General features: G+C 41.3%; 5 protein-coding genes across 18 annotated transcripts; 3 read left to right on the top strand and 2 right to left on the bottom strand.

Annotated features, from left to right (window-relative positions):
• Positions 1-147,915: 147,915 nt before the first annotated feature.
• On the bottom strand, positions 147,916-499,756 carry LOC134227373 (afadin). 14 transcript variants are annotated; one of them, XM_062708850.1, is made up of 20 exons: positions 498,599-499,750; positions 351,054-351,416; positions 350,759-350,867; positions 350,497-350,690; positions 350,243-350,396; positions 341,044-341,327; positions 340,894-340,975; positions 242,057-242,409; positions 198,979-199,100; positions 198,112-198,558; positions 183,496-183,702; positions 182,966-183,431; positions 180,903-181,427; positions 180,437-180,806; positions 166,032-166,172; positions 165,630-165,756; positions 165,373-165,572; positions 163,310-165,306; positions 150,063-150,181; positions 147,916-149,993 (listed from the first exon to the last, which is right to left on the bottom strand). In XM_062708850.1, the coding sequence occupies exons 2-20, from the start codon at positions 351,159-351,161 to the stop codon at positions 149,813-149,815; spliced, it is 6,186 nt and encodes a 2,061-aa protein (XP_062564834.1). In that variant the 5' UTR covers positions 351,162-351,416; positions 498,599-499,750; the 3' UTR covers positions 147,916-149,812. The 14 variants fall into 14 exon arrangements, with proteins under 14 accessions (XP_062564834.1, XP_062564790.1, XP_062564807.1 ...); XM_062708806.1 differs by lacking the exon at positions 498,599-499,750 and adding exons at positions 469,206-469,481; positions 470,144-470,666 and having other exon boundaries at positions 163,310-165,572; XM_062708823.1 differs by lacking the exon at positions 498,599-499,750 and adding exons at positions 469,206-469,481; positions 470,587-470,654 and having other exon boundaries at positions 163,310-165,572.
• On the top strand, positions 440,075-441,820 carry LOC134212905 (uncharacterized). The gene is made up of 2 exons (XM_062691274.1): positions 440,075-440,259; positions 440,317-441,820. Exon 2 carries the CDS (start codon positions 440,425-440,427, stop codon positions 441,442-441,444), a length of 1,020 nt encoding a protein of 339 aa, XP_062547258.1. The 5' UTR covers positions 440,075-440,259; positions 440,317-440,424; the 3' UTR covers positions 441,445-441,820.
• Positions 499,757-503,167: 3,411 nt separating the features above from the next.
• On the bottom strand, positions 503,168-526,237 carry LOC134227363 (chorion peroxidase-like). Its single transcript, XM_062708780.1, has 5 exons — positions 525,879-526,237; positions 524,234-524,678; positions 504,296-505,369; positions 503,611-504,231; positions 503,168-503,357 (listed from the first exon to the last, which is right to left on the bottom strand). The coding sequence occupies exons 1-5, from the start codon at positions 526,054-526,056 to the stop codon at positions 503,291-503,293; spliced, it is 2,385 nt and encodes a 794-aa protein (XP_062564764.1). The 5' UTR covers positions 526,057-526,237; the 3' UTR covers positions 503,168-503,290.
• Positions 526,238-544,921: 18,684 nt separating this feature from the next.
• Positions 544,922-545,929, top strand: LOC134206278 (uncharacterized protein K02A2.6-like). Its single transcript, XM_062681972.1, has one exon. It carries the CDS (start codon positions 544,922-544,924, stop codon positions 545,927-545,929), a length of 1,008 nt encoding a protein of 335 aa, XP_062537956.1.
• A 1,470-nt stretch (positions 545,930-547,399) lies between these two features.
• LOC134227356 (chorion peroxidase-like) lies at positions 547,400-550,450 on the top strand. The gene is made up of 4 exons (XM_062708768.1): positions 547,400-547,784; positions 547,953-548,580; positions 548,637-549,527; positions 549,590-550,450. Exons 1-4 carry the CDS (start codon positions 547,634-547,636, stop codon positions 550,284-550,286), a joined length of 2,367 nt encoding a protein of 788 aa, XP_062564752.1. The 5' UTR covers positions 547,400-547,633; the 3' UTR covers positions 550,287-550,450.
• The last annotated feature ends 20,278 nt before the right edge of the window (positions 550,451-570,728 follow it).

Here is a 570,728-nt window from a genome sequence, read left to right as displayed (position 1 = left end):
TTCCGGAGGAATTCCTGGAGGAACTTCCGGAGGAATTGCTGGAGGAACTTCCGGAGGAATTCCTGGAGGAACTTCCGGAGGAATTCCTGGAGGAACTTCCGGAGGAATTCCTGGAGGAACTTCCGGAGGAATTCCTGGAGGAACCTCCGGAGGAATTCCTGGAGGAACTTCCGGAGGAATTCCTGGAGGAACTTCCGGAGGAATTCCTGGAGGAACTTCCGGAGGAATTCCTGGAGGAACTTCCGGAGGAATTCCTGGAGGAACTTCCGCAGGAATTTCTGGAGGAACTTCCGGAGGAATTTCTGGAGGAACTTCCGGAGGAATTCCTGGAGGAACTTCCGGAGGAATTCCTGGAGGAACTTCCGGAGGAATTCCTGGAAGAACTTCCGGAGGAATTCCTGGAGGAACTTCCGGAGGAATTCCTGGAGGAACTTCCGGAGGAATTCCTGGAGGAACTTCCGGAGGAATTCCTGGAGGAACTTCCGGAGGAATTCCTGGAGGAACTTCCGGAGGAATTTCTGGAGGAACTGCCGGACGAATTCCTGGAGGAACTTCCGGATGAATTCCTGGAGGAACTTCCAGAGGAATTCCTGGAGGAACTTCCGGAGGAATTCCTGGAGGAACTTCCGGAGGAATTCCTGAAGGAACTTCCGGAGGAATTCCTGGAGGAACTTCCGGAGGAATTCCTGGAGGAACTTCCGGAGGAATTCCTGGAGGAACTTCCGGAGGAATTCCTGGAGGAACTTCCGGAGGAATTCCTGGAGGAACTTCCGGAGGAATTCCTGGAGGAACTTCCGGAGGAATTCCTGGAGGAACTTCCGGAGGAATTCCTGGAGGAACTTCCGGAGGAATTCCTGGAAGAACTTCCCGAGGAATTCCTGGAGGAACTTCCGGAGGAACTTCCGGAGGAATTCCTGGAGGAACTTCCGGAGGAATTCCTGGAGGAACTTCCGGAGGAATTCCTGGAGGAACTTCCGGAGGAATTCCTGGAGGAACTTCCGGAGGAATTCCTGGAGGAACTTCCGGCGGAATTCTCAAACGACTTTTAAAACCAAAAATTAAGAAAAAATAAATCAATAATCATTCAAATTCAATACTCAACCAGAGTAAACGTCTCCGACTCCTCTTTCCCCTCCTCCGGTAGCTATTCTGTTTTACACATTCTGCCACAGACCACAAGTGACCCACAAATGACAAAGACCATCGAAAAACGACTTTTAAAAATAAGTCTTCAGAAATGGTGCATGAGACGTAAGACATTCGTGGCAATCAAAAATAATCCATAACAAGAAATTCAATATTAATTATTTATTAATCACTCATCAAGTTGAATCCATACACCTGGGAATAGGAAATACGTTCGCTGCCTGGCATGGGGCCTCCTCTCTTACACCGTATGGTACTCGGTTGCCATTCCTTTGTTCCGTTCGGAATATAATCGTATTATACTGCTTATAATTATTACAAATTCCACAGCATTGGTAGAAATGAAATTACCCACACTTGCCCGAGCAGTGCGATGGTACAGTAGAAATGGTAATGCCCCCATGGCCTATGATGTGATCCAACCGACAAACGTACCATATACTATCATTCAGATTTTATTTTTCCCTTATTGAATGTTCCGTCGCGTCGTCTTTTCCCCCCGCATCTTCACGATTGCCTCGATTGTGTCATACACAAAGCTAGTCAACCATTCAGCGCGTCGAGCATTCGCCCAAAGAATAATGATCACGGACGAGCATTGAACGAGATGTGAGAAAAGATTTATTTAATGACAGTTTCCTATCAATTTAAGCCCCATTCATTTAAATAGAGACACATGATCATCATTTTGTCGTGTTTGGCTCACGTCTGCCTACCCCTGCCTGCCCGTTCCGCACTTGACTGGGCTTGACTCTCGAACCACGACAACACTCCGAAATTGGCACCATTGCCATCAGAGCAACCAGCTCAGCTCTCTGTGACGCGACGACCGATGCCAAAGTTTTCCTCTGCCAGCAGCATTCGAAGCCTTTTTGCCGGCGTTTTTGCCCGAGATGTTATTCGCATTCACACGTTCGTTCCCATCACCCTCCGCTCCCATAATTGCCGCCGCCACAATCTTTATAGCAGTAGAGCAGACGGATGAGACGCTTATTGTTGGCGGTCAGGGGATGCGATTCTTTTAAGCTCATGAGTCACGGCATCGTAGGCGAGCAAAATAGCAAACCTTACGTAATAGACAATGCCATAAGATGAACATATTATGGGTAAAAATTGAGTAAAATTTTAAAAATGTAGTTAATTAAAACGAAAATAAATTATTATTTTTTTTTAACAAAATACCGCATACCCTTCGAGATACTGCTATTTCCAGACCGCTGATCCCCCAACCTCCTGAGAAACGATTGCCTTCAATTCGACGGCAATCAATTTTAATGAAATCTCGCACTGTATTGTTTTTATTTGAATCATTAATTATATAGTTTCTTCACGATTTCCACTCTATGCCTCGCCAACCGTGCACCCCGGAAAGCGCAGGGTGGTATTTATATGATGCTTGCTCGAATGCGGCAGCATGTTATTTGCCGGTCGATGCCGGCCACAGCCAATCCGTTTTGGGATTGAAGCCATCCCAGGCCGCAGTCTCCGTCGAGGGAAATAACACAGTAAACTTTTGTGTGACTGATTGTCTATCCGCTCAGTTTATAATGCTGGGGCTTGTCGAAATCTAGCCGCCACACACTTGAGGAGGATGGGATGAACGAAAAAATAAAATAAACTCGGCTCGAAATTGAATGCGGCCATTCAGATGGATTTCAATGGGTGTTCGGTAGATATGTGCTTACCTCTATCATGATGCATCGTTTCGTTAACGAGCTCCGTTCAAAATGTGATTGAGTTGAGATACCGACCACTCAGACTGGCATTGAGCGATTCTGTTCGTCGATGAGCACCAATTGTATACTTACAGATTGGATACAGCAAACAGACAGAGATTGAAGGGCCATAAACGGTGCTGTGCTCCAGGATTCATTTGCAGTACTTGGATATTTTGGTGCGAGTTGGCTCTTGTTTTGCCAAAACCATTTAATAACCGAGCGCTCAAGCCGGAGAGTATATTGAAAACTGGATACGATGTTTTGAAGTTGCGGATAATCAATATTGAACGAGCTGTCATCTTACTTGAATTTACAATTCTGTTCATTAGAGGCTGTACTACATCACCAATAGCCTAGGTGATGACAGCAAGGCATATTTGTTTTAGAAATGGAACAACTTTTGTAAAAATGTCTTACCTCTACTCCCGGGAGTAATTTCAACCTTCATATGAATGCATAATAAACTCGACACTTAATTCAGTTCTTCACCCTGCTAGCCTATGGTAAATATGTTTCTTATCCCATTGCATGTCCGTCGGTTCGAATCAATTAAAACGACTCCATTCATATTACTGAGAGTTTCTTGCTTTCACGTTACTTCCGAGTACACCCCGGGGACCTCATCCACATCACTGATCCAATACCCGCATCACACCGGGCGTACACATTTTGTTCTTCTTTGCGTCAAGTCCTTACGCCTCACAGCAGGGGACATTGAAGCGCATGTAAGTCGGCACCTAATGTTTGCAACGTTCCCATTGTCCTAAGCACGAGCTCGTTAAGAAGTTTGGAGTAGTCGAGCTAGGATGACGTGAGCTACATTAGGAAGTCTAGTCGTTTGTGACATTCGGAGAATTTAATGTGTTTTTTTTTCTATGGGATCCGAGAAGTGATTGTCATCATCGTTATCCACAAGGCTATTCTGGTTTTTTTTTCAAATAAGTGGTTATTAAAGAGAATCGTATACAATGTTTGAAATATGTTAACAATCGAATTGAATATAAAAGGACCAAAATTTAATTTTAGTCAGACATTTTTTCGCTTCTCTCTTTTCAATATTATTTCACACAAAGCTCCGGTGGAACTACGCTAAAAGTCAGTTGACATTTTGTAGTCCAAATATTTAACGATATGACCACCCATAGCATGGCAAGAATTGCATACCACGCTTCCTGGCTTGACTTTACAATTTCTCTTTATTTTTGGTGTTTACTGCATTAGGCAGATGTCTTAACAATCCGGCAGTGGTTTTCGATCGGATTTAGATCAGGTGACTATGATTCAGTGGTATTTCCTTCTCGACATGTGGTAGCATAATATTCAACTGACACTCTGTATAGAGATACTGGTTCATGATCTTCTTTAAATAGAGGGTTGGGACAACGCCATTCCAGGAGAAGTATCCCCACATATACTCCAATAACATCTTTCGTGTACGGTTGATAAATATTTTGGACCAAAGTCTGGAAGCAGAATTTTCCATTGGATCTAATCAAATCCACATTTATTCTGGGCACAAGATAGTCCACCTTTTTTTTTCGTTTTAGAGGCCATTTCAGCCCAAATATTGCGGTTAAGTTGCTTTGAAAGTTTTATACCTCCTAGGAATTCTTTTGACGTAGGACTAAGTCTGAGTTTCTAGTTTGGGGTTTACTTGGCAATTGCGAAAAGTGGAGACCGTCATGAAAACATGATAGACTTTGTACGTTAATATCTCAGCCGTTTCTCGATGGAACTATTGTTTTGCAAGAGACAACGCTATTTTGTAATGTTTTGAAAATATTGATTTTCAATTACATTTATTATCGATAATTGGTAAAAACCCAGCCCCTCCAACAAATCCTCGTCAGTCGCCGGATCTGCAGCCTATACGGTGGCGTTTGAGGTTCGCGCCTAACCGTCACGGCTGCCTGAAGACGACTGACAACTTGTTCTTCTCGGAGGCATTCCTCCAACGTTACCCGGATAAATGGCAACCGAACAATGCAACGATCAATGGATACACGACATGGACAAACGGACACAATGGACTCACGACGAGATGGACTGACACCGACAACAATAATGGTAATGGAAATCTAAAAATAGATTCTGTGTGGATTCTGTACTGTAGAATACTACAGTAGATCTCGGCACAGTAGCGGTTAAGTAACACAAAGTGCCTATCAAATGAACTAAACTACTAAACGCGATGACGATGCCGATGAGAGCTTTAAACCTTTGACATTAGAAACTGTTATGCAAGCAATGAACAGCCAGTTTGCGGAAACCTTGGCGAGGATCGAGGAAATAAATGTTAGCATCAGCTGGAAAATAGACATGGTGAAAGCAGAAATTGACGAAAAACTTCAAACTGTTATGAACGACATCAATACTTTCAAAGCGGATTATACAACAAAACTTAAATGCAACGAAGATGCGCTGTTTGATCTGTCCGGACGAGTGGACAACCTTTCGCAGGAAGTGGACAATTTCGAGCACAGAAGTGAACTACTTGTGAGCGGTATTCCTTACCTAAAAGATGAAAACCTGATGACATACTTCAATCATATGTGGAAGTTTGTCGGACTTCACGAGGATATAAAACCTTTGGTTCACATACGGCGATTGAGACCAAATGCGAAGGGTGACGCGTTGATCATACTACAATTTGCTCTAAGGAACGATCGTGACGAATTCTACAGCTGCTATCTTCAAAAACGGGATCTAAAATTATGTCATCTGGGGATTGACTCAACTCGTCGAATCTAAATCAACGAAAACCTAACGGTTACTGCTCGGAGGATAAAGGCAGCTGCTCTAAAATTGAAGAAGGATGGGAAGCTATCGTCGGTGTATACGAAGCAGGGGATTGTCATGGTGAAACGCTCCGTTGATCAGCTTCCAGTAACGATACGCTCGGAGGCACTTCTGGATCATTTTTCTTAGTTAAGTTTTTTTTTTGCCGTCGTTCACTATTTGCGTTTGTTGAGAATGTTCATGTAGTTTTTTTTTGTATTGTAAATTAATTGTTAAGTTACGATTGTGCAAAGATTGTTTTAATGTGAAGTAACAAAATATGTCCTCTACCGTAGTTCACACACAACCCTCTAAAAACTGCTTTTCCTCTGTCACTTGATGCCACCGTTATTGAACCACACCTCAACGAACATTCCTGGTGCGGTGATGAGCGCCGTTCTTCCCTTTGGCAAACTTAATGTGTGTCATGGAAACGCTCAAAGTTTATGTGCACGAAACTCAACAAAACTGGATGATGTGAGACATTTGCTAAGCAACTCGAAGGTTTCAGTAGCTTGCTTTACTGAATCCTGGCTTTCAGCAAGAAACACCAATCGTAGCATCGCTATTCCAGGTTTTACAATTATACGGAACGACCGAAAATACCGTCGTGGAGGTGGAATTATAATTTACTGCAAGGACCACCTTTCCTGCTCTACGGTCTTCAGTACACAACTGTCATACGAGTCTGAAGATAAAACTGAGTGTTTGGCACTGGAACTGCGACTAGATGGAGAAAAAATCCTAGTTATGGCTGTCTATAACCCTCCTGATAATGATTGTACTAGCTTTCTTTCTAACAAACTGGCCGTTTTCGCCGCGAGTTATAATAACATTCTGATGATCGGTGATTTCAACACCGATTTATCCCAGCCAACTAGAAAGCGAACGTTGTTTGAAGATATGCTGACGAGTTTCTCCTTGTCTTCTATTAGTACTGAGCCGACATTTTATCATAGAGATGGTTGTTCACAACTGGACTTGTTCATAACCAATTGTAGTGATAAAATTCTCCGTTTTGGCCAAGTAAGCTTCCCTAGCTTGTCACAGCACGATCTAATTTTTGGTTCCATGGACTTTGACGTTAGGCCTTCTCAAATGACCCACAAGTATCGAGACTATGTCAACTTTGACTCACGAGCACTCCAGAATGCCATTCTTTCCATTCCTTGGGACATCTTTTACGGAATAAATAATGTAAATGACCTTGTAGACTTTTTCAACTCACACGTAAAGCAGATTCATGATGACTGTATTCCGCTTCGTTCAAGTAAGAGCCATAGATCATCCAACGTATGGATTAATAGTGAAATTCGTAAGTCTATGCTAGAACGCGATTTGGCCTACAGAGACTGGAATCGATCTCCGAGAGCATGCAAAGAACAGGCTAGACGTCGGTATAATGTACTTCGGAACAGAACAAATACGATGATCGCTACTGCAAAAGCGCAATACATGAACCGTTTTCTTGACAGCCAAATCCCTCCTAAAATACTTTGGAATTGGATAAAAGGTATCGGAGTTTGTAAGGATAAATCGTCAACCCTTTGTGAATTTCATCCGGACGTGGTAAATCGGACATTTTTATCGAGTCGGGGGGTCCCGTAGCGTAGTTGGCTACACGTTCGCCTTTCAAGCGAATGGTCATGGGTTCGATTCCCAGCCCCTCCACCAAAACCCTCGTCAGTCGCCGGATGCGCAGCCTATGCGGTGGCGTATTGGGGTGCACGCCTCACCGTCACGGCTGCCTGATGACGACTGACAACTTGTTCTTCTCGGAGGCATTCCTCCAACGTTACACGGATAAATGGCAACCGGACAAATGCAACGATCATTGGATACACGGCATGGACAAAAACGAACACAATGGACTCACGACGAGATGGACCGGCAACGACAACAACAATGAATAATGGAAAAAATCTAAAAATAGATTCTGTGCGGATTCTGGCTGCAGAATACCTCAGTAGATCTCGGCACAGTAGCGGTCAAGTAACACAGAGTGCCTATCAAATAAATAAAGGAATAAAAAAAAAATTTTTATCGAGTTATATTCCAAGCGAAAATCACATGACAACTAGAAGTACGTTAGATTCCCCTTACAGTTTCATCTTCCGGCGTGTGGAACACTGGGAAGTCGTGAATGCCATATGCGGAATTAAATCGTACGCGACTGGAATCGATGACCTGCCGATCAAATTCGTCAAAATTGTTCTGCCGTTGGTCGTGCACCAGATAACGCATATCTTCAACAAAATCATCCAGACGTCTTCTTTTCCGTCTTGCTGGAAGCACGCAAAAATTTTGCCACTACGGAAGAAACCGCACTTGAATACGTTGTCGAACCTCAGGCCAATTAGTATCCTATGCAGGCTTGTAAAATGTCATCTGCATGTCATTTGACTAATTTGTTTATAACTTTCTTCAGAAGCCAAATCTATTCCATAATTTTAGATTTTCTTATAACGCTTGAGTAGGACTATATTTTTGTCCAAGGGTACATTGCTCTAAATATAACATCTGAGGCTGGAGAGTGAAAACTCTCCAAAATGTCACGTGTCATTTGACATAATGTCATTTGAACGACATTTTGCCTCCCACGCCCCAGATTACATATTAACAGCAATGTCTTGTTCGACAAAGTTGTAGGCACATTTAAGCGCTATAAGTTCGTCATACCTCATGAATCGATAGCTACCTTCTGGAAAAAGTTCTGGGAAAATTAAACAAACGAATGCAAATTACATTTTACAACACTGATCCTATGTGCGCTTTCAAAGGCATTCGAGAAACTTTTTTTTTTTTTTTTATATCTTTATTATAGAGGTTTGCAGCCCTAGGCTGGCTCACCTCTTAAACCATTCGAGAAACTGTTAGAACATCAAATGTCTTCTTTCTTGGTGGAAAACAATCTACTAACAGAGTGTCAAGCTGGATTTCGGAAAGGTCAAAGTGTCCAAACGGCCACTGTTCGTGTATACGATGATTTGGCAAAAACGATTGATAGGAAAGGTTCTGCTGTATTATTGCTGCTTGATTTTTCGAAGGCTTTTGACACTATTCCTCACCGTAAGCTCTGTTTGAAGTTAAAGACACAGTTCAATTTTTCCTGTTCTGCCATAAACCTTATCGAGTCCTACCTGTCAGAGCGGAATCAGACAGTGTTCTGTGGGACTGAACAATCCGAGATTGGCATTGTAACATCCGGCGTTCCTCAAGGCTCGGTACTTGGTCCTTTGCTGTTTTGCTGTCACATCAATGATTTGCCAACGGTTCTCAAGTACTGTTCAATACAACTATATGCAGACGATGTACAACTATATATTTATCGCATCGGAATCTGCTCTCATGATCTTATCAGGATGATGAATGAGGACCTCGAGAGAGTAAACGAGTGGTCTCAACGAAACCAGCTGTTTGTCAACCATTCTAAGAGTAAAGCTATGTTCATGAAGGGTAGTCGAAGGAATATTATTGGAGTTAATATGCTACCTTCGATCACGGTGGACGGTCAAACCATTGAATGGATGGAAAGTGCGACGAATCTTGGATTTATATTTCAAACGGATCTGCAGTGGAATGGCCTTACCAACCAACAATGTGGGAAAATATACGCAAGCCTTCGAACGCTCTATTCTTGTGCTTCTACTGCGCCTTTCAACACACGATTAAAACTGTTCAAGACTCTAGTACTACCTCACTTTATATTCGGCGAACTTCTCCACGTTAGTACATCTGCCATAGCTATGAACAGACTACGTGTTGCATTGAATGCTTGTGTACGTTTCGTCTATGGGTTAAGCCGCTATGCACACGTTAGTCATCTACAAAATAATTTACTCGGATTGGCTATTCTAGTTCACTGTTCGTTAGAGGTGTGGTTAATTACAATACGTTGCCTGCAGCAGTTAAATGCTCTGCGTCAGAAGCAGTTTTTAAAAAGGGTTGTTTAGAATTTTGGAACCGTGTTTAATATTAGTAATTATTTTATTGTATGTAGCTGTAAAGGATTAAAAGTGTATTTTTTTATTGTGTAAGACATGATAAACTCGCAGGTAGCAAGAAAAAAAGGAACTCCTTTACGCTACTGGTTAATAAACAAACAAACAAACAAACAAACAAATAAATAAAGGAATAAAAAAAATTGGTAAAAAATTTAGAAGTAGGTAAACTAACCAATCCCTTGCAACCATCTCCAAGCACAGACATCAAAATCAAGAAACTTGCAGGTTTGGGTCTAATCCTTAGTTTGAACAATATTTAACGTGGAGTAGACGCAGCGGAACAGACATAGCTGCACGAAGAAGCTGGTAGCAGCCTCAACGGAAAACTGTCGCATCGGTGGTGATAGCTGCCGATCATTCAAACACAACGATGGAAGCAATAGCTCTTCGGTCAGCAGCAGTGGCAGCTGCTTTCTGGTATCCGATACAGTAATTCTTAGAGGTGTGCGCCAGTCCAATATTAGGCGGCGGCGGCGTTTTCGGCGTCACGCCGAAAGCCATTTTAGCCGGTGGCGGCGGCGGCGTGGATCTGCGTGGCCATTTTTTATTACATTTGTTTTAATTTTGTTTCGGGAGGCGAGGAATCTTTTGAATTTCGCCTCAAAAATTTGATGAACTGAAGTTTTTCCAAAATGGAATTTATATTAGGATTTTTCACGAGAACTACTTTGAAGTATCAAGATTTTTTTGGAATTACTAACACAAGCTCTTTGGAAATTTCGAAGAAAATTGTTTGGAATTTCAGCAGGAGATTCTTCGGAATTTACATATGAAATTGTTTCAAGTTTCTACAGGAAAATGTTCGGAATATCCATGGAAAGTTTCTTTTGAGATTCTGTTGAATATTTTTTGAAATTTACACAGAAAATTCCTCGTAATTGTAGAAGAGTGCGGCTGGTAGAATGGGTGTTTTAACGTTGGCTTGCTCAGTCTAAAATAATTAATACGGCTAGTTTGGCATGCCAAACGTTCAAAAAGAGAAGTCTATGGTATGTATTTTCAAGGGAAATTCTCTGAAATTTTCACGAGAAATTCTTCGGGAAACCAACAGAAATTTCTTTACAATTCCCGAGGAAGGTTGTTCAAAATGTAGATTTTAATAATAAAGTTTTTAGATTTCAACGGAGAATTTTTAAGGAATTTCTTTGGATTTCTAAGAGAAATTCTTTGTACAGTAGACGTTTGATAACCGAAAGTGATTTAACTGCAATTCTGTTAAACCCCTGAACTTCAGAAAAATGTCAAAGTCGATGATACCTGTATTGCGCTGCATAATCAGGTGCTCTTCTGCACTTCTGACGTCGACAGTCAACCATTTGATGTCTAGAATACGTTGTAGTTAGCCAAAAGCATTCGCTGATTGAAACGTGAACGACTAGTGTATTGTCCATAAGAAATTCTTGGGAAATTCCATTGGCTGAAAGCAAAATAAGGCCGAACCGAATATTTGTCCGAAAAGGTCGTATTCCCTAATATGTCATTCGGCCGAATAGGTCATCTGCCCGAAATATATATGGTCAAAAATGTCCGACCAACAGTTTGGCCAAATCGCATTCACGGCGATTGGCCTTATTGAACGAAAATTCGTAACCGCTCTACTTTGTAAGTCGTTTCAAGCCAGAAGTCATCTAACCAAATACCATTAAGCCGAATTGAACGTATATCCGAAACTGTCATCAGGTCGAAAATGGTTTGTCCGCAAATGTAGTTTGGTCGAAAGCGATATACAGCCAAAAGGGACATTGAACTGAACTTGTATTTTGGACGAAACAATCGACAGACCAAATAGATCATGTGACCGAAAATTCCGTTTGTTAGGTGGTCATTTGTCAGAAAGAGCCATTTGGCCCGAAAATGTCATTTCTGCAAAACAACCCTTTCGGCCAAACGGCATTTTCTGCCAAATGACCTATTCGGCTAAACGACTAAATGGTCGATTCAGCCGAACGATACTTTTCGCAGAAAACGCCATTTGGCTGAAATGGTTGTTCTGGCTGTTCGGTTGTCGGGCCAAATGACCGTTTTTACCTTGGGATATCCAAAGAGTTCACCATGGTAATTCCAAAGAATTCTCAAAACTTCAAAGCCGTGGAAAACCTGAGAATAATTCCCATATAAATATTCTGGAAAAACTTGAAGTACTGTTCGGAATTGGAAGAAGCGCACTAAATTTTTATAGTAGCTTTGCGGCGTACTTAAACTAGAATATATTTTTCTTATAATCATGCGCATATAAATAATCATACTACTCACAAGAGATAGTTCCTTTTTAGCTATTTAGTCTTCTACCAAATAGTCTATTCGGCCAAACGATGTATTCGACCAAACAACCTACAGCCTTGTGGTCTTCGGCCAAATGGTTTTCTGCCAAACGACCCTTTCTCGTTCAAAAATTCAATTTCAATGAGAAATTTTTTGGGTTTTTTAACGAGAAATCCTTCGCAAGAGAGTTCTGTGCGTGATCTCTCATGTTTCGGACAGCAGAACGATCGCGCGGTCGGCCGAATTATTGTGTTCTGCATTGCGCGGCCGGTAATAAAGCTAATCAGTTCTGTGCGTGATCTCTCTTGTTTCGGACAGCAGAACGATCGCGCGGTCGGCCGAATTAATCAGTTCAGTGCGTGATCTCTCTTGTTTCGAGGCAGTTTTGGTAGTCATATGGCTACTGCTTCTGCCTCATACGCAGGAGATCATAGGTTCAATCCCAGGTCCATTCCATTCTCCTACTTTTTATCTTTCTCTTTATTTATTATGTTCTAGCAAACGCTAGAACTGGAAATTAACTTCCATACCGTTTACATTACTATTCCTATACCTTCAACTTGAGTATTCTAACAGTAATCTGCTAGAATTGGAAATGAACTATAGAGCTCGTTTCCTACATCCAATTAGAAATTCCATCAGTTACCTTCTCCTATCTATCACATTGGCAGCTCGTTAACCAAGACGGACCTCTGCCTCTCCAACCTAACCCAGAAATTCCAACAAATTCCGCATGAACTCGTGGCAAGTGCAGAGGTATATTCGGCTTGCAGTGGGCGAGTGATTGCATCATCATTTCCTCCCCTTCCCTTCATTGATCTGCATTCTGACGTGGCAGGCGCCAGTATGACCTAACAAATGAGATCACCAGTACTTGTACATTGAAGATGTGTGCTAGTCCCAAGCAAACATCTGTTGGTTCCCTGTGCAAGAACAGCTGATCTGGTCATAATGGAGTAGCAACTACGAGCAGTCAATCAAGCTCAAGCTCAAGCTCAACGAGAAATCCTTCGCAAGAGTTTTTGCTTAGTTTTTACGGAGAGTAGTTTTTTGATATTTCAATAAAAAATGTATGGAATTTTCAAGAAAATTATCAGTATCAAAACATTCTCTGGAGTTTCAACGTGATATTGAAAAGATCAATCAGGAATTTTTGCGGACTTCTTCAAATTTGAATCGGCGTGGAAAATTATAGATCAGCGGCGTGACAAATTTGACAAAATGATGCAAAAATGACGGCGGCAGCGGCGCACACCTCTAAATTCTATTAGCCCCGCCCCTTCGTTAACCCATACCATAATATTTGCAGTCATTCATTCATCTATTTAGTCTACATCTAAACAGATAACACTGAATCAACAATTTGACGCCTCAATACATGGTTTGAAGCCGCATCTCTCCACCCTCGAATACGCCTCACGCTCGCCAAGTCGTTTTGCACCTGGTCTGCCCATCTCGCTGCACTCCACGTCGTCTCATACCTGCTGGATCGGAAGCGAACACCATCTTTGCAGGGTTGCTGTCCGACATTCTTGCAACATGTCCTGCCCATCGTACCCTTCCGGCTTTAGCTACCTTCTGGATACTGGTTTCGCCGTAGAGTTGGGCGAGCTCGTGGTTCATTCTTCGCCAAAGATGGTCCTAAGCACTCCTCTCTCGAATACTCCGAGTGCTTGCAAGTCCTCCTCGAGCATTGTCCATGATTCATGTCCGTACCCAAGTAACATTTTAAGTTTTATAACGCCATAACGTTTTATAAAACCATAATTTACTCTTGACGAGTGTTATAAAACCATCATAAAACTAGAATGTTACTAGGGTAGAGGACAACTGGTCTTATTAGCGTCTTGTACATGACACATTTGGTGCGGTGGCGAATCTTTTTTGACCGCAGTTTCTTCTGGAGCCCGTAGTAGGCCCGACTTCCACAGATGATGCGCCTTCGTATTTCACGACTAGCATTATTATCAGCCGTTAGCAAGGATCCAAGGTAGACGAATGCTTCGACCACCTCGAAGGTATCCCCGTCTATCGTAACACTGCTTCCCAGGCGGGCCCTGTCACGCTCGGTTCCGCCCACAAGCATGTACTTTGTCTTTGAAGCATTCACCACCCGTCCAACTTTTGTTGCTGTACGGTTGTACGGTTCTGCCAATTTTGCAAATTTTCGGCCGACAATGTCCATGTCATCCGCGAAACAAATAAATTGACTGGATCTGTTGAAAATCGTACCCCGGCTGTTTCACCCGGCTCTCCGCATGACACCTTCTAGCGCAATGTTGAACAACAGGCACGAAAGTCCATCACCTTGTCTTAGTCCCCGGCGCGATTCGAACGAACTGGAGTGTTCGCCCGAAATCTTCAAACAGTTTTGCACACCATACACCATTGCATTGATCAGTTTGGTAAGCTTCCCAGGGAAGCTGTTCTCGTCCATAATTTTCCATAGCTCTACGCGGTCTATACTGCCGTACGCCGCCTTGAAATCAACAAATAGATGGTGCGATGGGACCTGGTATTCACGGCATTTTTGATGGATTTGCCGTACAGTACAAATGTGGTCCGTTGTCGAGCGGCCGTCAACGAAGTCGGCTTGATAACTTCCCACGAACTCATTCACTAATGGTGATAGACTTCGGAAAATGATCTGGGATATCACTTTGTAGGCGGCATTAAGAATGGTGATCGCTCGAAAGTTCTCACACTTCAGCTTGTCGCCTTTCTTGTAGATGGGGAATATAACCTTTTCCATCCACTCCTCCGGTAGCTGTTCAGTTTCCCAGATTCTGACTATCAGTTTGTACAGGCAAGTGGCCAGCTTTTCCGGGCCTATCTTGATGAGCTCAGCTCCGATACCATCCTTACCAGCTGCTTTATTGGCCTTTAGTTGTTGGATGGCATCCTTAACTTCCCTCAAGGTGGGGGCTGGTTGGCTTCCATCCTCCGCTGAACTGACGTAGTCATCTCCTCCGCTGTCTTGACTTTCACTGTCTGTACTCTCGGTGCCATTCAAATGTTCCTCGTAGTGCTGCTTCCACCTTTCAATCACCACACGTTCGTCCGTCAAAATGCTCCCATTCTTATCCCTGCACATTTCGGCTCGCGGCACGAAGCCTTTGCGGGATGCGTTGAGCTTCTGGTAGAACTTGCGTGTTTCTTGAGAACGGTACAGCTGTTCCATCTCCTCGCACTCCGCTTCCTCCAGGCGGCGGTTCTTCTCCTGAAAACGGCGGGTCTCCTGTTTCCGCTTCCGTCTATAACGTTCCACGTTCTGCCGGGTACCTTTTCCTCCTTCTCCTCCAGAATCTGTTTGCACTCTTCGTCAAACCAATCGTTTTGTCGACTTCGTCCCATATACCCGACGTTGTTCTCCGCTGCGCCGTTAATGGCTGCTTTAACTGTATCCCAGTAGTCCTCAAGAGGGGCCCCATCGAGCTCACCCTCTTCCGGCAACGCTGCCTCGAGATGCTGCGCGTATGCAGTGGCGAAATCAGGTTGCTTTAGTCGCTCTAGGTTGTACCACAGTGGTCGTCGGTACCGAACATTGTTGATGACGGATAGTTTTTAGCGCAGTTTAACCATCACCAGATAGTGGTCAGAGTCGATGTTAGCGCCACGATATGTCCTGACGTTGATAATGTCGGAGAAGTGCCGTTCATTAATCAGAACGTGGTCGATTTATGATTCTGTCTGCAGTGGTGATCTCCAGGTGTACCGATACGGGAGGCTGTGTTGGAAGTAGGTGCTGCGAATGGCCATATTATTGGAGGCGGTGAAATCAATTAGTCGTAGGCTGTTTTCGTTCGTCAGCCGAATGCGTCTGTAGAATCATCAGTGCTTCCGGAGTGTGGGCTATGGACGTTGATTATGCTAAAGTTGAAGAACCGGCCTTTGAACCTCAACCTACACATTCTCTCGTTGATTGACCACCACCCGATCACGCGCCTTTGCATATCACCCATCACTATGAAAGCTGTTCCCAGCTCGTGTGTGTTGCCTCAGCTCTGGTAGATGGTATGATTACCTCTAAACGTTCGCACCATTGGTCCCTTCCAACAAACTTCCTGCAGCGCTACGATGCCGAATCCACGGTCCTTGAGCACATCGGCGAGTATGCATGTGCTCCTGATGAAGATGAGAGATTTGCAGTTCCACGAACCGAGTTTTTAATCGCTAGTCCCTTTTCGTCGCAGTGTGTTCGTTGCAACAGCCCTGTGTTGGACAGCCCTGATGTATCTTAACGTGAACCACTATCTACGATTTCGTTTGGCAGCTGTCATGTGTCAAGACTTAAGGACAGGCAGAAAAGCAAATGAACGACGACCAAAATTTGATAACAAAATTACGGTGAAAAAATTGTGTTTCATATTATTGAATTATTGAGCAATAGAAATTATTATTGACAGCAAAGGTAAATTAAATATGTAAAACTAAACTAGATTTAAACTTAAATAACTATTCACAAGCTAAAATTTAAGCCTAGTATTTTGAATGTTGTGGTAGTTGAAAAGTTATAAGGAGACTGAAATGTAAGTAAACACCGAATTTATGAAAAATCTTGCAATAAAAATGCTCCTTTTCTAGCATTAAGCTGATCAAAATATGTTAAGAAAATTATTTTGAGCTCTTTAGTGGAATGTCGTCACTTGTCAAAAGACGAGTTTGTACAATCCCATTGAATTCCACCACTTAATTGTATCTTGACCAGGCTTGTAAAATGTCATCTGCATGTCATTTGACTAATTTGCTCATAACTTTCTTTAGAAACAAAATTTCTTCCATAATTAGTAGTAATTTGAGTAGGGTTATATTTTTGACCAAGGGTACATTGCTCTAAGTATAACATCAAAGGCTGGAGAGTGAAAACTCTCCAAAATGTCACGTGTCATTTGACATAATGTCATTTGAATGACATTTTGCCTCCCACGCCCCAGATTACATATTTACAGCAAAGTCTCGTTAGACAAAGTTGTAGGCCCATTTAACCGCTATAAGTTCGTCATACAACATGAATTGATAGCTACCTTCTGAAACAAGTTCTGGGAAAATTATACAAACGAATGCAAATGACATTTTGCAACACTGATCTTGACAGATACGTATTTCAACCTCAACAGTAATGCCGTCTTCAGTGTCTCGTACTTGACTCGACTTAAGTCAAGTTAATGGTCCCCCTAGATTTCCTGAGGACCATTCCTCCTTATTCCCTGTGGACCATGGTGCACAGTTTCACTTAGAGTCCCTCGCTAGCACTCGGACGATGATCAGCCGCCCCTAACATGGAGAACAGACGCTGTTGTGAGCCGATCCTGACATGGACAACAGACGCTCAGTAAGATTTGCACCTCCGGAGAGGAGCAAACCCCCTTCCCGGAGAGGAGCAAACCCCAAACCGGGGTTGGTTACCCGATCTTCCCTAAGGTTGCTCGTATCCCGGCCACCACTACGGGGAGGTAGGGATAGGAGTTGCTGGGTAAGAGGCTAAGGGCCGCAAGATGGGGTTTATTTTATTCCTTCAGGTACGCGAAGTACCAATGGTACGCTTCACCCAGCTTTTGCCGTGCCAATAATAATGATAATAAATGCTAAAAATTACTTCAGACCGAACACAACGCACTACTGCACTGGCCACAATGAAAAGCTTAAGCGGAAAGCTAAAAATACAACACGCCCCAAATAAAGGTAAATGACATGGCCATTATTTTGCCATTATGTTTGTCATCCCTGATATGGTTGCCGTCGTCGTCAAAGTCGTCGTTATTGTTGGACAACGTAACCGTCATCAGCAAGAAACTGCTGGGAAATTGTTATACGCATGGGGAGAATTACTTTAAATACATATCTGTCTGACGAAAATTGTCGAACACAAAGCATCGCTCTTATACATTGTTGAAAGAATAATGGTCCAACTACAATCCAAACTTGACTTCCTATCAAGCGCTATCATTCAATATAGACTAAAATTTCCGACCAACTAAGTTTTTTCAAACTCGCTGAGATATAATGACATTATCCTTGCCCCTCACGGCATTTTGCACTAGATTCATATTCATCACAATTAAAATACGAATGGACCCCATCTAGATTGAGTAGTGATATATAAATGTGAATAATGTGATATTATTAGTTTTCATCTACAGGCATGTTGAATTGATTTGAGGGGTGCATTTTGGTTCATCTTCTGTAATTTTCTTTGAATAGATAAGCAATTCCATGTACTTCGTTGCATATGAATGTACTTTCACTGGCCATAGATTAATCAGCTCCAATAGACAAACGAATCATTTGCCTTCCCTGTTTTTTTCCCATTCACTATTTAATTTGTTGTTGACATCATAATTACTCTTTGTTGCTTGTTGAAGAAAACATTTCAAGAAAAATTCAGTATTTCAATGAACAGAAAAAAAGCATTTATTTAAATTCTCTATCAAAGCGATCTTCGAGTAATTGTGATTCACTTGAGACTCTTCTAAAACATCTTCTTCTTCTTCTTATTGGCATTGCATCCCCACACTGGGACAGAGCCGCCTCGCAGCTTAGTGTTCATTAAGCACTTCCACAGTTATTAACTGCGAGGTTTCTAAGCCAAATTACCATTTTTGCATTCGTATATCATGAGGCTAACACGATGATACTTTTATGCCCAGAGAAGTCGAAAGAATTTCCATTCCGAAAATTCTCTAGACCGGCACCGGGATTCGAACCCAGCTACCCTCAGCATGGTCTTGCTTTGTAGCCGCGTGTCTTACCGTGCGGCTAAAGAGGGCCCCTTCTAAAACATATCACTACAAAATTCCGCACAATTGTTAGGCACATAAACATAACACAAATAAAATATAGCACCTTATCTAATCGCTGTATCATAAATTTCCACATCCACCCATCCGAATTGTATTAAAGGTCTGTGAATCATCATCATCGCCGTCATCCAGCAGCGATATAACGGCAGCAGCAGCTCAGTATCCGTCATCCCGCTAGAATCATTCATCAAAATCAGAGCTCGCGTATGTTGTTTGATTTGATGCATTCAACCGCAGCGCAGCGCAGCACAGCTACCAGGAGGAATGGCGAGCTTCCAAACGGTGCGCCATTCCAACTCCGCCCCAGTCAACAACGGGCAGCGCTATAATTCCTCGTAATATTTTAATAATAATAAATGACTCCACAAATAGAGGAATCGTTGCAATTTAACTTCCCAGCACGACCGGACCAACTTCGACGTCGAAACGGCCTTTTGCGCGATTCAGTTCTCCCGGTTCTTTTTTTTTTTTTTTGCTGAACCCCTCGCTCACTCCGGAGGCATTTATTTTCACGATATCAAGATTCATTAGACGGATTATCATAATTGTCATCGAAATGGCAGTTGACGGCAGTTCGCGTCCGCAGCCCGGGGTTCACCAAAAGTGAACCTCTTTGCTTCTTGGGCGTCAGTTGGGTTTGCCGTTTGCCTCTATTTGAATGGAAATTGCTTGTTTGCTTCGAGGCAGTTTCCTGCGCGTGTTGGACACGTAAAGTTTCGACGTAGGCTCTCAGGCATATTTGAGAAGATAAGCCTCGATCAATTTTATTAATGTTCTCCCGTGCCTGTTTTCAGAGATTAAAAATCAACCATTAGAGCGGATCGAATTTCGTCGTCATCGTCGAACAAATTGAACTCGTTAAATTTGCATCATCCGCTCGATAGGCTCGTAACTTTTTATTTAATAAGTTGAAAGTTTGTCGTGTGAATTTGAAGTAGGTACTGGAGAGCATTCACTGGAATTTTGGTTTATTCAATGAGCTGAAAAACTCGCTATGCTTACTAGGAAAATCAAACAAAAATCTGTGTGAGACAGCTATCAAATTGTGATAATCGAAAAGTCGAATGTTAGTTAAAAGGCTTAATGGGTTCACTACCCATAAATCGATAACAGTCCCACGAAGATAGGAATTCAAGCAAACATGGGACTGTTATTAATTTATGAGCAGTTCAGTCATTTAATTTATTTAGCTAACATTTAAACAGATAAAACTAAATCAACAATTTGACGCCACAATACACGGTTCGAGGCCGCATCTCTTTATCTTTGATTGCGCCCGACGATCGCTAAATCGTTCTGTACCTGGTCAGCCCACCTTGCTTGCTGCGTTCCATACCTTCTTTTACTTGTCGGATCGGAAGCGAACACCATCTTTGCAAGGTTTCTGTCCGGCATTCTTGCAACATGCCCTGCCCATCGTTCCCTTTCTGCTCAAGCGACCTTTTGGATACTAGGTTCGCTGTAGAGCTGGGCGAGCTTGTGATTCATCCTTCGCCGCTACAAATAACGCGAATGCTTGCGAGTCCTCCATGTCATGTCCATAGACAATCACCGGTATTGTGAGCGTTTTGTACATGAGACATTAGAGTGTGAATCTTTTTGGCCGCAGTTTCTTCTGGAGTCCATAGTAGGCCCGGCTCCCACAAATGATGCGCCTTCATATTTTATGACTAACATTATTATCAGCCGTTAGCAAGTATCCAAAGTAGACGAATCCGTCGACTACCTCGAAAGTAGTAGTGAAAGCTTGTTCATCTTACACGAAAAGCACGCACACATAATATGGCCAAAGCAGATTCGATAGATACGGGGAATTGACTGATATCCCATCGTTATTAGCTGGTTATGGAACAACTTCTCGCAAGGGCAGCTGTTGTATAATTGGTAATACGACCGTGTACTAAATGGAATAGTGTCCCTAGCAGCACAGATGCTTCACATAGGTTGCTGCAACTCATATGTGACCAGATTTAGACACAATCAAGTTGCTGCAACCATTCTTATCTGGCTTGTGCTGCTCGGGGTGGGTTCAAGTCCCACCGGCAGCCGATTCTTTTTTCACAATATAATTTATTTTTTCATTTATTTAGTTAACATCTAAACAGATAACACTGAATCAACAATTTGACGCCACAATGCACGGTTCGAGGCCGCATCTCTCCATCCTCGGATACGCCCCACGCTCGCCAAGTCGTTCTGCACCTGGTCTGCCCATCTCGCTCGCTGCGCTCCACGCCGTCTCGTACCTGCCGGATCGGAAGCGAACACCATCTTTGCAGGGTTGCTGTCCGGCATTCTTGCAACATGTCCTGCCCATCGTACCCTTCCGGCTTTAGCTACCTTCTGGATACTGGGTTCGCCGTAGAGTTGGGCGAACTCATGGTTCATTCTTCGCCGCCACACACCGTCTTCTTGCACACCGCCAAAGATGGTCCTAAGCACCCGTCTCTCGAATACTCCGAGTGCTTGCAAATCCTCCTCGAGCATTGTCCATGTTTCATGTCCGTAGAGGACTACCGGTCTTATTAACGTCTTGTACATGACACATTTGGTGCGGTGGCGAATCTTTTTCGACCACAGTTTCTTCTGGAGCCCGTAGTAGGCCCGACTTCCACAGATGATGCGCCTTCGTATTTCACGACTAACGTTGTTGTCAGCCGTTAGCAAGGATCCGAGGTAGACGAATTCCTCGACCACCTCGAAGGAATCTCCGTCTATCGTAACACTGCTTCCCAGGCGGGCCCTGTCGCGCTCGGTTCCGCTCACAAGCATGTACTTTGTCTTTGAAGCATTCACCACCAGTCCAACTTTTGTTGCTTCACGTTTCAGGCCGGTGTACAGTTCTGCCACCTTTGCAAATGTTCGGCCGACAATGTCCGTGTCATCCGCGAAGCAAATAAATTGACTGGATCTGTTGAAAATCGTACCCCGGCTGTTACACCCGGCTCTCCGCATGACACCTTCTAGCGCAATGTTGAACAACAGGCACGAAAGTCCATCACCTTGTCTTAGTCCCCGGCGCGATTCGAACGAACTGAAGTGTTCGCCCGAAATCTTCACACAGTTTTGCACACCATCCACCGTTGCTTTGATCAGTCTGGTAAGCTTCCCAGGGAAGCTGTTCTCGTCCATAATTTTCCATAGCTCTACGCGGTCTATTCTGTCGTATGCCGCCTTGAAATCAACGAACAGATGGTGCGTTGGGACCTGGTATTCACGGCATTTTTGAAGGATTTGCCGTACAGTAAAGATCTGGTCCGTTGTCGAGCGGCCGTCAACGAAGCCGGCTTAATAACTTCCCACGAACTCGTTCACTAATGGTGACAGACGACGGAAGATGATCTGGGATATCACTTTGTAGGCGGCATTAAGGATGGTGATCGCTCGAAAGTTCTCACACTCCAGTTTGTCGCCTTTCTTGTAGATGGGGCATATAACCCTTCCTTCCACTCCTCCGGTAGCTGTTCGGTTTCCCAGATCCTGACTATCAGTTTGTGCAGGCAAGTGGCCAGCTTTTCCGGGCCCATCTTGATGAGCTCAGCTCCGATACCATCCTTACCAGCTGCTTTATTGGTCTTTAGCTGTTGAATGGCATCCTTAACTTCCCTCAAGGTGGGGGCTGGTTGGCTTCCATCGTCCGCTGAACTGACGTAGTCATCTCCTCCGCTGCCTTGACTTTCATTGCCTGTACTCTCAGCGCCATTCAGATGTTCCTCGTAGAGCTGCTTCCACCTTTCGATCACCACACGTTCGTCCGTCAAGATGCTCCCATCCTTATCCCGGCACATTTCGGCTCGCGGCACGAAGCCTTTGCGGGATGCGTTGAGCTTCTGATAGAACTTGCGTGTATCTTGAGAACGGCACAGCTGTTCCATCTCCTCGCACTCCGCTTCTTCCAGGCGGCGTTTCTTCTCCTGAAAAAGGCGGGTCTGCTGTCTCCGCTTCCGTCTATAACGTTCCACGTTCTGCCGGGTACCTTGCTGCAGCGCGACCGCCCGCGCTGCGTCCTTCTCCTCCAGAATCTGTCTGCACTCTTCGTCGAACCAATCGACCCATATACCCGACGTTGTTCTCCGCTGCGTCGTTAATGGCTGCTTTAACTGTACTCCAGCAGTCCTCAAGAGGGGCCCCATCGAGCTCACCCTCTTCCGGCAACGCTGCCTCGAGATGCTGCGCGTATGCAGTGGCGACATCAGGTTGCTTCAGTCGCTCTAGGTCGTACCGCGGCGGTCGTCGGTACCGAACATTGTTGATGACGGATAGTTTTGGGCGCAGTTTAACCATCACCAGATAGTGGTCAGAGTCGATGTTAGCGCCACGATATGTCCTGACGTCGATAATGTCGGAGAAGTGCCGTCCATCAATCAGAACGTGGTCGATTTGTGATTCTGTCTGCAGTGGTGATCTCCAGGTGTACCGATACGGGAGGCTGTGTTGGAAGTAGGTGCTACGAATGGCCATATTCTTGGAGGCGGCGAAATCAATTAGTCGTTTGCAATATAAAAACACCCTAAAATGGCAAACTTAACTATGTGTATCAAAATTAAACATCTTTTCCAAAAAAAAACATAATATGGATTTCCATTCCTTCCTGAGCAGGAGAAATTAACTCAATAATACCTCATTCTGTTTTTGATACCATACTCTGAACTGGCCTTACATAAGAAGTAAAATGCCAATGGAGTAATACCAAACATTCATACGCACAATACTTCAGGCATAACATACTCTGTTATTACAATACCAAACGCATTACAAAATATTATTTGTTTGGTATTGAAATACCTAAGCATGTTATGCCTAAATTATATTCTTCTTTTTCTTCCGCCTCGCTGCTTAGTGTTCATTTAGCACTTCCACAGTTATTAACCGCGAGGTTTCTAAGCCAAGTTACCATTTTTGCATTAGTATTTTAGCCCACAGCTCCTCTTCAACTGCAAAAAGCCATCGTGTACGTGGCCTTCCACGAAGCCTGCCTCTTCCGGGTGCTCTACTAAATATTTCTTGCTTGACGTTCTTCCGGCATACGAACAACGTGACCAGCCAACCGTAGTCTGCCATATTGAATAAGCTTAATCATATCCAGCCCTTTATACACCTGGTACAACTCGTGATTCATGTGAAGCCGCCAGATACCGTTCTCCTGTTTACCACCGAATATTGTCCGCAGCACCTTACGCTCAAACATTTCGAAAGCTCTCCGATCAGCCTCCTTTAACGTTCATGTTTCAGGGCCATATAAAGCCACCGGAAGAATCAGATTAGTATACAACGTGAGTTTTGTTTTCGTTTGCAGACTAAGGGACTTAAGCTGGTTACGAGGTTCGTAATAAGCCCTATTTGCAGCTACAATACGCCTTTTCACCTCGCGGGTAACATCATTATCGCACGTCACTAATGTTCCAAGATACACAAATTCTTCTACCACTTCAAATTGTTCATCATCCAGCACCATTTCGCTAGCACCACCACTAATGAACCCACGTTGATTACCAGCGACCATGTACTTCGTTTTGCTGGTATTGATCGTGAGTCTAATCCTCGCTGTCTCCCTCTTGAAGGCACAAAAGCCTTTTCCACGGCACGGCGATCAATCCCGATAATATCGATATCGTCCGCAAATCCCAAGAGCATATGTGATCTTGTGATAATGGTACCGCTTCCTTGCTCACCAGCTCTCCTAATCGCTCCCTCGAGCGCTATATTGAACAGTAGATTCGAGAGTGCATCACCCTGCTTCAATCCATCTAAGGAAACAAATGACGTCGATATTTCATCCGCAGCCCGCACACTTGATTTCGATCCGTCCAACGTTATACGAATCAGCCGTATCAGTTTCGCCGAAAAACCATGTTCAAGCATAATTTGCCATACTTCATTCCGTTTCACTGAATCGTACGCCGCCTTGACTTCTTAAAGCTACTCACTGCCATGTTTGAGAAGTTCAGCCGGGAGCTGGTCCTTCCCCGCAGCCTTATTTTTTTGTCTTTATTAGCGAACGAGCCGTCTCAAAACGCAGCCTTATTGTTTTTCAGTCCTTTAACAGCATTTTTAACCTCATCTAGTGTAGGCGACTTCACAGCTTGTCCATCGTCGCTAATATTTATTCTGTTCGCCGATGCACCATCACTTCCAGTATTTAACAAAGTCTCTTCCAGTTGCTTCCACCTGGCAGACACTTCGGTTTTATCTATCAGCAAATTCCATTGTTGGTCGTTGAACTTGACGGGATATGGCGCTGTCTTTCGCCGCACGCCATTGACAGACTCATAAAACCTCCGCATATCGTTCTGCTCCATTTTTTTTCCTGTGCCTCGCTAATGACTTGTTCTTCATATTCTTTCATATTCTTCTTCCTGCGGTGGATTCGTTTTTCGGCTGCTCTTACTTCCTTGTACCGATCTCTATTCGATCGGGTACACGACACCGACATCCGGCTTCTGGCAACGTTCTTCTCGTCTGTCACTCTCTAACACTCCACATCGAACCAACCCATCCTGGGTCGCCTCTGTGAAGTGCCTGCCGCTTCTCATGCTGTTGTGCTCGCCGCTCCATGGATCGACTACCATAGATCGCTGATGTTGTCGTTAACGTTGATTGCATTTATCCGTTCGTCGAGCTTCGGACGGTGCTCAGCCGATACTCCTTCCGCCGACAATCGCTGGATATTGTAACGCATCGTTCCCTGTAATCTTTCGCTCGATACAGTTGACAAACATGATCGAATTTTACTGACAACGAGGTAGTGATCAGAGTCAATGTTCGGACCTCTGAATTTCCGCACATCGATAATATCCGAGAAATGGCGCCCATCCACCAGAACATGGTCTATCTGGTTGCAAGTTTCACCATTTGGGTGTCTCCAGGTGTGCTTTCGGATGTTCTTTCGTGCAAAGTAGGTGCTACTGATGACCATCCCTCTGGTAGCAGTGAAATCTACTAGCCGTAGGCCGTTGTTATTGGTAGCGAAGTGAAGGCTCTCCCTACCGATTATGGGACGGAAAAAGTCCTTTATACCAACCTGAGCGTTAGCGTCTCCGATAACAATTTTCACGTCATGCTTTGGACACTCTTCATAGGCTTTATCAAGACATTTATAAAACGTGTCCTTCACGTCGTTTGATTTATCGTCTGTCGGTGGGTAAACGTTGATTAGGCTGTAATTGAAGAATTTGCCCCGTAACCTCAACACACAGATTCGTTCGCTAATGGATTTCTACCGCATCACTCGCTTCATCTACTTGTCCAACACTACAAAACCAACTCCATGCTCTGATTTTCCGCCGCCACTGTGATAGATGTTATATTTAAATGCAGCATTGGTCGTGGGGTCCACGGCTCGGAATTCACGTTCTCCGGATCTGGGCCATCGGACTTCTTGAATAGCGGCCACGTTCACTCCAACCTTCTGCAGTTCGCGAGCCAGAGGACTCACTCGTCCAGATTCATTTAGGGTCCTGACATTCCAGGTACCGAGTTCCCAATCATAGTCCTTATTTCGTTGCCGGGTCGGTTGCCAAAAATAACGTTCTCTTTTTCTTCTATCTCCATTTTTCGTGGTATTTGAGGGGCTTCAGTAAGCTACCTTACCGGGGTCGCGTTACCTACATCGCGCTGATGGGACTGCCACCTTAGGTATAGCTGACGCGATACAGCATTTCGTTAATCAGCCGCTGGGTACCCGGCAGACGCTGTTTGAGCCACACCTCCTGGTGAATAGACGCTCGAGGCGTACCTTCTCACTTTAGCTGATGTCAGAAGGACAACAGTGCCCAGGCTGCACTACCAGCTAAGTACACAACCCTTAGCTGGCGGTCTTTTGTCATCGGACAACCCGTGGAAGCGTGAGATAGGAACTTGTGGGGACCAGAGCTCTGTTGGGCGCTCCTTCCTTGATGTCAACCCACCATTTGGCAGCCCTGGAGTACCCTGGAGGGGTACCTGAACGAATTTCTGAAGGATTTTCTGGAGAAATTTTGGAAGAAATTCCGGCAGGAGTTTCCAAATGTATTACAGGATTTTCAGTATGCATTCTTGAATAAATTTACGAAGAACAATCTAAACGGATATTCGAAAAAAAAAATTAACGAATTTCTGAGAGAATTTTCTAAAGAACTATTAAAGGCATCCAAGAAAAAAATTCCAATATTGAGGATCGGAGTATGCCCTGGCAGAAGACGCGCGTGAAAAGTATATAACGGATAAAAAATTTTCAAAACCAGTGAATACACTTTCAAAAATTCGGAGTAAACTCGTACCTCGAGAGCAGTGTTGTGGACAGTTTTTTTTTAAATCGTTGATGCTGGAACAAAACTGGATGAATGATGTACTGGATCAACCTCGAGTAACTTTCCGGGCTCTGTAATGGAAGCTCCCTCTCTGAAGAAGGAAGATAAGCAGTTTCCCGGTAATTTAAACAGCTTCAGGTGAAGGATACAAGCATGTGAAAGTAGTGACAACCGACTATCAAGATCATGACAGGAACACCGAGTCTGTAAGGTACAATTTTCATTAATTTCAAATGACAAAATTCTAGTCCCTACTGTTTGATCCGTGTAGTAAGTAAAAGAGTATGAATTCAGGCTAGTATTTTTTTCCAGATTTTTTTTCGTAAAGAGATACCCCCGGGAATTATTTCGATCCAGAAGATCTTTCATGCATACCTTCAAACATTCCTCCAGGAAATCCATCGTAAATTACTCTTAGTAATCCATCGGGAATTCCTCCAATGATTCATTCCTCAAAGTCTTCAAAAATCCTCAGTAAATAAATCTAGAAACACCTTCTGAAATTCCTTTAGGAATTCTTTCGAAAATTTCTTCCAAAATTTGTCTAAGAATTCATTTGGAAAATTCTCCGGAATTTCCTTAAGGAATTCCTCTAGCAATCCGCCGGAATTACTTTCAGGAATTACCAAACAAATTCCTAAAGGAATTTTCAAAGGAACTTGATTTTTTAATTCCTCTGTAAATTCCCCCAGGGATTTCAGGGATTCTTCCAGCAAATTCTCAGGAAATTACTTCGGCGATAGATACAGAAATTATTTTGGAAAGCATCAAGACATTCTTTCGAAATTTCAAAGAGGGAATTCTAGGGATTCTTTCAGATTTTCCCTAGAGAACTCCTTCAAAAATTCCTATAGGAAAATCTTGTTTTTTAATCCTGAAAGAACACTCGCATCTTGCAAATTCCTTCGGAAATTCCTCAAGAAATTCCTTTGAAATTTTCTCAACGATTTTTTTAAAATAATTTGTTCGGAAGCTCCTTTGGAAATTTGGTCGGAATTCCTACGGAACTTGTACGGAAATACCTTCGAAAATTGTATCAGGGAAACGTCCCGAATTTCCCTTGGGAGAATTCCTTCGGATTTTTTTTAGGAAATTGCTTTAGAAATTGCTAACTTAGGATTAAATCAAATCAATCATGTGAAGAATATCCAAAAGTGTTATCTAGATCTACTGCTGACTAACTGTTATGAAGATTTTTGTGTAAATGAATCACTAGCTCCTCTTTGGCGAAATGAAGTATTCCACACAGCAATTGAATTCTCTTTGTTTGTACACGTTAATGATATACTGCCGTGAATCGCATATTTGTCCCATATGAATAGGAAACCCAGCAAAGATGGGACAGATATGCGATTCACGGCAGTATACCAATCGAATGTGAGTTTGAAGAAATCTTCGACTATCAATCAGCCAACTACGGAAGTATAAAGGATAAACTGAAGAATATAGATTGGCAAACTGCTATAAGGAACGAACAAAATGTTGATAAAGCGACAGAAAAGTTTTATAACACATTGCACAATATAATAATGGAAGAAGTGCCGGTTAAAAGACGGAGAAGTCATGCTGTATCGAAAAATCCAATTTGGTTTACAAGAGATATTAGAAATCTTAAAAATCGCAAGCAGAAAGCACATAAAAACTACAAGAAGCATAATCTTCAACATTATTTAGAGGAGTATCTTAATATTTGTGATCAACTGAACTGTGCTATAAATATCGCATACAATGAATATAATTTAAAAACTGAACGTGAAATCAAGACAAGTCCAAAACATTTTTTCAGCTATGTGAACACTAAATTAAAATCAGCCAATTTTCCATCGAAACTTTATTTAGATGGTAGAACAGGTAATGGTCCAGAGGAAATATGTAATTTGTTTGCCGATTTCTTTAAAGAAGTATACACTACCCACTCAGAAGATGATCGAGATCGCGACTTTTTCGATTTTTATCCTGAGTTTTCAAATGACGTTTGCGTCAACCATCTGAATGTACACGAAATTTGTGATGCCCTGAAACATCTAGATGGGTCAAAGAGCTCCGGACCCGATGGAATACCTCCAGTCTTTATCAAGACTCTAGCAATTGAACTTACTGCTCCATTATTCTGGATTTTCAACATGTCACTGGAATCAGGATGTTTTCCGTTAATATGGAAAAAATCATTTTTAGTTCCAATTTTTAAATCTGGTATAAAATCCAATGTTCGTAACTATCGTGGTATTGCTCTTATATCTTGCATACCGAAATTGTTCGAAGCAATTGTTAATGAAAAAATATTTGTTCAAATTAAAAATCGAATCACATCTAAGCAACACGGTTTCTTTAAAGGTCGTTCGACAGCCACAAATCTAACAGAATTCGTTAATTATTCTTTAGATGCAATGGATAGTGGTCACCATGTAGAAGCCTTGTACACAGATTTTAGCAAAGCTTTTGATCGCGTTGATTTACCCATGCTTTTGTTCAAACTGCAGAAGATGGGAATTCAACCAAAACTTCTTCATTGGCTTGAATCGTATCTAACAAGTCGGGTTCAAATTGTAAGATTCAAAGGAAAAGTATCAACCCCAATACAAGCCTCTTCTGGAGTTCCTCAAGGATCTCATTTAGGTCCGTTACTTTTTATTTTATTTGTAAATGACCTCCCTCTTGTGCTTCATAAATTGAATGTCTTAATTTATGCAGATGACATGAAACTTTTCCTAAAAATCAAAACTGTCGAGGATATCGATACATTCAAAGATGAAATATTGGTATTCCATACATGGTGTAAAAAAGTCTTCTACAGTTGAATATAAAAATGCAACTCAATAACCTTCAGCAGAAAACGAAACATACTCAGCGCAAATATTAGTTTTGATGATCAGAACGTAGTAAGAAGCAATAGAGTAAGAGATTTGGGAGTAATATTGGATTCAAAACTAACTTTCATCGATCATTATAACTTAATTGTAAGCAATTCTAACAACATGTTAGGTTTTATAAAACGATTCTGTTACAATTTCCAGGACCCATACACAATAAAAACACTATATACAGCTTATGTAAGGCCAATCTTAGAATATTGCAGCACAGTTTGGTCCCCATTTTCAGCTATTCAGGCCAACAGAATTGAGTCAGTTCAAAAACAATTTTTATTATATGCACTACGAAAGTAAGGGTGGACCGAATTTCCATTGCCACCATATGTAGCTCGTTGTAAGCTCATCAATATTCATTCACTGAAAGTGCGTCGAGATTTAGCAATGGTAACTTTTATAAACAATATTGTTTCAAACAGAATTGACTCAACGGAGCTATTATCAAAACTTAATTTTTATGTTCCATTACGATCTTTACGACATCGTCAAATATTCTCCGTAAATTATCATCGAACAAACTATGCAAAAAATGGCCCAATGAATCAAATGATGATCACTTATAACAAACATTGTGACACTATTGACTTATCGATGTCCAAAACACAGCTGAAACAGATCTTCTCTCGTATTATAAGCTAATGACACTTTACAATAAGTTTAAACAGTATCAACATCATTTAATGTTATTTAGAATAGTTAAGAATACAAATGTAAATAGGTCTACAATTATGATTGACGACAATAAATAAATAAATAAATAAATAAATTCCTGCGGAAATTGGGTTAGGTGTTCCTTTGAACTTTTTTTGAGAAATTGTTTTAACAATTATTTCAGGAATTTCTTAATGGAATTCTTCCAGTAATTATTTAAGAGATCCTTCTAGGAAGATGGTAGAATTCTTGGAACTCCTTTAGAATTCCTTCTACTCTTCATCCAGGAATCCCCTTGGACATTCATCCGTAAATTTAATTAAATATTCCTTGAGACCCTCGGATATTCCTTCAACTTTTATGTGGAAATCACTTCCGGAATTCTTCTAACAATCATTTGGAAATTACTTTAAGAATTCTTTCCGAACTTTCATCTGAAAATTCATTTTAAATTTCCGTTAGAAACTCTTAGTGTTTCCTATTTCATTCTTCAATAAATTTTGGAAGGACGGATTTTTTTTGGATTTTGGCGGGACTTTTGGAAGAAATTTCGTATGCACGGTGCCCCGGTAGACCGTTATTATAAAATAAAAATGTCCATCAAAACCAAGTACAGGGCTCGATTCCTGTGGTAATTCTGCACCTTTGGACCAATTTTTAAAAAAATCCCTAGGAGGAATCTCGAGAAATCTTGATTTGAAGTTTTTAGTTAAGAAATTTCAAAAGAATCCATTTAAGAATCCAAAAATATCACCAAAAACCCTGATTAATCCACCTAGTAGATGTCCTTCAATTCTTCTTGTACCTGCCGGTCGGAAGTAACCATCAGCTTTGCAGGGTGTCCAGCATTCTTGAAATATGCCCTGCCCATCGTACCCTTCCAGCTTTAGCTACCTTCTGGGTACTGGGTTCGCCGTAGAGCTGGGCGAGCTCTTGTTTCATCCTTCACCGCCACACACCATTCTCTTGCACAACGCCAAAGATGGTTCTAAGCACGCGTTGCCGTTATTAGAACTATAAATATTTACAATTGACTTATCTTACCAAACTGACTTAAGTATGTTTTTGTATGGCTAACTTGCTCGAGTTTAGTATAAGTGTTGCTTTCTATGTTGAATAGAATAAAAGGTTAAAATTAATTTTAATTTAGTGTTTATGTTCATAATGGAGAGAAATAAGACCAGTGTTCGTGTAGAATAATAGTAGTTAGAAGCTGTTATACTCGATCACAGCACATATTAACCGATCGGATCTTTGATGCCAAATCTCGTCAAAGTTCTAAACAAAGTACTAGAAAAAGCATGTTTGATATGTGAATGGAAGCTGCGGTTTTCCAGCTGCTAGCAAAGCCATCAATTGCTGCCTCAAAACCGTGCTCGAGTTTCAAAGAGCTGTATCTTGCGTACACTTTTTTGAAATCATTCAGAACTTGCTGATTGAAATATTAATTAGAAAATTGTTAATGTTTAAGCAGAGTAATGACGTAATCCGAAAGATCTGGATTCTAGTGAACTCAATGCAATTTGTTGATACCTCATCTGTACTTGGTTCACCCATAAATTTACTCAAGATGGCGCTTCTTGAGCAACTTTAAAATCGTATTAACAATTCCGAACTAGATGTGTAGCGACGGAGATAAGATAAGGTTCATTTTGTTTCTTTATTAAAGTGTTTTTTAATAAAAATTGAATATTTTATCTTCGTCGTAACCGAAAACCCAAAAGAATATGCACAAAGCATGTAATTTTTTTCTTCTCTTGTGCATTTTTCCTGATGTTTTTCTTGGTTCTCGAGATCTCATTCTATATGCCGAGCTCACTCTGGAAAATCGTAGCTTTTCCTTACCGCCATCTTTGGAGTCATTACCAGTCCGATGATCCTTTTTCGGGGAAATCTCAGAATATGACAAAGCTCCGTCAATTCAATCGTTACAGCATCTGACGAAGATCTAACCTGTTATATAATGCTTAACAGCTACACTACTTTAAACAAATCTTTAAGCTGTTGTTTTTTCATCAATTTGTTCCGTACTACAATCTTTACTTCTGATGCTCGAATACATTTGTGAATACAATTAAAAAAATACAAACTTTAATCTGAATGGCATTCAACAAAGAATCTGCAGCCTGCACGTGAATCCATGAATGGTTCTGAACGAGAGGTAGCATACTTGAAGATAGACGGCTTCAAGCCATACAAAAAACATATCTAAGTCAGTTTGGTGAGCTTAATCAGTTGTAAAAATTTATAATTGTAATAAGGCAACAAATGCAAACTGGTTGAAAACAACTTGGACCACTTTTTGGACGGCTTTGAAGGTATTTTGGAGATATTATTGAATTAAAATATAGATTCTTTTGAAATTTCTTAATTAAAAACTTCAAATCAAGATTTCTCGAGATTCCTCCTAGGGATTTTTTTTAAAATTGGTCCAGAGGTGCAGAATTACCACAGGAATCGAGCCCTGTACTTGGTTTTGATGGACATTTTTATTTTATAATAACGGTCTACCGGGGCACCGTGGTATGGTTTTACCAACATTATTTCCGCAGGATTTCTTGGAGGATGTTTACAAGGAATTTCCGGATAAATTTACAAAGATTTTCCCGGAGAATTTTCTGAAGAAATGTCAAAAGGAATTCCTGGCGTAATCTATCGGAAGAGTTTTTAAAATAATTTTTGAAGAATTCCCCAAACATATGCCGTAGAATATCCTAAATCAATTTCTGAAAGAATTTTCTAATGATATATCGGAAGGATTTCTTCTTTTTTTTAGGCATTGCTAAAGCAATTTCAACAATTCCTGAAGGAATATCCGAATTTTAATTTTAATTTCAAACGAACTCCTACAGGAATCCTTAAAGGAATTTCTAAAAGAATTTCTGATGGAATTCCTAAACGAAATTTTCTAGATTTTGTTACCTTTTATTAAGGTCACAATCTCACACTTGTTATTATATTATTCTATAGTTCATTAATTTGTTGTACATAGCTAATAGTTCTACTCTAAAAAAATGAACTCCTTATCCTAAGATACCAGCATACAAAAAAAAGAATTTTAATTTGAATTTGGAAAAAAAAATCCCGTCCCAAAATACCCCCTGGTATCAAACATTCAGTCCTATCCATCGTCCCCCATTCGCCGTGAGTACAGTTCTGCAAAACACCAACTGTTTGGAAGCAAATTGTACCTGAGCTATAATGCGGTTCGGAAGAGGATAAATAGGGATGAAGGAGAAGGTTTCGGCCTCTTTTTGGTAACGAATTCCAAAGTGGTTAATTCGAAAGTTTTATTTCAACCCCGTATTAAGGCTCCCCCAGACCTAAGCGATTTCATTGCCGCGACGGCGACAACTAGTCGCCGCGATTCTATCGTTGGGTCGGCAATGTTCTATTTACGCTTCCATACCACCGGCGACAGAATCGCTGACGCCAAGCGATTGAATCGCATCGCGACTGTCGCGTCGCGTGTGTTTGGGGGAACCTTTATAATCCACAGTAACGAATTGGAAAGTGCCGCGTAAAAGCCAAGAAAAACCGCCGCCCGTTACCGGAAAGTGAAAAAAATCGACATTCGAAGTGAACGCCCTTTTTGGTGTAGTGCGACGATTGGAGACAACCCTGTCCTATCGTGCCCAGCTGGCGAAACGAGTGGACCAGCCAAGACGCGTGACCAAGTTGGTTTTCGGTGGCCATCGCAGCGCACTCGGCCGTTCGTCACTCAAGGCCAACACCCGAAGTCGATAAAGCCGCCGCCGACGGTGGTGAGATTGATCCGAGGCGTCATCCCGACCCCAAAGCCGCTCGTCATACCAGACACTATCAGGTGAATGCTAACAGTGCACAGTGGTATCATAAACCCAAATTCCTCCTTATTATTTCTTTTGCTATCCTTTAAATAGAAAAAAAAACTATAATATTAATTACAATTTAGAGTTAGAGTAAAATTATTTAACGCTTTATTCCCTTTCCACCATCTTTTGTCGTGCTCTTGTTGTCGCGAATGAATGCAAGTGTGGGATTTCAGTCTGCCTAACGATTCTCCCGGAATGACCCTGAGTGGGCATAAGTGTAAATAGTTCTTGTAAATATTTTTGTATATAGTTTAATTATAGATGAAGTGCAATTTTGAATACTTTTTAGATTACTAGCAAATAAATTCTAACAATTACTAAATTTTCTTAGATTACCTTTGAATTTCCAAAGAAATTTCTGGATTTATCAGCGAAGTAATTTCCGAGGGACTTTCTGGGGAATCCATAAGAGGAAAATTGTGGAAGGAATTCTTGCCGCTGAAATTGCCGAGAGAATACAATTTCCAATAGTAGGAATTCTTGAGAATATCTGAAGAATTCAGGTTAGTAGTGAGCCCCGGTTTTAACTCTGGAATTGCTTGCTAAAAAATCGCAATTACAGTCTACACATTATCACACAGGAATTGCAAGTTTTTGGAAAAATATTCCAAAAGAAATCCTAGTAACCTTTTCAATTATAGACGATAAAATACAATTAAAATTTCGTTACAATTAAACTTTTTTTAAATTATTTATCGTTTTACTGATTAACGCCTCCAATTATAATTCTTACTACTGACGTTAAATCATGAATGACCTTATCTGCTGCCAGTCAACTGCTGTCACGAACTGTCAGATACAGCCAGCAGCTTTTTGTGTGAAAGTATTGATATCCAAATAAAAGATTTCGCAAGTTTTTTTTTTTGTTTTACGAAGACTGTTCACTGATCCGGTTAACTTATTATTAGGCTGACCATACGTACCGTATTTAACGGGACAGTCCCGTTTTTTAGACCTTTTTGTGCTGTCCCGTCGTAATCTGAAAAATCCTCAATTTGTCCCGTTTTTTATTGATTCTACATTGATCATGCATAGAAATTGTTTTTTTTGCGTCATTAGAAAGATTTGCAGCCCTTGGCTTGGGATTCCGTTACGAAAAAATAAAAATTCGGCTCGATTTAAAATACAATCCGGCGGAAATCTCTGAGAGTTCGAGCTATAAACCAGGGGCCTCATTGCCCATCTTCTTTCGACAGCTATTTCGTATGACAGTTTGCATGATTCGCTCGTTTCGAATCTATAAATTGGCCAGGATTTTTTGCCTTTCCGCGACGAAATTACATGAGTCCTGCTTTTTTGGGAGCACATGAGAACAAAATCAATTGACAAGATTCCCGAGGTGTAAGGCTACTTTTAGCGTCATTTTAATCAATTTCGTTTAAAAAGACCTGTGAATTGATTAGATTTGTACTGACTATTGTTTGTTATTTTGAAGTGTTCAGAATTGGAAAAGTTTTTTATATTGATCAATAAAATATTGATCAATAAATCAATAAACCTTAATGCATATTTAAGATTAGATTAAAATACAATTTCAAAATTCCCCATTTTTTATATTGAGAGATGCGTAATTTTCTATTCCTTCGTGTTTTTGTCCGCGTCCCATTGAAGAGTGAAATAGGGGAACAGACGGCTTTGGCAGGTTTTGTTCTATTATTGGCAGGGGGTTTTTGTCGACCGATTTTTATGAAATTTGGCCACAATATTCTTTGCATATAAAAGAATATTGTGGCCAAATTTCATAAAATTCGGTCGACAAAAACCCCCCTGCCAATAATAGAACAAAACCTGCCAAAGCCGTCATTACCCCTATTTGTAGTTTACTATTTTCCACAACTAACCTAATACAATAGAAGGTTATGGTGATGAATGATTCACTCTAAAATATTTCTATTTTTTCACACGAAAAATGAAAATTAAGCCCATAAATTTTGAAATTTTCACAGCTCTTGAATTTTATCACAAGGCTTTTTGACATGTCCCGTTTTGCGGGCGCGTTTGTCCCGTTTTTCACCGAAATGATCTGGTCAGCCTACTTATTATTAATCAGTTATAAACGTGTGTTTTGTTCGCGGTATGAAAATCCTTATGAAAATGAATTTACTATTTCGTGAATTGGATACACTTTTATTGTGCTCAGAAGAGTCCACCCGGGACTTGGTGAAACAGTCAAGGAAACAGTTGAAACTCGATGGTCAACTATAATGAAAAGAAGAACAAGTGTCAAAACAAGGGAAAAGAAGCAGCGTCTTTGCAAATCTTGTCGCAGGTAGGGTTCACTCACTCCGCAAAACGCTCCAATCGAATAGAGTTCGCCGCCGTACTAAACTGACTATCTACAAAACGCTTACTAGACCGGTGTTCTCTACAGACACGAGACCTGGACGATGCTAGTGGAGGGTCAACGCACATACAGCGCACCACTTCCGAAGTTAGGTTTAACGTATGGATTGTGAGAAAAATCCAACTTCGTTAGTCGCCCATTTCGGTTTTCTACTGAATTGATAATAAATTAATCGATTATTTTGGTTCTGGCATCAAAAACATGGCGGCTTCGCAGATATGGCTTTTAACAAGGCTTTTGGCTGAAATTTGTATTGTCAAGCGCAAGTATTGACAGTATTATTAACGTATGAGTTAACAACATCTACATGGGCAGGGAAACCCGAATAGAAAATACAATAGAATTACATTAAAATATTAAAAAATTACAATACATTTTATTCATGAACAACCAATTCTATGGTTCTTCTATTGTACCAATTGATTTTCCTTATTGTTGTTCCAATAAACGTACAATAAAATCTATTGACAGAAAAATGTTGACAACAGAATTACAATAAATTCTATTGTAATTGCAAAAATTTGTTCGAGAAACAAACGATTTTTTTATTGTTACGGTAACTAACAACCCCTATTTTCTATTGTAAAACGTCCATTTACAATAGGATTTATGGTGGAAAACAATATTCTTAATTGTTATTCTATTGTGAGCAACAATAGAGTTTATTGTAATTACAATTAAATTTATCGTATTGTTACAATACTTTTTATTGTAATTCTATTGGACTTTTTTATTCGGGAAGCAATCGCTGAAGCCAACCGTCGAAGTTTTCAACGCGGAAACGAAAATTGTCGTTACAAAAAGCAATATTCATATATAGAGTCGCACAGTCAAATTAGACTAAATTACTGCCAATGGCGAACAAGTGTGCCCTACATACTCGGTTGAGTCAACAGACGATTGACTGTAATATATAACCCGTGGCCAACCAGAAACTGAAATGCTGAAATACTTCGATTATATTGGAACTGAAAAAGAAAAAAAGAGACGAAATCAAGAAAAAATACCCATGCCAGACATGACGTAAAGGAGAGAGGAGCAATACGCCCTATCAGAACAAGTACTTGCTAAATAGTATACTGCCGCTAACCGCAAGTCGAGCACATCTGTATATGGGCCTCCATATACAGATGTGCTCGACTTGCGGTTAGCGGCAGTATACCGTAGTCACAAATAGGTATGCCTCCCTTTGTCTCTGGGGCCTCCAGTAGCATTGCGAGCAAAAGCGTAAGATTGCCAATCCGGAGATGGCGATTTCGATTCTCGGTCCTGTCTAGGATGTTTTCGGGGTGGAGACTTGCTTGACTCCCATGGCATAGTGTATCCATTATACTTGCCACACAAGATATATACTCATGCAGTGGCGGACATAGAAAAGCTTTCAATTAATAACTGAGGAAATTCCAATAGAATACCCAGTTGTAAAGCAGGCCAAGTTCCAGTTGGAGTGAAGAGCCATTGAGGATGAAGAAGATGCTGCTGTACGCTGCTTATTGATCAAAACGGACGGTGCATTACAGCAAAGTGTCTCCATCTCACCTCGCGGATGTTTAATGTATCATATTTATAACCAAACAAACAGTTGAGGTAACACTTTTTTTCATTACTGGCATTACATTTTGCAAATTCCGAATTGTGGTATTCCTCCGGGAGGCATTTTGGTCCCCTTCCCCTACTACATCATCATCTTAGTTAGTAAGTGCGCGCGCTGCGTGTGGAAAGATGTCCGAGAGCGGATGGAAGGAATGAAATAATGAATGATTTAACCCTTTTGTTACCGACAGGGTACCCGGGTACCTTTTTCGTTTTCAAGTGAAATTTTTTTAGGGTTCTGAACATCGCAGGAAATTGAAACTCCGTGACATCTTCAAACTCGGCAAAATTAAGGTTTGGGTGGTACGAAAATGGAAATCCAGTAAGGGGGGGCTTGGGGAGGGGCTTCTGAATATTTTTACCCCGTAACGTACCGACAGGGTACCCGGGTACCCACGTTTTGGTATGACCATAGCTTCGTCAGTTTTCAACCGATTTGGACGATTCCGTTAGCTATGAATTAAGAAATTCATCCTCTATCCGTTCCATGTCACATAAGACCGATCCGGATTACCTGGTTACCGGAGTTCCGGATTTGCTAGACCATGTCTCAAAAATGGAGAAATTGATCTTATAGAATCCAAATGATGATTTCTTGTACCCTGAGCTACCAGTTTCGCAGAAAATTCGAGGATTATGACTTCCCAACGTATTAGGACCACGTGATCATATGGACTCGGAACGGACATCCCGGAATAGGTTCCCGTGGGCCCTATAGTGGCCGCAAATTCATTCCTGGCAATATGGGTATCAAAATTCTTGAAATTGTTTCGGGAACATGTTATTCATATAGTTGAAACCATAGGATGGATATGAACCGGAACGGTCATTCTGGAACAGGTTCCCGGAGGGCCCGTAGTGGCCAAAAACTCATTTAGAATAAACCCTGGCAATATGGGTATCAAAATTCTTGGAATTGTTCCGGAAATATAATTTCCATGTAGTTGAGACCATATGATGGATATGAACCGGAACGGTCATTTTGGAACAGGTTCCCGGAGGGTCCGTGGGGGCCAAAAACTCATTTAGAATGAACCCTAGCAATATGGGTATCAAAATTCTTGGAATTGTTCCGCAAACATAATTTCCATGTAGTTGAGACCATAGGATGGATATGAACCGGAACGGTCATTCTGGAACAGGTTCCCGGAGGGCCCGTAGTGGCCAAAAACTCATTTAGAATAAACCCTAACAATATGGGTATCAAAATTCTTGGAATTGTTCTGGAAACATATTTTCCATGTAGTTAAGACCATAGGATGGATATCAACCGGAACGGTCATTCTGGAATAGGTTCCTCGAGGGTCCGTAGGGGCCAAACACTCATTTAGAATAAACCCTGGCAATATGGGTATCAACATTTTTGGAATTGTTCCGGAAACATGTTTTCCATGTACTTGAGACAATAGATTGGATATGACCCGGAACGGTCATTCTGGAACAGGTTCCCGGAGGGGAGGGCCTAAAGTGATCATTAATTCATTTGGTAGAATCCCTGGCAATATGGGTATCAATATTCTTGGAATTGTTCCGGAAACATGTTTTCCATGTAGTTGAGACCATAGGATGGATATCAACCGGAATGGTCATTTTGGAACAGGTTCCCGGAGGGCCTACAGTGACCATAAATTCATTTGGGAGAATCCCTGGCAATATGGGTATCAAAATTCTTGGAATTGTTCCGGAAACACGTTTCCATGTAGTTGAGACCATAGGATGGATATCAACCGGAACGGTCATTCTGGAACAAGTTCCCGGAAGGCCAGTAGGGGCCAAAAACTCATTTAGAATAAACCCTGGCAATATTAGTATCAAAATTCTTTGAATTTTTCCGGAAATATGTTTTTCATGTAGTTAAGACCATAGGATGGATATGAACCGAAATGGTCATTTTGGAACAGGTTCCCGGAGGGCTCGTAGGGGCCAAAAACTCATTTAAAATAAACCTTGGCAATATGGGTATCAAAACTCTTGGAATTTTTCCTGAAACATGTTATTCATAAAGTTGAAACCATAGGATGGATATCAACCAGAACAGTCATGCTAGAACAAGTTCCCGAAAGGCCTTTAGTGGCCACAAACTCATTTAGAAGACACCCTGGCATCAAAGTTCTTGAAATATTTTCGGAAACATGTTTTTCCAAGAAGATGGGACTGATGTTGGGTCATCAGCCTGAATGGCTGTTAGGCCGAATGGTTATTGGGTCGAATGAGAAGTGAGGAGTGAATAGTGAGAAGTGAGCACTGAGAAATTGAAAGTAAAAAGTGAAAAGTGAAATGAGAGAAATGAGAAGAGAGAAGTGAAAAGTTACACAGTGTTGACCCGATTTTGTCACTCCCCGATTTTATCTACCTCCGACTTTATCACATTTTCGACCCGATTTCATCACGTTCCGCTTTTGTCACGTTTTTGACCCATTTTGCATCCATAATTTCAGTCGTTCTTTTTATTTTTGTAAATTATTCAGCAAACACCAATGATACTTACAGCGTCTGTGGTTCATTATAAATCATTTCTGAGTACCTGTCAAGAATTTTTAAGTCTTTTTGACAAGAAATAACGGGAAAGAAGATACAGTCAAACCTCCATGAGTCGATGTTCTATGACTCGATATCGACTCATGTAAGCAAATTTTGCTATGTTGAAAAATATTTTCTGGGTTACTGTCATGGTGCCTTCAAACAGCTTCCCAGGGATTTTCTATTCCATATCTCGATATTTCCATGAGTCGATGGTCCCTTCAATATCGACTCATGGAGGTTTGACTGTAGCAAGTGTTTCTTCTAAATAAGAATCCTCTCGGAAACCTGTGTGAGAATGACCGGTCCATTGTCAAACCATCTTATGGCCTAATAACCCAAAAGATCACGCTTCCGAGACAATTTCATGAATTTTGATACCCACATTGCCTGGGCTTCTTCAAAATGAGTTTGTGGCCACTTTAGGCCCCACGGGAACCTGTTCCAGGATGACCGGTCCGTTGTCAAACCATCCACTGGTCCAATTACTTATCAGATCATGCTTCCGAAACAATTTCATGAATTTTGATACCCATATTGCCAGGGTTTCTTCAGAATGAGTTTGTGGCCACTTTAGGCCCCACAAGAACCTGTTCCAGGATGACCGGCCCGTTTTCAAACCATCCTATGGTCCAATTACTTATCGGATCATGCTTCCGATACAATTTCATGAATTTTGATACCCATATTGCCAGGGTTTCTTCAAAACGAGTTTGTGGCCACTTTAGGCCCCACGGGAACCTGTTCCAGGATGACCGGTCCGTTGTCAAACCATTTAATGGTCCAATTACTTATCAGATCATGCTTCCGAATCAATTTCATGAATTTTGATACCCATATTGCCAGGGTTTCTACAGAATGAGTTTGTGGCCACTTTAGTTCCGTGGGGCTGTTCCAAGATGACCGGTCCGTTGTCAAACCATCCAATGGTTCAATTACTTATCAGATCATGCTTCCGAAACAATTTCATGAATTTTGATACCCATATTGCCAGGGTTTCTTCAAAACGAGTTTGTGGCCACTTTAGGCCCCACGGGAACCTGTTCCAGGATGACCGGTCCGTTGTCAAACCATTTAATGGTCCAATTACTTATCAGATCATGCTTCCGAAACAATTTCATGAATTTTGATACCCATATTGCCAGGGTTTCTTCAGAATGAGTTTGTGGCCACTTTAGGCCCCACGGAACCTGTTCCAAGATGACCGGTCCGTTGTCAAACCATCCAATGGTTCAATTACTTATCAGATCATGCTTCCGAAACAATTTCATGAATTTTGATACCCATATTGCCAGGGTTTCTTCAGAATGAGTTTGTGGCCACTTTAGACCCCACGGCAACCTGTTCCAGGATGACCGGTCCGTTGTCAAACCATCCAATAATTCAATTACTTATCAGGTCATGCTTCCGAAACAATTTCATGAATTTTGATACCCATATTGCCAGGGTTTGTTCAAAACGAGTTTGTGGCCACTTTAGGCCCGACGGGAACCTGTTTCCGGAATAACCGTTCCGGGATTAATTCATAAAATGGTCCTGTAACGTAGTTAAGTTATATTCTTTAAATTTCCAACGAAGTTTATTAGTCATCACGCAAGAAATCTTCATTTGGTTGAATATATATCTTCAATTCACACATACTTTGGGACTTGGCCCAGTTAATCCGGAATTCCGGTTACCAGGTAATCCGAATCGGTTCTCTGTAACATGTATCAAATAGCGGGTAAGTTCCTGCATCCGTAGCAACCAAAATCGTCGAAATCGGTGAAAAACTGACAATGTTATGATCATTTTAAGTCCGTGGGTACCCGGGTACCCTGTCGGTAACGTAAGGGTGTTTTTTTTGTCGGTAACAAAAGGGTTAAATGGAGGCCGAACGGCTGGCGCTTGACTTGATAGAGGCCGAAATCGGTTGCGCGCGGCTGTTGCTGCTGCTGGAATGAAACGGGAACCCTATAGCGAGCGCAAATGATTATGAGTTATTAAATTTTAATTACTGCTCACAGAAGAAGGTTGTAAGTTTTTTTTTTCGTTTGAGAGGCTGTCATTTAGCTCCGGCTACCGACGGCGGTATGGTCGGTTTAGTTGGTTAACCGGACTGTGACATGTGATTGACGCGAGGTCAACCGTACAGCGAAGGACGGCGGCGACAACGGAGATGATGATGACAGTCATTCTATCTCAATCAAGTGGCGCAAACAGCCACAAAACCAACTCGTTGCCAAGATGGTACCCACAGATGTAACCCCTAAATAAAGAACAATTCCGATATTTCTGGAGCCATTCCTTCTCAACGAGAAACCCAAATGGGGGCAATTTCGAAAGCGATTTGCTATTTTTGCATCCGAATGGGTCTTTTTATAGCCCAATGGGTGATCTCCTAAAATAAAATAAAATAAATTGCGAACGAGTTCGAAGAAATCCTTTTTCGTCGTTGTTGTTATCGGAAGGATACACTAGGGTATCGGCAGAGTGTTTGTTTTGGCGAAAAAAAAGCATTGTGAGTTTACTCAATAAGTAATTTAAAAGCCATCGAATATAATTATTATGTTTTGAGCAAACTATTTTGTATTTGAAACATTTTAGAAAACTTCGAACAGTTACTGCCACGCAATGTATTACTTAGTATAAACAGTTGACCCGTGATCCGATAACAATTGCTACATTTATTGGCACCCTAGGATACACATTCCACTACGTGCTTTACTAGTGCACTGCTGCCGTATTAGCTACTCCGAAGCGACAGTATTTTATATGAGCCCGGTTTTTATCGCATATCTCGCATACACCGCCGCAATACCCGGGGCGTTCGATTCGAGTCGGTATTTTTCGAATTTTCCTCCAATAACTGCTTCTTTTTACGATGTTTATTATTTGCTATCCAAACAGCAATTCAGCGTCGACGTTTCCCGGCCAGCCAACTCCCATCATTGTTGGCGTTTTGTTGGCTGGCTGGCTGGCATCCATGCAGCTTTATTTATTTATAATTTCGTAGATTAGACATTTTATAGCTTCGAAAATTGCGCTTAGGAATCCCAGAAGGGTTCGATGGTGCGGACGACGCCGAACGAGTATCCGGCCAGGGGACGTCTCAGTGCAGCGAATGGGCGAAGCACTGTGAAGTAGGTATAGGCGGTAGTGGTTGGGTAGGTACCTAACTCGGAGTTGAACTGTCTGGCCGGGTGCCTTTGCAGTGCACGAGCACGCTCGTCCAATAATGCCGCAAAGCAGAGTGGAACAAATGCTAAACCCTAATCAGAATAATAGAGCATTTACGTCGGTCGTTTTCCAACTCGTATCGGGATGGATGGACACATACCTAATGCGAAACGACAAATGGAAATAAATTCTGAGTTATGTATTTGCACACCTTGGTATTTGCTATCCTTTTAGAAGGTACTATCCATTCATGTCCGTGAAGAATTGTATTTTCGTTCCCAACTTTAGCTAATATAGATTCAAATATTTATGAGCAATAAAAAATGGTATCGTGGATTATCTGCGCCCTTGGCAAAATTCCATTGGTGTGCGCCCCTTTTCTACTAAGGAAATCAAATTTAGAAAAATCACATTTAGAGAACTATTTCAATTTCACAGTGTTTTGAATAACGGTCAATATTCAACGGAATGTAGATTATAGCCCCTAACCATTTTTGAGATTTTATTTCAAGTAGGTAATTTTTAACTAGGTTTTTGCAAAATATGCAAAGAACTTGTAGAGTCGTGGGCATTTCTGCACCCAATAAACAAATCTAACCTTTATTGTATAGAATTGTGACATATTATGCAAGATTTTAATACAAGAAATGTAAGCTTTTTTAAATATATTGTAATATCATACCATTTCTGTAAGTTTTTTATGCTGAACTATTCAAAAATCTGCCATCCGTTGGCTGTGTGTATTTTCGTATAGAATCTATACAGGGTGTTTGTTTCCTGAGTGTGCATATTTTGAGGGCAGGTTGGGGACCCCAAAACATGAAAAAGTGACCATGGAACATAGGGTCGGAAATCATTGCTAAGTGAGTTATTAAGAATTCTATGCTTTAATTTTTAACTAATAACTTTACCAACCTCTATCTCATTAACCATTGATCGTATAATCTCATTCAGCACACAAAACGAAAGCTTAAAGTCTAAGCTTTTTGAGCTTCATTGACCTTATGTTGATAAAAGTGGTTTTAAGTACAGTAATTATGCAAACTTTCATAAAAGTGTCAAAAATAACGTGCCTTTTTCTTATAATTTAGTGATTTTTTCATCAATACATTCGATATTATGAAAAACTTTCTTCTACAAAACATTCTTATGCTTCTTTGCTACCAAAATGCCCTTTGGTGAAACATTGTATGACATGTAGTTTACCCGTAATTTTCAATTTAAAATAATTAACAAAAATCATCGAACAGCAATTTTCATCGCAATGTTTGCTTCAAAATGTTGATTGGCAACCCTATCTGTTCGGGTGTTCGTTGCCTGCACGTGGTGCGATCGTTTGTAAACTTAATGCATGCTAACATTATCAACATAAGGTCAATGAAGCTCAAAAAGCTTAGACTTTAAGCTTTCGTTTTGTGTGCTGAATGAGATTATACGATCAATGGCTAATGAGATAGAGGTTGGTAAAGTCACAGATAACAGATATTGAGGCTGGCATCCGATACATGTGTAAACATCCGCAACTGTTAATTCGAATGTATTTTAAATTGGGATCGCGCTTGGCAATCGATTGGAGATGGCGCAAGGATCATTGTTATTGAAAACACATCCCGAATGCGGCTGTCAAATGCATTGGCTGCGTAGGACGGTAGTTAATCAGCTGCGTTCGTATGAACTGCCGCAATCAGTTGAGTAGATGGCAGTAGTGGGCCAACGTATGTCAATTCAAAAGTTAACACAGGATTTTCAATAAAATTTGTTCTAGCCTAAACATCTGTTATCTGTGGTAAAGTTGACCAAAAATTAAAACATAGAATTCTGAATAACTCACTTAGCAGTGATTTCCGACCTTATGTTCCATGGGCACTTTTTCATGTTTTGGGGTCCCCAAGCTGTCCCCAAAATATGCACACTCAGGAAACAAACACCCTGTATATACAAAAAAGTAATCCAAAATGATCTGAAGGATCATTAAAATTGCACTCAATTCAAGGAACTGACACTACATTACAGAAAAGGAGGGGGGGTTGAAATATTTTATGTAAACGTCTGTAATCTATGTTCGAAATAAAAAAAAGCAGTAAAAATCTTTGAAATGTTACCGAATTTCTGGAAGATTCAATAAACATGCGCAAATGCAAAATAATTTCTTATTCGCTCACGTTGGATTCTATTGACCCAACTAGGTCCAGTCGTGGCTCCAAACCACCGACATTTGCATTCCAGAAATGCATTTTTTATTTGAATAAGTCCAATAAAGAATCGATCGATCAAACCCACCCCAGAGTTAGATTCCAGATCTATTCGAATAAAAAAATGCATCTCCGGAATGGGACTGTCGGTGGTTTAGAGCCACTACTGAACCTAGTTGGGTTAATAAAATCCAACTTTGTAGTGGTCGGAATCATTATAGGAAGCAGGGAACATCAAGTAAAAAATCCAACAAAAGACAAATCTAAATTTGTTTATTTTTTTCAGGAAAAGCATGAGCTTGAGCTTGGATTGGCTGCCCGTATTTGCTATTGCTAACATAACATGAGAACTAGAAGATGGGAAATATAGAGAAAGATACAAAGTAGTAGAGTGGAACGGACCTGGGATTGAACCCACGACCGCCTGCGTATGAGGCAGAAGCGATAGCTATATGACTACCAAGCCCGTTGTTGATTATTATTTCAGGAAAAGTAGAAAATCCGTAATAAACACGGATTGTCATTAGAGGAATTGTTTTCCAGTCAGTTATTGTCCTACTTACATTTTTTACAAAATAAATATTTAGTTACTGACGTCCCTTGATGCAGATGGTTCTATTTAGCAGAGCCTCTATATGGGAGCCCTTTTTTCAATTACACATCCTGTAAGCAGCTTTCTAACTCTTGAACGCCCCAATGGAAAATGTCAAATTCAAATTATGACTATCCAACTTTAATCCCCTTTGCCCTCGTACAAGTTTCTCGTTTACTGCAATTAGAATGATCTTTTATCAAACTACATGGAGTGTTTTCTGAATGAAACCAGCAAATCAGCTTAAATCTGTTCAAAATTCTATAGGACTGAAATAGCGACCAAAACTAAAACCAAACCATTCGCCATGTTGATGTGGGATATATATTCAAAAAATATTCTTCGTTCGCTCTGGGGAAATCTTCCCCCATCCATCTCGATACACCGGATCGTACCATCTCCGCAATCCCTCTGAGGTGGCCAACGCTCCCGGGGAATATTTTACCGGTTTAGTCTCCGTCAACGACTATCCAGCAGATTTTCGGCGGGCTATCAGCAGTAGATCTCCAAATTTTAATTCATCGTTTTTCGCTCCTGAGCTTTCTTTTGCGTTCTCAAGAAGTAGGGGAACTGTTCCGTTTTCCATCTCACTGAACATATATTCATCCCATCGCAAAACAAAGCAATAAAGCACCAATCTCGTCGTTTCTTTTTGCTAACAAGCGTGCTCACTGGTGAAAAAAATCACAAAAATAAGAAACAAATCAATTTTCTTTTCATTGCTTTGTTTTTGATGGGATGGAAATAGGAGCTATGGGATGAAGTTGCGAACCGTTCCCCTAATAGAAAATAATCAGGTCCCGATAGGGCTGGTTATCCCATGATCGAAAACCATCCTCCCTCCGCTAAAATCCGGTTTCTGGAGTTGATCAACCAAGCATGGTCTGATAAATTATTCCGGACGAGTGACGGAAAAGCCTCGTTGTACCCATCCCAAGAACAACATTTCGTCCCGAGATGTCACAAAGTACCGGCCCATTTCGCTAACCTTTTGTGTCTCCAAGGTTGTGGATAATTTAGTGAATCGGTGACTGAGAGACAAATTAGAAGCCGATGTCCGCCCGGGAAACGGCACCGGCACGTATTTTGTATACCAGGAAGATGAACTACAGAACGCCTACAACGACGGCAAGCAAGTGGATCTAGTTTCCTTGTACATCTATTGGATCCTCCATCGTCCCCACACAGTTGAAAGAGTGAGGATTTTCCGGCAACCTCCTTGCTTTTGTCCGGAATTTCCTCACAAAGCGCTCTATTCGAATTATGATTGGAAATCAATATTCGAAGACCTTTCCAGAGGAAACAGGAGTTCCACAGGGCTACGTTCTAGCCGTCACATTATTCCTTGTGGCTATGAACGGGGTATTCCATTTCCTCCCCACCAACGTATACATATATGTATATGCAGACGACATTCTGCTGGTTGTCGTTGGTCCATCCCCAACAAAAAAGATTGTCAAAGTTCTCGGAGTCTCCATTGACTGGTGCCTCTTGTCCCGCGAAGTTAAAGTGAACTGACGGACCATAGTTAACCTAGTCTGGACCCTGTCTAAGCCTAATCGAACCAACAACAGAAGGCTCCGGTTTAAGACCGGACAGGCTATCATTGATCCGCCTACTCTACGGCCTTGAATTGACCTGTATCGCCCACCGTAACCTCGTCGAAACTCTGTCACCAATTTTTTTATTCCTACGTTCGAACCGCCTCAGGATTGTGAGCCTCAAACCAGCCGAGTATGCCTGTGCTGAGGCGGCCGTCTGCCGCAAAGCCGCCACGTTCGCCGCAGCCACCTCTGGGGAATACAGAATCACTCTCCTCACTTAAGGAGGCCGGATTCAGCGCACGATGGCCGACGTCGGTCTCCCCCAGTGGAGCGAATCCACTGGCATGGAGCGAGGAACTGGCACTCCTCATCAGCCATTATAAATAGGTCCATAGCTTGCAACTTCCGCAGGGACTGACAGCCTCCCGGATATGAGCAGCATCTTCTCGGCTGAAGAAGCTGCGGCATTCATCGCCGGCACCTACCCGTCCAGTAAACCCATCATCGTCCTGTCTGACTCTGCCAGCGTCATTTCCGCACTCCAGAGTGACGAGCCTAAACACCCCTAGATCCAAGACATCTTAGCGTTAGTTAACGTATTAAATCGTTGAATAATCATTTCAATGATTAAATTTAAATTAATCATTCACAGCTTATTATCATATTTTAAGCATTGCAATGAGTGGGTAGACCGAATATGGTTTTAGATTAAAATTTAATCTTTTTAGCTTTTTTATTTTTATCCATGACAATCCTATTATTATTATTTTGTTCTACTATTTTAATCATGTTGCTGTTTTGTTGTAAGTTTTTTTTTTCAGCTCGTGCTTTAAAGTTTTGATCAAACGGAGAACTGTGACATTTACGAGATTCACAACAAATTCAAAAAAAGTTAAACAAATAATCTCTTCAAGTTTTTTTTCTGCTCACCTACACGATGTTTTTTACATATTTTCAAACAGATCTTTATATAAAGTGCTCAAATCATGTTTCCAAAACTAACCCACAATTTAACATTTCAAAGTCCACATCCAAACACGTAATTTCAACAACATTATTATCAACAGTATACGTAAATCTTTGCTAAGTTGAATATACTCTTTATTTACACCCTCTAACACTGAACTGGGGCCCTCCTTAGCCGTGCGGTAAGACGCGCGGCTACAAAGCAAGACCATGCTGAGGGTGACTGGGTTCGATTCCCGGTGCCGGTCTAGGCAATTTTCGGATTGGAAATTGTCTCGACTTCCCTGGGCATAAAAGTATCATCATGCTAGCTTCATAATATACGAATGCAAAAATGGTAACTTGGCTTAGAAACCTCGCAGTTAATAACTGTGGAAGTGCTTAATGAACACTAAGCTGCGAGGCGGCTCTGTCCCAGTGTGGGGATGTAATGCCAAGAAGAAGAAGAACACTGAACTCAAGTCAAACACTGATCTCGAAATGCAGTCATGCACAGCTTACCAGGCCCTAGAACATCAATCTTGCATCAAAAACAGAAAAATTAAATTGTAAACCACATTCTACGCAACTTTTTGCTTACTTATTCTAACTCTTTGTTTACATTTTCTAACACTGAACACAAGTCAAACACTAATCTTGGAATGCAGTCATGCAGAGCTTACACACCCGTTCACTCAGAGACTGAGTGATTTGAAACGGGCGTGTAGGCTCTAGAACATAAACCTTGCATGAAAATCAGAAAAAAAAGTCGAAAACAACATTCTATGCAACTCTTTGCTTACTTATTCCCACTCTTTGCTTACTTATCACTCACTCACACTTATTCTCACTCACATTTTCTTACTCTGAATTCAAGTCAATCGCTGAGATCAAACATGCCATCATGGAAAGAGCTTACTAAGCTCCCCACTTTCCAAGAAATCGAGCATCTCACAAGAATCTACCTCATTAGGACGCCAACCATATGAATGTGTCACGGGTTTAATCCTAGCAACTGCACATTTGGTCCATTTGATCAGATCCACCATTTTGTTTTCGAACCGATAACCCTTCGTCTATACTCTCGACTAATAAATTTGATTTCGACGAGAAAATAAAGTCGTTGTTCACCGGTTAAAAAAAAAGGAAAAAAATCAAAAATAGATTAATTTGCGGAGAGTGCTAAAGGATTTGGCTGCTCATGGCCTCTTGGCCATAGATACCAGTGGATCCGTCCGAAATTCAAGATTGCTGGACAGTTACCTTGAGCCAATTGGACGAAACCGATCCGTTGTACTTGCGGAAAAAGTAAGGCTACCTTCATAAACACAATTCCATCGAATCTTCCAGCACATCCCCTTATTTCAGGTTTTTCAATACAGTTTGGTGTTTGGTGATGGAGATCTTCTGTACTCGAGTACACACCGGAGAAAAGTATTTCACGATTATACATTTCGAAATTGCCTTTGCATAACCCTTCCCAAATCTTCAACAGGCCATACAAATGCATTTACTCGAACGAACAACCATTTGCACAGCTCAACTAGATATTTTACGCTGCACATCCGGCGGCACACGGAGAAAACGCCGTACGTATGCGGTATCTGAAACGAACGATTCATCCAGGGGACGGCCCATCAGTGAACCGCAGGTCACTATACGAAAGACGTAGATATCAACGGTATACGATGGCGTCACAATAGTTCGATTCAGTGTTTGTGTATTTTTCCTCAAAGCATGGTGTAAGTGTTTTTCGGTGATTGGAGAGTTCTGCAGGAGGATGTTTGGCTGGCACGGATGATGAACTGCAGCTCGATAAGCAATTGTATAGAGATTCTATTTGGAATCCGTTCTAAATTTTACAAAAAAGTACTTTAGCTTTTCGATCTGAGTCTTTCTAGGATTTTATGTTCCCTTCGGAATCCTTTCAAGATTCCATTTGAAATTATGTCGCGGTTATATTCACTATATCTTTTCGGAATTCTATTCTGTATTTCGAGATTCCATTCGGGAATCCTCAGAGGATTGGAATGGAGAATTTTCAAAGAACTTCGAATGGTATCAAAAGATTTCAAACGTTATCCAGAAATAATTCCGAATGGAATCCAGAAAAATCCTGCTGCAATTAATAGAATGTCGCAACACTTAATAATTTAAAACATAATCCTGAAAGCCGTTCCTTAGAATAGCTAATTCCAATGCCATGGTCATCGACTATTCAGCACCAGCGCGTTTCATTTGTTGCCTCTCGTCGATTCCATGGAGCTCGTATCTCGCAAACAATCAATAATCAATTTACGGACGTTTTAATACTCGAATAGAACGTATTCTTAAAATATTGTACAAAAATGTTAAAAAGAATTCTAATAAAATATTTGAAATGGTTCTGAATATAATTTTACAATGTAAACAAAACGAAGCATATAAAGAACAAAAAGAAGAAGAATCAATAGGTACCCATGTCTCCATCATGTCTAGCAAAAATCTAGAAGAACTGTGGTACTCATGTCTAGGAGATATCTCTGCGATTTCTAAAAGAACCGATATGTCAAATTTCTTTCGGTTTAAACGGTTCAAACGGTCTACTCGTCTGAAATTTTGAGGTAGACACCGGTTTAAACGGTTGTTGCATTTGAGGCGGATTTGAGGTCTGACAGGTTCTAGACATCGAAGAAAAATATCTAGGAGAATAATTTTTTTGTCTGAGAGATATCACGGTAGAAGTCTAGAAGACCTTTCCGAGCGGGTCAGAGATACCCTCTCGGGGGAATGATTTTTTAGCCTATCAGGGATACCCTCTCGGGGAAATTATTGTTTACCCTCTCTAGGGAACGATTGTTTACCCTATCAGGCAGAGTTACTGTGCACGTGCTTCAGTTGGTGGTGCATGAGACGCGTATTTAGCTGTCTCGTATGAGCGAAGTAGGTGATGCGCTTCTAAATCGTGCGCCTCCTGCTAGTTGCTATGTGCCTCGTAGGCAGCACATGCGATCGGTCTCATGCGCTCGTCGCATGAGCTGATATCCTAGGAGCTGATTACCTAGTGACCCTAGTGACGAAGTGCTAGGGAAAATAAACAGAGGCAAGAAAAAATGCACTGATGCGCTTTTTATAGAACTTGACAACCACACAGGCATGGCACGCGATGAAGCTCCTAATAAATTATACGCTGATTGCAGCTGATTTAATTAATGGTAAAATATCTTTAGCTGGCGAGAACAGACTAGATGCTGGATGTAAACGAAAAATCAATTCGTTTTGACTGCAGCGAAAATTTTTCATTGATGAACTAGGTGTATGCACACATATTCGATTTGTTCCTGTTCCGCTTGCGTTCAGTCAAGCTCATTAAATTTGTCGATTTGAGCATCCACGTTATGGCCGTTGGCGTTCAAGTTATTAATATTTCTTCAACTTGAACCTCACTTGAAACAAGAATCATTCACTTTTTGTTGGTGGATTCATCAAAAAACCATGGATACGAACTAGCTTATTCAAAAATTGTTCAAAAACATTTCGTTCATTTCGAGGGAGCTCATGAGACAGCGCCCGGCGACGAGCGCGGGCACGCGCTCATGATTTTTCTAAGGTGTCACATTTTCTGCGCGCACAAAATTTTTATTTATGCGTCCCTTGACTGCTCAGCACACTTTGATTCTAATGTTCTATGCGCTAAATTTGTAAGAGTCTCAGTAGCACATTTTTGTACGCATGAGAAAAAAGTAACTCTGCTATCAGGGATACCTCTCGAGGGAATAATTGTTCACCCTATCAGATACCGTCTCCAAAAATAGTTTGATTAAAAAAGTTAAAATAATTCTGTTTCACAAACATCGTATGATAATTTTCATATTTTTTCGAGTGTAATAGATTTTTTGCTTTCAAATCAAGACAAAATTTTCAAAGCGACTTATCTGCTTTTGTAAACAAAGATTCAAACGACGATTTGACGAATCTGATATCCTCCCACGCAAACCAACACCATCAATAGGTAGGTGAAGGTTTCCGCTACCTGTTGATGGTGTTGGTTTGCGTGGGAGAGCTATCAGATTCGTCAAATCGTCGTTTGAATCTTTGTTTACAAAAGCAGATAAGTCGTTTTGAAAATTTTGTCTCGAAATTTTCTCACAATTTTTAGTACACGCAGAAAAATCGACACATACTTTATGGCAACCCATCTATTTTGAAATATGCATATCATGCGTCGGCACATACTTAATTGCATACAAATTCACACATGGATACTATAACCCACATGGAACACTCATGCAATGCATGTGGGTGCATGGAATATATGTGTCGAAAATATGGAATCCATTTCGCTTACTCCATTGCAAAAATCCAAATCCAAAAATCCAAATGAAGTAGCAAAAAAAATGAAGTAGATTTTGATGATTGTAGCACATCCGGAAGCAAGCCTATGAAAAAAAAGAACTGAAAGCTTCTCAGAGTTTATTGAAATCTGTAGGAATTACAAATATACCGCCGTTAGCATGACATTTTGGAAGATAGAAAGAAAGAAGTGTAATATTCGGAGTAACATTATTCTTTACATTTTTGAAAACCAATAAATACTACTATATTGCACTGTACTACTACTACACCCTGAATGCTTGAACGACCATAAGCTTTACTGGTAGATCATAGCAACATTGCTGAAGATTTCTAAAGGTTCGAATTCCTAAAAGTTTGTGATCATTGCTTGAAACCATTACATATTTTATAAAATTTACAGAAAACCATAATCAATTCTGGAATTTCCTAAAAATGTTCTAAAAGTATTCTATATATTTAATAACACATTTTTTGTCCTACCCACGTCTCGGAACGTGGCCGTCCCTCTGATCACAGCAAACCGACTTGGCACTTGACCAATGTCGTGTTCGGATGAAACGGCCTCATTCGAATTAACGTGCCTGGATTAAAAACAAAGAGACGCAATACTCCTACCTTTAAAAACCTTGTGCTCAATTGGAATAACCGATTTGACAGCAAATCTTCTTCTTCTTCTTCTTCTTCTTATTGGCATTACATCCCCACACTGGGACAGAGGCGCCTCGCAGCTTAGTGTTCATTAAGCACTTCCACAGATATTAACTGCGAGGTTTCTAAGCCAGGTTACCATTTTTGCATTCGTATATCATGAGGCTAACACGATGATACTTTTATGCCCAGGGAAGTCAAAACAATTTCCAATCCGAAAATTGCCTAAACCGGCACCGGGAATCGAACTCAGCCACCCTCAGCATGGTCTTGCTTTGTAGCCGCGCGTCTTACTACACGGCTAAGGAGGGCCCCAAATTGACAGCAAATGCGCTGTTCCAATTTTTACACTTCATCTCTTTGTTATGAGTGCAGCCTTCTTCTTCTTATTGGCTTTACATCCCCACACTGGGACAGAGCCGCCTCGCAGCTTAGTATTCATTAAGCACTTCCACAGTTATTAACTGCGAGGTTTCTAAGCCAAGTTACCATTTTTGCATTCGTATATCATGAGGCTAACACGATGATACTTTTAGATCTAGGGAAGTCGAGACAATGAATTATTGGCAGTGACTGATTTTCTACCCACCGCTGTCACATCCAGGCGCTATAGTATATGCGCAAAATAGCCAGCATGAGTTAACTACCAGAAATTTGTATGGCGAAAGACATCTAACGCGGGTTTTCTTAAAATTAGAAAGCTTTCACGAAAAATTTTTTGATACCGGTTATGTGGGAAGGTGTCCGCTACTACGCCTCCCAAATATTTTTTCGATTAAGGTGCCTAATTTTGAGAAATCGAGCCTTAGATGCCTTTCGCCATACTGATTTCAGAAAGTTAACTCCTAGTGTGCCGCTGTAAGCACGCTCAAAGCAGGCGATTTATTTCCAATCCGAAAATTGTCTAGACCGGCACCGGGAATCGAACCCAACCACCCTCAGCATGGTCTTGCTTTGTTCTGCAGCAATAGAAAGCCGAGCCGTGTTGATTTGTTAGCGCTGGCGAACGTGGAATATGGAGAGGCAATAATCACACAACCATATCAAATTTTTATCCAAGCAGCAGACACTTCGGGACTGCTTTGCGATTTGGGCGTAACTTATTTTGTAAACAAACATTGCTTCATGGATTCCGAAGAATTCAAGCGTTTTCATCCCAAACTAATTCCCTTTTCTGGTAGAGGAAAGCTTAATCTGCCGGATCCATACCGTGGTTTCCTCATGAAATGCTTGTTTTAGCAGGAATTCGCCTTCCAATGTTTGTTTACAAAATAAGTTACGCCCAAACCGCAAATCGGTCCCGACTTGTCACAGAAATCCCAAGCGGCATGAAAGGTACCATAGCAATCTCCCTCGCAGACAACAAATAAATCCGTTTTGCAGTCCATCTGTTAGAAGACACTTTTGACACGGTGCAATAATTGATATTGTTTTTTTCTAGCAATTTCTCGATGTGGTGGCTTTGAATCGTTCTTTACTTTGCTAATAACACCTCGATATAATAGTTAATAATATACGATCACGACTTTGATTTTCAGCAACGTACTTATCGAATATTCTGCGGACAGCGATTGAAAATATATCAGTACTCAACACGACAACGACAACAATCGTTATGATTCAATTGAGCTTGTAGTTGATTGTTATTGACACTATTATCTTCAAAAGTTACTTTTTCATTTCCTTCACTAAAACTAAATAGGGGAACTGTTCCAATCTCCATCTCACTGTACATATATCAATCTCATCGCTAAACAAAGAAACACGGCACCAAATTCGTCGCTTCTTTTTGTCAACATGCGTGCTCACTGCTGAAAAAAATCATAAAAATAATAAACAAACCTAATTTATTTCCATTGCTTTGTTTTTGATGGGATGGAAATAGGAGCTATGAGATGAAGTGGCGAACCGTTGCCCTACCTCTCCATAGTGAAAAGATGAGTTATTCAAATTATTGCTATTCTCCGAGTGCATCAGTCCCGTAGTTTCATCCACATCAGTATTTTTCCCATCGTCACTTATGCTTTCCTCTAAGGAATTCTAAGGAGTTCGTCAAATCTGGGTAATTGTCACACCTCGACCAGTTGTGAACAAATTTTCCTAAATCTAATCCTTAAATTAGCAATAAAAAGGTCTACATTGCCAACTAAAATTTGCTGTCAATTTGTTTGCTATGCAATCCAACACATGATTCGACAAGCGCTCGTTATTTTATTTGTTAGAGTTCCGTCCATCGTCTAAAACCAATGAAGGCAATGTCCATTTGCTAAAATTCCAGTATAGCAGAACGTTTCTCCTGAGCTTACGATTTTGTATGGATAAGCTTGGCAAAAAATGTTTCTTTTATTGGTTTTCGAGACTAGGACGAAAAGACGAAAATGCCTGAATTATAACCCGAACCATGTCGTGGAATTTATTGCCGAAAATGGAGATCGTTCCAAATCGCCAAACCTTCAATACATATTTTAAAAAAGTTCATACAACTGACTGACGCACTTCACTGGTTGTTAGAGCAAGTGTTTTCAACGTGTTTCAATTCATATTCTAAAGCAGACTTTTGATGGCAAATTTGTTTTATCTACGACGTCTGTTCCCTGTGATTCGAAGTAGATGAAAACAGTAAACTCACTCCAACACGAAGCGAAGGACTCTACAAAGGCTCTCAAAAGTCGTCTCGTAATAGTTTGGAAGAGCCATTAAAACTTAAAATTCCAAACATTCAAATTCTGAAACCGCTCCACCGACCAATCACCGGCCGCCAGTTAAGATCATTACCATTATCTCAAGTGGCACCCGACTCCCGGCTACGAGCCCCGACCGACGACGCCAGCCGCTACCTCAACTGAGTTCTTCAAGTACGTACCACAGTCGCGGTCGTAATCGTCGTCGGTGTCGTTTTCATCGCTGCTCTACTGTGTAGAGAGCAGAGACCACTCGTTCGCATTTACATATTTCCCACACACATTCCCAGTCCCGAACTTGGATCCAAAGTGAACAAATGTGGCGTAATTACTTTTTCAGACATACTTGCACCGCACCGTCGTCATCCCGCCACGTTCGTCCGGGATGCGAAGTGGGAGGTTTGGGAGTGCGGACTGGAATCTCTCTATAGGAGGCCAACAACAACAGTTGCTTTTTTTTCGTGCGACATCAATGTCAGTTTTTGCAGCGAGTATGTGGGACCTTCGAGGAGCGCGCCTTAGAGTAATTGAAGCATTACCTTGGCAAAAAGTAAAAATTGTTCTTTTTTTCAGATGAGTTTATTTTCAATTAGAAATCGAAAATTGAACAGTCTTCCTATAAAGTCAGATGGATTTGTATTTCAACTGGAACATACTTCCAAAACATTTAATCTTTCAGCTCTTAGTTTTGATTATGTGCTCCAAACATCTTCTCCAATGTGTGACGACTTGGAAAAGGGAACACGAAAAGTTCACTTGCGAAAGGGCAGAGACAGTTGGTGTAGGAAAACGACAATTCTAACAGTTGTTTCCGAAAAAGCGAAATTCGATTGCATCCCGTACGATTGCGGAAGGTAATGTGCCACTGAAAGTCCCTGCTCATTTATTACCTACAGAAATTATAGCTTCAATGAATCTAATTATCGCGTCTAACAAACGGCATCTGAAAGGCCTCACCGAATGGCCAGGCAATAAGTAGTCGTGAAAACCCCTCTGCCGGCAGCAAGTGTTTCCATTAAAATTTAAATAATTAGTTCACATTTCGGTCTCGTCATTCGTGCCATGGCTCGGATGTATGGCGCACAGCATGTGGTGCCACCCGTGCTTTCGGACAGCGGATTCGATAGTGAAGACACCCAGCAAACTGTCGCCGAGAAGCGATGAAGAGCTGTCAACTTGTATCTGTGATTCAGTTACTTTTAGCATGGAAGCCAAAATAGGGTGGGCAAGTTTTGACTTTCGATGAAAATTTATCCACAATAATTTGGTTAAACTAATAGGGCGTGAGTGCTAGTAATGGACCCCGTGCGTATGTAACAGGACAGCAGTTCCATACATTCATTATGGACAGGGAAGCAGCAATTTAGCAACTAATTTGCAAATGTAAATAAGGGTCCATTACTAGCACACAAGGAGAGGTCCATTATAGGCACAAGAAACATGTGGGAATGGAACATGTAAATCAAATGGGGGGACCATAATACGTATATAAACCAACTCAACGTTGCGTATTATGGACCCCGGGGTGGCCATAATAGGCATGCTAGCTACATTATTTAAAAATGCTTACTTTATTGATAAAAATTAATGTTTTGGCTAGTTTTATGAACGGTACACGATGCTGGTACCTGTTGCTTGTCATCTGGTGCAGGAAAATACATTTTGTCAAGAGGCTCGCTCTAGCGGAGCGACTGAAGTAAATTTAAGTCGAAAAGGTGTCCATTACTAGCACTCACCCCCATAGGTATAAGGGTCCATTTATTGACATAACTATCTAAGGGCTGGTTTGTTGTCCAAACGCCATTCAAACAATCCAAACCTGTGGCCTAGACCACAACAGGAGTACACTATCCAATATATTTAAGTTGCTTCACTGATCTCCATCGCGGTCTTCCGATCGAACTGTTCTGCTCCAGGGCTCTGCAAATATGTTATGGTTACTAAGACAATACTCAAACTATCAAAAATAAATTATTTCAAAAACTACAGCAGAAAGCTTGTAGCCATTTGTCCAATACACCCGGTTCTGTTTTTACACGGATTTTTTACACGGCCGTGTAAAAAAAAATCACATACATTATTTTTGCAAAGTTGCTCCATTTTGCATGATTTGTCGAGAAATTTTTTACACGGATTTTCAAATTTTGAACTGAAAACTTTTTTTACACGGAACGCATCCCCCGTGTAAAAAACAGAATCGGGTGTACTGTAGAACATGGTTGAATATCCATAAGCAGCTTGCGAAGCGCCTTCATCCGTTGTTTAATCTGTGGGTTCCCCAGAAATAGGTTTGTATTTAGCTTTTAGTGGAATGTCTATATTTGTCATAAATCGAGCTTGTACACTTCCATTTATTCCACCACTTGATTATACCTTTGACAGATACGTATTTCGACCTCAACAAATACGAGACACTTATTTCCATCCTCATTCCGCCTTTTCTGCTTCCAATTATCGACATCTGCTTTTTTCGCCAGAGTTTCGTTGATCTTCACCTCTAAGAAATAGTGTTCCTGCACATATGTTTTTTTTTTGGATCCGTTTCAGTTAAATATGTTTTAGGTATAAAGATACCTTTTTTTCTGATTTGAACAAAGTAGTGATCGCTCCAAGTCATCTGATGGTAAAGTTTCATTCAGCTTTTTTACTATATTATGCGTGCCTGCATAAACTGCTCTCCTGTAGACGGATCCGTCAGTGTGCCGGATTTCATGAGTGTTGAGATCAGTTCCAGATCGGATCTTCTTAGCTCGTCTGCGTTATCCCCCCCTTCTGAACTGGGGTATAGTCGATCCTGGCGGAAGGCATCAGCCAGCTTTTTGCTCCGTGCCAGTGCAGTGGACCCACGATACTGAGGATCTGGTAGGCCACATCGATGAGAGGGATCCTGTGCTCACCAGATGTAGCAGCGGTAAAGGAGATAGATTTACGGCAGATAGCCGTAAGAACCCAGTACCGAAAAGAGATGACTCCGGCATTAACACATGCTGCTTTAGCGGGGGTGGATGGAAGCAGGCCGGAAGCTAAACGGATGCAACCATTGAAGACAGGTGAGAAAACTGTGAGAAGGCTTCTGGAGGCAAAGTAAGTTATCTTGAGACCGTAGAGCAAATGGATGTCGATGGTAGCTTGACCTATTCTTAGTATGGTATTGCTAATAGGGGCCATATACGACATAATAAGCAATATCTTCTTAAAACCTCAAAAACAGCGTTAATACTATTAGACCCATGAAGATAAAAAAATGCATGTCAATAGTCCCAAAAAAATATATATTTAGACCAATATTTGAAAAGGGCGTAACAGATAAAATTTAGTAGTACTCGTTCATTATTCACATATATAGCAATATACGTAGGAGAAGGATGGATGTGTTGTAATATTTTGACCGTTAAGCCCTTTGTCAATGTTGGGCTTGATCAGTGGCGTAGGCACGGGGGTGGTTTTGGGCATAAACCCCCCCCCCCAGAGACAACATTTTTAGAAGAAATTTTTTTTTTCGAAATAAAAAATGTTCGGAAAGCCCCCCCCAGAACAATTTTCTGGCTACGCCACTGGGCTTGATATATAGGGGTCTTGCGAAAACTACGAGACGTTACATTTAGTAATACAAAACCGTAATTTCTTTACAATCTTTCTATGTTCACAGTGCCAGTGTAACTTGGTAAATACTAGAGGAATACAACGAGTTTGCAAAGTTCGGAAATGCAAAACACGAAACCAATAATTGAATACCAAATTTTCAAAACGACTAATCTGCTTTAGTGAACAAAGATTCAGACGTCGATTTGACGAATCTGATTTCCCTCCCGCGCAAACCAAAACTATTCATACGTAGGTGACGACTTATGCTACCTGTAGATTCATCAAATCGACGTTTAAATCTTTGCAGATAAGTCGTTTTGAAAATTGATTTGAATCATAATTTTTGAAAGGGGTCATTATTAAGTCAAGTATAGTCATACTTATGAAGTTTTCGAGTGGACCAGAAAACAGAGGACACACATGAAGACCGACAACGTTTTGATTTCAGTGGGGTCAGGAGTTTATACTTTGTCGCAGATGTACTTGCTCGAATCCACTTCCAACTGGAGGCCTGTTTTTCATCAGTCGAGAACATGCTATAGTGATTACTATGTCTGAAACTCGATTATGCATTTGCACCACATGTAATAGATTTAGTTCGGAAAAGTTATTGGAGGTTAACCGCTCCCTTCGGTGGGATTTGATCCCACGAAACCAGTACGCTAGACAGGTGCTTTCCCTTCTAAGCTACGAAGGACCTCCGTCGTCCTCCGCAGCTTAGCGGTTACTGATGAAACCAAATTCCCAGCACCGGGCACGTAGCCGAACTCTCGCAATACATTTTCAGAACTAGCTCCCTCATATGTATTTTTGTACAAACGCCAACCAAGTAGGATGAGTGTTTAGTATTGTCTGGCTTCTACACACTTGCTTAATCAGGGAATTTGGTTTCGCTCACAGCATTCCATATAACCTCTTCCCGATACATCCTCTCAAAGAGGTTGTCCGGGGTTATATTCATGGCGCTGACAAGCAGCATGGCATAGCGTTCAACATTGAATCGCGGGCATGCAAACATCACATGCTCTGCCGATTCTACCTCACCTATACATTCCGGGCACTCCGCAGAATCTGCGAACCCGAACCCATGCAGGAACTTCTTAAACCAGCCATGTTCGGACAAGACCTGTGATAGGTGGAAGTTGACCTGACCATGCTTCCTACTAATCCAATTCGTGGGTCCAACGACCTTTGACTGCAGTGTCCCAGGCTATTTGCCATTTGAGCAACGAAGCTACTCTCTTGACACGTCGCACTTGCACCGAGTCCCTGTCGTTGAAGCACTCCACATCTTCCTCCAGAAGTATGTCTATCGGCATCATCCCAGCTGTGACGCATACCGCCTCATAAGATGTGGTGCAGTATGCGCTTGCAACCCGCAGACACATCAGCCGGTGTACCCTGATTAATTTCTTAACATTGCACCCGACCTCTAGTGCTTTGGACCATGCTGGTACGCCGTATCGGATAATAGACAATGCTACATCTGCTATAAGCCTACGCATCTGATTTTCAACCGCCGATTGGTTGGATATCATTCGCGATAAAGATTTTATTGCCAATGAAGTCCTTTGGCATACATAATCGACGTGGCTCGTACAATTGAGCTTATCGTCGATCATCACGCCCAGATGCTTTAATAACCTCACGGAGTTAACTGTGCAGATCCCTACGTTTATCCTCGCTGCAACCCATGGTGGTTATGCACCACAACAACCTCAGTCTTGCGATGTGCTAACGCCAACCTCCTTGAGTTGAGCCATTCTTCGACTCTGCTAATCGCGAAGCTTTCAATTCAACTTCGTCGAGAGTGTCACCTATGACCTCTAGCATTACACCATTCGCAAAGCCTTCTATTTTTACATCAGCCGGGAGATTTAAGCATAATACTCCGTCATACATGATATTCCACAGAACCGGTCCGAGGATCGATACCTGTGGACCAGCGTCGGTGTCGACTAACAATATCCTGTTCTGCTATAGCTGCCCAGCTAGCGTTATTATATGCATTCTTTACATCCAGTGTAATCAATGCACAGTACAATTCAAACCACGCGCTATCACAGCCGTTTCCGTTACCGACCGAATTGCTTCGATGCACAGAAGAGTAACTAGAACAAGTTCGTGGCCAAAACCCAAAATATTTTTTTCAACATACATATTTACATTTTTATATTTTTTGACGTAAACTACGTCTAAGGGGAAGACTCGGATCACATAACATAAGTGTAACTCCGAAGAGAAACTGGTGCAAAAAGTTGGCCCCCTTTTGCCTCTCGCTAAAGTTGTATAACTGGTATGGGGAACATCGTTCTGTCATCTGAGAAAAGCGACACGGCACTAAAAAGTGGTATAAAAGTTAAGCCCTGCACGGACAAATAAATTCACCCAAAATTTGAGTCAAATTAATTGCATATTATTCGGCGATTCTGTTGTTGAACGCTTTTGGGTTTCATTCAGATCAAGGGCAGATTAAGTTAGTTCATGTTGATAGAAATACAATCTGACCTTGATCGTTTTTATCTATTTTGACACTCAACTCATGCAGTCGTCTATTATTAGGTAATTAATATTTATCTTTACACGCTCAATCGACGTTCTAAAATGAGTAGCTTTCTCATGATTCAAACACTGGAGTAACCTTAACATATTTTTATATATCTGTGATTAGGAAAGGGCTGAAATCATACTGCAGATGCATTAATCCGGGTTTCTGTTAAACATTTTGGCTATGCATATACACTGCACATGTTTCCGAAATGAATAAATTGATATTAATGTTACGAAAAATTATTCACGAGTCTTTGTTGTACTCGAACCTACTACCTACTACTCTATAGATGTAGGTGTGATAACCCCTACATAACAAGACCACGTTTGAGCCATCAGAATCCGAGTACCAACATCCACCACTATTAGCTCTTTTTTATAAATTGAATATCTTTCGGATGCTTGATTTACCCAATCGTCACATGTGTTCTCACATTGTTTTTTCCGCATTCAGTACATATAAATGCACAATTTGCACATTTCTCATTACACTGAGAGCAGCTTTAGAGTTAAAATTACTATTTTGTAGGGTTAAATTAAATACACAACGCCACTAGATTTGTGCAGACTATATGCCACGTTTGTATCAACTTCAATAAGTTTTTGTTTTTACTATGGCCTCAAAAGCAATTACAGCAGGGAAAATTACCATGCTTCATATTTATTTCAACTATAACTCATTTTCAAAATAAACATGGTTACTCGTTTACAATAAAAATAACTTGAAGTCGTTTGAACTAATTTGGGATGGTATTTACGAAATAATGTTTGAATTCAGCCACATAAAAACACATCTAAATTAGTTTATTTGCATTCTGTTTTTTAGTTACAACTTACCCCAAGCAACCAGAAGTTCGGATAAGAAGGGCTATTTTGGCTTAATCAGCTCTCATTTTATGTAATTTTTTGTATGTAACGGAACTTTAAGTGAACTTTAAAGTTCCGTTAAGGATGCTTGGAACTTGATGTGAACCATAGTGAACCAATTAGTTCGGTTAAGAGTAAATTTAAGTAAAATCTGTACTTCTGGTTGCTTGGGACATTACATTGAACGGAGGGGAATGACACAAGTGTTTTATTTATTCCGATCCGAAGAATTAAAAAAAATACGGGATAATTCGTACAGAATTGCAAACAAACATCTTTTCCAAGATTTTATGGCTCGGGAAACACGTATTGTAAACGCTTTAAGAGGTTCGATTTGAGAGAAGCCGGAAGCAAAAACGTTTTTCACTTAATTTCTGGATGAAGTAACGGCAACTCCACTGGCAAAGTACCGCCACCAGGAACCAACGCAGACAGGGTCAGATATTGGTGATGCTTAAGTCCTTCTCAACTTTGGCAAATTGGTCGGGATTGTCGATTCTCATTTCTGTTGAAAACATTTCTACATTTCCATAGAAAACAGCGACATCGTCATCGATGATAAGCAAAATTGGTTTCGGGAAGCTCAATCTGCAATCAAGTCTAAAATGAAAACAATATAGTTTTCATCACTTTATAAATACTTACCATTGATTTAGCACGAATCTAGTTAGTGTTTCCAGGATCTTTAGAATATTAGATTCATTATTTCGCGCATTATTAATAAACTAATTGTCGCTTAGTTAATTTGCTTCCAAAACACAGCACAGCACCACAGCACAAAATATGGCTGCTTTGACGGCCAATATCGAGAAAATTTTCTTCACCATGCTGTGTTATTATTTTGAACATGCGCATGGTAAAATTAACAACAGTGATGTTATTGTGTAAAAACAATCATTTATAATGACAACATTTGGAAATAGTAATTTTGATTAGAATATCATGGTTAACATTACCCCAACATTTATTTCAGTGTATGGTTTATTTACGGACAAAAATAAGTCTATGTTTTAAACATTGAATTTTTTGTTGAACAACAAACTGGAAATTTGATTGTTTATTTTTAACCTTAGTTGCAATCAAAATTAAATAGTTTGAAATAAACGCATTATTTTAAAACAACATGAATGCTGGAAGTATCAACCCAGATTTCGTAATTCTAAACAGAAACCGTATAACTGAATCTTGAAGCTGCTTGTATCTTGTATCGAAAAGAATCGATTTGGTTGTCTAACTGAAGCTTTCTATTGTGCCGGAGCCGAACAATGAAGATTGTGGTTATGTTCGTTTCAGATCTTATTGTCGCCCTTATCTTTTTTGAGATTCTCGCGGCGGTCTTACTCTCGCAGGCTCGACTGCGAAGGTAGACGTTAAGATAGCCGCCGGGTAAAAGATAGGGAGAATTTTCCTGCTCAAAACAAACTTGCCAAACGTGCCTTTCGTCAAAGAACAGCAATGTTCGATTGTATTAGTGAGAGGCAACCGGAGTCACTGAGTACATGGAGAGTGTTTATCATGACAAGTACATACGATATGTAAGGTTGTCGTTGACCCTGTCGTGTTTAGTGACTGTTGCGATTACCTGGGAAGCAACCAGCCGGAAGCCGCAGTATTCTATATTTTCTCGAGATGCATAATATATTGAGAAGCATTGTAATTATTTGGGAAAAATTTAACTTGATTTGAGTTTTGTATTCATTGCAACAAATGTTTTCATATTATATTTCGAGTGGAAAATTAGTAAGGATCCTATCAAAAAGCACATGTTACGAAATTTCACGAGATTCATTTGACGAGGCTTTTGATGCTGTGGTGTATTTGACCCAAATTTTACAAATAATCGACATTTTTTAAAACTCGATGAAATCCTCCGGAGACGAGCCAGCCTAGGGATGAAAGATTTCCTCACTAAAAATACTAAATCAAAACTTGATGATTTTTTCCTTCCTTCGGAAAAACATAGGGGGGTCATTCTGCAGAATCAAATTTGAGACCGTTACGAAAAGTGGTCGGGTTGTATGGGCTAATAACTCAGCCATCTTCTAACCGATTTTGATGATTTTTGTATCAATCGATAAACAAACTCTTTAAGATTTTGCACAACTATTATTGAATATAGGCGCTGAACTATTGAAAAATTGAATTTCGTCAGGCACGGTTGAAAACTTGTTATACACAGTTAATTGCCTACATTTAGGCTATTAGCTTGGCTATTAGTCATCTGGAGCGTGAATTGATAAATGTTAAAAATCAAATTCAAAGGATGGTTAAAAGCAAGAAACCTATAATTACTGTTCTGAGTCGCTGCACTCTAATACGTAATTCTACGTTGATTTTACGGTCGTGTCTCTGATACAACCTACTACTTTTAAATTTTGAGGAACGCTTCTAATAATTTCATTATTTCATTTTTCTTAACATTCGTAAAGAGTCATACTTTATAGTAACGTTCCAAATCTTACATAATTTCGTGACGGTCCCCGATTTTTAAATTTCCGTTTTTGACGTAGTTTACGTCAAAAGGGTGACTTTTTCACGGTGTGAATAATATCAACATAAAAACAGTACCCATTAATGGGGTAAGTCATCTAAACGTGTAAGGTTCGATTGTGTTTACTATATTTTTTCCCGTGTTTCGAAAGTGAACTGGTATAATGACTTTGACATTACGATGTTCTCTATACCACCTCTGAATCTGTACTTGGGTACAGGGATGCCAGATTTGAAGACATGTCTTCAATTTGAAGACATTTGAATCTCTGTGAAGACATTTATTTTATGAAGACATTTTGAAGACTTTTTAAAACATTTGAAGACTTGCCTTCTTATTTAAAGATACTTGAAGACAATCAATAAGCCAGCGAATAGAAAATATAATTTGATGACTAACTTATAAATTTTGTGACGTCTATATGCAGATCATATTAATAATTCAAAAGTTATACATAATAGACTAATATCTCGGGCTTAAAATTTCAAACGTAAAAACACATTTACACTAGCCGGTTGATAAGGTTGACAACTGCAACACATTTTAGTTATGTGCTGGTTAAAAAAATCCCGATGGCAGCATTCGTTTAAATTTTCCTTGGTAGCGGTGGCATTTTCGACGTGTCTGCTAAAAAGGATTTCAATCATTGTATCAGAACTCAATGACCGATCTAATTTATTTCAAACGGCAAATAAATGCAGAATTTTACTATGAGTTGTTGGGCTAGAACTATTTTTTTAAATTTATTTATAATTCATCTGATCTTTTCGGGATTCCCAGAATACCCGTAGAGAAAGTGAATAAATTTTGAAGATTCGATGAAATTTCCGTGGATTTTTGAATCATTGAAAATTCATTTTGAAAAATTAATTCGTGTCAAATAAGGAGAATTGGGTCCCAAAGCCCTACCTCGTTTATGTTTGCAAACGATAGTGCATCGGTCAGGAATACTTGAACCGAAGTTATAAAAATTCTGGTAAAAGTCTAAATTAAATTTCAAATTAAACAATGTTCCTTTTGATTTTTAAGTCAAATGAAAAACTGACGCGTTCAGGATGATTAACTTCATCATTTAGGGACCCAAAAAATCGTGTAAAATAAACAGAATTTCTCATTAATAGTCCGAGGAATTTCTTATAAAAATTCAAGAGAATTGAAATTGGATTTTTTTTCAAATTATCTTGGAAATTTATAATAATTCCAGTATGGGTAAATAAAGGAATTCCCCCAAAATTTTAAGGGAAATTCATTTTAATTTCTACAAAATTATTTCTAAGTTCTTGCAGGAAAATCATCTGAACTTCTACAAAAAATTCATGTTTCTTCTCACAAGAAATTTGTCTAAATTTTCGTGGGATGTACTCCGGATTTGCATTTGAAAGTTAAGGGATGTCTCTTCGGATTTTCCATGTACCACATTTTAACAAAATTTTTCACAGGAAATTATTTTCATTTTCTCAGAACATTTTCTTTACTTTCCATAGAAAATTCTTACGAATGTCGACAAGAAATTGAAATTGTTCTGGAGTTAAATGGATATTTATCAGCATGGCCACGGTAAATTATTTTCAGTTTGTTCAAGAGAATATTCTGAAAAAAAATCAGGGGAATTTCCTAAAAAAAATCTGCCAGAGTTTTTATTAAGGACTCTGTAGAAAATTCAGGGTGAAATCGTTACAGTTCCATGTTGAATTCTTCCTTGAATTCCTTTTATTTTTTTTCAAGAAATATTTTTGGGCACTCTTCCAGTATTTTACCTGGGAATTCTTCTAAGAATTTCTCCAGTAAATATATCTCTGGAATTCTTTCTGAAGTTTCCCATGAAATTCCTCCAGGAATTCGTCCAGCAATTCCTTGAGAGATTTTTCAGAAAATTTCTCCAGAGTTTCCTTTGGAAGTACCTCTAGCAGCTCCTCCATAAGTTCGTCCAGAAATTTCTCCGTTAGATCCGCTCAGAAAAATCCTTCAATAATTCTTCCAGAAAATCCCTCCGGAATTTCTCCTGTAATTCCTCCGGAAGTTCCATTAGCATTTCATCCGGAAGTTCTTTCAGGAATTTATTTAAAAAGTTCCTTCAGAAAACCCTTTGGATGTTTCAACAGCAATTCCTCCGGAAATTCCTCAACAGATTCCATTAGAAAGTCTCCGAAAAACCCATCAGGAATTTATCCTGAAGTTTCTCCAGCAATTCTTCCGGAAATTTCTTCAGAAAATCTTATGGAAGTTTCTTCAGGTATTTCACGGTGATTTTTTTCCGAATCCCTACAGGCAATTCTTCAAAAATAAATTCAGGAGAATTCCATAAGGAAATTCAGTTAGAAAAATCCGTTGGAATTATATTTAAAGACTCATTAGAAAATCCAAGGGAAAGTCATTTCCCTTACTCATTAAGATTTAAAAGAATATTCTCTTGAATTCTAACAATTTGAGTGTTAAAAAATAAACGATACATAAAACAAGGAGATGATCGAAATTACGAACCTATTGAATTTTAAATTTTTTTCACTGATAATTTTGATATTGAAGACATTTGAAGACATTTTTACTCGACTGTGGAGACATTTGAAAATATCCTCTGGCATCCCTGCTTGGGTACATCTTTTTGAACCCGAGTTACACATATGTTATGTGCTCGGATACAGGGTGACAAATGAAAATTTCCAAATTCGAGACCGTCACGAAATCATGTAAGATTTTGAACTTTAATAGCGCCTCTATTTTCCGATGGATTTTTGAGATTTATATATCAATCGACTCGGAAATTCTCTACCAATTTGTCAATTATATTGAAACTTTGGATCATGAACGTTAAAATAGGGTATCGGATCATTTTGGCAGCACCCTCTTTTCTTGTCCGCAAGAGTCTCGTTTCGGCCGTCGCCGTTCAGTGCGGTTGGCTTTTGGACTCTGCTTTTTGTGCGGTGTTTCGCACATAAAGTAGAACAATGGAGCTGGACCAGTGACCGCGGTCGAAACAAATGTAACAAAAATGCGTTATGTAATGCATGGTGTATAAAAAGTGATGCAGATAGGGGCATGTTTGTGCAGGCATGAGACGATCAATTGTTATCAATGCCAATGCCCTTGCTAGTAATGCAATCATCGCAATGTAATTACACAAACATGTTTATATTAAAAAACGACTTTGGAAAAATGTTGAGTTCAGTGCGTGATTTCTCTTGTTTCGGACTGCAGAACGATCGCGCGATCGGCCGAAATATTTGTTCTGCATTGTGCGGCCGGTAATAAAAATCAGTTCAGTGCGTGATTTCTCTTGTTTCGGACTGCAGAACGATCGCGTGTTCAGCCGAAATATTTGTTCTGCATTGCGCGGCCGGTAATAAAAATTAGTTCAGTGCGTGATTTATCTTGTTTCGGACTGTAGAACGATGACGCGATCGGCCGAAATATTTGTTCTGCATTGCGCGGCCGGTAATAAAAATCAGTTCAGTGCGTGATTTCTCTTGTTTCGGACTGCAGAACGATCGCGTGATTGGCCGAAATATTCTCAATCCAGTTGAAAACCGGAATTGGGGGATAGCGAAGTTGGATTTTTCTCATAATCCGTACGTTAAACTTAACTTCGGAAGTGGTGCGCTGTTTTCATATCGCAAAGCGCTATTCAGCGCACCACTTCCGAAGTTAGGTTTTACGTACGGATTGTGATAAAAATCCAACTTCGCTAGCACCCGATTTCGGGTTTCAACTGGATTGAGTATATTTGTTCTGCATTGCGCGGCCGGTAATAAAAATCAGTTCAGTGCGAGATTTCTCTTGTTTCGGACTGCAGAACGATGGCGCGATCGGCCGAAATATTTGTTCTGCATTGCGCGGCCGGTAATAAGAGTAGCTATCGAACAAGTAAGTGCAGTGCGTGTTTTAGTCGTCGGGAAAGAAATAAAGTATCTATCTTGTGTTCGGTGGCTCATGTGCATGTCGCGCGCGGTCGAAAAAAGCGAGTTCTTCAATAGTTTGCTGTAGCCGAACAAGTGAGTACAGAGTGCTGCGCTTCCGTGCGGTCGTTCAAAACGCGAATCTCCTTAGCTTTCATATGCCACCGGGCGTGCATGTTTTTAACTTTTTACTCGTATTAGTGTCATTTCCCATCCCATAGATCGCATCGCTTACCAAAGTGAATCCAGATAAATTATCCTTTGTAACTAAGACGATATCCTATCCCAAGACAATCGTGGAGATGCAGAGGTATACTCGGTCTCTAGTAGCAACGAGAGTCGGACTAACAATCCTTCCATTCCTATATGACCGTAAGGACGTGGCCGGCGCCGTTATTGACTTTAAATATTTGAGCTCCCGAAACGTGTACATTGAGAATGGGTAGCTAATCCCAAGCCCCATTCATTGTGTTCTCTGTACAATTTCGCAAGTTCAGTCAATCACAGAGTAGCAACTACGAATTGTGCGGTCATAATGCTCATGCTCATGCTCAAAAACGACTTTGGAAAAATGTTGAGCTGAAAACTAATGAGGCCGTTACACATATTTATTAAAAATTATGGTCTCCGCAAAGTCAAGGGGGAGGGGGTAATCTTCTTCTTCTTCTACTGAATCGAGCGGCGTGAAAATTTGAATGCAGAGGTTTTTGGGCCGGGGAAGGTTCTTAAGATGTTTTGAGACCCCTCTTCTCTTTGAAACCTGGCTCCTATACAAATGTAACACCAATTTCATCATAACTCGAGATCAAGCAAATGGAAACAAATCTGGCGTGAGGAGGTTTTGGAAGGGAAGATATGTTTCTGTGGTGGTTTGCAACGCCTCCCCCTTCTGGAAAGGGGGGCTCCCATACAAATGAACCAAAAATGTCTGCATAACTCGAGAACTAATCAGAGAATAAATCAATTTTAGGCAAAACAAAGTTCGTCGGGTCTGCTAGTAATAAATAAATAATAAAATGGAAAAAAAAATAAAAAAACTTCTCGAATTTGTTAAAGAATGTTTTGAAAGTTCTCAAAATTTACCGGAATTTTTTGTTGCCCCTAAAATTGGTATTTTTGAGCAAAATAATCCGAAGGGGAGGGGAGACATATTTAAAAAAATATTTATAAAGGCCTAATAATATTTTGTCCGATCAAATGCGCGACTGAATCAGAAAGATTTAACTTTGATTCAGGAAGTGTGAATGCACTTTAGATATTTTTATAATACGTGGGTGCAAACATGCGGTACCGTCAACTGGGGGAAGATGATCGTTGAGGTGAAGATGATCATTTGATGTGTCAGTCAAAAGTGCCAAATTTTTTTATGAAACGGTAGTCAACAATATTCTCCGTTCAAGTAATGTTACCGCTAGGTATAAATCCGAGTTTTTCGATTATAATCATGAAAATGTATTTTGTGGAAGAAAGAGAGAGATAGTTATGAATGACGCTATTTTCGTTTCAAATATTGACTTCTTAGACTTCTTTACGTAGTAAATTCAACATTCATACAAATAACCTAGTGTATTTTGACTACTAGGTCATAATGGTTTTAGTAGAGCTGTCTTGATCAACTTCACCCCAAACCAGATTATTTAAAAAATGTGTGATAATTTAATTTATTTTAATAAATGCGAACGCATTTCAGAAAACTAAAGTTTTTGATTATTGCAACGTATAGCAGTACATGTTTTGAAAATATTTGTTTCGATTTAAAATGTAAACACACATTGTTATTGCATGTTTTGACTTAAAAATGATCATCTTCCCCCAGTTGACGGTACTTATTGTACACGACAAAAGCTTCGGAACTCATACCTTCTTGAAACGGGCTATATGAGTTACAATAGAGATATCACCTTCTTGCTCCCTGATTCAAAAGTCTTGCAATGATATTAATAAAATGGTTGCACGAATATTTTATCCATGGTGACATTCAGTGTTGGTAGAATCATACTCAAATCTGAAGCTAACTCGCCTGCGATTCTGTAGGGGGAGCGCTTGAGTTTCTCGGCCAGAATCGCATTGCTTCGCTTACTCCCCGAAAAATTATTTCGTAAAAAGCGTCAAAACGCAATCGAGGCGTATGTTTTGTTTATATATGCAATTTTTAGCCATTGTTTTAGACGAAAAACAGTTAATTCAATGCGAATCATGAGCAAATCTCTGGGTCATGATTCTGATGGAATTTGACTCACGCATGGTTTGAATCGCCGACGCGATTTGAGATTTTGAGATTTTACCAACACTGGTGACACTGCCAGACAGTGGGAGTTAGATTGTAATAACACACACCCTCTTTTCCTGTCCGCAACGTTTAACGTCCGCAACTCGCGCGCATCACAACCAAATTAATTTGGTTTTGGTACATGATTGACATTTTATGATTTCTAGTGATGTACGAAAAACAAGATGTGCCAATGATTGGAATATTTCTGAATAACAAATGGTGTAAACGGAAAAGAAGATGCTCCCCAAGAGCTTCTTCTATTGAAATATTTCATCAAATGCTTCAAAACCCAAATGTAGGCAATTCGGATCCAAGAAAGGCATTATTACCACTGAGGAATAAATTTGGGTTTTCATAGTAAATTTTTAAAACAATTGTCGTATCCAACAATTTTCATATCTTAAGATACGCCAGTTTTGCTCGAAACCAGTGACATAAGTAATCAAATAAATTTTCTAAAAATATTCATTCATGATGGCACTACGTTGTAGTAGTTTACGTTGGGCGGTTGTGTCTTGTACATAACCCTTCTGATTTTTTTTTTTTTTTGGTTTGGTCGACATTTTGGACCCACGAGTCGTGCGAGAAAATAGGTCCGCCAGATCAGAGCTCCGCAATAACGTGGTAAGGGGACATTATATTGTGGGGGGTGCCCAGGTACCCCACAGGCTCCGTTAGCGGCCTGCTATTTATTTCACCCTTCAGACCATGCATCCCTTTGGCACGGGTCGCTTGGTACCATAGGATTAGGGGTTAAAGGACGTCATATTATTAGCTACACTAAAGTGCTCCTGATAAAATGACCAGATTTACACCGCTACACACTGTTAAAAGTATCTATATCCACCAGTGTAGCGGGATAAGTGGCGAGTGGCGATTTCTCTTCGGTTATGTGGTCGGGTTGGGATCTGACGACCAACTGGCACAACCTCACACAACCCTACTTCATCGAGCGTCGTTGCCGACAAAGCAAGTGTGTAGGAGCCAGACAATACCAAATACTCATCCTACTTGGTTGGCGATTGTACAAAAATACGAATGAGAGAGCTAGTTCTGAAAATGTATTGCGATGTTCCAGACATAGTAATACAAACCTTTCAAATGATTATATACCATCCAGCGTGCTTCTATGAACCAGAATCGGGCTATTTCGCCTAGATGTCACAAGTGAGAAGTCCATCTTACGCTGGTTGATCCAGAGGTCTATTTTTCATGAAGTTCTTAGATGACCTACAAACTTGTAAATGATGTTGACCCACCCAGCATGTTTCTACGGACTAGAATGGGACTATTTTGCTCGAATTCACACATAAAAAGTCCATTGTTACGTTGGTTGATCCGTATCTCTATACTCCAAGATATTTTGGATGACTTTTTTTTCAAGTTCGTTTATTTGGAAGGCTCAGGCGTGTATAACACTTTACGAAGCCACGGTTCTTTTTGATATGTACAATCGATATCATTTTATTATTAAATTAGTAAGAAATAAAGGAAGAAAGAAAGAAAGGTATATAAGCCATGGATGACTTATAAACCTTGGAAATGTTTATTAATTTCCCAGCGTGCATATAAGAATGGGGCTATTTCGCTAGAAGTCATAGGCAAGCAAGTCCATCGTTACGCTGGTTGATCCATAGGTCTATCGGTCCATAGGTCTAACTGATAAGTAAATGGAACAGATATTGTGCCTTGCAACAAAATGACAACTTTCGTGGCTCTCATAGATGTGTAAAATTTATCAGCAGTACAAATAGCACGTGTTATCAAAGTGTTCACCAAAAACTACCACGTAGTGGCCAAATTTTTAAAAATATCAAAGTAGCTTTTTTCTGGAGGTAAGTTTTTTTAGGCGACTATCTTTCGTTTATATTTCGCTACGAATAAAAATAAGCGGAGGAGTAAATTTTTTATAACCTTTGATTTAAAAAGCAAATTATCTGAAACCTTTGAATTTTGATTAATATTTGAGTTAAGTCCTGAATGTGATAATTGACAAGTTAAATTCAATTTCGTCTTACTGTAATTGAGCAAATATGGTCTAGGTGAAAAAATGCTAACGGACTAATATTTCGGTCTCTTATGGGCATTATAGAACTACGAAATTATAATGGAAAATGTATTCTTTTTTTTTCACGAAAAAAATCCTGGGAAAAGGAGAAATGTGTGGCAGTAAAACAGCATTTGCCGTTTACTATATGAACCAAATATTCAATTGCTTGGAAACCATCCAAGTAGGCTTAATGCAAACCATACATAACTGAAACCCACATGATTGGCAATCAAAGCAATCGAGCAATGTGTCATCAGCCATAGACATGTAGTGAACCATCAATAGCCAGAGGTTCCCACTTGGTTGCAGTCAGAACAGACTTCACTGATGGTGTCACGATCTACAGCAACATTTAAGTCAACAGCTTGAAGCAGCTGGAAGAACATATTCCAGCTACAAATCTTTATCTTAATCAATTTCAAAGACTCCAAACTTGACATTGGCAATCAATTCATTTTCTTATAATGCTAATATTAGGACTGTTATTCTTAAAAATATCTCAAAAAATAATCATATAACATAACACTCAAAAACATATTCTTGATATCTTCTTTTTCTTCTATGGCTCTACATTCCAACTGGGAACTTGGCCTGCTTTTCAACCTTGACCGGACAACATCCTGGACCGGGCCGAGAAACGAACTCGCCATCTCCGGATTGGCAATCCTACGCCTTTACACGCAAGGGTAACTGAAGACCTCTATTTCTGATATAGACATCTATAGATATCGGAAACGGTGGCCATAGATAATAAATAATGACTAATTAATATAAATTGTCTATCCTTCAGCTTTTAGGTACAAAAGTCCGTCGGATGACCTAAACAAAAAAAAACATTTGAACAGCTGTAATGTAGTTGCATCGAATCAATTGCTTCATCTCCCTCCACGTTTCGTGTACGGATGATTTATAAGTGAAATTATCGCATTTTCAGTGTGGCACTCGAGTTATTTACGATCAATTTTCGGGTGAATTCAAGCAGCGTTAATTTTCGGTCGAGTGCGTGCCTTTCGGTTCTTATCGCTGCGCTCTGCTTTGGGAGCAACGAAAATTTCACTACACAGAAGACGGAAAACACCACAATCAGCGAGGTTGCATGTTGTTTCGAAAAGCATCATTATCTCATCGAAGGCCGCTCTTATGCCTTCAGAAAAGTGTGAGGTATTTGGAAGAAACTTGAAACCCACTTACTCATCGTGCCGTTGAAAATCGGATCCCCAGGCTGGATAGGGATCGCGCAGGTAGCGCGGGATGGGTTTGGAAAAACATTTGGTGTTTATCTCTTCTAGTGTGCTTAGGAAGAATTATATTTCAAATTAAATACATGTGCAGATTCCTGATTCATCTTACCTTTTTTGGAAGCTGGGCGTCTTTCAGAACAACATGGGGTATTAGCCATTCGCATATACGATATCCTTTGTCTATTTCGGATAAGACTGCAATCCCGTTGCCCGACAGGATTTGATTGATTGGCAGATGACTTAAATATTGCAAATATGTATGAAATAAGAAGGTTAAATTAAGAATAAGCAATCAAGAATTTCAAAATTCAATGTATGAAACATGTTTTTTCAGGGCATCGTGAGTTTAGAATTTCTTTGGAGTAATTGGAAAGAATCATCACGTGTTAGCTATTTTCAGAAATTTATCATCCGCACCACATGCAAATTCATGGGAAGTTTGGATAGTTGAATCAGCAACTGGAAAAAATCTACTACGCAATGCGCTACACAACACTTGTAGCAAGAGAGATATCGTTTTAACAATAAATCTGAGAATTATTGCCAGCACACGGCATTTTAAGATAGTATCTCCCTTAGTGTTTCCCGCCGACGGACTAACCCTTGTTTTATTTTATCCCAACTTCATGCTATTCCTTAGGACGCCCTCAGGCAGACGGATTCCTACCCCACCCTACAAACACTACACCGAGCGTGTTAGGCTCTCCTGGTGCAAGACATGCCCACTCGACCAACGGCGGACTCACGGAACCGAAGTGGTCGTTATGTATAAGAAGTCGACCCTAATGACCCTCATCCTCCCAGCAGCGTTAGCTGCTGAATCATAAAGTCTCATTACGTTATACGTTTATGGCCATGGTAGGGGGCTTTTTTTTCCAAAGAGGCGTTAATTAATTCTCATCTCGGATTTCTTCCGACGACCGGCCGCTGTCGATGCCATAGTTAAAAAGTGTAGCCATCTAATCACTAAACGTTTGAACCGGCGCGACTCGGAATTGAATTATACCTCACGGCATAGGCGGGTCTGCCTACACATTTCGATACCCGTGTAAGTTTATGGAGGAACCTATGTCATAACTCATTCGTTCCTTAAAAGTATTTTACATCATTGTAATGAATCATTTTGAACATTTTCTGCGAATTCTTGTTGTTATAAAACAACTCAGAAATGGATTATAATTTGCTCTCACGACCATTGTTGAACGACATGATCTACGAATGCTATGGCTAACATGTTTGCCATTTAGCATCTTTTGAAAAGTTGGGCAGAAAATGTTTTATGGAGGCCCCGGCTCCCTGCTCCGAGGGGTGTCATGAAATGGAATTAAAGCCTCAATTATTGATGTACTGAATGTATTGTGCAAATGGCGAAATAAGCACTTGTCCAATTTAATTGCTGCCACTTGATGGGCGCTTGAAGCGAGAATATCCCACATCATCGAAAGCCCACTCGTGATTGGATCCTTAATGGCAATGAGCAGCGAACGAAGCGTGAGGAACGTGGGCTGAATCTTATCACTCTGTTCGAATCTGTAATAAACCAAACAGCAGTTTGAAATCAAGCACCGGCTTGGATTACTGCTTTCTGCGTCATTCACCTCATCCAGTCGACTATGTCTATTGCCCAGCTACGCTAACCATCAGGCAGCCAAATACGAAAGAAGTCATTAATGGTAAAATCATCTCACATGACTTGTCGCTTCCTGGGAAATGTACTGCAGCTGTGTTTATGGTGATCGTCCCCGGCCGCCTCGGCTGCGTGCCATGCCACGTCGCTTGTTCCGCGGGCAAAGAGAATTTCACATGCACTTTACTGACTCACCGATGATGGTCCAGAATAAGTGACCCAGTTAGGGTGTGGCATTCGTATTCAATTTCTACTACTAATCCAGCATAGCACCTGCGCCACATAATAATCAGCTATTTAAAATTACATATCTTAGCTTAGCCGCCAAACAAATGGCGACACATGTATAACCTCTATGTTTATGTTTTGCAGTTCTTTTGGATCACAGTTAAATAATGTTGTATAGAAGAAACTGCTGATTTTTTTTTTCGGGTTATTCTTCCCGAACTTCTTAGGTTGCTTTATTGGCCTTATTTAGAATCCCAAAATGTTCTCCTGAGCCACATGATTCTCATTCGAAATCCAGTATTCTCGTTTGAACTTCAGACACATGTCTAGATACTAAGTTTATTATCAATTTCTGGGGTATCGAGTAATCCCTTTGAAGAAATGTCGGAGGGTTACCTATCCGAAAATTATCGGATCAAGTCTCAGTTTGGTGTAGAATGTTTTCGGTGAGAAACATTCTTCTTTTTCGGCATATCCTACAAACATTTTAAGAATCAAATTATTTTGGTATTCATTCGATTTCTGGGGATTCGAGATCGAAGGATGTCATGCTCGCGACGGATCGCAGCCTGTTACAACTTGAAACGTCACTACCACAGATTTTAATTATCGATTGTGGTGTAGCCTTTCTTTGTCAGCTCACTCCGTACTTACTTGATACTTGATGGGCTACAGCTCCTCAATAAACCTACACCGAATGGAGTATCCTCCTACACTGGACTCGATCCGGGGCAATAACTTCCAGTCCCTTTAACAACAAAAAGCCATCGTGTACGCGGCCTTCCACGAAGCCTACGGCGTCTTCCGGGTTCTCTCCTAAATTTTATATTCGCTTGATACTCTGGCATACGAACAACGTGTCCAGCCCACCGTAGTCTATCGTGATATATAAGTTCAACAATATCCAGCATTTTGTACACCTGGTATAACTCGTGATTCATACGAAGCCGCCAGATGCCATTCTCCTGTTTACCGCCGAGTATTGTCCGAAGCACCTTACACTCAAAAACTCTGAAAGCTCTTCGATCAGCCTCCTCGAAGAGCATTCAGAGATTCTGTTTCTGCAGAATTTGTCATAATTCAAGTGCTTGTTGGTAAGGTGGAAGCATTGATATCGCCTGATTATAATTATGGTAAATCAAAACACAAGAACTAAAATGTATTAGATTTGATTTAGAAATAACTTCAATACACCCTTCAACAAGAAACTTACTTGTTTTCACTCTGTGTGTAACTTATTTATCGAATTTAAAAGCTTTAGAAATAAACACTCACATGAAGTCACTTGAAGGGTTGAACAAAAATGAAAGTAGCAAACATAATAACATGAACATCATTCAGAATCAGCTTCCATCAAATGGGGTTACTTGTAACACTTTTCACTTTCAAATCATTTGTATAACAAATAAAAGGGTCAAATGAGAGAAGTTCTCAACTCTCTTTTTCTAATGGGGACGTTTAGAAAGCGTTATGCATCTGACTTCACCGGAGTATCGATAAAATCATGAGTCCCAAACGGGTCGTAGATTGAACAATGGTGGGTCGTGAAAGACTAATTTTGATTCATAATCTTAACCCTATCATGCACCACAATGGAATGGATCGATCAAGTGGAAGATGACTTACGGATCCTCCGTAGACTGCGTGATTGGCGACGTGTAGCCATGGACCGAGTCGAATGGAGAAGACTCTTGTATACCGCACTAGAGATGGGCGTTCTGATCCGGAACCGTTAAAATGGTACGGATCTCTAAAGTGAGTGAATGATTCGTAAATCATTTTTTAAAAGATCCGGATCACCAGATCAGCAAATTATTTGACCATTTGTAAGGAAATTATAAAATAAAAAGTTCATTGTTTGTAATCCATACGCTGGCAAACAAGAAAGGATGAAGTTATTGCACCCAACCAGAGAATGCATGATTTTATGACAATCGTGCATGAATTCCATGCACAGATTGCATGAGGCTGAGGCCCATGCAAAGATTGCATTAAGTCGATATTGCAAGCCATTGCATTAGGTATCTGGTCACGAGAAAAAGAAACTAGGTTTGTGTTTGTGTCTACATAGAATCTTTTTTTAAACTTCCGCCGAGGAACGAATTCTTTACACATACTTCGCCAACCTTATTTGCTTACAAAAAAATTTGACCGAAATCGAGAATTGAACCTATGCCGTCCACCAAGCCTAGTGCTATCCGGTTGACGCGCTTGCCATCTGGGCTATACACTAGCTGAGAGAAGCGGTGATAGAAGACTATTATAATCCTCGTTCTATACTATGTGAATGAAGTAGAAGGGTAATAGAGATAGCAAAGGGCGATGAAAATGGAATTGGCTCTGCGTCCTTGTCCACTATCAAGTTGAACGGTGTCGGGAAGATTGTGTGAGTCGAAGCTATGCTGATGTACACGATGCATATATTTGTTACTGGAGGAGCTAAAGAGAGTCGTTTAGATGTGTTGGTCGAAACCAAATAAACCGATTTAATGCAATGAGTTGACGTAACAAGTATAACATTCTGTGAGTGGTTTGCATGCGAGATTTGATACAAAATGATTAATGCAAAGAATGTCACAACTTTTTGTTTTGCGTGTGGCAGTACGCTTCAAAAGTGTGAGCCTGAATGACGAACGTTTCACTATTTTGTTGTTCCTCTTGCGTTTTGTTCTAAAGATCCGATCCGGCTAAAGGATCCGGATCATTAGAATGAATGACCCAGATCTGATCCGTTCATCATAGTGATCCGTTTTGCCCAACTCTATACCGCACAGGCCACTTCGGCCTTAGTCTGAATAAATAAATAATAATTAATTAACACTCCGCTTGAACATTCGCCGGAAAGTAGGCAATTTCTTATGTTGAAGTTATCATTTTCACTGTTGCAAGATACACCATACGGGTGCCCAGAAGAGTGAAGTATTGTTACTTGATGTTTAATCTATACCACTTTTAATACCATTACGGCATTTCCGCATTTTTTGTCAATAATTCAGTGTCAACTTTCAGCATCCGTTCTTCAAGCATTGGCTCCTGAACGCCCACGCGCCTTGTTTTGACGGTCCAGTTTCAGGTTCTGACTCATTTCATTTGGATTTTCTAGTCGGCTTGGCGGCTGCTGTTCGCTTCTGATATGCTGGAATTACCAGATTGCTTCCTAATGTTAATGGACGTTGTGTCCATTCGGACTGCAGGTTCCAACGCATCGTCCATAGCTGCAATTTATTGGAACTCAGCCTCAAATGGAAGCGCTATTCGTAACGCTCCACTGGTGCAATTGTTGTCCAATCCTTTTTTGTGCCGTCAAGAAATGGTTTTGTACCGGTTTTCGATTTGTATTTCGGTGAAATTGTAATTCAATGCCGACTTCATCGTATTCTCAATCAGCTGGCAAAAAGTTGTTTTTAATTTTTCAGTTTCATCAGCGGACCAACCTGATCGCTGATGCTGCCTCCACAGACACGTTGTCCGTTAGTCTAAAGGTACCGGCAACGGCTGGTATTGCTGCCGTAACTTCTTCGTCACTGTTCAAAATGTCAGCCTCGGGAGCGGTAAACTCCAATGGAGCTACTGTCTCACTAGAATTTGGTGCTTGCCTGGTAAATCCAAAGTGCTTGACTGATATGTAATACTCTTCTTTTACAGTTTACTGAGCTGGAATAAAGGAACAACATAATGTGTGTGAAAATTAAAATTAAATATTAATTCGTTAATTTAATAAATACATAAATAAATAAACTACTTAAATAAATTGAAATAAATGTGTTTAGTAAGTATATTATGTTGAATTTTTTTTTTGGATTAATTCAGATCTAGTATGAAGTATTAAGTAAACCTTCTGCGTTTAAGCCTCAGGCACAAGAACTTCGATTCTATTTGGTACGGCGTGCCATCTTCGTTTACCAGTAGATGGTCATCATATTTCAATAGACTACATGAAAATTCTTTTTTTTTTTCACTTTTTCACTTTTCACGATTCACAATTTGACTTCAACGCGTAATGCAAACGGATGATAAACTTCTTCAGTTTAATGATGATGATACGCAAGCGGGAGTCTTCTAGCTCTGATGTCTCACCTCGTATGACTGACAACTCCTACATGCCTCGATTATTATTGATGTGGCTCTCAGTTGTGGTTTACACAAGGCCTGCTTCGATAGGTTCAAATCAATTGTTAATTCCTCGTTATACATTCCAATAATGAAACCAAAGCAAATGGCATTAAAAACAAGCGTTAATCATTGGAAGAAGATTTGTTTTTAATTTTTCTTTTGTTTCATGTCCTACTTTACATTTCAATTATCGAAAGGCATTCACACATTAAAATGCAATGGTTACGAACCAACGAGTTATTTACATCTAATCCTAAAATTGAAGTCCAAATCATCAAGAGAGTGGGTTTCGGTGCTGGAGGGATTTCAGTCGCAGGAGGTGAAAGGGGAACAGGTGGTAAAATGAATACATTAAGGATTTGCGTTTAATTCAATCATAAAACGAGGATAATTTGCTAGTTTTCCACTTGGTTCAGCAATTTAACTCATATTCTTATAGACGAATCCAAGTAAAAATAAGAAGAAGACACACGACGGTGTTAACTTTGACAGATCCTACAGTACAGCATAGGGAGATAATTTTAAAATGCTTATAATAAATAAGCATATGCGGTATTTCGAAAAATTTCGTTTCAGGTGATTCGAAACGAAATTCCGCGGAATTTCGCGGAATTTGAGCATGGCGAAATCTGATTTCTTGATTTCGTTTCGTTTCGAAAAATTGCAAAAATTTCGCTAGAAAAAACTAGCTTCTAACGAAATTTAACGGAATTCCGCGGAATTTCGAAACAAATTTAAACTTAAACCAGACTTTATATTATCAAAAGTTTTGGCTGCGCCGCTGAACAAAATATTAAAGTAGTTTTCAAAATTTTTCTATTAACGCTCACTACATTACCCCATTCTCAGTTGACAAATACGTATGTAGTTTTCTTCTATAAAACGTCTTCAGTGAAACACTGATTCAAATTTAAAATTGATGATATTTTTTTACTATTTGCACAATATGAATGGGGAATCGATCGTGGGACGGCAGCTAGTCCGGGAGAACGCGAAGTGAAAAAAATCTACCTCGAGTAGCAGAAATTTGTTTAACTAGTGTGCAATCGATCGTGTTGATGCTGATCACGCCAGCTAGTGTTGGAGAACGCGAAGTGATAAAACTAAAGTCTGCATCGAAGAGCACAACATTATTTAATGCGGAATCGATAGTGTTGTAAAAGTTTATTAAACGAAGCACATTGATCTTGCGTTAGATTGATTTGCAACACAGTTTTCGTCTTCTAGTTTTCAAAATAAGTTCGTTTACAATAAATAGTTATTTATTCATTTATCTTTATATTCAGTATTAACTGTGCAGACTGGTTTAAAACTTATATGCTAACTTAAAATTTGCCTTAATCTAGTTTTGAATATCGTTCTGCTACAATTAAAATCTAACCAATCAATGTCGTTGAGGAGGTTGAAGCAACGTTCAAGCGGATGATTTTGCCCAAACATTGTGAAGTGTCAGACAGGCTGGAGGAGCTGACGTTGGCGGAACATGAAAGTTAACTTGCTGCAAGAGCTCAGGACAGTCCACGTGGTTGTTAATAATGTCAAATGCAAAAACCCTCTGCAAATCTCCACATCGTTATCGAAGGGTTTCAAGTCGAATCAGTTGGCATCGCTCATCGTAGTGCGGTAACCTCAAAGGATTATTCCACGGCAATCGCCTGAGGGCAAAACGAACGAAACTGCGTTGGACCCTTTCAATTCACGTCATCTGGATTTCGTGATAGGGCGCCCACACCTGCACAACATATTCGAGTACACTCCGCACGAGGCAGCAATACAGGCTTTTCAGGGAGTAAACGTCATCAAAATCTGCAGCGTTCCGGCGCATGAAGCCTAGTACGGCGAAAGCCTCGTTGCAGTACTTGTTGCAATATGTTCATTAAAATTCGGCTTGCGGTCAAACGTAACTCCCAGGTCTTTTATGGAGCTCACACTTTTCAGTTCTTTTCCGCATGACGAGTAACGAAAGTTTATCTGCGTTCTGCATCTGGTAAAACTTATTGAGTTGCATTTCGTCGCATTTATCTCCATACCATTTAAACAACACCAGTTGGCTATGACATCTAGATCTTGTTGCAGCGCAAAGCAATCGGTCAATGATCGAATAATACGAAATATTTTCAAATCATCGGCGTACATGAGGCGATGATATCGAAGTTTACAGCATAAGTCGTTCACGAAAATGATGAAAATCAGCGGCCCTAGGTGACTGTCTTGTGGCACTCCGGGTGGCGTAGGGTATGTATTGGATGAGGCAGTGCCTAATTTGACGAAGGATGGCCTACCAATCAGGTAAGAACGCAGCCAAGTGACAATCCAGTCAGGAAAACCCAAACGTTCTAATTTATTTAAAGTTAATCCGTGAGGAACTTTATCGAAAGTCTCCGAAAAGTCGATGTCAACTTGACATCTCTTCTCCAGGTTAGAATTCAGCATGCTAGTGTAGGTCATCAGATTTGTTACAGTTGAGCGATTTCGTACAAAGCCTTGTTGGTACTCAGAGATAACAGGTTTAGCAGCCACATACATACGTTCATGAATCAGCAGTTCGAGTGTTTTGGCCAGACAATTAAGAATCGAGATTGGACGATAGTTCTCAACATTATGGGAGCTACCCGCCTTATGAATTGGAGTAACTGCTGATATTTTCCACTCATCTGGGAAGACTCCTAGCGCAGATTTAGTCACAATCAAGTTGCTGCAACCAGTTTTGTCCAACTTGTGCTGCTCGGGAAGACCGTTCGAATTTGATACATTGCAGATTTGCTTCAAGCCACTAGCAATCAAAGTTTCAGTTAGAGTTAACTCTTGCTCGGAAGAAGCGTTGGTTGCAAGTATCCTTCCACTTCGTCATCATATAACCATTTGAGCCTAGAATAGTTGTCATCCCCAACTACGATTACGGTATCACATGGGGTAGCTATGTTGACGATTTGATTTACACAGTCGGAATGCGCAACAAATTTATCGGGGTCACTGTTCGGCCTCAAGCAAATGCCACAGATGTAAACGGATTTATGGGTGAGCATAACCTACACAACAATCTGCTCAAGTGTTTCACTCTCCGGTAGATGAACCGACAAACTTGTCAGAGAGCATTTAACTGCGATGAGAGTTCCTCCACCTCGTTTAGTCGCTTACCAAGGGGCTTCACATGAATCACCTATTTAAAAAATTCCACAATTTCTTTATTTTTATATGCTTACTGATATAAAACTGGTATAAAATTGGTCAGATTTGGGAGCACAAGATCCCCGATGAATTCCTTTGAAAGCGGCACAAATGCTGGGGTATTGCCTTATCGCCGATTTACCACATGCGGCGAGAATGCGGCGACTTATGGCAGACTGCCTCTTCTGTTATTATAACTTTATTGGTCGCAAAACAATTATTTGACTTCGAAAAAGTGAAATCAGAATTGCGTACATAATGTAAAACCAATTTAATCAAAATTCCGCGGAAAAAAAAATTAAAATTTCGTTTCGTTTCGAAAAATTTCGAAATAAGTGAACCTTGATTTCGTATCGTTTCGAAGTCTCGAAAGTAAATCTATATTTCGTTTCGTTTCGATCCGAATCAACATAAACATTTTAAATTTCGTTTCGTTTCGTTTCGTTAGGAAAAAATGTGTTATCGCATACCCTTAATAATAAATTCTAGACAAATTGTAATTAAAATCTGATTAATGTAGGGTACGGAAAAAGTTCTGAATTACATATTCGGAAGCTTATCTCAATTTTTTGAATATTTTCCGAAAAGGTATCTACCATACAGTTCAGAACTTTTTCCGTGTCATAATTCAATCAGATTTTATGCTGTGCTGTAGGATCTGTCAAAGTTAATACCGTCGTGTGTCTTCTTCTTATTTTTACTTGGATTCGTCTATAGCACTGAACAATTTTTTCGCTAATAAACATTTTTTCATATAGTTTTGCATCGAAATAAAAAACATCGAAATTTCGTATGCACAAAAATAGTGCGGGTAAAATGAACACTGCCTGGTGGTAAAATGAACATCCCTTCTAAAACTCTTTTGAAACATTTAATTTTCTGTTTTTAACTCTAGCACTGTATATATAACTAGTTGAGATTATGAGAGCCTTTTGAAAAATAGTAATAGTGGATAGTAATAGCTATTCGTTCGGTTTCAAAATCAAAGTTTTAGCTCAGGTACCTTATTTTATTTCGAGGAAAACGTGTGCATGATTAACATACGCCTAAATAGTGTTTTAATATAAATATAGCCAACTGTTCATTTTACCACCTCTTCCCCAACATGTTTTTGTCATGTTGCAATTCTAGTGGATGTGATACTCTTTTTTATACATATATGGAGGTATGAAGTCAAATCTGCAAACAGTCACCCGAAAACTTAGGGTATGAGGATGGCAGAAGGCCGACCCACTAAACCCACCCAGGTTACAGAAGGTTATTTGGGTTACCCTCTCTTCCAATGCCTTGATCCCCCCGCAACTACCTTCCAGTATTAAGAGGATAGGCAGTACTAAGCGCTCTCCTCCCAGAAAACACGTCTGAGCCATTTAGGGCCATTTATCTTTTCCTTGTGCCATTCAGCACCACATCCTTTTCTTTCTTTTTTTGTTGAGCCATTTAGCTCTCTACGTACTCGCAATCTACTTAGATAGTCCCCGGCGGCGAATCTATCATATTCCGACGGAGAGTTCTTCGACGTCAGAAGCTCCCCCGTAACCGACGACCTGTCTCAACGGGTGACCGAACGGGCGATACCCTTGAGACATTCAGCTCCCATCTTATTCGTTGAGCCATTTAGCTCCCGCCTCGGTCGCGATCGCGAACGATTTGGATAGTCCTCGAAGGCTGATCTAACCTACTCCGACGAGAAGTTCCCCGAAAGCGGGAGCTCCCCCGGAACCGGTCGTTTCGCCACGTTTTGGTCGCGGTCGCCGCAAGCTGACGTCGTTGGTAGCTGGCATTGGCGTGCTTATACATAATCGACATATGTTTTCTGCGGCGGAGTGCTCATTGTCCAATATCCGCAATGGCGACCTGCGGCTACTCCGTGCGCCAACTTCGTTGTTGGATGTCGGCAATCCTGGACGTCACTCTTGCAATCGCCCTCCACTGTTCTGGTTTCTGGCACATTCTTTTGCGGACGATGTTATCAGTGGTAGTGTCCATTCCGCATGCCTCCAACATCGCACTCCTTTCCGTTTCGAACCGGGGACATGTGAACAGGATGTGCTCAGCTGTTTCCTTCACGTCTGGGCATTGTGAGCAGGTGGGGGAAGCCGCGTGTCCGAGCCTGTGCAGGTACCACTTGAAGCATCAGTGGCCTGTTAAGAACTGGATTAAGCTAAAGTTTAGCTCTCCTTGAGGTCTGCTAATCCACGCAGACACACTTGGGACTAGGTGATGGGTCCACCTTTCCTTAGTCGAATTGTCCCAGCCCCTCTGCAATTTTGCTACCGTTGCTGCTTTGATATTCCTGCGAGCATTACCTGAGGGCGTAGCACTCCTCGTCTTCCTCCATCACCAGTATGATAGGCATCATGCCCGCAAGTACAATGCCGCCTTGCGAGATACGGTGCGATTTGCGCTGATGACTCTTAGGCACATTAGTCTATGTGTACACTCCAGCTTTCACCTGTTGCAGTTTGCGCTCAACGCAGACACCCAGACTGGGCACCCGTATCGCAGTATTGAAATCGCCACGCTTCTCAGCAGCCTGCGCTTGCTGCAGCACATCCTCAAGCCGTTTGACATCATCGTCGATAGTGCCACTATCGCCTTCGCATCACCAGTTGTTTCAGAGATCTCCTAGAGGTGATGTCGCAGCCTTTTTCTTCTTCTTATTGGCATCACATCCCCACACTGGGACAGAACCGCCTCGCAGCTCAGTGTTCATTAAGCACTTCCACAGTTATTAACTGGGAGGTTTCTAAGCCAAGTTACCATTTTTGCTTTCGTATATCATGAGGCTAACACGAGGATACTTTTATGCCCAGGGAAGTCGAGACAATTTCCAATCCAATTGTTTAAACCGACACCGGGAATCGAACCCAGCCACCCTCAGCATGGTCTTGCTTTGTAGCCGCGCGTTTTACCGCATTGCTAAGGAGGGTCTCCATATCGCAGCCACCGACTCTAATTGTCGCCTCCTGCACCGATTTCCGGTTGTTGACGACTATCATCTCCGTTTTATGATGCACCAACTGTAGCTTCTTACTGCGCAACCATTCCTCTACTAGACTGATCGAATAGGTTGCAGTCACTTCTACCTCCTCGATTGACTCTCCGTACACGATCATGGTAACGTCATCGGCAAATCCCACTAACTTGACTCCCGGCGGGAGTTTCAACATCAGCACACCATCGTACATCACGTTCCACAGTAATGGACCCAAAATTGATCTCTGCGGGACACCTGCCGTGATGGGCGCGCTAACCAAGCCCTCGTCGGTCTCGTAGATCAATACTCGATTCTAGAAGTCGCTTCCCAGAATCTTGTACAGCCCTACCGGTACTCCCAGTTGAATGCATTCCGCACGTCTAGTGTTATTACTGCACAGTAACGTACACCGCGTCGCTTACATTGGACGGCGAACTCTGAAGTGTCAACCACCAATTCGATGGCACCCAGAGTAGATCGTCCTCTCCGAATGCCGAATTGCTCGCTCGATAATCCTCCCGCTCCTCTACGTACCGCGACAGCCTGTTATGGATCATCTTCTCCAGTAGCTTCCCTACCGTGTCTATTAGACATATTGGTCTGAACGCTGAGGGGTCTTCTGATGACTTGCCCGGTTTCGGTAACAGGACCAAACGCTGTCTCTTCCATATATCCGGGAATGTCCGCTCGTCCAGGCACCTCTGCATGGCTGACCTGAACATGTCCGGATTGGTCATTATGGCTGCCTTTAACGCTATGTTCGGGATCCCGTCCGGACCAGGTGCTTTACTCGGGTCGAGGGACTTTGCCACCGTCATTAGCTCCTCCACCGTTACCCTCGCCACCTCTTTGGAATCTGCTCCTGCTGGCGGCCAATGGGTTGGGCCGTGGTTCAATAGTACGTCCATGGTCGTCTTCAGCCTCGTTGGACATCGCCCGGGAGGCGCCAGTGCCCCTCTTGTTTTGACCATCATTACCCGATAGGCGTCTCCCCATGGGTTCGAGTTGGCGCTCTGGCACAGTCTGTCGAAGCAGTCTACATTGCTCTCTTTGATGGCTTTGCTTAGGACCAGCCTCGCCGCTTTGAAAGTCTCGATGCGTTCTTTCCTCACTTCCGCCGAGCGTGACCTTTGCAGTCTTCTTCATGTTCGGAGGCAGGTTGCTCGAAGGGCTGCAATTTGATCGCTCCCCCAGTATACCTAAGGCGTGCAGAACCGTAGTCGTGTCTTCCTCGGCATAGTCGCGTCACACACTCGAGACAAGACCGCAACCAGTTCGTCGCCGCTCAAACTTTCCGTGTATTCTTTCAGACCTATAGCCCAGTCTGTAGGTACCATCGTCGAAGTGGACGACCTTCCACGCCCGGGTTGTAGGAGTAGCTCCCCGACTTCCTTTTTTTTGCCTTTCTGCTTATCCTGTACCGGATAGGCAAATGGTGTAACCGTCGTCGACCCTCAACTGTAAATCCCCGACTAAACTGCAGAATGTTACGTCTATTGTCGATTCCACTTCGTTTCGCTGGAAGGTACTTCTTGAGCCTTAATTGCACAGCACGACATCCAACTTGGCTAAAGCTTCTATCAGCGTTTGCCCTCTCTGATTAGTACAGCGACTTCCCCACTCTGTCGCCCATGCGTCGAAGTCTCCTGTAATGACTACTGGCTTGCTAATCACTAGGTCTGATGTTAGCCGATCGACCATCTGGGTGAATTGTTCTATCGGCCACCTTGTTGGGGCATAGCAGCTGCAATAGTACACTCCATCTATTTTCGCTATAACATATCCACTCTTGTGTTCAGCACCGCCTGGATCGGGTATCTTCCCGTCGTGCAGATCGCCGCTGATCTGGATCCATCCGCTACCCAGTTTCCGTTATCCGCGGGGATGCGGTACGGGTCTGCCAAGATAGCTACGTCCGTGCTTGCTTCTGCTACCGACTGCCACAGTAACTGCTGGGCGGCCGCACAATGGAGGATGAGCTGCGTTACTTGCACGGCTTCCTCATATAATCACTCAACAGGCACGCAGGTCCACCCATGGCGTGGTTGTGTTCCTGCTTCCTGCTCGCACATAGAGTACACGATGGTGCTTTATCGCACGTGTGCGCTTTATGGCCATCATCAGCGCACTGCCTACATAGGTTACTCCTGTCCGGCCCTTTGTAAGCTCACGACTTGTGTCCCGCTTCGAGGCAGCGGAAGCACTTATCGACTAACGGTGGTTGGTCCGTTACGCTGGGATATGGATACTCTGAAGTAGTGCGTAACGGCGTAGATCCGTTCATATCGTCAGGCTCGGTACAACACTGAAGCTGATAATATGACGTCCCTAACCTCAAATTCCAAGGTGTCAGGCGACCCGTGCTGAGGGGATGAATGGCCTGGGGGGTGAAACAATTAGCCAGGCAGTTAACGGAGCCTGTAATGCTGGGTAGACACTCTTCGTGTTGCATTACGGAGTAAGATCTACCACACTGTGCTCTAGTTCTTACTATCCTTGTTAATACTGAGTTAATATGAGTGATGTACGGAAGAGTATGGAAAGACTATAATTTGCTTTTTAGATAACACATTTTTTGCTTCTTTTGGATGGAGTCAATGGAGTAAATTGTAAAAACGTAACTCAATCTTAGGTTGGTTTCGAAGCCGATGACATGAATCTCAAGCTCCAGAGCGCTGATTAATTAGGAAAGAAGCGGACACTAATTTGGTGGATCTGCTGAACCCTCTGACTGATTAGAGCTCTGTGTAAAGGTGAGATTCGGAAATGCCAAACGCAATGAAATCAGATCTCTATACAAAAACGAATTCGGAACTCATAAGAAGAAGCAAAAATATGTTTGAACTTCAGTACCGATGCATGGTCAAAATCAGTATTATCCCACTTATTGTTGAGCCGAAACTGATTGAGGGGCGTGCCTTTGAGAGTTGGTATAAGCCATTTTTCGAAGGGTATAAATAGCGGTACCTCAATCTAAAGAGGCCTTTCATTAAGCTCGAGAAATATATGAATAAAAAATGACTACTTTATTTCTTCTCAATAGAAATGGAGCAGAAAGACATGCACTAAACAAATGACACAGGTATACTACAAAAGTTCAATGAAATGGACGCAATGGTTCATCCCGAACCAAAAAAAAACGGTGGTTGGTAGAGACTGACTGGACATACCAACTTTCAGTTTACCAACTTTGATCACCTTGTTGGCGTCGGTGGCCGGTTATCCTCACCGTGGCAATCTGCATCCCTTTGCCACCACCACCTTGGTCCTTGATGGCCGAGGCAATCTCCTCCGATGCGCATCACCTTGAGTACATCGGTGCAGCGCTCTTTCTCTGTTTTAATAAGCAGTGCTTTACCGTTCTTCTTGGCTCTCACCGGGCACGTGTTTGCCGCTATCTTCTTTAATTTTCTGGCTACCGTTTGCCGGGAGCCGTCCAACCGCTGGTTTTCTTGGTCGAGTTGGCTTGTCTCCTCCGGTGGCCGAATGGCTTGTTCCGCCTTTGCTTCCTTCTTACGCCGTTTTCCCTTGCTTGAAACTTTCGTGGGCCCGTTCTTCTGGTTTGCGCTCTCCCGACGCCTTTTTGTGTTCTGTGGATGGTGCTTAATGCCGAGCGAGTCCCTAGCTCGCTTGTCTGCCCCAGCGCGCCCCAAGGCCTGCCACGATTTTACGGGACGGAAGGCAGCTGTGGCATTAATACCACTAACGATAGATTAATGTTTCTGTATCACGGTAATTTATAATCTATTACTGTTACAAATTTCTCAACAGTTGATTTATGAAACGTAAATCACAAATAGAAAACAACTTGAAATGCAAAGTAAACGGAGAAAGGAACCGGTATTGCACACAAGATGTTCAGCTAGCAAGAATAGAATACGGTAACTGACTGCCCAACTGACCAAAATAAAGAATATTTTGCAAGCTCACATTGCGTTTAATTTAATTACTGTATTTGTAGATGAACAATAACGGCATGCTTAATGAATGGTTTCTAACCTTCCTTACTTAACTGATACGCATAAATCGACTCAAACTGTTAGGTTGTCAAACTTGATTGGACTTGTTACATACCTACATTTACTCCACTGGACGTTTTTTCATTGTTCGAAAGAATATTTGTTAACAACATGTTACGATTGTCGGCTGTCGCCAAAGTTGATATGACTTTATAAACATTTTACATGTTACATGAAAACTGGGATATATTTTTGTAACTTAGAATTTATGCATTAGTGCATCCAACATGTCTTCTAAGATTATCCCGATTTTATTTATACCGAAAGCCATAAAATAAATTTAATCAAACATCCTCCAGGGCAATCTTAAGCGTCATTCACTATATATGTCTACTGCTATTAGCAACACAACAGCAGCAGCAGCTGTAACGATTCAAGCGAGGCTAAGATAAGCCTGCCGGGAATATCAAAAGTTAGGCCATCCCTCTTTTTACTCCTTCTCCTCTGCGTGTTTGCCATCCACCCACGCCCCCTTGCAGAGTGTCATAAACTCCCATATAATATCTATTAAAATGAGGATCACAAAATTCCGAACAAAAGCCTTAAAACTGGAAGAATAACACAGTCCCAAGAATAACACGTCCTCGCAATGCGGCTTTGCAGTGCCATACACCCACCCCCTCGGAGTTCTCATTACGGTGTATCTACGCAGTATGAAGTGCTTTCGGGATACCGTTTTGTGTTTTATTTGGTATAGATTCTGAGATTCGAAATGTTAAGAATCTACTCAGAGGGAGTTCGGCCTTTTCTCATGCGTTTATATCGTATTCAAGCAGATCGCAAAATTGCTTACCGGGGCCCCCAAAATAGCATGATTTGACCACATTTTGATGCCATTCCACAAAATCGCCTTCGGGGTCCGATCCTGCCAAAAATAAAGTATTTTCAAACATTTTCAAATCCTATCTTTTACTGTATTGTCAATAATTATTTAACTAATTCAGAGAATATTATTTTTTGTTAATTATAGTGTGTGAACAATTGAACATGTACCCTGTTTTGTTCAAGAAATCAGTCAGATTATCATTATTTTTTCGGTTTTTTCATCAAATTGGCATTTTTGGTTCATAAGGAAAGGAAGAAATTTACATACGTTAAAAAACATTTAATCAATGCCGACGGGAAAAAACAGGTATTTGATAATGTGTAAGGGGGTGATTCTAATTTTTCAACCATATAGAAGTAATTTGAAACGGATTCTACAATGTGGTCTCCGTTTTACTATTACCTATTATATTTTTGACACCGTTGTCTTAAATAAGTACCATTTTCCTTAACAATTTCCATCAAACTTCTTTTCCCCAATAATTTTGGAACGCTTACAACTATTCCGTGGCCGTGTATATAACGAATTTCCAACTATTCTTGGCCACCATGCCTCCGAAAAACAGTAAAGCGGCATGTGGTGAAACCATCAACAGCAGAAGCAATTGCGGACTCTGAAGGAAGGAGCATAAAAAGCGGATAATAAAACGAAGTAACATAAATAAATATTTTATGGTAGATTGAGAACAAATAAAACAAAATCTACATAATTTTACCTTCAAACACTTGTGTGCGCTTGGATTTCGGAATTCGAGATTGAAGGGTAATAGCACCCAGGTCCGGCAGGATGAGCCCGGTGTGGGGTTAGAAGTGGGTTGTAAGTCGCCGGCAAAAGTCACATCTTCAGAGCAGCATCGTATTCTTGCCGCCCGGGTTAGTTGAGTTGCTGGGCGAGATTTCTACTTTCTCGGTATTCCATTTCTCGTATACTTCCCGCCCGCCCGGCTTCGATTTAGCTGAGGCAAACAAGCGAACGTGCAGGCACCCGTAAACGTAGACGTCGTTTGGGATTAAGCTAAAGTTATGGGACGTGTTTTCTAGCGAACTGTTTACAAAGTTCACATTTGATGCCACATTTGCTCGATGGGACGTGGCCCACAACAAACAGCCGAACCGGGTGGCATTAGATATGGCGAAGTTCTTATAAGTTCGAGAGCTTAGACGTACCAATCATAACCGTTCATCTTTCAGATATTCAATTTCGAAAAAGGTTTATTTAGCAAGAATGTAATTCAGTATATACAAATCAACTACATTTATATATTGCTCTGATTCATGATTTCCTTTTCGTTTAAGTGTATGTTGCTTGACTAAATGTTATAAACAGCTTGAACAGATTTTTTGTACATTACTAGATGTCAAGTGATACTAAGCGAGTTCAAAATATCAAATAACTGTTCGTTTCATTATGTACTGAGAAATAAACGTATGGGTGTAGAAGTGCTGTCTACTTTTAAATTACGCATACTTCACAATAATTTAAGCATTATTCTCGAATGGCACAACAATCTCTAAGCAACAGAGTTCTAAAGATGTAATTAAGAGTTATGCATTTTATACCAGCAAGCTAGACATAAGCTAAAGGCAATTCAAAACACGTTAAATAAATGAACGGAACGCATTGAAAAAAGCAATTTAGAGATGTAGAACACGTCTATAATTACTAATGCTATTGTCCCAAGCATTGTCCTTTTTATGACCGTTCAGATCGTACTTCCGTTTCATGATTATTGAACGCTTAATGTGGCTATTATTCGATAGAGTAACCGCTGTGCTAGAAGTCTCAGTCTCGCATGAAATCATATAAAAATCGTTTATTTGAATGGCTTCTTTTTTAGTGGAAACGCTGACGGATATATGCTGGAAGTCTGCCGCTCTGGTCGGATGGTAACTAAATGGATACACAACCCAAAACTGACACAAAAGCGAATGACAGGAGAAAAATACATCTCGCAGCGACGACATCGCCATCGCCATACAAACGAGCGACATTTTAATAAAATAGAATGATCGGCAAAGTTCCCCTTGCCCTCATTAGGTTCTCTGCGACGAATTCAAAACACCCTATGGGAAACAACACGTCGAGAATGTAATAAAAATTGCGGATGGCGTTTTGCGCACGATGTCATCCGCGTTCATGGGCATAACAATAACACAGCTGTTCGAAATGGTTATGACATGTGTTTCGCGATCGTTTGCTTCCGACATGACTTAGTATTGACCTGAGATAGGACAGGTTCAAAGCAGAATGCGCTCGCAAAATTCATGCCACAGTTAATACGGTGTCTCGTGTTCCCTTTCTCGCACATTAAAGAGTGTAAAATGACTGCAGAAAACCTCAGATTAATCCACCAAGCAGTGATTATGCCTTCTCGTACATTATTAAACAACACAATTGATCAATTAATCATTTTCACGTCGGGACCAACACCGTTTGGATTGCCCCGTTCTCTGCCAGCCACCAGATACTTAGTTTCGACAGAGTTTATGATCAGCCCTATTGTATCATTCTTCCGTTAAAAAGGTATGAAAGGCTCTTTTATTGGTCTGCGATCTACACTGATGATGTTTATGTAGTTCGCAAAACCAAGGAACATGTAAGACTTGTTAATGATGGCTCCGTTTCTCTGCACACCATGATATTCGTATTGCACCATCCAAATACTATGTAAAATAACAGATTTAAGAGCGCATCGACCTGCTTTAATCTATTCTAACGTCACGAACGAATCGGAAGTCTCACGAGATATTCTGACGCTCGATTTAGATCCATCCAGCGTCGTACGAATCAGCCTAATGAACTTTGCCGGAAAACCATGTTCTAGCACTATATACCACAGTTCGTTCCGCTTCACTGAGTGGTACGCTGCCCAAAATTTCACAAACAGATGATGGGTCCGCAAGTTATATGCCAAGAATTTATCAAGGATTTGTCTCAGAGAAAACTCTTGGTGGATTTTTTCGTTCACTTTCAAAACCTCTGCCTGGTGCTCGGCCTGGATTCCGTCCTTCCCAGCTGCCTCACTGTTCTTTAGCACTCGGACAGCCATTCGCACCTTGTCTCGTGGGAGTGGTTTCACTGCTTGTTCATCATCCTCAATCCTGATTCTGTTTGTTCACTCTTCGTCTGATTGTCCATTCAATAATAACTCAAAGTGCTCCCTGCTCTCTGCTCGGTCCGTCAACAAATTAACAGAGCTGTCATTTGGCCAAACACCGAAAATCCACGAATTATCATCCAGCAGCACCCGTTAAGGGCAATTGCGACCTTCGATTGGGTTCTTTAGTTTACCACACAATGATAATTCCCACTACAAATATGTTTATCACCAGCGCTATCGGAAAGGATATTTTCAAGTAGAGGGAATGACGGCTTTGGCAGGTTTTGATCTATTATTGTCAGGGGAATTTCTCTGTTGGTATCATTTTCGGCAGGCACCAGTGAGCCCAAGTACACGAGTTCATCGACCACCTCGATTTCGACACCACCGATACAAACTCGTGGTGAGTGGCTTACATTATTTTATCTTAAACCTCTTCCTATTATGTAGTTCATCTTCGACGTGTTGATAACTAGTCCAAACCGGTTAGCTTCATTCTTTAGTCTGATGTAGGCTTCCTCCATCTTCTCAGAGTTACGTTCCATAATATCTATGGCACGATGCTCGATAGCTCGATGCGTGAGTTGACTACGAAATGGTGAGTTGACATCCGGGAAGGGGCGCCTAACATAACTCTGGTCCTCACAAGTTCCAATACTCACGCTTCCACGGGTCTTCCGATGACAATTGGCCGCCAGCTAAGGGTTGCGTACTTAGCTGGCAGTGCAGCCTGGGCACTGTTGTCCTTCTGACATCAGCTAGAGTGAGAGAGTGCGTCCTGTGGGGTCTGCCTAGGATGTGGTGGGGTTCGACAGTGGGCTCTGTTGAACTCCTTTAAAAAGCTGCATGTGTCCCCAAGCAGGCCCTATCAAAGCGATCGTGTGCCGCTCAAAGCGCACTAGCCTAGTCCTGGTGTTGGGTGGGACTTTAAACAAATTTGACCCGACTGATCGAGCGTCTGTCTACCAAAGAGGTGCAGCTTCAACAGCGTCTGTTCTGGCATCCAGCGGTTGAGTATGAAATGCTATTCCCCGGAAGCTATACCTAAGCTGGCAGCCCAGTCCAGGTGGATAGGGAACCTTGGGCCAACAACCTACTGTTTCCGAAACATCAATTTGTTTGAGAATCCGATAATGAAAGAATACGGACTGATATTACGGCGACGACTCTTAGCGCGAAACAACGGACAAGAATAGGAACATGGAACGTTTTAACCCTAGCCCAGCAGGGTAAATTGGCACAACTTGCCAATGAGGCACGCCGCATGAAGCTTGAGATCCTGGGACTGAGTGAAGTCCGTTGGTCAAACTTTGGAGAACACAGAACGCCGTCGGGACAAGTTCTGCTATACTCTGGTTTACGAGGTGAACACGCTCCCCGGCATCGCGGAGTTGGCTTCCTACTAAGCGCTCAGGCACACTCTGCGCTTATGAAGTGGGAACCTATAAGTGAAAGAATAATCGTTGCCAGATTTAGAACACGGGTCCGAAACCTTACTATAATCCAATGTTATGCGCCAAACGATGCTGCCGATCTGCACGACAAAGAATACTTCTACAGTCAACTTAATGCCGTCGTAGATATAATTCCGAAGGGTGATGTGAAGATCTGTTTGGGCGACTTCAATGCGAAGATCGGCTCCGACAACTCGAACCATGAGCGCATTATAGGACGCCATGGTCTCGGAGAAATGAGCGAAAATGGAGAGTTGTTTGCAGAATTTTGTGGTAATAACGACATGGTGATCGGGGGATCGCTCTTCCCTCATCGACCGGTTCACAAGGTCACGTGGGTCTCCCGTGAAGGATTTACAGAAAATCAAATCGACCACATCTGCATCAGCTTGATGTACGGAATAAACGTAGTGCCGATATCGCGACTGATCATCACCTCCTCATCGACGAAATACGCCTGGGCATTGCGCGGATTCGTCGGCAGGAGGAAAGAGTTGGACGACGATTTAACACACGCCGACTGGAAAATGCCACGGTGAAACGGTCCTTCGTTGAAGAACTGGAGACGCGTGCTGCAGATATTCCGAAAGGTGGTAGCGTGGAAGACCAATGGACCGCCATCAAGAATGCCTTCATCGCCACCAGCGAGAACAATCTGGGCAAACTACGCACCCAGAGAAAACAATGGATCACCGATGAGACCTGGAGGAAGATAGACGAGCGAAGAGAAGCCAAAGCCGCGATAGAGCGATCGAAAACCAGAGGAGCCAAAGTCTTAGCCCGTCAACGATACGCGGCTCTTGAGAAGGAAGTAAAACGCTCATGTCGACGGGACAAGCGAGCGTGGGCAGACTCTCTGGTCCACGAAGGAGAGAGAGCCGCCGCAACCGGGGACATTCGCCTCCTCTACGATATCTCACGACGCTTAAGCGGGGCGAAGATGAATGCAACGATGCCTGTGAAAGACGTGAATGATCAGTTATTGACCGACCCAACTGACCAGCTGAAACGCTGGTTCGAGCACTTCGAACAACTTTTTCAAGTGCCAGCCAGGCCATCACCACCTTGGCATGATCAGCCTAGGATCCAATGTATAACACGCGTCAATACCGAAGCTCCATCGCTGCTAGAGATTCAAACAGCCATCCAAAGCATTAAATCGAATAAAGCCCCAGGGGTCGATCGCATATCAGCCGATATGCTCAAATCTGACCCCATGACATCCGCTGAACTACTGCATCGTTTATTTCGTAATATCTGGGACACCGCAACTTTCCCGGTCGACTGGATGCAAGGTATCTTAGTGAAGGTGCCCAAAAAGAGTGACCTGACTGTATGCGATAACTGGCGAGGCATTATGGGGCCGTCCACAAAGTACGTCACGCCTCTAGGGGAAGATCCTGTGTGGACCATATTGTCACGCTCCGCATCATTCTGGAGCAGGTCAACGAATTCTAAGAGTCCCTTTACTTGGTATTCATTGACTACGGAAAAGCTTTCGACCGTCTCAATCACGAGAATATGTGGGGCGCCCTGAGACGCAAGGGGGTTCCTGGAAAAAAATATCGGCCTCATCGAAGCACAGTACGATGCCTTTTCGTGTAGAGTGCTGCACAAAGGAGTCCTGTCCGACCCTATCCGGGTCATAGCTGGTGTGAGGCAAGGATGTATTCTATCACCGTTACTGTTCCTCATCGTAATCGATGAGATTCTGGTAGATGCGATTGACCGTGAACCAAACCGCGGGCTGTTATGGCAGCCTATAACCATGGAGCGCCTAAACGACTTCGAATTGGCTGATGACGTTGCACTCCTCGCGCAACGGCGCTCTGATATGCAAAGTAAGCTCAACGACCTTGCCGAGCGCTCCTCCTCGGCAGGTTTAGTCATCAACGTCAACAAAACCAAATCATTGGATGTAAACACGGTGACTCCTTCCAGTTTCACAGTACCCGGGCAATCAGTGGAGAATGTTGAAAGCTTCCAATATCTTGGTAGCCAAATGGCGTCAGACGGCGGTACCAAGATCGACATAGGCGCACGGATCAAGAAAGCAAGGGCTGCCTTTGCGAGTTTAAGAAATATCTGGAAAAATAGGCAGATAAGTGAACGCACCAAAATACGAATTTTCAACTCTAACGTGAAATTTGTGCTGTTATACGCTGGCGAAACATCAGTGGAGAACACTAAACGGCTGTAGGTGTTCATTAACAGATGCCTGCGGTATATAATTCGGGCCTGGTGGCCTCACAATTGGATCTCAAACAACGAGCTCTATCGTCGTTGTCACCAGAGGCCGCGGGACATCGCAGCAGAGGCAGACCCAGAGGCTCATGGCGGCGAAGCCTCAATAAAGAAATAAAACAAGTCGACCGAAATCTAACCTGGCAACAGGTTAAAGCGATAGCCGGGCAACGCTCAGGATGGAGATCTTTCAAGTCGGCCCTTTGCACCACCGGAGGTGTACAGGATCCATAAGTAAGTAAAACTAGTTTCGCTCACTTAAATTAATAGATTCACTAACTCTCCCAAAACGGATAAATTTTCCAGCAGAGGCAAAGAGATAGCAAACAAAAGTACCCATTAATGAGTAAACGAGTTTCTCCGTGTATTGAAATTAGCCATATTTCAAAAATCAAGTAAGGGGTCGTACACTAATTACATAAGCACTTATAGGGGGAGGGGGGGTCTGCCATTTTCTTACGCTCCATACAAATAAAAAAATATTTGTATGGGAAAAATCATACTTTGGGGGAGAGGGGTTGAAAAACCCAGGAAAATTGCTTATGTAATGTAAGTGTATGGCCCAGCTGAGTAATAAGCGCTAAAAATAAGAATAATGATGATGTCTTTTCCCTATTGTTCGCTTTTGGACAAGTTTTGGAATGATTCAAATGCGATATTTTCGGTGTTTAACAATAGAACTTGCTAAGCTTACCGTGTACCGATTGCATAGGTATTGAGCCTTTTCCTAGATTTTTGTAACCAGTGAATTGATTTTATTGTAATCATACAATTTTACATATCTCTGCACAGGCTTTGACAATTGCTGATGCATTAGGAAAGCGAATGTTTTATGCTTACGAAAACTAAGTTGCGTCTCTTTTCATGATCGATCTTGATGACTATTGGGAACATATCACTTACTCAATATTACAGGCATACCTCGATAGTACGTACACCTCTTTAGTGTACGTACTATCGAAGCAAAAAAATACCGAGCAAAAAAAAAATGTTTTGCTTTTCTATTTATTTGGGAGTGGTGTAATGTTTATAAAACCGCTCAGAAGCCAAAATTTCGATAGAAGGCTCTGTATTCTAAGCAAATTTATATTTGACATAGTACACAACGGACCAGCATGACTCAGATTTTTCTTGAAATGGTGCCTACATGTAGCATTGCGCAAAATTATCGTCCTTGTAAATGTCAGGCTATTATTTTTATGAAATATTGTAGGTATATTAATGCTTCGGAACATCCATAAATTACGTGATATTCGTGACGTTTCAAAGATATGCTACACATCATGCATAATCATGCATGTTACTACAAAAAGTGACGATTGGGGGTGGATCACAACATTTTTACCTATTAGATTTTATGTAAATGAAAAACTTTAAGGTTGTCCTGAACTGTCACTGTCGTTGGCTCCATTGACGCTTCTTTACCAAAGCGATTTTAATTTTCTCGTCTGTAGAATTGTTTATGCCTTTTTCGTACAACAATATGTAACGAAAAGGCTATAAACTGCAAAAACGATTTTTGATAGGAGGCCTGGTGGGCCGACTTTTATATACTTGATCGGTATCAGCTTGATGAATTGAGGTACCACAGGTGTCTGTCGATTTATTTTATTTATTTATTCAGACTAAGGCCGAAGTGGCCTGTGCGGTATGTAAGAGTCTTCTCCATTCGGCTCGGTCCATGGCAACACGTCGCCAGCCACGCAGTCTACGGAGGGTCCGCAAGTCATCTTCCACCTGATCGATCCACCTTGCCCGCTGCGCACCTCGCCTTCTTGTGCCCGTCGGATCGTTGTCGAGAACCATTTTCACCGGGTTATTGTCCGACATTCTGGCTACGTGCCCGGCCCACCGCAGTCGTCCGATTTTCGCGGTGTGAACGATGGATGGTTCTCCCAACAGCTGATGCAACTCGTGGCTTGTGTCGCTTTGGCGGAGCCTACTTGCGGATACATGCAGCTTTTTATAGAGGTTTAACAGGGCCCACTGTCAAACCCCACCACATCCTAGGCAGGCGCCACAACTCGCAGATGACCTGGGGAGGGATCGTCAAGCCCTTGGACAAAGTCCCTGCTGCCCTTGGACAAAATCCCTGCTGGTGTCTGTCGATAAAGTATTTAAATCTAAATCATTGGATGTTGATCTACTCACAAACTGCAATTTGCGTGGATCTCTGGCCAAAAAGTTAGACGTGGGATAATTTTTGACACCATGGCCACTGTTCAACACATTCTCGGTCAAACATAAAGATACTTTTTTTCTGAAAATGTGGGTTTGTTCTTCAGGAAACTAAGGAATTACTCCAAAAACACCATCTGAAATTCTACTAGATTTTTTTTCGTATTTTAATTTGAAATTATTTCAAAACTTTATTTGAAATTTGTTTTGATATTCATAAATATTGTCCTCTGAAAAATGTTTAGGAAATTCATAGGAAATCTGTGAACCTTGTTCATAAAACAAGAAGTAGGCCATGCAAAATACTCGCGAACACTTGTTTGACGTTTTCTTGCCTACCTACTACTCGCAGAGAAAACAGAAAAGCGAACCCCAAAAAATAGTTTCATAGGTGCGTAACTGTATAGATCGATTTCATTTCGTCGATGTTTTTTTTGTACTGAATTGCGCTAGTTTGTCGATGATTTAATGGTTTGGTATGATAAAGGATGATTGTATCTTGCACCAGAATCAATAATCACGGTTGTAGCTTTTGAAACAATTGAGTTATTAACAAAATATAAAATCGATTAAGGTACACCGGGGCAAGTTGAAATGCGGAGTAAGTTGAAACGGAAGCTGTAATTTAGATCAGCAATGACCGAATGCCCTGATTATTTTTTTCAACCAATTACTCCCCTAAACGCACCTTCTGACTGCCATTCCCGGATGATTGCAGCTACTAAAAGCAATACCTGCCATTGTTTATTTTTCGTCTTTTGCAAAATCCGAACCAACATTTTGACGTGCCAATGAAACAGGTCTCAAAATGATGTTTGGAAGAGTTTTTTCATAAAATTTTCACGGTGGGTAATCATTCAATGTTGAATAAGCATAATGATTATGAAAAATTGATGGAAGATACGGTTTAATTTTTGTATTTTGCTCATTTGATATTGCTTCGCATTTTCAACCCATCGGGGCAAATAGAAATGCGTGGTGCGGGGCAAGTTGAAACAACGATTCAATACGTCACCCTCGCAATTTAAATTTCCAGAATTCAACATGGTTCGTAAATACATTCGGAAAACAAAAATTAATAGAAAGGTCCTAAATTCTGAAAATTAATTTAATAAATTTCCGCCCATCTTGTTGTGAATGCAACCATCCTACAATCTCCGATGAAAAAAAATGAAAATGGGGCATGTTTAAGCTGCACGGTCTAGTTTTGAGATTCTTAATATACTTTACCTCGCTGTGAGCACTGGCTCTTAATAAATAAAACATTGAACATGTAAACATTTCGTTAACTCCACCTTTCGCTGCCCCAACCCCCCTTCCCCCAATCGAGGGTCTATGAGAGATACGCTGGTTAATTTATGAAGAAATCACAACCGAATTAATGAAGCGTACAATTCAATGAAAAGAGTATAGAATATCAAAATCTGGAATGTGGCTTTTATGCGAGTAAATATCAAGATGAGACAACACAAGTGGGATTTAATTTTCAAATTTCTAGAATAAAGCCTATTTTATGAGGGTTTTATTTTATGAGGGTTTTAGGAGACAATTTTAAGCTAATTTCTTAAAGATAATCAAAATCGTCAACATGGGACTCTTATGCGAATCTTAGCAGTATAGTAGTCATCTTTACATCCACGTGCATATTGAGTCACACTGAGTACATATATTTTGTTTTTGATACGGTACAGTTAGCTTATGTCTGTATACAGCGCAGTGTTTCAACTTACCCCGATATGCGGGGCAAGTTGAAACGATGCATATAAAAAAATAATTTTAGTATGCAAAATATTTATAAAAATGTTTGGTAAGGTTGCTTATTTTTAATGTATAATCTTTGGCACGAACTAGCAAACACCGCAAACGGATTCAAAATCAAAGGGTGATTTTTTTACAGCACTTCAAAAGTCAACCTTGAAAAAACCGTTTCATCTTGCCCCGGTGTACCTTAATGCATTCAAATGAACGTAAATAAATTAAAATTGATGGAAATAAATTAAACTGTTTCCAGAAAAGTTCAATTTTGACCCCTCTTATGTGCTTTTCTCATAACATTTTATAATACACGAGAAAGGCACCATCGCCGCTAGATGGATTAATCTCGGTTTTTAAAAAAATGATCTGTATAAAATGCTTACATTTCTTCTATTAAAATCTGAAGAATTGTATGCCAAGATTTTATAAAATAATTATGAGATTTGTATTTTGGGTGTGCTTTTATATAAAGGTTTTTTTTTTCGTGCGAGCGAGACTTTCAGTCCAGAGCTGGCTCGTCTCGTATTGTATTAATGCTGTTTTATCTAAGAAACAACATCCCAGAGTTTATATGTAGAAGATGTATATACTTTGTTTAGCCAGGTTTTTCCTGTTCAACTATTTAATCATCAGTAGATTTTTTTTTTTCTTTATTAGAGTGATTTTTAAGATAATACAAAGTTCATCACTATCATCATCAGTAGATGCCGGGGGCCCGGTTTCAATTCGATGGGGTAAGTGGCGTGAACATTTTGACGCATATCTCGCATGGTAGCAAATTGAAGACCATGAGGACAAATTCAGGACGCTGATGATGTTCGGCGGTCCAGATGTACGGAAAGTAATCGGCGAAGTCCACGAAATCGATCGTGCAGCAGATAATCGATCTAGAATTGCAGTCAATTGAGAGAAAATCGCTATCGATTTCACCGAGGTTCCATCATCTACTAGTAGTAACAGAGTATTTCTCTAGATATATTGATGTGGTCATTCAAACATCTACGACAGCCAAAGTTACAATCACAAAATTGAGAGAAATGTTCGCACGATTTGGGTATCCAGACGAGATCGTTTGCGACAACGGACAACCATTTTCCTCAGACGAATTCAAAACTTTTTGCAAAATGAACAACATCAGTATTAAACACACGGTTCCGTATGCGGCTTTTCAAAATGGTCTAGTGGAAAGACAAAGTCGTACACTTCTAAAAACTTTAAAAATAAGTGTATCCATGAGGCGCGATTGGAAGAGTGACCTGCAAGATTTTCTACATTCTTACCGGGCAACACCACACAGCGTAACAAATTATACGCCTTCCGAACTAATGTTTGGCTGGAATGTACGGGATAAGCTTCCAAGCACATCGCGACACGTAGATTTGAACAAAGAAAGACCAAATGATATCAGATCAAGTCTGAAGAAAAAGGAAGAATATATACGAATCACAAACGAAAAGCTAAACCATCTAAAGGCTCCCCCAGACCTAAGTGATTCTATCGCCGCGACGGCGACAACGATTCTATCGTTGGGTCGCTGCAGGCAATGTTCTATTTACGCTTCCATACCAACGGCGACAGAATCGCTGTCGCCAAGCGCTAGAATCGCGTCGCGACTGTCGCATCGCGTGTGTTTGGGGGAACCTTAACATTGATGTCGGCGACAAAGTGGTGGTAAAGAACTTCATCAAGAAAAACAAACTATCTCCAACATTTAACCCACAATTACATATCGTAATTCAACGTAACGGGACACGACTTCATCTAAAGAATTTGCCAACTGGTGTTATCTCTAATCGTCATGTAAACCACACAAAGCGGATTGTAAGTGAAAACCCGATGTTGAACCAAAGCATAGAACGAAAAGACGAAACAAATATTGAATCCACAACGCAAAAACATCAGAATCAAGTCCAAGATACACAACAAATGCATCCATCAAACCATGATAAATCAAAACGTCAGGTGGACATCGAACCAACACAACAACAGCAGAGAAAAAGGAGAGTTCCTCAGTACTTGCATAATTACCAACTATACGAATTACATGCTTAATTATAAATAGAACAATTTTAGAATGTAAAATAATGTATAGTGTAAAACTATGAACTAATAGAAAAGGGGAAAGATGTAGGATCGTACCCTAGCAGCACACATGTTCCACGTAGGTTACTGCAACTCATATATGACCAGATTTGGTCACAATCAAGTTGCTGCAACCATTTTCGGCTGACATGTGCTGCTCGGGTAGTAACCTATGTGTATCACGAACTGCAATGTAATGACACTTAAGAATAAATAAAATCATTAATCTTTCAACCCTCAACCAGAGTAGACGACTCTACAGGTAGAAAATGCGACGTAAACAAAAATATGCATGTTCAACGCCGACATGATGCCAGATGGTATTATTTATAATATTTTTTGTTTGGTTGAAAAGATATATTCATTCGTCCAAATTACTTCCAAACGCTTAAAAAACTATATTTTTTTCATTTTTTGAAATCGAGAAAATTATAAATAACATGATAGTGTCAACGTATTAGATAGTTTCCTATGAACGATGAAGGATTTTTTCATACTAAAAAAGACTTCTGCCCTTTTGGCAGCACGGTGCGGCTAGAAGTTCTTATGCCGAGGTGAATTTTTGTTCGGTTTGAAGATACATTTTTAAATGTATTCTAATATGTTTATATTAGTTCTAGTGAAACGAACAAATAGAAAAGACAAAAGTGTGTGAGTTTAGAATTATTGTGTGGTGATTAATAGCTTCAAGCAATGATTGTATCGAGAACTGTGACGATTTTCAGGTAGGTGTTTATATGAAAATTCCGTTTTGTAAAAGTGGAAAGATTCACTCCGGCTCAGTGGTGTAGCAACGGAGAGCGAATGTTCGGAATCAACATTTTTATTTTCTATAATTGGACCAATTAGGAGTGAAATAAATGGTTGAAAAATATTAAGTATTGTGCGAAATAAATGGGAGACTTTTTAAAATTATCAACCATAAACCTACGGCTTCCAAAAAGTATAAATCCTTAGTTTTCTGTGCAATGAGCCGGGAATCGGGTCCATAGGCCCAAGTAGTGATTTACCCTATTCAGAAAATATTTATAATAAACCACAGGTGATGAAAGTCATTTAATAAAAATCATTATTGTTTGCGGCATCATTTGCTAAAAAAAAAAGAACGACAAAAAATTTCAATTTTTTTGGGGTGACAAAATCGGGACGTGATAAAATCGGGTCAAAAACGTGATAAAATCGGGGGTAGACAAAATCGAGTCAACACTGTATTAGCTAATCAAAAAGCGTGTGTTATCCGGGTTGCTATAGCTATAGCTATAGCTATCATATATGATTAGCTTGAGATGTGAATGCTCATGATGAATACGAGTGCATGGTCCAATGCACCGAATGAACACAATGACGTTTGAGACGGGCGCTGTTTACTAAAAATGAACACTTGCATGAACTCGATGAATGAAAAAGTATTCATTCTTAGTACACAGCGCACCGCTCAAACGTCAATGATGAACTCGGTGCATTGGACCATAGACTAACGCAAAATGAACTCCCCCAAGAAATTATGACGTTTGAGCGGGTCGCATAATGAACGCAAAATTAACTTTTGTTCGAGAAGACGACCCCGCTCAAATGTCAAAATCCATCAGGTGAGTGAATTTGATGAACTCCTGCACAGGTCTATAGACTTATGCAGGGGTTCATCGAATTCACTCATCCGATGGATTTTGACATTTGAGCGGGTCGTTTTCTCGAACAAAAGTTCATTTTGCATTCATTATGCGACCCGCTCAAACGTCATAATTTCTTGGGGGAGTTCATTTTGCGTTAGTCTATAGTGCTATCGTATAACAGCTGTCACGTGGCATGCACTATTTAAAATCATCATCTAATTTCATACACTTACCATAAATCAATAACAGAAGACATCAATATTCTTAATAAAATGCAAAACAGTTTTTTCGAAAGCTGCTTCAAAGACTGTCCCTGTAAGTCCCTAACAAGCTCTGTGAACGCCAAACTACGTCATTATGCAGTACTCTTTACATCCTGAGAATATGTGAGTGATTGTGGAAAAAGTAGAAGGTTGTATCAAAGACACGACCGTAAACTGAACATAAAATTACGTATAATGCGATAGTTGTTTCGAAATTCGATCATCAACATTTTGTGCATATTCATGCCGGATTGGTATAGCCGAAATGTAGGCAATTCACTGAAAAGTGAAATTTTAACACTACCTGACGAAATTGATTTTTTTTCAATAGTGAAATGCATTGTTTAAATTGTTTAAAATAGTTGTATGAAATCTTGGAAAGTTTACTGATCGATTCATACCAAAATCTCCAGAATCCGTTGAGCAACGGCTGAGTTATTGGCTTTTACTTCCTGACCACTTTTCGTGACGGTTACAAATTTGAAACTTTGGAATAACCCCCCTATCTTACCGAAAGACGTAATTCTACGTCAAAAAATTGAATCAAGAGGAAAATGAATCACATGAAAATAAGTAGAAATACAGGAAGTCTACTGGGCATCATTATATTGTAGATCATTCCAGACAGGTTCTAGAATGAGTTCATGGGAGCAATTTTCAAACGAAAACTTTCACCGCAGAAAATAATTGTTCGTGAACACTGCTGGTAATCTCAGTTACTTCAAGCTATTGGTAAAAAACGTTTCTAGTAGGAAAGCTTCTTTAACATATTTAGATACCATGTGTTCCATCAAGACAACGTTCATTGGCACCGTTTTCTCGGCCAACACATGGCACCCCGGAATAACAGTAGAAAATCTTAAGCAACCAAATTTAAACCATCAGTTCAGGACAACAACGTCAACTTAATCGGCAATAAACGCAAAGTACTCTCCTTATTGTTCTCTTCTTCCCAACGGTCGCCTCGTTTTTTCAGGGTTCATTTATTCCGAATCGGAATTGGAAATGAATGGTTTAATGATGCATGCCAGTAACAGCAGTGGCAGCAGTTTGTTCGTTGCCTGGAGGATTGGGATCAGCACATTGCGGCAAAAGAGCCAGGCTTTCCTCCTTTCAATAGAGATAATCTCTATTGTTATAAAAGATCTGCGCTCACATTGTTTGAACGGAACGCTTTTTTTTTGCAAAGCTGAGTTGTATGCTTTGGGCCGCTATAATCTTGATTTATTTGTCTTCGAATGGAATGACCTTTTAGCGGAGATTCCTCTTACTGCACAGATTCGAGGTAGTTTCCAAAGATTTACAATTCAAAATCCGCAGTTCCTCCAGCATGTGCCACGTATTCTCATCGGATGGAGGAAACTAATTAAAATTTAACAGCCATATTGCCGATTTCACCAATTTGAAGAGTTATGTGTAGATTGTGATTTGCCCGCTTCTTTTTCTCACACTCACTCTCATTTCGGGTTGATCGATTTTTATTACTGAAATTTACCCAATTATAACCCATTACTCGTTAGTCACATGTAAGCGTGTACACTAAATCGATTCCCGCCATGATTTGACGTCTATTTGTTTTCAGATTGAGCACTCACACAAATATTATACACGGAAAATCAAACTTTTTTGAGTGTATTGAGTGTGAGAAAAAGATGACTGTGAGAAAAAAATCTCGCAAAACTCTTATAAAGTGCAAAAAGCGCAATAATTCATCTCCCTTTCTAATCTTAATTTTTCACAGACATCAACGATGACTGATGCCCGTCCCTGGGGAAGCCGTAGAACTAAAAAAATAACACGCGGCAAAAACATCCGACTCATGCATCGGGAACGAATCGACCACAACATAACAGAGAAGAATCGATAAAAACCCGTGAAGTGGGTAGGCGTACAGAGTTTTTCGCTTTTTGTTGCTTCCTGCAGCTTCTCGTCCTCCTCCTCATACTCCACGAGCGCCGGGCGGGAGTTCCCTATCTCGAATACCGCAGCCAAGTGGAAAAATAACAAAAACACGAATTGGTCCCCGTTCCCGCGTTCGTCGTCGACCTCACCGCTTCAACCCGGTGCGGTGGAAACTTGTACGGCATGTAGTCATGCATATCTCGGATCGCTCTCGGAATGATTATGCATATTGATGGGCGTCAGCTGGTGCTGTTTCTGGCATATTCGGCGTTACTCATAAATTAATCCTTTTCGCCGAATGTACAGAAACGAGGTTCTATACACCCCTTTGGACGGAATTGCGTTTTGGTCTTAGAAATTTAATACGAACGAATTTAACTTAGATCCACATGTTGTTTTAAAATGCTTCACACTTCGACTATATTACCTACTGATTACGAAACACATGCAAGCAATGGAATAAGCAATGTAGCTGCAGATACATCAAACCAATTTAGCCTTTGAGGATAAGGACTCGCATCTCGCATGGTACTGGATCACTCACGCAGTCCTACACTGTTGTGAACGTCAAGCGAGCTTCGTTCGATGGGTTGTACTCTCTACATCTAAAACAAAACGAGTTTTCGAAGGTAGAAGAATCCTTGCCAAACGCCAAATTTGTACATAGCTGTAGATATTGTTTAGGCGTCAGTCTTACCTAAATTGTGTAAGTTCTGCAAAATAATACTATCAAGTAGAATTAATTATTTTGGGGTCATCATCACATCGCTTAACTTCATTGCCAGATAGCTCTTGTCCGTTACACCATTCAATGGAACACACAAAGCTCGAAGCAAGATTTGTAGACTCTGAAGAAAGTTGCCAACAATTCATCCATTCAAACCATAAAGATATCAAGAAAAAAAAAAGTTTCTCGAAGTGCCAGCTTCGCAACAAAGCAAGGTTGTCTCTATATATCCTGAAAGCTGAAGGATCGGCATTCGGTATCCATTGCGAACAATATGTATAGCGTGCAGGTTCCCTTCGGGGCGAAAACTTTTGGCTACACAATAATCAAAGGAAATGTTTTATGCGCACCAATTGAAAAGAAATGCGAAAACTGAAACGAATATCAATAATCATTAATTTGCGCTACACAATAAGCAAACGACTGAATAAAAGACCGATTCATTCCGGCAGTCGACTGACTGAGCCCCGGAGAAACAATACCAAGAAAACGACTTTTTTTCTGCGAGCGCCAAATGAATGAAAGTGCCCCTTTCTTTCCCGGAGGCGAAAATTGATCGTCTTCTGGTGGTGCCATTTGGTGTGCAGTTTCGTCTTCTAACCGAGCCGGCCGACCTCGCATCCTGGGTCACGACTTGAAAAGGAAACCAGTTGGAATTTTCGTCTAAATCAACTTTTCGGTGTCTGATGACGACGGTCGGTGGTGGTCGTCGTCCTGGTGGCGGTTGGCTCGGGACGGATTCGGATCGTGTACCGACGGCGGAGGGTTTCCTGCTCCTAAATATATTATGTTCTTTGTAATGCGATCCTACCGTGAGTGAGTGGCATGTTACAAGGGAGCAGCATGGAGCCAGGGAATGCGGACAGCCGCTATTTCGCCGGGAAATACTCTTTCAGCATAATAATAGACTCTCATTATGCTGCTGCTTTCGGGGAATAAATGTGTGTGCCTGTGCACTTTTGCGATAGCGAAACCCATTCATTCCATATCTAATATTTAAATGAGCCATTGTTCTTGTGTGCCACCAAAACCTCTTGCTAGGACCTCTCCTCGTTGTGCAGCTTCGACTCGGTCGCTTCTTATGCCATGCCGGTGAAGGCAGTTTGGGTTTTGTGGTATTGAACGAATACGAGAACGGGAATTTGGCCTCGGAACGGTTTCTTGGTCAGATTTGCTTTTTCGCAAACGGCTGAGGTTTGCTAATTCTGCGCAACCATTATGCGAGTTTTTTTTGTTTCTCCTGTGGTTGCTTTTTCCTTCAATTTCGTGAGCTTCAAGGAGTGTGATTTGGTTACCTTTGACTGAGCAGCTAATAGACGACAATGCCATGCCTGCAGAAAATGTCTGAATCCATGTTCATGCATTACAAAAAAGGTTATCACTGGAAATAATTATACCGAATGGGTAAAAAGTTACAAGAAGGATTCCACGTAAATCACGAATTTTGCACATATTTTTGACACAGCAGACTGACCGTCTTCCATTGATTTAAAAAATCGACCCTAGTCGAGTAATTAATAAAAAGGTCGTATGTGTTTTCAAGCAAATTAACTCGAAAACGGTTCATTGTTCGAAAAAAAAACTGTCTGAGAACGGATAGTAGGGGACTGAGAAGGGCTGTATGGATCAAATATTACACTGGACAAAAATATTCGTCTTCGATTTCGACGGCGCTGTGGATTGGCGTGGGCTAATTGTGTGCATAAAAAATTCTCCGAAATTCTTCGGAAGCTTCCAGGAGCTCCCCAGGAAGTTCCTCCAGGATTTCTTAAGGAGGATCCTCCAGGAATTTCTCCGGGTGATCCTACAGGATTTTTTACAGAAGTTCATCCAGAAATTCCACAGGAATTCCTGGAGGAATCACCACAGGAATTCCTGGAATAAATTCCGGGGGAATTCCTGGAGGAACTTGCGGGGGATTTCCTGGAGGAACTTCTGGGGGAATTCCTAGAGGAACTTGTGAGGGAATTTCTGGAGAAACTTCCGAAGAACTCCTGGAGAAACTTCCGAGAAAATTCCTGGAGGAACTTCCGGGGAAATTACTGGAGGAACTTCCGGGGGAATTAATGGAGGAACTTCCGGGGGAATTCTTGGAGGAACTTCTGGAGTAATTCCAGGAGAAACTTCCGGCGGAATTCCTGGAGAAACTTCCGGAGGAATTCCAGGAGAACTTCCCCGGACATTCTGAGGGAATTCTTGAAGAAATTCCCGGGGGAATTCCTGGAGGAACCTACGGGAGAACTCCTGGAGAAACTTCAGAGGGGAATGCCTGAAGAAACTTCCGGGGAATTCCTGGAGGAACTTCTGGGGGAATTCCTGTAGATACTTCTGGGGAATTCCTGGAGGAGCTTTCGGGGGAACGTCTGGAGGAATTTCCGGAGAAACTTCTGAAGGAATTCATGGAGAAACTTTCGAGGGAATTCCTGGAGGAGCTCCCGGGCGAGTTCCTGAAGAAACTTTAGGGGGAACGTTTGGAGGAACTTCAGAGGGTATTCCTGAAGCAACTTACGGGGAAATTCTAGGAGGAACATCCGAGGGAATTCTCGGAGGAACATCCGAGGGAATTCTCGGAGGAACTCCTGGAATTTTCAAGCCAACGTTCTAAAATTGAATGCTACTCGAACGAAGAGGATCGTGTTTGAGAACTTCTCGAATTCAATAAATCGCTAGAGAACATTGGCACAGCAAGACAAATCAGCAGGATCGAATAGAAATATGAGTGAACTTGAAGTCAAAAAGCCAAAATAAATCAGAGAGAGAGAGAGAAAACCGTGCTTACATGTGACTATTTTATTACAATATCTATAGGGGAGGAGGTTCGGTTGTGGGCACCGTTCGGTTATGGGCACCCCTATGTATCTTTTGACAGATAAGAGATGCTGTCATTCTGACAACCGTCATTTGTTTGCTATAATAGCATGATGTTTTGTGCTCAATATCAAACCAGATGGGCATCTCTACTTTGAACTAGAAACAAATAAATTTTTCGTACAAGAAAAACAACACGAAAGTTTTTTTGGCCTTTTTCAAAGTGTCATGAATTAAAGGATTTAATTCAAAAAGTGAGTTCTAATGCATAATTACACAGTAAATTTAATCTGTTTGAGGCCCAATGTCGATTGCCATCAAAATTTTAGCGCGAATTTTTTTTTCTTCTCGTTCCAAAAAGGCTGCGAAATTCGGTTGTGGGCACCTTTATTGGTTCGGTTATGGGCACCCTCATTTTATTGATAAATCATTCAATATCGTTTTACTTGTCCCTTAACTTATTTTTAGTAACGTTTTAAGGCAGTTTTTATAATTAGTTTGACATAATTGTTCGAAATAATGAGTTTATTTAAAATTTTTGTTCTTTGGGCATGTCTAGTCATTATACACACACTTTTTGGAACAAAGCGTTGACCGATTTGCTTCCAACAAGTTGCATTCGACGGGGAATGCTTTCCCATTGTTTCCTATTGAAAATTGGTCAGATCGGACTATGAGATCAAAATTTATGGCCAAAATATTATTTTTTGGAATGAACGAGAAAGGCACTATTGTCGCTAGGGTGATTAATCAGGATTTTTTTGACTGTGATGCATACCAATAAAACGTAAATCAATGAAAAATTAAAACCCATTTACCTAAAGTGCTATTTTAGACCTTTCTTATGTGATTTTTTTCAACATCCTCCTTAATGCACCGAGGGAGGCATCATCACTGCTGAGTGAATTGATTTCAGTTTTTTTAGCGTCTCCTGGCTTTTAGAATGAATACACTATTCCTTGTCTTTAAATCTGGATGGTTTTTATTCATGCTTCTTTATTTTTAGCTAAGTTTTTAAGGGTGCCCACAACCAAACCACGAAATGAAAATGTCCAAAAATGTCAAATTTTCTAAATTGTCAATATTTTTTTCTAAGTCGATGAAATCATATTAATTTCTTTGCTAGTAGTAAGGTTATAAGTTTAGCTTTCGATTGCTATGCAAATGTCGACATAAGATCAACCAGGGCCAAAGTTATGGACCAAACACAAAAGGGTGCCCACAACCGAACCTCCTCCCCTATATATAAGGTACACTGCACTATGGTCCAGGATACAGATTTACGCGGAAAGATGAATTTTACGCCAAAACTATATTTTGACGTAGGACTTACGTCTTTCTTTACTATACTGGGTGTCATTTAGATTTCTGGAAATCGAGAGCGTTACGCTGCAAGGGGAAGATTTCGAACGTTACTAGCGCCTTTATCTTTCGATGGATTTTTAGGATTTATACATCAATCGACTCCGACACTCTCCAGCAATTTTCCAAATTCATTGAAACACAAGATTGTTAACGATAAGCTATTGAAAATTTCAATTTTTGTCAAGGCCAATAAAAATTTCATATATAATCAATCTCGTGCATTCCTAACACGGACATCAGAATGCACTGCCACGTGCCATCGGATACACCGCAAGATTTTATTTGTGCATAAAAGAAGCAGTGCAGCGCGTACTGACGTGCTTTGTGCTCGCGCATTTTTTCTCGCACCTTCACAGCATGCAGTCGCCAGTAGGAGAGCTCCCGGTGGGTCTGCGAGTGTGCGTGAAAGAAGAGGGCGCATTTTTTGCCATTCTATAAGGCATTTTATGAGACAGATCGAAACAGATGTTTTTCTCGTGTTTATCTTCTTTGACAATTAGTGGGAGCCCGTTTGTTTGGTAATTTCGCGCCGAACATTCCGATGGGTCCCATCATCAATTCTGCCTGTTTTACTTTTCGTCTACCAGGGTTTTTAAACATAGTTTTTCATATGATTCTTAAAATGTATCGTTAGATAATTCATATCATTGCATTCTAAGCATGAAATGTTGAAGAAAACACGAATGAAAAGTAAAACGTTACAAACATTATTTTGTGTTCGGACCTAACGGAATGTTCACGCAGAATCATACCAAAACAAAACATTAGAAGTAAATAAACGGGCCACCGCGAAACGTCTCATAAAATGCCTTATGCATGATGATGGTCGGATGCAGTGGTGTCGGTTACGATCGATGCAATCGCCCATCGCATCGCTCGGAGCTCACGGCTAGACACAGATGATGGCTGACGCTGCAAGGGCAGCGGTGGTGGATGAAGAATAATAAAAATAACCCTGGGAAAGTGATTGGGTTAATACAGTAATATCCCAATTTTATCACCCCCCCCCCCTGGGGAATTTTGGGGTGATAAAACAGGGTATGTGACAAAATTGGAAAAAAATATTTTCATTTTTTTTAATTAATTCCACAAAGATGAATCATTTTATGCCTTGGAAAGGCCAAATGCGTGAACGGTAACCATTATTTCTTGTCAAAATTGCTTACAGAATATTTCCCAGGTACTCAGAAGTCGTTCGTAATAAACTACAGGCGGTGAAAGTTATTTCATGAAAATCAATGTTATTTTTGGTATTATTACCGAAAATAAAAAGAATGACACATTTTTTTGGGGTGACAAAATCGGGTCGAAAACGTGACAAAATCGGGACGTGATAAAATCGGGTCGAAACCGTGATAAAATCGGGGGTAGACAAAATCGGGGAGTGACAAAATTGGGTCAACACTGTAATCCACATCATTCCGGGATGGGAATGAGTCATGGCATATGACTGATCATATGTTAAGTTGTGGTTGGTACTAAACGACAAGTACATTAAAACAGGGTTATACCATAACAGTTCTGATTCCTTAGCAAAACAAAAAAAATCTACTACAATACTGATCAACTGAATACAGAAATTTGATTAAAAATAATTATTTTCATTCATTCGCAGAAGGCATTGACAATTAAATGATACACATTCAGCAATGATGTCGGTATCCATTTTTAATTAGGAAAATTAGCCGTATTACATGTAAATGTTTTAAGTTAGTCTGCAAAAAATATTATTAAACTGGACTCAGAGTTTGGAACCAAAACATTAATAGTAGTTTGTACAACTAGTTGCATAAAGATGATTTTTTTAGCACGAGTTGTACGTTTATCCAACGAGGCTTGTCTTGCATAGCTTAATAAGACTTGAAGCGATAGATGAACTTTAATTTGGAAAATTCAAACTATTTAATTTATTACGCGACGCTATTGGAACTATTTCAACACTTACCTAAGTTCTAAGCTAATTTAATAAAATGTAGTCATGTACCTCCTTAGCCGTGCGGTAAGACGCGCGGCTACAAAGCAAGACCATGCTGAGGGTGACTGAGTTCGATTCCCGGTGCCGGAGGTAGTTTTCGGATTGGAAATTGTCTCGACTTCCCTGGGCATATAAGTATCGTTTTGTTAGCCTCATGATATACGAATGCAAAAATGGTAACTTGGCTTTAGAAACCTCGCAGTTAATAACTATGGAAGTGCATAATGAACACTAAGCTGCGAGGCGGCTCTGTCCCAGTGTGGGGATGTAATGCCAATAAGAAGAAGAAGTCATGTACTACTGCTCTGATGTTGGTTTTTCATTATAGCACCCAAATGAGTGCTATAATGGATTTTATGCAACTCATTTGAGTTGCATAATGGTCATTAAAGCACCTATTTCGTTGGTATGGAAAAGTAGGCCGTTTTATCACTCAAAGACGAACTGTAAACCAGGTACTATGATCGGAAATTGCATAAATAATTTCTAGAATCTATAAATTCCTCACATTTGCTTGAGTTCATAAGAGTTTAATAGTTAGGAATAAAGCGATTCTAATTATGTATTTAAATGTTGGTTTTATTTCCAGAAGTTTTGAAAAAACAAATATCTAATTATTCTACATAGTATGAATGTTGTCGTTTCCAATACCTATACCAATCAAACCTCATTAATTCAAAAGTTAAATGTAAATACGATACGATGATTCAAGTCCTACGTCTATTCGCGGTTATGTTTAAAACATAACCCATTACTTTTTTAGAAAAAAAACTGTTGTTCTACAAAATTGTTCGAAATAGTAAGGCCTTCATTATGGTTCTACCAAAAAATTTAGTGGCCCATCATATAAAAAAAATTAGAAAATATTTTTTTATTTCTCAGAATATTGACATCCCAGCAAACACAAGATCATATATAATGATCTAAATGCATTCAATCAAAATGGGCTATCAAAAACAGTTAATTTTGGTTGCATGAAATTTATGGAAAAAGATTTAAAAATTATGAGTTGTTTTTCCACTTAATCCAGTGCGAAACCCATGTTTCCTTGACCTTTAATTGCGATGAGTAGTTACATATAACTAAAATCAAAACGGTATTTTTTTTTATTTATAGGCTGGCTCACCTCTAAAACGGTAATTGCTCTGAGTATCTTTTGTTGAATAATTTCATAGGCTTACGGAATAGGTCCCCAAGGAATTCTCGTAATAGCTAGTCGTGGGCTGGTTTTGCCTTCTCGAACATTAAGTCTCGCTTAAATTTTCAAAAGGTCCTAAGTAACATTTTTATCATGAATTAATTTGAATAGCGCAAACAACAGAACAACAAGAAAGCTATTGATTGCAGTATTCAAATTAATTCATGAAAAAAATGTTACTTAGGTCCTTTTGAAAAGTTAAGCGAGAAGTGTACGTAAAATCTATAGGTTCGTCCCAAAGATGAATTTTTATAGGAAAAATGGGGCTTATAGGGGTTATCAACTAATTAACTTAGTTTAACGAATTGAGGTGATGTCTGTGTGTGCGTGTTTGTATGTATGTGTGTGCGCAAAACGCGTACAAAATTATCTCCTATTTTTAAGCACTTGCCCTTAACCAATTTGTTGGCATAAAAAATTGCTTTCAACGGCAAAACTTGCTATAAATATAAATGAATGTGATTTATGGAACATATTCACCTACCGGTGCTATTTTTTCTTTCTCAAACTTTTCTTCATATGTGAAACATGTGAAAGGCATTAATACCGATATGTGGATTAATCAGGCGTTTTCTTATGTACATTAGTCAAATCACCACTGAAATCACAATGATAAAAAAAGGAACATAATAAGATTCACAGCTATCAAAATAAGCCCTGGAGGAAAAAAATTGCGTGATCAGAACATTTTCCACTTCCCCTGCAGTGTTTGATACAAGGGGTAAGTGTAAAATCTTCAAATTGTTTGCATTCATGGTACAAACCACTACAAATTGAATGTGATTAGTTTAATTGTATTGTAATGGTTACCTGTAAATCAAATTCACTGGAAAAAGAGACAACGTGTGCAAAAAAGAATTGATTTTATGAATGCAAAAATTACCTTCTCGCGAAACCTAAAATGACAGTTCAAGCGTTAATCGTGTTAGTGAATGTATTATACAAATTTTAATATAGTATTAGTGTGGGCATCAAAGTATATTCTTGCATAGTGTTATTGTGTGGTAAAAACTGTAAACCCCCTTTTTCCACTTCCCCCAGTGTACCTTATATAAATAAAAAATAGTTTAGGTTCCCTTCCTGACGATTTAACTCACGAACGGGTGAACCGATTGGCAAATTTTTTCTTGTCATAAGACGAGTTTGTACAATCCCATTGAATTCCACCACTTAATTGTATCTTGACAGATACGTATTTCGACCTCAACAGTAAGGCCGTCCTCAGTGTCTCGTACTTGACTCGACTAAGTCGAAGTGAAGACATTCCACTAAAAATCTCAAAATAATTTTCTTAACAAAATTTTCTCCCTAATCCATTCTTCTTGGGATCCGTAAGGATTGTATGTACAAAAAGTTTGATAATTGACCGTGGAAAGGTAAAAAATCAGTAGAATACAACTTTGGGTCAAAGGTTAAGGGAAACAAAATATTAGCACGGATGCGGTGCTGCAAATAGTTCATTATATGACATTTTCAACACAAACACTCGGGCAAAGTTGGATGTTTTTCGCTAGTTCCCTTCACTTTACTAAATAAATATAGTAAGGAATAATACTAAACTTGTTTTACGACAGTGAGTATGAAAAGGTTTCAGTGTTCTCTTTATTGGGTTCTGCAGCGTCTGAATGTAACCTCAATCTGGTGACAGATTAGTAGTACTTCTTGATGGACTCAGGGGCAGCCAACCAATAGACCTGTGCAGGAGTTCATCAAATTCACTCACCCGATGGATTTTGACATTTGAGCGGGTCGTCTTCTCGAACAAAAGTTCATTTTGCGTTCATTATGCGACCCGCTCAAACGTCATAATTTCTTGGGGGAGTTCATTTTGCGTTAGTCTATCCCGAACTCGACCCCTGTCGGAGTCAGTGGAAAGTACTACTGAACTGTCAAAAAAGCTCATTTGACGAGGACCGAATTCATTCGTGACGTCATGCTGCAGAACCTAATTTTTCCATGTCTTCAAGACAATGCTTAACGTCATTGCTTAAATAAAATTATTAACGAAAAAGGAGAACAATAACAGTGCAATAAGTAAACTACTCTTCATCATTTCCGCCTATATCTTCAGGTATCTCAGACGTTCGTCCCATCTCAAAATCGAGCTTCTGATTTTTGTATTGCAGCCTATGCAACTGGTGCAAATCGTACGATTTACGCGCATATCGCGCGCTATCCTATACATGGCGTTTTATCTTGCAGAGATCGTCAGTCTGCTTTTCGAGGAGAGCTTTTCGAAAATCACGTTTGGTTGTTCGTTCACGTCCTCATCTTCTCGAGCTGCATTGTCCCGTGTAGGCTCCTCGTCTTCTGTAGCCTGCGGCTCGCCAGCTGATACCTTGCCTAGGTTTTGGTCTTCATTCATTCCAGATGAACCGGGTGCTTGACCGGATGCCAACTGCGTACCGAAAACAGATCCTGAATTTGTTAGAAAAGAGATCATCAGATATGTTAGTAAATTTTGACTGCTCTCTCCAGCGGAAGGTTACGAATGATGGTTTTGTCCAAATCGTTGAATGAATGCAGGTTATTTGGCCCGCCTCCAGTGGCCGTCAGCTCGGTCTTGTTGTGCTGCAACTTTCGTCTCAGTTGCAATTTTTTGTCAGTCCAAACCTATTATAAGAAAGACATAATTGCCGGTCCAAAATTTCAGCAAAATAGGGGGAATGACGGCTTTCGCAGGTTTTGTTCTATTATTGGCAGGGTTTTTTTTATGTCTGACTATGCTCAAATTTGGCTTAAACATTCTTTGCATATTAAAGAACATTGTGGCCAAATTTCATAAAATTTGGTCGACAAAAACCCCCCTGCCAATAATAGAACAAAACCTGCCAAAGCCGTCTTTCTCCCTATATTAAAACAAATACCTTTTGCCAGGCTGCAACGGAATGATTTTGAGGGCCCAAACTGTTCAAGGAATCCGTTATCTTCCACCATAGGGAAGTAACTGAATCCCGCGCTAGGAATTTGATTCCTCTAGCCAGCTCGGGACTTTCTTCACTAAGGGAACGTTCACAAATTACGTAACGCCTTGAGGCGGGGGGGGTGAGTGAAGTGTGACGACCCATACGAAATTTTCAGAAGCTTCATACAAAAAGTGTGACATAGGGGGGGGGGGAGGGGTGGTTGGAAAAGTCCAATTTTTGCGTTACATAATTAATGGATTTTCCCTAAAGGACACAAGCAAAACTGGCGGTTGTATGTCTTTTTCTTCCTATAATAATTAAAATAATTAATAATTTAAATATAATTGCTAAACAATCATTTTTGAACTTACTCCATTATGCGACTGCTTTTCACGTTTGAAAACGAAAGTGATAAAATTTCACGGTACATGCTATTTTATTTCGTTAAAATGCGGGTGACGTGGCAACCACAATATCCCAAGAGTTCATCCAGTCAAAATCGATTAAATCAGCCGATGACGACCGAGCGGAAGGACTTCTTCAGAGTACGACCAAACGAGAGGGTGAAATATACGAGACAGGCTTACTGTGGCGCACCGAACACGCTGAACTGCCTAACAGCTATCCAATGGCTGTAGAATGTAGTGCTTAGAGCGGAGAATGGACAAGCAGCCGAGCCTGAAGCTGGAAATTTATCAGAAGATTCGAGAGTACATAAAAAAGGTTACGTCCACGTGGTAACAAACAGATGACAAACAGTCTCGGCGATTCCTGTTTCGGTTCGACACTGGCCATGGATGTGGCAACATTTGGAGCAACCTGCTCACCTGCTTCCGCACAGTTCATAAAGAACTTAAATGCTAAAGAATATTCATTGCAATATCCTCAGGCAATTCAGCGTATGATCGACAACCACTATGTCGATGACTACTTGGATAGTTTTTGAGATTCCGAAGAAGCAAAAAAGATCGCGGGAGAGGTCCACCTAGGCCATCGTAACAGTGGATCCAATCTTCGGAACTGGAATGCCAACAGCGATGCGGTGCTGAAGTTTCTAGGAGAACAGCCTAGTGTAGAAGCTAGGAACATCAATCTGGCCGATAAGGATCATGCAGAGCGAGTTCTCGGCATGTTATGGACACCTAAATCCGACGTGCTACGATTTTCGACTCGAATGAGTGACGAGGTTGCTACCCTAATAGAAACCTCTATCCGACCAACAAAGCGCCAGGTGCTACGCTGTGTGATGTCGTTGTTTAACCCATTGGGACTGTTAGCCACGACGGACCGGAATCGATTGGGATGGTCAAATAGCAGATTCCGAATTCAAGCGCACCGGGTGAAAATGATTCAGTTCATAGACACGATTCGAATTCCGTGATGCTATTTTGTATCTGCTACGTATCTATCATACAAGAACGCTCAAATCCATGTTTTTGTTGATGCTAGTTCAGTCGCATACTGCTGTGTCATCTACTTTCATGTAATGGACATCATTTGTTGCTGCGAAGTCGAAAGTACCACCATTGAAGCCCAAATCTATTCCGACGCTGGAGCTACAGGGATGCGTACTCGGTGCGAGGATGTTGAAATTCGTTCAAGATAATCACTCTCCTAATATATCAAAGCAATATTTATGGACCGACAGCACAACAGCTCTTTCATGGATCCGATCCGACCCCAGGAACTATCGCCCATTCGTTGGTCACCGAGTAGTTGAAGTTTTGGAATCTACACACTCAGTTCAGCTCAACATTTTTTGATTCTTTTGCCGAAATCTACACAGTCGAGCGCTCGGTTCCTGACTTTCTGCTGATATCTCAACTTTTTCAGCTGAGATATCATATATTTGATATCATATATATTTGTTTACCGTGGCACTCGAAGAAGCTGCCGTAATCATACGTCCATTAAACTGATATTTCAGCAAACGAACTTAAGCCGAGAATCGCACAGCCAAAATCGGTGAAAAAATTTAAGTGTGTACTGCCGTAGATGAGTGGAAATACGTCCCGTCGACACTAAACCCGGCAGACGAAGGAACCAAGTGGGGTACAGGCCCCTACTTCAGCCACGACAGTCAATGGTTTGGAGGACCAGAGTTTCTGGCCTACTCAAAAGAATACTGGCCAATTACACCCTCTACAATTGAAAAGGAGAGATGGAGAGTTTCGTGCTTCTGTAGTGTGTTTTCAAACGATTCTCACGATTCGAAAAGCTTCATCGCACCGTGGCCTATGTCTTACGATTTATAAACAACCTGAATGCCAAGACTAACAAAGTAATGGGCGTACTGCAGCAGAAGGAACTGGATGTCACAATAACCGTTTTATCATAAGGCAGGTACAGTGGATGTCGTTCCCTGAAGAAATGACTATTCTTACACGAAGAAGTACATCGGAGGAGAGCAAGGTAGAACACATACCGAAGACCAGTAAATTACACCGTCTTGTACCGACATTAGACGAGAGAGGAGTCATGAGACAAAGTGGGTGCATTGGATTAGCTAAACGGGTTTCGTTCAGCCAACAGAACCCCGTAACTCTGCCAAAGGATAATGTTGTAACCACACTTTTGGTAGATACGTATCACGGAGCGTACAAGCACGCGAATCCGGAAACCGTAGTGAATGAAATCCGCCAACATTACGAAATACCACGACTACGAACGACTATGAGAAGATGCGAATTTCATTGTTAGTTCTGTAAATTTCGAAAGGCCCAACCGTCGACTCCACCGATGGCTCCCCTACCGGCGGCTCGACTTGCCGTGTATAGCCGCCCATTTAGCTTGGACTAGATTACTTTGGTCCGGGCACTCTTTACGTGTGACTTAGTTAGCATTACAAGAAGTTGAAAAGGAAGTGCAGTCTTAACAAACAGGAAGATGCACCCGACAGATGATGTTGCCGCAGGTCTATTCGCACCAGCACTGAAAGGGTGAACGAGAAGTGACCACAGTGAACAAATAACGTAATTGCCGTCGTCACCGAGTGACCGATTGTTCCACTGTCATGCATGGTAAAGCGTTTGTCGTTTGAGGATAAGTTTCGCATGTCATTGTTTTTAGAGCTGGATGTGAATCTATACAGTTAATCAGTCTATGACAAAATCAAAAATCATTTTGAATCAAATATTCCTTTATCAAATTTATAGACAAAACGTGATTGAGCAGCTGAAATCCTTTTTCATGGGAAATTCCATAACGCTCCATCCAGGATAAAAGATCCTTCTATTCTAACATCAATTAAAATGGTTAAATTTTAATTTTATTACTCTTCCTTCTAAATATCATAACTGGACTCAAAATACCTGAACCCGCAGCAATATCACGAACAATAAATTCTTTTGTGCTGAGCAGAGAGCGTCCCACTTTTTACGTCCTACTCAGTGAACCCAAATCACGCGCATCAATAACGAAAATAACGAAAAAAAAAAAGGAAACCTTTCGCACCACACCAGGGAAGTTTTTGTCTACTGATTAGGGGGCCCCAGCGCCGGTCGATTGGACAGACGAACGATACGAACGACCCTCCAACAACGGCGGGACGGCAGTAGGTCTCTGATCCTAGAAATCATTACCGGAACGAACAACGGCGAAACTTTATGATGGATTCACGCACAGCACAGCATGAGTAGCCACTTCGCCTGGGCCCGGTTTTCGTACGACGACCATCAAGGATGAGAAACGAATCGTTCCCGCTTGGAGAAGCCTATACTTTGAGAGCATAGGCTGCCAGCCGCCGCCTCCGGGGGTCGTAAATAATTCCAAGAACAAAAGAGGGTTAATTAAATAGGAAAAATATCAAATTTATGGAGCTGACTTGCTAAAGTACCCCGAACGGGGGAACGAAGCATGATTGGAAATGTCGATTAAAAAAAAGCCTTCAGATGATAACTTGTTTTCACTTTTCACTTACACTGTTTGTTTCTCTGTATCTTTTACTATTCCCAATCATTTTTTAACTTACCAGCATCAGAATGTTATAATTCGATTACCTTTCACTGCTCAGGAAAGGGTATGTTTAGTATCTATCGAAATCGATAATTTTATTCCTCATTTCACTGGAAGGTCGTAAATGTATCGAAATTCGAGGAGATTGGGTTTGGGTTAAGATCATTTTATTACTCTGTTCTCAGCTTGAGGGTCATTGGCTTGATATGCTTCAATAGGATGTGTACCTATGTTATAATAGGATCTGCTTAAAGCATGCCTGCATTCATGGTGAAACGTTCCGAAATCGTTTCCTGGCGCTCATTCCAATTTTATTACAACTACATGAGGGTTCCAGTTGGACATAGAATTCTGCAATAACAATAATCCCTGTGTAAGGATTATGCACACCCGTAAATATTTCCCAGACAATTATCATGCATTGCGCGAACACAGGAAAGTCAAATGACGGTACGGTAAGTAAATGCAGCAGCTATCAATAACACTAATTTCTTGATTAAAATGTTATATGTACAAATCCGAGCATGCTAGTCCAGAATGTAGAATATCACAACTAAACTATAATCCAACAAATCCCCAACAAATGTTTTCTGGTTACCGCATTGTCAAATTCAAATGACGACCGACGACATTCTACTATAAGGAACTGAGAACTAATAAACTAGTTGTATTAAAACCGTTAATAAATCCGGTCACTCAACACCACTCGAGAGTTATTATTAGGAAAAGCGAGCTCCCATGATGGTCGCCGGAACCCCCTCTGGTGATTCGTTTGCGTACGAATCGGAATTGGTATGCAACGCAAACGACGAGCAATAAAGGGACTGTACGCTGACGACGACATGAGCGTAATGTAATACAGTTGATGAGGAATTGCGTGCACCATTAACAAAAGTGGTACTAAACGTAATTGCTACTCCCATTTCCGGAATGTGGCCGACTGTGTGGAAGTTAGTTTTTAGTGCGCAAACCGGGTCCGAAATGTGTGATTTACGATCGCTGCTGCCCGGCCCTTTCGGGCTTGCCGCAGACGAGAGTAAGAATAGTTCACAGAAGAGCGGAACACACAACCGCTTCGTGGTCGCCTATCATCCCATCCAAGGAATCGGAGTTGATGAGCCGTGTAAGCTGTTTTTTGTAGCTGTCTGCAGGTTTGGCGAACCAGTGGAAGACAAAGTTCTGAATGCCCGGTCGTTGCCACAAACTCTGTAGAATTATTATAATTTTTTTATTTTTCCATCAATCCCAATAAAAGGTATGCTTTGGTTTCTTTTCTAACTTATTCTAAATATAGTCCCTTTTCGTTTCATTGGAAAGATGGAGTTTGAATCAAATGGATTCGCAAATAATTATTCAAGATTTATTTATTACCTAGGATTTTATTACCAGACTAAGGCCGGAGTGGCGAGAATCGTAGTAGCCAAGGTTCAAGAAAAAGCGTGTTTCTTTTGACAGCAGATGTTTTTCGTGGTGAAATCACAAGTCGGTAAACCTTTTATGAAGACAAGAGGACGGCACATGGATTTGGCAGTCTCGATTCGGTCAGCGGACTGCTGAAGATGGATGTCGTTTTGGCGGGCCCAATTCGATTAGATGAGTGTTGCAGAGGATTCGGTAAGCAGAGTTCCGGATTGGAGGTCGATGGTCCTGTCGGATTCAGTCAGTGAAGTGCAGGACTGGACAGCCGATGAAATCAGTCCCGTATCGGTAGGTTGCATTTCCAGATAAGTAACGATTTGTTATATTATGTAAACGAGAGGACGCTATGAAGGGCTTTGGGTATGATTCAACTATGACATTTTTGTATTACATATTTTATAATTCAGTGAACGAAATAATGAAATTCTTTCCAAACTCCAATATAATTTCAAATGGTTTGAATACAATCCATTTGGTATGTGTTTTTCTCTTAGTTTAAGTACTCGTTGCTGGTGAGACATCGAGACCGTTACCTTTCCGTTTATTAGCTTTTGTTGGATTAAGTTAGAAGAAAACCCGGTTGCTGTCATATTTATGTTTATTTAAATATAATTCATTTCATTTTTCATTTATTTAGTCTACATCTATACAGATAACACTGAATCAACAATTTGACGCCACAATACACGGTTCGAGGACGCATCTCTCCATCCTCGAATACGCCCCACGCTCGCCAAGTCGTTCTGCACCTGGTCTGCCCATCTCGCTCGCTGCGCTCCACGTCGTCTCGTACCTGCCGGATCGCAAGCGAACACCATCTTTGCAGGGTTGCTGTCCGGCATTCTTGCAACATGCCCTGCCCATCGTACCCTTCCGGCTTTAGCTACCTTCTGGATACTGGGTTCGCCGTAGAGCTGGGCGAGCTCATGGTTCATTCTTCGCCGCCACACACCGTCTTCTTGTACACCGCCAAAGATGGTTCTAAGCACCCGTCTCTCGAATACTCCGAGTGCTTGCAAGTCCTCCTCGAGCATTGTCCATGTTTCATGTCCGTAGAGGACTACCGGTCTTATTAACGTCTTGTACATGACACATTTGGTGCGGTGGCGAATCTTTTTCGACCGCAGTTTCTTCTGGAGCCCGTAGTAGGCCCGACTTCCACAGATGATGCGCCTTCGTATTTCACGACTAACGTTGTTGTCAGCCGTTAGCAAGGATCCGAGGTAGACGAATTCCTCGACCACCTCGAAGGTATCCCCGTCTATCGTAACACTGCTTCCCAGGCGGACCCTGTCGCGCTCGGTTCCACCCACAAGCATGTACTTTGTCTTTGACGCATTCACCACCAGTCCAACTTTTGTTGCTTCACGTTTCAGGCGGGTGTACAGTTCTGCCACCTTTGCAAATGTTCGGCCGACAATGTCCATGTCATCCGCGAAGCAAATAAATTGACTGGATCTGTTGAAAATCGTTCCCCGGCTGTTACACCCGGCTCTCCGCATGACACCTTCTAGCGCAATGTTGAACAACAGGCACGAAAGTCCATCACCTTGTCTTAGTCCCCGGCGCGATTCGAACGAACTGGAGTGTTCGCCCGAGATCTTCACACAGTTTTGCACACCATCCACCATTGCTTTGATCAGTCTGGTAAGCTTTCCAGGGAAGCTGTTCTCGTCCATAATTTTCCATAGCTCTACGCGGTCTATACTGTCGTATGCCGCCTTGAAATCAACGAACAGATGGTGCGTTGGGACCTGGTATTCACGGCATTTTTGAAGGATTTGCCGTACAGTAAAGATCTGGTCCGTTGTCGAGCGGCCGTCAACGAAGCCGGCTTGATAACTTCCCACGAACTCGTTCACTAATGGTGACAGACGACGGAAGATGATCTGGGATATCACTTTGTAGGCGGCATTAAGGATGGTGATCGCTCGAAAGTTCTCACACTCCAGTTTGTCGCCAGCATACAACATGGCAGGTCTAAAAATTTGTTTGTAAATCAAAAGTTTGTTCTTAAGACAAAGTTTTGATTTTCTGTTTATAAGTGGATATAGACACTTAATATATTTGTTACATTTGGCTTGAAGGCCTTCAATGTGATTTTTAAAATGGAGATGAACCAGTCTCCGGCTGAAAATCTCCCAAATAAAGATAATAAAAAAAAAAAAAAAAAAAATGATTTTTAAAAGTTAATTTTTGATCTAGCAGAAGTCCTAAATATTTAACTTTGCTAGACCAATTAATTGGAATCCCATTCATAGTGACAATATGTCTGCTAGAAGGTTTCAAATAAGAAGCTCTTGGCTTATGCGGAAAAATTATAAGCTGAGTTTTGGAAGCATTCGGGGAAATTTTCCATTTTTGCAAGTAAGTGGAGAAAATATCCAAACTTTTTTGCAATCTACTACAAATGACACGAAGGCTACGCCCTTTGGCTGAGAGACCTGTGTCATCTGCAAACAAAGATTTTTGTCACCCTGGTGGTAAATCAGGTAAGTCAGAAGTAAAAATGTTATACAATATGGGCCCCAGTATGCTGCCTTGGGGAACACCAGCCCTTACAGGTAATCTATCAGATTTAGAATTCTGATAGTTTACCTGCAGTGAGCGATCTGATAAATAATTTTGGATCAGTTTAATAATGTACAGAGGAAAATTAAAATTCATCAATTTTACAATCGAACCTTCATGCCAAACACTGTCAAATGCTTCCTCTATATCAAGAAGAGCAACTCCAGTCGAATATCCTTCAGATTTGTTGAGCCGAATTAAGTTCGTAACTCTCAATAACTGATGAGTGGTTGAATGCCCATGGCGAAAACCAAATTGCTCATCAGCAAAAATAGAATTGTCATTAATATGAACCATCATTCTATTTAAAATAATCTTTTCAAACAGTTTACTTATTGAAGAAAGCAAACTGATTGGGCGATAACTAGAAGCCTCAGCTGGATTTTTGTCCGGCTTCAAAATTGGAACAACTTTGGCGTTTTTCCATTTATCTGGGAAGTATGCCAATTGAAAACATTTGTTAATAAATTAAATAAATTAACCAAAAAGGATAAAGAACTCTCAGGAAGTTTTTTGATAAGTATGTAGAAAATACCATCATCACCTGGGGCTTTCATATTTTTAAATTTTCTAGTAATAGATCTCACTTCATCCAAATTAGTTCCCAACGAAGGGTCAAAAACATTATCTTGATCGAGAATGTCTTCGAAGCTTCTTGTAACCTGATCCTCAATTGGACTAGTGAGACCTAGACTAAAATTATGGGCACTCTCGAACTGCTGAGCAAGTTTTTGAGCCTTTTCGCCATTTGTTAATAAAATTTTATTTCCCTCTTTAAGCGCTGGAATTGGCTTTTGAGGTTTTTTAAGAATTTTCGTTAATTTCCAAAAGGGTTTCGAACTGGGATCCAACTTCGAGACATTATTCTCAAAGTTGGTATTTCTCAGAATAGCGAAACGTTTCAACAAAAATATCATTTTGCAAATCTTGCCAAATAACTTTCATCGCGGGATCGCGAGTTCTTTGGTATTGCCTTCGCCGCACATTTTGAAGACGGATCAGTAGCTGAAGATCGTCGTCAATAAGAATGGAGTTGAATTTAATTTCACATTTAGGAATTGCAATGCCTCTGGCTTAGACAATTAAATTTGTCAAAGGTACGAGAGCATTATCAATATTGCTTTTGGTATGAGAGGAATATCATCATCAAAATTCCTATCGATATACGTTTTATATACATCCCAATCAGCTCTATGATAATTGAAAGTCGAGCTGATTGGATTAAAAATGGCTTCTTGTGAGATTTCAAATGTCACAGGAAGGTGATCAGAGTCAAAGTCAGCATGAGTTACCAATTGGCCACACAGCTGACAAATCAATTGTCGAAGGATTTCGAGTGGATGAAAAACAAGTTGGGCCATTGGGATATTGAATAGTATAATATCCCGCAGAACAATCTTCAAATAAAATGTTGCCGTTGGAATTGCTTTGAGCATTATTCCATGAACGGTGTTTGGCATTGAAGTCACCAATTACGAAGAATTTTGATTTGTTGCGAGTCAGAATTTGAAGATCAGCTTTCAACAAATTCTTTTGCTGCCCATTGCATTGAAAAGGCAAATAGGCTGCAATGAAGGAAAATTGACCAAAATTTGTTTCAACAGAAACTCCCAAGGTTTCAAAAACTTTGGTTTCAAACGAAGAAAATAATTTATGTTTGATACGTCTATTAATGACAATGGCGACCCCACCACAGGCGCTGTCAAGACGATCATTTCTGTAGATAAAATAATTTGGATCTCTTTTAATGGAGAGTCCTGATTTAAATAGGTTTCAGTTATAATGGCAATATGCACATTATGAACTGTTAGGAAGTTGAATAATTCATCTTCCTTACCCTTTAGAGAGCGGGCACTCCAATTTAGAACTTTCACACAATTATTTAGATCCATTAAAACGGAGTCCGATAACAATTTTTTGTGTGTACTTTATACCAACCTGAACAGCTTCTGGTATGGTATTTGCTTTGAACATTGCATCAATCATGTGATGCAATTGTTCAGTTAAAAATCAAATCGGAAGCAGTCATGCTACCTGAATCGGCAACATGACCGTTATTTTCCGTTGGGACATGGGTATAAACCTCATTTTGAGAAGAGAAATTTTGTCTACCAGCAGCGATGTTTGCATACGTAGGTACATTCGAAAAAATGGAATTTACTGAAGTGCTTGCTACCCGTTGACGAGCGGCAAAATTTGTTTGTGAATTTTGGTGGGTATGAATTGCTCGACCGGTAACTGGTTTCGAAATTTGAGCGTTTGAAAAATTTCTACCCGTCGAATCTGGGATCCGATTGGAATTTCCCGTCATCAATTTTGCACGGGAATTCAAAACTTTTTTGCGTGAAGGGCATTCCCAGAAATTGGATTTATGATTGCCCCCACAATTTGCGCACTTAAATTTATTGGAATCTTCTCTCACAGGACATGAGTCCTTGGCGTGAGAGGTTCCACCACAAATCATGCATTTAGCATCCATGTGACAATGTTTGGTTCCATGACCCCACTTCTGGCACTTACGGCACTGGGGGGGGGTTTGGAAATTTCCCCCAGGCCTGCGGAAATGTTCCCATGTAATACAAGCCTTTTCCAAACTTTTCATATTATTTAGTTCACTTTTGTTAAAATGAACTAAATAAAATTCTTGAGAAATGCCCCTCTGGGAAGTACCAGAGTGGGATTTCTTTTTCATCTTAATTACTTGGACTGGTGAAAATCCAAGTAATTGAGAAATTTCAATTTTAATCTCATCCAGTGATTTATCATCACTGGGGAGACCTTTCAAGACGACTTTGAACAATCGCTCAGTTTTGTCGTCGTATGTGAAGAATTTATGGCGCTTCTCAGTTAAATACTGAAGAAGACGTTTGCGATCGGCAAAATCCCGGCAAAACGCGGCAGTCACCCTTCCTAGCAATCTGAAATGAAACCTTGATCCCCTGAAGGTTACGGGAAACATCTGGTCTGTGGTAGAGCGTTCCATCCACTCCTAAGGCAGAAACTCATCCTCTCAAACCTTGGTAATTACCGGGGTTGAAATATGTCAAAGTCAATGCAGTGAAAAACATGGATATCAGCATATTCTTCGGTCAATCTCATCGCCGCCGTCGTGAATGCGAGTGTGCGGCAGCCAAAAAATCATTCCAGCAATTTAGCATTCAACCCAACACAAGTCGTTCTGACAGGCTGCTCAGTTCATGCGTTACCACATACGCGAGGAGAAGTGGATGAACGCTGTCATCAGAGGAAAAGTAGAATCACTGAAATTTAACACGGCAAGGTATAGCCAATGGAATTGAAAATAATTTTAAAAATTACAAACAGAGATTTTTTTGAAAATGATTTATTAGGCGGGATTAGAAATTCAATTAAGATTAAAAGTAGTACTATCTCCGGAATCATTTCAAGAAAAAACTTCATTGTCATTAGCAATCAAATTAATATATGTATAATGTAGATAATAAAAATTCTAACCTCATGCTATAAATTATTTATAAATAAATTTTATTTTGAAATTTTGAAAATTATTTTGAAAGTTGCATTCCATACCTCGCTGTGAAATTCTTTTCATGATTCTACTTTTTCTTTTGATGACAGAATTCATTCTTCTCTTAGCGTATGGATGTGAGTGGCCCATTAAAATGCAAGGTGAATTTTTGTCACTTGCTGGGTGAATGTGTACTTTTTACTGTGGTGAATTTCATATTCGTGACATACTGGGCGATGTGAGTTCTGTTGTTAACTTCTCTTCCTCTTCGGGAATGTGAGATCGATTTCAAGGAAGGAAGAAAATAATAAAAAGGAAATAAATAATCTCACTTTCATCCAGTGCTGCCGAATTTTTACCACCGTGGTAATGACCCAGTGCAGCGCTCTAGCCAGTGCCTCACCACCATGTTTATACAGCTCACCTGGTAGTTTGTCAACTCCAGGGGCTTTGTTGTTTTGATTTCCTGGAGATCCGGAGCCGGTAAATTATGTCCTGCGCTCGTTCTCCCAGGTTCATCACCATACCGCCACAATTGTCTGCCACATCGCCATTCAGGTGCTCTTCGTACTGCTACCGCCACCTTTGGATCACCTCACGCTCGTTTGTAAGAAGGTTCCCGTTTATGTCCTTACACATATCGGGCAGTGGCACGTGGCCCTTACGTGGACGGTTTAACTTCTCATAGATCTTTCGTGCGTTATTAGCGCGGTACAGTGCTCCGTCTCTTCAAGGCCTCGATTTTCCTGCTGGCACTTTTTCCTCCGAAAAATCGAGTTTTGTCTGTTACGCGCCTGTGTGTATCGTGCCCTGTTCGCCCTCGTGCTGTGTTGCAGCAACCTCGCCCATGCTGCATTCTTCTCTTCCACTAACTGCTTACATTCGCCGTCATACAGGTCGTTACTTTGATCCGGGGGCACCGTGCCTAGTGCAGTGGTTGCGGTGCATCCAATGGCAGATCGAATATCTCTCCAGCCATCTTCAAGAGACGCTGCGCCTAGCTGCTCTTCGTTGGGAGTGTCACTTCCAGCTACTGCGCGTAGTCTTGGGCTAGTCTTGTAGCCGTCTTGTAGCCGTCCAATGTTTAGCCGCGGTGGACGACTCCGATGCGTGTTGTACACCGTCGAGAATTTTGAGCACAGACATACTGCGACGAAGTAGTGGTCGGATTCAATATTCGCACTGCGGTAAGTGCGGACGTTCATGATGCCGGAGAAGAATTCACCGTCGATTAGAACGTGGTCGATTTGGTTTTCCGTTTCTTGATTAGGTGATTTCTATGTGGCCTTATGGATATTCTTGCGGGGGAAGAAAGTGCTTCAGACTACCATTCCGCGCGCGGGAGGCTGCACAGTTTATGCATCGTTGACCGTTGTCGTTCGCTACGGTATGCAAACTATCCGGTCCGATGACTGGTCTATACATTTCTTCCCTTCCTACCTGAGCGTTCATGTCGCCGATGACGATTTTGTCCCGCAGTGGGCATCCATCGTATGTCTGCTCCAGCTGTCTGTGCCACAGCTTTGGTAGAAGGCTGTCCTCTCCAGCAGATTTCCTGCAGCGCTACGAAGTCGAAGTAGCGGGATGTAATTCATCGTAAATTATCCTGTCGCAACCTGCGAAGCCTAGTGACTTGCAGTTCAGTGCTCCAAGCTTCCAATCGCGATCCTTTATTCGTCGCCTAAGTGGTTGCCGATTGTCTCGAGTCGTATGATCTTCTATGTCGTTTGTAATGGTTGTTTTCAAATGCGGCTTATTTGGTCTGCGCAAACCGCCTTCCTCGTCGTAGGGCCGTTGTGTTAGGTCTATTTAGCGTGAAACGAGCAACGGTCGTTTCAAATAGATAGCAGGGTCGGTTACACTACACTTTGCAGTGCATGTACTTAAATCAATAAAAGCAACAGTTTAAGAGAAATCATTGCATGGGTGGCTAATCTATCGATATGTGCCAGCTATTACAATTAGTACAATTTAAGAATCCGGAAATATAAGAAAATATAGAATAGTACTAAACAGAAATCCAAGGGCTCCGTAGTTAATATCAGAACGGCACATGTTCTTTCCCTTCTAGGCAGCCGAGTGATGAAGATCTAAAAAAAAACTGTTTCCCAATATAAAGTGAAGTGATACAGTGTGAGAATCCGAAGAGTTTCACAAAGTAACTTAATAAAAGCTTTAAAGTTGTGATGCTAAATGTATGATGTTTAAATTGTTTCCATAGGCAATTTTATTACAATTTTTAGTTCAGGCAAAATCGTGAGCCGTCTAATCGATTACTAGACAGTAAGTCCAAATAGTCTAAATATGGACCAGAATAACCTAAACTAATGTTCGTTATTAGAAAATAGTGTGCACAACCCAGTAGCGATAACCTGTAATCGATTGTACAAATAATACGGATGATAAAAGGTAAATTTGGTGTTTAAAGGTAGTGCGATGTGTTTCTAATTGGAGTTTGTATGTAGCACCTCGTGCTAACAGGTACGGAAGATTTAGTCGGCATCGCTTGTTCGCCGATTTCCAATCTACGGAGAATTTGAGAGCTCGTGGAGAGAGTTTGGGCAATCCGCCTGGGTGCGAACTATCGTCTCGTGGCTGCGCGCCACAATAGTCCACCTGGGGAGCGACGGCCAACGGAAAAATCTCGGCCTCGTGTGTCCTGCTCCACTTCGGTGGTTTCTAGCGAGTGTTCTAGGAGGGGAAGACAGCCTCGCCAGCGAGATTGACCCCACCCTTTGGCTCACGTGCGTCCACGATAACCACCTCATAAAGCCTCGACTAATCTCTCCGTATCCAACCACGCTGCTCTACAATCGTCAGCGATTTGTCGGGATCATCAACACATCGCCGAGCCGTTGCATGTGGTAGCGACGCCGATCCTATACGACCAGAGCTCCCTTCTTTCCTGAGAAAGAGACACGCAGTCGGGTGGCACGTCTAACGCCAGGGATTATCCGTCGTACTACCACCAGCGTAGCACCTCTCGATCATCCGACGACAACGCAAACTGGCAAACGACCGCCGGTCAGCTACGAGCGCCTCACCGCGAGGGCTACCGACGAGAGCACCGACCAGGCAACGATAAGCGACCGACACGAAGGCTAACCACCGATTCGCTACCTGAGCGGTCTCCGCGAACATCAAGTATCGGTGGTGTGAGTAGCCACCTAGTTTCTGTAAGTACGCCGCATGTTACACCAGACAAGTGTTTTAGAGTAGATGACCATTGTAAACTACCAATAAGCACAACCAAAATCACGAATGCACACATTTAGGACAGCAGTGACGCCACTCCTAGGGCAAGAGAGAAGTAGATTATGCTCCGTATTCGATAGCAATTCTAGTAGGGACCAAAATTGAAATGAATTGTCGTGGATTTTTTTTTTAAATAAAATTTGTTATACAAATCAAGTTTGATTCAGAACACACTTTGTTGCTTCGCTGAATAAACTAATATTATGCTTTTGGCAACTGACTCAATCTTAGATTTCTGTTTTCGAATTTAGAAATGCCATTAGAGAAATTGGGAATTTAGTGTTTCGGTCTATTGGATAATAGGGTTTCTGAAAGGTTCGTCTTGCTGTGGGGTTGAAACTGCTAGCTGGGCAACTCGATCCGCAATTCCTAGCAGACGATTGCATCGTCTGGCGCTAAAGCTCCGAATTTTAGAGACCCCAACAAGACCCTCCTTACAAGCGTCCCACCTAACACTAGGACTTCAGGTTGTGCGCTTTGAGCGGCACACGGTCACTTTGGTGCATCCTACTTGCGAATGCATTTAGCTTTCTACAGAAGTTCAATAGAGCCCACTGTTGAACCACATCCTAGCCAAGCACCACAACTCGCTGATGGCCTGATGGGAGGGGATGTCCAAGCCCTAGGACATAGTTCCTGCTGCCCCTGCAGTTTATTGCACGCACTTTAACACAGACTTCATCAGCTACTGTACTGATCAAGTGGAGATTGACTCGAATTGTTGTCAGTTGGTCGTCTCCTGACTACATTGCAAAGAAAAAGCTCGTTATGTAATCATCGAAATCGTCGGCTCCATGCCGATGTAGGAATATTTCTCATGCATAGGGTATAAAGTTCAATAGTGGATCCTCCAGCAATAGGTGTTCAAAGCAGTCTCCTTTAATCTCGTAACTTAGATGCATTCGTACTAGCACGTCACACGCAGCTTTTTGGGCTTGAGAGCAAACACTCATCAAAAATATCGATTGATTGTATGTATAGCTAAATATTTATTACCTTATACGACATCTACTTCGTATTATGAATGGAACACAACATAAAGGCTCCTCTAGCCGCAATTCTATCGTTGGGTCACTGCAGGCAATGTCTCATTTAGCTACGCTTCCATATCAACAAATTCGACAGAATCGCAATCGCCAAGCGATAGAATCGCGACGCGTTTGTTGCATCGCGTGTGTCTGGGGGAGCCTTAAAACTCAATCTTCGCTATCAAAATCGAAATAGAACAGCACCTATTTTCCAAACAATTGCCTCTACGACGGATAAATGTGTCCCCTTGTGTAAAAAAATCTTCTGTACCGCTCGGTACAACCAGAACAAGTAATCAAACCAACAGCGTCGAACGTGTTGACTCTGATCTTGTTTTCCGCCCGTGGGGTGAATACATTACGACGATTTAAATACAACCGCACTTCATTATCGAGTCCCTCTGCGTCTTGGATTCGGATGAGCGGCTGAATCTGATGGATGGCCGCTCGTTAGAATTTCCCAAACTTCTGGTATGACAAACATATTTAAGTCACGTTCTTCGCCGGTGCGATTCTAAGGCACAGGGCAAATTACATCCATATTGTGAAAATGCTTGTCTGAATAAAAGCTCAATACAATTTTTTCATGATACAATAATAGTTTCAAATAGAGGCCTTGATAAGGCCTCTAGTTTCAAATAGCATATTATTGAATCCAAAAGAATGCTCAATAATTGTTAGCGTTTTCAAATGTGGTTTCAGTGGGATTTCGAATTCATATCTTTTCATAAACAAGTAACATCAGAAGTTTGAAGACTAACGAGATTTGTTAAAGTTATATTGCATGATCCAAGCAGTGTTTGGCTGAAACAGAATAATTTAGACTAATGTACTAAACCAAATTAAATGTATCACAAAAACAAATCTGGAACTGCGAGGAAACTCTCTTGAAAAAAAAAGTCCTCGTCTTATGCTTTATACACCATCATCAAAAGAGAAAACCGACGACCCTCGGAACCACAATAAACAGATTAACTCGCAGCATCGAGTCTCACTTCCCTTTGATGGGCTCACAAAGTTTGCAAGTTCTTCTGTGCCGCTCCACCGACCGGCTCCGGGTGGAAGGAATATCGCATCACTGTGCTAATGACGCTGCGGAGAGAATTTTGTATTTGTTCAGAAGAAATTTCGACGGGCTTTGGGTGAACGGAAGAACGACGCAAGGGTCGGTAGTTGCATGCCATAAATAAATGAATCTTTTTTGTTTCCTTCATGAGAAAATTAACGCCTGCTGTACATCCCTAATAGAGGAACCGACCGAGCGAAACAGCCCACCGTATGCTGTGTCGAGTGAGTTTTCTCTGACCGAGAAGAAGTTTTTCAAATATTTAATTTACTGCCTCTTCTGGTTCCAGCCGAGAGCTAATAAACCGGATAGATCAGACGCGGTGCTCGAAGACCATAATGGGCGCAACTATTGAATTAGCTGCAGACCGCCGAGGGGTCTTAACTCGCTTCGTTTGACGCCACCGACGACGGACGGATGAAGTGAATTTGGTCCGCCGATAAGCGCGCCTATCGCGCGCAATTTGGTAGATGAAAGAGCAAGAATTTGAAACCATGCAAGTCCGACTAAAATTAGATAAAGCATAAAGGAATAAATTGAATTTTTTTTCAATCCAATTAAGTCTAGACCATGAGATCCGAGCAAACTATTGAGATTGAATTGGGGTTCGATTGTTGAAGTTCGACTATCTATCATCATGCCCACGATTTGGAGGTTTAGTAAAACGTGGTGACCACATTAAACTTACAAAAAAAGTTGTTCTTCAGTTGTGATAATTCTTTACTCATAGATACAGTATGAGAAGAAATAAAAGAAACGTGTTTATGTTCCACACAAATCTGTAGATAACAGTGCTAAGTGCTTCTAACAGTGCTAAAAAAACACACACTTACGGTGTTCGGGTCATATTGACCCGGATTTGATTTAGTAATACCTCAGGCATTTCTCAGCCAAATTCACATGTTTATATACCCAAAATAATCATCAGCTTATAATAATTTTTCGAAACTCACCTCAGATGATTGATCGGCCACACCTACATCCTGTAATCGCCGGAAGATGGATCGTCAGTTGGACAATTTTATATGGACGAAAATTGCACACGAATATCGCGTTTGAAAGATTTTATCAATAACTCGAGTCAAGTACAAGACCCTGAAGACGACCTCACAGTTGAGGACGAAATACGTATCTGCGTAAGATAACAAAACGTAGTGGAATTAAATGGAGAGTACTAAACTCGTCCTAGACGGTTGAATACATTCCACTAAAAAGAGCATACAATATTTTTTCTGATTTTATCAATGTTTTTTTTTCAGAAATGAACCCAATACTATCTTAGAGATGACGAATCATGAATGCAGACAATATCTTTACATATGATCTAGATTCTCCAAATAATTCTGATTTTCGGTGCCTTGGTCTACCAGGTCAATTACGCTTGGGTACGAAACCAAACCATTATGTCCATACAGGCCCTTAGAGGTCATGCGCATTTACGATCTAAATATGTCCATAATCCAGAAGAAAAAAAATGTGCCTCGAAAGCGATGCGCATGATTAACGATTTAGATATATCAAAACCGGATATCCCAAGTTCTCCAAATCATTCTAGATTCTCAATCCGATTCATATTCCAAGTCAACTGTGCTTGATACAAAGCCTGTCTGGCTACTGACGCTCAGATACAATGTGCATGGTTTACGATTTATATCTGTCCAAATCGAATGTTCTAATTTCTTCAAATCATTCTGGAGCTCAGACCACCTGTTCTACCAAGGCAACTGGGCTAGATACATAGCCAATAGCAATCCATGATGTTCATATAGCGACCTTAAAGCCATTAAGTCGAATATTTAAAGTTTCTCAACTCTTTCTAGGATTCATACAAATGTGTCTATCATATCAATACCTGAGACATCAATACTAGTGTTTTGAGAATAGGTCGTTTGTGCAAAAGAGAGTCTCTCTTTGCTCCTTTCTCTTTCCATTATTACAGATCAATAGAACCGTTTGTTTGAGAAACAGCATATGTAACATTTTTGGCCAAAATGAGATTTTTATATATTTTGAATCCTCGTCCAAAAATACGTATTCTGGCAAAAAATACGAAAAAAACACCCTTATTCTGCGTCTCGCACGAGTCGAGACGACAATTCTCGTTTCGTTGTCGCATGACTCTTGTCGTTCTATTCCGAATGTCGACTCGCGCGAGGCGAGACGTTCATTTCGTATCGAGAGGATGGATGAACCGACACCGAATTGAAGTTCACTCCGAGAAACGTCAAACTGAGAAAAGTTTATCGCGTTGTTTAAAATAAGAGCGAAACGAGCTATCTTGTAACTAGGATAGGATGTGCCAATTAGTCATTCAAAATCGTACCGATTTTCTGTCAAAATCGTACCGGTTGCTGATTGGGTGAAAATGACAATCGATTACTTCGATCGGCGGTATCACATTTTCAAAAGGGTAGCTTGTTGTTACCTTGGCCGTGTTGCTGGGTAATTAAATTGAAATTTTTTACAAAATTCAAAAGTTTGTTATTTCATTTTTTGGGTAAAATTAATTTATGCTAGGCTGCAAATCATGTATGCATGATTCTCAAGAGTTATGCTAATTTAAAACACTCGATGAGATGCATTATCGACCAACTTTTCACCCATTCCACTGTAAAACTCTTACATCTCCATGTAAAAACTTTGTTCTGATAGTACGCAGCATCCTTCATTACGAATTATGGAAAAAAAGAACGAGAAAACATGATTTTTTCACATACACTATTCAGTGGATTTTGCATAAAAAACATTCGGAAGCACTGGCCATCACCTCGTCAAAGCAATCGACTGAGGAAACAACAAGGCAGTTGCAATTCTATTGTCACATCCTATCCTAGTCTTGTAAATAAAATATGCTTCCTATTCAACATTTTTCTTGAAATATAACCGTCAATACATATTGTCATTATTTTTTTCGTCATTCTAAAGTTTTCTCACAATAAATTGGACGATTTTGTATTAACTTTTGCGAAAAAAAAATCTTAATAAAATTCGCCCTTTTTTGAGAATTGTAAGATCTGTTCTACTACCAGCTAGTCGGAATTTCCAGTAAAAAATCAAAAACAAACCCCATTTTGGTAGTGATTATTTCAGTGAAATCAAAAAGAAGGCTTTCCTGTGTTGTTTGCGTTTTATAAGTTCCAGCTACCTGCAGCAGGAGAAAGCAGTTTTCTTCAGGTGATTTGTTGTTACGCAGTTAAACCCATTTGGAAGGAAGCGGATGCCGCTTGGCTTTGAAGATAGGAATCCGAGACGATGGGAACCTGGACGAAGAATTCCCAGGCCGTAACGAGGTACGAATCCGAGACGATGGGAACCTGGACGTGGAATTCCCAGGCCATAACGAGCATACATGTGTTCTGATGTACCGACCTGGCCATTGACATGCTGTACGCGAACGAGGCACTTTAAAACAAGCATGCTGATGAAGGAAATGGAGCGGATCCTTTCTGATCTTTTTGGTCACTATTTATATTTAATGTACCCTGTTATTCAACCAGAGTTTAAATAAATGATTTACCAAACCGTTGAAAGACACTTTGGGAACTATTCATATGTTTAGAACCTTTTATATAAGACTTCGTTAACCGGAATTTTCTGTAGATTTTTTCGAAAACCCTTAGCAAAACTTTAAAATAAAACCCTTACTGCAGGATTCTTCTAAGACCTTCACGACAGTTCTTAGAAAATCTTTTACAGCATCCTAAGGAATTTTTGAAGCACTGTCCGAGAAACATTTATTTGATTCTTCGGGATTTTTTTTTCTGGAATATTTAGTAGCATTCTCGAAATCCTTTAAAAGAATTATTTTGACGTTTTTTTGCATGAATCTTTGCAGGATTTTTCACAGTATTCTTCGGTTTCCTTTGCAAGAGTCATTGGAAAATTTCATCTATCTAAGATTAAACAAGAATTTAAAAGATGGCTCTTTAAGAATTCTTGCAAGATTATTTAAAACGTTGTTGCAGCATACTTTGCTACCCTTTTAGCGAACGTGCTGAAGTATAATTAGCAAAAATTTCAAACGACTTTTCAGAAACCACATGGTTCTTCAGGTATTCCTTGCAGGATCCATTGGAAAGCTTTTGCAGTATTCTTTGGAATGCCTTCGCAGAACTCACTAAGAATCTTCTGAGACATTCTTCGAACAAATGATTCCTCTGAAACCCCTCGGGAATCTTTTTATTTTTTTAAAATCATTCCTTTCACTAAAATAATCGGAAATCCTACGCAGAAATGTTCAAGAAATTCACGTAGGATTTTTGGGCAAATTGAATATGAGCTTGATGACTGTACGTTTCGTAGTTGCTACTCCGTGGTTGACCAGAATAATTGTAATTCCACAGGGCACCAACGGATGGAGCATGGGTGTTGTTCTCCAATCTCAATGTTCACAGTCCAAGAGCTCTAAACTTTTCAATGGTTTTCAGCTGTTCATCAGGATGTTGGCTTGGTATGAAAATTTTACTATAAACGAGTCCACTGGAAATCCTTTAGGAATTTTTGCGGAGGCTGCTCCAGATATTCCTCCGGAATACCTCTGGAAGACCCTCCAGAAATTCCTCTGGAAGTTCATCCAGGAATTCCTCCGGACGTTCCTTTAAGATTTCCTTCGAAAGTGTTTCCAGAAATTCTCCCAAGAATTCTTATGGAAGTTTCTCCAGTAATTCTTGGATGGCTTTCTAGGAAAAATGTTGGTAATATTGTTTGACTATAATCTGTAGACTTTGAAAGTTCCTACGGAAATTTCTTCAAGGAGTACACTCTAGTAATTTCTGCGGAAGTTGATCTAGAAATTCCTGCGGGAGTTCCTCCAGAAAATCCTCTGGAAGTTCTTCCAGGTGTTCCACTGGAGGTTCCTCAGGAATTCGTATGGAAGTTCCTCCAAATATTCTTATGATGACCTTTCATTCTTATAGAAAGTCATCCAGAAATTCCTCAGGAAAGTAATACAAGAATTCTTCAGGAAGCACCTCTAGGAGTTCTTGTAGAAGATCCCCCAAAAATTCTGAAGGAATGTCATCCAGGAATTATTTTGGAAAGTCATCCAGAAATTCCTCATGAAGGTCATACAGGAAGGAAATCCTCCTGAAATTCCACTAGGAGTTTCTCCGAAAGATTCTCCAGGAATGTTTCCAGAAGTTTTTTCCAGGAACTCCTCTAGAAGTTCCACCAGAAGTTCCTCCATAAGTTGCTCCGGAAGTTCCTTCAGAAATTCTTCAGGAAGCATCTCATGGAATTTCTCCGGAATTTTTTTCAGAAATTTGTCTGAAAGTTCTTCCATGTATTCTCCCAGAAGTTCCTCCGAGAATTCTTCTGGGAGCTCACTCAGAAAAAAATCTCCGTGTGATCCGGGATTTCCTTCTTCCAGTTTCAAAAGTTCTTATGGTAGGTCATCCAGGAAGTTCCTTTAGGAATTCCTACGGAAGTTCTATTCGGAATTCCTCCGGAAGTTCTTTAATGAATTCCCCCGGAATTTCCTTACGAAAATGCACCTGAAACTCCTTCAGGAATTCCACCGGAAATTCTTTTAAGAATTCCTTCGGAATTTTCTTTAAGAAAATCCATCTGAAGTCTTAAGGAATTCCTTCGGAAGTTCCTTTAAAAATTCCTCCGAAGGTTCCTTTAGAAATTCCTCCGGAAGTTCCTTTCTGTAGGAATTCCTTCGGAAGTTCCTTTAGGAATTCCTTCGGAAGTTCCTTTAGGAATTCCTCCGGAAGTTCCTCCAGGAATTCCTCCGGAAGTTCCTCCAGGAATTCCTCCGGAAGTTCCTCCAGGAATTCCTCCGGAAGTTCCTCCAGGAATTCCTCCGGAAGTTCCTCCAGGAATTCCTCCGGAAGTTCCTCCAGGAATTCTTCCGAAATTCCTCCATGAATTCCTCCGAAATTCCTTCAGGTATTCCTCCGAAATTCCTCCAGGAATTCCTCCGGAAGTTCCTCCAGGAATTCCTCCGGAAGTTCCTCCAGGAATTCCTCCGGAAGTTCCTCCAGGAATTCCTCCGGAAGTTCCTCCAGGAATTCCTCCGGAAGTTCCTCCAGGAATTCCTCCGGAAGTTCCTCCAGGAATTCCTCCGGAAGTTCCTCCAGGAATTCCTCCGGAAGTTCCTCCAGGAATTCCTCCGGAAGTTCCTCCAGGAATTCCTCCGGAAGTTCCTCCAGGAATTCCTCCGGAAGTTGCTCCAGGAATTCCTCCGGAAGTTCCTCCAGGAATTCCTCCGGAAGTTCCTCCAGGAATTCCTCCGGAAGTTCCTCCAGGAATTCCTCCGGAAATTCCTCCAGGAATTCCTCCGGAAGTTCCTCCAGGAATTCCTCCGGAAGTTCCTCCAGGAATTCCTCCGGAAGTTCCTCCAGGAATTCCTCCGGAAATTCCTCCAGGAATTCCTCCGGAAGTTCCTCCAGGAATTCCTCCGAAAGTTCCTCCAGGAATTCCTCGGAAGTTCCTCCAGGAATTCCTCCGGAAGTTCCTCCAGGAATTCCTCCGGAAGTTCCTCCAGGAATTCCTCCGGAAGTTCCTCCAGGAATTCCTCCGGAAGTTCCTCCAGGAATTCCTCCGGAAGTTCCTCCAGGAATTCCTCCGGAAGTTCCTCCAGGAATTCCTCCGGAAGTTCCTCCAGGAATTCCTCCGGAAGTTCCTCCAGGAATTCCTCCGGAAGTTGCTCCAGGAATTCCTCCGGAAGTTCCTCCGGAAGTTCCTCCAGGAATTCCTCCGGAAGTTCCTCCAGGAATTCCTCCGGAAGTTCCTCCAGGAATTCCTCCGGAAGTTCCTCCAGGAATTCCTCCGGAAATTCCTCCAGGAATTCCTCCGAAGTTCCTCCAGGAATTCCTCCGGAAGTTCCTCCAGGAATTCCTCCGGAAGTTCCTCCAGGAATTCCTCCGGAAGTTCCTCCAGGAATTCCTCCGGAAGTTCCTCCAGGAATTCCTCCGGAAGTTCCTCCAGGAATTCCTCCGGAAGTTCCTCCGGAAGTTCCTCCGAAAGTTCCTCCAGGAATTCCTCCGGAAGTTCCTCCAGGAATTCCTCCGGAAGTTCCTCCAGGAATTCCTCCGGAAGTTCCTCCAGGAATTCCTCCGGAAGTTCCTCCAGGAATTCCTCCGGAAGTTCCTCCAGGAATTCCTCCGGAAGTTCCTCCAGGAATTCCTCCGGAAGTTCCTCCAGGAATTCCTCCGAAGTTCCTCCAGGAATTCCTCCGGAAGTTCCTCCAGGAATTCCTCCGGAAGTTCCTCCAGGAATTCCTCCGGAAGTTCCTCCAGGAATTCCTCCGGAAGTTCCTCCAGGAATTCCTCCGGAAGTTCCTCCAGGAATTCCTCCGGAAGTTCCTCCAGGAATTCCTCCGGAAGTTCCTCCAGGAATTCCTCCGGAAGTTCCTCCAGGAATTCCTCCGGAAGTTCCTCCAGGAATTCCTCCGGAAGTTCCTCCAGGAATTCCTCCGAAGTTCCTCCAGGAATTCCTCCGAAGTTCCTCCAGGAATTCCTCCGGAAGTTCCTCCAGGAATTCCTCCGGAAGTTCCTCCAGGAATTCCTCCGGAAGTTCCTCCAGGAATTCCTCCGAAGTTCCTCCAGGAATTCCTCCGAAGTTCCTCCAGGAATTCCTCCGAAGTTCCTCCAGGAATTCCTCCGGAAGTTCCTCCAGGAATTCCTCCGAAGTTCCTCCAGGAATTCCTCCGGAAGTTCCTCCAGGAATTCCTCCGGAAGTTCCTCCAGGAATTCCTCCGGAAGTTCCTCCAGGAATTCCTCCGGAAGTTCCTCCAGGAATTCCTCCGGAAGTTCCTCCAGGAATTCCTCCAGGAATTCCTCCGGAAGTTCCTCCAGGAATTCCTCCGGAAGTTCCTCCAGGAATTCCTCCGGAAGTTCCTCCAGGAATTCCTCCGGAAGTTCCTCCAGGAATTCCTCCGGAAGTTCCTCCAGGAATTCCTCCGAAGTTCCTCCAGGAATTCCTCCGGAAGTTCCTCCAGGAATTCCTCCGGAAGTTCCTCCAGGAATTCCTCCGGAAGTTCCTCCAGGAATTCCTCCGGAAGTTCCTCCAGGAATTCCTCCGGAAGTTCCTCCAGGAATTCCTCCGGAAGTTCCTCCAGGAATTCCTCCGGAAGTTCCTCCAGGAATTCCTCCGGAAGTTCCTCCAGGAATTCCTCCGGAAGTTCCTCCAGGAATTCCTCCGAAGTTCCTCCAGGAATTCCTCCGAAGTTCCTCCAGGAATTCCTCCGGAAGTTCCTCCAGGAATTCCTCCGGAAGTTCCTCCAGGAATTCCTCCGGAAGTTCCTCCAGGAATTCCTCCGGAAGTTCCTCCAGGAATTCCTCCGGAAGTTCCTCCAGGAATTCCTCCCGAAGTTCCTCCAGGAATTCCTCCGGAAGTTCCTCCAGGAATTCCTCCGGAAGTTCCTCCAGGAATTCCTCCGGAAGTTCCTCCAGGAATTTCTCCGGAAGTTCCTCCAGGAATTCCTCCGGAAGTTCCTCCAGGAATTCCTCCGGAAGTTCCTCCAGGAATTCCTCCGGAAGTTCCTCCAGGAATTCCTCCGGAAGTTCCTCCAGGAATTCCTCCGGAAGTTCCTCCAGGAATTCCTCCGGAAGTTCCTCCAGGAATTCCTCCGGAAGTTCCTCCAGGAATTCCTCCAGGAATTCCTCCGGAAGTTCCTCCAGGAATTCCTCCGGAAGTTCCTCCAGGAATTCCTCCGGAAGTTCCTCCAGGAATTCCTCCGGAAGTTCCTCCAGGAATTCCTCCGGAAGTTTCTCCAGGAATTCCTCCGGAAGTTCCCCCAGGAATTCCTCCGGAAGTTCCTCCAGAAATTCCTCCGGAAGTTACTCCAGGCATTCCTCCGGAAGTTCCTCCAGGAATTCCTACGGAAGTTCCTCTAGGAATTCCTCCGGAAATCGGCAAATCCCATGGAAATTTCTGCACGAATTCTTCCGAAAAGTGTATTCTGAATTATCTTCAAAATTCTTTATATTACTCCTCCCAAAAGCTAAGAAAAAATCACCTGGAAAACCCGCTAGGATTTAAACCGGAATATTACTCCGAAAACTCAACCAGAAATTTTTCCGCCTATTGTTTAGCGAACTTCTCTGGAAACTCTTCCAGAAATTCTCCCAAAAATACCTTCTAGTAGCTCCACAAAAATTATTGCAAGAATTTTTCCCGAAAAATCTTTAAAAATCCCTCTACATTTTGATTATTTTCCAGAAATTGCTCGGGACATTTGTTTTGAATTTCTCCAGATTCTCCTCACGGTATTGTCCAGAATACTCCACTAGAAACTACTCCGGGACATTCTTCTTTCAGAAGGTATTCACGATGGAACTTTTGTGGGAATAAAAGAATTCCTGAAAAAATTATGATGCTATGCGTGGGGATATTCTTGAAGAAATTGCTGATTTGAATCACTGGAGGAATTCCTGAAAAAAATCTGGATGTAATTCCGTGTGGATTTTCCAATGGTTCAATTTTACTACCACTGAATCAACGCTATCTCTTGCATTGATAGTTTTTCCCCTCTAAGCGTTAGGTAATTTATGTATGTTTGCAAAATTTAAACGTTATCTCATTATTATATGCCTGGCTAACCAGTGGAGATATATCAGCTTCCACACTGATATTCTTCCCTCCCCCTGTATACGGGAGTTTGGCAGGAGGAAGGTCGTGCGATATACTATCACAAATGTTGCCCTCCGCTCGCTTTCAAATCGACTTCTATAAAACATTCTTCATGCCCGCCGTATCCTAACGGAACCATCAAATTCTATACTTTCACCTCTAATTCTACCATGAACATGTACGTTGGGAAACTAAAGTTCGGAAGTACCTAATACACCCAAATAATTAATTAGTGTTTTCTCATTGTTGGACAATTATAATATCCTCGATCTGTACGCCTGCCGAGAAAATTCGTTTATTATTATGCATTAATAACGAAATGTTCCAGGAAAATATCCGTGTGATGAGTGTTCGGAATATGAGTCTGTTCGAGATTTAAGGCAAAACGGTACATTACGTATTGCATTTTGCCTACTGCGATTAGGTTGCTGTATTCACAGCTGACTATTTGACTAGGATTCCGATACTTTATGGGCACCTTTGATTTGTAACATGTGGCAACAGCAATATAATCTTTGTGTAGATATGGGAATTTTTATGACTTTTCTTTACGTTAAACATAGAACATTGACAAATGATATGTACAATAACATTTAAATATATGGAAATGGTACAAACAAAATAAAATGAAACATCGCGTTACTGTGTGAGAATCAACGTTCCATACAAAGGAAATCTTACCCTCTTTATGTCAACGCATCGAATCAACGAATACTGGAGAAGCACATTTACACCCACCACGCGCCAGGTGGCGACTAGCGAAATCACCGCTTTCGGCTGCTATGTGATTGCCACAGCTAGGTGGCTTTCAGTCTAGACACAGTAGAGGCCGATATCATGGGGACAACAAATGACACTGAACATGAACGGTGAAAATCCGTGATGTGCAATGTGCCATAACATAATGCCAATCTGACAAAAACACAAAAAGGGCATTTTATGAGTTACTAACTAATAAAATGCATTCTAATAGCAGTTCAATGTAGATTATTCAAATGGATTGGAAATGACTAAAATGCCATACATTTTTAAAATGTGATATTCAAAGAACAAAAAAAAAAGTTCTTATAGTAAACTTCTTCAATTAGGTATCATTCCGACAAACAATCATATAGATAATTGGATGGAGTTTCTCAATAAATAAATAATCCTCAATCATTTTTTAACATTTATATGTTTTGATGTATATGATCTCATCGAAGGGAAAGGGGTGGTCTGTGGGTGCTGGTGTGTTTTTGCGTGTTCATGTTAGTTGCTGCAAGTTACTATTTTATGTTAAAATCTACTCCATTATGAGTTTTCTCTTTCTTCTAATACAGTATATAATAATGATAGCGCAACTATACTGAGATAACTGTGTTGCTGTTATGCTTCTTGCTTTGAAGTGTATCTTGACATACTTTTATATTTAATTGGCGTACGTGCTGTGCAAAACTGGGGTGTTGGTGCTGTGTTATTCGATTTGCAATAGTTCTGAGTTGTGTGGAATAATTTCATCAGTTTTAAATCAACCTCCATGACTCGATGAAATGAGGAGTTCGTTATCTACTTGTTGCTATTGAGGATGCCTTATATCTCCATTAGTTTCTACTAAACGGACTTGAATATATAGAATCCTATCAAAGGTTTTTTTTATCAAAGATTATATTAAAAATATTTTATAACAAATAAAATCATTTTCCCTAAACATTCCATTGTTGTTTTCTTTCCTAAAAAAGATTTGTTTCTGCGTAACAAGATCTTTCTTAATTCACACGAGCTTCATAGCTCATTTTCTTTATATATATATAATTGCTAAGCTTGTTTTGTTTCTTTATTCACTGAACGATCTCACTTGAATAACTGTGGTGTAGTTATTTATTAACAAGCTCCACTACTACATTTAATATTTATTTCAGCGATAAAATGCATTTTAATTAGGGAAACAGTATGTTTTATAATAAAAGTACACATCTATCAAATCGTAATCGTATATTTCACAAGGTGTTTAAATACCAGTTTTATGTTCTGTTATTAAAATTGTATTTCAAAACCAGCTGATACAATTGGAGGCAAAAATTGACCGAAAAACTATTAACTTTGTATCCAAAAATGGGGAGGGAATTCGAAGTTGTTTTGTAGGTCACTTATGTCGAATAGTATGGAAAATATCTAACACTCTATGCATATATAGGACTTCAATACGAATAGTTTCTTCAACATTTTTAAAAAGGTTTGTATCCAATTGTTCCACTCTTATACCACAGTTTCTTTTCTCGGATCTCTCACGACCAGTCACGACCAAAACTGTCTTCCATTCTTTGTATATTTTCTTCTCGATTGGGTGTTTCAAAAATACACATTCATTAAATTTTACACGTTGCTCTAATTATGTTTGCTGCTGTAAAAAGTATCTATAAAAAAAATGAAAATATGTTTTCTCTTCATTTTTGGTCCAATGGGTTCCTCTAGTGTGTTCGCAGTTCTATCATTTCGATAGTTTCATTCATGATTTTCTAAATATTATGTTAAGCAGAGGGAGAGTGTTACACAATTACAATAGGATTTCTATATGTTGTTTCCCTTCTAGCGTTTTACAGTTCAATAATGTAGAATAACATTATCTTTCTTGTTCACTTTAACAGTTTAACTTTTCTATACACCTCTAAAGAAGTAACAACAAAAACCACTATTTTCCTCCTATTTCACTAAATTTATACACAATTCATCTCTTCGTTCGATCGTTTGTTCATTCACATAGTGGTGGTCAAACAGCACTTCGAAAAAAAAATCTGCAGTTTGCTTCATACAAATGATAAAGGAAATAGCTTTGTCCTTTGTCACATGTCGTCAATTGTAATACTACCCACATAATACAGATTTGTTCCGAATAAGCTTGCACTAAGCTAATTTATCGATTCACCCTGCACTTAAAACTTGTTGTATCTTCTGTGGTCCTGGGAAAAAAGGCATAAAAAGGCATACGACTGCTACTGTGTAGTACATATGGTAGTATTTGAGTGTATGTGAGCTGATCTTGGAGGGATATGAGGGTACTATTCTGCTCTTTCTTTCAATGCACGGCATCAATATCTCTTTGGGCGCGGGATATTTTCAGCTTGTCCTTAGGGGTGTTGTTCTCGCCCGATTCAAGTGCGAACATTTTCATCTTCTCCTTGAATGACAGCTTCTCGGGAACGGGTTCCGTTTTCTGTTTCTGCTGCTGTTCGGCCAACCGGCGGGTGCGAGGATCACTGGTTTGGAAAGAAAGATTCGAAACATAAGACAAAAAGTGTAGAAGTTTAATCGTAATAGTAGCTTACCGGTAGACTTCCTGAGCACCGATGACGCCCGGGGTGATTTGAACCTGCATGTTCCAACCTTCAGTTTCTGGAGTGGTCGGGGTGTGCAGCATTGCCGGCATGGTCTCGTCGATGAAGCGCTGTGGAGTATGAAACGTTTATGAGATTAGTTCCACGATACGAAGGTCAACCACGGAGTACGTCAGTATTATTTTTACGTCTCGTTTCAAAAGGATGGGAGTGGTTTACTGCTTGTAATTGCCAAGCCTAGTTGGATAAACGTACAACTCGTGCTGAAAAAAACATCTTCTTGCAACTTGTTGCACAATAGTAGTTTGTGCAACTAGTTGCAAAAAGATGATTTTTGCGGTAGATAATCCTGCCTTTGGAAAATTTGATGTCATGCCCATCAAATTATTCAATTTATTACGTGACACAGAGAATACATTATTCAAACACTCTCCTAAGCCAATTAAGTTAAATGTGGTCATGCAACTATTGTTCTAATGCTAGTTTTCCATTAAAGCACCCAAATGAGTGCTATAATGGATTTTATGCAACCCATTTGAGTTGCATAATGTTCATTAAAGCACCCATGTCATTGGTATGGAAAAGTAGGCCGTTTTATCACTCAAATGACAACTGTAAACCAGGTAGTAGTTTGTGCAACAAGTCGGTCTGTCGAGCACACAATGGGGCGCGATAATATGAAATCTGTTTGTTTTCTGCAGCAACATGATTTTTTGGCAAGATTGATCATGTGAATTAAATAAAATTGTACCATTTTGGTACAGATACTTAAGTCCATTTTTCGTCATTGCAAAAAATAGCGTGTGCAACTCGTTGCAAAACTAGATTTTTTCAGCACTCGTAGTATTTATCCAACTCGGCAAGCCTCGTTTGATAAACGTACAACTCGTGCTGAAAAAATCATCTTTTTGCAACTAGTTGCACAAACTACTATTATACAACTCATTTGAGTTGCATAATGGTCATTAAAGCACCCATTTCGTTGGTATGGAAAAGCAGGCCGTTTTATGACTCAAAGACGAACTACAAACCAGGTATTATGACCAGGAATGGCAAAAAATCCATTATAACACTCATTTGGGTGCTATAAAGAAAAACCAACGTCAGAATAGTATTTGCATGACTACATTTTGCTGAATTGGTTTGGGTCAGTGTTCAAATCGTGTATGTCGGGTAATAAATGAAATATGTAGTTTGAAAGACATGACACCAAAATTTACCAAAGGCAAGTTCATCTATATGCTATGCAATGGACTAACCCTAGAACAATTTGATTTTATGATGATTTTATAACACTCTTGTAGATTAAATAATGGTCTTCCAGAGCATTATAAAACCTAAAATGTTACTTGGAAAACCACCATGACGTCACGCGCCGATTTTCAGTAAGAAGAAAACATCCTGCAGCGGATGTCACTTTTCCGACCGATAAGACGATCCCCACCAGTGCGTATCCAAATGGGTGTCTAGTATAGGAACGAAATGCGTTCATATTTTATTTACGCACTTGTTCTCGCACCAGTTGTTTCTATCAAGGTTGTTGAAATGCAATCATGTTTCGCACCGGTGGTGGATATCCGGTTGCTATTCTAAAGAGGCAAACGGATTCAAAAAACCAGAAAAAAAAATTATTTTAAAATCTTTTAGAACCCGTTCCAACTTTTGTAATACAGTAGCCGCTCGATAACTGCAAGATGTTTACTTTTCAGTTAACGAATGCCATTCGATAACTGCAACGCATTCTAGACGTCAAACGGTTGTCAATCGACGTCAAATGCAAAATGCAATAAAAGTGCATCCAAATGTGCAGCGCAATGCAGCTGTCATTTAATCTGACATCAGTTTGAAATTTAGCGGTCCGATAACTGCAAAACTGTTGCAACTATCGTATTGCAGTTAAAAAGCATTGCAGTTAAATGACTTGCAGTTATCGAACGTCTACTGTACAAGTATGCGAGTATAGCATTTTGTGATTAACAGATTAGGTAGACTGCTTGGTGGTGCTAGCTTAAATACAACAATTTAGTGAGGTGTGTATCTCGAGATCTATAAGATTTAGAAAGATTTTGTCTTCTACCAAGTCGTTCGGGTAGCCATAACATTCATGATGGAGTTTAGTTTGGAATTCAGGCGCATTGCGGCGCTAGTGAATAAGAAATAACCTGATAGATTAAATATTTCCAAATCTATTAGATTTAGAAAGTTGGCTTTTTCTTATATGCCGTTATTCGGATGGCTTAAACCATTCCGATGGAGGCCAGTTTAGTCAGAAAGTCAACCGCTTGGAGACGCTGGTATGAAAGAAATTATCTGTTTGATAAGATATTCCCAAATCAGTGAGATTTTGGAAGTTGCCATTTTCTACAAAGTTGTTGTGATGGTCATAAGCATTGTGATGGAAGAGAGTTCAGTTAAGTTCAGTTCAGTTAGCTTTTCCTTAGTTATTCATTGAAAGCTTTCGAATGCCCGTCATTGTAGAAGTCGGCAATATTCTAACAAAATCAGGTTTCGAGATATCTAACCTATCAGATAATGTCTTATAAACTAGCGCCGCCAAGTGGTTGTATTTCAAACTAAATTTGTTTTTATCATGATGGTTTTGACCACCCAAACAACTTTGTAGAAGATGGCAATATTCTAAAAAATTTAAATTTCGAAATATCTAACCTATCAGATAATGTCTTATACACTAGCGCTGCCAATCAGTTGAAATGCAAACTAAACTAACCTCCATCACAATGGTTTTTATGATGAAGAACCGAATAATTTCACAGAAGAGGGCATATTTATTATTTGTTAGTTACTTTATTTTTTAGTGTTAAGGTTTGGCAACGGTTGGAGCGGGTCGCCAAATTTGCCAACTCGCTATTCACCAAAGGTTGCGTTTACATTTCCCAAACCCGTTTACCAACGGCCGGTGCGAGTTCGTGTCATGATAGAGGTTGCTATTTTGGCTTTATTTACGCACTGGTGGGGATCATCTAAGAAGAAGAACCGTTGAAAAAGAAGACGCTCGTGGTTAAGTCCCAATGAGAATAGATAGAAGGTGAGGAAGAAGACCAAATGCAAGTGTATTAGTGGATGATGGAAAATGTAAACAGCAAATGGTGACGTACATATTTGCACGGCTTCTTATGGGAGCTCGTTCGAATGTAGTAGTGAAAGATTTTTCGCCATACACGAAAGGCACGCACACAATATATGGATTTCCATACCTTAGTATTTATTTACATTGGTTAAGTCCATGTGCCACGATAGCATGGAATATGATTGTTCTCTGTGGTAACATAATTTATTGGCGAGAATGATCATGTGGAGTAAATTGGACTTTTCGAATTTCAACACGGGTGGTAGTGCTCAGGGTTTGCAAAAAACGCTCTCAATAGATAACGAACAACAATAAAAGTAGGCAAAAACTGTTCCGAATCGTAACAAGCCATGATAACAAATTTATCAAACTTGAATACAAGTGCGAAAAAAAAGGAATCGGATAGGCAGCCCCCACAGAAAAGTGATGATTTTCGCAATAAAGGTAATAAACTTTTGAGTTCTTCACGGCCAGAATCACCAACACTAATGTCACTGTGTAAGATGTATAAAGTAAATATGGGTGGTAATTAAGGTGGCTCAAAAAACACTTTTTTAAATTTTTTGATGGGCCGCCCTCTTATTCGGATCTATTTGATGCCCTGATGCTCTGGACAAAATTTCAGCCAAATCGGTTAACGTTTAAGCGGTGCTAAACTCGTAGGAAGTTTATATGGAAAAATGTATGCAAAAACATCCAAAAACAGTGATTTGCAGTTGGACGACACAATTTAGGATCAAGAACCATGATACTCATTCAGTTCTTGTAGAATTAAATACAGAATTCTATGCTGAAAACCGCGAGAAGATTGGAGTTTATTAGGCAAAGATATTAGCATTTTACTGGAGTGTTGTAGGAGTGAATTATTTCCTTTCAAAGGTAAAAGAAACGAAATTTGCTCAAACCCCACTTCAGTGAAATGCTAATAACTTAGCCGGGCAACCTCTAATCTACTCGCGGTTTTCTGCATAACATTCTGTATTAAATTCTTCAACTCAATAGAGGAAGATCTCCATTCCAAACATAGGAATATGTCATACCCCAGAAACCCATTAGCATAGCATAGCATTAGCATTGTTACAGTGTAATTCGTAGATTTGACACTAGTGATACTCATGTTTTACTTTTGAGATCCTCATCTAGAATGCTATCAGAAATCAAGAAGGGGAGTGCTCTTTGATTCCAGTCTTAAACAAAAATATCAAAAGCATGACGATTACTACTCCTGGCCACGCCCATCTTCACCGTCACTAGGTAGAGGAAGGAAGTGTTGATGTGGTACTTACTTAACGAGAGGCCACCGACTTAGCGACACCCTCATAAGTATCACGGAGTTGGATAATGAGGGAGGTAATCGTTGGGTCAGGATTTCCCTATAGCTGACAATGTAACCGTGGTAGATCTTACCCCGTAACACACCACGTAAAGGTGTCTACCCAGCGTTACGGGACAATGTGATACCCCAGAAACCCATTGCCTAGGAAGAGATTCCCCAGAAATCAATTCCCCTGAATGCACTACTCCCCAGAAAACCATTCCCCAGAATACCACAATCCCCAAGAAGACTTTCCCCAGAATGTCCTAATCCCCAGAATATCATACCCCAGAATGCAGCATTTCCTAGATTAGACTAAATACCACAAAAAAGTTCGTATTAATATCAAATAAGAACAAAGGAATTATACGCTCCTTCGTATTATATGCGAGCCTTAACAAACAAACCAAATTGGGTTCGGTTCAATCAAAGGTAATTGCCTATTTCCGGGGATTAAACCACCCGACTTGGACGTTAATTTACAATGTTGTGAAAACTCATATGTGAATATGTACGTTATGTGGAAGATATTGATTTGGAAAATGTATTGGAGGTAACCACTTTCCCTTCGATGGGACTGGCAAATAGCTTACACAACCTCACTTGATCAGTACCGTTGCTGATGAAGAATGTGTATAGCCGCCAGACATTCTAAATACTCACGCTCCTCTAATGTGGACGTGTACAATGCACATGTGGAAGTATTGGCTTGATAAATGGCGAGTGATTTGACTATGTGTCCAATTTGGGAATCTCGAGCTCGTTCAGTAGCCGCTAGGTTGCGAAGGCCGTCGGAGGTCCTTCGTAGCTTAGTTGGTTAAAGCACCAGTCTAGCGTACTGTAGGGTCATGGGTTCGAGTCCCATCGAAGGGAAAGTGGTTACCTCCAATACATTTTCCAAATCAATATCTTCCACATACATACATATTCACATATGAGTTTTCATAACATTGTAAATCAAATTGGATTATTTTGCGTCATTCTGTGCAAATGCGTATTTAGGAAGGGAACATATACTATTTTCCTTTGTTCCGGAAAAATGCGTGCATTAAAAGAAGGCAGCATATATCGTTTTGCCTTATTCCGGGCAACGGGGCTACCCCTTGGCTTGGCATAAGTCCATTTGGCATAATGCCATTTGGCATAACGAGTTGAATAGCCAGGGGCCATTTGGCATAAAGACCATTTGGCATAACGACCGTTTGGCATAACGACCGTTTGGCATAATAAAGAAAAGTAGTCAAAATGATTTTAGGGCCATTTGGTACACCCAACCAGCGGATGTTAGATTTACTAACAATTCTGTATAAGAATCTACCAACACCTGTATAAGAACTGGGCATATGCGAAATTGTTAGATTCTTATACAAGTATTGTATAAGAATCTAACAATTTTGTTAGCTTTTCTAACAATATTTGTTTGATAGCTTACATTTTTTGTATAAGAATCTAGCAATTTCGCATATGCCCAGTTCTTATACAGGTTTTGTTAGATTCTTATACAGTGTTCGTGTAGGAAATCGCCCAACCCTATCGTCTGCCCCTGCGACGTGTGGCCCCTTGCACACCTGTCACATTGCGCGCCATTTCGACTCCAGAACATTCGAAGAAAAAAAAACGTATTTTTCAGTCTGTGAAAATCCATCAAACAGAATAGAACAAATAAATCTAAGTTTGTAATTGAGGTTAATCCGGTTCGTTTTATTTTGAGATCCGCTTGCGTTCCGTGTTCGGTCGTCGGTCCAGTCCAAGGCCAAAAACATACAGAATTGTTAGAAAATCTAACAACCGCCGGTTGGGTGTACAACGACTATTTGACATAATGACCATTTGGCATAAAAATCAAAAGAATTATAAAAACTCTAGGCAGACTTCGAATTGAGGCAAATGCATGCATGCATTCTCGTTATAAGGAGAAATCGTGTGCTTCAGAAGATGGAATCATCAGCTCATTTGTCATAGGGCCGATGCCCACGTAGCGTTTTTTCAACGCTGCATATATGCTGCTTTTCAATGCTATGTCCATTTAGAATCCGGAATCATTTATTGTACGGAAAGTGACCGCTGCAAGAATTCTTTTCCAGCGGTTTGTCTACCTAGGCGCCCACTTGCACTTGCTGTGGTATAAATTTCAGGATGTTTCGGGCAGCGAGTCAAAAATTATTCCAGATGGAAGCCGATAGGGGCCCTCCTTAGCCGTGCGGTAAGACGCGCGGCTACAAAGCAAGACCATGCTGAGGGTGTCTGGGTTCGATTCCCGATGTCGGTCTAGGTATTTTTCGGTTTGGAAATTGTCTCGACTTCCCTGGGCATACAAGTATCATCGTGCTAGTCTCATGATATACGAATGCAAAAATGGTAACCTGGCTTAGAAACCTCGCAGTTAATAACTGTGGAAGTGCTTAATGAACACTAAGCTGCGAGGCGGCTCTGTCCCAGTGTGGGGATGTAATGCCAATAAGAAGAAGAAGAAGAAGGAAGCCGATAGGAGAGAAAAAATCTGCACACCCACTTTGATAATCCTGCTCATCGACGATGGGACCTACGTCAAAATGGATTTCGGACAGCTTTCTAGCCAAAAATTCTACATGGCGACGGCACGAGGAGTAGTTGCTGCGAAGTTTAAGTTTGCTTTTTGGACAAACTTGCAAAATACAGATGATTTTGGCAAGGGATATGCAGCTGTGGAGCAAAGACCTAAGTGTTTGTGACGAATAAGACGATGGACTTGAAGCTGTACAAGGAGGAATGTCTCAAAAACCGCGGTCTACCTTCCATAAAGCCCAAGATAAAGCCCATAAAGGTCCCGTGAAGTTTTGGCCAGATTTGGCAAGTTGCCACTTCAGCCGGGAAGTCATCCAGTGGTACCGCGATAATAACGAAGATTTCATCGATAAAATATATCCACGCAACTGTCCACAAATAAATCCACGAAAATGCCCACAGCTCCGGCCCATCGAGACATTTTGGGCAGTAATGAAGCGGAAGCTTAAGAAAAGTGGAGAAACAACTCGGGACGCGACTCAGATGGCCAAAATGTGGAATAAATGTGCCAAGGAAGTTGACTTCGGAGATGTGCAACTTTTGATGAGAGGAATAAAGAACAAGGTGCGAATTTTCACTAGAAACAAAAAGAAATGATTTGTATCATATTTTTTCCTCAAAGTACAGTAAATTACCTTTGTTTTGATGTATTAACATTATTTGTACGTCAATCCGTTACCGAGATACAGATGATTTTATTATTCCGGATTCTAAATGTAGCTTTATGTAGTTCTAGAAACGGGAAGGAATCTCCTTCATAGAACCTTGAACGTTGTGTACATAGTTTTCGTGGGCAGCAGAGAGGATTGTTTTATATTCCGGCTCAAAGTCACGAAGTCTCTCCCTGTCAGAAACGTTCTTTGTTACGGAAGTATCGGCTACGCAGCTTGTGGAGATTGTTGCAAAGGTTACGTAGCTCAATAGTCCACCAAGATTGATTAAAATCAGACTTTGAAGCACACTTCTTCCGAGGAACGTGTGTGTTGATAACATCAAAAAGAAGTTCGTAGAGGGCCGATAGCATTCCGTCCACTGTATCAAACCGCAGAAATGGTATCCAATCGATGTCGTCAAAAATCGAATTAATCAGATCGAAGTCGCATGCCGGATAGACATATATAAAACAGTCTACGTCGTCAGGCGTCTACGTCCTTAATGCCGCCTACAAACTGATATCCCAGATCATCTTCCGTCGTCTGTCACCATTAGTGAACGAGTTAGTGGGAAGTTATCAAGCCGGCTTCGTTGACGGCCGCTCGACAACGGACCAGATCTTTACTGTACGGCAAATCCTTCAAAAATGCCGTGGATACCAGGTCCCAACGCACCATCTGTTCGTTGATTTCAAGGCGGCATACGACAGTATAGACCGCGTAGAGCTATGGAAAATTATGGACGAGAACAGCTTCCCTGGGAAGCTTACCAGACTGATCAAAGCAACGGTGGATGGTGTGCAAAACTGTGTGAAGATTTCGGGCGAACATTTCAGTTCGTTCGAATCACGCCGGGGACTAAGACAAGGTGATGGACTTTCGTGCCTGTTGTTCAACATTGTGCTAGAAGGTGTTATGCGGAGAGCCGGGTGTAACAGCCGGGGTACGATTTTCAACAGATCCAGGCAATTTATTTGCTTCGCGGATGACATGGACATTGTCGGCCGAACATTTGCAAAGGTGGCAGAACTGTACACCCGCCTGAAACGTGAAGCAACAAAAGTTGGACTGGTGGTGAATGCGTCAAAGACAAAGTACATGCTTGTGGGCGGAACCGAGCGCGACAGGGCCCGCCTGGGAAGCAGTGTTACGATAGACGGGGATACCTTCGAGGTGGTCGAGGAATTCGTCTACCTCGGATCCTTGCTAACGGCTGACAACAACGTTAGTCGTGAAATACGAAGGCGCATTATCTGTGGAAGTCGGGCCTACTACGGGCTCCAGAAGAAACTGCGGTCGAAAAAGATTCGCCACCGCACCAAATGTGTCATGTACAAGACGTTAATAAGACCGGTTGTCCTCTACGGACATGAAACATGGACAATGCTCGAGGAGGAGTTGCAAGCACTCGGAGTATTCGAGAGACGGGTGCTTAGGACCATCTTTAGCGGTGTGCAAGAAGACGGTGTGTGGCGGCGAAGAATGAACCATGAGCTCGCCCAACTCTACGGCGAACCCAGTATCCAGAAGGTAGCTAAAGCCGGAAGGGTACGATGGGCAGGACATGTTGCAAGAATGCCGGACAGCAACCCTGCAAAGATGGTGTTCGCTTCCGATCCGGCAGGTACGAGACGGCGTGGAGCGCAGCGAGCGAGATGGGCAGACCAGGTGCAGAACGACTTGGCGAGCGTGGGGCGTATCCGAGGATGGAGAGATGCGGCCTCGAACCGTGCATTGTGGCGTCAAATTGTTGATTCAGTGTTATCTGTTTAGATGTCAACTAAATAAATAATAATAATGAATTTAGGAGTCCTCGTTGTAAAGTAGAGTTCTTCCAAAAAGTCTTAATGCAGCTGATTTAGGAATTCAACCAGAAGCCTTGCAGGAATCAATCGTGAACTTCCATGAATTCCTCCTGGATTTCATCAATTTTTTTTCCAAGAGATTTTAGAGAGTTTCTCCAGATATTCCTTCCGCAGTTTCTTCAAGATGATAACCACCTCCGTCTTATGTTGAGCGAGCTGCAGGCCTCTAGCGCTCATCCAATCCTCCACCGTGTTGATCGCGTGTGCTGCGGTCAGTTTTACCACGGGAATTGACTCCCCGTAGACTTCCAAGGTTACGTCATCTGCGAACCCGACGATCTTAATACCAGGAGGGAACTTTAGCTTCTGAACCGCGTCATACATAAGGTTCCATAGTACCGGGACCAGTATTGAACCTTGCGGAACTCCTGCGGTAATAGGTACGCTTCTCTGACCAGCAACGGTTTCGCATAATAGTACACACACGGTTCTGGAAATAGCTTTCCAAAATCCGGTACAGGGCCACCGGCAGGTTAAGCCGGTGTAACGAGAGCGTGATGGCATCCCAGCTTGCGCTGTTGAATGCGTTCTTCATATCAAGTTTCACTAACGCACAGTATCGAATACCTAGCCTTTTCTGTTGGATCGCTATCTCGGCGGTCTTTACCACCGAGTTAATAGCGTCCAACGTGGACTTACCCTTGCGAAAACCGAACTGCCTGTTGCCTGTTGAGGATGATCCTATCTCTGAACTGGATTGCTCATATTGAGTGTGCGATCAGCAAGGCAACTAGTGCCTTCTGGATATGCTCTAAAACATTTGGAAGAAAATGGGACTTAAGACCAAAAATGATAAAGTGGATCTATACTTCCATTATTCGTCCAAAACTGACATATGCTGCTCTTGTATGGTGGCCAAAACAAAAGAGGCTACTACACAGAAGAAGCTGACAAAACTGCAAAGGTTAGTGTCCATTGCTATAACGGGAGCGATGCGTAGCACCCCTTCAAAATCTTTAGATGCAATTCTTAATCTGCTACCATTGTATGAATTCATTCAGTTAGAAGCGGCCAAAAACTTAAAAACGATTGAAGTTATTCAAGTCAGGCGATTTAGTGGGCCACTTGAGTATTTCACAAACTTTTCAATATGGGCCAGTGATGAATATGAATGGAGACTGGATGAAACCTGGGGAGAACTATGACATTCCTTACAACATATATGGACCATTACGTATGGTTTGGGTTGTCGGATTCTCCTTCATAGAACCTTGAACTTACTTACTTATGGATCCTATACACCTCCGGTGGTGCAAAGGGCCGACTTGAAAGATCTCCATCCTGAGCGTTGCCCGGCTATCGCTTTAACCTGTTGCCAGGTTAGATTTCGATCGACTTCTTTTATTTCTTTATTGAGGCTTCGCCGCCATGAGCCTCTGGGTCTGCCTCTGCTGCGATGTCCCGCTGGGTTCCAGTCTAATGCTTGTTTACAGATTTCGTTTCCGCCCCTACGTAGAGTGTGGCCGACCCAGCCCCACTTCCGATCCCGAATTTCCGTCGCTATCGGCCTCTGGTGACAACGATGATGGAGCTCGTTGTTTGATATCCAGTTGTGAGGCCACCAGGCCCGAATTATATACTGCAGGCATCTGTTAATGAACATCTGCAGCCGTTGAGTGTTCTCCACTGATACACACCATGTAACCTTGAACGTTATGAACATAGTTTTCGTGGGCACCAGAGAGGATTGCTTCATATTCCAGCTCAAAATCACGAAGTCTCTCCCTGTCAGAAACGTTCTTTGTTACAAAGTATCGGCTACGCAGCTTGCGGAGATTGTTGCAAAGGTTATGTAGCTCAAGAGTCCACCAAGGTTGATTAAAATCAGACTTTGAAGCTCGCTTCTTCCGAGGAACGTGTGTGTTGATAACATCAAAAAGAAGTTCGTAGAGGGCCAATAGAATTTTGTCCACTGTATCAGACCGCAGAAATGGTATCCAATCGATGTCGTCAAAAATCGAATTAATCAGATCGAATTGCCGAATAGACATATATAAAACAGTCTACGTCGTTAGGCGTCTACGTCCTCAATGCCGCCTACAAAGTGATATCCCAGATCATCTTCCGTCGTCTGTCACCATTAGTGAATGAGTTGGTGGGAAGTTATCAAGCCGGCTTCGTTGACGGCCGCTCGACAGTATAGACCGCGTAGAGCTATGGAAAATTATGGACTTCCCTGGGAAGCTTATCAGACTAATCAAAGCAACGGTGGATGGTGTGAAAAACTGTGTGAAGATTTCGGGCGAACACTCCAGTTTGTTCGAATCGCGCCGGGGACTAAGACAAAGTGATGGACTTTCGTGCCTGTTGTTCAACATTGCGCTAGAAGGTGTCATGTGGAGAGCCGGGGTACGATTTTCCACATATCCAGTCAATTTATTTGTTTCGCGGATGACATGGACATTGTCGGCCGAACTGTACACCCGCCTGAAACGTGAAGCAACAGAAGTTGGACTGGTGGTGAATGCGTCAAAGACAAAGCACATGCTTGTGGGTGGCACCGAATCAACAGGGCCTGCCTGGGAAGCAGTGTTACGACAGACGGGGATACCTTCGAGGTGGTCGAGGAATTCGTCTACCTCGGATCCTTGCTTACGGCTGATAACAATGTTAGTCGTGAAATAAGAAGGCGCATCATCTGTGGAAGTCGGGCCTACTACGGGCTCCAGAAGTAACTGCGGTCAAAAAAGATTCGCCACCGCACCAAATGAGTCATGTACAAGACGCTAATGGCGTGAATGAATGACGTCGTCAGGCAATGCTGGCATGACATTTTCGTCAAGAAGCGCGATGATTGGTTTATGGTGTATATCAACAGGCAGTAGCAGAGACGTTGGCTCAATTATATCGATGATCTCAGGGAGAGTTGTAAATATCAGATCGAGAAGTCTTCCATTTATGTTTACAACACGGTTAATTTGCCTTAGGCCATTGGTGAACATTGCTTCCGTGAAGTTGAGCTTCGTCAGGTTCTTTGCATTGAGCATCAACCGAAACACAGCAGCTCAAAAGATTATGTCGAAGCTGCAACGGTGGTGGCGTCTTGGACAAAACCAACAGCTGCACTCACCCCGGCCGAAAAAATTTCGCGGGTGGACTGCGGGGATGCTGTATGTGAATACGGAGGTCATTGCGGTTCATGCGTGGATATTGCTGCCGGGGTGCTCTTTCCCTAAGTGAGTCAGTGTTAAAGACCGTTTAGGTCTCTAACACGGCTTGCAATCGACGGGTGGTGATGTTACCACCTAGAAGTCGATGTTATGTGTTTTATAATGCCTTGTGTCACATAAAATATAGGCATCTTTGCTGTGGAATGTGGTCCTTCCATAATTTTGGAACGCTAGCGAATCTAGCGGTTGAAGTCAAGCTTTACTGAAAAACGCGCATTAGACAAAGTAGCATCGCATGCTTTGCTGTCTCTACCTTCCGCTTTGGATATACGGGAGTACCGTTCGTCGATTATTGCTACACAAAAAGCCTGTACTTTGAAATTTGCAGTTTGTTCTATGATACATATCTGTGTGCTTGTGCGTAAGCATAAGTGTGAGCCTTCTCAATAGTCCGCCCTCCATCCCCACACTACCTGAGTTAACCTTCTCAGGTATCTGATTACCACCTAGCCAAAAAAAACGACCTCAGACAGAACAGCAAACTATTCGGTCATCAGTGTTTTGTTATAAGTTTTAATGATTTAATTTACTCCCCATTTCTATAAGATTAGGAACACTGAATTTACTTTCGTCAAAATATTAATAATTTTCATATCTACTTACATCCGGATCCGGTCGCTCCATGATCGTTCCCAGCTCACCGGCCTGTTCTCCGCTGCTTCCGATCAGGTGCCCCGCTTCGGTGTAGCTGCTACCCATCATGGGTCCGTTGTTTCCACCCGCAGCGCTGCCGTTGTTGTTCATCGCATTGGCCATGGCGGCAGCCAAGGCGTCTTCATCGTGGAACGAAACCCGTTTGTTATCGCGGAAGGCGGCATTGTATGCCGCGTTGTTATTCAGCATACTACTGCTGCTGCCGGTGGACGGGTTCGATGGTGTGGTGTTTGCGGCAAGGCTACTGCTGTACCGCGGCAACGTGTTGTTTTGAATGGGGTTTTGGTTGTTGTTGAGAAGGTTTTGTTGCTGTTGGTGCTGCTGCTGGGCTTGATGATCTGGAGTGGTGATCAGGTTGCTATTAAATGTCAGCTTGGTGGCACTACCGCGGATTTTCTGCTGTTGCATGATCATGTATGAGCTGTTGCGTTCAGGAGGAGGTGGCGGAGGAGCAATGGACGCATTGTTGTTTTGAGATGAGGGATCTTGGAGGTAGCCGTTGATAGCGGATTGATGTTCGTTAAGTTCTTCGTCGACACGGTCGGCTATATTGAGCTGATTCATGTCAACCGCCATTTGGGACATGAGTTGGTTGGCGTTTGTATTGTTCATCGTTATTTCGCTCAGATTGAATTGCTTGTCGTGGTGAGCGAAGCTAGCGGATTTCGCAGCGTTTTTCGATGGGGATGATGGTGTGCTGCTATTGTGTTTGAGAATGCTCTTCGGTTGGACTGCTGAGCCACCGGCCTGTTGCTGGAAGTTCGCAATCGTATTGGCGACGGATGTTGGTGACTGTTCGTTTGAATCTGACAGAGCGTCGGGGGTTTGTACTGAAGGCATTTTTATATCCACTTGCTTCATCTTGGTGAGTGGAGCAGAAATTGTGTTTTGGTTCTGGGCCAGTCGTAAAACTTCGTGAACTGATGGGTCCTTTCCGTATGGAGAAGTTTCGTTATCGAAGTCTTGGTCTTCTTCCATGGCGCGTCTTTCAAAATCTCGTTCTAGCATGAGTGTGCGTAGAAGATCGTCCTGTTGGGGGGTCCTTTGAGGTAAGGATTGTATATCAGCTATTTGCTGATCGCGCCAAGCGCGGATATGTTCACGGCGCATTTCAGTTTCTTTTTCTTTTTCTTCGCGTTCCCAAGGATTGCCTCCGGCATTGACGTTCTTATTTTGAGGTGGCACTTGTGATGGATAGAATCCTACTTTTGGTGGTTCTGATGAACTATACGCCGTTGAGTTGTTGTTTGGAGCAATTTTGAACAGAGGATGCGTTGCAGAAGGTGGAAGTGGAGGTTGGTCTTGGTCAGACGGCAATCCCGGACGGAGTTGAGGTTTGGGAGCTGTACTCGGAGGGAGATTTTTGTGTGAACTCAGAGGAGTACTCGGATGAGGACTAGCACCGCTGAAGCCAGGATGATGTTGTTGCTGTTGCTGCTGCTGCTGTTGCGGCAAAGAAGGAGATGGCATCATTGAAGAATCTACATTTTGAAGGCGCTGTTGCTGTTGTTGTTGGGATGGCGGCACAGCTTGATTGCGTCGTTTGATTAGCTCATTCATCTCTGCTAGCTTCGCTTGGCCACGAAGTAGCGAGGCATGCTGCTGTTGCTCGTTGGGATAAAGCTGAGGGGACATCATGGGGCTACCGTTTTGATAGCCGAACCCACTAGCTCCTCCCGAACCCCCGCTGATCATGTTCACGTTTTGCATGCTCTGGCTGGCAGAGATACCACCCGGATGCTGCGAGGGATGCTGATGCGGTCCCGGCTGTTGTTGATGCTGCTGATGCTGGAAGGAATGTGCTATGTTTGGCATCGACGGTGCCATCATCTGGTTGAGCCGCAAACTCTGTTGGCCTTGGGAATCGCGAACAAAATTGTTACCGATCATAGTCTGCTGTGGAGGAAGCTTCTGTAGCCGATTTTGAGCTGAACCAGCTGTCGCTGCTGCAAGATTCGGATGAGAGATGTTGCTACTTAGAGGGGGGTGCTGCTGTTGTGAAGGCGGCATACCGTAGGACATCGAACCGGTTTGTGTGGTCAGTAATAGGTTGTTTGTATTGTTGGTGGTGCTGTTATTGCTATTGAAATAGGCTGATACTGGACGGGTTGAAAGTTGCTGCTGCTGGGCTTGTTGATGCTGGTGACTGCTGCTGCCACTGCTGATAGATGCGCCCGGAGAATTGAGTGATGCTTGTATGGGCATTGGGGGTCTGAAAACGAGAAATCAGGATAAATAACAAACTTTTGAATAGTAACGTATGTCATACCGTTCTCCCAAATTAGGGTGGCTCTGGTTTTGAGTACGATAGACGCTGAGGTTTTGATAGAATCCTTGATCTTGGCTGGCACCTCCAGCCAGATTATGAATACTACGAGATTTGTTGGCTGTAGAACCTATGTAAATAAGTACAAGACGAATCTTAATATTTTGTCAACCTATTATGACACTATCAAATATTTGGGAAACTGTTTGAGTTTGGTGCAGATATTTGTACAGGTAGTTTGCATTGTGAGGTATGATTGCATGATTCATTATTCAAAAGTGCTGGTGATGATTGGTGCATTGGTCGGACCTGTGTATTTACGTACAAAACATGAAAAACCCTCACAAACAAGATCCCAATTTAGTGAAGCCGCATGTCGCTGCAGAAGCAGAAGAAGCATCTTACCAATATTACCAACGTGGTGCAGAGCTGGTACCGATTTGCTGTTGGGTAGTGGTGGGTGTCCAGAAGGGGAAGGTATCGGGGGTTTGCTGGAATCGCTGGTGCCTATGCGTGTCATGTCTCGTTCGGACATTCGTCTGCCACCTATCGTCAGTCCGAGTGAAATTTTACGCAGATGTAAACTATTTGACTCATTTTTCATTTCATACGGTACGTAACTACTATCAATAACTAATCAACGAATATAAATAATTAACCGCAGTGAGACATCAAACTAAGTAACAGCAAATTGTTCTAAGAATCAACGCATGCATCAACTACCAACAACCGAACTATGATAATGCTACAAAATCTATTTATCACTACGGCTGGAGAAAGCGTGTCAACATAACACCTGGCGAGTGACACCCCGCAATATAATAAAAGTACACAATAGATCGATATCACCCTTTGCTTTGGCACTCGGCACTCGATAGCGTGAGTTGACGATGGCGTGGCTGCGGTGATGTGCAGCATTGCAGAATGTAACTACAGTGAATTATGACAATCTGATAACACAGCTGGATTGCAAGTATGTTGTACCCACAATTAAATGGAAGGCTTCAACGGGGGAATGGGTGGCCGAAGGTTGACTATTTCGTTTTTATGAAGGCTGAATGGACGTTGGATTTAGAAAATTTAAGGAGTGGTATTACACCAGGATACTTTAGCATTTCAGTTGTGCCTGCAGTATTTTATCTTTAGCAACACTCCTTATCTATTTCTCATTAAATTAAATAATCTTCTTCATCTAAATATATTTACAAAAATACAAAATTCGTACGACCGCGTATCGCATAAGAATGGACAGATCAGTATCTGCTAATTTATATTCTTTTTATTTCTCTACTTACGAGGAAAATGTAATGATAAAAATGGAAAATAATAAAATTCGAAATCCAATCTTTCCGACGAAATGGCGCACGACTATTGATATGTATCGGAAAACCATCCGACGATTTGGTGGCAATTAGCATAAACATATTTTTGTTTTGCGAAATTGTAAGAAACAGCAGAAGTCGAGAATAGACTCGCCGTTTTTTTTAGTCCAATACTTTGACACTCAATAACTGTAGGAAGACTCCTACAACTATGCGGTCCCATTAGGTCCTGACCCAACCCGTTGCTACCAATTAAAAAGCAATAAAAATTAATAAATATGCAAAAAAATAGCGAATGCTGCTGCGCTGCTACAGTCCCATATGGCCAAACGCTAGAAATGGTACAAACGGAAAATTCGACCAAACAAGGTATATACGTTTCTGTGCGCGGATTGTAAGCGAAAATGTCAGGAAAATAGTGAACTCCCGTACTGTGTCGATGGCAGCTGGCATGCTCGTCACATCCGGGTTGAAGTTGTCAACTCCCCGCCGACATCGGTGCATTTCCGCTGTCATCCGCCGTTGACCGTGGAGAGTACTTTTGGTTGATGGATTTCAGAATTCTAATCAAATTGTGCTGCTTCTTCAGCTGGCGCAGCGTGGTCGGAGCGCGACCCACCGACGAGTATTGGTACGAGGACGGGCTGGAGGGCCGAGGTCGCGCGGGATTGACAGTTTCGGTTGATAGATCCGGACAGCTCCGCGCGTTGGCGGTGGCAGGATAATACATCAGATTGAGCTTTATGCGATTGTTTTCCACGTTGGTGCAATTTTTCCGGCACAATTTGACTTTTCGCAAAATGAATCCATCCGGTTGGTGCTGACCATTCCAGCTATGATCCACGACGTGGTACTGATTCAAATTGATTTCACTTCGAGTAACGGACCGGTTTGCATCGTCCAGTTTTTCGTATGCTTGAGACACGTATGGACAACGATCATAGACCTCACCGGAAAGAGTATGTAGCGAATCCTCACATGATTTACTTTTATGAGGTTCGCTTTTCCGAGCATTTCCGTCCATATCTTCGCCCATCGAACCAAACTCGCCCCACTGCTTCAGCTGGTTGACGATGCTCTGTTCCTCTAATGAGGATAGTTTGTCTTGTTTCCCGGTCAAATTGGGGGTGGATGAGTACAGTTTCCGTCGTTCGATTGGGGCAGATTCCACACAATTGTTGTTCGTATCACGTAAGGAATCGTAAAATTTAGTTAAAGCTTTCACCTTTCCGGGTATAACCTGTTCGGATGGTTCTTTCCGTTCGCTGAATTCCGTCGTAACCCTTCGAATATTGTGAGGTGTTGGTTCGTGAAGTGTGACAGGCGTAGTGGTAACTGGAGGTGGGGCATCAACGAGGGTAAAATCATCTTCTAGGAGTTTTTTCATTAGAGCACATGCAGTAGGAACGGGTGAATCGGTATTTCTTGGAAGAGGTTCTTTGGCTAGAATAATGGGTTTGTCGCCCCAATCAGGAAACAAGAGTGGTTCGATTAGGCGAGTAAACGGTTTTTGGCAAAGTGAAATTGAATGCATTGAATGAGGGGGCAGGGAATGATTGTTCTGGTAAAATCAGAGAAATCCATCAGCCGTTAAACAAAACAAACACCAAGAAAATGAACGAAATATACTGCCTGTAATCGCATAACTGTCCCATATAAATAGGGAACCCAGCAAAGATGGGACAGTTTTGCGTTTACAGGAAGTATATACCTTTTAAGATCATATCTGATTATATAAAAATTACTATACAATATGTATTGAGGACAACCTGGATAAAAATATTCAAATACTTATCAAATTATTTTAGTTATATTTTTCTTCATATTTTTCTTCATCCGAATTTCCAGAGGATATTCATCCAGATTTCCAGAGAAAATTCATCCAGATTTCCAGAGAAAATTCATCCGGATTTCCAGAGGAAATTCATCCGGATTTCCAGAGGAAATTCATCCGGATTTCAAGAGGAAATTCATCCGAATTTACAGGGGAAATTCATTCGAATTTCCAGAGGAAATTCATCCGAATTTCCAGAGGAAATTCATCGTCTGGAAATTTGAATGAATTTCCTCTGGAAACTCGAATGAATTTCCTCTGGAAATTCGAATGAATTTCCTCTGGAAATTCGAATGAATTTCCTCTGGAAATTCGAATGAATTTCCTCTGGAAATTCGAATGAATTTCCTCTGGAAATTCGAATGAATTTCCTCTGGAAATTCGAATGAATTTCCTCTGGAATTCGAATGAATTTCCTCTGGAATTCGAATGAATTTCCTCTGGAATTCGAATGAATTTCCTCTGGAAATTCGAATGAATTTCCTCTGGAAATTCGAATGAATTTCCTCTGGAATTCGAATGAATTTCCTCTGGAAATCGAATGAATTTCCTCTGGAAATTGAATGAATTTCCTCTGGAAATTCGAATGAATTTCCTCTGGAAATTCGAATGAATTTCCTCTGGAAATTCGAATGAATTTCCTCTGGAAATGCAAATGAATTTCCTCTGGAAATTCGAATGAATTTCCTCTGGAAATTCGAATGGATTTCCTCTGGAAATTCGAATGGATTTCCTCTGGAAATTCGAATGGATTTCCTCTGGAAATTCGAATGGATTTCCTCTGGAAATTCGAATGGATTTCCTCTGGAAATTCGAATGAATTTCCTCTGGAAATTCGAATGAATTTCCTCTGGAAATTCGAAGGAATTTCCTCTGGAAATTCGAAGGAATTTCCTCTGGAAATTCGAATGAATTTCCTCTGGAAATCGAATGAATTTCCTCTGGAAATTCGAATGAATTGCCTCTGGAAATTCGAATGAATTTCCTCTGGAAATTCGAATGAATTTCCTCTGGAAATTCGAATGAATTTCCTCTGGAAATTCGAATGAATTTCCTCTGGAAATTCGAATGAATTTCCTCTGGAAATTCGAATGAATTTCCTCTGGAAATTCGAATGAATTTCCTCTGGAAATTCGAATGAATTTCCTCTGGAAATTCGAATGAATTTCCTCTGGAAGTTCGGATGAATTTTCTCTGGAAGTTCGGATGAATTTCCTCTGGAAGTTCGGATGAATTTCCTCAGGAAATTCGAATGAATTACTTCTGAAAATTCGAATGAATTTCCTCTGGAAATTCGGATGAATTTCCTCTGGAAATTCGAATGGATTTTACTATGGAAATACGAATAAATTTCCTGTGGAAATTCGAATGAAATTCCTCTGGAAATTCGAACAGATTTTCCTATGTAAATTCGAATGGATTTTCCTATGGAAATTCGAATGGATTTTCCTATGGATATTCGAATGAATCTCCTTTGGAAATTCGAATAAATTTCCTGTGGAAATTCGAATGAATCTCCTTTGGAAATTCGAATAAATTTCCTGTGGAAATTCGAATAAATTTCCTCTGGAAAATCGGATGAATTTCCTCTGGAAATTTGGATGAATTTCCTCTGGAAATTCGGATAAATTTCCTCTGGAAATTCGGATAAATTTCCTCTGGAAATTCGGATGAATTTCCTCTGGAAATTCGGATGAATTTCCTCTGGAAATTCGGATGAATTTCCTCTGGAAATTCGGATGAATTTCCTCTGGAAATTCGGATGAATTTCCTCTGAAATTCGGATGAATTTCCTCTGGAATTCGGATGAATTTCCTCTGGAAATCGGATGAATTTCCTCTGGAAATCGGATGAATTTCCTCTGGAATTCGGATGAATTTCCTCTGGAAATCGGATGAATTTCCTCTGGAAATCGGATGAATTTCCTCTGGAAATCGGATGAATTTCCTCTGGAAATCGGATGAATTTCCTCTGGAAATCGGATGAATTTCCTCTGGAAATCGGATGAATTTCCTCTGGAATTCGGATGAATTTCCTCTGAATTCGGATGAATTTCCTCTGGAAATCGGATGAATTTCCTCTGGAAATCGGATGAATTTCCTCTGAATTCGGATGAATTTCCTCTGGAAATCGGATGAATTTCCTCTGGAAATCGGATGAATTTCCTCTGGAAATCGGATGAATTTCCTCTGGAAATTCGGATGAATTTCCTCTGGAAATTCGGATGAATTTCCTCTGGAAATTCGGATGAATTTCCTCTGGAAATTCGGATGAATTTCCTCTGGAAATTCGGATGAATTTCCTCTGGAAATTCGGATGAATTTCCTCTGGAAATTCGAATGAAGTTCCTCTGAAAATTCAAATGAAGTTCCTCTGGAAATTCGAATGAAGTTCCTCTGGAAATTCGAATGAAGTTCCTCTGGAAATTCGAATGAAGTTCCTCTGGAAATTCGAATGAATTTCCTCTGGAAATTCGAATGAATTTCCTCTGAAAATTTGAATGAATTTCCTCTCGAAATTTGAATGAATTTCCTCTGGAATTTCGAATGAATTTCCTCTGGAAATTCGAATGAATTTCCTCTGGAAATTCGAATGCATTTCCCCAGGAAATTCGGATGAATTTCCCCAGAAAATTCTGATGAATTTCCCCAGAAAACTCGGATGAATTTGGTTTGAAGATTCGGATGAATGCCCTCTGGAAATTCGGATAAATTTTCTCTGAACATTCGCATCTTACCGCATGGCCAAGAAAAGCCACTGGGTATCCTGGGTCTTCCGTAGCCGTGCGGTAAGATGCCCAGCTATAAAGCAAGACCATACTGAAGGTAGCTGGGTTCTATTCCCGATCAGTTCTCGAAATTTTCTCGACTTTCCTGGGCATAAAAGTATCATCGTGTTGGCCTCATGATAAACAAATGAAAAATTTGTAACTTGGCTTAGCAACCTCGGAGTTCATAAGTGGAGAAATCCTTGGAGAACACTGCGAGGCGGCAATGTCACAGCGGGGGATGTACAGTGAACGTTCGCTATTTTTTTTTCTAGTTGGAGGTTTGCTAATTGGGGCGAAACCCAATTAAAAAGTAGCTTCTGGCGTGTAAAATTTTCCTTTGTTCAATGCAAAAATGGACGCTTGTCAACATCACCGATTTCGCTTGCGCAAGTGTAGAAAATCGTTTTTTTACGGTGAAGAAATTTCGAGTTTTTCCGTTTAAATCAAGTTTCAGTCGTTTGAAAGTGCTTGAATGGTGCGGGAAGAATACCGTGAACGAAAAACAATTATTTTGAGAAGTGTAGAGCAGTGCAGAGTAAGTGGTGCTGAAAGAAAAGAAAAAACCAAAGCCGGGGATGCGAAGTAAAAAAGATGACGTCGGGCACACCGGGTGTGTGCTCGGGAGTTGATCCGAATAACACCAACACCAACAAAGTATACCCGATATACGAATATAACCAGAGTGATGCATCGCCATAGACTAACGCAAATTGAACTCCTATAAGAAATTATGACGTTTGAGCGGGTCCCATAATGAACGCAAAATGAACTCAGCTCAAATGTAAAAATCCATCGGGTGAGTGAATTTGATGAACTCCTGCGCAGGTCTATTTCGTGTGATTGTGCAACTACAAGACGACGATGGGGGCCAACTGCGAATCAACAAATTATCACTCGGGAAAGTCCTGACGAAGATCAACGAGTGCAAACAAAACACTACCAACATGCGAGCGCTCGGGAGAAAGAAGGGGCTTGTTTTCCTAAAAAACTATCAGACGGCCAACATGATGCAATCTGATCAGCTCTTGCGAAGCAACAACTACAGGGCCTACATTCCACGTAGTTTCGTCTCAGTTACGGGTGTCGTGGCTGGCGTTCCGACGGACATGAACATCGAGGAAATCCAGGAAAACATCTCTAGCCAATACCCAATTCTGGCGATCAATCGACTGCATCGATACGAGTCAGGGAAAAAAATTCCAGTATGTACTCCGAATCAGCATCACTTTCAGAGCTAGCAATCTCCCGGCGGAAGTCCGTCTATTTTGCTGTAGCAACACAGTTCGCCCGTTCATCAGTAAACCTGTGCTATGCCTGAACTGCCTCAGGTACAACCATACTTCCGAAAGCTGCAGGTCCAAGAAACGATGCCCGAACTGCACGCAGCCACTCGAAGATTGGAAGGACGATTGTCACAACAACGTAAAATGTCTGTATTGCAAGGAGAACTCGAACCACAGGACGTCGGATGAACAATGTGCTCAGAGAAAGCGACAGCAGAATAACAAGGCGATTATGGCCAAGACAACGCTGACTTACATGGAGGCAAGAGAACAATTTCGGATTCTAACGGAAAACAGATACGAGTTGCTGGCGGCAACGGATGATTTCCCGGCACTCCCGTGCACGTACTCAGAAATGTCAACAGGGCAATACAAAACCAAAAATGTTCAGCAATATCGTCCCCAAAAACCAAAACGATCCAATGAGGAGGTGAACATTGCGGATCAAATTCAAGTGTACGCCGAAAAGAAGAAAAAACTGGACTGTGATAAAGAGGGAGAAAAAAGAAGAGTGGCACTATACAACACCTTCAAGGTAACGGACTTCAAGCGATAGGCTCAACGGATGGAGGAGCAACGCAGACAACAGCTGCAACAGGAACATGAACGCGAATGTGAATTCACCGATTGACCTAACGTGGAAGCAACGGATTCGTCCCTCAATTCAAGGAAAAACAGTGTTCCATCGAAAAGGTCAGGACATTCCAGGTATCGAAGTCGTGTCCCAAAGCCGGTCGCGGGAAGGAAAGCAATCGTAAGTAAATGCCAGTTGATCTAAGAGTAATCCAGCTAAATATCCAAAGTCTGGAAAAAAACAAAACTGAATAAACCAGAGCTGCAGCGAAAGAGAATTTGAAAGTAGCCAACAGAGAGTGCCAGGGTTTTTCATCTTTCTGGATTCGAGGGATGACGGGTATGGCGGTGTAGGCATGTTAATCGATAAGAAATTCAAATCAAAAGAAATAAAGCTACCGAATTTTCCCAAAATTCAAGCAGTTGCGCGGTGTATTGTTCCCCATGACATCGTGCTAATGTCCGTATATGTGGCGCCCAATATCTCACATTTCGCGATGAAGCAGGGTGTGGAGTGCTTATGCCAGGCAGATCGTGGATATCGTAAGGTTCTGGTAGGAGGTGACTTTAATGCTCACCATTCTGCATGGGACCCTCAACACAGTGGCAACAAAGGAGCAGCACTTTTCGACCTGATCAACGAAGAAGATCTAGTACTGTTGAACAAAGGTCAGGCGACCTTCGTACCGGTTCAACTCAACAAGATTCCATCGGCAATAGACCTTGTCATCGTATCACCTGGGCTATGCCACGAAGCAAGAAAGAAAGTGTTAGACTTCGGAGTAGGGAGTCGGCACATAGCGCTAGAAACGATCATTCAACTGGGTAGCAAGCATGTAAATAAATACTTTATCAACAAAAGGAAGGTAGCGGAGGATATTCAAATAATAAACGGGTTCGATGTTAGCAGTTACTTAGAACTTCAGGAAGAAAACAAAATAATACTAAAAAGAGCTGGACAAAGGGAAAAAATGTACCTAAGTTCTGGTGGGGTGACGAAGTGGAAAAGGCTTGGCAGGAGAAGAAAGAGAGAGAAAGACATATCAATCGTACAGGAGACCTGTTCTCGCTTTTAGATTGGCGGAGAAAAGAAACGATTTTCAATTAGAAAAGGCACGAATCAGCACAACAGAAGTTTGAGTCATTCGTTTCTAGTTTTGACCCCAGATGTTCTTCCTAGGAGATCCGGGATAAACTAAGGAAACTTGCGGGTAAAAAGAGGGACAAAACGAACATTCTAATCCACGAGGACTTGGCAAAGGGTGAAGATTTTTTGAATAAATATTTCCCACTTGAGGCCAACATTAGTCCGAATCCATATTACCTGCCCAACTACGATGTACTATATAGTAGTTTTTGGTGTAGCTTTCTTGCTAAAAAATCGAAACCGACTACACCAGGTCCAGATGGAATCCAATATTCTTCGCTTAAACTACTGTGTAGTGAGGTTATGGATTCTATCGTCAGGGATGTGAACAATGTATGGAGAACGAATAACATTCCTGAAAATATGAAATCCATAAAGATTGTAGCAATCCCGAAGCCCGGAAACCGTCGAAGGAACCATGCTCAAGTGTGGTATGGAGATACTGAAAGCAAGTTGCAACAAGTTGCAATTGCACCTGGAGAATCGACATATTCTACCTAGTCTGTCTTTTGTTTGACTTCAGAAAAGGGATGTCAACGGTCGGATGTTTGGAATACGTAACAAACAAATTATTCTGTATTAAACGAGAAAAGAAGCATGCTGCGATTATTTTCATCGATTTGTCCAACGCCTTCAACACAGTCAAACTCGACACGTTATAAAACGAGATGCTTTCGCTTGGAGAGGCTTGGACTACCTCCAGAGTTCTCAAGCTAGGTACATGTATTTCTAGCGGAAAGGAAAATTCAGCAGCAGGTATTAAACAAGATTTACACGCGGTACAGCAGCCAGGGTCTCCCAGAAGGTGACATTCTATCGCCGACACTTTTCAATATATACAGTCGCCTCTCCAAATCTCGATATTGAAGGGACCATCGAGATAGAGAGAGATCGAAGAATGGAAGGAAAATTGAAATGGGTACTAGATCCAAAAAGCTCGTTGCTATGAAAAACGACAACAAAACAAATGTCATTTCCTCTTGTAGATATGTTTGTTATTTTCCACAGATGGTCTAGTAGCCTGAAAATTTGAACATATCGACATAAGGAGAGTGAATCCAGAGCAAAATATGATCAGATCACATCGAGATAGGGAGGTTATCGAGATGTAGAATGCCCAAATATATGTAGATTGAAGGGACCGAGTAAACCATCGACATAGGGAGAGATATCGAGATACAGAACATCGAGATGTAGAGAGTCGACTGCACGACCAAACTGCATGAAATCCAAATCGAAGGCGTTGTTCTTTTACAATACGCCGACGATTTTGCTGTGACTTTTTGCGAACGCTACAGAACACATAAGTACCTTGGACTGTGGATTGACAAGTCTTTGGGGTTTGGAGCGCATATTCGGGAAATAACCAAGAAAGCGGCAAACCGTCACTATATGCTCAAAGTTATAAGCGGCACAAGACACATCACTAAACATGGCATACAACGCCTTCTTTCGAAGCTTCATCGGTACCTGGACTACACTTCTGAATTGGTCAAAAGACGAAAATATTTCCAAGTACAGAACACAATTCCACACAAACCCTGGCACTACAAACTAGAACTGAATAATAAAGAGATACGCACTCTCAATAGGTTATTATCAGGTCACGATTTTTCACGCTTCTGGCTACATAAGATGAAACTGGCTAACGATTGCATTTGTGAAATCTGCGACGTGATTGACAATGCGGAACATATAATCTTCTTCTGTGTGAAATACACAGTAACGAGAAGGAAACATGGACTTGACTTCTACTGTAACATCTACCAAATTTGGAATGAAAAAAAACATCGATCTCCTCCGGATTGTAGTCAACTTTTTGAAAGAAATCAGAAGCTACATTTAGAACTGAACTAGGACCCTATATCATATAGACCCTATACGACGAAATCCACTCCGTATGTGAATCCAAGGCGCATCGGTGCTCGCGGCAGTATAGCTAATACAGCTGTGCCACCCTTAATGCTTTGACGTTTCGTACGGAGCGAGGAGAAAGCAGAAGAAGAAGACGCTGGTCAAAACGCCTCAATTAGCGAACGACATTCGCTAGTTGGGGTGAGGTCGTGCCCCGATTAGCGAACGATCACTGTTATGCTTATAAGAAGAAGAAGATCCGGAAGAATTTCCCCTGGGAATTCTGATGAAGTTCCTCCTTAGAATGAATTTACCCTGAAAACTCGGATGAATCTGATCCTCTGGAAATTTGGATGAATTTCCCTTGGAAATTCGGATGAATTCCAGGGGAAATTTTTCGCCCGAAATGATCGAAAATTCATCCGAAGTCATCGGAAATTCATCCGAATTTTTTAGGAGAAAACCATCCGAATTTCGAAAAGAAGATTATACGAATCGTCACTGGATGATTATCATAATTTTCATGGGAAATTCTTCCTAGTCTCCAATGGAAATTGATCCGAGTATATTCATGAATATTCATTCAAATCCGAGAAATTCATTTGAATATTCACGGGGAATTCAATTGGATTTATATCAGAAATTCAATCGGAATTGTTCCGAGTTTTCGCTGGAAAATAATTTCAGTTTCTATGGAAGATAGATTGTTGTTAAATTAGATATTTGTAGGTCATGCATACCGAAGGTTAGCATAATTAATGCTCTATACACTAAGTGGTTGTCCATATACCACGAGGAAGAAGATTACAAAAGGTCGTTTATTACAAATGTTCACGGTTCATACAAATTTTGGAAAATATTAGTAATTGTTCACGCTAGGGGTGGAAGTCATCGAAAACTGTCCAAAACCTGTCCACGTGGTATATGGATAGCCGCTAAAGAGAATTTAAAATGAGCATTATTTATATTTGAAGTATCATTGGAGGTCATCTCTCAACCAACAGCTCCCTTTCAGTTTACTAACATATGTACAATTCGACTCATGTGGGTTACTTTAATATTAAATTGCACATAAAGATAAAAGTTCCATAAACGCAAACAGAGAAACCGTATGGATGCAAGAGAAATGTCCATTGATAGATAACGCGGCATTACGCCTCCTACTAAACAATGGAGTGGGGTTGGGTTTTACATACAACAACCGGAGGAAAATGCAAGGGGATCGAATGTACGAAGGGGTGAATTGAATGAGACAGTTCGTAACAATTCCATTTATGGTGACACAAATGGGCAAACTTACTTCATCAATGTCTAAAATCGTGTATTCCGCCAAACAAAAAAAAACATTTTTATTTTAAAGTTGGTGTTTGATGTTTCTGTGTGTGATTATTATCTGACTCGAACCACGTTGCTGTTCGTTAGAGTTCGCACCTCTCCCCATGCTCTCTCTTTCTTAATGCAAATCAGTCATAAAACAGCTCTCAACGCTGGCGAGTAGTTTACCTTTTGCGATGCTGAAAGGTAACCGGGAATCCTCGAAGGTGTACCCATCCTTGAGCAGACGAATATTCCTGATCAGTTTACTGTGGTCGCTGTCATCGCCAGCAGCGATTTCATCATCATCCCGTGTGTCGCCATTATGGTTGTTATTCGATACTTCCCTACTCAATTCAGGGGAACCATAATTGCGCGAAACATAATCCCTAATGGCGTCCACCTGACTGTTGGTAGTGTTTCTCCAATGGACGGTACCACTGTCAATGACGGAATCCTGTCCGCAATTGTCCACATGCTCGCCGTTATTGTTGTTGTTGCTGTTGCTATTGCTATTGGAAATATTGCTACTGTTGACGCTTCTACTGCTAGCGGATTTCACTTTACAAAATTTGAATATAGGTTCACTTGGTGATTTTTTGGTCCCCCGACTGGTTTGCCATCGAGGCCTATTGCTGGGCTCATCGTCGTCCTCGTCTTCGGCCTCATCGTGTTCGTCGTCCGACGTCACTTCATTAGTACCGAACCGATGCTGATAATGATGGTGACTTGCGTAAGAGTTGCTGTAGTTATTGTTGACTGGTCGGCTGGTGTGGTGGTGTCCTTCGTCATCGCCGTCGTTACCGTTATCGGTGATTATGTCGAAGCTGACGGTTTTGCGACAGGATGAGTTGCTGCCACGCCGGCTGCCCGGGTTCACCATAATGCTGGAGATGTTACCAACTGTGGCACTGTGGACTGGCGGGGGAGGAGGCGGTGGTGCCCTATAAGCTGGCGGAACTACCCGCGGTGGGAATGGTTCCTCTTGGTCGTTATCGGCAGTCGTGGAGGTGTAGAATCTAGTTTCCTGGTCAAGTGAGTGGGGTGGTAAAATTAGTGACATGTGAAAGAAAGAGTTTGATTTCAGAGTAAAAGCAGACTAATGTAGGTGTTGGAACGATTTCGAATTGAAATCAACAGCCAATAACTGATTTTAGTTATGCTGAGAATCTTCTGTCGTTGAACATCAACATATAATGCAATGAATTTGAAATATAAGTTTATTCAACTCTATTTTTGAAGTAATCATGCCAATTTTAGAGGAGAACTAAAAAGAATTCTATATGGGTGTGTTCGCCAATTACATAACGCAGTAGGGCATTATTCAGAGCGTTCGTTTGATACAAATTGTTTTAATTTTCGTAACGTGCGAACAGACCCTAAGATAATCTTTATCGTGATTTTGCTAGAAAAGAAGAAATAGCGTCGAAAATTGCCCACACTTTCGAAAGCTCTGGTTAAAACCTCTCTAAAACCTTCATCACGATAATGATATCTTCTAAAAATAATAGTAATTGTAACTTGGGTTAGAATTCATAACAAATTGAAATCAAACTCAATTGCCTCTGTGAGCCCATTCCTGCATCTATAATGCAGAGCAGCACCTATCTGATCTGCTAATCACAATCACACCAACACAGAAAGCTGCATTCTGTGGGCAGCGAACGGTGGCTCTAAAGTCGTATCCCGTCCGAAAACAATTCACATTGGAGCACAACATCGAAACTAAACATCCATATCGTACCCTTTCCTCGTCCTCGTCGTCGTCGATGAACGGAATATCGTCCAAGTTGACATCGGCCACCACCGTCAGGTTGGAATCCGTTGAGGGAGCATCCACTTTCAGTTCAAACACCGGCACCACCATCGTGGGTGATTGTGGCGTTTCCGGTTCCGGCGCTTCGTCGATTTTGATCATCTCTCTACTGCTGTTGTGGCTGCTTCCCCGCGAATCGTAATCCTCTATGAATATCGACGGAGGCGTATCATACCGAACGGGCTTTCCGCCACCACTTATGCTACCGGCCCCTCCTATCAGTATCGTGGAAGAAGGTGGCGTTCCCCCCATCATCGGCGGCAGGCCTCCGTTCATGCGCCCAATGCTGCCAAGGCTATTGCTTCTGGTTCGGTTGTGAAAACTAGTTAGGCTAACGGTCGACCGGCAGTCTCGGTATCGTGGATCGAAGTGTATTTGTTGGAGTTGATCGTTTGACAGAATGTCTTCGTTGGAAAGGGATAAACTGTAGCGTCGGGGTTGGCTAATATCCGGATTGGACATTCGCCGGTAAGCGTCGTGATAGGACAGGTAAGGCGTTGAAGTGGTGTGCTTCATCAACGGGGAAAGCGGTTGCTGTTGAAGGGAACTTTTTCGCGACATTGATCGTGAACTGCCGTGAAAATTAAGACTTTCGTGCGATCGGCCAAAGTGGTACCGTTGAATGCCGTCGTTATCGTAAACGGTGCAGTTGAATTCATTCTCTTGTTAGTTCAAGGATCAGTATCGTTCAAAGCCATCCGCCAAGCGATTAAGTTATGATTGGGGGGTTGTTACCGTAATCACCATTTAGTACAGGAATCAATGTGGCAAGCAGCATGGGAATGATGTAGCAAATGTACTGGGTTAGTAAACTAGCAAGTTAAAATATTCCTCTACCACCGTTCTTTCATTTAACCATGTTAGTAAATGTTAAAAAAAATACAATTTAGAACTTACCTCGCTGGATAACTGGACTCGGCTGTTGTAGAAGCGTAGCCAGCCCGTGATAAATGGCACCCTGTTTGGCAACCTTCAGCGTCACCACTGGTCCTGTTCGCACCAGATGATCCGCCGCTCGTTCCTGTGTGATACCAATTAGGCTTTGTCCGTCGACTTCCAGAAGCTGATCGCCAGCTTGTAACCGACCGTCTAAATCTGCTGCCCCTCCCGTCACTACCGACTTGATATAAATTCCAAGTCGCTCTTGACCAGCGCCCTTGGCCGCTACAATCGAAAGCCCCATTCCATTGGCATTTTTGTGCAGTTTGATGATTTGTATTTCCGGCTGAGGCAGCTTACTGGACATGACACTGGGTGAACGTCCCTGCTGCGAAGAGAAACAAATTCATTAACACACCGTTCATTAGCTTTCGGAACATTACCACTATGCAACGATTGTAATATGTGATGATAGCATACTCACGTTGAACTGATGCATATAAACCGTCCACAGCCCGATGCTGGTCGGTTGCGAAGCCAGCCGGCACATGTTCGCCATTTGGAACGGACTCAGAAAGTCCACCAAACCGGCGGGAATGCCTCGCACCACATCGCAGCTGAACCCATCGTCAGGCAGTAACAGCGCGAGGGGCAGTTCCGCCGATTCCTCTAACCGTATCTCTCGCCCATCTGCTCGACTCAGCTCATCCGCCACAGATTCGGCCATTCGCACAGCCGTATCGATCAAATTCCGTGGAATGGTTTCCTGCGATAGCAAAGCCGCCATCTGCAGCGAATTCAACCGGAAACACGAACAAGCTAATTGCTGCACTTCAGTAACGGAGGTTTTCGGTGCCTGCAGAAACTGTGCACATTGGTTGATTTTGGCAAGATGGCAATCAGCTGCCAGTTCCAATCCCTGCTTTTCAGCCCATAATTCTAGCAGGGAGAGCCGCTCACTCAGCGCTTTACCCCAAGCACTGGTGCACATATGTGATGTCGTTACGAACTGTGAAACAAGGTTGATTATTTATTTAAACATCAGCATTGACAGTGCGGGACGGCAACAGGTGGCCAACATTAAACACCGTACATTTTCCGTGACATGCAGGTCAAATGTCGCACGTGGGAAGGTTGCAATGTTGAAGGTAAAATGAGTTGAGTGTTGAGAATCTTAGGGCCAATTTTATAGCGGTTTTTCAATGCAGAGTGTATGCAAATGTAATATACATACGAAGTTTCTTCCCATCCAAAGGGATGAATGAGATGATAAACCCGTGCACTTCTGCATCATCCCATTTCAGGCCCAGTCATCTTTTATTGCATTTGCGTACACGTGCCATTGCACAACCGCTATGTGGATTTCTATTGGAAAATGGAATGAGCTCTCAAACCGTCAACGTTTGAAATTGTTTAAAAAATAGTTTTTTCAATTGATGTTCTGACATTGCATACACCATGATTAAAATGAGCATTTATAGATTGTTTATCTAAGAATCAAAGAGGACATAGGGGCAGTAGGGGCAATATGAACATACGGGGCAATATGAGCCACCCTCATTTTGAGCTTATTGACAAGTTTTATCATGTAAAACTTATATGATCTTTAAGAGGATGCTCCACATATGCATCAACGTGAAACCGCATTAAAATTCAATTCAAATATGAAAATATACTTGAAAATGTAAATTTTCATTGCATAGGCAAAATTATTATAAGATTTCAAGTTTATAAATAAGGTTTTGACACAAAACTGATTAAAATAAAGGTCAAAAATACACCACAATCAAAAGATATATTAAAATTGAATATTGTGCACACATGTTTATATTGATACAAATCTGAATTTATCATAAAACTTTTTTTTCCCAAAACCAGTCTCTATGGGGCAATATGGGCATACCTGCATAGAATAAGATATCTGGCCTTAAAATGCGAATAAGTTCAAATTTCAGTATTCAAATAAAAGAATATTATCATACATGTAAGATTCATTACGGAAAAATTACAACAGCGCATTATTGCGATAGAAACAGAAAAAAATGATTATTGACCAATTGAAATGTGACTGGTCGAACGGTGAAGAGTGGCAAATCAGTTCAGTCCGCTGTTGTGCATTTTTTTCATTTTATTTGGTATGGAATACTCACAACTGTTGTAGGAATATCATATTCTTCTATATTACGATACTTTTTTCGCCTAAATAAAGGTTTTGGAAGGGTGGCCCATACTGCCCCAAATGGTGGCTCATATTGCCCCGTATAGTCGGGAACACACATTGAAATCAATACATTTTCAAAAGTGCATTGCAACAACTTCCAAACGTATTTTTTGTCATTCATCGACGTAATATGAAAGGTAACATTCTCTAGTATAAGTCAACTACATTTGAACGATGCTTTTTTGAGCTTTTCAGCGCTTTTCGGAACGATTTCCTTGGGCGGCCCATATTGCCCCGATTACCCCTACATCATTTGTTGTCACAAACGCGGAAACACACTGCCTTATACGTCCGCCCTCCTGTTTCACAACCCACGTTATACTCACCTTGTTGAAGCAAACAACGTTGATGTAGTGAAATAGCTGCGAGAACAGCTGTATCGTGAGGGCGGCATTGACGCGGCACCGGCGCAGCAGTGCCATGGCCGACCCCAGCACCGAAAGGACCAGCCCCGCGGCGGAATCGTGGTCGATGTTTTCCGACAGAAACTGGTTCAACGTTTGCGACAGCTCGACGTGGAAAATTGACACCAGGTTGCGGAATGCGGTTTGTACGCTCTCGGCCAGCACCTCCTGGGCCTGGACGCTGAAGGCGGAAATGTGCCGGTCCGATTTGAGGAAATGCAAAAACTCCGAACTGTTGGCCATCCAAAAGGACAGGATTTTGGCATCGGTGTACTGCTCCTGAACGACGTTCTGGATCAGATTGGCAACGTGATGAAGGAATACTGTTAGCTTGTGGGCACGCTCCGTGGGCTGCAGGTCGGGACGGTAGTGGGTAGAGGCGCGATATCTGAGAAGGATTAATTTAACAAAACATAAAAATTGGAATCTATCTAGCCCTGGAGGATACGAACCTCGCGCACAGGTAGAGCGTATATACGGGGGCTAGCTTAAAATTAGGGGAATTGACGTCCAGTTCACTGATGACGGCCTGCAGAAATGCTTCCTGGTGTTGTTCTGGGAACTCAAGCACCGCCGGTAGGATCGGCTCTTGGCCACCGGGTTCACTCGAAATCGACGCTGCCGTGTGTGACGGTTGCAGCTTGGGGAATGTACTTGTCCTAGGTTTTGCAGAAATCGAGACAAATCGAAAAAGAAAACAAATATTGAATAAAGATAGATCAAAACACACAACAATTTCGATATAATAAACGAAAAAATAATCTTTGTTGATAGAAAAAATATTCAAACATTCATTTTCTGTTAGTTCAATATCACAGTATTTATCGTCATACCTACTCGTTAGTTAGATTCGCTGGTTGAAACACGTTATAATTTTATGACTGTTAGTTGCCGCAAATAAAAAACAGATCTTGCAAGTAAGTTTTCCCACAGATATTGAGGGATTTGGAGAATTGTAAATAACGTTAGAATATCGTAACGGAACCAAACCAAATAAATCTTTAAGGTCGATAAGATCATACTCCCAGATGGCAGAGCCAGAGGTGGGCACCACTCGTCGCAAGTGACTTGTGACTTGTCAAACAATAACACGATTCAACACGCACTAGGCAATACATTTCCTGCTAAATGAAGCTGAATTGACTCTTCCGTGGTCTTAAAGTCTTCGACATACCATGAGAAATCCAAGAAATTCTGGATTAATTGCCTTGAAATTTGTGGTGAAAGGAACAGTACCTACAAGAAAGCATTTACCTATTCACAATGCATGTTACAGAAACCCTGAAACGAAGGACACATTTTTTTTACAATTTCCATTCACGTTAAATTTTGTAGTGAACCAGCACCAGTACTTCAGTGGGCTCGATCATCCTGCAGATGTTTGAGGCTCTCCAAAATGTTTGTCAATTCAACCAAGACTTTTGCAATGTTTTCATGGTCGGCATATACCCAATTCGGTTCAATAGGCATAAGCGCACCATGTAAACCCAATTTTCTTGAATACGAGATGTTCATGGTACTACAAAAAATTCACAAGTTCCATCCAAAGTTTCTATCGAAATAACCCAGGCTTTCGCAATGACCTCAACATCGATATGTACCCAACCAGGTTCAATTAGCATATGTGCACTAGACTGGCCCAAGATACGAAAAGTTGTCGTATCTCTCCGCAAATTTCTCCACAAGTTCCTCCGCAAGTTCACCCAGGAACTTTTCCGCAAATTTTTTCCAGAAATTCCTTTGCAAGGTCCTCCAGGTATTCCTCCGGAAGTTCCTCCAAAAAATCGATTAGCACTCATAGGAGTTACTCCAGAAGTTTCTCCGTAAATTCTTTCAAAAATTCCTCCGAGCATCCATCTAAAATTATTATCAAGTATTTCTCTGTTATTTTTTTCAAATATATTCAAGAAATTCCCTCATCAGAAAAAACGTAGTATGCGCTGCTAGAAGATCGACGTGAAATTTTATCGTCACGTCAAATATTAGCTTTAAATTAAATTTTTGAATTCAATTTACGTGAATAGTTGCTGAAGCTCATCCGGTTTACTATTGTGCAACAAAATGGAACCTCTGCTGCTGCAAATGCGGTGTTAAAGAAACAACCCTTAACAACTCTGTGTCGACATGCGAAAGGGATCCATAGTTATCAGCATGATAACGATGACAACAAATGCCTCACGGTTGAGATCAACACTGCCGTGGTAAAGGTAAAGTTGTCGTTTCTATATTATGCAGACTGTTGGATTTCGTAACCCTAGTAACATTTTCGTTTTATATTGGTTTTATAACACTCTTGTAGAGTAAATTTTGGTCTTCTAGAGCGTAATAAAACTTAAAATGTTACTTGGGAAGCCTCGCAAGTTTGATGTTGGCGCCAACCGCACCATTGGGTGTGTAAGGATCGTTAGTGTGCTGTTCACACTGGTTCGGAAAGTTCTACTCCGGGAGAGTGATATTTTCGACCATCCGGCAGAAGAACCTGTGGTGGTGCTACTCGGTGGCCCAGGCTGAAGAAAAAACCCGTGATTCATGTCAGCTGCTGGTACGAAGTAGTCCATTTTTGGGCTACTTGAGTGATTCCGCTGCTGTCTCTATCAAAAAGTCTATTTTTCAATCAGCGAACCAGAAGGATGAGTATTCCCCGATTTAAACCAGGACATTCCTGGACGAACTATTGGTATCTCTGAAGACAGCATTAATCAAAAACTAGCTGGCGTTGAAGAAAGATCCTCCCTCATCCAGGACATGCGAATTGAAACTTGGTGAGAGATTTCCATTATATACACATATTTACCAAATAATATTGAAACTATATTATATACCATAAAAAAATAACCATCAGGGCACCCGATTGAAGCGATTTGGATAGGAAGAGTGTTGTTAACATTTCGTGGATAAAGGGCGGGCTCTTCTCCCCATCTATTGGGTCAATCTGGGAAACGAGGGCTAGATAATATTATTGTAAGTACGAACTTTCTTCTGGAAGGAGATTCTCTATTCATCCCGTGGATTCGCATAAGTGTTTCTGCTTATGGAACCACCCCACCCATTTTTGGCCCTTCATACAGGAGTTTGATGAAATACAAACAATAATATAATCATGATCAAATCGTTTGTCAGATATGGCCAGTGCTATCGGTAGGTGCCTTGCTACAATAGATGGTAGTATCATCATCATCATCATCATCATATTCAAGAAATTCCCTCATTTCCTTGGTGATTTCTTCAGCCATTAATTACTTCGAGGCCTTTCCAGAGATTCCCTTTGATTTTCTTCAGAAACCCACGATAGCCACCTCCTACTCACGCCCGGGAATTCTTCCAAAAATTCCTCCAAGAACTGTCCCAGAAAATTGTTCAGAGATTTTTCTCTTCAGGAATTCTCCCGGAAATTGCTTGAGATATTCGTCTGCAAATTCATCTGACTATTTCTTTAGGTATTATTCCGGAAATTTCGTCTCTCACCTCCAGAATTTTCCGAGAATTTTTTCCAGGAATTCACAACAATATCTTGAAATAATAGCCCCGGAAATTCTTCTAAACTTTTCCCCTTTTTCTTCCAGAAATTCCTCCATGAATTCTCCCAAAAATTCCATCAAGATTTTTGGAGGTTACCTCAAGAATTCCTTCAGATTTTTTTTATAAGTTCTCTTGAAAACTTCTTCAAGAATTCCTCGCGAATTCGTTTTGGAGTTCTAACCGAAATTTTTCAAGCCATACTGTCGAAAATTCCTCCAAGAACTGCTCCATGAATTACCATTTTTGGGAAGAATGTCTGAAAGAACTTTCATAGGAGTATCCGAAGGAGTTCTCAAATGATTTCCTGGAGAAATTCCTGAAGAAGTTCGTAATGGAGTTCCTGGTTTGAGGCCCAGGAGGATTTTTTTTTTGATAAATTCTTGATGGATTTTCAAATAGACTTCCTGGAGAAATTATCGGAGGAATTTCTAGAAGAGTATCTGAAATAAATCTCAAAGAAATTTCTTCAAATGAAGTTCATAAGGAATTTTCAGAGGAAAAGACTGGAATACAAAATATCTATAACTGTCATATTTTCTCCAGTCGCAGTTTTTGGTCAGAGGTCAGCTCCACGCTAGTTGTAGTTGTGAGTAGATAGCCATCCATATAATTTAGATTTAAAGACTTAATCGATGATTTATATTTAAAGACTCAAGATAAGATAAGAATTCGACCATCCGGTCCACTTGTCACAAATTCGTTTTCGGATAAATAGCCTTTTTGTTACACTTTGGTGTACGAGGAAGGCAAAAACGTCTGGCAAAATCATGAAGACGCAAGACTGAATTCTGGATCCGTTGAAAAATGAACACTTCCCCGCAGGAACCAAGTTCCCGGCATGCCGCGAAACATGTCCACACTCATTAGAGTGGAGCGCAGTTGTATGGAAAAACACAAACTTCATCTGATCAAGTGAGATCAAGGTTTTTCTGAATCGTTTTGGGACCCCAATCTACTGTGCAAAATATTGGCTCGATTGGTTGCGACCTCGCTTGCCGCATCGCGTTTTAAATTTATATGGAGATTAGTATGAGAAAACGTACTTTTTTACATTTTTGCTCTTAGCGGCTTTAATTTATCATCAATCATGTGACTCAATACGTTAGCAAATGGTCTGAAAGATGCCGAAAGACTTTGCAGAAGAAGGTACGTAGCTGGAAGGTCTTCAAGAAATGTTATAACGTTTCGAAAGTTGATTGTTCAAACCATATGCAAGAAATCAATGTTTCTGCCAACACTACCGGACAACCTATGATTGTCGGAGGGCAAAACCCATTGTTGTCGGATTTTTTCTTTGTGAAATGATTCCGGATAACTCCCATTAGCTCCAAAGCCCTATAAGATCAATTATTTCGAAATAACACTTTCTTATTGGTCTACGTAGTTCGGCAGTGCTGGCAGAATAAACGATTTTTTGCATATGGTTTGAACACTCAATCTTCGAAGCGTTATAACTTTTTTCGTGAACGTTCCAGCAACGTGTCTTCTTCGGCAAAGTTTTTCGGCATCCTTTGGGTTATACTTCAACGTAATGTGCCTCTTGGTTTACGATGAACTGAAACCTCTACAAGTAAACATGTAAAATATTCGTGCTCCCGAATAAATTCCATACAAACTTTAAACGCGATGCGGAAAGCGAGGAAGCAACCAATCGTGCCTAAATTCTGCACAGTTGTTCAGGATCCGAAATGGCTTCGAAAAACCGTTGAATCGAAAAAATGACCATGACGCCCCACTCTAATACCCATCGAAGTGTCTCAAAACATACTCTATTGATCATGTCTGGCAAAATCATGGAGTTTGATACGTCGCAAGGCATGTTTCCGGACCCAACAAAAGTGGTCACTTCCCCGGAGGATCCAAGTTCCCGGCATGCCACGGAGCATGTCCATATCCTTCCAAGTGTCTCCAAACATACTCTATTGATCATGTTTTGCAAAATCATGAAGTTTGATACGTCGCAAGACATGTTTCGGGACCCATCAAAAAGTGGCCACTTCCCCGGGGGACCCAGGTTCCCGGCATGCCGCGGAGCATGTCCAAACCCACCCAAATGCCTCCAAAATAACTCTGATGATCATGATTTGTGAAATCATGAAGTTTGAAATACCCCAGGATGGGTTTCAAGGCTTGCAGAATGTGTTCCTTCATCCAAAAAAAAGGAACCCCACTAGACCCCGGGATTCTCATTTTTCCTCCCAGATATAAAAAAACTAGGAACCTAACCGGTTCGTTTGATGGCTGAATCAGCAAAATCGGTCAAGAATTGAAAAAGTTATGATTTTTTAAAATCATTTTTCGATGCCCGAAAGGTTAAGACGAGAAAATTATAGTAAATCAGAAAATTATTCCGTTTTTACATCTTCAAAATCAGCTTCTGACTTATAAGCAAGAAGTCGTGGGTTCAATTCCAGGCCAGGCTCGTCCCTTCCTACTTAGTATTTGTAATAAAGATCTTTCTGTGTTTCGCGTTCCATCAAAACGATGCCTACTATTATAACCTCCTACACTAACAATTCCAAAACCTCCCATAGGTGTCCAACTAACCATCCTTCCAATTCTTCAGCATTCGCAAGGACGTGGCCAGGACAGATCGCGGCTATTGGAGAGTGCATTGCTTCTATCTAAGAGATAATGATTAGTCCCAAATCAATATCTGTGGTAACGGATGAAAGTAATTCTACTCTCATACAATAGTCCAGGCTTGTACCACCTACTAATTTGTGCGAATTGCTCAATGTTAATTCTAATGTTTCGAAATCAGTCTTGTTATCTTTATACTCATCTTAGTGTTATGTACTCATATAATTACGAATCATAATAAAGGTTCCTCCAAACCAACGCGATACGACTGTTGCTATAGATGGCAGTTTGTCGTTTTGGTAAGGAAGCGTCAATGGAGCCAATAGAGTCGCAACGACAGTGATAGCTCTTCATTCCCATAAAACCTATAGGAAAAATCCATAAAAAACGTTACGTAACATGTAGTGATCTATCAAGCACCCCAAATCGTCGCTTTGTGTAGTAACATGCATAATTATGTACAAATCATGTAATTTATGGATGTTCCAAAGCATTGAAATACAATATTTCGTTAAAAAATAGCCTCACATTTACAAAGACGATGGTTTTGTTCAATGCTACATTGTATGATTGTAGGCACAATTTCAAAGAACATCTGGGTCAAGATGAATACACCATTAGGTGTTCCAATCTGCCAAATTCACGATTCAGCCATCTTGGGTTTTAGTATGGAAGAGCCAGCCGGTTTGTTTTCGTTTTGCACTGAAAATGAATGTTTCACCCCCGCCTTCTTCTTTTCCACAAACTTGGCTGATTGGAGCACCTAGTACTGTATTCATCTTGATCTGGGTCCTGTTGGTCCGTTGTGTAATATATCCAAAAAACACATGCCTGGAGTACAGAGCCTTCTGTCAAATTTATTGTATCCGGGAGGTTTTATAAACATTCTACTATTCCTAAATTAACTAAAAGGCATTTTTTGTTCGGATTTTCTAGTACGTACGTTTTAATAGTACACTAAATAATGTTGGTGTACGTACTATCGAGGTATGCCTGGTACTACGTTTTCATGAGTTCTGAAGAAAACTTTCAAGCTCGAACCGAAATCCACCTAGAGGGCGACGCTGCAATCAACTAAACGATTGACAGTGAGGTCGAAAAAAAGCGAGCTAGATCGGGCAGGTTCGACTAGTATAAAAATAAATATAAATATACACAACTTTGAATTCTTATATCCAAAGATTACGGATCCTGTGACTTCTAAAGTTGATATGAATAAAACTTGATCCAAAAATAATTCGTTGTGATAAAACAAATCTGTTTTCTGGCCACCGGATGATCAATTTTATTCTAAGAAGAAACCTTTCAGATTTTTCTAATATTGTAGAACTAAAGATGGAAACTTGTGAAGAAGCAAAAAAATACGACCCTCTAACCGTCTAGTCGAATCAAGAACGATCAACCGTCTAGTCGAGTCAAGTGCGAGACATTGAAAACGGCCTCACAGTTTAGATCGAAGAAAGAATCTGCAAAGACAACAAAACTTAGTGGAGTTAAATGGAAAATACTAAATTCGTCTTAGACGGTTGCATACATTCCACTAAAAAGATCTTAAAATATTGTTTATGACTAAATACGGTTCAAAGATATTAAACGATTCATATTTTATGTGGTCGGGGTCTACCAAACCACACTAAGCGGCTTTTTGACTGACTTGTGATATTTCGTTCGTAAAAGAAAAACGGAAATAATTTCACATCAGTTCATACATACTTTTGTTGTAGGATATGCTCAGTTATGGAATTAGGAGATATCCTATACGATTTGTGATCAGAAAAGAAGTTGAGTAAATAACTTTGGGATAAAAAATTACTGTGGATGGTTGGTTGGTTTTAGTACTATAAAAAGCCTTATAATTATTCCGAGCCTAACTGTGAAAAGCTACCTATTTAAGCCTATTTAAAAACAAATACAGCCTACGATCAAATAGGATGAAAAAAAAGTTAATGGTAGACATTCCGAAAGAAATAATAGAAAATAATTCAACACACAATGAGAAAATAATTTCCTCAACTGTAAGGCTGGATATTCTTTGGAGATCAATGGGTTTCTCAAACTGGGTTAACACAATAAATTAGTCACACAAAACTAGTAACATGCAAATACAAAAGATGAACAAATACCATACGATTAATAAAGCGATCAGTGACAAAAAGCGATGAAATCTGCAGTAGGGTTGAACAATAACAAATTCAGTTTCTGCGCTGATAGCATCATGTTTTCGAACATTTATGGTTTGTAAGTTCCGATAAAAAAATATAATAAAACTAGCAAAACTCAACTGACAATCAAAAGTATATTCATTATTTTTATTTATTATAATTCATATTAGGTAAGACACCCCGAAATCGCCCTCATCTCAGTTTTCACCCACCCATTTTAAAATATTCATTTCTTGAAAAACTAGTTGTTGAATGCAGTCTAAGTACATCTTTTCTTCATCAAAGTTTCATCAGCATATCAAACTGCATAATTTCTCAAGTTACGACATACCTAGGTATGTCGTAACTTGTGAAATTATGCAGTTTGTGCAGTAGCTACTTTGGTTGTTTTGTACTTTTTGGGCTATATTTGTCCCGATTAGAGTCGGTTTACGGGTAAACTGGGAATTGATTTAGAGTCCTATATTTGGAAATAAGCAAACAACATTATTTGGTATATCCGACTTCATAATTTCAAAAGAGGCTGTGGAAATTTCGTATTTTATTGGGCTACATTGTGCCCGAATGAATCCGATACAAAGGTTTGCCAGGAATCGATTTTGGACCATCATATTGCTTATCAAACTCCATATTGATAGTGGAGTGACATATTTTCGAAATAAAAAAAATTGATTTTGCTGCCAAAATATTATCCCCGAGGCGATTTTTAAATAGTATGTTATTTGTGGTCCGTAGAGACTGTTAGGAAGTGATGCAATCGAGTTGTTCCGCCCGAGTACCATGGCAGATCATAAGTTGATCACACTCGTATGGTGCACTTGCCGTTCAACGTCGTGTAAACCAACACGAAAACGATGCTGTGGAATTCGTCTAACAATAGCTTTGTCTCGAATCATTGTGCCAAAAGGTGAAAGAAGTCGGCATTCCGTTGGTCAACCGGGACGCATCGAGTCGCAGATGAGTGCCGATGGTTTCGGACCTGGAGTCACATCCAGCAATGCCTGCGAGAAAGATACCCCGACGAAGAAAAATGATTTTGATAGTGACCAGTCGTGTCTCGTCTTAGTCGTCCATAACATCTTGAACGAATCAACGGAGATCAAACTTTTTATTTTATCAAACACTTTCTGATTTCAAGACATTGCGTTGGCTCAAAACCAAAACCGAAGCATTTTCAAAACACACTGGTGTTGAAAATGGACCTCGCCCATCAAACATTGTATTTTTCACGCTTGTAAGTTTGATGAGAGAATTCCATTAGTTATTACATTATATCCCATTATATAAAATGATTTATATAAGAAAAAGCATATATAACCATCAGGGCACCCGATTGAAGCGATTTGAAAAAAAAAAACGATAGAAAACCTATGAAGTTTTGCGGTAGTTTCATATTCCCTGGGATTTTTCAGCCCCATTGGAGCCAATTTAATAAATACAGTTTATTATACAATATAGTTTCAAATATGAAAATTTTGAAAATTGAGGGAGGCTGTGGTACAGTAAGCTCTTTCTAACTCAATTATCTGTAAATCGATATATCTGATCGGTAATAATTTCAAAATTTCCTCATTCTAACTCGGAATCCATTCTTATTCGAAGGAGGAGAAGAGCAGATCCCTCAGCGCCGGATACCTCCCAATGCCGCACACTTCTCAATACGACACTTGCAGAGGGTCCTCTATCATCTTATTTAGTACTTAAGGTAGCTATTGAAAATTTCTTTACTTGTATGGAATATCACATCCTTATGTTGTAAACCATGTACTAAATTTGAAATGCCCAACAATTTGATGTTTCACCTTACTTTGGAAGTTTTGAATCAACATTAGCCAACCTCAATATACCTGTGCACAGAATTTAAATTTAAGGGATTTCCATGCGGTAATGCATAGAAATACTATATTTTGATTAGATTAAACGACGCTGATAATTTTATTTTCTATTAATGTAAACATATAAAAAAATGCATTTTTCGTATCAGTGTACATAAAAAGTGAGGTTACGCGACGCCACTGTGATCATGATTTGATAGATTTATAATATAATTTTGGTGCAAAATCAATGTCTGTATCCGGTAGCTGACCCACACGTCTGGACGACTCCGAGATGAGCTAGCCTAAGGCTGCGAGTCTCGTTAATAAAGATAAAAAAAAACGTCCGGACAGTACGATTTTTCATGTGACTAAATAGCCATTCTTTACAACTGTTCTGTTAAACTTATTGTAACTCAATTATTTCTTCTTCCTAAGGTATCGGAAAGCCACAGAAATAAGAAGAAACAAAAATTGAAGATGACATTGAAAAAAGGTGGGCATTTGGAGTAAGAAATTTAGCTGGAGAGTCAAATAAGCTCTACTAACATATTTTGATATCTACAACTTAACGTATTTGAACATGATACAAAAGTGTATGATACCAGGGGACATTTTTCTTAATCGCCAAAACACATCGTCGAAAAAAGTGCTCAATTGATCAATCATGTTTGAATCATCACTGATCATATTATGTGGGGTCTGGGTCATTTGGCATAAAGACCATTTGGCATAACAGTCATTTGGCATAACAGTCATTTGGCATAACGGACATTAAGCATAATTTTGAGCTGCAACAAAAGAGTGGGCCATTTGGCATAACGGACATTTGATATAATTCGAGAGAGCGTTATTCAATATATTTTTTTTACATAGATTAAGTAGATGAAGGTTACGTTCTGATAAATTTAGACTAATGGAAGACATTTTGCGAAACACGGACAAACGAAACGGAAGAGCTACTTCCGAAGAAAAGATCACATTTATCATTGCCTTACTCTAGGCAAACGGCCACTTTTAAAAAAAGAAATCTAAATTCCCGTTGATGCCGGACAAATACCTTCTTTTGAAGAAGGGGTCAAATCCACTATTGCCTTAATTCAGGCAAAGGCCAATTTCCAAAAAAACCAGGAAAGCATCTAATTTTAAAGATGGGATCGATCCACCATTCCCTAATTCCAGGCAAACGCTCACCTTCAAAGAAGGAATCAAATGCACCATTGCTCTATTCTGAGCAAACGTTTACTTTTAAAGAAGGGATCACATCCACCATTGCCTTAATCCGGCAAGCGCCTTCTTTCAAAGAAAGGATCACATCCACCATTGTCTTAATCCGGGCAAGTACCTACTATTAAGATGGTACTTAACACCGGGCAATCACCTACTTTTAAAGAAGAAATCAGTTTAAAATAGAGGATCACATCCACCATCCGGGCAAGCGCCTACTTTAAAAGAAGATATTACATCCGACATTGCCTTAATCCTGACAAACGCCTAGTTTTCAAGAAGGGATCACATCCACCATTTCCTTATTCCGAGCAAACGCCTATTTTTAAATAAGGAATTACATCCACCATTGCCTTAATCTGGGAAAGCACCTGCTTTAAAATAAGGGATCACATCCGACATTACCTTAATCCGGACAAGTGACTACTTTTCAACAAGGGATCACATCGACCATTGCCTCCGAGCAAGTGCCTCCTTTTCAAAAGGGTTTACATCCACACTTCCCTTATTCCGCGGAAACGCCCACTTCTAAAGAAGGAATCACATCCACCATTGCATTGAATCATAAACATTGCTTTTCACTGGGCAAACCATGAATCCAATGGAGGAATAGCAATTATCATTGTTATTTGATTTCTACTCGGCTTTCTGCGAAATAATTATGTCTTTTCAATATTATTATCATCCATTGTTCCATTCACCATTCCGGTTTGTTTTTCAGCACCGCTTAGTTAGCCAAATAATTTAGTGAATTCCGAAAAAAAATATGCCAAATGTCCGTTATGCCAAATGGCCTTTATACCAAATGACCTTATGCCAAATGGCGTTAGGCCAAATGGCTTTATGCCAAATGACCCGCTCCCTATTATGTGTATATGACATACAAGTAAACAAAATCCGGATAATTAAAGAGTCCGGCACTGGGGATCTCCTCTTATATTTTTGTATTTTTTGGGCATTTTTGAGATCATTCATTTACAAAAACAGGTTCTGAGAAAAAAAATTAGCAACATGTGACATATCAAACTTTATGATTTGGAAAGGCCTTTGAAAAAAAAAAAATCCTGGATTTTCCGAGTCTAAAATTTTATGTAAACCGGAATGTTTATATTTTATGTAATTTTAATGTAGGATAATATTACCAGGTCAATCTTTTTCGGACCAACCTGCGATAAGAAAGGTTTATTGCATATTTGGCCTCAAATGAAAAGTAGATGCGGGTAGTAGAAACCCATGTACCTTACTATGTCAGTCAGTCTCGATCAAAGAAGGGATCAGGAAGAAGAAAGAAAAAAGAGGGAAACAGAGAGAAGAAAAAAGGAAGAGAAAGATGGAATAAGGAAGAAAGATAGAAAAAGAAGAAGGATGAAGGGAGTAAGAAGATAGAAGAAGGAAGAAAGTAAAAAGATAGAAGAAGGACCTTTCTTAACTACTCGTAATCTGATGTCGAATTTTTTAACTAACGGCGTTCGGCCAAACGACCCTTTCGGCCAAATGATGTTCGGCGAAACGACATTCGGCCAAATGGTCTGACACCGGATGAAGAGATGTGGGCTCGAAACGGGAATTTTGGCGTGAAATTATTAATTCATTGTTATTTGTTTAGATGTAAGCTAACTAAATTAAATGAATACACTCAACCAATTTCCGGTAAACATTTTGTCCTGTTCCAATCAGACCAAATATGATCCAATTAACGTTTGCTTACTTTCCGTCTCAGAACTGGTTCCTGGTCATCATTTGACTTTAAATCCAGTCAAATATGGCTCAGGAAGTACAAAATTACTATACAATGTTTCCAATAGTAGATCCAAATACAGTTTCCGTGCAACTCGTTTACCGGTTCCAATCGGATAAAATATAGCTTGAGAAAAATTGAGATATGATGCTTCAAAATTGACCCCAGGACCGGTTCCCTGTAAATCCATCATGACCAGTTCCCTGGAACCAGCAATATACTATAATAGAAACTTTTGAAATCATGAAGATTGATATGTCGTATGATGGTGTTTACTTATTTATCAAAATTGACCTTAGAATCGGTACCCGGTAAACCCGTCTACCGATTACAATCGGTTCAAATGTGGTCATAACAGTACAAGATCAATTGAGATCAATCAAATTTTTTTCATAGGTTTCCATGTAAAATCGTTTTTGAATCTTAAGGTAAATCATCTGAATTTTCACGAAACATGCTTTCAAAAGTCGACGGCAATTTCTTATGGATCGCAAAGGGATTTTTTTTAAATTTTTTACAGGAAATTCTTTAGAACAAGGTCTAAACTTTTTAATTTTATTTTTTAAATTTACTTCCGATTTCTCACGTCTAATTTTCTCGTTGACATTCTTTTATATTTCTATGAGTAAGTCCATTTTATTTTGATGGGAAATGTTTCTGAAATGATGTATGAGAGCGGTTTCCAAAGTAGATGGAAACTTCTTTTAACGAGTAAGTAGGCCGATACAAATATTTAAAATCTATTTTGTCTCCACCCCTCGGATTTTTTTTTTGCCAAAAAATAATATTTTGAGGGGGCAACAAAATAAAATTCGGATAATTTTGAGGATTTTCAAAACATTCTTTAACAAATTCGAGGAGTTTTTTGATTTTTTTCATTTTAATGTTTATTTTTTATTTCCCATAACATAAAAATACGTCAAGGTTTGACATTGAAGTCATAGAATCAATTACAAACTTTTGATTTACGCGAATTATTCTTGGTTTAAATAAGCACAACATAGAATCTGCTCGCAATTGTTATATAAATGATTATAAAACAGTCTGCGTTAATGTATTTTATTGTAACAATCTATTGAATTTCTATATTCAGGGTAATGAAAAAAGAAAATTTGCTAACCTTTCTGTTTTCTGTTTTCCGCAAAACATTCGCCCACAAAAAAAATCTAATTATCATCACACCGATATACCTTTTACGTACCGGAACGACCTGGAAGCTGGAAAACGGGCACTGCTTCTCTTTGGTTTGTGTAATGAAATTAGGAGCCCCGATACTGACGCTGGTACCTGGGTAGGTAATTGAATGTTGTACGAGTGCGGTACTCAGAAAATAAGCTCGCCAAGAAAGAAAAAAGTCGACCGTTGCTATGTGGGGTAGAATAACATTAGCGTGAATAACTCCGTGGGACAGGTACCTGCTGCCAGAGAGAGAGTGGATTCTACCATTTCCCATTTCGATGAACTGGGAATAATGAGAAGTGATTTGTACAGTGAGTGACACACCTTCAAGATGTGAATTTCCAGGAAAAAAGTTCATAGCTTCTGGGAAACAGTATAAGAGCAATAAATAAAGATATCGATGAAGAGAATCCTTAATATATTCGATCTGTCTGATGTTCGCAAAATGTAGGCATTTTAATGAAACGGTGCCATGTGACTGTCAGTCGACTGATCACGATTACGATTTATCAAGAAAACAAAATACATATATGATGATGAGTAGCGCGACGGTGATAATTCTCCATAGCTATGAGAAAAATACATTTATTACTCACATTTTCTACTGAATTATCCAAAATTTATTTAATTCAAAATTAGCACTTGTGTTAAAAACCATTGCATGCAATTGAAGTTTTGTCATTATCAAACTTAAGGGTGGTATAAAAAAATCAAAGCAAAAATGCGAAATGCGATTCCAAGAACAGAACTCAGTCAAGCTTGACTTATCCTTGTAGTCCATTCAAGCAAGCACACCAACCCGAACAGGATGAAAGCCATTGTGTACTGGTAGTTGGGAAACCTCACCTGTCTTGGGTCGATCCAATAGATTTCAGACTCGAAATCGATTTCGTTTCCGTCTCCAAATTACCAACGTCGTTTTCGTTGAATTCACTGCTACCGGGACCGCCACCACCTCCACCGCCGTGTGTAACAAGGTTACTTTTGGGGTCGTCGTTCAGTGCTACTCCGCCGGTCGTAGAGGCCGCGTCCGTCGAGTCGATGCTGGTCATTAGCAAATTCTGCGTCTGATGGATGTGTGGCGGTGGCTGGGGTGGCGGTTGCGAATGCTGAATGTCGAATGATGGCGGCTTCGTAATCTGACCTTGGTCCAACAGTTTGTTGTTGATCACCGGTCCACCGTTGTTGTCGGGGCCATCTAAAAAACTCCCCTTCGGTTGGATCTGTGAACTGACCGGGCTGATCGGGCGGCTTTCCTCCTCGTTCCAGGATGTCGGCGAAGTTGGCGATCGACTATTCGCGCAAGGTGGGAGTGTTTGTGTTTTGCGTGAAGGAGCATGATGATCGGGTCGGGGACAAATGATGGTAACATAAAATGAAACATACGAAAAAATGGTGCATAAACAACGACAAAACAAACTGAAGCACATTTATCAAACGGAAATTAAATTACAGATGTACACAACAATGAGAAGCGACGTAAATTATTTACACCACGCTCTCTAGCTACTACGGCCAAATGATAGATGGATGAGTTATCGTCGTTTGTCCTTGTCGCGAGCTTCTGTTCCCTAACAGTTGTTAGATGGGTTCAACATTATCGAAAGCGCGACAGTGAGTCTCTGTTCTAAAAGCTCTAGACACGTGAGACGCACTCCATCGTTTTCACTTTGTTGCGTCTGGGAGTGGATTATTAGCATTGTCACCACTTACCTCTCGTACAGGCAGGCCGAATCGAGCTGGGACTGCGACAGGGCCAGGTTGTAGCGACCATCGGATGGGGAATCCACGAAACGATACGACGCCACTCGACCGAACATTACAACCGAGCCGTTCTGGAAGAAGTCACAAGAAGATGTAGAAAGAGAGCTGTGAGTCTTTATGATTAATTGTGATGATAAGCGAATTTAGGTTATTTATTGCTTTTATTTGAATATTTGGCTTTTATGTTTCTGATCGTTTTGAACTGAATTATTTTTTTTCTGTGACTTGTAGCAGTGAAAGGATTCAATTTAGACTAAGTCCCTGTCGTAAAGGAGGTAATCACCATTTAAGCCAGAACTGTTATTGAGGAATTAAAACTTGTATTTGAGCAGCGGTTCTCAACATTTTTCTTAAGTTCACCACTTCAGAGTTTTGCATTATTTGTGATGACTTTGTTCAACAATCGAGCAATCAATTAAAAGTTTTGATATCTTGTGGGACCAAATTGTTCCATCTTTTTTTCGATAAATTCAATGATATTGTTTTGTAGAGTGATAATTTTATCACACAAATTCACATCGCTAAAATATAGGCACCACCCTTAGTTCGCCATTGGATAAAAAGTCGCCAGAAATATGAAAATTTCTTCCTAAAGCGCCATATACCTAAAACTAGTCGATAGGGGGACGGTCATATTTTTGTCCTGCTAGATTTTGCTTTGGAACTATTGTACAATGGATACATTATGTATAAGCAGGGAATAAAATTTATAAATTATTTTTAAAAATATAAAAATATATCCTTTATCATCAACTATGCTTGTTACTGACAAACGCACCTCGCAACAAGCCTTTGTCAGAACATTGCATGTTCCGATGATTCTGAATTTCCGGAAATACGATGCTATTTTATTAATCAAGGTTACATTCTCGAATATTTCCATAACAACAGTAACGACGACAGCATGTAACCAAAATTTGCTAACAGGATAATACAAAACAACGCCACGAAAAAGAGATAGCAACAAAACTTTCTTCCTTTTTGTTGCTAACAAAAATTTTCAGATCTTTATCATTATTATTGTGCATTTAGACCAAAACTGTTCATATGACGCTGATGAACTGGCAGCAAGGCCCACTTCCGACGAGATTCACACGGAAAAATAAAATAAATATGCAGCACTGCACGGTGTTATCTGTCACAAAATCGAGCTTGTTTTGTCGCTGACAACGTCGCTGGCACCAAATTGAGGTTCGGTAGTCGATTTCCACACTTCCGAACGCTCTTCCGACAATGTTTTGGTAGCAAATTCAAATTTTGTTCTGACGTTCATGATGTCGGAAGTAAGTTCGGAAGTAAAACGTCGGAAGCCGGAATACAATTTAGTGCTGGCGACACAATATTTCCGACAAGAACAAAGCTTTATCGTTGGTTCACTTTTGTCACTTATTCTGCATGCTCATCGATAAAGAATTGATTCCCTGTGCATAAGGAGTCGAGAATGTTTCTCATCTAGAAATATCCCAGCAATGGCGACGCCATAGTTCTGGTAATGGTTGGGCACCAGCATTTTTGGCGTAATTGATTCATCTATAATTTGGCGTCAGTAGTAAGAACTGTAATTGGAGGCGTAAAAAAAATGTCATGCAGTATCAAGACAACGTTTGTAATTGAAAATATCATTAGGATTTTTTTGGAATATTTGTCCAAAAATGTCCAATTCCTGTGTGATAATTGATAGACTGTTGTAACTGCGACATTCTGCGGGTTTTCTAGCAAGCAATTTCAGAGTCAAAACTGGGTTTTACTACTGACCAGAATTTTTCGTAAGTTCTAAAGAATTCCTTAGGAAAGAACTTCTGACATTTTTCGTAAATATCTTCAATAATTCTTCAGGAAATACCTCCAGGATTTTCTCAAAAAATTTCAAGATTATGCCAGAAGAACGCTTTCGAAAATTATTTCAGGAATTCCGTCGGATACCATTAGAAATTCAATTCCCTTGGAAATTTCTCCAATAATTCCTCCGGAATTTCCAGCAAAATGCCTCAAGGAGTTCGGGAGAGCTTCAAGGAGCTCCTTTGGAAATTCTTTTAGGAATTTGTTCGAAATTAGACTTGGGAATTTCATCGGGATTTGTTTTTAACTTCCGCCAGGAAATCCTACGGATTTTTTTTAGTGAATCCACACAGAATTTCTTCCGACATTCTTGCAAGAATCATTCCGGAAATTTTATTGGAAGACTTTTTCAGGAAATTCATTAAAGAATGAAATAGGAAATACTAAAAGAATTTCCAGATGAAATTTCCGAAAGAAACCTGCGAAAGAATTTCCGAAACATTCCATAAAGGATTACTGAATGAATTTCTGAAGTGATTTCCGAAAAATATTCAAAGGAATATCCGAAGGTTTGAGACTAATCAAATATCCGAAGGAACTAAAAAAAATAATAGGAAAGAATTTGTGGATGAGGTTCTAATGAAATTCCGAAGGGATTTCTTAAGGAATTACTGAATGAAATTCTTTAAGAAGTTCCTGAAGTAATTGCTGAACACATTTCCTAAAAAAGTTCGAGGGAATTTGTAAATCAGTTTCCGCAGGAATTTCTAGAGATTCCCAAAACAAATTCTGAACGATTTCTTCTAAGGAAATTTCGGAAGGTTTCCCTGATACAATTTTCGTAGGTATTGGCGAAGAATTTTCCGTAGGAATTCCGACCAAGAAATTCTTTAAATAATTCGTTAAGGATATTTCAAAGAAGCTGTCAAAACGCAAGTCTTTATTTCTTAAGGGTTTTTTAAGGTTTCCCCATAGGAATTTTTTAAGGAATATCATGATGGATTTCCAAAAGAATTTCTGGATCTAACTCCTAAGTAATTTCCTGATACTTTTCTGAGAGTATCCCTGCAGGAAACTCCAAAGGAATTCTTGGAGGCATGTACAGAGAAATTCAAGAATTTCGGAAATTCCTTAAAAAAAACTCGTTAGGAATTTCCTGTATGTAATTCCGACGGAATTACGGGAGCCGAAGGAATGGAATATCTGGAAGAATTTCTGGAGAGAATTCCGGAGAAATTTACAAAAGATTTTTTAGAATTTTTTTAAAATAATTTTTCAAAAGTATCCTAAAGGAATTTCTAGTTTTTAGACTTATTTGCGGAGGGTTTTTAAAGAAACTCCGTGAGTAATTTCGTAATGAATCACTGGAGGAATCTTCTATGTATTACTTAGAGCAATTTACGATGAAATTCCTGGAGGATACTTCTTAAGGTATGCCAGAAAGAAATTATTGAAGTCTGACAGAATTAATTCATGGGGGTATTTTTAACGAAAAAATGTGTAAAGGAATTTTGTAATCGTTCGGTGCCGTTGTAGCTCCAAAATCTAAAGAAAAAGCTAAAAGTGACATGTGAGCTACAGTGACGCCGCAGGGTATTTATTCGTGGTGTTCAGGCCCGGGCAAAGGGCCTTTTTCTTCTTGTTTTTCTCCGAGTATTTCGCAGCACCGATGTCTGGCAAGGTCGCCGGTAGACGACACGGAAGATCGTGTACACGGGTATCAAGCGAACGAAATGACGGGCGGTCATCTTGCAAAACTGTCGATCATAGCCGATACTCGTTCCGCCACCATCAGAACAATAGCGAACAGTTCCACGGCTGCTGGCATCCGTCATCCGTCAAACCATCATCTACTCAGATACTCCGTCTTCTACTCCAGTCTGCAATCCAATCCAGCAGTTAAATCCGTTCTGCAATCCGGCATCCACTCAGTTCTGAATTCCAACAGCTACCCGGTTGCAATCAACGCCAGGTTGTGATCCCGCGGTCCTCAAATTGGCATCCCTACGATTAGCCCAAGCGATTCCTGAAGCTACTACCACCTAGATCCGGTTCTACACCGTCGAGCCAGCATGCGAGTATTTGCCCCTGTGTGACGTCACTAATAAATAGTAAATTAAAACAGCTTCAGGTGTAGCATATTTTTAGAAAGAGCAGCCCTGAGTTATAAGCAGAGATGCCAGATTTGAAGCCATGTCTTTAATTTGAAGACATTTGAATCTCTGTAAAGACATTTATTCCTTGAAGACATTTTGAATACTTTTCAAAATATTGAAAGACTTATCTACTTATTTGAAGATACTTGGAGACAATCAATAAGCCAGCGAATGGAAAATACAATTTTATTTTTTACTTATAAATTCTGCGACTTCTATATAAAAATTATACAAAAAATTACAAAAGTTATAATAGTTTTGTCTCGGTCCTAGAATCTCAAACATAAAAATACCTTCACACTAGCGGGCTGATAACTGCAACGCATTTCAGACCTCATACGCACTTAACTTTGAGTTGCACGCTGGTTAAAAAAAATTCCGATGGCAGAATTTGTTTGAACTTTCCTTGGCGGCGGCGACGTTTTTGACGTGTATGTAAAAAGGTATTTCGATCATTACATCAGAACGCAATGACCGATCAAATTTATAGCAAAAATTGATTGAATTCTTCTATGACTTGATTTAATCTATTCAACCGTTAAACTAGAACCTGAATTTTATCTTAATTCCTTCTGAATTCATTTTGATCTTTTCGGCATTTCCATGTGACTTTCCTCTAAATATCCGTCGGGAAACTGAATTTTCCGTGAATTTTTAAAAGAATTTTTTGTGAAAATTTCAAAGAATTGTCCGTGTAAAATTATGAAAAGTGTAAAATTTCAAAGGATTTTCCGATGAAAATTATAAGAAATTTCTTATTCAAACTCAAGAGAATTGAAATTGGAAATTCAGAACAAAATGTATACCTAGCAATTTCCGTAAAAAGATGTAAAAAAAATCTTCTAAAATTTAAATTGAAAATTCTCCTTAATTTCCACAAGAAAATTGTCCCAATTAATTTTAATAGAAATGTTTTTCGAATGTCGACAAGAAATTGAAATTGTTCTGGTGTTGAATGGATATTTCTCATTCTCTCCATGGTAAATTTCTACGTGAAAATCTTCCTAAAAGAAATTCATAGAAATTGCACAAATAAATCGTTGGAATTTTCATTAAAGACTAAGTAGCAAAATCAGAGGAAACTTGATACACACTTTCGTTAAATTATTCCTTGAATTCCTTTGGTAATTCTTCTAGAAATATCTTTGGACATTCTTCCAGTATTTTCTTTGAGAATTCCTCTAAGAATTTCTTCAAACATACGTTCTGGTATTCTTTCAGAAATTCATCCAGGAAATTGTCTGGAAGTTTCAGGGATTTTTTCGAAAAATCCTCCAGGAATTCATTTGGAAGATCCTCCAGAAGTTCCTCCATAACTACTTCAGTAGTTTCTTCACGAATTCATCCAATAGGTCTTTTAGGAATTCATCCAAAAGTTTCCCCCGGGATTTCTGCGGAAGCTATTCCAGGGATCCCTCCGGATGTTCCTCCTCTGGAAGATTCTTCAAGGTTGCCAAATTACTCTCCAAGAATGCCTCCAGGATTTCTTCCGGAACTTTCTGCAGCAATACCTCAAAAAGCTTCTCCAGAAGTTTCGTCGGGAATTCCACCGGAAATTGCTTCAATAATGTCTTGGGACTATCCTTCAGAAATTCATCAGGAAAATCCTCCAGGTGTTCCTCCAGAAAATCCCTTCGGAATTCACCCTGAAGATTCTACAGGAATGTCTTCTTAAGTTCTTCCAAGTATTCCTCCGGAAGTTCCTTCAGAACATTCTCCAGAAGTTCTTTCAGTAAATCCTTTGGGTGTTTCAACAAAAATTTCTTCAGAAAATTCTCTGGATATTTTTCAAGTATTTCACTGTAAATTTTGAATCCCAACAGGATATTTTTTGAAAAGAAATTTGGAATAGTTCCACGTGGAAATTTAGTAAGTCCAAAATCCAGGGGAAACTCGTTTTAAAAAAATAAAGAATTTAAAAAAATATCTTGAATTCTAACTATTTGAATGTTAAAAAAATAAACATTATTCAACATCAGTAATACAAGGAGATTATTGAATTTTCACACCTATTGGGGTCTCCAGTAGCCTTACAAGCAAAGGCGTAGGATTGCCAATCCGGAGATGGTGAGCTCGATTCTCTTTCCGGTTTAGGATGTTTTCGGGTTGGAAACATTCTCTACACCCTGGGCATAGTGTATCCATTGTACTTGCCACAAAATATACACACTTATGCTACGTTTTGATAGGGCAAGTGAATTGAACAACTCAGTTGAATTCAATTGACTTGCCAAAAGTTGGACATGTTCAACTTTCTTTTCGTTCAAGTGAATTTAATTAAGATGTTTACACGTTCGGTTCGCGCTCGATTCAAGCGACTTGCTCAATTCACTTGCCTTGTTTAAACGTAGCATTATGCAATGGCAGGCATAGAAAAGCTTTCAATTAATAACTGAGGAAATGCTAATAAAATACTAAGTTGAAAAGCAGGCCAATTTCCAGTTGGAATGTAGAGCTATTGAAGAAGAAGAAGAAGACCTATTGGATTTTGAAATTTCTTGCAGATAATCATAATCTTAATATTGAAGACATTTGAAGACATTTTTAAACGACTGTGAAGACATTTGAAAATATCATCTGGCATCCCTGGTTATAAGGTTATTTGAAAAATTTGTGTATGTGTGTCGTCATACCGGGTTCATAACGGAACCGTCAAACCTCGTCCGTCGGGCATCCTTGTTTTAAAATGATTCTATGACTTCCAGTTATGCTCTGTGTGCCATCCCTATGTACGGAAAACCTCTGTCAGTCGAGTTCCATTCTAAATCTACTCCTCTTCAAGGTAGTTTACATTGGTGCATGTCAAAGGAATGTCCATCAACAACCCTTAGATTCCATTGACCAACTCCTGAAGTAAATTCCAAAGGATTTTTTTTAAATTATTTAATTTATTTGGTAGGCATAGCCGTGTGTGACATTTTAACACGAATAAATTCCTAGAAGAATTCCCGATATGATTCCTTCAGGAATTCTTGAAGGATTTTCTGTAGTAACTTCCCAATAAATTCCTGTAGGAATTTCGTAAGAATTTTCTAAAGATTTCATGAAGGAGTTCTCAAAAGGATTTCTAAATGAAATTTTCGAAGGTAAAAGAATTTTTTAAGGATTTTCTGCAGGGATTCCCAAAATAATGCTCAAAGGAATTCCGAAGAAATTTCAAAAGGAATCTCCGAAGGTCTAAAGTTATTCCTGGAAGAGTTTCTGAAAAAATCCGGATGAATGAGCGGAAGAATTCCTAAAAGATATTTCGAAAGAAATCCTGGAAATCTGAAAAAAATCCTGAGGGAAATTTCAAAGCAACTCCAAGAAAGACTTCCAAGAGTTTCCGAAAGGCAGAATTCTTAAAACATATTCCGAAAAGAATTCGGAAAGGAATTTCGTAATCAATTTCGAAATTTTCTTATTTCTTTAATTCCAATCTTTGAATTTTCGAAGGAATATTATAAGGAATTTCCAATGGAATCCTTCAATTTATTTCCGGAATACAGTGTTGACCCGATTTTGTCTACCCCCGTTTTTGTCTACCCCCGATTTTATCACGTTTTCGACCCGATTTTATCACGTCCCGATTTTGTCACGTTTTCGACCCGATTTTGTCACCCCAAAAATGTTTGTCATTCTTTTTATTTCCGTAAATAATACCAAAAACAGCATTGATTTTCACGAAATAACTTTCACCGCCTGTAGTTTATTACGAAAGACTTCTGAGTACCTCGGAAGTAAGCAATTTCAACAAGAAATAACGGGTACCGTTCACGCATTTGGCCTTTCCAAGGCATAAAATGATTCATATTTGTGGAATGAATTAAAAAAAAATGAAAATAATTTTTTTCCATTTTTGTCACATACCCTGTTTTATCACCCCAAAATTCACCAAGGGGGTGATAAAATCGGGATATTACTGTATTTTTTTTTTAATTTTCCTTCGGAAATACCTTTCGAAATATTCTCGAATTTTTTTTTCAGAATTTTCTTCAATTTATTTCCGGAATCATTTTTTTTTTCAATTTTCCTTACACTGAAATAATTGTAAACAGTGAATTCACATGCTAGACACTTTATTTTTCACTATTTGTGATTCATTGATTACCCACTAGTCTTACACGTTAATGTATGGTGTAGAACTGAACACCTTTTGCAAAGATTAAACAATGAATGTAACCTGCATGGAATATTGAATCGATGAACAAAACGTAGTATATCAAATAGGAGTTGCGTATGGAATTCAAGCGTGTTCAATAAGAAATTAAATGATACTTGAATTAGCTATAAAGATTAATAAATTGTGTTTGGAGGTTTCATTCTTTTTCGTTAAAAATGCATACATCTTTGATAATTATTGAAATACTGTAAAATTTATTTGAAAGCAAAGCATTTATTATACACATGGTAATATTTAAAGTATTCTGGAAACAGATAGCGCTTACAATTAATGTCTATTTACAAGCGTGACCGTTTTCGTCACATCCATAAAACATGTTGTGTTTTATTGTTGGCCTTCATTTAATTTTTTTTGACGATTTATGTTTGGGGACTCTTGGACATCTTGATTTCCCTATGCTGTTATTCCAGCAAATCCCACTTTTTATGATGTTCAATCATTTCACTTCACTATCTTCTTCGTTGTCCGATTAGTTTACAAATTTTATTGTAAACACCGAATTGTAATAAAAAGGGACAAGCTTCTTCGTATGGCCGGATTGAGACCGTTCGATGAGACCAGACGATGTCGGTAATTAGGAAGGAATTCAGGCATTTCTTAAAAACCATATTGTGATCCTGCCGCGCTGCAAAAAAAATCTTGTGTATAAGATTTTTCTGAATTTAATTTTGTACACCTACCTAATAACGTTTGGTTGGTTGAATATTATTGGTTATTCTTCGGAACAGCCGCCTGGTTTATCCTTTTATCTGTTGAATCCGAAAATATGTAAGCTGTTCGTGGCCAAGTACCAAACTTTGACGGGATCACGATTTCGAAGAGAAATTATGACACTACAAGCCAACACAACACAAAAAGAACACCTTAAGGTGATTATACAATCAAGCCACGTGGTGAATTTTAAATTCACCACACGGTTTTTTACTCCTATTATTAAAAGTCCAAATCTAGCGTAATAATTTTCGTACATTGCTGAAATTAAAGTCGATTGTTTGGCATAAGTAAGCAAACGATCTACGGATGTTTCATTCCCATTGACGTTGTGGTTCTCTCAATTCGTGTCTTGAAAATTCACTATAGAATGCACGTGGTTTCCAAAATGGCCGATTTGTGGCTTTGTTGTATAACCACCTTAAACTGTTTTGGAATAGTGTGCGAAATCAACATGCAAAACACGTTCGAATAGTGTGGTGCTACACTTGTTAAAAATGTACTGGTGTTTCACGATCATGTATCGTGGAATTCTTGTTGATAATAAGTGAGTAGGGTCGAACACAAATTCAATGTAAATAACAGTGATATATACATTTCCCACGATTCGAAGTCAACAGAACCTTTGTTTATTTATTATGTGCCAAGTGAAGATGTGTTCATTATGTTTGAGCATTAGGGTTAAACGTGTGGATTATTTTCAGTGTAGGAAATACCTTTCGAAATATCCTCGAAATTCTCGTCTCGAAATATCCTCGTTTGGAATTCCAACGGAATTCCTTTCATTAATTTCTTTATAAATTCCTTGAAAATTTCCTTTGGAATCCCTGCGGAAATTGAATTAGGAACGCTTAATTTTTTTTTTTAAATTGCATCAGCAAATATCTCAGGTTTTTGTTAAACAAATATTTCTACTAACTCCTCAAGAAATCTCTGCCATAACTATTGTAAAAAAATTGAAATTCCTTAGAAATTTCACTTAAGAATTCGTTCAAAACTTCATTTAGGAATACATACCTTCGGACATTCCTCTGAAAATTTAATTATAAACTCCTTAGCACTTTCGAATATTTATTCAGAATTTCTCTCGGGTATCTTTTCAGAAAAATACGAATCAATTAGGAATTACTTCAAGAGTTCCTCGAAAAATTCATCTTGAAATACCTGTAATGTTTACGTTAAAAACTCTTTCGAAAATTCTTTCAGGATTGCCTATTTCATTTTATATAAAATTTCAAGGAAAAATATAGCAACAAAATTTCCGGAATAATCCCTGCATGAATTTTGCATGGTTTTACTAAAAAAAGGATGTTCCGAAGGAGCCCCTAGAAGAAACTCAAAAGGAATCAATGGATAAATTTTCTAGATTATTCATGGAGGGAACTCCTGGAGTGGAAAACAATTTTGCAGGATTTTAAGGCTCAAGGCTCCATAACTCTGTTTTGAAAATTAATGACGTTATTGCTTGTTAGTATTGGTGAGGCAACTAGTACGAAAAAGTGACGAAAAATTGAAGTGGGTGGAAATGGGGTGGTAAAAGCTTGTCAGCTGCTACATAATGTTGCCAGATGCAACAAAATGTTTACTTTTGAGCATTTATGAAATCTATATAGTAAAAATGAAATGGTCTGTCTTCGTATCCGTATAATTCTAAAACGGCTGGATGGATTTTCTTCATTCCTTCAACAGATAAGTTCATTATCGTTTCCGACGGGTTTATATCCCATGCGAAAATTACTAGCAAAATTAAGTAAATCGTTAAACACTAAAGCTAAGATTCGTATGGATAATTAGCATAGGCAGTTCACAACGCGCATTTTCGCCTACTATGCAGGACAACGTCTGCCGGGTCGACTAGTATTTATTTATTTTTTTTTTAGATGGAAACTTATTTTTAAATTCTTCATACACCACTGGGTTTTCAACATACAAGTGTTGGGGAAAGCAGAGTGTATCTAATTAAGAGTGGCGACATGTGCCGCATTTGACAGGTCTCCTGTTCGTTTGGAACACGATTTTGTATGGGAATGACAGATGAATTTTGTTCCAATTCTGACAGTGTCGCCACGCTTAATTACATACACTCTGGGGGAAAGTACAGTAAAACACTTTAATTCTCCGAATATTTACATTTTATCCGGTAAAATTTCGTGCACCGAGCACACTGAGTCAGTTTCCCAAATTAATGTATGACGAAATTAGGTCTTTTTTTATTCTTCATCCGCAGACTGTTTGTCTGAGTCTCGTCTCGTTTGCGTGAGTCTCGTGCCATCCATCCACACTTTCTTGTGCGCAGTGCAAATAGAACAGAGTCGAGTTGAATTAGGCTGTGGTACACAGCCTTGAAAGAATGCTAACCACAGATACTGATTTATTAGTTCTAATCTGTAAAATGAGTAAGGAATAATGAAATGTATATTTGCCACCAAAACCGATAATACGTTGAGAAATTATTCTACGAAAACATTGATTGTGGGGGGAGAAAATAGTAAAAGTATGCGCTGTCGTCTGCTTGGTCGAGGCTGCTCGGCTGCCGTAGTTTTGTTTTTTTTTTGACTGCATGGTAGGATGAATGGTACGGTTAATTTAAATGTCAACCATTCTCCACCCTGCCAACAGAAGCTTGCATAATCTTTTCTTTTTTTCTGGTTGATTTGATTAATTCGACAAACCGCAATAATTATTTGATTAAATAAATCTGGCAACGATGAAATGATGATTCTTTTCTTGTATATGCATAAAGTTGTTTGCGTGTCGACTAGCATATTCGATGTATTGTTTTGATTTTTCTAAGTTGCTTCGCCGAGATTTTGAGCGCACTATTTCACCTAATGCGGTAGTGAATTTGGGTGTTCCGAATTTTACAACATTCACAATACGGCCGTCAAATTTGTCTCTCACTTCAAATTTTTTAAAGCAGTTTTCGTTGGATTTTCGACATGAAGTGAAGAAATTGGTGTTCAACATCAAAGAAAAAAGTGAAAGTTAGGTAGTAAATTATGTTTAGTTGTGATAAAATCAAGAAAACGGCGAGAAAAGAACAAGTGAAAAACTGAGTGCATGTTCAAAATAAGTGTATGAGTGTGTTTCAATCGTTCGGAGTTTGTGTGTGTACAATTAGTATACAAAAATTTGTTTAGGAAAAAAGCAGTTTTAAGCGTTTTTCAGTCAAATAATTAATAATTAATTTGCTAGGTGAGTGAAAAATTCATATAAAAATACCATGAATATACGTTGACAGAGGTAAGTTGGTGAATAGCAGTGAAATATTGAATTTTGGCTAAAATTGCATTAGTATTAGTGCGAATGAGAACAAAATTCATCTTCATCATCAAATTGATTACGGTTTATAGAGCCTTAAGATGAAATTTTGTGAAAAAAAAATTCTGGAGAAACTTCAGAATGAATTCTCAAAGAAATTTCCAAAGGAAAGCCTGAAAGATTTTCGGATAGATTTGGCAAAGGAATTCTTACATGAATTTACGTTGGAATATTCTATAGCATTTCCGGAGAAATGCCTATTGAATTTTGCAAAGAAAATCCTAGAATTTCTTCTAAAATCCTTTCGAAAATAACTTCGAAAACTATTTGGGAGGTTTCTCCAGGATTAATCACAATTCTAAGAAAATCAGTTACAGGGCTGGTAGCAGTCAATGCCGCTCAAAACAGTGACTTTAGTGACCAAAACCAGTGAAAAAAGACCAAATAGTGACTTTCAGCTGCAGAAAAAGTGACAAAAATGCATTTCATTTGCAGGGACAAAAATTGACTTTTATATGAAATTAATAAGGCCGAAACGAACAATTTTCAAAAATTATGTCTCCTTCTAATATCTTTTGGCCGATAATTCCAATTTGAAGGGGCAATAAGTTCCGCAAAAAATATGAATTGTCAAAATATTATTCAACAAATCCGATGAAAAGAAAATGGTGTGTTAATTGGTGCAAGTGAAGTCTTGTCATGAATTATTAAATTTCATTACTTTGCATTCTTTAAAAATATGCGTATTTCGACCTTAATAGTAATGACGATAGTCTCTCAAGTCGGGGAATTTTCAAGTATTTATCGGAGCAGATGTCGAAAGACCTTTTTTTTGCTTCTTGAGGAAAAAATATGGAAAAAATATGGAAAACAAAAATTTCTATGGGAGATCCCGTACGACTCTGCGTAATAAATGTTAGGTTATGTTTCAAGTGTAAATATTTATATGTTAAGGGCAATATCAACTAAAAAAATAGAGAGGTTATGGAATTTTGTTCAACATTACCGAGCGAAATTTTGAAAAGTTATCTGTATGGAACTCTTACTTGCGGAAAAATCGAGCAGACTATTTTCCCGAAAGTAAAGTGACAGCTCCCATTAGTTTGCGGGGGAACCCTACAAATTTTGTTTTTGTTTTTGGTTCCTTTCAGGTGGATACTGTTGAAGGAATTTCATTTAATTTTTTTACTGTTCGAAAGTTGGCTTTCTCAGTCTGAAGTATGAAAACGGTGGTTTATTTACTTGCCCGTCGTTTCGGCCGATGGGTTGTGGCCTTTTTCAAGGGTCATATAGTCTATTGTCTATCGTAAATTATTGTAAACCACGTTCGATCAGTGGTGGAAAGGGTGCTTTTCATGCTAGCTTTTTGTATTTTTTTTTTGAAAAAGTGGCATTAAACTGGGTTTGTTTGTTAACATACAACAACTGTAACTGTTATAAAAAAGAGGCTTTTATATAACTAACTATAGCCTAATTATAATTCGAAAAGATTCACAGTAAGCACAGACAAACTGACATAACATTCGTCAAATTTCCATCGTTCACTGATTTATTGGTCAAATCGAATAATCATTAGGGTGGGTGTACCAATTGTCGTCATACATAAGAACAACAGTTATTTTTAATAAGTAAAAGGAATCTAAAAGATAAATTTTAGATTTGGTAAGTCACGTGCCCCACCCAGACCAGATCACAAATCGAACGTACTGAAATTTCCTACAATTTTGCTCGCAAGTCTAATTGGATGGAAGCCTAAGTGCTGGTACCTACTGAATTTAATATCAGATTTCGTGCATTTAAGTTCAGTTTGATAAGCAACATTTCTCAAATTACGTAAATGATATGAATTTCGATGCTGTTTTTTTCACCTTGGTTGAGTAATTAACCAACAGTATCAAAAAAAAGTAATGAAAGCATGTTTCAGCTTTATTATGATCAGAACTACCATCTTAAATCTGCAACAAAAGTTTTCACCGGTTACCACAGTAAGGAAAAACAACTTTCCACCAGTTAGCTAATAATCCATATATACTTTTTTTCACAAGCCATTCAGTGCACTACATTATTTCCCCATTCAGCACCCAATTCGAAACGGGTATGTATGAGCATAAGGGTAGTTCAAATATGAGTTTTTTCAAATATCAGCTTCCTCATATAATAAGAATATCGTTTTGACAATTTATAAGTACTACTGAAGTAAAAAAAAAATACAATCAATTAACCGTGATTAAGTGCAATGACAAATTTTATGTTTTATTCCTTGATGCGATATATAAAAATTAAAATATCGCATAGCTCATCAATCCATTTTTTTATGCAGGATAATTAGAATAGCTGAGAAAATAAAAGGGCATAACATGTATGCCATATTTATAAATAGATAGTTTTGTCGTTCCGCAATAAAAATTCCCTAAAATGTTTACCAACAGTGATATATTACCTAAGAAGGGTTCCCTATAGCATTGGTGGATCGATGCGGCTTTTCAATTATAAGAAAGTTCTAAAGTGCACCCATTTTATGAATATTTTATAAGGTGAAGAGGATGGCGAAATTTAATTTACGATCTTTTGAAAGCGGTGTTTGCCCTTACTGCCTCCCTCGCCGATGCGCCACGTTTCCCCGTCTCGGCTCGACGTCATAATAACCTAATTTTCCCTGTCGTCGTCATCATCTTAGTGCTCCTGTCGTGCTGTCGGCGTCGCACTGACGATGATGGTGGTGACCTTTCCTAATCGTCTGCTGCAATCAAATCATGAAATTCTGATTCTGATGAGAAATGGCCATGGCCGAAGGCTTGGGCTTAGTGAGTCCAGCGTAGGTACCTATAGTGCAGCACAGTAAAGCAGCAGCAGTGTAGACGGGGAACGGAATGAACCAATCCCGGTGCTTTATGCTTTACACCTGATTTTAAGCCACAGACTTTATTGCTTTTCGACGTGAACTCTTCCACGTGGGGCCATTTTTTTGCACCAGTTTTAGTATTACCGAGTGGCGTAGTGGATGTTGTAATTTTATTTATTATATACGCCCCAAATGCATATAAAATATGCAAAGGCATGTAAGAAGGAGTTTCAGAATGCGTTTAAGTTATGTTTTGGTTTCGACCTTGAAACTTATTGTCATTGGGGTACCGTTTTGGTTTTATAACGGTGCTGAAAACATTATTTTTCCAATGGGAACACTATAAAACAGAAAAAATGGCGTATAGTTGTTTGCCATTCAATTAGATACCATTAGATATAGGTGAGCAATAACTTTTTTTTTAATAATAAGGTCAACCCTTTTTTTTATTTTCGTCAAGCGAAATAACTAACAACGTTTTTGACTTCTAAGCTTCAAACTTCAAAACGCGAGGTTTTACATTTGAACGATACCTAAGTTATTTATAAAGGATGATATGTAATAGACTAAGCAAATCGCATATAAAAAAGGGATCCATTTCCGCACAATCGCATTTGTCCCCGAAAGGATATTTGAATTGGAAATTGGAAAACCGATTCTCATGCGCTACAATGTTGATTATATTATCTAGAATTTCCATGAAAATATAGGTCCCCCAGAGCGAAGGGTGTGAGTGTGCTCCCCATATTTGAATTTATGCATGCGGATTTCGGGACTCTTCGCCTTTCCGCCACTGGCTGATTGTTGCGATTTATTATCAAACTACAAAACCCGTGTAAGCCCAGCATTTTCGTGCTTCATCCGACCGCAATATGAAAACGGATGAGGGTTGGTATTTGCATTGCAACACCATAAATCGTATGAAATACCCAACCAAAATTTCTACAATAACAAACAACCATTATGGATTAAACACACCCCCACACCCCCTTTACGTAATGGGGACTGATAACTACGGGGTACGCATTGATGACATAGTGCTGTAACGAAAAGCAGCAAGGCAAATTCAATATTATCGGGTCGATAATCGGTCACCTGGATGTGGCAGCATTGTAATCCGATAAATGGGTTATGGGCAAATGATGTCACATTTAACATGAAAAAAAAAAACAGATTAATCACCAAGTGGTGACGTCGCGTTACACGTTTAGAGATTTGTGCCAGTCAGAAAATGGTTGGCGGAGATTTTTTTTCTATTTTCTTCCGTATGAATTTCAACACATTTGAAAAGATTAATAATTTTCCGAGGGAATTCAAAAAACAATCCCTTGCAAAATCTTCTTCTATTCATCATGTCTTATATCAATCTGTACATATAAAAATAAATAGGTCTGTGTTCGTATCCGCATAACATAACATAACATAACAACTAATCAAAACGAAATAAAACTACTTAGCTTCCCACAGCGATTGAATGTGTAAAATGACAAATTGCCCATGTAACACAACTTGTTATATAGACGTTTATAATGCACATATGATACATAGTATGGGGGCCCTCCTTGGCCGTGCGGTAAGACGCGCGGCTACAAAGCAAGACCATGCTGAGGGTGGCTGGGTTCGATTCCCGGTGCCGGTCTAGGCAATTTTCGGATTGGAAATTGTCTCGACTTCCCTGGGCATAAAAGTATCATCGTGCTAGCCTCATGATATACGAATGCAAAAATGGTAACCTGTCTTAGAAACCTCGCAGTTAATAACTGTGGAAGTGCTTAATGAACACTAAGCTGCGAGGCGGCTCTGTACCAGTGTGTGGGGATGTAATGCCAATAAGAAGAAGAAGAAGAAGAAGACGAAGAAGAAGAAGAAGATGATACATAGTATAATGATTTTCTTCATGAATGCATTACCTTTTTTCGTACACTTATAAGCCCAAAAAATTACATTAGTAATAATTTTTATTATTAATACTAATAAGTTGTTATTGAGTTATACAAAAGTTTTAAATATGCCCTTATTCGCAAGTATATTTTGAGCCACGCAATATTTATGACAACAAATATGACATTTTATTTCGTTTTTATATTTATATTTTGATCACTGGCGAGGCATGATGCGCTTAAAGTTGATTTACAGTAAATTTATTTAAATTATAGACTGAAATGAGTTCGTACTTAGTGGGGGAAATGTCTTTTTCCCTTGCCGCTCAAGATTTATTGTGTAACTTTCCATTATACTCGCTGAAAATTCTTTGGCCATCTATAAAAGTAAATAAAGCATTCAAAAGTTTTTATTTATTGATATATATTCTGGTAGAACATCCCAAAACATGGCAATGGAGTCTTTTCGGGAGACATCACAGTGCCAATCAAAATGTTTGTTACTGGCCGTAAAAAGTTGATCTTTAAAAATAAAAAAGTTTCCCATAATTATGTGTTACATATCTAAATGTTTCTCTCATAATACAGGGCAAACTGAAACTCGAAAAGCACAAAAAAAAAACAATAAGGTAGTTCATTTGTAAATCCCACTATTTGTATATGTTTGGTCATAATTTTGCGTTTTGGTCATCATTTTGTAACGCAAGAATCAGGCGGATCAATTTTTAATAGCAAATAATATGATTGTCAACATGCTAGAATAACGTGATACGAGGAGCATGAAAAATCTTCAAATTATCATAATTTTCATTGTAATACAAATCTTTATTCCTGCAGCAGATGACTTAAAAAAATATATCACTCAATTGGTAAAACTCAACTAATTGGTAAAATCCAACTATCGAATGTTCATTTTTGGAGGAGTCCTATTTCATGTACGATAAAAGATAAAATAATTATATTTTTATCGAATTAATTTAAAGCAAGTAATATTTATTGGTAAAGTATCATTGTTTTTCAGCCGACACTGTATTTTGTCATCTATTTCGAAACATCGCCTTGTTATACAAGGATGTTGTAACTACGTTTAAAATTAGCTACGGATACAGCTTCATAACTTATTTAAAACGTGTTATATAGTTGTTTATGAGTGAGTTATTTTAATACAGTTATAGAGTTTTTAGTAACTTATAAACTAAATAAAAAGACTTTTGCAATCAGTTCCCAGTTAGCCACGAACTCCCGAGGATGAGAATATTTTGATCAAGCGACAAACCATCACAGATGGAATATGCCTGGCGATCGCCGACGAAGGAATGCTCTGTTTTTTTATTTACTTTATTAAAGTAATTTTTCGAAGGAATGCTCAAGCGGTATCATTATGTTAAACAGAATACGTAACAGATTTTTGTACGCCGTGTTCAGAAGGGAAACTCCTTTTTAATTTATACATTCTAGCGTGCAGCCTTTCTTACATTTTGCGCATTTTGAATTCCAAAAACATTTTGATTCACATACCAATTTTATCTCATGCTTTTATTTCTGACATGACAAATTCTTACTACCCATACAACTACATGAATGTTTTCTCGCAAATAGATTTTTTCGTCTTTATACTCTTGCGGAAAGAATGTAATAATCAAATTGTTACATATTCGTCAATGAATGCATATCATGTGTGCCGTCTCATTTATATAACATCAATAAAACATTCAAATGGTTAGTTACGAGGAATGTTATAATAAAGTCATAAATACTTCTTACTCGCAAAAATACAACACAGAATAATTTAGCTATGAAATTTTTGTGTTAAACACTATTGAACCTTTCCTACAACAAGGAAAGTATTGCTTGTCACTATTATAACTTAAATACAACAAGTTTTTTATTTTTCTAACAAAAATTATGTTTTTGGTGTTACTTGGGTGATTGCCTACCTAAAGGCGGATTGCATGGGTTGAGTTACATCAAAACGAATGATAACGAACTGTACGTCAGGCTGGCTATCTATCAGGCGGTTGTCAGAATGAACATCTATAGTAACATGGTTAGTAACTATCGTAACGCTGGTAGCATGTATACTAGAGTGGCCCAGCCTAGTATGGGGAGAAAAAAAAAGTCGTCGGATTCTACGGGGCACCCTCCAGGATTTTGCCTTTAGGTAAGAAAATCATTCTCCAAAGCCTGATCGGTTATTGCATAAGCTGGCGCAATTGATTTGAAGTTAATATGGGGGTTTCAGCCGAAATATATGGGAAAATACACCTCTGTTACTATTTCGTACAGGAAATTGGATGGAAGAGCCTGATTGAGCCCAGAAAATGAAGTTAACATGCCCATGAACAATTCGACATAAAATTCTACTATTACTAAATAAACTTTAAATCAGTTTTTGGCTGATTTATTTGGAGTTTGGTTGAGCACTTTGAAATTCATTATTTTCCATGAAAACATATGCATGCAATCAAAGGTGCCTGCGATGCGTGATTTCGCGCGCACTGAAACATAAGTAACTGCACGCGCGCCACAACACATATCGCAGCTACCTTCGATTACATGCGCTTGTTTCCAAGGCAATTAATGAATTTCAAAGTGCTCAACCAAACTTCAAATAAATCAGCTAAAAACTAATTTAAAGTTTATTCAATCATAGTAGAATTTTATGGGGAAATGGTTCATTGGCATGTTAACCTCATTTCCTGCAAATCTGGGCTCAATCGGGCTTTTCCATCCAATTTCCTGTACGAAATAGTAACAGAGGTGTATTTTCCCATATATTTCGGCTGAAACCCCCATATTAACTTCAAATCAATTGCGCCAGCTTATTCAAGAGAATGATTTTCTTACCCAAAGGCAAAATCCTGGGAGTGCCCCGTAGAATCGAACGACTTTTTGTATCCTGGGCCAGTCTAATGTATACTCGTAATTTTCAGAGACCTTGATATTAATTTATCCATAACTAACTAAATCAGTCATTGATCTGAACGATCTGTGGGTAAAGGAAAAATCTGAAACCGATTTTTTTTCAATACCAAATGTCTTATAAATGCATGAAACGTCAAGATCTGGTGTTACCTCGAATCATTTTTTTTTTGAAAAAATATTTTTTAGGACTTAACCCTTAAAGCGAAAGGCAAGAGTTCAGTGCGTGATCTCTCATGTTTCGGACAGCAGAACGATCGCGCGGTCGGCCGAATTATTGTGTTCTGCATTGCGCGGCCGGTAATAAAATTTATCAGTTCACTGCGTGATCTCTCATGTTTCGGACAGCAGAACGATCGCGTGGTCGGTCGAATTATTGTGTTCTGCATTGCGCGGCCGGTAATAAAAATAATCAGTTCAGTGCGTGATCTCTCATGTTTCGGACAGCAGAACGATCGCGTGGTCGGACGAAATATTGTGTTCTGCATTGCGCGGCCGGTAATAAAATTAATCAGTTCAGTGCGTGGTCTCTCTTGTTTCGAAGCGGGCTTGGTAGTCATATGGCTACTGCTTCTGCCTCATACGCAGGAGGTCGTGAATTCAATCCCAGGTCCGTTCCATTCTCCTACTTTGTATCTTTCTCTTTATTTCTCATGTTCTAGCAATCGCTAGAACTGGAAATGGACTTCCATACCGTTTCCATTACTATTCCTATACCTTCAATTTGAGTATTCTAACAGTAATCTGCTAGAATTGGAAATGGACTTATAGAGCTCGTTTCCTACATCCAATTAGAAATTCCATCAGTTAGCTTCTCCTATCTATCACATTGGCAGCTCGTTAACCAAGACGGACCTCTGCCTCTCCAACCTAACCCAGAAATTCCAACAAATTCCGCATGAGCTCGTGGCAAGTGCAGAGGTATATTCGGCTTGCAGTGGGCGAGTGATTGCATCATCATTTCCTCCCCCTTCCCTACATTGACTTGCATTCTGACGTGGCAGGCGCCAGTATGACCTAACAAATGAAATCACCAGTACTTGTACATTGAAGATGTGTGCTAGTCCCAAGCAAACATCGGTTGGTTCCCTGTGCAAGAACAGCTGATCTGGTCATAATGGAGTAGCAACTACGAGCAGTCAATCAAGCTCAAGCAAGCTCAAGCTTAACCCTTAAAGCGAAAGGCAATTTTTTTAGAAATCTTCGAAAATGTTCTTAACGTAAATATCCATTAGAATTATTAACATTAAACGTATGTTTTAAAACAACATTGCGCATTTAAGAGTTAAAAAAAATTGTAACTTTTCGAAATAAAAAAAAAATTATGCCAAATGTCAAATTTATTTTTTCATTATATTGATTATAGCGCTTCCTCATTAAGCGCAGGTTAAAAGAAAACCTACATAGCTAAACGGAATACTCAAGAGCTCTCAAGAGCACTCAGCGAAAACCGCATCTTAATTATTCGTTCCAATAATTAGTAATCGAATTTATTCTATATCGTAGTTTTCTGGAGCTAATTGAGGCATTCCACGGGGGCATGTCAGTCGATCCTGAGCGACCATTTCGAAAATATTTGAAACTCTGCACAGTTTTTCAATTTCATCTAAATCGTCATTTTTCGATATCAAATCTTCATATTGAGTCACGACTAACTTTTCAAAAGGGTGTATGTGAAAATGGTTCAAAAATATTTAAAAAGCTGCACAGCAAAAACGGAATGTTCGATTGTTATGATTTTTTCAGCAAAGTTAGACAACTAAATGGTGATTCTTAAGAAAATGTGCACAGTAAAAAAAAATTTTTTTTTGCCTTTAAAAATATCATTTTTGTCACAAAAACTCAAATATCTCAAAACCCTATCTTTTTTCGAACGTAATTTTTTAGGGAAAACGGTCCATTATATTAGCTATCTACCATAAAAATTTGGTGATGGTAAACTAATAAACAAAAAAATTATGAAATTTCAAACATTTCACAATTTTAACATTTAGTAAAAAAAAATTTTTTTCTGTGTAAGTTATTTCGAGAATTGCAGTTTGATGCAGATTTTATTGTTAAGGGACGTGATTTAAACAAGTTGTTTTCATGATATTTTGATTTAATTATTCATAGCATCTATAAGAAACTTAGACACGATCCAGTGGGGTGATCAAAAGTATTGATAGTGTCATAATTTTCATTGCACGTGACTGGCGAAAAATTCTTTTAATAGTGTTGAAACCTGTTGATAATAACGTTGATAGAAACATATCAGAAATGTTATTTTTAAGACAAAAGCTGCAAAATCAAAGATTTATATACACGTGTACGTCTATAGTTTACCTGCAAAAAATATACCTCTTAGAGAATAGACTTTATGATCGGGAGGAAACGGGTATCTTCAACAACACCAAATGCATGATAGGTACATACCATGACAATGCTCACGAAAAAGCAAAAAAAAATTACTACTACTAAGGTTGTTAAAGATCTTATAGTAATTTTTTTCTTCAGTCAAGCAAATGACACCAAACTAGTCAGTAAAAACTTAAAAGTGATTTTGTTTATTGAAATATTACGAACAACATGAGTAGCCGCTTTCTCAACTGTTGTAGGCCGTTTGATGGAAAAAGTGTTCAAAAGAGTTACGAAATCTCACCGAAAGCACCATAGATAAACTGAAAGCGACTGGTTATGCTCCAATGTCCACATTGAATACAAATTTACGCATTTGCACGTCCTGCCGTCTAAACGTTGACAAAAGAGCAATCTGTATATCATCGGTTGAGCAGAGCGCAGGAAGTTCGAAAACGACAGCAACTGAGGAATTACCAGATGTATCGACAACAACTGAGGAATTACCAGAAGTATTAAGTGCTGAGAGCCTTGCCACCGTACCATCAGCGAAATCTGTTTCAACAAATCAATCGGAAGATGAGTGTATCCAAAAGGTCAACATCGAACGCTTTAACGAGGGCATAGCTGGGATAAAAGTGACTCCGATTAAATGGAGTAAGATGGACTACGTTTATTAACCGGAGAAAAAATACCGTGAAATAAACGAAGCTGTACGAAGAAACCTCTTCGAATTAGGACCTGATGATGTGGAAAATACAGACTACGATGAGGTAATTATAAATATGAAGGAAAGGTTCTCGAATGCAGCCACGACAAGGAAAGAAAAATTATTGATTTTGTCGATGCTGCCAAGTTCGTGGTCTATTCAGGATGCCATTGATGAGTTCAAAACCAATAGAAATACAGTAAAAGAGGCAAAACAATTGAAGAATAACTGTCTTTCAACCAAAAATACTAGGTCTAGTACTGCATTATCAGATGAGACAAAAGAAATAGTAGTTCAATATTTTGAAGATGATGAAGTAAGTCGAGCTATGCCTGGTCAAAAGATTATGTATCAGTAAAAAGATGGAAAGCGTCAAGCAATCCAAAAACGATTAATGATGACGACTTTGAAAGAAGCGTACACACGCTTCAAGGAAATTCACGATAATATTAAAATAGGTTTTCCTCATTTGCAAGCCTTCGGCCAAGGCAATGTAAGCTTCTTTCCAATTCAGGAACACATAATGTGTGTGTGCACAACCCATGAGAATATTAATCTTATTTTACATAGTTTGAAAAGAATCAATTTAACAAAGGATATTAAAATGTTAACTGGTAGTCTTTTGTGTGAAAATACAACATCAAATTGCTATCTACGATCTTGTTCGGATTGTCCAGATTCTTCATCATTGGAAAATACTTTATTCGCTGAGTTTGAAGAAAAATATATTGATCAGTTATCATTTGAGCAATGGGTGACCACGGATAGGTGTGACATAGAAACTATTGTAAAACCTGTAGATGAGTTTGTGTCATATTTTTGCTTGAAATTAGAAAGTTTAATCCCTCACGATTTCATTAAAACAGAACAATCCAGCTTTTTAAAAATACGAAAAATACATTACAAAATGGTGAATTTTAGTCATTTGTGATTTTCTGAAAATTACAGCTTTGTATTGCAAGATGAAGTGCAGTCCCATCACTGGAACGTACAACAAGCTACAATTCATCCATTCGTTATTTATTTTAATGGAAGTACGCAAATTGAACACTTAAGTTTTATTATAATTTCCGAAGATTTAAGACACGATTCAGTATCCGTAAACTTGTTCATTGAAAAATGATTAACTTTTTACGCGTTGATAAGCATAAAGAAGTCAAAAGATATATTTCATGTCTGATGGAGCAGCGGCGCAGTACAAAAATCGTAAGAATTTTTCGAGCCTATGTCAATTTAAATCAATGTACGGAATTGATGCAGAATGGCATTTTTAAGCTACATCACATGGCAAAGGTCCTTGTGATGCTATTGGAGGAACAATAAAGCGCATGGCCACAAGAGCAAGTTTAGCCAAAGAACGTGAGCATCCAATTAAAACTGCGAAAGAACTTTTTGATTGGGCAAATCGTAGAAAAGAAAAAGATTTAACCAAATTATCATTTTGTTTTACTACTACTGAAGAGTACGAAATAAAGGCTTCAGAGCTCAGCGAGCAATTTAATAACGCGAAAACGATCCAAGGAACCCAAAAATTTCACTGTTACATTCCATTGTCGGAAAATAAAATTAAAGCAAAATTATACTCAAACTGTGCTGATAATAATTCAAAAGTGTTCGATATTTAAAAAAATTTGAATAAAAATAAATAAAAAATAAGTATTAATAAACTGTTTTCATGATATCATAACCCATACCAAAATTCAAACCCAAAACTCTTAGAGTTTCTATAACAACATTGTGTAACTGCCACATTTAATTTAATACTTAGGATAATATTAATTCATTTTTATTTATTTATACATATAATATTTATACATATAATATACATAATATCGATGAATACATAAATATGGAATATCATACAAACAACTTGTTTAACTCACGCAAGGCCCTTAACAATAAAATCAGCATCAAACTGCGATTATTGAAAAAAAAAATACACGGAAATTTTTTTTTGTTTACTATATGTGAAAATTACGTTCGAAAAAAGATAGGGTTTTGAGATATTTGAGTTTTTGTGACAAAAATGATATTTTTAAAGGCAAAAAAAATTTTTTTTTTACTGTGCACATTTTCTTAAGAATCACCATTTAGTTGTCTAACTTTGCTGAAAAAATCATAACAATCGAACATTCCGTTTTTGCTGTGCAGCTTTTTAAATATTTTTGAACCATTTTCACATACACCCTTTTGAAAAGTTAGTCGTGACTCAATATGAAGATTTGATATCGAAAAATGACGATTTAGATGAAATTGAAAAACTGTGCAAAGTTTCAACTCAATAGAAAATCATGAATTAAAAATTTTCTTAAATTTTGATGCTGTTGCTTGGAATCGCTCAATTGCGTAACTCCTCAACAGGCAACATTGCTGCTCGTGGCGCGAAAGATAGCACACAAAAATTCAGGCTACTTTGTTGCACTGCACGTTTCAGTGGTGCCCTCAAAGAAGTTTAACGATCATGACTAAAAATTTGCAACCTGTATTAAAATCGATTACTAATTATTGGGGCGATTAATCAACATGCGGTTTTCGTTGGGTGAAAGCTGTTGAGTATTCCTTTTAGCTATGTAGGTTTTCTTTTAACCTGCACTTAATAAGGAAGCACTATAATCAATATAATGAAAAAATAAATTTCCCCATACTAATTTGCATGCAAACTTGAAACGGCTTGTGCTAAATCAGTTTTAATCCAAATTAGCTCAAATTTTCAGAGGACACTCAGAACATGATAATGAATCACATTAGCACTGTGGAGCAAAATCGATTTTTTGAACCACCCTAATAATTATAGCATGAAATGTGAGTGTGAATGCATGTAGGTAGTTTGTTTTTGCAAAAAATGTTTTCAGTTCACTGAAAATAATTTAACTTTAAAACATATAACAATATTTGTTCAATTTCAAATTCGTACAGAATTAGTAATGTTCGCGTAACTTTGAAAATGGAAAGCAATATTAAGATTTAATACTTGGTATGGTAACCTTCGCTCATTATAACAGGCTGTTATAATGAGCGAAGGTTGTTGATTGTATAACATTTCACCGAAAACTATTCGCGGAATTCATTTTCGCGGTTGAACATTTCGCGGAATAACATTTGGCGGTTTGTAACTTTTCGCGGAACGACATTTGGCGGTTTGTACCTTTTCACCGAATGACTTTTGGCGGAATGTATCATTTCGCGGAATGCACCATTTCCCGGAATATTGATAATAAGAGCTTAGTGTTCATTCAGTACTTCCACAATTATTACCTGCTTACCTGCTAAGCAAAGTTACATGCATAAGGAAGGCCTCCCAGAATATATAGAAGTAGTTTTCAAAATTTCAATTGCCTCCTTCAAATCCTTTATTATATTTGACAGACGGGCCAGATATAATGAAGGGATTATCTCCTCTCTTTACTTTGTTACGGATAGACGTTTTCATGAATAATCATTTATTTCTTCTTTTCGCCTAATACCGAGAAATGATAGCGTCTGCCCGCTTTGTACCGGGCAGACGCTACCATTTAAAGAAGGCATTTCTTATTCCTTCCCCTTGTAACGGGTAGATTTGTTCTTTTAAAGAAGGTTTCATCAACTTTATAAGGCGAAAGCCTTATACCGGGCAGACGCATTCATTCAAAGAAAGCTTTATCAACTCCTTTCGCCTTATACTGAGCAGATGCATCCATTTAAAGAAGGCGTTTCCCCTTCCCTCCGCCTTATACCGGGCAGACGCGTTCTTTTGAAGAAGGCATTATCAACCCCTTTTGCCTTATGCCGGGCAGATGCATCCATTTAAAGAAGGCGTTACCCCTCGCTTCGCGTTATACTGGGCAGACGCATCCATTCAAAAAAGGCATTATCAACCCCTTTTGGCAGATGCATCCATTTAAAGAAGGCGTTACCCCTACCTTCGCCTTACACTGGACAGACGCGTTCTTTTAAAGAAGGCATTATCAAGTCCTTTCGCCTTATACAGGGCAGACTAGAGATGGTGGTTTCAAAACCCGGATCGAACCCGAACCCGACGAGTTTGAGTCGGATGCGGGTTTGAAAAATTAGTACAATATCGGGTTTGGGTCGGGTACGGGTTTCTGAGATAAAAAAATCGGGTCCGAGTAGGGTACGGGCTTAAGAAATAAAATACTGAATGTTATTTTATTCAGTTTGTTAATTGTTAGACTTGTTTAGTTGGGCTTACATTTTTTTCGATTTAAAAAGAATCAGAAAACATCTAGTTTGAATTTTCCGGGCAAAACTTGAGTGCGGGCTGGAATAATTAAATTATGTCGGGTTCGGGTTAAGTACGAGTTTACGAATACAAAAATTCTCGGGTACGGGTCGGTTTCGGGTTTGACAAAAAAAAATATTCCGGGTTCGGGTCGGGTCCGGGTTTGAAGGTGATTTACAAATCGGGTTCGGGATTGCATAATGTGAAACCCGACCATCTCTAGGGCGGACGCATCAATTCAAAGTGAGCATAACCTTTCCCTTTGCTTTATACTGGGCAGATGCGTTAATTCATAGAAGGGACTACCTTTTTTCTTTTCTTTATACCGAGCATACGTGTCCATTTCAAGAAGGCATTTGTTCAGTTCATTCCCAACCGAACTGAATGTCTAGCCGCAACATCAGATGAAGAAGACCAATCTTGCATCACACGAGGCTCCGCCCATCAAAATTATCCACACCGAAAGCCCACCCGTTCCAGCGTCACCGGCAGCTTTTCGTATACATATACGGAGGCACGACAGCAAGATGGCGTTCAGTTTTCATTCGACCACGGGAGCGACAGCAGAAGCAGCAGCAAACCATCGAAGCATCGAGAACAGCGCAGTAAGCCGAGCGCGAGCGAGATAGCCTGATCGCAAGCAGGCTGCTGATCGAGTGCTGACGCGACGTCGTGCGGGTGACAGCAGCAACAGAAGAAGAAGAAGAAAAGGCTGCCTTCCGGTAGCACAGTGTAATATTAAGGAAGAAAAGAGGAATGAATACAGTAGTTTGAAGTGTTTTCCCGTGTTTGCTTCCACCCACTGCCCTTCCAGTCCCACCAACAGAGTTAATTGAAATAATTAGCCTTTATCAAGGCTAAGAGTTAATGAAAAATAGTTTTCGGTTGCTGCTAGCCAGGGCGCTAGTCCAGCTCAACCCACCCCGTGGCTTCATGAGGCGAAGCCATCCCGGGAAGGAACGCAAGGGTCCTGCTCCCACTCGCTCGGTTCCCGAGAGGAACGCGAGCACCCACCGAGGCACACCAGCGCAGTACAGTCCGCTGCCATCCTCAACATAGGAATTGGTCCTTCGAACCGGATCCTCAAATCGCTTTGGGGATTCGGAGCGTCATCGTCATCGACAATTGGTTGGATTGCGACGTGTAGTGGTTGGAAGTAAAACACGGAGACAACAAAGTGAGTGAAATAAAAACAGACTAAAGACTATAAGTGATAAAAGTGTATCAAGAAGTCGAACAATAAGTGAAGCTTGTGAAGTGAAAATGACAAAGAGAACGCCAATGAAGAAGCCCGACATGGGTAGTGAAGAAGCAGATGCAGATGCTGGCACGCTGATCCAAATGCGTGGCACGGCACAAGGCAACATCACGCGCATAAGGAACATCTTGCTTCAAGCCGAAGCTGACCAGACTGAGATCCCGTCAGCTCAAGTGAAAGTGTACATTCGGAAGGTGGAAAGCAGCTACAACGAGTACCATCAGTTCCACCAGCAAGTAGTGGCGTGTCTTCCGCCAGGTAAGCAGGAAGAGCAGAATGCGAAGTTCTCGCACTTCGAAACGTTGCACGAGGAAGTGTCAATCATGCTCGAAACCCTTCTCGAGCGGTTGGTTGCACCGACAGCAATGATGCCAGCACAACCTGCAGTGAATCAGCAACCAGTGATCATCCAGCAATCCCTTCCTCGTACCATTCCCACCTTTGATGGAAGGTACGAGAACTGGGAACGATTCAAGATCATGTTCCGAGATGCAGTCCCGAGCAGCACAAGTCAATCAGAAATGGTTGCAGCAACTTGATTGTGACCATATCTGGTCACATATGAGTTGCAGTAACATACGTGGAACATGTGTGCTGCTAGGGGTCGATCGAACGAATGAAGCTCCACGGATCAAGTTGTATCACCTTGAGAAGGCTCTCGTCGGGGATGCTGCTGGAATCATCGACGTAAAAACGATCAGCGATGGAAACTACGCCCACGCCTGGGAGTTACTGGAAGAAAGGTTCGAGGACAAGCGAAGAATGATCGACATCCACATCGCTGGTTTGCTAGGATCGAAGAAACTTTCCAAGGAGGATTTCGGTGAGTTGAGAACTTTGGTCGAATCCATCAATAGCCATGTGGAAAACTTGAAGTTTCTTGGCCAAGAGCTAACTGGTGTCTCCGAACTCATCATCGTCCACTTGATCTCTCGTGCTCTGGATCCGACAACCAAGAAACAGTGGGAGTCGACTATCAAGCGGGGAGAACTGCCAAGCTATGAGGATACTATCCAGTACTTGAAAGACCACGTTTCAGTACTGGAGAGGTGTCACAGCACAACCGACGAAGCCAAGACCCAGCAAGCAACAGGTAAACCAGCGAGGAAGCAAGCATATCCCAAAGCCAATGCAGCGACAACTTCTCCAGCATTAGATCCTAGATGTACCATGTGTGATGGAGACCATGCTACATTCAAGTGCTCAGTGTTCAACGGTTACAGTGTAAGTGAAAGATTGTCGCGAGTCAAAGAGAAAAATGCCTGCTACAATTGCTTGCGCAATGGCCACGGTGTGAAGAATTGCCCATCGAAGAAAGCCTGTTCGAGATGCAACAAGAGGCACCACACGCTTCTCCACCTGGAAAAGCCGGCAGAACAACCCAGCAGAACGAAATCTTCAACGAACTTGAACGCAGCAACCAGTGTTCCAGGACCCAGCAACAATGCTTCGGGGAACGGAAGTCTCGACCATCAGCCATTAGTAACAGCAGCACATTCCAGCAATCCGACGAATCCAGCGAGTCAGGTGGTGCTGCTCACTGCCCTTGTCAACGTCATGGACCATCAAGAGCGGCCTCGTGTGTGCAAAGCCCTGCTAGACTGCGGATCCCAGGTGAGTTTTATCTCTCAATCATTAGCCGCTACTCTTGGTATTAGTGTGGAAGAAGTAAGCATTCCGATAACAGGCATAGGCAGTGTACGGTCCACAATTAGACAAAAATGTACCATAAACGTCCACTCTAGATCAAATGATTTTTCCTTCACGCTGAATTGTTTGGTCTCTCCCAAGATTACTGGACACGTTCCGTCGGTCAAGATAAATTTGGAGAATTGGGAAATTCCTCATGGTCTAAAACTGGCTGATCCATCCTTCCATGAGCCTAGCCAAGTTGATTTGCTCATTGGAATGGATTGGTTTTATGAAATTTTGAAACCAGGGTGTTTGAAATTGAACGACAACCTTCCTAGTCTTCATGATTCCAAATTAGGTTGGTTAGTTGGGGGAAAGCTACTAGAGAGTTCAATGTCCAATCTTGCACTACATTCCTGTGCTGTTCGTGTTGATCCAGTGGAAGAGCTGATGCAGAAGTTTTGGGAGGTAGAAAGTGTGTCAACAGAGGATGTTGTTTCCAGCGAGGAAGAGCAGTGTGAAGCACAGTTTGCTACAACCTATCGTAGAGACAACACTGGTCGTTTCATCGTTCAACTCCCATTGAAGGATGTCGCTTCGCAGCTGTCGGATTCCCGTACCATGGCTTTGCGAAGGTTCTACATGCTCGAGTCGAAACTGCAACGCCATCCGGATTTGAAAGCCCAGTATGATGACTTCATGGACGAGTACGAAACCCTCGAACACTGTCGAGAAGTTATGGAACGTGATGACCCCCCTGGACTGTTGAAATGGTACCTGCCTCACCACGCCGTTCTACGTCCTTCTAATACAACAACCAAATGCCGCGTTGTTTTCGACGCTTCCGCAAAGGTTTCTGGTCTGTCACTCAATGATGTCTTGATGATAGGCCCCACTGTGCAAAGTGATCTTTTGTCCATCATCCTACGTTTTCGAAAGTACCGCTACGTCATGAGTGCAGATGTGTCCAAGATGTATCGTCAGATTTCGGTAGATCGTGATCACACTCCACTACAGCGGATTTTTTGGAGGAAGTCGCCCGACGATCCATTACGTGTTCTTGAGCTCTCAACTGTGACCTATGGCACCGCAGCAGCGCCCTTCTTGGCTACTCGGGCTCTTCTGCAGCTTGCACGTGATGAACGAGAAAGTTTTCCGCTGGCTTCTTTGGTCGTCGAGAAGAATATCTACATTGATGACGCTCTTTTCGGTTCTGATGATTTCCACCAGGCGTGTGAAATTCGAGATCAACTGATAGCCCTATTAAAGGCTGGCGGTATGCACCTTCATAAGTGGTCATCCAATACCGGCCAATTACTGTCCCCCATTGCTAGCGCCGATAGAGATAGGTGTGTTTCGTTCAGTGAAAGTGAGGTCAACGAAGTAATTAAGACGTTAGGATTGATGTGGAATCCTTCAACTGACGAGTTCTTGTTCTGCTTACCAGCTCCATCCCAGGTCAACCGACCCACTAAGCGTCAGGTACTATCCGAAATCGCCAAGATTCATGATCCTCTTGGGCTAATTTCTCCTGTAGTCATGTTGGCTAAAATAGTCATGCAAAAGTTGTGGATTAGTAAACTGAAATGGGATGATACATTAGATGGCAGCCTTCTGGAGGAGTGGAGAAAATTTCTAGCAGCATTGCCATCGTCGAAGCAAATTCATATCCCACGGCAAGTGTTATCATCAAATGCCGTTAGCTACGAGCTGCATGGCTTCGCGGACGCCTCGCAACGAGCATATGGATGATGATGATGATGATGATGATGATGGTCCCGCCACATACCCCTACAAAGGTTTGAGCTGGACGAGTTATCTTTAAGATAATTAAATAAGATCAATGTAATCGGTTTTGCAAACAAACGATCCGATTGTATATACAGATATAAAATCCAAAATAAAATTCCATACTGTACAGCAAAAATAAATTGGTAAAATGAACTAAAGAACTACACCTAGAATTTTTGTAATCAACAGTAGTGATACATGGAGCTCATCAAAAGCTAAACTTGTGAAACCTCTCGCACCGATTTCAAAAGCTCCGCCAAACATCGCGTTCTTTTCACAAACCAATATCGCAATCTAAAACTCACATGTATCTGAACATGGATCATTAGGTTCGACAACCAAACATCAAAACTTGTGTAACCGCTCCGTCGATAACAAAAGTTTCGGAACAACCGCGAGTACAAAATAATCTACCAGAAGGCTTACTACTAATTCAAGAGCATGATTCAACAGTTCGAAATATGCAAGTTTTTAAATAAATTCAAAATCATTCATATCTGCAATCCGCGCGCGATGCTCAAACTTTTGTAGACTACACAAAGAAAGGTTCAAAATAAACTACGTCAATAAATTAAAATCCATCATCATCATCGAGGCGAACGTCATAGCTTATTAATGCCTCAATAAATGATAAAAATAAAAATGGTCCATAAAAATCATCCGTTGTTAAAACTTCGTCAAGATACATGTGTTAACGGGTAAAAATTGCCGGGTAGCTGTTCAAAAGGCAGCTTTGACGTGTGAAATACATTGTCTCTTAAACTGTGTTAGCGTGACTGCACGTTTGATGTGTGAAGGCATCGAATTGAAAACATTTATACCTTTAAAAACAAAGAGGTTGGGGAAGCGCCATACAGAAAATAGGGTGTTCTCACATTATCCTCATTTCTACTATTATAACAATTAATATCACTTCCTCCTTCAATTCGAACCCACAAAAAACGAGTCAGTAAACCTTTTATTACTTTAAAATGAACACCATAGTCAAGTACACTATTCTTTGCTTCACTGACAGCCATTGTAAGGCGTCCAACAGGAAAGTTGAGGAAGTGAATCTATCACATTTTAAAATCAAACGCATTATTTTATTTTGTAAGCGCTGCAATCTCGATATTTGTGTTTCGTTAGCCAAGAAAAGGATGGAAGGGCAAAAATCCAGATGAGGAGAGATGATTGATTTATACAAGAGTATTTTGCTACCAATAGTCAAATCGTGTTTTAATCGACAGAGCATTCCATACTTCTTGGCTATTTTCTTGATAACATTGTCAATATGTATGTCAAATTTTAGCTTGTCATCAATAATCACGCCAAGATATTTAATATCGCGGACGCGATCAATTGTCTCATCATCAATTTTAACAGAGACATCCTCATTTACTCGGGTTCGCGAAATTACCATGTATTTTGTTTTATTAATATTCAATTTCAATTGCTTGTATTTCAACCATCTACTTAGAGAGTGTAAATCCTCGTTCAAGCGTGAAACGGCATCTGCTAAATTTTTAGCTGCAATGAATATCACGGTGTCATCAGCAAAAAGATTTATATCACAAAATCGTAAGACTCGTCGCATGTCATTTATATACATAACTAGTTGACCCGGCAGACGTTGTCCTGCATAGTAGGCGAAGAAGGGCGCTGTGAACTTCCCATTTCCTTCGAAATTTCCATACGAATCTAAATTTTAGTATTTCACTATTTACTGGACTTTAGTAATGATTTTCGCATGAGGAGTTATCATATAAACCCGTCGGAAACGATAACGAAAATATCTGCTGAAGGAAAGAAGAAAATCCATCCAGCCGTTTTCGAGTTATGCGGATACGAACACAGACCATTTCATTTTTATATATAAGATGAATAAAATAGGCCCTAATACACTTCCCTGTGGCACTCCTAGCGTGTTCTCCACGGGACTAGAAACAGAATCATTAAAAGCAGTCCTTTGAGATCTGTCAGACAAATAGCTTTCAAACCAATTGTATGCAGATCCCGAAATTCCAAAGCGCTTGATTGTGCTCAACAATAAGGGCCGAGAAATTGTCTCAAAAGCGCGTTTTAGATCCAAGAACACAGCAACAATCGTATCTTTACGCTCTACATTTTCCTTCCATTTAGCTAATACCAAGTTCAATGCGGTTTCACAAGAATGACCTTCTCGATATCCCGATTGTTCCGGTATCAGCAAGTTATTTCTATTCAAATACTCAAGCAGCTGGCCTTTTACTACAAGTTCCAAAATTTTCTCTAATGTGTAAAACATATTGATAGGACGAAACTCTTCGGCTTTAATCGTCCCAGCAACTTTTTGAATCGGAATCACTAGAGATTCCTTCCAAACTTGTTCGACCAGTTCGTAAAGATTCATTTATAAGGTCCAGCAAGTTGTGTCCGATGACATCAAAGCAGTCTTGTATTACCTTGGCATTAACATTATCGACTCCAGCCGTTTTTCCAATTGAAAAGCAAATATTTTCAAGTTCTTCTAATGTTATTGGGTGAAATCCATCAAATCTACAATTAAAATTAATCGGCTGTTTTATTTCGTCAGGCTCATCAACTAACTCAATTGACTGGTTAATCAGTGAGACACTGTTGACGAAATATTGATTGAATTTATCTGCAATAACTTGTTCTGACTGTTCTAATGTGCCATCGAAGGTTATGGATCGCGGTTTGCTACTATTAGGTTTTAACAAGGATTTCAAAATTTTCCATAACTCTTTGCTGTTGTTTTGATGCTGATCAATTTTCCTCTGAATATATTCGCATCTCGTTTTTTCAACATATGCGAATATTTATTACGCGCGACCTGATACCTTTTCCAATGAATAGCATTATTACTTCTACAAAATTTTCTGTACAATTTGTCCCTTTTACGTTTGAATCGTAAAAGATCCAGATTGTACCAGCTGTTCGAGTTTTTCAGAGATACATATTTATGTTCTATTAGATTATTGGTACAGGTTTTCAAAACGTCAGTAAGAACAGCTGATTTTTGATCTAACGAACCGACGTTTGATTGAAAATCCACGTTTCTTGCGACAAGACCCGAGATAGCTTGTTTTGAATATTTTCTCCAGCACTTTAATTTGATAAGATCACTATTATTATCACTATTATCATCTACGTTAATTACTAGAGTTTCATGATCGGTTATTTTCAAATCACAAATCGTTACCGTACTAACGGAATCGAAATTAGAATATACATGATCAATTAAAGTTCTACTGTGCTGAGAAATACGTGTGTAATCGAAGACCTTTTGTTTCAAATCAAAAAAGTCTGTTAACCGTTTCAAATGATTCGAATTATGGATGTCACACCAATTGATATTAAAATCGCCAGCGAGTATATTTAATTTACTAGGATCTATGAACATCTCCAACCAGTTCTCCAAAATTTCAACAAATCGCTGGTCATTTGAACTGGGAGAGTGATATAAAACTCCATAGTTACCCATCTTCATGCCACGTTCAACTGCAATGCCTAAGAACCAGTTACCATCACAAACTTCGTTCAATTGAAGCTTGAATTGAACCGATTCTTTGACATAAATAGCAACACCGCCAGTGTGTCTTGAATGTGATAAACAAGCAGCTACACTGTAACCCGGGATACTGTACTGTTCGAAAGAATCACTGTCAACGATATGCGTTTCAGATAAAAAGACTAGAAATGGACGTTTATCTTCTACAAGCTGACGTAATGCAACGTAGTTTGTAGAGAGACCTGCAATGTTCAAATACAAAATATCGAATTTATTTACATTCATACTAGAACTTGGTTGCTATTCATTGAAATGCAAGCTGCTCTTTTTGCGATCAACTAATCTTTTATACACTTTGCATTCAGTACTGAATGCTCCGTGTTTAACGTCCAAATTCGTTTTACGTTCTTGATTCATTTTATTACAATTAACACATTTCAATACAGATGACGTGCATTCAGATGTCTTGTGAGGTCCACTGCACTTAGAGCACGCGATAGCGTTTTGCAATCTGTGCTCATGTGCCCAAATTCTCCACATTGGAAACACCTAAGAATACTAATCTCAGGAACAACAAGGCACCGATCAAACCTTATATTTACTTTCTTCGCGGTCAACAAACAGCTATGACTGTCTTTATCGACTTCAATCACAACGTTGTACTTGTTGTATTTGAAACGAGGATTTTCAAACACCCGTATTACTTTTACATCATTGATAGCGATGTCTTCATTCTGATCTTTTAAAATCTGAATGAAGTCATCGGAGGAAAGTTTCTCGCTCATGCCCATCACTTTTAACCTTGGCACCGATGAGGGAACAACAGCATTGTAATTTTCACCCAACTCGCTTTGAATGCCTTCTTTCACAACATTAATACTATATCCTGTTGCACACTCAGCAATAATAGAGCCGTTTTTCCCGTTTCTAAAGTTACTGATTTTGTGTGTTTTGGATCTAATTTGGTGGTCAAAAATTTCCGAGTATCATCGCTACTCTGGTTGGACTCTTTCGGTTTTATCACTATAACCGGACGAGCCTTACGAACAACCTTCACATCATTAGCGGTCGTACTTTTGTCTTAGTTTTATTACTACTATTACTTTTCATCCCAGTGCACTTCTTCTTAACAATATCCGCGAAACTAACCTTTTCATTAAAAACATCATCAGACGCGTCGTCTGCTTCCTGAACCTTCCGCTTTTTACCTCTGGGATTAAGTGCCGACTCGAAGTCGAACGAGATGAACCTTGCATTACATTCATTGCATCTACTTTACTGCGCGCATCAAATTGTAAAAATGAACCTTTCATATTTTCCAACTCATTTCCAATTAAATCCGAAAACCAGAGACTGCATTGTCTAAGGCATTTTGTACCTTTTTCCCCAATTGCTCCATCCCGTCTTTCAACGCGATGTTTATCTGGGCAGCAATATTGTCTCGAATACCACCTATCGAATCATAGAGTGAAGAAATCTTCTTCATCTCTTCTTCCACCTTTGTGTGTTCGAGAACAGAATATTCTGCTCGCCACAACACTGGCTTGATAAACATTGATCACACTTAAACACAACATTTACATTCTCCGTGACCAGCTTTGCCAATGGTTTGGTCATGGAAGTGCACTGTAGTGGTACACTTTAGCGCAACCACAACCCGAACAACTCATAGGCAAATCGCTGGGCAGGACCCCCATACCGCACTCACTGCACTCAACCATCTCGCTACTACCTTCACACAGCTCAAACGGTACCAATGCAGACGACACAAAACACAAAGAAACAATAAAGGCGCAAAAATGTTACCGGCCGCCAGCTGCTGCTGGGGCAGAAAATCCACAATTAAACGAAAATAACCAGCAGCGACAACCTGTCGGCTAGTTATTTCGATGCAGAAAACACTTGGGCACGCAAAGGAAATGTATTTCCCGCGGCACTTGATCAATTTCACACGTTAATTGATTTTTATTTATCACTGCACTGCAGAAACAAACTACACCGTTCACCGTTTCACCAAAATGGAGCTTGCGTGTATGTTCGGTCAATATGCTCTGATGGAACCGCATCACTTAGACTAGTCAGTGCTAAGTCAAAAATAGCACCCATTTCCCCTCTGACAATCCCAAGAAAAGAATTACTTGCTGCTCTTCTCCTATCAAGACTGGTTACCAAGGTAGAGGCAGCTTAGGAGATGAACTTTCCCTCTATTGTTCTATGGTCTGATAGCCAAGTTGTTTTGGCATGGTTGCGTAAACCGCTTTGCAATCTTCAAGTTTTCGTCCGCCATAGAGTTGCAGAAATTACGTCCAACGATCGTTACAATTGGAAGTATGTTCGTACGGATCTTAATCCCGCTGATATAGTCTCTCGAGGGCAGTCCGCCAACGACTTGATCGTTAACAACCAATGGTGGAATGGTCCATCCTATCTACGCATCATCGACTATCGAGAAGAACGGCCAAAATCGCTACAGGAATGTGAAATACCAGAGCTGAAAGCAGAAGTGGCCGCACTATCGGTGATGAAATACGACGAGTTCCCGCTATTAACTAAGTTCGCTTCATTTCGGAAGACACAGCGCATCGTAGCCTACATGCTTCGGTTCCTGTCAAACGCTAGAAGGAAGAAGGAAGATCGTTTGGTGTCCAGGTACCTTACCATTCCAGAACTTCGAACCGCTTCAAACGTTATAGTTGGAGCAATCCAGCACCAGGAGTTCTCCAAGGAGATTGAGTGTGTGAGATCAAATGTTCCTAATCATCGTCTTAACAATTTGAAGCCGTTTTTGGAAGGAGATTTGCTGCGAGTTGGTGGACGGCTGAGTCATTCTCAGCTCCCATTTGGAGTGAAGCATCAGTTAGTCCTCCCTAACAAGAGTCCAATTGTGCACCGTTTGATTGCAGAAGTTCATCGAGAAAACCACCACGCTGGTTGTACCAGTGTGCATTATCTTTTACGACAACAGTTTTGGTTGATCAACGCAAGATCAACGATTCGAAAGGTTCTGAGAAGCTGTATAACATGCTTCAAAACCAAACCCATCACTATCGATCAGCAGATGGGAGATTTACCACCAAGTCGGATTACTCCAGCACCAGTTTTTGAGAGGGTAGGACTTGACTTTGCAGGTCCAATTTTCGTCAAGCAATCGGTGCGACGAGCAGTTCCAGTTAAAGGGTACATCTGTGTTTTCCTGTGCATGGTGACGAAAGCCATTCATTTGGAAGCCGTCGAAGATTTGTCAACGGATTCGTTCATGGCCGCCCTTCAACGCTTCGTATCCAGGCGAGGATATCCAAAGCAGATGTTCAGTGACAATGGCACAAACTTCATCGGAGCGAGATCTGCGTTGAATGCGTTATATCAGCTGTTTCAGCAGGAGGCTACCCAGAAGAAAATCTTTGAATATTGTCAAGCGAAGCAGATCGAATGGAGGACAATACCCCCAAACGCCCCACACTTCGGGGGACTTTGGGAAGCCGGCGTGAAAAGTGTGAAAACAGTGCTGAAAAAGGTTTACCAGACAACCTCTTTAACGCTTTCCGGACTATCCACCCTATTGTGCCAGATAGAAGCAATCCTCAACTCGAGACCATTATATTCCCTATCTAACGACCCGACGGAACCAGAAGCTTTGACCCCTGGCCATTTCATCATTAATCGACCGTTATTAGCTATTCCGGAGCCATCTGTAGAGGGTGTTCCGACAAATCGATTATCCCACTGGCAGTACATCCAACAGCTTCGAGAACATTTCTGGAAGCGATGGTCGAGAGAATACCTCAACGAGCTACAAGTGCGCGGAAAGTTGACCAAACAGAAGAACAACGTGAAACCGGGTATGATTGTTGTGCTGAAAGATGACAATTTGCCCCCGCAATGCTGGAAATTGGGAATAGTGGAGACAGTGGATCCTGGAACAGATAACCTGGTAGGAGTGGTAGACGTTAAAACTAATACTGGTACATATAGACGACCCATACACAAACTTGCGCCTTTGCCTATAATAGATAATGAGCTTACTTCCACAAATTCCACATTTTGCCTGGGGGAGGATGTTCAGTTCATTCCCAACCGAACTGAATGTCTAGCCGCAACATCAGATGAAGAAGACCAATCTTGCATCACACGAGGCTCCGCCCATCAAAATTATCCACACCGAAAGCCCACCCGTTCCAGCGTCACCGGCAGCTTTTCGTATACATATACGGAGGCACGACAGCAAGATGGCGTTCAGTTTTCATTCGACCACGGGAGCGACAGCAGAAGCAGCAGCAAACCATCGAAGCATCGAGAACAGCGCAGTAAGCCGAGCGCGAGCGAGATAGCCTGATCGCAAGCAGGCTGCTGATCGAGTGCTGACGCGACGTCGTGCGGGTGACAGCAGCAACAGAAGAAGAAGAAGAAAAGGCTGCCTTCCGGTAGCACAGTGTATAATTAAGAGAGAGGAATCAATACAGTTGTTTAAAGTGTTTTCCCGTGTTTGCTTCCACCCACTGCCCTTCCAGTCCCACCAACAGAGTTAATTGAAATAATTAGCCTTTATCAAGGCTAAGAGTTAATGAAAAATAGTTTTCGGTTGCTGCTAGCCAGGGCGCTAGTCCAGCTCAACCCACCCCCGTGGCTTCATGAGGCGAAGCCATCCCGGGAAGGAACGCAAGGGTCTTGCTCCCACTCGCTCGGTTCCCGAGAGGAACGCGAGCACCCACCGAGGCACACCAGCGCAGTACAGTCCGCTGCCATCCTCAACAGCATTCATTCCTCACTTTGTCTTATACCGACCGGATGCGATCATTTAAAGAAAGCATTACCTTCTTTCATTGCTTTAAATCACAATCCAAAATAATTTAGACCGGATTGCATGTAATTAAGCAGAAATCAATAAATATTTCAATGATAATTATTCTAACTGAATTCCGCCAAATGGCATTCCGCGGAATGAATTTCGGTGAAAAAGTACATTCCGCGAAATGTCTTTCGGGAAAAAGGTGCATTCCGCGAAATGTCTTTCGGAGAGTTGATACATTCCGCGAAATGTTGTACCGCGAAAAAAAATTCCGCGAAATGGTTTTCGGTGAAATAGTATACAACCAAGGTTGTTATTAACAGCTTTTAGCCATTTTGGGATACTGTCAACGAGTTTTTTTTAGTGTATTTTCGTGAGGAATTTTTGTCCATTCTTCCATCATACAACTCTTAAGAACCAAGTATTCTCATTGGTTTTCAATGGGATTGATATCAAGCCGTTGTCTCCAAAAATCACGTAAACCATTAAGTAAACCCGTTCCAATCTTTACTTACAGCCTGTATTTACCTAACAAATGCCAATAAACAACAGAATACCGCAGATAAATTGGAGCACTTTACCGAAACCACAACTACTGTACGAATACGGTTTTGTGTATATTTTCAGTGTTGACAAGATAACGCGTTCCGGATCCCTCCACACACCGGAGCGGCTGGCTCCGATATTCAACCAATTTGCGGCTCGCCTACGAAGCTGCAAATCTCGTTTCGACCAAATCTACCAGATGTATACTCTGGACCTTTTAGTCATTGAAAGTGGCTTCTAGGGTGCGTCTAGTGAAGTGAAATGCTTGGTGCTCAAGAACAAAAAAAATCGAGTTCAGCGGTTTCTTGAGAAACTGAAACTCATCGAAAGTGCAAACAGTTTTGGATTCAAGGCTGGTGAGGTCCAATCGGACAAACTGTAGAAGTATAGAGTAAGAGGAGTAGCCATCGCATTACGAAGCAACGTTGCCTGCCACATGTTGCCGGCACTACACCGCTACAATCTTCCCAGCAATTTGGTGAAAATCATCAGAAAATATTTGTCGCAGTTAGCAGAACGAGTTCTAAGGGCACAACTTCATCGAAAGAGTCTCCCAGCTTAGAATCCCCGGCCCTCTACCGTTCAACCTGTTTATCTCCAACATGCCTAAACATCGAGAAGGCGGCATTCTGTCTCTGTTCGAAGATTTTACCTAGCTCGTCTAGGAAGGTAGGGGCAAAACCACAACGAAGCCTGGATATCCTGAAAAAGTACCTCACCAGCTGGAAGATCTGTGTGAGCATGCGCCCATTCGTTGAAGTAGCTCAGTAAGACGATAACTGTCACTGCTCGAAATGAGCTACTAAGCACGTCTGGGAATACGCGATCGTAGCAACCTGTCCACGAGCTTTGACAGATCGTCCTCTTTCAACGACTAACTAACCTCGAGGTAAGACGTGTGTACACAAGGACCAGATACCTCGTGCTGAGTGATTCCTGCTTACAGTCCGGTGCTAACATTTTGGCGATACTGCTAGAATTTTCATGTTGGATATCTGATTTATAGAAACCAGCAGTAAAGTCACAGACCGTAAGCAGAAATCACTCGGCACAAAAAAGTAGAATTATTGTGAGTGAATATAAAGTTAAGGTGAAACGTTTTTTGAGTGTTAACTATCCAGGAATATTATTCAGAATGACTGCAGAATAAAGCAGTTAAATGACTAACTGGACCGTTTCTCCTTGAGTCGATGATCTGCTAAGTTTGCCATTGAATTGCTGGATTGGTCGGAAGGACTCCAGAAAAAGACAATTTGGGAACATTAAGTGGACCGTTTTCACTCTAAGTTCGACCATGTGCCTGGTGTTGGAAATTTGATCTCATCAGTAGTCTTCTGAGCAGCAGAGGACGATGGAGGTCCTTCGTAGCTTAGTAGGAAAAGCAACTATCTAGCGTACTGGTTTCGTGGGATCAAACCCCACCGAAGGAAGTGATTATTCTCCAACACATTTTTCGAACTAAATCTTTCACATGTTGTGCAATTGCAGAAATCGAGATTCAGACATAGTAATTAATTTCCACTCCGGGTGGCGTATACCTGGAATATAGCCAATTAACTTTGAAGTTTCATTATATTCTTTTTTTTCTCTACATCATCTTGCAGCGTGGGCCAAATTGATTTTACCGTGAGTTAATTCAGGTGTACAAATCATTTTTGTTCTATGTTTTATATTCGGGTTTTTAAAGTAGTGCTTCTACTCTTTTTCAAATGTGATTTAAAGCAACTATTGTTACGAGTTCTAGAGTGAATTATATGTTCACATTCCATCACACTTCGATAAAAGAGAAGGACACAAAAAATAGGAAAACTTTTTTCCCCACAGTCAATCGATTTTTATTCACTTTGGGGGTAAAGGTCAAGCAAATCGCAAAGCAGAGAGAGGATAACTTTACCAGTTATAAACTTTATCTGCAGGCAATGTTTTGATGAAAGCCAGCCGCAAGGGGGTACTATATATAACTCTCTGTAATTGTGTTATAAAAGCCATTGTTGCTACTGTTTTTTTTCCTAGCAAGAGCGGAAGCAGTTGTTGCACCACCATCACCCACTATATCGGAAAGAGTGGTCAAAATGGGATATATTTAGATCTCGCCTCGGTCCCTTTGTCCCTGAGGACAGACATAGGAAAATAAAGGAAGCGAAGCCGGTGCAATAGCAGGGCAACGTTTAAACGAGTTTGTTCAAATGACAATTTAGTGTTGGGCAACAACCAAGTAGTGTCAACACCGTCGTAAATAAGGGTCAGAGGGATCTCAACCGGTCATGTTGTCAAAATTATGGAACAAAAACGATTCGAAAGAAAAAGGAAAGGAGAGAAAGATGTTGGTTTTACCTACATAAAAGGGATTCTAGGATTACACTTTTTGTACAGTAGAACAGCAACTTCACGAAAAAAGTTATGTCAATTTTACTTCATAAAATTTGGGTGGAATTTTGCTTTGAAGTCAAGCATCTTTACGCTAACTGTTTGTAACTCACGCCATGGTGTCCCTAAACGAAGCATAGTGTGAAAATAACTGCCCCAACTCCAATAATACTCACATGCAGTATCGTCGGCTGCTGGATGTGGTGCCCGTTGACGAAGGTGGTCCCGTCGGCGTGCAGCGGGGTCACGGTACAGACGCCGTCGTGCATCGAAATCAGACAGTGCCGTGCCTGGATCGAGGGGCCAAACAGCTGCAGCGCATTGGTGTTGGCCGAGCCGACCTCGATCGGTTCCGTGCCCAGTTTGACCCGCCGACCCCCGTCGCCACTGTGGGTGATTTCGATCAGCATCGGACCCTCGCGGTCGCTGCCCAAATTGCCACCCCCGTTCGACACGCCGAGGGGCTTTTTCTTCCGCCTCCGGGGCTGCGAGTCGGCCGGTCGTCGGCGAACGTGGAACATTATGGATCCTGTAAAAAAAGAAAAATGACGTTAAATAAGTGACATATACATGTTCAATCGAATTGCCTCTGTATCATTTACACTATTTTTTAGATAATTTCGATGAAAAATTAATTTATAAATCCGTTGATATCTTCAAAGCAAAAATTTTTGTATGAGACAAAAAAAAACACAAAAAATGTAGACTAATAATAGTTGTGAAACCCCAGTATGATTTTTTTCCTCTGCTTTATCTAACATTTGATTCACATATGATTTCATTCCTCCCATCACAGAACGCTAAAAATAGATTACATTTTAAGCCGATCCATTTCCACTCTAACATAATATACGCATATTGAATGGGTATAGATAATCCATCATTTGTGTGGCTTTCGGTTGAATAGGAAAGTGCATGAGAATGGAACAGTATTTCCCGCACCAATAGCGGTGGCAAAAAGCCACTTCAAATTTTCCGGTTGAGACGCTTGCGGTGGGTGTGCCGACAGTGGTTGGATGGTTCAATTGCAATGGATCACGCTACGGGACGGCGGGTGCGGAAATCAGTGGAAAAACAGATATTTCACGGTTGGTATATTCATTAATGGGAAAGGATTGTTTGAATGGCAAGTGGACATAATACCATTATTTTTATTAGAACAGAACCACTGAAGTTTTACAAGGTCATTAATCATTTATCATTTATCTTTCTATATAAATAAAATTAGAGGTAAGGTTTGCTTTGTCATGATTTAACTCGCGAAAGGATTGTCTGAATACTGCGCCAGCTCTAAAAGTCTAAAATTGATGGTTACCTGCGATTACATAGTGAGAACTTTTTGCGTCCTATAATCGGTGGGGAGTGCCTTCACTCGGCTACCAATGACAACGTCTAACGACTAGTAAATTTTGCTGATGCTAGAGAGTTAGCCACCAGTAGCATCAACTTAACACGTTAGACCATCGAAAAACACACCTAGAGACGTCCAAATTGAGAGATTTTCAACCATAGTCAAGAAACAACATGTTTTACGATGTTATCGATGTGCGTACATTAAGATATCCGAAGATCGACTCTGATCACTACCTCGTTGTCATTAAAATTGGAGCACAGTTGTCAACGCGAAGTGATAGGATAGCTATTGCGCAAAGGCGACTCACATCTGGGTTATTTGATGTGGTTGGATAGGAAGAGCTTAGCCAGAAACCGGATGGTGGTTCCAACTAGTCGGTTGAATAAATAGCAATATACGCACCGCAGAAAAGAAAAAGCAGTCTGAAGAACGAGTGATTACGGAAGTGCAAGCACGCACAGAGCAGAACAATATTCAAAGGTTTTTTGAGACTGTCAATGGTGTGCGCAGAAAACCAGCGCCATGTCCAATGAGAGTTCGATAGCAAATCGCGTAGTTCAAATCTAGCTGCTGCTTGCACGATCCGTACCTGCTCCATGTAGCGACTGTCGACATAGTCGTTTTCTACCACCGAATATTGCTCTTCGCACTTCATCGCGTTCATATTTTTTGTGAAGTTTGCAGTACGGGGCGAATAAATCGACTCAAAGTAGCCACATACATTACAACCACCGAAGCCTTTTTTCGTTGGGTAGCCTCTGAACAGAAAACGTTAAACTTGACGATCCCCCATCGTGATTCTCAGCTGTTGATACTTTTCGCCAATGTCTCCTGCGATCGAAAGGAGAGCGGTTCGGAAACTTGTTTTTGTAAACTAGGTAGCTTGTTAATGTTTTATCAATTTGTTCTCAAGGTAGATCAAACGAAGCTCTGCCGTGCCATAACTGGACGGCAGCTCCATTACATAACTTTGCTATAACATTGTGGCCATCGATTTTTTTGACTGTCGGTCGTCGCTGAATATTTTTCGCTCGACGATTTTCTTTCACTTCTGACACAAAGGTTACGGACGCTTTCAGGTTCTCCGCGGCAAAATATCCTTTCATCAGGTCGTGAAGTTTGCCATCCTTCACGTTTTTGCAGGTGTGCAACAATGGCACTTTAACATCTATTTTTGAGTTACTGATGCTTTTGAATATATCAAATCTCGCTTTTGCTGCTGTGTGCCCGCTTGTCCATTCTTCACGCGACTGGAGCAGCAATTTGGAACCATCTTTTGTCCATCTTGGGAAAGCCCATATGGCATAATGCCGTTTGGCATAACGGGTTTATTTGTTTATTAGAATAATTTTTGAACTGACTATTTTGTGGCCTCAATGCACATTTAAAATTATGACAAGGAATAACAAACAAACTTACTTCAAACAAAGGACAAACCTAGATTGCTTTGAGAATAGGTCGTATGAGCAAAAGAGAGGCTCTCTTCGTTCACGCTCTCTTTCGCTTGTACATAAGCTAGTTTTGCATATTTTGCCACATTTTCACTTCAGAACGCTAGACAAAGGTATAATCTTTAGATATCTGCCAAGAAATCTGAAGTAAACTTTATTATAGATCTGTAATAATCGAAAGAGAATGGAGGCAAAGAGAGACTCTCTTTTGCACATACGACCTATTCTCAAAGCACTCTAGAAACATCATCGTCTTGAACAGAGTCGTCTGAAGGATTGGGTCGAACGAGCAGCACAGTAAGTCATGACTCTGCCTCTTCCAGTCAGATCTCCGTGGCGTGCACACGCATCACCGGAGAGTTGCTGTCACATAATTTTTGCCGGCCATTTAGGCCACACATTTCTGGCGATCCTGCAAGCCTATTTTTTGGATCCTGTCGCTGATTTCATGAGGTGAGTTGAATTCATGTGGTTAAATTGTGAATAATGATATAGCACATGGAGCGAATGCAGGACCGTCGAAAATGGTTTGTGGTTTGAAAAATCACAAGAAGCGTCTCGAAGACCGTCAGAAAATGGTTTGTGGTTTAGAAGATGGATAAGGCGTGTCTGAAAAGTAGCCGAAAAATATTTTGCAGTTTGTGAAACTACAAGGTGCGTGTGGAAGACCAACTGAAAATGGTTTACGACCTAGAAAATCTCAAAGTCCTGCAAGCATTGATTTTGATTAAAACAAATTTAGACATCTTGTAGCCACTTAGCGGCGATAGTGTACATGAGACTGAGAGAAATGGTGAAATGCTCTACGCTACAAAACTGTTCAGAAATGCAAATATATTATGCCAAAAATGCCGTTCGGAAATAGTCGTTTAGATGCCGCACGGGTCGTCATTTGGCCGAAAAGGTCATTTTGTCGAAAATGATTTGGTAGAAAGGGCCATTTGGCCGAATAGATTATTTGCTTAAAAAAGCAGTGTTGGTAAAAACTCAAAATCTCAAAACTCATGGATGATTCAAATCAAGCGTGAGTTGAAACGCACCCAACTCAGCACCTAAAAACTCATGGATGAGTTGAATCATCGATTTGAATCATCGTAGGTTTTCTTTTGTTCTCCTTCGTTAAAAACAGTGAATTGACGTTTGTCGCATAAAATATTAGACACTCTTTTATGTATAAGCAATAAATTGCTCCCAAATCAATTTCAAATGCGTTTTTAAACCAAAATGATTTTTTGGCAAATGAGTGAAATGATGCGTTTTAGCATGAAAAATTCAAGCGTGATGCATTCTTTTAAAATCGCAAACGATTTCGATCGCACTGGAGCGCTCGTTGATTGAGATTTATGAGTGATTTTACCAACACTGTAAAAAAGTCGTTTGGCCAAATACGTAATTTGGCCGAATAGGACATATGACCTAAAATGTCATTTGGCCACACGGATCATACGGGTAAAAATGCCGTTAGGGCGAACAAAAATTAGAATGAAAAGTGTAAAGTGATTAATAATAATTGAGAAGTTGGAAGTATGAAATGAGATATAAGAAGTAAGACATGAGACTTCTCGTTTCTCGCTTTTCATTCATCTCTTCTCATTTCGTACCTTTGCACTTTCCACTTTTCCCAGTGAGAAGTAACAAACAGGGTGACCACTTAACTTACATTTTAAAATTCCCGCATATATCTCGCCTTTCCCCGATATTTTTTGGAGAATGCCCGATATAATTTTGAAGATGCCAAATAAAAATGTATATTCAAATTTCGACAAAAACGTGAATGGTCATACTTTATTCTAAAAGAGCTTTTAATTCACGTTTATTTTTATTTTTTTTTTTGCTCTGAATGATTCAGTTTCAATGCAAGTTTTCGAACACTATTCGAATCTTAGGTAAAATAGAACAAACACGCTTGTTTCCCCAGCAGTGTTCTATTCGTGTTGCAAAATGTTTTCATTTCATGAAAAAATCTGTTGCTGCTAGAAATGGAGCCGAAATTTCAAAGTCAATAAAATGATGCATCCATATACCAAAACAATTGAAAAATGTTTGAATCTCATGATTCATACGTGATTCAAATCTGCAGAACATAGAACTGAGCGATGTAACAGTTTTAAGCTTTATAACTGTTATAAAGAATGAAACTAAAACAACTGCTGGTAAAATGGATGCTTCAGATTCAAAATGACAGCCCAGAACAATTCGATTAATTGATTTAACTATTTTAAAAATCGATAGTTCTAGACCAACATTTGAAAATGGTGCAAGAATTCAAATTAATTCTTTTCAGTTCTTTGTCCCACCCAACCAGAAACTGTATAATAATTGGGCATATACAAAATCTGTATTATTTTAATTCAATATTTGTATAAAAAGCTTACAGAATTGTATATGCCCAGATTTTATACAATAATTGTCAGCTTTGTTTTTTGGGTGCATGTATGTAGACAAGGAATAAGGAAAAATAAATGTTGGTTTTTTACACTCTTCTCAAATGTTGGTCAAGAGTTAACCACAAATAAATTGAAGAATCCGTTGAGTGAATAAACATATTTCCATCTGCCAATATTTTGGTATTAATTTTCTCCAACACCTTCATTATTTTATTTATTTATTTATTCGTTTATTTATAACATTTATAATCCAACTGACAAATGATGTTTCAATGAATAAAACTTAACCTAACCTTAACCTTAACTTAACCTAGCATCCGTTGACGAAACACATTAAAATGTTCCGTTGACGGAACATTAAAATCAAATAGGTCAAAAAATGTGTTTAGTTGGCAGCTAATTGAAAGAATTGGCTCGTGCAGACCATAGTCTGTGCTTCGTGGGTTCAGGTTCAAAAAATCGCGTCGACGGTGTGGCCTCTCAGGAGCGTACAAATTGAGCTGAGCTAGCAGATCCGGACAGTCGATATCTCCCGTTAGTAACTTCCCAGCAAAAGTGGCTTGAGCAATTGACCGCCTAACCTCAAGAGGTTCTATTTGCAGAAGACGACAACGTTCCGCGTACGGTGGCAGGTTCATCGGGTCGCGCCACCCGAGGAACCGAAATGCATATCTCACGAACTTTTTTTGGATAATTTCTATTCGGACAATCAAACTGGCATGGAATGGGTTCCATATGACAGCATTCGACTCCAGAATTGATCGTACCAGCGAACAGTAGAGGGCTCTGAAACAAAAGGGATCACGGAGCCCTCTAATACTGGCCCTAAGCCAGCCTAGGGCTACAAATCCCTTTAATTAAGATAATAAAATAACCTTTATGTTTTTCATTGCTTGTTACCTATCTCTAATTTCTACCTCAATCTATTTACAGTTCTTGAGACTTTTTTTTACCTTGACCAGAGAATTATCATTAATTTGATTATTTCTACTATTGCTACACATCCTGATCTTATTATGGCATCATACTTTATTTTTTTAAGTCAGGTTTTCCTTCATCCTTATGTTGTTTTACTGTTCATTAATCTAAAGCACATCTCCTGTACAGCATTACCATGTGATAAAATCGAGATGTTAACAACGAATGACCAGGGATTCTTGAGATGTGTGTCTGGAATCGAACATAATTGGATATACTCGACTACGGTCGACAAGTCTCCAGACAAAACTCGAGTCGCTTTCAAGAAAATATCGAACAAGCATCTTCTTCAGGAATCCACAAGCTGCAACGAAATGCTAATTAGCTTTTTCTAGGACTCTCGGAGATTTCCTTGGTCTCAGAAACCTTCCGAAGCGTAGGTGGCATGTTGCTTTCCATCATCACTACCGAGAAGAGCTCTAGACTCGACATTAAAGAAATCTGGTTTCAATATCATTTTCATTATACTTCTGACAAAGCCGGATAGTTCCTCAAATAGTTTCAAACGTTACGTGGAAAAGCCTATGCATTTAAAATAATAAATGATGTTTTTCATGTTTTACACTAGAATAATTATACATAAATTAATGAAATGAACACTTGGTGACTTTTTCCAGATTTTTTGTAGAATTTCAAGAAATTCCCGACTTTTTCTCGCATGGACTTTCAATTCCCGCATATTTCCCGATTTCCCGATTCACTGGCCACTCGGGATAAATGAGGCAAGATTGCCCATTCTTCTAAACGATAATTTCGGCCAAACGGCGTTTTTGGTCAAACGGCTTTTTCGGCCAAATGACTAAAGAGAATTTCGAGAATGTGACCTTTTCGGCCAAATGCCGTTTTTGCCAAACGCAATTTTTGACTATACGACTCTGTAATCTTGTTTTATAATTCACATTATTTGAGGGAGTTCTTTTTACAAGTGACATACACTCGTTTACTATAGAAACGCAATTAATTTTATTTAGCAGTTTTGACTTAAGCTAAACTCCTATTATCTGGAGGTATTTGAAATTATTATGTGATCAATTCAATACATAGTACGTAGCCAATCAGTGATCAATACATAGTACGACAAGAAGAGAGAAATTTTCAAGAGAAAATCCACACTGCAGCCTTAGCACGCTCATATGGCTTGGAAACAACTCCGGTTGGAAACAGACTTAGAACGTTGGCTTGGTAAATTGATTTTTTCCTTGGAAAATTATTATCCAGTACATCGACCATTATGGTCGATGACTGAAGAAGGTTAAAAAATTCTGGTATGAATCCATGAAGACATGAAGAATTTTGACTCAGCAGGACGCAACAATTGCGATCTGCTGTAATTGAACCAAACTCGATAACATCTGTGATGCAGATGCCACAACTCGTTCGCCCAAATGAAGTTTTCGACCTTTGTGTCAAACACATTTTTTAGCGATTGACATTTTCGGCCAGATGGGTTTAAGCCAAATGACATATTGCGCTAAACAACGTTCGGCCTAGTTGCCAAAACGCCGCCGTTCATATCATCGTATGGAGTTAACTGATAGTTTCGATAGTTTCGGCTTCGGTTGGCATAAAGGCGTTTAGTATAAAGTCGTTTGGCATAATTGTTATTAGAGCTTTGAATTAGTATGACAGTGGTGACTAGTATTTATTTTCCATGTAAGGGTTTGCAGAAAAACTTTCCCGTTGTGCATTTCTCCCTTTTTATAGGAAATAGTTTTTTTTCTGTTCTGTCATGCTTTACGAAAAAATTAATGTTTTAAAAGGAATCATATTTTCTTGCGCTTTTAAAACGTTCATACATACAGATATTTCTTCTATTTATCGAGCTCAATCTATTATTGTATACCAATATGTAACATTGGGCCATCTTTCGGTAGAAATGCTCGGATTAAAAGAATGAACCTTATCCTCTCTTTTCTGCTGTCAGGCAGTTACATCCTTTGGAAAAAGGAAACATAACCTCCCTTGCCTTAAACTGAGCAAATGTCTGACTTAATAAAAGGGATCATATCTGCCCTTTTCTTAAAATCTTAAACCGAGCAAATGTCCGAATTGGAAGAAGAAATCATATAATCTCTTGCATGCATCGGATGAAAGAACGGATCATAGCTTTCCGTTGCCTTGAACCAAGTAAATGTCTCACTTGAAAAAAGGACTCATATAATTTCTTTCCTGCTACCGGGAAAATGTATCCTTTGGAAGAAGCGATAATATTTTCCTTTGCCGTAAACCGAACAAATGCCTGATTTGAAAGTATGAATCATATCCTCTCTTCTCTTCTGCCGGACAGATCAATTTCGCAAGGAAGGGATCATATCTACCCTTGTCTTAGACTGAGCAAATACCTGAATTTAATGAAGGAACTATATCGTTTTTTGGCTTCTGTCGGGCTAATCGTAATTTTTTGATTTTTCACTCCCGCCCACCTTTTTAAAAATCTTCATTTCTCGAAAACTAGTTGTCGAAAACAGCCATAGTTCTAATTTTTCTATACAATTATCAAACAATTTAGGAAAAAAGAATGTTCTAATTGTTGTCAACAACTAATTTTTAAGAGGAGGAGATTTTAAAACAGGTGGGCGTGATTTCTTGGTGTCTTACTGTATTACCTTACACTCTTTATTTTGCAACCTAAAAAAGCACCTCTCTTATGATGTAAAGGCGACATAAATGATAAAGAATCGAATTAACCCATTACACAACTAGCATGTCAAATGACCATTATGCCAAACGGTAGTTATGGTCAACGACACTATGGCAGATGACCTACCAACGTTAACTTACGCCTTACATTAGTATGCACACATACTGGAAACGGTTTGTCAGTATTTGTTCAAATCTGCTAAAATATTGGCCGGGTACTCAAATTGGGAGAATATCACAATAAAAAAATATTGTATCATTTCTTATCGGTAGAAATGGAATAGGAAGACATATTTTTAACAAAGACAGGGTGGCGACTCATTTTCAAAATTAAAATTTCCTGATTTTTCCAGGGATTTTTATAAATTTCCAGGATTTTAAAAATGCATTAAGACACACATAACATTTATAAGCAGTTTCGAAATAATGTTTAAATAAGTAAAAATAGGAAATTAGTAATTATCAAAGTGCTAGCCATTATAATGCTTGCCATAAATGTCTCTCTAGTAACATCTACGGATATTATCTTCAATATTCCAGGAATTTCTTGGAAATTTATTTCAGGAAATTTCTTGAAAAAATCATTGAGGTGTTATCTCAGAAATTCATCCATGAATAGTAACGGAAAATCCCCCCGATTTTTTTTTCGAAATACCTTTAGGAATTCTTTAAGAAATACATCCTGGAGCTCTTTTGGAAATTAATTTAAAAAATCTAGCATTCTAGCTGAAATAATCCAGCAATTGTACATGAATCCAGCAATTTGTACAAAAATCATCTAGGAAATCCATTGTTAATTCTTTAAAGAATTATTCCGGAAATTTCTTTAGAAATTTCATCGAAAAAAACTTTGGAAATTCTTTCCAAATTTTCTTCAAGAATTCCTCCGAAAATTGTTTTAGCAATTCCTCCCAATTTCCTCCAGGTGTTCCTTTAGCATATGCTTCGGAAAGTTCTACAGTAATACCTTCGGAAATTCCAGCAATTTTCCCAAAAACTGACGAACGAAATCTTCGGAATGACCATATAAGTTCCTAAAGGAATTTCAAGATAAGTTCCTTTTTCACGAAGAATTCCAGATGGAATTTCTGACATTATTAGATTACTCTAGATCCTTCAGAAATTCTTTCAAACGTGCCTTAAAAAGTTCCTTCAGAAATTCTTTTGTGGATTCCTTTATAAATTCTTTCGAAACTCCCTTTAGAATTCCCTATAGGAATTCATTCGAAAAAAAAACTATGAAAATTACATCAAAAATTCCTGTAGGAATTTCTTCGGAAATTATTTTAATTATTCCTTCAGAAACTCCCTTAGGAGTTCCAAGAAAAAATTTCCAAAGGAGTTTTTGTAGAAATTTTGGAATTTATTTCTGAAGTAATTTTAGAAGAATTTTCTTAAGGAATATCCTAAGAAATTCCTTAAATCATTTCGCACTGAATTGCTGAAGGACTATACGATGGAACTCGTGAAGGAAAATCCGCATTTCTTCCGTAAAAACTTATGAATTTCTGTAGGCATTTCAGGGAGATTTTATAAATGAATGGCTGAAAGAAATTGTCTATATTATTTCTAGATGAATCGATGAGTTCCGGATTAAATACCTGGAGACCCTACATTGTATACGCTACAAATAGTTACTTACGTCGCTATTGTAACAAGAGAATTCAACGTTTTAAAATAAATTCCCAAAATTGTTCTTGACCCATAATTTCTACATTGTTCGGGTTTGTTATTCATGTTACCAACCAAGCCGCGAGTCTGTGCTGATATTTATTCGCATGAGTTTTGCGGTTTTCTGAATAAACATTCACAGAAGCGAATTCGGTTTTCAAATTCAATTTGCCATCGTCAATCAGCAATCCACCACATCGCCGTTGGCACCGCTAGGGCTATTCAAGTGGCGACAAAAAAAATACAGTGGAACGATTGACTGTCGAACGACGAGATCCATTAATGTGTTTCGTTTCTAGATTATGGGAATTTGCACTCAGCTGGTTGGCTTGCGGTGACAGCTATTGCGACTGTCTGTACTAACGCAAGCACGCAGTTCTACCATACACATCATCGTCTATCTAGTTGGTTGGTTTCAATTAGGTAGTGTATCACCAAATATATGGAAAAGCAATAACGTCCCATAATAAAATTGAAAATGTACACAAAAACTTCAGTTGTTATAAATATATGCACGAAAACTTAAATTATTACAAATATTATTACAAAATTGTTGAAAGATATCGTTTTCATGAATAGTTTAGAATACATCGAAATGTTCATATTTTTATTAACTTTTGCTCGAATATTTTCAGTTTGTCATTTCTTCATTGATTATCGAAACAATATAATTTTGTTCTATTCTTCCAAAATATTGTGAAAATCTTAAATGTTTGTTGAGTAAAATATCTACTTTATGGGACGAATATATCGACGAGTCAATTGAGTGTAAACATCAGAAATATTGATGGTCTCGATGCGAGTGTGTGAAAGGGCAAAGCTGCACTGTTGTGACATCGAATGAAGCGCTCTTCCCCACCATCACATCGTCGACCATATGACAGCCAGTATGGCGCAGTGACCGCCGGAACCGAAGAGAGCCGTTCCAATGTTAATTTTCCGCTCGATTGGGTGTGTTTAGAGGTGTGCGCCGCCGCGCCACGCCGCCGCCGGCAGTTTTTGGCACGCCGCCGCCGCCGTTTAAAAATTGTCACGCCGCTTATCTATAATTTTCCACGCCGATACAAATTTGAAGATGTCCGCAGAATTTTGGAAGTGGAAGTGGAAATTCTGAACATTCAATGGATTTCCTGTATAATTTCCTGATCCATCACGTTGAAACACCAGAGATTTTTCCGTGAAGATACCAATGATTTCCATGTAAATCCCATACAATTTCTACTTGAATTTTTGAAAATCACTCCGTAAAAACTAAGAAAAACTTTGTGTGTAAATTGCGAAGGATTTCTCTTTGAAATCCAAAGAATTTACCATTGAAATTAATTTTTGAGGCGTTCAGCAGAAAGCCATATGGAAGGAGATCACAAGGCTGAAAGTTGTTTCGCCGAATATGTCGTTTAACCGAAAAGACTATTTGGTAGAAGCCTATCCGAGCAAAGATTGAGAGCAAATCGATAACTTGTTTCAATGTTGTGAAATAATGGATTATTATTACTTAACTTGATATCTTTTGGTCGGTTGAGTAACAAAACGTATAGCAGAAAAGTCTTACTGTGACATCAAATCGAAAGCTATTCCTGCTGTCATTGAGAGCAAATAGAAAACTAATTTTGATATTGGTTTCCGATAGCAAAACAAGTACACAGTTTGATGTCATATCATGCAGTTTAGTAATCTACAGCAAAATTAGATCAAAATATGTAATCAATCATGATTATTCATATTTGAAAACAAATTATGAATCAATTTTAAGTCAAAATCAAAATATGTTTTATATATGCACTCATTACATTTTCAGACTTTGCTAGGGTATCTAGCATAGAATGTCATTTGGTCGGATAGTTTCTTTGGCTGAAAGAAATGGTTAGATGAATAGCTTAATAGGCCAAAATAGTCATTTGGTCGAAAGGGCCATTTGACCGAAATGAACATTCGATCGAAAGTTCGGCTGAATCGGTCATTTTGGATATTTTCAACACATTAACGGGAGAATCTTTTGAATTTCGCCAGAAGATTCGTCAAGTTTTCAAGAATAGTCATTTGGAAATGTTTTGGAGAGTTTTCACGGGAAGTTGTTCAAAATTTTCTTAGGAAAATATTCAGAATATGCACGGAAAGTTCTGTTGAGAATTTTTCGAAATTTACACTTCCTCAATCTAGATCATTTAAGATGGTTAGTTTTTTATTCTTTATTAGATTGCTTTTTTCTCGCAGGAGAAGTTCATCACTAGACGGCTAGATTGGCAAAGCCAACTTTAAAACAGATTTTTTGCAATATCCGCGGAGACTGTAGAATTTTCACGAGAAAAACTCCGGCATTTCCAATTCTTCAAAGTTTCTGCAGAAGATGGTTCAAAATGTAGATTTCAACGAAAAATTCTTTGGAAAATTGCTCGGAATTTTCAAGAAATGTTTTTGGATTACTTCAAAACATTCTTTCTATTTTCGATAAGAAATTCTTGGGAAATTCCATTGACGGAAGGCGACAGACGGGTAATTTGGCACAGAAAGCCGTTTGTCCTAACAGGTCGTCTGGCCGAAAGCATCGTTGGCCGAAAATGCTGTTTGGCCGAAAAGGTTTTTGACAGAATGGGCCATTCAGCGGAAAACATCATTTGACCATTGAACAAAATTTCGTAGCCTCTCTACTTTTAAGTCGATACTGGCTTTTAGGCCAAAAGTAATCTAGCCGAGTACCATTAGCAGAACTAAGCGTTTAACGGTAACTGTTATCTGGTCGAAACAGGTTTGACAGAAAATGTAGTTGAGTCGTAAGCGACGTACAGGAACATTTGGCCGGATTTTGACCGTAACAGTTTGTCCTAACAGGGTGAAAAAGTCGTTTGACTGAATACCCAACAAACAATTAGGGCTGCCACTTAATTGTATCCTGACAGATACGTATTTCGACCTCAACAGTAAGGCCGTCTTCAGTGTCTTGTACTTGACTCGACTTAAGTCGAGTCAAGTACAAGACACTGAAGACGGCCTTACTGTTGAGGTCGAAATACGTATCTGTCAGGATACAATTAAGTGGTGGAATTCAATGGGATTGTTTAAACTCGTCTTATGACAGGTGAAAGCATTCCACTAAAAAGCTCAAAATAATTTTCTTATCAATTAGGGCTGAATAAGCTAGTTTTTTATTGTAGAAGACCATTTTTGGTTGAATAAGTGCTCTATCAGCTCACAATGTTTATTACAAAAAAGCCGGTTGATTGTCATTTGGGAAAAAGAGCCATTTGGCCCAAAAATGTCCTGTCTGCAAGACAACCTTCTTCAAAAAGTGTCGTTTGACGGAATTGAATAAAAAAACAACTTCGGCCGAATAGGTCATTTGACAGAAATTGCCATTTGGCCGGAAGGGTATTTTGCAGAAAGGATATTTTCGTGTCAAATGACCATTCCTACCACACGGCATTTTCGGTCTAATGATTTATTTGGTTAAATGATTTTTTCGGCCTAATTACCAGTTCGGCCGAATGTTCCTTTGGCTGTATGTCGCTTTCGACCAAACTACATTTTGTCAAACCATTTTCGACCTGATAATAGTTGCGGATAAACGTTAAGTTCAGCTTAATAGGATTTGATTAGATGACCTATTCGGCCAAACGACCTGTTAGGGTAAACGATTTTTCGGCCAAATTATCAGTTCGGCCGCTTGACGCTTTCGGCCAACTGAATTTCCCAAGAATGTCTTATGGACAATACACTAGTCGTTCGATAACTGCAACATGTTTTCGTTTTAGTTAGCGAATGCAGTTCTAAACGTTCTAAACGTCCAACTATTGTCACGTCCGACAACTTCAGATGCAATATAAGTACATTTGATTGTTCAGCGCAATGCAGCTATCATCGAATTTAAAATCGTTTCGAAGTTTAGCGGTCCGATAACTACCAAACTGATGTAACTATTAAATTGCAGTTAGAAAGCATTGCAGTTGAATAAGTTTCAGTTGTCAAACATGTATTGTACAAAGAATTTCCTAAAATTCCTTAAAAATTCCGAACAATTTTCCGTTTAAATGCAAAGATTTTTCATATTAAAATCTACATTTTGAACAATCATTCGCGGAAATTCTATTAAAGTTCCCGTCAAATTCCGGAGACTAATTATTTTAGTCTGAGCAAGCCAACGTTAAAACACCCATTCTATCAGTCGCACTTTCCTACAATTATGAAGTAAATTTCGAAGAATACTCAACAGAAACTCGACAAGAACTTTCCGTGTATATTCCGAGGATTTTCCTGTAGAAATTTAGAACAATTTCTCGTGAAAATTCTGACGAGTTTCTCATGACGATTTTTTTGCTGAAAGCTTCTCTTGGTAATTCCATAGATTTGTCTAAACTTCAGAGTAGTTCCCGAGGAAAATTACAATTAACTGCATATTATTCGGCAACTCGAAAACCTTTTTTTTGTTGAATATCTTGGCTGTGCATATGCACAGCACATGTTTCAAAATGGACAAATTGATATGAAATTTGCGAAAAAGAATCCACGTGTCTTGGAGGGACTGGAACTCTCAACCTCCTACTCTCTAGATAGGCGTGATAACCCCTACACAACAAGACCACTTAAAGGTCACATTTGCGGAAAAGCCATCAGAGTACAAACCTCCATCGCGGTTAGTTTTTTTTTGCAAATTGAATATCTTTCGGATGCTTGATTTGTCCTAAATAATTTCCAAATAAATATTTAGGAAAAAGGCAAAAAAATTAAGGGACGTGATAAAAAAAACGCCACGCCGATGCACGCCGCCGCCGCCGCCGGCTAAAATGGCTATCGGCGTGACGCCGAAAACGCCGCCGCCGCCGACCAAAATTCTGATAAACGCCGCCGCCGATGAATATTGGACCGGCGCACACCTCTAGGTGTGTTGTTGCGAGTCTCGTTCGGTGTTCGGTTCTGGGATTTGTCGGATTTGGGTAACGGAACAGAGTGACAGCCAACGATGGCAACGTGCAACATGGTCGACAATTAATTATGAACATGTGTATTAATTGGTTGTTGGGGGGTAGGAACGGCACCGAAGATTGGGTCGAACGAACGTAACTGAATCCGAATGAGATACATGTCGTTATGATACATGCATAATGGGAATGAAATTGGGTCACGATCGAATAATCTGAGGAATACATGGGAGCTGTTCCGTTTTTCATCACACGGTGACAAAGGCTCCTCTTGTTGTAAGAAAAAATATATGGCGCCAATATCAGCTGTTTTTTTCAGCTGATATGTGTATTCACAGCTGAAAAAATATCAAAATAAGAAGCAAGTAATTTATGTTGTATTTTTGGATTCTGATAGAATGAAAAAAGAAGTTTTAAGATGAAGATCACGTTGACCCAAATCAGAATGCAGATGATAAATAAAACTAAATTAAATGTCAACCTCAACAGGCTAGAAACTGTCTGTTTGAGTAGAAACCTGATACCTTTTTGTAGGTAGAATATAATTCAAAGGTTCACCAAAAATATTCACCAATTCCATCCTAAATCACTGCCAACCAACTGTTCCATTACCTACTGCAGAAGTAATATTATCGTTCGCACCATTATTGCGAAAATCTTATTACCGATCGTAACCCAATCACGGCAAAACTTCGTCACCAAGATAAAGCACATTTTATGTTTACTATTCTGAAGAACTTCTCGCCTGCCAAGCGAGTTCAATTTCTACTAGATCAGGAGGTACCAGCCAGAAAATGCGCAATGCTGAGATTGATTCTTCCAATGCTTTTCTGTAACATCTTTTATTATATGAATCGCTACTCAGGTCCCTTTTTCAACGTTGCGTAGTACATGGACTACACCTTGATAAATTGCGTGACGAAAGATGACGACAGCAGTCTTCGATGAAAGGTGGCAGACCGTATAGAGATGCTTGCTTGCTTGCGTCTTATCTCGTTAATCAGGCTTCACCTGATTCACCAAAGGTCATCTGAAAGGGGAAAAAGTCCCATAACGCTCGATCTTATTATACTTAGGTCAGATAAACCATGGAATGTATGACAATATTCCAAAGGCAACATCGAATCAAGCTCTGTCCACAAAAACTAAAAAGCGGACGCATGGTGCATTATTTTCTAAGAAATGTCGACTGTAAAGCAAAGGTTGCGGCAGCGTTCGTTGGCACAGCAGTTAGGGCACATTGCTCTCCTCTCCCGCTAAAGCTGATGAAAACACCAGAACCTTGAAGACGGTTTGTTGTCGTTGACGGCAGCGATGATCACGCCGAAGATTTCCACGACACATACGACAGCAGCAGCCAGCGCCAGCGGTGTCATTTGCGAAGTTGATTGAGTCGGAAAAGCGAAGAACGAACAGTAGTGGTGGATACGTGATTTTATGATGGCATGGCTGAAAAGAAAATCGATTCCACGCGGAAAGTGGGTGGATGGAATTGGCCAAAACGTGGGAAGCAACTCTATTTGAAAGGATTGCTAATGGAAGTGAAAAGCAAGTTAGTATACTGATTTACAATGTAACAGTGCTGGGTGGAATGGGGCTGTATAAAATGTTCATATATTCTACCACACAGTTTGAGAAATATCTTTAATTTTCCAGATTTTTGGAATTTTTGTCATAGCTGCAGCTGCAACAGAAGTATGTTTAAAAACAGGTTAGCATTAGAATAGATTTGAGGTCCATGAAATGCGAGTCCTCTTTGTGTACACTATATACTGAAAACCGATCAGAACGACGTGTGCAAATCTTTGTATCTACACGTCTAAAGAATTAAAGTCAAACTTATTTTGGAAGGACAGAATGGATTTAAATGCAAGTATATGCTTATTAGACAAATGTTTGTGATTGAGTGTACTGAACAAATGCAGAAGTTTTAGCATTGGAATAGGGGGAAAGACGGCTTTGGCAGGTTTTGTTCTATTATTGGCAGGGGGGTTTTTGTCGACCAAATTTTATGAAATTTGGCCACAATATTGTTTGATATGCAAAGAATGTTTAGGCCAAATTTGAGCCTAGTCAGTCATAAAAAACCCCCTGCCAATAATAGAACAAAACCTGCCAAAGCCGTCATTCCCCCTAAATAAAAATAATTGAGTTATTGCGTTTAAATGCAGCATCATGGAGGGTGCTTTGTTCTCATAAAAGACGCTATCGTCCATTGTGGCAAAACGCCGGTATGAATAAATAGTATTCTTGCTGCGGTTTGTTGCTGCTATGTGTGGAATTGAAGGAATTGTGTTTTTGCAGCAGTAGCAGCACCGTTTTTCTCATTACAAAGGTTTCAAATGGAATCACATCGGGCTCTTGAAGGAATAAGAACATAAGTCGCAAAAGATACATATATACAATTTCTTACTCTCTTTTCCAGGTCGAAAACGTTAGTTTTAAATAATTGCTAATGATAGATTACATTGTGTGTTTCACACAGTTTACTTCATATGTCATTGCATCTGACAATTTGGTTCAATTGCTACTGTTGTAAAGCTAAAGTGACAATAGTAAAAGAACGGGGTAATTTCTCTTGGAAAACAGAAAAGCGTGGGCCATAAACGAAACAAAATATAATCGTCAGCACGCGACATCACTTTGCACACTCGTCAAACCCTTTCTTTTAGGCCACTCGACATCCACAGCTTTCGTCCAGATGAGTGTTTCTTTTATGGTGTCCTTTCCTCGGCACGATTTTATTCTGACATAGTTTTTATATCCTTACACATAGAAACAAAAAAATACAACTGTTTTCACAATGCCGTATGGGTTCAACCCATAGCTATCTACAGCGGTTAAAGTAACAATTACTGAGACGACATTTGCCAATATCTCCCATATGTTGCCTACGAGATTTTGGAACAAAAATTTAAACGAATTTTGAAAAGCTTTCCAGAAAAAAATAAGTTCCTTTCGGAATATGAGTAACGAAAAAGGTCACCGTATTCACCGCCCCAGGGGGGATTGTCCCTCGTTTAGCAAACGCTTCGAGGGTGTTTTGTATGTGTGCCTTCAGATGGCTTTGTTTTAGCATCCATGCTACAACGTCTTTCGTCTACTTTTTATTCGCCGGCTTAGGAAGATTTGGTTAGGACTTTCAGTGCCATGCGAGAAATCTTTGGATTCAACTTTCTGTTAGCGTAAGCAATTCGATGGAATTGGATTCCAGATTATGTGTCTTATTTGGGGGGTTTATTCCACAACATGTTTGGCTCTCATGGTAAATCCAACTCAAAAAACAATGACCATCGTCAAACCAATTTAAATATGTCCTATCTGTAATCCGAGACATGTTTGTCTGTGGATGCAGTTCATTCATTTAGAAATAATTTAGATTCAAGGATCCATCCCTTCACTTTGATGAGAATTACGAACTAAGCCAAACTTTAACCAAATATATGAAGACTCGTGTCTCCAGAATGCATGATTTAATTCTAAAAAATGCAGGGCTGTTACAAAATGACCAAATTCCAAACCGCGAAATCCGTGACTAGCAAAATGGAATCCGCGACATCAAAAACAAAACCGCGACAAACACATTTCAATGCAAAATTTTAATACTGTTGCTTTTAATCTATCTAAGTATCAGTATCATCTAATTGAGCCGTTACAAATATTAAACTAAAATTATTTAATAGCATGAATTTGAATCTAGAGTGATAAGAACAGTTGGCAACTCCGAACTCAGTTTGGATTCTACACATTCGTACTGACATCGATACGAGGTTCTAAGTAGGTTGTCCAGATGGCGTTGGGTCACACTTAAATTACAATTCGGTTAATGATAACTTTAAAGAGCAATAACTTAAAATGAGTTAACTTTTTAGAAACCTAGAGGACTAGGATCCATAAGAACTCGATTTTGCCAAACTGATTATCCAGAGAATCTTACACAAAAAGCTTGGAGAACTCTCTGATAAATAGATGCAGATGTGGGTAGAAATATTTGTAAGGTCTGCGGATTGTTTAGCAAATTATCAATATATGGTGTGCTGTCCTTGAAGTGAAGAATGGAGTTATCATCACTGCATAGTTCATATTGGAGCAGAGCGGAATACAGTAGTTGCGCGATTCCGCTCCCTATGAACATACACAAGTTCCCAGTCGACGTTTTTACCCGAAAAAAAAATCTAACCAAGCAATGATGGTATTTTACCTTTCCCATCCCAAATGGTTATTCGCTCAAATGATTCTTTAATTTATTTATTGTCAACTTTCACAAAGAACTCATAAACTCAAATCAACAAATCAAACAAGTGCTGTTTTTCAAACTTGGCCTAACATTCGCCAGATTTTGAACCAACACAAGGAAAATCATTCAGGCAGGTTTACACCTGCCGCACTTTTTCACTTTTCGTTTTTGAAATTAAAAAATTGGTTCTTTGAAAAGTTAATCTCGAATGATCTCAAAAAAATGACTGAGACTTTAAAGTCTCGTTCCCCAAATTGTAATAATGAACCACGATATTAGTGACAACATGGAAACCGCTCGCAAAAATATTGGAAACAAAGAGTAAGTTTTAAACCCAATTCGGCGTCCCGGCAATCCAGAATTACAATATGATCAATTTGTCAGGTCAACAGACGGTCTACCAAATATCGTGTGGAGTGGTGCGGATATCTACCAACATTTATACGATAACTAAAATATGTTAGGATCCCAAAGTATTGCTTACTCCTCATACATATCCAGTATTTTGCGTTCGATAATGGCGGCCTAGTGAGTTCCCTTATGACATTCAAGAGGTAGAAAATATTTACATATTTCAATTAAAGTAGGCCTTGATTTATTCACAAATATCGGCACTCATTAGGTTTCTAAATAAATAAACAGGTGTCAAACATTTTCCTAATGATTTTCGAAGTTTTCTCGGATGCATTTTTAAAATCCTTTTAATTATATTTTCTAGCATTGTGAAGAGCGTTACATTAACATTGGAATCTACGGAACATATTTTACTCGCAACTAAAGCCAGTAGAATATGGTGAAAAGACATTTTTGCTCTGGTCTCGTGTAGTTAGTTTTGTTAGGAACTGATCCGAATGCTATCATGCCTTTATTTGTTATTAGAGTGTGTTTTACAACTAGCGGGCGCCAGACCATTTCGCTACATACTATGCACAAGAGCTTCACAAAATTTTCGGATATAAATATAAAATATAAATTTCAAGGGCCAACTTACATGAATATCCGAGCAAAACAAATGTTTCTGAGTTTTCTAGAGGGTTAATGTTTTCAGCAAAGTGATACAGTATGATATTAAGAACATCTTTGCTGAATAAACCTTATACTTTGGACTAGCATTTGTAGGAGAAATGGCTTCAATTTGGTAAACTAACCTCAAAATCGATTTTTTGAGCTTTAGATGGATACAAACATGGATACTACGACCCACATGGATAGTATTTGTGAAGACTAATACAATGCATGTGGGCGCATGGAATATATGTGTCGAAAATGTGGAATCCATTTCGCTACCCCCCAAAAATCCAGGTTATTTGAACGCATAAATATAATGCAATGTTTTTTGCAAGTGAAGAAAAGCAAACTGTTTCGTGAATTATCCAAGCAAAATCAAATAAATTTTGATATCTCGCATGTTTTCTTCAAAGTAGCATTCTCCTCAAGCTTTTATTTCAAAATAATAGATTTAAAATCCGTCCAGTAGTTCAAATGTTATGGATTCTTGACAAAAGTAAATATTCGAAAATTTCGTTTAGAGATGGTCTTTTTCTTCAATGGCTCTACATTCCAACTGGAACTTGGCCTGCTTTCTAACTTAGTATTCTATTAGCATTTCCTCAGTTATTAATTGAAAGCTTTCTATGCCCGCCACTGCATGAGTATGTATCTTGTGCGGCAAGTACAATGGATACAATACTATGCCCATGGAGTCGAGAATGTTTCCAACCCAAAAACATCCTAGACTGGATCGAGAATTGAAGTCGCCATCTCCGTTTTGGCAATGCTACGCCTTTACTCGCAAGGCTACTGGAGACCCTTGTGCTAGAGATGGTAAAGGCTATGTTGGGCACTGCACGGACGAATCTCTTTTTCTTTTGTTCTCCATGAAACTTAACATTTGCTGGCCTTGTTGTTCTCTAATTTCTTTGCAGTAAGAAAGAGACAAAGCAGTCCGTGCAGTGCCCTATATTCGCTCCAAAAACATTTTTTTATAGAAGGTCCGGAGACCCACAGTGTTATATACCAATTGACTCAGTTCGACGAATTGATGTGATGTCTATTTTTTTTTTTTTTTATATAGAGGGATGAAGGCAAATCTGCATACAGACACCTGAAATTATCACTCAGGGAGTGGGGTTGGCGCGGTTGGCAGAAGGCCAGACCGCCGGACCCACTAAACCCACCCAAGCAACAGAAGGTTACTTGAGTTACCCTCTCTTCTAATGCACAATTCCCCCCGGGACTACCTTTCAGTATTACTTCTGTGGGGAAAGCAGTACTAAAGTACTCCTCCCAAAACAACACCTTTCACAGTGCCTCTCTTCGATGTTTTGTCATACGCCTGAGCCCTTTGGCTCCCTTATTGGTGCCAGCAAGCACACAAAAGCGTGGGCCCTTAAGCCCTTTACTTTTTTTTCCTTGTGCCATTCAGCAACGCATCTACTTTCCTTTTTATTTTTAGAGCCATTTAGCTCTCAACGTGCTCGCAAGCTACTCAGATAGTCCCCGGCGGCGGATCTACCCTACTCCGACGGGGAGTCCCCCCGGCGGAAGCTCCCCGATACCGACGACCCGCATTCGTGGATGGCTGTTACATTACCAACACTACACATTCACCTGGTATGCATGTTCATAGATCCGCTCAAGTCCTACGCACATTCTCACTTCAACGGATGACCGGACGAGTGCCGAGGTCAGGCCAAAGATTCCGGGTGGAGATAGCTTCCGGTTCAGTGGTGCCCCGACGACCCGAAGCAGGTGCATTCACGCGGCACGATCTACTCAACTGGTCCCCGGCGGTGGACCTAGCCTACTCCGATTAACCGATTTCCCATGAACTGCGCCTTTCAGCTTCTTGCTTAACCGATGAGCCATTCAGCTCTCACCTTGGTCGCGGACTACTCGGATAGTCCCCGGCGGTGGATCAATCCTACTCCGACAGGGAGTTCCCCGACGTCGGAAGCTCCCCGTAACCGACGACCCGTCTCAACGGGTGACCGGGCGAGTGCCGAGGTCAATCCAAAGATTCCGGGTGGAGATAACTTCCAGTTCAATGGTGCCCCGACGACCCGAAGCCGGTACATTCGCACGCCACGGTCTACTCAGCTGATCCCCGGCGGTGGACCTAGCCTACTCCGATAACCGAGTTTCATTTGCCTTGAGCCATTCAGCTCTCACCTTATTCATTGAGCCATTTAGCTCCCGCCTCGGTCGCGATCGCGAACGACTCGGATAGTCCCCGACGGCGGATCTAACCTACTCCGACGAGAAGTTCCCCGAAAGCGGGAGCTCCTCCGAAACCAGCCGTTTCGCCACGTTCTGCGGCTACGCGCTCGCCGCAAGCTGAATACAGTTGCGACGCTGTCGTTCCCATCCATTATCGACATATATATTCACGACTTCCACGACTCATGGTCCGCTATCCGTAACGGCTGCCTGCTGCTGCTCTATGCGCCAACTTCGTTGCAGGATGTCGGCTATCCTGGACGTCGCTCTTGCAACCGCTCTCCACTGTTCTGGGTTCTGGCACATTTTTATGACGATGTTATCGGTGTTGGTGTCCGTTCCGCATGCGCCCAACATCGCACTCCTCTCCGTTTCGAACCGAGGACATGTGAACAGGATGTGTTCAGCCGTTTCTGTCACGTCTGGGCATTGTGGACAGGTGGGAGAAGCCGCGTGACCAAACCTGTGTAGGTACCACTTGAAGCATCCATGGCCTGTTAAGAACTGGGTCAAGCCAAAGTTTAGCTCCCCATGAGGTCTGCTAATCCATGCCGACACACTTGGGACTAAGCGATGGGTCCACCTTCCCTTAGGCGAGTTGTCCCACTCTCTCTGCCATTTGGCTACCGTTGCTGCCTTTATATTCCTTCGAGCGTTATCGGTGCCCCTGAGGGCGTAGCACTCCTCGTCTTCCTCTACCACCAGTTTGATAGGCATCATGCCCGCGAGTACACATGCCGCTTCGCGAGATACGGTGCGATATGCGCTGATAACTCTCAGGCACATTAGCCTATGAGTACTCTCCAGCTTTCGCACGTTGCAGTTTACGCTCAACGCTGACACCCAAGCTGGTCCTCCGTATCGTAGTATTGAAACCGCCACGCTTGCCAGCAGCTTGCGCTTGCTGGAGCACACCCTAGAGTTGTTCGCCATCATCCTCGATAGTGCCGCTATCGCCGTCGACGCGCGCTGGCAGGCGTAGTCGACATGACTTTTAAAGCTCAACTTATCGTCGAGCATCACCCCCAATTGTTTCAGAGATCTCTTGGAGGTGATGTCGCAGCCGCCGACTCTAATTGTCGCCTCCTGAACCGATTTCCGATTGTTAACGACTATCATCTCCGTTTTATGATGCGCCAACTGTAGCTTCTTGCTGCGCAACCATTCCTCCACTAGGCTGATCGAATAGGCTGCAGTCAATTCGACCTCTTCGACGGATTCTCCGTACACGGTCATGGTTACGTCATCGGCGAATCCCACTAACTTGACTCCTGGCGAGAGCTTCAACCGCAGCACGCCATCGTACATCACGTTCCACAGCAATGGACCCAAAATTGATCCCTGTGGGACACCTGCCGTGATGGGGGCGGTAGCCAAGCCTTCGTCTGTCTCGTAGATCAATAATCGATTTTGAAAGTAGCTTCCCAGAATCTTATACAGCCCTACCGGTACTCCCAGCCGAAGCAACGAGTTCGCGATCTCCATCCAGCACGCACTGTTCAATGCATTCCGCACGTCGAGTGTTATTACTGCGCAGTAACGTATACCGCGCCGCTTGCATTCGATGGCGACCTTTGCAGTGTCAACCACCGATTTAATGGCACCCAGAGTAGACCTTCCTCTCCGAAAGCCGAATTGCTCGCTCGATAATCCTCCTACCTCCTCGACGTACGGCGACAGTCTGTTCAGGATCAACTTCTCCAGTAGCTTCCCTACCGTGTCTATAAGACAGATTGGTCTGTACGCTGAGGGGTCTCCTGGTGGCTTGCCAGGTTTCAGTAACAGGACCAAACGCTGTCTCTTCCATATATCCGGGAATGTCCTCTCGTCCAGACACTTCTGCATGGCCAACCTAAACATGTTCGGGTTAGTCGTTATGGCTGCCTTCAATGCCATATTCGGGATCCCGTCCGGACCAGGTGCTTTACTCGGGTCGAGGGACTTTGCCACCGTCAATATCTCTTCTACCGTCACCCTCTCCACCGCTTCATCATTTGCTACCCTCGCTGCTGGCGGCCAGTGGGTTGGGCCGTGGTGCGGGAATAGTGCCTCGATTATAGTCTTCAGCCTCGTTGGACATCGCTCGGGAGGAGCCAGTGCTCCTCTTGTTTTGGCCATCACCACCCGATAGGCGTCTCCCCATGGGTTCGAGTTGGCGCTCTGGCACAGTCTGTCGAAGCAGGCTTTCTTGCTTTCTTTGATGGCCTTGTTTAGAGCCAGTCTCGCTGCTTTGAATTGCTCGATGCGTTCCTCCCTCACTTCCGCCAAGCGTGTCCTTTGCGTTTTTCTTCTAGCCCGGAGACAGGCTGCTCGAAGGGCTGCAATTTCATCGCTCCACCAGTATACCTGTGGCCTGCAGTTCCGTGGTCGCACCTTCCTCGGCATGGTCGCGTCACAAGCTCGAGACAGGACCGCAACCAGTTCGTCGCCGCTTAAACTTCCCGTGTTTTCTTCCAGACCCATAGCTTCACTGAAGGTCCCACCGTCGAAGTGGGCGACCTTCCACGACCGGGTTGTGGGAGTAGCTCTCCGGCTTTCTCTTCTTGCCTCGCTGCCTATCCTGTACCGGATAGCTAGATGGTCACTGTGGGTGTAACCGTCGTCGACCATCCACTGCATATCACCGACCAAACTTGGACTGCAGAACGTTACGTCTATTATCGATTCCACTCCGTTTCGCTGGAAGGTACTTTTGGAGCCTTCGTTGCACAGCACGACATCCAGCTTGGCGAAAGCCTCTAGCAGCGTTTGCCCTCTCCGGTTAGTAAAGCGACTTCCCCACTCTATCGCCCAAGCATTGAAGTCTCCTGCAATTACTACTGGCTTAGTACCCACTAGGTCTGATGTTAGCCGATCGACCATCTCGGTGAATTGTTCTATCGGCCACCTTGGTGGGGCGTAGCAGCTGCAGTAGTACACTCCATTTATTTTCGCTATAACAGTACCCTCCGCTCTTGTGTTCAGCACTTCCTGGATCGGGTATCTTCCCGTCGTACAAATCGCCGCTGATCTGGATCTATCCGCTACCCAGTTCCCATTATCCGCGGGGATGCGGTACGGGTCCGACAAGATAGCGACGTCCGTTCTCGCTTCTACTACCGACTGCCACAGCAACTGCTGGGCGGCCGCACAATGGTTGAGGTTGAGCTGCGTTACTTGCACGGCTTCCTCGTATAACCACTCAACGGGCACGCAGGTCCACCCATAGCGTGGTTATGTTCCTGCTTCCTGCTCGCGCATAGCGTACACGATGGTGCTTTCTCGCACGTGTGCGCCTTATGGCCCTCTTCGCCGCATCGCCTACATAGGTTACTCCTATCCGGCCCTTTGCACGCCCACGATTTGTGTCCCGGTTCGACGCAGCGGAAGCACTTGTCGACTACCGGTGGTTGGTAGAGGCTGACTGGACATACTGACCAGCCAACTTTCAGCTTACCAACTTTGATCACCTTGTTAGCGTCGATGGCCGGTAACTTCACCGTGACAATCTGCGTCCCCTGCGGTCCTCTTCGCAGACGGATGGACGCATTTGCTACCACCACTCCACCTTGGGCCTTGCTGGCCGAGGCGAGCGCTTGCGATGTCGGGCCCTCGTGCAGCGGCTTGCATTGAGAGTCACTTCGTCGTAGAGCCCTCACTTCTACGCTCTCGCCTAGGACTTCCTGGGCTAGCGCTCCATATGAGGTACCGTTCGCCTGTGAGCCCTTCCTTAAGACAAGGATCATCTCGCCCGCTCTCGTCCGCCTTATGCTACAAACCTCTTTACCAAGGTCCGCCAGTTTCTCGGCGCTGCGCATCGCCTTGAGCACGTCGGCGTAGCGCTCTTTCTCTGTTTTAATGAGAAGTGCTTCACCCTTCTGTCTGGCTCTCGCCGGGCGCGTGATTGCCGCTTTCACCTTCGGTTTATTTACTACCGTTTGCCAGGGACCGTCCGACCGCAGGTTGTCTTGGTCGGGTTGGCTTCCCTCCTCCGGTGGCCGACTGGCTCGTTTCGTCCTCGCTTTCTTCTTACGCCGTTCTCCCATGTTTGCAACTTCCGTGGACCCGCTCTTCTGATTTGCGCTCTCCCGACGCCTTTTTGCGTTCTGTTTAAAGCGCTTAATGCCAGGCGAGTCCCTGGCTCGCTTATCTGTTCTCCTCTCTACCGCTCTGTCGCTGAGGGCAAAATCTAACGCCTCCTGTGCCATGGTTGTGGTACTATGGAAGGAGAAGGGAGCAGTCTGTGCACTCTTCTCCGCTTTACCACAGCCTTCTAGCCTGGCCGCAAGCACTTCCTGTTCTTGCTTGGCAGCAAGAACCAAATTGCGAAGCTTAGGCAATTTCAGCTTCAGCTCCCTCGACATATTGCCCCGTTCATTGGTGAAGTCGATAATGTCATCGAGTTGCACCATGACGACGGTCAAGCTCGGCAGGATGCCACTCGACCCTATCTCCACTGCATTGTGCTGCTGCTTATCGACTATTGGCGTATCGTTATCGCTCTCCACGACGACTACTTCGCTACTCGTGTCCTTCATCTCCATTTATCTCGCACCCGATGCGTTGGGTGGAGATCTCTCCAAACCTCTCCTTGCGAAGGGGTTCACTTCCGATGCTTGTTTGTTTAATTTAGCTTTATTCATGTTTGTTGGGTCCCCCTTAGGGCTGCCCTCGAACCCAACTGGAATAGTCACCTTCTTAATCCCATGGTTATCTTTGCAGATGCAGTGAGGCCATGCGGGGGTTGACACCTCGGTGTTCAGAGCCGGATCGGCGTAAGCCAGGAAGGAATCAACTGGTCCTACTCCCATCTGGTTGGTTAAGCCAGACGACTGGATTGGGACGGCGTACCCCACGGTCTGCCACGGTTTTACGGGACGGAAGGCCGCTGAGGCATTAGCCCACCCCCATTTCAAGACGGTTTCACCCGGCTTTACTCAAGAACTGGAATAACACAACTGTCAGCCCTTGATTCATTGTATCTATCTCGATTTCCGCTCGTGTCCGTTGACGTTGCCGTTGTCGATGCCACTGGGTTGGACTAGTGTGCTTTGAGCGGCGCACGGTCGCTTTGATAGGACCTGCTTACGGATACATGCAGCTTTTTGTAGAAGTTTAACAGAGCCCACTGTCAAACCCCACCACATCCTAGGCAGGTCCCCTAACTCGCAGTGGGGAGGGGTCGTCAAGCCCTTGGACATAGTCCCTGCTGCCCTTTGATGTGATGTCTATGAGTGTGTGTGTATGCCTGTGCATAAAACACGTACAAAAAACTCACTCAGTTTTAAGGCACTTATCCTTCACCGATTTGCATTCGAGGCGGAATCCTATCTGATTGTTTCATATTGCAAATTGGCCTTATTGGACTATGGGCCCCGAAGTTATGGTCAAAATACATTTTTTTTTATACCAAATACGAGCACATAAAATTTTTTCACTATTTTTTTGGCATTTATCAACCAATTTGCTCGTATTAGATTGCATTCGAAACTATGGGCTCAAAAGTTATGACCAAAATGCTATAATACCGCTAGGTGGATTAATCTGTTTTTTTTAGGAAATTGTAAGTACTTGGAACTTATGAAAATGGAAAAGAATATAAGGCGATACGAAAATACCACCGGCATTTCCATCTTTAAGAAATTCCCTTTGAGAACCCTAAAAAACTCCTACGAAAACCCTGAAATTCTTCAGGACCTTCCTCCAGAGAAACCTAAAGAAGTACCAGGAATTCATCCAAAATTTAACCTAGAATTCCTTCGTAAATATCTTCATCAAATTCTGCAAAAATACCCGACAAAATGCAATTAAAAACTCATCCGCAATTTACGCCAAGCAAATTTTTTTTGAGCAAGAGAGGTATCCAATAGGTGTTGCCCCAGAAATTCCTTACGCAATTTCTCAAGGAACCCTTCCGATCGTTTTTCAAGAATTCTTTTGGAAGCTATTTCAGAAATTCCTTCAGAAGCAACTGCGCGAGATTGTATGAACAGAATTATTCATGGAACTCTTCCTAAGAAAGGAAAATAGAGAATTTATCTAGAAATCCGCCAGATACTAATTTTTTGATAGTATTTTTTTCATTAATTGTTGTAGTGGATATACCCAGAAATTCTTTCGGAAGTTCATCTGAAAAAACTGAAAATACCTCTAAAAATACCGACAATTGTTTATGAAATTCTTTCTTTTTTTTTATCGAGAATTTCTTCCGGAATTCCTTCGAAAATTTCTACCATCAGCGAAATACTGCACGAATTACACCAGTAATACCCTCGAAAACTCATGCTGCGATTTATTCAGTAATTCTAACAAAAGTACCTACGGAAACTCTTCCGGGATTTTTTCCGTGAATTACTATAAATGTTTATCCGCAAGAATTACTTCGGGAGCTCCTTCGGAAATCCCTCCAAGAAACCCTTCATAATATTCCGGGAATTCCTGCGAATTGTTCATCGGAAAATACGCTGAAAATCAAGGAGGAATTCCCGTAGAAATTCCTGAAGGAATTACTGGATGAATTCCCGAAGGAATTGCCGGAGGAATTCTCAAAGGAATTCCTGGAAAAACTTCCGAAGGAACTACCAAAGAAATTATCGAAAGAACTCCCAAAAGAGTTCCCGAAAGAATTCCCTACGAAATTTCCGGAGAGAATTCCCAAAGGAATTTCCGGAAGAATTCCTGGAGGAACTTCTGGAGCAATCCCTAAAGAAATTATCGGAGGAATCCTCGAAGGAATTCTTGGTGGACTTTCCGAAGGAATTCCCGGCAAAATTTCCCAAAAAGTTCACGGAAGAATTTCCGGAGGAATTTCTGAATGAAGTGTCGTAAGTAATTTCCAAACGAATTCTCTCAGGTATTCTCAGAAAAATAAGTAGTCCCTGCGGATTTTTAGGAACAAGAACATGAATTCTCGAATGAAGACTAAAAACTGTGTCCCATCCCAAGTCGTCGAGGACCCAAGGAGTGTACATTGATCTTATTAACTTAGGAAGCTTAGCTTAGATCTAGGGAGTTCCTTTGGAGAAATTTTCAAAATATTTCATAAAAGTAAGTTCAATGGAATTCCAGAAGGAACTCCCAAAGCAATTACTGAAGAAATTCCCAAAAAACTTCCGAAAGAAATTCCTAAATGAATTACCAAAGGGTTTTTTAGAGGAATTCCCGGAGGAATACTTATTCTTCCCAAATTTATGAATTCCCAAATCAATTTTTGAAGAAATTCTCAGAGTAATTACTGGGGGAACTGCGGGGTTCCCGGAGGAATTTCTTGACGATTTTTTTGGAGAAGCTAATGGAAGAATTTTCAGATGAATTTTCAAAGCGATTCTATAGAGCATTCTCAGAAGAATGCCTAAAGGAGTTTCCGGAAGGAATTTAATGAATAACTCTCGGAGGAATTACTGGGGGAAATTTCCTTTCCTCTGAAAGCGTTCCCGGAGGAATAACCGAAGTAAGACTGGGAGCAATTTCTGAAGGAATTCCCGGACGAATTCTGGAGTAATTTCCAAAGGAACTCTCGGAGAATTTTCTTAGGGAAAACGTGTTCGCGTGATTTTTCAGGGAAATTACGTTTCACCGATAAGTCTCTACTGTCAAAACATTTTCCGTCATTGAGTTTACACTTCAGGATTTTGATTCGGGTTTTGAGAATATGCGTGTCCGTACTCACAGTGAGTGAGTGAGTGAGAGTGAAAGAGTGCGTAAGATTGAGCGAGTGAGAGAGAATGAGGTAGCTAAAATTAGAAGTACCGCACACATGAAGTAGTAAGAGAAAATAAGGCAGAGAGAAAGGAAAGGAAAAGAGAAGGAAGTGAAATGATCCTAGAATAAGATTGAAAATTAAAATAAAATGGAATGCTTGTTAATTGTTTCCGTTCTGCCCTACAAAAATTAATTTTTTTTTTATTCATTCGAATGCAACAAGCTTCGTAATGTCTATGTATTAAAGGTTTTTGATGTCATTCGGTTAGTGGTTTTTTGTCGTATTTTGTGATTTTACCCGCTAGGGAAACTCAGTCCCTCCTCTTTGGTTTTTAAAGCGAGAAGGGAGATTTGTGAAAGTTGGCTAGGCTAATGATGATAATTTGAGCTACTGTGTCTACTGCCGCTAACCGCAAGTCGAGCACATCTGTATATGGAGCCCCATATACAGATGTGCTCGACTTGCGGTTAGTGGCAGTCTAGCCGAACGACGATCATAAATTTATGCATGGTAATATCTTCTCGCTGTAAATGACGGAAGTACATCCGATTTCTTTTTTACACGGATTTCACGGCTTTTTAACACGGATTATCAAAATAGCACGCTTCTATTTTTACACGGAACGCATCCCCCATATTAACAAAGATCCGGTAACTTTTTATACACGGATATTATTATTTTACACAGATTCTTTTTACATGTTTTTTTACACGCAACGCAATCTCTGTGTAAAAAAGAATCAGATGTATACTTCATAACCGTGCGGCTCTGTTGGTGCGTTTCTCATTCTCTGAATTCTTTCTAGAAACCTGCCCTGAGGTTAGCGAATTCAAGGTCGAGAGACCCCATATCCGCTATATAACATACTTTGGACTCCACAAGACGCTACGATCGAATAAAATTTGCCGGCGTACCAAAGTGACTACAAAATGCTCATTAGACCGGTTGGAAAAAAAATTGATTCGGATAGGCGGCCCCCACCGATGGACCTGAGCGATACTCATGGAAGACCAACGCGCAATTAGAGTTTTCGACATGAAAGTGCTGCGTTCCATCTATGGTGGGGTGCAGATGGCGGACGGTACGTGGAGGAGGCTAATTAACCACAAGTTGCATCAACTGTTGGGGACAATAATCCAGTAAAAATGGTTCTCGACAACAATCCGACGGGCACGAGAAGGCGAGATGTGCAGAGAGCAAGGTGGATCGATCAGGAGGAACACGTTGCAGACCCTCCGTAGACTGCGTGATTGGCGACGTGCAGCCATGGACTGAGTACTGCACAGGCCACTCCGGCCTTCGAATGAGTAAATAAGTAAAATAAAGTAACCAAGGGCGTAGCCAGAGGGGACCGGGGGGGAGGGCATCGCCTCCCCACCTAATTTGTGGAAAGATTGAACGGGGACTAAAATGAATTCCTTTAAACATGTGCACTTTACGTTCCAATCATATTCAGATATAAGTGGTTGGAATTAAAAAGATTCCCAAAAACTTATCAGGGTATCCGGGATCCATAATATATGAAAGTTCAAAACCAGTGATGGGAAATGTCAAAAAAATGTCATGGGGTTGCTATTACTAATTTGCTAATAACTTTTTTCAAAAGTTATTTACAATTCAGATTTTTTGGTTAACATGTAATGCTCAAAGGATGCTACAACTTTGCCTAACAGACCATTGTTCTAAATACAAAGTGTGAGGCATGATAAGGAAATTTAAAAAATGTCACGGAATGTCATGACATTAATGTCATTTGACCCTAATTGGGCTCTCACGCCGTCAATTTCAGATTTAGAGCAATGACCTATTAGAAAAAGTTTTAGTATCCTTTAAGGGCTACATGTTTATATAAAACATACAAATGTGAATAACTTATGAAAAAAGTTATTAACAAATTAGTCCCATGACATCGATATGACATTTCCCGTCACTGCAAAACAACTGGAAACATTTCGGGCTCAAAAATGCTCCTTGCAATTCTTCTAGAAGCTCCCTTAGGAACTTCTAAATTCCTCCGGAAAGTTATATTCCTCTGAAAATCGTTCGAAAACCCTTTTCCTGTAATTGTAATTTCTTTTTATCTAGAAAACCGTCACTATTTTTTTAGGAAAATCATGAAAAAATTTCTTGAAGATTTCTTTTCTACTCTACAAGTTTTACTTCTAGACACTTCTTCGGCTATTTTTCCAAAACAATCTCCGGCATTTCCTTTAGGAATGTATTTGAGAGTATCTTCAAAAATACATACGGAATTTCCTCCCAAAATACCACCAGAGGTTTCTTCAGAAATTTATGACGGAAATCCTCCGAATGCGCTCCATAATTTCACTTGTAAATCTATCAGAAATTCCTTCGGAAATTCTTCTAGGAATTTTCCGGGCATTCCTCCAGGAACTTTTCCTTTAATTCCTTCAGGATATCATCCAGGAATGTTTCCGGGAATACCACCATAAATTCAACAGCGAATTCCTCTAGGATTTAATTTTGGAATTCTTTTCGCAATTACTTCAGAATCCTTTAAGAATTTCTCTAGAAATTTCTTTAGGAATTCATCCAGGAATTCGTCCAGCATTTACCAGCAAAATCTTCCAGATATTTTTCCGGGAATTTCTTCAGATACGTCACCAGGAATTCCTTCAGGAATTTCTCCGGGATTTTTTCCGCGGAATTGTCCTAGAATTCTTTCCGGACTTCACTCGGAATTTACTTCAGAATTTTATTCGGAAATTAATTTGAGAGTTCCTCCAAGATATCTTCCAAGTGTTCTTTCAGGAATTTCTTCAGAACAAACCTCCGGGAATTTATCCGGTAATTTCTTCAGCAATTCATCTGGGAATACTTGAGTGCTTTCTCCGGGAGCTCTTCCAGGAGTTTTTCCAAGAGTTCTGCCGGGAATTCCTCCAGGAACTTCACAGGGAATTTCTGGAGGATGTTTGGCAGGAATTTCACGGGAAATGAGATTTCGGAAATTCCTCTAGAAATTCAATCCCGGGTATACCACCGGCTGTTCCTCTGAAAATTCCTCCGGGAGCTCCACCAGTAGTTCTTCCGGGAATTCATTCAGGCTTTCATTCAGCAATTCATTTAGGCTTTCGTTAGGAATTTATCTACAAATTCCTCCAGAAGTTCCTCGGAGAATTTCTCTGGGAGTTCCTCTGGAAATTTATCCGGGAGATCCTTTAAGAATTCTTCCAGAAGTTCCTCCTGGAATTCTTACAGAACTTCATTTGGGATTTCATCCAGGAGTCCTTACGAGAGTTCCTCCAGAAATTCCTCCAGTATTTCCTCCGGAAATTCTTCCTGTTGTTCATCAAGAAATTCCTCCAGAAGTTTGACCGGCAGTTCCTCCGAGAATTCCTCTGATAATTTCTCCGAGAATTCCTCTGGGAGTTTCGCCGGGAGGTCGTCTTGGAATTCTTCTAGGAATTCCTCCAGAAATTCCTCCGGGAGTTCCCGGAGGAATTCTCGTAGGTACGGAGGAATTCACCAAGGAATTGCTCCTCTAGGAACTCCCGGAGGTATTTGAGGAGGAAGTCCTAGAAGAATTCCAAGACGACCTCCCGGAGAAACTCCTAGAGAAACTATCGGAAGAGCTCCGGAAGGAATTTCTAGCTAAATTTCAGAAAAAAACCTAAATCATTTCTTAAAAAAAAACTAAATGTTTTCCTGGAAGAGCTACTGTTGTAACTCCCGGAGGAATTCCCGGAGAAACTCCCGGATGAATTCCTGGTGGAATTACTGGAGGAACTCTCGGATGAATTTTCGAAGGAACTCCCGGAGAAATTTCTGAAGAAACTCCCGGGAGAATTGTCAAAGGAACCCCCGGAGGAACTGCCATCGAAACTACCAGAAGAATTCTCGGAAAAAATATTGGATAATTCATTTTCTAGCCAAATTTCGTCTTTGTAGGGTTATGTGGCTGGACCATCATCATCATCTGAGGACCTCCCGGAGAATTCCCTGGGAAGCTCCCATAGAAACTCTCAGAGGAGCTTCTGGTGTAGTTTCTATATAAATTCCGGAAGAAGCCAAAATGAATTCCAGAAAGAAAGCCTGAATGAATTCCCGGGGGAAATTCTGGAGGAATTCTTGGAAGAATTTTCAAATGAACCCCCGTAGGAACTGCTGTTCTATCTATAGAATAATTATTGGAGGAAAACCTGGAGGAACTGCCAGTAGAACTCCCGGAAGAATTCCCTGAGGAATTTCCGGATAAACTCCTGGGGGATCTCCCAGTGGAAACCTTGAAGGAATGCCTTCAGGATTTCTTTGGGAATTTATTTAGGAATTCTTCCTTAAATTCCATTGCTGATTTCATTTACAGTATAATTTCTGTATAAGTTTTCGATGGAATTACTGAAGAAATTCTTTGAAATTTTCAAAAGAAACTATTCGAAATTTTCGGAAACGGAAAGATTTTTCGCGAAATTCTCAGGAATGTTTACTGACATTTCTGCGGAATTTTCACGGAATATTCTTGGTAATTCCACGGATCAATTTTTCAGATTTTTTTATGAGGAACAGCACGAAAGAATTATCTGAAGAATCCCTGCAGAACTTATTAAGGAGTTCGTGGAGATTTTCTTGGGGTAAATAATGGTGGAACTTTCGGATGAATTCCCGGCGAAATTTATGGTGGAATTCCTGAAGACATTGCCGAAGAAGTTGGTGGTGGCAGTTCTAAAGAATCCCTGATAGAATTCCGGATAGAATGCCTGACGCAATTGTCGAAGGAATTCCTGGGGAAAGCTTGCATATTGTTTTTTTCTGCCTATTTTATAATAAATATTATTTCAGAGAGGATTTGTTTAGAAATTCAGATGTATGGTTCTAGATTTCTAAATCATATGAAAGACTGCAGGATTTTTTATAATAATTCTTATAGCCGATTTTATATTCTTTCTGTATATTAAGTTCGTTAATAATTTTCTCACTTTGTTAAAAAATATCTGATGAGCAATATATCAGGCATTTTTAAATCCATTATTTTTGGTAAATAAACGCACAATGCGAACGATGCAATGTGAGTGTGAATGTGTCATGTTTATTGGCGTTGCGTTTTAGTACAAAACGCTGACTTCAACGCCCAGCGCGACGTGCAATGCACTATTATGATCCAGCCTCAACTGTTGGTTGTGGATTTGGTTTCAAAGTTTTTGGAACTTTGAAGGAAATAGTGCCAAGCACTAGTATTCATGTGTTTTTATAAAACTACTGTAAAACTACGATTCAGAAGACCTAAAAAGGATGCCCCCCCCCCCCTACTCGACATTCTGGCTACACCCCTGAAAGTAACAGTTGAATTAAATGGGTTTGTACTAACTCGTCTTATAACAAGTTATGTTACCTTTCTCGCATTTATCCATACCGTTTTTGTTTAAACCATAATATTTTTCATTATTTTTTAACGCAACGGTCGATCGTAATCAAATTTAATAATAATCAACTAGGCTTGGTTTCTGCCTGGCCCTGTCGAATGCAGCATGTTGCGATAAAATTAATTAAGGATCCATATATGAAAAATTGGCAAATGGCTTTTGTGCACACATACACACGCACAGACAGGCGAAATCAAATAAAAAAAATCATTCATGGTACATTTCACAATGGGCCGTAACAAGCGATTAGTCAGGTTCGTCCCTTTATAAGTTTGGTTTGGCCCTTGAAGGAGCCGAAATCGAGAACCCTATTAAGAAAAGAATGATCTATCCTTCCATCTAATTTGGCATTTGCAGCAAATTTTGGATCAATTCTGGAACATGCCTGATGATACAGATTTTTTTTTGATGACATCAACGTTCGTTTTCGGTCAACTTATCTTTTTGTTCAGATTTAGACCTATTTCCATTGACTCGCCCCATCTGTAATACGGACCGTACTGTATGATAAATACCACACATCACTTATTAGTCATTGTTGACTCAGGAACAATTTCCTTTTCAAAACAGATATGAAAGTTTTATATTGCTTCGGAGGAAATCTTCTAAACAAAACCCCCAATATATTTTGAATTCTGCATTTCCAGTACTGGAGTATTCAACAAAACATTTTAAAATTGAAGATAAGAATCAGCACATTTTTTCTTTACTCAAGATTTTCGGGATTTCAAAAAGTACTTCCCGGCATTCGGAAAATCCCGAAATTTTGTAAATCCCTGGATATTTTGTCCCAGGGCGTCCCGAAATTGAGCCTGGTTTCGGTCAGTACGATGACGTCTTAACGGTCGTTCGATTCGAGGTAGCTAACTGATGGTAAGTATGAACACCACAGTCATCATTCTTGTCTTTATTAACGATTCTTTCGGCCATTGGCCGGCTCATCTCGTAACACCATAGTTCGTTTAGCTGAGGTTTTTGTAATAGATCAACACATACCTGACCGGTTGTCCCTGTAGCTTTTTAATTGAAATAAGCAAAATTCGACGAATTGATAAACTCCCAGAGGAAATGAAAGGGAGACCTCCACATTATGACCGACCACAGGATATTCATAATTAATTCAGGAGAGATATTGCTCGAAAAAAACAGCGTTCTTGCCTTCTTGTAGAATTTGGGACGGGTGATGATCGCTGACAGCTAGGGTTCGATTGCGATTGTAAGTAAATCGCGACAAGTAGCAAGTGTGGGTCCATGTTTCTGGTGTCAAGAGAATGCAGTGGAGAACAGAAATGGTAAATACGAAATTTGGATTACTCCATAAACAATGTTGCAAACGAACGGCTCAGCAGGTTGTAGAAAACAGCTACGGAATCTGGTCGTTAATAATATTCCCCGGTCGTGTTGTCGGACAATTTTTGGAAGAAAATACCACGCGACCATGTAGGTTAATATAAACCCCATAATTATTCCTAATTTGAACATAAAAGAACGTTTTGGTATCCCTATTTCCAGCGATTAATTGAAAACCTTGCGCCATCAATAAAACATCACTTGCGACTTCTTGTTTGGGTCGAGAGAACGTTAATAATTTCAACTGTCGGAGACAGTATGCTGGCACTTCCTAGTAGCGAAAAGGCGGGTTCTGAAGTTGTTCCATCTATCGTACCGAACAATCCGATGGAAGACGTTTATAGAATCTAGACCCACTGTTCACGATGAGCAAGTCCACATTTTTTTGTTAATCTATTCTAATAATGAAAAAAAAAGCCAAACCATACAAATGAAAGTAAATTCCACTGCGTTGGCTATCTTTCGATGATCCATTAGGTGAGTCAGTAACATTCATGTTACGTATATTTGAAACAATAAACATAACAATAAGTCTAATGCCATTGCAGTGGCAACTCAGTACTGTGTCGTTTCCTATAACAATAATACAATTCGAACTTTACTGATGAGAAATCGATATATGGCAGTTGCTGCTGAACCGCGGTCGATGACGGCGGCGGGCTGTGCAACAATAATTCCTCGACAGCCAGCGGCGTCGTTCGACGTCATACACACATTTATTCCAAAAATAAATGCTTGTTCGTGTGATAGCACATTCACGGAAAAAAGAACCCTAATAAATTTATTTCGTTAGGGTGAGCAATTTTTGTTTTAACTTGCGTTCGCTAAGTAACAGGAATATCAAAGACAAAGGCCTTAATAAAGCCCTAATTGGATGGACAGTTATTCTCCTTAGATTATCTTGAAAGTATAGAATATAAATGGCTCTGGCTAAGAATTCTCTCAATAAAGCTAATAAAAAAATGATAAATCATAAGCATTCTTAATATTAAATCCAGGAAGCGAGCCCTACAAAACGACAGGTAGAAGCTATCAATCACTGATTTGCAGACATTTTTTTTTTCATCACTCACTGATTTGGATACATTTAGTGGTCATCTTCCGGTTAATTCTTGACTTGCCTTGTACGTAAAGGCTATAATATTGTCACAAACCAATTTTTTTAGTGTTATGCAGAAGCCTGCTTCTAGAATACATGATCTGCAGCGTTTTGCCTCGATGAATGTCCTTAATTAGGAATGTGTTTATTATACCTAACGAAATAATTCTTAATCAAAACTAAGTAACTATAGAACTTGTGAATAACAGAACCAAATAAGAACATGATCGGAGAATCAAGTACGTGTTACTGAATTTGCGATTTTCGAGATTCGTTTTATATTCAACACCATCTGTTACCCTCCAATGCAATGCATTGGAACGAATTCGTTGGATGCCAATATTGATCCATCTATGAAGTGGTGATACGGCGTTATTATTTTTTAACAAAACGAATGCAGAAACCGATTATATTTATTCTGATAGTGTCTAGCTATAGAAGATTCTTCGTCAAATAGTCAGCAGCATTAAGCTGGATAGACGCAACCGCATGAAAAATGTGATCTATCAACCTTTATATAATGATCCTTATAGCCTTCAAATACAACTTTGTTGTACGAAAAAGCAAAACATAATTCCAAAGAATAAATGATAATAGAGATGTCGCGATGAATACAAGTTGGCTATGTGACAACTCGCAATGCTACACATGCTTCCACGGAACCGTGCATCGGTTCGCTACGTACTTACTGCGAAAGAAGATGAAAATTGTGACGCAACACGAGCTATCCAAAGAACGACAGAACTGCCAACAACGATGTCAACAGTGCCAACGTCTTCATGGTGGGTGAAAGTGAATTTCTCACTTCTCAAGGACGTCCCCACATCCCGTTCCACGGACACGTACGAACTTAACTGGGGCCTGCTGAGCTGATTATGATTTGTACAATTGCCACGTGTTGACCCCGTGCCACCGACTGCACTGCGCGTCTATTACACTTGGCCCTAGGCAATTGGGGGGGCGTATAACAAATGGCACTGCGAAAACACCCACCCTGGCTAGGAACGGACCAGACACAAAGCAAGACAGCGAACGCTCCGTAGCCAGATGCCACAAAATTTGTCCATCCAACTGGGAATGTAACCGGATACCGACTGGTGCACGACGCTCGGTAACGCAATCCAGGCGCACACATCGCCAGCCACCCAACATCGAACCGACTCGGCGCACTCGGCGAAAGGATGGGCGGCGTTCTGTGTGTTGCGGCGCTGATTCTTGTCATTTGCCGGCAGGGTGGCGCGCGGCAGTGGCCGCTTTGAGTGGTTTTTGTCTTCGACCGCCGCCCTCGACCGTCTCCGTCCCAACTGCTACACATGCCGAAACAGGCAGCATACCTATCGCAACAAACAAGGGCAAGTACTTCCAGTCAGAGCAGCAGTGGATGGTGGATAACCTCTTCACTGGCATTCCGCCTCCTAGCCAGTAGCAGCAGAAGCGCCGACCGGCGGTGGAGTTATTGTGGCGCGATGGATGGTGGAAAGCAACTTGAAACGATGATGGAGGCGGATGGTTGCTCGGTGGATGGGAATATTATGGCATTATTGGATGGTGTTGTTTGCTTTTTTGAGCACATGCTTTACTTTCTTCGTTTGATTTTGGACGAGTTCACTGGTGATTCTCTTTTTGTTAGATTAGGCTATTAATAGACAGAATATTGGAAATGAAATCTATGAACAGTGAATAACACCTTCTTAAAATCTAGTTAGAGAATTTTGAGGTTTTGTATCCGAAAACTATGTCAAGTTTTTGAAGTGGTTCAAAATATTCATAAAGGCTAAACATCAAATTGGGGATTGAGGATTCTCTGTATGAGTTCACATAGAAATCGTTAAACATCAAACACGAGCCCATTTAATTATCAATCAGTTTCGGCAAAGGTGCCTATTTTCAATGAAGAATGGGTGACCTACATGGAGATAAAATCAATCGACGATGATGTTCAGAAGGATTGTCGATGACAGAAAAGGCTCAGGGCCACTGCCTTTTTAGATATTATATAAACTAGTATTTGGAAATAGAGCACCGCTGACTATCTTTGGAATAGGATTCATTTCCAATACTATATTTTTTGAGTATTTGAACAAAAAGTTGATGCAAATCAGACTTGTTCGTAAAATAATTTCTGTCGAGTTTATATTATTATAACCATGAAAATGTGAAGGTAAATAACTTTGGGATTCTTCATTAGAAGCACCTAAGATCAAAAAGCTGTATACTATAATGGACCTCCTGCACATTCGTGACGTGTGACAGCGCTATTAGTGCTCCCTAATATACAAACACAAAAATATATGTACACAACTCCCATCGCAGAGCCATTAGTGAATCTCGCATGTACCAGCAGAAGTGCTTCTATCATTCACATCGTTCCTTCACCGAGTTGTCACTTGGCACTCGCTTCCGTACACGGAACCGAAAATCAACCCACCGTCGAGATTATTTCACTCCAAGCTAACTTGCTGGTTGCAAAGTTTAGTTCATCCAAAGATTTAATCGGTGCAAAGTAAGTGCAACCCTCACCCATAAAGGAGATATGAAACTACTTACTAGTAGAATAAAAGTTTGTGCAAACTACCTAATTTTAGATATTTCGAACTTTTTTTTAGGTTCCTATTTTTCTGTGTGCTGTCGTCATTGTCTTTGCTTTTAAAGACCTTGCACGGTATTTGAAGTGCCGGCATACCTACTTTTATCACAATAAATGGTTGGTACCGAAACCGAACGATGGATGGATCGGAAAGGACGCCACCGCCAATGACAACGTCGGAAAAGAGTGAATCTACGTACGTACGTTTGGTTGTACGAACACTGAAAGGATCAACAAGGCTATCCTTCCATATCCTTCCGTCCAGCCATGGTTGCGTTGTTGGTTCTATTCGGGCATTCGTCGTCCACACACAGTCACAGAGATGTGGCGGGGACGAGATGAATTTGTCTGAACATGAAGGAGCTTTCTGGCTTTTGATGGGTGTATTTTATCGTGATTGTTGCTATCACCATTGTGACGGGTCACGGCTGGCATTGGTTGGAACGACAAAGTTTCGGTTCTTCGGAATTAGAGTGTGTGTGTGTGCGTGATACGTTCCGTATGGGTTTGAATAATTAGAAGATAACCGGAGGTTATATATACGAATGTGTGCAGTTGACTAGCAGCGATAACATCATTCGCTTATTAAACGATTATATGCACGCTGCTGATAAGTTCCAGTAGGAACGTTGAACTATATGAAAATCATAAGTTTTAACCAAGTGACCTTATTTAGAATAAGCTAAAACAACAAGTTTTTTGTCATCATGTCTAGACCAACATTTGAAAGGGGCAGCAGGGACTATGTCCAAGGGCTTGACGACCCCTCCCCATGGCCACTGCGAGTTAGGGGGCCTGCCTAGGATGTGGTGGGGTTTGACAGTGGGCTCTGTTAAACCTCTACAAAAAGCTGCATGTGTCCATAAGCAGGCCCTATCAAACCCAGTCAACACATGAACGTATATGGTGTCGTGTAGGATGCTGAAGTGCAGGCGATAGAGGTACTTTTCCACACAACATGTATGTATATCGTCTCCAATTTAGCATCTTGTATTGCACCATGTGCGGTTTTGTGTAGACTGGGAAGCGACCGTGTGCCGCTCAAAGCGCACAAGCCCAACACGAGTGCCAACCGGCACATCAGGATTAATACCAGTGAGATCCTGATTACGACACACACGCGCGCGAAAGTAATGCAAAATAAACGACATGTAAAATGAACGTAAACTTACATTCTTTCTTAACGTCAAATAGAGATAAAATAAGGGTTGCTGAATAACATTAGCTTTCCGATTACTATCAATTATTTTCAATTTTAATCCCGTTTCTTTTTTACTTTTCTTACGTTAATGAAATGATAACGCGGGCGCCTAATCCGAAATTCAAATGAACAATCGCTCACTTTGAGCGATTGATTGTTTATTCTCGCGAAGAATGAACAATTGAACAAATTAAGGAAATGCTAATACTGCTGTGTAGAAGTTTCATAGGTCACATCACTTTCCATGGTGAATCCCGATCTATGTTACTGATTACCCCACCCAACTAACACTACTTCCTTCCCGTGGTAAATGTGGAGATGCAGAGGTATTCTCGGTCTCTAGTAGCAACAATTACCACACACTCACATTCCCTCCCTTTCCCAACTGACTGTAAGGACTTGGCCGGCGCCGTTATTGATCAACATTTGCGAGCTGCTGAAACGTGCACTTCGAGAACAGTTGGTAAATCCCAACCACTATTCACTTGGATCGTAGTGCAATTTGCACCAGTTCTGATCAATCACGGAGTAGCAACCATTGATATGTACAGTCAGTCTAAGCTAAGCTAAGCTAAGCTAATCATGTCTAGACCAACATTTGAAAAGGGCGTAACAGTCAAAATTTATTCCTTCTGATACTTCGACTACGTATATAGCTATATCTGTAGACGAGGAACCAGAAGGAATAAATTTTGGCTGTTACGCCTTTTTCAAATGTTGGTCTAGATGTTTCAACGCAAAACAAATCAAACGTAATTGAATCCTTGAACAAGCAACGAGGTAATTTTAACCGACAATTTTTTGAGCAGAAATCGATAATCCTCAAGTGCATGAAAACTGTACCACATTGCCAGGTGCTATACAGACATAGTACATCAAAACATGGGAGAACAAAATGTTTCTTTGTTGGATTTAGGTCATTTAATCGAAGGTCAAATGTATGGTAGTAATTGTCGAGATCGAAATAGTAAAATATTAGATGAAGGAAGAATAAAGAAATCTATGAAAATAAAGAAGAATAAGAAAAAAAGGGAAAGATGAATAAGTGAAATGAAGAAGTTAGAATAAGAAAAATGTTAAAAGTTAACAAAGTATCATAATTATTATATGTCCAGCTTTGTTTCGTTTATTAGCAAAGAAGTGATCATTGAATCATTGAGAAGTTAAAATAATAGTTGAAAGTAGAGGCGTACAAGCAAAAAGTAGAAAGCAGAAATAAAAGAAATCGAACAAAATCTAACCTGGCACTCTGGCAGCAGTTAAAGGCATTAGCCATAAATCCTCCCGGATCATTTTTTTCAATAGTACACGAAATCTATAATAATCTATTCTATATATATATATATAAATAAAAATCAGTTTAGGTTCCCTTCCTGGCGCTTTAACTCATGAACGGGTTAACCGATTTGCAAGATTTTCTCCCTAATCGATTCGTCTTGGGATAAAACTTTGGGTCAGCACGGAAATTGATCTCGAGTGCGGTGCTGTAAATAGTTCAGAATTTGACATTTGCTTCACAGGCAAATTTGCTAGTTCTAAATATTTTCTCATTAAAGTCAGTTGAGGAAAAAATACTTAATTCGAGGGAGCCACTTCGTGAAGCAGGATCTAGATGCTTAAATTTTTTCAAAAGGTTATTCTTGAGACAATTCGAATATTTTTTCATGGTAAATAAAAAGTCATTCTCCTGGAAATTCAAGGAGTTTTCTTTTGACGATTATACAGACTTCCAGTAAAACATTGGATGCATTTCCAGTGGCAAAAATTAAAAAGATTCACATGGAATGCCAGAAGCGTTGATGCCGATTTCATCCATAGCTTTCAATCTTTCACCCATTTATTTCCATCTCTCATCATCTCTCCAATCCTTCTAATGTTAGACATGTGTAAATGGCTTCGCCTCGAATTGTCAAAGTCCTTTAGGGTCACTATGATGGCGAACGCGTGCAGGATATATAGGCAGAGAAATTTCTTATGTTTCGATGGCGAAACAATAAATATAATCATCGCACTTTGTTTTGTTCATCGAAACACATCTTCCTGCAACCTCTCCCCATCTCATTAACTCATTTCTCTCCTTCACTCGAGCAAAGCTAGTTTACAAAATGAGAGCAAATTGATTTTAAGCTCTGCTGTTGAGATCAGGGTTTGCAGAAATCGCTCTCAATAGATAAAGAACAACGATAAAAGAAAGGCAAAAACCGTTCCGAATCATAACAAGCCATGAAAACAAATTTATCAAAATTGTATACAAGTGCGAAAAAACAAAATCGGATAGGCAGCCCCCATAGAAAAGTGATGATTCTAGCTTTGTTTTCGCTCATTTTGTGTTGTTAACTGCACAGCTGTGTAGAACAAGTTGAAATGCATAATCAGAACCAATGCTCCCCGCGTTTGGAGCTTTTTTGGCTTTTTAAAAGAAATTTATCATGAGGTATAGCCTTCCGAATCAGTTCTTTATCATGGCAGCTTGCGAAAAAAGTCTCTCACGGTATGCTATACATCGTATATGTATACAGAGATAATAAGTGAAAGACTGTCTCATTCTCTTTTGGATTCAATCCCTGGTTGAGATTATATTGAAAACAAAATTGGATGTCAATTTTTTTTATTAAAAAAAAAATCAAAACATGTTGCCAATATGTATTCCTCAGTTATCATAATGCTAGCGGTTTCACATAAAATCATGCTGTCGATTATCTAATAGCCTATTCAGATTACGCCATTAATGACATAATAATTGGCGTTTCAGGGTAAATACGCTTTATGATGTCATTATTTACGTAATATTCCATACATTTTGCGCTGTCAAAAGATACCCGCTAAAAAGAGTCATGAAGAATTTATTACGAACAATTATTACGAGAGAGCTTTCGTTCTAACTGGGATGCAGGGAGAAATTCAACAAAACAAAACTGACAAGCGTCACGCTCTCTTTGCCAGAGAGAAAATTCTCTCTGTTTTCATTTCGTTTCGTAGTTGACAGTCATGCTCTTTTTGTCGCAGCAGGGTCGAATGCATGTTAGATGGAAATCTTCTGAGCGCTGAAGAATAATTCGGATTGTGATGGTTTTGTGGAAAGCATTTTATATGATGAAAAATAATGATGATAATAATTTATTCTCCACTTATTCAACATGTATTGTTTAAAAAACAGATGATCTCTAGAATTAACATGAAGTATTTAACTTAAACCTAGATTTAATAGAACAAATCGAATAAATTTTCAAGTTCAAGGGCCAATGCGGAAGACAATTTAAAACGTAGGAATGGTTGTAAAACGAATATATTTGATGAATAAACATGATTTCATAAATTGTTTCAATTCTGCTCCTTGAATGGCTTAATATACTTTGGATTTCAACATTTTTCACGTGGGACAACTGTACGATTTGAATGGAATGTATATATAAAGTAGAATAACCTTAAATAAAACATGGATTGGTAATGCATTAATTCATCCAAAATCCAGTTTAAATTATATCACATTCACACGATTCGATTTTGTTAGAAGCTGTATCATTGATTGTGGAGTAGAACGCAATGGTTCAGTTTCCATTTTTGAAAAAAATTTATTTGCTGAGTTGCCCTTCATACATGGAGATACTGGTGGAAATACATTTTAGTTCGATAATATTTCTTGAAAATTGGTCCAATCGTCCTTTTTTTTTATTTATTTGTGAGAATTCCCAAAAGTATCTAAATTTTTCTATCAAATCTCCGTTCGATCATAGTACAGAATCAAAATACTTTTCAAACTTAAAAATAAATTGAGGAATAGTCTGATTCTCCGAAGAATGGCGCACCCAACTAATGAATGTAGCTTCGCTCATTATCCTTAATGAGAGCTTCAAATATTCTTCGAAAATCCCTATTCATATTTTTTTAATATTTTTTTTCGTGGGAACTTTGTTCAGAAAAAAATGTTCGATTGTTGCCACACAAATGCTTGATTTCGCAAATTAAATTTTAAAACTCTCCTTGAATTCAACCCTGTATTAGCGTGCAAATGAGGTAACATGGAAACGTCAAGATATATTATCTTGCTGCAGTCTGAACACCTCGTAATAATTGGATACCCTCTCACTTAACAAAGTCATAAATAGCCCAATCTGAATAGGCTATAAAGTGAGTTATTTAAGAAGATTATATAATATGCTGTTGTTATTGTGAATGCTCATAATAATAATCTAATCGAATACTCATTTTGATATCAAATGAAGAATCTCATGATTTCAAACTTGTTTCCATTTCTGCTGTGTTAACTGTTAATACATACAAAACGAGGTCAACTGGAGTAATCAAAAAATTGACAGCGAATTTTTATTTAAAATTTTGCTCGGGCACTTCAACCCAACTCTCTCCATATATTCAACCCAGTGCATGCACACTCGCTGTGCACTGCCTCATGTTTTCAGATATGTGAGAGGGACTTTGCTTCGTACTTTCGAAGTCCATTCGGACCACCATGATGTTGACTACGTCCGGCATGCATCGCAACGAAAATTCGTTTTTTTTTTTTAAGATTCTCCTTATGTTTCGATGCTAAACAATCAAAATGGTGACTTGTACACATCACGTGAGTTGATTCACCGAAACCAGGTTTGACAAAACTCCTCAGACTCGCTAGAGTTAAATAAAATCATGAATTTTCTCACGAATGAGTGGAAGCGTGGATAAAGCAGAGTCAGAAAAAAAAACATATACGAGCGAGACGTCGGGTGGAAGAGCACTCATTGAGCCTTCGGAGTGACGTTATGCTTGTGATAAAAATCGTAGAGGCTGTTTTGAGTGTGAATGTGAATGAGAATGAGTGACGCACTACAAGAGAAAGATGAACAGACTGACTCGCTCTTCAGTGTTGTGAGTTTTGATGCAAATATTTGCTCCTCATGACAATTATGACTCTTGCTCATTTTTCACTCGGCGAGGAATTTATGGCACGCTTGATCGAAACAATGAAGAATCCTTTGAAATCCTCGTGAAGTGAAAAATGGCCGTGAATCAAAAGATCGAAATTAAATTTGAATGAGTGAAGTGTTAATTTTATCCTACAATCAGATAGTGGTTAGTGGTGTGTTCATCCGGTGTAGTCGCTGATTCGTGGAGCAGTTCCGGATTAGGTGTATCCGAAGGACAAGAGAACCAACCCGAAGAATGGTGAAGCAGAGCGAGTTGACCGAGATGATTGACAAGAGGGGGCTAATTGTTTCGCAGATGATTGGCGGTTATTGGTAAGCACGTTCCGGTTATTGTCTAACGCATTATCCTTGATGCGTAATACACACTTAAAATATATTTTGTTCGTAGTCATTTCTTTTGACACAAAGATTCAGTAAAAGTTAAAATGTTTAGTTAGGTCGATTTATTCATTCTACCGAATCGGTAAACATGTACTGAAATATTCGTAATTAGCTGACCCGGCGAACTTTGTCTCGCCAAAAACTGATCAATTTTCTGATACAATTGTTGCATCCACAATTTATCTATAAAACAATTCGGTTCTTCAGAATGATCTCTCATATAGATATAGATATAGGAGGAGATCCCCCAGTGCCAGACACATAAGCCATTCAACGAAGAACTTTCTAATTATCCAGATTATGTTTACTTGTACATCATATACACAAAATATGATAATTGATGATTCACTATATTTGATCATTTGAACACATTTTTGGACGATGTATTTTGATGATGTATTTTGGTAAATATGTATTTTCACGGTTCAGAAAAGTGTCCCCGAGTACCGGACACTATTACGTCATGTTCAAATATGACCAAGCTCCTATTACATGAGTAAAGACATAATTTATAATAGTTTTCACTTGCTTTAAGTTGTAGATATTAATACGTGTTAGTAAAGCTTATTTAACCCTCCAGCCAAATTTCTTATATCCTACTAAAATTTCCCCCATGTTCAATGACATCTTCAATTTTTGTTTCTGCTCATTTCTGTGGCTCTCTGATACCTCAGCAAGAGAAAAACAATTGAATTGAACTAAATTAATGATTTCGTGTGTGTTACTTCTACGTGAAGTTAAACGATTTACAATGATATGGAAATGCTAATATCATCTTCCAAACTTGGACGTACATGTTCATGATAGCATTAGAGGCGAAAGTATAGAATTGATAGTTCCGTTAGGATACGGCAGGCATGAAGAATGTTTTTATAGAAGTCGATTTGAAAGCGAGCGGAGGGCAATATTTGTGTGATGGCACATATCGCACGACCTTCCTTCTGCCAAGCTCCCGTATGAAGGGGGAGGGAAGAATATCAGTGTGGAAGCTGATATATCTCCACTGGCAAAAGGAAGGTGGTTTGACTTGCTCATATGCCATCGCGTGCTTTCAAATCGACTTCTATAAAAACATTCTTCATGCCTGCCGTATCCTAACGGAACTATCAATTCTATACTTTCGCCTCTAATGCTATCATGAACATGTACGTCCAAGTTTGGAAGATGATATTAGCATTTCCATATCATTGTAAATCGTTTAACTTCACGTAGAAGTAACACACACGAAATCATTAATTTAGTGTACTACCCTTGGTGGGGGCATCCATCAATTCAGCTGTTATTGGTCGACGGTACAGCAGCAGTGCCTTTCTCTGCTTTGTTCTCTCCGAGGCAGCCAAGTTGGTTGCGACGAGACGGACGCAATGAGAAAACAGAACTGTGCAATAAAAATCCTATTCGACTAAATGCTGATGTCATATTAGAAATTTGGAGACAGTACTCGTCGATAGCAAATCCTTCCGCACGCGATGGCATATGAGCAAGTCAAACCACCTTCCTTTTGCCAGTGGAGATATATCAGCTTCCACACTGATATTCTTCCCTCCCCCTTCATACGGGAGCTTGGCAGAAGGAAGGTCGTGCGATATGTGCCATCACACAAATATTGCCCTCCGCTCGCCTTCAAATCGACTTCTATAAAAACATTCTTCATGCCTGCCGTATCCTAACGGAACTATCAATTCTATACTTTCGCCTCTAATGCTATCATGAACATGTACGTCCAAGTTTGGAAGATGATATTAGCATTTCCATATCATTGTAATTGAATTGAAGTAAGTTTAGCAAAATAGGTGCAAAGAATGGCTATTTGATAACATGAATAAACTCACTGTATGGACTCAGGGGACAGCTGCCGGATACAGAAATTGATTTTGCACCATACTGCCGCTAACCGCAAGTCGAGCACATCTGTATATGGCGTCCATATACAGATGTGCTCGACTTGCGGTTAGCGGCAGCATAGATACATTAAATATCTAACAAATTGTGATCGCTATTTGAAATATGACTCATATTGACCATCTCGACATAATCATAATGTTTTTCATTGATTTTAATATTGTTGATTCAAACCTTCTAAAATAAGGCGAAACATGAAATTTTTTGACATTTTTGTTCAATTTCAAATTTTGTACAAAGTTTACAATATAAGGATTTGATATTCCATGCAGGCAAAGGACTTTTCAATAGCTTTCTTTTGTATTACATATGATGATGGCGGGATCTCCGCAAGTGCCATTTGTAGAAGTGTCCGGTATTGGGAGGTGTCCGGCGCTGGGGGATCTCCCTCTATAGATAATAACAAATTTAAAATTCTATATAAAATTACACGAAAAACAATTTCATCGAAAAGATTGAGTTAAGATTGTCAAAGCATTACAATTCCACCATAACATTTTTCCACGTAAAAAGAAGAAGAAAATGAATATAAATTAGGAAGAATTTGGGTGTCTATTCTTGAGTGATGCGCGGTCGTACAAGTGCCAACTTTGTTTTATATATACCTATAAAATAAGATTACACTATCATTTTATGGATTGGGTAATTAATATTGTAATTAATGAAAAAAATCTGACAAGAATCATATAGAAATCTATTGCAAACATTAGTTTTGAGAGTGTTTATTTGTTATCATAGAAAAATCCTGAGTTAAACTTAGTTTCTTTTCTCAATAAAAATGTATTGGTGTTTTGCAGTGTACATGTTCTACATAAAAATAATATGCAAGTGAAAATATTTCCAACCAAGTTTCCAAAGCAGTAATGCATATGCAGGGGGTCTCCAGTAGCCTCGTGCAGTAATAATACAATCACAAATACAATCAGGGCGATGATGATGATGATGATACTACCATCTATTGTAGCAAGGCACCTGCCGATAGCACTGACCATATCTAACAAACGATTTGATCATGATTATACTATTGTTTGTATTTCATCAGACTCCTGTATGAAGGGCCAAAAAATGAGTGGAGTGGTTCCATAAGCAGAGACACTTATGCGAATCCACGGGATGAATAGAGAATCTCCTTCCAGAAGAAAGCTCGTACATACAATAATATAATCTAGCCTTCATTTCCCAGATTTACCCAATAGATGGGAAGAAGAGCCCGCCCTTTATCCACGAGATGTTAAAAATAGGAAGTTGGCGATTCCACTCTTCCTATCCAAATCGCTTCAATCGGGTGCCCTGATGGTTTTTTTTTTATGGTATAAATCATATAGTTTCAATATAATTTGGTAAATATATATAATGGAATTTTCTCACCAAATTTAAATTCCATGTCCTGGATGAGAAAGGACCTTTCTTCAACACCAGCTGGTTTTAGATTTATGCCTTCACAGATAGAAAACCAATAGCTCTTCAAGAAATGATCTGGTTTAGATCGGGGAATATGCTTCATTCTGGTTCAAAGATCGAGAAATAGACTTCTTGATTTCTGAAAAGCTGAAATAAAAAGATGGTTGGCAGTATCATACATAATAACATAATAACATTTTAACAAAATATATCAATATTGTTGTTAATTATTAAAGCTTTTAGTCTGTCAACTTTATTAACTATACTATGACAATTCCACTGTAGAATTTTCAAATTATTTGGATTAGATGAAGCCATCAGAAAGAAAACAAAGAAGAAATGAGGGGACCAAATGTATTCAATTTATCAACAAGAGATGCAATGAATGGTAATGTTTTTTAAAGATATTTTTCCAAAAATCACCTAAACCTAAAATGTCAACTATTTCTTCTAAAATAATTTATTTATTTATTTGTTACCACCTTCTCGAAAGTATTAAAAACTATTCTACAGACTGCACGTTAACCTAGAGCCTTAATCCTATTTTTGAACAAATTTTTTGACATATTAAAATCAATATTAATAACATAAACATAGTAATTAAAATATTATGAGCATTGAATCATCATTTGAATGAATATTAATATTATTGTTAATATTAGGCACTAAATGGGCATTCTTCACTCTTTTGAAGACAGGAATATTATTAGATTCAAGAGGAGTATTGAGAGGAGGAAAGTTCTTATTAACCTTCCTAGTACATTAAAAAAAAGTTACACATTGTGCATTAGCGGGTCAAAAATGACCCCAAATTGAATTCGCTCCCAAAAGTTCAGTTTCGAACCGATTCTCAATCTTTTGGAACCAAATTGAAGGTATGGATTCCACGGATGTCATTAGGGGCCGTACACATATTACGTAAGCACTTATGGCGGGAGGGGGGGGGGGTCGGTCAATATCTTACGCTCCATATAAATAAAAAATCATTTGTATGAAATAAATCTTACATGGGGGGAGGGGGGGTTGGAAAACCCAGAAAAATTGCTTACGTAATAAGTGTACGACCCCTTACGGACAGATTTTTGCACTTTGGCCATTGTGGTCCCCAGGAATCGATTTTGAAGAAACATTGATTCTTAGACCAATTTTTGGCGTGATTTCTTGCCTTTCGAGGGGTTATTTTGGAAATGCTCATAAATTTGTGTAGCAATACTCCTAATAGAATGTAGCCATTGTCCATTTCCATGGATCAAAACAATTCCTGGTTATTTCACGGTCTGGTGTCCCTCCGGAAGACCCGGAACATTCGTAGAAGTGGTCAATTCATGGAACTCATCCTAGAAGAGTGCAGTTTTCACAAAGCTTTTGATTATCGTAATTTGAGTAACAAATGATTGTGGTGACCCATTCTGGAGGACCTGTGAGGCCAACCAAGGGCTTCCAGAAGATCCGGAACGTCCGTAAAAGTGGTCAATTTATCAAACACATCATAAAAAGCGCGGTTTTTCCAAAGCTTTTCCTTATAGTACTTTGAGTAGCAAATGATTGTGGTGACCTATTTTGGTTGGACTGGGTGGCCACCGGAGGTGCTCCAAAAGATCCGGAACGTCCGTAAAAGTGGTCAATTCATCAAACTTATCAAAGAAGAGCGCGTGTTTTCCAAAGCTTTTCATTATCGAACGCTGAGTAACAAATGATTGTAATGACCCATTGTGATGAAGTTGAGTGGCCACCGGAGGTCCTACAGAAGATCCGGAACATCCGTAGAAGTGTTCAATTCATGAAACTTATGCTAGAAAAGCGCGCTTTTTTTCAATTTTCAAACGCTAGCCATTTTGATGGACCTGAATGGCCACCGGAGTTCCTTCAGAAGATCCGGAACGTCCATAAAAATGGTCAAGCTTTAATAATTTTCTTCTGAAATAGAAACTCAACCATGGTCTACGAATACCAAATGCACAATAGAAACACGGTTGAGATTTTCATAATCCTATCGACACAGTTAAGACCGATTTCAACTTTCATATAAACTAATAAGGTCGTGTTACAGTCATTGTTACTTATCTTTGACGAGTATCATTTATTAATATCAAGTTATGATATATGCATGTTATTACCTCCTGTTCTGGTTTTGATTAGATTTCCAGGACTGTAAGACTCAATGACCAATCTTTATCAGTGGAATCAGTAATTGCCAAATTTGCTTACCAAATTAAACAATTTTAATAAGCAACGGCCATAAAAATGAATTGTAATAGTAGACAGACGAATTTCTGCTGTTAATGCTTGTGTTCTAAAAACAAAAAAATGGAAGGCGAATCTGGAATCAACTATTGGGTAGTCAGCTATAATTATTATCTTGAAAATGTCTCTATAGTCATCGCTTCACATAACTATGAAGTTTGATACCCATATAAACATAATTTCGTTCGTTAGCAATTTGGTTATATTCCCTGAACTAATTGTCACGACTCCCGAGCACAGAAACCTGTTACAGAGTGGCCATTGTATCTCACGGTCTAGAAAACGTTTACGTAGTCATCGTCTTAAACAAAATTTAGGTGATGAACTTATAACTTTATAAAAAATCACAATAATAAAGCCAAAAAAATTAAACAGAATCGAAAATATGATGGTATGATACCCAACAACATATTACAAGGAAACTAGTCCACCTGAAAATCTTTACAGTCATCGTATTTCCAACGTCGTTTACATTCCCATAATCAATTCCACAATAACGGCCATATATCCCTTGCAAACTGTCGACATATAGCCCGCATTGGGCTAGCTATCTTTTGGAGAAAGCATAAACAATATTCAAAGTTTGCGTCTCAAATGATGAAAAGCATAAAAAGCATACCGCGGAATTCCGGAACATGTACGATATCTTCAGACCGATATGAAATTTAATCTGTGGTAAAACCTAGAAAAAATTTAGCATCCAATGGTTTCATTTTTATCAAAAGTGAATTATTTTACGAAAAGTTTTGCTAATTTGAGTTTCGACAATTTTCTTCGTATATAAACCTTTATGTCAACCCCTGTAAAATCTTATAACCCAATTTTCTTAAATTTTCACCGATAGAATATTTTGATCGCATGATTTCCTGGAAAGGGATGATTAGTACTAAAACCCAGTGAAAACAGATCGGAGGTTCATCTTAGTTTCATAATATTGTCATTTCTGGTATGCGATGACGATTTCCGTCGTCACTTCTTTACATAATTGATTGAACGTCATTATAGACAGACTGGTTGAAACATAATGGTGTCTCAAATAAACAAATAATAGGAACTTTGGTAATATAAATGTATCGATAATATTCATACGCCTTCACACGTTCCTTCAAATTCATTATTACAAAGATTAATAAAAATCTTCGTATGACAGCTGCTTGAAGAACAATAGTATGAAGTCTTCGTTCTTCGATATCGTCATGACTATTTGGTTGTACGACAAAAGCTAGCAGTGACATGTCGTGCTGCGATGACTATTGTCAGTCCTGGCTATGTAGTGTACCAAAAAAAGTATTTCATAAATCGACATCCGCTACTGATATTTATATAATTTTATTTATATAAATATTAGGAGCCCTCCTTAGCCGTGCGGTAAGACGCGCGGCTACAAAGCAAGAACATGCTGAGAGTGGCTGGGTTCGATTCCCGGTGCCGGTCTAGACAATTTTCGGATTGGAAATTGTCTCGACTTCCCTGGGCAGTAGTATCATCGTGCTAGCCTCATGATATACGAATGCAAAAATGGCAACCTGGATTAGAACCCTCGCAGTTAATAACTGTGGAAGTGCTTAATGAACCTAAGCTGTGAGGCGGCTCTGTCCCAGTGTGGGGATGTAATGCCAATAATTGAGATTTCACCACACTGCATACCACGCTGGCGAATTTTAATTTCAACAGAAGTGCAGTGTGAAGCTATCTTCCTTTTTATTCTCCCATTAATTTCACACAATGCAAATCTGATGTCATACACTGCGCGGGAGAACAAATTCCAAAATCCGCGTTATAAAAACAACAAGAATTCCAAAATTCCAAGCGATCCCAGTGTACGTAAAACAAACGTTTAAAATAATCGTCGTCGGGGGTGATAATGGGTCAGCATAATAAAATCGTTCAAAAAGGTCTCTTATAATTTAGTGATCTTGGCCTCAGGTACATTAAATCCATTTTAGAAGCATTCTACATAGTTGAAACAGTGACCCATTCTCAACCCCGTTTGACCCATTGTCACCCCCGATGGCGGTACACAATGCAAACATATTAGTAGGGAGATTTATCATTTTATCTCATGAATCATATTAAAAAACAAAGAGAGCTGCATCTACCCAACCAATCTTCCGAGGAAAAAATCAGATTTGATTTCCTCCACCATAGTCCCGGTTGAGAAAAAATAACATAAATTTGAGTTGATGAAACCTTGTGGTGGATTAAAATTTCATACGGGTGTAAAGGCAAAGTACCCTTGGGCTCCTTTTGCAAGACAATATCCTTTTGTGGGGTTGATTTGCGGTTCCGTGCAGAACCTTCAATGAAGCTTGTTGCTTTGGCGTTGGCTATCAAATACAACCGGTAACGAGATATTTAATATTAATAGCTCAATGATCATCTAACAAGATAAATCGTAATGCTAACCTTTTTTTTATAAACCAACCTCCTATTAAGTGGACGTGTTAAGATAAGAATGATTTCTTGGTCTCTTGTGTAGCTACATGTGCCGAACTAATATTCATAAAAATCTTTCTACTAGTATTGATCCTAATTACCTAAAAGTCACCAAATATTAAGCATTGAGCAACTATTCGTTTGCTCCAATTTTGTTGATTCAGACCAACCACGGAGTAGCCAAAACTATTTTCTGAGGAGCATGCGACCTTTTTTACATGAATTTGTCTTCATTTGCGTCATCTCAGGAAATATATTAAACAATGGGTAATTTTTAACTGAAATAATTTTCGTGAAAAGAGTTATGAACAGACATTTACTGAGATATCCGTTTTGCTACACTAAACTCACAAAGGACGGCATGAAACTTAACGAAAACGACACAAGAAAAAAACAATAGGTCAGATTCAACGGCGCTTAAATTTCGTAAAATTTCAACAAACAATTTAGGAAGCTATCGCTTCTTGGAAATCCATCACTGTCACAATCAGTTTGCAAAGCCTCAGGAACAAAAAAAACAACAACAACGAGGCAGGCAGTCTGACTGCGACCGACTATGATCCTGCCGTCTCTACTAGCGGTGTGTTTCATAGTAAAGGAACATTTTATAACCACCACCTCATAGTCTGCCGGAATGACAGAGAGGTTGAAAGTCAATAAACCACCCACCGCCGCCGTCCATCGCAACGGATCGTGTGCGTTGCGTTGCTATCATTCGGGTCAATGCAAAGTGGAATCGGTAGCACTTGTAGGTGGTGTGTAGCAGGGGTTGCCAAACTGTAAAGAAGTTACGATGACGCGGAAAGATATTAGCTTCGTTGAAATTTTTTTTTGTCTTGTAAAAATCATTTTATAAATACAAAAAAAGGAATCAGAACAAGCAAGTTAATATCTAATATATTCATATATAAAAAAACAGGAGTAACACCAAAAACGATATTATGTCAAATAACATTCTCAGTATTCATGTTGAAGATTGTGACAGAATCATGTTCTGTACAGGATCAGAAAGGATTGCTAACAATTTCGACAGAGCTGTATTCAAAATTTCAATAGAACCCAGACTCCAGATTAGAATAACAAAATAAATCTGTGTTGTTCTCCGATCAGGGCTGGAAAATGTCATCTCGGTGTCTTTTGACCAGGCATTGCAAATCATCCCATCATTCGATCTTTTGAGCAAAGATACTGATGAAATAATGGGATATCGATCTTAGCTATCTATCCGCTCAGTAAACAAGCGCAATGTTCGTCATGGAGAAACATTTTTTCATAGCTTTTGTTGTAGCAACACCTTCGCAACGCGAACAAACCCCGAGCCGCGCTGGCTATCCGGATCATCATCGAACGCTCAAATGATAATATCTTTCCAGAGTGCTCTTTGATTAGGGATAATATCTTTGCACAAGCAAAGATAATATCCTGTGCTCAGATGATATTGCAATGCCTGCTTTTGACTGAATAGCTAACAACTTTTTTTTTCAACATATATTTACAATTTAGGATTTTATTATAAACATGTAGCGCTTAAATGATTCTATAACTTTATCTAATAGGTCACTTCTCCTAATTGGAAATCGGTAGCGTGAGAGTCAATTCAATGTCATGACATTTCATGACTTTTCGGTTAGACAAAGTTAAAGCATCCTTACAGCGTTACATGTTTATGAAAAATCCTGAATTAATTGTAAAAACTTTTGAAAAAATATCGTAAATTAGCTAAAGCAATCCTATGACATTTTGATCACATTTCTCAATACTGCCTCCGACATAATTATTTACAGGACTCCAAATAGGGGAACTGTTCCGTTTTCCATCTCACTGAACATATATTCATCTCATCGCAAAACAAAGAAATACATCACCAATCTCGTCACTTCTTTTTGCAAACGCGTGCTCACTGTTGAAAAAATTCCCAAAAATAAGAAACAGGCCAAATCCCTTTCCATTGCGTTGTTTTTGGTGGGATGGAAATAGGAGCTATGGGATGAAGTGCCGAACCGTTCCTCTAGAACCTTTTTAAGAATTTCATTAGAAACCTTTGCCGGATTCTACTGACAACATCCTTTTTAAGATTTTTGTTCACAGTTTTGTAAATATTCTGATCCGGAATTCATCGGAACCAATTCTCTGATTGTTTTTTTAACTCCGTCATGTTCAGGCTTCCGAAATATTTCACTCCAGGATGTTAACATATTTGCGTGCATTTTCTTTTTATTTTTTTATTAAAGTGATTTTAAGTGTTGGACAAAGTTCATTACTAATATTTGTCTGCAGGATTCAGACAGAATCATGTTTAGTGTTTAGTCTGAAGTGACCAGATTTTTCTTGGATCAATCCGGGACACCTAATGCATTATATACCGTTTAGACTCAAATTTCGAACATGACTCATATTCTGATCACTTTATTTGAGTATTTGTTTTCCACAGGATATTGAATTCGTTAAACTGATGGAAATTTCAGTTTTAGAGCGCTTTAACGTCGGTGTTGGGAGTATGAGTCATGTTCGGGATTTGAGTCAAAACGGTATGAACGCGTATCAAACCGGTTCTTAAGTGTTTTTTTTTCCTGTCAACCTACAACACCCGGTATGATGCTAACTACTCCATTTCATAGAAACAAATTACCTAAAATTGTTGCATCTCCCAATTATTATTGAAATAAGAGATGTTTTATATTCTAAATCTTAAGGCCGAGCGTTATCAGCGTTATGGAATCTTTTTGATAAGTCAAACATTATCCACTGATCTACTGGGTATTATTAATTGTGTGTTGTCTCATGTTAGTGTTCAGTCTAACCCAACTGGTTGAAGACGGTGAAATAGTCTTTAAAAGGAATCCCACTTTTTCCTATTTCTGAGCTCACTGAGCTTACTGAGCACATTTATGGCAGTATGGAAAAAACGGTACCAATGAAACAGAGAAAGAAACTGAAAAACAAAGCCCCAGTATGGTATAATAAACAAGTGATCAATCTTAAAAATAGGAATCAAAAGGCTCATAAAGCTTACAAAACATAATAAAAATGATGAAAATCTTACATTTTATCTATCTATTTGCGATCAAATAAATTTAGAAACTAGAAAAGCATATGTATTAGGGTGGTTCAAAAAATCGATTTTGCTCCACAGTGCTCATCTGATTCTTCACCATGTTCTGAGTGTCCTCTAAAAATTTGAGCTCATTTGGATTAAAACTGATTTAGCACAAGCCGTTTCAAGTTTGCATGCAAATTAGTATGGGAAAATTTATTTTTTCATTATACTGTTAATGACGTTTCCCCATTAAGCGCAGGTTAAAAGAAAACCTGCATAGCTAAAAGGGATACTCAACAGCTTTCACCCAACGAAAACCGCATGTTGATTAATCGTTCCAATAATTAATAATCGATTTTAAGACAGGTTGCGAATCTTTAGTCATGATCGTTAAACTTCTTTGAGGGCATCACTGAAATGTGCAGTGCAAGATAGTAGCCTGAATTTGTGTGTGCTATCTTTCGCGCCACGAGCAGCAATGTTGCCTGTTGATGAGTTATGCAATTAGCTCCAGAAAACCACGGTATAGATTAAATTGGATTACTAATTATTGGAACGATTAATTGAGATGCGGTTTTCATTGAGTGAAAGCTGTGCAGTATTCCTTTCAGCTATGTAGGTTTCCTTTTAACATGCAATTGATGGGGAATCGTCATTAACAGTATAATGAAAAAATAAATTTCCCCATACTAATTTGCATGCAAACTTGAAACGGATTGTGCTAAATCAGTTTTAATCCAAATAAGCTCAAATTTTCAGAGGACACTCAAAACATGGTAAAGAATCAGATGAGCACTGTGGAGCAAAATCGATTTTTTGAACCACCCTAATATGTATGCCATAATACGTTGGTTGAAAATAATATTAAATCGAATCCGAAATCTAGAACCTTCCCATCAAAAATGAATTTAGATAACAGAGCTGGCAACACCCCAAATGAGATTAGTAACTTATTCGGGATTTTTTTTCCAAGATACTCAAATGCTTCATATTCCTAAAAATTTTGCGTTATCCAAAGTTTGGCAAATCAACTCAGCTTTCGTTGATCCTTCATAATGCCTGGATTTTTAATGCTAATGGAAATTGTATACATTATCAAAATTATTATTATACTCAAACTCGGTTGGGTAGGCATTCTTCCCGGATGAAGAATGCCAACAAATGGCCAAAATCTTCGGTTAAAAGAACGTCAGAACACGACCAGCAGCTCGACAGAAAATAGAATTAATGAACTTTTCATGAAGGCTTTATGGTGAGTTGCTAAGGTGAGTTGCATTTTCAAGTTCAACTATTTTTTTTCCAATATGGACTGTATAATAGTCGGATACTAAACGATTAAAAATTCTTGAAGGTCAACTCTTACAAAACTGGCGATTTCATCGATGGAGGCTGGCTGGGCGTGGCTACATACTCATCGTCTATGACTGGACTGTCAATTTGTGCTGTATGCTTAGACCTGTTTGAAACAGCGTGGTTATGCAAACAAGAAGTGACGGTGATGTAGTGTATGAGGAAAGGATTGGCAACTTTTGGTTTGGGAGTCGATACTCTCAAGTTTGCGCGAAGTTAGTGGACTGGGAAGAAAGGTATCAAAAAAAAAAAGAAGAAAGCATTGGCACGATCACTACATTATCATAGTTCAGTTGATCCTCTATACTGCCCAAGTCCCCTTTTTCTTCTGATTAATCGGAACTTTTGAACAACTTCTTGAACCTTTGTCATTTGGATTCATAGACTCTCCAGACTTTACAGATTCATCATGGAATGCGGGACAGCTGCAAATGTGGGACAAGTAGGCCGAATCCGGGACTGTCCCGCATAATCCGTCACATTAGTTTAGTCCAAGTTCTTTTCTGTAGTCCAATTAAATACCGCTTTGTATCCAACAAGAACTTGTTCATGATTCCAACAGAACTCTTTTCGAACGTAATTTGACATTTTTTTTAGCTTTCTTATAAAATATTATTCAGTTTTCCAACAAAATCCTGTTCTAAATTCCACTAATGAATTTTGTTTCGGGTTCCAGCACAACTCTGTTAAAACATCTCGTAAACCTTGTCCACGATTCTGATAGAATCTTGTTGAGAACTTCGACAGATTTCTGACCGGAACTACGATAAAACACTGTTCCGCATTCTCATATAACCCTGTTAATAATTTCAACGAAACTTTCCACGAGATTTCGATATTTTTGTTTAGAGTTTCGACAGTCTTGTGCAATATTCCAGCAGGATTCTGTTCCTACGATGAAGTACTTTTTAAAATTCTTTCAGAAGTTAATTCAGAAGATCTTTCAGAATGTTGTTTAGGATCTCTTGTTCAAGATTCTGAATCCTGTTCAGAGAAAAAAAACTTTGTTAGTATTCGAGTGTCTTTTAATAGAATTTCACATAATCATGTTCAGAACTTCTACACAAATCCTACAGATTTATATACAGGATTCCATCAATATCCCGAGGAATGATGTTTAATTCAGACATGCAGGATTCCATTATTTTATTTCATTTTACTACTCTTATCACGTTTCAGTAGTTTAACAACATCGCACGAGTCACACCTAAGTGGGAACCACTGCATCAGCACATGTGTAAGACTGGGATAGACCACGTGCCAGCTACCACAACAGTCAATAATCGCGTTCAAATGCGTCCACATTGCCACCGCCGCCCGAGCGAGCGACAGCGATGAAAAAAACAGACGACATTGTCAGCTTTTTACCGGGTTTTATGGGATCCGAGGAAGCAGGAAATGTGCGTGCCACCGAGCGAGAGTGATTTATTCTGTTTGGATATTGCACTACAAACCGATGAACGAACAGTTCAACGAAGCAGCGTATTATTACTCAAGAACTACAACAGAAGCGGGGGCATTTAGTTTATGAGGTCGGAATTCTTTTCCGTTGAGGAAACTAGAAGACGATCAGAGCGGTGGAAAATCAATGTAATGGGAAGTGAATCGTTTTTCGATTGTGGTGGAATGCGTTACTACTGTGGGGTGATTAAGTAAATGGGCATTCGAGCGATAAAACTTGTTCGGGTAATGGTCCCGGGAGAAACAGAAAGTTTGACCTGCCTACAAAGTACAGTATATTGATGTTTCAGAGCTCAGTCTTGTTTGGAAAATATTCTGTTTTCTTGCGATAATGACCGATTTCACAAGTAATCGGTTTTGTTAAGTTGACAGTCAACCGACACAATTCAGGTCAAAGTTAAAACATCGTAATAAATATTATTCTTCATCGTCTCAGTAATTCCATTGTGATTCCTTGCATGATTATAATGAAGATTAATTTAACTCGAAGTTAAATATGTATCAGAATCAGCACTATGCCAAACTTTATTCTACTAAACTCCCTGATGCTATGAATAAATTTTGATTTAAATTAGTGAACTGAACATTATTGGAATTTACTAAAAATATATATTCAATATTATAGCAGAATCAGAACAATATTTTATAATTTTTTATATACTGTTACTATGACAACTACGATTGTATTGCCTTCTAGTATAATATTTTTACATCGCTGGAAACTCAAATAAATGTCAAACCAGCATAATAGAGCTCAGCAATTAGGTTATACATATTTACTAAAAGTACGACAAAGAAACACAACCCGCCGGTGTCTCTGTGCGGGGCGACGAAATATTAATGAAACTCAAACTTTTGCCGCATTCACTTGCTACCGCAGCATATTCCCATGCGTGTAGAAAATGTACCCTTGATTATTAACAAGATAATTCATGGCTGTCTTTAGAACGGCAGTGAAATATTGTTATTATACGCAGGATATGTACTGCTCGAGTGAAATGTCATACCGACGTCACAAAGTTCGAAGTTTACATAAATGAAACGTGGCTTTCACATTTGAATATTGCAAGAAGATGCCGCATATTCGTAGCTATACAAATGATTCAAGGAACATCAGATCATGAAAAAATAACAAAATCCACAACAATCAGAAAGACGAGAATGAACACGTGTGTCTGAACTGGTGGCAATATTGCAAACCACCCACAAAATTAGTTGGTTATCGATGCTGATGGTTTGCAATCGGGAGCGGCATGCGTTTCGCACAAGTCAGCACAAATGTGCTGGACCTCCAATGCAGTGGAAACATTTGGGTGTTCCGCCGCCGGTGGGGTCAGAAAATAGAGCACATAAAATTGTTTAAAGAATGGTAGCAGGCAACAACGATGATTGTTTGCAATACGGTCACGTCACTACTATCGTCCAAATGTGGACAAGACTGCTGGCTGTACGCAGTTGAACAACATATCTACCGCAGCTCAAATGTTCGATCTTTTATTTGATAGTAAAAGCTGAACAGCAACATGGCTTAGACTAAGCAACTGATATGAAACAGTACAGCATACTTCGGGATTTATGCAATTGTCAGTGTCATTTCTGTCACGCTGAAGATAGATTGAAAAAACCTTCATTAAATAAGGGAAATCGAAACACTCATAAATAATGCAAAAATTTGGAAAACAAATTGTAGGAATGTTTAATCTTGTTAAATTATTATAAAGAGTTCACTCAGGCACTAAAGAAATTTCCCTATATTTTTGTCTGAATTTTTTGCATCATTCATCGAATTTTCCTAACGGTTTTTTCGAATTCACCCTGTTATTTTTGCAATACAATCTGAGTCAAGGGAGAGTTCGTTTGCATGGTCTTATCGACAGTGGCAGTGCTCTATCAGTGTGATTTCACTGCTCATGGCGTTCTGCATTTCATCCTGATCACTCCATACTTCAGCAAACAGCAAAAACGGATTGATTTCTTCGATGGATTGCCATTTCACTATCGGCTGGTTACGTTTATTTGTTTCGACAGATTAGCAGATGCAATATCGCTAGTAAAGTCGAAGTTGGATTTTATCGCAATTCGTACGATAAAAACACTTAAATTTTTTCACTGATCTCGGCTGTGCAAATCTCGGTTTAAGTTCGTTTGCTGAAATATCGGCTAAATAGACGTATGATTACGGCGGCTCCCTTGAGTGCCGCAGTAAACAAACTACTTTTTCTGCTGATATATCAGTAGAAAGTCTCGAACCGAGCGCTCGGCTGTGCGGATCTCGGCAAAAGAATGAAAAAGCCAAGCTGAACTGAGTGTGAACCTAACTTCGCTAGTAGTGCGCTAGTCTAATTAGGCCCGGTTCTCAACTTATTTGTGTATACCACTCACAACTTCAGAAGGTTTCTGGAGTGTCTCCTTTTGGCTAACCCGAGATTCGTAGGAGGCGATTGAACACCTATAGAAGTGTGACATGGGGATGCAAATGCGCAGATTGAAAGAGAAAGTTTCTTTCTCCCTCTCATTGGTACGGAAAGTCTTCATTCCGCTACCAATGATAATGGTCTGCGACTTGAAACCTTTGCTGCTGCTAGAAGGATGGCAATAAGCAGTACCTACTTCGCACGTAAGAAAATCCGCAAACACACCTGGCAACATCCGAGTGGAGACACTTGCTCACAGATAGACCACGTGCTGATCGACGAACGACATGTTATAGATGTAAGGTCCGGATGTTATAGATGTAAGCTCCTTCAGAGGTCCTAACATTGACTCGGATTTTCGGGCGCGACTTTCAAGCGTCACGAATTCACGAAACAACAGAACGATGCGTTCCAATATCCAACGCTTGTCAGTTGAAGGAGTTGCTGAACAGTACCACCAGAAGCTGGACGAGCAGATAGGAGATGTCACCGGATATGGAGATGTCAACAGATTGTCAACAGCAGGAAGTGTTAGGCACTGCACAGCGACGCCAACAAAATGGTTGATTTGATAAGGAGTGCCAGCGAGTGACGAAAGAGAAAAATGTTGCTAGGAGTCGAATGCAAGTGGCTCATTGCCTAGACCGGCACCGGGAATCGAAACCAGCCACCCTCAGCATGGTCTTGCTTTGTAGCCGCGCGTCTTACCGCACGGCTAAGGAAGGCACAGACTAGAGTGTGCCAATTACAGAGTGATCACCCTTCTGAACTCGGCTTACAAAATCCTGTTTAACAGACTGAGACCGCTTGAGGAGTCCTTTGTTGGCAAATACCAGTTAGGTTTTCGTGAGGGCCGATCAACGACGGATCAGATGTTTAGCTTGCAGATGATCCTTGATAAATTCCGGGAGTATAACTTGCAGATTCACCATCTGTTCATTGATTTCAAAGCAGCGTACGATTCAGTGAAAAAAAATGAGCTGTGGCAGATGATGTCCGAACATGGTTTTCCGGCGAAACTGATAAGATGGCTCGAAATCAAGTATTCGTATTGTAGATGAAGTGTCAACCTCGTTTGTGACCTTAGGTGGATTGAAGCAGGGTGACTTTCGTATTTATTGTTCAACATTGCACTCGAAGGCGCTATTAGGAGATCTGGCGTGCAGAGGAGCGGCACTATCATCACACGGTCGCATATGCTCCTAGGCTTTGCGGACGACATCGACCTCATGGGAATTGATCGCAGAGCAGTAGTGGAGACTTTTGTCCCACTGAAGACGTAGACGGCGAGGATAGGCTTAACCATAAACTCTACATGCTGGCAGGTAGAGATAGAGGCGAACCGGAGAGCTTTCGGGGTTTTCGAGCGAAAAGTGCTGTGTACAATACTCGGAAGGAAACTAGAAAATGGTGTGTGGCGCAGACGCACAATTGTATACAAAGAATAAAATATTGTGAATCGTATAAATACGGCAGACTTTAGTGGGCTGGTCACTTAGTGCGAATGTCGGAAGAAAGAATAGCGGAAACAATATTCAACAGAGAACCAGGTAGAGGCCGGCGATTTCTTGGAAGGCCATGAACACGCTGGCTGCAACCAGGTATCCAGGTAGGTAGAAGTGTGACACTCTAACGGGCAGATTAATATGAGGCTCTGATTTCCAGACCGAGAAAAAGTCTAGAAACGGTTTCAGAGTACATACGCCAGCATTAGTAGATTTCTGAGGCATGGGAAACGCTCAGATAATTTTCCGATAGCAAGGCTCTATTAGCTATTTAACCGTGAGTGCATTTCAGACAGATAAAATCGTGGCAGACCTCTCCCTAATATTTCAATGCTCATGCTCTCGAATTCTTCTTTGTTCCTCATGGGGAAGGGTCGTCTGGCCGAATTTCACTTGGCCGATTAACACATTGGGCCGAAAGTCATCTAGCCGAATACCAGTTGAACGAATAAAATGATTGGTCGAACCGGATATTAGGCCAAAAGCGACATACGGCAGAACTAGTCATAAGGCCGAAAAAGCCGTTTGATCAAAAATTTAGATTGGCCGAACAGGTCATTTGATAAAAAAGTTATTTGTTCGAACGAGATATGTAGCCAAAAACATCGTTTGACCGAACAATAGTGATTATTAAAAGTATGAAGTGATCAATAATAATTGGGAAGGGAGAAGTAAGAAATAAGAAGTTAGAAATGATAAGTGAGAAATGAGACGTCCCATCTCTCACTTCTCCCTCCTCATTATACTATGCGAAAAGTGAGAAATGAGAAATGAGAGGTAAGAAACGTGGATTGAGAAGTGAGAAATGAGAAATGTGACGTGAGACCTTTCACTTATCAACTTCTCATTGGCTTTTGATAAAAAGCGAGACATTTAACTTCACGTTTCTCACTTTTCACAGTGGGAAAGTAGAATTTGAAACGAGACGTCTCATTTCTCACTTTTCACTAATTTCTCACTGTGTGCTTCTCTCAGTGATAAGTGAGAAGTTACAGATGAGGAGTGAGTAGTGACAAGTGAATCGTCTCACATCTCATTTCTCGATTCTTACTTACCAATTATCAATAATCACACCTCACATTTTCACATTCACATTTATTCCAAACGACATTTTTGACCATATGACTCGTTCAGCACACGACATTTGCAGCCGAATTATCTGTTCGGTCAAACAATATTTCAGGTGCTCCTGGAGATTGGCGGTCTCCAAATGGTGGCTTAGCGGGTTGATGGTCTACCTATATTTAATGAACGATTAAGTTTAGGAGTCCTCACTCCGAGAACTTTGTGCAACAATTATTTTAATAGTAATTCCTGTCTTCCGTATAACCTTTGAAGCGTTTCTATAATCGCCGTCACACTATTCACTTCGAACAAATTCTTCAAGTTTCGACGCCCGACCAACCATCAACATCTCGGCATGAGCCGTCAAGGGTGCGGCGCATAAGCAGCGTCAACTCCGAAGCTCCATCATTGCAGGAGAGCAACCATTCGAAGCATGAAATCCAACAAAGCTCACGGGGTCGATTGCATTTCAGCAGAGATGCTCAAAGCTGACCCCATGCTATCTGCGCAAATGTTGCATCAACTATTCTGCAATATCTGGCAAACCGCAACTTTTCCGGCATACTGAATGCAGGGCGAAGGTCCAAAAGAATGGGGATCTGGCTGTGTGTGACAATTGGAGAGGCATCATGTTACTGTGCATCGTTCTCAAAGTTCTGTGCAAAGTTATCCTAAATCGGATACAAGAGGAAAAAAAGATTCTACTCCCCGACGGCAGCAGGCAGGATTCCGCCCAGGAGGATCATGTGTGGACCATATTTTCACGCTCCGAATCATTCTGGAGCAAGTCAACGAATTCCAAGAGTCCCTCTACCCGGTATTCATTGACTATGAAGAAGCATTCGATCGTCTTAACCACGAAAATCTATGGGGCGCCCTTAGACGCAAGGGAGTTCCAGATGAAACCGTCGGCCTCATCGAAGCGCAGTACGAAGCTTTTACGTGCAGAGTCCTGCATAATGGAGCTTCGTCTGGCAAGGATGTATTCTATCTCCGCTACTGTTTCTCGTCGTAATCGACGAGATCATGGTGGGTGCGATTAACTGTGTACCAAATCGTGGGTTGATCTGGCAGCCTATTACAGAAGGCCACACACAAATTTTATTTCTGCAGCTCGGCATAATCCGCACAGCCGTGTGCCCAGCAAAATAAAAAAAAAACTGGGGGAAGAATCGTTTAGCCGAAACCCATTCGGCCGAAACCCATTTGGCCGATTGTCACTAGGCCGAACAAGCCATTAGGATGAACCCATCTGGCCGAAAGGGTCGTTTGGCCGAAAGGGTCATTAGACCGAAAGAAAAAAGAAGAGTGAGAAGTGAGACGTCCCGCGCTTTTAATTTTTTTTTCAGTGAGAAATAAGGAATGAGGATTGAGATGTCTTTCTTCTTACTCCTAATTTTTCACTTTACAAATGACCCTTTCGGCCAAATGACCTTTTCGGCCAAATGGCCCTTTCGGCCAAATGACCCTTTCGGCCAAATGACCCTTTCGGCGAAATGATCCTTTCGGCCATACGACCCATTCGGCCTAATGGTCTGTTCGGCCAAATGGGTTTCGGCCAAATGACTCTTCCCGACAAAAACGAGGTTTGTTAGTTGGCTTTCGGCAATTTTTTTTGCTGATATTCAGCAACTTTGACAGATATCTCGGCGAAAAGCATGTTTGCTGGGGCTCGGCTATGCGAAACTCGGTAAAAGTTGAACAAATTGCTGAGATCCCGTTAAAAGAATTAAGTGTGTAAACTGCTTTTGCGAGTTTACGAAATGTATGGAAATCCAATCAGATTAGTCAACGCACCAAATTTGGAATGTTCAACTCAAACGTAAAACCTGTGTTATACGCTAGTGAGACTTGCTGTGTATCAGCAGAGATTACGCACAAACTGCAAGTATTTATCAACCGATGTCTACGTTTTATAATTCGGGCCTGGCGGCCTCACAATTGAATCTCGAATACTGAGCTTCATCTACAATGCCATCAAAAACCGATATCGACAGAAATTCGAAAGCGTAAATGGTGGTGGGTCGGCCACACATTACTAAAGAGCGGAGACGAAATCTGCAAGCCAGCGCTGGATTGGAATCCAGCTGGACATCACAGCAGAGGCAGACCCTGGGGCTGGTGGCGGCGTAGCCTCAACAAGGAAATAAAGGAAATCGACAAGAATCTGACCTGGGCCCAGGTCAAGGCTAAAGCGAGCAGCCGCCCAGGATGGAGATCTTCTACATTGGCCCTTTGTACCTGCGCATATGCATAAATCGAATTTCAGACAATAGCAAATATTAACCACTCCGGGTGGCTCAATACCCTTAATATACGCAATTAACTCTGAATGAACATCACATATTTGTATCATTGATGCCAAATCAAACCGTGGGGTGAAAACTAGACAAATGCTTAAGTGTTGCCAATACGATATGAACGAGCGGTTAAGGATGGGAATTGCAGCAAAGCGCTTTGAAGACTGAAAGAGACTCTAGGGGTTTTGCTCGCCCTGATGACATGGCACTATGGTCCATGATACAGGATTCACGCGGAAAGATGCATTTTACGCATTTACATTTTTAGAAAAAAATGTTCGGAATAGTAAGGGTGTCTGCAAATTATCCGTACAACAAGACAAGGTTTTTAAATATTTTTTGGAATAAATTATAGAACCAGCATGCATAGCATGTTATTATAATAGGACTGCATAAACCAAGCTGAATTTGTTCACATTAAAATGATCCCCTGTATCCTGAGTTGTACGCCTTCGATCGTGTTGAAAAAAAATCACGATGACCGCACGTTTCTATACAGATACTTTTCACACATTTTTGACGATTGTGACATGATTTCAAATGTCTCGATAATATGTTCAGTGTTTTGATGGCTGTTGATTTCAAGATAGACCATACCGAATGATAAATTCAATCCAAATCGGGTGAGTAGGAAGGCAATTCTTTTTTGTTCGAAAACCGGAAAAAGGCATTCACAAAGACAGAAAAATATATAAAGCTCTTTTAGTGGAATATATTCAACCGTAAAAAAATGGAGAGTACTTAATTCGTCTTAGACGGTTGTATTCACAAAGAATATTTTTTAATACATGAAATGACGCTCAGTGTTCTCAGAATATACATCTGTTACAGCCTGCTGAGTTGTTATGCCCATATAGCTACCGAATCAGTCCATTATTGTCTGTTTTTGATTTGTAGAAGCAAACTATCAATATCTGTACGGATAATTTGCAGACACCCTGTATGATGCTATCAAAGAATAGGGTGGCCCATTATATATAAAAAAAAAAAAAAAATTATGTTTTATTTTAGTTAACTTTTGAAAAAAAAACTTAATTTTGACAGAAAAATAATTATAATTTTCGATCGGCATATTTATACATAAAAAAAATGCATTTTTTGAGCTCTAAAAGTCACCCGAAGACAACTTTTTCAAAAAATCGAAAACAAAAAAATGAGATCAAAAATACTGTTTTTTTGAGGGACACCCTAATCGAAGTAGGAAAATTGCTCTAAAGCAGCCAATTTAAGAGCTACAGAAAAACTTTTTTAACAAAATTTATTGTCACTATTTTTAGGAAAATGGGCACCAAAGTCACTATTTTAAAAACAGGCTTTGCAAAAGCGAGTTGCAAACAAAGTGCAGGAGGACATGGAAAAAAAATTGAAGTGTTCATTTAGTTCAATTCCTGTACTGCCATTATACGCATAATTGTCCCATGTATATAGGGAATCTCAGCAGTGTATATAGGGCCAATTTCTTCTTCTACGCTTAACTCCTACTTTTATTGGAAAAATCTACCTGTTGCTAGAAAAATCGTATTTTAAAAATTTCTTCATTACTTTAATTTCTTTCAGTTTTTAACTAAAGATTCATAAGCTTTGGTAGTTCAAATAATTATCTGTCTACGATTAGATCATTATTTAACAGTTTAACGTAAAAACTCTAGCTTATATTAAACATAATTCAGGGTGCCTACTACTTGGAAAAGATGAGACCCCGAGAAAAATCCAGGAGAAATTTTAAAAGGAATTTCAGGAGCGATTTCCGAAAGAGAACCAAAAGGGATCCCCGAAAAAAATTAAAGAAAATTGTCACGGATTTTCGCTAACAGAATTTCCTAAAACAATTTCTTGACGAAAAGGATTTTCAAATGAACTTCCAACAACATTTTTGAATAGATTCCTGAAAAGAATTTCGAATTTAATTTCTCTGGGAATTTCCGAAGGATTTCCCAAAGCAATTTCCGAACATTCAAAGAAATCTCCGAAAGTTCACAGGAATATCTGGAAGATTTGCTAACAGAAATTCTCTAAAAATGTTCGAAAAACTGCAGGAGGAGTGTTCTAAGCAAAATTTGAAATGATTTTCTTTAGGAATTCCAGAAATGATTTCCGAAAAAAATCCTGAAGAAATTAATTAATATTTCAGAAAAAACGTAACGGAATTTCCGAAGGAATCACTAAAAGAATTTTCGTGGGAATATCCGAAACAATTCCTTAAGGTGTTTTCATAAGTTTTTCTACAGAAATGTTTGAATAAGTTTCTAAAAAAGTCCCAAGGAATTTCAAAAGAATATCAAAGCATTTTCTTAAGGTTTTTCCAGTAGAAACATAAGTACTAGGACGCAAGTGACGTTGTAACCACTGACCATTTGATGTCCATTATGTTGTAGTGCATGTCATCATCAATATCGGTTTGATGCTTATGCAGGGTGGCCACTGAAATTCGATTATCAATTTCCCGGTTTTTTCCCGATAAATTTAGTCAAATTTTCCCGGTTTTTATTTTACTTGAAAAGGATAAGGTAACAGTTTTTGAACTTTACCTAGGTGTTTTATTTTCTGACCAAACAGGAGGTCAGTTTTGTATCGAAGCAACTGATCATTTGTATCGAATCTTTGAAATAAATATTTACATTACCAACATCGTGTTATGCAAAATGCACCAATCAACAGGTACACCAAAATTTCGTAAGCTTTTTTCTTGATTGCAAAGCTTTCGTAAGCTTCTGACAGAGCCAATGGAAATGGCATGCTAGTCAAGTGTAATTCTATCTTCTTAAATCAAAATGTTTACAGAAAGCAGTGAAATTTGAAATCATGATAGGGGAAAAGACGATTTTGGCAGGTTTTGTGCTATTATTTTTCGGGGGGTTTATGTCGACCAAATTTTATGAAATTCAGCCACAATATTCTTTGATACACAAAGAATGTTTAGTCCAAATTTGAGCATAATCAGTCATAAAAACCCCCCCTGCCAATAATAGAACAAAACCTGCCAAAGCCGTCATTCCCTCTAGTTGGATTGCAACTTTTTGTTTCAAATTTGGTATTTGTTCCTTTTTCTAGAAAATTAAAAATCTTAAAGTAAAGCCGAAATGTTTTAAATATTCAGCTCTCGGTTTGATCTTATTCAGACTATTTCAAAGAATATGTTCCTGAGAAACTGATGAGGATTTTCAAATTATCGCAAAATTATGTAAGCATAGGCATTATTCTCTCTTATAAAGTGAATCAAATTAAATCGTTGTTTTTTAGAGAGCTAAGAGAACAAACTTAGCAAGTAAAGCAGTATATAACCTCATCAGAGTTATTGGTATTGCTTTTCTAAAAAAAATAAATAAAATAATACAACTAATTTGAACACAGCTTGACTCGAAGACTTATTTCTGATCAACATGATTATTTTGTGCTGAAAACTCAGATGTGAATAGGTACGTTATGTGGAGTATTTTAATACGAAAAATGTTTTGGAGGTAACCACTTTTCTTTCGATGGGACTCGAATCCACGACCGCTAAATTGGTGATTTTAACGAAGGACCTCCTTCAAAGCACCAGTCTATGGTTACCTCCAATACATATTTCAAATCAAAATCTTCTACAATATGTAAATATTCACATCTGAGTTTCCAGAACATAGTAAATTCGGGTAGTCCATAATTATCTCATTTCTAAAATAGATTTGAGCACATTTTGGGCAATCAAAACATACGATTCGTAATTGTTGCAATTTTACATTTAAGATTTTTAGAATATCGTTTTTTCAGTGTTCTATCCATTAAAATAAAATATTGAATTTATTATTTAAAAGTTTGAAAGAAAGAAAGGAACATTTTTCAATGATTTGTAGATCTTTCAAATATAATTCCAAACAACTTTTGCTATATGTCACTTGAAATTGATATCAAAATGATCTAGTGACAACATAAACTGGATTTGGGAAAAGATCTACTTAATTTTTGTACCTCACACACACGCCATGCACTAAGATCATATAATTCAGCTGGAATGCGACTAAATAATAAATATTAAAGGGTAAATCTTTTTGTTATATCAACTTTATTAAAAACTTTGAAGAGTTTTGTATGAAACTTGACGAAAATTTCTTTTTTCCCGGTACATGTCCTGAATTCCCGGTTTTTCCCGCTTTTTTTCCCGGTGACTTCAATTTCCCGTCTTTTTCCCGTTTTTCCCGGTTCGGTGGCCACCCTGCTTATGGTACCGGTACTTTGGCTTCGGTTGGGCAGGCGACCAGGGGCGACATACGCATTCTTCTTCTTATTCTTACTGGAATTACATCCCCACACTGGGACAGAGCCGCCTCGCAGCTTAGTGTTCACTTCCACAGTTATTAACTGCGAGGTTTCTAAGCCAAGTTACCATTTTTGCATTCGTATATCAGGAGGCTAACACGATGATACTTTTATGCCCAGGGAAGTCGAGACAATTTCCAATCCGAAAATTGCCTAGACCGGCACCGGGAATCGAACCCAGCCACCCTCAGCATGGTCTTGCTTTGTAGCCGCGCGTCTTACCGCACGGCTAAAGAGGGCCCACCATACGCATTCTTACCCTTTTAAATAACTGTGTTGTCGAATTCCTAAATAAATTTTCAAAGAAAATCCTGTAGGTTTCCAACTCCAAAAGAGTTTCTAAAACATTACCGAGAAAATTGCCAAAGGAATTTCTGAAAGAACTAGTAAAAGAATTTACAAAGGAATCAACAAATGATATTCTTAAGAAGTTCTGAAGGAGTTTCTGACGGAAATCCCAAAAATAATTCTGAAACAATTCATTATAAAGTTTTTTAATATTTTTTTCTGAAGAAATTACCAAACTAAAATTCAAAGGATTTCCTGAAGAAATATCCGAAAGGATTTTTTAATAAATTTCTGATGAAATTCCTTAAAGAATTCTTGAAGAAATTTAAAAAAATTTAATTATTTAATTAAATAATTTAATTAAAAATCTTCGAAGTATTTTACGAAGGTATTTCTAAAGCATTTTTTTTAAAGAAATTTCGAAAGGAGCTCCTACGAGAATTTTTGAAGGAATTTCTTTGAGTTGTTGTCTGAAGTTTTTGTAAAGGAATTTCGGAATGAAATTCTGGAGGAAGTTCCGTAAGAATTCCTGAGTGAAATTCCGACGCAATTCTAAGAATTTCCTTAGAATTTAGAATGTCTGAAGAAATTTCTGAATGAACTTGCGAAGGGATGTTTGATATCCATTTGTGAGGACTTGAATTGATGATATAGCTGCAAAAATCTATATAAGACGTTTGTTTTTACCTGGCTGGAAATGATGTTAAGCACCTAAAAAACCTGGAAAATCAGGGAATTTCGTTTTTGCAGATGAGCAGACACCCTGTTATTACCACAATGATGTAGAACTAGCTTCAAAATCGTAATTGAAATTATAAACATAATTTTGTGTAACAATTTGTAACTCACTGCCGAGAAGATACCTTTTTGTGGAATATCTATCATGATCACGTTACTGTAGCTATAGCTTCTGGCTGATTTAACGAATACCTTCCTCAATATTCAACTTCATGATATCGCTAAGTTGCTGGCCTTTTGCAAAGTTCCATCCCTAGTAATCGTGAAGATAGGCTTGGCCGATAGTAGTAATCCCCATTTATTTTTATTTTTGTCTTTTATTGATTTCTAATCGCATTCTAGATAAAAAAAATCAAAATCACTTTGATCACTTTTTCCGCAAATGAATAGTGAATAGTGGTCATTTTTTTAGTCACCTTTGAACACTAATTCACTATTTTGAACAGCCTCCCAAACGAGCTTTATTATGTCCATGTCCATTTCATTGAGATGCTAATAACAATTAGAAAGATAAGTTTGACAACTCTTGTTTGAAACATTTCATTATTCACAATATTTCTATAGTCAAAATGAGAAACTTACTGATGTACCGTGAAAAGAAAACTCTACGAATGTTTTGCTCATAATATGGCTGAAACTTAATTTTGTCTAAAGTGTCTTAATTTTGTACAAGTGCTGAAATGCCATTCGATTAACTGTCCCAAAACCCACGCTTACAACGCCGGCGCTGTCTCATTACTACATTTTTTGTACTAGATTTTACTTTTTTTCAAGAACATTTTATTTTTTCATTTCCTTGAGAAAGACTCCCACCAAAACGTTTACATTTTAGACTCTATTTTTGTCCAGATAGCCATTCCTGCTCAACGAACTTTTCGCCTTCCCCGTATTAATTTTACTCTTTTATTCTACCGTTGTATTGACTTTGCAACTGCCAATCAGATAGAATTGCCGTACTCCTTATCATGTTCATCAAAATTTGAATGTCTCGAACAAGTTTTGTTCTAGCATTCTTTCTCGAAAAAATTGAATTGACGTTTTTCGTCAAAAGTTTTACCTATCACTCATTAACTTAGTAAAGGTCAACTTTCTTAAACTACCCATTTTTTATTTATGTTTAAAATAAAAGAATGTATGATGTTGATCCAAAATCGAACAAATGTTGGGTTAAAATTAAATTGTATTTATTTTCTTTTGTTTTGAATTTTAAAAATAGTTAGTAGTAGAATAGTAGAATGGGGATTAAAAAAAATTAGGTTTTTTAGGACAGTTGACGTTAGAAAAGGTAAAGAATTGATCGGACGATTAAAAAAAATATTGATGAGAAAGGCCAATTGTCTTCTTATCATCTTCTTGTTCAATAATCGAAAATGTGACGGGCAAAAAAAAAGTTAAATGTGATTTAAAGTAATCCTCGATGTAACGTTCCTGTTGCACAATATCTTGATGTATTTTATTATATTTGCGAGAAGTGTTTGAAATCAAGTCATTGAAATAAACATGAATTAAAATAAACCACAAAAAAAACTTACGCCGAATTCCCCAGTCCATCATAGTGCCGCGTGTTTGCTGGTCGACCGCATGTGCGATCTACCGCCACCAGGATCCGTCGACTGGTTCTTTAGAACCTCACTTCAGAGGCAGCAAACTTCCTATCCTTTCGCTATCGAAAACTTTGCTCCACACTTCATCTGTATCAATTCATTCTGCTTCCAACACTCCTTCTTTTAGTGCAAAAAAATCACCATTCACCGTTAAACTTTACCACTTCATACTTCGGTACCGTGTAGGTTTGAACAGTTTCCCCAGCTCCTGGCGATACACTTCGGCTTCTTTGATATTAAATGTAGCGTGAATCAACAACTGCTTCCGACCCGGACCTTTTGGGGTTCTGCAAACAGTCAGTGGCACTTTAACGAATTGCGAGATCAAACTGCTGCCGTGTTGGAAAGGATGAAACGATGCTCGAACGGAAAATTTTCACCAAAATCATGTTCTCCGAACGTCGAAACGAGGACAAGGATCTACCGGCTGCCGCCGGTGCCACTCGCTTGCCAATCTAATGTAAACACCAATTCACGTTCGAAATGTGGTAGATACCGTGATGGATCGAATTGTGTCAGAACCCTTAATAATACAGGCACGGTAGCTTCCTTTGGTTGAACATTCATAAATTCGGATCGATTCAAATAATAGGACAGTCCTGTAATCGAATCACAGCGTTCACTCTGTAGGTGGGAGAAGAAAGCATATGCAAGCACATAAATCACCGCTGGGGCTGACTTTCCGGGGGAGCCGAGACACCAGTCAGTCGTAGCTGTCGGGTAAACAAATCGTTCTTTGGGATCTACCGCGTTGAACCGGAATTAATCGGCGTTTTTGGACCGAAAAGTTTGCTTTCATGCGATGACGACGGAATCAGTGCACTGACTGAGCGACTCCGATGGCAACCTTTTGAACAGCGGAAGGCACACACGGCGATCACGATTTGGAGCAATTTTTACTGTGGAACCAAGAGTAGCCTAACACAATACCAGAATGCACACACAGTGGGATGGATGTCTCCTCGTTGTATATAGGTTCGGTAACGCAGTGAACGAAAGCCGAACGAAAAACATCCGCAAAGAAAAAAAAATGTTGTGCTAGTGAAAGTCAGTAGCGTAATTGTACCAATAGTGGTGGGTCCCTTTAGAATCTAATGAGTAGGACAACTTTGGAAACCATCCACCATCCATCCACAGGAACAATGTTTTCCTTTAGTGGTGTAAGCAATTTTTGTTAGATAAATAACATCAATCTAATTTAAATTAGCAAATCTTATCTATCAATAATTCATTAATCAACACAAATTTTGTCTAATTATCGATTTAAAATATCTTCTTTCGACGCATAACTAATAGCTTCAAAATATGATCGTTTGACTGTAAAACAGAATCGAACAATGAAATAATTTACAGAATATAAAATATGACTGCAGATTATAAACTTGTTATACTAAATCAGATTTATTAGTTAGAAAACAAAGAGTTTTTCTTCCGACTGTCGGCCACTGTGCATCGTTCCAATCAAGAGCGGAAGAGTGCTGAGCATGAGAGCGCGCACGTGCAAGGGACAACAGCATCGGGAAATCCCGCTCTACAGTTGGGGGGACGAAAACACGATGGTGAGTTCCTCCACATCGACGTTTTCCTCTCCGGAAAAACGTGCGACTCAGCGGAAGTAATGTTTGCATATACGCAACGACGACAACGATGATCATTGGTAGTGAGTGCGTTTTCGGATGCAATTGTGTAATTGGGACAACTGTGCTGCGTGCTGGCGAACGATACCATCCTCTGACGAAAAAGAAGGAGCGCAATTAGGGTCCAATTACTTTGACGACGGTAATGGACGTTTTCGGGAATTTGATGCATGGTTCAGAATATTGGAAATGTGTTGAAAGCTTGATGAACGCGGAATGAGGAAACGACGTGAGCTGCGAACGGTGTTTGGGTTTTGGACGATTCCGGGAAGAACAGTTCCCGAGAATTAATTTGGGAATTGTTTTCATGTTTTCTTTTCAAACTAGGCTGAGCTAGAAATGCGATGCTATGACGCTGTTGAAGGGAAGGTAATTGCTCATGGAACGCCAAAAGGAATTTCGGAAAATGTGAATTCATCAAATTTAGCCATTTTCATACGGATGTGTCATACATGGTTATGCATACAACGCATTCAAACTATCCTTCAGTTTTGATCTTAATGTGCTACAGAACAATCCCGAATTCTTTAATCTGTTAAATGACATTATTACAACTTTTTAGCCATATTACAGTTTTCTTACAATATATGCGGTGCTCTACGTTGTTTATGAGTTTAGATCTTGATGTACTATATGAAAAACTGTACCAATATGGACTAATTGCTGCAATAAGTACCAGAAAGAAGGCAGAGGATTAAAAATAAAATTTTGAAAATAATTTTGAAGTTGACTGCCTGGTATAGTACCAATGATCTTCATAGAGTTTCTCATTATTAGACAATGCAACGAATGTCCAATAAAATTATTTCCAATTTTAGACAAAAATTGATACAATTTTCTATTACAACAATTCGCTTCTTGCACTCCTAGTATTGAGTTTAATTAAAACATTGTACATAATTCCTACACGCAAAAAAAAGCGTTCATGAATTCGTGAACTAACGAGTTCACGGTGTATTTTTTCGTGAACAACAGTCACGGATTCGGGAATACAATCACGTTTTCTGGAACGTTCTGGAAAACGTGACTGGTGTTCCCGAATCCATGAATTAAATCACGGTGTATTTTTGCTGGTTCACGAATTCGGGAACGCTTTTTTTGCGTGTACATGGTTCAATTTAACCAGATGAAAAACCTTAAGTGCAAGAGGCAATTGAAAAGTTAAAATGATAGCAAAAACTGTTTCATAGCAAATAAGGTCGATAGTGTTATTTTTTCGATTTCTTCCTTCTGACTTCCACCTTTCTCCTTTCTTCTTCTTTCCGCTTTTTTCCTTCTTCATTCTTCTCTCTTCTTAATCCGTTTTTCTTCTTCCATCCCATATTATTCCATATAATATTGCTTTCATCTTCCTTCTGTTTCATATCTCATCACCTCGAACATCCCAATTCTCCAACTGTCCGGCCAAACGGTGTTTGGACAAATGACCCTTTTGACCAAATGACCTCAAATCGCCACATGATATTCGAATTTCCTAATGCTAAATGGCTTAGAAACTTCACGGTTTATGATAGAATAAATTCTGATGAAGTCATGCACGGTGGTAGGCTTACCAGGTTGTAGGACAAAAGGTCGAAGGTCAAAAGGTCAAAGGACAAAACGTCGAAGGTCGAAAGGTCGAAAGGACGAAAGACAAAAGGTAGAAACAAAAAATCTGAATCAAAAGGTCGAAGGGACAAAAGGCCGAAACAAAATTCTGAATCAAAAGGTCGAATGTCAAACGGTCGAAAGAATAAAAGGTCGAAAGATCAAAAGGTCGAAGGGACAAAAGATAGAACTAACGATTGTAGGACAAAAGGTCGAAGGTCAACAGATCGAAGGTTTGAACTTGAGATGGGATAAGAGGTCGAAATTATAAAAAATAAGGCAAAACGTCGAGTATTAATCAATCATTATTTTGCATATTTATGTTTATTTGTTTTTCACCTGATAATACTAAATAGGGGGAATGACGACTTTGGCAGGTTTTGTTCTTTTATTGGCAGGGGTTTTTTTATGACTGACTAGGCTCAAATTTGGCCTAAACATTCTTTGAATATCGAAGAATATTGTGGCCAAATTTCATAAAATTCGGTCGACAAAAACCCCCCTGCTAATAATAGAACAAAACCTGCCAAAGCCGTCTTTCCCCCTAGTAGAATTATTCCTTCTTTTAATCAAAGGCTTTCCTCCAATTTCTGTCTATTCGACAACTTGTTCTGTCCACCTTTTGTCACTTCGATCTTTCGTCCTTTCGACCTTTTGATTCAGTTATTTCTTCCAACTTTATTTTGCTTCAACCTTCTGTTATTTTTTCTAACTTTTTTTCCTTCAACCTCTTATTATTTCGACTTTTCAACCTTTTATCCTTTCAACATTTTGTCCTTTCGACCTTTTGTCCCTTCGACGTTTTGAACCTTCGACCTTTTGAGACAGATTCGGCTTACCAGATAATATACTTTGGGAGGACAAGTCCTCCATTTTCACACAATGACCTCTCGCCCGCAGAATTATTTAAGGCGTTCTAATCTCGTTCTCCTACAAATTGATGGACTGCAAAGTTTGGAGACAACTATTCCAAGACAGCAATAGAGTTAAAAAATTTAAATCTATATACATAAAAATGAATTTCTGTCTGTCTGTGCCTTATAGACTCGGAAACTACTGAACCGATCGACGTGAAAATTTGTATGTGGAGGTTTTTGGGGCCGGGGAAGATTCTTAAGATGGTTCGAGACCCCTCCCCGCTTTGGAAAGGAGGGCTCCCATACAAATGAAACACCAATTTCTTCATAACTCGAGATCTAATCAGAAAATAAATCAATTTTAGGCGAAACGAAGTTCGTCGGGTCTGCTAGTGTTAAATAAAGATATGCAATATTTCGATATTGCGAAATATTGGAAGTTCGAAACGAAAACTTTGCAATATTTTGCGAAACTTGTCAATGGCGAAACATTTCGATTTTTTACATCGTTCCAAAAAAATTGTCAGAAAGAATGGCTTTTGAAGAAATGAAACAAAATTCTATGAAATTCCGAAATAAATTTAATCTTTAACCTTTGAGCAACTACCAATTGGTCATTGAATGGTTCCGAGTAGTTGCCAACTTTAAATTTAATTAAGACTTTGGTTTCGACAAATTAAAAAATTAAATTTCCATGAAGAATAAGAATTTTTCAGAAAAAATTGAGAAATTTGCCAATGAAGAAAGAAAGGGTTTTGAGCAATAAAGAAATATAAAATTTCCATAAACAATTGAGAATTTTCCACAAAACAAAAATAAATTAGCACTTTTAAAAGTAAAAACTGCAATAATATAAGACGATTTTCACAAAAAAGAATCAAAATGTACCTCGAGAAAAAAAAAACAACATTTCCATAAATAAATCAATATTAGCAATAAACAATTACAAAAGTTTCCACAAAAAAAAATATTTTTTTTTTTATGAAAGAAATGAAAATTTTCCATCGGAGACGAGCCAGCCTCGGGCCTCGGGCTCTTCCACAGTTTAAGCAATAAAGAGCAATACAAAATTAAGGAAATTTCCTAAAATTAAAAATATAAAAACGCAATAAAATTGATAAAATTTCCCATGAACTTAAAACGCTTTTAAAATAAGGTTCATCTATGGAAAAATGCTCAGTTTTATTGATTTTTCACATATCTTTAAAAAAAAATTGTTGCTTTTTATTGATATTCTCGTGACAAGTTTTTAATTTTTTGTGGAGAATTTTGTAATTGTTTATTGCTAATATTAATTTATTAAAGGCAATTTTGTTTTTTTCCGTGGAACATGTTGATTTTTTTATGGAAAATCCTTTTTTTAATTTGCAATTTTTGCTTTTAAAAGTGCTAATTTATTTTTGTTTTGTGGAAAATTCTTAACTGGTTATGGAAATTTTGCATTATTTGTGGAAATTTTATATTTATTTATTGCTCATACCCTGACTACATGTTTGGCAATTTCCTAATTTTTTACGGAAAATTTCAAATTTTGTAGGGGAGTTTTTATATTTGTCAATCGTTTCTGTAGCATTATGAAGACTAATATTTCACCACTAAGGGGGCTCAAAAAACACTTTTACATTTTTTTTGGGCCACCCTTCTAATTCCGTTCCATTTAACGCCATGATGCTGTGGACAAAATTTTAGCCGAATCGGTCATTGTTTTGGCGGTGCTAAATTCATTGGAAGTTTATATGAAAAAATGTATGAGGAAATATCGAAAAACAGTAATTTGAAGCTCGGAGGCACCATTTACAATAAGGAACTATAATACTCGCTGAAAGCCGCGTGAAGATTAGTTCTTTCCATGTTTCTCTATACTTTTTTCCATATAAACTTCTAATGAGTTTAGCACCGTCTAAACGATGACAGATCTAACTAAAATTTTGCCCGGAACATCAGGGCATCAAATAGAACAGTATAACCGGGCGGCCCATTCACAAATTCAAAATATGTTTGATTATACTGATATGAGCCACCCTAGTCACCACGCTTTAATCCTAGTTTACTACCTACATAGTTTTCTAGTTTTCAAGGAAAAGATAAACCTTTGAACTCGTCCTGTAGTGCTCCGACTTCTGCAAGTTGTTAGCCAAGCAATCGGTAAACCAAATAATCTCAGGCGCGTTTCATAGCCCATAAGAGACCATACTTATCAGCAAGTGTATTTTTTCGCATCCGTATAACTGACCTAACCAGTTAATCATAACAAAATTATATCACAATTCTATCAATACATAGTTGAAATAAGTTTAGTTTTTTCATCCTGTTTCATATGTTCTATTTCATATGTTTTTTCTGTTCAATGTTTATGTTTTCATATTTAGTAATTTGAGTAATTTGGCATAACTGTCATTTGGCATAACAGACATTTGGTATAACAGACATTTGGTATAAATTTGAACTGCAACAAAAAAGTGGGTCATATGGCATAATTTGGAACTGTAACAGGGAAATGGTTATTTGATGTATTGTTTCACATAGTTAGACTAAAGATTAGATCAAGTATATGTTCTGATAGATTAAGACTGATGACATACATTTCTAGGAAGGGTGGATAAACTAAGCGGCAAAACTACTCCCAAGAAATGGATCACATCCGTCATTAACTTATTCCAGGCAAACGCCAATCCAAAAAAGAATCTCAATTACCCTTGCTTGATGCCAGACAAACACCTACTATTGAAGAATGGGTCAAATCCAAGATTGTCTCAATTCGGGCAAATGCCTACTTTAAAAGAAGGAATTATTTCCACCATTGCCTTATCGCGGGCCAACGCCCAGGATTGAATTCATCACCTTGTTTTAGGAAAACGCCTACATCCAAAGGACGAATCACAACACATCTACTTTTGCTTTATTCTGAATAAACTTATATTTCCATAAAAGGAATTACTAATAAAATATATAAAAATACACTATTGCCCTATTGCGGACATACGCCTAAACATACGCTTAAAGGAATCGCATTTGCCTCCTTTTGCCATATGCCACCATTGCCTTAATCCGGATGAGCACCTACTTCTGAAAAGGGGATCACATCCACCATTGCCCTAATCTGGGCAACCGCTTAATTTTTATGTAGCGATACTTTTAAAGAAGTGAGCACATCCACCATTGGCTTAATCTGGGCGAGTGCCTGCTTTTAAAGAAGGGGACATTTCCACTATCGCCTAGTGCCGGGCGAACGCCTACTTTTGAAGAAAAGATCACATCCACCATTGTCTTAATACGGGCAACCACTTACTTTTAAAAAAGGGATTGCAGTCACCATTTCCTTAATCCGGGTCCCTAATTTTTATGTAGGGATACTTTTAAAGAAGTTATCACGTCTACCATTGCCTTAATACGGGCAAGCGCCTACTTTAGAAGGGATCACATTTACCATTGCATTAATCCGAGCAAGCGCTTACTAAAAAAAGGGATCATTTCCATCATTGCCTTAACCCGGGCAAACGCTTCCTGATAGAAGCATTATTTTGAATAAGAATCATCAATCTTGGCCTTCACTGGGCAAACCATAAATACAATGAAGAGATAACATTTAACATTCTTGCACACTTTTCTTCGAAAAGATTTTTTTTCATATTATTATCAAGCTGTGTTAAATTCACCATTCTGGGTTTTATTTCAGCAATTAATTACACGAACACAAAAAAATATGCCATATGTCCGTTATGACAAATGACCCTCCCTTTTGTCGCTGTTCTCAATTACGCCAAATGACCGTTATACCCTACGGCCTTTATGCCAAATGACTTGGTTCCAATCGACAAGAGTTCATGGAACTGTTAATTACTGGTTTAGAAGGCACACTTTTTAAAAGGCCTTTCCTTGGTGGGTCGAGTTTTTAGAATTTTTCAAAAAAGTATAAGAAAACAGTATTACATATCTGGGCTGTATTTCAAGAAGTAACATTTTCTCAAAGTGTTCTGGATCTCTCGAATTCCTTGGACCAAGCAGGACATAATCGCATCATTTCGCTCATTCGCTGAAAAATGATTTCGCTCCAAAAGGCATCTAAGCTCAATCAAAGCGTACTTTTTCGTTTACGTATTTTGTTTCAATTTATAATTCTAGGTGAAAACATTTAACTCAATGCATTTATAAAAGAAAAACACGTAAAAATCATGCAATGATGCAAATCGCGAGTCGAATCATGTACGATTTCCTGGGCCATGAGTCTAGTGGATATCAACACGTGCTTGATTTGATTCGTGCATACGATTGGAAAATTTGAGTTTTTCCTTAAGGGGCGATTCAAATATGTCGTCCACTACTTTTCGAGATTTCTAGAACCCCCATCCCCCCCTCTGTCAGGCTTTTTTGTATACCTAGTACATGTACTGTCACAAAATCTTAGACCCCCCCTGACATCATTTTTGAATGACCCCTAACTCACCAGTTAGTCATGACAAAATTATATCACAATTACACCCAGTTTTTTACACGGTTTGGTTTTAGTCGTTTATGACCTTCAGCGTCAATGAAACAATGGGTTAAGACCACGAAAAAATTCACAAAAAAATCAGGGGTGATTTAAAAAGCTGTGAATGCTCAGGTTAACCGAGAAATTAATTAATTCTAAACTGCGTAAAAAAATCTGGGTATATATTAAAATGTGTTACAAATAAGACTTATTGTCATTTATTTTTTAGAAGCAAAAGTCCTGCTCTCAATCAAATTGATCTGGTAAGCCTATGCACGGTATGCTATACTTTTCTAAATCAAAAAGTAATCCATACACAAAACACTAATTTCCAACAAACATGCACCATAGCTTACGGTCCTCACTTCAACATTTGCGCGGGTTGAATAATGACAAAATAATCGCCAATAATGTTGAGATTGGTTGTAAACCTAGTTACACAACATATGCACTGGTGTCCTTCTGACTTCATAGCTTCGCCAATGAGAGCATATTTCCTGGCGCAAATTAATACAAATAATATAATGTCCCCTGGAGGAGCAAACCTAAGATGGCAGCTCTATTTCGATAGGTAGAAGCTCTTATGCTAATAAAGCTCCATTTCCTAAGCTTCTGCAAGCTTATCGCTTATAGTCTTTAGCTTACAGTCGAAGACTCAACTTACTCCTAGTTGCACTTCCACAGTTACTAATTGAATGATTTTGATGCCAACAAATGCACGACTTTGTATATTGTGCCAAGAGCAGGGTTTGCACAAATCGCTCTCGAAGGATAATGAACAACGATAGAGAGGCAAAAACCTTTTCGAATCATAACAAGCCATGAAAACAAAACTATCGCACTTGCATACAGGTTAAAAAAACTGATTCGAATAGGCGGCTTCCACCGAGGGGGTTTGATAAAACACGTTTTTCTCGCTCATTTTATGTTGGGGACTTTTTTTCGCACAGCTGAGTAAAACAAGTGTAAATGCATAATCAGAACCGGTGCCCCCCGCAATTGGGACTTATTAAAAAAAATATATCATGGGTTGTAGCCCTCCGAATCAGTTCATTATCGTAACAGCTATCGAAAAACGTCTCTCATGGTATGCTACCTATCGAGAGTGTATACAGACAGTGAGAGATTTTCTCATTCTCCTTTGATATTCAAACCCTGGCCAAGAGGTGTCAACAAAATTAACTACCCGTAAGACCTCCTCGACCGGACCGTGAATCGATCCCGGTCCCTCATGCTTGGTAATACCGCACCTTCACCGATTTCCGCTACCTGACACGACGTCTCATAATACAATCCACCAGCAAATATTTAATACTCTTTGGCTAATGAAATATATTCCGAAATTAGTCGGTGTTTAAAATGGGATAATTTTTTTTTATCCATTGAAATAGAACCACTGTTTCAATCTGGGAAAACTACGTATGTAATTTAAAAAATACCACAACCAGTTCACCATTTTCCATTAGAAGAATGTAATGAAAACTACTTCTACCTACCCTGCCTATGATCGCATATTTGTAACAATCGACAAAAATAGGCATGGGAGAAATAGAAGGATAAATTTTGTAATATGCATAAGTATTCTAAAAAAAATTAAAAATTACTTAAACACTTTTTTTAGTTTAATTCTTTACTAGCAACATGAACATTACTTGTTCTTTGAGGACAAATTGCTCAATGTTACAAAACAACTTGGTAGTTTTTTTTCAAGTTTTCCAGAACATACCTTTTGATTTCATCTGGCCAACTCAAAGAACCAAAAATTGGAAGGCGATTTATCGGCTTAGATCAAAATAAAAAAAATGCAAATGTTACAAATATGCGTTCGTCGGCTGTTACATACCTATGATGGGGTCGTACATTCCATAAACGAAAATTATTCGTTATCACTAAGATTACAAATGGCGTATGCGTCGATATTTTATTGGACAATCTTTTATCGAACAGAGGCACTCAAAATTATGTGCGATTAAGAGCTAAATTTGTATTTGGTCATATTTTAAGAGTAGTTAAACCAGTAAGCTGTTTTTTTAATTCGATGAAAACAAAATTTTGAATGTAAAATTCTGAGGGACTTGTAACAACGGGTTGGGACAAAAGGTCGAAAGACATAAGATCGAAGCGACAAAAGATCAACTGACAAAATATCAAATAACAAAAGATCGAGGGGACAAATGGTCGAAAAGAACAAAGGGACGAAAACAACAGAAGGCCGAAAAGGACAAAAAGTCGAAAGAACAAAACGTCGCAGAGGCAAAAGGTCGAAAAGTACTTCCTCCTTTGTTCCTTTTTCTCCATCTGCCTTCTTCTTTTGTTGAAGAACAACATATTTCCTTGTTTCTCTTTCCAGCTTCCTTCTTCTTCCTCATTTTCTTCTTTCTTTATATTATTTCCTTAATTCTTTCTACGTATTTCTTCCTTGATATTCTTTCCTTTCTCCTTCTTTCGTTTTCTTTATTCCTTCTTACTTCTCTCTTCTTCGTCCTCCTTTCTTCCTTATTATTTCTTCCTTCTTTCTTCCTTCATCTTCCCTTCTTGTTTCTTCTTCATTCTTCTTTCTTTCGTCTTTCTTTCTTCTCTTTTAACTTATCTTTTCTCCCTTATTCGTTCTTCCTTCTTTCTTCATCTTGCTCTTTTATCCTTTTACCTTTTTTCTTTCTTCCTGCTTCTGTTTTTTAATTCCATCCATAGTTCTCATCCATTCTCCCATTTTCCTCTTTTCTACTTTTTTTTTTCCCTCTTTCTTCCATCTTCCTTCTTGCCTTTTCTTTCCTCCTGCGTCCTTTTTCTTTCATTCTTCTTTCCTCACTCTTCTTCTTGTTTCTTCCTTCTCTTCACTTCCTTCTTATTTGCTCTTTCTTCCTTGTTCCTTGTTCTACCTTTCGTACCTTCCGACCATTTGTCCCTTTCCACCTTTTGTTCTCTTCAATCTTTTATTCCTTTCGACCTTATGTCCAATTCGACGTTTAGTATTTAACCTTTAATCTTTCGACCATATGACCTTTCGACCTTTTGTCATAGATTCTATGAATAAAATTTGATAGTCATGAATAAGTAACAGACAATTTGTTGCAAAATTTAAAGCTATTTAACATAGCTTGCGAAAACTGTACACTTAATTTTTATTACCAGGATCTCTGTAATTTGTTAAACTTTTTCCGAGATTCGCACAGCCAAGCTTCAGCAAACATGTTTTTTTGTGTCATAGCTGCTGAAAATCAGAAAAAATGGCCCAAAAAAACTATGAAACGTCATTTTTGCCGGGATATCAATTTTTATTTTGCTGGGCATGCGGCTGTACGAATTTTGCCGAGCAGCAAATTTGAAAACTGAGTGTGTACTCCTCCAACACACGGTCAAACCTATTGGTCAAACATTGAGTACACCCTCAGCAAAATTGATAAGTTGGTACAATATTTCAGCGTGTGTAGAGCTGTTTGACGAACCAAGTTGTTCAACTGTTATGCAAAACAACTCTACACACGTCTTAAATATTGCCTCAACTTGTCTAGTTTTCTGGGAGGGAGTCAATGTTTGTCGAATATGCTTGACTGTGTGTATGGGAGTGGGGGGTACCCAACTGTTATTATTCAAAAGTAACTACCGAAACAGAAACCAAAAGTGTTTCAGAAGGAACAAGTAAGAAATAAATCCATTAACAGGAAACGCAGGATAGGAGAATAGGTTTAATATGGTTCAATGACGCTTCTTTGGGAAAAGTTATTTGCAGTCTAGTGATATACGTATTGAAATATCAAACAGAAAGGTACGCAACTTATTTTTTGAGAATGTATTGCCCTCCAAAAATGTATAAAACATCCAATAATTTTACGAGGTAAAACGCCTTCACAACACTAACCAAATAACGACGAAGAAGGTAATTCAGTACATATACAGTTGTATTGGTCGATCATGATTTTCTGCTTCTTTGAAACAAAAAGGGGATCCCGCGAGAAATTCCATGACTCCATGGTTGTATTCGGAAGTTAAGCAATTTATGAAATCTGCCCGCGTAAAAAGAGAGCTTAGAGCAATTGAATCTACATAGGTAATGCAACAACGTTTATTTAAACTGCAAATGTTTTCCGCCTCCACTCGCAATTATCGTTAAGAAGCCCTTTAATTGCTTTCCCATCGGTAAATATTGACTCTCACATTAACCGTAATACACATTCAGGGTCCCGTCGACCTTATTCTGAAACCGGGCGGGTATGCACTCCTCGTCAGCTGTTACTTCTCGTGGCTCCTATATACAAGCGGGTCCTCGCTCTTGTTCCCTCTCTCGAACGCGGCCCTTTTCTCCGGCTCCATTCATCAACCCTTATCTGAGTGTACACATAATTAACCAAACAGACGTCTTTTCAGAATGCTATCAAATTAGCCACCCCACGCCATCGTAGATAACAATCATCGAAGCCTTACTGCGTCTATCGTTCTCACCAATTCTGACACCAAACGACAAAGGTTATCTTTGGGCAACAAAACCATCATGTACCACATATGTGGGACACATCACACGCGACTTTATTGATTAACATGGTGGAGCCTCGTGTGAAATCCTAGCAGCAGATTGTCTGCTCCTCAAAGAACCAATCTTATCACGTCGATCAGAAACAAGCGCAATTAATCGAGGTGAACAATCACCATCGAAAGAGAAAAAAAGCGAAGAATCCTTCGGGTGGTGCCACGCCATAAAACAATACAGATCCCTCCTCCGTTGGAGGGTTGAGCCATATCAATTAGTGCTAGTTGCTTCTTCTCCCACTTTCAGTCACACAAACATATACACACACACATACAGCGAGCCAACGGAAACACAACGGTGCACAAAAGTCACGTTTTGCAATTACCACCCGGTGTTCCCGGTGGAACTTTTGCCACTTCGCGAACCGCGCAGCGCTCGAGAGAAATTATAAGAAGCAGAACTTGAATCTGAAATCAGCGCCGGAGACGTTCGCGAGCCCAATGTAAACTTCGGTACGTGTTCCGGTTCCGGTGCGTCCGTCCGACGGCGATGGAAAATGAAACCGTTCTGCCGAGCACTAATGATAGGAAAACACAAAACATGACTAAGGTCGGCGGTCGGTGGTAACTCATTATCCTCAGGTTGTTGTTGTTGATGGGAGCGGCCTTGTGTTGGCGGAGAGTGAGATCTCGGGTACTCGGGAAGAATTACACAGCTGGGTGCTTGAGGCATTTCGTTCGGCTAGGGTGGAACAAGGATATACTGTTTTACTCAATTTGCTTGATAAGGAAAAACCTCACCCCAAGTATCATAGAAGAACTATCACTTGAATTTAGATCAAAAACGCCTTTTATGAAAAAAATCTCCCAAATTCCTATGGGAATTCCGTCCATAAAATTTCCTTCGTTACCCACTCGTTAATCCATAGGCTATTCGGATCCTGGCCAATATGACCGGTTTGAACATGAGTGACCTCGAAACTGTCTTCATGCGTTTCAAACTATATTTACGAGTCGAGTGAAGCACGAGACACTGAACTTGTAGAGTTACCAAACGATTGAAAAACATAAAATAATATACTATTCAATTGTAAAAATTAAGATGTCACACGATCGGTTTATTTTTATAAATGGTCTTTGTTTTGTGGACCCCAACGGAATCTAGACTAGTTTTGGAACCAACAGACTAGTCCTTAGAAACCTATACTTGAAAATATGGCGTAATTTATCGTGAATGCAGAATGTGGACAAGAAATATTGTATTCATAGCAGCTTTCTAATTTAAACTAATAACTGAGAATATTGAGACGGCATGCAGAGAGCTGCAAAGATAGAAAAAGTTGCGAACTTTATACGAAAGTAGTGCACATAAAGGGAATGCCAAGCAGAGCGTCAATATTTTAACGATATTTCAGCCTGAATGCATGCAATTTCTATTGCATTATGACACTATTTATACGACTTAGTGACATAGTGCCATAGAAATTGCGTGCCTTTATGGCAGTGGTCCCCAGCATATCGAGGGCCGCATTGCAATTTTGAATTGTTGAAGAGGGCAATATTATGCAATATTATGACGTGGGACTACGTCTGTGTATTTTATACTGGAGTACACTTTGCGATTGAAAAATTCATTTCATTTTTTCAAAAATCGGACACCTTTACTATTTATTGTCAAAAAATGGCAACAGTTTAGATAAATTTAGTAAACAACAGATATCAAAAACTTACGGGTTTGGGTCTAATCCTCAGTTCGTATAAGATTTTTCATTTCAAATTGAATTTTAAAGATTAGTACAAAATGATGTTTTATATCCAAATAATTCCTATAAATATTTTCGGAAAAGATACTTGTAGAGACATTTTATTCTGCAGGTTTTATCGCCGTAGCTGACTACGAATCGATTATACAATTTCTGCTTTTTCAGACTTGACAGGAGATAATAATTTTGTAACACCATCTATTCGGTTAAGAAGGCAGAAAGTATTCTAAGCTATTTTTCCAAATGATCAGAATATGACCTTATGCATTTATTTTCAAGTATTGTTGTCCACTGAAGTTGTCGCGCAAATAGCGATAGCATGTTTCAAAAGTGTTATTGAAGCCAGGTGAACATGTCAGCAGTGTTGAATAAAAATCGAGTATAATCTGCATTCCGAACCTTGCTTTCAGCCTTTCCTATCAATTGAATTTTCTGAATCCTTCTCTTCATCAATATCGAAGTATGGAAACAGTCTTGATTTCGTTCAATATTTTCCATAGCTTAAAACACGTTGACATGGTAGTTGATAGCCGATAGTTGATAGTTGAACGTGTTTCCTGGAAGTAATAATCCAGAAATTTTTCAGATGAATTTTGCCGAGCCCGAGCCTCTATACACATAATCTTCAATATACATAAAAATGAATTTCTGTCTGTCTGTACCTTATAGACTTGGTAACTACTGAACTAATGAAATTTATATGCAGAGGTTTTTGGGGCCGGGTCGGTTCGAGACTTCTTTCCGCTTTGGAAAGGGGGGCTCCCATACAAATGAAACACCAATTTCTTCATATTTCGAGAATTAATCAAACAAATGGAACCAAATCCGGTATGTGGAGGTTTTGGATTGTTTTTGTGGTGATTCGAACCCCCCCCCCCCTTCTTGAAAGGGGGGCTGCCATACAAATGATATAAACATTTCTGCATAACTCGAGATCTAATAAGAGAATAAATCAATTTTAGGCGTCACGAAGTTCGCCGGGTCTGCCAGTTTATAATATTAAAAGCATCCTTTTTACGGAGAAGTGTAAGGCAACATTATTCTTACATGAAGTTCAACATTAAGCTTGTTTAAATATGCGAAGAAATAACACATGTTTGCTATTTTTATAGCCCGGGGCAATAACATCGAAGTATGTGTGCTGTTAGCCTACATAATATTTATGAAGTGTTGAATTTCGTTAATCATGATGTTAATACGATTCATGCTTTATATATGGCACTTCAATGACATAAGGGGCTTTTCACAAATTACTTTACGCTGAAGGGGGGAGAAAGGGGGTCAAGTCGAGCGTTACAAAAAATAAACCCTTCATAAAAAGTGTTAAGGGCAGCAGGGACTATGTCCAAGGGCTTGACGATCCCTCCCCAGGCCATCTGCGAGTTGTGGCGCCTGCCTAGGATGTGGTGGGCTTTGAAAGTGGGCCTTGTTAAACCTCTATAAAAAGCTGCATGTATCCCCAAGTAGGCTCCGCCAAAGCGACCGTGTACCGTTCAAAGCGCACAAGCCCAAGTCCTGGAGTTAGGTGGGACGCCCTGACACGACGGCCCTCCGACGAGACGGGAGGTTAGCGCAGGCCCAATAAGCCGCCTTTAAAAACAACCATTACGAAAAAAAAACTGTTGGACAGGACAGAAAGTGAGGAAAAGCGGGCATCGAGCGGCTACCTTCTACCAAAGCTGTGGCACTACCAACGAGCTGGGAACCGGTTTAATAGTGCTGGGTAAGATGCGCCAACGCATGATTGGGTGGCAGCCAATCAACGCAAGGATGTGCAAGCTGAGGATAAAGGGCCGATTCTTCAACTATAGCATCACCAACCTGCACAGCCCACACGAAGGGAGACCCGACGACGAGAAAGAAGCGTTCTATGCACAGCTGGAGCAGACATACGATGGATGCCCACTGCGGGATGTAAAAATCGTCATCGGTGACATGAACGCCCAGGTAGGAAGGGAGGAAATGTATACACCGGTCATCGGACCGGATAGTCTGCATAGCGTATCGAACGACAACGGCCAACGATGCATAAACTCCCGCGGAATGGTAGTTCGAAGAACTTTCTTCCCCCGCAAGATTATCCACAAGGCCACATGGAAATCACCTAATCAAGTAACGGAAAACCAAATCGACCACGTTCTAATCGACGGTTAATTCTTCTCCGACATCACGAACGTACGCACTTACCGCAGGGCGAATATTGAATCCGACCACTACCTCGTTGCAGTATGTCTGCGCTCAGCACTCTCGACAGTGTATAACACGCGTCGGAGTCGTCCGCCGCGGCTACACATTAGGCGGCTACAAGACGGTAGACTAGCCCAAAACTACGCGCAGCAGCTGGAAGTGACACTCCCAACGGAAGAGCAGCTAGGCGCAGCATCTCTTGAAGATGGCTGGAGCGATATTCGATCCGCCATTGGAAGCACCGCAACCGCTGCACTAGGCACGGTGGCTCCGGATCAGAGAAACGACTGGTATGACGGCGAATGTGAACAGTTAGTTGAGGAGAAGAATACAGCATGGGCGAGATTGCTGCAACACCGCACGAGGGCGAACGAGGCACGATACAAACGGGCGCGGAACAGACAAAACTCGATTTTTCGGTGGAAAATGCACCAGCAGGAAGATCGAGACCGTGTAGAGACGGAGGAACTGTACCGCGCCAATAACGCACGAAAGTTCTATGAGAAGTTGAACCGTAAGGACCACGTGCCACAACCCTGATATGTGTATGAACATAAACGGGAACCTTCTTACAAACCAGTGTGAGGTGATCCAAAGGTGGCGGCAACACTACGAAGAGCACCTGAATGGCAATATGGCAGACAACGGTGGCGGTATGGTAATGAACCTAGGAGCACGCGCGCAGGACATGCGACTTCCGGCTCCGAATCTCGAGGAAATCCAGCAGGATATCGGAGATCCAGCAACTACCGCGCAATCACATTGCTGAAGGTACTTGTAGCCGCCTAGCCGCCTACAAGGTACTTTCCCAAATTTTATGCCGCCGACTAACACTAATTGCAAGATAGTTCGTGGGGCAGTACCTGGCGGGATTTATGGGTGAACGCTCTACCACAGACCAGGTGTTCGCCGTAAGTCAGGTATTGCAGAAATGCGGCGAATACAACGTGCCCACACATCATCTATTTATCGACTTTAAATCCGCATATGATACAATCGATCGGGACCAGCTATGGCAGCTAATGCACGAAAACGAATTTCCGGATAAACTGACACGGTTGATCAAGGCGACGATGGATCGGGTGATGTGCGTAGTTCGAGTTTCAGGGGCATTCTAGAGTCCCTTCGAAACGCGCAGAGGGTTACGGCAAGGTGATGGTCTTTCGTGTCTGCTATTCAACATCGCTTTGGAGGGAGTAATACGAAGGGCAGGGATTGACACGAGTGGTACGATTTTCACGAAGTCCGTCCAGTTATTTGGTTTCGCCGACGACATTGATATCATGGCACGTAATTTTGAGAGGATGGAGGAAGCCTACATCAGACTGAAAAACGAAGGAAGAGGCTCAAGAGAGGTCAATGTAAGCCACCCATCACGAGTTGCTGTCGGTGGTGACGAAATCGAGGTGGTTGACGAATTCGTGTACTTGGGATCACTGGTGACCGCCGATAACGATACCAGCAGAGAAATTCGGAGACGCATCATGGCAGGAAATCGTACGTGCTTTGGACTCCGCAAAACGATCCGATCGAAAAGACTTCGCCGCCGTACCAAACTGACTATCTACAAAACGCTTATTAGACCGGTAGTTCTCTACGGACACGAGACCTGGACGATGCCTGTGGAGGACCAACGCGCACTGGGAGTTTTCGAAAGGAAAGTGCTGCGTACCATCTATGGTGGGGTGCAGATGGCGGACGGTACGTGGAGGAGGCGAATGAATCACGAGTTGCATCAGCTGTTGGGAGAACCATCCATCGTTCACACCGCGAAAATCGGACGACTGTAGTGGGCCGGGCACGTAGCCAGAATGTCGGACATTAATCCGGTGAAAATGGTTCTCGACAACGGTCCGACGGGAACAAGAAGGCGAGGTGCATAGCGGGCAAGGTGGATCGATCAGGTGGAGGATGATTTTCGGACCCTCTGCAGACTGCGTGGTTGGCGAAGTGCAGCCATGGACCGAGCTGAATGGAGAAGTCTTTTATGTATTGCACAGGCCACTCCTGCCTTAGTCTGGTAATAAATAAATAAAAATAAAAGGTGTTACGAGGGGGAGGGTGGGGGTCCAAAATTATCAAATTTAGCGTTACGTAATTTTAGAAAGAACCCTAATGGTGCTAACTTGATAAAATACTCGAATGCAACGAACAAATGGCACAAATAAAAGCTTTTCTTGTCATGTATAATGTTTATCAACGGGCCACATGTAGTGTTTTCTCTGAAATCCTCCGCGGGTAACAGGAAAAGACTTGGAGGGCCGCACTTTGGGGTTCACTGCTTTATGGCAAACTTGTTGGGAAATATACATGTACGCCCAAAATAGTGTAATTTGCTGCGTCTTTATTTGTTAATATTAATATTTATGATAAACAGTCTGAGATTGCTTGAAGAGTCGATTGGAGCTTGAATTTACGCTTCGGAGTTGTTAGTCGTGAGTGGCCGAAAAACAATAAATATGAACAGCTCATCAATTGAATAGTCTTCCTGGGATTATGACGCCATTCTCATTTTACATGATTTGAAGTATCTATCCCGAGTAGACAAAAATAGCTAAATATATATATTTTTTTAAACTTTATATTGGACACTTAACAACAGAGGGGTACATTCGTGTCTAAAATTTAGAATATTTATGCTTTGCTTCGCTTTTTCGAATACAATCCTTTGGTTGAACTCCTATCTTCTAATACATTTTTCCATTTAGTTATCTTTTACTGTTCTTTTTCGCTGTTAGCATTTCTGCAACCAAAGTGGTTGTCCATCCCGGCACATTATACGGTGGCCACGATGAATTTGCTGATGTCGATGCGGGTAACCTGTGGAACGTCTTGCCCCGCAGTGCCAGCCATTGTCGAAACTACTACACGATTGCTTCCAGAACTACCGGCAACAGCCGGCACTGGGGAAAGGCTTTGTGTAGTATCGTCAACTGCTTGCTGTTGGTTCGCTGTTTTCGCTTCTCGTCCTCTATAGTTGGTTGTAGAATCCGGTTTCATGTAGGAAGTTCAGCATCATGGATGTGTTCTTCTCGTTGTTATCCAAGGGATCGCGTAAACTGGTGGCGATGTTGTATTTGCTTCGTGTTTCGGAATACTTCCTGCAATCGAGGATAATATGGTGCCGGACGTCCAACTCTTTGACGCAATATTTACAATTCGACGGTGATTCCTTCTTCACCAGAAAGATGTGAGTTAGTGTGGCCGATCCTTAGACGTGTCACACGCTGGTCACCTGCATTACGCCGTTCTGTTCACTTGTTTGTGTCGTATTATACTTCCCTCATCTTTGAATCCCTGCAAACGAACCACTGTTCTTCCGACTGACGGCGTATCGTCTGTTTTACGGTTCGGACCGCATCCTCAGCAGGAATTGGAACGATGTTGAACGGTTGTCTTCTCCCATCGTTGACTGTCCGGTCAGCTTCCGCGTTGCCATTGGTGCCGGCGTGCCTATCAGTGTAATTTGTTGCACTTCCTGTAGTCAGGGATGTCGAGAATTCCCTGCCACTAGGTCCATCAAACAGTTGGCCGAATCGGTTAGGATTTCAAATTCATTTTCGTAGTAGGGGAAGAGGCCCCAAAACGTTAAAATTTGATGATTGTAGCTTGTAAATTTATTTTTTGGTGGCTTGTTGAAGTTAATGCTGAAAAGCATCTCCCGAACAAATTTATATGGAAAATGAAAATTTGACTAAAGTTTTTTCGGGAACGATTCGGAACGATCTGGTATCATGTATTGAAACCTATTTTTGGTCTACTTTCCGGTGGTTAGTGTGGTGATTTGCTCATAGTTGCTGTTGTGTCTGTCCGGTCTGAAGCCGTCATAAAAATTGAGTAAACAAAACTTGCCAGCTGATCAGAGCTGTCTCATGGATTGCCTTATTCGAGGCAGATTTCTTTCTCATCTCGCGATTTTGTCGAACCGAGCGAACCAAGCGGTACATGATCCATCAAGCGCCCCCACGAAAAATATTTGCGTACTGAGCAGAAATGTTATTAGGAGGGGGCTTTTTTGTCGGCTGCGTGAAACGTGACATTTGCACATTTATTAGAAAAGATTTATTGTTGATTTTCTCAACAAAATCAAATACAAAAAGGGATGGAGATGGTAGGTATCCATAATTGGTGATCTGCTAGCGGCGACTTGTTCTGCTGTTTGGAAGTCCTACTGTTAAAATGATCTGAACCATGAAATCGAAACATTTCCTTAGTCAATACACTTTTCTGCATCGCTAGTGAAAAGATCTACGAACAAATTTAAATGCGAAAGTTGTGGGCGATGAAATTCAATCATCGGGTTTCTCCCGTATTTTTATTTTTAATTGTTAGGTTAAATGGGGTTTTCGGTAAAAATGTGGTCGAGAAACGTTTCCAGCCGACGAAATAATGCTAAAAAAAATCTCGCTCAACTTTTCAAAAGGACCTAAGAAACATTTTTTTTCATACATTAATTTGAGTGCTGCAATCAAATTCTTTCATATTGGTATAAGGTTTCCAATATTCGAATTATTTCATGAAAAAAATGTTACTCATATTGTTTTTAAATTTTAATATAGCATTTATTGAACAAATACATATTTCAGCATTTTTCCACTAGTAACTTCTCTGCTACTGACAAACAGAAACATCCACATACTGCTCTATACTGAGAAATTTTTAAGAGAATTTCCAAGAAAAACAACATTGCTTTTCACCCACGTCTCGTTGAGTTACCTCTCCCAATGTACCAGAGAAAATAAACGATATCAATGAAAAATCAAAACATACGTGTTGCACCCGGCGATGTTTCCGCTCAGTGTGAGCGATTTTTATGAACTGATAGGTGGTGGGTGGAGGATCGACCAAAACAGCAAAAAAGCTAACGCATGAAGCTCGCTTGAACAACTTCAAGGAACAACCGCCAGGTGACGCTGTGATGCTGTGATGCAAAACTATGGAGCTTTTATGAATGATGGAGACGCGTAGTGGTTTATAACGAACCGAACGCTATTATCATGCTATGCAAATCCATTGAGCTTTTTATGAATGGAGGCGCGTAGTGGTTTATTACGAACCGAACGCTATTATTTTCCCATGAAACGAGGAAATACAAAGCTTTAAGGCTTTATTTCAATTAAATGCTTCAATACGTCTGATAAACATCAAATAGTTTTTGATGGATGCCTGTCTATTTGAAAATTACAGACATTTCCGCAATTGGGTAATTTTCTTTATTATTCAACTTTATTTGAGTTTAAGCTATCAATAAAGACAGAGCTTCACAGGGGATGATAATGGGTCGTATGAATAAAAAGTAGTAAGTTCAACTTTACTACATTTTCAGTAGTAAACGTCACTTGTGGAACATGTTCGTATGAATAAAAGAGACTTAACTACACTACACAGATTACTTTTTGAATGATCAACATTGCATATGACGGGTTGAGAAAAGCAAGAACATGATGAAGACGAAACATTGGAGATATTATTAAGGTGGACAATAGCAGGTAATGAATTTTGAACATATCTCAAACAACAAAACTAACAAAAAAAAAAAAAAAATTAACGAAGGAATATGCTAGAGCAAATAAAATCACAATTTGGCAATTCTGTATTTTTTCCTGCTTTATTCAAAAATATCTGACGCATTCAACCGAAGAGATAAATAATCGAAGAGTCGCTAGCGACCATGAAAACATGCTCAAAAGCGGAAAAGATCGTTAAAATCCAATATTGCTTCACTTCACCATTACTACTTGAAAAGAAAGGCCCAACATACTTTCAATGCTAGGAATTTCGGTTCGAATTTCACTTTCTGCCCGAACATATAAAATCCGCGAAGAAGTTAACGATATTTATACATCCAATTTGGACAGAAGCAATTTGCTACAGCAGTTCCTGCCGCTACGTTTTGCACAGCCAAATGTCACACATTCTCCGAACGGACATAACTTCTGCAATTGGATTAAGCATTCTGACGAGGGCGTGTATACGTACAGATACACCTACATAAATCAGTTTGCTCAATTTGTGATTGCTAGAAGAGTAAATATCAAACTGTTCTCGTCCTACGAGCGAATGTGCCGCATGCAACGAGGCCTCAACAAAAGTGACCTTGTAATCCTTACGATTGTTGAAACACCATGTTGAAACGTATACCTTCCCTCTCCGTTTTTTTGGCATCGACAATTCAACCGAATTCAAACATGGAAGCTATGAGAGGGAGCCGAAATAAATTTGATTTGTCAAACGGAGTCAAACGGTCGATGACGTTATTGTCCGCGAGGCAGTGATACTTGATTATTTTTTTCGGATTGCTTGCTGCAAGCAATAAAGGTATATCATATTACAAATGTCTTCCTGCAGCAAGCTGTAGACTATGTATATGTAAACCGATGTTTTACTTTAATGACGGAGGACTGCCTACCATTACTCGAGAATGAAATTCATGTTGAGCCGATTGCTTTAGAGTTTACGCAAAAACAAGTTAAATCAAACGAAATAAACATTTTAGCGCTTCCATTTGAGAAGCTTTGCTGTCTAGGTGCATAAAGATGTCTTCAAATGTTACTCACCCCGAGACGTTGGATGGTTCATCAGAATCGATAGCGGACACTCGTCGTCGTCCAGAATGTACTCGGAGCCGTCGCTGTTAACCTTTAAAGAAAATTAAAATAAATATAAAATTTGCTAATTCACGGTATAATACCGATTCGCCTTCTCACCTGAACCAAACAGTAGTGCAGCGGATCCACTTTATCCATACCGTACTTGGCGAGCATTTCGCGGACCACCGCCTGGGCACAGTCGCGTATCGAGAGCAGTAACGTTTTGTACGGCACGTCCCGGCAGAGGCTTTCGCCGTAGATTTTCAACGTTCCGCCGGTGTCGGGGCCACCGTCCCGGGACCGAAATTGTTGCAATTTTTTCTCGAGCTTTTGCTGACGACGCCGTCGCATCACCGCTTCCGGGTTGGAGATGGACCGGGTGAAGGACGTTTCCGGGAGTTCTGAAAATGTGATAAACGGAAGATAATCTGAATGAAGCATTTCATATTTTCTTTTTCATGGTTCCCTCCAATCTGATTAATTTTTCAATTACTGAAGTGGTAGAAAACGAGTATGATTCGCTTCGGCCACTAATTTGAGTCGACAGACAGACAGACAGGGTTTTGTACTTAGCTGGTAGTGCAGCCTGGGCACTGTTGTCCTTCTGACATCAGCTAGAGTGAGTGGGTGCGACCAAGGGGACCATCGTCCCTAACCCCTAATCCGAAGGCGTTAAGCGACCCGTGCCGAGGGGACCCAAGTAACCAAAAGTTCCTTTAAGGGTACGTTTTTCGCTTAAGCAGGTCAGTGAAGCTGATAAAGCGAAAAACTCTTGAAGGAACTTTTGGTTACTTGGGGATGCATGGCCAGGGGGGTGAAATAATGAGCTAGGCCTTAAACGGAGCCTGTGGGTACCTGGGCACCCTCCACAGTAATTGTCCCTTACCGCGTCATGCTGAGCTCTGGCGTGGTGGACCTCTTTTCCAAAGCAACTCGTAGGACCAAAATGGAAAACCAAGGCAATTCTTCTTCAATTAGTGATAGTAGTGTAGGCGACAACACCCTCGCAAGAGGTAGGTTGTTCAGGTCTCCGCCTAGAAGGTCAGAGGCTATTGTCGGCAGCTCGGTGCGCAGCACCAGCGTGGGTCACTTAACCTTCTCCTCGGCTACGCCGGTAGAGGTTATGGACGGCCCATGGCTTGTGGGGCGATGAACCGCTAACGCGATGGGCTTTCGGCCTTGGAGGTGGCGACGGAACAGCTGGACGCCATCATCGACTTTGCGTCATCGAAGCATAATATCAGTAAGGACCTCAAGAGGAGCTTGCTGAAACTTCGAAAGTCGATGTTGGACGCCAAGCTGGAGAGGGCGGTCGGAACGACCAAGTGTAAACCCGTGAAATCCATGGAGTCGAGGTCTACCCAGACTGAGGCCCAAGGATTCGCGGACTCGGGCATGGTCGAATCGACCGAAGGCGTGCCAGCGAAAACGGTGGTGCCAAAGGCTACCCAGACTGAGGCTCAAGTATTCGCGGGCGCGTCGGGGGTGACTACTCCAACGGAGCAGACACAAAAACAGGGGAGACAGTCTCCAGGGGATGAGCTCCCTGGGGGCCGCTCCAAAACGCGGAGGGTTACTACCCCGAACAAGGGTAGTGGGGCTGGGAAGCTGAACCCCGACCAGGTACCTCCAAAACCGGGGGAGGAAGGACCTGGAAAGGTCCACCCACCCAGAAAAGACGGTGGTAAGGGGTTACGGCAGGCTGAGAGCTCTCAGCCGCACCAGACCAAGGAAATAGAGGGGGTCGACGCCTCCTGGACCCTGGTCAAGAACAAGAGGAAACCGAAGACTTCAAGGGCCGAAAAGAAGGCCCAGGCGAATGAGGGTAGCAAGAAGTCTAGGGTAGGCACCAATCGCTCCAGGGGCGATGCCCTAGTTATCAAGACGGACGAGGATAAGTACTCGGAGATCACCGAAGTCGAAGAGCTCGCCACGGCACTGCGGCGACAGTGTGAAGTGGAGACACCCACCGCAGCCGTTCGGCTATGGAAAGGTCCGGCATGGACGCAGGTAACATTGGTTCGGTTATCTGCAGCGGACGCCTCCAAGGTAGTAGTTAGGGAGCGTCAAGGTGGGATAGTCGGTGTGCCCTGTGGGCATATACGAGCATCCCGAAGTTTGCTTCAAGTGCCTGGAACCGGGGCACAAGCAATGGGACTGAAAAGGCCCTGACAGAAGCAATCTCTGCCGGCGCTGTGCATTGGAAGGACATAAGGCACAATGCTGCACGAACCCTCCCAATTGTTTGATTTGTTCCAGCAAAGCTGTGAACAGCAAGCACCCATGGGGGGTTCGAAGTGCCCGGCGTTTAAGCGTGCTGCAAAATCACAGTGCAGGTAACGCAGCTGGCTTGCTCGGCCTCGCCCGAGTGTTTGGTGTGCGCAGGTTTAGAGGAAACGGCGGAACACGTGTTGTACGTGTGGCTCACGTTTTCGCGCAATGCGTGACCACATGCTTGCCACATGTGGTCTGGAAACTACCCCGGACAACCTAGTTCAGAGGATGTGTAAAGATGAAGTTGGCTGGAACGCCGTATTATCGACTATCGCCCAAATCGTCTCGGAACTTCACAGAAATTGGGGCGGGGACTGAAAAAGCGAGTCACGATGTTCGGTGCTGCAAGGACACGCAGCTAACCTCGAGGGTGCGTTGTGCACTGGCCCCCCTTTGAAGCATTACTTTCTGGTTGTACCGAAGGGACGATGGGCTTGGCGGCAATGGAAACGGTTTAGCGGGTCGGGGATGCAGTCCTGCCTCCCTCGTTTGCTGTTGGAGATGGTCACTAACCGGGCCCTGGTACCAGTTCACTGGTTCCCAGCCAGCCCAAGCGGATTCTGCCTAGGGGACGTGGCGGAGGTTTGACAGTGGGCTCTGTTGAATCTCTATAAAAAACCACAAGTCTATAATCAGCTCTGTACAAGCGACCCGTGCCGCTTCCAAAGCACTTCAGCCCATCAACAGGAGTGCCAACCGGCACATTAGGATCGATACCAGTAAGGTCCTAATTACGATATACTGGTCACGGCTTACGACAACGAACAGAATCTGGATAGTGGATTGGAAACGACGACATTGGGCTGACGGTCGTGCTGTTCTACTCCCTGAGTAAGGAAGGGTGACACCGGCTTGAAATGGCGAGTGGGCCAACAGCACGACCGCCTTCATCCGGGTAAAAAACTAGCAGTTCTCCGAATACGTTCAATACTCGTCCAACAAGTTTTTTGGCTTGGTTGAGATTTTCCCGATTGCGCGATCGGCTCTGAACACGGCCATATAAGTGCGTTCGTGTCAACCCTCGCATGGACCTCACAGCTTGCAAAGATAATCCATGGATCATAAGCAAATACGTACGACGGGTGGAGATAACGGTTCGGAGGGGGGACCCTATAGAATGAATAATTCCACAAATCACGCAGAAGCAGATGCAGGAGCAGCGAACCCGTTCGCCAGTAGTGGTCACCGCCGTCAGTGGCAGTTGTGCTACAGCAACAACAGCGGCAGAAGCAGGAGCAAAAGGAGCAGAAGAAGCAGGAGCAACTGCCAGGGCAGAGCGAGCTGGACAACCCCCACAAAAGCCGAAAATAGTGGCCGCGAAGAGAATGGTGGTGGAACTTCACAATTTCGTGGATGGGAAGAACAACGTCCATAAGGAGATTAAGGACATGGTTCACAGGATCCGTAAGGCGTTATAATCGGCAGTGAACGAATTCGATACAGCAGCGCTGAGGATCGATGTAGCGGAGCGCGCATTGGCACAAACTAAGGCACATGCTGTTTCAGTTCCGCCGGAACAGGGAGGTATCGGGACATTTCCGATATATCCTAAGAAGCAGGGGAAAGGGAAACTGCTCGGGGTGGGGAGTTCACCAGCCTCCATGACTCCCAAAAGGGCAAGAACCTCACCGGGAGACGACAGGCCTGGCGGAATCAAGAGGCAGACACGGGCGGAAGCTGTCGCCGTCGAAGGAACAGATGCTACTCCACAGGGAGAAGGATGGAGTACCGTAGTAGGTCAGAAGGAGAAGAGAAAGAAACAGCTGTAGCGAAAAGAGGCAAGGAAAATGGAGCAGAGCAGGAAAGAAAAGCCTTCACCTCGTAAAAAGACGCCGAAGGGGGAAGCTGTGCTAGTAAAGGCTAACGACACTACGACGTATGCAGCGCTTCTCAAAAAAGTTAGAGAAGATCCTGAGTTGAGGGACTTGGACGAAAACGTGATAAGGACCAGGCGCACTCAAACCGGAGAGATGCTCTTCGAGTTGAAGAAGGACCCTGCGGTTTATACCTCGGTTATGCAGGAGCGCATTGCGAAATCATTGGGCTCAGAGGCGGAGGTCATAGCCATTTTGTGCAGAGATCTACAAACATAATTTTTTTACCGGGATCTCAGCATAATGGTCAACTTTCACCGAGATTCGCACAGCCGTGCCCCAACAAACATGTTTTTTGCCGAGATTTCTGTCAAAATTGCTGGAAATCAGCAAATAATTTGCCGAAAATCAGCTAACAAACATATTTTTTGCCGGAATATCAGTTTTTTATTTAGCTGGCGCACGGCTTTGCGGATTTTGCCGAGCTGCAGAAATAAAAACTAAGTGTGTAGACGAGATCGCGTCGGAAGAAGAGCTGCGGGGTGCACTACAGGCGCAGTGCAATCTAGGCGAGGTGCAAATGTCGATCCGGATTAGGAAGGCGTACGGAGGCACACAGACAACGATGATTCGTCTGCCAGTAACCGCTGTTCATAAGGCACTGGAAGTAGGCAAACTGACGGTTGGATGGTCGAAATGCCCATTGACAGCCACCCCAGAAGTGAGCAAATCTGCGGAGAGATGCTTCAAGGGTTTGGGCTTTGGATACCGGGCAGGAGCTTGTAAAGGTCCAGACAGATCTAACATGTGCTGGAAATGTGGGGAAACAGGTCATCTTGCGAGAGACTGCACGCAAAGACCGAAGTGTATGCTTTGCACTTCAGAGGACGGAAATGACCATCAGACGGGTGGCTACAAATGCCCAGCCTACAAGAGGGCGATCGCAGGCCAGCAGTAGTGCAGATAATTCAGATCAATCTGAATAATTGTGAAACGGGACAGCAACTGTTATGGCAGTCTACAGCAGAAACAATGTGCGATGTCGCGATAATTGCAGAGCCGTATCGAGTTCCCCCTGATAACGGCAACTGCGTGACAGATAGAACGGGTTTGGCTGCGATACAAGTCATGGACAAATTCCCTATTCAAGAAGTGGTGGAGAGTTCATGCGAAGGCTTCGTGATTGCCAAAATTAACGGCATCTTCATAACGGCTATGCACCTTCAAGGTGGACCGTGGAGCAGTTCAGCCAGATATTGGATCAGTTAACCGATAAGCTGATCGGACGAAGGGAAGTTCCGGGAAGTTAGGACCACATTGAAACGGGTTGTCCAACTTAGCAAGTCAGATTGCTATAAGGAGCTGTGCCGAGAAGCAGACGCCAACCCCTGGGGGGACGCGTATCGGGTCGTGATGGCGAAGAGCAAAGGCCCATCGACGCCAGCTGAAATGTGCCCGGACAAGTTGAGGGCAATTGTGGATGGTCTTTTCCCGAAACATGATCCGACCATGTGGCCGCCAACACCGTACGACGAAGAAGGAGAAGCAAACCCCGTAGATCGACAATTGTCCAATAGTGAGCTTGCAGAAGCGACTAAACGCCTGCAAACGAAGAAAGCCCCGGGTCCGGATGGAATACCGAACGTTGCGTTAAAAGCTGAGATCCTGGCATACCCGGACATGTTCAGGAATGCGCTGCAAAAGTGCCTGGACGAAGGCAATTTTCCAGAAATGTGGAAGATTCCAATCAGGCAATCCGGCCGCGTACAGGCCTATATGCCTGTTAGACACGCTCGGGAAGCTCCTTGAGAGAATCATCCTCAATAGGCTGACGAAATGTACAGAGGGAGAACGCGGGTTGTCGAATATGCAGTTCGGATTCCGTAGAGCAGTATCGACGGTGGACGCAATTCCAACAGTGCTCGAGAGTGCTGAGAAGGCGTCCAAGCAGAAGAGACGAGGAGATCGGTACTGCTAAGCGGTCACGATAGTCCTGAAGAACGCGTTCAACAGCGCCAGCTTTGAAGCCATCGCGGCGGCGCTGCACAGAATGCGGATCCCCAACTATCTGTGCAATATCCTGAAGTTATTTTCAGGGTAGAGATCAGATGTTCGATACGAACGAAGGACATAAATCGATGCGCGTTACAGCGGGTGTTCCCCAGGGCTCCATACTTGGTCCAACTCTTTGGAACGGGATGTACGACGGAGTGTTGACTTTGCAGCTACCCAGGAAAGTGAAAATCGTGGGTTTTGCGGACGACGTGTCACTAGCGGCGATGGGCGAGACTCCTGAAGAAGTAGAGGTGTTGGTGATGGAGACGATAGCCATGACCGAGCGCTAGATGAGCAGTGTTGAGCTGCAGATAGCTCACACAAAACGGAGGTGCTATTAGTCAGCAACTGCAAAGCGATCCAGCGGATGGAGATCGTCGTCGGAGGCCATGCGATTGCTTCGAAGCGATCACTGAAGCACTTGGGAGAGATGATCGATGATCGGCTAAATTTCAACAGCCAAGTTGACTATGCCTGTGAAAGATCGGCGAAGGCAATGAACGCAATAGCGAGGATCATGCCAAACTTAGGCGGACCAAGAAGCAGCACGAGGCGTCTGCTAGCAAGTGTCTGGTCATCGATACTGCGGTATGGGGTTCCTGCTTGGAACAATGCACTGCAAACCAAGCGGAACCGGGAAAAGCTAAAAAGTGTGTTCCGGCTTATGGGGCATATAGAACAATATCGTCAGAGGCAGTATGCGTTATTGCTGGGATGCTACCCATCTGCATCACCCTGGAGGAAGACATCGAGTGTTATCGGCGAAGAGACACCAGAAACGTAAGGAAGGAGGTGAGAATCCGATCGATGGCGAGATGGCAACAAGAGTGGGACAGTACGGAGAAAGGGAGGTGGACCCACCGGCTCATCCCAAACCTGTCGGTGTGGATGAACAGAAAGCATGGTGAAGTGAACTTTCACCTGACGCAGTTTCTGTCGGGTCACGGATGCTTCCGAAAGTACTTACATCGGTTTGGAGATACTAATTCACCGTTATGTCCAGAGTGTGAGAATGTCGAAGAGATTCCAGAACACGTAGTATTCGATTGCCCAAGGTTTGCGGAAGTGCGTAGAGGAATGCATGCCCTACGGGCAGACAACATCTCAGAGCGAATGTGTCACGGAGAAGGCACGTGGAATGTGGTCAGCAGAGTCGTGACGCAAATACTGTCAGAGCTGCAGCGTAGATGGAGAAGTGACCAGCGAATAAGCGTAGTCTCGGGGGAAAATCCAGTGTGAATCCAGTGAGCAGTGTTTGGTCTCGGGTCGTCGAGGCGCCGGCGAACCGGAAGTCTTCTTCCAACCGGAATCGTTGGACCGACCTTGGCACTCGAACAGCCAACCTGCTGAAGAAAGAAGAAGAAAGCGCTTCGGGTATGTAGGGCACCGCCAGTGCGGACGTCATCCACCACCGGAACTGTCGAGCTACCTCTGTAACCCGAAGACGAAACAGGCGTAATGCGCGAAAGCGTCCCCTGCGATAGCCGCCGGTAGTCGGGGCACCATCAGTGCGGAAGTTTCCTTCACCGAAGTTAGGAAGTTTGTGGCACGACCGCCGAGGGATCGAGTAGCAGTGGATTAGCCAGCCAGTTGGCGAACTAGCATAAGCTAGGGGCCGGAATTTTAGAAGAAGTGCATGAGCACAGTACCCCCCCCCCCCACCGTTCTCAAGAAAAACGCAAGTTTTATTATACGCTCATCACGCAAAGGGTCCGTGCCGAGATGTGCAGCGGACGATGGACCTTGAAGGAAGTTAGGATACCATCCAACAGCTAAAGATCAATAAAGCAGCTAATAAGGATGGTATCGGAGCTGAGCTCATCAGGATGGACCTTGAGAAGCTGGCCACTTGCCAGCACAAATTGATTGTCATAATGTGGGAAACTGAACAGCTACCGGAGGAGTGGAAGGAAGGGGCGATATGCCCCATTTACATGAAAGACGACAAGCTGAAGTGTGAAAAAAATTTTAAGTTTTGAGCGATTTCAAGGCGGCATACGACAGTATAGACCGCGTAGAGCTATGAAAAATTATGGACGAGAACAGCTTCCCTGGGAAGCTCACCAGACTGACCAAAGCAACGGTGGATGGTGTGCAAAACTGTGTACAGATTTCGAGTGGACACTCCAGTTCGTTCGAATCGCATCGGGAACTGAGACAAGACAAGACCCGCTTGGAGATCAGTGTTACTATTTACGGGGTTACTTTTGAGGTGGTCGAGTAATTCGTCTACCTTGGATCCTTGCTAACGACTGATAATAATGTTGATTGTTGTTGTAAATTGTTGATTCAGTTTTTTCTGTTCAGATGTAAGTTAAATGGATAAATTAAAGCATCAACAAATTAAAGGAGGTGGAGACAGAAGAAAAAAATAATATTGCCCGGAACAAATAGAATTATTTTTCATTTCCAAAGGAATTTTCAGTTTAAAATATATGAAAAAGTCCCACAAAATGCTTATACCAGCAATCAAGAACTGCTGTATAACTTTTAAATCACACGATCTATTCGTGATTTAAGCTGTAGTGGTAATCGTATCTATTTTCCATTTTAACATTCAAAACTGTCGCTCCTCTCATATGGATGTCTGATTACGCTCATGGAATTATTGGCATAACAACATCAATAATTGATTTATTTCAGTAGTATCAAACAAAACCACGAACCGTGTTGTCGTCATAAAATTGAGGCATGTATCCGTTGTGTAGCATTCCCTTCCAAATCCAATTTCATCGAAAGGACTATGAAACTTAATCAATTAAACATCTCCAATCACCGTTCCAAACAATTGAAAACGAACGATCTGTTCTCGGAACCAATCTGTAAGTCTTCCTCCAGAGTTTACGAACTCAGTCTTACGTTTATCTCCTTCGCTCCCTTTTCTTAGGGCACTGTATTTACGCAATGTTTTTTTTAGAAGGGAGACGTGGGCGTTCTTCAAAGAACGTACAACGTTTTATCGTTTTTTTTTTGTGAAAAATGTGCTGGAAAACTCATGAACACGTTACAAATCATTCCCAAATGACTCTTTAACAAAGGGATTTGCGGCGCAATCTGCTCAACCCAGTGCACCAAAAGTTCACGACAACGAAAACAACCGAGCGTACGCTTTTCAATAAAGCGTATAATTCCAGGAACGCCTTCTCCAACATCAACCCACCAACCTCACTCACCGGTGTACAATTTTTCAGCAACGTGATTCTCCGAATCGGCACCTCCAGCGGACTGCATTTTGGAGAGCTTTTCCTTCTTCTTCTGCTCCTTCTTTTCTCTCTTCGATAACTTCCGCTTGAAGCTCGGCTGCTGGTCGGTAATGCTGTCGAGAGTCTGCAAAGATTACGGAAATAGAAATAATCCGTCGTTTACACCACAAAAGGGTAGGTTGCGGGTAGTGGAATTTTCCACATGCACGCTATCTCTCTCTTACGTTGGTTTTCTGGGCGCAATTTTTCAAGAGGAAACGACCTTCCCGGTCGTCATTGTGCCAGTTGAGCTGAACCAGCAGCGGTTTTTCGTCCGGATTGAGCTTCCGCTCTTCACCGTTGGCATGCACCACGTAGAGCGCATAGTTTGGCAGCGACAGCATCCGCATGTCCGGCCGGAATTTTTCGATGAGGGTTTCTGTGGAAATTTATGGAACGAAATCAGTATTGAAATTCTTCCTGTTGGGATTCGCACTTTTTGCCTACCTATCACATCGGACACGGTGGCATCGGATGCCACCCGGATACATTTGGTAGCAACCTTTTGACCTTCATCTTGGAAGTAGAACCGCATCACACCGTGAAACTCCAAATTCTGAAATGTAGCAAACAATCGGGTAAGAGACATAAAGATGAAGGACAATAATTCGTTGGTCAAATAGAAGAATGAGGTAATTATGATGAAACACAAAAAAACTAAACTATACAATTTAAAATTGCAAAAAAAAATGAGAATGACAAATAATGTTGTTCACGTAGACCTAATTAATATCGCACATACCTCGTTGGGCTCCGAGAGAGCAAAAATATCCAGCCGTACCGTGTTCCATTGCTGGATAACGGAACGAAGCGTTTCGCGGTCGAGCATTCGTTTTTCGTTCATTGACATTGCCGCACCGGCGAGGAAAGCATCAGTTCAGTTCCGTCAGGAGCATTTGGACCTCGAGCCGATGGGCCGGTCTCCGGTGTGGAGGAAGGTGGTGGTGGTGGTGGACAGAAAGACAGCAGCACTGCAAACTAACTAATTGCTCGCGGTGGCGAGCAGCCGGCTTTGGTGGTGGGGCGAAATGAGATAATCTTGGTTGGGGCTCCTATCTCCAAATAGCGAGCAACAGCAATCTGGCTATTGGCGGCGTGCGTGAGTCTGGAAAAGAAGAACGAAGAACAGAAAGGGGGAAATATTAGAGTGGTCATGAACGATCGCGCGACGACTGGTAATTGCGTTTATTAAGTTCAATTAGGCAGTCGGTTTAGGAAGTACATGTAGGTATGGTTCGCTTCAGGCAAAATTGGTGTGAGGGTGCAGTTGTGCAGCGAATTGGTTTACACGTTAATCTTTTTATCGTTTGACCAAAGGTTAAAGTTCCAACAAATTACTTCAATGAATGTTTCACTTAGCGAGTTACAAGGTAAGAGCTGTACTCGTAGTACCTCTGTTTGTTAGTGATCGTATGCTCTAAAGCTAAGACCAATCAATTGAAGTTTTGTGAATTCATTTTTGAAGATTTTGAAAGCAAAGGAAACTGTAGACTTAATAAAACGAGGATGTAATAAGGTTCAATTATTTACAATCATGCACTTCCGAATTTAGTGGCATCTGACCAAAAAAAAATTGAACGACTCAAGTACGGGTAGCGTCTGTCTTTATTGATATCCCATGCCACAACCAGGGCATTACCATCGTACGCCCTAGTGTTCATTAAACACTACAAACCTGAGCTGTAAAAATTCCAACGTGATGAATCCATTTCTGCTAGTGTCCGATGATCCACGCAACCAAACAGACATTCGACTAAACTGACATCAACACCATCTGTTACAGAAGCTAAATGTTGTTATTTCGAGAAACCAAAGCGCGCGTTCAGCAAAAACGAAAACGCAATCACTTCTGCATCTCATGTGTTTATCGAAAGTTTTTGTAGATACAACAAACGCACAAGTATGGCTGCCCCTCGCACGAGTTCAGACAGCGACCATCAGTAAAAATATTTGAAAACAGACCTGTTATTGTTTTGACTGCTATGTCGGTCGAAAAATCAGTTTCAGTTTTCATAGCAGCTATACCTCATCAGAGGCGTAATTGGAAGATCCGTTTGGAGAAAATGCTCTGGAGAAACAGCTGGAAGAATGTCAAATCGGGTTATCCAATGGCTTCACCAGCAAAATAAAATTTCCATGAAGAATTAGTTAGAAATTTTTCAAAAATACCACATATAAATTACCACAAATAATGCAAAATTTCCAAAAACAATTTAGAATTTTCCACAAAACATAAATAAATAAGCAGTGCAAAAATTGCAATTATAAAAGAAGATTTTGCCAAATTGCTCGCAAGCATAGACAACCATGAGATCACAGAGGCGACTACTTCTGTAGGATTCGATGGCAGCTGCAAGGGGGACCCATGAGCTATGTCAAGTACTCCAGTACTCCAGTTTCCAGAGGTAAGGGCGCCGTAGGCGCAGCGGGAGATCCCTTCGGTCTAGCGGAGGGGTCTAGCGAGGTCTCCTACCACTAGGGAGGAGAACGGTGTTGAGGAAGTAGCTAGTTTGCACGGGACTACGCCAGCGGGAGGGGTTGACAACCAGAGCGATGCTCAGGCAGCCAACACACCAGGCGAGCCTCTAACTGGTATCCGGTTAGTCGCCAAGCAGCTCGATGAGATCATCGAGTTCACGAGCGGTCGAAACAATATCAGCAAAGATCTGAAACAGAAACTTCTGGTACTTCGACAGTCGGTTCAAGCGGTAAAACGCGAACATGGCACGCTCACCAGGAGGGAGGTTGGAAGCGAGAAGGGTGAGACACGTACACCGGCAGAACCCTTCTCCTTTCTTGGAGGGAAGGTCTCGACGCAAGAGGTGATTGGCACCACCTCGAGTGTCGGCGAGGGATGGACTGCGGCGCGCTCCAAACGCGCCCGGCAGCAGTCAGAGGGTCGGTCCGGTAACGTTAAGCGGCGCTAACTGTTACGGACAGCGGTACGGTCGAGTTCGATAGGGCGCCCGATCGTCGAGAGAGGGCACCCAATCAGGCGAAACCACGAGGGAAGGGCAACGGTGCGGCCCAGGCTACTAAACCCAAGGGTGATGGTAGCCAATCTGCGACGGCTGCTCAGCGGACCGAAAATCCCTGGCAGCTCGTTAGCAGAGTTAAGAGGAGGGAAGAGGGTCCTCACCCCGCAAGGAAACTTAGGGACAGAGGTGAGGCCTTGTTGGTCAAGACCGACAAAGAGAGGTACGCCGACGTTCTTAAGACCATGCGAGGTGCCGAAAAGCTTTCGACACTGGATGAGGACGTGCGAAGCGTCAGACGCACCAAGGCAGGTGAACTGATCTTGGTGGTGAAGCGTGGAGCAAAGGCGAGCGGTACCGCCTATAAGAGGTTGGCCCAGAAGGTCCTGGGTGAGGGAGTGGAAGTGAGGTCCCTGGGCACCGAGGTGACCCTCCGGTGTAAACAGCTGGACGAAGTCACCGAGGCAGAGGACCTCATTTCATCGTTAAAGTTACAGGAAACTGAAGGTTGGATGGTCAATATGTCCAGTAAGCATATTCCAGCCACCTTTAGTCGAAAAGTGTTTTAGGTGCTTCAAATCTGGTCACAAGTCATGGGAGTGCAAGGAGCCGGACCGAAGTAACCTGTGTCGTCGTTGTGAAGAGAAGGGACATTTTGCGCAGGCCAGCGATAAAGCACCAAGGTGCCTTATCTGCGCTAGTAGGAAGCAAGCCCGTAACCATGTTATGGATGGACCTACTTGTCCCTTCGGTGGTGGCCGAAGGTGTCGCCATAGCTAAGATCAACGTGGTGTTCTATTGTAGCTGCTATGCCCCAGCACGGTAGCCAATAGAGCAATTCATCCGGATGGTCGATAGGCTATCGTCCGACCTTATAGGTCGGAAGCCGGTTGCCATAGCGGGGGACTTCAATGCTTGGACAGTGGAGTGGGGAAGCCGCTGCACCAATCAGAGAGGTCAAGCTTTGTTAGAGGCTCTAGCAAAGTTGGAGGTCGTCTTAGCCAATGACGGCTCAACCAGCACTTTCCGTAGGAATGGGGTGGAGTCGTCCATTGATGTTACGTCCTGTAGCCCCGTCCTAGCTGGGGGACTGAACTGGAGGGTCAACGAGGGCTACACCCACAGCGATCACCTTGCCATCCGCTACGTGATCAGCTGTGGTGTGCAGCAACCGAGGTTGAGGAATCCCCGTCAGGTAAGTGGGTGGAAGGCCCAAAGCTTCGACAGCGAAGTGTTCACCGCGGCGCTGGGACTGGAGGGTAACACCGACAGTCTTACAGGGGACGCACTGACAGCTGTCCTGTCACGTGCACGCGATGCCACCATGCAGAGGAAGGCACCACCGAGGAACGGTAGACCTCCAGCATACTGGTGGAGTGCAGCAATCGCAGACCTTCGGTCAACCTGCCTTAGCGCTAGGCGAAGGATGCAGAGAGCTCGCTCTGAGCAGCTGAGGGATTAACGCCGCTTGACGTTCAAAGCTGCGAAATTGGCCCTTAACAAGCCCATCAGTAGCAGAAAGAGGAAGTGTTTTGACAACCTATGCCTGAACGCCAATGCTAATCCTTGGGGCGATGCCTACAGGATAGTAATGGCGAAGACCAGAGGGGGGCTGGCGCCTCCAGAACGGTCGCCGGAAAGGTTGAATCGCATTATCGAGGTTCTCTTCCCGTCCCATGCCACAAGCCCTTGGCCACCTCCAGCACCGCAGAACGCGAGTGCTGCAGTGGCTGAAGTGGCAGCGGTAACGAACGAAGAATTGCTTGCGGTGGCCCGAACCCTTGATACGAACAAAGCTCCGGGGCCCGACGGAGTGCCAAACCTCGCTCTGAAGGCAGCGATCATGGCGGAGCGGGTCGGCAGTAGCTAAACCCCGTTCGCCGGTAGCCCACCGGTGTCTGGATGCAGATTTCCACCCTACTGAGAAAAAAAACCAAATCAACTGGGCTCGATACAAAGCAAATAGTAACCTATGGGATTTATACAGGCTTTTAGGCTTCTTTTCAAAACAGATGATCTAAGTTCTAGAAATCTTTCTGCAGTTTAGATAAAGTGATCTACCAGGACCTACCCAAGATCAAGGTCTACCTGGGCTCGATACAACGCTAATAGCCATGTTGTCCACACGTGCCCTTAGAGACCATGTACATGATTTAAGATTCAGATATATCCAAACCGGATATTCAAAGATCTCCAAATCATTCTGAAGTTCAGACGAATTGATCTACCAAGACAACTGGGCTCGATAAAAAGTTGTTGAAATTTCAAGCCTAAATATTTGATGGGAAAGAAAATACTTCCCGGAACGATAAACCTCCTGCACGTACATCACACAAGCTAAATCAGACCGCATTTTTTTTACAATACCAGAAGGCTTCGGTAACCGTTATCTCAATTAACCTTTCACCTTCGCAGAACTGTTATTTGCACTAGATTCGATAAAAGTGCTCGCAATGTGCAATGACCGAGAGGAGAATTTGCTAACAGACAAGACTATGGTAACAGCCAGGTGGAAGGAGCACTTCGAAGATTAATTGAACGGTGAAAATGAGGGTGTATTAAGGAGCACGATGGACATAGTCGGCGACGATCAAGCTGTGGAACCACCAACGCTGGACGAGGTAAAGAAGGCTCTAGACGAGCTGAAAAACCGTAAAGTTGCTAGGAAGGACGAGATCCCGGTCGAGCTTCTCAAACACGGAAGAGAGCCGCTGCATCAATAAATGCCTGACACAGACTAGAGTGTGGATCACCCTTCTGAACTCGGCGTACAAAATCCTGTCGCGTATCCTGTTCAACAAGCTGAGACCGCTTGAGGAGTCCTTCGTTGGCGAATACCAGGCAGGTTTTCATGAGGGCCGATCAACGATGTTTAGCCTGCGGATGATCCGGGAGTACAACTTGCAGACTCACCATCTGTTCGAAATTAATTTATTGGCTTTTACTCAAAGCGAAAGGGCCTAGATGAATGTAATGAAGGTACAGATTCGATTGACACCGCAAGCGAGCGGCAAGTGTGAAATGAATAGAAACTGAAGATTAGCAGAGGGCCATATGAGAGAACAAGCATCACCATCTGTTCTTTGATTTCAAAGCAGCGTACGATTCAGTGAAAAGAAATGAGCTGTGGCAGATAATGTCCGAACATGGTTTTCCGGCGAAACTGATTAGACTGATACGTGCAACGCTGGACGTCTCGAAATGTAGTATTCGGATTGCAGACAAAGTGTCAGTCTGGTTTGTTACCTTAGACCGATTGAATCAGAGTATTGCACTTTCGAATTTATGGTTCAACATTGCACTCGAGGGCGCTATTAGGAGATCTGACGTGCAGAGGAACTATCATCATACGGTCGCATACGCTCCAGGGCTTTGCGGACGACATCGACCTCATTGGAATCGATCGAAATTTGCTCTACACAAAACTCTGATTCTACCAGTGGCCCTTTATGGACATAAAGCATGTACGTTAAAAGAGGCGGACCGGAGAGCTTTCGAGGCTTTCGAGCGAAAAGTGATGCGTACAATACTCGGAGGGAAACTAGAAAACGGTGTGTGGCGCAGACGCATGAATTATGAGCTGTATCAAGTATACAAAGAAGAAGATATTGTGAATCGTATAAAGTACGACAAACTTCAGTGAGCTGGTCACCTAGTGCGAATGTCGGAAAAAAGAATAGCGAAAACAATATTCAACAGAGAACCATCTCTACAATACGCCTGGCATAATATGTATATCAACGCTGTAGCCAACCAGGTAGGTATCGACCAAAGATAAGACCACTGGAGCTGATACCGACGTAAAAACGCAAAATCGACTAAGGGCGATGACATACTGACGCGTCGAGCGATGCTGAACGCGTCAAAGCACTCGTAAAGCAGAATATCAGCAAGAGAAATTCTTTTGTCTAGGAGGCGTTTGCACACGCACACGCGTGAGTATGTCATCGGACTAACTCCTACAATTATCGTCCCATTGCACTTACTAACTGTATGTCGAAAATTATGCTACCAGGAGACGTCTTGTGAATTGCATTTTTTTGTGAAAAGTTTTTAATTTTCTGTGGAAAAAACATATTTATTTTGTGGAAAATTTGGTGATTGTTTATTGCTAGGGTAAATGTTCCGATGGTTGTGGGTGTACCTATAGTTGCGGTAGTGTAGCTGATCTGAAATATATTCATCAATCGCAGCAACCTACAATGCTGATCGATTAGTTGATAAGTCACAACACAATTGAGTGGAAAACATCAACGGAGTTAATTTAAAACAGGTATTGTAAACCAAATTTCCTTAAAATTTCCTGCTCTTTGCACCAATAGTTGCGGTGGTGTTCCAATAGTTGCTAATCCCAGATGAAAACAATGAGGTTCGCAACTATAGGAACACAAATTATCAAATACCGCAACTATTGGAACAGTGCATCAATAACTGGAGGAGTATTTTTAGGGCACAAATCCTGATTCTACAGCATTGGAAATATACTCTTCGCAGAGAGGAGATAAAGTGCTTTCAGATTCATTGCTCAGGTAAGTGGTGATGATTTTACATTAGCTCTGAGCACTTAAATATTGTAGGAGCATGCTTAGTTCCACCACTATTGGGTCTTTGACCCTATTATTGATTTATTTATGGAATTTATATTTATTTCAATAAAAATTTATTTCAAAATTTTGATTTCTTTTTGGAAATTTTTTATTTTATAATTGCAATTTTTGCTCCTAAAAGTGCTAATTTATTTTTATTTTGTAGAAAATTCTTAATTACTTATGGAACTTTTGCATAATGTAGGGAAATTTTGTATTTAATTATTGCTTATACATTGATTTCTTTATTGGCAATTTCTTTTTTTTTTTGAAAATTTCTAATTTTTTAAGGGAAGTTTTTATTTTAGTCGTTTATCCAAGGGTATTTGAGTTCGGTCGTTCCAAGTATTAATCGGAAACACGCGCTCCAGAGTATTCCAGGAGAAAACCGGTGTGCTGCAGGGGTCTGTGCTGCCCGAAACGTAACGTTACGTCGATAAAGAAAATATTTAATTCTGCGTGTTTATTTGCTTTTCTTCCCCTAAAGAAAATCAAATCGACCACATCTGCATCAGCCGAAAATGGAAACGGAGCCTTCTTGATGTACGGAATAAACGTAGTGCCGATATTGCGTCTAATCATCACCACCTCATCGGCGAAATACGCCTGCGCATTGCGCGGATTCGTCAGCAGGAGGAAAGAGTTGGACGACGATTCAACACACGCCGACTGGAAGATGCCACGGTGAAACGGTCCTTCGTTGAAGAACTGGAGACGCGTGCTGCAGATATTCCGGAAGGTGGCAGCGTGGAAGACCAATGGACCGCCATCAAGAATGCCTTCATCGCCACCAGCCAGAACAATCTGGGCGAACTGCGCACCCAGAGAAAACAATGGATCACCGATGAGACCTGGAGGAAGATAGAGGAGCGAAGAGAAGCCAAAGCCGCGATAGAGCGATCGAAAACCAGAGGAGCCAAAGTCTTAGCCCGTCAGCGATACGCGGCTCTTGAGAAGGAAGTAAAACGCTCATGTCGACGGGATAAGCGAGCGTGGGCAGACTCTCTGGCCGACGAAATGAGAGAGAGCCGCCGCAACCGGGGACATTAGCCTCCTCTACGATATCTCACGACGCTTATGCGGGGCGAAGATGAATGCAAGGATGCCTGTGAAAGGCGCGAATGATCAGTTATTGACCGACCCAACTGACCAGCTGAAACGCTGGTTCGAGCACTTCGAACAACTTTTTCAAGTGCCAGCCAGGCCATCACCACATCGGCATGATCTGCCTAGGATCCGACGTATAACACGCGTCAATACCGAAGCTCCATCACTACTAGAGATTACATCAGCCATCCAAAGCATGAAATCGAATAAAGCCCCAGGGGTCGACCGCATATCAGCCGAGATGCTCAAAGCTGACCCCATGACATCCGCTCAACTACTGCATCGTTTATTTCGTAATATCTGGGACACCGCAACTTTCCCGGTCGACTGGATGCAAGGTATCTTAGTGAAGGTGCCCAAAAAGGGTGACCTGACTGTATGCGATAACTGGCGAGTCATTATGTTGCTGTGTACCGTTCTCAAACTTCTGTGCAAAATTATCCTAGCCCGGATTCCGGAGAAGATCGATGCGACTCTCCGGCGGCAGCAAGCCGGATTCTGTGCCGGAAGATCTTGTGTGGACCATATTGTCACGCTCCGCATAATTCTGGAGCAGGTCAACGAATTCCAAGAGTCCCTTTACTTGATATTCATTGACTACGAAAAAGCTTTCGACCGTCTCAATCACGAGAATATGTGGGGTGCCCTGAGACGCAAGGGGGTTCCTGAGAAAATCATCGCCCTCATCGAAGCACAGTACGAGGCCTTTTCGTGTAGAGTGCTGCACAATGGGGTCCTGTCCGAACCAACCTATCCGGGTCATAGCTGGTGTGAGGCAAGGATGTATTCTATCACCGTTACTGTTCCTCATCGTAACCGACGAGATTCTGGTAGATGCGATTGACCGTGAACCAAACCGAGGGCTGTTATGGCAGCCTATAACCATGGAGCACCTAAACGACTTCGAATTGGCTGATGACGTTGCACTCCTCGCGCAACGGCGCTCTGATATGCAGAGTAAGCTCAACGACCTTGCCGAGCGCTCCTCCTCGGCAGGTTTAGTCATCAACGTCAACAAAACCAAATCGTTGGATGTAAACACGGCGACTCCTTCCAGTTTCACAGTAGCCGGGCAACCAGTGGAGAATCTTGTAAGCTTCCAATATCTTGGTAGCCAAATGGCGTCAGACGGCGGTACCAAGATTGACATAGCCGCACGGATCAAGAAAGCAAGGGCTGCCTTTGCGAGTTTAAGAAATATCTGGAAAAACAGGCAGATAAGTGAACGCACCAAAATACGAATTTTCAACTCTAACGTGAAATCTGTGCTGTTATACGCTAGCGAAACATGGTGTGTATCAGTGGAGAACACTCAACGGCTGCAGGTGTTCATTAACAGATGCCTGCGGTACATAATTCGGGCCTGGTGGCCTCACAACTGGATCTCAAACATCGAGCTCCATCGTCGTTGTCACCAGAGGCCGATAGCAACAGAAATTCGGGATCGGAAGTGGGGCTGGGTCGGCCACACTCTACGTAGGGGCGGAAACGAAATCTGTAAACAAGCATTAGACTGGGACCCAGTGGGACATCGAAGCAGAGGCAGACCCAGAGGCTCATGGCGGCGAAGCCTCAATAAAGAAATGAAAGAAGTCGACCGAAATCTAACCTGGCAACAGGTTAAAGCGATAGCCGGGCAACGCTCAGGATGAAGATCTTTCAAGTCGGCCCTTTGCACCACCGGAGGTGTACAGGATCCATAAGTAAGTAAGTCTCCCTAAATAGGGCTTGAGCTTTAAGTTAACTTGGCTTTTTGCTGAGGTGTTTCTTTAATGTGAAGTTATTTTTGGACCGGACCCCTACCAGTTTCGTGATTCCAAGCGGAGGCGCTGGCTATCCTGACAGATGCCGGTCAACTGTTACTGTTTTCTTTGAGAATAGCGATTCCTTTTAGAGAAATAAACTACGCTGAAAACATGTGTTTGGAGTCGTAAAGGTGCCTCCGAGCACACTTTTCGGCAGACATTGTGTAACCGGTTCTTTTTCAATCATCTGCCGACCTCGTTAAAAGCGGCCTGGATCTTCTTCCTCACCAGATTCGGGGTACTTCCCGATAACAATCAGCAATATATCATCAGAACACAAAATTTTTACTTATTGGTCACGTGCACCCCTAGTAGTGCAAAGGGCCAACTTGAAAGATCTCCATCTTTAGCGATCGTTATGGAGACTAGCTGGGTTCCAGTCTAATGCCTTTTTTCACAGATTTTATTTCCGTCCCTACGTAATGTGTGGCTGACCCAGTCCCTCTTCCGTTTCCGAATTTCAGTTGCTATCGGTCTCTGATGACGATGAAGCTCGGTGTTCGAGATCCAATTGTGAGGTCACTGTGCACAACTTATATACCAAGCGATCGTTTTGATGTACAACTGCGGCCGTTGCGTTGGTGTTTCCCACTGACGCACACCAGCACAGATTTTAGGTTATGGAAATAAACATTCGGATTTTGGTGCGTTCACTTAACTACCTGTTTTTTGTAGAGATTTCTTAAAATCGCAAAGGCAACTTTTGCTTTCTTGATCTGTATGCCTATGTCGATCTTGGTATTGCCGTCTGACGCCATTTGGCTACCTAGATACTGGTAACCTATAAACATTTGTCAAACCTTTACCATTTCTGAATTCCAGAAAAAATCTTCTAAGTTTCTGAAGGATATAATCTGGATTTCCAAAATTGACTGAATAAGTACAGTATTTTTGCAGAATTTTCATTGGATATTCTTTGATTGCATACGGCAAAAGCTCCTGAATTTCTAGGGGAAATGTTTCCTGTTTTCCAATGGATATCTTTTTAACGGGAAGTTCTTTTGGCTTTTCTATACAAATCCTCTTATATTAGTACGGAAAATTCTTCCGAATCTCACACGGGTAATTCTTCTAAATTAACAATTTCCCTAAGATATCTTTCTGACTTTTCCTGGTAAAATATTCTGAATTTCTGCGGCTAGTTTTCCTGATTCTTACGATTTTTCTTGATACTACTCTAGATAGTATTTTTTTCGAAAATGTTCCCTCATTTCCAAGGGAAGGTCGCATTAATTTTTATTTCTTACTAGCAGACCCGACGAACTTCGTTTCGTCTAAAATTGATTTATTCTCTTATTAGATCTCGAGTTATGAATAAATTGGTGTTTCATTTGTAGGGGGAGGGGTTTCAAACCATTTTAAGAATGATTAATTATTTTACAGCGTTTTAGGGGAAATACTACAAGGTTAAAAGACTATTATTCTTCCATTTACTTCCACTATTAACTTTTTTATGTATCAACAAGCAGATACGTATTTCGTTTCCTACTTGGAAACTTCTTCAGTGTTTGTTATCGACTGAAGAAAAACATTGCTCATTAACTTTAAATATGGTGTGTAGGTAGAACTGCAGGTAAAAATTAGGGCATGTCGCTTGGACCGATTCGTCGTCGTCCCGTGGGTAGTAATCTAAACAGCCAGGTATATCCGTTTCCTTGATCTTTGTTAAGTAAGTTTATTTGTTTTTGTTTGTAAATTTCTAAGCTTTCCGCTACGTCAAGTTTCCAAGGATTTTGTATTTGTCTGAGAAGTGATATGTTGTCTTTGGTTAATTGATGATCTTCGTTAAATATATGTTCGGCTACTTTAGATTTGAAATGATAATGTATACCTTTTTCAGTGTCTTTGTTTGTTTAGTTACTTCTGCCAAATGTTCTTTGAACCTCGTGTCTAGTGTTCGTTTCGTCTGTCCTATGTAGATTTTGTCACAGTGTGGGCATGATATTTTATAAACTCCAGATTTTCCTAATGTGTCAACGGGGTCTTTTGTGCTTCCAAGTAGTGTCTTCAGTTGGTTGTTCCTGCAACTGAAAATTTATTCGATACCAATTTTTCTAAATTTAGAGCGTAATGGTCTGGTTATATTATGGTCGAAAATTAACGGATACTCGTCGCAATTCATTTGTTATTGGTGATAATGTAGTTAATGATTTTCTGTACTGGGTTTTTCTATGTTTGTCTATAATAGCTTGAATAGTTCTAGTTGAGTATCCGTTTAGTCTAGCTGTTTCAAAAATGTAATTTAATTCTTTCTGTTTCCCTGTGACGCTGTGACACACCATATTTAAAGTTAATGAGCAATGTTTTTCTTCAGTCGATAACAAACACTGAAGAAGTTTCCAAGTAGGAAACGAAATACGTATCTGCTTGTTGATACATAAAAAAGTTAATAGTGGAAGTTAATGGAAGAATAATAGTCTTTTAACATCATTTTAAGAACCTTTCCCGGCCCCAAAAACCTCTGCATACAAATTTTCACGCCGATCGGTTCAGTAGTTTCCGAGTCTATAAGGTTCAGATAGACAGAAATCCATTTTTATGTATATAGAAGTAGAAGATAAGAAATTTTTGAGAATTTCCACGAATAATTATTCGAAATCCCCATGGTGAGGTCTCCTGATTCATAACAAGAGGGTATTTTGAATCTCCACGAGTGTTGAAAAACATGACGATTCATATAAAATAATAAAAATTCTGATAATACGTGACAAAGGGTTGAAGAAGGATTGAAGATTGCCAATTTTTAGGTGATGTACTCAAAAGGATCTTTCCTTAATCCATCTAGCAATGCAATGGTGAATGATGATGTTTTTCTCGTAAATCGTAGAATGTAAAAAGGAAACTGGACTAAAAATGGAGAATTTTTGAGATTTTGGGATTTTTTTATATACTCTATATAATAGCCCTGTTTGTCTGTCCGGTGACTAGCCAACCAGACGCAACACGCGGGGAAATTCTCACAAAAAATAAAATATTTCACACTTCAATTCTTTTTTACTATCAGATGCAGAAAACAAAACCAGTGACACCCTTAGACAACCAGACACAGTATTTGATGAAAAAAAATCACAAGCAACAGACGTTAAAAGTTTTGATTGAAACAAAAACACTTGCCACGGGCGCTACAGCGTCCATAAATAAACTAGTATTGGATATTTGACATGGGACAAAAATCATTAGATCCTACGAAGCAAAATCTGTTTTGCGCCAATAGACACATTGGTTAGAAATATTTTAGTAAGTTTTTATTCAATCGACTAAAAATGAACATGGGGATTTTGTATAAAAAATCATCAGGAAACTTAATTTTCGTAACGGTTGGACATCCTGTAGGCGTACCCCCATTTAATAGCAACCAAACCAAACAATGCATTCCATTAATCTACTTGGTACCATACCCAATTTGTCGGTATGTATGTTATGACTGCTTCTATCGGCACGCTTCCACCGTCACGACGCGGTACAAAATACCAAACATTCCACATAACAAGCCGTAGGAGCAAATAGAGACCATGAGGGGCGTTTCCCCGTATCAACGTGTAGCGTCGTCCTCCCTCGTTGAGCTGAAGCGCGAGGCAACGCACCGATTCCCACACTTGTTTCGACTGCGGGATAAGCCATACGGATTGCTGCGAGCCTGCCGTATCTTCAATGGAATTCGAGGGGGAAACACAACACTGCTAAATGCCATCAGCTCGATGCCATGCGTTGCCTTTTATGCCGCATCCGATGAGGACGAGAATGCATCGGACCGGGAATCAATGTTTATTTACATTATTATACAATATGTGCGTTTGACAGGCAAACAAAAACAAACGAGACTAGTGTAGTCGGCGGAAAAAGTGAATCTCGTCCCAACAAACGAGCGAGTCATAAATTGCTCTGCGCTTCAAACAAGCAAGCGATACCGAAAGTCAGCTATTTACGTGAGCGCGATAAACAACCATCGTATCGCTTTGAATCTTCCATATCGCACTGTTTCGAAAGAGCGAATTGCAAGAAATCTTCAATGATAAATACGTCGACGACCGTTGCTCGGGTTATCCATTTTGAAATGGCAAGCAAATCAAATTCCAAGGAATGTCTTGGCATTGAATTTTGAAATGATGATTGCGCGTTCTAATCACACTTTCTGTTCAATTTCCGCAAACCAGGTCACTCGCTGTTATTTCGATTTAACTTGAGATAGCAGTCAACTGCAAATGGACTTTTCTTACAGCGTTTTTCCTCTGTTTTCTCAAGTGTCTTTAGGGCCTTTGCAGTAACTTAATCACAAGACTTCACTTTCCGCTAGTTATAGGACAACGTTATATAGGGACGTATGACGATGTTGATTCCATGAAAATTGTTTTAGATAGAAAAAAGTGAGTAATTCACAGAACCACTTTCAACGTGAATTTAATTTTAATTACGACATTGAAAACTCAAGCAGCACATTTTTTTAGATGAAATTTACATAAAGCTTGGAAACATTTTCATCATCTAGCTTCCTATAGTAAAACTAGATAGAAATTTCATAGCGTAAAGAAAATAAGATTTATTACTGATTCTTTATTTTTATATAGATCTACAAACAGTATATAATTCATAATGTAGCACAGCAACGAATAAGTTGTCATAACTGAAATCACCACCAAATATTGCTCAGTGATCTAATGCGCAATGAGGTCAGTTCTCACGAAATCAGTATCAATGAGAACCGTCTCGTTGCTGTTGCTGCTGCTGCTGCTGCTCTCGGCATAATCGTTGTCAAAGGGGGCGTGATAATTGATCCTGTGATTCCCGGTAGGGGTCGCATAATGTGACTGGGCCAAAGTTCGGTCAACCGTTACACTGAGCAAGAGCACCACGATCAGTGCTAATATGAAGCCGAATCCAATGCTTTTCCTACGGTGTGGTGGCGTGGACATTCTGACAATGAATTACTGAATGGTGTAAATGAACCGAATTCGACAGGTTTTTAAAGGCAATGGTGGGTAATCAAAAGAACATTAGATGGAAATGGTAACATGAAATGGAACAATCAAATAAGCATTGATGCTTTCAGGAGCACTCAACCAGAGCAGCACCTCCTCAATTAGAATGCTATCCTTTACAAAATAATATTGAGCGAATATTTTATTTGCTACATGCGGGTAGTTATTCATTGAAAGTAATTATTATTCAATTGAATTGTGATAACAGACTGTGCTGGCTTCTGGTGGAATACAGTTCAAAATTAGTCTATCTGTCTTCGTAACGTCAAGACCAACAGGACCAGCGTCAAGAAGTGCATTAACTGATTAACTTCAAAACAACTTTAAATCATACCGAACGAGAAAAACTAACAATAAAACTTTATTATATTTGTATTTACGTAAAAATATAGGGAAAGGTGTGACGGTTAAATTTTTAAAAATAGTTAAAATGTTTCAGAGTAAGATACATATAAATCGCTTCCACCCCAGTTTTGCCCACCTAGACCTTCATTTCTCGAAAACTGGTTGTTGGAAACAATTGAACTTTAAGTTTTGAACTTCCAATGGAAATTTTAAAGATTTTAAAGAATATAATAAAAATGAAATGGTCTGTGTTCGTATCCGCATAACACGAAATCTGTTGAATGATTTTTAATCATTCCTTCAGCAAATATATTCGTTAGAGTTTCCGACGGATTTATATAATATTTTCTCTTACGAAAACCACGAGTGAAGTGGAAATTACATGGGCAACTCACAGCGCGCATTTTCGCCTACTATGCAGGTTTGCTGGGTCGACTACATAGTTCCTTATAAAAATACAACGAATTTCCTTCGAAAATCCGGAATTCGTGTTGAAATCACGAATAAGTTTCCGTGAGCATTTGGAAGAATTTCTCGCAGAACTACTGGAGAATTCAAGTGCACATTCCGAGAACTTTTATAAAAAGCTGCATTTATCCACAAGCAGGCCCTATCAAAGCGGCCGATTTCCGTTCAACCATAGCCTAGTCATGAAGTTTGAGGGACTTCAAACAGACCTATAGGGGATGGACAAAATAAGTAGACATGCCTGAACTAGAAAATTCATGCAGTTTTACGGTATGTCCATAGAACCGACTATGGCCACTAGATCCCGGAGATATTCCGGGTTTTTTCGGAGGTAGGTTCAAAACCGTAAATTTGGGGTGGATATTAGGATAAGTTATCTTGTCTTGTCTTGTCTTAGCACATGCACAGCCAGTATTGAAAAGCATCCTGGAAATGTCGGTTGTATCCCTGAGCATTTTCTTGTCTGCATATTATATATACAGGTCGGACTCGATTATCCGGAGACTCGATTATCCGGGGACTCGATTATCCGGGGTTCGATTATCCGGAATTTTAGACTCGATTATCCGGAGTATTTTTTTCTTCGATTTTTTTAAGTTTAATTTTAATTTAAATATTATATTATACACTATAACTATTCTAACAATATCGGACGTATCTAGGTTGTAGAAGAGGGGTTGAAAAAAGGGTTGTTTTGTATATTGAAATTTAACTATAGGCTTGTATATCAAATTCATGAATACAAATGAATATATTACTGTTATATTCATACAAAACATGATTATTGGAAAAAACATGAATGTAGCTGGAATGGGATGAACTGAAGTAGGGGTGTTTTGTACATTTCCATGGAAGTCCGTTTGCTCTCTTTTCCTTCCATGCAACTACTTGACCGATTGTCAAGTAAGCTGTTGCAGTTTAGACAAAATTTTTAAATCAATCTAATGCGGTTCTAAAACTGATGAAGCAGTCGCTCATTCGACAGATGAAAACGTAACCTCGCTAACATAGAACGATGTGTTTGGGTGCATAACAAGAATTTCAGAAATTGCTCTCATTGATTAATCTCACTGATAATAATCTAAATAATTAACGGCTATAGACGAGAAGGATAAGGCTTTTTTAATCATAGTAAGACATGAAAACAAATTGCTCGTCACCTGATACAAATGCAAAAAAGGGCCGGAAAATATTTCCCTTACCGACTTTGTGACAAAACGCTTCGTTGTAGTACAATTGCCATTGAGGACCATGGGTAAAACAAGTCGAAATGCGTCATCAGCACCGATGTCCTTACAATTGGAGGTTTTCGAAAAAAAAAACTATCTTGCAGAACGCAAAAATCTATCATTTTCAACCCCCCTTGTTCGTCCCACCGTCATACTTTTTATATCAATCATGGATTGTTACACTTTCGTAATTAATGGACGTTCCATTTAGGTAAGCAGAGTTTACTTTTAATGAACAATATTAGCAAAGTCAAACTGATGGGTTTGACCACGGCGACAACTGGCACTGTTATCTAATGAGCGAATTGTTTGATTCTCAAGCACCCTTCCTGTCAGCTTATTGATGGATCGGGCAATGGACTCAACAAGTTTCATTGCTTTCTGTTGAAAATTGACTAGATCAAACTAGGATTAATAAATAATGGCCAAATTACAATTTTTTGAACAAAAAGCCCATAAATAGCCAAGCATTTTTTTTGGCACCTATTCTCAAACAACAAGTGTCATTCAAATGGGAATCCTGTCTTATCGTTTCATATTGAAAATTGGCTGGATCGAACTATGGACTCAAAAATTGTGGCAAAACTACTACTGTTACATAATATACCAGAAAGTTACCTATACCGCTAAGTGGATTATTCATGGTTTTTCCTAAATAATTTCTTACTACACCACTGCAAATAAAATAAAACATAAGTTATTCGTTATTCAATTGAGATTTGATTTTTTTTCTGGTGATTCGATTATCCGGAGGATTTGATTATCCGGAGTGAAAAAAAAATTGATACTCCGGATAATCGAGTCCGACCTGTATATGTATATATATATATATATATATATATATATATATATATATATATATATATATATATATATATACATATATCTGTTTCTTGGGGTGGATATTAGGATAAGTAATGGCTAAAAATTTAAAAATACAGTACTGACCCGATTTTGTCACTCCCCGATTTTGTCTACCCCCGATTTTATCACGTTTTCGACCCGATTTTATCACGTCCCGATTTTGTCACGTTTTCGACCCGATTTTGTCACCCCAAAAAAATTTGTCATTCTTTTTATTTTTGTAAATAATACCAAAAACAACATTGATTTTCATGAAATAACTTTCACCGCCTGTAGTTTATTACGAACGACGTCTGAGTACCTGGGAAATATTCTGTAAGCAATTTCGACAAGAAATAAAGGGTGCCGTTCACGCATTTTGCCTTTCCAAGGCATAAAATGATTCATATTTGTGGAATGAATTAAAAAAAATGAAAATATTTTTTTTCCAATTTTGTCACATACCCTGTTTTATCACCCCAAAATTCACCAGGGGGGTGACAAAATCGGGATATTACTGTATTAGTAACCACAAATGCAGATGGGATCTTGCCAATTAGAACCATATATTGGGATTTGGGGCCCTCCTTAGCCGTGCGGTAAGACGCGCGGCTACAAAGCAAGACCATGCTGAGAGTGGCTAGGTTCGATTTCCGGTGCCGGTCTAGGCAATTTTCGGATTGGAAATTGTCTCGACTGCCCTGTCATCGTGTTAGCCTCATGATATACGAATGCAAAAATGGTAACTTGGCTTAGAAAACTCGCAGTTAATAACTGTGGAAGTGCGTAATGAAACACTAAGCTGCGAGGCGGCTCTGTCCCAGTGTGGGGATGTAATGCCAATAAGAAGAAGAAGAAGAAGATTGGGATTTGGAATCGGACCTGAATCAAGTGAGATATGGCTATTTCCTTATAATCGGTTCCGATCGATACTTATCAAAGGGGTCAGGACACAACTCCTTTGAATCTCGTTTTTTGATAGATCGTCCAATAAAGGCTTCTAATGTGTCAAGAATGAAAAACCAATTAATTGAATAAACGGATCTTGGAGTCGCTGGGATACCCCGGGGAACCTGTGAATGGGGACATTTAAGTTTTTACATCAAAATCAGTCATTCGAAGGCTCTTTTTTCATGGTTTTCGATCAGGAAGCGAAGTATGAATATAAAATGGTCCTGACCGCTTCCAGAACCTACGGATTGCCCTTAGGGAACCTGTGGAAGGGGACATTTAAGTTTTTACACCAAAATCAGTCATTCGATAGCTCATTCATTCATATAAGCAAAGTATGAGTTTAAAACGGACCATTGATGGATTTGACCACTTCCAGGACCTACGGATTGCCCCCAGGGAACTGTGTAAGGCGACATTTTATTTTTAGCTCCAAAGCCGGGACGGGTCTTTGATTATTTTTATGACAACGATTTTCTTGTTTCAAACTGAAGGCAGAAGAAAATACTAAATCGAAATTCAAATCCATGTATCGATATCCGAAATGCTCCAGTTCTAAAAAATATCACATAAAGGACATAAGCTATGGATGCATTGTCCTCAACTGCGGCCTTGCATGTTGTTACAGACCTCCAGTTGTTCAGTCCGCAACAATAGCCGAACCTGTAGAAGTACTCAAAATAATTCATCAGGATAGTTCCGTCTTCAATCAGTACACTCAAGCATTCGTACGAAGTTTAAAAATTTGGACATTTGGATCGAAAATTATTAAGTATAATTTTATTTATTTTGCTCTCTTTCCTTAGCATCTTTCAAATATCTGGTCATACAGCCACTAAATTTAAGCCCTAATTTACTTTTATGGAACGTTATTCAGTGTGGCTAATTTTCATCGAAGAGTATACTAATATTGCTCTAACTTCATTTTGAGGGGCTTGCTCGAAATTGAACTCCTGACGGCAAATACTCTGTATCCATTAGAATCAAATTAGCACTTTATCACTAGTCTCGGCGACTAGCTTTTATTGGTTCAGAGGTTCTGCAAATCACATCTATTCCTCATGGTCTCTTGTTCCATAGACTTCAATCTTTACTTGCATACCAATTGTTTAATAGGACTTTTGTTGAGAGCGGCGTTTTAAATGAGCAGATAAAATTTAATTTATTGATTTTGTTTGTTGGAATTCCGGAAATATTGATTGCATTTTTTTTTGCTTTTTTCGTAATCTAATACGTTCGTACTCATACTCAGTAATAGCTGAATTTATTTTCAATAATTGGAACGTTTTTAAATGAACTTTCGTATGAAATCTTAAAAAGTTCAAAAATCTTAAAGCTTGGATATCTTGCTTTTTTATACGATTCATGGTTAGTTAAAACAAAACTATAACATCCAATATTTATAAAAAGATAGAGCTATTTCATACTGATGAGTAATGATTAAGAATTATTGCACACATTGAATAGTTTTTCTTAAAAAAACGGAGTCAACAACATGAAAAATCTAAATCGATATAACAAACTAAATTTATTCTTCTAGTGATTTGTGCGATTTGAACGGAATTCTTCATTAAAACTGCCATTATGCTGTCACGTTTTATGTGTAATAAAAATCTTGACTTCAGTATACAAAATTGATGAATAGCAATCGCTTACTTGTTGCAGAAAAATGTTTCTTTGAAAGATTTTATAAAACAACATTACCCAAAAATAACCATCTGCTGTTTTTTTTTTGCAGATTATTAGGGAACATTAAATTGAATAAAACTGGATAGTAATATTATTCATTAAAAATTCATCTATAATGCTGATCCTTTTGCAACGATCAACAAGTTTCCTTTTGTTTACTCGTTCAAGCATTTTTGGTTTCTAAAAGCTGTTGGGGACAATAATGATCAGCAGAATATTCAAATTTTGTTTTATTTTTTATTTTTCAAACACTGCTGCAATGCATTCAAATGAAAGCAATAAAATCTGAATTGATGAAAATAATTGAGTCTATCTCCCTAAAGTGCAATTTTGACCTCTCTTATGTGTTTTCTTGTTTTATAAAAAACGAGAAAGGCACTATCACCGCTAGGTGGATTTTTTTGGGTTTTTATTGTTCACTTTGAACAAATTCAAATTCAAAATTGCCACAACATCGTTCCAAAAACACAGTTTTATGATTTTAACAAAAATCAATAAACATCTTCTTTATTTTTCTCAACTAATGGAGCCTGGAAAACATATTTAAGTAAGGAACAAAATACGTATTTATACGAAGAAGAAATGTGTTATCTTATTGAAATTGATGAAATTGAAGTACATTGGGTTTTAAATGAAAACATTCGTCTTATATTGTTTGATACTTCGTCTTTTTTTTTATGAATTCAAAATTCTATTTTTCAATCATGGAACAGTTTTTGATTGTGTGCCTTCCAAGATCCTGACTCAAGCCTGGCTTCTATAAAAAAGATCGTTTTTGGAAGGAAATTATAGCCTTTCGGTACAACTTTGTTGTACGAGAAAGGCAAAACAATATAGAACCAATAACTTAGGCAAACAAAATGATTCAACCAACGCATATCCCATACTTTCTGACCATAAAGACAAGAGTGACATCATACAGATCAATTTATATGATTAACACTAGGATTCATCCGTTCTGAAAATGGCTATATCTCAGTTGTTTTTCAACCGATTCACTCAGGTTTTTCACCAATCTTATAGCCAACTCTTTTAATTTCTGGATATTACAAGAAAAAACCAGGATACATATTCCTTTTAATCAAACATGTGTTTATGTATGATACTGCCACCCGTGTTTTTATTTCATCTTTTCAGAAATCCAGAAGTTTATTTGTCAATTTGTGAACGATGAATATTCTCCGATTTAAAACAGGACATTCCTTGACGAACTATTGGTATCTCTGAAGACAGCATAAATCTAAAACTAGCTGGTGTTGGGGCCCTCCTTAGCCGTGCGGTAAGACGCGCGGCTACAAAGCAAGACCATGCTGAGGGTGGCTGGGTTCGATTCCCGGTGCCGGTCTAGGCAATTTTCGGAAATTGTCTCGACTTCCCTGGGCATAAAATTATCATCGTGCTAGCCTCATGATATACGAATGCAAAAATGGTAACCTGGCTTAGAAACCTCGCAGTTAATAACTGTGGAAGTGCTTAATGAACACTAAGCTGCGAGGCGGCTCTGTCCCAGTGTGGGGATGTAATGCCAATAAGAAGAAGAAGAAGCTGGTGTTGAAGAAAGGTCCCCTCTCATCCAGGACATGCGAATTGAAACTTGGTGAGAAAATTCCATTTTATACATATATTTACCAAATTGCATTGAAACTATATGATTATATACCATAAAAAATAACCATCAGGGCACCCGATTGAAGCGATTTGGATGGGAAGAGTGGAATCGCCAACTTCCTATTGTTAACATCTCGTGGATAAAGGGCGGGCTCTTCTCCCCATCTTTTGGGTCAATCTGGGAAACGAGGGCTAGATTATATTATTGTATATACGAACTTTCTTCTGGAAGGAGATTCTCTATTCATCCCGTGGATTCGCATAAGTGTCTCTGCTTATGGAACCACCCACCCATTTTTGGCCCTTCATACAGGAGTTTGATGAAATACAAACAATAGTATAATCATGATCAAATCGTTTGTCAGATATGGCCAGTGCTATCGGCAGGTGCCTTGCTACAATAGATGGTAGTATCATCATCATCATCATCATCATCAAAGCCGGGACGGGTCTTTTCTCATGGGATTCAATCAGGATGTGGAATATGAATACGAAACGGACCATTGCCGGCTCTGACCGCTTTCTGAACCTATGTATAGCCTCCGTAGAACCTATGGAAAGGGACATTTTAATTTTAGCACCAAAACCAGTCAATCGAGGGCTGTTTTGATTCGCGTAGTATTTAAAAAATGATCCTGGCATTTTATATTCATACCTCGTTTCCTGAATGGAAAACGATAATTTCCACAGGTAACCCCGGGACAATCAGTAGTTCCTGAAAGCAGTCAGAGCCGTCAATGGTCCTTTTTATATCCATACTTCACTTCCTGATCGAAATCCATGAAAGAAGAGCTGTTGAATGGCTGGTTTTGGTGCTCAAACTAAAATGTCCCTTTCCATAGGTTCTACGGTGGCTATCCATAGGTCCAGAATGCGGTTAGAGCCGGCAATGGTCCGTTTCGTATTCATACTCCACATCCTGATTGAATCCCATGAAAAAAGAGCCGTCGAATGACTGATTTTGGTACTAAAACTTAAATGTCCCCATTCACAGCTTCCCCGGGGGCATCCCAGCGACTCCAGGATCCGTTTATTCAATTAATTGGTTTTCCATTCTTGACACATTAGAAGCCTCCTAGAACAAAATTAAAGTGGACGATCTTTCAAAAAGCGAGATTCAAAGAAGTTGTGTCCTGACCCCTTTGATAAGTATCGATCGGAACCGATTTTAAGGAAATAGCCATATCTCTCTTGATTCTGGTCCGATTCCAAATCCCAATAACCGGTTCTTATCAGCAAGAGCCCTACTTCATTTGTGGTTACTAATATTTTTCAATTTTTAACCATAATTTATCCTAATATCCACCCCAAATTTACGGTTTTGAACCTACCTCCGAAAAACTCGGAATATTTCCGGGATCCGGTGACCATAGTCGGTTCTATGGACATACCGTAAAACTGCATAAATTTTCTAGTTCAGGCATGCCTAAATTGTCAAAATCGGATAATAACTGACATAGTTACAACATTACTAATTTTACCCAAAATTTGCCTATCCAACTTATTTTGGCCATCCCCTGTACAATGTACATGAGCGTCTGTTCCTCATGTTAGGGGCGGCCCAAAATAGCGTCTGACCCATAGCGGGCGGCTGAACGAGAAATGCTGTGTCAGTGCTTCCGAATATATTTTATGCAAAATCCGCCGAATAATATATGTAAAAATCCATGTTTTCCAATGGATTAGCAAATCTCTCAATGCATTTTTCCAATTACTAACAGCAACAAAATTAAAATCATATTCTAGAGAACACATTTTTGCAACATCTACTTCCGACGCACGCAACGACACTAACAGCAACAAAAGCAAAAGCAGATCAATAGAGGATGCAATACATATAGGAATGTTACTTGATTAAAACTCCTCCGCCGAACTTGGTGCAAGGTGTCGACGCAAATTTGAGAATAAAATTCCCTAACTTTCCAGAATATTCCTCGAAAAATTCCAGATATGAAAAATGTTTTTTTAATGTCTAGAAGCGAATGAAAATCTCTGCGTGTGTGAGTGTTTGAAGTCCATATGAGTTCCTGAGCTACTGGAAGCCTAAATCGTTGAAGTTTTCATTATCTTTCTGGAAATTTGTGTGAAATCTTGTATCTTTTCACACGACGTTTGAACTCTTTCCAAACAGTCGTGGAAGCTTCTAGAAATCCTTCTAATGCCGTTAAAAAATCTTACGTATTAGGTGTTCTCGTGAACATCGAGAAACCTCCATTGGCTCTCAAGTATACTTCACTCCCTGTGTATTTTATACATCTATGCAGCACTTACAGTAAGGCCAGCAAAATATTCTAACCACTGCAATACTTTAAATAATTTGGTCTGAAAACACTCAGGTCGTAAAGCAATGGTCCCATGGAAAAATATCCAAAAAATTAGGCCGTTTTTGTGAATAGGTGGCATAACTAGTCTAAAATGCTGAGAGGAGCTATTCCTACTCCATTTATTTTATCGATTTTTAGTTGTTTTTCTAAAATGGTTTCAGTGAGAATTCTGAAGTAATTTCTGGACAAATTTCTTAAAGATCAACCAGAGTATTTCCTGATAAAATTGTTTTATAAACATCAAAAGCAGCGAATGTAAAACTGAAATATTACAATTAACAACAACATTATCCTTCTCTTGCGTCCAGGCATGATTATGGAGTATCGAGTAAGGGGCCGTGCACATATTACGTAAGCAATCATGGGGGAAGGTCGGTCGTTTTCTTACGGACCATATTAATAAAAAATCTTTTGTATGAAAGAAATCTTACATGAGGGAGGGAGGGTCGGAACAACATTTAATTAAGGTTTAATTGAGACAATTGATGCTTTTATCCAGTATCATTCTCTCTACATGACAATTAATTTGACCTCCTAAGGACGTGAGGGTCGACCACTGACTTTATAAGCCCATCATCAAATGGAAATTCACGAAATGTTTCTAAAACATTACCAAAAAAATCTTGTTTGGAGATGATGCCGATGCTGTGGAGTGGACCGTGCCGTCACAAGTCCACAAAGATACAATTATTCGGCGTTTTCTTCACTCAAACAAAATAATCTAAAACATAAAAGGGGACTTGAAAAAAAAACTATTCGGATCTAGTCTCAACAGTGACCATTTGAGCAACGTGGCTTTGGAACCTCTGTTATTGCTTAGAGATTAATAGAAACAAACTCGATTACCATGGGAACATGAAAAGGGCCCGGAGCAGACTTTTAGATTGCCAACGGCCACACAAAAATAAGCTTTATAGCTTGATAGTGAAGGCACAGACAAACAGACGTAACAATAGATAAATTCCCATCGACCACGACTTCAACGCTCAATTTGAATTTGATCTATTGCGCGTTTCTCAACTGGAGGTGCTAGCGTCGTAATCCTTCGAGTTTGACATTTCACTCCAGTGCCTTCTGACAATGTCATACGAAACATTGTTTCGTGTAACATGCTCGCAAGATAGTGGAGTTGGGCGATGGATTTTTCTGAAAAACGTTCAAGTTGTTACGTATGTTTGTCTGTGGTGGAGGTGTTTGTCGACTGTAACTACCTGAGTATTGTTTATCGGCTATGCAGTCTGATGACCAGCTAAAGCTGAATTAATTTTGATCCGACGATTCAGTACCTTTATTGGCCATTTTTCAATGTATTAAAATTGGTCCAGAGTTCCATTGTCGGAAGTGTTCTTAGTTTAGCATATTGCTCGAATAAAAAAAAACACTATAAATTATCAGTATTGGGGATTTATGATTTTTTCCCTGACCTCGATCAAAATTCTCTGACTTTCCCTGACATTCCAGGTATGAAAAGAAATTCCCTGACTTTCCCTGATTCTCCAGGTTTTTCCAGGTATATAACCCTTTCTTCTGCGAGTGTGGCTGTGGCCCTGAAAAGAGCCGTTTTGGTAAACCTTTTATCGTCGTTCGTGTTCAGCTAAAGCTGGTGTACTTGATGACGGATTCGATTCTATCGGAAGGCGTGCTTGACCTGCTTTAAACGGAAGAATTTCCACTTTAGCAGTTGTCGAGCTATCCGCCTTCTAGTCGTAGCCTTGTTTCGCTGGCTTATAGCCTCCAGCTCTGGTGCCAGGCCTCGCTTTTATTCGTTTCGGTCGGAACAGGTGCAGTTCGTTGGTCGCGCGTGTAGTGAATGACTCGCGCGCGGCAGGCACTGCTTCTTTCATACACAAAGAAAACCTTGCGGTGGACCAAAAGGCCCTTAGGGGCCATCCTTAGCCATGCGATAAGATGCGCGGCTACAAAGCAATACCCTGCTGAGGGTGGCTGGGTTCGATTCCCGGTGCCGGTCTAGACAATTTTCGGATTGGAAATTGTCTCGACTTCCTTGAGTATAAAAGTATCATCGTGTTAGCCTTATGATGTACGAATGCAGAAATGGTAACTTGGCTTAGAAACCTCGCAGTTAATAAGCTGCGAAGCGGCAATGTCCCAGTGGGGGATGTAATGCCAATGAAGAAGAAGAAGAAGAAGGATCAAAAGGCCCGTAACTTAAATACATGAATCTAGATGCATCTGATGTTGGGAATACATGAAGGGGAAATGTGGGTAAGCCCGTCACTCCTAAACTTTTACAAGAAATCACTTTTCAATTAACTTTATGATCTCATGTCATGTTAGCCAGGGTTCTTATATCTTGTTCTGCTAATCTGAATCACATAACACATACGGTGAACTGTCAAATGTCAAAAATAACAAAATAACGCCGCCGCGTTGCCGGATATTATATTTCACTGTAAAATTCAAATCTTTAACGTGAAAAATGCTTGCAGAACATCAGTTTTTTGTACACACATTCTTTTGTGTACTCTTTGCTGTCATCGAGGTAAAACTGAGAGGCGCATATGATCAAAAATGTATTTATTATGGTGCTTTTGGAAAAAAAAAATGGGGCTTGGGGGTAAGCCCGTCACTTATAGAGGGCGGTAAGCTGGGTATCCGTTTTGCATAACCAGAACCTGGAAAGCCTTTCCACTGATCAATTGTTTACAAAATTAAGTAAATGGTGCATGTACAGTTCTAAAAAACCCTGATTAATCCACCTAGTGGTAATATTGCTTTTCTCGGTGAAGGTAATAAAAACATGTAAGGAAAGTCTAAAATATCACTGATAGGTGAGTTGATCCAAATTTTCACATTCGTTTCACACTCACATTCGAACTTGTTTGCTGAAAAATGTCATCATCTGAAAAAATTCCAAGTCCCAAAAATGTTCTAAGAGAAAAAATCGATTTGCTTCAATTTTTTTTTAATAACATCAGATCTCGACGTTTCATGCATTTTTAAGTCATTTGGCATCAAAAACAAAAATTCGATTTTCGACTTTTCCTTCCTTGGGAAAATTTTCATGGGTAAATATTTCAAAACTTTGATGGAAAATTCGATGACAAACATTCGATTTTCGACTTTTCCTCCCTTGGGAAAATTTTCATGGGTAAATATTTCAAAACTTTGATGAATTTTAGGCACCCCTAAATCATGTCCGTTTGAGCTCAAATTTTGCATGGGGTAATATTTTGGAGTAATAAAACTTGAGCAATGTCGTTTTTTGAAATTCGATGACATTTTTTTCGCATACATTCCATTGGCACCCTAATGCAAAGATACAAGATAGATGCTAGATAATGACCGTAAGAAAAAAGTGTATGATGAAAAAGTATTCTCGGATGCAGAGAGAAACTGCTAGGTTGTAGGCGCTTTTTGAGTTAAGTTAATTTATTGATGAAAGGACAATCCGATAGAGTGGACACCAGCAGAATCAGGATTGAGGATGATGAACAAGCAGTGGGACCACCAACACTAGACAAAGTCGAAAATGCTGTACGAGATCTAAAGAACGGTAAGCCCGCTGGAAAGGACGGAATCCCGGCCGAGCTTCTAAAAGCTGGGAGTGGCCGGCTATACGCAAAATCCACCAAATAATTGAAATGATGTGGGATAAAGAAGAAATGCCTCAGAGCTGGCTTGATGACCTCATATATGTCCCATCTACAAGGTAATTTCTCGAATTCCGTTTGGGGAGACCTTGTCGGCGAATATCAAGAAGGTTTTCGAGAAGGATAATCAACAAAATACCAAACGGAACAAACTGTGGCATATAATGCTAGAACATGGCTTTCCGGCAAAACTTATTAGGCTGATTCGTGCAACAATGGATGGATCCAAACCAAGCGTCAGAATATCTGAAGAGATATCCGATTCTGTCGTGACGTTATAGAGATTAAGGTAGGACGATGCGCTCTCATAGCTCTGGAAGGTGCAAGGCGAAGAACTGGTTTGCAAAGCAACGGAACCATCATCAACAAGCCTTACATGCTCCTTGGTTTTACGGATGACATCGATATCATTAGTGTAGATCGCAGAGCAGTGGAAGAGGCTTTCGTGCCATTTAAATGGAAGACGGAATGAATAAGGCAGATCATAAACTCTGTCAAAACTAACTACCTGGTGGCTGGCAGAAAACGGGGTAATCCATAGTTGTTGATCCCGAGGTGGAAATGGATGGGTTGCGATTTGAGGTTGTCGACGAATTCATGTATCTTTTGAACACTCCATACATGTGATAATGACGTTAGCCGGAAGCTGGAAAAACGTGTTGTGGCTGCAAGTATGGCTTTCTACATCCAAAAAACAAATCTGACAATTATTGTATAAAATCTTGGCATACACAATTCTGTAAGCTTTTTATACAAATATTGTATTAAAATAATATAAATCTGTAAGATTTCAATACAACAATTGTAATAAAATCTTCCAAAATTGTATACACCCGATTCTGTTTTAACACGGATTTTTTTTACACGGCCGTGTAAAAAAAATCCCATACAATTTTTTTGCAAAGTTGCTCCATTTTGCATGATTTGTCGAGAAATTATAAAACTTTTTTTACACGGATTTTCAAATTTTGAACTGATAACTTTTTTTTACTCGAAACGCATCTCCCGTGTAAAAAAATAATTGGATGCCCAATTGTTATATAGTTTCTGTAATGTTCTTATGCAGAACTTTTTTTTTAAATATGTCATCCGCTTGTTGGGTGTACGGTTTGCGTAGCCAGCTTAAGTCTCGCAGCCTACAGACACGGAAAAATTAGCTCTGTTACATCGTTGGTTCGTCTCGTCTTTCTGTACTGCCATGATGCATGAACATTAAAATATAATTATTAATTATTATTAATTATGAGTCGACCAAAAGTAAAAAAAATGCAGATATAGACAGGCTGATAAAATACAACACATTACAGTTAAATTAGGAACAAAGATATCTAAATGTTTGAGGACGGTTTACGAAAAAGGGAGGAAAATACGAGAAAGGCAAAACATTCATTTCTGAACGAATAATTTGACCATTTCGACCAAATGACATTTTCTGCCGAATGGGATTCGGCCTAATGGATTATTCGGCCAAATCACATATTCAGACATATTGTGGCCTTCGACTAAATGGTTTTCAGCTGAATGACTTCCTGCCAAATGGCCCTTCACGTACCTTGGCCTGTGGTGTGGCCGAAAGTAATCACACGGAAAGCAATTTGTTCGAATGTCACTTGGTCGAATAACACGTTAAGCTAAAAGTCATCTAGCCGAAACCTATTTTGCCGAAACGATTATTATATCAAATATTGTATGACTGAAAATGTCATTTGGATCAAAGCGACATACTGCCGAAAGAGACATACAGCTGAACTGGTAATTAGGCCAAAAAGTCGTCTAAAAGATCTTTTTTTTGCTGTCTGGGGTCTTGTCTTGGGATGCGGAAGTATAACCTCTGAAAAAATTCCAAACCCTTTGTGTGAATTTGGTGAAGTTCTCGGCGCACAGTTTTCTTTATCGTCAACCTCAGCAAACGAATCCACAGATTCATGGCTGCATAAGACCGCCGGGTTTCCGTCGTTTTCTTTGTCAGGGGTACGCAAGCTTCAACACCATCGCCGATTGCATCTCGATCACTTGGTCCGCCTGTTCCGGGAAACCAAACCCATCTTGACGAATTCGTTGATTGCGATTGTTGCGTTGCATGTTTTAATGTAAGCCTTTCCAAAAAGTTCGATCAGTTCATTTACGGTAGCGACCTTGCCTGAGTTTTCTTTAAGGTATCCCCCTATTGCCCTGTACAGATGCGTCTCATGTGGCCTCATAAAGGTTACATCGAACAGTTGCCTCCGGTGACTACACTGCGGCGGGAAACAGATAACAGTCGCTTGGTACCGGCTTGCCTTTTCCAAAAATGCATAATGTTTTTGGTATGTGAGCTGAGACCAGCAACAATATCGGGCTCGATTCTGTTGGTCTGTGTGTTCTAGGAAGCGATCGAAATATTTGTCGAAGTCAAATGCCGTCATCCATCCCATTTTGATGCAAGGAAACAACGTTTCCGATGAAACGCCCTTCTTCAAGCCTTTCGTCATTCGAGCTCTTGCAAAAGAAGCATCACAGGGACGAAAATTGTGTTCGTTGACGTGGCCAAGTAGGCCGGTAGTCATGACTCCGTGTTGCGCTGATGTTATTCCGCTAACTATGTTTTTACCTTACCAGAACTCGTGAGTTCCACATTAAGAACGCTTCTCAGAGAGAACTTTTGGCTTCCTGTTTCCTCAAGGAAATTAACTTAACCAGCGCTATCTACTAGCTCAAACGCACCACGAGGACCAATTTTGTAGCAGCGTTTGCAAACTCCAAAGTGTGGTTTACCAATTTGACAGTGTTCCCCAGTTAAGCTTAAGGTTCTTCGTGTTCTTTAGTGGCTTGTTTCACCAAAATGCCTTCTTCTGTCACCTCCATTCTGGCCGCCGACCAAACTTCTTCGGGACGAGACTCGGTGGTATTTGAGCACCATCCTGCTTCGCTGAGAACGCAACAACTGTGTTTACGTTTTTAACAGCTATCCTTTTCAGTTTCCAAAAAAGTAACAAACACAGCGATGGCCCTTTGGTCACAACATTTTCAAGTTTCGAAAATTAACTTTTTTCGTGAAAATTATATAAATATTTCCTCTGATTGACTGCTAGAAATATGCCAGTATTATAAATTATTTCAAATTTATCACTTCATAGTTGCCACACTTAGTCCTTCCAGAATCAATTTTTGGATTTTCCTCGGTTGAACGAACTGATTCTAAAATTTAGATAGAAAATCATTTATTTTTATGTATGCTATCGATTAGTGGAGGTGTTGTAGTTGTAATGAATCAGTTCAAATCAAATGCTGTTCTAAGCACACCAATGACTATCTAATTATTTATCACAAGCGTCAAGCTCATTAATTTGAATGAGCTCCAATAAATTTCTCAAACTGGCAGCTTTAGTGCCGTTTCCATTTCCGCATCATATAAACAGTTCAAATATAACTTTCATCTCATAAATTGTATTACGAATCGCTTCATGAAATTTCTCTCGAAATTGCTATTGCCTACCAGAGGATGCCTTTTCCAGACCATCCAGCATCTGAAGGTACCTGCTTTGATGGTGCAACACTTTTAGTGCTGCATTTACCATATTACCATCACCCCCTTCACCCATCGCCGAGTTAGATATTGCATATGACTACTGGCACTGAGCTACTAGCCGGTCGTCCTTGATTCGGGTATAATGTTGCAGCAACCCCGGCTCTGCTGCCGGTCAGCATTCCTCCATATCATTCGGTCCGATCCAATGAAAAGTCAAGACTCAGCATTCAACGTATGTATCGTGATGCGGGGGTAAATTAATCAGTTTTGAAATAATATGACCAATCTAATTCCCATCAGAAATTATTTGCTTTAAAAAAATCGTAGATTCCAACAAAAATTTTCTTCGGTAAACCGTACATTGTGGGGCAGAAAATCTACAAATTGTTTCAACAACTTTTCACCAATGCTATCAATTTGTCCCCAGATTACGGTAGCTCTGCACTCGTCGATTGCGGCGCTGCTATATGAATAACTATCATCCCGATGATGGAGTGGAGTCCATGATGAATGCACCGGCCACTTGTTTTCTGTGATCACCAATCATAAATAATCTGTGCAACTACAAGTGGACAACGGAATGCGATGTGAGCCCATACGTCAGCAGCAGTTGTTCGGTTTAGTATGCAGACTGCCGTAGATTAGTACTTCAGGGCTGATGGGCGAATGTTGTGAAGTTATTTTCAATCAACAGCAATCCAAGCTGTCAATAACAAATAAAAAGTTTGTTTTTCTTAAAAAATCAATGCTCAAATTTCATTTAAAAAAATAGCAGAACAAAATACATATTTGAAAATAGTTTTTATTACTTTATGGAACATTTGCAAATATCTGAACTTCTATCAAAAGAGCGATATTGGTTTCGTTTTTGCTGTTCATTTTTTTCCTGATGAACTGGTTTAGAACAAAAAGGGTGAATCGATCAAATTAGGTTGACTCATTTTCTGAATTTCCAATCGAGCGTTATTATTCGCACTATGTGGAATCCAATCAAATGTATAACATTGATTAGTGGTGATAAATAAACGATAATAGCTGAAACAACCTGCCTGTCAACAATAGGTGCCTACAGATTTAATTATTTTATTTTCCTGGCAGTCAAGCTTCGACGTAGCTCTCTGTGCTGAGGCATGATGATGACAATGATTGATAGTAAGGAGCTCATTTAAATCAAAATTAATTTCAATAAACCGTTATAAACAATGGTTGATAGCAGCCAACAGTTCGTCAATGACTGGATTCACGTAGGTGTGCTTACTATCTTTTCTAATACGGAATGATGAACTTTTGAGCATTCGCATGAGGTAAACAGGAAATGGAATATTACGGGATGCTCTCAATAGTTTGGACTCAGCGGCGGGGATCTATCGACGTAGCCGAAACTTCAGCAATGGAAACGTTTTTTATTATTTGCACGACGTTTGAATGGGCATGCCATCTTTATCAATAGTTTTTGTGAAATTCCTGCTTGAAATCCGAGAAAATGCGTCGCGGAATATCAAAACAATTCGTCGAGAAGTTCTGGAAGAGTTGCACTAACACTAAGGGATTCCGAAAGATTTCTTCAAGAAATTTGGGAAGAATTCCCCCAAAAATTCCGAAAAAAATCAACCAGGAATTCCGCAAGAATTCTTCCAGGAATTTCGAAAAAAATACTCCAGGAATTCCGAGAAAAATACTCCAGGAATTTTGGAAGAATTCTTCTAGGAATTCCGGAAGAATTCCTCTAGAAATTCCAGAAGAAATCATCCAGAAACTACTGAAGATTTCCTACAGGACTTACAAAGAAATCCGAAAGAATTCATACACGACTTTGTAATGCCAGGAACTCCGGAAGGATTCCTCCGGGAATCCCGTAAGGATTCCTCCGGGAATCCCGTAAGGATTCGTCCGGGAATCCCGTAAGGATTCGTCCGGGAATCCCGTAAGGATTCGTCCGGGAATCCCGTAAGGATTCGTCCGGGAATCCCGTAAGGATTCGTCCGGGAATCCCGTAAGGATTCGTCCGGGAATCCCGTAAGGATTCGTCCGGGAATCCCGTAAGGATTCGTCCGGGAATCCCGTAAGGATTCGTCCGGGAATCCCGTAAGGATTCGTCCGGGAATCCCGTAAGGATTCGTCCGGGAATCCCGTAAGGATTCGTCCGGGAATCCCGTAAGGATTCGTCCGGGAATCCCGTAAGGATTCCTCCGGGAATCCCGTAAGGATTCCTCCGGGAATCCCGTAAGGATTCCTCCGGGAATCCCGTAAGGATTCCTCCGGGAATCCCGTAAGGATTCCTCCGGGAATCCCGTAAGGATTCCTCCGGGAATCCCGTAAGGATTCCTCCGGGAATCCCGTAAGGATTCCTCCGGGAATCCCGTAAGGATTCCTCCGGGAATCCCGTAAGGATTCCTCCAGGAATCGTAAAGATTCCTCCGGGAATCCTGTAAGGATTCCTCCGGGAATCCGTAAAGTTCCTCCGGGAATCCGTAAGGATTCCTCCGGGAATCCTGCAAGGATTCCTCCGGGAATCCGCAAGGATTCCTCCGGGAATCCTGCAAGGATCCCTCCGGGAATCCCGTAAGGATTCCTCCGGGAATCCCGTAAGGATTCCTTCGGGAATCCCGTAAGGATTCCTTCGGGAATCCCGTAAGGATTCCTTCGGGAATCCCGTAAGGATTCCTTCGGGAATCCCGTAAGTTCCTTCAGAATCCGTAAGGATTCCTTCGGGAATCCGTGCAGGATTCCTTCGGGAATCCGTAAGGATTCCTCCGAGAATCCCGTAAGGATTCCTCCGGGAATCCGTAAGGATTCCTCCGGGAATCCTGCAAGGATTCCTCCGGGAATCCCGTAAGGATTCCTCCGGGAATCCCGTAAGGATTCCTCCGGGAATCCCGTGCAGTTCCTCCGGGAATCCTGTAAGATTCCTCCGGGAATCCCGTAAGGATTCCTCCGGAATCCCGTGAGTTCCTCCGGGAATCCTGCAAGGATTCCTCCGGGAATCCTGCAAGGATTCCTCCGGGAATCCGTAAGGATTCCTCCGGGAATCCCAAGGATTCCTCCGGGAATCCGTAAGGATTCCTCCGGGAATCCTGCAAGGATTCCTCCGAATCCTGTAGGATTCCTCCGGGAATCCTGCAAGGATTCCTCCGGGAATCCCGTAAGGATTCCTCCGGGAATCCTGTAGGATTCCTCCGGGAATCCTGTAAGGATTCCTCCGAATCCTGCAAGGATTCTCCGGGAATCCCGTGATTCCTCCGGGAATCCTGTAAGGATTCCTCCGGGAATCCGTAAGGATTCCTCCGAATCCTGCAGGATTCCTCCGGGAATCCTGCAAGGATTCCTCCGAATCCTGTAAGGATTCCTCCGGGAATCCTGCAGGATTCCTCCGGGAATCCTGCAAGGATTCCTCCGGGAATCCCGTAAGGATTCCTCCGGGAATCCCGTAAGGATTCCTCCGGGAATCCTGCAGGATTCCTCCGAATCCTGCAAGGATTCCTCCGGGAATCCTGCAAGGATTCCTCCGGGAATCCTGCAAGGATTCCTCCGGGAATCCTGCAAGGATTCCTCCGGGAATCCTGGGGATTCCTCCGGGAATCCGTAAGGATTCCTCCGAATCCGTAAGGATTCCTCCGGGAATCCTGTAAGGATTCCTCCGAATCCCGTAAGGATTCCTCCGGGAATCCTGCAAGGATTCCTCCGGGAATCCCGTAAGGATTCCTTCGGGAATCCGTGAGGATTCCTTCGAATCCGTGAGGATTCCTTCGGGAATCCCGTAAGGATTCCTTCCGGGAATCCTGTAAGGATTCCTCCGGGAATCCGTGCAGGATTCCTCCGGGAATCCTGTAAGGATTCCTCCGAATCCCGTAGGATTCCTCCGGGAATCCTGTAAGGATTCCTCCGGGAATCCTGCAAGGATTCCTTCGGGAATCCCGTAAGGATTCCTCCGGGAATCCTGCAAGGATTCCTCCGGGAATCCTGTAAGGATTCCTCCGGGAATCCCTGTAAGGATTCCTCCGGGAATCCCGTAAAGATTCCTCCGGGAATCCCGTAAGATTCCTCGGGAATCCGTAAGGAGTTCCTCCGAATCCGTGATTCCTCCGGGAATCCTGTAAGGATTCCTCCGAATCCGTAAGGATTCCTCCGGGAATCCCGTAAGGATTCCTCCGGGAATCCCGTAAGGATTCCTCCGGGAATCCGTAGGATTCCTCCGGGAATCCCGTAAGGATTCCTCCGAATCCTGCAAGGATTCCTCCGGGAATCCTGCAAGGATTCCTCCGGGAATCCTGTAAGGATTCCTCCGGGAATCCGTAAGGATTCCTCCGAATCCTGTAAGGATTCCTCCGGAATCCTGCAAGGATTCCTCCGGGAATCCGTAAGGATTCCTCCGGGAATCCCGTAAGATTCCTCCGGGAATCCTGTAAGGATTCCTCCGGGAATCCCGTAAGGATTCCTCCGGGAATCCTGTAAGGATTCCTCCGGGAATCCTGCAAGGATTCCTCCGGGAATCCTGTAAGGATTCCTCCGGGAATCCTGCAAGGATTCCTCCGGGAATCCCGCAAGGATTCCTCCGGGAATCCCGCAAGGATTCCTCCGGGAATCCCGCAAGGATTCCTCCGGGAATCCCGCAAGGATTCCTCCGGGAATCCCGCAAGGATTCCTCCGGGAATCCCGCAAGGATTCCTCCGGGAATCCTGCAAGGATTCCTCCGGGAATCCTGTAAGTTCCTCCGAATCCCGTAAGGATTCCTCCGGGAATCCGTGCAGGATTCCTCCGGGAATCCCTGTAAGGCTTCCTCCGGGAATCCCGTAGGGACTTCCTCCGGGAATCCCGTAAGGATTCCTCCGGGAATCCCGTAAGGATTCCTCCGGGAATCCCGTAAGGATTCCTCCGGGAATCCCGTAAGGATTCCTCCGGGAATCCCGTAAGGATTCCTCCGGGAATCCCGTAAGGATTCCTCCGGGAATCCCGTAAGGATTCCTCCGGGAATCCCGTAAGGATTCCTCCGGGAATCCCGTAAGGATTCCTCCGGGAATCCCGTAAGGATTCCTCCGGGAATCCCGTAAGGATTCCTCCGGGAATCCCGTAAGGATTCCTCCGGGAATCCCGTAAGGATTCCTCCGGGAATCCCGTAAGGATTCCTCCGGGAATCCCGTAAGGATTCCTCCGGGAATCCCGTAAGGATTCCTCCGGGAATCCCGTAAGGATTCCTCCGGGAATCCCGTAAGGATTCCTCCGGGAATCCCGTAAGGATTCCTCCAGGAATCCAGGAAGGATTCCTCCAAGAATCCAGGAAGGATTCCTCCAGGAATCCAGGAAGGATTCCTCCAGGAATCCAGGAAGGATTCCTCCAGGAATCCAGGAAGGATTCCTCCAGGAATCCAGGAAAGATTCCTTCAGGAATCCAGGAAAGATTCCTCCAGGAATCCCGGAAGGATTCCTCCAGGAATCCCGGAAGGATTCCTCCAGGAATCCCGGAAGGATTCCTCCAGGAATCCCGGAAGGATTCCTCCAGGAATTCCGGAAGGATTCCTCCAGGAATTCCGGAAGGATTCCTCCAGGAATTCCGGAAGGATTCCTCCAGGAATTCCGGAAGGATTCCTCCAGGAATTCCGGAAGGATTCCTCCAGGAATTCCGGAAGGATTCCTCCAGGAATTCCGGAAGGATTCCTCCAGGAACTCCGGAAGGATTCCTCCAGGAACTCCGGAAGGATTCCTCCAGGAACTCCGGAAGGATTCCTCCAGGAATTCCGAGCGGATTCCTTTGAATATTCCCACAATTGGTACAGGAAATTAAAATCATTAAGGCTAGAAAGTTAATTCAGCATTTTAAATAAATTTCCCTGCAACTCCCACAATTCTCCGATAAGCTGCTAGCTCCACAAACTAACTTTATACTGAATCTTCCTGATAGACCTTCAATAATCTGTTGGATTGATTCCTAATCCTTCCTAACATTTTTTTAGCTTCTTTTGAACTTTTCTAAATTTCTTGATGAAGGATTCCTGTTTAAATGAAAATTCTTTCAATTCTACTTAGCAAGGCAATTTCCAGATTCGCCACTCCTGCAATTCCTTAATCCTTGCCATCAGCATAAGGTTTTCAAGCGAAGGATTTGCATCTACAGGCTTCCTGGAAAATAAACCTCTTCGAATGAAAAACATCAACATTTCCATAAAGTTGTAGTAGACGGACTACATACAGGAAGGGGAAGATCCATTTTCAACCCCGCCCCCTTCTTTCTTTACATTTTTTGTATTAAAACTCTAACATGTTTGTATGAATCGCAAACCCCCCTCTCCTCTAAAAGCGTAACGTACTTTGTGGATAGCCCAAGACTTTCAGACGGGCGATGATGCCGGCAAATCATGAATAAAATGGAACAACAACTGGGAAAATGTTGGATTTTTGGTCTTTTATCTATCTTCAACGGTTCGCTAAATAAAAATGTCAGCAATACAACTCTCGTAAAATCAAATCCATCTATGTCGTTGTTGTTTTTACGTAGATTTTGTAATTTATGTGAATTTATGCCAATCACGTGGTTCTTTACTTGGTTTTGAATTACGCGGCACGTATCACCCGCGTAAAAACTGACTTCAGTATAATACAAGCACATTTATAATTTCGAAAAAAAAATCCTTTTGTTGCCAGCATCAACGGCTGCATTCGGAATACAATTCACAGACCGCTCATTTTGCATACATTACCATTTTTGGTGCCCCGAGTTGCCGAAAGCGCATACAACCCGCAAGCAAGTGCATCTGTGGCTCATTATAAACGAAGCATCTTCTTTTTTTTTTGCTCCATCGTGTTTGTCATGACCGAGCTCGTGGGAGGCATTTCCATGCAACCGGGATACGGGATGCAAAACGAATCCGGTACCAAACTGAATTTCCATCGCTGCTAGTTTACCGCAGGATGCACGAGTGGACTAAAGCAGCTACGTGCCTACCACTTTCTGTGGTAGAACGATTGGAAAGCCAACGTTCGTTATGGCTTTTGAGAAGTTTTTTTGCCCGCAAATATTGCATCAACCTTCAACATTCAAGAGTAGGTAGAGCTCGCAGCAGGTGACAGTTGGCCATCACATTATGATCAACAGCGTTATATCGCGTCACACCATAAAAGCCACTCACATTCGTGCTTCTGACGCTAATATCGGAAATGTAATTAAATGATGGTCTTTCGTGGCTTTCATCCTGCATTTTCATTCCCATACCTACATATTATCAATTATGAAGCTACATTCGTCCATCCTGTTCGATGGTGAGTTGGTACTTCAGCCAACTGGAGAGCAAATATTTAGTTACATACGTACGTAATATTGGTGCGGGGGTTTAACAACCAGCTGCATAAACACGATGGTGCATCCACATGGAAGCTGGTAGGTTGGTCGTAGCTGATGGTTCAGACAATTACCTGAAAAGTGAAAAGGTAGAAATCAAAATTAATACACAATCCATTACAGTCTCATGGGTGTCTTGCTTCACAACTGCAATCAAGGATTTAAAATGCTGATACCCATAAAGCTTCAATTTCAAAGTTACTTATTGCCAAGACGACTGCTGATCCTTCCGTGTTCTGTACGTCCCTGTGCGATAGGAGATAGGACACGTACCCTACTTGACTGCATGATACTGCCACAGCGTCCTCGGTAAAAGACCAGATGGATGAAAGTTCGAGGGGGCAATTGGATGAACATATTTTTAAAAACTAAACTAATTCCGGAAATCCCGCTCAATCTCAGAATCTCATATCAGCATCCGAACTGTCAATATCGCTTAATTAGTCGATTTCTTGCCACTTTTGTTTAAATCTGAACGATTCTGTTCGTTGAAAGTAATGATGAAAAAAAATTATGACGCATTCTGCAATCAAGTTTTTATACGCGAAACATTATACATAAAGATTATATTCAAACAAACAATTTTCTATATCATGTATATAAAATATCCTTTATTAGCTCGAATCGAATGGATCAAGTATTTTTTATCCTGATTTTTAGTCAAAATGGAAAGGTGAATCATTCAAAACATTGATACTTCAGCAATATTATGGTGCGAAACTTTGAAAAGATACTAATTTTAAAACTTGATTTTTCTGGATCAAAATAATTTCGATCATACTTACAGCAATCCCAGGGCTGGTAGCGACCAAAGCCACTCAAAATAGTGACTTTAGTGACCAAAGCTGACGAAAAAAGGGACCAAATAGTGACTTTCAGTTGCAGAAAAAGTGACCAAATAGTGACTTCCAATTCCAGTTAAATGAGACGAAATCAAGCGTTTTTGAGTCGAAGGAGAATAATTTGTGGCGAAAAACATGTTTCACTCACCACTCTTTTTTCTTAGAACAAACTCAGAAGAGAAACGAAAATCGTACACGCTAACTTTTGTCTACTCAGTGACTAAGTAAAATTGTATTGCCCTCTCTTTTAACCCCACGAAAATTTTACTCAATATCAGTTAAAAGCAAATCAAAGTTTTACTCCACTGGAAGTGAGTGAAATATGGTTATAACTCATAACACCTGTTTTTCTTTCCCGAAAATGATTTCTCGGCGAAAATCTGCGTGAATGAGCATTTTCTTCTCTTGAGAATGAGTGAAAATCCAATGATCGATTAGCTGAACACCTACTTTAGAAAGATGCAGAGAAATATACGATTTGTCACTGGTGCCACGGAAGTTTTTGTAATTTTTAGTGCGACAGGAACAACAGTACGGATCGTTTTGGTAGACAACGAAACAAAAAATATGAAGATTCATGTACAACGAGCCTGGGATTGAACGCTCGACCTCCTGCTTGTAATGAGAACCATGCTCTCTGAACTTTTAAATTGTTTCCCCCTTCCGCAGATTTTCCGACTTGCAGTGCGTATTCATGAACGATTTTTGCTATGGAATTCGACAGCGCATGCAATCTTCAAAATTGGGGAGACTTGATCTCCTTTCTATAATATCTACTCAATAAATATTTTTTACAGCAAACCCTTCATTACATCTGTCCAATTACAAAAAAATTGAGAACAAATTATATTTTCTCGAATTTTTTAGACAAAATTTTTATATTATATTATATATGGATGACTAATGAGGGATCAAGTCTCCTCAAATTGAGGCAACAACTCAAAATCCAAAAATCCTGAAATTGTGGTGGAGTGTTGGCATTTTTATCTCTTCATTAAGCATATTTATGGATTTTTGCTGTGAAAAAATGATAGCATTTGGTCATTATCGGGAGAAGTTGTTCAAATTTTGCGTGGCCACTGAAAAACAACTTTAGGAGGAACAAAACACAGTAAATAATAAAGTTAATAAGGTTGTCTATCAAAAAAATAACCACATAACGATCATTTGTCTCCCCACCTTCCCATACTGTATAAAGATTGAGTTTTAAAATAAAATTGAAATCGACAGGTCTTCTGCTTGCATGACTGTATACCAATTTACAAACTGTGACGTCAGGGAATCAATATTCGAGAAAACGCATAACAATACACCCTTTGTCGTCAACAGATTTTGTTACTGACAAACACACCTCGCAACAAGCCTTTATCAGAACCCTGACATAATATGACAAGAATCATTTGCCTCGCATGCTCTCATGTTTCCCAGAATACGACGCTAATTCTGTAACCATAGTTAGATTCTCGAATATTTCCATAAAAGCAGATAGCATAAAACCAAAGTTTGCTGTAGAGATAATGAAAAATAACGGGATGAATAGTTAGCAACAAAATTGTCTACTTTTTGTAGCTGACAAAAACTTTCGGATCTTTGTCATTATTATCTTCGACAAAAACAAAGCTTTGTCGTTGGTTCTCTTTTGTCGCTTGTTTCGCTTGCGCATCCAAGAAAAATTGATTCCCTGGACGTAAAACACAATAAGAGCAGCGAGTTAAATGGCTCGCGAAATTTCTGAGCGATAATTTTTCCAAGATCCATAATTTCATTTCTACATGAACAAAGCATCATCCGATAGATACATAAAGCTTTATAACAAAAAATCTTGGTCAATAGTTTCAAAATAGTTGAAAATAGTGACTTTTTGCGAGAAAAAGTGACTTTAGTGACCTGAGGTCGAAAAAAGAGACTTTTTAGTGACTAGCCCGAAAAAAGTGACCAAGTCACTAAAAAGTGACCCGCTACCAGGCCTGCAATCCATGTCATTTAAACCGAACAAGTTGAAGTTCTGTGACATCCAGAAAATGTCTTAGAATAAAAAGAACGATAGAAGATAAACTCCACATTGAAAGCATTCCATCTATGTGATCTGTATGATTCTAAAACAGATCAGAGATGACCGACCACAAAGCGGACCAAAACACCATCGGGAGCTATAACAGCTATAACAAATATAAGCGATAGCACTGTGATGGAAGTTCGTCGTGATTCATCCCCGTTTTTTGTATTACTTTTTATGTAAAGATTACGTTAAATTGTGTATACGTTGTTCCTGTTATAGCTTTATAAACTTTTTATCGGAATATCTAGTTAGTTTGTTCAATAGTGATCGATATAAATTCGGAAATCAAGTGCAAATAATTACATCGGTTGTGTACTGATTACCATTGGCAACAACAACAGCTTAGATCTTGGGAGCGGGGACTGGGCGGAGGCCCCACGCCTTTGCCATGACGTCGGTAACATGTAGCGCGTGTGCCTTGAAAATCACAAGCGAGAGTGATCGAGTATACTGCTTCGGAGGCTGCGAACAAATTCTGCATGTACGCTGTTCTGAGCTTAACACATCAGGAGCGACTGCTGCGAGAGAGAATGGAGCATTGAAATATCTCTGTTTTGGTTGCCGTAAGCAGCTTACATGCCTCAACGATATCCAGAAAAAATGCACAGAATTGATGGAGCGAATGAATGCAGTAGATAAGCTCATGGCAAAACAAGAAGCTGTTTTTGTTGGCTTCGGCGACAATATTTGCCTAAAAATTGAAGAACGCATACTACCACGAATACTCGCTGCGATAGATGAGAAAAAAATGCCTGTTCAAAATTGTACCCCTCATACGCTACCGCCAAACCGTACCTATGCCTCTGTGACATACTCCTCAGCCGGTACATCATCAGCCGAAATGTCGAAAAAGCGAGCCATCAATGATATAGACTGTAATGTGAATGCGAATACGAATGTGCCTGTTCTGCAAGATGAAGGAGGTTTATTGAGATCAGGGAAACGGCGAAGACTAGTCATGCAATCGGGAATAAGTACTGCTCAGATTGTCGCAGGATCGCCGTCCGCGGAATCCATGAAAAAAAATGCTCCTCAATTCTCAGCTACACCCCGGAAGTCTGGAACAGTTGAGAAAATGGAGAAAACCGTGGTTATAAAACCGAAACAGGATCAAAGCTCTGAAGTTACTCGAGCAGATGTCCGTAATCAGCTCGACCCTGCATTATTCGCTGTTAAACTTGCGCTTTTCAAGGAAAACGGTGAGGGGTCTATACGATGTGAGAACATGGAGTGTGCCCAAAAGCTTGCCAATGCAGCTTCGAAGGTGTTGTCTGAAAAATATGAGATTTCCATATTGAAGCCATTGAAGCCCAGAGTTAAGATCACCGGCTTGTCTGATGACGTGACTGGTGACGAGATAGTTGATAATGACAATAAATAACTGGAAAACAAAAGTTTTTTGGCGCAAACAAGTCGTTTGAAAAGAATATTCGTTAATACGATTGCAAGGCTGTTAAAAGCGAGAAGTTTTTAACGGAGATGTTCCATCATAGCGAAAAGGCACTTTATGCACACACAAAATACGTCTACAGCAGAGCTGCTGTAAAATATTTTAGTGTGTTATTTATGAAATATATGAACAAAAATGTGACCATCAAGCTGTAAAAGAACTAATTTATTTTTGGTATATGAACAAAATATTAAAAATATTCAAACAATTTAGCCTACATTCGAAGAATCATTTACAAAATAATAACACAAATCAATAAAATTTTACCGGAATAGCAATGGTCTCCAGGGTAGAATTTCGGCTTCAGGCCAGAATTTATAGCTCCAACTCTTACAATAATATCTATAGTGCTCGTCAAATCAGAAGCGGTACGGATTCATTAAAATCTACCGTAACGCAAAATTAAATAATTTTCAGCTAATTTGATATTCGTTTGTGAAATCCTAGTCCCCCCCCCCCTTCTCCCCATGTAAAGAATTGACTTTCAACAAAATGTGATGGGAAAATCATGAACATTAGAGTGATTTAAATTTTGACTTTTTCGCTCTCCTGTGCTTAAACGATTGTTTTTGCTACTTTAATAGTCCTCCCAAATTTTAAGCTGATTTGGATGTAATTTTATTGTGCACGTGCCATTTGAAGGTTATATAAAAATTACTATGAGAATTGCCACTTATGTAAAGGATCGTTTCGTGAAGCAGCCCAGAATATATTTGAATATATTTAACACATCACTATCATAGAACACATCCTAAGCTGAAAGTCAGTTGTTGTTGCGAAGCAATCTGACTTTTGTGAGCATTATTATAAAGAAAATAGAAATGCTCATCCGGCCGATACAAATATTAAATTTATTTTATGTCATCCCCCTCCCCTCCCCCCTTCAACTTTCCCAAAATATTATTGATCTTTATGCGTTACTGTTTGTATATTGATTCGAAATTTATCATTTATAGATCATTAATGTGTCCCCAATAGTATTTTAAATAAAATACGAATTTTAAATAAAAATATCTCTATCGGCATAAATATTCTATATCCTATCCTTACAGATTCCGTCTAAGCACCTTGCTTGGCCGACCCATTTCCATCCACGTTTTCGAACATCTTTTGTTATCGATGTTTGATGGCTTGACACTGTAAGTCCGTTCGAATTATAAATTTTAGACATCATCTGCGTTGTCTTTGCCTAATCACAACAAGCTTCACGATAGAGTAGTACATTCGAATTTTGGTGCGTGGATCAATCCGGTTGGGTCTTCAAATATTTCGAAAACTTGCGAAGGTGGCCCCAGCCTTTCTGACTTATGGTTCCATGTCTATCCCAATTTCGTCATCTGATGATATCAGACTGTCAAGATATTGAAGTCCTCCGATCGCCCGGCTACTGCAAAGTTTGAGGGGCTTTTTCCGTTGACACTCAACCACCTGATCCTGCGGGCGTTGATGGTGGACCCGCCGCAAAAAAAAACATATGGTCAGCTCGTTAAGCACACACAAAAGAGCATCGCAATACTAATAAAGCGTTTCGTGTTCATTAGCCAAATCAGAGTCGTCTATATGTTCCACAACAATAACAACTAAAGCAGCTCAAGGTATGATACACGGTCAATCGCACCCACCAACGCACCCACGATTACGCTGAGAAGTAACAGTGCAGATGAAATGCATCCTTGCCTCACATCAACGATTACCAGAATGAGGTCAGACAAAGCTCTGACCCTTTTTGAAAATCCCTAGCATCCCTGGGCGCCAAACAAATCTTTATGATTCAGACAGAGAAAAACAAACAGCATAGGGTCACCTCCGCCAACTGCCGATCGATCTTGAAGCCCCTTTAGATTTTCTGCATCGGATGGCTGCTTTTTGAAGAACGAAGCTGAGGCTATAAGAAGCTGTTCGAAGTGATCAAACCAGCATTTCAGCTTTCTAAGTCATGGAGGTATCGAGGCAATAATCTTCGGTTGATGCAGCCATCTTTTCTCCATCGGCCAGGATGTCCATCATGCCAGCCTGTCCTGTCTGCAGCAACGCCCGGCTCCCACTTACTGTCATACATACCGTAGACGGGACTCGTACTCTACTCCTCTGATTCTTCCCGTTGCTAAGCCTTTGATTCTATTCGCTTCTCAATCTCCAGTTGAATTACATTTATAATCTATTCTATTCACTGAGTGCGCAGCTCATTCACGTTGATGTCGCCGATTTCGATAAAAGTATTCTTCGGCGCCCACTTCTATTCTACGCTGCCACCTTTCAGAACGTCCACTACTTGGGTTCGAACGATCTCTTCATAGCTGGATCTTCTAGCCGATCTATGGAGAATCGATACCCGAGTGAATTCTCCTGCCGCTGAATTATGGAAATGTATGGTATAGGCTCTTGCCCATTTAAAAGATGATAGTGCAACACGATGTCATCGCTAGCGTTTATTACGGACTCAAGACCGGACGGACACCGTCTCCATTTTCAGGTGATCCATTTCCAGAACAGCCAAATACTAGTCCTCACAACTAAAAGCGGTTCTAGAGAAGTAATTATCTTATTTTTATCTTCGAGTTTTGACGACTTATCCTAATTCAGATATGGGGAAAGGTTGACAATTCTCCGCCGGCAGTAGGCAAGATTCCGCCCGGACGCTCATGTGAGAACCATACTGTCATGCTTTGCATCACCCTGGAGCAGGTCAATGTATTTGAGGAGTCCTTCCATTTGGTTCTGATTGACCACGGAAAATCCTTCGATCGTCTGAATCACGCAAAACCGAGGAGCGTCTCTAGAAGGAAGGAAGGTCTAGACAAATCCAGAGTCCAGCACAATATAATCGCTAAAGTGAGGCAAGGCTGGATGTATTATATCTCTGTTGCTGTTGCTCATAGTAATCGACGACATCATGGGCCGCTCTGGCAGCCCACCACTTTAGAGCAATCGTACTAACTCGACCCAGATGACGATACTGCAAAACTAACCCAACAGTGGAATAAACTGAATGACCTGGTTGAACGTTCCCCTCATCAACATCAACAACACCTAATCATTGAATGTGAACAACTCCAACTCCACGTCAGTCGCCAGTCAACGTTGGGCGGTGGTCTAGGCAATGCCCCAAATCCCGAATACTCAACTCTAACATGGAATCTGTAATGTTATACGCCAGTGATACTTGGTGCGTATTAGCAGAGATCACATAGATTTGCAAATATTCATCAACCGATGTCAACGTTTCACAGCCCGGACCTGGTGGCGTCACAACTGGATTCTGAATGTTGAGTCCTACCGACGACGCCATCGAAATCCGATACCAACAGCAACTCCACAATGTGACGTATAGGCCTGCCACATAAGAGCGGAGACAAAATCTGCAAGCAAGCGCTGGAATCCGTCCCACTTTATAAATACCACGTGTACATGGGACTGAGAAGGAAACCAACATAGCCTATGTATTGTATTATATTTATTTAGCTATTTTTACAAAGCAAGAGATTTATTTTGAAACTCTTTGGAAGAATGTTTTATTTTCCATAAATCAATTGGAATTGTAACTCTCAAAAAGCAGGGTTATCTTTAGTGTATCGTACCTTTGCTTGGAGAAGGTTAACGAAAATCTGCAACCAACGAAAATCTCCAACGGAGCAGACACAAAAACGGGGGAGACAGTCTCCAGGGGATGAGCTCCCTGGGGGCCGCTCCAAAACGCGAAGGGTTACTACCCCGAACAAGGGTAGTGGGGCTGGGAAGCTGAACCCCGGCCAGTTCTCAGCCGCGCCAGACCAGGGAAATAGAGGGGGATGACGCCTCCTGGACCCTGGTCAAGAACAAGAGGAAACCGAAGACGTCAAGGGCCGAAAAGAAGGCCCAGGCGAATGAGGGTAGCAAGAAGTCTAGGGTAGGCGCCAATCGCTCCAGGGGCGATGCCCTAGTCATCAAGACGAACGAGGCTAACTACTCGGACGTCTTGAAGGCGATGAGGAGTGATGTCAAGCTCGGTGAACTCATCGCCGACGTACGTCGAATAAGACATACCCGAATGGGCGAGATGATCCTCGAGCTGAAGCGGGGCGTCTCGCAAAAGGGCGCCGCCTACAAGAAGTTGGCGGAGGAAGTCCTAGGCGAGACGGTCAAGGTGAGGGGGTGAATCTAAGGGTTAAAGACCTGGACGAGATCACGGAAGTCGAAGAGCTCATCACGGCACTGCGGCGATAGTGTGAAGTGGAGACGCCCACCGCAGCCATTAGGCTACGGAAAGGTCCGGTAGGGATGCAGGTAGCATTGATTCGACTATCTGCAGCGGACGCCTCCAAGGTAGTCAAGGTGGGCATATACGAGGGACCCGAAGTTTGCTTCAAATGTCTGGAATCAGAGCACAAGCAATGGGACTGAAAAGGTCTTGACAGAAGCAAGCTCTGCCGACGATGCGGATTGGAGGGACATAAGGCACAATGCTGCACGAACCCTCCCAATTGTTTGATTTGTTCCAGCAAAGCTGTGAACAGCAAGCACCCCATGGGGGTTCGAAATGCTGGGCGTTTAAGCGTGCTGCAAAATCACAGTGCAAGTAACGCAGCTAAACCTGAACCACTGTGATGCAGCCCAGCAACTGCTGTGTCAGACAGTTGCTGAATGGGGGACGGATATCGCCATCATAGCGGATCCTTATCGGGTACCCGTTAATTGGGTCACCGATGGGTCTAAAATGGCGGCGATATGGTCAACGGGGAAATACCCAGTCCAAGAGTTGGTGTCTTCGACACACGAGGGCTTCGTCATTGCCAAAATTAACGGGGTCTTCTTTTGCAGTTCGGTCGTATGCTAGATTGTTTGACGGCTAACTTGATGGAGCGTAGGCCGGTGGTGATATCGAGGGACTTCAACGATTGGGCCGTGGAATGGGGAAGCCGATCCACGAATCAACGGGGGTAGATCCTGCTGGAATCACTGGCCATGTTGGATGTGGACTTGGCTAATGTCGGTACCAAAAGTACCTACAGCTGGAACGGGGCCGAGTCGATTATCGACGTTACGTTCTGGAGCCTGGCCAAACGAGTAGTTGGAACTGGAGGGTAGATGATGGCTACACTCACAGCGACCACCTGGCGGTTCGCTACAGTATCGACTATACGACCAGCATTCAGCGGACGGAAGAAGGGGCGAGGCCTAGCCCTCGTATGTGGAAGACATCATACTTCGACGACGAGGTGTTTAAGGAAGCGCTCCGCCGCGAGCACAATACTCTCAGTCTGAGCGGCGAGCAACTGCTAACAGTACTCTCCGTACTCTCGCGTGCATTTGATGCCACCATGCCGAGGAAAGTCAACCCTAGGAATGGGAGGCCAACAGCTTACTGGTGGACTCAAGCAATTGCGAACCTGCGGTGCGCCTGCCTACGGGCACGAAGGCGGATGTAGCGAGCACGTACAGAAGAGGAGCGTGTTGAACGACGGGTGGCGTTCGTGGCTGCTAGAGCCGCTCTGAAGACTGAGATTAGATCAAGCAAAAAAGCCTGCTTCGAGGGACTGTGTCAAAGTGCCAACGCGAATTCATGGGGTGATGCCTTTAGGGTCGTAATGGCCAAGACACGTGGGGCGATGGCCGCTACAGAGAGGTCTACAGAGATGCTGGAGAGGATCATCGCGGGGCTCTTCCCACGTCATAACCCAAGTATCTGGCCTCACTTTGTGGACCTGCCAGGGGCCAGGGTGGCCGACGAGGGAAGAGTAACTGTGGTGGAACTTGCGGGGATTGCGCAGTCCCTTAGTATAGGTAAGGCGTCAGAACTGGATGGTATTTCGAACCTGGCTATCAAAGCGGCCATTGCTGAGGCTCCCGAGATGTTCAGATCTGTCATGCAGAGATGCCTGGACGAGGGAGTCTTCCTTAAAGCATGGAAAAGGCAGAGTTTGGTCCTATTGTCAAAAGTGGGAAAACCACCGGAGGATCCGTCGGCATATAGACCAATATGCCTGCTTGATACGGCGGGGAAGGTGCTCGAGAAGATCACCCTCAAAAAGTTTTTGATACGCACGGAGGGTGCGGATGGTCTGTCGAGTAACCAGTTTGGCTTCTGAAAGGGTAAGTCGACCGTAGACGATATCTTGTCGGTTACCAAATCCGCGGAGATAGCTATCCACCGTAAGAGGAGGGGAGTTCGCCATTGTGCAGTAGTGACTCTCGACGTGAGGAATGCATTCAATAGTGCCAGTTGGGCAACTATTGCAGATGCGCTCCTGCGTCTTGGAATTCCCGACTACCTGTACAAGATTCTCGGAAGCTACTTCCAGAATCGAGTACTGGTATACGACACGGAGGGGCGGAAGTGCGTTGACATAACCTCAGGGGTTCCGCAAGGTTCCATACTGGGTCCGGTGTTATGGAACGTCATGTAAGATGGTGTCTTGAGGTTGAAGTTCCCGGTGGACGTGGTAATCGTCGGCTTCGCTGACCCCCTCAAATGGCCACATCAGTTCAGCTTTCAAATTTTCAGCTCTCTTGGATAACAAACGAAGGCTATTTGGCAGCGTTTCCCTCGCCCTCGCCGTTTCCCTCGCCCTCGCCCGATTGGAAGCTTGGAACATGGAACTGCAAGTCGCTAGGCTTCGCAGGTTGTGACAGGATAATCTACGATGAATTACATCCCCGCAACTTCGATGTCGTAGCGCTGCAGGAAATCTGCTGGACAGGACAGAAAGTGTGGAAAAGCGGGCATCGAGCGGCTACCTTCTACCAAAGCTGTGGCACCACCAACGAGCTGGGAACCGGCTTCATAGTGCTGGGAAAGATGCGCCAACGCGTGATTGGGTGGCAGCCAATCAACGCAAGGATGTGCAAGCTGAGGATAAAAGGCCGTTTCTTCAACTATAGCATCATCAACGTGCACTGCCCACACGAAGGGAGATCCGACGACGAGAAAGAAGCGTTCTATGCGCAGCTGGAGCAGACATACGATGGATGCCCACTGCAGGACGTCAAAATCGTCATCGGTGACATGAACGCTCAGGTAGGAAGGGAGGAATGTATAGACCGGTCATCGGACCGGATAGTCTGCATACCGTATCGAACGACAACGGCCAACGATGCATAAACTTTGCAGCCTCCCACGGAATGGTAGTCCGAAGCACTTTCTTCCCCGCAAGAATATCCACAAGGCCACATGGAAATCATCTAATCAAGTAACGGAAAACCAAATCGACCACGTTCTAATCGACGGTAAATTCTTCTCCGACATCACGAACGTACGCACTTACCGCAGTGCGAATATTGAATCCGACCACTACCTCGTTGCAGTATGTCTGCGCTCAAAACTCTCGACGGTGATCAACACGCGTCGGAGGCGTCCCCCGCAACTAAACATTGGGCGGCTACAAGACGGTAGACTAGCCCAAGACTACGCGCAGCAGCTGGAAGTGTCACTCCCAACGGAAGAGCAGCTAGGCGCAGCATCTCTTGAAGATGGCTGGAGAGATATTCGATCCGCCATTGGAAGCACCGCAACCGCTGCACTAGGCACGGTGGCTCCGGATCAGAGAAACGACTGGTATGACGGCGAATGTGAGCAGTTAGTTGAGGAGAAGAATGCAGCATGGGCGAGATTGCTGCAACACCGCACGAGGGCGAACGAGGCACGATACAAACGGGCGCGGAACAGACAAAACTCGATTTTCCGGAGGAAAAAGCGCCAGCAGGAAGATCGAGACCGTGAAGAGACGGAGGAACTGTACCGCGCTAATAACGCACGAAAGTTCTATGAGAAGTTGAACCGTTCACGTAAGGGCCACGTGCCACAGCCCGATATGTGTAAGGACATAAACGGGAACCTTCTTACGAACGAGCGTGAGGTGATCCAAAGGTGGCGGCAGCACTACGAAGAGCACCTGAATGGCGATATGGCAGACAACGGTGGCGGTATGGTTATGAACCTAGGAGCACGCGCGCAGGAATGCGACTTCCGGCTCCGAATCTCCAGGAAATCCAGGAGGAGATCGGCCGGCTGAAAAACAACAAAGCCCCTGGAGTTGACCAACTACCAGGAGAGCTGTTTAAACACGGTGGTGAAGCACTGGCTCGAGCGCTGCACTGGGTGATTACCAAGGTTTGGGAGGATGAGGTTCTGCCGCAGGAGTGGATGGAAGGTGTCGTGTGTCCCATCTACAAAAAGGGCGATAAGCTGGATTGTAGCAACTACCGCGCAATCACATTGCTGAACGCCGCCTACAAGGTACTCTCCCAAATTTTATGCCGTCGACTAACACCAATTGCAAGAGAGTTCGTGGGGCAGTACCAGGCGGGATTTATGGGTGAACGCTCTACCACAGACCAGGTGTTCGCCATACGTCAGGTATTGCAGAAATGCCGTGAATACAACGTGCCCACACATCATCTATTTATCGACTTCAAAGCCGCATATGATACAATCGATCGGGACCAGCTATGGCAGCTAATGCACGAAAACGGATTTCCGGATAAACTGATACGGTTGATCAAGGCGACGATGGATCGGGTGATGTGCGTAGTTCGAGTTTCAGGGGCATTCTCGAGTCCCTTCGAAACCCGTAGAGGGTTACGGCAAGGCGATGGTCTTTCGTGTCTGCTATTCAACATCGCTTTGGAGGGAGTAATACGAAGGGCAGGGATTGACACGAGTGGTACGATTTTCACGAAGTCCGTCCAGTTATTTGGTTTCGCCGACGACATTGATATCATGGCACGTAACTTTGAGAGGATGGAGGAAGCCTACATCAGACTGAAAAGCGAAGCTAAACGGATTGGACTAGTCATCAACACGTCGAAGACGAAGTACATGATAGGAAGAGGCTCAAGAGAGGTCAATGTGAGCCACCCACCACGAGTTTCTATCGGTGGTGACGAAATCGAGGTGGTTGAAGAATTCGTGTACTTGGGCTCACTGGTGACCGCCGATAACGATACCAGCAGAGAAATTCGGAGACGCATAGTGGCTGGAAATCGTACGTACTTTGGACTCCGCAAGACGCTTCGATCGAATAGAGTTCGCCGCCGTACCAAACTGACTATCTACAAAACGCTTATAAGACCGGTAGTTCTCTACGGACACGAGACCTGGACGATGCTCGTGGAGGACCAACGCGCACTGGGAGTCTTCGAAAGGAAAGTGTTGCGTACCATCTATGGTGGGTTGCAGATGGCGGACGGTACGTGGAGGAGGCGAATGAACCACGAGTTGCATCAGCTGTTGGGAGAACCATCCATCGTTCACACCGCGAAAATCGGAAGACTGCGGTGGGCCGGGCACGTAGCCAGAATGTCGGACAGTAATCCGGTAAAAATGGTTCTCGACAACGATCCGACGGGAACAAGAAGGCGAGGTGCACAGCGGGCAAGGTGGATCGATCAGGTGGAGGACGACTTGCGGACCCTCCGCAGACTGCGTGGTTGGCGAAGTGCAGCCATGAACCGAGCTGAATGGAGAAGTCTTTTATGTGCAGCACAGGCCACTCCGGCCTTAGTCTGATGATAAATAAATCCCTCGCCCTCCAAAGCGCACTTGTGATTCAGTTGCCAACAGCAGCAAAACCAAAATCAGAATAATGATACTCATATTCTAACCAACAAAACAATAATACTTTAGCTAATACTTAAATCAGAACCATAATAAAAATATGCGTTTTATGCTACAAAAATATCCCTACGTTGTCCAACGTTTATCTCGCAGTCGTGTCTTATACACAACACTTCTGATTTTTGCCTTTCTCGTACAACAAAGTTGTACCGAAAGGCTATCATTTCACTCCGAATACGAACTTTTTATATAAGTCTCGGCGACCCATAGTGTTATATACCAATCGACTCAGCTCGACGAGCTGAGCACATGTCTGTCTGTCCGTGTGTATGTATGTGTGTATGTGTGTGTGTGCTGTGTGTATGTGTGTACACAAAAGCTAAGAAAAACATTAGACAACTTTTCATATAGTAATCCTTAACCGATTTTCTCGCAACAAGTTGCGTTCAACAGAGGGCAAGTCCTAGTTGATCACTATTGAATTTGATAACGATCGACCGTTGCCTTTAGAAGTTATTAAGAAAACTGGTCCATCGAACAATATTAGCTCCTTATAAGGTTGGTGTCTTGACTAAATGCGAGAAAGGCAGTATCACTACTCGGTGAATTAAGTTGGGTTTTTTATGATCGTTTTGAAACTTAAAAAGCACCAGTTAATCATTACCTCTTGATCTGGATAGCAAACCAATGAATATTGAGACCGAAGTCATCTTCTTCTTCTTCTTCTTATTGGCATTACATCCACACACTGGGACAGAGCCGCCTCGCAACTTAGTGTTCATTAAATACTTCCACAATTATTAACTGCGAGGTTTCTAAGCCAGGTTACCATTATCATTTTAAGCCCAGGGAAGTCGAGGCAGTTTCCAATCCGAAAATTGCCTAGACTGGCACGCGCGTCTTACCGCACGGCTAAAGAGGGCCCGAATATTGAAACCGAGGTTACTCCATTGCAATTCGCCCAACATCGCCCTACGCCCGTTTTTTCTTCAGTCAGATATATTCATCAACATCTAATCAATCCGAATTCATAATTTTATTTCTTCTTATTTCTAATAGTTCCAAAGGTACGACGCAGTAAACATCAGCGCTAGATGGTTTAATGTTGCGTTTTTCAAACTTGTTTGCTCGTTTCTTTTAGCGCCACTCTTATCGATGCGAACTTTAGTAAAAACAACAAGACCGGAAATTCATTCCGGTTCTCGTTTCCTTTTATCAGTTTCACCGTCGTCGTCTTGTCAGTGGATATAAGTATACGGCAGATCACTCTCAGTGAATCAGTGGATGATATAGACGAGAGTTGGCCCACTTCGAGTGGGTGACCCAATAGCCTCGTGCTGATATATATGTTATTGCTCTCGATAGAAAATCCTTATTCTAGTAAATAGTAGACAGATGCAGACTGCAATCAACTTCAGGTGCAACGAATTCCCCGCCTCTGTTATCTTCCTCTACTTATCGTCACTGACTTGCTGTAGAGAATCATTGAGCTGCTCTTGACATTATTACTTTCCTCGGAAAAGGTTTCCTTCCCGGTAACGATGTTTTGCAAATTGATAGCATTTTATTATAAGTGTTTTCCAGACTTTGATAATTTACTCGAGAGATAAACTCACTCCGGTGGAAACAGAAAAGGCAAAACAACAGGGAAGCCTAATTGGACGACTGAGTAAACGAACTTCTTTCCGTTCGCATTCCTGTGACTAAATTGACTGCCGACACGGAACTAGTTGAGAACCTCAAGACCATAAATTTTCCACCCGACTGGAAACCACAAAACAGTCCAAGTCTCCACAGAACACTCCGGCCAGACGGAATCAGGGAACTTTTCCGAAAGTATGCTCTGTCGGTGGCGGGTGAGCGAGCGCTTCGGAACAGAAAAGGGAAATTCTTTCACGTTCCCAACGGCTAGGCCACTCCCTGCTGCTGCTGCTTGTGGCTCGGTTGGTACTTGAGGGAGTCGAAGAACGTAAATCACCGGGATATGAACAGTTAGCAGTACAAAGCGAGACGGGCGCGTACCCGCGACACAGAAAACAATGTAACCGTGTACGATAATTATAATGCTTTTTCAAGCCGCCCTCCCTCCGTGCACTAAGCACAATATGCTTGTTTTCGTTACACACATTTTGGAAACTACAATTGCCATAAGCGGAGACTAGTGAACGAACCATGACGAAGAGCACCATCCAGATGACACACAAATGTATCGGCATGGAATACGCCGTCGCTGATCGAATGACTAAGTCGATTGCTATGTGATGATTTACAAACTTGCTGTGGTGCCCCATAGTTCGTTCGGTGGGTGGAGTACCTACGTGAAGACGAGTGCGGTTTCGAAGATTTGTAAGCCCGGAACATATTGGCGATAATAGTTATGGTAAATTGTTAATAGGCTGCTACAGTGTAGTGGTTCGTGACGGTAGGAAAGTTTATGGACGAGGAAATTTGAAGATGCAAATCACGCTATCACTAATCGTTTTTTGGTCACGCAAATTCAGAAACAATAGGTGTATGGCTTGAATATTCGTTTTAACGTAGTTTGACCGATATTTTAACTCTGCGGTTTTAAGAAATCCAGTTGACTGAAAATTGAATACGTGCCAGAGAGAGTTAAGGGTAAGACCCATTCATTAGACCATATCAAAATTGGTTATTTTCAACATACAGGGGCGATATGCCAATTACGTGAGGGTATTTTAGTATTTTTCATTTTTTTTCCGCCTAGTGAGACTTTTCCTAAACTATTTTGTTTTGCAATTGGCAGAACCTCGTTTCGATTTGGCAGAACCTCGGCCACTTATACTTTGTTCTACTATTTCGTGATGAGCTGAAATTGTTGCAGAAAGATGAAGAATGAAACAGTTCTTCTACGTGTAAAGACTGCAGGATCACTTCACAACCGAACAGTGTAGAGCCCGGGCCATGGTGCCTGGGCAGATGAAAATAACTCAATAATACCTAATTCAGATATTGAAGCCTTACACCAGAGGTTTCCAAACTTTTAAGATTTGCGACCCACCTAGCAGAATCCCATATTGCTTCCGACCCACCAGGTGCAAACTGCATTGAATTCTCGCTTAACTTTTCAAAAGGATCTAAGTAACATTTTTTTCATGAATTAATTTGAATACTGCAATCAATAGCTTTCATGTTGTTCTGTTGATTGCGCTATTCAAATTAATTCATGAAAAAAATGTTACTTAGGTCCTTTTGAAAAGTAAAGCGAGAAGTGTAAGAATTGAATAAAAATAAATTTGCGTAACAAAGAGCAAATTATAATGAATTGCTTTATCATACTGCTTCATCGTATCAGTCAAAATTTCAATCAATATTTTATTCTATTTAAAATGTATTTCGAATTAGATTTGCATTGGATTTGGAATGTATTTGTATTGGATATGGATTAGATTAGAATCGGATTTAGAAAGGCTTTGGATTGTAAATGGATTTGGATTGCATTTGAATAAGATTTGGTTTGGATATTAATACAATTTGGATAGCATATGAACTGAAATTGAATTAGATTTGGATCGATTTATTTTTTGGATTTTGAATGGGTTTGGATTGCATTTTGATTTGGCGCTAGATTGGGTTTGGATAAAATTTGGATTGGATTTGGAATGGATTTGGAATGGATTTGGATTGTATTTGTTTTGGATTTGGATTGGATTTCAATTGGATTGGGATTGGATTTGGATTGGATTTGGTTCGTAATTGCATAAGATTTGGATTGAATTTGAAATGTATTTGGATTTGGATTGAATTTGGTTAGAATCTGGATTGGATTCGGATGGGTTTCGGATAGGATTTGGATTGGATATGAATTAGATTCGGATTAGAATTGGATTGGATAATAATGGGATTCGGATTGGATTTGGATTGAATTTGAATTTAAATTGCATTTGGATTTAGACTGGATTTGAATTAGATTTGGATTGGATTTGGGTTGGATCTGGATTGGATTCAGGTGGGGTTCGGATTGAATTTGGATTGAATAAGGATTGGATTTGAATTGGATTTAAATTGGATTTATATTTGGATTGGATTCGGAATGTAATTGAATTGGATTTAGATTAGATATGAATTGGATTTGGATTGGATTTGAATTGGATTTAAATTGGATTTATATTTGGATTGAATTCGGAATGTAATTGGATTTAGATTGGATATGAATTGGATTTGGATTGGATTTGAATTAGATTTTGATTGAATTTGGATAAGATTTGATTTGGATTGGATTCGGGTGGGATTCAGATTGATTTGGATTTGCATTGGATTTCAATTCGATTTGAATTGGATTTACATTTGGATTGTAATTGGATTGGATTTGGATTGGTTTTGAATTGGATTTGGATTGGAATTGGATTGGATCTGGATCGGATTTGGAATGGATTCGGATTGGATCTGGATTGGATTCTGATGGCGTTCGGATTGGATTTGTATGGGATATGGATTGGATTTGGATTGTAATTGGATTTGAATAAGATGTGGATTGGGTTTGAATTGAATTCGGATGGGATTCGGATTGTATTAATATTGGATTTGTAATGCATTTGGATTGGGATTGGAATTATTATGGGTATGAATTGGATTTGGATTAGATATAGATTGGATTTGGATTAAGATCTGGATTGGATTTGGATTGTATTAGGGTGGGATTCAGATTAAATTTAGATTTGGAATGGATTTGGATTCGATTGGATTTGAATTGGATTTCGATTGGATTTAGAAAGAATGTGGATTGGATTCGTATGGGGTTCGGATTGGAATTGTATTGGATTTGATTTGGATTTAGGTTAGATTTGTATTGCATTTGGATTGGATTCTAATTAGATTTGGATTGAATTTGGTTTGGATTTGGATTGGATTTAGGTTAGATTTGTATTGCATTTGGATTGGATTCTGATTAGATTTGGATTGAATTTAGATTGGATTCGGATTGGAATTGAATTGGATTTAGATTTGATTTTGATTGGATTTGGATAGGATTTGGATTGGGATTAGATTGGATTTTGATTGGACGTGGATTCGTTTTGGATTAGATTTAAATTGGATTTGGATTGGATTTGGATAAGATTTGGATAGGGTTTAGATTGGATTTGGATTGCAATTGGATTGGACTCGGATTGGAATTGAATTGGATTTAGATTTGATTTTGATTGGATTTGGATTGGATTTCGATTGAATTCGGATTGGATTTGAATTGGATTTGGATTGTGATTGGATTTGGATTGTGATTGGATTTGGATTCTGATTGGATTATGATTCTGATTGGATTTGGATTCTGATTGGATTTGAATAAGATTTGGATTGGATTTAGAATGAATGTGGATTGGATTCGGATGGGGTTCGGATTGGATTTGGATTGGAGTTGATTTGGATTTGGATTGGATTTGATTTGGATTTAGATTGAATTTGGATTGTATTTGGATTGGATTTGGTTTGGATTGGATTTAGGTTAGATTTGGATTGCATTTCGATTGGATTCGGACTAGATTTGGATTGAATGTGGATTGGATTTGGATTGGATTTGGATTGGAATTGAATTGGATTAAGATTTGATTTTGATTGTATTTGGATAGGATTTGATAAGATTTGGATTGGATTAGGATAGGGTTTGGATTGGATTTGGATTAGATTTGGATAGAAGATGGATTGGATTTGGATTGGATTCGGATTGGAATTGAATTGGATTGAGATTTGAATTTGATTGGATTTGGATTGGATTTGGATTGGATTTTGATTGGATGTGGATTCGATTTGGATTGGATTCAAATTGGATTTGGATTGATTTTGGATAGGATTTGGTTTGGATTGGATTTGGATAAGATTTGGATTAGATTTGGATAGGGTTTGGATTGGATTTGAATTGGATTTGGATTATATTTGGATAGAAGATGGATTGGATTTGGATTGCATTTGGATTGGATTCGGATTGGAATTGAATTGGATTTAGATTTGATTTTGATTGGATTTGGATAGGATTTGGATAAGATTTGGATTGGATTTGGATAGGGTTTGGATTGGAATTGGATTGGATTTGGATTGGATTCGGATTGGATTTGGATTGTGATTGGATTTGGATTCTGATTGGATTTGGATTGGATTTGAATAAGATTTGGATTGGATTTAGAATGAATGTGGATTGGATTCGGATGGGGTTCGGATTGGATTTGGATTGGATTTGTTTTGGATTTAGATTGAATTTTGATTGCATTTGAATTGGATTCGGATTAGATTTGAATTGAATTTGGATTGGATTTTGATTGGATGTGGATTCGATTTTTATTGGATTTGGATTGGATGTGGATTGGATTTTTATTGGATTTGGATTGGATTTTGTTTGGATGTAAATTCGATTTGGATTGGATTTAAATTGGATTTGGATATGATTTGGATTGGATTTGGATTGGATTTGAATTGGATTGGGATTGAATTTGGATTGGATTTGGATTGGATTTGGATTAGATTTGGGTCTGAATTGGCTTTGGATTGGATTTGGACTAGATTTGGAGAGAAGTTGGATTGCATTCGGATTGGAATTGAATTGGATTTAGATTTGATTTTAATTGGATTTGGATTGGATTTGGATTGGATTTAGATTGGATGTGGATTCGATTTGGATTGGATTTAAATTGGATTTGGATTGGATTTTGATAGGATTTGGATTGGATTTGGATTAGATTTGGATTGGATTTGGATAGGGTTTGAATTGGATTTGGATTGGATTGGATTTGGATTAGATTTGGATAGAAGATGGATTGGATTTGGGTTCCATTTGGATTGGATTCGGATTGGATTTGGATTGGATTTGAATTGGATTTTGATTGGATTTCAATTGCATTTGGATTGGATTCGGATTGGATTTTTATTGGATTTGGATTGCATTTGGATTGGATTCGGAATAGATTTGAATTGGATTTGGATTGGATTCGGATTGGAATTTTTATTGGATTTGGATTGCATTTGGATTGGATTTGGGTTGGATTTAGATTTGATTTTTATTGGATTTGGATTGCACTTTGATCGGATTTAGATTGGATTTTGTTTGAATTTTGAATGGTTTTGAATTGCATTTGAATTGGATTCGGATTGGATATGGATTGGAATTGGATTGGATTTGGATTGGAATTGGATTGGATTTGGATTGGAATTGGATTGGATTTGGATTGCATTTGCATTGGATTGGGAATTAATTTGGTTTGGATTTTGATTAGATTTGGATTGCACTTGGATTGGATTTGGATTGGATCAAGATTGGATTTGGATTGAAATTGGATTGCATTGGATTGGATTTTAATTTGATTGGGATTGCAATTGGATTGGATTCGGATTGGATTTAGATTGGATTTGGATAGGATTTGGATTATATTCAGATTGGATTTGGATTGGATTTTGATTGGATTTGAATTGCATCTGGATTGGATTTGGATTGGATCAAGATTGGATTTGGATTGAAATTGGGTTGCATTGGATTGAATTTTGATTGGATTTGGATTGCATTTGGATTGGATTTTTGTTGGATTTGGATTTGGATTTTGATTGGATTTGGATCGGATTGGATTTGGTTTGGATTTTGATTGGATTTGGATTGGCTTCGGATTGGAATTGCATTGGATTTCGGTTTGGATTTAGATTGGATTTGGATTGCATTTGGATTGGATTCGGATTGGAATTGATTTAGATTTAGATTTGATTTTGATTGTTTTGGATTGGATTTAGATTAGATTTGGTTTGAATTTTGAATGGTTTTGGATTGCATTTTAATTGGATTTTGATTGGATTTGGATTGGATTTGGATGGGTGTAGTTTGAATTTTAATAGGATTTGGATTGGATTTGGATCGGATTTTGACTGGATTTAGATTGCATTTGAAATGGATTCGGATTGGATTTGGATTGGATTCAGATTAGATTTGGATTGGATTTAGATTGAATTTGGATTGGATTGACATTGCATTTAGATTGTATTGTGATTGCGTTCGGATTGGATTCGGAATGGATTTGGATTGGATTCGGATTGGATTTTTATTGGATTTGGATTGCATTTGGATTGGACTCGGAATAGATTTGAATTGGATTTGGATTGGATTCGGATTGGAATTTTTATTGGATTTGGATTGCATTTGGATTGGATTTGGGTTGGATTTAGATTGGATTTGGATTGCATTTGGATTGGATTCGGATTGGAATTGAATTGGATTTAGATTTTATTTTTATTGGATTTGGATTGCACTTTGATCGGATTTAGATTGGATTTTGTTTGAATTTTGAATGGTTTTGAATTGCATTTGAATTGGATTCGGATTGGATATGAATTGGAATTGGATTGGATTTGGATTGGAATTGGATTGGAATTGGATTGGATTTGGATTGCATTTGCATTGGATTGGGAATTAATTTGGTTTGGATTTTGATTAGATTTGGATTGCACTTGGATTGGATTTGGATTGGATCAAGATTGGATTTGGATTGAAATTGGATTGCATTGGATTGGATTTTGATTGGATTGGGATTGCAATTGGATTGGATTCGGATTGGATTTAGATTGGATTTGGATAGGATTTGGATTATATTCAGATTGGATTTGGATTGGATTTTGATTGGATTTGGATTGCATCTGGATTGGATTTGGATTGGATCAAGATTGGATTTGGATTGAAATTGGGTTGCATTGGATTGAATTTTGATTGGATTTGGATTGCATTTGGATTGGATTTTTGTTGGATTTGGATTTGGATTTTGATTGGATTTGGATCGGATTGGATTTGGTTTGGATTTTGATTGGATTTGGATTGGCTTCGGATTGGAATTGGATTGGATTTGGGTTTGGATTTAGATTGGATTTGGATTGCATTTGGATTGGATTCGGATTGGAATTGATTTAGATTTAGATTTGATTTTGATTGAATTTGGATTGGATTTAGATTAGATTTGGTTTGAATTTTGAATGGTTTTGGATTGCATTTTAATTGGATTTTGATTGGATTTGGATTGGATTTGGATGGGTGTAGTTTGAATTTTAATAGGATTTGGATTGGATTTGGATCGGATTTTGACTGGATTTAGATTGCATTTGAAATGGATTCGGATTGGATTTGGATTGGATTCAGATTAGATTTGGATTGGATTCTGATTGGATTTAGATTGAATTTGGATTGGATTGACATTGCATTTAGATTGTATTGTGATTGCGTTCGGATTGGATTCGGAATGGATTTGGATTGGATTTAGATTGGATCTTGATTGCTTTTGGATTGAATTCGGATTGGATTCGGGTTGTATTTGGATCGGATTTTAATTAGATTTGAACTGGATAAGAATTGGATTTGGATGGGATTTAGATAGGATTTGAATTGCGTTTGGATTGGATTTTGATTGGATTTGGATGGGACTTAGATTGGATGTGGATTTTGTTTAGATTGTATATTGGATTTTGATTGGATTTGGATTGCGTTTGGTTTGGATTTGGATTGGATTTGAATTGATTTGGATTGAATTTGGATTGTGTTTAGATTGGGTTTGGTTCGGATTCGGAATGGATTTGGATTGGATTATGTTTGGATTTGGATTAAGTTTGGATTAGATATGGATTAGGATTGGATTTTGATTGTTTTTTGGATTTGATTTATGTTTGATTATATTGAACTTTATTGCATTTACCAAAAACTCGTTTCCAATTCTGTTTTTGAGTGTCCACATCAATTCAGCATTCATATTTTCAACTATCTTGGATAACAAAAGAAGGCTATTAACTTCGTAAAATTTGTTGTTCTTTAGTCATCCGTCTATTACTTAGATTTGAATCTGAAAGCTGCTACATATACATTTTTTGGAATACAATGGGGGCTAAATTATGAATTAAGATTTCTTTCTCTTGCAAAAAGATGAAGGCTTCCGCTACATGGTCGTCATGGTAGTTTGCCTAACCGAAGAAAACTGGGCTTAGAATCAGTGAAAGAAGGCTTTTTTATCTTTCGCTTATAAGCCGTAATCCCGGTTCACGCCAGATTTGTCTTTCACGACCCATCAATGATCAGTTCACGAACCCCTGGGGGTTGCAACCCAAAGATTGGGAACCCATCCCTTGTTCGGAACTCATTAAACATAAGAGGAAAATACCAAAAATTAATATGAAAAATATTTCAGGCAATCGTGCACTGATATACTGTCTAGGGTAAGGACCCTGTCGTCACCAGAGCGAACATTCTCACTCAGCCAGACAGCTGCCAAGCTTCTGCAAATAAAGGGAACCATTAATTTTGAAGAGCCGGGGAAGTGAGCAATTCGCTGCTATCGTTATTCTGTGGCATAGGAGGGACTCAACTGAACGGGTAAGTGTTCCAGGTGGGTCACTGGCCACATGGGCTTGACTGTGATGATTGAACTACACGCTTTCTCATGACTGATGACGTCTGCGTCCCGCGTTGGATGTGCTCAAGACGACAGAGCGTGATGTACGAGGGTGTTGGGGAGTTTCTCCAGTATCTAAATCTCCTCTGATTACTGACGAAAAAAAAGCCCAGAATCGATTCCGAGTGGCCGGATGATTGAATCGGATCTGCAATAGAACTGCTGTGGATCAATGTTGACTCGTCGTTGGGCCAAACTGGAACAAGAAGAGCCTGACAAAATCGCTCGCGGTTTTCGGGAGCCTCTCGTAATAATGTAAAGATAGTAAATGTCAATAAAGAGCTGGATTGAATGACCACAACGCCACCAAGAGGTAAAAAAGTGGAAAGCATGCATTTTCCCATATATTTAGTCATTTTTCCCATATAAAGTTCATTCTCGTTGAGCATTAGACTTGACGGATCTGGCTGAATTTTTTACAGTAGCTTCTTGGAGCAAAAAACTTTATTTGCAGGGGATATACGTCTCGAAAAAATGATATTGATTTTTTTCATATAAGAGTGGCCCACCCTAATACACACGGACAGACAGACATGTGCTCAGTTCGTTGAGCTGAGTCGATTGGTATATAACACTATGGGTCTCCGGGCCTTCTATAAAAAGTTCGTTCTTGGATGATATTTCAGGTCCCAATCGAAATCCCGTATCCAGGTTTTCAAGTAGAAAACACTCTGATTTAAGTGCGGCGGTGCGATTCATCGATGATTAACTACCGCTTTTCAGCCATCAAAAATCATTACACTTGGGAGCAATAGCGTTTCGGTTCAACTTCGTTGACAAAATTGTCCCTTCATTACATTATTGCTAACTTTATCCTCGAAATCATCATCAGTTATCTGGAAATCATGCAACCCAAGCACCGAGCAGCTGATATGGCTGTTGGCCTGGATGTCGAGCAACTATAAATAAATTTCTTCCAGCCTGCAGTGCTAGGCACCACACTGCAAAGGCCAAAGCAGCACTCATGCAATATGGGAAATAACGTTCGCAGGAGTAGTGCGTTTTTCATGCCGAGGAGCAGGGAAAGCTTTTAAGCACAAACGGTTGATATGAACTTTGTTATTATATACAATGCAACGATTAATGATTCAATGCCAAAGAAGGATGCGGTGTAACAGTTTTCCCACAACTAAAAACAATATGAACTCTAGCTCGTAATCCTACCGTTGCTGTATTGAATAAAACTAAGCATACGATCCTCACGTTGTATGCTGCGCTGGACAAAGCAAACCAAATTGTAAAGAAAAAGTCATAAGACTAGCTTATGTTTCATGAAATCGAATAAACTATTCTGTCACCACCAGAATCAACATGAAGATTGAGAATGAGGTCAAAATCAAATGACTAAAATAATTTAGTTTAATTTGTTGGTTTCCTAACATATGGAATGGTTCCACAGAATTGACTTGTGTAACAGATATTTTAGATATTTTAATCAAGACTGCTAAGTTTTCAATGGAACATGGTTTGATTTAGCAAAACCCCAGCTATCTAAGTAAAATTTATAATTTTCAATTAGGGTATCACATTTTATTCCATACTAGTCAGGTTTACATCCGCCGTCCCACATGTGTGAAAAGTTTGAACCGGTGCATACACTTTCATACCGTTCCAGCTATCGTGTAATCAAATTAACATTTCATCATGAAATTTTTAACTTTTACAGCACCTACATTTCAATTCCAACGTCTGAAGGACTAAACTAAAGCGAATGATCGGCCGCGGGGGAAAACCTCCCACTTGACATTTGACATTAGCCTTTCGTAGCCTGACCCTCGCTGCTCTCGATATAGCGCCGAGAGCATCTCTCGGAACATCGACCGTGAATGCAATAAGTTGGTGTAATCCAGCTTTTCTGTTTTGTTCTGCGCTGTAAGTAGCTAGGAACGGACGAGCATATCGAGTTTCGATTCGTTGAATTCGCTGGCCGTCCCTGGTGGTAGCGTCGTCGTCGTCATCGTCGCAGGGAACGTTGCAATTAAATTCGCGATGGGTGACTGCCGGTTCCCGGTTTAATCCAATATTCAATGGCGAAACATGCCTAGCCTATAGTTGGAGTAGCGTGATACTTTCATTGTTCTTTTGCCTCGACGCAGCGATGCGTAGGATGTGAATCAATTTTTCAAGTTGAACCCAATTGGATTTGATGGGTCAACGACCGTGGGAAATTTACGGACGCTGCGCTTCAGTCCACTAACAAGCCTCCAACTAATTGCAGCTCTTGAGCTTCTCTAGCAACATTTTGATTATGTTTTTTTTTTATAATCAGGAGAGCAATATATCATTTCAAGTCACAAATTAATTGCCTAATCTGATCATACACAATTTCAAAATGTGAAAGTAAATCCATTTATGCATCCGAAAATTTGCCGAAGCAAATGTATAACTAGGCTAATGTGTTTCCCCTCATACGAATGACTCCAGTAAGACTGACAGGCATAAATTGCCCCTACGCGATATCCCACGAAGACAGGTGGGTTGCCACATAACTTTGACACATTTTGACAGGGTGTGACGAACCGAACCAACAACGCATCGCATGGCCGGCTAACGACATCCGAGACGGGCCGTTGATGAGTTGCGATGACGGTTCGTTTCGGAGCAATCTCTTTACATGTGTACCAACAATGCAATGTTTCGCGTACAACAAACATTCACATAAATGGTCAAACTTTCGTAGTTTGAGGCGTTTCGTCACAACACAACCGAAACAAGCAGACTTTCTCGGTTTGGCATCGGATGTTGTAACATGAGCTGTCACGTGTGGGTAACATCGTTCATGTTGATCTTTGAAAAGTGAAATGTAAATGTTTGGACACGCAGTAGCGAAAAAAAAAAGATACCGAACCTGATAGACGTACGACGATTTGCTTCTTCCGCAGAGATGGCGGAAATACTAATCACTATCTACATGCTACCGTGCAGCAGTGCTTGGAAAAAGAAGAAAGAAAAACACATTTAAAAACATTGAGGTGAAAATGTGTTTTCATGGAACGAAGCAGATTTCATTTGAGATCGTTAACGTTTTTCATTCGAGGATTGTATTTCGACTGATAGATTTGCTACCCATCTTTGACAGTTGCATGCATTACTTAAATGTTTATTGCGATGAAAGTTATCCGCCACATGCATTGGTCACATTATTTTTGAAGCACATTTATTGTGGATTTACTTGACCAATGGATTCGAAGGTCGGTTCACTTGCCTATTTCAAACGTTTGCCAAATTCAATAAATGTTTAGTAGATTGCCTTGTTTTTGCTCCTTGACTGTCAAAACATCGGAAAAAGAAAGAGAAATCCGAGGAAAACAGCAAAAAGTACGTGGCAGACTCGTCAGTTTTGACAGATTTCACTATGAAAACGGCAATTTTAACGACTGTCCAAGGAGCGACTATTTCGAACTATTTCATGAGGAATTCTTGAAGAAATTTCCAGTGGATCTGTTGAAGAACAAATTAAATTTACTCAGGAAATTCCTGAAGTAGATTACCGTGGAATTATTTGAGAAAGTCAGACAGACAAATTCATTTTTATGTATATGTATATAGATATATAGGTTTGCGCATAGATTTCTGAAGGAATTTCTCGAGAAATTCCCGATGAAATATCCTAAAGGAATTTACTGAGGAATGTCTAAGGAATTTGCATAGTATTATGCCGTCAGCAAAGCCGACAATCTTAACATATTTGATCCCCAGAGCTTCGTCGAACACCACGACTACGCAGTACCGAGTACGTTGGATCGATAATTCCACGATTTTTACAACGGAGAGAGCATCCATCTTAGACTTACCCTTACCGAAACCAAACTAATTACTGTCAGGTTCCTCTCAAGCAATTTTCAGGTTCAGGTTCGCTTATACGCCAATGGGTCACCTGGCGATTTTCCAAGATCCAGCAGTAGCAACACTTTCTTTCATCTATCAGAGAAATCTCACTCGTTCAGGCATTTGATACTTCAGAATTTGATACTTCATTAGGCTCTGGAGCTTTATTCATTGCCAGGGATTTCGCCACCGCAAGCAACTCTTCTTTCGTCCCCCGGTGCTATCATTTCGGCAGCACCAGCAGTGCCCGGCGGTGGTGGAGGTAAATTCGATAATTCGCGTCAGCCTCGCCAGAGACCATCCATGGCGTGGAGAACTGCCTCTGGTCTTGGCCATCACTGTAGGCGTCATCTCAGGAATTTGCATCGGCGCTCTGACATTAGTTGCCAAAACACACTCTCTTGCTGATTCTAATCGCTTCGTTAAGGACCAGTTCTACTGCCCGAAGCGCTACACACGGCGTCCCACATCTAGGTACCTTTTCGGTGCAGGTCTATTGCATTCTTCGCCTAGCCATTTGTTTGGAGGAGGTTTGCGCAGGGCCAAGAAGCCTACTTTAAAAGCCACCAATCCAAAATGACTCAAATCCCGAACATGACTCATACTCTAAACACTGGCGTTTTGGCCCCACTAAACTAATGTTTTTATCGGTTTTAGTTACGGAGAATCAAGATTACAAACAAATTTAATATCCTATGGTAGCGATTCTCAACCTTTTTCTTAGGAGGTACCCCTCAGTACTTTTGCATTAATTGAGGTACCTCTTATTTTTCCTGCGAAATAAGCGTTATTTTGTTATTCCGTAAATATCTAATTCGTCAATTCAAATTAAGTTCAAACATCAAGCTTCTTACAAGGCTTTGAACATTTTCAAAGGCTCCCGAAGGCTCCGAGCTTCTTGAAAGCAGACTTCCGAGCCTTTTGAAAGGAGGTTTCCGAGCCTCTTGAAAGGAGATTTCCGAGCCTTTTGAAAGGAGGCTTCCGAGCCTCTTGAAAGGAGGCTTCCGAGCCTCTTGAAAGGAGGCTTCCGAGCCTCTTGAAAGGAGGCTTCCGAGCCTCTTGAAAGGAGGCTTCCGAGCCTCTTGAAGGAGGCTTCCAAGCCTCTTGAAAGGAGGCTTCCGAGCCTCTTGAAAGGAGGCTTCCGAGCCTCTTGAAAGGAGGCTTCCGAGCCTCTTGAAGGAGGCTTGAGCCTCTTGAAAGGAGGCTTCGAGGCCTCTTGAAAGGGAGGCTTCCAGGCCTCTTGAAAGGAGGCTTGAGCCTCTTGAAAGGAGGCTTCCAGGCCTCTTGAAAGGAGGCTTGAGCCTCTTGAAGGAGGCTTCCAGGCCTCTTGAAGGAGGCTTCTGAGCCTCTTGAAAGGAGGCTTCCAGGCCTCTTGAAAGGAGGCTTGAGCCTCTTGAAAGGAGGCTTCCAGGCCTCTTGAAAGGAGGCTCTGAGCCTCTTGAAAGGAGGCCTGGAGCCTCTTGAAAGGGAGGCTTCCAGCCTCTTGAAAGGAGGCTCTGAGCCTCTTGAAAGGAGGCTTCTGAGCCTCTTGAAAGGAGGCTTCTGAGCCTCTTGAAAGGAGGCTTCCAGGCCTCTTGAAAGGAGGCTTCTGAGCCTCTTGAAAGGAGGCTTCCGAGCCTCTTGAAAGGAGGCTTCCAGGCCTCTTGAAAGGAGGCTTCCGCCTCTTGAAAGGGAGGTCTGAGCCTCTTGGAAAGGAGGCTTCTGAGCTCTTCAAAGGAGGCTTCCGAGGCCTCTTAAAAGAAGGCTTCCGAGGCCTCTTGAAGGAGGCTTCTGAGCCTCTTGAAGGAGGCTTCCGAGCCTCTTGAAGGAGGCTTCCTGAGCCTCTTGAAAGGAGGCTTGAGCCTCTTGAAAGAAGCTTCCAGAGCCTCTTGAAAGGAGGCTTGAGGCCTCTTGAAAGGAGGCTTCCGGAGCCTCTTAAAGGAGGCTTCCGGGCCTCTTGAAGGAGGCTTCCGGGCCTCTTGAAGGAGGCTTCCGAGGCCTCTTGAAAGGAGGCTTCTGAGCCTCTTGAAAAGAAGCTCTGAGCCTCTTGAAGGAGGCTTCCGAGGCCTCTTGAAAGGAGGATTCAGAGCCTCTTGAAAGGAGGCTTCCGAGCCTCTTGAAAGGAGGCTTCCGGGCCTCTTGGAGGAGGCTGAGGCCTCTTGGAGGAGGCTTCCAGGCCTCTTGGAAGGAGGCTTGAGCCTCTTGGAAGGAGGCTTCCGAGCCTCTTGGAAGGAGCTTCCAGGCCTCTTGGAAGGAGGCTTCCTGCCTCTTGGAAGGAGGCTTGAGCCTCTTGGAAGGAGGCTTCCAGGCCTCTTGGAAGGAGGCTCCGAGCCTCTTGGAAGGAGGCTTCCGAGGCCTCTTGGAAGGAGGCCTGAGCCTCTTGGAAGGAGGCTTCCAGGCCTCTTGGAAGGAGCTTCCAGGCCTCTTGGAAGGAGGCTTCCAGGCCTCTTGGAAGGAGGCTTCCAGGCCTCTTGGAAGGAGGCTTCTGAGCCTCTTGGAAGGAGGCTGAGCCTCTTGGAAGGAGGCTTGAGCCTCTTGGAAGGAGGCTTCCAGGCCTCTTGGAAGGAGGCTTCCAGGCCTCTTGGAAGGAGGCTTCTGAGCCTCTTGGAAGGAGGCTTCCAGAGCCTCTTGGAAGGAGGCTTCCGAGCCTCTTGGAAGGAGGCTTCCAGCCTCTTGGAAGGAGGCTTCCAGGCCTCTTGGAAGGAGGCTGAGCCTCTTGGAAGGAGGCTTCAGGCCTCTTGGAAGGAGGCTTCTGAGCCTCTTGGAAGGAGGCTTCAGGCCTCTTGGAAGGAGGCTTCTGAGCTCTTGGAAGGAGGCTTGAGGCCTCTTGGAAGGAGGCCAGGCCTCTTGGAGGAGGCTTCCAGGCCTCTTGGAAGGAGGCTTCCGAGCCTCTTGGAAGGAGGCTTCCAGGCCTCTTGGAAGGAGGCTTCCAGGCCTCTTGGAAGGAGGCTTCCAGGCCCTCTTGGAGGAGGCTTCCGAGCCTCTTGGAGGAGGCTGGAGCCTCTTGAAGGAGGCTTCCAGGCCTCTTGGAAGGAGGCTTCCTGAGCCTCTTGAAGGAGGCTGGAGCCTCTTGAAAGGAGGCTTCCTGAGCCTCTTGGAAAGGAGGCTTCGGAGCCTCTTGAAAGGGAGGCTGAGGCCTCTTGAAGGAGGCTCTGAGCCTCTTGAAGGGAGGCTTCCTGAGCCTCTTGAAAGGAGGCTGAGCCTCTTGAAAGGAGGCTTTGAGGCCTCTTGAAAGGAGGCTTCCAGGCCTCTTGAAAGGAGGCTTCCAGGCCTCTTGAAGGGAGGGCTTCCAGGCCTCTTGAAAGGAGGCTTGAGCCTCTTGAAAGGAGGCTTGAGCCTCTTGAAGGAGGCTTCCGAGCCTCTTGAAAGGAGGCCTGAGCCTCTTGAAGGAGGCTGAGCCTCTTGAAAGGAGGCTTCCGAGGCCTCTTGAAAGGAGGCGGCCTGAAGGGAGCCTTGAAGGAGGCTTGGCCTCTTGAAAGGAGGCTTGAGGCCTCTTGAAAGGAGGCCTGAGGCCTCTTGAAGGAGGCTTGAGCCTCTTGAAAGGAGGCTTCTGAGCCTCTTGAAAGGAGGCCTGAGCCTCTTGAAAGGAGGCTTCTGAGTCTTGAAAGGAGGCTTCCAGGCCTCTTGAAAGGAGGCTGGAGCCTCTTGAAAGGAGGCTTCTGAGCCTCTTGAAGGAGGCTTCCTGAGCCTCTTGAAAGGAGGCTTCTGAGCCTCTTGAAAGGAGGCTTCTGAGCCTCTTGAAAGGAGGCTTGAGCTCTTGAAAGGAGGCTCTGAGCCTCTTGAAAGGAGGCTTCTGAGCCTCTTGAAAGGAGGCTCTGAGCCTCTTGAAAGGAGGCTGAGGCCTCTTGAAAGGAGGCTTCTGAGCCTCTTGAAAGGAGGCTTCTGAGCCTCTTGAAAGGAGGCTTGAGCCTCTTGAAAGGAGGCTTCCGAGCCTCTTGAGAAAGGAGACTTCCGAGCCTCTTGAAAGGAGGCTTCTGAGCCTCTTGAAAGGAGGCTTCTGAGCCTCTTGAAAGGAGGCTGAGGCCTCTTGAAAGGAGGCTTCCGGGCCTCTTGAAAGGAGGCTTCTGAGCCTCTTGAAGGAGGCTTCCAGGCCTCTTGGAAGGAGGCTTCGAGCCTCTTGGAAGGAGGCTTCTGAGGCCTCTTGAAAGGAGGCTTCCTGAGCCTCTTGAAAGGGAGGCTCGAGCCTCTTGAAAGGAGGCTTCTGAGCCTCTTGAAGGAGGCTTCCAGGCCTCTTGAAAGGAGGCTGGGAGCCTCTTGAAGGAGGCTTCCGAGCCTCTTGAAGGAGGCTCTGGCCTCTTGAAAGGAGGCTTTCCGAGACTCTTGAAGGAGGCTTCCAGGCCTCTTGAAAGGAGGCTTCGAGGCCTCTTGAAAGGAGGCTTCCTGAGCCTCTTGAAAGGAGGCTTGGAGGCCTCTTGAAAGGAGGCTTGAGCCTCTTGAAAGGAGGCTTCCGAGCCTCTTGAAAGGAGGTTTGAGCCTCTTGAAAGGAGGCTCTGAGCCTCTTGAAAGGAGGCTTCCTGAGCCTCTTGAAAGGAGGCTTCTGAGCCTCTTGAAAGGAGGCTTCCAGGCCTCTTGAAGGAGGCTGAGCCTCTTGAAAGGAGGCTCTGAGCCTCTTGAAAGGAGGCTTCTGAGCCTCTTGAAAGGAGGCTGGGCCTCTTGAAAGGGAGGCTCTGAGCCTCTTGAAAGGAGGCTCTGAGCCTCTTGAAGGAGGCTTCTGGGCCTCTTGAAAGGAGGCTTCCTGAGCCTTCTTGAAAGGAGGCTTCCAGGCCTCTTGAAAGGAGGCTTCTGAGCCTCTTGAAGGAGGCCTGAGCCTCTTGAAGGAGGCTTCCAGGCCTCTTGAAAGGAGGCTTCCAGGCCTCTTGAAGGAGGCTTCCAGGCCTCTGAAAGGAGGCTTCCAGGCCTCTTGAAAGGAGGCTTCTGAGCCTCTTGAAAGGAGGCTTGAGCCTCTTGAAAGGAGGCTTCCAGGCCTCTTGAAAGGAGGCTTCCTGAGCTCTTGAAAGGAGGCCTGAGCCTCTTGAAAGGAGGCTTCCGAGCCTCTTGAAAGGAGGCCTTGAGCCTCTTGGAAAGGGAGGCTCTGGAGCCTCTTGAAAAAGGCTTGAGGCCGAGCCTCTTGAAAGGAGGCTGAGCCTCTTGAAAGGAGGCTTCCAGGCCTCTTGAAAGGAGGCTTCCAGGCCTCTTGAAAGGAGGCTTCCAGGCCTCTTGAAAGGAGGCTTCCAGGCCTCTTTAAAGGAGGCTTCCGAGCCTCTTGAAAGGAGGCTTCCGAGCCTCTTGAAAGGAGGCTTCCGAGCCTCTTGAAAGGAGGCTTCCGGGCCTATAAGCTGTACCGTTCGCTAGCACCCCATGTTTTAGCAGCAAAATAAAATCCTCAAACTGACGTAAGTGTCTGACGCTTCGCACGTCCTCGCCCAGTGCTGAAAGTCTTTCGGCACTTCGCATGGGTTTCAGGACTTCGGCGTACCTTTTTATGCCAGTTTTAACTAAGCGCCTCTGACGCTTAGGCCGTTGACATACTCACGCGTGTGCGTGCGCGTCCAAGACAAAAGAATTTCTCTTGCTGGTATTCCGCTTTACGAGTGCTTGGCACTCCTTAGCCGTGCGGTAAGACGCGCGGCTACAAAACAAGACCATGCTGAGGGTGGTTGGGTTCGATTCCCGGTGCCGGTCTAGGAAATTTTTGGATTGGAAATTGTTTCGACTTCCCTGGGCAAAAGTATCATCGTGCTAGCCTCATGCTATACGAATGCAAAAATGGTAACTTGGCTTAGAAACCTCGCAGTTAATAACTGTGGAAGTGCTCAATCAACACTAAGCTGCAAGGCGGCTCTGTCCCAGTGTGGGGATGTAATGCCAATAAGAAGAAGAAGAGTGATTGGACGCGCTCCGCATCGCTCGACGCGTCAGTATGTCATCGCCCTTAGTTTCTTGGCCACGTGCCACTTTGCTTCGCTCTCCTTTGACCAGCGCCTTCTCGTGTCATTGTTTCCTGAGCTCAGCCGATCCGTAATGACCGAACGTCGACGCAGCTCTCTCGAAGAAATCGCAGGCCTTCCATCCGGCCGCCACGCACTTCGCAACTCTAGTTTGATTTTTCTGCCACCGCCATCGTGAAGGACAGCTACGTCGCCATCGCCACGAACAGGTTCGACACCACCGTTCCGAACCGTTTCGCCACCATCGCGCTGGCGAAACCACCCAGCAAGTCGACGAAGAAGAAAACCTGCGCAGGTATGTGACTAGTGTGTAGACATGACCATGACCTAGAATCGTTTCCTTTTCCGTACCAACCCCAAATATGTGTTCAGCCCGAAGCAAATAAAACCCAATATTAATTAAATGTCGAGAAAGAAGATCGAGTAGTTCCGTAAGTTTTTTAGATGGAGTAATCACTGAGAGATCATTCCGTTTTTTTCTGCCGGGATTTGTTAGCGAGTTGGAAGAGTTTGATAGTTCCAAGTGGGAGTAAAATCAATTGGGAGGTGGCCAAGTTGGTGAAAACACTGTCGTTTAAAATTTAGGTTTATGATAAATTAGATTCGGACAGGGCTGTTAGAAACTGAACAAATTCCAGACCGCGAAATCCGCGACTAACAAATTGAAATCCGCTACTGCAAAACAAAAACCGCGACAAACAAAAATAATGGCGTTAGTACATAGAAACTCATTTTAATATAAAACTACACCCGGGGTTAACAAAGTAACTTGAATTTTTATTTTCCATGTTACTGTTGCAATAATGTATTGAATGGTAAAGCAGGACTAATTTCATGGTTCGTTGGTAACTTTGAGGAATACCCAAAAGCCTCGTGTTGTGGAAACTTACTCCCTTACTGTTTACTTACTGTTTCTGTAGGCCAACATCTTTTAAGAAACAGATGAGTGCGACGAATATGGCAGCTTCCCTGATGCAAGCTGGTATCCTACGTAGGAACCTGATATTCGGGACATTGGCAGACAAAGTGTTCCGCAGTGTTGCGAACATCACATACGACGTAAGATGTGCGGAAAGGGCTCTCATCGAAGAACCGCGTCCCAATCAATCAAAAGTTCACATTTTACTTGATTTTGTTCCTAACCGAACCAATTGGTTCACTTCACATTCAGCTCCAAGCACCCAAGATCGATCTTCAACTTCAAAGTACACTTTTGCGCTCCAACCATACAAAAAAAATACTCAAAATGCAAGCTGATTAAGCCAAAACATCCCATCTTATCCGTATATTTGGTTTGGGGTGTGCTCAGAAGGGCAGAAACGTTTTTAACCGGAAAAAATAGTTGATCAATTTATGATGGGAATTTAGTTATGCCATTGCAAACAACTGAATAGCGACTGAGAATGATCATTGCATTTGATCCGAATGAAAACACCCTTGGAGAACAACAAAAAAGTTGGTTCCCCAAAACATAATAATAAATCGTGATTGTCGCTACACTAATAGGAACCATTGTCAAAAATATTGGAAACGAAGACTAAGTTCTAAACACAATCCAATCAACTTCATAAAACTAGAAAATTGCAATTTAAAAACCCAGATTAATCCACCTAGCAGTGATGATGCCTTTCTCGTGCATTATAAAATATATTGAAAAAATCACTTTAAAAAGGTCAAAAAAGCTCTTTGGGTGAATAGATCACATTTTTTCGATCATTTTTAATATTTTTGCCTTGCCACAATTCAAAAACAATTGTTTTTGATTTTTTCAAAGGGGACCTGTGGGAAAAACAATGATTTTCAATAATTCCGAAAAGCAATGATCGGGCCCATTTTCAATAGCAAACAATTCCCTGTCGAATGCAACTTGTTGCAAGTAAATCAGATAATTCTAAGTTCTAAAACGTGTGTCTACAAAATTTGTACACATACACATACATACACAAAAAACAGACATCACCTCAGTTTGTCGAGCTGAGTAGATCGGTATATAACACTATGGGTCTCCGGGCCTTCTATCAAAAGTTTTTTGGAGCAATCATATAGCCTTTCGGTACAACTTTGTTGTACGAGAAAGGAAAAATGCATATGTTACAAATATGCGATCGTGGGTAAATAGTACAATAATTAGCGCAGCGGCACGTTTTAAAAAATACATTATAAAATACAATATGGATTAACTGTCCAGACAGCGCGTCTACAATTGTTTTAGGGCCGATTCCACGTAGTGTTTTTCACCAATGTAATATTAAAGTTCAATAAAGCTAGTTGTATGTCATACATTGATTTTGCATGCCTTTGTGTAATAATTGTACAAGTACATTTGTGAAAATTAACAACACAATTCACATAAATATCAATGGAAAAAAGCCGCATAATATGGAAATAATGAGGTGTATGAAAACGAACGTTATGTTCAAATCACCCAAATGCCCAAACTACACCATCATTCCACCCAAACCACAAAACCCAATAAGCAGTTAGCCTCAATGACACGCCTCTTCTTTCCTTCCAAAGCAGGAAAAAAATGGCAGCAAACGTAACGAGCGCACGAGAAAGCATGTACGAATGCGATTTTTATTTCCAACGATGAAATTTTTACAACTGTGTTGATGCGAGCGGATAAAGTCATCGGCTTCGGTCTCTATAGCGCGTGTGTTAGTTTTCGTGTTCCACATTTGAAGCTTTGGAAAGCTTTGCTTGAGAGGTTAGCATCATCAATAAAGCACGAAAGAAGCAACACAAACTTTAATGCTGTCAGTATACACGGTGCGAAATTTATTCATTGAATGTGGAAATGCTACACACTTAATTTGTTTTACTCAATATTGTGCGGTTACTTGCTGAGTTTTTACTTTATTAAACTGTTTTTTTAATCTACAGATTATATTCAACACCATACTTGCTAAATGGACACGGTCGGTTAAAGTGGCTGGTCCTTATTGCCTGATTTTCTCAAAATTGCACGCGGCGAACCTTTCATGAAACCTTTCCGTTTACTTGATTCTTATGGATGAATAGCATTGCGGTGTATCGTTTGTCGCGGCCGTACCTTTCGACAGTCATTCGCCGCGTGAAGTTTTGTGCAAGTACCCATTTGGGAACATAACAAACGCCGCGCAGTGTATCATATCCAGAAAATCTGACAATAAAGTGTTCGTGAAAGTAGTCGTTAGATTATTCGCTGTTGGTTTGAGCGAGACAGAGTATATGACAAAAAAATCAACCAGCAACTTGCGGTTTTTGGTTCGAAATGAACGTTTGTCAGCAATGGAATAATCCATCTAGATTTTCTACTAGATGGCTTTTTGCTGTACTATAAATCTCGCATAACTTTTCAAAAGGGCCTAAGTAACATTTTTTTTAATGAATTAATTTGAGTGCTGCAATCAACAGAACAACATGAAAACTATTGATTGCAGTGCTCAAATTAATTCATGAAAAAAATGTTACTTAGGTGTTTTTGAAAAGTTAAGCGAGAATTCATGAAAAAATGTTACTTAGGTCCTTTTGAAAAGTTATGCGAGAAATGTAATAGAAATGCATGAAGCCAAATAGGACTTTTTGGGAACTTGCAAGTGTTCTTATTGTTAAGTTGACTTTTTGTCAATTTATTGGTCAATACTTAAAAGGTGCTGTAAAAAGAAAAGTGCATACTTAGGTTTTCCAAATCTGATGCAGACTATCTTTTGAAAAGGGTGAAACTTGTTTTACTGATTTTTCAAATGGATATAATCGATAAACGACGCTTCCTACAAAAAGTGTTGTATGGGTGACTGTCGCAAAATCATTCAAACTTTCTAATAAAACTTTTGAAAAACTCTAAATAGAACCCTACACTAAAAAATCAATTTAAAAAATAAAAGTCAATTTGCAAAAAACGCTCTTTTGATTTGGAAGAAATTTTGTCTCAAGATAGGTGATTATATTCCCTACCAACCGTCCATACATCGCAAGCCGGGCACTTTTAAGGGAAAAAAGTTTTTCTAACAAAAACTTTTTCTTGACGGAATTGATTTTTTCAGTGTCTTTAAGGGGTGGATTTAACATATGTATACATATGATGATGATGATGATGATGATGATACTACCATCTATTGTAGCAAGGCACCTGCCGATAGCACTGGCCATATCTGACAAACGATTTGATCATGATTATACTACTGTTTGTATTTCATCAAACTCCTGTATGAAGGGCCAAAAATGGGTGGGGTGGTTCCATAAGCACTTATGCGAATCCACGGGAGGATTATAGAGAATCTCCTTCCAGAAGAAAGTTCGTACATACAATATTATAATCTAGCCCTCGTTTCCCAGATTGACCCAATAGATGGGGAGAAGAGCCCGCCCTTTATCCACGAGATGTTAACAATAGGAAGTTGGCGATTCCACTCTTCCTATCCAAATCGCTTCAATCGGGTGCCCTGATGGTTGTTTTGTTTATTTTTTGGTTTGTGGTATATAATCATATAGTTTCAATATAAATTGCTAAATATATATAATGGAATTCTCTCACCAAGTTTCCATTCGTATGTCCTGGATGATGGAGGATATTTCTTCAACACTAGCTAGTTTTAGATTTATGCTATCTTCAGAGTATATTTCATTCTGGTTCAAAGATCGAAAAATAGACTTCTTGATTTCTGAAAAGATGAAATAAAAAGACGGATGGCAGTATCATACAGAATAGCATGAGCATTTGAATAAAATTGAATGATTAAAAATGAAATTAAAATGAATATGTATATACTCTATACAATACTATAACACACCTTTTTTTTCTTTTCTCTATATAAACTATACTCTTCTTTCGAACACATTTTTTAATTTCGTGATAATCTAAGGATTTATAAACGTAAGTAGCCAAAATCGAATATAGCCAAAATTGAATATTGCCAAAACGAATTGGGTTGAACTGTGTTTGGAATCTTGATTTCAATAGCAGGAAACCATTAATTAGAAGAAATGTGATAAACTTTATTTTAATTTAATTTAATGAAATTAATATACAGTATATGATGAATATCATGCCGCCGAAATTCTTATAATCAAAAGTTACATTTTTTGAGCTCTAAAAATCACCCGAGAACGAGTTTTTCAAAAAATCAAGAACAAAAAAAGTAGATCAAAAATACTGCTTTTTTGAGGGACACCCTAGTCCAAGTAGGTAAAAATGCTCTAAATCAGCCAACTTAAGAGCAACACGAAAAACGTTTATAGCTAAATTTATTGGAATTACGCAGCTTACAACTTTGTAAAACATTATATGTCAGTATTCCGAAAAATAAAAAAATAAATTGTATTTTACCCTATTTTTTGGTAGCACCATAATGATTTTTTTTTTTGTCTTTATTTTTGTGATTTTTTTATTGGCTAATAAGTTCATCACATAAGCCATAATGATGGTAGAATGTAATAACCATTTAGGGGTATAATGCAAGATATATATATATATATATATATATATATATATATATATATATATACTCATATTAAGTATTCCTGTACAGTCAGGCAGAGTACAATGTTTTGGTCGTAACTGGTCGCAACTAAAGAATCTAATAATGGAATATAATATTTTTTTGAAGATATAAACCCCTTTTTAATATTACTCTTAATTTAATAACAAACTATATTTAGTGACTAAATTAGACAATGTATCATAAAAATAGATTTGCTTGGGGTTCTATAACGATGGCTTTCATTGGTTTAGTTTCAGATGAAAATACACTGAAAATAATTCCGACAAGAAAAAGTTTTTGTTAGAAAAACTTTTTTTCCTTAAGAGTGCCCAGCTTGCAATGAATGGACGGTTGGTAGGGAACATAATCACCTATCTTGAGACAAAATTTCATTTAAATAAAAAAGAGCATTTTTTCGCAAATCGACTTTAAAATTTTTAAACTGATTTTTTTCAGTGTAAGGCTCAATTTGGATTGTTTCCGATATTTTCACTAGAAATTTTGACTGATTTTGCGATGGTCACCCATACAACACTTTTTTGTGGGATGCGTCGTTTTTCTATTATATCCATTTGAAAACATTAGCAAAAAAAATTTCAGCTCTTTTCAAAGGATAGTCTAGATTAAATTTGGAAAAACATTTTTGTTTTCATTTCGGATCATCTGGTGATTTTTCATTTCTTACTTCTTACTTTTCACTCATCACTTCGCACTTCTCACGTCTCACTTTTCACTTCTCACTGCTCACATCGGCCCATAGGGGAAAGAAATGGCAGAAATGACGCTTAACTTCTAAAAAGAACATATGTCACCTTTTTTTCATGAATTAATTTGTGTACCGCAATCAAAAGCTATCATATTGGTCTGTTGATCGCAATATTAAAATTCATTCATGAAAATATGTTTCTTAGGTCATTTTGAAAAAATAAACTAGAATTTTCAGTGTATACATGAAATCTTAAAATAGGTACTTTTTAATTCATTAATGGGTTTCTATGTTTCTTTGTGATTTTTTTTTCTTCCGTGTAAGCTGTGTATTCTATGCTGTCAGTGTGCCGGTTTCGAATAAATTGTGTCTTGGGAGAACATAACCTAGAAAATCGATAGCTTATTTGTTACGAAATAATGATGTCTCATAACTCTTTGAATATTTACTATTTTTTGAGCCGTGCCATCATTATGAAATTCAATAGCGAACAAGAAGAAAACATTCCCCATCGAATGCAACTTGTTGTAGCAAAATCGATTCAGGTTTAGTACTAGAAAAATTGTCTAATGGTTCAATGTGCACACACATACGCACACACACACGGACAGACAGACATTTGCTCAGTTTGTCGAGCTGAATCGAATGGTATATAATACTATGGGTCTACAAGCGCTCTATAAAAAGTACGTTTTGGGAGTGAAATGAAAGCCTTTCAGGTACAACTTTGTTGTACGAGAAAGGCAAAAAAGAAGTGCGATAATCGAAATCCGCGATTTTCGCGACTGGAGGAGCAAATCGTCAAATTCGTGAAATACGCGAAAAACGCGAGAATCGCGAAATAGCGACTGTTGTAACAGCTCTGAGAATGATATATTCTCCAACATTAATCACGACTAGAAACATACTCCCGAAGAAATCTCGAAACAAATTTTATCGAATTTTCCTGTATCCCAGCAATTCATCGTGATAAGTCAATAATTAGGTATTTAGAGCTGTATGATTCGTTTTCAGAGACAGCCTATTAAAGCACAAGTAACAAATAACACTAAAGCAGCACAAACATTAAATTCGTGCACTATTTGCAGAACTGATGAACCCCTTGGTAATCATTTCGAAGCGTTTTAGTTTACGTTAATGGCTCAAGTGAGGAGTGTTTGCGCTGTCCGTTGGATAAAATTTGGCGATGCACAAAGTGGACTATGTTGTTGTTTTGCGGTATGAAGGGGAATGAGGCACAAAATATCACTGGAGCGTGAATCTTGTAGAATTCACGACTCGAATTAGATTTTTAGTAGTGAAAATTAAGAAAATGCTCATACGTCATCTTAAGAAACCGTACAACTTTGTCCCGTAACCCCTTCAATATTTTTTCAACCCTATGACTGATGCCAATTTCGAGGGCTTATTCCACAGTTCCCACGCGACCCTGCTGTTGTAGATGTTGGCGAAATTTTCCCATAAATGGAACGCTTCACCCGAGAAATAAAAAAAAATATGGATGGAAGAGAAACGACCAAAGTTCACGCCTCGGTATCAACTTAATATGATAGCCGCAGCCGCAAAACGCTCTCCATACGCTTCCTCCGGCCGGACAGCAAAAGCAGGTGGTCCACAACCCCAACCAACAGCACTAAGCAAATTGGTAATTGGTATGGCCTTGACTGGCCTAATTGCTTTTTCATCTGCGGATTGGTTCGGTGCATTTTGTGGTTTACCGGTAATATGAAAAAGGCGCGCTGAAATGAAATTGTTTGGAAACCGGTAGTTTAACTCGTTTTTTTTTTGCATTGAATGAGTTTATTAAATTAGCTAGGAAACAGCAACAATTTGTCTGATATTTATTCAGCACCACGACGCCAACGCTGTGGAAAAATGTCATATGCTTGCATTTATACAAAGTTCAATAATTCAATAATAAATTAACAAAACGAAATGACATAGTAGGTAGGCGATACTTTTGGTTCCCACATTTCAGTCAGAATAAGCACCCCACAAATTGGTAAAAATAATCAAAAATGACTAGAATCTCGGACCATCTACAAACCACATGTGTCGCAGTTTAGGGGCATATTTTTGACCGTCAATTGAGATAAATTCTAGACCACCCGAACCCACGGGTGCCCAATACAGTAATATCCCGATTTTATCACCCCCCTGGTGAATTTTGGGGTGATAAAACAGGGTATGTGACAAAATTGGAAAAAAAAATTTTTCATTTTTTTTTTAATTCATTCCACAAATATGAATCATTTTATGCCTTGGAAAGGCCAAATGTGTGAACGGTAACTGTTATTTGTTGTCGAAATTGCTTACAGAATATTTCCCAGGTACTCAGAAGTCGTTCGTAATAAACTACAGGCGGTGAAAGTTATTTCATGAAAATCAATGTTATTTTTGGTATTATTTACGAAAATAAAAAGAATGACAAAATTTTTTGGGGTGACAAAATCGGGTCGAAAACGTGACAAAATCGGGACGTGATAAAATCGGGTCGAAAACGTGATAAAATCGGGGGTAGACAAAATCAAGGAGTGACAAAATCGGGTCAACACTGTACTGACAAAATCACAAAGAAAGAAACAAATCAAATAGCTTTTCATTGCATTGTTTTTGTGGGTAATCTCTGGAGCAAATGCATTCAATCGTATGGAAATATTTACGGCATAAGTTATTTTTCGTCTCTCACTCAAGAAATGAACTTCCGACAGATCAATATTATGAACAAAACTAATGAGATCCATACAAAAAGCTAAATTTCTAGCAATCGATCAAAATCCCTTAATCAACACGTTGTCATCGTCTGAATCACTTCATTTGTCTCTATGAAAGCGACAATGACGGTGGTCCGAATTTCGCCTTTCCGCGAACAAGCAATTTAACACAAAAAGTCAACATTCCGTATCACTCAAAGATCATCCGCTGTCACTGAAACCGCACGAACCGGTTGGACAATGACACCCCAACAACGTGGTAACGCGGCACCGGTTGTGGACCTGCTCCCCCGATGGAAGGATGGATGCTAATGAGCATTTCCGAAGGAAGGCAATCAACAACATCGAGCGACGACGAGACCGCACAAAAACAAACACTTGCCGCACCACGCCGCGACTGCAATATTGTGAACGGCCGTGACGTTAGATTTGATTGCGCGCCAGTTCGAAAGGTTTCAGTGGCGGCCAATGCAGTTTCTGTTGTGTCATTCCGCAATTTGACGGACGGAGGTCCGTCGAAGTGGTCAGCGTCTCCGAGCTCGTACGAACGTTACACACGCCCTTCGTCCGAGAGTGGTCGAAGATTTGACGAAAGGGAAAGTGTGAAGAAATCTCCGCTTTATCGCTGTCACACGGTCCAGAGCCCATGAGATCCAGTTCAGTCGATAATCATTTTTATGTAGTCTGGCGGATATGAAAATTTAAACGTCTTTTTTTTGCAAAACAACCATTGCCATTGTCAACAAAAACGTAAATAATAAGATTTGTTTCAGATTGGTATTGCTTTTTTGCATTCTTTACCTGTGATTTTTTAAAACGAAATTTCATAATTTTAGAAAAATCTTTGAGTATTGAATCCGATTTATTTCCGACGCTCTCTAATGATATCATCCACTATCTGACGTCAGGATTGATTGGAGGCCGCCATACTATCTGCCGGACTATAGTGAACTGAGTACATAGTTGATCCAGCGGAAGCGATTTAGAGTGATTACATAATGGAGCGAATTGCAGCGGCAGCGAACTTTAATCTGAGTCGGAGAAAGAGCGACACACACACATCGTGGAATGCTGCCTATGCGAACGATCTCAGCAAAACGACCAGTCGGACTCTAATTGCTGCGTGGAGTGCATTATGTGGGAATTAGCGCGAAATTGCTCGTAGGGAGTGTATTGCTGACGAAGGCCTAATGACATGAGCAAAGCGTTTTCATGAAAGGGTGATGAAACATACTTTGACGTATGGAAAATCAGATGTTTAAAAACGAAGATTAGTTGCGCTTCTTAATAATCCATAACGCAATGTGATATAAGGCATAGTTTATGACAAATATAGTTCGATTTTAAAATATGTAATGAAAATATAACGCTGCATTAGATCAGCTAATACCAGGCAGATTTTCGTGAGGACCGATCAACGACATATCAGATGTTTAGCCTGCGGATGTCACCATGAGTTCATTGATTTTAAAGCAGCATACGATTCAGTGAAAAGAAACGAGCTGTGGCAGATAATGTTGGAACATGGTTTTCCGGCGAAACTGATACTTGCAACGCATGATAGCTCAAAATCGGATTGCAGACGGAGTGTCAACCTCGTTTGTGATCTAAGCTGGATTGAAGCAGGGTGATGCACTTTCAAATTTATTGTTCAACATTGCACTAGAGAGCGCGATTAGGAGATCTGGCGTGCAGAGGAACGCCACTTCCATCACACGCTTGGCAGTAGTGGAGGCTTCTGTCCCACTGAAGAGGGAGACGGCAAGTACAGGCTGAAACATTAACTATGCCAAGATAACGTACATGGTTGCGGGCAGAGATAGAGGGAGATCTAGTAGTGCTGGTACTGAGGTTGTACTTGATGGGGATGTGTTAAATACATACTCATGCAATGGCGGGCATAGACAGTTTTCAATTATTAACTGAGGAAATGCTAATAGAATACTAAGTTGAAAAGCAGACCAAGTTCCAGTTGGAATGTGGAGCCGTCTAAGAAGAAGAAGAACGTCCTTGCAAATGTTGAGGAAGGGTAAGAATGGATTATTAGACACCTACTTAAGAAGGATGCATAGAACTCTGACCTTTCAAAGAAGCCACGAGAGGTTTTAGTTTTAGTTTGGAATGTGAAAGTTATGTGAACTGTTACAGTAGGAACCGCTTGGTAGTATGTTAAATACAGCAAGAGCAAACATTGAGAGGAAAGGGACGTGTCTGGGATTGAATCATCAGCATCTGGCTTATAATGCAGAAGCGATTGCTACAAACCACGGTTGGTCAAAACGGTTATTAGGCCGATAATGGTTTAGCCGAAGCCGTTTGGCTGAAATGGTCGTTTGGTAGAAAGAAGCATTTGGCCGAACAGATTATACTATCGTAAATGTTGTTTGCTGAAAGGGTTGTGTAGCCAAAAATGTTGTTTGGCCGAACAAAATTTGAAATTGAATTTGAGTTTGAAAAGAGCGAAGTTATTAATGATAATTAAGAAGTGAGAACTAATAAAAAATGAAAAAGGACGAATGTGAAATGATTTACTTCACACGCCGCCTCATTGCACACTTTCCATTTCGCGCTGCAAAAAGTAAAAAGTGAGAAACGAGAAAGGAGAAAGTCATTTGACATTTTCGGCCGTATGACCCTTTCGGCCATATGACATTTTCAACCAAAAGGCCCTTTCTGCCAAACGACCTTTTAGACGATTTCTGCCATATTATTAACTTTATTACAGTGTTTGTTTATTTCTTGATTAGGTTCAAAACTAGGATAAAAGACGACTGGAGAAGTCCCCTTTGCGGGCCAGCCTAGGTCCCGCCAGTTGCAGTGGAACCAACGTATTTAAGGGGAAGAGTAGGCCAGAGGGGCCACCCTAGCGTGTCAACCAAGGGAATCGCCATTAATAGTAACTTAACTTGAACACTTTAAAATAATCGTGATTATCGAACTTTAAAATTAACCCTCATAAGGTATACGTCTGACGGTAAGGGTAAAAATTAACTTAAAAGTTGAATATCTCTGGCGTTTCTGAACCGATTTGTATATTTTTTTCTTAGAAGAACCGGATGGGTTTCTAGATTATGACAAAGCTTCTGCTGGCAAAATTATGACATATGATGTGTCGCAAGCCATTTTTGGACTTTTCTCAAAACTAGTCCACCAGGACCGGATTCCGGATGCCCTAGGACCATGTCAATGTGGCCAGGTTAGGTCATATCAACTCCCGGAGGTCACTTTCAGCTTCTGATCGCAAAATTATGACATATGATATGTCGCAAGTCATATTTGGAATTTCCGCAAAACTGGTCCACCGGGACCGGATTCCGGATGCCCAAGGACCATGTCAATGTGGCCATGTTAGGCCATATCAATTCCCGGAGGTCACTTTCGAGCTCCTGATCGGAAAATTATGACATATGATGTATCGCAAGCCATATTTGGAATTTTCGTAAAACTGGTCTACCGGGACTGGATTCCGGATGCCCTAGGACCATGCCAATGTGGCCAGGTTAGGCCATATCAATTACCGAAGGTCACTTTCGAGCTCCTGATCGCAAAATTATGACATATTTGGAATTTTCGTAAAACTGTTCTTCCGGGACCGGATTCCGGATGCCCTAGGAGCTAGGACCATGTCAATGTGGCCAGGTTAGGCCATATCAATTACCGGAGATTACTTTCGAGCTCCTGATTGCAAAATCATGACATATGATGTGTCGCAAGCCATATTTGGAATTTTCGTAAAACTGGTCCACCGGGACTGGATGCCGTATGCCCTAGGACCACGTCAATGTGGCCAGGTTAGCCCATATCAATTCCCGGAGGTCACTCGCGAGCTTCTGATCGCAAAATTATGACATATGATGTGTCGCAAGCCATATTTGGAATTTTCTCAAAACTGGTCCTCCTGGACCGGATTCCGGATGCCCTAGGACCATGTCAATGTGGCCAGGTTATATCAATTTCCGGAGGTCACTTTCGAGCTTCTGATCGCAAAATTACGACATATGATGTGTCGCAAGTCACATTCGTAATTTTCTTTACAATTCGGCCATCACCGGATATAGATCCCTTATAGCTGGTTCTGGAAGGGTGATAGGTACCGATAGGAGTACCAAACTTCGTAGAACAATCCGGCATCCTTCAAGAAGCAAAAAATGGCTGCCATTGCAGCTCCGTCATCTGCCAGTGCGTCCCGAATACTACCCGCTATCCCGAAACTATTTTGGGGGTTGTCGTACTTGGGACACTTGCAGATAAAGTGCTCCATGCTGTTTTCTGTTTCGCAGAGATCACAACGGGACATCAACCGAAGTTGTGGGAAATCCTTGTGTGGTCAGACCGAATCCTCAATATAACCTCGATATAACCTGATCTTTTTTAGTAGCTAGAACATTCCAGGAGCCGATGGCTCCTTCGATTTTCCTCCAAAAGAGTCCTCTGCTATTGCTCCAAGTACGAGCCCAGTCCTGGCCGACGACGCTATTCGTCCATTTCTTAACGTCAACCAGCGGGACGGAGCGGGTGTAAAATAGACCCTCGTATCCGACACTGGCGAGGGCATCCCCTAATGCCGCAGTGGCCTAAGGATTCTATGGATCTAGGGGTGTTTTGGAGTCTCACTTTGAATGGCGGAAATTACACCGCGATTGGCTTATTCGCCGGAAGGGTGGACGCGACAAAAACGGCGGCGACTCCGGCGGAAAAAATATTGCCCGGGCGAGGTAGCCTTTCCGATTTGGCCAGATTAGGTCCACAGACTCCAAAGTCAACTCCTCGGCTGGAGACGGATCTGTCGGTATACCGAAACTCACTATTTCGGAAGCGTGTTGCAATGAGTTCCAGTACGGATCTTCGAAGTTCACCTGCGTTATCACCTCTTTTAAACCGGGAGGCGATGGTGCGGTCGATGTTAATAGGAGGCATCAGCCAGCCCTTTGCTCCGTGCCAGTCGACCCGCGTCACTGGTGGGAGACTGGTCAGCTTCGGCGAGGAGAAGGATCCTGCCATTTCCTGAGGTGGCAGCAGCGAAAGAGGCGGCTTTGCGACAGATGGCCATCAAAATCCGATGTCGGAAAGAAAGAATGCCGGCAGCTTCAGCGGGAGTGGACGGAAGTAGACCAGAAGCCAACCGGACGTAGCTGTTGAAAACAGGCGAGGTTCCGGTAGACAGAACAAGTTAGCTCAAGGCTGTAAAATAACCAGCTGTCAACGATAGCTTGCCCACGTTCAGTCTGGTACTCCTATTATTGGAACGGTTTTTTTTTTTCTAGGGGGGTTAAATGAGACTAAGGCGGAATTTGCATGCTACCTTCACCACCCGAAAGTGCGGTAAAAAGGTTATTTTCCGGTGGATGTCGACACCAACATGCTTGCCATCCTCATACGCTTCTTGGAGCACACTGCCCAGGTTGGCAAAGTATGTGCTGGTGCCATAGCGAAAATCGTGTTGACGGTAGCCAAACCTTCCCTCGTCTTCCAGTTTCTCCCTGAGTCGCCGATTGACCATCCTCTTGACGGTTTTGGATGTACGCGAGGGCAAGGAGATTGGCCTGAACTTGGAAGTATTACGGCTAGTCACGCTGCTCTTTGGGAGAGACACAACGAAACTTTTCCTCCACTCGTCCGGGAACTTGAAGTTTTTCCAAATGTTATGGACGAGCTTGAGAATAAGAGCTTTCGCGGTCGGGGGAGCCGTTTAATCATGGGATACCCCAACTCATCCGGTCCGGATGTAGACTATGTAGACCGACATGTAGACTACGAGTAACGATGGTCCTCTGAAATTCGGCTGGGTACTGAGAGACTGCTACCAGGGAGGCGAAATAAATACCGAGAGCATTGGCAACTTGTGCAGGGTCAGAAATTGTGCGGTGGATGGGAGCCGCTCTAGATTTACCACTCATTGGTCTGGGACGGGTTGATGCTGTCGACGAAATCCTCCTATTACTTGGATTTCGCCTCCCTAATGATAATCTTACATTGCCGATGCTTCTCCATGTACGACTCCAGGGCGTCAGGTCTAAGAGAGTGATCGCTGCTGAGCCTCCCTAAACCACGTAAGGCCTTGCGTTTGGCTTTAACAGCGTGCCTAGTCTCCTCGGTCCACCACCTAATTGTTCGCCGACCGGGACGGATTGAGGGATAGCTTGTCGGGCGGCGGCGAGAATCGTGCCAGTGAACTAGGTGAGCGACGAGGGGGGTTGGTCCGCGTAGACAGACGACAAAGCGTGCTTCCCATGTAGAAGCTGTGATATTGATAACGAAACATGATATTAACTTGTTTGAAATAAGAGTAAAAATAACAAGCAAAAATAACAAAAATTAGCACCGAAATATCATGAAAATATCAGATTTTGCTATTAACAAGAACAAACTAATAGCTCAAGATATTGATAAGTTCTTGTTGATGACAAAACCTGATAATTTTATGATATTTCCGTGCATTTTTTTTTTGTTATTTTCACTTGTTATTTTTACTCTTATTTCAAACAAGTTAATATCATGTTTTGTTATTAATATCACGCTTTATTGTTATTGAGCAATTATCGTCTACCCGGGTCGTACTCCTCCCAATCCGCTTCACCATATTTCCATTGGCGATGCCCACAGGAGAGGAGCGTTGGTGGAAATCTGCACCGGGTAGTGATTACTACCGTACAGATCGGTGCCGGCTTTCCGCCGTGGCGGAATGTCCGTTGAAGAGGGTGGAGGATCCGTCGTTGAGAGTCACGAAGTCACCTTCCAGGAATGCTTCGCCTAGAACGGAGCCTCGAGAATCGGAGCTTCACACTCCCCACATGGGATGGTGGGCGTTTATATCCCCAGGGAGAAGCGTTTTCAATGAGGTTCCTTATTTAGCTTTTACGGCGGGGAAGGCGCCAAAGGGGATGTAGACGTTGCTAATAGTGATTGGTATACTACCGTGCAGCCGGACACCAACAGCCGGCAGGTCTTCTTCAATGTCAAGGACATCGAAGGTGATATCTTGTAATACCCTGATGGTGTAGCCTAACGTTGTTCCCAACTTTGCTGGTCCAACGGTATTTGTCCGATCCATCCAGGTTGATGCTGATCTTGGACGTACGGTAAGCCGGGGCCAGTGGAAGAAGGAGATCCTCTGGCTGACCTGGAGATCGATGCGTCGAGGGGTGACGACGAGGAAGAACTGGATCCACTAGGCGTTACATTATGCGTCCGAGAAAGGCCAGCTCTGCTTGTACCACCTAAACTGGGAGTGAAATGGCGAATGTGGGACTTATTGCCTGGGTTGAAGTCCCCGGGAAGCCCAGGACGCTGAAACAGTTGGGACTTATGGCCCGGGTGGAGGTGCCAGGGTTACACGGAACGCGCGGCCTTGATGGGAAGGAGATATTCGTTCTGTCCAGGAATTTCCTGCTTTGCGCTTGAATTTTACCACGCAGCTTGCGTCCCACGTCGTCATTCGGGGGATCAAATCGCGACCCGAGAACGCGAACGAGTTTTCACTTGTGTTGGAAATAAAATAATAATTTCCTTCAGTGTGCCAGTGAGCCCCGTTTACCCCATTGTACGAATGCATAGAAATTAGATTAGTATGATTGCAAAACAGCTTGAGAGCAGTGAAAATCTACTGTTCTGCAGTTCCTAGTTATTTTAGTAATGAATTCGTTAGGGCAGTCGTAACCCGGGAATAAGACTTAAATGTAAGTTTACTGAAATGAATTTAATTATAGTAGTTAATTATGTATAATAAATTATAGTCTTGAAGCTGCTCATACAGAAGCTGCTATTGAGAGGTCTTCATTTCTCCCGACACATTTACACCCTAACAAACTTCAAGAATTTAAATTACCCATATCAATGCAGCTATGGGACATTCTGGCTGTGATAGAAGTATCCGTAGAGAACGGATTATGCATCGGCTGCAGTTGCTCGAAGAGGAACACCAGCGGCGAATGGCAATGTACGACGAAGTAAGTCGACAATCACGGCTGGAATACCAGAGGAAACTTGAGGAGATTGAGCAGGCGGCGAAGTGTGCTGCTAGAAGAATCAAACTGCAGTATGAAGCTAGAAGGAATACGAGGAAAATTAGGTGCGATGGCAGGGAAGATGTCGGCGATAAAAATCCTGTGCAGCAGAATTCGCTCAGTGACAGAACCCAGTCAAATCATCAGCTATCCCCGGCTGATCATCAGTTTCCAACAACTATGTCTCAACCCTCGAATGTAGTCACCGGCGGGGATCAAGTGGTTCCTAGTCAAAAATCTGTACCCGAAGTGTGTTTAAAACCATTATCTCCGCTCGTAGTTAGTGTGGAAATGATGAACTCACACACATCGATGGATACTGCAACGATGTGCACGATTTCCCAACGTAATCAGACAGACCAGCTGTCGTACAATCGATGCGTCGAATATGTATCGTTCGCTGAAATAGACTCAAGCTCTGATGAAGAAAACAATGAACAGTTTCGTAGTATGAAACCCCTGAATGTATCTCCAGGGGCAATATTAAACACTTGCAAGGGAGGGCTAAATACCATCGAGCCGGCAGAGTTTGCAACGGAAAATATAAATAAAAATCACATCTGCCCGTTTCGAGAGAGGATAAACCGCAATACTGGAACTATTGAAAGTGCTGACAAAGTGATGTGGACATCCAATACGATGTTGGTTACTCAGTTGAAGTTTAACCACAACTATACAATATTTGTAAATACGGTATCGCACACTTCTATACGTCTCAGCTCTATATCAAATAGATTAATAGCGCGGAAGATGGTGCTTGAACGAAGTGTACTAATAATAGACGTTGATGGTAGAAATACCGATAACATTGGGTTTGATCCAGGAGGAATTCATGAGACGATCGAGTACTCGATCTAGAGGACTCTTCATGCGGAAAACAATAGTGTGCATAGCTGAATATGTTAAACTGCCAACATGTCGTAAAATCAACACCGTCGAAAATCGGATATATCGGAGTAGACTGCACACACTTCCAAGATGTTCATCTGCTACTACACAACTACGCGAAAGGAAATTGAAAATTGAAGATGTTTTTAAATTGCTACTGAAAATTTGATTAAGTACAGATATGCAGCTGTACCTTTGGTTTAGCATTAGTTATATTTGAATATTGCCACATGCGCGGATTGGGTACTAGTTAGTAAACAAATTAATTTAAATTTCGACAGTTCAGTAGTATTACGGAGTTAGGTGCACACATTAGTGTAAAAGAGGAAGCTGCATGATCACGATCACGACGCACAGTGGGCGCAGCAAGCCAAAAACGTGCGTTTTTTTTATTTGCGTGCAAACGGTTGATTTTACATAGGTGGTGTCTTCGGAAGAAAATTTTACCAAAAATTAAGCTATCTTTTAGAAGATTAGGGTGACCCAAAAATTCGTCTGTTAGGGTGATAAAAAAAATTTTTTTTTCCTTTTCGTTCAAAAAAATTGAGCCGCTACAAAAGTGATAGAGCTTGAAAATACAAACAACTTTGTAGAATATACCAACTCTCTATCTTTTAACGGTAGCGAGTTATGATGAAATTTCAAAAAATCGTATCTAAAACCAGTTTTTTTCAAGAAAACTTTTTTTCTTATTTTTTTTCGACAAGGACATGTTCTACAAAGTGAACAAGTACATCAAATCACACGTTTTCCTAAAAAATGTGGATATTTCGGAGGTATATTAGAGAAGTTATTCGACTTTTTCACATTATATAATGCAATTTTGCTATGTCCATATCTTTAATTGAGGCAAATAGTGGCAGATCAAACACCAAACATATGAAAGTATAGACATCCAACTACCAAATGCACTCTGTTTTATTAGGAGGAATTCGGAGGAAATAATGATTTGACAAACATTAAGGTGACTCAAATTAGCATAAAAATATTTTTTTAAATATATTCATGGACCACCCTATTCTTTTATTTCGCTTGAAACACTGATGGTATGCACATATTTGCACCCGAATTGATAAACGTTTTGTCGTCACAAAAAATATTAGAAAGTTTTTGGAAAAATGAGTGGGGACATATGTAGATCTGAACTGTTTTTCATGCATTTTCTCATTCGTCACCGCAATGTGCTTAATATCGTTCAAACGATAAGAATATAGATGGAAATGTGAGCAAAGCATCAGGACTTTGAGAAAAATAAAAGCAAGAGGATGGATATGCCAAATGCATTCTGTTATAATATAAGCAACTTGGAGGAGCTATTGGTTTGATTGTATAAAAATGACTCAAGCTTATATAAACATGCTAAAACACTATTGTTGGGAATAATCACGTTTAAATACTTTTTGAGAGCAGACTTCATTTCGATCAGCTTCAAAGCTGTAACATAATTTGTTGATTATACATTTACATTATAAATTCATAGTTTTAATCTTACATTCTAGTAGAAATGAACACTCCCGTGAAGTCACTTGAAGGGTTGAACAAAAAGAAAGGTATCAACATAATAAAAAGAACATCATTCAGAATCAGTGTAAGCAGATCCTCTTTGCGCAACATCGAGAGCATCGAGCGAAATAATTAAAATGATTAAACGGTAGGGTGTTCCACGAATATATTAAAAAAAAAATGTTTATATTAATTTGAGTCACCTTAATGTTTGTCAAATCAATATTTCCTCCGAATTCCTCCTAATAAAATAGATTGCATTTGGTAGTTGGATGTCTATACTTTCATATGGTTGGTGTTTGATCTGCAACTATTTGCCTCAATTAAATATATGGACATAGTAAAATTGTATTATATAATATGAAAAAGTCGGATAACTTCTCTAATATACCTCCGAAATATCCACATTTTTTAGGAAAACGTGATTTGATGTACCGTGCACGCACCCAACTTTGCGCAGCTCCTAACTTTGCGCATTTTGCGGATATTTTTGTAATAGAATGCGTTAGAATAGCATTTCGAAATATAATTATTACTTGTCAGCACAATATACATGTTATCATAACAGTGCATGCATTTTTTCGCTGTTAAATGACATATTTTTCATTTTAATAGTCGAAACTTGTGCTGAAAACAGTGAAAATGACCAAAATGGCGTGTTCTTAGCACAAATGACAAGTTACGGTTTACCCGAAAAACTGTTTTTTTTTGTAAATTTTTACATTCGCTGACTACTGATTACGCATGGACCCAATAATTATAATATTGTAGAAGCCATCTCATGAGAATTTGGTTAGTTATTTACATTTCTCTTGAAAATAGATGATGCGCAATGTTAGGAACAAATTTTCAATACAGTGTACCTAATTTTGCGCACAACTCGTATTTCTTCGATAATTTCAACATTTATGATATACCTCGTCGGAATAGGGTTTACGCAAAAAAGTACTGTTGTTAGCTATGGCCAATGTACATAAATGAGGCTGTACATACACCAACAGACGTGAAAACATACTAAGTATGACGAATCATAAGAAAATAATGCCGGGCATCCTCATATTCTCAAATATGCTTAAATATGCCTAGAAATAGAATGAACATAAATTGTAATAGTAGTATTAGCCGAAAAAATAAAATTTGGATGAAAAATTGTATGATAGACGCTTGCTTCGTGTTGGAAATTTTCCAAGTTATGTGCGCAAAGTTAGGCATATAATAAGGGGTCTGCTTTGAAGTTCAATTTATTATTTATTTTAGATTTTTGAACCAAATTTAGTTCTCAAACAATAATATAATAATAATACTACAGCATGGAAACTATTTCAGGCAGATAGCTACTTTCTGTAAGTTGTACGAGTTGATTCAATTTTGTATTTCCTTAACTGCGCAAAGTATGGTGCGTGCACGGTACTTATTCACTTTGTAGAACATTTCCATGTCGAAACACAATAAGAAAAAAAGATTTCTTGAAAAAAACTGGTTTTAGATACGATTTTTTGAAGTTTCATCACAACTCGCTACCGTTAAAAGATAGAGAGTTGGTATATTCTACGAAGTTGTTTGTATTTTCAAGCTCTATTACTTTTGTAGCGGCTCAAATTTTTTGAACGAAAATGAAAAAAAAATAATTTTGGATCACCCTAACAGGCGAATTCTTAGGTCACCCTAATCTTTCAAAAGATAGCTCAATTTTTGGTAAAATTTTCTTCCGAAGACACCACCTATGTAAAATCAACCGTTTGCACGCAAATAATAAAACGCACGTTTTTGGCTTACTGCGCCCACTGTGCGACGGTGTAAGTCGAAATAATAATATTTTTCGCATAATCTCAAACGTGGTTCCCTATTAGCAATACTTTAATCATGGGCCTTAGGGATAACAATGCGATTATGGTATCAACTCTTTCTCCAGTAAAACAGAGCTGACAGAGTTGACTGTTGATGAAAGAGACAGATTCAAAATAGTACATCATGAAGATTAGTCGAATACAAGTAGACTCAGAGATATTGTGAGCAAAAAAAATGAAATGAAATAAATTAATCAGGAATGCAATGGAGGAAATCAGGACTACACGGGTGGGAGTATGTTGGAAATAAAATAATAATTTTCTTCAGTGTGCCAGTGAGCCCCGTTTACCCCATTGTACGAATGCATAGAAATTAGATTAGTATGATTGCAAAACAGCTTGAGAGCAGTGAAAATCTACTGTTCTGCAGTTCCTAGTTATTTTAGTAATGAATTCGTTAGGGCAGTCGTAACCCGGGAATAAGACTTAAATGTAAGTTTACTGAAATGAATTTAATTATAGTAGTTAATTATGTATAATAAATTATAGTCTTGAAGCTGCTCATACAGAAGCTGCTATTGAGAGGTCTTCATTTCTCCCGACACATTTACACCCTAACAACTTGCTTCCCGCGAGATCCACCGGAGAAACAGCGGCTTGGAACTTTGCGCTTGACAAGTTTGCAGGGGGAAAATGCGTTCCTCTTCAGTCTATCCAATGATGCTGGAGGTTGCTCCCCAGTTCCGATGTGGGAATGCCGTCCGCACAGGGGGGCCCCGACTACCAAAGGATCTGGACAGGCTCTTCTTATATCGATTTCAAGGACGGATACGCAGTCTTGGATTATTGAAACAAGATGTATATTTATCCGACGTTTCGACACGGGAATGGTGTCTTCATCAGGGGAAACATACGGGGTTTGTTCCTAGTCTATTGTTTAGTCTAGGAACAAACCCCTTATTTTTCCCCTGATGAAGACACCATCCCCGTGTCGAAACGTCGGATAAATATACATCTTGTTTCAATAATTCAAGACTGCGTAGCCGTCCTTAAAATCGAAATTAAAATATACAGTCGATTACTCAACAGCTCTTCTTATATTTTTCGTCCACTGGATGCCGAGGTCGGTTCGGTCGTTCCGGTTGGATCTTGGCGTCCAGGACTACACACTGAGTTTCTTCGTCCTCGGCCTTTCCAAGCGCCGGGGTCGATCCAAAGGTTCTGGTTGGGGTGTGGCTTCCGGTCCAATGATGCCTCGGCTACCTGGGTCGGACATCGGCTCGTTGGCGTTGGTGGTGTTTGGACTTTGTGGCACGTTGGAGGCCCAGTTACTTGGCGGTTAAACCGCTGTTCTTAGCCGCTGGGTTTTCGGGATGCTCTTTGGTTCCGCAGTGAGATCTGGCGATGTGCTAGCGATATTCCACTTTCCGGCAATCCTGAAGCCAGAACTTTGAGTGGATAACTGCACTTTTGCTACACTGGTGAGTGTCGAATTGGCCGGTTTCTCAATGGGAATGAGTGTGTCGTCCATCGAGTCTTGTTCATCAGCTCCGGTTCATTTTCATTCATTTATTTAGTTAACATCTAAACAGATAACACTGAATCAACAATTTGACGCCACAATACACGGTTCGAGGCCGCATCTCTCCATCCTCGGATACGCCCCACGCTCGCCAAGTCGTTCTGCACCTGGTCTGCCCATCTCGCTCGCTGCGCTCCACGCCGTCTCGTACCTGCCGGATCGGAAGCGAACACCATCTTTGCAGGGTTGCTGTCCAGCATTCTTGCAACATGTCCTGCCCATCGTACCCTTCCGGCTTTAGCTACCTTCTGGATACTGGGTTCGCCGTAGAGTTGGGCGAGCTCATGGTTCATTCTTCGCCGCCACACACCGTCTTCTTGCACACCGCCAAAGATGGTCCTAAGCACCCGTCTCTCGAATACTCCGAGTGCTTGCAAGTCCTCCTCGAGCATTGTCCATGTTTCATGTCCGTAGAGGACTACCGGTCTTATTAACGTCTTGTACATGACACATTTGGTGCGGTGGCGAATCTTTTTCGACCGCCGTTTCTTCTGGAGCCCGTAGTAGGCCCGACTTCCACAGATGATGCGCCTTCGTATTTCACGACTAACGTTGTTGTCAGCCGTTAGCAAGGATCCGAGGTAGACGAATTCCTCGACCACCTCGAAGGTATCCCCGTCTATCGTAACACTGCTTCCCAGGCGGGCCCTGTCGCGCTCGGTTCCGCCCACAAGCATGTACTTTGTCTTTGACGCATTCACCACCAGTCCAACTTTTGTTGCTTCACGTTTCAGGCGGGTGTACAGTTCTGCCACCTTTGCAAATGTTCGGCCGACAATGTCCATGTCATCCGCGAAGCAAATAAATTGACTGGATCTGTTGAAAATCGTACCCCGGCTGTTACACCCGGCTCTCCGCATGACACCTTCTAGCGCAATGTTGAACAACAGGCACGAAAGCCCGTCACCTTGTCTTAGTTCCCGGCGCGATTCGAACGAACTGGAGTGTTCGCCCGAAATCTTCACACAGTTTTGCACACCATCCACCGTTGCTTTGATCAGTCTGGTAAGCTTCCCAGGGAAGCTGTTCTCGTCCATAATTTTCCATAGCTCTACGCGGTCTATACTGTCGTATGCCGCCTTGAAATCTACGAACAGATGGTGCGTAGAGATCTGGTATTCACGGCATTTTTGAAGGATTTGCCGTACAGTAAAGATCTGGTCCGTTGTCGAGCGGCTGTCAACGAAGCCGGCTTGATAACTACCCACGAACTCGTTCACTAATGGTGACAGACGACGGAAGATGATCTGGGATATCACTTTGTAGGCGACATTAAGGATGGTGATCGCTCGAAAGCTCTCACACTCCAGTTTGTCGCCTTTCTTGTAGATGGGGCATATAACCCCTTCCTTCCACTCCTCCGGTAGCAGTTCGGTTTCCCAGATTCTGACTATCAGTTTGTGCAGGCAAGTGGCCAGCTTTTCCGGGCCCATCTTGATGAGCTCAGCTCCGATACCATCCTTACCAGCTGCTTTATTGGTCTTTAGCAGTTGAATGGCATCCTTAACTTCCCTCAAGGTGGGGGCTGGTTGGCTTCCATCGTCCGCTGAACTGACGTGTCATCTCCTCCGCTGCCTTGACTTTCACTGCCTGTACTCTCAGCGCCATTCAGATATTCCTCGTAGTGCTGCTTCCACCTTTCGATCACCACACGTTCGTCCGTCAAGATGCTCCCATCCTTATCCCGGCACATTTCGGCTCGCGGCACGAAGCCTTTGCGGGATGCGTTGAGCTTCTGATAGAACTTGCGTGTATCTTGAGAACGGCACAGCTGTTCCATCTCCTCGCACTCCGCTTCTTCCAGGCGGCGTTTCTTCTCCTGAAAAAGGCGGGTCTGTTGTCTCCGCTTCCGTCTATAACGTTCCACGTTCTGCCGGGTACCTTGCTGCAGCGCGACCGCCCGCGCTGCGTCCTTCTCCTCCAGAATCTGTCTGCACTCTTCGTCGAACCAATCGTTCCGTCGACTTCGACCCATATACCCGACGTTGTTCTCCGCTGCGTCGTTAATGGCTGCTTTGACTGTACTCCAGCAGTCCTCAAGAGGGGCCCCATCGAGCTCACCCTCTTCCGGCAACGCTGCCTCGAGATGCTGCGCGTATGCAGTGGCGACATCAGGTTGCTTCAGTCGCTCTAGGTCGTACCGCGGCGGTCGTCGGTACCGAACATTGTTGATGACGGACACTGGCGTGCACTGGGGGGGGGGCAAGGGGGGGCACTTGCCCCCCCCTTCTATAAAAAAATAATTTAAAAAAATTACCCGTAGAGTGTATTGGGAATAATAAAATAGTTTAAGATATGTATAAAAAAAATAATTTAAAAAAAGGCTACGCAGCCTTGGACGAGTTACGAAAAATGTATATTGTGCCACGTTCCGACACAGGGATTGTGTCTTCATCAGAGGAAATTACATGTTGGATATTAAGTCGTGTGATAGAAATGAGTGTCAAAGTTTACCAACGTGCGAACGTAGCAACAAGGTGCATGAAATGGTAAGATGAAACATGCTGCACCAAGATGGTGCATGGGATGGCAAAGTGGTGCACGGTTTGACCAGATGGTGCATGGTTTTGCACGGTGGCGCATGCTGCACCAAGATGGTGGATGGGATGGCAAAGTGGTGCACGGTTTGACCAGATGGTGCAGGGTTCTGCACGGTGGCGCATGCTGCACCAAGATGGTGGATGGGATGGCAAAGTGGTGCACGGTTTGACCAGATGGTGCATGGTTCTGCACGGTGGCGCATGCTGCACCAAGATGGTGGATGGGATGGCAAAGTGGTGCACGGTTTGACCAGATGGTGCATGGTTCTGCACGGTGGCGCATGCTGCACCAAAATGGTTGATGGGATGGCAAAGTGGTGCACGGTTTGACCAGATGGTGCAAGATGGTGGATGGGATGGCAAAGTGGTGCACGATTTGACCAGATGGTGCATGGTTCTGCACGGTGGCGCATGCTGCACCGAGATGGTGGATGGGGTGGCAAAGTGGTGCACGGTTTGATCAGATGGTGCATGGTTCTGCACGGTGCCGCATGCTGCACCAAGATGGTGGATGGGATGGCAAAGTGGTGCACGGTTTGACCAGATGGTGCAAGATGGTGGATGGGATGGCAAAGTGGTGCACGGTTTGACCAGATGGTGCATGGTTCTGCACGGTGGCGCATGCTGCACCAAAATGGTGGATGGGATGGCAAAGTGGTGCACGGTTTGACCAGATGGTGCAGGGTTCTGCACGGTGGCGCATGCTGCACCAAAATGGTGGATGGGATGGCAAAGTGGTGCACGGTTTGACCAGATGGTGCAGGGTTCTGCACGGTGGCGCATGCTGCACCAAGATGGTGGATGGGATGGCAAAGTGGTGCACGGTTTGACCAGATGGTGCAAGATGGTGGATGGGATGGCAAAGTGGTGCACGGTTTGACCAGATGGTGCATGGTTCTGCACGGTGGCGCATGCTGCACCGAGATGGTGGATGGGGTGGCAAAGTGGTGCACGGTTTGACCAGATGGAGCAGGGTTCTGCACGGTGGTGTATGCAGCACCGAGATGGTGGATGGGATGGCAAAGTGGTGCACGGTTTGACCAGATGGTGCATGGTTCTGCACGGTGGCGTATGCAGCACCGAGATGGTGGATGGGATGGCAAAGTGGTGCACGGTTTGACCAGATGGTGCATGGTTCTGCACGGTGGCGTATGCAGCACCGAGATGGTGGATGGGATGGCAAAGTGGTGCACGGTTTGCCTAGATGGTGCATGGTTCTGCGGGGTGGCGCATGCTGCACCAAAATGGTGAATGGGATGGCAAAGTGGTGCACGGTTTGACTAGATGGTGCATGGTTCTGCACGGTGGCGTATGCAGCACCGAGATGGTGGATGGGATGGCAAAGTGGTGCACGGTTTGGCCAGATGGTGCATGGTTCTGCACGGTGGTGTATGCAGCACCGAGATGGTGGATGGGATGGCAAAGTGGTGCACGGTTTGACCAGATGGTGCATGGTTCTGCACGGTGGTGTATGCAGCACCGAGATGGTGGATGGGATGGCAAAGTGGTGCACGGTTTGACCAGATGGTGCATGGTTCTGCAGGGTGGCGCATTCTGCACCGAGATGGTGGATAGGATGGCAAAGTAGTGCACGGTTTGACCAGATGGTGCATGGTTCTGCGGGGTGGCGCATGCTGCACCAAGATGATGGATGGGATGGCAAAGTGGTGCACGGTTTGACCAGATGGTGCATGGTTCTGCACGGTGGCGTATGCAGCACCGAGATGGTGGATGGGATGGCAAAGTGGTGCACGGTTTGACCAGATGGTGCATGGTTCTGCACGGTGGCGTATGCAGCACCGAGATGGTGGATGGGATGGCAAAGTGGTGCACGGTTTGCCCAGATGGTGCATGGTTCTGCGGGGTGGCGCATGCTGCACCAAGATGATGGATGGGATGGCAAAGTGGTGCACGGTTTGACCAGATGGTGCATGGTTCTGCAGGGTGGCGCATTCTGCACCGAGATGGTGGATAGGATGGCAAAGTAGTGCACGGTTTGACCAGATGGTGCATGGTTCTGCGGGGTGGCGCATGCTGCACCAAAATGGTGAATGGGATGGCAAAGTGGTGCACGGTTTGACCAGATGGTGCATGGTTCTGCACGGTGGCGTATGCAGCACCGAGATGGTGGATGGGACGGCAAAGTGGTGCACGGTTTGGCCAGATGGTGCATGGTTCTGCACGGTGGTGTATGCAGCACCGAGATGGTGGATGGGATGGCAAAGTGGTGCACGGTTTGACCAGATGGTGCATGGTTCTGCAGGGTGGCGTATTCTGCACCGAGATGGTGGACAGGATGGCAAAGTAGTGCACGGTTTGACCAGATGGTGCATGGTTCTGCGGGGTGGCGCATGCTGCACCAAAATGGTGGATGGGATGGCAAAGTGGTGCACGGTTTGACCAGATGGTGCATGGTTCTGCACGGTGGCGTATGCAGCACCGAGATGGTGGATGGGATGGCAAAGTGGTGCACGGTTTGACCAGATGGTGCATGGTTCTGCACGGTGGCGTATGCAGCACCGAGATGGTGGATGGGATGGCAAAGTGGTGCACGGTTTGACCAGATGGTGCATGGTTCTGCGGGGTGGCGCATGCTGCACCAAAATGGTGGATGGGATGGCAAAGTGGTGCACGGTTTGACCAGATGGTGCATGGTTCTGCACGGTGGCGTATGCAGCACCGAGATGGTGGATGGGATGGCAAAGTGGTGCACGGTTTGACCAGATGGTGCATGGTTCTGCACGGTAGCGTATGCAGCACCGAGATGGTGGATGGGATGGCAAAGTGGTGCACGGTTTGACCAGATGGTGCATGGTTCTGCACGGTGGCGTATGCAGCACCGAGATGGTGGATGGGATGGCAAAGTGGTGCACGGTTTTCCTGGGTGGTGCAAGAAATAGTCAAATCGCATCAAGATGGTTCATGGGTGAGAAAGTGGCACTTGGCTTCCCTAGCAGCACACATGTTCCACATGGATTACTGCAACTCATATGTGACCCGATCTAGTCACAATCAAGTTGCTGCAACCATTTTTGCCTTACTTGTGCTGCTCGGGTTGACTTTATTGTTTTCAACTGAAATTCGTTCATTCCCAAAATACAATAGATGTGCCGGTGCAGGGCCATACCGATATGAGTGGGTTTGTGTATGGAAAGACCGAAAAGAAAACCGAAAGACTCGGTTAGTTTGCGTGACGGAGGGGAATCCGCTCGCGTGAATTTCAATGTTTTCAGCAGGAATTTGTTAGTTCCAAAAATGCATTTGTTGTTCCGCTGCAGGAATCAGACAATCCGGATGTTTAGGATTATGGGAAGCACGGGGAGGGTCACCCGCACATTCTCCGGGTGCAATCCGGATGTTTGCGATTATAAAAATAGCGGGAAACGCCGTCCGGAACACCGAGCGGAACATTTTGTTTACAAATCGCGGGGGTTTTTTTCTCATTTTCAACAGAAATTTGTTGATTTCCAGGAGGCGTTCGGTGTTCCGGTGCTGGGGCAGATCGATCTGGACGGATTTATGTTTGGGAAGACCGAAAAAGCAATCCAAAAGACTCGGTTAGTTTGCGTGACGGAGGAATCCGCTCGCGTTAATTTTAATGTTTTCAGCAGGAATTTGTTAGTTCCAAAAATGCATTTGTTGTTCCGCTGCAGGAACCAGACAATCCGGATGTTTAGGATTATGGGAAGCACGGGAAGGGTCACCCGCACATTCTCCGGGTGCAATCCGGATGTTTGCGATTATAAAAATAGCGGGAAACGCCGTCCGGAACACCGAGCGGAACATTTTGTTTACAAATCGCGGGGGGATTTTTTTTCTCATTTTCAACAGAAATTTGAAACTACCAGAGAAATTTCTGAAGCAACTGTCACAGGAATTTCTGTAGTAACTTTCAGGGAAATCCTGGAGGAATTCCTTGAGGAACTGTCCGGAGAAGTTCCTGGTGCTATTTCCGAATGAATTCATGAATGTACTTCCGAAACAATTCCTGGAGAAACTTTCAGAGGACTTTATGAAGAAGCTTCCGGAGGAACTCCTGGAGTAACTTCCGTAGAAATTCTTCAAAAGAATTTCTGGGGAAACTTCTGGAAGAATTCCGGGAGGAAGTTCCAACGGAATTCCTGGAAAAACTTCCTTGGAATTCCTGGAGGAACTTCCTGAGGACTTTTTGGGGGAATTTCCCGAGGAATCCTTGGAGGAAGTTTCCAGAGAAATTCTATGAAGAATTACTGTTGAAACTACCAGATAAATCTCTGAAGCAACTAGCACAGGAATCCCTGCAGAAACTTCTGGGGAAATCCTGGAAGAATTCCTTGAGGAAGTTCCAGAGGAATTCTTCTTATTCTTATTGGCATTACATCGCACACTGGGACATTGCCGCCTCGCAGCTTAATGTTCATTAAGCCCTTCCACAGTAATCAACTGTGAGGTTTCTATGCCAAGTTACCATTTTTGCATTCGTATATCATGAGACTAACACGATGATACTTTTATGCCCAGGGAAGTCGAGACAATTTCCAAACCGAAAATTTCCTAGACCGGACCGGGAATCGAACCCAGCCACTCTCAGTATGCTCTTGCTTTGTAGCCCCGCATCTTACCGCACAGTTTAGGAATTTCTGATGTAATTTACAGAAATTTCTTCTATGAACTGCCGGAGTATTTCCAGAAGGTACTTACGAAAGAACTCCTGGAGGAACTTTAGGGGAATTACTGGATGAAGTTTTGTAGGAATTTCTGGATGAACTTACGGAGGACGTCTGGAAAAAAATTTGGAGGCATTCCATTAAAATTCTGCCAGAAGGACTTCGAAGTGTTCGAGAAGGAAGTTTCTGAGGACTTCCCGGATGTTCTTTCTGTAGAATTACTGGATGAACTTTCGGAGAAATTACTAGAGGAACTTCTGGAGGAATTCTTGTAGAAATATTTGGAGGATGTTTTTAAGAAACTTTTCAATGTAATTTTGGAGATATTGCTAGAGGAACTGGTAAGATTTCTGACTGTAGGAACTTCGGAGAAATGCCCAAAGATTCTTCTGGAGGAATTCTTGGAGGTACTTCCAGGGGAGTTTCTGGAAGAACTTTTGAAGGAATTCGTGGAGAAACTTCTGGAGGAATTTCTGAAGGAGCTCATGGAGGAACTCTTGAAGAAACACCCGGGGAATTCCTGGAGTAACATCCGCAGAATATCCTCGAGGGAGTCCGGGAAGACCTTCCGGAGGAATTTCTGGATAAACTTTCAGAGGAATTCTTGGAGGAACTTCTGCTGGAATCAATGGAAATACTTCCGGTAAAATTTCTTTCGGAAGTTGTTATGGAATTCCAGAAGGAAGCTCTGGAGCTAAAAAAACAAGGGATTTATTTCCTGGAAAATATAATGATTTTCATTTTTTCTTAGAAGTCTCTTAAAAATTTTCAAACTTTTTAGCGATATCCAAAAAATGTCTGATATTTATACAAAAACGCCCAATATCTACAGGGAATTTCCACCCATTTTGTTAGTGAATTTTCAAAAATATTAAGGAATTGTTAAAATTATACTAAAAAAACAGAGATAATTTAAAAAATGCCAATGCAAAGAAATTCTCATGAATGTGTATATTTCGTGATATTCTGAAATCCTAATAAAATCTCACATATTTCCAGTAAATCCCTGAATTATTTACGATTTTTAATTTATCTTCAACGTCCAAAAACTCATTTATTTAGATCCTAAGGATATCCTGAATACTGCAGAAGGCTTCAGGAATTTATCATAATCAATTTTAAGTTAATGTTCCGGGGCTATATACCAAATTAGTTACCTTTTTCTTGAAGACACTGAACGTTGTATTGCTACCAGTAAGCATTTCGCCCTTTAAAGGAAGCATCACACTAGATAACGGACCAACGCTACCAGCATATAACGTCTTTGGCTCTGCCGAACAATGTTTCCTTACAAAATGTATAGCGACTGAGGTGGTAATCGCACTTATCGCACGAATGGTAATGCAGCACAATGCCTTTTGATTGCATGTAAACACTAATCACACGGCCATGAAGCCCGTCAACTATCTTCCTTACACGCTGAAACTCAAGTCACCCATGGGTCTTTTTCTTTGCTATCCCTTTCTCTCTGCTGTAAAACGCATAGTTTTTTTTTAAGTTCAGGCATAGCATAGCTCGTTTAACAAGTTGTGCCATCAAGTTATACCACTGAACATAAAAAATGGGTAAATTTCGCAGCAGCGAAAAAGAGATAGCATATAAAAAGTACTTAATCATGGGATGAGTGCTCAATCAATCGGTTTCTCGAAGCAAAGCGTATACTTAAATTTCGATCACTACTGCAGAAGAAAAAAAATACCACTAAAATTCACGGCACTACCAAAAATCTACAAAAATTTTTTGTCAAAAACCATCGACTCAACTGATGCACACATAACCATTATAACCACACATCCATTATGTAGGTAGATGTTTTTCTCAGTGTACACTTCGTAAACAAAAAGCCCAACCGAAACAAATGCGTTGCTTTCTTCCCGCCGCGGAAAGCAACGATTCAAAACAAAACAAACCCCACGCACTGCCGAATTAATCATCATTCGCTTTGTATGATTCTATTTATCGCGAAGAGTAACAACGCGAATTACCTACGCAACGCTAATGAATTCCGATTGTTCACTGTATGAACAAAAAACATTCAACTGCCGCTTCCCCACGAACTACACGGTACAAATAAATTTCGATTATTTAAAACACACTACCAGAGTGTATGTCATTAAGAGTGGCGACATGTGCCGCATTTGACAGGTCTCCTGCTCGTTTGGAACACGATTTTGTATGGGAATGACAGATGAATTTTGATCCAATTCTGACAAAGTCGCCACTCTTAATTACATACACTCTGCACTCTACAATTGTTAGTAAACGGAAATAATGGAGAGCCTATAAATGAGCTAAAATTGTATTTTGTATTTTGAAATTACCAGTAGATAGTACATAGTATAAGTATTATAATAAACATTGTAATTAAACATCTTATTAATACTCCTCCGACCGAGATAGGTTTTACTTTCACGAACGACCATTATTCGAAATATATATCAGCCGTTAGTGATCCGATTTGAACAATTTTGGGACTCACAAATCTTCCCGTCCATCAAGATTTTTTTGAGATGTCGAGACCTCCGATCGGACCAAAAATGACCTTTGATGTTCATGATAGTATTAGTAATATATTTCTCAATCCATAGATTTAGAAAGGTGTCGTCTTCTACAAACTTGTTCACGAGGTCAATACCATACTGTTGCAAATCATATTATTTCGGAACTCGTCCATTTGGCGACGATAGTGTATATGAAAAACTCGTTGAGTTAAATATTTCGGAATCCGTAATATTCAAAAAGTTGCCGTCATTTACAATTTTTTTAGCAGCTCAAAACCATTTTATTAACCATATATTATTTTGAAACCTATGCGCTTGGTGGTGTTAGTATATATGGCAATACTCGTTTGGTTCGAATCCGTAATATTTAGAAAGTTGTCGTCGTCATCAAATTTGTTGATGAAGAACATATTATTCGAGACGAGCCAGTCTCGGGATGAAAGTCTCGGTAATAAAGAATTAAAAAACATGTTATTTTTTAGTTCATTCGCTTGGTGGCGCAAGCTCCTCTGCAAGACCCTCCAGGAATTACTACGGAAGTTTCGCTAGCAATTTCTCCGGAAGTTCCTCTTGGAATTCTTTCGGACATTCCTCTGGGAATTCCTCCGCAAATTCTTCTAGTAGTTCGTCTGAAACTCGTCTCCAGAAACTCTTTCAAAAGTTCCTTCGGGAATGCCTATGGAAGTTACTCCGGTAATTCCACCGGAAGTTTATCTGGAATTTTCTCAAGAATACCTCCGGGAATTCCTCTGGAAGTTCAAAAAAAAATTCTTCAAAAATTCCTCAAGAAATTCTCTCGGTAGATCCTTAGGAAGTTCTTCCAATAAAACTTCTGGAAGTTGCTCCGAAAATTTCTTGAAGTTCTTCAGGGAATTTCTATAATAATTCATTTGAAAGCTTCCGGAATTTACTCCAGGCATTCCTCTAGAAGTTCCTCTGTGGATTGCTCCGGAAATTCCGCTCGGAATTCCAACGGAATTTCCTCTGGGAATGTCTCTAGAATTCTTCTGGAAGTTTTTTTTTTAGAAATTCCTGCGGAAGTTCCTCCAAGAATTCTTCGGGAAGTTCCTCTAGACAATCCTCCGGAAGATTCTACGAAAATCTCTACGGAAGTTGCTCAGAGAATTGAGAATTTTTAAGTTCTTCAGGGAATCCCTACCGAAGTCCCTCCTCTTGGCATTTTCCGGAAGTTCCTCTAAGAATTCCATTGATAGTCCCTCTGGGAATTCCTCCGACAGTTCCTCTAGGAATTCCCTTAAAATTTCATCTGGGAATTCTTCTGGAAGTTCGTCTTAGAACTTCTTGGACGTTATTCTGGCAATTCTTCTGGAAGTTATTCTAAAAATCCTTCAAGTAGCTCCTCCGGGACTTCCTTCGGAAGTTCCTCAAAGAATTCCTTCGGGAATTCATCCAGAAATTTCAGCATCATTCCTCCGTTCAATGCTCCTCTGGGAACTTCTTCGAAAGTTCCTCAACAAATGACTCCAGAAGTTCTTTAGCAAATTTCATCGGGTGCTCTTCAGGAAATTCCTCCAGAAATTTATCCGGAAGTTCCTCCGGTAATTCTTCCGGACATACTTTAGGAAATTCATTCAAAAATTCCTTTGGAAGTTCTTAAGCAAATGCCTACAGAAGATTATCCAGAAGTTCCTCTGGGAAGCTCTACGAAAGTTCACTTAGGAATACCTCCAAAGGTTCTTACGTGAATTCATCCGTAAAATTCCCCTATAATTTCTCCAGAAGCTCTTCAGGATATTCCCATGGAAGCTGTTCCGGACTCCTCTTGGAATTCTTTTGTTCTTCTTGTAATTCCTTTGAAAGTTCCTTTGGGAATTCCTTCAGAAATTCCACCCTGAAAATTCGTACAAAATTTCCTCTGGGAATTCCTCCGAAATTTCTAAGGAAATTACAACGAAAATCTCTCCGAAAGATCCTTCGATATATTCTATTGAAGTTCTTCAGGAAATTCATACGGAAGTTTCTCTTGGAATTCTTTCAAAGGTTCATCTAAGAATTCCCCCAGAAGTTCATCTGAGAATCTCCATGGAAATTCCTCTAAAATTTCCTTCGGCAGTTCTTCGAGAAATTCATCCGAAGTTCCTCGGAAAATTCCTGCGGATATTGCTCCGAAATTCTCTCCGGAAGTATTTCGCTTGAAGTTCTTCTTACCAATTTAATCCCATGATTTAAGGATGTCACTGAATATTTTGAGGCGAAGCAATTCTAAAAATAACTGTAGTACATGTTACCGTTAACTCGATAATTATAGATAAATCAACGAATACACGATAACCATCGTACAACGACACAACTGCTTCCGGTGCATCGCTCGCGCAGTTCCGCCAATCTCCACGAAGGATGTCAATCCCCAACGAAGGATACACGATTTCGCATGTTGTTCCATCTCTTCTCGACTCAGGACACCAGCTCAACCGACTGACTGGTCCAGGTAAAACTTTAAACAGTATATGTCCGCCCGAAGCAGACGAAGATACTGCACCCGCCCTCAATCGAGTGACCGCCTTCCAGAATGATCCCGCGTACAACGACACAACTGCTTCCGTTGCATCGCTTGCTCAGTTCCGCCAATCTCCGCTTCCCGACGAACGCTTGTATGACACAACTGTCTCCGGTGCATCGCTTGCTCAGTTTCGCCAATCTCCACGAAGGATGTCAATCCCCGACGAAGGATACACGATTTCGCATGCTGTTCCATCTCTTCTCGACTCAGGACACCAGCTCAACCGACTGACTGGTCCAGGTAAAACTTTAAACAGTATATGTCCGCCCGAAGCAGACGAAGACACTGCACCCGCCCTCAATCGAGTGACCATATTCCAGAATGATCCCGCGTACAATGACTCAACTGCTTCTGGTCCATCGCCCGCTCAGTTCCGTCAAATTCCGGTTCCCGACGAAGGATACACGACTTCGCCTGTTGTTCCATCTCTTCTCGACTCAGGACACCAGCTCAACCGACTGACTGGTCCAGGTAAAGCCTTTAACAGTATATGTCCGCCCGAAGCAGGCGTAGATACTACTCCCGCCCTCAATCGAGTGACCGCATTCCAGAACGATCCTGCAAACCTCGACGCAGTTCCTACTACAACTGACGCACCCCAACATCCCAGTACTATGCACTCTCACATCAGTAACGTCAACGGGAGTTTGAGCATCTATTATCAGAATGTTCGCGGACTTCGCACCAAAATAGATGACTTCTTTTTGGCGGCAAATGAAGGAGATTACGACGTCGTTGTGTTAACCGAAACTTGGCTTGACGACGCCATACACTCAGCACAGCTTTTTGGGTGCCACTACTCGGTGTTCAGAACTGATCGCAATCCTATGAATAGCCGTAAAACCCGTGGTGGTGGTGTACTCATCGCAGTCTTGTCAAAATTCAATTGTGTTCGTGAATCTGCTGCCGTCAGTGACACTCTTGAACAGTTATGGGTTCGAGTCATTATGCCTGGATACACTATCAGTATTGGGGTTGTGTACTTGCCACCTGATCGTATGAGCAATCTTGACGATATTCAAAGCCATCTAGAATCTATCGAAACAGTTACTTCTACTCTTGGAGCTAACGACAAGGCCCTGCTGCTCGGTGACTACAATCAATCTGGGATTCGGTGGTTTTCAGCTGATAGTTCTTACCCGTCGGTCGATTTGGAACGCTCTCGCCTCTCAGGCGCCAGCTGCGCATTGTTGGACGGATTCAACTTTCATGGACTTACACAGATTAACTCTATCGTTAACTCAAATGGTCGAACACTTGATCTCGTACTGGCAAACGATTCAGTGCTTCCGAATTGCGCACTACACCATGCTCTTGAACCGTTAATACCTGTTGATATCAACCATCCACCGCTTACATTGGAGTTATCGTATGTGCCGCCAATTACCTTCGATTCGGGACACGATTCGAGCAGTTATGACTTCCGAAAAGCGGATTATTCCGCGCTAAATGAACTGCTACTTGCAGTTGATTGGGGTTGCATGAACTCATTTAATAACGTCGACGATGCCGTGGATTTTTTCACCGATAGTATTGCTCGTGCATTTGCCATTCATGTTCCGATCGTAGGACCTGCACGAAAGCCTGCGTGGTCCAACCACAGATTACGAATACTGAAACGTCGTCGTTCCTCTGCACTTCGTAGATACTGCAATCATCGTTCCATATATAACAAGCAACAGTTCAACAGTGCCAGCAGTGCGTACAGAAGCTATAATCAGTTTTTGTATTCCCGATACATCAGCCGTACCCAACGAAATCTACGATTAAATCCCAAGCAATTCTGGGCATTTGTGAGGTCCAAACGGAATGAAGATGGTCTTCCTAGGTCAATGCAACTGAATGGTGTCCCTGCTGAGACTCCTGCGGGCAAATGCGAACTCTTTGCTACACAGTTCAAGACATCTTTTAACGATTTCATATCTCCGCCCTATCATGCCATTGAGGCTACTCGTGACACCCCTCGTGATGTTTTGGACCTAGACATCTTTTCCATCAGTGATGAAGATGTGTGCCGAGCTATCCGGAAACTGAAATTTTCGTTCTGTGCTGGACCAGATGGGATACCCGCTGCTTTACTGCGCCGGTGTTCGAGTGCTTTTATCAAACCTTTAACAAGAATCTTCAATCTCTCTCTTCGCACCAGAACGTTCCCCATGCGCTGGAAATCATCATTTCTTTTCCCAATTCATAAGAAAGGAAACAAATGCGATGTGAACAACTATCGTGGAATAACTACTCTCTGCTTGTTCGAAAGTTTTTGAAATCATAGTAAACGACACGCTCTTCGCCTGCTGTAGGCAGTACATCTTTACGGATCAGCATGGATTTTCCCAAAGAGATCGGTAGCGACCAACTTGACTGAATTCACAACAACATGTATAGAGGCTCTTGACACCGGGAGACAAGTGGATGCAGTATATTTAGATCTCAAGGCTGCTTTCGACCGTGTTGATCATAGTATTCTACTCAGCAAACTGGCGAGGTTAGGCGTTTCCACTGCGTGCGTTGATTGGTTTCGAACTTACCTGACGGATAGAACATTACGTGTGAAAGTCGGATCATCTTTCTCGGATCCTTTCATCGCTCCATCTGGCGTACCACAAGGTAAAGTAATCTTGGACCACTATTGTTTTCGATATTCGTCAACGATGTGACACTGGTGCTACCACCTGGAGTGAGGCTTTTGTATGCTGATGACGCCAAGATCTACATTGTTGTTAATTGTCTTGATGACTGCATTCAGCTGCAAATGCTTCTAATCCGTTTTGAGGGGTGGTGCGTGCGGAACTGCTTGTCACTCAGTATCCATAAATGTCAGATAATAACGTTCAGCAGAAAACGAAATCCTATTATCTATAACTACATGTTGTCTGGGACAGTTCTTGAGCGAGTGCAGCGTATCAGGGATTTAGGAGTTATACTTGACGACGCACTAACTTTTCGTTTCCATTACGATGAAGTGATTTCCAAGGCAAATCGACAACTTGGCTTTATGATGAAAATTGCCAATGGGTTTCGTGACCCCTATTGCCTACGCTCACTCTACTGTGCCCTTGTACGATCAACTCTAGAGTTTGCTGTTATTGTCTGGAGCCCTTATCAAACCACCTGGATTTCAAGAATCGAATCTGTGCAGAAAAAATTCGTGCGCTTTGCTTTGCGCAATCTTCCTTGGCGTGATGGACAACATTTTACTCCATATGAAAACCGCTGCCGGCTGCTTGGGCTGGATACTTTAGATGTTCGACGCCGTGTGGCACAGGCCATATTCGTAGCTAAAATTCTCAATGGTGCTGTAGACTCTCCAACATTGCTAAACAAAATCAATTTTTATGCTCCTACGCGCACACTAAGGAGGAGAGACTTCATTCAGCTCGATGCTAGAAACAGTCGTTATGGTCAGCATGACCCAGTTCGATATATGTCGTCCAATTTCAACGCAGTGTTCCATCTATTTGATTTCAACCTTTCGCCAGCTGCTCTACAACGACTTTTCGCAGAACACTTTCGTGGTACCAATTGACACATATACTGTAGATTGCTAAGTCTTTTTTTTATTATATTGATGCATTTATTGTGTATTCTGATTGATGTATTATTTGTATATTTTTATCCATGTTTGTATAATAATTAGGTTTTTGGAACATTTTTACCCTTATAGTCATTGAGACATTAGATGTCAGATGACGATTATCATAAATAAATAAATAAATAAATAACGATAACGTTGAATTAACGCTCACTTTATCGCCAACGAAGCATCATCGTACAACCGTTATCGTCATCGTAGTGGACGTTAAATTAACGATGATAATTTATCTATTAACAACCCTGCATGAACACCTCACCAGGAAAAGAACATCTGAGGTCCACCGTCTGACCGAGATTAAAACATTGCAAGATCACTTTGGTGAGCACAAAGAAAAGTTTAGGGTCTGTTGCTTTTCCTCTGACCAAGATGCAATTAGGGCGCTCGTATCAAATAAGGTTATCAAATTTTATCGTACTGTATATAGAATAGTTAGAATATCAAATTTAGTTTTAAGTCTTTTTTTCATTAAACAAATCCTTGCTCAGGCTACTATGTAGGATTAACTTCCCCGGTGCGAAAACTTTAATTATATAAAGAAATTAATAATTCTTAAGATCAAGGGCCATGTGGTCAACAACTTATAATGTAAAATTATTGTTAAAAACAAATACTAGAAAATAAATACAAATTAATCGTTAAAAAATCGAAGTTTCGTGTGAAAAATCGAAAAAAAAATGCTCATGAAAATATCTAAAAAAAATGCCTGGAGAACATCCGGTGAAGTTCAGAACAAGTTTCTTACGAATTTGATTAGAATTTCCTTTCCTTGATTAGAATGTTGAACATTTTGAACTTTCTTTGAAAATGTTATAATTTACCTTGACAACTTGAGAAAAATCCCGTGGAGTTTTAGTAGAATTACTTCTTCAGTCTCATTTTCAGTGAAAATTCAAGTAAGAAAGTGCTGCGTGCAGAGAAGTATTTTCGTGGAAATTCAGAAAAAAATCGCGTTAAAATGAAAAATAATTTTCCTTAGAAAGTCAAAGAAGTACTATTGTGGTTTTGCTTGTGTGAATATAAAAGAATCCCAATAAAGCATTTCCTGATTAAAATAAAAAAATTACCCGTGAAAATTATAAACCATATCCCGTGAAAATTTGTGTAGCATGCTCTAGTCTGATTATGAAGCTGCAGAAAAAGAAATAGACATCATCCACAAAGTACGTCCCGCTTCTAAGTGGGAGCGAGGGGGGTTAGTGTTCCGAGCAGTGTGGCGATCTATATAAAATTTTAAAGGTTTAATACAAAAAGTGTAACGGAGCAAAACCAATTATAAAAAAACCTTAGCATGTACAAAAGACTGCCCGAAAAAGTGTCTAATAAAAAAATGTAAGTTTCTCCAGAGACTAGCCCACAGGCAAGCTTGCGGCTATTACCGCTCGCGGAGAATTGGATACACGGTTCGAGGCCACGGTTGCGCCCCACGCTTGGCAAGCCGTTCTGCACCTAGTCAGCCCACCTCGCTCGCTGCGTTCTACGCCTTCTAGTACCTGCCGGGTTGGTCGAAAACACCACCTTTGCAGGGGTTGCTGTCTGGCATTCTTGCAACATGTCCTGCCCATCGTACCCTTCCCTGGGTTCGCCGTGTAGAGTTGATCATGCTCGTGGTTCATACTTTCCCGCCACACACCTTTCTGCACACCGCCAAAAAAGAAGACCACCTCTATCGTAACACTGTTTCTCAGACGAGCCCTGTCGCACTCGGTTTTGCTCACTAGCATATACTTAGTCTTCGATGCATTCACCTCGGTCCAACTTTTGCTGCTTCACATTTCAGGTGGTATTCTGCAAGGTGTTTTTGTACATATTTAGCAAGGTAGATTGAGTTTACCACCTTAATATTATTGTGAAACTAAACAGAACACTCTGGCGGTGGGGTGATTTGTTCTAAAATCTCTTTCTTTCATCAATATCTCCTTGCACCTTATTCTGTGTGATCATTTTTACACCATCTGATAAGCTATTATTACCAGATACCTTTTATTGCATTATGCACCTTTCGCACCTCGCACCACGCCACCACTTTGGACTATTATGCACCTTTGTCATTCCGTGCCCCCCCTTCATATGATCGCTGTGCACGCTAGTGATGACGGATAGTTTTGGGCGCAGTTTAACCATCACCAGATAGTGGTCAGAGTCGATGTTAGCGCCACGATATGTCCTGACGTCGATAATGTCGGAGAAGTGCCGTCCATCAATCAGAACGTGGTCGATTTGTGATTCTGTCTGCAGTGGTGATCTCCAGGTGTACCGATACGGGAGGCTGTGTTGGAAGTAGGTGCTGCGAATGGCCATATTCTTGGAGGCGGCGAAATCAATTAGTCGTAGGCCGTTTTCATTCGTCAGCCGGTGAGCGCTGAACTTTCCAATAGTCGGTCTAAACTCCTCCTCTTGGCCAACCTGAGCGTTCAAATCTCCTATGATGATTTTGACGTCGTGGCTTGGGCAGCTGTCGTACTCACGTTCCAGCTGCGCGTAGAATGCGTCCTTATCATCATCAGTGCTTCCGGAGTGTGGGCTATGGACGTTGATTATGCTGAAGTTGAAGAACCGGCCTTTGATCCTCAACTTGCACATTCTTTCATTGATCGGCCACCACCCGATCACGCGCCTTTGCATATCGCCCATCACTATGAAAGCTGTTCCCAGCTCGTGTGTGTTGCCGCAGCTCTGATAGATGGTATGATTACCTCTAAACGTTCGCACCATTGATCCCTTCCAACAAACCTCCTGCAGCGCTACGATGCCGAATCCACGGCCCTTGAGCACATCGGCGAGTATGCGTGTGCTCCCGATGAAGTTGAGAGATTTGCAGTTCCACGAACCGAGTTTCCAATCGCTAGTCCCTTTTCGTCGCAGTGGTCTTCGCCGATGGTTCCGGTCCGTACTCTCTTGTTGATTATTCGTTGCTTAAGTTTTTTAAAGGCTGGCTTGCAGGGCCTGGCACCAAACCCCCTAAATTTTCGGAGGGCCATTCCTCCTTATTCCCAGTGGACCATGGTGCACAGTTTCACTTAAGAGTCCCTCGCTGGCACTCGGACGATGATCAGCCACCCCTAACATGGAGAACAGACGCTGTTGTGAGCCGATCCTGACATGGAGAACAGACGCTCAATAAGATTTGCACCTCCGGAGAGGAGCAAACCCCCCCTTCCCTGTCAGCATACGACCATAGCTCCCACCGGGGTTGGTTACCCGATCTTCCCTAAGGTTGCTCGTATCCCGGCCAGCACCGCGGGGAGGTAGGGATAGGAGTTGCTGGGTAAGAGGCTAAGGACCGCGAGATGGGGTCTATTTTATTCCTTCAGGTACGCGAAGTACCAATGGTACGCTTTACCCAGCATTTGCCGTGCCGGTTGGTTGGGGAGTTGAAGCTGTTAGAAGTAGCTGGATATCAATGATTTTATCGAGCTAGTTCTGGAGCTCAGCGTTCCAACGGATTTCCTTAGAATTTCCTTGAGATTCTTTCCACATTTCTCGGGAAATTCCTTCGAACTTCCTTCGAATTTCCTCGGGAAATTGCTTCGAATTTCCTCGGAAAATTCCTTCGAATTTCCTCGGGAAATTCCTTCGATTTTCTTCGGGAAATTCCTTCGAATTTGCTCGGAAAATTCCTTTGAATTTGCTAAATTACAGCCGATCGATTGACTCTACTACCACTATACATAGTTTAATTCGCACCTTGAGAAGCGATTGCTATGATTTTTTCCCACTGATTTTGCTTTATTTATTGTTAATACCAGTTTGAATACTGTATTTAACTTTTTTTGCTTTATTTTTTGTTATTACCAGTTTGAATGCTGTATTCAACTTCTGAACTACATTTTCTGGGTGATGATTTGTTTTCTATTTTTGTTGAATAATTTCAAAGCGTACTCTTCATTTTAATGGCCAAAAAGCGTACTGTCAAGTATATGAACAGGACATTTATTTATTCATTTATTTTATTGATTTCTATTTATTTTATTGATTTCTGCTGAGGTGGAAGTATTTTGGTGCTATACGGATTTCGGTCCCCCTAGCTAGTTCGAACAAAAAAAAAATAGAAAAAAACTTCAAAATCGAATGGCTTTGTTACTTAGATCAGCGGTTCTCAACCTTTTTCTTGAGAGGTACCCCTTTGAACTTCTGCGTATATTGAGGTACCTCCTATTTTTTTCTGCGAAATAAGCGTTATTTTGTTATTCCGTGAATATCTAATTGAAAGAAGGCTTCCGAGCCTCTTGAAAGGAGGCTTCCGAGCCTCTTGAAAGGAGGCTTCCGAGCCTCTTGAAAGGAGGCTTCCGAGCCTCTTGAAAGGAGGCTTCAGAGCCTCTTGAAAGGAGGCTTCAGAGCCTCTTGAAAGGAGGCTTCCGAGCCTCTTGAAAGGAGGCTTCGCGCCTCTTGAAAGGAAGCCTGAGCCTCTTGAAAGGAGGCATCCGAGCCTCTTGAAAGGAGGCTTCTGAGCCTCTTGAAAGGAGGCTTCTGAGCCTCTTGAAAGGAGGCTTCCGCGCCTCTTGAAAGGAGGCTTCTGAGCCTCTTGAAAGGAGGCTTCTGAGCCTCTTGAAAGGAGGCTTCCGAGCCTCTTGAAAGGAGGCTTCTGAGACTCTTGAAAGGAGGCTTCTGAGCCTCTTGAAAGGAGGCTTCTGAGCCTCTTGAAAGGAGGCTTCTGAGCCTCTTGAAAGGAGGCTTCCTGAGCCTCTTGAAAGGAGGCTTGAGCCTCTTGAAAGGAGGCTTCTGAGCCTCTTGAAAGGAGGCTTCTGAGCCTCTTGAAAGGAGGCTTGAGCCTCTTGAAAGGAGGCTTTCGAGGCCTCTTGAAAGGAGGCTTTGAGCCTCTTGAAAGGAGGCTTCCTGAGCCTCTTGAAAGGAGGCTTCTGAGCCTCTTGAAAGGAGGCCTGAGCTCTTGAAAGGAGGCTTCCGAGCCTCTTGAAAGGAGGCCTGAGCCTCTTGAAAGGAGGCTTCCGGAGCCTCTTGAAAGGAGGCTTCTGAGCCTCTTGAAAGGAGGCTTCGAGCCTCTTGAAAGGAGGCTCTGAGCTCTCTTGGAAGGAGGCTTCCGAGCTTCTTGAAAGAAGGCTTCCGAGTCTCTTGAAAGGAGGCTTTTGAAAGGAGATTTTCAGGCCTCTTGAAAGGAGGCTTCCGAGCCTCTTGAAAGGAGGCTTCCGAGCCTCTTGAAAGGAGGCTTCCGAGCCTCTTGAAAGGAGGCTTCCGAGCCTCTTGAAAGGAGGCTTCCGAGCCTCTTGAAAGGAGGCTTCCGAGCCTCTTGAAAGGAGGCTTCCGAGCCTCTTGAAAGGAGGCTTCCGAGCCTCTTGAAAGGAGGCTTCCGAGCCTCTTGAAAGGAGGCTTCCGAGCCTTTGAAAGGAGGCTTCCGAGCCTTTTGAAAGGAGGCTTCCAATCCTCTTGAAAGGAGGCTTCCGAGCCTCTTGAAAGGAGGCTTCCGAGCTTCTTGGAAGAAGGCTCAGAACACTTGATAGCAGGTTTTTGAGACACCTAGAAGGAGGCTTCCAGACTGCTTGCAACGACGCTTCAGAGCTTTTCGGTAAAGTCCTTCATGTCTCTCAAATAGAGGCTTCAAAACCTTTAAATCCTATTCAGTTCAGAAGCATATTTTTATCATATGATTAATCATTTTGTCTTAATCAGATAGATTACAATTAAGTTTTTTTTTAATTTCTTCTCTCGACGTTTTGTCCTTTCGTTCTTTTGTCCCACAGCCCTTCATACACTGCCCTGTGCTGATTTTGGTGGGCAGGGTTCTGAAGCTACAAGTTTTAGAATAAACAAGTATCGAAACTTTATCAATGAGTTGTTATTGGAATTGCAATACATCCGCCATTACGCATTTTTGTCCGAGGTACCGCTGGGGCCAGCGAAGGTACCCCCAGGGGTACATGTAACCCAGGTTGAGAATCGCTGACTTAGATCGAATGCTGCCAAAATCAAATGGTAAAATGAACGGCAAATTCTGGTGGATAAAGGTAAACAGGATTTCATCCTAAATAAAAAATAAGCTTGAGCTTGAGCTTGAGCTTGATTGACTGCTCGTAGTTGCTACTCCATTATGACCAGATCAGCTGTTCTTGCACAGGGAACCAACAGATGTTTGCTTGGGACTAGCACACATCTTCAATGTACAGGTACTGGTGATCTCATTTGTTAGGTCATACTGGCGCCTGCCACGTCAGAATGCAAGTCAATGTAGGGAAGGGGGAGGAAATGATGATGCAATCACTCGCCCACTGCAAGCCGAATATACCTCTGCACTTGCCACGAGTTCATGCGGAATTTGTTGGAATTTCTGGATTAGGTTGGAGAGGCAGAGGTCCGTCTTGGTTAACGAGCTGCCAATGTGATAGATAGGAGAAGGTAACTGATGGAATTTCTAATTGGATGTAGGAAACGAGCTCTATAGTTCATTTCCAATTCTAGCAGATTGCTGTTAGAATACTCAAGTTGAAGGTATAGGAATAAAAATGGAAACGGTATGAAAGTCCATTTCCAGTTCTAGCGATTGCTAGAACATGAGAAATATAGAGGAAGATACAAAGTAGGAGAATGGAACGGACCTGGGATTGAACCCACGACCTCCTGCGTATGAGGCAGAAGCAGTAGCCATATGACTACCAAGCCCGCTACGGATTTCATCCTAAATAAAAAATAACCAAAAATACTGAACTTGCTTCTACTTTCTTCACTCTATGTCTATATGTTTACTGTTCAACATAGCCGTTGTTATCGATAAGATAGCATTGGAACAGCTTAATTAAATGACACAGTTTGTCAAATTTTTATTGATTCTTTGATAAGCTTAGTTGGCTCCATAAGTGGTTCACTTTAATATCGCTTTAGCTGGCGTAATTGATTGCGTTTGAAGTATTCTGAAACTGATCACTGATAAGACTTCCTACGGTAGCATCAATAAGGCCCGGCCAGTCCTGCTATCATAATGACATGTCTATTTAGTTCGTTTTGGCTCGAAAAAAATGAAACGGCGCGAGTACACGAAAACGTGGATAGCAGCCTGCGAACCGGTTCTCCATAGGCCCCCATGATAAAGGCAAATGTTGTGATACAAACCTGTACAAGCGAATACGCAGCAACGACGAAAACGAAGATTACGACGACAACGGGCGGCAGTGCTCAAAACCGTGGAAAACGGGCGACGAAGCGTGTGAGTACACAACACGATCAGGATCTACAATGCCAACAACAACAACACAACACAACAGCACTGCATGGAGAGACAGAGACTCGAAACAAAAATGCTAATTTATGCCATCACGTTTTGAAGAGCCTCACGATGCTTTCGACTTTGTACAGTGAAGGTATTTACACTGTGCAGTGGCACCAAAACTGTAACGATAATCCAATTAATACATTCACACATGCGCGCTGACTGTATCTCGCACTTCTTGGCACGGCGGCCACCTCGATTCGGTCGTTTATGTCGTTTCTTGTGCGATCTCGTCACTTGCACAAAACCAGGGATGCCAGGCGATTGTTGCTTTAGATTTCTACCGGTTAGTGGCGCTAGCCTTGAAGTGTTTGGTATTTCAGTAAAATCAGGTTATAATTAAACAAGTTGTCCTATTGGAAACAACTCGCTGCAATAATGATGCGATCTCATATGCCAGTGATTTCTATGCTAAAATTCTGGAAATTCAAAAATAAGTAACAATACTTTTTACATTTCAATTGTTTTGGAATGCGATTTGATGAGACAGAAAAAATCAGTCAGAAACAGCAAGATGTTTGTTGTTATTTAAAACAAACTGAGATTTCAAACCAAAGCACAGATTCATTTCATGAGCGCTTGTCAAAAGTAAGTAGCTCACTCGTTTTACTTGGAATGGTAAACAAATAGGATTAAAATAAATTGTCACTTCTGGCATCCCGGTTTCCACGCCACCTCTTTTCTCTTCGTCAGCTTCAGCTGCTTTTCATCACAACACGGCACAGAAAGGGCCTTGAATTAGGAACACCAGAAGCGGCGCTCGTTTATCTGCATCACGCACCTTTTTCCACCTAGTAGAGATAGACAACCGATCTTCGACGTATTATCGCTTCACAACCATCTGCTCCGGATATCCACTTTGTATGCACAACATGTAATTTCTCTTTAAACTTGCAAACTTCTCCTCTTGAAACACAAGCCTCCTTGTTCGATCACTTCGCGAATTCAACACATGAGGTCATCACTGCTCGTAATGCTACCAGAAAACGCCAGACTCGCTACGAAGTTCACCGGACTTGTGACTCACTGAAATACCGATGGGCTCAGTCTAGCAAACTATGCACATTCTTCGCAAATTAAGTAGTTAACAAAAAAAACGTGCCACAGGTACGACTGGTACGTAATGATGATGATGATGACCTTGCTTGAAGCACAAACCATTCGCCCAATATCCTTGCGAGGTACCTGTTCGACGCTGAGACCTCGCAAAAAACACCAGGTTACCTGACTTGGGCGACAATTAATCCACACGATGAGAGAAAGGCTCCTCTATTTTAACGAACGGTTATCAAAATACGACAATTCGACACGGTTGTTTCATAAGGGCCAATGTCGCAAACGTAAACAATGCCTTTTCCTGCAAATTCCTCGACAACTAGGACCACTCCCAGCTAACAACCACTTGGAACTGGTGGCGCTCCGCGCCTTCTATCGAACGGAAGTGGAAAATACCGCCAGAAGTCTCTAATCTCCCAGAAATCAGCAGAAGAAGTCAATGTTTACGTTTGCGACTTTCGCCCTTTTGAAACAACAATGTCGAATTATGACGCGACGGAACGAACCACTTGGAAACGCAACGCGACGAATACTACTAACCTGTCCGACTTGGAAACCTGCCAAAACCTATGACGACGACGATGACTGCTGGGTGGAGGCACACTATCGCACACAAGACACCTCAATACGAAGACGACAACAGAACAAGCAGACGAGGACGACGGGCCGCTTCGATCGTGACAACCTCCATTCCACCACACGGACGACGGTCGGACGAACGCGCGGCAGTTAAAAGGGGAGGTTGTTTGTGTTGTGTTATGGTCTTGCACGGAAGAGCAACAGAGTCCAGAGCGGTGCACTTATACAAGCGCCCGGGAACACCTCAACCAGAACATGCATGGAAGCCAGCAGTCAGCAGCGATCGGAGTGTGTGTGACGAGGTAACCAAGTAACGGTAGTGGTTGGATTCTACAACACCACTGGCTGACTGGACGAATGATGATGGTCGATGATGATGAAGACGGGCGGGCGGCAACTGTTGTTTTTGCTGTTGTCCATGGATACGCGGCGAGCGTCGACAACTTGAATGACGATGGTGATGAGTCGCGAAACAACAGGGGGTGGAAAAAATGCATGGGTAAATAACTATGAATGCTATAGAGTTGAAGCAAAATGCGTTACTGATTAAATTTGTCCTCACGTCAAGTGTGAATAACATTTAAAATAATTATAATGTATAACGTTTTTGACCTGATTTTGTTGACATTCTAACACAATGTTTACAAACGAGAACATCAGTTCAATCAAAGTTAATTGCCTATTTCCGGGGATTAAACCACCCGACTTGGACGTTAATTTACAATGTTATGGAAACTCATATGTGAATATGTACGTTATGTGGAAGATATTGATTTGAAAAATGTATTGGAGGTAACCACTTTCCCTTCGATGGGACTCGAACCCATGACCCTACAGTCATGGGTTCGAGTCCCATCGAAGGGAAAGTGGTTACCTCCAATACATTTTTCAAATCAATATCTTCCACATAACGTACATATTCACATATGAGTTTCCATAACAAACGAGTACATATTTTGCGCACGGTAATGTTGCCTTGAATTCCTTTGCGTTATCATTTTGTTTGTTGAGCAAACAAATGGAAGGGAATTCTCCGAAATCCGGAAGGGAATAATCTCAAATTCCGGAAGGAAATTCTCCCAAATTCCGGAAAGGTATTCTTTCAAATTTAACCTTTCCCGTCAACAAATTTTATTTGCTCAATCGATTTTTTATATTATTTAAGGTCAATTTTCCCAAAGAACCCATATTTTTTGCAGCACTTTTTCGGATTTTATTTTCGATTTTTAAAATAGGGAGCGGAACCATTTGGGCCCTATTCCCGTCCGCAATGTAAGTAACTCGACCAACGTTCCAACAAAATGGCTTGATTTTTTGTACATCATCATCGACAGAAACTAACCATTTCTCGGGTACTTATTCAAAAGGACGTATGTGATTTTGTAAACAAAGATTCAAACGTCGATTTATTCCCTCCCCTCGGATATGTGATCTTGCCGCGATGGGTGGGCTTACGCCATTAGCACTGATATGGCAAACAAAGACATATCCTGTCGTGATGGTATCACATGTGGACTATTTTTGTTCAATGCCGCGTCACAATTTGGCATTGACGCACTGATTTTACAGATGGGCATGTGATCCAACGGACATCATCGTGTCTTGGAGCCTGGAATAGTGATGCAGTAAGGTGGGCTTCTTTCCTCAGTAATAATGAAATGAGATCTCCTCCTTTTTTGCAATACTTTTCTAGTGTGTTCCCTGAAGATGATGGGTCGTAGCTACGCTTAAATCTAGCTAGATAGGTATATATAGAGAAATTGTAATCAACTTTATCGACATTAATAGGAAATTGACATTAATAGGATTCACTGAGTAGAAGTTTTTTCAAAACTAGGAGCGTGGCGCTTATTTTATTTTGTTATGTTCAAATTAAAGAGCCATAATATAAAATACCACACTTGACAACAATGGTATACAAACAATCTAATAATGGCTTCATTCTCGATAAATTTTATTAACAGATAGGGAATAGGCGTGATGAAGCTTTATTTTGCCACCGAAAAGTGAATCCTATAGCTGACCACGACTTAGATAATGATAGTTATTTTACTTGTAAGGATTTGAGACGATTAGATACGGTAGGGCAAATTTCATTATCTTCGCTCAACTTTAAAGCGATGCTCTTTCAAACTTTAAAACTAGGTTTTCATATATGCAGAAACGACCCTGGGAGATTAGTATTAGACAAATAAAATGAAGGAACGACGCAACATAATCTACAATGAGTATCGACTTAAACTGAATTACGTAGAAAACAAAAAACTAAGAAAGACAATGTGATAGGTGAATTAAACAAGATAAAACAAATGACATCTTACGAAATACTTGACTAAATTAGAAGTAAACTTACTGTTTGACTATTAAAACTTGTAATACCAGACATCACTGCAATTGCTAGAAGACATAAAGATAGGCACAATTCTCCAAACTACTTCTTTAACCGCATCAAAATGTGTGAGAGAATGTATGTATGTTTTTATAAGTGTGTGTGTATATATCATCATCTGAAGAGTGTTTAATCTGTGAATCACACTATGAAGAACTGAATGTTTAATACGCTCATCAAGCTAGTTATCATTACAATTAATTGCATATTATTCGGCAACTCGGCCGTACGAAAACCATTTTTTTGTTAAATATCTTGGCTGTGCATATGCACAGCATATGTTTCGAAATGGACAAATTGATATGAAATTTGCGAAAAAGAATCCACGTGTCTTGGGGGACTCGAACCCTCAACCTCCTTCTCTGTAGATAGGCGTGATAACCCCTACACAACAAGACCACTCGCGTTTGCGGAAAAGCCATCAGAATCCGAGTACCAACCTCCACCGTGGGTAGCTCTTTTTTGCAAATTGAATATCTTTCGGATGCTTGATTTGTCCAATCTCCACATTTGCTTTACTGTTGTATATCCACAGCCAAGCGAGTGCACATTGTTTATTAAACGAGAGGATCGCACTCCATGCCCCCCAGCAACGGACTGGGCGGGACGGTATAGAATGCGAATTCAATCGCACTCTGCTGTGCCAAAGGCTTGCTTGGCTAAAGCATTTGATGAGTTTGATTGCCTTTACGTAAACGGTCGCGTGTATTCAGACGACTAATGACGGTGAAAGACCGACACTTGATTACAATTAATTGCATATAATTCGGCAACTCGGCCGTACGAAAACCATTTTTTTGTTAAATATCTTGGCTGTGCATATGCACAGCATATGTTTCGAAATGGACAAATTGATATGAAATTTGCGAAAAAGAATCCACGTGTCTTGGAGGGACTCGAACCCTCAACCTCCTACTCTCTAGATAGGCGTGATAACCCCTACACAACAAGACCACTTAAAGGTCACGTTTGCGGAAAAGCCATCAGAATCCGAGTACCAACCTCCACCGTGGTTAGCTCTCTTTTTGCAAATTTAATATCTTTCGGATGTGATTTGTCCAATCTCCACATTTGCTTTACTGTTGTATATCCACAGCCAAGCGAGTGCACATTGTTTATTAAACGAGAGGATCGCACTCCATGCCCCCCAGCAACGGACTGGGCGGGACGGTATAGAATGCGAATTCAATCGCACTCTGCTGTGCCAAAGGCTTGCTTGGCTAAAGCATTTGATGAGTGTGATTGCCTTTACGTAAACGGTCGCGTGGACTCAGACGACTAATGACGGGGAGAGACCGACACGTGAGTACAATTGATTGCCTATTATTCGGCAACTCGGCCGTACGAAAACCATTTTTGTTAAATATCTTGGCTGTGCATATGCACAGCAACATATGTTTCGAAATGGACAAATTGATATGAAATTTGCGAAAAAGAATCCACGTGTCTTGGAGGACTCAAGACCCTCACCGTCATTAGTTGTCTGAGGCGTGATAACCCTACCGACCATGAAGTCGTTTACGTAAAGGCAATCAAATCATCAAATGCTTTAGCCAAGCAAGCCTTTACAGCAGAGTGCGGATTGAATTCGCATTCTATACTGTCCTGCCCAGTCCGTTGCTGGGGGCATGGAGTGCGATCCTCTCGTTTAATAAACAATGTGCACTCGCTTGGCTGTGGATATACAACAGTAAAGCAAATGTGGAGATTGGACAAATCACATCCGAAAGATATTCAATTTGCAAAAAGAGAGCTAACCACGGTGGAGGTTGGTACTGGATTCTGATGGCTTTTCCGCAAACGTGACCTTTAAGTGGTCTTGTTGTGTAGGGTTATCACGCCAATCTAGAGAGTAGGAGGTTGAGGGTTCGAGTCCCTCCAAGACACGTGGATTCTTTTTCGCAAATTTCATATCAATTTGTCCATTTCGAAACATATGCTGTGCATATGCACAGCCAAGATATTTAACAAAAAATGGTTTTCGTACGGCCGAGTTGCCGAATAATATGCAATTAATTGTAATCAAGTGTCGGTCTTTCACCGTCATTAGTCGTCTGAGTACACGCGACCGTTTACGTAAAGGCAATCAAACTCATCAAATGCTTTAGCCAAGCAAGCCTTTGGCACAGCAGAGTGCGATTGAATTCGCATTCTATACCGTCCCGCCCAGTCCGTTGCTGGGGGGCATGGAGTGATCCTCTCGTTAAATAAACAATGTGCACTCGCTTGACTGTGGATATACAACAGTAAAGCAGATGTGGAGATTGGACAAATCAAGCATCCGAAAGATATTTAATTTGCAAAAAGAGAGCTAACCACGGTGGAGGTTGGTGCTCGGATTCTGATGGCTTTTCCGCAAACGTGACCTTTAAGTGGTCTTGTTGTGTAGGGGTTATCACGCCTATCTAGAGAGTAGGAGGTTGAGGGTTCGAGTCCCTCCAAGACACGTGGATTCTTTTTCGCAAATTTCATATCAATTTGTCCATTTCGAAACATATGCTGTGCATATGCACAGCCAAGATATTTAACAAAAAAATAGTTATCATTAATTAATTGTGTTTTCAAATATTTGGATCTGCTTCAAGAACAATAGCATAAAATTTGATTTAGGAAATGAGTGGAAAATTATGCTGAAGTGTTTTGGGTCATGACTTAGAAGTGCAAAATATAAATAATGTAAAAATTGATGAATCGATGTTAGATGGTGTTGGCAGTCATGGGTGACATTAAGTGAATCAACTCATCAATAACAATATATGCAATATATGTTCAACAAAATAGAAAACAGGGACTTATATACTTATTAAGGAGTGACGTGAATTTGGAAATGTTGTACGGGATTTTGAACAAGGATGGTTCTGAAGATTTAGTTATTTGATTTTGACTGTTTGGTGATTTTTCGGTGACCCGTTTCTGGGGATGGTTTTCCTGCCTAAGAGAGTTATAATAGTGGAGAAGTTGTAAAAGTGAAGAAATAACGATACGGTGATAGTGACCGCAATATTGTTGGTGATCACGATGACTATGCCAAGATTTACGTAATGATAGTAGGTGAATAGGATGAATGATTTCATTGCTTATACTGAGTGAAGTGATTGAGGTGATTAGTAGTGTCAGAAAAACTTATATATTTTTTAAAGGTAGAAGAGAAGAAAAGAGTGATGTTGATGTTAGTGATAGTAGTTTGACAATACTAAGTGCTTATAATGATGCGGGGGTGAGCTGTTAAACAAATCCTTGTTTTCATCAACACGGCCCACAACAGTGACCACATGAGCAACATCGCTTAGGAACGTCTGTGTGGTGATGAAAAACGGGAGGCTCATAGAAGCCAATATGGGCGGGGTACAGTGTAGATTAATAGCAAGGGACAGCTGCCACTGTAAACACAAAAAAAAAAGAGATTCAAACGTCAATTTATCCAATCTGATAGCACACTCCCACGCAAACCATCACCACCCACAGACAGGTAGAGGAAGCCTTCGGCTACCTGTTGTTTGTGTTGGTTTGCGTGGGAGTGCTATCAGATTGGATAAATCGACGTTTGAATCTCTGTTCACAAAATGACATACGTCCTTTTGAATAAGTACCCGAGATTTACTAAAAAACAAGTAATTCGTTCGAAAGTCGCTCGAGTAATAAACGTTGCGGACGGGAACAGGGGTTGCTGCCCAAATGGTTTTCTACCCTAGTTAGAGACTTCGAAAAAAATTGGGTTCTTCGGGAAAGTTTACCTTAAATAGGTCAAAGAATCGACTGAGGCAATAAAGCGTGATACAATTTTTGACAGAAAAGGTCAATTTTCCCGAATTCTAGAAAGGAATTCTCTCTCACTCATGAAGGGTATTCGCTCGAATTCCGTAATGGAATTCTCCCGAACTCCGGAAGGGAATTCGCCCGGATTTCAGAATGGAATTCTCTCAAATCTCCCCCTCCCGAAGCACCCGAATTTCGAGAGGGAGATCTTTTTGAATTCCGGAAGGGAATTCTCTTGAAATCCTAAAAAGAATTCTCTAGAATTCCGAAAGGGAATTCTCCCAAAGTCCGGAAAGAATTTTCCCGAATTCCGGAAGGGAATTCTCCCGATTTTCGGAAGGAAATTCTCCCGAATTACGGAACGGAATTCTCACGCAATCCGAAAGAAAATTCTCCCGAATTCCGGAAAAAAATTCTCCCGAATTCCGAAAAGGAATTCTCCCGAATTCCGAAAAGGAATTCTTCCGAGCTTCCGAGGGGAATTCTCTCGAATTTCGGAAGGGAATTCTACCGAATCCCGGAAGGGAATTCTCCTGAATTCCGAAAGAAATTTCTCCCGAATTCCGAAAAGGAATTCTCCCGAATTTCGGAAACTAATTCTCCCGAACTCCGGAATCTGCTAAATTCTAAAAAGGAATTCTGCTCAATTCCGGAAGGGAATTCTACTGAATTCCGAAAAGCGATTCTCCCGAATTCCGGAAGGGAATTCTCCTGAATTCCGAAAGAAATTTCTCCCGAATTCCGAAAAAGAATTCTCCCGATTTTCGGAAACTAATTCTCCCGAACTCCGGAAGATAGTTCTCTCGAATTTCGGAAGGAAATTTTCCCGAATTTCGAAAGGAAATTCTCCAGAATGTCGGAAGAAAATTCTCTCGAATTTCGGAAGGGAAGTCTTCCGAATTCCGGAAGAGAATTCTCCCGAATTCCGGAAGAAAATTCTCCCGAATTCTGAAAGAGAATTCTCCCGAATTCCGGAAGAGATTTCTCCTGAATTCCAGCAAGGAATTCTCCCGAATTCTGAAAAGGAATTCTCCCGAATACCGGAAAGTAATTCTCCCGAAATCCGGAAGGAAATTCGGCAGAGTTTCGGAAGGAAATTCTCCCGAATTCCTGAAGAGAATTCTCCCGCATTCCGAAAGAAAATTCTCCCGAATTCCGAAAAGAAATTCACCCGAATTCCGAAAACTAATTCTCCCGAACTCCGGAAGGGTATTCTCTCGAATTTCGGAAGGGAATTCTCCCGAGTTCCGGAAGGGAATTCTCCTGAATACCGGAAGGGAATTCTGCTGAATTCCGGAAGGGAATTCTCCCGAATTCCGGAAGGGAATTTTCCCGTATTCCAGAAGGGAATACTCCCGAATTCCGGAAGGGAATTCTCCCGAATTCCGGAAGGGAATTCTCCCGAATTCCGGAAGGGAATTCTCCCGAATTCCGGAATGGAATTCTCCCAAATTTCGGAAGGGAATTCTGCTGAATTTCGGAAGGGAATTCTGCTAAATTCCGGAAGGCAATTCTCCCGAAATCCGGAAGGGAATTCTCCCGAAATCCGGAAGGCAATTCTTCAGAAATCCGGAAGGGAATTCTCCTGAATTCCGGAAGGTAATTCTCCCGAATTTCAGAAGGGATTTCTCCCGAATTCCGGAAGGAAATTCTCCCGAATTCCGGAAGGGAATTCTCCCGAATTCTGGAAGGGAATTATCCCGAATTCCGGAAGGGAATTCTCCCGAATTCCGGAAGGGAATTCTCCCGAATTCTGGAAGGGAATTATCCCGAATTCCGGAAGGGAATTCTCCCGAATTCTGGAAGGGAATTATCCCGAATTCCGGAAGGGAATTCTCCCGAATTCCGGAAGGGAATTCTCCCGAATTCCGGAAGGGAATTCTCCCGAATTCTGGAAGGGAATTATCCCGAATTCCGGAAGGGAATTATCCCGAATTCCGGAAGGGAATTCTCCCGAATTCCGGAAGGGAATTCTCCCGAATTCCGGAAGGGAATTCTCCAGAATTCCGGAAGAGAATTCTCCCGAATTCCGGAAGAGAATTCTCCCGAATTCCGGAAGGGAATTCTCCCGAATTCTGGAAGGGAATTATCCCGAATTCCGGAAGGGAATTCTCCCGAATTCCGGAAGGGAATTCTCCCGAATTCCGGAAGGGAATTCGCCCGAATTCCGGAGGAGAATTCTCCCGAAATCCGGAAGGGAATTCTCCCGAATTCCGGAAGGGAATTCTCCCGAATTCCGGAAGGGAATTCTCCCGAATTCCGGAAGGAAATTCTCCCGAATTCCGGAAGGGAGTTCTCCCGAATTCCGGAAGGGAATTCTCCCGAATTCCGGAAGGGAATTCTCCCGAATTCCGGAAGGGAATTCTCCCGAATTCCGGAAGGGAGTTCTCCCGAATTCCGGAAGGGAATTCTCCCGAATGCCGAAAGGAAATTCTCCCGAATTCCGGAAGGGAATTCTTCCGAATTTTGAAAGGGAATTCTCCCGAATTCCAGAAGGAAATTCTCCCGTATTCCGGAAGGAAATTCTCCCGAATTCCGGAAGGGAATTCTCCCGAATTCCGGAAGGGAATTCTCCCGAATTCCGGAAGGGAATTCTCCCGAATTCCAGAAGGGAATTCTCCCGAATTCCAGAAGGGAATTCTTTCGAATTCCGGAAGGGAATTCTTCCGAATTCCGGAAGAGAAGTCTTCCGAATTCCAGAGGGGAATTCTTCCGAATTCCGGAGGGGAATTCTTTCGAATTCCGGAAGGGAATTTTTCCGAATTCCGGAAAGCAATTCTTCCGAATTCCGGAAAGGGATTCTTCCGAATTCCGGAAAGGAATTCTTCCGAATTCCGGAAAGGAATTCTTCCGAATTCCGGAAAGGAATCCTTTCGAATTCCGGAAAGAAATTCTTCCGAATTCCGGAAAGGAATTCTTCCAAATTCCAGAAAGGAATTCTTCCGAATTCCGGAAAGGAATTCTTCCGAATTCTGGAAAGGAATTCTTCCGAATTCCGGAAAGGAATTCTTCTGAATTCCGGAAAGGAATTCTTCCGAATTCCGGAAAGGAATTCTTCCGAATTCCGGATAGGAATTCTTCCGACTTCCGGAAAGGAATTCTTCCGAATTCCGGAAAGGAATCCTTTCGAATTCCGGAAAGGAATTCTTCCGAATTCCGGAAAGGAATTCTTCCAAATTCCAGAAAGGAATTCTTCCGAATTCCGGAAAGGAATTCTTCCGAATTCTGGAAAGGAATTCTTCCGAATTCCGGAAAGGAATTCTTCCGAATTCCGGAAAGGAATTCTTCCGAATTCCGGAAAGGAATTCTTCCGACTTCCGGAAAGGAATTCTTCCGAATTCCGAAAGGGAATTCTCCTGAATTCCGAAAGGGAATTCTCCCGAATTCCGAAAGGGAACTCTCCCGAATTTCTGAGGAAATCTTCTGAATTCCGAGAGGGAATTCTTCCGAATTCTGAAAGGGAATTCTTCCGAATTCCGAAAGGGCATTCTTCCGAATTCCCAAAGGGAATACTTCCAAATTTCAAAAGGGAATTCTCCCGGATTCCGAAAGAGAACTCTTCCGAATTCAGGAAGGGAATTGTTCCGAATTCCAGAAGGAAATTCTTCCGAATTCCGGCAAAAAATTCTTCCGAATTCCGGTAGAAAATTCTTCCGAATTCCGGAAGGGAATTCTTCCGAATCCCGGAAAGGAATTCTCCCGAATTCCGGAAGGGAACTCTCCCGAATTCCGAAAGGGAATTCTTCCGAATTCTGAAAGGGAATTCTTCCGAATTCTGAAAGAGAATTCTTCTGAATTCGGAATTCCGAAAGGGAATTCTCCCGAATCCCGGAAGAGAATTGTTTCGAATTCCGGAAGGGAATTCTTCCGAATTTCGGAAGGGACTTTTTCCGAATTCCGAAATGGAATTCTTCAGAATTTCGGAAGGGAATTCTTCCGGATCTCGGAAGGGATGTCTTCCGAATTCCGAAAGGGAATTTCCCGAATTCCGGAAAGGAATTTCCCCGAATTCCGGAAGGGAATTCTCCCGAATTCCGGATGGGATTTCTCCCGAATTCCGGAGGGGAATTTTCCCGAATTCCGGAGGGGAATTCTCCCGAATTCCGGAGGGTAATTCTACCGAATTCCGGAGCGAAATTCTCCCGATTTCCGGAGGAGAATTCTCCAGAATTCGGGAGGGGAATTCTCCCGAATTCCGGAGGGGAATTCTCCCGGAAAGGAATTCTTCCGAATTCCGAAAGGGAATTCTTCCGAATTCCGAAAGGGAATTTTTCCGAAATCCGGTAGGGAATTCTCCTGGATTCCGAAAAGGAATTCCTCCGAAATCCGAAAAGGAAATCTTCCGAATTCCGGAAAGGAGTTCTTCCGAATTTCGAAAGGGAATTCTTTCGAATTCCGAAAGAGAATTCTTTCGAATTCCGAAAGGGAATTCTTTCGAATTCCGAAAGAAACTCTTCCGAATTCCGAAAGGAATTTCTTCCAAATTCCAAAATGGAATTCTTCCGAATTCCGATAGGGAAATCTTCCGAAATCCGAAAGGGAATTCTTCCGAATTCCGAAATGGAATTTTTCCGAATTCCGAAAGGGAATTCTTCCGAATTCCGGAAGGGAACTCACACGAATTCCGAAAAAGAATTCTCCCGAATTCCGGAATGGGATTCTCCCGAATTTTGGAAGGGAATTCTTCCGAATTCCGAAAGGGAATTCTCCTGAAATCCGGTAGGGAATTCTCCTGGATTCCGAAAAGGAATAAAGTTGGTTATTTTGTATGAAAATCCTCCTTTGCTGCTATTATTTTGAACACCGCTGTATAACAAGTCATAATCAAAACGAGTCTCATCTAACTTCGCAAACTCCAATCAGCTTGCTTTATCTAATATTGTTGGACAGAGTATGGCTTACCCTTACCATTTTTCAATCAGGTCAGATATTTACAACTTTTACTACTCAAATGGCGCTAGAAAACCACTTCCGCAAATCTCTAAACATAGCTTTTCTACCGGAAAAAGTTTCAAATTGTTCACTCAATTGCGTATCCAACCACAGGTGTCAATTCATAAATAATTTAATTATTATCGCCTGATGACATTGATTACAGCCAAGGCTCCTGAAACGCAGTCGACGGAGACGACCTCCTACTGTGTTTTCTTATAGTTGTCTTTTAATCAACCGTTTTCATTCACAACTCTAAAAATAGAACTTTTCATGATGCTAAAAATGCATGATAAGATCATAACAGATTCAAGATTCTATGCAATTAATGTAAATGGTACATAAAAACGTTTGTTTGAAATATGAATCATAAATGGAACAGATTATAGCGTTTGTGGAAATCGCGAAAAGCGGCCGTCATGTCACCGTCATCCGTGTGGTATGAAATCCGACTGTACATTATTTCAACAGCTGGTCACCACAGCAGCGATAGCAGTAGCAACATATAGGTAGCTGAATAAATATTTTGATTCTGCGGTTACAACTCTGCGACAAGTTTAAATAGCGAACCGAAAATTATCGATAATACTCTTTATTAGGGTGGCTCAAATTAGTATGGGAAAAACTTTGTTCAATTTTTTTGATGGGCCGCCGTCTTATTCGATTCTATTTGATGCCCTGATGCTCTGGACAAAATTTCAGCCAAATCGGTCAACGTTTGGGCGGTGCTAAACTCGTTGGAAGTTTATATGGAAAAATGTATGCAGAAACATCCAAAAACAGTAAATTGCAGCTGGACTACACAACTTACGATGAAGAACTATGATACTCATTCAGATCTTGGAGAATTTAATACAGAATGTTATGCAGACAACCGCGAGAAGATTCGAGTTTGCCCGGCTAAGTTATTAGCATTTCTCTGCAGTGGGGTTTGAGCAAATTTCGTTTCTTTTACCTTTGAAAAGAAATAAATTCACCCCTACAACACTCCAGTAAAATGCTAATATCTTTGCGTAATAAAGTCTAATCATCTCGCGGTTTTCAGCATAACTTTCTGTATTTTATTTTACAAGAACTGAATGAGTTCTTGATCGTAAATTGTGCTGTCCAACTGCAAATCACTGTTTTTGGATATTTCTGCATACATTTTTCCATATAAACTTCCAACGAGTTTAGCACTGCCCAAACGTTGCCCGATTTGGCTGAAATTTTGTCCAGAGCATCAGGGCATCAAATAGAACCGAATAAGAGGGCGGCCCATCAAAAAATTAAAAAAAGTGTTTTTTGAGCCACCCTACTCTTTATATTATTGATAGAAAAGATCGATCGTGTGAGTTTGATACCAAAATATTGTGACTCTTGCCGGCATTTTCGTCTTTTGGATCCTCTCAATGCGTCCATAAGAGATGATAGAGGATAAGTCCATGCGTATTTGGCAAGATATTCTTCTATTTAATTTGCAGTAAATATGTTGATTGAATTAAATATTTGATGAGAAGATGTATTATAAGACCAATACCGATACAATCCAATTTCGTGAACGCAATTCTTCGTCATTCCATTGGTTTCGTTATTTTCTTCATCAATAATCATCATCATCGTTATCATCATCATTGCCATCAACGATTGCATAGTTACACATGTACATAGTCACCCCCTTTTGTGTGGAGGTTCCACACAAGAGCAAAAACAGTCACGCTTCGTGTATTCTTGAATAGTTCCACAACTGGGAAGACGCAAAAACGATCTGCCGCAGAAGCGGTTAAAGAATTTTGCAAGTGTTCACATTCTCTCGCATGTCGGTCGGTTTGTTCTCGTGAGACGCTTTCGTTCGACGAGATGCCATTCTTCCTCACCGCCAATTGAGCCGAATTATGTTCCGGTAATTGGCGAGGGACGGCTGGCTGTGGGGACTCGACCCTCTATCGCAGAACAACCTGATGGCATCGGCGTTATCGTTGCACAACGAAATATTTCAGTCGGAAAGTTGGTCAAATTAATGGATAGGATCGTCTTTCCGCACATTTAGATTCTTGACAAGTTTCTACTAAGTAGAGACCAGCCAGCCTCGGTTGGAAGCCCGATTTATTCGCGACGTGATTCTCTGCAGAACTAAATTGTATATAGAAAATCAAGAACAAAAAAGGAATTGTCTGAGTAAACCTGTTACTAAATTCATTCCAGCAAAAATAAGATGCAGTGACAAACATCAATGATTACGACGAGTCTCGCTAACCGATAGACAGTGTGTCTAAGTCCTACGCCATATGTAGCTTCCCTTGACCTGCTCTCCGTTGCAGCGCGCAAGCACATCACAATGGATCATCAGAATTGCAGGGCTGTTACAAACTAGTCGAATTCCAATCCGCGAAATTCGCGACTGGCAAATTGAAATCCGCGACTGTAGAAACAAATCCGCGACAAACAAAAATATAGTTTATTACTTCAAAACACGCTTTATAAACGCGAAATTTCAATATTTTTGCTTCCAATCTATTCCAATCCAATATTCGTTGATAGAAAAGAAAATTAAAGAACATTCGCTAATTTTTGTAATACCCAAAACTGCATATAGTTAGCGCTTCAACCATATCACAAGCCACAGAAAATATATGTGCAGTGTTGAACTATGCCCGAAAGAAATTCAAGTTTTAATTTTTCCGGGAAACCCCCCATTCTAATCGATGATGTATAGATGTATTTAGTTATAAGATGGCAGTCTGTTGTCATAGGTAAATGCCAGTTAGATCAAGGGTTATATTTGAATTATACTTTTCAGTACGCTATATAGTTTTTTTTTCTAATCTCTACCATTGTTTTACAAGGGCATGGACGCATCAATAATTCGTCAGGCTATTTATTGATCAGTCATTGGATTTTGTACTTCCATCAATCCGCCTGTTAGGAAATAATAAGACCAATTTCTTCAAAAGCAAGCGACATAGCTCTGCAGAGGCCCGAACAAAGCTTGACGAATCTGATTTAAAAGCACTCAGGCGAAATGATGCCAGAGGCGGACAGGAACGGTTCTAAGACCTACGAATTTTTAAAAACTTGGATAATGTTCACGATTTGAAAAATTATGTCATTACCACTACGTATGAGATAATGGATGGGAATTGCTAAACTTATATAACACGGCAGACTCGACACGTTGTTCATTTGCCGGAATAGCATCAATCGAAGATAACATGCACTAGAGGTACCAAAAAACCGTAGGTGGGCTTAATGGTAGGTCGCGTACACGATGGTGTTTTGCAATTGAAGTAGATCTGAGGGTACTAAACTTCAGTGCGCCTTTTAGCAGTTGGCCCAGGATTAACTGAGTACGTAAGAGTTAGGGTCGATTTCTTCACTTCCGCTTAGATCTTAAACCAGGTTTAAGCGTATGGGTAAGCACCGCTTAAGAATTAAGCGGAGGTGAAGAAATCGGCCCTTAGTGAATCTATATCGGAGTGAAGCTTAGTAAGCGGAAATAGTTAGATTCTGCCCCCACATGTGCAAACTAGCTCGTAAGTGAGTAATCTCCCAATCGAAGGAGGGACTTGCCAGGATCTAGCGATTAGCCATCTATAGTGAGCATTACAACGCCGTATGTGCTATCCATCGTAGGAGTCTTCTGGAGTCTCAAGGCTCAAGTTCAGTCAGACAGTAAATGGAACAGGTAATAGAACAAAAACACATGGAACTGAAAAAAAAACTAGCCTATAAAAAGTTATTGGAATACATAATAAAACAAAGGGTGAATACTGAATGGTTTGAATGAGATGCATGCAATAGTGGGGGTTATTAAGCGTGGTTCAAAAGTTGACGCAACTGATGGTCGGGCAATGAAAAAAACCTATCTATCGTTCAACCGACGATATTCGGATTTCTGAATATCGCCCCAAACATTGACATGCGATCCGATCTTTTCTCGCGAAAGGAATCCTTCTGATTCCTTTCCAAAATAAATAATTCTTGGCATTTCAGTAATCTATAAATGCAATTCGACAGACTTTCTATGTGTCCACTTAAACCAACATCCATACGACTATTGAAAGGTTATTCGAATATCATGTGTTTGGATCTTTGACGGATTGCTTATTTTCCAAACGCCCAAATAATCGACATGTTAAATTCATCCTAAAATTAAATTGAGGAAATCGCGATTTTCGCGAGAGTGTAGTTATAAATCCGCGATTTTCGTGAGAGTGTAGTTATAAATCCGCGATTTTCGCGACAATGTTTGACGGAACCGCGATTTTCGCGACTGGAAGGGTAAATCCGCGACAAATCCGCGAAATTCGCGAAAAACACGAAAATCGCGAGATTCGCGACTGTTGTAACAGCCCTGGAATTGGATCTCGTCAAATTGCTTCTCGGGGACGTTCACGAATTACGTAACGCTTACGTGTCGTCCCGAAGCTTCCATTTTCGTGTAACGCAATTTTCGATCGACCTCTCTCTCGTTGCATCTTTCGATTATTGAATGGCGCAACTGAGGGGCGGCGGTCGACGACGGGAAAGTAGTTACCAAGTAAACGGTTTCTTCGTCTTCCAGGTTCTGCTTCTTGACATGCCCACCGTAATTGCTTGCAACTGAAGCACGGAAAGAACTTGTTTAGAGGATGACGACGACGACGTTCCTCTCTCGTTGCAATTTCCATTCCATGCGGAAGGGTGCCGCCGCAGGAGAAGTCCACACGAGAGTGCCGTAAAGTAATTAGATTCGCTCCAGCAGCGATGAGCAAGCGGATCGTCATCGTGCGCGAATCGCGAATCGTAGACAACACTCGCCGCCACTATGCGCTGAATGAAACTGGTTCTAGTGGATGAATCTGGTTGGGCTTGGAAAAACTGGCGAAGGTTAGGGTGTGTCTGAGGTGCAGTTCGTTTCGACGAATACATCGGGTGTTGTTCGTATGCGAGACAATGAACTAATAAGGAAGGGGGGTCTTCCGTAGCTCAGCGGCACGATTCGTGGTTAGAAAATTGAGACACTGACAGGGATACAATGTTTTTTTTTTCGGTATTTTTCATTTGATTTTTAACAGGTAGCTACCCGCGGGAAAAACTATTCCGCAAGAATATTCCAATGCATTTTACTGATGTTTTAACCTTTTGAGAATATAACATCTTTAACTTCTCGTCCTTAGGGGCCCTCCTTAGCCGTGGGGTAAGACGCGCGGCTACAAAGCAAGACCATGCTGAGGGTGACTGGGTTCGATTCCCGGTGCCGGTTTAGGCAATTTTCGGATTGGAAATTGTCTCGACTTCCCTAGGCATAAAAGTATCATCATGATATACGAATGCGAAAAATGGTAACTTGGCTTAGAAACCTCGCAGGTAATAGCTGTGGAAGTGCTTAATGAATACTAAGCTGCGAGGCGGCTCTGTCCCAGTGTGGGGATGTGATGCCAATAAGAAGAAGAACTTCTCGTCAAATATGAGCGAAACAACCTATCTAAAAGACCAGATTTAGACGTTTTAGCAACCTTGGCCCAACGGAAAAGCAACAAATTACAAATTTGCATACTTGGCTTGCAACCTGAACATCACAAATGATTTCCATGATAATAATAAATCCAGTTTTTGATGTTTGTAGTACATTGTCGCGGCTCAACTAGCAACTCAGAAAAGCTACCCACTTATGATAAGACCTATAGGACAGGTAAGCCACTGGATAAAGTTCATTGACATTTGAAGTTCTACAGAAAATTAATCAAACATTCGTCAGGATATCATCAAGGCTTTCATTTGAATTTGATGCAGAACAATTAATCTGAAACTCCAAAGGCCTCCTTTCAAGAGGAGTCCGGGAGCGTCATTTCAAGAGGCCCGGAAGCATCCTTTCAAGAGGCCCGGAAGCATCCTTTCAAGAGGCTCAGAAGCCTCCTTTCAAGAGGCTCGGAAGCCTCCTTTCAAGAGGCTCGGAAGCCTCCTTTCAAGAGGCTCGGAAGCCTCCTTTCAAGAGGCTCGGAAGCCTCCTTACAAGAGGCTCGGAAGCCTCCTTTCAAGAGGCTCGGAAGCCTCCTTTCAAGAGGCTCGGAAGCCTCCTTTCAAGAGGCTCGGAAGCCTCCTCTCAAGAGGCTCGGAAGCCTCCTCTCAAGAGGCTCGAAAGCCTGCTTTCAAGAGGCTCGGAAGCCTCCTTTCAAGAGGCTCGAAAGCCTCCTTGCAAGAGGCAAGGAGGCCTCCCTTCAAGAGGCTCGGAAGCCTCCTTTCAAGAGGCTCGAAAGCCTCCTTTAAAGGCGCTAGGAAGCCTCCTTTCAAGAGACCCGAAAGCCTACTTACAAGAGGCCCGGAAGCCTCCTTTCAAGAGGTTCGGAAGCCTCCTTTCAAGAGACCGGGAAGCCTCCTTTCATGATGTTCGGAAACCTTCTCTCAAGAGGCTCAGAAGTCTCCTTTCAAGAGACTCAGAAGCCTCCTTTCAAGAGGCTCGGAAGCCTCCTTTCAAGAGGCTCGAAAACCTCCTTTAAAGACAGAGTCCCGGAAGCCTCCTTTTAAGAGGCCAGGAAGCCTTCTTTCAAGAGACTCGGAAGCCTTCTTTCAAGTGGCTCCGAAGCCTCCTTTCAAGAGGCTCCGAAGCCTCCTTTCAAGAGGCTCGGAAGCCACCTTTCAAGAGGCTCGAAAGCCACCTTTCAAGAGGCTCGGAAACCTCCTTTTAAGAGGCCAGGACGCCTTCTTTCAAGAGACTCGGAAGCCTTCTTTCAAGTGGCTCCGAAGCCTCCTTTCAAGAGGCTCCGAAGCCTCCTTTCAAGAGGCTCGGAAGTCTCCTTTCAAGAGGCACGGAAGCCTCCTTTCAAGAGGCTCGGAAGCCTCCTTTCAAGCGGCTCGAAAGCCTACTTTCAAGAGGCTCGGAAACCTCCTTTAAAGACAGAGTCCCGGAAGCCTCCTTTTAAGAGGCCAGGAAGCCTTCTTTCAAGAGGCTCGGAAGCCTTCTTTCAAGTGGCTCCGAAGCCTCCTTTCAAGAGGCTCCGAAGCCTCCTTTCAAGAGGCTCGCAAGCCACCTTTCAAGAGGCTCCGAAGCCTCCTTTCAAGAGGCTCGGAAGCCACCTTTCAAGAGGCTCGAAAGTCTCCTTTCAAGAGGCTCGGAAGCCTCCTTTCAAGAGGCTCGAAAGCCTCCTTTAAAAGCCCTCTGAAGCCTCCTTTCACGAGACCCGAAAGCCTACTTCCAAAAGGCCCGGAAGCCTCCTTTCAAGAGACCCGGAAGCCTCCTTTCATGAGGTTCGGAAGCCTCCTTTCATGAGGTTCGGAAACCTTCTCTCAAGAGCCTCGGAAGTCTCCTTTCAAGAGACCCGGAAGCCTCCTTTCATGAGGTTCGGAAGCCTCCTTTCAAGAGGCTCGGAAACCTCCTTTCAAGAGGCCAGGAAGCCTTTCTCTCAAGAGGCTCGGAAGCCTTCTTTCAAGAGGCTCGGAAGCCTCCTTTCAAGATGCTGAGAATGCCCTTTTCATGACGTTCGGAAGCCTCATTTCAAGAGGCTCGGAAACCTCTTTTCAAGAGACCCGGAAGCCTGCTTTCAAGAGGTTCGGAAGCCTCCTTTCAAGAGGCTCGGAAGCCTCCTTTCAAGAGGCTCGGAAGCCTCCTTTCAAGAGGCTCGGAAGCCTCCTTTCAAGAGGCTCGGAAGCCTCCTTTCAAGAGGCTCGGAAGCCTCCTTTCAAGAGGCTCGGAAGCCTCCTTTCAAGAGGCTCGAAAGCCTCCTTTCAAGAGGCTCGAAAGCCTCCTTGCAAGAGGCTCGAAAGCCTCCTTGCAAGAGGCTCGAAAGCCTCCTTTCAAGAGGCTCGAAAGCCTCCTTTCAAGAGGCTCGAAAGCCTCCTTTAAAGGCGCTAGGAAGCCTCCTTTCAAGAGACCCGAAAGCCTACTTCCAAGAGGCCCGGAAGCCTCCTTTCAAGAGACCCGGAAGCCTCCTTTCATGAGGTTCGGAAACCTTCTCTCAAGAGGCTCAGAAGTCTCCTTTCAAGAGACTCCTTTCATGAGGTTCGGAAGCCTCCTTTCAAGAGGCTCGGAAACCTCCTTTAAAGACAGAGCCCCGGAAGCCTCCTTTTAAGAGGTCAGGAAGCCTTCTTTCAAGAGGCTCGGAAGCCTCCTTTCAAGTGGCTCCGAAGCCTTCTTTCAAGAGGCTCGGAAGTCTCCTTTCAAGAGGCTCAGAAGCCTCCTTTCAAGAGGCTCGGAAGCCTCCTTTTAAGAGGTTCGGAAGCCTCCTTTCAAGAGGCTCGGAAGCCTCCTTTCAAGAGGCTCGGAAGCCTCCTTTCAAGAGGCTCGGAAGCCGCCTTTCAAGAGGCTCGGAAGCCTCCTTTCAAGAGGCTCGGAAGCCTCCTTTCAAGAGGCTCGGAAGCCTCCTTTCAAGAGGCTCGGAAGCCTCCTTTCAAGAGGCTCGGAAGCCTCCTTGCAAGAAGCTCGGAGGCTTCCCTTCAAGAGGCTCGGAAGCCTCCTTTCAAGAGGCTCGAAAGCCTCCTTTAAAAGCCCTCTGAAGCCTCCTTTCACGAGACCCGAAAGCCTCCTTTCAAGAGACCCGGAAGCCTCCTTTCATGAGGTTCGGAAACCTTCTCTCAAGAGCCTCGGAAGTCTCCTTTCAAGAGACCCGGAAGCCTCCTTTCATGAGGTTCGGAAACCTCCTTTCAAGAGGCCAGGAAGCCTTTCTCTCAAGAGGCTCGGAAGCCTTCTTTCAAGAGGCTCGGAAGCCTCCTTTCAAGATGCTGAGAATGCCCTTTTCATGACGTTCGGAAGCCTCCTTTCAAGAGGCTCGGAAACCTCTTTTCAAGAGACCCGGAAGCCTCCTTTGAAGAGGCTCGGAAGCCTCCTTTCAAGAGGCTCGGAAGCCTCCTTTCAAGAAGCTCGGAGGCCTCCCTTCAAGAGGCTCGGAGGCCTCCCTTCAAGAGGCTCGGAGGCCTCCTTTCAAGAGGCTCGGAGGCCTCCTGTCAAGAGGCTCGGAAGCCTCCTTTCAAGATGCTGAGAATGCTCTTTTCATGACGTTCGGAAGCCTCTTTGCTCGAAAATCTCCTTTCAAGAGGCCCGAAAGCCACCTTTCAAGAGTCCCGGAAGCCAGACTCGGAAGCCTCCTTCCAAGAGGCTCGAATGCCTCCTTTAAAGAGGCTCGAATGCCTCCTTTAAAGAGGCTCGGAAGCCTCCTTTAAAGAGTCTCGGAAGCCTCCTTTAAAGAGGCTCGGAAGCCTCCTTTTAAGAGGCTCGAAAGCCTCCTTTCAAAAGGCCCGGAAGCCTACTTCCAAGAGGGCCGGAAGCCTCCTTTCAAGAATCCCGGAAGCCTCCTTCCATGAGGTTCGGAAATCTCCTTTCAAGAGGTTTGGAAGTCTCCTCTCAAGAAGCCCGGAAGCCTCCTTTCAAGAGGCTCGGAAACCTCCTTTCCAGAGTCCCGGAAGCATCCTTTCAAGAGACCAGGAAGCCTTCTTTCAAGAGGCTCGGAAGCCTCCTGACAAGAGGCGCCGAAGCCTCCTTTCAAGATGCTGAGAATGCTCTTTTCAAGAGGCCCGGAAGCCTCCTTTCAAGAGTCCCGAAAGCGTCCTTTCAAGAGGCCCTGAAGCCTCCTTTTAAGGAGCTCGGAAGCCTCATTTCAAGGAGCTCGGAAGCCTGCCTTTAAGAGGCCCGGAAGCATCTTTTCAAGAGGCTCGGAAGCCTTTTTTCAAGAGGCCCGGAAGCTTCCTTTCAAAAGACCCGGAAGCCTCCTTTCATGAGGTTCGGAAACCTTCTCTCAAGAGCCTCGGAAGTCTCCTTTCAAGAGACCCGGAAGCCTCCTTTCATGAGGTTCGGAAACCTCCTTTCAAGAGGCCAGGAAGCCTTTCTCTCAAGAGGCTCGGAAGCCTTCTTTCAAGAGGCTCGGAAGCCTCCTTTCAAGATGCTGAGAATGCCCTTTTCATGACGTTCGGAAGCCTCCTTTCAAGAGGCTCGGAAACCTCTTCTCAAGAGACCCGGAAGCCTCCTTTGAAGAGGCTCGGAAGCCTCCTTTCAAGAGGCTCGGAAGCCTCCTTTCAAGAGGCTCGGAAACCTCCTTTCAAGAGGCCAGGAAACCTTTCTCTCAAGAGGCTCGGAAGCCTTATTTCAAGAGGCTCGGAAGCCTCCTTTCAAGATGCTGAGAATACCCTTTTCATGACGTTCGGAAGCCTCCTTTCAAGAGGCTCGGAAGCCTCCTTTCAAGAGGCTCGGAAGCCTCCTTTCAAGAGGCTCGAAAGCCTCCTTTCAAGAGGCTCGAAAGCCTCCTTGCAAGAGGCAAGGAGGCCTCCCTTCAAGAGGCTCGGAAGCCTCCTTTCAAGAGGCTCGAAAGCCTCCTTTCAAGAGGCTCGAAAGCCTCCTTTAAAGGCGCTAGGAAGCCTCCTTTCAAGAGACCCGAAAGCCTACTTCCAAGAGGCCCGGAAGCCTCCTTTCAAGAGACCCGGAAGCCTCCTTTCATGAGGTTCGGAAACCTTCTCTCAAGAGGCTCAGAAGTCTCCTTTGAAGAGGCTCGGAAGCCTCCTTTCAAGAGGCTCGGAAACCTCCTTTAAAGACAGAGCCCCGGAAGCCTCCTTTTAAGAGGTCAGGAAGCCTTCTTTCAAGAGGCTCGGAAGCCTCCTTTCAAGTGGCTCCGAAGCCTCCTTTCAAGAGGCTCGGAAGTCTCCTTTCAAGAGGCTCAGAAGCCTCCTTTCAAGAGGCTCGGAAGCCTCCTTTTAAGAGGTTCGGAAGCCTCCTTTCAAGAGGCTCGGAAGCCTCCTTTCAAGAGGCTCGGAAGCCTCCTTTCAAGAGGCTCGGAAGCCTCCTTTCAAGAGGCTCGGAAGCCTCCTTTCACAAGGCGCGTAAGCCTCCTTTCAAGAGGCTCGGAAGCCGCCTTTCAAGGGGCTCGAAAGCCTCCTTTCAAGAGGCTCGGAAGCCTCCTTTCAAGAGGCTCGGAAGCCTCCTTTCAAGAGGCTCGGAAGCCTCCTTTCAAGAGGCTCGGAAGCCTCCTTTCAAGAGGCTCGGAAGCCTCCTTGCAAGAAGCTCGGAGGCCTCCCTTCAAGAGGCTCGGAAGCCTCCTTTCAAGAGGCTCGAAAGCCTCCTTTAAAAGCCCTCTGAAGCCTCCTTTCACGAGACCCGAAAGCCTACTTCCAAAAGGCCCGGAAGCCTCCTTTCAAGAGACCCGGAAGCCTCCTTTCATGAGGTTCGGAAACCTTCTCTCAAGAGCCTCGGAAGTCTCCTTTCAAGAGACCCGGAAGCCTCCTTTCATGAGGTTCGGAAACCTCCTTTCAAGAGGCCAGGAAGCCTTTCTCTCAAGAGGCTCGGAAGCCTTCTTTCAAGAGACTCGGAAGCCTCCTTTCAAGATGCTGAGAATGCCCTTTTCATGACGTTCGGAAGCCTCCTTTCAAGAGGCTCGGAAACCTCTTCTCAAGAGACCCGGAAGCCTCCTTTGAAGAGGCTCGGAAGCCTCCTTTCAAGAGGCTCGGAAGCCTCCTTTCAAGAAGCTCGGAGGCCTCCCTTCAAGAGGCTCGGAAGCCTCCCTTCAAGAGGCTCGGAGGCCTCCTTTCAAGAGGCTCGGAGGCCTCCTGTCAAGAGGCTCGGAAGCCTCCTTTCAAGATGCTGAGAATGCTCTTTTCATGACGTTCGGAAGCCTCTTTGCTCGAAAATCTCCTTTCAAGAGGCCCGAAAGCCACCTTTCAAGAGTCCCGGAAGCCAGACTCGGAAGCCTCCTTCCAAGAGGCTCGAATGCCTCCTTTAAAGAGGCTCGAATGCCTCCTTTAAAGAGGCTCGGAAGCCTACTTTAAAGAGTCTCGGAAGCCTCCTTTAAAGAGGCTTGGAAGCCTCCTTTTAAGAGGCTCGAAAGCCTCCTTTCAAAAGGCCCGGAAGCCTACTTCCAAGAGGGCCGGAAGCCTCCTTTCAAGAATCCCGTAAGCCTCCTTCCATGAGGTTGTAACGTACGTTCTGAGCTCACACAAACAGCAGCTTATGCGCCACTTCCTAGTCTAAGGAAGACTGCTGTTGCTGTTGGGATCCCGGCTAAGAGACCCTCTTCTAGGGCGAGTTATTATTTGCTCAAACACCGCAGTTAATCTTGAACCCAAACGATCACCCAACTTACCTGTAAACCCTCCCTGTAAACCGAGAGAACCCTTTTATCTATAATTTCGAAAATCCAAATATTCCGCGATCAATTATTCATTCACCAAAACCGCTCAAGTAACGATTCGAAATCAATGCGAAAACGTGTGCCTTTCTTAGGACCACTGCACGAGTTAAAATTCAAAAAATCTTTATTGGTCCAATCTCTCGTGCACATCGATCTCCTAATGCTAGCCTGATCTTCTCTTTCTATCTTAAACCTATTTCCCACCAAAAGGTACTTGCCGGCGACGTCGTTCCAACGATGCGTTGATCGGGGCCCCGGCGATAGAATTTTGAAGCGTTTGCCTTGCGCGTGTCAATCTCAACCCACGTGATCGGTGTTGTATCCCAACGTGCTTTGCGACCTTTTTCCACTCTAGAGCTCGTCGAATCCCAGCAATCGTGACAGAGTGTTCAGCCACCAATGGTAATGCAATTTCGTCCAATAAGACTGCCCAAATCTACTCGGCGACAGCAGTGTGCCGAAACGAGGATTGTGCAGATTTGCAGTTATTGCTTTCGAGCAGTTTTGAGGCGTATGATTCGATTCCGAGCGTAGAAAACGAAAGCCGCGAGAGTACACAGTGACGAGAGGCTCTCACTGGATCTCTCCGGACCGGGTGGTTAGTTGCAACGCAGTCAGTAGCACGTGGTTTGTATGTGGGCCGTTGATACTCGTGGGTGTGAAACCAAACAAACACCCTACGTTGTAGGGCTGTTCCTGCAACGCAACTTTTAGAACTTAAGCTTCAATTTGGTTGTCACATTTGCTTACCTTGTAATTTACAATGGTTATTCGCACTTAGTATACAATACAATGTACGAAATCGGTGGCCTATCAGTAACTGAATTTAAAATACAATATTATAATACCAGCAGAATCTACTGAATAGGATTATTTTATCCTTACCACTTCTTCAAGGTAATACTTATTAATAGGCACTTTTGAAATTTCTAGTTACTAGATCTTTAGATATCACTTCGAACTTTTAGGTGATATAATGCATCCGCACTAAGCTAGAATCTGCACTCAAGTGATGAGATCTGGTTTGGCAATTTAGATATTGTTAAAATTACTGCGTAATACCGCTAGAACAAAAGATTCTCGGTAGTTTAACAATAAGAACAATGATCATCCCAAAATCGCACGTATTGCATTGTGCCACGTATTACTGCACAATTTAAATTTTCAGGTGGGGGTTTCAAAGTTTAATTTTCAAGAGAAACGAGAGCGGAGCTCAAAGTTAAATTATTATCACGACCACTCAGAAATTTCCCTCTTTCGAAGAAGAGCGAATACTGGTGCTTGTCTGTGCTGAGCTTTGAAGTTAAGCTTTTTGCTTTTCGAATTAATAATGGAGATCGAGTATAATAAATAGCCGAGGAAAATATGTTGAAGTCGTTCACAAATTAGACCGTTCGTTTTTATAGCATTACAAGGTTCGTTCTCCTTTCAAGAGGTTTGGAAGTCTCCTCTCAAGAAGCCCGGAAGCCTCATTTCAAGAGGCTCGGAAGCCTCCTTTCCAGAGGCTCGGAAACCTCCTTTCCAGAGTCCCGGAAGCATCCTTTCAAGAGACCAGGAAGCCTTCTTTCAAGAGGCTCGGAAGCCTCCTGACAAGAGGCGCCGAAGCCTCCTTTCAAGATGCTGAGAATGCTCTTTTCAAGAGGCCCGGAAGCCTCCTTTCAAGAGTCCCGAAAGCGTCCTTTCAAGAGGCCCTGAAGCCTCCTTTTAAGGAGCTCGGAAGCCTCATTTCAAGGAGCTCGGAAGCCTGCTTTTAAGAGGCCCGGAAGCATCTTTTCAAGAGGCTCGGAAGCCTTTTTTCAAGAGGCCCGGAAGCTTCCTTTCAAAAGGCCCGGAAACTTCCTTTCAAAAGGCCCGGAAGCCTCCTTTCAAGAGGCCCGGAAGCCTCCTTCCAAAAGGCCCGGAAGCCTGCTTTCAAGAGGCTCGGAAGCCTCCTTTTAAGGGACCCGAAAGCCTCTTTTCAAGAGGCCCGGAAGCCTCCTTTCAAAAGACCCGGAAGTTTCTTTTTAAGAGACTCAGAAGCCTATTTTCAAGATGCCCGGACCTCTTTTCAAGAGGCCCAAACGCCTCCTTTCATGGGCCCGTAAGCTTCCTTTCAAGAAGCCCGGAAGCTTCCTTCCAAAAGGCCTACTTTCAATAGGCCCGGAAGCCTGCTTTCAAAACGCCCGGAAGCCTCCTTTCAAAAGGTCTGGAAGCCTCCTTCCAAGAGGCCCGGAAGCCTGTTTTCAAGAGGCCCGAAAGCCTCCTTTTAATGGGCCCGGAAGCCTCTTTTCAAGAGATCCGGAAGCCTCCTTTCAAGAGGGCCGGAAGCCTCCTTTCAAGAGATCCGGAAGCTTCCCTTCAAGAGATCCGGAAGCCTCCTTTCTAGAGGCCCAGAAGCCTTCTTTAAAGAGGCCCGGAAGCCTCCTACCAAGAGGTTTGGAAGCCTCCTTCCAAGAGGCCCGGAAGTCTCCTTTAACAGGCCCGGAAGCCTCTTTTCAAGAGGCCCAGAAGCCTCATTTCATGGGCCCGGAAGCCTTCTTTCAAGACGCCCGGAAGCCTTCTTTCAAGAGACCTGGAAGCCCTTCTTTTAAGAGACCCAAAAACCTCTTTTCAAAAGGCCTCCTTTCAGTTACCCCAAAAGGCTTATTTTTCGGCCACTTATCCTTAACCGATTTACCTGCAGCAAGTTGCATTTGACGGGGAATCATGTCCCATTATCGACCCAATCGCACAATGGACTCAAAAACTATGGCCAAAATACATTTTTTATAAGAAAAACCGTGCAAAAAACTCAATCATTTTGCGAGTTCTTGCCGATTTGCTCGCCACAAGTTACATTCGACGAATTAGCTAGATCGGACTATGATCTCCGAAGTTATGGTCAAAATACATACACGAAAAAAGTGTTAAAAAATCTCACCCTTTTTTGGGTTCTTATCCATCATCGATTTGCACGAAAGAAGTTCCATTCGACGCGGCATCCTGTCCCAATATTTTATATTTAAAATTGGCCAGATTGGACTATGGGGTCCTGAATTATGACCAACTATTTTGTTTACAGAATAAATACGTCTGAAAATCTAACTCATTTTTTTCGTACTAATCCTTTACCGATTTGCACAGAACAAGTTGCATTCAACGGGTAATCCAATCTCTATCGCCTGTCATATTACGAGATATGTGCTATTCCATTTTATTCCACCACGTTAATGAATGTTCTATAAAGAGTGGCATAGCAAGTTTAATGTTCATGGAAATTAAGCGAGTATTGTCCAATTACGTCTATTTATCTTAAATTTTTCAAATAGTATGTTTCATGACTCTTGTTGAAATATAATATTATTGTCAAAGGAATGAATTTAATTAATGATAAGCAAGTGAAGTAAAATAAATAGGTAAAGTAAAATTCTAAATGGGACATAATGATATAGATGTCACAATTCCATACCTATGCGTTAAACATTCTTGGTTTTCTAAAAAGGGATAACAGTAGCTTATAGTCTGTTCAGATTTCGAGCTTTATAATCGACTATATACAAGAGATGTGTGAACTTTAACATCAAGATAATCCTTATCAATTGATAAAAGTTATAGTCTGAATAGCAGTGGCGTTTCCCTAACCTCAATCTACCTGTGCACTGGACTTAAATTTAAAGAATTTTCGTGCGAAAATGTATAGAATAACTAGATTTCGATTAGTTTAAACGACTTTGATAATTTTATTTTCCATTTGGGCTGTAGAAATATCCAAATTTTCTTTTTTTTTGTGTCAGTTATATGTATTATCAATATTTTGAAAGTAATGTGTGCTCGGCGTGTTTGTCCGAAGATGCTTATTTTCAAAAAATCAGTTTCTCTAAAACACCCACTACTCGAAAGTATAGGTTTTTCTCTTTCACGTAGGTGTATTTTTAAAATGTTCTATCGGTGGTCATTTTTTCATACATTTTTAGGGGTGTTAAATTCGCCATCATTTGAGATTTTCTTTGGAGTTTGCACCAAGAATAGTGAAAAAAATAAAAATTGTTCTAGATCCCCCGATAGAACATTTTAGTGTACCCACTATATGAAAGAGGAGAGCATATACCTACTTTGGCGTGGTGGGTGTTTCAGAGTTACTTACTTTTGAAAAATAATATTACCAAATAGAGACACCGTGGTACATTTTATAATGAACGAGAATGGCATCATCGCCGCTAGGTGGATTTATCACTCTCCTAGGACAGTACGACCTTTTCTTAGCTCGTCAAGCTGACTCAATTGGTATGTATCACTATGGATCGCCGAGGCTTCTAAAAACAGTTTGTTTTTGGAGTGAAATTATAGCCTTTCGGTACAGTTTTGTTGTACGAGAAAGGCAAAAAGATTAAAATTCTAAAGATGCGAAATAAGAAGATTTATTATTTTTCCAAATAATTGCAGTAATTAGTAGTTGAAATTCACACCCTATTATAAATGAATACTTTTAACGTTGCATTACCTTTAAAACCGGCCCGACGTATGGATCAATAAGTCTCGCCTATTCCAACTTCAGTTCTCGTTCATTATCCAGGTGCACGCTACAGGTTCGTACCCTCTGTGTTGTAGAGACTCTTGGCTCTGAGGTCACAACGTTTTCACATAGGACAATAAGAAAGAAAAACAGCCGTTTGCAAATCACTGAACCAGAACCTGTGTTGGAACGAACCGGCAACGCAAAGCACACCAACACAGCAATTAGCACACAAATACAATTTCACTCTGCGTTATTCCTTTTTCGCATGGACGACGATCAGAAACGGGAAAAGTGGGCTCTCCTTTGTTTGGCTATCGTGCTTTTACCTTTCGTTTTGCAGTGCGAAAAACCCCCTTTTCTTTTGTTTTCTTCTCTTTGAGCGGAACACTCTCTTCAATGATCAATCTCGATTTGAAACTGCTTTTCACTTCACTTCATACACACGATCTTTGCGTAAAACTTGATCAAATAAACAAAAGCCTTCGCATTATTCTTCTCCTCTTTTGTATGTAACTTTCTTTAACGAATTATTCACTGAAAATATTTGCATTCACTGCTTTCGTGTGATGGTATTTAACAATTTCCCGCGGGTGACGGTATTTTGATGAAACCAATCGCTTCACTTGGTTTTTCCCTTTTCCATTCACATATTCTCCGCGATATTTTTCACACACTGCTCACCCACTTTCTCGTGTCACCCCTTTTCACGCTTTGTATAGGTTGATAGCTATAAAACGATCAAAAACACCGGAGGGACACCGCGTATCAACTCAATCACACGTACAGAGAACTCGAAATCGCGAAAGTAATATCGAACGACCGACCGAACGAACGAACGCGAATGCTCCGTGAAAGAGAAACCTCAAAAATGATACTTTTACATGGACGACGAAAATGTTAGCGACTCAGATCACTGTCACCCAAATTGGCGAAAATGTTTTCGCGATTTTATCCTCCAAACGTCGCTATTTCAAATTGAAAAGTATCGCAAAATGAAGCGCTGAATATTCACTACGCAGTTAGATACAACTCGATCAAAATGAGGACACTATTCACACGATTTTTTCACAAAAACAACGATGCGCGATTTTCTGTTTGCAACGATACCGAGCGAAGAACCGTGTTTGACAAGATCACCACCTTGAAATTGTTGCGGCAGTACCGCTAGTCGACGATAGAGGCGCCCTGTGGTAGCCGATGTAAACAAATATGGCGGCGCGCGCAGCTTCGAAACGATGATGATGATGGCGTCGTTCGTGCGAGGGATGATACGTGCGGTGGGTATCTGTGATTTGAATGGATAGTTGATGAATATGTTGAATTGTTGAGCCGTATTCTTTATTCTTTATTTATGAATACATTCACAGCTAATATAGAGCCCGAATAATGATAATGTTAATCTAATCTTATCACATGTCATAGAAAAATACATTTGAGTTTGAAAATTGAGTTTCAGAGGTGGGGCACCACGCGATGCAATCACACCATTGATCTCGAAGGCTATTGTTCTTGCGCTTAGTGGTGCCCCACCAAAAAACAATAGCTGGCTCCGCCAGTGCGCACAGCAAGGCTACATCAGCTTTACTCTCGGTAACCGACTGTTGTGGTAGCAGTTGAGTCGCCTCGCAGTGGTTTAGGTTTAGCTGTGAATACTATCGACATACATATGATTTCCGCACAATGATTTTCGTATCACGCTGTACGCGTACAGTGACGAGATGACACACATCTTTTCTTTCCACCGTTGTATCTATTTGACAGCTTGTTTTGAATCTGATTCTACCGCTTTCCAAAACCATATTTTTCAATTAATTGCATATTATTCGGCAACTCGGCCGTACGAAAACCATTTTTTTGTTAAATATCTTGGCTGTGCATATGCACAGCATATGTTTCGAAAATGGACAAATTGATATGAAATTTGCGAAAAAGAATCCACGTGTCTTGGAGGGACTCGAACCCTCAACCTCCTACTCTCTAGATAGGCGTGATAACCCCTACACAACAAGACCACTTAAAGGTCACGTTTGCGTCACGTCTTTCACCGTCATTAGTCGTAGGCCCGTCAGGCCCGTAGGCAGGCGCGACGCAGGTTCGCAATTGCTTCAGTTCACCAGTAAGGCGGTGGCCTCCCATTCCTAGGGTGGACTTTCCTAGGCATGGTGGCATCGCATGCACGCGAGAGTACTGTTACCAGCTGCTCGCCGCTCAGACCGCGAGTATTGTGCTCGCGGCGGAGCGCTTCCTTAAACACCTCGTCGTCGAAGTATGATGTCTTACACATACGAGGGCTAGGCCTCCGCTGAATGCTGGTCGTATAGTCGATACTGTAGCGAACCGCTAGGTGGTCGCTGTGAGTGTAGCCATCATCTACCCTCCAGTTCGAAATTCTCGTTTGGCCAGGGCTCCAGAACGTAACGTCGATAATCGACTCGGCCCCGTTCCAGCCGTAGGTACTTTTGGTACCGACATTAGCCAAGTCCACATCCAACATGGCCAGTGATTCCAGTAGGATCTGCTCCCGTTGATTCGTGGATCAGCTTCCCCATTCCACGGCCCAAGCGTTGAAGTCCCCCGCTATCACCACCGGCCTACGCCTCATCAAGTTAGCCGTCAAACAATCCAGCATTCGACCGAGCTGCTCGATCGACCATCGAGGAGGCGCATAGCAGCTGCAGAAGAAGACCCCGTTGATTTTGGCAATGACGAAGCCCTCGTGTGTCGAAGATACCAACTCTTGGACTGGGTATTTCCCCCTTGTCCATATCGCCGCCATTTTAGACCCATCGGTAACCCAATTACCGTTCCTGGCGGGTACCCGGTAAGGATCTGCTGTGATGGCGATATCCGTCCCCCATTCAGCAACTGACTGACACAGCAGTTGCTGGGCTGCATCACAGTGGTTTAGGTTTAGCTGCGTTACCTGCACTGTGATTTTGCAGCACGCTTAAACGCCGGGCACTTCGAACCCTCCATGGGGTGCTTGCTGTTCGCAGCCTTGCTGGAACAGATCAAACAGTTGGAAGAATTCGTGCAGCATTGTGCCTTATGTCCCTCCAATCTGCAGCGTCGACAGAGCTTGCTTCTGTCAGCGCCTTTGCAGTCCCATTGCTTGTGCCCCGGTTCCAGGCACTTGAAGCAAACTTCGGGTTGCTCATATATGCCCACAGGGCATACCGACCACCCCACCTTGACGCTCCCTAACTTGACTACCTTGGAGGCGTCCGCTGCAGATAGCCGAACCAATGCTACCTGCGTCCCTGCCGGACCTTTCCGTAGCCGAACGGCTGCGGTGGGCGTCTCCACTTCACACTGTCGCCGCAGTGCCGTGACGAGCTCTTCGACTTCGGTGATCTCGTCCAGGTCTTTAACCCTTAGATTCACCTCCGTCGTGAGTGCCCTCACCTTGACCGCCTCGCCTAGGACTTCCTCCGCCAACTTCTTGTAGGCGGCGCCCTTTTGCGAGACGCCCCGCTTTAGCTCGAGGATCATCTCGCCTATCCGGGTACGTCTTACTCGACGTACGTCGGGGCCGAGTTCACCGAGCTTGACGTCACTCCTCATCGCCTTCAAGACGTCCGAGTACATAGCCTCGTCCGTCTTGATGGCTAGGGCATCGTCCCTGGAGCGATTGGCGCCTACCCTAGACTTCTTGCTACCCTCATTTGCCTGGGCCTTCTTTTCGGCCCTTGACGTCTTCGGTTTCCTCTTGTTCTTGACCAGGGTCCAGGAGGCGTCATCCCCCTCTATTTCCCTGTTCTATGTCTGGATGTGTGGATGTGATTTGTAGCGGGATTGTAGCAACTACCGCGCAATCACATTGTTGAACGCCGCCTACAAGGTACTCTCCCAAATTTTATGCCGTCGACTAGCACCAATTGCAAGGGAGTTCGTGAGCAGTATCAGGCGGGTCCAGGTGTTCGCCATTCGCCAAGTACTGCAGAAATGCCGCGAATACAACGTGCCCACACATCATCTATTCATCGACTTCAAAGCCGCATATGATACAACCGATCGAGACCAGCTATGGCAGCTAATGCACGAACACGGATTTCCGGATAAACTGACACGGTTGATCAAAGCGACGATGGATCGGGTGATGTGCGTAGTTCGAGTTTCAGGGGCATTCTCGAGTCCCTTCGAAACCCGCAGAGGGTTACGGCAAGGTGATGGTCTATCGTGTCTGCTATTCAACATCGCTTTGGAAGGGGTAACACGAAGAGGACCTATGAGAGGAAGTGCCGAGCCTTTCCCTACATTCAATCGGATTTCCAAAAAGAAGAACGATCCGATTTCTTATCACAGATATAAATTTAACCTTTAATATTATTTAATTTTAATTTTAATCAATTATATCTTCCAAAGAAAATGAAGAAAAAATTGCCAAAACAATTTAGTTCTCTTATCAAAACTTGTAAATACATAATACATAATACGGAAGGGGCTGACCAGCAGAATCGCAGATGTAGTTCAAAAAAATATTAACAGATCTAATGTTCGTACAGATTAAAAGAGGAATGTTTCTCTACTAAAAACATCAAGCAACTACAAAAATTGAAACTAATAAAAAAGCATGATCTGCTTTTATTACACATTTCACATAACATGCACAAATACGAATACATATATTTCAACAATATAACAACACTTTAAATAGCCCATCGAGTGAAAACCTCTTCAATCTTTCCACCACTTCAAGTTCAATTTAGGAATCTTATCTGACCGACACGAAACAAGTGGATTCCTGTAATGAAATAAAGTCAATTAATCACATCCATAGCCCAATGCCTAATGGTCCGTTTACATATACGCTAGTTCTAGCGGACAATGCACTAGCCGACAATACTAGCGCGATGTTAGCACAATGTAAACAGGAATTGTCATCGGCTAATTGTGTTTACATTATGCTAATTTCGCGCTAGTATTGTCGGATAGTGCATTGTCTTCTAGAACTAGCGAATATGTAAACGGGCCATAAGAAATAGTTGTTCCCATACTTGCTAGCGTGCGGCAGATTGAGCGCCTCCGGTGCCACTTCAAAGCTGTTCTTATCGTTAACGTTGGCGCAGATAATCCCAGCCATGGTCATCTTCTGCAGCTCCTGCAGCTGCGGCTTCGTAAAGTGACCCGGATTGCTCTTGCGACTGTTGCTGTAAAAGTAACGATCGCCTTCCTTCAAGCGCACGAACTGATCGCTTATAATTTCGGCAAACGTCTGTCCCACCACACCACCCTTGACCGGTTTCTCCAGAATCCCGCCCACATACAGGTCGACGTCGTCCGGACTGGCGTAGAGTTTGGCCAGCTTGGGGCCATGCACCGGACCGAACTCCTCGAAAGTGCGTTTAACTTTCCGTTTGTTTAGCTGGAGGTAATGGTTGTATGGCCGGACAGCGTGATCCTTGGCTCGCTGGATGTTGATTGCGGCCAAATCCATTCCATAGGGATGCCCTTCTTCCGGGTTGAGGAGCCTCGTCAAACTATGCGTGAACATGTCGTCTACTTTCTGCATCGGCTGTTGCATGATTCCGTGGAATAGTTCATCGAAAAACTTCGGTTCGGTGATCGCCGATGGGTTGAAGAACGTCTCGTGGATATTGATGACTGCTTTTGGTAATCTACAGGAATCGGAAATAGGTTAAATGGGTTTAGAAGGTGGGTTACATATGCGAAAGCATTTACTCGAGTTGACCGGGTACAGTAGAGTGTCCGAAACGGAACGCAGCGGTTGCGAATTCACTTGTCAGAGCAGGGTTCTTCTTCGAATTGTAGAATTTGCTGAATCCCTTGGAAGTGTGCAGATCGTACATCTCTATGAAATCTGGCCCCACCACTTTCGGCAGATATTCGTTGTAGATAATGTGTTGAAATTCAGCTGCTACGATACGTCGCGTTTCGTGGAAAAGAATGTCATCGGACCAGTGTGGATTGATTTTCTCCATCTTTCGAGCGATCCGATTGTGTTCCCGCAGGAATAATGTATGGAGGGCAACCAGCGTCAACACTTGATTGATTCTCGTGTCACCTGCTTTGAAACAAGCTTTTGCAGCCGAGGTACACATTAAAGGTTCGTCCAGTGGGGGAAGTTCGTTATGGGCGTGTTTATGTACGAGAGACTTCAGCCGCCCACCTTGATGAGCACGTAGTTGATCTGCCTCTTGCTTCGAGCTACCGTAGATCATTGATCCGTCGATGAAGTGTGTTACTTCGGATATTTGTCTACCGTGTCCAACGTGGCACTGATCGAGGGGTGCCATAGCCGTTCGCACGAAATGCATGCATTTGACGTTAAATTGCGAATAGAAAGAATCCTTAGCAGACACCCGAATCGGTGAGCATGCCTTGTGGGGATGGGGATCTCGGTGACTGTTATCGGGCAAACAGCACCTGGAGTTGGTCATGGCAGCTTTGTTCCGGCTGATATCGTGCACCAAGAACTGTCCCAACTGCATCATCAGTACGTTATGCTTACGGTGTGGGATGTGGAGATCTCCGAACATGGTATCCGACACGACTCGTGAGCTTGGCAGGAATCGACCGTCAGACGACAACGTTCGGGAGGAAGAAATTCCGTTGCCATATGCTGGGGGAAGGATTCGTTCCATGGGGTAGCCAGCTGAGCCCCAAAGAGACCTGCCAGGGTGAATGTTGTTGCAACGGCCATTGAATCGACGGTAGCGGTGGTCCTTGACTGCACATTCTGGCCCAACGAGGCAACGCTTGGACCGGGTTTGAGGTTGCTTGTATGGTGCATAGCTGGAAGTAAAATTTGAAGAGGATACATTCCATACATGAAGATCAGAACGATAATTTCCATAAACCAGTTCTAAAATAACGCTTAACTTTTTATTTAATTTCATTTGTCAAAATTATATAAAAAGTTCCGTCAGTATACCGAAACGAAATGGAGTCGAATTCTACAAGCAAACGCTGGGTTGAAATACGGCTGGATATCGCAGCAGAGGCAGACGAAGTCTCATGTCAGTTTCGTGGTGACAAAGTCTCATCAAAGAAATGAAGTTTATCGAGGCTAAAATCAAGGCTTAAGCAAGCAGCCCCAGGGTGGCGATCTTGATGAATCTCTAGGGGTGAGAGTGTAAGTGAGGTATGCTGAATGAGACTCGATGCCCATGTAACGGTTATGAGCGTCCATTGCAAAATGCAATCAAAACATAATTCGCATTCAATTTAAATCCAATCCGACCCGAATCCAGTCCAACATCAATACAATGCCAATCACCCTAAACTCCAATCAAATTTAAACTTAATCTCAATTTAATTTAAATCCATTTGAGATGAATTCTAATTGCAGTCTGGGAGTCTCTCCACAAATTTCCTTCGAATTTCCTTTCCCCCACCTCCTAAAATCGGTCCACCTAAGTAAGACCTACCCTTCGGAAAAGGTCTAGAAGACGTACACACGGCCGTGTAAAAAAAATCCCATACAAAATTTTTGCAAAGTTGTTCCATTTTGCATGATTCGTCGAGAAATCATGAAACTTTTTTTACACGGATTTTCAGATTTTGAACTGAAAACTTTTTTTACACGGAACGCATCCCCCGTGTAAAAAAATAATCGGGTGTATTTACATCTGAGATACGACACCGAACCGAAGTTAGGCTTTTTCGGCTTATTGGCGTTTTCAAAGCAAATCGAGGAAATTTGTTAACGCTCTGCTAGTCATTCGGCGGATGGCGGAATGGCAACTTTATCCCTCACCCACGAAAGCTCCCCCTGCCTCTTTCAATTTGTCCCCTACCCTATCCCACACCACTATTTGTTGTACGATATTTTTACACCCTTATTCTTAAGGGTTAAGTATAGGTATAAGGAATGTCAGCAAGGTCTGGGGGCTTCCCTTGGGAGAAGAAAGGGGGTTTTCTGCTTCAGGAAATCGACGAAATCCTCCTTTTCGATTAGTCGGCCAAGCAATTCTTGAATAGTTAATACCGATATTCTATTTTTCCGGAAGGTAGATGCAGGACGTATGCCATAAAAGTTCGGAACCACCTGCTGTTTGAAATTTTGCAAACGATATTGCAATACTTCCCTGTGGATCCTGACGGTTGAAGGGACCTCAAGACCGGAATATATCCACTCTGGTTTCTTGAGGGGCCCAACCCGTCCATACTATCCGTCTTTGATGCAGTTCTTCATCTACTGAAAGGATCATAAGTGCGTTGCAAAACCAACGATGGCCTATGCGGGAACTGTAGAGGATCATCCCATCATCTGATTAGACAACCCCCTGGTCGATTTGAGGCACCTGGAACATCTGTGTTGGACTTATTAGAATAATGAAGCATTCGCAAGGGCTCTAGGGACTAATATGGACACGCTGGGTTGATATCAGCTTGATACCAGCCGTAGTTAACCTGGTAAAGCAACTGGTCTCCCGGACAATTTGGAGAACCTAGAATATCTGCGTTGGACTTATTTGAATGGTGAAGCATTCATAAGAGATCTAGGGATCTATATGGATATGTTGGATTGCTATAAGTTCATGTATCATGCACATAAAATTTTCATTTATTTAGAGCAATTTCATCGCAATTTTCCAGATGTATGGGAGGCCTTACGATAGGCCTTATAATAGTTCTTATTACATTACTGGCGAGAGAAACCTAGCGTTGCTCGGGTGTTGCAAATGTCACAATGAACTATTTGCAGCACCGCACTCTAGATCAATTTTCTTGCATTTTTTTGTTTTTCTGAACAGCTGACCCAACATTGTATTCTAATGATTTTTTTACATTTCCCCGTTAAATTCTCCAACTTTTGTATATACAAACCTTGTGGATCCCAAAACGAATCGATTAGGGAAAAAAACAAATCGGTTACCCCGGTCGCGGGTTAAATCGTCAGGAAGGAAATCTCAACTTATTTTTATTAAATTGATTTGCACCAGTCTTATACAATTGAATTATATTGAATAGCCCTGGACCACCTAGTTTTCTCAACCATAAAAAGGGGGAGGGTGCGGAGAGGAGGGTTTGCTTGTACATAAAAGTATAACTGTTCTCCGTGCAGTGGAAATTCCAAGCAAAAATCTCTAAAATCCTCCGAGATACATGGTTTTCAAAATATAAAATTGGTCCAGGGCATTACCCGAGCAGAATACATGTTGTAAACAAGTTTTAATTACTTCTGTATAACATAATTCAGTCATATATGAGTTACTGTAATCAAATCTGTCTAAATTGGGCTGCTAGGGTAATGGATTAAGAAAGAAGCAAATTCAGAAACGGGCGCAGTACAGACAAAACTCCGAAAGACGCCAGCAGGAAGATCGAGACCGTGGAGCGATAATACAACTGTATCGCGCTAATAACACACGAAAGTATTATAAGTGGAAAGAGTTGTTTGGCCGAAAGCCACTCGGCCGAATGCCACTAGGGCGAACAAACCTTCTGGCCGAATCTCCGAACAGGACATCCGGCCGAATAAGTCATTTGGCCGAATAGTACATTTGGTCGAACAGGACATTTGGCCGAAATGGACATTTAGTCGAATAGGTAACATGGCCAAACAGATCATTTGGCCGTATAGCCCATTTGATTGAACATGTCATTTGGCCGAATAGGAAAAGTGAGAAATGAGGTGAAACGGATTGTACGACAATTCCCCGGAAACCAATTCCCCGAATGCAATTTCACCGAATGCAATTTCCCCGAATAACAATTCCCCGAATGTAACATTTCCCCGAATGGAACATTTCCCCGAATGAAACAGTTCCCCGAATGCTTCTCTCTTCTTTATGAGGCGGAACAAAGCGATGGGTATCAAGATAGCCATGCAAACAAAGACGTAAGATTGTCGATCCGGAGGTTGCGAGTTCGATTCACGGCTCGGCCTAGGATGCTTCCGGGTGGGAAGCATTTTCGGCTCCTTGAGCACAGTGTATCCATTGTACTAGCTATGTTGAAAAACAGCCCAAAGCAAAGAGAGGAGATATTGCTTTCTTTAGATGTATATGTTTGTTCGGTATAATGAACGTATCTGCCCGTTTATAAGCAAAGGGAAAAGATGATGTCTTCTTAAAATGGACGGGTCTGCCCGGTATAAGATGAAGGGAGGAGATATTGAATTCTTTAGATGATAGCGTTGCCTGGTATTAGGGGAAGGGAAGTGATAATGCCTTCCTCATATGAATACGTTTGCCCGGTATAAGGCAAACAGGATAGTTAGTCCCTTCTTTATTTGAACGTTTGTCGTTATCGTTTGACTGGGATAAAGTGAAAGAATGAGACAATGTCGTCTTTAAATTATCGCGTCTACCCGGTGTAATGCGAATGGAGGAGATATCAGTAAAGGAGCGCGCTTGCCAGATATAATAAAGGATTGATAAAGAGCAATTTTATGTTTCAAAACTGCTACTATGCTACACCACACATTTCTAATAAAATGCCAATTTGTTTAATAGAACATTCTGAAAAAAAAACGGCATTCCGCCAAAAGTACAATCCATCAAATGTCATACTGCGAAAGTTTAATACCGCCTAATAATAGTATTGAATAGTTCCGAATAGTCCGAGAAAATGAATTCCGCAATATGTTGTTTCGGTAAATTTTTATGCATTCAATACATATTGCTTAAGACGGTATTTTATATATATTTTTCTTGTTCGGGCCAAATTCACCCTACATCAAAATTCTCATTCTCATTCTCAACTCATTAATCTTTGCATTGTTTCGAGCTTACGTCTATTTCTGAAGAAGGGACCACATCTACCATTGCTTTACTTCGTGAAAATGTCTTATTTTAAAGAAAGGATCACAACCCCCATTATCTTATTTCGGGTAAATATATTATTAAAGAAAGAATAATAACACTGATTATCTGGGGAAAAATTTTTAAAGAAGGAATCACATTCACCATTTCCTCTTTCTGGGCAAACGCATTATTTTTGTTTCAAAGGATTCGCATCCACCATTGCCTTATATTTCTTGAGATAGTATATCTACAGGACGTAAGTTTGATTTCGAAGATAGAAAAAATATTTACCAAAACACTTTCAATCAAATTGCTGCTTGCCATTCTATTTAAAAAAAATCAGTTATTTGAGCTTCCTTGGAAATCACTTAGAGATCTTGGAGGATCAAGAACCTCTAATAGGACTACTAAAGGATACTGGGCTGATGATGTCCAATAAGACACTCTTGAACGTATCTTTTAACCCTGCTCTTTTTGGATGCATACAGTCGATGGCGAAGATGTGTTTGCAAGAGGTACTTTTTTCGGGGAATTGTTCCATTCGGGGAAATGTTACATTCGGGGAATTGTTACATTCGGGGAAATTGCATTCGGGGAATTGTTACATTCGGGGAAATTACATTCGGGGAAATTGCATTCGGGGAATTGGTTTTCGGGGAATTGTCGTACAATCGGTGAAACGTATTACTTCTCACTACTTATTTCAAAGTGAGAAGTGAGTAGTGATACGTTTCACTTCTCACTTCGCACTACTCACTTTTTACTGTGAGAAGTGGGAAATAAGTAGTGAGGAGTGTTTTATTTTTCACCACAACTTTTCAAATGGCCTTTCCGGCCAAATGTCCTATTCGGACAAATGTCCTATTCGGTCAAATGTCCTATTCGGCTAAATGACCTTTTCCGCCAAATGACCTATTCGGCCAAATGTGTTATTTTGCATAATGTGCTTTTCGGCCAAATGTCCTATTCGACCAAATGACATATTCGGCCATATGACCCTTTCAGCTAAATGACTTTCGGCTTAATGGTCTGTTCGGCAAAATAGCTTTCGGCCATCCTGGTGGCCTTCATCCTAATGACATTCGGCCGAACGGTATTCGACCAAACGGCCCTTCTCCAAGGGTTATTCGGCCGAAAGACATTTGGCCGAAAGACATTTGGCCGAATACCACTAGGTCGAACAAACCATTAGGCCGAAACCCATCTGACCGAAAGTTATGTGGCGGAACGGGTCAACCGGCCGAATAAGTCCGAATAGGACATTTGCCAGAAAAAGACATTTGGCCGAAAAAGACATATGGCCGAATAGGACATTTGGCCGACTAGGATATTTGGCCAATGGGACAATTTGCCGAATAGGTTATATGGCCAAACAAATCATGTGGCTGAATAGGTTATTTGATCGAACATGTCATTTGGCCGAATAGGTCATTTGAAAAGTGAGAAATGAGGTGTGAAAAGTAAAACGTCTCACTTCTCATTAATTAATTCTCACTTCTCACTTCTCACTGTGAGAAATGAGAAGTGAGAAGTGTGTAATGAGACTTCCCAATTCTGACTCACACTACTCACTTTTCACTACTACTACTACAACTCACAAATGTCACTTATTCGGCCAAATGTGCGGATCTTATTCGAGAAATCGTTATTTTTGAGGTCCACCATTCTGGCCTTGATAATTTTTGTGATTCGATTGCAGCGTACCTTAGGCTCAGGCAGTCCAGTACGCTGGAACTGCCAGCGAGAGACATTCTGCAATCGAATCATATCTTTGGTGAGTGTATCGATGATTAGGGAGTTGCTTACCTGCCTAGTCGGCGGTACATGTTGCTCTCAGGAACGCAGCTGCCGATCGATTGCTTCAGGCGTTACCGGCCGCACATCGTAGTCGACGGTGTTTTCCACGCACCTTTGGAACCGGCCCCAGCGACTCGGTGGTAGTTTCGCCGGAACTGCTGATGCAGATTGACCGAGGAGCCAACTTCCGCTACCACCGGATAGTGATCCGAACTGAGATCCTGGTAGACGACCGGTTGCGAGACGTGGTCGTTTATGTTGGTTATGTATAGGTCGATGGTTACGTGGACACCGGACCGACTCAGCCGAGTGGAGCAATCCAGGTTCAAGATCGTGTAGTGGCCTTCCTCCATGTCGTTGCTCCAGATGGTGCCGTTTCGATTGCCGCGACTGTTGTCCCAGGCTTGATGTTTGGCATTCAGGTCGCCGGCAATGATATACTAGCCTTGCCTCCGCGTAAGCTTGACGTTGTCCCTCCGAAGAGCAGCCGATGATCCATCGCCGGTTTTGGCTTGCGTTGGACAGTACGCCGCGATGAGCGTGATTGTGCCGACGGAAGTGGTCATTTCGACACCGATGACCTCGATCATGCTCAGCTGACAGCTTGGCAGCAGGCGACAGTTGATGTTACATATATCGAAGTGCGATGGCCACACCGCCTACCCAAGACGGCCGGTCGTGTCACACGATGTGGAAGTTCGGCATGTGGACGCTCACCTCCGGTTTAAGGTGCGTTTCAGTGATGAACGCCACGTCGATCTCCTTCTCGTCGAAGAAATCTCCCAGTTCGATGCTTTTGCTTTTGAGCGAGCAAGCGTTCCAGTTGATCAGGCCCACCCTAGCAGCCATTTTCAATAATGAACATGCCAAGAGTAAAGACCTGGTCGAAACGAGTTTTGCAGCCGCGCAGCCGAGTGGCGAGCTGTGCAAAGATCGGCATCAGTTGCTCCGGAGTGTTGTGCGGAGCAGATTCTTCCGGCGGGTCAGTTTGGTTTTCTGGCTGCCGACGGAATCGAGGAGGAGGAAGCGGGGGCCATTCCCTGGAGGATGGAGCTGGTGGTGCTGGGGCTTGAATCGATGGGCTGCTGCGGCCAGTCGCTTGTGCGGCTGCAACGGTGGAAGTGCTGGTACCGCTCGTCGGAGAGCCGTGATAGCAGGAAGGTTCACCTCGTCGATCATTGGAACACGGTTCCTCTTCGGATCGACTTTGCTGGATGCTTTCCTTCGGGTTTCCAGGAACTCCGCGCGTTTCGGACAGCCTTTCGCAGTGGCCCGATGTTTTTCGCCACAGTTGGCGCACTTTGAATCGTCTCATTTCTAACTTTTCAAATGTCACTTATTCGGCCAAATATCCTGTTCGGCCAAATGTACTATTCGGCCAAGTGACATATTTGGCCAAATGACATATTCGGCCAAATGACACATTTGGCCAAATGTCCTATTCGGCCATATGACCATTTTGGCTTAATGGTCTGTTCGGTCAAATGATATATTCGGCCAAACAACATTCGGCCAAACGGCATTTGGCCGAACGGTATTCGACCAAACGGTCCTTCCCCTCCAGGGAATCCAGGAGGAGATTGACCGGCTGAACAGTGTAGAGTCGGGTACTTCGGGACGATATGAACGACGCGTTCAGGCTGGATTGATAACAGCTTTATTCAAAATAGCGTCTAGTTTGTACACACTTAAATTATTTTTGCCGAGATTCCAACAGCCGAGATCTGGGTAATATTTTTTACTGAAATTCGGTAATTGCTTTACCGAAAGGCAAAGTTGATTTTTTGCCGAGATTTCGGTAACGATTTTTACCGAAATTCGTCGAAATTATTACCAATATCTCGGCTGTTGGATTCTCGGCAATCGGTAAACTTAGAATTTTAAGTGTGTAGGAGTATCTGATAACTACGCAATACAGCGAAACGGCGATGTATTTTCTGTCATATTTTCCATTTCCGTCGCCGTTCCGCTGAATTGCGTTTGAGGCTTTACCGTATTAAGAGGATGGTTGCAGCCGAAAAACATCTCGCAGGTTTTGACGTAGGACTTACGTCTTTCTTTACTATACTGGGTGTCATTTAGATTTTTGGAAATCGAGAGCGTTACGCTGGAAGGGAAGATTTTGAACGTTACTAGCGTCTTTATCTTTCGATGGATTTTTAAGATTAATATATCAATCGACTCGGACACTCTCCAGCAATTTGCCTATTTCATTGAAACTTAAGATTATTAACGATTAGCTATTGAAAATTTCAATTCTTGTCAAATCCAGTAAAAATTTCATATGTAACCAAACCCGTGCATTCCTAACACGGACATCAGAATACGGTATGTCACGGGCCTTCGGGTCTATCGGAATATTTTCTTTGTGTATAAAAGAAGCAGTGTCTGCCGTGTGCGAGTCATTACAATTTGTGACAGCAGCGCGTACTGACGTGCTTTTTGCTCGCGCATTTTTTCGTTTCGTTCGTTCGTTCGCTGTGTTTACCTACACAGCGACAGCATGCAGTCACCAGCGGTAGAACTGCCGGTGGGTCTGCGAATATGCATGAAAGAAGTGGGCGCATTTTTTGTCATTATGTGCTTGATGATGGTCGGATGCAGTGGTGTCGGTTGCGATGGATGCAATCGCCCATCGTATCGCTCGGAGTTCACGGCTAGAGGCCGACGATGGCTGAGGCAGCGAGGGCAGCGGTGGTGGATGAAGAAAAATAAAATTAGAGAGATTTGGTCTGCTCATCCAGGTGATTGGTTTCATAATCCACATGATCTGGATGGGTATGAGTCATGTCATATGAATGACTGACCATATGTTAAGTTGTACTTGGTACTAAACGACACGTACATAGGTTACGTACACATGGTTATACTATAACAGTTCTGATTCCATAGCAAAAAAAAATCAACTACACTGATGGAAATAAAAATTTGATTAAAATAATTACTTTCATTTATTTGCAGATTGCATTAGAAATTAAAGATGCACAATCAGCAATCAGTTAATATCCATTTAGATTAGAAAATTTCGCTGTATTACATGTAAATGTTTTAAAAACAGTCCGCAAAAAATAATTTCTTATCCTTTGTTTTGCATTTTCTGAGAAATTGTATTATTAAACTTGACGTAGAGTTTGGAATCAAAACATTGAATAATTTCCTTGACTTGTTTCTTATTGTTGTGATTTTTTTCAGGAGTAAGCACGCATGTTAGCAAAAAGAAGCAACGAAATTGGTGCTATATTTCTTTGTTTGGAAAACGGGACAGTTCCCCTAGAATAGCACATTTTGCCCAAGTCTGAAAATTTTATAAATAGAATTTTGAAACTTCAAATACTATCATTAATAAAAAAATATAAATACCCTACATTTGCTTGAGTAAATAAGGGCTTAATAGTTAGAAACAAAGCAATTCTAATTATTTAATTATTAGTTTTATTTCCAGAGGTTTTGAATAAACAAATTACTAATAATTCTACACACCATGGAAGTTGTCGTTTCCAATATCAATACCTATAATCAAACTCCATAGATCCAAAAGTTAGAAGTTAAATGTAAATACGTTACGTTTATACATACAAGTCCTACGTCTACTCGCGGTTATGTTGAAAACATTACCCATTGCTCGTTTTTTCGAAAGGCATTTCGCGGAATACCATTTGGCGTAATTCAGTTAGAATAATTATCATTGAAATATTTACCGATTTCTGCTTAATAACATGCAATCCGGGCTAAATTCTTTAGGATTGTGATGCAAAGCAATGAAAGAAGGCAATGCTTTCTTTGAATGATCGGAACCGGTCGTTATACCGCAAAGTGGTGGAACAATGGCAGTCCAGTTCTTGAAATGGGCACGTTTGCTCGGTATAAAGAAGAGAAAAGAAGGTAGTTCCTTTTATGAATTAGGGACACTCCTCAAGGAATCCAATTTTCAAAGTACTCGCGTTTTCAAGGGCACATCATACGATACGGAAGCAACTACGTCGCAGCATGCGTGAAAAAATAGAAATGACAGTTGTGCGTTACTTCTGTATCGAGTGGTGTGCCCTTGAAAATGCGAGTACTTTGAAATTTGGATTCCGTGAGGAGTGCCCTTAAAGCATCTGTCTGCCTGGTATAGAGCAAAGGAAAAATATAATGCCTACTTTAAACGGATGCGTCTGCCCGGTATAAAGCGAAATGAGTTTATAATGGCTTCTTTAGAAGAACGCGTCTTCTCGGTATAAATCAAAGGGAAAAGATAATGCCTACTTTGAATGAGTGAAATAGAGGCAAAATCGGTTCCAAATCATAACAAGACATGATAACAAATTTATCTGGTCCACCTGGAGCATGGGTCCATCACCTTCAAGGATCTGAATTTGGTCGGAGTGATTAATTACACCGTCATCGGCTGGGAGCGATACTGGTCCGTGCACCGTGACGTGACACAGTGCACCAAATGTTACAATTTCGGGCATGGCACCCGGAATTGCCACATGGCCGCGCGCTGCTACAAGTGTAGTGAACTGCACACGATGGATGAGTGCGACAATATGGAGGTGGTCGATCCAAATTGCGCCAACTGTGGCAAAAACATCGGGCTACTACGAAAGGCTGTCCGAAACGCGCGAGTTTCTGGAAATCCGAAGGAAAGCATCCACCAAAGCCTATCCGAAGAGTAATGTGACCAGATACATTTTGTGTGAGCGCGGGACAAAAACAGTTCATAGTTTATTATGTTTTAGTAATAACCCTTCAATCAAATCTTTCAATTTTTAATTTGTTACCAATGCTTAGTTTGCTTACTTTTCGATTAACGGCAACTCATTTTAGAAGTCAAAGCTTTCTTCAAACGTTGAATTATGCAGCTCAATGTAGCTGCCATTCCCTGTCCAATATCTGCAAAACTGTTGCAACTATCGAATTGCAGTTGAAAAGCATTGCAGTTGAATGACTTTCAGCTGTTGATCGTCGTGTATATAGAATTTATGCTTGTATGTAACGATAGAAGCAATGATAGGTATCGAACCTCGAAAATTGATTTCCGAATAACCTAAATAACTTTTTCTAAAATACCTATCAAAAGTAGATACTGTGATTATGAATTAATTAGAACACATTTTTCTAAAAGTCTATTCTGACTTAAGCTTCCACCGTCAGGAAAATGGTCTACGGTTCAATTTATTTCCAAACAGGTGATATGTACTAAATATATATCTGCTCAGAAAATCAAAACTTCCGTCCCATTTCAGATCGCTTGCGATTATGTAGGAAGAGCATCGTGCTCGAGTTTTGCATGCAGAATCACATCGTTCCGTTTATTTGCCAACATAAATTTCGCTTCAAAAGCACCAAATCCCAATAAAAGCGTATTTTATCAGTACATTCAAAGTTAATTGCCTATATGCCGGGTATTAAGCCACCCGGAGTGGAAATTAATTACTATGTCTGAAACTTGATTATGCATATGTACAACATGTGATAGATTTAGTTCGGAAAAGGTATTGGAGGGTAACCGCCCCTTCGGGCGGTTGACATTGTGTACAAAAATACATTTGAGAGAGTTAGTTCTGAAAATGTATTGCGAGAGATCGGCTGGTACCTGGTGCTGGGAATTTGGTTTCATCAGTACCCGCTAAGCTGCGGTGGACGACGGAGGTCCTTCGTAGCTTAGTAGGGAAAGCACCTGTCATGCGAACTGGGGTCGTGGGATCAAACCCCACCGAAGGGGCGGTTACCCTCCAATACCTTTTCCGAACTAAATCTATCACATGTTGTACATATGCATAATCAAGTTTCAGGCGTATTTTATGTTACCTTTAGATTTATTTTCCATTGATTTAATTAATTCGACGGAGAATAACAGAAATCACGCAATGATTCAAACCGCGAGTCGAATCTTGAACGATTCTCTGTGCCGTGACTCGGGTGGTGTTTGACTCTAGCTTGATTTTAATTTTGGAAAAGATTTAAGAATTTGAGTTTTTTCCCAACACTGCTATCGATATCCAATATCAGCACAGTAAAGGTCGTCTTCCAACTGGGGTAGATTTTCCGTAAGATTTTGGTCCGCATGGCATTTAAATGGAGTGGAATTTTTGACGTTCCGTGTCGAAATCCAAGCAATTACGCAGCAGGAAATACATGGAAGCAAAATCTGCTTTCAAGATTCCCAGGGTATAAGGCTTGGGTAAAACAAACTATAGAAATAATTTAGTCTGACTGAGTCGTTGGAAAACATTTTAATCTTGATTTCTATGATCCATATGATTGCCTTACAAAACGTTAGTCTTAGTCAAAATTATATTTTTTTCAAAATCTAATAATTTCGTTTAAAATACTAAGTATTAGCTAATAATGTATTCTATTTTTTCTGTATTTCGCGAGACATTATCTAGAAATAAGTTGAATGCGGGACGTTTCGCGGGACGCTTTTCAGCGTGGGACAAATAGTGAAAATGCGGGACTGTCCCGCGAAACGCGGGACGTATGGTCACATTACCGAAGAGGAACCGTGTTCCAGTGATCGACGAGGTGAACCTTCCTGCTATCACGGCTCCCCGACGAGCGGTACCAGTACTTCCACCGTTGCAGCCGCAAGCGACTGGCCGCAGCAGCAGCATCGAATCAAGCCCCAGCACCACCAACTCCATCCTCTAGGGAATGGCCCTCGCTTCCTCCTCCTCGATTCCGTCGGCAGCCGGAGAATCAAACTGACCCGCGAAAGAATCTGCTCTGCTCTACAGTCCGGAGCAGCTGATGCCGATCTTTGCACAGCTCGCCACTCGGCTGCACGGCTGCAAAACTCGTTTCGACCAGGTCTTTACTCTTGGCATGTTCATTATTGAAAATGGCTGCTAGGGTGGGCCTGGTCAACTGGAACGCTTGCTCGCTCAAGAGCAAAAGCATCGATCTGGGAGGTTTCTCCGAGGAGAAGGAGATCGACGTGGCGTTCATCACTGAAACGCACCTTAAACCGGAGGTGAGCGTCCACATGCCGAACTTCCACATCGTGTGACTCGACCGGCCGTCTTGGGTAGGTGGTGCGGCCATCGCACTTCGATATATGTAACATCAACTGTCGCCTGCTGCCAAGCTTCCAGCTGAGTATGATCGAGGACATCGGTGTCGAAGTGACCACTTCCGTCGGCACAATCACGCTCATCGCGGCGTACTGTCCAACGCAAGCCAAAACCGGCGATGGATCATCGGCTGCCCTTCGGAGGGACATCGTCAAGCTTACGCGGAGGCAAGACTAGTATATCATTGCCGGCGACCTGAATGTCAAACATCAAGGGCAACAGTTGCGGCAATCGAAACGGCACCATCTGGAGCAACGACATGGAGGAAGGCCACTAGATCTTGAGCCCGGATTCCCCCCACTCGGCTGAGTCGGTCCGGTGTCCACGCAACCATCGACCTATACATAACCAACATGAACGACCACGTCTCGCAACCGGTCGTCTACCAGGAGCTCAGTTCGGGTCACTATCCGGTGGTGGCGGAAGTTGGCTCCTCAGTCAATCGGCATCAGCAGTTCCGGCGAAAATACCACCGAGTCGACTAGGGCCGGTTCTAAAGGTGCGTGGACAACAAAGTCGACTACTTGCATTGGCGCAAATGAGGGGGGCCGGGGGGGACCTGGCCCCCTCCAGACCTACTTGTGCCCCCCCCAGAAAATTTTGAAAAGTAATTCCAACTTAGACAGTTTTTATTTCATTTACATATTTCCTATATATTTCTTAATTTTGATTATGAATCTCTATAAACATATTTTTTGTTGCGTTATCACATCTATGACCATTTGTTCAGCAAAGCATCGAAATATGTAAGTTGGACCCCCGGGAACATTTTCTCGATTTTTAAGCTAAAATCAATGCCGCTTCTAATTCAGTTGCTAGCTTAAAATAATAAATTTGTTCTGCATTTGTTTGACTAGTATCCTGGTCGCAGAAACATAAAAAAATAATTGTATTAAGATATAAATATTTCTGTTCTATTAAACTACCATCCGCTTCAAAAAAGACTGAAGCAACTACATCAAAATGAGCACATGTACACAAATCCGGTCAATGAAATTTCGAACGACCATTCTTTCGAAAATCTTCGAGTTAATCTCAAGGTATGCCGCAAAACAGTTGATCAAATTCCTATGGAGCTTTTTGCTCTCGCTATATAATTCTGGCACAGGAAGATATAAAATTATAAAACGTAAGAATCTTTGTTACAATGACAGAAAAATCAACAACGCATTCCATTGAACGTGTTAGGACAAAACTTAGGCCACCTTCGCACTCACAACAGAGATTGCATTAAAGAAATATTTTTTATAATCCTCAAAAGATCTCGCTCCATTTAATTTTTTGGCGATTTCATAAGGATCATCGGAAAACTCTTTTGTGTCCGCTTTAGTTAGAATTTGTTTTTTAGGAAAAAAGGAAAGGAAAAAAGGTTTAGAAACCAGTTTGTATCAGAAAACATTTCTTTTGCAGCACAATTCAGATCGATTTGGTTGCTTTTCAAGTCTCTGCCAGATTTAGAACACGGCACAATAGGAAAAAAGGAGGTATATTTGGCCAAAATTATGAATCCTGCGATAAACAGTGGTATTCATCATAAAAACAGACAGAAAAGAAAAATATCTCGCTTAACTTTTCAAAAGGACCTAAGTAACATTTTTTTCATGAATCAATTTGAATAGCGCAATCAACAGAACAACATGAAAGCTTTTGATTGTAGTACTCAAATTAATTCATGAAACAAATGTTACTTAGGTCCTTTTGAAAAGTTAAGCGAGATATTTTTTCTGAGCCCTTAATGGGGTATGGGGCCAATTTCTGGCATAGTATTGAGTTTTGTCATATTCTACAAAAACAACGGAATTTGGTCACTTTTTGGCTAGCAATAAGCCTGTTTGATGCTGGATAAAATACTAATGGTCATATAAACTGTATATTCGTGTCACAGACAAATGGACGCAACACAGATTTCCTAAAATGATCAAAAAGCACTATCAGCTTCTGATGTTGAAAATTCGCTTATTAAACCAAAAAAGAAGGGCAGAACAGATTTAATTAGCGTCATATTGTGACATCAACGAAACGAACTTTCATTTATTTAATATTTCATTAAGATTTCTTTCATAATTATAAAAAGGTATTGTGGCAAGGAGTTATTCAACACACTACTCATCAACACTTTATGACACGTTATGGTTAAATCTATAATTCGCTCCTATAATGTAGTAATGTCAAAATTGTAAATTTTGAACAACTTCCCTTCTCACTGCGTAATGCTTTTTATATGATAGATGATTGTTTCTTGAATTATGCGCAACGCTCATGCATAACCCTCCCCCTTAAAATGTTATGTGAATTGTGTTCGTCTCCAAATTCATTTAATGTGGCATCATTGAGTAACCTAGATTAAAATTGAAAAATAAGAAGTTACCAAAACACCTGATCAATCCCCCTAGCGGTAATATTGTCTTTCTCGTACATTACAAGAAAATGTATTTTGGCCATAACTTTTGAGCTCATAGTCCGATCCAGCATATTTTTAATAATAAACAATGAAGCAACGTTCTCTGACGAATGAAACTTGTTGCGAGTAAATCGGTTTAGAGTAAGTGCTTAAAACGAGTTAAGACCATTATTGCTTACACACATACAGACATTCACACACACGTACACACAGACATCACCTCAATTCTTCGAACTAAGTCTAACTATGAGTGTTTGGGTTTTTTAAAATGCTTTTAGAGCGATCATGTAGCTTTTACGTATACTTAGTACACGAGAAAGGCAAAAATGGGCATTTTTTAAAATTCATGTAGGGTAAAAGACCCAATAGTGGAGGAACTAAGCACGTTCCACCACTATTTGTTGGTTCACACCAAGCCTATACTTCATTTCACTTACCTCAAGGGTGCACATGGAAGATTATTAATTCTATTTGTTCCGAAAGGGAACCTGATTGCAGCAGCATCCATCATTGTTACCTAAAATGGTACCTCCAATTATTGGTACAGTGTTCCAATAGCTGCGGTATTTTTTAATTCGTGTTCCTATAGTTGCGAATCCCATTGTTTTCATATGGGACTCGCAACTATGGGAACACTACCGCAACTATTGGTGCAAAACAGAGAAAAGGAAAAGGTATTTTACCAATTTAGATGCAATTCTCAACCTGTTTTCATGTATTTCGTGTAATGACAGGTCAACAAATTGATAAGACTATATGGGTTGCTGCGTTAAATACGTAGATTGTGTAAAAACAACACTACCGCAACTATAGGAACACCCACGACTATCGGAACTTTTATCCTTTTATCTTACAAAATTGTGAATTTGGGCAGAATTTTATTCATGGTCCTCAAAACGTATGAGTTCAATAGTGTAGTGCATGATGTTTTACTGCGGAGTATTGCGGGGTACCAAACTGTTTTGTTCGTTAAATATTGCGTAAAATATGCTTTTACAAAACTAGTAAAAAACTAAATTCTGGACGGAGCTATTATTACATTATCAAGTCTATTGCATAGATCTGTTTAAGAGCTTTGTAACGATATATAAATATGTTACTTTTGAGACGAAAACATGGCAAAGCTGTCCGTTTTCCCAAGAAACGTAAAAATATCATTTCTAGGAGGGGCTCGTTTGAACGCTCCCCACCCCTCCCTAAAAAATCTAAAAAATAAAAACCGTCCTGATTATAGAAATATAGGCTATAAGCCGTGTATTCATCACATTTTACTCGCCCAAATCGAAAATCTGCCTTTTGGTAGTTTTGGCCACACCTTTATATGGGGCTGTCCTATTGTGCACGGGTCCGAAACCTTACTATAATCTAATGTTATGCGCCAACCGATGCTGCCGATCTGCAAGACAAAGAGAACTTCTACAGTCAACTCAATGCCGTCGTGGATAGAATTCCGAAGGGTGATATCAAGATCTGTTTGGGCAACTTCAATGCGAAGATCGGATCCGATAACTCGAACCATGAGCGCATTATGGGACGCCATGGTCTCGGAGAAATGAGCGAAAACGGAGAGCTATTCGCAGAATTTTGTGGTAATAACGACATGGTGATCGGGGGATCACTCTTACCTCATCGACCGGTTCACAAGGTCACGTAGGTCTCCCGTGACGGCTTTACAGAAAATCAAATCGACCACATCTTCATCAGCCGAAAATGGAAATGGAGCCTTCTTGATGTACGGAATAAACGTAGTGCCGATATCGCGTCTGATCATCACCTCCTCATCGGCGAAATACGCCTGCGCATTGCGCGGATTCGTCGGCAGGAGGAAAGAGTTGGACGACGATTCAACACACGCCGACTGGAAGATGCCACGGTGAAACGGTCCTTCGTTGAAGAACTGAAGACGCGTGCTGTAGATATTCCGGAAGGTGGCAGCGTGGAAGACCAATGGACCGCCATCAAGAATGCCTTCATCGCCACCAGCGAGAACAATCTGGGCGAACTGCGCACCCAGAGAAAACAATGGATCACCGATGAGACCTGTAGGAAGATAGAGGAGTGAAGAGAAGCCAAAGCCGCGATAGAGCGATCGAAAACCAGAGGAGCCAAAGTTTTAGCCCGTCAACGATACGCGGCTCTTGAGAAGGAAGTAAAACGTTCATGTTGACGGGACAAGCGAGCGTGGGCAGACTCTCTGGCCGACGAAGGAGAGAGAGCCGCCGCAACCGGGGACATTCGCCTCCCCTACGATATCTCACGACGCTTAAGCGGGGCGAAGATGAATGCAACGATGCCTGTGAAAGACGCGAATGATCAGTCATTGACCGACCCAACTGACCAGCTGAAACGCTGGTTCGAGCACTTCGAACAACTTTTTCAAGTGCAAGCCAGGCCATCACCACCTCAGCATGATCTGCCTAGGATCTGATGTACATATAACACGCGTAAATACCGAAGCTCCATCACTGCTAGAGATTCAAACAGCCATCCAAAGCATGAAATCGAATAAAGCCCCAGGGACCATATTGTCACGCTCCGCATCATTCTGGAGCAGGTCAACGAATTCCAAGAGTCCCTTTACTTGGTATTCATTGACTACGAAAAAGCTTTCGACCGTCTGAATCACGAGAATATGTGGGGCGCCCCAAGACGCAAGGGGGTTCCTGAGAAAATCATCGGCCTCATCGAGGCACAGTACGAGGCCTTTTCGTGTAGAGTGCTGCACAATGGGGTCCTGTCCGACCCTATCCGGGTCGTAGCTGGTGTGAGGCAAGGATGTATTCTATCACCGTTACTGTTCCTCATCGTAATCGATGAGATTCTGGTAGATGCGATTGACCGTGAATCAAACCGCGGGCTGTTATGGCAGCCTATAACCATGGAACACCTAAACGACTTCGAATTGGCTGATGACGTTGCACTCCTCGCGTAACGGCGCTATGATATGCAGAGTAAGCTCAACGACCTTGCCGAGCGCTCCTCCTCGGCAGGTTTAGTCATCAACGTAAACAAAACCAAATCGTTGGATGTAAACACGGTGACTCTTTCCAGTTTCACAGTAGCCGGGCAACCAGTGGAGAATGTTGAAAGCTTCCAATATCTTCGTAACCAAATGGCGTCAGACGGCGGTATCAAGATCGACATAGGCGCACGGATCAAGAAAGCAGGGGCTGCCTTTGCGAGTTTAAGAAATATCTGGAAAAATAGGCAGATAAGTGAACGCACCAAAATACGAATTTTCAACTCTAACGTGAAATCTGTGCTGCTATTTCTGCTGTTATGCTAACATGGCTTAAGGGTCCGCTATAGAAGTATGGGGGTCCACTATTGGACTTTATATCCTACCAATAAAATCAGGCAATTGAAAATGTTTTGAGAATGTTGTTTCAATCTATGGGCAAAACACTGTTGCCCTACCTACTTGAACATCTATTTTCGATTGTGTAATGTCTTTGATCGCTCCCAGACATTAATCGTAAGCCAAGTCCAATTAAAAATAATCCGTGAAAACATTTGCCTCGAACCACGATTCCTGTAATAAAATTATCGATATCGATATCCCACCCACAATACGGATGGTTAACTTATAAACAAAATTACAACCGAAACCGAAAGCCATTCAATGCACGTTGCTGTATATAATTACCCGATTAACTGCTCGTAATCCGAAATCACGCTCTTTCGGTAATTGCTTTGCCGCCAGTCCTGATCGATGTCGTTGCTGAGCTGCTGTTCCTCTTCAGCAGTGTCTTCCATCGTCCGAGCCTCCTCGTTCTCCTTCTCCACGTCATCATCCGGGTCGAAAAGTAACGCATTATTTCCCACTTCATCGAGTTGGGAAATGTAGCCACCGCGAGATTCCTCCAGCTGGCAGCAGACCCCTTCATGGTGGTCTGTCCGTTCACTTGATTCGGTGAAAATCCAGCAGCGCTGAAATGCGGCGTCTTCGGTGGCAGGACGATGGAATAGCGAGTCGATGTCGGAACGGATTCCCATTTCCATGGCCAATGTCAGGTTGGACCAATACAGCTGCATCAGGGCATCGCATCGTAACGGACGTACGCAAGTGGATCCGGTAGGGCAGGTGGGTTCTATGGAGATGGTCGAAAAAATGAGCAAAAGTAAGGAAAATTAGGTTCGACTTGGGGTTGGGCGAAATGGGTGGAAAAAAATTATTCCTGGTGTGATGTTTACGCAACGATGGAAACAGGGTTTGTGAATGCTCCATATTATGCATCCGCAAAAAAAAAATATCTTGACTTAGGAAAAAACGATTACGCGATCTCACAAAATCGAAACTATGCACCCAACCGGCGGTTGTTAGATTTATAGAATAATAATTCTGTATAAGAATCTACCAAAATTTGTATAACAATACAATACTTGTTTAAGAATCTAACAATTTCGCATATGCCTAGTTCTTATACAGGTTTAGGTAGATTCTTATACAGAATTGTTTGAAAATCTAACAACCGCCGGTTGGGTGTGTACAATACACGTTCAAACCATTCATTTAAGGCCTTGCAGCTTTCTTCGAGCTCCGTGACTATAGGGCCCTATAGGACATACTAAAGGGTTGATAATGTCTTTGAGACACAGACGCATCTGTTTACTGACTGACAACTTTTCTTAAATATTTTTTTTTGAATTGGAATATTAAAGAAATGCAACATATTTCGCGTAATACTCATTTGAAGGCTGGAAAATGTGAAATGTGGTACCGAAAACCGCAAGACATCCCACATAATGTTCAACATTATTTTCAGTATTATACAAGGGCAATTAATTCACAGCTCTTGAAAGCGACAGGCTTATCTCAATCCAATTGGCGGCAAAAATCGACAGTGTTATCATACAACTTTTCTTGCAAACCCTGTCCTAACAGAAATATGATCGTTTGTCTCAAAGCCATCCAATCGGATTCAATAATAATATAATCAATCAGTATAATACGCGTATTTTGCTGACGTAAATTAGTCATAATACAAAAAGGAAATACATAATGGAAACTTCGTCCCTACAGTCTGAAACAATAGAAATCTACTGACGCTGTTACTTTGCCTGAAGTTCATCACCATAACCTCAACACAATGCGTATGGGAACGAGAAGTTTATTTTCCACGATATAAATATAACCTTCGCAGGTTCCATTTGGTTCATGATATGTAATTGAAATACTGCTTTCGAAAAACTCGTACTCACGACAGAGTACATCATATCCATCGGCGATGCGATTCCGCCAACGCAACCGTTAACTACCAGGACTTTCTATTATTCCACCGGCAACCTACCATCAATCTGCGCACTGTTTGTCTGCTGCCAGCTGCTGGCGTGGATCACTGATGCTGCTACTGCTGCCTCGACCGTTGTCATCGTCGTCGTCGTTGGTATCATTTCGAGGATGAGCACTGCCACCAAGAGGGCCACATCAAAGTGGCGCACTCCACCACTCCAGTCGAATAGTTTCATTTCCAAGAAGCAGAGCGAAATTGGCCAAACATATAGACACACAGAAGCCTGGGCTTGGGAAAAAAAATCAATTGAATTGGCACTCGAGGACGGATACTGAGTCCGTCGTGATGCGAAGCAGACTGGATTTGATGCACTCGATCGGAGGAGCTAGGCGCGTCCTTGCTTTGCTCATGCGGATGAAATGGAATCCACTGAACAATAGGACAATTGAAGAAAAATGAAGGTTAAATTGTTTTTATTTTCTGGCAAATAGTATCAAAACAAATATTATGAATATGTATTGCTTTCAACCGTTTTTTCGAGTACCTTTTATACCCTTCGAAAGATATTTCAATCTTCAAAATGCTCACAATCCTGAAAAATAGGAGAACTAATCCATATTGGCCTCCATCTAATTTTGACCATTCCATAAAGCGTCATTTTATAGTGCGTATTCCGAATGGGATCTTATTCCGGTATTGTTTCCGAAAATAGCATTGTTGCTGAGGTTAATCTACTGAGAGCTTTTGGGAAACGCATAGGCCGTAACGCGAATTTGGAAACGATAGATAATCTACCGAGGGGTACAACTGTGCTACTAATCCATGTGATTTTGAAATTCAAAGTGTTTGAATTAGGCGTCTGCTATGACAAAAAAAGAAAAGATCCGAGACACGACCACTGATTGGCAAAGAATTATACAATAAATGTAAAGGATTGTATTTTGAAATTCTTAATATGTTTACCGACGCTGGGTCTATGGCTTCTGTGACCGTTGCGATTGAACTCTAGTCATCAGACGTAGGGTAAATCACTACTTGGGCCTATGGACCCGGTTCCCGGCTCACTGCACAGAAAACTAATTATTTATACTGTTTGAAAGCCGTAGGTTTATGACTGATAATTTTTAAAAAGTCTCCCATTTATTTTTCACAATACTCAATATTTTTCAATTACTTGTTTTACTCCTAATTGATCCAATTGTAGAAAATAAAAATGTAGATTTCAAAATCTCGCTCTCCGATGCCACACCACTGAGCCGGAGTGATTCTTTCCACTTTTACAAAACGGTATCATCGAATAAACACCTACCTGAAAATCGTCCTAGTGCTCGTTACAATCATTGCTTCAAGCTTTTAATCACCACACCATAATGCTTAACACATGCACTTCAATCTAATCACTAGAACGTATCACTAGAACTTATATAAACATAATTAGAATGCATTTAAAAATATATTCTAAAACCGAACAAAAAATCACCTCGGCCCAAAAACTTCTAGCCGCACCGTGCTGCCAAAGGGCCAGGAGAATGAAAATGATCCTTCATCGTTAATAGGAAAACTGTCTAATACGTTGACGCTATCATGTTATTTATAATTCTCTCGATTTCAAAAGGTGAAAAAAATATTGTTTTTAAGTATTTGGAAAAAAATTGGATGAGTAAATATATCTTCTCAACGAAATAAAAATGATTATGAATGATACCATCTGGCATCTTGTTGTCGTGGAACGTGCATATTTTTGTTTACGTCGCATTTTCCACCGTCCCGAGAGATAATGAGAGAATAATGTTGAGAGATTGAGTGAAATTTTGCTTAGGCCGGGAACTGGTTTTATGATATGCCGGAATGGAAATCGCTATGACTGAAATTAGTGCTGCACATCGTTAATTTAAATCAAATAAAAGCTTTTGACGTAGGACTTACGTCTCTCTTTACTATACCGGGTGTCATTTCAAAATATTCAAATCGGCCGCGTTACGCTGTGTTGAAAGATTTTAAACGGTAATAGCGTTCGTCTCAGTGGAATTTCTGCGGTAAGCACCTCAATCGACAGATTTCAAGTATGCCTTCCATGTCCATGCTTGATAAGACCCGAAAAACTTGTTTCAATAGGCATGAAACTGTTTTCAATGAAAAACATTGAGATCAAGGGAACCTATAAATATGAGTACCGCATAATTCTTGCATCATTCCATTACCACGCTCTGATTGGTGCAGACACCAGCGAATGAGCAGCCGCTGGGTCTGCCGAGAAGCCATAAAATAGCGCAACGCGATTTTTTCCTTTCATTCTGACCGGGACAAGCGAAGCAACCGCATCATCGATTGAACAGCACTCACACCTTTTAGCAGGGAATGAAGTCTGCACCGACCGCTTTTTCGGCTCGACACCATCGAAGCGACCATCATCAGCCGAAACCTAGCCAGTACAGCAGCAGTCCACCCTACAGACCCGACAAAGCAGCAATGCTGAGCAGATACCGGCAGCAGCAGCAGAGTCGAGCCGAGACCGGCCGGCATCGGTGCTGAGCCGAGACAGGCTGAAGAAAAGCAACATGATGCAGCATGTATGTCCAAAAAACAAACGGTTCTTCAGAGAGCCAATAATAGAGATCAATATCAATGCTTTCGGGATAGAAATTGTACTTGGGTGCCAAATCCAATATTCTAGAGATAAAATTTAATGCGTGATTTTCATAAATAGCGTCAAAACTAACAGTGGATAATTTTTCTGATTTAACCGCGGAGTGGACGAAGGACTTCGCTTGACCATGCCTTTAAAGATTCATAAGATGTCCAAATCTCTCACATAATCTTATTTGGATAAAAAAAAACACCGATAACAGCTCAAACATTAATAAACTATCATTCGATTTTTCATCAAATGTTGGATTTTTTGGCATTGATAAAAAAATATGTAGATAAACATTGTTTGATACTGACCGCACACAAAACGAACGTGACTGAATGATCGTCCCATGTTACCAATTCTAAATCTTATCACCCGAAATCCCATGTCAGGGTGTTTTCTTCCTTCTACTACTAACAATGTTGTCTCAGAAAGGAACACGTACTTCCCACCTGAACTACAATTCTAAGCACGCTTGCCCGGCTTATTGGCCTGTATCTAGCGAAAAGTCCCGTTAGAAAATAGACGCCAGCAGCGAGCAACAAGCGTAAAAAAGAAGAAGCCCTTCTCGAACGCGTTGATTATGATGACGCTTTGGCTGACAAAGAAGCGGGATACAAGACACTAGCTGATTGGCCCACCAATTGGGAAGCAGAGAAGATTCAAAATAAGGTATAAAAGAAAAGTGCATTCGCTCGCAGAGCATTCAGTCTTTTTTATACCACCACTAGAAATTCGCGGTTATTTGAAAAGATCGTTTTCTTACTTTTTGCACTTAGCCGAAGCAAGCAGCCTTTTTCAAGGCTCTAACAGTTAAAAATAATGTTCTTCTTCAGTCGCTATCGCACGGATTAGAAAGCTCTTCAGTGGAAGGGCTGAGACACAGTCTACCTCCCCTGCTGAGCCAACTTGTGATTTATTTCAGGCAGTCCTTCAGTGGGAATTTTTCCTGAATATTTTTTTGATGATTCTTGTTCGAGGTAGATTTGATTTCTGTTTCGGTTTGATGAGAAGATTTTGCCAAGGAATGGTATGCAACGCCGATTATTTATCCAAAATAGTTGATGTGAGAAATTTGGACATATTATGTATCTTAAAGGCATGGTCAAGTCAAGTCCTACGTCCACTTAGCGGTTATGTCACAGACATTACCCACTGTTCGTTTTTTGAACGATATTTAGCACGAATAGCTATTTTTTAAGCAGAAGTGAACCCCGATGCAATATTATACAGCCCACAAAATTCAGGAAAAGTTGCTTCCTGTCATAAATATCAATTGAATAATGCAGTCGTACGCATGTTAGGCCGGGAATGGGGTAAGAAACCCTACCATGCGGATTTGAATTATTGGTTAGGAGAACCGAATGAACGCGGTCATCAAAGAAAAAGTAGAATTACAAAAATTGACCTATTTCTTACCCCATTCCCGGCCTAACATGCGTACGACTGCATTATTCAATTGATATTTATGACCGGAAGCAACTTTTCCTGAATTTTGTGGGCTGTATAATATTGCATCGGGGTTCACTTCTGCTTAAAAAATAGCTATTCGTGCTAAATATCGTTCAAAAAAGCTTTTATTTGATTTAAATTAACGATGTGCAGCACTAATTTCAGTCATAGCGATTTCCATTCCGGCATATCATAAAACCAGTTCCCGGCCTAAGCAAAATTTCACTCAATCTCTCAACATTATTCTCTCATTATCTCTCGGGACGGTGGAAAATGCGACGTAAACAAAAATATGCACGTTCCACGACAACAAGATGCCAGATGGTATCATTCATAATCATTTTTATTTCGTTGAGAAGATATATTTACTCATCCAATTTTTTTCCAAATACTTAAAAACAATATTTTTTTCACCTTTTGAAATCGAGAGAATTATAAATAACATGATAGCGTCAACGTATTAGACAGTTTTCCTATTAACGATGAAGGATCATTTTCATTCTCCTGGCCTTTTGGCAGCACGGTGCGGCTAGAAGTTTTTGGGCCGAGGTGATTTTTTGTTCGGTTTTAGAATATATTTTTAAATGCATTCTAATTATGTTTATATAAGTTCTAGTGATACGTTCTAGTGATTAGATTGAAGTGCATGTGTTAAGCATTATGGTGTGGTGATTAAAAGCTTGAAGCAATGATTGTAACGAGCACTAGGACGATTTTCAGGTAGGTGTTTATTCGATGATACCGTTTTGTAAAAGTGGAAAGAATCACTCCGGCTCAGTGGTGTGGCATCGGAGAGCGAGATTTTGAAATCTACATTTTTATTTTCTACAATTGGATCAATTAGGAGTAAAACAAGTAATTGAAAAATATTGAGTATTGTGAAAAATAAATGGGAGACTTTTTAAAAATTATCAGTCATAAACCTACGGCTTTCAAACAGTATAAATAATTAGTTTTCTGTGCAATGAGCCGGGAACCGGGTCCATAGGCCCAAGTAGTGATTTACCCTACAGCCAATGGAATTCAAAATAATTTTAAAAATTATGAGCTGACTTTATTTTCGAAAATGTTTTATTACACGAGTTTAGGAATTCAATAAACATCAAAAATAGTACCTTTTCGGGAATCAATCAAAATATAATGATTGACAATCAAATGAATATATGTATGTACAATGTATATAATCAAAAGTCTAACCTGGTGCTCCTGATTTTCCAATACATATTGTTTTTTTTTTTCACTAAACATCATGAATTGTTTGCGTTTGTGCTTCGTAATCTATACCAAGCAAATTTCCTCAACTTTATCTGCTACACAATGATAGTCCGAGAAAGGATCGATTTATTTCCAATAATGCGAACTTCCGGGTTCTCTTTAGCCATGCGGTAAGACGCGCGGCTACAAAGCAAGACCACGCTGTGGGTGGCTGGGTTCGATTCCCGGTGCCGGTCTACGCAATTTTCGAATTGGAAATTGTCTCGACTTCCCTGGCCATAAAAGTATCATCGTGCTAGCCTCATGGCATACGAATGCAAAAATGGTAATCTGGCTTAGAAACCTCGCAGTTAATAACTGTGGAAGTGCTTAATAAGCTGCGAGGCGGCTCTGTCCCAGTGTTGGGATGTAATGCCAATAAAAAGAAGAAGAAGACTGCGCACTTCCAATAATTAATAGCAGCAAAACCAAAGTCAGAATTTTGTGAGAAAATTCCACTTGAGTACTATTCTGCCGTAATCTGAAAAAGTGACGTACACGCCATTTTCCAAAAATAATTTGGCGCTTACGTCACTTTCTCAGATTACGGCAGTATTGACGTCAACGTCAATGTCAACATTAAACTGAATATCAAAAGATAATTTCAAATTTGCTCTTCATTCTTCCTTGTCCCTTCTTACTATTTTCTTCTTCTTTCGTCCTCCTTCCTTCTTCCTGTTCCTTCTCCCTAGCCCACTTTCATTATTCTTTCTATCTTTTTTCTCCTTCTTTCTTCCTTCTTACTACCTTTTCTTGCTTCTTCCTTCCTCCTGGCAGGATACCAGGGAATTGATAGGAGGAATTCACAAAGGTTTCCGAGAAGGGGAAGTTCCCGGAGGGATCCTTGGGAAAATTCCTCTGCCTTTCTGATGTATTCGGGGGGAGACTCCAAAAAAAAAGTTTTCAGAGAAATTTCTTGCTAAATTTCTGAGCAATTCTCGAAGGAATCACCGAATGAATTCCCTGAAAGTTCTTTGACAAAAATCAGGAATTCCTTCTGAAAGTTCTTCGAAAATTTCTACATGAATTCCTGAAGAAATTCTGGTGAAATACCTCAAGGAATTTTTGACGGCATTATTGAGAAAATTTCTAGAGAAATTGCTGGAAGAGTTTTCGAAAGATTTCCTAGCGGAATTTTCGGAAGAATTCCTGTGGGAATTTCTGGGGAATTTCTAGATAAATTGTGGAAGGAATTTTCACATTAATTGCTGCAGGAATTAAAAGAAGTTCCAGAACAATTCTTGGCGAAATGCCTTGGAATTTGTTGGATGAGTTCTTATGAGGAATCTCGGAAGAATGTTTGGTAGAGTTTCCGGAAGATCCCCTGGCGAAATTTCCTGTGGAATTCCTCGCGGAATTTTATGAAAAAGATCTGGAGGAATGTTTGTGGGAGCTCCTTGGGCAATTTCCATTAGATTTTGTGAGTGAATTTCTGGAGAAATTCTGTGGGGAGTTTTCGGAGCAATTTCTGGGAAAAACCCCTGGACATTTTTTGAAGGAATTATATAATAAATTTCCGGAATATTTTTTGAAAGAATTTCTTAGGAAATCTAGAAAGAATATGTGGGAGAATTCGTCATGGAATTTCGGGAGGAATATTGGGGCAATTTTCCGAAGAGTTCCTGGTAGTTCTTCGGGGGTGGATTTTCAGATAAATTTCAGGGCAAACTCCTGAGGAATTTCCGAAGGAATTGAAGAAGGAATACCTATGGTATCTCTTAAGGTATTTTCAGACAACATCCTGAAAGAATTTCTGAGTGAATTTTATCGGAAATTCCAGTATAAATTTCTCAAAGGTATCCTTAAAAGAGATCGAAGGCATTTTCAAAATAATTTTCGGAGATATTCCTGAATGTATTTCCGGGTGAATGTATTTGCGAATGGAAGCAACATTTCGAGACTTTGTTGAATAGAGGAAGTGCCGGTGCAACGGTGAATAGAATAAATATTAGCGATGATGGACAAGCTGTGGAGTCACCTACGCTAGATGAGGTTGAAATAGCTGTTAAAGAGCTGAAAAACAATAAGGCTGCGAGGAAAGACTAGCTCCCGGCTGAACTTCTCAAACATGGCAATGAGCAGCTTTATGAAGTTCTGCACCATATTATGTCGAAAATATGGGAAGACGAGGAAATGCCTGCTAGCTTGTTGGACGGCCTCATTTGCCCTCTCTTTAAGAAAAGGCACAGACTGGATTGCGCCAATTACCGAGGAATAACCCTCCTTAATTCGGCGTACAAAATTATGTCCCGTATTCTGTTCAACAGATTGAGACCGCGATCAACGTCGGATCAAATGTTTACCCTGAGACAAATCCTTGATAAATTCCGGGAGTATAACTGGCAGACACATCATCTGCTTATTGATTTCAAGGCGGCGTACGATTCAGTGAAACGGAATGAATTATGGCAAATTATGCTTGAACATGGTTTTCCGGCGAAACTGATACAGCTGATTCGTATAACGTTGCACGGATCGAAATCAAGTGTAAGGGTTGCGGATGAAATATCGACGTCATTTGTTACCTTAGATGGATTAAAGCAGGGTGATGCACTCTCGAATCTACTGTTCAATATAGCGATCGAGGGAGCGATTAGGAGAGCTGGTGTGCAGAGAAGCGGTACCATTATCACAAAATCGCATATGCTCCTGAGATTTGCGGTTAATATCGATATTGTCGGGATTGATCGCCGGGCCGTGGAAGAGGCTTTTGTGCCTTTTAAGAGGGAGACAGCGAGGATTGGACTCACGATCAATACCAGCAAAACGAAGTATATGGTCGCTGGCAATCAACGTGGATTCATTAGTGGTGGTGGTAGCGAAATGGTGCTGGATGGTGAAAAATTTGAAGTGGTAGAAGAATTTGTGTATCTTCACTCAACCAGGGGATGGCAGATTTTAATACAGTTCTGCATAAGAACCTTACAGAAACTGTATAATAATTGGGCGTATACAATTCTGTAAGCTTTTTATACAAATATTGTATTAAAATAATACAGATTTGTATTATTTTAATACAATATTTGTATAAAAAGCTTACAGAATTGTGTATGCCCAGATTTTATACAATAATTGTCAGATTTGTTTTTTGGGTGTTGGAACATTAGTGACGTGCGCTAATGATGTTACCCGCGAGGTGAAAAGGCGTATTGCAGCTGCAAATATGGCTTATTACGGACTTCGTAACCAATTCACTCCATGCAGATCAGTTGTCAAAATTCCTCTTGGTAATATTAAACAAAATTCCGTAACCTCTCTACTTTTTAAGTCGATACTGGCCTTAAAGCAGAACAGAAGGAATATTTCGACAAAAATAGTAATTTGACATGTTTATAGTAGTCAATAGTAATTTAACCAGTCCCGTAGTTTGCAAACGAAAACAAAACTCGCGCTGTATACTACTCTGATTCTTCCGGTGGCTTTATACGGCCATGAAACATGGACGTTAAAGAAGGCTGATCGGAGAGCTTTCGGAGTGTTAGGTGCTGCTGACAATACTCGGCGGTAAACAGGAGAACGGTATCTGGCGGCGTCGCATGAATCACGAATTGTACCAGGTGTATAAAGGGCTGGATATTATCAAGCTTATACAACACGGCAGACTACGGTGGGCTGGTCACGTTGTTCGTATGTCAAAAGAACGTCAAGCGAAGATAATATTTCGTAGAGAATCCGGAAGAGGCCGCAGGCTTTGTGGAGGGCCGCGTACACGATGGCGTTTTGCAGTTGAAGAGGACCTGAGGGCGCTTAATGTTCAAGGCGACTGGAAGCGATTGGCTCAGGTTCGAGTCCAGTGGAGAAGGATACTCCATTCGGCGTAGGTTCATCGAGGAGCAGTGGCCCATCAAGTATCAAGTAAGTATTTCCGGATGAATTCCTGAAGGATAACTGAATAAATTCCTGGATTAGTTTCTGGATAAATTTTGGAGTTATTACCGGAGCTATCATTGGAGAAATGTTTGGAGTCCAGGAATTATAGAAATAGAAAATGAAGAATAAACGAATTAACAAATTCACGAAATAATGATATATATGACGAATTATCGGGATAGCACGCTATTTTTAATGTCTTATATCAGTTATCCTGTTAGCCAATTAGACGAATCATTGAATTAAGGAACTAAGGGATTGGGAACTTAACAATTTAAAATATTAACGAAACCAATCAATAACGAATTAGCAAAATAAATGTGTGACAAACTACAGTACCGTGGAGAACAAAAACACATTCGGAGGGAAAAAGCCGAATCAAGTACGAGACACTGAAGACGTCCACACAGTTGTGGTCGAAATACGTATCTGCAAAGCTATCGAAATAATTGGTGGAATTGAATGGAGAGTGCTTAACTCGTCTTAGACGGTTGACATTCGGAGGGGTTGAGAGAGGCCCAGTGCAGGAGGATACGACAGTGCCATCCACTTCAAGAGATTTGCCAAAAAGAGTAGTTCACTGAAGAGGACCTCACGCTAGCGATCCAAGTCGAAATCACGAAAGTTCACATCAAAAAGTGACATCGCGTCCGCATGACCGCTGAAGTCGAGGAAGTGATCATACCAAGGAAATGCACCGGCGCCCCACGTTGGAGCAATGGCTGGACCTGGGAGGGGCATCCGTTCCAGGGAAAAGTGTTTTTGAACAGTGCCGATCCGCCGGTATTACGGACGTGTTATCCAGCGATTTGACATTCCGAGGGTGACATCATAAGACCACGGGACTGTGTGCTGCTCAGGGCGGGAAGCAAGCGCGCGGAGTTGCCTTACGTGGCCAAGGTGGCACATCTGTGGGAAAATCCGGAAGATGGGGAAATGATGATGTTGCTTCTGTGGTACTACCGACCGGAACACACGGAGCAGGGTCGACAATCTTTTGACGGGCAAGATGAGGTGTTTGCCTCGAATCACAAAGACCACAACAGCGTAGCATGCATCGAAGATAAGTACTACGTACTGACATTCAGCGAGTACTGTAGATTCCGTCGTCAGCTGAAAGGCTTCGAAGAAGGCATCGAGGAACATCCGTCGATCGTCCCTGCGGTCCGTCGAGAAAATCCTCGCGTTCCGCCCTCCGTTGTGGCTCCCGATCTGGTCATGTACTGTCAGCATGTATACGCATTCCGACTGAAGCGTCTCCTGAAGCAACCTTCCTGGTGTTGGAAACTGGTGGTAGCGCGCCGGCCAATAATAGCTCCAAAGGTAGCTCTCACCGCCACGGATCAGCACGTTGCACCGTTAGACGCAACAGCATCGTTGGGCGCCAATATTGTAGCCAATTATTGACAAAATGTAATTAAAATCTGATTGATGAACGATACGGAAAAAGTTCTGAATTACATATTTGGAAGCTTATCTAAATTTTTGAATATTCTACAAAAATGTATCTATCATACAGCTCGGAACTTTTTCCGTATCATACATCAATCAGATTTTAATTACATTTTCTCTAGAATTTATTATAAGCATTTTAAAACGAACTTCCTATGCTGTGCTGTAGGATCTGTCAAAGTTAACAACGTCGTGTGTCTTCTTCTTATTTTTATTTGGATTCGTCTGTACACTTTTTATTATGATTTTTTTGATTTTCACATTTTTTGCTATTGTATAGTTTCAACTATTCTATTTTTGTTATCGTTTACATGGTTAATAATAGTATTTGTAAATAAACTTTAGTTGTTTATAACTCAAAGAAAGCATTAGGCAGAAAGAAGCGAAATCAAAATCTATTCTAAAGGATACAGTCACTAGTAAGCAAAACGCAACACTAAAACTTTTGAGCCGTATTTATAGTAGAGAGCAACAGGATGATAGAACTAATTCAAAGTCAAACGAGAAAGGCATTATACTAGAATAATGCCTAACAAGCATAGCAGAGACAAGATTTCAAAGTTTTGCTTATTAATTAACAATAGAGATAGATCGTTTCCATTTGTAAGTAAGCTGCACACAAACACACAAAAATTGCCAATCGTCACAGCAACGATCATTTCCATTGAATTGCACACACACTTTTGTTGATGGCATATTGATATTATATTTCAAAAAAGTACAAGCCTTGAATTTGTTGCAAATTACAAGAGAAAGCATTTGTTTACTGAAAAAGTTGTTAAACTTGACATATAATAGGTTGAGTATTGAATAATAACTAGGCAAAATTATGAATTGCGTGCCACATGATATATATATATATATATATATTGAAGCAAAAACATATGCAAAAGCTTCAAAGTAATAGTCATTTTACTGCTTTTTGTGCGTAAAAAATAAAATATAGTAACAGTAAAAAGGTAATTCAACTCTAAAAAAGAAAAACAAACGACACTTCACAAGATTCTGGTTTTACAAGATTTTTTTCGCTCGTATTTTTGTTTGTGTGACTTCAATTTACCCCCAAAATCTTTGCAACATGTTTCAAAAAATCCTGAATAAATCAAAGAAAAATCACATTATAATTAATATGTGTTAAGTACTTAGGGTAAGTGTAAAATTAAGAAAATGTAAATCAAGTAAAAGCAGAATCCAGTATTAACTAATATTTAGTGAATGAAAGATATAACAAGTCTTTATTAGTTAGTTAAATAACATTTGATTCGAAAAACAGGAATTCTCATAACTGTTGAAAGATTTCAAAATTCTTCAAGTGAACTCCAGGAAATCCTAGTTTGCCAAGTATATACCTATACATAATGAATACATAATGTTCATACTTTTCAAAGAATATCCAAATACAGTGTCGACCCGATTTTGTCACTCCTCGATTTTGTCACTCCCCGATTTTGTCTACCCCCGATTTTATCACGTTTTCGACCCGATTTGATCACGTCCCGATTTTATCACGTTTTCGACCCGATTTTGTCTACCCCAAAAAAAATTGTCATTCATTTTATTTTAGTAAAAATACCACAAACAACATTGATTTTCATGAAATAACTTTCACCGCCTGTAGTTTATTACGAACGACTTCTGAGTACCTAGGAAATATTCTGTAAGCAATTTCGACAAGAAATAACGGGTGCCGTTCATGCATTTTGCCTTTCCAAGGCATAAAATGATTCATTTTTGTAGAATGAATTAAAAAATGGGAAATTTTTTTTTTCCAATTTTGTCACATTGGGTAAAATGCCCAATAGTGGACCCCCTAGTAGCGAAATTTTGCTCTTCCTGTCAAACGGCTTAGAAATTTTCAAAATATTAACTTTGCTTGATGTCTAACAACAAGCTCTGCATCCCCTCTTTACGATACATACATAAAACACCCAAATACACGACGTTATTCGTTGAAATTAACATTTTAAAGTCTAACTGAATTTGCCCTATAGTAGACCCCCTGGGGGTCTATAGTAGACCCCCATAATAGGAAATTGCTTCCCTATAGTCGACACTTCATTTGATTTTCATGTCCCGTTTCGGGACGTTCTTCTTCCCTATTATGGACCCCCAAAATATTCTTATAATGGACACTCTCGTGTTTATTTTTTATAGAATTGTTAAAAATCATCTAATTTGACTTTCCATAGCATTTCCAACGCATGTAATCAAATCATAGGACTGTAAGGTAGGTTCTCCCGATAGAATTTCATAGCGAAATGTTGACATTGTGCAGTAATAATGCAAAATGGGCTGGAGGGTCCACTATTGGTTGGGGGTCCACTATTGGTCACTTTACCCTACCCTGTTCTATCACCCCAAAATTCACCAGGGGGTGACAAAATCGGGATATTACTGTATTGTTTCAAATGAATCAACTACTGGGAGAAAGCTCATCTTTGAAGAGCAATTTGTTGCAATTACATACTTTTATCAATTTATGTGAAAATATCGAGTCCAGGGACGGGAATGGTTGACATTTCTTTTTACCATCCATTGTTCCATGCAATAACAGAAAAACAAATCCACGGCAGCCGCAGCAGCAGCCACGCCAAGTAGACGACAGTCAGCTCATGGTTTTTTCAATTCTCTCTCCCCACAATTATTGTTTTCGTACAATAATTTCATAACGTATAACCGTTTTTGGTGGGGAAAATTCATTTCATTACTTCTTGCTCATTTCAGAGATAAGAACGAATTAATAAGTACCTACGTATAGCACACCTTCTAGGCTTTGCGCCACATGTAATTAAACTCGATTCTGTGCTGTTTGCGCTGCGCACGAGCCGAAACAAAAAATCTCATGCAAATGCTGACCGCACGCCGGCACGACTCTAACGTAGCAGCAAAGAAACAGTTTACCCCATCGGCAAAAAAAATGTCACGATGTCGCGTACATTTTTTTGGTAAACTGTCTCGGTTTGTTTGGTGCATGAAATTTGACTGGATAAAATGTAAATATTCGCATAATCGCATTCGATTTAATGTACATTTCCCAACACTGATCAAAAGCATAATAAAACATCAACTCGTCAGACCGCATTGTGCTTTAGTGCTGAGCGGTTCTATTTTCTCTTTGCTGAAGGAAGTTTTTAATACTACCCGAAACTATTTTAATTTCAACAGTGCGTCTCAGCGCTATTTGTACCTACTGAATCCAATTGTACGATCTTTGCTTGGAGAGGAGGCTTCCGAGCCTCTTGAGAGGAGTCTTCCGAGCCTCTTGAGAAGAGGCTTCCGAGCCTTTTGAGAAGAGGCTTCCGAGCCTCTTGAGAGGAGGCTTCCGAGCCTCTTGAGAGGAGCTTTCCGAGCCTCTTGAGAGGAGGCTTCCGAGCCTCTTGAGAAGAGGCTTCCGAGCCTCTTGAGAGGAGGCTTCCGAGCCTCTTGAGAGGAGGCTTCCGAGCCTCTTGAGAGGAGGCTTCCGAGCCACTTGAGAGGAGCCTTCCGAACCTCTTGAGAGGAGGCTTCCGAGCCTACTGAAAGGAGGCTTCTGAGCCTCTTGAGAGGATGCTTCCGAACCTCTTGAAAGGAGGCTTCCGAACCTCTTGAAAGAAGGCTTCCGAACTTCTTGAAAGGTGGCTTCCGAATCTCTTGAAAGGAGGCTTCCGAACCTCTTGAAAGGAGTCTTCCAAGCCTCTTGAAAGGAAGCCTTCGAGCTGCTTGGAAGAAGACTTCCGAGAGGCGCAAAGGGATGCTTCTAATCCTCTTGCAACGAAGCAACCGAGTTTTAGTGAAAAAAAAATCATTTTGTTCATTCGACGTTTTGTTCGTTTGACCTTTTGTTCCGCAGCCCTTCATTTATTGTGCTGGTTGTGGAAGGCAGGATTCAATTGGGATTTATTGATCGCATTACATATTATGTATAATATAAATTTTTGAAATAGAAAGTACACAATTATCAAAACTTTATTAATGAATTTTGATTGCAATTGTAATATGTCCGCCATTACGCATTTTTGTCCGAGGTACCCCCTAGGGCCAGCGAAGGTACTTCCAGGGGTACATGTACCGCAGGTTGAGAACCGCTGCTCTAGATACCGAAAGTGATATAAAATTTTTATTTTTTATTTTTATTTATTTTTTATTTACAAATATAATTGTCGAAGAATTGCGGTTCCTAAATGGGAAATTAAATTCAACTGCATTATTATTGACGAAGATTTTCAGCTTCTGATCAGTCTTAAAAATGTGAGGCGAAGGAAATACCAAAGAACTCGCGATCCCGTGTTGAAAGTTATTTGGCGAAATTTGCAAAATGAAATTAAAAAACGTTTCACTATTCTGAGAAATACCACCTTTGAGAATAACGTCTCAAAGTTGGATCTCAGTTCGAAACCCCTTTGGAAATTAACGAAAATTCTCGAATAAAAACCTCAAAAGCCAATTCCAGCGCTTACAGAGGGAAATAAAATTTTATTAACAAATGGCGAAAAGGCTCAAAAACTTGCTCAGCAGTTCGAGAGTGCCCATAGTTTTAGTCTAGGTCTTACTAGTCCAATAGAGGATGAGGTTACACGGAGCTTTGAAGACATTCTCAATCAAGAGAATGTTTTTGACCCTTCGTTGAGAACTAATTTGGATGAAATGAGATCTGTTGCTAGAAAATTTAAAAATATGAAAGCCCCGGGTGATGATGGTATTTTCTACATACTTATCCTGAGAGCTCTTTATCCTTTTTGGTTAATTTATTTAACAAATGTTTTCAATTGGCATACTTTCCACATAAATGGAAAAACGCCAAAGTTGTACCAATTTTGAAGCCGGACAAAAATTCAGCTGATGCTTCTAGTTATCGCCCAATCAGTTTGCTTTCTTCAATAAGCAAACTGTCTGAAAAGATTATTTTAAATAGAATGATGGTTCATATTAATGACAATTCTATTTTTGCTGATGGGCAATTTGGTTTTCACCATGAGCATTCAACCACTCATCAGTTATTAAGAGTTACGAATTTAATTTGTCTCAACAAATCTGAAAGATAATCGACTGGAGTTACTCTTCTTGGTATAGAGAAAGCATTTGACAGTTGTTATATCCTAGTTTATATTATTCTTACCTTGCTACTATTATATACCTACCATTAAACCTACCTTGCTTGCGCATACCTTAAAAACTATAATCACATTGATCCGCGCGAGCAAGACGACTGTCAGAATATAACGGTACACAAGTGTAAAAACGTGTGCGCACGAGGCGCTGAAGAAATTAAATAAAGTATATTTAAATAATTAGTTAAAGTGTTTAACTGTTGTGAGCACATCACTCTCGGCCGTCACAACAGTTCTGGCGACGAGGATGCAGAATCCGGACCTAAATCCCGCTGGAAATGTTGGTGCAAATCCTGCCGTAGCAGCCGCTGCTGCTGGGATTCCGCCCCCGACTTTTGCCATCGATCCATTCGACAAACGTAAGTTGAAGTGGATGCGGTGGGTGGAACGGCTCGAAACCGCTTTCCACATCTATGGAATAGTGGACGACCAAATGAAGAAACATTTTCTGCTGCACTACATGGGCGCCGAAACCTACGATGTCATTTGCGACAAGGTTGCTCCGGATTCCCCCCGTGACTACGTTGAACGACTTCTTCAGCCCTCAGCCGCTGGAAATAAGCGAAAATTTCCGCTTTAAATGTCGCCGGCAGGGCGATAGAGATGCTGCCTCAGCCGATGAAACGGTTGACGAATACCTAGTGGCCCTTCGGAGGATTGCGGCTACATGCAATTTCGGTGCGTATCTGGAGACGGCGTTACGAAACCAGCTAGTTTACGGAATCAAGCGTGGCGATGTCCGAAGTCGACTGCTGGAGCAACGAAATTTGACCTTGACGATGGCCCGAGACATTGCCGTCAGTATGGAGCTATCGCGGAAGGGAGGAGCTGAGATAGAAGGAGGCTTAACGAAGCAGGAAGTACATGTTGTACACCACCCTACAGGGGTACACACCTGGGTGGGAATTCCGCTGCTAAACAGGGTCAAAGTGCGAGTGATACCAGTTGTTATCGTTGCGGGGACAAATCCCATTTCGCGAATTCGTGCAAGCATAAACAAACGGTTTGCTCTTTTTGTAAACTAACGGGACACATCGCGAAGGTTTGCATGAAGAAATCTGCCTCCACGAAATCTGATTCGCGTTCTTCGGCCAAAGTAAATGCGGTCCAAACGAACTATGTGGATCAATCCGGTGAATGCAAAAGCGCCGGGAGTACTGACATTCGTGAAGTGTGTACGGTGGAGTCGCGATCGCGTTGCAAAAAGTTCTTAATGGACGTTTTCGTGAACGGAAAGTGCATTCGATTCGAAATCGATACGGGTTCGCCGGTTAGTATAATCGGCGCGGAAAGCTGGAACAGACTTTTTTCCGGTACGCGGTTGCGTAAGTGCGATACGGACTTGGTTAGCTACTGCAATACTAGCATTCAGGTGCTAGGTATTCTCGACGCGAGTGTTGTGTTCGGGGGAAAAACGATGGAGTTACCGTTGTACGTGGTGAATTCCGGAAAGCACCCATTGCTGGGCCGCGAATGGCTGACGGAAATGTCGGTGGACTGGAACAGTGTGTTTCAACCGACGGGTGTAGTTAATACGATTGCTGCTGCTATTTCCCCCTGTCGCGATGCTGCGTTGAAGGCGTTGTTGGAGAGGTACCCGCAGGTGTTCGACGCCTCGATTGGAAGGATTTCCAACGTTCAAGCAAACCTACCACTGAAGAAAAACGCGCGACCAGTGTTTCTCAAAGCACGGAAAATACCCTTCAATATGTTGAAGACAGTTGAGAACGAATTGGAGAAACTTGTTGCGGAAGGAGTGCTAACAAAAGTGAATTCGAGTAACTGGGCTACACCTATAGTTCCCGTGAAAAAGTCACAAAACAGGGTGAGGATCTGCGGTGACTACAAGCAGACCGTGAACCCTAACCTAGTGGTGGACAAACATCCACTGCCTACAGTGGATTTAAAATGTTTGCTTCACTTGCTGGAGGGCAGAAGTTCAGCAAGATTGATCTCGTCCAGGCTTATCTGCAACTAGAAGTGGCTCCGGAAGATCGTGAGATACTCACACTGTCTACACACCGTGGTCTTTATCGTCCGAATCGACTAATGTATGGTGTCGCGTCCGCTCCCGCCATCTGGCAGCGACAAATGGAAGCAATACTGCAAGGAATAGATGGAGTGACCGTTTTCCTGGACGACATAAAGATAACGGGGGAGAATGATGAAGTCCATTTGCGTCGGCTGGAGGAGGTACTCCGGCGGTTGAACGAGCACGGGATACGAGTGAATAAGGACAAGTGCGAGTTCTTCGTGGACAACATCGACTACTGCGGATACGCGATTGACAAAAACGGTATCCACAAGCTTCGGGAGAAAGTGGAAGCAATCCAGGAGATGCGTAGACCGCAGAATCGCGATGAAGTTCGGTCGTTCGTCGGATTCGTGAATTATTACGGTCGATTCTTCCCGAACCTGAGTACGGTCCTGTACCCTCTGAACAACCTGCTTAAAAACGACGTGCCGTTCAGATGGACCAAACAGTGCGAAGATTCTTTCAGAAAGGTAAAAATTCAGATGCAATCGGACAGCTGCCTTGTCCACTATTCACCTGAGCTGCCATTACTGCTTGCTACGGACGCTTCACCCTACGGGGTAGGGGCGGTGCTGAGCCACGTGTATCCAGATGGATCTGAGCGGCCGATCCAATTTGCTTCACAAACCTTGAATCGTGTGCAACAAAACTACATGCAGGTGGATAAAGAGGCATACGCCATCATATTTGCTGTGAAGAAGTTCTTCCAATACATCTACGGTCGGAAGTTCACCTTGCTTACCGACAATCAAGCTATCTCTAAGATCTTCGGGGAGCACAAGGGGTTGCCGGTCATGTCTGCGTTAAGGATGCAGCATTACGCTACCTATCTGCAAAGCTTCGACTACGAAATTCGTTTCCGTAAGTCTACCGATCATGCGAACGCCGATGCTATGTCAAGAATTCCGTTGGCGAGAACCGATCCTGAGAACGAGATTGAAGAATCTGATGCTGTGGAGTTGAGTCAACTCGATACTCTGCCGTTGACTGCGGCCGAGCTAGGGCAAGCTACTGCTGAGGATCAACTTGTACGGAAGCTCATCCAAGGAATAAAACATGGCCAGATGGTGGAGGCAAAAGATCGTCTCGGAGTGGAGCAAAACGAGTTCTCGCTTCAAAAACGATGCTTGCTGCGGAGAATTCGTGTATACGTGCCAACTGATCTGCGAAAACGTGTTCTGGACGAATTACATTCTGCACACTTCGGTAGAACCCGTACTAAATCGCTGGCGAGAGGGTACTGCTGGTGGCCTGGTTTAGACCGGGATATTGAGGAAATGGTAGCGAACTGCACTGCTTGCAAGTCGAGCCGGTGAAAATGAATTTGCATTGCTGGGAAACTCCAAGTGAACCGTTCCAAAAGGACCATGTTGACTTAGCGGGGCCATTCTTGGACACCTACTTCTTCATCTACGTCGATGCCTTCAGCAAATGGCCGGATGTCCAAATATGCAAATCAATCACTGCCGAAAGTACCGTCAACATGTGCCGTGAGATCTTCAGTAAGTTCGGCATTCCGTCAGTACTGGTGAGCGATCATGGAGTCCAGTTTACTTCGGAGGCTTTTCAGCAGTTTCTGAAAATGAATGGGGTCGTGCATAAGATGGGCGCGCCGTACCATCCAGCAACGAACGGCCAAGCTGAGCGATATGTGCAGATTATCAAACAGAAGTTGAAGGCGTTGAAGTGCTCCAAGTCCCAGCTGAATCTGGAGCTATGCAACATACTACTAACCTACCGTAAAATGATTCATCCATCAACCGGGAAGTCGCCGTCAATGCTCGTGTTCGGTAGACAAATCCGTTCGAGACTTGACCTGTTGTTGCCGAAAAATGAGCCTACAAGCAAAGCGGACATTGTCGTACGTCAGTTCCTGGACGGCGATCGAGTGCGTGTGCGTGACTTTTTGTCTAGCAGCAAGTGGAAGTTTGGAAGAATTGCCGAGAAAGTTGGGAAGCTACGATATGCAGTGCGATTGGACGATGGACGAATTTGGGAGCGCCACATTGACCATATTGTTGGTGTTGGCGCGAATCTACAGGGAGATCCGGTGGACCCTCCGAGGCGTGAGGTGTTCATTGAACGCTACGAGTCAATCAATCCTACTACTCCGGCGGTGTCTCCTACTGCTGCCGAACCTGTTGCGGAGGCTGCTGGTGCAATACCGGTGGTTCCTAGCCGCCATTCCACAACGAAATCGACTCCTGCTCCTGTTTCGGAGAGTTCTTCGGCTACCGAGGCTAGCCAATCTGCTGTGTCGGAGTCTACAACACCGTTACGACGATCCAGTCGTGTGATCAAACCTCCTCAGAGATTGAACTTGTAAAATTGCTAAATATTGAAGTGTAATTCCTTTTTCTTACGAGGGGGAGAAGTGTTATATCCTAGTTTATATTATTCTTACCTTGCTACTATTATATACCTACCATTAAACCTACCTTGCTTGCGCATACCTTAAAAACAATAATCACATTGATCCGCGCGAGCAAGACGACTGTCAGAATATAACGGTACGCAAGTGTAAAAACGTGTGCGCACGAGGCGCTGAAGAAATTAAATAAAGTATATTTAAATAATTAGTTAAAGTGTTTAACTGTTGTGAGCACATCACTCTCGGCCGTCACAACAACAGTGTTTGGAATGAAGGTTTGATTATAAATTTGATGAATTTTAATTTTCCTCTGTACATTATTGAACTGATCCAAAATTATTTATCAGATCGCTCACTGCAGGTAAACCATCAGTATTCTAAATCTGATAGATTACCTGTAAGAGCTGGTGTTCCCCAACCCCAAGGCAGCATACTGGGGCCCATATTGTACAACTTTTTTACTTCTGACTTAGGGGCCGTCCACAAAGTACGTCACGCCTCTAGGGGGGAGGGGGGTTCTGAGCAGCGTGACGATCCATACAAAAATTTTGGGGGTTTGTTACAAAAAACGTGACGAAGGGGGGAGGGGGGGTTGAAAATCGCCAATTTTTGCGTGACGTACTTTATGGATCTTCCCTTACCTGATTTATCACAAGGGTGTAAAAAATCTTTGTTTTCAGATGACACGGGCCTTTCAGCCAAAGGGCTTATAATTTTCTCACATAAACTGAAAGTTTCTTATTTTAAACCTTCTAGCAGACATGGTGTCACTATTAATGGGGTCCCAATAATTTGGTCTAGTGAAGCGAAATATTTAGGACTTTTGCTAATTAACTTTTAAAAATCACATTGAAGGTACTCCAGACACTCCAACAGAAAATCAAAACTTTGTCTTAAGAACTAATTGTTAATTACAAACAAATGTTTAGATAAGCCATATTGCAACAATTAGCTCCTTGTACCCTTAGTTTAAATTAGGTTAAGTTTAGTTTAAGTTTAAAGCATTGTAATTCCTACATGATACAGTTCAACTAGAAGAAATATCGTAACTGCCAGAGGCAATTGAAGTGTATTAATGATAACTCAAAATGTTTCATAGCAAATAAGGATGATAGTGTTAAGAAAACACGGAACACCTAGTCTAAGATATGAATTTATTTAATAAGCAAATAGAATTAGGAAATAAAAATAGGAAAAAAATCTTTCATTTCCAATACTGACTCTTTGATATAATGTGATATGACTAAGATCTAATACACTTTTTGAAACTATAAAATTACCTTAAATCTACAATACCCCTTGCATTCTTCAGCTTTGAGTTGACGCCGGTGTTGCGTTTCACTGCTTCCGATTGCAATTTTGAGCTTTTCATCGTTTTATGAATCATGTATTTGTTCGTCTATTGTCTCCTCGCCTTGAACCTAATCCATGGCGCCGGCATCCGGTACGTTAACCTTGCACTTGTTCATTTGTTTGCTGTATTGCAAAAGCCCAAAACTCACAGTTGCATGTGAACTCGTCGAAGGCGAAGGTCAGCCAGGCCTACAAAGAGTTTGGGTCCTGCGGTCGAGTGTTTGTCGGCCGATTTTAAAGTGAAGCCTGCTCCAATAGAAGAAACACTCCGTTCTGAGTGTATAGTAGATAAGTGAATATTGCACGATGGCGAGGAAAGGTTTGCTTCTGAGCCTTTTGCCAGCTGTGTTGTGCCTGTGGTTTCACCCCATTGATGTCCAGGGTAGACTGTTGGCGGCGGGTTCCGATATAAGTGCTAATTTAAATTACTCGGTCGTTCAGCGGCCGGAGAAAAGTGGTAAGTGGTGATGGTTGTGTGCAAAAGTGTTTAATATTATTAAATTAGGCTGGGCTGGAAGCAAAAGATTTTTTGCTTAAAGACATTCAGTGTAAAATGAGTTATTTTTCATTCTTGGAATTGCCAAATAATAGTGTGAATATATTCTATCGCTATCCTTTTCTATAGATGGGTGCAAACAAAATGAAGTTTGTATGGCGTCTGTCGAATGCTTCGTAGAGGTAGATGTTCAAGCCAACTTGAAACCATGCTCTACTGTGCCCAATCTTGATGGCGTTTGCTGTCCATCAACTAGCCTGAATGAATCTAACAGTTCTAAACACATCGTTGATCATTCCACCGATCACCTTGTGGTTGATGCCCTTCACGAAGGTCGTCGCGAGTTTGACGAGAAGCTTCGCCATGAAGAAAAACACCGAACAGTGATGACTGCCAAAAAGAAACCGGAATCCATGTTTCACCGTATGTTGCACCCAGGAGCTGTGCATCATGGCAAGGACATCCCGAATCCGGAAGAGCAAGTCAATGTTTACGGGCATGTTTTCGCCAGTCGAAAATTCGCCGAGTTGACCAATATGACCTTGGAGGACCGCCAGGGCGACCGATTTGCGAGGGTGCCCAGAGCTATACGGAAACGATGTTTGCCGCCGGTTCCTTGTAACCCGAATGCCCGATACCGAACCATTGACGGATCGTGCAATAATCCGTTGCCGGAACGCACCAGCTGGGGCATGGTGGGATATCCATTCGACAGGGTTCTACCGCCGGCGTACGAAGATGGCGTTTGGGCTCCAAGGTACGTAATCGAAATATTTTTTCTCAATTCCTTCTACAATTGTTTGATTGTTGCAGGGTTCATTCGGTAACTGGAAACCTACTACCGAGTGCTCGGACCGTGTCCGCAACACTCTTCCCGGATGCTTTTGGGCCAGACCCTCGACTAAATATTTTGTTCATGCAAATGGGTCAGTTCATTTCGCATGACTTTGCACTGAGTCGCGGTTTTACTCTTCAAAACGGAGGCGCTATTGAATGTTGCGCCCCGGATCTTTCTGGGCCACTTTTCGGACCACAGCGACACTTCGCCTGCTTACCAATCGACGTTAGTCCGAACGATCCATTTTATTCCCAGTTTGGAGTTCGCTGCTTGAATCTGGTACGGATACAACTGGCCCAAGGACCCGAGTGCCAGCTAGGCTTCGCTAAACAAGCTGACTCCGTTACCCACTTCCTGGATGCGTCAAATGTGTACGGTTCGACTGATGATCAGGGTGCGGCACTTCGATTATTCCAGCAGGGTCGCTTGCGCGATACGTTCCCAAGTGGAATAGAGCTGCTCCCATTTGCAAGAAATCCGCGAAGCTGTGTCCCTTGGGCTCGTGTTTGCTATGAAGGTGGTGACATCCGGGCGAACCAGTTGCTGGGATTGACCATGACACATACATTGTTCCTTAGGGAACACAACCGGCTGGCAGTAGGCTTGAGTCAGCTTAATCCTCACTGGGACGATGAAAAGCTGTACCAGGAAGCGCGAAGAATTTTGATAGCCGAATACCAGAACATAGTTTTCAACGAGTTTTTGCCGATTCTGCTTGGCCATCAAAAAGCACAACAGCTGCGCCTGCTCGATCCAATTGACAGTTACAGCAATGTTTATAACCCAGACCATCCACCGATGGTGTTGACTGAAGTCGCCGCAGCTGCTCACCGGTACGGGCATTCTCTCGTAGAGGGTTTCTTTAGGTAAAGTGGAGATATCTCATTTTTGGCGAAAAACTGATGCTTTATTTTTAATCTGATTCTAGATTCCTAACACGCGAAGAACCCCCAGAGGACGTATTCATCAGGGACATTTTCAACGATCCCACGAAGACCCTTGAGCAGAACAGCTTCGACATCATGATGTTCTCCTTCGGGCAGCAACCATCGGAGTCGATGGATCGATTCTTCACATCCGGATTGACGAGGTTCCTGTTCCAAGAACGCAACCCATTCGGGTCCGATCTGGCTTCGATCAACTGTCAAAGAGGTCGTGACGTTGCCATGCGTTCATACAACGACTACCGCGAACTGACCGGTCAAGGTCGTGTAACCGATTTCAACCAGCTGGGAGAAGTCGGTGCCCTGTTGGCGCAGGTCTATGAATCCCCCGACGATGTCGATCTTTGGCCTGGTGGAGTGCTGGAACCGCCGGAGAATGGTGCCGTTGTAGGACCAACATTCGCTGCCCTGTTGGCCGATGGGTACTCTCGGTTCAAGTTCGGCGATCGGTACTATTTCACCAACGGTCCCGAGGTAAATCCGGGGGCGTTCACGTTGCCGCAACTGAATGGACTGAGGCGGACAACGCTTGCTGGCCTCATCTGTGCCAATGTGGACCACAAGGAAGATTTTTACCAAGCGCCGGCAGCTTTTCTGCAGTCCAGTAGAGAAAACGTTCCCGTGCCGTGCTTGAATTATCAGAGCATACAGCTAGAAGCATGGCGTGAGGAAGGGTTTTAAATTTATTTAAAAAAGTTGTTTAAATGTTCGGAGTGCTGTAACATTGTCAGAGAATTATTTGTTGTTGAATTGTTTTTAATTTAATTTGTATTTTTATTTGTAAAAATATGTTTGTTGCTATGTCCAAAAATCATAAATAAAGCTTTTTATGCTTGAATAAGAAATTCGGATTTTTTTTTGTATTTTCCAAATGACAGTTTCTGTAATCATTCTACAGATCTCCTATGGCAGACAGAATAATATTTACGAAATTATAGAATATAATAATGGCTGTTGTAGTGAGTCGTTAAATAAGTGACAATTTTAGGAATCCCTCGATAATTGGCAACGATATTAACACAAACGTTCAGGATGTTTTGGGTTACATGCAAGTAAAAGTGTGCGCAGTTCAAATCTCACTGGCCAGCGGCGCGCTAGTTTGTCCACCTTTTGTTAGGCGGCAATTCATTCCAGTGGCAGTGATAGCGTGAAATGACAAATTATTCGCAATTTCTAGGGAAAGTTCTTCGGAATTTCCGCAGAAAACTCTTCGGTATTTACTCGTGGTATTCTTTGAGGTTTACGCGCAATTTTTTGGTAAAACATTTTGGAAATGGCGAAACATTTTTTGGGATTTCTTAGAGAAATTCGACGACATTATATTTCGAGTTCTTCAAAATTTCCACAGGAAGTTTTTCAAAAAACGGACGGAAAGTTCTTCGAAACTTCCAAGAGAAACTTTTCGGAGACTCCACGGATTTTTTTTTAATTCCAGAGGAAAATCTTAAGAGTTTAAGCGCGAAGTTCGTAGAAATGTCCATGCGATTTTTTTCCAAAAATACACATGAAACTATTTGGCCTTTTCACGAAAAACTTTTCGTAACTTCCGCTGGAAACTCTTCTGGGTGTTCATTCTATAAGGCAACGACTTTAAGCGCCAAACAGCGCAAATAAATAAGAACATGGAACGTATTAACCCTAGCCCAGCAGGATAAATTGGCACAACTTGCCAATGGAGCACACTGCATGAGGCTTGAAATCCCGAGACAGAGTGAAGTCCGTTGACCAAAGTTTGGAAAATACAGAACGCCATCGGGATAAATTCTGCTATACTCAGGTTTACGAGGTGAAAACGCTTCCCACATTTACGCAGAAAACAAACTTCAATTACCGAATACTATTCCCGCTGAGTCTGTACCAATAAAAGCGTGTACCTGCTGCGGACAGACGGGTCATCACATAGCAGACTGTATTTCGTTCAAAAGCTTCACAGATGGTCGTTGGAAAGTCGTCGATAAAGGTTTATGTTGTATTTGCCTTGTACCACACAAATCATGGCCGTTCTAAACGAGAATGCGAATATGAGAATTGCCGACTTCGTCACAACACAATGCTGCACTTCAACAACTTTCCTGGTACCCAAACTACTAACAATGCGGTGCATCGCAACCACCATTTCATGAAAGCTTGTACATTTTTGCGGTATGTTCCAATCACTCTATATGGAAACGGGCGAGCAATTCAAGTTTTTGCGCTGTTGGATGACGGTTCATCATCTACAATCATGGAAGCGGAATTAGCTGATTATCTAGGAGTGAATTGACCCGAAGAACCACTGCACATCCATTGGACTGGAGATATTGGCAGGGCCGAGCTGAAATCGCAGAGAATACAACTGATGGTTTCTGGGACTGGAATGAAGCAGAAGTACCAATTGAAGGACGTGAAAACCGTTAGTCAACTCAAGCTACCAAGTCATACGCTAAATTATACGGAACTGTGTGAAGTACATCCCTATCTTCAGGGTCTTCCTATAAAAAACTATTGGGCTGCCGTACCACGTATCATCATAGGCGTCGATAATGTAAAGTTAATTAGTTCGCTGAAAACTAGGGATGGATTCCATGGAAATCTTGCTGCAGTTAAGGGTGCAGCATCTATGGGCAACACTTAAATCCGGAAGGAGTGGAACGGTTGTTTGTCCATGTAGGACAGGAAAAAGAAGAACTAGACAACGTTGCGTTACATAACCTGTTTAAGCAATTCTTCAAAATTGATGAATCATGTGTTACAACAATCCAGCCTGAAACAGAGGAGAACAAAAGGGCCTTATAAATTCTTCACAACACTACCAGTCGAGTTTCTACAGGATTTGAAGTAGGTCTTTTGTGGAGGTTGGACGAGCAAACTCTCCCAGACTTCTTTCACATGGCACTTCGCCGTTTAAAATGTCTTGAAACACGTCTGCTCCGTGAGGCGGATCTATACGAAAAGGTGCGCGATTTGGTTCAAGAATATGTACAAAAGGGTTATGCACATCGTGCCAGCAAATTTGAGTTGGAATCCGTAGACAAGCGACATACATGGTACTTGCCTGTTGGGGTTGTTCAAAATCCCAAAAAAAATCAAACAAAATCCGACTCATTTGGGATGCGGCTGCAACAGTTCAGGGCTTGAGTTTCAATGACCTTCCGCTGAAAGGTCCAGATATGATGGTGTCACTTTTGGCTGTGCTGATCAGATTTCGTGAGAGGAATATTGCAATCGGTGGAGACTTGCGAGAAATGTTCCATCAAATCGCCAAAAGAGCAGCTGATTAACAATACTTGCGCTTCTTGTGGAGAAATCAGCCCGACGAACAACCGCACGTTTTGATTATGGACGTAGCAATATTCGGTGCATCCTGCTCGCCATGCATAGCTCAGTTCGTAAAGAATATAAATGCAGAAGAGTTTCGAGCGGAGTTTCCACGGGCATCCAAAGCCGTAGTAGATAACCACTATGTCGACGATTATCTCGATAGTGTGGATACGGTGGAAGAAACGGTCGACCTAATGCATCAAGTGAAGTACATACACGCGAATGGCGGTTTTGAAATACGGCAGTTCGTCTCAAATTCACCGACAGTACTGCGGTGTCTTGGTGTGCAGCAGGGAACTAAAATTTGAATTTGGAGTCCGATTCTGAACGCGTTCTTGGAATGTTCTTGTCACCTAAGTTCGATACCTTCACGTTCAAATGTCCATCCAATTCACACGTGTCCAGCGTGAGAGACGAATTTCACACTCCAACGAAACGACAAGTTCTTCGGATTATTATGAGCGTTTTTGATCCTCTAGGCCTGATTGCCCACTTCACCATACATGACAAAATATTAATGCAGCATATCTGGAGAGCTGGGACAAACTGGGACGAACAGATTCCGGAGCAACTACAAGGGAAGTGGAACTTGTGGAAATCCTGTCTTCTACGCCTGGATGAGATCCAGATCCCTCGGTGCATTATGGGATGCACATGTACAGATAAGTGCAGATCTTCGGAGCTGCACGCCTTCGTTGATGCCAGTCAACAAGCTTATGCGTGCGCCATTTATTTACGAACCGTGGGAGAATCAGGGGTGCAATGTGCCCTCATCATCTCTAAAAGCAGAGTGGCCTCAATGAAACCCGTTTCGATTCCTAGATTGAAATTGAAGGCAACTTTAATTGGAGCACGACTTATGGATCACGTATATAAGGCTCTTACATTACCGATTACACGAAGAGTATTTTGGTCTGACTCATCAAAAGTGCTTTCTTGGCTCCACTCAGACAGTTTTCGCTACCATCAATGTGTGGCATTCAGAGTTTCTGAGATACTTTCATTAACCAAAGTCAATGAATGGAGATATGTACCATCAAGACTAAATGTGATTGACGACGCGACAAAATGGAAAGGTGAGCCAGATTTCAGTATCGATGGTACGTGGTTTAATGGACCAAAGTTTCTACGCCATTCAGAGTCATCGTGGCCAATTCAACCAAAGCCGCAAGTGACAGCAGAAGAACATGTACGTCAGGTGTTTACTCATCACGAAACAATACGAGATACCATAATCGACGTGGGACGCTTTTCGAATTGGTATCGACTGCTTCGGGCAGCCGCCTATGTTTGCAGAGCAGTTAAGATATAGAAGAAAGTTGGTGGTCCTCATCAGTCGTGGCTGGAATCTGAAGAATTTGCTGAAGCAGAGACGTTGCTGTGGAAGCAAGTGCAGAAAGAAGCATTTCATGTAGAATACCAGTTGATGATGACTGGCGGAGACGAAGCAGTCCAACCACTAGTGAGCAAATCAAGTTCGTTACACAAATTGTTGCCGTTTCTGGACTAGTATGGAGTAATTCGGATGGGAAGCCGAATAGGGGCTGCCTCTTTTGTCCCTCATGAAGCTAAGTATCCCATTATCTTGCCGAAAAATCACATGCTTACCATCCTTCTTACTGACAGCTATCACCGAAGTTTACTACATGCTAATAATGAGACTGTGGTCAACGACATGAGACAACGGTTCTACATCCCTGCCCTACGACGAATCATCAGGAAAGTGGTGGATCGATGTCAATACAGTAAGAACTTGAGGACCATACCACGAATCCCTCAAATGGCACCGCTTCCTAGAGCTCGGTTAACTGCTTTCGTCAAACCGTTAACGTACGTTGGAGTCGATTACTTCGGGCCTATATTAGTATCGGTGGGACGAAGCCAATCTAAGCGTTTGGTAGCGTTATTTACCTGTTTGAGCATAAAAGCAGTCCATATGGAGATCGTACATAACTTGTCGACGAATTCGTGCATCATGGCATTAAGACGGTTCATTGCCCGGCGTGTCGCACCTCTCGAGGTGTATAGCGATAATGGCACGTGCTTCTTGGGCGCTAATAAGCAGTTGAAGACAGAGATAAAGAAGATTAACGAAGAATGTGCCAGTACCTTCACTAACGCTCGAACCAAATGGATCTTCAATCCTCCTGCAGCCCCGCACATGGGTGGCCTGTGGGTATGGTACGTTCGATTAAAAAGGCTATGCAGACCATTGGGGAAAAACAACGGCACCCAAACGAGGAGACTTTTGCAACTATTGTTCTGGAGGCCGAGTCTTTAGTCAACTCACGACCACTAACTTACATCTCACTCGAATCGTTCGATCAAGAGACTCTTACACCGAGCCATTTTATGTTATATGGAACACAAGGAGTTATCCAACTAGCAACCTTTGGAGTATCGCTGCACTCTTAGAAAAAGTTGGGCCTAAGCGCAATGGAAGATCGACGAGTTCTGGCGCAGGTGGACTCGAGAATATCTGCCGGTTTTAACTAGGCGAGCTAAATGGTTCGAACCAGTAAAACCTATTCAAGCTGGTGACACGGTGATCGTTGTTGACAGCAGTGCGAATAGACACGAGTGGCCAAAAGGAAGAATTGTAGAGGTGTTCGCTGCTCCAGACGGACAAGTGCGGAAGGTGAAAGTTAAAACAGCAAAGGGAATTTTGATTAGGCCAGCAGTAAAGATAGCAGTGTTAGACATAGAAGATAGTCCTAGATCACACGGGTCGGGGGATGTTGCGACCGCCACTGTACCAGCGAGTCGGCAAGGAAGAACTGTGTAACCAGGCACTACCTTTACTCTGTAGAATGTATGAAAACGTCATGACATGAAAACGTCAATGTCAATGATAAGCAGATTTGAACAAAGTAGATTTGATAAAGAACATTTCGTGGTTAAAGGGAAAATTGATTCAGGATTATAATTGGCAATAGTATATCGGTTAAATGAATTTATGCTTTGTTAATATAAAATTCAGTGAGTTTAAACCTTATTAAATGAGTTTAATTGGTAATTAAATCGATATTCTTGATTGATGAATTTAAAGTTGATACCAGGATTAATAATATAGCATACTGCCAAATTGACTATTATAAAAGTTATAATTGCGTGAGTGAGATAATGTGAGTACACAAATAACCGCATAAGAAATTATAAAACGAGTACCTCAACGTACAAATATATTTCATGTATATGTACATGCGATGTACCTCACTTGTGTTACTGCTTGATTTGATTTTGTTTCTACATCACAATCACGTGGTTATGATTCAGGAGTTAAGATGAGTTGAAGGGCACCACTAATAATAATTGGGATGTTTGTTACAGTTTCTATATTTGTCCACTAGATGGACTTAAATTTGTCCGGTGTTTTGAATCCATTTTATGCAACGAAAGTGACGGAATTAATTCCTCGACTAACCCTCAAAATTGCTTTTCCAGATTTATAATTAGTTTCTAAGTTTTCTTTCGCCTTATACCGGGCAGATGCATCCATATAGAGAAGCCGTTACTCCTCCCTTCGCCTTATACCGGACAGACGCGTTCTTTTAAAGAAAACATTATCAACTCCTTTCACCTTATACCGAGCAGATGCATTTATTTAAAGAAGGCATCACTCCTTCCTTCGCCTTATACCGGCAGACGCGTTCTTTTAAAGAAAACGTTATCAACTCCTTTCGCGTTATACCGGACAGATGCATTAATTTAAAGAAGGCGTTACTCCTCCCTTCGCCTTATACCGAGCAGATGTATTCTTTTGAAGAAGGAATTATCAACTCCTTTTGCCTTATACTGGGCAGATGCATCCATTCAAAGAAGACGTTACTCCTTCCTTCGCTTAATACCGCGCAGACGCGTTCTTTTAAAGAAGGATTTATCAACTCCTTTTGCCTTATATTGGGTAGATGCATCCATTTAAAGAAGGCGTTACTCCTCCCTTCGCCTTATACCGGGCAGACGCATTCTTTTGAAGAAGGAATCATCAACTCCTTTCGCCTTATACTGGGCAGATGCATCCATTTAAAGAAGGCGTTACTCCTCCCTTCGCCTTATACCGGGCAGACGCGTTCTTTTAAAGAAAGCATTATCAACTCCTTTCACCTTATGCCGGGCAGATGCATTTATCTAAAGAAGGCGTTTCTTCTTCCTTCGCCTTATACCGCGCAGACGCGTTCTTTTAAAAAAGGAATTATCAAATCCTTTCACCTTATACCGGGCAGATGCATTAATTTAAAGAAGGTGTTACTCCTCCCTTCGCCTTATACCGGGCAGACGCATTCTTTCGAAGAAGGAATTATCAACTCCTTTTGCCTTATACTGGGCAAATGCATCCATTTAAAGAAGCTGTTACTTCTCCCTTCGCCTTATAACGGGCAGATGCATGCATTCAAAGAAAGCGTTACTCCTCTCTTCACCTTATACCGGCCAGACGTGTTCTTTTATTAGATATTATTCACTCCTATCGCCTTATACCGAGCAGATAGATATGGTCGGGTTCCGGGTTTTGAAACCCTAAGCCCGACGGATTCGGGTCGGGTTCGGGTTTGAAAAATAAGTACAATATTGGGTTCGGACCGGGTACGGGTATGGTTTTACGAAATAGAACACTGAATATTATTTTATCCAGTTTTGTTAATTGTGAGGCTAGTTCGTTATTTGGGCTTACATTTTTTTCGATAAAAAAATACGAAAATATCTGAATTTTCGGGCAAAACTTTAATGCGGGCTTAAGAAATTTTAATTATGTCGGGTTTAAGGCGAGTATGGGCTGACGTAAATTCTCGAGTACGGTTTGGGTTCGGGTTTGATAAAAAATTTAATCCGGGTTCAGGTCGGGTCCGGGTTTGAAGGAAATTTACAAATCGGGTTCAGGTTTGCAAAATGTGAAACCCGACCACCTCTAGGGCAGACGCATCCATTCAAAGTAGGCAATAATTTTCCCTTCACCGGGCAGATGCGTTAATTCATAGAAGGAAAGGACTACATCCTTTCTTTTCTTTATATCGAGCAAACGTGTCCATTTCAAGAAGACATTGTTTACTATTATCATTCAATCCAAAAGAATTTAGCTCGGATTGTATGTAGGTAATTAAGCAGAAATCAAAAAATATTTCAATGATAATTATTCTAATTGAATTCCGCCAAATGGCATTCCGCGGAATGATTTTCGGTGAAAAGGTACATTCCGCGAAATGTCTTTCGGAAAAAATGTGTAGTCCGCGAAATGTGTTTCGGAGAGTTGATACATTCCGCGGGATTGTCGTACCGCGAAAAAAAATCCCGCGAAGTGTTTTTGGGCGAAATAGTATACAACCGTATCAAGCATTTTTTTCATTGTAAAACAAAACACAAACATGGATAATATAATACATAAAAATAATATCTTTTTACCAATAATGTTGTATACCAGTATTAATAAAATGCGTCGAATTATTGACATCTTTAATTTGTAGGTTCAACTGAAGTGCTCAAGTGCTCAACTGAAGTGTGAATTGGTGTTGCTGATGTTCGTGACGAGCGCGAGTGTGCTCGCATAAAGTGCTCAGCGCTACTTAGTGTTGCTGATGTTCGTAAATAGCGCGAGTGGTGCTCGCATGAAAAAACTCAGTACGACTTGGCATTGTTAATAGTTTTTGAATGAGCGTGGGTGCTCGAATAAAGTGCTGAGTGCGAGTGAGTGTTGTGAGTGAGTATTTATATGAGGGCGAGTGGTGTTCGCATAAAGTTTTTAGTGCAATTATGAAGTGAGTATATAATTACATTTAGTGCAGTAAGATACAGTCAGTTGTAAGGACTATTTAGAAAATAAGTTATCCACTTTCAAAGTATGACTACTCAAAAGATATTTGAAGCATTGGTTTGTTTTGTCTTTCATTCTCTGTTAGTGATGAACTTTGTCCTACTTAAAAATCACTTCAATAAAGAAACAAAAAAAAATCATTCGCTGTATTCATATGTTAAGTTTCAAATAGGACATTTTTTGTTTGTTGCCAATTTGTTGATTCCGATGTATCGCAAATTGAAAATTATATTGAAATTCGAGTTTTGGGGACATGGCTCCGTAAGAAGGGCATCGAGATGTATAATTTGACCAAGCGTTTTGCTATACACCCCGCAAAGATAAAAATTCATGGTCAGCAAGCTTGAGAATACCACACGTTCAATAACCTCGGAAAAACGGAAAAAATCATAATGATTGTGATTGGTGATTGTAAATTGGACCCGAATGTAATCAAATTTATAAAACGAAGCAATATTTTGCCGATTTGTGAATAGGAGAAAAAGGCTTGGATAAATGTTGGAATAGTGCAATGTTTATTTAGTGTTATATTTTTCCACAAAACTAATCAAACAAAATTATTATAAATTGCTAGGCAATTTTTATTAAATTTTTAAAATTCATCCAATTTTATTCGAAAAAAAAATGTGGATAACTTATTTTTGATTTCCGACACTACCTTGTTGCAGTATAGACCGTTTTGATAATTATAAATACACTTTGTTTATTGAATAATTCCAGTTTTTTCCATGGAATCTACTGTTTTATGCTTACATATGGCCAAGAATTTTATTTACTTTCATATAACATCGAGTTTTCGAGAATGTTTCGAATCTTTGTCATGTTGCATGAATTTTTCCTCTACAATGTTTTGAGAATTTTGTACAGCATGTTTTTCAGCTATTACTTAAAAATTTTCATAAATTTTCCTACCTTATTATGTATTCAAAAAATTTAATAATTTCAATCGGACGAGAATTAGAACAATTTCAAATTAATAGCGACAAGCCCCAAAAAACATTAAAAATTATCTTGAACTCCCGCTTCCACTAATGCAACCAGTTTTCACTTTTTGGAGCAATGTTGTTTTTGCCATTAGTGTCCATATGAAACCCCAAAGATATACCGTACTTTAAAATCGTCTGCACTGGGTCATTACCAAGATTTGGGAGGATGACGTTCTGCCGCAGGAGTGCTTCCATCCACTGTTGTCGTGTGTCCCATCTACAAAAAGGACGATAAGCTGGATTGTAGCAACTACCGCGCAATCACATTGCTAAAAGCCTCTCCCAAATTTTATGCCGCCGACTAACATCATTTGCAAGAGAGTTCGTGGGGCAATAGGGATTTATGGGTGAATGCTCCACCACAGACCAGGTGTTCGCCATACGTCAGGTATAGCAGAAATGCCGCGAATACAACGTGCCCACTAGGGCAGTTCAACTTTCAAAAATGTTCGAAATTTCCAACTCCCATATGTCTACTAGAATCATTTTGATAATATAGGAGTTCTAGCAAAATTTCAGGCAATTCGGTGGCCATTTAGGGGTGGCGCGAAGTCAATTTATGTTTATATGAAAATTTGTATGGGAAAAACGTAAAATTTATTCAAGTCTCCCTACAGCTGTCAAATCGTGATGATTTCATATAAACATCCCCAACCTCCCTTTTTGGAATCTATATAAATGAGACCTCCGGATAACACATTAGTTATGAGTGGATTGAACGGTTCTATTGACAGTGTGAATATGGGATAAATGGCTAAAATGGTGTAATTAGCCTCAACGTAGCAGTGGAAATATAAATCAAAATTAATGAGTTACCCACTGGTTGAGCTCAAATAGATTCCAAAAATGGAGGTTGGGGATGTTTATTTGAATTTATCACGATTTAAGAGTTGTAGGGGGATTTGAATAAATTTTAAGTTTTTCCCATACAAATTTCCATATAAACATAAATTGACTTCGCGCCACCCCTAAATGGCCACCGAATTGCCTGAAATTTTGCCAGGACTCCTATATTATCAAAATGATGCTAATAGACATATGGGAGTTGGAATTTTCGAACATTTTTTAAATTTGAACTGCCCTAGTGCCCACACATCATCTATTTATCGACTTCAAAGCCGCATATGATACAATCGATCGGGACCAGCTATGGCAGCTAATGCACGAAAACGAATTTCCGGATAAACTGATACGGTTGATCAAGGATCAGGATGATTTGCGTAGTTCGAGTTTCAGGGGCATTCTCGAGTCCCTTTGAAACGTGCAGAGGGTCACGGCAAGGTGATGGTCTTCCGTGTCTGCTATTGAACATCGCTTTGGAGGGAGTAATAAGAAGGGCAAGGATTGACACTAGTGGTATGATTTTCACGAAGTCCGTCCAGTTATTTGGTTTCACCGACGACATTGCTAAGCTAAACAGATTGGACTAGTAATCAACACATTGAAGACAAAGTACATGATAGGAAGAGGCTCTAGAGAAGATAGTGTAAGCCACCCACCATGAGTTTGTATCGCCGGTGACGATATCGAGGTGATTGAAGAATTCGTGTACTTGGTGACTCACTGGTGACCTCCGATAACGATACCAGCAGAGAAATTTGGATACCCATCATGGCAGGAAATCGTAAGTACTTTGGACTCCGCAAACGCTCCGATCGAATGCGTACCACCTAGGCCTGTGCGCCGAAGTATTTGTTAACGGCGGCGGCTTACCTTCGTAAACCAGAGTATAGCAGAACTTGTCCCGACGGCGTTCTGTGTTCTCCAAAGTTTGACCAACGGACTTCACTCAGTCCCAGGATCTCAAGCTTCATGCGGCTTGCCTCATTGGCAAGTTGTGCCAATTTACCCTGCTGGGCTAGGGTTAAAACGTTCCATGTTCCTATTCGTGTCCGTTGTTTCGCGCTAAGAGTCGTCGCCGTAAAATCAGTCCGTATTCTTTCATTATCGGATTCTCGAACAAATTGATGTTTCGAGAACAGTAGGTTGTTGGCCCAAGGTTCCCTATCCACCGGGATGGGGCTGCCATCTTAGGTATAGCTTCCGGGGAATAGCACTTCATACTCAGCCGCTGGATGCCAGAACAGACGCTGTTGGAGCCGCACCTCCTTGGTTGACAGACGCTCGATCAGTCGGGTCAAATTTGTTTAAAGTCCTACCCAACACCAGGACTAGGCTAGTTCGCTTTGAGCGGCACACGGTCGCTTTGATAGGGCCTGCTTGGGGACACATGCAGCTTTTTATAGAAGTTCAACAGAGCCCACTGTCGAACCCCACCACATCCTAGGCAGACCCCACAGGACGCACCCTCTCACTCTAGCTGATGTCAGAAGGACAACAGTGCCCAGGCTGCACTACCAGCTAAGTACGCAACCCTTAGCTGGTGGTCAATTGTCATCGGAAGACCCGTGGAAGCGTGAGTATTGGAACTTGTGAGGACCAGAGCTATGTTAGACGCCCCTTCCCGGATGTCAACTCACCATTTCGCAGCCCGAACGGCGGCGGCGTAAGGCCATTTTTACATCGGCGGCGGCGGCGTCGGCGGTGTCACGCCGTAAGCAATGTTCGGCGGCGGCGTGAATCGGCGTGAAGAACTTTGAGCGGAGAAAAAAAATTACGCTGCTAGGCATATGATGCTTTTCATGATTTTTAGTGTTTATGTACAATTACTAGCTACAGTCAGACTGATGGGATGAACATCCTAATAGCTACAGCTTCTATCTCCACAGCAAATGTATACATTACATCATCCACTAGGACATTCTCGAATCACATCACATAAGTTCATTGGAAAGTAATTCGGATGTAAATCCGAAAATTCTTGTGGAAATTCCTCAAAATATACCTCAGAAAATTCGAAAAAAAAAATCTAAAAAATAATTTGATATTTCCCTAATAAATTCATTCAGAAATTACTTTAGGGATTGCTTCGTAAATTCCTTTACGGAGCCTTTGGGAATTGGGAATTCGAAAACTTTTTTAGGAATTCCCTTGGAAATACGAATAGAAAATCTTTCAATCAAGGATGTTATCGATCATTTAGTAATCTGCGTTCGATCATTTAGTAGTTTGTCAATAACTCATTCCAGAGGCTAAATTTCAAAATGTGTTGTATGGTGCACTTTTAATGCGAAGGTTTTTCTACAACTCTCCTTAACAGGTCGATGTTCGAATTCCTCTGCTAAAGGAGTTACGGTGCTAGTTGATATACTTATACTAAATGATAACACAATATGCAATCATTTAGTCCAAGTTACTGCTACTAACGCTATAGCTCCGTTATTAGTGAAATTCAAACAACGAACTGTTAGGCAGAGTTGTAGATAAACCTTTGCACTAGAAGTCCACCATACAACACATTTTGAAATTTAGCTTCTGGAATAAGTTATTGAAAAACTACTAAATGATCGAAGGCAGATTACTAAATGATCGATAACATCCTTGCTTTCAATAATTTCTGTAAACACTGTCTTAGGAATAAATTCGGAAATCCCTTCAGAAGAAAACCCTCGGAATTTGATTTAGGATTTTTTTAGATATTGCTTCAGGAATTTATTTTAGGAATTTCCAAAATAAATTCATCTAAAAGAATTTCTTCGGAAACTCTAAGAAGATATTTTTGATATTCTTTTGAAATTTCACTCTGGAATTTATTTTAAAGTTTCTGAAGGATTTTTTGTTTTCGGATTTCCTATTTGAATTCGGACATTCCTCCGGAAATTCCTTCAGCAACCCTTCCAGGAGTTCCTGTAGAATATAGATCTACAAAAATTTCTTTTAAAACTCCTTTAAGAATTCTTTCGGGTATCTCTTCTGAAATTCTTTTGGGAAATCTTCGGAAATTTCGTTTGTAAATTCCTTCAATTTTTTTAAACCGTTGATCAAGTGTTTTTTATAATTGAAAATAAGTTTAACACTCAAATACCTTTGGAGATTTCTTCAAAAAATCTTTTTAAAACTCAACCAAATTAGAATTCGTTCCGGAATTATTCCCGCCGGAATTTTGTATGGTTCACTGAATGAATTTCTTCCTGGAGGAAGCTCCAATGGAATTTCTGATAAAAAAATAAAGGGCCTTTCCAGAATATTTTCTGAAAAATTCCTGGAGAAATGCTCAAATTAATTGACTTTTCTGACGAGAATTTCGAAGACATTCCTTGAGGAATTTCCGACTCAATTCTTGAAGGAATAACCGAAAGAGAACCTGCAAACATGTTCGAACAGAATTTTTGAATAAATTTCTCTGAAAGAATATCCGAAGGAATTCTGAAAGGAACTTACAAATTTTTAATGGATTTTCGAAACCAGTAGCTCAGTTTTGACTCTAGAATCAAGACTACACGTCAAGAAAAACTCCCAAAATACCGAGATTGCGGATATTCTCAAGAATTCTTTGGGAATTTACTGCAGGAGTTCCTTCGAATATTTCTACAGATTTTTTTTGTAAATACCTTAAATAATTCCCTAGTAAATATATTCAGGAATTGATTCGGTAAGTCATCAAGAAACTCATTCTAGTATACCTTTAAAATTCCGTCAGGAATTCCATCGGAAATTTCTCCAGGAATTCCTTTAAAAAACCTTTACAAATGAAACCAGGTTTTTCTTTGAAATATCCCTCGGGAATATGCTTCAGACCTTAAGAAATCTCTTAAGTAATTCTTCAGGAAATTCCTTAAAAAAATCTTTTAAGATTAGTTCTGTCAATTCTATTAGGAATTTCTTCAGAAATACTTGGAATACTTTTAAAAATTTCTCCCCATGTAGGTAGATGGGTACACTTCCTCATAGTTGTAATAGATTTGACGCGCCCTTCCTCAAAGAAGCCATCCCTTTGGAAGCTAACAAAGTATTACGAATCTATTTACTAGTTTGTTGGATTACACTGTTGAAAGGAGATTCTCTCTATCACGCAGGCTTTGCGTAAGTGTCTTGCGTGTCTGCCACCTTCGTTTTTTGCCCTTCATACAGCAGTGCATTGAAAGCAGAATTCGACTGTACTAATGGGTGGAGCCGTATGCAGAGCAAGACTCAAGATGGTGGATAACTTCATACATACATACATACTTTTAAAAATTTCTACAAAATTTCTTCGGAAGTTATTTTAACAATTCCAGGTTTTCCATAAGCGATTCCATTCCCTTCTAAATTCAACTAGTTATTCCTGCGGAATGTTCTCTGCCCTTTCCTTCCAAAAATCTAGGATGAATTTTCAGATATCGGATATAATTACCAAATGGACTCCTAAAGGAATTACCGACATTCATAAATTTCTTCAAGAATTTCTTTGCACATTCCTTCAAGAATTCCTTCTGAATTTTATTCAGGGATTAATTACATCAGAAAATCCCCCAGAAATGACTACGGAGATAGTGAATTCCTGGAGAAATTCCTCAAGACTCTAATTTTCTTCATATACATATTTCTGAAGAACTTCCTTCGGAAATTACTTTATTTACTTGGGAATTGTTTATCAAAATACAGTATTGCGAATCTATTTATTAGTCTGTTGGATTACACTGTTGAAAGGTGATTAACTCTATCCCGTGGGCTCGCGTAGGTGGCTCTGCTCTGCCTCGGAAATTTATCTATAGGGTTTCCTTTGGAGTTTACTCCGCCATTTCCTTCCAGAATTCTAGGACGAATTTTCAGATATCTCCGTACGAATTCTTGGAGCAATTTCCAAAGGAACTCTTGAAGAAATTACCGACATTCTTAAATTTCTTAAAGAAGTTATTTGGACATTCTTCTAAGAATTCCTTCGGATTTTTCTAGAGGAATTCTTTCAGAAAATCCTTCAGAAACTACGGGGATAATTCTAAGAATTTTGTCCTGTATTCCTTCAGTACTTACTTCAGGACTTCCTTCGGAAATTATTTCAGGGGAACCAAGAAACTTCTTTGGGAATTATTTATCAATATAAATCGAAACCATTTTTTTTCAGAACAATTCTGGCAATTTAAGTATAAGGAAAAGTGAAGGAAATTTTCAATTTGGTGTGTCACATTCCCCATCGTGCTCCATCTCCAGAAGCACTAGGCACTCATTTTTTGCATTCGTGCATAATGAGGCTATCACAATGATACTCCATGTCCAGAGAAGTTTAAAAAAATCCTACAACACTGGGAATCCATAGTGTTTATTTTTAGCCGCGTATATAAGCACTAGAACAATTAAGATATTCAACATTCAAACCTTTAAAAAGATGATATACCACTCAATGCGACCAGAATGAGGTAATTTCACATGAAGTTACATATGAGATTAGAAGCTCATCACTACGCTCGTTGATGTGTACCTAGGTTTGTAGCCAAGAAGTTCATAGATGACCTAGCATTTAACACGCCAATGCGGATAAAAGTGACTTAGATAAAAGCAAAGCAATCTGCTAAAGGTAAAATAGCTATTTATTTAATGCCTGATAGGTTGCCTTGGTTTGGCAGATGCAAACGCACTGCTTACTGTGATTTTTGTCTCGGCCAATCATCGGCGTGAAATACAAAATTCGGCGGCGTGGAGCCAATCGGCGTATGGCGCGCCGCCGACACCTTGACCGGCGTCGTCAATAAGTGTAGGCGGCGGCGGCGGCGCACAGGTCTAGTACCATCTATGGTGGGGTACTGATGGCGGAGGGGAATGAACCACGAGTTGCATCAGCTGTTGGGAGAACCATCCATCGTTCACACCGCGAAAATCGGAAGAATACGGTGGGCCGGGCGCGTAGCCAGAATGTCGGACAGTAACCCGTTGAAAATGGTTCTCGACAACGATCCGACGGAAACAAGAAGGCGAGTGGCACAGCGAGCAAGGTGGATCGATCAGGTGGAAGACGATTTGCGGACCCTCCGCAAACTGCGTGGTTGGTGACGTGCAGCCATGGACCGTGCTGAATGGAGAAGACTTGTATACGCTGCACAGGCCACTCCGGCTTTAGTCTGGTAATAAATAAAAAAAATCGTGTAGGTTTGAACCGGGTGGAATGGAGGGGGATCACTGAACGTATCACAGTAGAAACATTGTCATTGGACTTAGACTGCTAATGAGCAAAATCTGAAGGAAATCTCAGATCGTGAATAATTTCAATGTAGGCTTCGTTAAAGGTCGAATGCAGTTTGTAGCACTTCAATTTAGATCTATTTCATATGTTTCGGGTTTCGCATTCGCAACAATTGACAATAAATAATAAACCAAGTTTTCGAGTAGCAGATTTAATTGATCGTAAATCGTACCGGATATATGTTAAATTCATAACTGGGGATATCTAGATCCTCGAACAAAATTTGTTAATGTATGTTAATCTACATTAACGAATGAATTGATATGAATTAATTTCCGTATTCCTTCCTTCTATGAACAAAATATCACAATTCAGTCAAAGTGGTGCTTGGTGCGGTTTTGGACCATTATGTAAAGTTTTCAATGTTTTTTTTACATTTTATGATACACACATACACATACGGAATGAAGAAATTGCTCAACTTGTCGAGCTGTGTCAAATGGTTTTGAAGACTGTCTTGTGTGAACTATAAAAAAAACCGTTTCGGAGAGAAATGATAGCTTTTCGTTACAGGTTTGTTGTTGGTGCAAACAATTTACAAAATTCCTCGATTTGACGCCATACCTCGCATTTCGGACTCAACGGATTATTGGATTTGGTTGATTAGCACTGATGTTATGTTCCCCTGGCTAGACCAAATATTTGCGCAGTAATTCAAGACGTTCGCTTATCCATCATCATCATCATAATGCTATTTGTGCTCGACTTGTTTCGATGGAGCGCAATGACCATCGCCGCTGGAAAGGTCTCCATTTTGCCATCTGCGAATGGCCTGATTTGCTAATTAGTAAGTGTTGTATTTCTCTGCAAACATGGGCTAATAATGCTGGCAGCATAAAACCGGCACGTGTGGGCGCCAATATTTGTCGCTTGAATCAGAGGTTTCGAGAATCGAGTGTGCATAAGCGCAGTTTGTTGCCCTCTTGGCCTGTGGGCATCGCCATCGAAGCGTTCTGACGGGCCCGTAGCGTGTAGATGATGAAGATAAACAAAATAAATTCAACAGATGGAGGTTCTTCTGCCTAAATAATGATTTTTATTTCGCCACGTTGCGGAAAGAAAAGATAAGGCTTTCGTTCGGAGTAATTTTTGATGTTGCCGATCATCCTGATTATTTCGACGTAGTCGCGACTGTCGAAAGCAAATATACTCCACTGTACCCATCTGTTTCGAATCTCACCGGTATTGACGTTTCGTGGTATAACGATTGCGAATTCACTATTGCAGTCATCCCTCGGATAGTGTTTGTTGAAGGGTTGTCTTCTAAAACGTTTGTCGTGTAGCAATTTTCAGTCCATATTGTGCAAGTGAACATCCTAAATTGAGCCGTTTCGTGCTACTTTCCCTCCGGTTACACTTGCTTCGCCTTTTTCGCATCCAACCTGTTTGGAATGAAAACCCACATTTCATCCCGAGCTGAGGATGAATTTTGCGGTCCACACCTTTCTTCTTCTGGTCTATGTTGGCATAACATCCCTCAACGGAACATAGCTGCCTCGCAGCTGTTCATTAGTACTTCTTCGACAGATATTGATTGCGAGAGGTTTCATAGCATTCGCAATAGCTGCTTGCATATCATCACTTGGTCTTGATTTGTAGCCGTGCATCTAGGCTAAGGAAGGCCCCCACATGGTCCGCATACAGTACTCAAAATGTTGAAGCTTATTGCATTGTCTGGTACAAGGGCAGAGTGGTAGGAAAGTAATACCGAGAAAAGGCTCAGCTGTTCAAGTTTGAATGTCATGTTTGTGGGGTTTCGGTGTTCGCACTCATCTCAAACAACGAGGATAAGTCTGATTATTCACCGGAGGGGGAAATAAATTGAATCAATTATATTTAACCAACGTAGACGATTTGCTCTGAAGCTGTGCACGTACGATATTCATCATCAGGAATCTTTGTCATTATTATCCATGACAAAAACAAAGCATTTTCTTGTCATGCGACGAGTTAGCACTATCCAATTTTATTGATTGTGACTTTACTGATACGTATTTCAACCTCAACCAGGATCTCCAGTTAGCCTTGCGTGCAAAGGCGTAGTATTGCCAATCCGGAGATGGCGAGTTCGATTCTCGGTTCGGTCTTGGATGTTTTCGGATGGGAAACATTCTTGACTCCCTGGGCATAGTGTATCCAATGTACTTGCCACACAATATACATACTCATGCAATGGCAGGCATAGAAAGCTTTCAATTATTAACTGAGGAAATTCTAATAGAATACTAAGTTGAAAAGCAGGCCAAGTTCCAGTTGGAACGTAGAGCCATAGAAGAAGAAGAAGATGAAGAAGAAGAAGAAGAAGAAGAAGAAGAAGAAGAAGAAGATTTCAACCTCAACATGTTGAAAAATGCCATGATCACTTACGCAAACTTTGGAATTTAAGATTTTTTCTCGCTTTTTTACGGTTTTTAACGCCGGTTTTAAGATCTGTCCAGTTTTTACTAGGATTATGAGATTACGAGCGGTTTAGAAGTAATTTCAAAAATAAAAAATGTGTTGACAAAAACGAATGGTTTTGTTGCCAAAATCGAATGGGGTATGTATCTATTGTGTACACTTAGTTATGCTATTTAGTGTTGGTTGACACATTCTCCGAACAGGTTCACCGAAGCACCAATTTTTCAAACTCATTTTATGATATTATCTATGTTATTTATTTATCATCAGACTAAGGCCGGAGTGGCCTGTGCTGCACATAAAAGACTTCTCCATTCAGCTCGGTCCATGGCTGCACTTCGCCAACCACGCAGTCTGCGGAGGGTCCGCAAGTCGTCTTCCACCTGATCGATCCACCTTGCCCGCTGTGCCCCTCGCCTTCTTGTTCCCGTCGGATCGTTGTCGAGAACCATTTTCACCGGATTACTGTCCGACATTCTGGCTACGTACCCGGCACACCACAGTCTTCCGATTTTCGCGGTGTGAACGATGGATGGTTCTCCCAACAGCTGATGCAACTCGTGGTTCATTCGCATCCTCCACGTACCGTCCGCCATCTGCACCCCACCATAGATGGTACGCCACACTTTCCTTTCGAAAACTCCCAGTGCGCGTTGGTCCTCCACGAGCATCGTCCAGGTCTCGTGTCCGTAGAGAACTACCGGTCTTATAAGCGTTTTGTAGATAGTCAGTTTGATACGGCGGCGAACTCTATTCGATCGGAGCGTCTTGCGAAGTCCAAAGTACGTACGATTTCCAGCCACTATGCGTCTCCGAATTTCTCTGCTGGTATCCTTATCGGTGGTCACCAGTGAGCCCAAGTACACGAATTCTTCAACCACCTCGATTTCGTCACCACCGATAGAAACTCGTGGTGGGTGGCTCACATTGACATCTCTTGAGCCTCTTCCTATCATGTACTTCGTCTTCGACGTGTTGATGGCTAGTCCAATCCGTTTAACTTCGCTTTTCAGTCTGATGTAGGCTTCCTCCATCCTCTCAAAGTTACGTGCCATGATATCAATGTCGTCGGCGAAACCAAATAACTGGACGGACTTCGTAAAAATCGTACCAATCGTGTCAATCCCTGCCCTTCGTATTACTCCTTCCATAGCAATGTTGAATAGCAGACACGAAAGACCATCACCTTGCCGTAAGCCTCTACGCGTTTCAAAGGGACTCGAGAATGCCCCTGAAACTTGAACTACGCACATCACCCGATCCATCGTCGCCTTGGTCAACCGTATCAGTTTATCCGGAAATCCGTTTTCGTGCATTAGCTGCCATAGCTGGTCCCGATCGATTGTATCATATGCGGCTTTGAAGTCGATAAATAGATGATGTGTGGGCACGTTGTATTCGCGGCATTTCTGCAATACCTGACGTATGGCGAACACCTGGTCTGTGGTAGAGCGTTCACCCATAAATCCCGCCTGGTAGTGCCCCACGAACTCTCTTGCAATTGGTGTTAGTCGGCGGCATAAAATTTGGGAGAGTACCTTGTAGGCGGCATTCAGCAATGTGATTGCGCGGTAGTT

This window comes from Armigeres subalbatus, chromosome 1 (assembly GCF_024139115.2).
Source record: "Armigeres subalbatus isolate Guangzhou_Male chromosome 1, GZ_Asu_2, whole genome shotgun sequence".
Classification (NCBI taxonomy): Eukaryota; Metazoa; Arthropoda; class Insecta; order Diptera; family Culicidae; genus Armigeres; species Armigeres subalbatus.
This window is presented reverse-complemented; position numbering and strand designations above follow the sequence as displayed.

Coding starts and splice junctions, on each gene's coding strand:
- LOC134212905 (XM_062691274.1), top strand. CDS start 440,425: ATGGGACATTCTGGCTGTGATAGAAGTATCCGTAGAGAACGGATTATG.
- LOC134227356 (XM_062708768.1), top strand. CDS start 547,634: ATGGCGAGGAAAGGTTTGCTTCTGAGCCTTTTGCCAGCTGTGTTGTGC. Junction 547,785..547,952: donor TCAGCGGCCGGAGAAAAGTG/GTAAGTGGTGAT, acceptor CCTTTTCTATAG/ATGGGTGCAAACAAAATGAA. Junction 548,581..548,636: donor GATGGCGTTTGGGCTCCAAG/GTACGTAATCGA, acceptor TGATTGTTGCAG/GGTTCATTCGGTAACTGGAA.
- LOC134227373 (XM_062708792.1), bottom strand. CDS start 351,161: ATGTCAATGAACGAAAAACGAATGCTCGACCGCGAAACGCTTCGTTCC. Junction 341,328..350,242: donor TGCTGAAAAATTGTACACCG/GTGAGTGAGGTT, acceptor TCACATTTTCAG/AACTCCCGGAAACGTCCTTC. Junction 150,182..163,309: donor TGGAGCGACCGGATCCGGAT/GTAAGTAGATAT, acceptor CATACTCCACAG/CGCTTCATCGACGAGACCAT.
- LOC134227363 (XM_062708780.1), bottom strand. CDS start 526,056: ATGAAACTATTCGACTGGAGTGGTGGAGTGCGCCACTTTGATGTGGCC. Junction 524,679..525,878: donor AAACAGTGCGCAGATTGATG/GTAGGTTGCCGG, acceptor CCATCTCCATAG/AACCCACCTGCCCTACCGGA. Junction 504,232..504,295: donor ACTGTACCCGGTCAACTCGA/GTAAATGCTTTC, acceptor CGATTCCTGTAG/ATTACCAAAAGCAGTCATCA.
- LOC134206278 (XM_062681972.1), top strand. CDS start 544,922: ATGAATTTGCATTGCTGGGAAACTCCAAGTGAACCGTTCCAAAAGGAC.